The sequence below is a fragment of the Erythrolamprus reginae genome, chromosome 6 (genome assembly GCF_031021105.1).
Source record: "Erythrolamprus reginae isolate rEryReg1 chromosome 6, rEryReg1.hap1, whole genome shotgun sequence".
In the NCBI taxonomy this organism is placed as follows: Eukaryota; Metazoa; Chordata; class Lepidosauria; order Squamata; family Dipsadidae; genus Erythrolamprus; species Erythrolamprus reginae.
Window position 1 is genome coordinate 60,333,409 of NC_091955.1, and position 576,716 is coordinate 60,910,124.

Sequence of the window (576,716 nt, forward strand, 5' to 3'; positions counted from 1 at the left end):
TCGAAGAGTCTTTGGAGACAGCATACAAATCAAATAATAGATAGATAGATAGATAGATAGATGTGGTTTTTTTCCTTTATATTTTTTCCCGTTGCCCAAACTGCAAAATAGCCAATTTTTGGAAGGAGTTGTTAACCAGGCAGATTTTCTGATACTTAAGTGTGATCTGGAAATCCCTTTCAGCTGCAAAGAATATCTGTCTTTCTAATGCTTCTTCCACTGCCAAATAAGGGTGACTAAACATAGTTCCAATTATCAATTGGAAAGATAGTTTCAATTAACAATTGCTCTCATCCCTCACATCAGCAAGATTCTGCTGAAAATTCAAATATGTCTAGCACCATCCATCAAAAGAATAACCAGATGTTCAAGACTGCTTCCAAAGGGTGGCATTTGCAACCTTATTGCACATCTGTACTCGGTGGTGGGAATAACTTGTGAATAACAAAGATCATTTACATGTGCTTCATCAACTATAAAAAAACTCTTTTGTGTTGATCATGAGAAGCTATGGAGGTTCTATAAGGAGTGAAAGTAGGTTTTGAAAGAGAAAGATGAAGGGAAGGGAAGAAAGAAGGAAGGAAGGACTGTATGAGATAGGAAGGAAGGATGGTAAAAATAGCAACCTTGAAGGAACAAAGCACTAAGATAAATATAGAATATATGTATACTGCTCAAAAAAAAAATAAAGGGAACACTCAAATAACGCATCCTAGATCTGAATGAATGAAATATTCTCATTGAATACTTTGTTCTGTACAAAGTTGAATGTGTACAACAGCATGTGAAATTGATTGTCAATCAGTGTTGCTTCCTAAGTGGACAGTTTAATTTCATCCTGCTCCAGGAACTGCTGCAAACATCTATATCTACTTATAAAAAAGCTGTTATTTAGCCAGGTTTCTTGAAGCGTGTTCAAGATTCAGCAACATAATCCACTAAAGTCTGAAAGGGAAATTTTTAAACTTTATTTTCTAAAATTCAGGGTAGTAGTTTATAGAACCCCTTTAATAGATTAAATTGGGGTCTTCAATATATACTGCTCAAAAAAATAAAGGGAACACTCAAATAACACATCCTAGATCTGAATGAATGAAATATTCTCATTGAATACTTGGTTCTGTACAAAGTTGAATGTGCACAATAGCATGTGGAATTGTTGTCAATCAGTGTTGCTTCCTAAGCGGACAGTTTGATTTCACAGAAGTTTGATTTACTTGGAGTTATATTGTGTTGTTTAAGTGTTCCCTTTATTTCTTTGAGCAGTGTGTGTGTAAACAAAGATATTTGGCTATGTCTGGATATTAAGACGTTTTGGAGGAACCATCATAAAAAAACCATACTGTTGAGATTAATAGTCAAGAACAGGGTTTTTTTTCCAACTTCATTTTATTTTCTAAGAAAATACTTATTTCAAAGAAAGGATATCCTGCTCCCAAAATAACTTTAAATACATTATTCTGAAATTAATTGATTTTCCATAGACAGACCATACCCAAGCATTTTTTCTCCCAAATACACACATGGTGCTGAGAGATCAAAATTCTCTCTCTCTCTCCATCATTCCTTTAAATATATTCTTATTCTTCTGATTAGCTCACAGATCTTTAGTCTTTGTTACATACACAGATAATCAGTTTTCCAGAGATTCATAGCCATGTACCTCATTATTCCATCACATAAATACTATGTACAGTATTCCCAAACTCTCATTGGCAACTTCAGCAATCTACCTAAATTCCCTTTCCCAATTTTAGCTCAAAAGCTCCAAATTTTAACTTGTACCACTTTTCTTGTTCTTCAATGTTCGGAGTCCATGGAGTTGTGAAATTTATTCTTTGGCAAAGAAAAGGAGGATGGTAGCTTTGCTGCTTTCCAGGTTTTTTTAAAAAAAAAGTTTCAAGTGTTTAAGATTTTAAATAAAAAGGCACAGACAACTTGAGAAGCACCAAGAAGTTTGGGATTGCAATAAAACATTTCTCTTTTAATATAAAAGGATTTATTTCTGAGCAAACTTGTAATATTACATTCTGATCTCTATTGAATAATTCACACTCGACCGTCTCTCAAAAATTTGCATCAGGTTGCAAAATCAGTTGAAAGAATTGCAGGGCTATGTTTTAAATTTTAACCTGATAACATAATCCCTCTTACTGCATTGTGATAGATGCTGAAAGGATGGCATTTGAAATAGGGAAGTTTATATGTAACCATCAATATACCTAGCCTTTCTGCAATTTTAATACTCTGACCCTAAAGGATCCAGGGGAATAAAGTTCCACATGAGATCTACACATGTTAATATGCAAAAAATAGGACATGAAGAAATGTGCAACATTCTGGGTGATGCTAAAGACAAATAAATGAAGCTTTTGGAAAATAAAACATGGCAATGCAATTGTATGTATTTTTTTTCTCAGAAGTAAAGTGTCATTGAGTTATTTGATCTTACTCCCAAATACATAGATTATTGCCAACAGCCAATGAAATAATAAAAAATATTCATAACATAGTTTTCCTTTTGCACATAATGGTGTGGCAGGTATTACAGTAATTTTCAAAGTGATTTTCACATATCTTCTGAAAACAGAATGTTAGATTTATTATTATTTCCATAGTTTTGCAGTTACTTTTTGCATAATATATTCTTTAACAATGTCCCAGCCAATAGGGAATGAAGTTAAGATATGGGTGGGCAAAAGTTTGGGTTAGGGTGAAATTTCTAATGTATTCTCATGAGCAAAACTTTTAGTTGTATTCCATGTTAATACATTTGAAATAGCTGCCAACTTTAGCAAAGTATCCAACATTTTCACAAATAAGTATCATTTGGTTTTTTACTGTCTGTCATCATTTCAATGTGATTGAAGGCTGGATTGTCAGTTCCTTCCTTGCATGGTGGGCAGTTCAAAACTTTTTTATCTTCCTGGAAAACAAAATACAGTATATGTTTAGAATAAATCTAATAAGGAACAATGTATGTAATAATAAATATAACAGCTCAGTAAATAGATGTGATTTTGCTTATTGACAAAATAATAGTAATATTGGTACTAGGCTAATCATCCTGGAGAAGAGGTTCCTGGTGAGAAGAAAAACTCTTATAGATATCTGGGTATCAAACAATGCAGGAATTTAAGGATTAATAGCATGACAGTGAATTGTGCTCAGAAAGGAACCAATTATTAACCAAGTTCTTTGTAACTTCCAATCCTTCAATAACTCTTAATAAACTATTGCAGTTATGTATTAGTTATGTATTTTTTAAATCTTACTTTTATTTTTTTGTATATATAATTCAAGGCAGCAAACATACCTAATCCTCCTGCCTTCTTCTATTCATTGACAATTGCAGGATTAGATTATTGCAATGTATATTTATTCTATCAGGTGGTCCATGAAAACAGTCTGTTATTTCAGCTATTTAATATATCTGTTTATCTGCTGCCAAGTGTAAATAAGACAAATGGAACATTCTCATAGGCTTTCAATTTCTGTGGCTGCATTCTGGACGAATACTCTTCAAGAGTAGCCCCATGTAGAGCGCATTGCAATAATCAAGATGGGAGGTGATGAGGGCCTGAGCGACTGTGCGTAGAGCCCAGTGATGGGCTCCTACGGGAACGGTCAGGAACGCAGTTCCGGTAGCAAAATTTGGAGCTCCACCCCAGAGCACCCAATTTGCACTGAAAGATGTTCAAACAAAATGCATAAGCCACGCCCACAGTGTGGTAGCAAAAACTTTGGTAGTCCATCACTGGTAGAGCCTCCTGGTCCAAATAGGGCCGCAACTTGTTTACCAGGTGAACCTGGGCAAAGGTTCCCCTGGCCACAGCTGAGAGATGGTGATCAAAGTTCAGCTGTGGATCTAGGAGGACACCCAAGTTGCGAACCCTCTCTGAGGGGGTCAGAGTTTCTCCCCCCAGGACAATGGACAGATAGATCGAATAGTCCTTAAGAGGGAATGCCCATAGCCACTCGGTCTTGTCTGGGTTGAGCTTGAGCCTGTTGGCCCCCATCCAGATTTTTACAGCTTCCAGGCACCAGCACATCACATCCACCACTTCACTGAATTGAGTATTTTTAAGATCCAAAACTTCTTCAATACTGAATTTATTTTTTTATGTAATAATATTTCATAGGCAGAAAAGTATAATAACTTAATTATTAAATTTATGTTCTCACAGGTTATAAACTTATATAAAATTTACTATTTATATGCTAGATCCAAAACAAATTTATTAATCTACTGCTTCTTAGAGGTGGAGGAGGAAGCAGGAAGGCGATGTTGCTGCTCCTCCGGACTACGGCAAAATAACACCAAAATATGGGAAATTGGAGCTAAATTGGACTTGGGGTTCTGCAGGTTTGGAAGATGAGCAGTTGCTGCTCAGAAGGAACCCTTTTTTCTGCTTAGTGCTCCGTGTTCTCTCTGTCCCCAGAGTTTATGGCTCGGTCGGCTGGGCTCCGGAAACGACGGCCACGAGATCTGGTCGAGCTGCCTATGGTTTACAAGCTGTGGTTTACAGCTTGTTTACAGCTTGTTCACAGCCCCGCAGCACGCTGCCTGCTGTCTGAGCTTAGCAGAGATTGTTTTTATCCAGCGTGGGAAGATCTTGCTGCACCCTTTTCCGTGGCGTTTGTTTCAATCTATTTCAGCCACGGAGATTTTGTGGAGGAAGCAGCTGGGCTGCGGGGAAATGGCGGTTCCCCTTGATTACAACGGGAGGCTGTAGCTGAGACTGGGGGGAGAGATTGACTGATACTGATAAAAGTGGAGCCTTGAAGGGAGGAGAGAACGAGGAGAGACGGGACCGAGAGGCGAAGGTGACGCTGGTTGGAGGTGCTGCTGCTGGAACGACTCCCCCCCCCATGAACTAAGGACGCTTGTGAGCTGCTTGGCGGGAGCGCCCAAGCGTCGGAGGCTCTACGGGGTGAAAAGACCGGCATGGAAAGATTAGACTGGATATTGCTGTCGAGGAAGAGGAGATGGTGGTCCGTGAGAGGAGCGTGGAGACTGGGGGAGATGTCGAAGCGATATCGAGGTGGAAAAGAGAGTTCTTGGAGGCCATGCAGTGGGGTCTGGCAGACAGAGAACTGGAAATGTCGCTCGGAAATCAAGCGACGCCATCGGAGGCCACCGAGGAGTGACCAGCGAGGGGCGAGGGTCCTATGAGAGCCAAGAGACTGGTGATGGAACTGAGAGACGGAGAAGAGACCTGGGAGACATCATAGCGCCAGAAAAAGGGGTGACTAATATTAAGAAGAGATCCTTCCTTTTAACCAGGCTGAGATACTCCCCTGGGACCCTGAACACTGTTATAATCCAGAACTTCCAATTAAGAACTACTTAAGAATTTTACACTATCTTATTGCTGACTAATTTCCGATATTTTTTATATTTTATATATATATATATATATATATATATATATATATATATATATATATATATATTATATTTATAGTTTTTTAAATTAGATAAATTTAGATATTTTTCTTATTGTTTTTTAATAATCAAGTTAATCTATTTTAATTATTACTAATTTAATCTTAATATTATTGGGGGGTTTCTTAATGAATGGATGACTGGGGTGTTTGTAACATTGTGCATAGGATGAATGATTGGTGTGAGTGTGATGGTTGGAGTGGGTGGGGTTGTGGTATGCATGAGATGAATGAAAATAGTATGAACGACAGATTTGGCCCACCTGACGCTCGGGAGACAGGAGAGGAAGGGGCACTGGTCTTTGGGGTGGCGGAGGGTCGGAATATTCCAGTGTTGCTGGGGAGAGGCAGATATGGCGGGGGCCACAGAGTTAGCCGTTCCAGGGGAACGAGGGATCGTTGCTTAATAACGATCCCTTGTTCTGGCTCTGTGAGCCCAATCTTGGGTACTGGTGATGAGTGTAACTCTGGCCCTGGGCTCAGGTTGCTGCTGCTCAATGCCAGGTCGGTGGTAAATAAAGCTCTCCTCATCCGGGATTTGATCCTGGATGAGGAGGCCGACCTGGCATGTATTACTGAAACCTGGCTGGGCCCAGAGGGGGGTGTTCCTCTCTCTGAAATCTGCCCAGCTGGGTTTCAGATATGGCATCAACCTCGACCCCAGGGAAGGGGGGGAGGAGTGGCTATTATAGCCAGGGAGAGCCTTTGCCTACGTGGACTCATTGCTCTGGAAATTGCGGGTTGCGAGTCTCTCTTGATGAAGTTGGACTTAGGGGTTCAGGTGGGCTTATTTCTCACGTACCTGCCTCCCAGCTGCGTGTCAAAAGCCCTGCCTGTGCTACTCGAGGAGGTAGCCGGGTTGGCGGTGGAGTTCCCCGGACTTATTGTCCTGGGGGACTTCAACCTGCCGTCACTCGGTGAAACCTCTGGGTTGGCACAGGAGTTCATGGCCACCATGACAGCCATGGACCTGACTCAAGTAGTACAGGGTCCGACTCACGAGGGAGGGCACGCACCTGACATGGTATTCCTTTCCGAGCAATTGAGTAATGGTCTGAGACTAAGGGGCTTAGAAGCATTGCCTTTGTCATGGTCAGACCATTTCCTACTGCGGCTTGACTTCCTGGCTCCAATCCTTCCCCGCAGGGAGGTGGAACCAATTAAGATGTTCCGCCCCAGACGCCTGATGGACCCAGAGGGCTTTCAGACGGCGCTTGGGGTTATTCCAGAGGCACTCGTCCACAGTTCGGCGGAGTCTCTTGCGGAGGCCTGGAATACGGCTGCTGCGGAGGCTCTCGACCGGATTGCGCCTTTGCGACCTCTCCGCGGCGCTAGACCCCGTAGAGCCCCATGGTTCAACGAGGAGCTCCGGGAGTTGAAACGCCAAAAGAGATGTCTAGAGAAGCGATGGAGGAAGAGTAGGTCTGAATCTGATCGAACACTTGTAAGAGCTTTTATTAAGACTTACAAAGTGGCGCTCAAGGCGGCAAGATTCGCGTACCATGCCGCCTTGATTGCATCAGCGGAATCCCGCCCGGCCGCTCTGTTTAGGGTGACCCGCTCCCTTCTTAACCAGGGGGGAGTTGGGGAGCCCTTGCAGAGTAGTGCCGAGGATTTTAACACGTTTTTCGCTGATAAAGTCGCTCAGATCCGGGCCAACCTCGACTCCAATTGTAAGACAGAGTCGACTGACAACGAGTCAGTCGAGGTGACTGGGGCACGTACTTGTCCACCTGTCTGGGAAGAGTTTGATCTGGTGACACCTGATGAAGTGGACAAGGCCATTGGAGCTGTGAGTTCCGCCACCTGTTTACTGGATCCGTGTCCCTCCTGGTTGGTTTCGGCCGGCAGGGAGGTGACACGGAGCTGGGCCCAGGAGATTACCAACGCTTCCTTGGGGAGGGGAGTTTTTCCATCACTCTATAAAGAAGCGCTTGTGCGCCCCCTCCTCAAGAAGCCCTCCCTGGACCCAGCCGTACTTAACAACTATCGTCCAGTCTCCAACCTTCCCTTTATGGGGAAGGTTGTTGAGAAGGTGGTGGCACTCCAGCTCCAGCGGTCCTTGGAAGAAGCCGATTATCTAGGTCCCCAGCAGTCGGGTTTCAGGCCCGGTTACAGCACGGAAACCGCTTTGGTCGCGTTGATGGATGATCTCTGGTGGGCCCGGGACAGGGGTTTATCCTCTGTCCTGGTGCTCCTTGACCTCTCAGCGGCTTTCGATACCATCGACCATGGTATCCTTCTGCGCCGGCTGGAGGGGTTGGGGGTGGGAGGCACTGTTCTCCAGTGGTTCTCCTCCTACCTCTCTGGCCGGTCGCAGTCGGTGTTAGTGGGGGGTCAGAGGTCGGCTCCTGGGTTTCTCCCTTGCGGGGTGCCTCAGGGGTCGGTCCTCTCCCCCCTGCTATTCAACATCTACATGAAACCGCTGGGCGAGATCATCCAAGGACATGGGGTGAGGTATCATCAATATGCGGATGATACCCAGCTTTACATCTCCACCCCATGCCCAGTCAACGAAGCGGTGGAAGTGATGTGCCGGTGCCTGGAGGCTGTTGGGGCCTGGATGGGTGTCAACAGACTCAAGCTCAACCCGGATAAGACGGAGTGGCTGTGGGTTTTGCCTCCCAAGGACAATTCCATCTGTCCGTCCATTACCCTGGGGGGGGGGGATTATTGACCCCTTCAGAGAGGGTCCGCAACTTGGGCGTCCTCCTCGATCCACAGCTCACATTAGAAAACCATCTCTCAGCTGTGGCGAGGGGGGCGTTTGCCCAGGTTCGCCTGGTGCACCAGTTGCGGCCCTATCTGGACCGGGACTCATTGCTCACAGTCACTCATGCCCTCATCACCTCGAGGTTCGACTACTGTAATGCTCTCTACATGGGGCTACCTTTGAAAAGTGTTCGGAAACTTCAGATCGTGCAGAATGCAGCTGCGAGAGCAGTCATGGGCTTACCCAGGTATGCCCATGTTTCACCATCACTCCGCAGTCTGCATTGGCTGCCGATCAGTTTCCGGTCACAATTCAAAGTGTTGGTTATGACCTTTAAAGCCCTTCATGGCATCGGACCAGAATATCTCCGAGACCGCCTTCTGCCGCACGAATCCCAGCGACCGATTAGGTCCCACAGAGTGGGCCTCCTCCGGGTCCCGTCAACTAAACAATGTCGGTTGGCGGGCCCCAGGGGGAGAGCCTTCTCTGTGGCGGCACCGACTCTCTGGAACCAACTCCCTCCGGAGATCAGAACTGCCCCTACTCTTCCTGCCTTCTGTAAACTTCTCAAAACCCACCTCTGCCGTCAGGCATGGGGAAACTAAACATCTCCCCCTGGGCCCGCCGAATTTATACATGGTATGCTTGTGTGTGTGTATGTTAGTATAGGGGTTTTAAACTTTTTAATATTTTAATTAATTGGATTATGTATTGGATTGTTTTTTCACTTGTTGTGAGCCGCCCCGAGTCTTCGGAAAGGGGCGGCATACAAATCCAAATAATAAATAATAAATAATAATAAAAAGGCAAAAGTGGGGTGACTAAAGCTGCAGAATTTATCTAATTTTTAAAATGGCGTTTCATAAAATCTGAATTATATAGCATATAAAATGTCTTCATCAAGACTTTAAATATTTTCTGTGGTAAAATTAAAGTATATACCATATTTTTCAGACTATAAGATACACTAGTGTATAAGACGCAACAAGATTTCAAACAGGTAAGTAAGAAAAAAGACTCTGCAAGCCTCCTAAATCCTCTGTGTGCCCCTATTTTTGCAAACAAATTAGCATTTTTGCCTTTCCCCAGCCCCCAGGAGCACTCTGCAGGTCTCCCAAGCCTATGCACCACCTGTTTATTGCAAATATGGACACATTTTTCATCCATTTTTCTGTGGGGTACACAGAGGGTTTGGGAAGCCTGCAGAGTACTCCTGGGGGCTGAGGAAGATAAAAAAAGCCTCATTTTTCACCTGGGTTGTGTTTTTTTTTTGCAAAAATTGGGTGTGCCAAGGGTTTGAGAGGCCTGCAGGGAACTTCTAGAGGCTAGGGGGAGGCAAAAATGGCCCAGTTTTTGTAAAATATGACCCTTTTTGCCAATTTTTTCACAAACATGGGGGTGTTTTTGCCTTCCTGCAGTCCTCAGGAACATTCTGCAGGCCTCCCAAACCTCTGTGCTCTCCATCTTTGCAAAAAGCAGGCCCATTTTTTGCAAAAATGGGACATGGGGGCAAAGCTTTAGGAGGCCAAAAATGATTGTATTCTGTGTATAAGACGCACCGATATGTCCACCCTCTTTTAGGGGAAAAAGGTGTGTCTTATACTCCCAAAAAATATGGTAGTTGGCTTTTCAAAAATTGTAACCAGTATCATCTATAATATGTCTATCCTTATTATACATATCTCTCAAAGCCTTCCATCCTTCCGAGGTGGGTAAAATGAGGACCCAGATTGTTGGTGGCAATATGCTGATTCTGTAAACCGCTTAAAGAGGGCTGTAAAGCACTATGAAGCAGTATATAAGTCTAAATGCTATTGTTATTATGACAGTGGCCAGCTATTTATTCACACAATAGCCAAGACCAAGAGTAATATTGATGGAGTAAATACAGAGGACAAAAAGAACTGATAACAGCAAAACCACATGACAGAAATTGTACTTGGACCTATCTTTGAAAATTTAATCAAATATAATTACAATGGTCCCTTGACTTTCATGGGGGATACGTTCCAAGACTGCCTCTGAAAGTCAAATTTCCATGAAGTAGAGACGCTCCCTTCCTCCCTTCCTTCCTCCCCCTCCCTCCTCCATTCCTGGTTTTACTTACCCCCAGAACCCACAAGGGCAACAGGGCGGCAAGCGGAGGGCTTTGCTGTGCTCGCTGCAGCGGGGGCAGGCGGCAATAAGGCTCGTCTTCAAGTGGAGCATACCAATGCTCCGAGAATTAAAGGGGAGGGATTGGGAGGCTGGGGCGGAAGCGGAGCTTTTATTTAAGGAAGCAGGATGGCTGGAGTGGGAGCGGGAGAGATTTAAAACGCACAGTATTGTACATTGGGCGTCTCCGGAAAACCCTTGGTGTGCAAAGAAACCACGGAGTATTTTTTAATTAATATTTTTTGAAAAACTGTGATATAGACTTTTCATGAATGTCGGACCCACGAAAGTCAAGGGACCACTGTATTACCTGAGTAATTAGAGGACAAATCTATCCAATTATGTAACTGGAGTGTGCCAATAGGTGTACTGTTTCTGTGCTCAATTCAAAGCGCTGGTTTGTTCAAAGCAATTCAAGCACTAAATGGATTGAAGTTGAAATATCTAATAAATCTCTCTTCTTATATAGTGTAGACCTCTCTGACATTTTGTTTCTTCGCAACCCTTATCTGTCTTGAGTCAAATAAAATAATGTACAGTATACATACTTGTTTCAATTTACCACCTGAGAAATTACACAAAAGATCCTCTTTGCCGAGTAATAATTTTTTGTCCACATTCTGCTTAAGTCCTCCTGAAAAATATTTATGTTGTTAGTTAAAATACATTCACACAGAGTTTAGAATCTGTATATTAATTTTTTAATTAATTAATTAATTAATGTTAATACATTGGTATTAACATGAGATGTCATGAATTGGTGTGTAATAACTTTTTAATTTTTCTAACTTGTTTTTTCTTCTGTTTTTTTAACTTAGTTTTTGCTTATGCTTTTTTTTATACAGTTGTGTGGCTTTATTTGTAAACTGCCCAGAATCATTTCAGAGAGATGATCAGTATGTAAATATGATAAATGCATAATCAGACAATGTTTCTTGAATTGTATAATTTATTCATTATTACAAATCTTTATCCTACCTATTTACTTCAGTTAAACATATCCAAGTTGAGTTAAATCCATAAATCTATATAGACATCAAGTTAATAAGAGAAACTTCATATAAAGTTGAATTAAACTTAATTTTTTTCAACTTAACTTTAATTTGCAAACAATTAGGTGAGGTTGTCTGCAAAAATCAGGTTGATAAATCCAGACAGTTAAATAAATTACAATTTAAAATGAAATGAAGATTTGTCATGTATCAAATTATTTGTTTAATTGTATATTAGGCTGGATACACTTTAAAATGATTTAGAAGTGCTCATGTAAAAAGCACTTCACAGACCTTTGTGTTATTTATTAAAGCAGTCTGAGTTCCTGGTTTTCAAACAAAATTGTAAAAAAAAAATTATGCAATAAGAAATTCAATTACAGTGATCCCCCGCTCTTTGCGAGGGTTCCGTTCCAGGACCCCCCGCAACGAGCGGGTTTTCGCGAAGTAGCGCTGCGGAACTAAAAACACCATCTGCGCATGTGCAGATGGTGTTTTTACTTCCGCAGCGCTAGCGAGGAGCCGAAGATTGGGGGCGGCGCGGGTGTTTTAAAACGTCCCCGCCGACATGGGGGGCTCGCTAGCACCCCCCTAACCCGGGTTGGGGGTTCGGGGGTGTGCTAGCGAGCCCCCCATGTCAGCGGGGATGTTTTAAAACACCCGCGCGACTTTCCAATGAGTCCCGAAGACAAACGCGTTGTCTTCGGGACTCATTGGAAAGTCGCGCGGGTGTTTTAAAACATCCCCGCCGACATGGGGGGCTCGCTAGCACACCCCCGAACCCCCAACCCGGGTTTGGGGGTGTGCTAGCGAGCCCCCCATGTCGGCGGGGATGTTTTAAAACACCCGCGTGACTTTCCAATGAGTCCCGAAGACAACGCGTTTGTCTTCGGGACTCATTGGAAAGTCGCGCGGGTGTTTTAAAACATCCCCGCCGACATGGGGGGCTCGCTAGCACACCCCCGAACCCCCAACCCGGGTTTGGGGGTGTGCTAGCGAGCCCCCCATGTCGGCGGGGATGTTTTAAAACACCCGCGTGACTTTCCAATGAGTCCCGAAGACAACGCGTTTGTCTTCGGGACTCATTGGAAAGTCACGCGGGTGTTTTAAAACATCCCCGCCGACATGGGGGGCTCGCTAGCACACCCCCGAACCCCCAACCCGGGTTTGGGGGTGTGCTAGCGAGCCCCCCATGTCGGCGGGGATGTTTTAAAACACCCGCGCGACTTTCCAATGAGTCCCGAAGACAACGCGTTTGTCTTCGGGACTCATTGGAAAGTCACACGGGTGTTTTAAAACGTCCCCGCCGGCATGGGGGGCTTCCTAGCAGCCCCCCAAACCCGGGTTGGGGGTCCGGGGGGTGCTGGTAAGCCCCCCATGCCGGTTGCGACGTTTTAAAACAGCCGCGCCGCCCCCAATCTTCGGCTCCTCGCTAGCGGGCAGGCAGGCGGCTCCTCGCTAGCGGGCAGGCAGGCGAGAGCTAGCGCCAGCGAACGGCTTGTCCGCGCTCGCTCTGGCCGCGAGAATGAACGGTGTGGGTGGGCGAAGGGCGGGCGGCAGCGAGGAGTTTGCGTGGGCGGTGGGGAAACTCCTTGCTGATGCCCGCTGCTCGCCCTCCCGCCAGCAACAGGGGGAAGACCCAGGGAAGCTGCCCAGCAGCTGATCTGCCGGGCACCATCTACGCATGCGTGCCCATAGAAAAAAGGGCACGCATGGGCAGATGGTGTTTTGACTTCCGGGTTGAAAAATCGCGAATTACCCTGTTCGCAATGGTCGGGGACGCAATAACCGGGGGATCACTGTATTCTAAATCAATGTACAGTGATACCTCTACTTAAGAACGCCTCCACTTAAAAAAATTTCTAGATAAGAACCGGATATTCAAGATTTTTTAGCCTCTTAAGAACCATTTTCTACTTAAAACCCGAGCCCGGAAAAATTTCCCAGGAAATTTGAGAGTGGCATGAAGGCCTGGCCAGTTTCCTGCCATTCCCCCTTTAATCCCAGCCATCTCGGGCTTTTCTGGGCTGCCAGAGGAGCCTTTTGGTGGCGCTTAAGGAGGCTTTGGCAATCCAGACTGAACAAAGCATTTTCCTTTCTCTGGGCGCTTGGAGAGGGAATAAACCTCTGCCAGTGCCCAGATAAAAGAAATGCTCCCTTCACTCTGGGCAACGACTGTCCTGCTCCTCTTTTCTTCCTCCTCCTCCCACCCAAATTCTGAGCTTTTATTTCTTTCCTAATGGGTTTGCACGCATTATTAGCTTGATTCCTATGGAAAAAATTGCTTCTGCTTACAAACTTTTCTACTTAAGAACCTGATCACGGAACGAACCAAGTTCTTAAGTAGAGGTACCACTGTATATTATTGTAATGAATAAGATACTTCATTTGCCCATGCACTGAACTATGGACAGACTTTTATTGTAGAAGAAGGGGAAAATGTATATTAAACTTTCAAAGTTAAAAAGATTAATATTATAAATAAACCAAAAATTAAAACTCAATTCCCAATGGATATTTAATTTTTGGATTTTAAAAGTCCAGTTATCGATTTCAAAGGAGAACCCCAATCCTTACATCTTGATATTATAAAGTTAGATTTTATTTTATACAGAGCAGGATTTGCATTACGTTCTTCTGGAAGTAAATGTACACTTGAATAAAAGCAAAAATAGAGGAATCATTAATTACCTGCCAAAAGGCTAATGACTATTCCCACACCAATTGTAATCAGAGTTCCAACTGGGCTTAAGTACAGATAGGATAAGGAATACAAAGAATTTGCCAGGGCGGGTCTAGAGGAACAAAAATAGAATTTATTGATGTATTTCCACAATTCATATGAAATCTCACAATGATAGTGTTATATTACTTGTAAATATTTAAAACAGTTTAGCAAACAGTAATTTGTTTGTTTGTTTGTTTGTTTGTTTGTTTGTGTGTGTGTGTGTGTATTTATTCATTCATTCATTCATTCATTCATTCATTCATTCATTTATTAGATTTGTATGCCGCCCCTCTCCAAAGACTCGGGGCGGCTAACAACAATATAAAAAGACAATATAAACAAATCTAATATTAAAAATAATCTTAAAAAACCCAATTTAAAGAACCACTCATACATACAAGCATACCATGTATAAATTCTATAAGCCTAGGGGGAATGAAAATTTCAATTCCCCCATGCCTGATGACAGGTGGGTTTTAAGGAGCTTGCGAAAGGCAAGGAGGGTGGGGGCAACTCTGATATCTGGGGGGAGCTGGTTCCAGAGGGCCAGGGCCACCACAGAGAAAGCTCTTCTCCTGGGTCCCGCTAAACGACATTGCTTAGTCGACGGGACCGGGAGAAGGCCAACTCTGGGACCTAACCGGTCGCTGGGATTCGTGCGATAGAAGGCGGTCCCGGAGATATTGTAGTCTGATGCCATGAAGGGCTTTATAGGTCATAACCAACACTTTGAATTGTGACTGGAAATTGATGCAGTCATAATGACTGGCTCTTGTTGTCTTCATTCATACAAAGAAAACAGTCTTGTGCCTGCCGCAACATAGGGGTGGGTTCCTCCCAGTTCGGATCAGTTTGCCCAAGCAGGTAGTGACCCATTGTTGAAGTCACGATGACGTCACTGAACCGGATTGGTTGGTGCCAGTCCATGGGGGCCACAATTTTTTTTTTAAATTGTTGTTGTTTTTTCTTCTGCACATGGACAGAAGCTGAGTTTCCAGCACTGCGCATGTGTAACCATTTTGGTTTTGGCCTTTTTTATTTTGGAGGGGATTTGCACTGTGCACATGCACGCATGTAGTGTGAGAGGAAGCGAACCGGCAGTGAGGTAAATTGGAATCCACCCCTGCCGTAATAGTATTGCGTATGCACAAAGCAGGCAGAGCTTTCATTGCAACAGCACAAAGTTTTGTCATTCTGCTTGACTCTGGCCACCCTTGTGCACCCTTTTGATTACTGCCACAGATTACTCAAAAGTGAGTTTAGTCTTTCAAGCTAAGGGAAAACCAAAGCAAAGTAGGTGCTTTTCTCCTCTGTATCTGAAGATGATACACAGATTAAAAGCAGTCACGCACAAAAAAAATCCCAGATTTGTTCTAATTATAACCATAACCCTAACCAAAAATGTCTTTAAAATATGATGTTTTTCTGCAAAAGACTTACTATGATGGCCAGGTTTATCTAACATATTAAACTATCATTAGTTTATTTGATATTGACTATGTGCAATATATTCAGTCATGGCAATGTGGCAATCATAGTTAATAGCAAATATATAACATTAATATAAACAATTGTGGCTTGTTCTGGACCTGGACTGGGATTTGGCTGGCTGCTCCAAGAATACGAGCTTTACAGGCAGGTAATTTTCAAAACAACACTTCTTTTATTTTTCCTTCCACATCGGAATTCATCATATATGGCTCGGGCATGTAAAATGCATTCCAATCTCACAGTCAAAACTATAAAGTTATAATTCTTTCTTTAAAAAAAACCACTTCAAAACATCTTCTTATCTCTGGGTCAGGTTCAGGCTATTAAAGACAGTTTTATCATGCAATATAAAACGCACTTCTCTGGAGATATGGCAAACACATCTATCTTGTTTATAGCACTTTGAAAAAAAGCATCCATCTCTTCTGGTCAATTCCGGATGTGATGTAAACAATTAATTTACACACTCTGAATAGCACATTAAAACCTCTTCCCCCAAACTCATTCTTCCTTTTCTCTGACCTTCTGAACTTTGCACTTAACCAAGGACATCCTTCTATACCCCTGTTATCTAAAGACATATTACTATGCATACTTTCATCGGATGGCTGTTCTATTTCATTTTCATCATCATTAGCCTCCTCCACATCTCTTAAATCAGGGTAATTAACAGTTTCTACATCGTCTTCATCTTCTGAATCTGACAATTCCAAAGGTTGACAGGGAACACTCACAACATGGCTTAAATCAGGGTCGGGCTACCAATTGCAGCCCTACCGGAACGCACCAGGAGCACGCCCCTGTGCGCGTGCCCGGCACGCGATTTCTCTCCTGCAGCCCAGGAGATCAAAGAGCAGGCCACGTGGCCAGAGTTTGGGCAGGTCACTTTTGCTGCCAGCCCCAGCTACTGCTGTAGGCGCGGTACCAAGATTCGGCTGCTGCACATTTGCAGCAGCCGAAATCTCTTTCCGGCAGGAAAAATTGCCAGTTTCTTTGCTTCTGTGCATGCATGGAAGCAAAACCCCGGTAATTTTTACCAGAATCACACCAGTGCACGTGCATGCGCATGCATGCCAGATGGCAATGGAGCAAGCCTATGCGCTCCATTTCCGTCAACGGAACGGGCATTCCCCCGTTCTGCCTAGTAGCCCACTCCTGGCTTAAATAGTGAATCATGATTAAACAAACAATGGCTTAGCACAATGTGTGAACCCATCTTAGCAGATATATCAATTGTTTGATAACAACTAAAATTATGGGATTTTGCCATTTTCATTTTGAATTTAAATATACATTTCCATTAAAAAATGTATATTATGTGTGTAAAAGCACTAGCAGAAGCAAATTAACTTTCATTGGATAAATCAATATCACTTTCTCTTCATGTGTTTCGCAAAGTGTTAATGTATCCAGTAAACGTGAACAGAAAAATGTATACTTGAGTGGGTCTCAAATCCTACTATGCAAAAAATAATATTAGTTAGCAACAAAAGACTTACTATGCTTGGCATAATTAAATGTTATATATTAAGTGGATGGTTAATTTGGCATTTACCTGTCAATATTTCCAATGTCATAAACTTCTGTGCTTAGGCTGCTTATGTTACAGCCTGTAATTGTAAAATTTAATGGCAAAGTCCTCTCTGGTAGCGGCTTATAAATCTGAGCTCCAATTCCAATCCAAAGGGTAAAAACAAATCCAAAGATGAGACCTATAAAAGCACCCTAGAAAACAAAAAATAGAATCTGATCACATTTAAAAGAAAAGTATAGATGAAAGAAATAAATTCCATTCTAATTTCTGAACATTGTAGCTTTAGTAATATAACAGATATTGCATTAGTTATTTAGGATTGCATATACTACTTTCCCAACTAAAAGCAGCCATAAAACTTTTTAAATATAATTTAGAATTCCAGTAAGAGAAGCATCTCCAAGTCATCCTGTGGATATTATTTCTGAGCTAAACATTATGCCCCTGCTGTATACTAAAAGTAAAAGAAAGCTAAGGTTCACCAAAATCCTTACAATTCACTGTGATTTGAATCAATACATTTAATAGCTTCAAATACATTTGACTAATTTGTTTTTGCAAGGAGACTGAGGAATGTCTTGACTAAGAAGGTGGGGCAGCAGTTAAATAAATAGTACTATAAACAGAAGATTTTCTTACCAGAGCGTTGACAAATGGAAAAAGGACTCCCAAGGAAAAGAGCCCTAGGAGAGGCCCACCAATCATGCCAAAAATGGTCAGTGCTGCCTAAGAAAAGCATTAAGTTATACATTTGAAAGATTAAAATCTACAAACAGTGATAAACAGCTTCATTATTGTTCCATGTTAAACTGAAAAGACAATATTTATTTGCAATACGTTTATCCATTTCTACTGGGGGGAAAATCAGAACCACGATAGAATTGATGTCTGGTAGAGATGTTGGGACTCAGAATGTCCTCAATGCTTGCTCTAGGTGTCCCTTCTGGCATTTCATCCCCCGGAGTTACTCAATAAACCAAGGAGATCTCCAGGGTCTACTACCTCGGAGAGGCCGTAAAAGCGCAATCTAGTCCAGAGCCTCCAATGCGGCTTTGTTCCATGCTGTCACTAGAGACTCGGCCGGTCTACGAACAAACGTGTCGCGAATATCTCCAAACTCCCTCTAAAACTCTTCTGGGTTCATTAGGTGCCTGGGGCAGAACCTCCTAATCGGCTCCGCCTCCCTGGGGTGGGGGATTGGTCAGTTAAAGCCCAGCCTCAGCAGGGAGTGATCTGACCATGACAAGGGCATGACGACTATAGCCCTTAAAACCAGATCATTTTTCCACTGCTCCAAGAGAAATACCAAGTTGAGTGTGTGTCCCCTCTATGAGTTGGACCCTGGATTACTTGGGTCAGGTCCATGGTTGTCATGGAAGCCATGAACTCCTGTCCCAATTCTGAGGTTTCACCAGGTGATGGTAGACTAAAGTCCCCCAGGACCGCAAGCCTGGGGAACTCCACCACCAACCCAACCCAGCGACTGCCTCGAGTAGCACAGGCAGGGCTGTTGCAACATAGCTGGGAGGCAGGTATGTTAACAGCAAACCCACCTGACCTGCTAACTCAGGAGGGGAGACTCACACCCAATTGGTTGGGTCCTGATTTTTCAAACTAGAGACAAGTATAATTGAAAGGAACATGCCTTGGAAAGCAGAAATGACTTATGAGGACTATTTTAAAAGAATAATGCATATAGACACAAACAAAGGAAAAGGAAAGAAGAAAAGCAAACCATTTTATGTTGACTTTTAGTTGATTTTTACTGACTCTTACACTGCACCTATTATTTATTTATTATTTATTATTTGGATTTCTAGGCTGCCCTTCTCCCTAGATTCAGGATAGCTTACAAAGCAGGGAAAAATGCAACAGAAATATATAAGAAATCCAACAGTTAAAACTAGTCTAAAATCTAACATAAAACCCCAATATATTTAAAACAGTCGTCTACATTCATTTGATTACAACCATATGCATGGCCAGAGCAGAATGTCAATACTCAATAGCCCCAAGCCTGCTGGCAGAGGTGGGTCTTTAAACCTTACGAAAGGCCAGGAGGGTGTAGATGGTATGAATCTCTGGGGGGAGTTGATTCCAAAGGGCCAGAGCTGCCACAGAGAAGGCTCTACCTCAAGTCCGGCCAGATGACATTGCTTAGCTGACACAACCTAGAGAAGGCCAACTCTGTAGGACCTGACAGGTCGCTGGGATTCATGAGGAAGGAGACGGTCCCGTAAGTAACCTGCTCCTAAGCCATGTATGGCTTTATAAGTCATAACGAACACTTTAAATTGTGTTTGGAGACCAATCTTATCCTGAGCTTATGCTGCACTAATTCACTGCAAGACGAAGGCCTCTTTAATGAAGGTTACAGACTGCACTGACTTACACTATTGAGGTTTACTCAATGCTAATACTACAATCAAAGTACAGCAGTGCCTCTACTTACGAACTTAATTCGTTCTGTGACCAGATTCTTAAGTAGAAAAGTTTGTAAGAAAAAGCGATGTAAAAGCAAATAATGTGTGCGATTGGGAAAACCACAGGGAGGGTGGAGGCCCTGTTTCCTCTCAAGAGATTCATAGAGAGGCCCCACAGAGTCTTCTCCCTGCCTTTTCCGGACCTGTTTCCTCCCAGGAGATTCCTAGAGAGACCCCACCAAGGCTTCTCCCTGCCTTTTCCGGTTACAGTTTCAGAGGCTCAGGTTTGCAAGTGCAAAATGGTTCTTGAGAAGAGGCAAAAAAATCTTGAACACCCAGTTCTTATCAGAAAAGTTCGTAAGTAGAGGCGTTTTTAGGTAGAGGTACCACTGTAAGTCCAAAGTGTAAAAAAAAAGAATCAATTTAAAGGAATAAGGGTTGCTTTGTTTTCCAGAGAGATTTCAGGACAAAGAAATTATTATAGATACCTGTAATAATCCTCCTAGAACTGATGCCAAAGCAGCCATAGCAATGCACACACCGCCATAAAATAAACCTATGTGAATGATGCACACAAAGAGGTCAAATAACAAGTTTTTATTTATTTATTAGCAGTAGACGGAAGTCAGGGGTTTTTGGTCAATAACAACAACAGCAATAACAACAGTAACAATGTCAAATCCAGTCTAAACATCTGGCTGACTGTGCAACTAATCATAATATGTTTTTTTTATCATACAGATTTTTCTGTAAGCATATAGTCATTTAGTTTATGTATAATACTGCAGAATAATAGCTAATATACTGTATTTAAAAATAGTAATTGTAAATTTTACTATTTAATAAACCACTTTAAAAACAAATTAAACACTCTCCTCCTTAAGATAATTTAAATTTAAAACAAATATTAATATATACTTACTCATCCCCATAGAAATCCAAGACAATTTAGCTTCAGTTAACACGAAATAAGGTTTAACGAGGTCCTCTACAGTCACAGCAGCTAAAGCATTGATGCTAGAGGACACTGTACTAAGGCAGGTAAAATAGAGTTCATGTAATTTCATATAAATTTAAAGGTGTATTTGCTTTACAATCAAATAGTTACTACAGTGTTTCTGATGTTAAGTTAAGCAGCTGAATAACTACAATAATTGAAAGACTTTAGTTTTTCAACTAGTTTTATCTATTACAGTACTTAGAAAAAGGGGCATAATTTAAACACTCTCCATTCTGTTCAAAGAAGGTTGTAATGAAACTTTAAAGAAACCAGTCTATATAATAAACAAATTACTGACCTATTATAACATATGTTATAATAAGCCATGATTAGTATATACCACGATGGATTCATGGCTTATGCTTTTTAAAAAGCACATTTTGCTTTAGCACAATGCTTCCCAATTATAGAAACATAGAAACATAGAAGTCTGATGGCAGAAAAAGACCTCATGATCCATCTAGTCTGCCCTTGTACTATTTTCTGTATTTTATCTTAGAATGGATATATGTTTATACCAGGCATGTTTAAATTCAGTTACTGTGGATTTATCAACCACGTCTGCTGGAAGTTTGCTCCAAGACTCTTTCAGTAAAATAATATTTTCTCATGTTGCTTTTGATCTTTCCCCCAACTAACTTCAGATTGTGTCCCCTTGTTCTTGGGTTCACTTTCCTATTAAAAACACTTCCCTCCTGGACCTTATTTAACCCTTTAACATATTTAAATGTTTTTATCATGTCCCCCCTTTTCCTTCTGTCCTCCAGAGTCCAGACTATACAGATTGAGTTCATTAAGTCTTTCCTGATACGTTTTATGCTTAACACCTTCCACCATTCTTGTAGCCCGTCTTTGGACCCGTTCAATTTTGTCAATATCTTTTTGTAGGTGAGGTCTCCAGAACTGAACACAGTATTCCAAATGTGGTGTCACCAGCACTCTATATAGCGGGAGCATAATCTCCCTCTTCCTGCTCTAGCTAACAAATTATTTTTTGTTATGTCCCACCCAGGAAGAAGTAAACATTTTGTGCCCCCCTCCCCAACTCTTGGTGCTGTGTACACCAATCTTGGTAACTTTAAGACTTGTGCACTTCAACTCCCAGAATTCCTCAAGTAGCAAAGCTGGCTGATGAGTTGAAGTCCACAAGTCTTAAAGTTGCCATGGTTGGAGACCCTTCGTGTACACTGATCCTCCCCCGCCTCCAGCTCTCAAGTGAAGTTCGAGGGGGAAGAAACTTGTGGGCTGCCTAAGGAAGCCAAGCTGACAGCCAAACTTCTAGCCGGGCTCAGCCACTGCTTCCTTGTTTCTTCCAAACACACTGAACGCAAGACATCTTCCCATCTTCAAAACTCCGCCAGAAATGAGGGTTTGTGAGACTCTTGGGGAGAAAGGGAAAATATTTCTTGTGCTCCTTCTGGTGCTGTGTCTTACATGCCCTCTTCCCCACTCCTCATTGTCGAGAGAGAGCAGGGGGACGCATTTGGAAGAGTCAAGGAAGCGCGTGCCCAGCTAGAGGTTTGGCTGTCAGCTTTTCCTCAGGCAGCCCGCGCATCCTTCCTGACATTTGTACTGGTACCTCCATTGCATTCCTGGGCATTGTGTCCAGGGCAGCCCCTTCTTGCAAATTGGAGAAGTTTGATTAAACTCACAAGAAGTTTTATTTTAGAATGGACAGCAGTATCGATACAAGTGTCAGGTAGGATGCACATCCTACTCCCTGCGGCAAAAAAAAGAACGTTTCCCGGGGTCACGTGCCCCCCCCGGCATAGCTCCGCATCCCCCCAGGAGGATGCGCCCTACTATTTGAGAAGCACTAGTTTAGCATAATGTATCAATCCAGTGACTTTCATTTCTCAGTAAAATTTTCCTAAGTTCACTTTTTTTTATTTACTAATATTATTGTTATTGAAAGTTGTTAGTTAAAACGTTTTAAGCCAAGGGGCAACAATACTCCCATAAAGTACAGTTACACATTCAATCTAACATACTAATAAAGTATGTGCTCTCAGTTCACATTTAGATTAAATGTCTCCATCACTTATTTTATTTATTTATTATTTATTTATTGGATTTTTATGCCGCCCTTCTCCTTAGACTCAGGGCGGCTTACAACATGTTAGCAATAGTTGTACACACAGTAAAGCTATGCAAAACTGTATAGTTCTCCGGGGTGCGCAACAGGTAGAGTGCTATACTGCAGGCAACTGAAGCAGACTGTAGATCTGTAGGTCAGCGGTTCAAATCTCATCACTGTTTCAAGATTGACTCAGCCTTCCATCCTTCCGAGGTGGGTAAAATGAGGACCCGGATTGTGGGAGCAATAGGCTGCCTCAGTTAAAAAGTGCTATTGCTAACATGTGGTAAGCTGCCCTGAGTCTAAGGAGAAGAGCGGCATAAAAATCGAAATAAATGAAAAAATAAAATGAAATAAAATAAAATAATAAAATAAAAATAAATAAAATAAAATAAAATAAAATAAAATAAAATAAAATAAAAAATAAAATAAAATAAAATAAAATAAAATAAAATAAAATAAAATAAAATAAAATAAAATAAAATAAAATAAAATAAAATAAAATAAAATAAAATAAAATAAAATAAAATAAAATAAAATAAAATAAAATAAAATAAAATAAAATAAAATAAAATAAAATAAAATAAAATAAAATAAAATAAAATAAAATAAAATAAAATAAAATAAAATAAAATAAAAAAATAAAATAAATAAAATAAAATAAATAAAATAAAATAAAATAAAATAAAATAAAATAAATAAATAGAACTGGGATGAGTGACTGTATAGATGGTTTTGGGGGGGGGGAAATATATACATCTGTTTACTTGGAAATCCCATTAAAATGCAACCGTACATCTTTGTTAAAAATAAGTCTCCTTGAGTTTAATACCATTGCATAATGTTGCTAATGTCATTTGATTCCATTGAAACCTCCCCCCACTTCTCTTTCTATTGAATTTTTGAATTGACTTACCTCAAAGTTCCACTATAAGCACAAGCAACAAAAAGGCCTGTCATTCCTGGAAACCCTCCCAGAATTTCCAAAACCAGATAAGGTATGAGCTGAAAAATGCAAATATCACGTATATTTTATTATTTTATTTTAGGTGGTTTCTTTTTTCTCTTACACTCTTCTGCCTCACTTATAATAAAAGATAAATACTTTTATAAAAGTAAAATAATCTTTCAAATTGCTTTTTTATTTCAAAGTTAAAAATTGGCATAAAAATACATTTATTTAATTCCTCGATTATGCATGGCATCCTTTGGGAGATATTATCCAAAATGTAATGTTATTAATTCCTTAACTGTTTCCTTCAAAAGTGGTTTCTTATAATTACTCCTAGTAACTGCCTGTAATCAAATCATATCCCAATAGCAAACCGAAAATGATAGCCCTGATGTTTATTTAGCTTTAATTAAGAATGTTTTAATACTAAACCTGGTCTGATGCTTTCACACATTTTGCTTTCAATGGGTCACAGTCCTTAAAAACAGAGTACATTACTAATCCACATAACACCGCACATGCAAGAATTATCCAGAGTCCCACAAGGTTTAAATAAAGAGATCTATGAGGAAATAAAAAGAGGTGGCTTTTTAAGTACTTTGTATAGAAATCTCAAAATTTAGCATTATGTAAGTACACATTCCATTTTATTATACCCACATTCATTTGTTCTTTGGCAGAGAAAGAAAAAGTCTTTGTTAGATAGGAATGTACTGGGGTTTTTTGGCTTAAAAAGTTATGCAAATATTCCAGCAAATGTAAATAGTTACATAGGTGTAAAAATCACTATCTGACTTGCCAGGGTTTCAGGAGGTTTTCCCCACAGGAATTAAAACAACTCTTCCTGGCGTCTTTATAAGGATTTAAAACATTGTAATATTCTTATTATTGTAAATATATCCCAAGAGTAAGATGTTAGAAAAATATGCAGACAAATAAATTTTATTTATTAGATTTGTATGCCGCCCCTCTCCGTATACTCGGGGCGCCTCACAACAACAATAAAACAATTCATGACAAATCTAATAATTTAAAAACATTTTTAAAAAACCGTTATTAAAGCAGACATACACACAAACATACCATACATAAATTGTATAGGCCCAGGGGAGATGTCTCAATTCCCCCATGCCTGACGGCAGAGATGGGTTTTAAGGAGTTTATGAAAGGCAAGGAGGGTGGGGGCAGTTCTAATCTCCGGGGAGAGCTGGTTCCAGAGAGTCGGGGCCGCCACAGAGAAGGCTCTTCCCCTGGGACCCGCCAAACAACATTGTTTAGTCAACGGGACCCAGAGAAGGCCAACACTGTGGGACCTAATCGGTCGCTGGGATTCGTGCGGCAGAAGGCGGTCCCAAAGATATTCTGGTCCGATGCCATGAAGGGCTTTATAGGTCATAACCAACATTTTGAATTGTGACCAGAAATTGATCGGCAACCAATGCAAACTGGGGAGTGTTGGTGTAACATGGGCATGAATAATGTGCATCATATTGGATAGTATGATGAATCATTTTGGGCTGCCTTTAGGTCAGTTTGGACATTTAAAATACAGTTGCCAAGAAGTAAGGGATATAATTCGTGAGAACTAATTTCCAAACAGCATGCAAATGCTGCTCTTTTTTAATTGTTAATATCTTGTCAGCAGCTGCCTTGAATAGCAAAATTAGCTCTTTGCTTAAAACACAGGTTGGATAAATCTTCATTGTCTATGTCAACAGTTAATTATGCCCTTCTTAAGGACATTCTATTCATATACATAAATGGGTAATAAATAAGAGTTTACAAAATCAAAATTCCATACCTGTTGATATTTTCATAATATTGGTAATAAATAATTTGATAATTGATTATTATAGTTGTGGTTTATGCCCTTCAACGGAATGTCATATGTAATGCTAAATTCATTGTTACTAAAGTTTTGCATTTAAAAAAGGTTATACTGTAATACATACCAGTATTTCATTATAAGTATTCAGGTTGTGTCATTATTAAACACTGATGTTGAGAATGCAATTAAATGAAAACTCTTGAGCAAACAAACAGAACATGTTAACTTACAATTTTGCTTGAAATCTGCTTTTGCAGGAAAGATATCGCTGAACTTGAGACTGATTGACTGCATATATACCAAGCCAGGTAAAAGTCCCACCTATAACAATTGTCCAGAATGTATGCCTTTGCAAAGGATCAGGATTGAAGCTGCATTGAATAAAAGGGCATTTTATAGTATTAGCTAACTGATCATATGTCTATTAAACACTGCTTTATGTTTTTTTCAATGAATATTTCTCAAGCTTGATTTGAAAATATATTAAGAAATGTTAAATATTATGTAGAAGTAGTGAGAGCATGGAACGCATTTTAAAAACTTGTTATAAAGAGGTAGTCCTCCAGATACAAAAGTCAAGTAACGAATGTTCAAATTTACAATAGTTATCCTCAAACCACCTATGACTCTGTTTTAAAGTTGTGATGGCTTCTGGGCCCCTGTGGTAATTCAGCCTTATGACCAACCAGAAATTTTACCCATCGGTATTAAAATGAGACAGAAGTGAGATCCTTACAAAGGTTTTAGCTGTTTGTCTGATTGCTTGTAGGACCCAGCTAAGACTCTAAGAGTTTCTTTCATTGCTTGCTTTCCTCTATTCTCCAGTGTCTCATATCCTAAGGCTAGAAAAAGCCAGGTGAAATTTGGAGTCTCCTGATGGCCAGCTGATAGGTAAGACAGCTGATGGGGCAGAAAGCTCTGAAAGGTTAGAGAATCAGTCTTTTTTTTTTTGGGCTCCAGAAAGGCAGGGGCATCTTGTCAAGTGAAGGGACAGTGGCAGAACTAGCAGGATAGTCAATTGTGGGAGCCTCCCAAAGGGCAGGAGCAGAGCATGAGATATCTCAGGGGGTGGGAGAGCCTTGGGAGTTAGGTCACCCAGGATCTGCCTCACCTCTGAGGCACCCCTTGCTCCACTTATGATCCACATACTTGATTAATGAATCCTTGGGTAGAGCAGGAATGGTTGGTCGTTACTTGAGGTAGGTCATTTAATATTTATTTATTTATGTATTGGATTTGTATGCCGTCCCTCTCCGCAGACTCGGGGCGGCTAACAACAGCAATAAAACAGCATATAATAATAATAATCCAATACTAAAACAGTTAGAAACCCTTATTATAAAACCAAACATACATACAGACATGCATAAAATTGTAAAGGCCTAGGGGGAAAGAGTATCTCAGTTCCCCCATGCCTGGTTGCAGAGGTGGGTTTTAAGCAGCTTACGAAAGGCAAGGAGGGTGGGGGCAATTCTAATCTCTGGGGGGAGTTGGTTCCAGAGGGCCGGGGCCGCCACAGAGAAGGCTCTTCCCCTGGGTCCCGCCAAGTGACATTGTTTAGTTGACGGGACCCGGAGAAGGCCCACTCTGTGGGACCTAACTGGTCGCTGGGATTCGTGCAGCAGAAGGCAGTCCGTGAGATAATCTGGTCCGGTGCCATGAAGGGTTTTATAGGTCATAACCAACACTTTGAATTGTGACCGGAAACTGATCGGCAACCAATGCAGACTGCGGAGTGTTGGTGCAACATGGGCATATTTGGGAAAGCCCATGATTGCTCTCGCAGCTGCATTCTGCACGATCTGAAGTTTTCAAACACTTTTCAAAGGTAGCCCCATATAGAGAGCATTACAGTAGTCGAGCCTCGGGGTGATGAGGGCATGAGTGACTGTGAGCAGTGACTCCCGGTCCAAATTGGGCCGCAACTGGTGCACCAGGCGAACCTGGGCAAACGCCCCCCTCGCCACAGCTGAAAGATGTTTCTCTAATGTGAGCTGTGGATCGAGGAGGACGCCCAAGTTGCAGACCCTCTCTGAGGGGGTCAATGATTCTCCCTCCAGAGTGATGGACGGACAGATGGAATTGTCCTTGGGAGGCAGAACCCACAGCCACTCCATCTTATCCGGGTTGAGCTTGAGTCTGTTGACACCCATCCAGACCCTAATGGACAAGCTTTCAACCTCCGACCCTAATGGACAAGCTTCATTACGGTCATAACTTGAGACAACCTGTACATCATTAATAATTTTGTCATTGAAGATGCTAAGGTTTTTTATGAATAAATTCTACAATTGTATTGAAAACTATTTAAGCTCACACAAAATTGGACATTCAGTCTGCTATTTGTAGTCTTATTTATTATATACCTGTACTATTTTGGATTCTTCTAACAAACAAAAGCATGTGGTAGACACATCCTACAATAGGTAGGTAAGCTTTTTACCTTATGAAGATTTTTTAAAACCTGTAGTCATTTTTTCCCTCTCTCTTTGTCTCTTTCTCTCTCCCCTCCCCCCCCTCTCTTGTTGATTTATTTGACTTATATCCTGCCTTCCCATCAAAGCAATTTACTTGGAGATCTCTTTTTATTTAATCTTCCCCATTACAACTTTATGAAAAGTTTGAGCAGAGAAAAAGTGAGCAATTCAATGTCACGCAGTGATTTTTCATGAATGAGACCTTCCTGTTGGTAATCCAATAATTTAAGCATTCTGATCAGTAGATATAGAATCAGAATTATTATATATCTCTTACTGGAAAAACATTATTTTTATATAAATGGTTCAAATTAACTACATAACAAATAATATATATTTGAAAGTTTCTTCTTCAGCTTCAATAAATTAAATACTTACTCCCAGAAATTTAATCTTTTTCCATGATCGGCATCCTTTATTATATTTCCAATCCCATCTTGTACTATTACACCACGTATAATCACAGATAAAAATCCAGCAATCATGATTGTAGCTTGAAAAACATCTGTCCAAATCACTGCTTTTAGCCCACCCTGGAAGAAAAGACATACAGTAGATTACAATACAAGGCAACTAACTAATATTAAAAGAAATGTAATACTCATTGGAGTCTAAGGCATTCAATGCATTTCTTATCCAAGCCATACAAATATCTTTGCTTGCTGCAGATTACAAGTAGTCCGTGATTTACAACCATTCATTTAGAGATTGTTCAAAGTTACAAAGGCACCAGAAAAGTCACTTATAACCGTTCTTCACATTTACAACTGTTGCAGCAGCCCAGTAATAATGTGATTAAAATTCAGATACAGTGGTACCTCTACCTAAGAACGCCTCTACTTATGAAATTTTCTAGATAGGAACTGGGTGTTCAAGACTTTTCTGCCTCTTCTCAAGAACCATTTTCCACTTACAAACCGGAGCCTCCGAAACTGTAACTGGAAAAGACAGGGAGAAGCCTCCTTGGGGCCTCTCTAGGAATCTCCTGGGAGTAAACAGGGACAGAAAAGGCAGGGAGAAGCCTTTGTGGGACCTCCCTAGGAATCTCCTGGGAGGAAACAGGGCCTCCATCCTATTTTACTGAAAGAGTAGTAGATCCTTGGAACAAACTTCCAGCAGACGTGGTAGATAAATCCACAGTAACTGAATTTAAACATGCCTGGGATAAACATATATCCATCCTAAGATAAAATACAGAAAATAGTATAAGGGCAGACTAGATGGACCATGGGGTCTTTTTCTGCCGTCAGACTTCTATGTTTCTATGTTTCTATTAAATATGCATGGGCTAAATGTAAATAGTTCAAATGTGAATGTTTGAAATTGATTGATTGTTTTGTTTGCGCAGGAGTTTTGTTTAACTGTCAGCCTGCAATCAGGTGGGGGGAAAAGAGTATAAATACCGGAACCCAAACGCCGCTCCCAGTTCGCACCTGATTACTTAGTAGCAGCTGAAAGCAATGTTATTCTTAGACCTTGGAAAATAAACCGGTTAATCCTTGAGCGCCTGAAGCTCATTTATTTCACTGGCGACGAAGGAGGTCTTACCCACGATTTCCTCCCAAGATGGAAAATTCATTTGTAGCAAGACCACCCGAACTATTTGATCCCGAGAAGACTACATGGGATGACTATATGGGGAAGTCTGACGTCTTCCTAGAGGCAGCAGGAATGAAAGATGCCAACACCAGACGGAAGAGAGCCATTTTTCTAAATTATTGTGGCTTGCAAATCTACAATCTGGCTCAAACATTGACTGACCCACTCCCCGCGAGAGTTGGAGAGTTGGACACTCTAATGTCCAAGTTAGCAGCCCATTTCAAACCTACTAAAACAGCAATTGTCTACAGACACCAATTCTCCCGAATGGCACAAGCCGAGGGAGAGTCTATAAATCATTTTGCCACCCAATTGCGAATGGTACTTTCCAAATGTAAATTCGACAATCCCAAAGCAAGATTAGGCAACCCTTTGATCTTCGGCATCAGAAACGTATCAGTCCGAAATAAGCTACTTTCCGAGGACGAACCATCACTGCAAGACGTAATTAAGTGTGCACAAACTGTAGAAGTTTCAGAAGCCGCAGCTGCTGAATTAAAAAAGAATGACAAACCGTCCACTATCTGCAAAATTGAAAGTTCAGCCACCGTAGAAGGACCCAAAGAATTGCCACCTCAACTATCCGATACAGAGGACGCCTGCCTCCAACTGAGAACCACCCACAGCAGACCGCAGAGACCGCCACACCAAAGCATCACCTGTTCTGGCTGCAGAGGGAGCCATCCTCGCTCAAAATGCCCCTTCAGAGAACTAATTTGCCGCTGCTGTGACTACCGAGGACACATCGCAGAAGTATGCAGAGCCGTTTCCTCCGATGACTTCCCACCCACCCAATGAGTCTCCTGCCAACAACCCTCCACTTGGCAGCCAAGAGAATATCGCCCATCTCATTTTCCTACTCAAAACTATACCAGGAATACCGGGAACTCAAACCGAGATTATATCCGAGGTAACTTTTCCCACGCGGTAAACTGTACCGCCGCGCATGGCTCCATTAAGATCACCGTACCTGTGTTCATTAATAACATCCAAATATTCCATCATGCAATGGGAAAAGCTTAAGCTGTATATGCCTGCTGTACAAAAGACTCACCTGGAGCCTGTAACAGCTTTAATTCGAGACTTTCAAGGTGGGGCAATTCCAATATTGGGTAAAGCTATGGTACCTGTGTCTTTTAAAAATGTAAAATGTCAATTGGCTTTAATAGTGGTGTCAGGGGCTAAACACACCCTTTTGGGATTAGAATGGATGACACCTCTAGGTATTGAGGTTACTGGGGTAAACAAACTGTCACAAACTGCTTATGCAGACTTTATTCAAGAATTTCCTGAAGTATTTAACCCCACATTAGGATCTTACAAGGGACCACCTATCTCGTTTTCATTAGACCCTAAAATACGACCATTAAGACATAAACCTCGCAGAGTCCCTTTACCACTATTACCAAAATTAGATCAACAGATTGACAAATTAATTGCCCAAGGTATTTTAGTTCCTGTTGATCATGCCCCATGGGAAACTCCTATAGTCACACCATTAAAGCCTGATGGATCTTTGAGAGTATGTGCTGATTACAAATCTACATTAAATAAGGCTCTACAGCACCATTCCTATCCAATCCCCATGGTACAGCAGTTGCTTCATTCCCTGGGGGAAGGGAAAATATTCGCCAAATTAGATTTAGCACAGGCACATCAGCAACTGCCAGTGATGAAAAGACAGCATTAGCACAAATGATTGTGACACACAGGGGTGCTTTTAAATGCACAAGATTACAATTTGGAGTCAGTATGGCCCCAGGCATATTCCAGAGCCTGATGGAGAGGCTACTTTTTGGCCTTAAAGGAACTATTCCATATTTTGATGACATATTAATCTCAGGAGAAAACCAAAACCAGTTGAATCAAAGGATAAGAGAAGTATTAAAGAGACTCCAACAGAAAGGCCTCAAAATCAAGGCAGAGAAGTGTGTGTGGGGAACTTACAGTGTGGAATTCCTTGGTTACAGAATAGACAGTGAAGGGATGCACTCCACCCAAGAAAAAAATCAAAGCTATAAAAGAAGCACCTGAACCCTAGAACAAATCAGAACTCCAGGCATTTTAGGTCTCCTAAACTTTTACTCTGTTTTTTTGAAACAGAAGGCCACAGCAGCTGAACCACTCCACAGACTCCTACAGAAAGGAATACCATGGAATTGGGGTGAAACAGAACACCTAGCATTTCTTCAAATAAAAGAATTATTATCATCAAAGAGTATAGTGGTTCAATATAGCACAACTTTACTAGTGAGATTAACCTGCGATGCTTCCCCATATGGGGTGGGAGCTGTGCTGGCCCATACATTACCAAATGGAACAGAGGCCCCAGTAGCTTATTTTTCTAGAACACTTTTAGGAAAAGAAAGAAATTATAGCCAGTTAGATAAGGAGGCTGTAGCCTTGGTGGCTGGAGTCAAGAAATTTCATAATTATATTTTTGGTTGCTCATTTGAGTTAGTAACTGACCATAAATCCCTCAGGATTATTAGCTGAAGATAAACCCACTCCTCCATTTATGTCACCCAGGTTAATTAGATGGACTACATTTTTAGCAGGATACAATTATACTCTTAAGCATAAAGGGGGAAAAGAAATCAATCATGCTGATGGCCTCAGCTGATGCCCAATGCCCCAAAATGTAGAAGACCCCGCTCCAGTTTCTGACACGTTGTTAATAGAATTAGATGAACAACCATTGACCGCAGCCAAAGAAATCGCTGAGAGCACAAGGCAAGACCCCATTTTACAAAAGATTGCTAACTATATGTTGAGGGGGTGGCCTGAAGGGTCTACAGATGTTGTAACAAAAGAATTCAGGAACAAACAAAAATAATTGTCATATTTGCGGGGTTGTATTTTGTGGGGAGACAGAGTTGTAATCCCATCAGTTTTGAGAAATAGAGTTCTGCAAATGTTGCATAGGGGTCACCCTGGAGTAGTTCGAATGAAGAGCCTGGCCAGAGGACACCTATGGTGGCCAGGCCTAGATTCCGACATTGAAAAGTGGGTAGCCACATGTGATCCCTGCCAAGAGTCCAGACCTTGGTCTAGGATTCATATTGATTATGCAGGACCAGTTGAATCTCACTCTTTTTTAGTAGTAGTAGATGCTTATTCTAAATGGGTTGAAATTATAGTAATGTGCCTTGTGCCACCATCAAGACTTTGTGTTGTTTATTTGCAACTCATGGATGCCCAGATGTGGTGGTATCTGATAATGGGCCACAGTTTACATCAAGGCAAATGGAACATTTTTACACCAGTTAGGCATAAGACATGCACTCATTTCACTTTATTCCCCCTGGTCCAATGGGCAAGTGAAATGATATGTAAGAGTGGCTAAGGAGGCCATCAAAAGGTCAGATCCAGGTGAAATACAAGAGCGCTTAGATCAAATATTGCTCTCACAACATATCACTCCAAATTCAGTAACCAACAAAAGTCCAGCTGAACTGTTAATCGGTAGAAAGCTGAGGTCTCCATTAGACAGACTACATCCATCATATTGTGAAATTAAGAAAAATATACATGTATCTCCTGAAAGATCCTCGTCTGTGGGACAGACTGTGTATGCTAAAAATTTTGATGGGGGGTTGAACTGGCTTAAGGGGACATATACCATCCTTTTGGAGGACAGTCACACTTGGAAATGGCACATTGATCATTTAAGGAGGCGCCTGGAATGGCCACCCTCCAACAACAACAAACTTTGAACATTAACCCAGACTGTACCAATTCACTCCCTACAGGGAGCTCAACCCGACGGCCAAGTCAACAAAGACACCACGAACCGGACAATATAGACATAGACTTATACTTACCGAGCCCTCGGCAGTGCTCCAGCATTGCGGGAACGGCTCCCGAGGAGGCCAGTGGATTGCCTGCGGACTCGACACATGGATCTGTCCCCCCGGCAACGCCAGGAACAGTACGCGAAGCCGCAGACAAGCCAACCTCCTCTTCTCATGAAATCCAGGACTTGACTGATCTGCACAGGTCAGAGAGGGAGGTGCGCAGACCAGTCGATTGGATGATTTTGTCACATGGTTGATTTATTGACCCTTATCTGAACTAAGAAGGGAGGGGTATTGAATATGCATGAGTTATAAATGTAAATAGTTCAAATTTGAATGTTTGAAATTGATTGGTTGTTTTGTTTGCGTGGGAGTTTTGTTTAATCAGGCTGCATTCGGGGGGGGGGGGGAAGAGTATAAATACCGGAACCCAAACGCCGCTCGCAGTTCATGCCTGATTACTTAGTAGCAGCTGAAAGCAATGTTATTCTTAGATCTTGAAAAATAAACCGGTTAACACTTGATCGCCTGAGGCTCATTTATTTCACACCCTCCCTGTGGTTTCCCCAATCACACGCATTATTTGCTTTTAAATTGATTCCTATGGGAAAAATTGCTTCTTCTTACAAACATTTCTGCTTAAGAACCTGGTCATGGAATGAATTAAGTTCCTAAGTAGAGATACCACCAGGGCCGCTGATAGGGCAGTACTACTGGGAGTGGTGTACCGGGCCCAGCCATGAGGGGGGCCCGGTTTTGCCCGCCGTCGCACATGCGCAGTACCGGCCCTCTCTTGCCGGCTGCCTGCATCACCAACGAAAAAGGCGGGCCCTCTGGCCCTCGCGAGGCAGGACTCGAAGCCCCGACGGAGCCTTTGGCAGCGCGGTCCTCCAGTCCCAGAGTAAAGCGTGCGGCGAAGGTAGGAGCCCCTTCGGGGTGGCGGTTGCAACTTGCGCTTGTGTTAAATTTTGTTTCTTTCTTTCCTAAGCAGCCTTCTGTGTAGAAAATCCATTTGGGAATGAGCGCAAGTTGTAGGCTTCGCACGCGTGCGCCAGTGTCCCCCAAAAGGCCCCCCGTGCACCCTTTTCCAAGGGTGCGCACGAAGCCGCGGCCGCCCCCCGCACCTCTAGCCCCCTCGCGCCTCCATGGCTACTCGCCGCTGCCCTCGCCCGCCCGTCCGCTCCGCCTCTCTTCCCTGCAGGCATTCTCACAGCGGGGGCCACCGCGCTCTCTCCATCTCCCTGCTAGCCTGCCCAGAGCATTCAAAGTAAGAGCGAAGGTTTTTCTTACTTTGAATTTTCCGGGTTGGGCTGGCAGCAGAGGATGGGGAGAGCGCGCGTCAGCCCGCATGCCTGACATTCCAGGCACCGCCCCGGTGCGACGCCCCAGAGACCCCTGACCCCAGTTTCCTGGATTCCTGGTGGCGGCGACCGAGCCCTGACCAGCGGGCTCCCGACCGAGCCCTGCCGCGGGAACGAAGTGAGTGGGGCGCTCCCCGCCCGGCTGCGGCTCTTGTAACTCGGCCCAGGATGGGTGCGACTCTACGGGCTGCCCTCGTCGGGGAAAGGGAGGGGAGGGGAAGAGAGGGCCGGGAGGACACAGAAGGGAAGGAAGGAAGGAAAAATAGGGAGGGGAGGAAGGGAAAGACGGAGGGGAAGGAAGGGGAAGAGGGAGGAGAAGGAAACAGGAAGAAGAGATAGGTTGGTTGGAATGAAGGAAGAAGGGAAAGAAGGAGAAAGGGGAAGGGAAGGAAGGAAAGGAAAAGAGGGAGGGGGGAAAAGAAGGAAGGAGAGATAGGTTGATTGTAATTGAAAATTACAATTGAAAGTAATTGAAAATTACTTTCGCCAGCCTCCGGAGAACGAGAGAGAGTGAGAGCAATGACAGAACAAGATAGAGAGAAAGTGAGAGAGAGAGAGAAATAGGGGGAGAGAAAGAGATAGCAAGAGAAAGAGAACGAGAGAGAAAGAGTGTGAGAGAGAAAGCAAGAGAGAGAGAGAAAGAAAACAAGAGAGGGAAAGTGAGAAAGAGAGAGAGAGAGAGAAAGAGGGGGAGAGATAGAGAAAGAGAGAGAAAGAAAAGAGAGAGAGATGAGAGAGGAAGGAAGAGGGAGAGAGAGGGAGAAAGCAAGATAGAGAAAGAGAGAGAAAGAAAGTAAGAGATGACAGAGGAAGGAAGAGAGAAAAGAAGAAAGCAAGATAGAGAAAGAGAGAGAGAGGAAGAAAGCAAGATAGAGAAAGAGAGAGAGAGAGAAAGAGAGAGAGAGAGATGAGAGAGGAAGGAAGTCAGAGAGAGGAAGAAAGCAAGATAGAGAAAGAGAGAGAGGGGAAGAAAGAGAGAGAGAGAAATGAGAGAGGAAGAAAGAGTGTGAGAGAGAGGAAGAAAGCAAGATAGAGAAAGAAAGAAAGAGATGAGAGAGGAAGGAAGAGAGTGAGAGAAAGAGAAAGAAAGCAAGAGAGAGAACGAGAAAGAGAAAGAAAGAAAGAGATGAGAGAAGAAGAAAGAGAGAGAGAGAAGAGTGGAAGGAAGAGAGAGAGAAATGATAGAAAAAAGGGGAGAAAAAAAGAGAAATGAGAAAATGATTGAGGCAGAGTATGACAGAAAAGAGAGAGAAACAGAGAGAGAAGTGATTCTTGATTTAAAGCATATGGTAAAAGCACTTAAATAATAACAGAGAAAAAAACGCAGCCCTCACCTGTTTTTATTAATAGTTTTGCTGGTTGTTTTAGTTTTAATAGTAATGGATTTTGGTTTTTTTAAATTATTATTGACAAAATTGAACGGGTCCAAAGATGGGCTACAAGAATGGTGGAAGGTCTTAAGCATAAAACGTATCAGGAAAGACTTCATGAACTCAATCTGTATAGTCTGGAGGACAGAAGGAAAAGGGGGGACATGATCGAAACATTTAAATTTGTTAAAGGGTTAAATAAGGTCCAGGAGAGAAGTGTTTTTAATAGGAAAGTGAACACAAGGACAAGGGGACACAATCTGAAGTTAGTTGGGGGAAAGATCAAAAGCAACCTGAGAAAACATTATTTCACTGAAAGAGTAGTAGATGCTTGGAACAAACTTCCAGCAGACGTGGTTGGTAAATCCACAGTAACTGAATTTAAACATGCCTGGGATAAACATATATCCATCCTAAGATAAAATACAGGAAATAGTATAAGGGCAGACTAGATGGACCATGAGGTCTTTTTCTGTCATCAGTCTTCTATGTTTCTATGTTTCTATTAATTTCTTTTAATAAAAAAGAAGGGATTCATCCATTCATTCATTTATTTATTTATTTATTTATTTATTTATTTGTTTGTTTGTTTGTTTATTTATTTATTTATTATTTATTTATTTATTTATTTCTATGCCGCCCAGTCCCAAGTTTTTCCTTATTTCCAGATTGCATTTCTTCTTGGTGAGGTTCCGCCCATTGCTTCTTATACTACCTTCAGGTGGCATGGAGAATAAATAGATGCCATCTGCTCTGTGGCAGCCCTTTAAGGATTGGGAAACTACTATTATATTCCCCCTCAGTTTTCTATTTATTGAGCTAAACATACTCATTCTCTAAGCCCTTGTTCATAGGATTTAGCCTCTAGGCCAGGGGTGTCAAACTCAATTTCATTGAGGGCCACATCAGGGCTGTGTTTGACCTCAGAGGGCCGGGGGAGGGCTTGCCCAGGGTGTGTGGCCATGGTGGGCATGGCACGGGATTTGGGGGGCAGTAGTTTTAAAATGGCCGGGGGGGGGGCAGACACTTAGGCTGTATGGGGCCCCAAAATTCCTGATGGTGGCCCTGGATACCACTGTACTTGGTAACTGTTCTTATTTATAACAGTTGCAGTGTCCTGGGCCCGTGTGCTCACCTTTTACCAAACATCTGACAAGCAAAGTCAACGGGAATGCCAGATTCACTTAACAACTGCAATGATTCACTTAACAATTGTGGCAAAAATCTCATAAAATGGAGCAAAGTTCACTTAACAAATGTCTCACTTAACAGCAGAAATGTTTGGCTCAATTGTGGTCATTGGTTAAGGATTATCTAGACTTAAAATAATAGAAATAAATATAATGAATTTGTTCAAATAAGTGTTTAAGCTTTGCAGTTGTAGCAATTTTCCAAATAATTGCAGACTTACCAATGTGCAGTAGAAAGTACAAACTATTCCTGTTCCAATAACTGCACCCCATAAATGAATTCCTGTAACTAGAGAAGAAAAAGTATAAAATATTGTTTTAAGCTTAAATAGCATAGAATAGTTAGTCCAAAACATATTCAACATAATTTTTAAGTATTAACTGATATAGGATTCCAATATGTTCTTGAATAGACAACGCTGCTGGAATAACGCAGATAGTTTAAATCTGCAAGCAAAGGTAAAGTTGAACTAAGAAGTGAGTCTAATCATTTTTTTGTTGAAGGATTGATTAAAAATATATGTATATATGTTTCTATAAAATATATGTATATGTATTATTGATGGCTATTATAAAAATAATGTAGAATATAAATATCTTTTTTGTGGAAAAAAATCATAACAGAAATGTGTATTGTGTTGCAAATATAACACACAATTAATTCTGAATTAATCACATTTTAAAAACAATTGTATAGGCAGGGGTGGGCTACGCAGTGGGTTAGCGATAATGGAGCTCCACCCCAAAGCACCCAATTTGCACTAAAAGATATTGAAAGAAAAGGGCGTCCTGCATAAGTCACGTCCACAGTATGGTAGTAAAAATTTTGGTAGCCCTTCACTATGTATACGTAGTCTCAACTTACAACCATTCATTTAGTGGACTGTTCGAAGTTACAATGGCACTGAAAAATATGATTTATGACCATTTTTCATACAACTGTTGTAGCAGTTACCTTGATATAAAGCTAAGGCTGGAGCATAAATGACAATTCCAGTGTAAAGTACCTGAAAAGTAAACAAACAACACAAACTGCTCATCTTGGCCTGCCAATAACTCTTTGGAAACAACACAGTAATGAATTGCATAGTGACTTAAATCCAAACAATGTAAGACAGACATGTTGATAAAGGTTTCAATAATATTTACACAAAATGCCAATAAAATAAAAATAGTTTTCATTTTTAGAATCAATAAATAAGAAGCTATCATAATCATGCTAAAATGCACAACATTATTGTCTGGAACATTTCTGCAGCTAGAGAGTTTTTAGGATAGTGAAAACTTTAATCAATTAATTTATTTATTTATTTGTTTGTTTATTTATTTATTTATTAGATTTGTATGACGCCCCTTTCCGTAGACGCTTAATGGAGTAGAAGATGACTGAAGACACCCTTAAATTATTTTAGATTTGAATCCAAGGTATATTCCAAAGAAAGGGCAAATATACCATATATACAGGATATAAAAAAGTTTGTAAATATCAGTAGAACATTTTCCTATTCAAAAGGTTCAGTTCAAAATTCTTTATTGTTTTATATGGACTAAACTGAAGTATGAAGTTAGAAAAATCTCCACATACACCCAATGACAAAAAGTTTGATTGCTTATTTAAGTTATAATGGATGTTTAAAATTTTAAATTAAATAGATGTTTAAATAAAATTTAAACATTTATTATAACTTAAATAAGCAATCAAACACTCTGTCATTTGATGTGTGAAGTACGAAGTATTCCTTACTTTGTACTTCAGTTTAGTCTGTATAATACAATAGTATTTAACAATAGCATTTGGATTTATATACACTTCATAGTGCTTTTACAGCCCTCTCTAAGCTGTTTACAGAATCAGCATATTGCCCCCAACAATCTGGGTCCTCATTTTACCCACCTCAGAAGGATGGAAGGCTGAGTCAACCTTGAGCCGGTAGTGAGATTTGAACTGCTGAACTACCGCTAGCAGTTAGCTGAAGTAGCCTGCAATGCTGCACTCTAACCACTGTGCCACCTTGGCTCAATGGAATATAGTTCATAACTTCATATCTGTTTTTAAAAACCAACTTTATTTTTCAACTATTATTTATGCTATATTAAACTTTTTAGTTATGTAATCTACTGCAGAGGTATTCAATATTAAAATTTAGCATTAGCAATAACAATAACAGTTAGACTTATATACATTATTATTTATGCTATATTAAACTTTTTAGTTATGTAATCTACTGCAGAGCTATTCAATATTAAAATTTAGCATTAGCAATAACAATGACAGTTAGACTTATATACGGCCACATAGTACTTTAAGCACTCTCTGGGCAGTTTATAATATGAGTATATTTTCCCCAACAATCTGGGCCCTCATTTTGCCAACCTTAGAAAGATGGCAGGCTGAGCCAATTTATTTTAGAAATCTCATACATGAAGAAATGTATAAAATTAAGTGTCTTACCGTCAGTATAATAAAGAGTGCTGTTCCACACAGGCGCAGCTGTTTATTAAACCGCATTTCTAGGTACTGTAATAAACAAATAATTTGTAACATTTGTGTAATTTAAAAGAAACAATTAACATTTTACTGAAAAATTATTATTTTTGAGTTGTCTAACTCTTCAATCTTGCTTTGTTCTGCCAAACTTTGTCATTCTATTCTATTTATATAAATCTACATTCCTTGTCAAGCTTTATTATATACGTAATTGGTTTCCTTGCATCTAATTCAGGTTTTCACGATGATTATTATCCAATAAGGCTTGTGTATTGAGTCACACATAAACCCATTTCATTAAACAAAACAATCACTCCAGGCAGCAAAATCTACGGGGCTATATGACAAGGAAGCAGACTCATTTGCCAAAAGCTGTTCTATACTCTCTAAATCAATATTAGCAACTAAGATGTTCAATTTTTAAAGCATGCTGGTTGGGGAATTCTCTGAGTTGATGTCCACAAATTGGAGTTGCTGAGCTCAAGAAACTATAAATTATTTTGATGCCTTCTAGGATCACTTGGTAATAGAAGATTCATTTGCAGAGTCCAAATTTATAGGACAAGCTGCAGAGCGTTTTCAACTCTTTTCCAACTGACACCTCTTAGTTGGAAAGCTCCAAAAACGAGTGGAGGAAACACTATGACAGTGATTGTTTATGTACAATTAACTAGGATGTGCATAAAACAACAGTTCGCAGCCCAGAAGAAACAGGCGAGTGCCTCTCCAGAAAGCAAGTATGAGCGGAGGTAAAGCTAGCCCAGGGCTCCCCAAACTTGGCAACTTTAAGACTTGTGGACTTTAGCTTCCGGATTTCTCCAGCCAGCATAACTTGTGGACTTCAACTTCCAGAATTCTGCAGACAGCATAGCTGGCGGGAGAATTTGGGGAGCTCAAATCCACAAGTCCACAAGTTGCCAAGTTTGAAGCCCAAGTCCACAAGTTAAGTCTACAAGTCTTAAAGTTGCCAAGTTTGAAGCCCAAGTCCACAAGTTAAGTTTACAAGTCTTAAAGTTGCCAAGTTTGAAGCCCAAGTCCACAAGTTAGGTCCACCAATGTTAAAGCTTGAAGACCTCTGGCCCAACCGGTCTCTCCCCTCCCTACCTCGTAGGTGCTGGTGATTTTCAGGCGGTAGAAGACCGGCAGGAAGATTTCGGCGCTTATGACCACCATCAAGGCGTAGGAGAAGGCGAAAAGGCTAAACATGCTCCCGAACTGGTAGACTTCGGCGGGGGTGCCCAGCACCGTCACGGCCGACATGAAGCTGGCCGTCAAGGAGAGCGCCACGGGCAGAGCCGACATGCTGCGCCCCCCCATCAGGAAGGCTTCGCGGCTCCTCTGGCCCCCGCCCGCGAAGGCGTAGTAGATCCCGATGACCGCGGAGATGAGGAGCATGAGCCCGAAGACCACATAATCCCAGACGGAGAAACCCCCGATCTTTCTGCAGGTGATCATGATGGAACTCCGTGCGCCTCGGAGGACCGTGCGCCTTGGAGGACTGCTTTGCTTTGCTCGCTCAGAGCGCGCTTAGACTTGTCACCAAACTTTGGCGCAGTTCTGCACCGGACACCTTCGCTTCGGCGCAACTCCAGAAACCGCTGCGGGCAAAGCTGCTCCTTTCTGGGCAGGTGCTCGGCCGTCCGCCTCCTCGTCCTTTGCCCGGCGTCTCAACGATGAGTAACGCTGGTGTTGATCCCTTGACGCCCTTTCCCGCCTGCCGTCTTTGACGCGCTTGGAAACCAACCCTACTGAGCGAGCTCCTCTCCGGTGCCTTCAGAAGGAGGCACTTCGTGGATGAGGCTCCTTTTTATCCCCGGGTTGCGTCCCGGAGTAGTGTCATCATCCCTAGCATCGAAAGGGGAGGGAAAGAGAGAACAGCCCTAACCGGTCCAGACGAGGAAGACTTTCTCAAGTAGGGGTGACCGGAGGGTGTGGAGTGGCATAGTCATCCCCGCTCCCGCCCTGCTACTATCTCTTTTTATTATTCAAGGTGTTGGATTCTTTCATCGGGACAACACGTTGTGATGAGATGTCCCGAGAACCGGGAGGTGGATTATGAGAATCTTGCAGGTGGATTAAGCGTACTGCCAGGAATCTATAGCTTCCGTGAATTTATTCATTTAAATTATCTGACTAATATCATCTTTCGGTCTCAAAAGGGTATTCGTTTGTGTGTGTGTGTGTGAGTGTTTGCTATTTAATCTGTGCTGGTAAATTTATTCCCCTATTTCCTCCTCTATCAATGCAAGAATGAACCATCCTTTCCCCAGTTTCTCTAGAACCTGGCAACTCTGAGATTTGTGGTCTTTAATAGCTGGCTGGGGAATTTTGGGAGTTGAAGTCCACAAGTCTTAAAGTTGCCAAGTTTGAAAACCTCTATTCTAGAAACAGGTAGAATATTTGTGAAAGATTCCTCATATGACACCCAGCGAAGCTAATACTGTATTTGCAAGACAAGGATGATACATTTTTAATATGATTCGGTTGGCAATATATGAACTGATGAGGTCATAAACTGTGTTACACAGCTCATACATCATGTAAATTCAGTCAGCCATGGTTTAGTTAATAAATAATTCTGAACATTGCTTAGAATGATATATGAACTTAAGCTTGATATACTGTAGTTTGATAAGCATAGGCCACAGATAACTGCAGACCTTCAACACACACACCTACCAAATTCCAATTGTGTGGAGGTGCATCTTCTATTTGCTGATTGGTTGAGCCAACTTTCTGTTCTATGCTTTGCTATTCAAGTGTCCCCTGGCCAGAACATTACATTTGTAGAAATAGAAATGGAACATCTATGCAACCGTCCCAGAATGACAGATACAGTACATACATTCCCTGATGTGCAGGGCTGGAGGAGTCTGCTCAATCCTTCACTAAAATAAATTACCTCCAACTTTATGATGTCTGATAGATATAAACATGGTCTAAGTAAAATTAATTCTGTACTAAAGCCAATCTGTTTTGCTTAGATCTATGGGGCTGAGTATTCCTAAACCTTTACACAGCAATGTCTTGTGAAAGTTAGTTTATTTATTTATTTATTCAATTTTTATGCTGCCCTTCTCCTTAGACTCAGGGCGGCTTACAACATGTTAGCAATAGCACTTTTTAACAGAGCCAGCCTATTACCCCCACTATCTGGGTGCTCATTTTACCCACCCCGGTTCTCACATGATTGAAAGAAAACCATATTAGAACAGGCTTTTACTATAACAAGAACAAATAAAAACTCCAGCACACAAAATAATTATTTCTGGCTCCTTACATATTGTGGCCAAAAAAAAGGAGGCATAGAAATTTGAACACTGATTGTATAAATAGCTCTTGCTTCTCTACAATGCTATAGAATAGAATAGAATTTTTTTATTGGCCAAATGTGATTGGGACACACAAGGAATTTGTTTTGGTGCATAGGAAAATGCACCAAATCTACTACTACTACTACTACTACTACTACTACTACTACTAATAATAATAATAATAATAATAATTTATTAGATTTGTATGCTGCCCCTCTCCGAAGACTCGGGGCAGCTCACAACAATAATAAAAACAATATTACAGTAGAACAAATCTAATATTAAAAAGCATATAAAACCCTATCATATTTTTTTTTAAACCAAACAACACATTCATACCAAACATAAAAAAAAATATTGAAAAGCCTGGGGGGAAAGGTGTCTCAGCTCCCCCATGCCTGGTGGTATAAGTGAGTCTTGAGTAGTTTACGAAAGACAGGGAGGGTGGGGGCAGTTCTAATCTCCGGGGGGAATTGATTCCAGAGGGCCGGGGCCGCTACACAGAAGGCTCTTCCCCTGGGGCCCGCCAAACGGCATTGTTTAGTCAATGGGACCCAGAGAAGGCCAACTCTGTGGGACCTTATTGGTTGCTGGGATTTGTGCGGTAGCAGGCGGTTCCGGAGGTATTCTGGTCAAATGCCATGTAGAGCTTTAAAGGTTATAATCAACACTTTGAATTGTGACCGGAAACTGATCAGCAGCCAATGCAAGCCACGGAGTGTTGTAGAAACGTGGGCGAATCTTGGAAGCCCCGCGATGGCTCTCGCAGCTGCGTTCTGCACAATCTGAAGTTTCCGAACACTTTTCAAAGGTAGCCCCATGTAGAGAGCGTTGCAGTAATCGAACCTCGAGGTGATGAAGGCATGAGCGACTGTGAGCAATAACTCCCTGTCCAAATAGGGCTGCAACTGGTGCACCAGGCAAACCTGGGCAAACGCCCTCCTCACCACAGCCGAAATATGATGTTCCAATGTCAGCTGTGGATCGAGGAGGATGCCCAAGTTGTGAACCCTCTCTGAGGGGGTCAGTAGTCCCCCCCCCCAAGGGTAATGGACGGACAGATAGAATTGTCCTTGGGACATATGTTCTCAGTGTACATAAAATAAAAGATGCATTCATCAAAAATCATAAGGTAGAACACTTAATGATAGCCCAGGTACAAATAAGCAATCAAATCATATTAGGAACCAGTCAATATAAAATGTAAGGATACAAGCAATAAAGTTACAGTCATACAGTCATTAGTGGGAGGAGATGAGTGATGGGAATGATGAGAAGATTAATAGTAGTGCAGATTTAGTAAATAGTTTGACAGTGTTGAGGGAATTATTTGTTTAGCAGAGTGATGGCGTTTGAGAAAAGACTGTTTTTGTATCTAGTTGTTCTGATGTGCAACGCTCTATAACATCATTTTGAAGGTAAGAGTTGAAACAGCCCCCTCCCTTTTTGGGGGGGATTCGTGCAGTATACAGATACTCAATGAAAGGCAGATTGGTAGTAATTGATTTTTCTCCAATTCTGATTATCCACTGAATACAACCCAACAAGACATAGACTGTTTTGTTGGGTTGCAGAACCAAATCAAACAGTTATAGCGGTGCAGATGACAGACTCAGTTATTTGTTTGTTTGTTTGTTTGTTTGTTTATTCATTCATTCATTCATTCATTTATTTATTTATTTATTTATTCGATTTTTATGCCGCCCTTCTCCTTAGACTCAGGGCGGCTTACAGCATGTTACCACCAATAGAAGTCTGACGGCAGAAAAAGACCTCATGGTCCATCTAGTCTGCCCTTATACTATTTTCTGTATTTTATCTTAGAATGGATATATGTTTATCCCAGGCATGTTTAAATTCAGTTACTGTGGATTTATCTACCACATCTGCTGGAAGTTTGTTCCAAGGATCTACTACTCTTTCAGTAAAATAATATTTTCTCATGTTGCTTTTGATCTTTCCCCCAACTAACTTCAGATTGTGTCCCCTTGTTCTTGTGTTCACTTTCCTATTAAAAACACTTCCCTCCTGGACCTTATTTAACCCTTTAATATATTTAAATGTTTCGATCATGTCCCCCCTTTTCCTTCTGTCCTCCAGACTATACAGATTGAGTTCATTAAGTCTTTCCTGATACGTTTTACGCTTAAGACCTTCCACCATTCTTGTAGCCCGTCTTTGGACCCGTTCAATTTTGTCAATATCTTTTTGTAGGTGTAGCACTTTTTAACAGAGCCAGCATATTACCCCCCATAATCCAGGTCCTCATTTTACCCACCTCGGAAGGATGGAAGGCGGAGTCAACCTTGAGCCAGTGACTCAACAATAAGTCATTGTATAAGCCATATATAAATATAATATAAAAGTCTTTGGAAGTTTGTTGTATAGCGTCTTAGTTTTACTGTCATAAAAATTGAATCATAACAAGTTTCTGAATTCTTGATTACGGTACCCACTTAATTGCTTTCCAAGAATCCTGTTAGACAAAATCTGTTGTCATACTGTTTTGGGGTACATTATTCTTATAATTACCAAAAAAAAGTTACAGCCTTTTGTGTTATATACAGTATTTCTTTGTTTTTAATGTTGGCTTTTAAAATGTATTCGGTAATATATATAGAAAATTAGAAAGTTCTTATGAATAACACTAAAATTTTAATTAGTGTTCAATTCCTGGAAGTAAAGACCTGAAATGTCACATCCAGTTCTGTTCAAATGCTGCGTAAACCCAGTTACACCTATTTGAACTTTATCCTTTTGGCTTTCAAACTGTTCCCTTGTTTACTTAAGGTTTTTAATTTTACAAAAACGGATTTATGATTTAACCAGATTGCTAACTATGAGTTAATTTAAGTGAAAGAACTGAGAAAGGTGACGGAGAGGTGACAAGGAAGATAATTAAAGGATAGGTTCCTTCTGTTTGTTAATCTGAAGTTGATGATTGTCCTCAGTTGCCAGCTCTTGATGTCAAATTAGTTCTTGCTTTCTCTTTAAATTATTGCTCTCCTGTGATTACATTAAGGCAGTTATAGTTACTCCCAGTATTGTGTCTATTTAACTTTTCCCCATGACTGAGATTACTTTATAAAAGCAGAAATTAGAATCCAAGGTATTTAAAATAAAAAGAAATCAATTATTTATTTAAACTGTCTGATTCCTTACGATTCCGGATTTCTTTGAATTAAAATTTGTTGCTATACGAAGTTTTTTTTAATATAAGAAATCTGTCTGACACAAATTACATTTGAAGAGTTATCCTTAAGTAAGATCTGATTTAGTAGTATTTTAATTGCAAAGTTTATTAATGCTCTTTTTTCTTTTGCTCTTCGTCTGCATGTATTTTGATGCTGTAAAATGGGAAAGTTTATGTACTGGAAGGGATTAAAACATAAGAGTGATAGAAGCTGAAATAAATTTATTGAACAAAGCAAATGAATAATTTTAATGGCAAAATATAATATTCATGGATAAGGCAACAAATATGAAATGTCAACATTTAATAGAGAATAGAACAAAACATTAGCTAAGTGTATGGACATACAAGGAATTTGTCTCTAGTGCATAATCTCAATATAGGAACTGACCACACTGAGCCCAAGGGTGGGGTCAAATGTGTCATCAGTCATGAGTCCCTGCACATCCACAAGATATCTATGCAAGCCACTTTTAATTTCTTTGACCAATATTTACTGCCATTTTGCTTTGACTATTAGTAGCTGAGAATCTTGTAGAAAGCTTAAGCTTGCAATAAATCTTTATACATACTCCTCAAAACCACCTAAATCTTAATGATTTCCACAGTGCTTGACCCTCTCAGTGTACAGGTAATTCCTATGTTACGAGCGTTTCTTTAGTGATCCGCTCCCCAGAAACTCCATTTTGGCCTGCAATGGACTGAGAGAGGCCCGTGGAGGTCCGAACAGAGCTTCAGAGGGGCGGATTCGACCCTCAGAAGATCCATTTTAGCCGGCAACCTGCTGGCGGAGGCCTACAGTGGCCTAAATGGAACTGCAGAGGGCGCATGTGACTGAGACGCTAGGGAGGAGACTGCTTGCTAGATCTTCACAAGATAAGTGATCTGACATGGCAGGTGGGGAGGAGAAAGCAATTGTGAAGAGCATGCGGTATTTCAGTGAATCAGAGGAGACCTTGGGTGATCTTAGGCAGGTGGCCTGTTCCATCAGTAGCCCTTCCCAGCCTGAAATATGTAGCGTACTTAATGAGCCTCACATTCAATTAGCGAATGCATGGGCAAAAGAAGAGAGTGATCCCATGAATCCTTGGATTACAAATGGAATGTGATGTGTGAATCTGTTTGTTTAGTTTTAATTGTGGGGTTTTTTAGTATACAGTTTTATGTAAGATCTCTAACATGTTGTAAGCCGCCCTGAGTCTCAGGAGAAGGGTAGCGTAGAAATTGAATAAATAAACAAATAAACAAATAAACAAACAAACAAACAAACAGGCTCCATTACATTTGTAACTCGAGGACTATCTGTACATACAAACAACAAGTTAATATAATCAGTGTACTACAAACATACAAACATGTACATACAAATAACAAATGCACATACAAACAAAAAGATAATGTAAAATACCAATATGAGAAGCTAATAGAAAATAAAATAACAACAACAACATACAACACATCGGATATCATCACAAACTGAAACATGCCATTGATTGATATCTCTGTACCAGGGGATGCCAGTCAAGGAAAAAGAAGTAGAGAAAAATTACAAAATATCACGCTCTAGCCATCAAAACTATCTATTATGGATGAAACATGTGACATTGATAGCCCTTGACATCAGGACACTCGGACTCATCTCCAATAGTTTTACACAGTACATCAAGAAATTGCAGCTTCCTGAAATAACACCAGCAGAACTGCAAAAAACTGTGCTACTCGGAACATATTTTAAGAAGATACTTGGTTGATACCTAGGATGCTGACAGCAACCTGTAACAAGTATCAGTGCTGGTTAATAATATTTGTGATACATTTATAAATGTTCAATTGATTGAGTTTCATATTTAATGAATAAAGTAAATAATAATAATAATAATAATAATAATAATAATAATAATAATAATAATAACAGCAGCAGCCATACCATATTGGCAGTGTTGGGGTGCCAAATTTTTTACTGCTACACTGTGGGTGTGGCTTATTTTGTGGGTGTGGCTTGATGGTCATGTGACAGGGTAGGAATGGCTTGCCGGCCATGTGATCAGGTGGGAGTGGCTTAGACAATCATGTGAGTGGGGGGTGGCTTAAAGGTCATATGATTACGTCACATTATTTGAATAGCCACAAAAAGGACAAATGATAGATGGCATTATTTGTTGAGGAGCATAGTAACATTTTTGTTTCACAATTTTTTTTAATTTTCTCACCAATCACAGTACAATGTAAAGTACCAACAACATCAAATTGCTTAAATACATCAATAATTCAATTTTAAAAATTATGGTATACAAATCCAATGCTACCTCCTTTACTTTTGACATCTGGATAATAAATAGCTGCTCAGATTTCTTCTATTAATATCATATTTGCTAAAACATATTTTAAGCTGATCCAAATTTTAAATGCCTCAAGTTCATTAGGCTGTAGTAGTTCAAATTTCTCCACATCTCTTCCATTTCAATTTTCATATATATATCTATTAACCTTTTTATTAGTAAATGCCCATTAAAAAGGAATTTAAAAAAATAAAAGGAATTTTTAAAAATAAAGATAAAAAACACCAGCACGTTCCAATATACAAATCAAGGGGGGAAGGACCAATTAAAATCTCAATAATTCTCCAAATTAGCCATATTGTAAAATCTAATTAGTCATAATTCCTTTATAAAAATCATAAAAAATGCATAAAAATTAGAAAAAAATAGAATTTAAAAAGTAAAGAGGAAAGACAAATGAGTTAAAATAAAGAGGAAAATATATGTAAAAAGAAATAAAAGAGAATGAGAAAAGTAGTACTACAAAAATAGAAAAAAGAAAGAGATAAATCAAACCAAAAAGAGAAGAAGAGGGAAGAAGGAGAAAAAGAATCTTTCCTCCTCCTCTCACCAACTTCCCAAAATAGCTCAGTATAACACCATCAAAAATTACCAAACCTTAAAGTTCATCTATAAACCACTAAACTCCATCCCAATCTAAATCATGAAACAATAATTCTAATTAAGAAAGGAAAAAAACCATTGATTCAATCCTTCCAAATGTCTATATCCTGTGAAATAATCACGTTCCTATCCTGAGAACCTCCTGCCCTATTCCTTAAGAAAAAAATTTAAAAAAACAAAATGGAGGGAAGAAAAGAAAAAGAAACCCCTGATGGCCCATTGGAATCAATCTAAGTATATCGCTGCATACCCAGCAGAATCTTCATGCCCTACTCTAATTTTATCGCTGCAAACCCAGCAGAACCATCATGCCCTAATCTAAAAGTATTGATCCCAATGGATAAAATAAGAAGTTCCCCTTCCTTAGTCTAATTTAAAATTATAGCCTTCCATAAATTAAAACACCTTTCAAAATTTATGGTCTGTATTTTCTATAATTCCATAAATTCTATTTTCAGTATTTACAGATAAAAAAATTTCTCTTTCTTTATTTATAAACAAAAAAGAAAAGAGGAGAAGAGAGAGAGACAAACCTCCACTAACCCACTGGAATCAATTTCTCAATAAACACTGCATACCCAGTTGAATCTTCATGCCCTACCCTAATTTTGTCGCTGCTTACCCAGTGTAATCCTCGTGCCCTACTCTAATTGTATTGATCCAAATAGATTAAAAGAAATTTCCCCTTCCTCAATCCAACCTTCTTTCTAAATTGTGATCTGTAAAATCTATCATTCTGTAAGTTTTAAATTCAATGATTACCACTGGCAAGATATCTTTTCCTTTAAAAATAAAAAGAAACCAAGCATAATCTTCTATTTCCAAATTTCTTAAATATAAATCAGGAAACTAAATATCTTAATTCAATCTCCAAATATTATCTATAATAATTCAGTTCACTACTAAGTCACCTCAATTAATTCCATTATTAAATCCATTATCAAGTCCATTATTAATTCCATAATCCTTTCATGTTCCAAATTGATTATACATAACAAAAACCTGATGACAGTGCCCTGAATTCCAATATATTTTCCTTACATTTTTTCACGTGCTAGCTCTACTCCACCCCCTTCTCCGAATATTTAGAACAATATGATTGTATTACACCTTAATATTAATTATCCTCCAAGAAAAAATATATCCCACCTCCATTTGTATCATTCCCTTGTTTCAAAATTTCAAAGATTTATGTTTTAAGTTTTACCCAAAAGATAGTTTTATAGATTCAGGCAAAAATATCTTAATTGTATATTATTCACAACATAATTATCTTTGTTCCCATTAGTAAATCCCCCCTCCATCAAGCCCTTCTATCTCCCAATCAAAATACAATCCCTCTAACCTTAAAATTTCCTTAAAATCTAATTTTAGTTAAGGTAGTTGCCATCTTTGCATTATTAAAACATTTTAGAAAGATGTTTTTTCCTTAAAGGTGCCGTTGTTGTTATCAAACATATTTCAAGTCCATAAATCTTTCTCCAAATATAAATCCATTTGTAACTCCAATCTAGTTATAAAAGAAGCAGTTTTTGTAAAAGTTGAGTTTCTTGCCAAGCTTTATAACCAAGTTATGTAACCATGTCTCTGCAAAATTCCTTACTCCACGATTGCTGTTATCGTTCATGTTTCCACTCCCACTGTAGCTCCAGATGTGAGTTCAAAAGTGTCTCTACAAGATAGAATCCAACATATACAAACTTAGATGCCAATGTCCTCTTCTCCTCATGAAGTTAAGAAAATTACAAAGAGAGTCCATCCTTGCAAGATACACAACCAATAAACAACCATTTGTTAATCCTCTATTAGCTTCTTTTACCTATAGAAATGCAAATCTTGAATTGCAGTGTAATAGCTCCTCAAAACAAAAAGACGGCAGACCAAATTCACACCAATAAGTCGCTTCTTTAAATGCGGAGGGAAATAATTCCGCCGAGAAAAAGAACAAAAAAAAAGTCCAAATATCATCCAAATCAAATCGAATCGAAGCTAAGTTCCAAATTTTATGCAGCCTTTAAAGCCCTTCCAAACAAGCCTCCATTATTAAGCAGCCGCTACGTTCCCATTTCCGGTTTTTCTTTTTCCTTTTTATAAACAATTCTCCAAAAATCTTTTAAAAAGTCTTTAGCACTCCATTCTCACCAGCACACCACCAGGTACTTCTTTACTTCGCCTATGCTCAAGCTTTTTTTCTCTTCCCAGATGTTACCCATCTTCTTTCATCTCCTGCGTTGCGTTGCCTTCCCGCGACTATTGTCAGCACAGACATTGCTGTCTGGCCGACTTTGCACCACCGCCAGCGTGAGACAGGCCGGTTTGTTCGATGGGGGGTTGCTGACCCCTCAATCAGACTGCCGGCAGCGTCCCCTGCGTCACCTCCCCTGCTAGGAGGTGAGGGCTCGATTCAGAAGAACCGAGACCCCAGACGGTGGGGATTCGGAGCTACCCTTATGGGAGCAAGGGCAGCTCCGTGTCGTCGTGGCCATTGACCCCACCCATCCCCCGAGCATAGTAACATTTTAAGGTTTTGTACTGAACCCACAAGGTTCAGTATGATAACAGATTACGCAAGTAGCTCAATTTTTTTAATTGCTATAAACAGTCAGTTCTAGATAATGATTAAAATGATTATCATACTATTTAATTATTTCCTATCTTAGTAAGATGACACATTGAATGGAAAAGTCAAAAAAAGTCAATGCAAAAGGAATACATCAGGAGGGTCCACAAAACATTAAAATCAAAACTGAATGCTGTAAACATAATCAAAGCCATTAATACACAGGCAGTTCCAGTGATATGCTGGACAGGAGAACGTCTAAACATTTGAATATATATCATGTTTTACATCACCAAAGGGATATCAACAGGTTTAATATTATAGCCCAGTGATGGCGAACCTATGGCACGGGTGCCACAGGTGGCTCATGGAGCCATATCTGCTGGCATGCAAGCTGTTGCCCTAGCTCAGCTCCAATGTGCATGTGTGTTTTTGGCTTCCAGAGAGTCTCTGGGAGGATGGAGGAGGGCGTTTTTACCCTCCCCCGGCTCCAGGAAAGCCTTTGGAGCCTGGGGAGGGCGAAACATGAGCCTACTGGGCCCACCAGAAGTTGGGAAACAGGCCATTTCCAGCCTCCAGAGGGCCTCCCGGGGGTGTGGGAAGCTGTTTTCGCCCTCCCCAGGCATTGAATTATGGGTGTGGCACTCATGCATGCACGATAGCACACGCGCACGCTCTTTTGGCACCTAAGGAAAAAAAGCTTCGCCATCACTGTTATAGCCATATCACATGGGTAAATATCGTTAGCCATAAGGCAGTATTATGGTAATTAGGTATTAAGCAGAGTGCTAGTTGAAGGGGGAAAACTATCTCTGTCAAGTTGTTTTGGCATGCCTTGTAGAGGCACTCTGAGGGGAGAAGTTGAAACAGTTTGTGTCTAGGATATGAGGGGTCTAGATATTTTCTCAGCCCTCTTTGCAGTACAAAAGTCATTAATGGAAGGGAGGTGGGTTACAATTGTTTTTCCTGCAATCCTAACTAGGGTATCTGTTGAAGTCTGTATCTGTCCTGTTTGGTTGCTGTACCAAACAGACAGTCGTAGAAGTACAAATGACGTACTCAATAATTCCTTTGTATAATTTATCAACAGCTACTGGACAGTCTGAACTTTCTGAGTTCATGCAGGAAGAACATTCTTTGTTGTGCCTTTTTAATGATGATTCTAATATTACGGTAGGTGTTCATTTCAAATCCTGGGACATTATAGAACCCAGAAACCTGAAGCTTTCTACTGTTGATACTGTATTGTCTAATATTGTAAGAGGTGGTAGAATAGGAAGGCTCCTCCTAAAATCCACTTTCATCCCTACAGTTTTAAGTGTGTTAAGCTCCAGATTGCTCCAACTGTACCACACGGCTAGTTGTTCAACCTCCCATCAGCAGTGGGTTGCTCCCAGTTTGGCCCGGTTCTGCAAACTGGTAGCAGTGGTGGCGGGTGGCTCTGCCCACTCACTCGGGACGCTTCTGTGCATGCATGGACCGGTAACAACAGGTTTTAGAACCCACTACTGCCTCCCATCTATATGCAGGCTCATCACCATTTTGAATGAGGCCAATAACATCTACAAACTTCAACTTCGAGATGTAGTCATTGTTATATAGAGAAAAGAGTAATGGAGAAAGAGAGAGAGAGAGAGAGAGAGAGAGAGAGCACACAGCCCAGGGGCTGGGGGCTGTTGAACAGGTATTCAATATGATTTTATCTAGCTTTGTTGGTCAGGATTTTGATAATTCTGATAATAGGTCAAAAAGTTATCATGTTGAAATGGCAGAATTAAAGGTCAGGTCTTACTGGCCTTTAGAGCTGTGGAAAGTTCCATAAGACACCATAAGCCTGTGGGTTCTGTGTGATTCAAACAGCAGAAGGTACACGAGTATTTTTATAATGTCTATACCTTATCCACTCTGTGTTGATTTCCTCTTATGTAACCAAGTAAAAATAAGAAATCTCTATATATACTTGCTTCAAATTACATCCAGGGTTCTTCCAATTGACGGGAGGATACACCTTTGTTCAGATGAATAAATGTGCTTTTGTTTTAAGAGAGATAACCTAGGCTCCGTCTCTTTTTTCATACCAAGCCACACCTGATTCCTGCCTGATACTTTCGCTTGCTGCTTTCTATATGTCAGAAAGCTTATAATCCACCTACAAGTGTGGACAGGCACAGCTAGCTAAGTTAGTTTAGAGTGGAGAATTTCTAGGACGATGGTATTGAATGCCAAACTAAAGTCCACAAAAAGGACCTTATATAGGTCATTGAGGATTCAAAATGGTGCAAGATGTAGTGTAGCACCATATTAATAGCATCCTTTGCTAATCTATTTGCACAGGCAAACTGCAAGGAGCCCAGCAGTGAATCTATTATGTTTTTCAAGTGGGCCAACACTAACACTTCACTTAGTGATCATTAAAAATTACAACTCTCCCAAGAGTACTTACTATCCAGTCCCGAAGTTATGTAAGTTGCAACACTACATCGCTTGTTCACCCATATGACCAATCATAGAGACGCTGCAATATGCCCCATGCCTATTCCTCCCCCATTCTTCCCCACCAAGGGTCTGGGCCTGTTTTGCTAGCCCCCCAGATTCAATTTCCTCCTTCCCATCCCATTTCCAATCACTCACTTACCTTTCAAAGATTTCCAGAGTTCATAGCAGGCTGACCCACGTGGCAGAAAAGCAGCATTCTTTCACTCAGATGCCGGTGAACTTGTAAAAATATGAGATCTAAGGATAACAGCTTTGCTAGCATCTGAGTAAAACATTGCTGCTTTTCTGTCACAAAACCAGCATCCCTGCAGGCCTCATTTGGGCGATGTTGCAGCAGCCTTCTGCTTGCTGCTGGGTTGCTGGTTTTAGCAACTGGGGCATGAAGGCAGTGGCAGCAATCAACACAGAGTTTGCCATTCAGCCCAATGAGACAAAGGAAACAAGTGTCAGGCCTCAATGACTTTGAGTGCTAATAACCAGATGACTGTAGAGAATATAAATCCTTTCATTTTCCACCATTCATTCAGAACCGAAGAAGCTTCTTGGATGAGAAATGAAACGTCTTCAAGCAAAAACAGAGAAAGACCAGTTGCCTTTTTAAAAAGCGCCTTTGAGACCACCATGACCCGAATGATTGAGAATCTTGATAGATATCAGTGAGTTCAACTGTTCTATGTTGAGGAATTGAATACAAAACACAGTATTTTATATCTAGTGGAGCTCCATTTCATCAAATTTATTTATTTAGTCAAACAATTATAGGGTGGTAATTTGTACAAATAAAACATTAGATAAGTAATGATAAAAAGTAACAAAAGAAGACAATAGGACAGGGACAGTAGGCACAGTGGTGTATTTATGCACGCCCCTTACAGACCTCTTAGAAAGGGGGAGAGATCAATTGTAGATAGTCTAAGGCTAAAGGTTTTGGGATTAGGAGTAGAAACCACAGAATCAGGTAGTGCATTCCAGGTGTTGATTACTCTGTTGCTGAAGTCGTATTTTTTGCAGTCAAGTTTGGAGCAATTGACATTTAGTTTAAATCGATTTTGTGCTCGTGTGTTGTTGCGGTTGAAGGTGAAATAGTCATTAACAGGTAGGACATTTTGGTAGGACATGCAACAAACAACATTAAAGTTTTCCTGGACTGTGATAGCCAACGTTCTTTCTTCAGAATATTGGATCCAATCTGAAAAAGCCTTGGGAAAGATTTTCAATATACTACTGAAAGTTCTACTTAAGAACATCTATTTTTATTATGTCTTGTCTATCAGCTATCAAAAGCTTTATGAGACAGTACCAGCTCTTACACCAGACCTTCCATACCACAGAAGGATGATTCAGTAAAAAAAACCAACCCTCTTGAACTAGGCTGCCTCATAGGCTGAGTCCTTCGGGATTGGGCGGCATAGAAGTCGAATAAATAAATAAATAAAACAAATATTTTTTCCCATGAAACTTTCAGTCTTGAAAAACTATGGTATCGTGCTCTGGAAAGAAAATCCTGATACATTATGTGATGCTGCCTTGACGATACAAGTTTAACACCTCTGCCCTACGATAATAAAACAACTAGACCCCTGGTTCCCAATGTGGGGCCTATGCCCCACAGGGGAGGTGCAATTTGATTTTTAATAGGGGCAATTGGAACCTTGTTTAAAGCAAGTTAATGGCCTTTTTAGGCTTCTTTCATATGAGTAGGAGTTCATTTTTTGAATAGTGTTGTGGTTAGCTCTGCCCCAGCTCCTGCCCCAAGGACTGTGGATGTGGGGGAGACATTCACATGCTGCAGGCCTGTTTTTTCTCCCGGTGGAATCTGCTGATGAAGGCTCCTCTGACCAAGAAGACATGAGTGACAGGGAGGAGGAGAGTGTGGCAGACAGCTCAGAAGGAGAACAATTATCTAGCTCCTCCTTGGATTCAGAACAGGAGTTAATGATACAGCCACGCATGCGGAGAGTGATGCATAGGCAACAACAACTGAGATATTATTATCAAAGAAAATGAGGCCACCTGTGGTTGGGTGGGGCTGTGGTAATTAGTGAGGCTGCTATAAAGAGCAGCCTGTGGGTTTGGCCATTGTGGAGGATTATCTGATCCTTGTGTTTCGTGACTGCTTTACTGACTTTGACTTTTTGTGTGCTGATTTTTCCCCGCTTTGAAACTAAACCAGAGCAAAGTGTGTTTCACTTTGTGAAAGAAGGACTGTGAATTGCCTCACAGCTGCAAGCTAAGTATCACAGAACTGATAAGGGACTTGTACAAATTACCAGTTTGTTTGGAGACCAGTGCTCTTTACTATACCAAAAGAGGGCTTAGTTTAAGTGAATTTTCATTATAAAGAACATTGTTTTGAATTTTCAAACGTGTGTCTGAAATTTGTACCTGTGAATTTTTGGGAGGAGTCTACCAGAGAGCCCGACAGAACAAATAGTAAGACTCATATGTCATGGGAGGGGAGTGTCATGAGGATTTTAGAAATGGTTAGGTGGGGCATGGGCAGAAAAAGGTTGGAAACCACTGAGCTAGACTCTTTCAGTGACTTATGAACATAGCACTCCGCTAATTGCAAAGTTATATTGAAAAAGCAAATATTTTGCTCTCATTATTGCATTTGTGATCATGGTTCCTTTTGGCCTTCTAAGATTTGATTTCTACAGTTTCTTTTCTGCTTCTCAAAGTTTGATATGCCAACTATCTGATAAGATGTTGATATGCTTCTCTCACTTTCTGATAATCGCTTCTTGAGCTCTGTTTCACAGATACTGGCTCTAACTTACTTGTGGCCTTAAAAAAAAATTTTTGTCACATTGTATGGTGTTATATTGGCTTCTAAACGTTTTGTTGTTATATAGAATTTATGTAAAGAAGTTCAAAAATCACATAAGAATTAAATTATACTTCCTACTTTTACAGAATTAATGGATTTTATTTTAGCAGTATCGTATATAGTAGTTGCAGAAAAGCATGCCAATGGTTAGTGCTTCTGCTTCTAAGGGATGCTTCTGCTTGTCTTGGTGGTAGGTTTAGTTTGACAAACTGTGCTTTACTACTACTTATATTTAAATTTTTTATTAATATACCTAGTTTAAACTCATTCAAATCTAATGTATAAATCAAACGAATGTAATGCCAAATAAACTTTTTATTGTGAGAAAGCCTACTTCATTGTATACTAAAAATATGATAACATCAATTAAAAAGTCCTAGTCTAAAAACAGACTGTGATTTATAATCCTCCCTCAGGCATAAAAGCTGAGTAAATGACTTTGAGTGGCTCTCCCTCACTCAACCCAACCCAGAAAGTTTTTGTAAGGAGGGAGAGTGCATTATATCCATTTCCTTGAGTTGTACAAAACAAAGGTGAATAGAGGTGTGATATAAACTACGGTAATAAATGAATAAAATATGCAAATACCCACATACATAATCTTGATCTAAATACTTCCTTGCCAACCTGTAGTTTTATTTAGAGAATAGGAGTCAACCTGCCTTTGTCCCCAAGGTCAAGATTTAACTCTAGCTTTAATTATTGTAAATCTATTAAATTAGATTTCTCAGTACTGTATTATCTTAGAAATGCACTGCAACTCCAGCATCAAACTCATCACTGACAGCAATCAGTGTATCAATAATACAAGATTCCCATTATAATGTTTGATCATAGATTTATTTATTTATTTATTTTGTCCAATACACAATGAGAGTTTTAGTGGGTGTATATATATATTCCCTGGTGCAGAGCTGAAGGGATTGGATACTGTAGCCTAGCCCTAGAGGATAATTCTCTGCCTTACAAGGCAAAGGTTGCAAGTTCAAGTCCCAGTGGGTATGGCTAGCTGATGAGGCCAAAATAAGGCCGAAATAGATCTATCCTAGTCTCCCTTAATTTTCAAATTCAGCAAAAAAACATGTGACATAGTAAAATACATGATGAAAGTTATAGGAGATACTCATAGTAAAATACATCTAAGAAAGAATAGAAAAGAAGATATAGGAATAGAACATATCAATGAAAGAATAGAAGAAGAGATATAGGAATAAAAGAAAGGTACAGTATAGATATAGGAGAGCAATAGGACAGGGGACGGAAGGCACTCTAGTGCACGTGTACTCGCCCCAATTACTTATTTATTTATTGTTATTTATTTATTATTTATTTATTATTATCCAATTACTTATTTGTGTTAGACTGGATTCCCAAGGACCCCCTATCTATAGATATATTTCAAGTTCCACCCATCTGTCATTTATCTTAATGGAATAGGTTCAGCCTTTTGCTATATTTCCCGAGCACGTTCTCTCGCAGCCGAACAACGCATAAGTACATCAGCCTCTCCAGAAGAAGAGCCGCGTAGTTATAGCGACTAAAAAAATCAGGAGTCTGGCAATGCTTTATTTCAACTGTCAAAACTTATTAAAACCCATAAACTCCTTCGGATTGTCTGTCCCAAAGACCAAAGAAAGATTTGGAAAACGCGATCACGGCGGCAGAGTTTTCCTTCCACTTTTCTGTTTTCCGGCTTGCGTGTCACATGATCGCCGTATCCCAGAATCCCTCAGTCAAGATGGCAGCCTCCTGGAACTGAAGTGGCACATGTTTGTACGGGTGTCCGAGTGAATCAATCGTGGTGTTTTTTTTTAATGTTTTTGCAAGAGCTCTTGTTTAGTTTACCGTCATCGTCTCCCAAAGTAGCTTTTCGGGGGGAGTTTTAAATTTCCGAACCCATGAAGACCAAATCGTCAGCTCATAAGGCTGAGAACACGCATCGGGTGAGCCGCGGGTGCCAGATCAATTTAATTAATGTTTGATATTACTGCAAAGGAGGACGAATACACGCGTTGCCGTTAATTTAATCCTGAATACGTTGTTGAGTTTAATGGAATTTGGACCTGAAATTGTGACATCTATTTCCGTATTAGAATTATTGAAATTAAGACATGCCTTTTAGTAATGCTAACGACTGGCTAAATCGTTAGTTTGCGAATGAAAACAATGTCCATTGTGTCATTGCCCATCCAATATCATATAGATTATAATAATGTTCAGTTTAAGAGAGGAATCTTCTACAACAGCAACAACAACAATAATAATAATAATAATAATAATAATAATAATAATAATATATTAGATTCGCATGCTGCTCCTCTTGAACTGAGCAAATTCGTCCAGACAGAACAATTTACGGTAGTAGATTGGGAAGGCTCTTCTTTGGGGACTGGAGCAAGTTTTGCAGGGAACTGTGTCACTATTTTGGGCTTATAGCACACTATTACTATTAATTATTATCTAGAATGTGGAACATGTTAAGTGCAAAAAAAAGGGCTGATTCACATTGACATATGTGACAATATCAGAAGATTATATAGTGTATGTATAGGCCATGTGTTTTCAAGCATCATGCCATTATAAGAAAAAATATTTAAAAGATGCAGTAGCATAAGATTTGGTCCAAATGACAAGGTGGTTTTTTTACACTGTGATTTCATGAATTACTGATATTCAGCCAGTCTCTTCTGTGTTTTTCTTGTAGTTCCTCACTTTTTCAGAACGTTTAAGCAATGTAAACATTGACATTATACATCGCATTGATAGAACAGGAAGCTATGCTGAGGTAAGACCAACAATCTTAAAGTCATATTGTCTTTGTGAGAATATTGCAATAAATCATATTCCTTAGTGATAGGAACAGTTCTCTGTCTTATTTTGTTTACTTGCTGAAATAGCTGTCTTTTAGGATTATTTCATCTCAACTGATACCATTGTCCTCCCTCTCTCTCTCCAAGTCTGGTAACAATATTACTATTCCTTTTTGGTACATGCTTATATTATTCCCATGATGCAGTTTGAGGTATACATAAAAGAAGTTCTGTAGCTCCACTGTACAGAAGAGGAACTATGACAGAAAGACATATGGGCCTCCTTGTACCACACCTCATATTACAAAAGAGTGTATGTGTGTGTAAATTATCTCCATCTCTATCCCTAGGGGACAGTTAATGCATCACAAATATCCTTTTTTACTTGGAGACATGTACATCAAATTCCATGCTGAAATTATGGCATTATGGAAGAATTGTTGTAATGGCTATGTATTTGAATTGCGAAAATTTATTGAATGGATTCTCATTATTTACTCTTAAATGTTATGATAAACACTATTGATTTCAATTCAGCAGTAATTATAATATAGATGCAGACCCTAGTTTAGGCAGATCTGCAACATGTCAAAATCAACTTCTGAATATAATTGTTTAGTTTAAAAAAACATTAAAAAAATCAAGGAAAATGTACATACATATCCCATTATCTTACATAATGCTGGCATGGTTACGATTCCATGAAGTGTAATGAAAAATCTGGCTGTAAAACATTTCTATTAATTTTATTGACAATTTACATTAACTGTAAAAAGTCTCTTCCTAATGTTACTATTCTTCTCTACTCTTCTCACTCTTTCTTTTTTGGTAGTAAAACAAGCAATAGAAGGAAATTAATATTTTACTGTAACAAAAATTTGCACTTGGCTTTCTACTGTCAAACCCATTACTATTGGATTATAAGATATTGCCATAGTCATCAATTTATTAAGATTTTCAGTTCTTTTTGTAATCATTTCAAATTATATGTGCAATAGAATAACCACTGGAATATTTCAGGGTTTTTTGGTTATATATCACAAAATATTGATCTACTATAGAAAATATTGTTTGTATACCTTATTCTTTGAAAAATAATATGTATGTTTACTGATTAACCTATATGCTTGATTTTGGTAGGAGGTTGAGACCTATTTTCATGAAGGACTTGAGAAATGGAGAGAGCTGAATCTGACACGGCATTTTGGTATTCTCTTTTCCCCCCATTTTTTAAAATAATGAATTACACTCAGAAATTCAAGTACTTTCAATAAAAAATTCAGAACTACATTGTTACTTTCTTGCATTTATTTCTGCTACTTTCCGTTTCTAAAACTGTTTCCCAACCTTGGCAACTTGAAGATATTTGGACTTCAACTCCCAGAATTCCCCAGCCAAGGTTGGGAAACACTGTTCTAAAATAAGTCTTCAGTTTTTGGCTAGCATCAAGTCAAAAATAGTTTTTCTGTGCCTTCCTCCTCTCTATAAAAACAGAATTGTCTTGTAAGACAACCAGGAATTTTCTGCAAGGATTACGTTTGGCTACATCACAAGTGTCAAAATAATTTCCAAATTATCCACATCTCTCCTTAAATTGGATGGACAGCAATATAACAAAACAACTATTACTTTGCTGATTCCTTCACTTAATTTAACTCTAGAACTTGTTACAACATTGCGTAATTTATCCATTTAGATTTTTGAGCAAGAATGGATATTTTTAAAATGCAATGCAGCTTCTCCCTTTCTACTACTTTTTTCCCTTAATGAAGTCATTGCATTCTGTTCATGAGATTCATTTCATCAGGTTTTTGTATCAAATAAACTATATTTTTCTGTATGTGTAAAAGATCAAAAGATATCCATATATTTATCACCAAGCAGGTTTTACACAGTTTTAACATTAGACTAAATAGATAGATATTGTATAGTAGTAGCCTGTCATAACAATGCGTTTCTCTGTCTGTAAATTGATAAATATTTAAATAACTGAAACGTTGCTTGTTAGTGACACACCATACAATCTAAATAACTTTGCTAACAACATTTATTAGCATTTATTTTAGACAGGAATATAATAACTATTGCATTTATGCAGGATCATCATCGCCTGGCACCAATAGTACAGGTAGTGCTCAACTTACAATCACAATTGAGCCCAAAATTTTTGTTGCTGTGAAACATTTGTTAAATGAGTTTTGCTACATTTTACGATCTTTCTTGCCACAATTATTGAGAGAGACAGAGGGGGAATTACTTATTTTTAATTTTTAAAATTGGAAGATTTCTTATACATTCAGTATAAGAGTAGGAAGAATGAAGAAGTTACCCTTGTTAATTCTTCTTGACTCATCCTCTTGAATTTGTATACAGTGTTCCCTCGATTTTCGCAGGTTCGAACTTCGCGAAACGTCTATACCACGGTTTTTCAAAAATATTAATAAAAAAATACTTCGCTGTTTTCCCCCTATACCACTTTTTTTCCGCCCGATGACGTCATATGTCATTGCCAAACTTTCGTCTGCCTTTAAAAAACATTTTTTTAATAAACTTTAATAAATAAACATGGTGAGTAATAATCTAAATGGTTGCTAAGGGAATGGGAAATTGTAATTTAGGGGTTTAAAGTGTTAAGGGAAGGCTCATAGCCAAAAATAGTGTATTTACTTCCGCATCTCTACTTTGTGGAAATTCGACTTTCGCGGGCGGTCTCGGAATGCATCCCCCCGAGGGAACACTGTAATTAGAGAGCTTTAGCCCTTAGTCCCTTAGGCCTGACAAAAAGTACCATTCTTTGAGTTATTTATAACTATTACTAATTACTTTGTTTTCTCTGTTTTTCTCCTAATGTTTGTTTTTATATAGTGACATTTTACAGACAGGTAGTCAACAAATGCCAGTCTTTCAATCAAATAGTATACTATCAGAATGACATTGTAAACAGCTTGAAAACCCACCTGCAAGTGAAAAACAGTTTAGCATTTCAACCCCTTTTGGAGTAAGTATATGTTGTCATCAGACATATGTTTTCTTCACAGACACAAGACAAGGTATTATTATCTGTAAATAAAAAGAGTATAATTCTATGATACTGAGTGCCTTTAATTTTTAAAATCCTAATGATTGTTTCTGTTGCTTTATTTGCAACACTTAGATTGGGTTCACAGAATGCATTAATATGTAATGTGACCACTCTCCTTTTGGTTTAGAGTATGAGGTATATTCAATTACAGTGCAATGTGTAACCAATCACATAATTCACATAGGCCCATACATCACATATAATTGAAAACCACAGTTTTGTAGCTGAACGTATTGTGTGAGCCTATCTAATTAAGCGGTACTCAGTTAAACAAACTATAGCTTAACATAGAGTGCAAGCCAAGTCATAATTCTGCTATGTGTTTTTCAATCTAGTTTGGTGGTACAGCTGGCCCGTGATCTTCAGACAGATTTTTATCCACATTTTCAAGATTTTTTTCTCTGCATTACAAGTCTGTTAGAAACTCAGGACACAGAGTTGTTAGAATGGGCCTTTACGTCACTTTCCTACCTTTACAAATACTTATGGAGGCTTATGGTGAAGGACATGACCAACATTTATGGGTAAGCATTTTGATCAAAAATATTATGGAGGATTTTAGCATACACGTTTTATTAATTCTCATCATTTGAGTGCTAATTTATTTATTTATTAGATTTCTAGGCCACCCTTCTCAAAGCGACTTAGGGCGGCGTATACTTATTTTACTGACCATGCATAATATATGCTATACACCTAAGCCTGGAAATACTAATAGTAATATACAATATATGTTAGTATATCCTGCTTAAAATGTACCCTAATAATTATTTTAACATTAATTTTAGCCAAGGTCCTTAATGAACTAGAACAGTGATGGCGAACCTTTTTTTCCTTGGATGCCGAAAGAGCGTGGGCATGCGCTATCGTGCATGCACATGTGCCCCCCCCCGAGGCCCCCTGGAAGCTGGAAATAGCCTGTTTCCCAAATTCTAGCGAGCCCAGTAGGCTTGTGTTTCGCTGTCCCCAATTTGGAAGCAAGCTCCAAATGCTTCCCTGGAGCTTGCTTCCAAAACGCTCTCCCCCATCCCCCCAGAGGCTCTCTGAAAGCCAAAAACGCCCTCCCAGAGCCTCTGTGTGAGCCAAAAACCAGCTGCACGTTGGAGCTGAGCTGGGGCAACAGCTCGTGTGCCAGCAGATACGGCTCCACGTGCCATCTGTAGCACGTGTGCCATAGGTTCGCCATCACTGAACTAGATGTGAATCTAGTTCTAGAAGAAAATTTTAATCATAAAGTATATCAGGGTCTGTCACTAATCTTAAACATGTCTCCTAATTCTTATGGCATTAATTTTAACCAAAGTCTTTCATGTAATAGAACTTTTTACTATATACAAAAAAACAAATACCTATCTTAAAAAATAACTGTAAGAATATCTATGTAATAACATTGATTAAAGATACATATCTCCTTCATTTTATAGAACTCAAGATTGTATACTAATGTTTGCTCCTCTTATTTTCATTGTAACAACAACCCTGGAAAATGCATTGGGTTGAGAAAATGTCTGGCCCAAAGATATTCAGCCAGTTCTTCTGCCAAAGTGAGAACTAGAATACATAGTCTCTGTTTTTTTTACAGTTCAGTCTCCTAATTGCTATACCAGACTATCTTTCTATAAGTCTAAATAAACATAAATCAATGATTGGTACAAGCCATAAAAATTATCCTAGCGTTTATAAATTTTAAACAGAATTCACAATGGACGAGAACCCTATCCCAAGAGGAAAAATTTGTCACATAAAACATATAAATGTCATGTTTAAACTATTTGGGAAACTTTTGAATGAAAACCTTTAATACCAAATTTAGAAATAGTCACATGTCCAGAATTATGATTTTAGACAGGCACAGAACGTGGTTCTGGTAAGGAATTTTGTGTCCATCAAAAACAATGGAAATGTACCTGCAACTTGGTACAATTGCTGATAGCAAAATTTAACTATTTCTGAAAGAAAACCCAATACTTTGGTATGGATATTTCAACTATTTTAGATTTAATAGATTACTATTTATTTAGTCATCAATTGTTCTATTTGCCTTTTAAACCTGTATTAGTTTTATATCTTATATATGACATTAGGCTGAAAAATTGTCCAGTATAATGAATGAATAACTAATTACTGTTCTTTTATATTCTGGTGTGTGTGTGTATGGATATGAAGGAATTGATAGGAATATATTAACAGGAATGTATTTTTCTTTAATCTTCTGATCATGCCCCTCCTGTACTTTCATGGAACTACTTAGGAATAACCACTGCAATTTTTGTCACCAGTTTCTTCCCTACCTAAGTGAACTTTGTCCATTTTGCCCCATTCTGACGAGCTATCTTATTTTGGTGTATGTATAACAAAATATGTCCTATGCTGAATTAGATTGGTGAATCTGCAAAATGTTGCTGGAAGAGTCACGTGATCTGTCTACTTTTCATTCTTTTTTTCTTTTTCTTTTTGGTACATGGAAATATTGTGTTTACAGATTGTACAGTACCCTTCTGGCTCATCGCAAACAGCACATCAGAAACTTTGCAGCTGAAAGCTTCACCTTCCTGATGAGGAAGGTAGGTGTTGTGATGGACAGGGGGAGCAGTACTAGGTAGCCCCCTTCCCCTGTTTACGCGATGTAATGTGTAGTTGTGAGTGAGATGGCTGACTGATTTTAATATATATGGGATTTTAATAGTAATTTTAATTAGATTTGTAATCATGCTGTTTTTTGTATTCCGTGAGCCACCCCGAGTCTTTGGAGAAGGTGGCATACAAATCTAATTAAGAATAAGAATGAATGGAAAAGGGATAGTTTTCCTTGAGACCAGTTGGCCATGGTATTTAAGTCAATGGAAACAGTTGCCAAGGATCCCTTTGGAATTGATGTCTATTTCTGTTTCATGAAGATCATATATTCTACCATGAATGATAATCTCTTCTTAATAATACATGTTAGAAGCTATAAGCCTGTTTTAGTCAAGGGTTCATTAGAATAACTATGCAGTAATATCGGTTCTCAAGGAAGTCACAGTATTAACAATAACTCTTCTCCCCCATGTTAATAATACTAGCAACTGCCCAAGATGTATCCAGTTTATATATTAGAGAAATGGGAGAAGAAGATCTATATCAGCCAGTTGTGTTCATGCCTGCAGTTTGATTTGAAAAAAGGATTTCTAACTCTTGAATTAAATTACAGCATGAGTTAAGAATTTTTCAATTTTCTACTATGAACTATGAAGGCTGTAACAACAACAGCAACAATATACACATAATAGATCAGAAAAAGATATCAGATTTGTCATGGCAGGATTCTCACAATTAAGTAGGCAATCAAGAATCCAGAAACATGATATGTCTTTATGGCTGTAAAGCTAAGAAACTAGAACAATAGAAATTCAGTGAAATATGCAGATTTTATCAGATACCAGATTTATTTATGCAATCAGTGTTCAAATTTCTACGCCTCCTTTTTTTCTGACCATAATATATAATGAGTCAGAAGTAATTATTTTGTGTGTAGGAGATAAATTTTATTTGTCTTTGTTCTAGTAACGCCCTGTTACTGGAACTGTTCATATTTTGTTCCTGTAAGTGATTGTGGATTATTTTATCTACTTTTTCTACCAAGTAATTAAACATTATTTAATAAAGTGCTACTTAGGTGATTTGAGTTGACACACCAGATTAACTTAACTTTCCCACATGCATGTTTCTGCAGCATGATTATTATAAGTGCTTAGAACAAGGATAGCTTTATTTAAAATCTTGCTGACCAGCTGGCCACTTTCCTTTTTTCCCTCTTCCCATCAGGGATTACATTACAAGGAAAACATGAATTAATTGCTCTGTTTGATCTACTTGATAGGCTGCTGATATCCCAAACTGGTCTGAATTCCTGAGAAAAAGAATGAGATACCTAATAAAACAACTAATGAAATATTTTTCATTATGAAATGAAAGAATTTTATTAAAAATAAAGTATTTATTATTTTAATATGTTTATGACATAAACCAACTCATGGTAGTTTAAAGTGTAAATAAAACCAAATAACCTCACCTACAAAAAGATATTGATAAAATTGAACAGGTCCAGAGACGGGCTACAAAAATGGTGGAAGGTCTTAAGCATAAAATTTATCAGGAAAGACTTAATGAACTCAATCTGTATAGTCTGAAGGACAGAAGAGAAAGGGGGGACATGATCGAAACATTTAAATGTGTTAAAGGGTTAAATAAGGTTCAGGAGGGAAGTGTTTTTAATAGGAAAGTGAACCCAAGAACAAGGGGGCACAATCTGAGGTTAGTTGGGGGAAAGATCAGAAGCAAAATGAGAAAATATTATTTTACTGAAAAGAGTAGTAGATGCTTGGAACAAACTTCCAGCAGACGTGGTAGGTAAATCCACAGTAACTGAATTTAAACATGCCTGAGATAAACATATATCCATCCTAAGATAAAATATAGGAAATAGATGGACCATGAGGTCTTTTTCTGTTGTCAATCTTCTATGTTTCTATAACAGTAACATTGAATTAAATATAAAATCAATAAAAGAGCAAGCAATAATATTAATAGGATGTAAAATGTTAGTAATAATAAACATGCTGGCAGCCAGCCAGTTATAATTAGAGATCTTTCCATAATAGTAATACTAATAGGCATGTGATGGCGAACCCTACATTAGCTCCAGTGCTGGCAAGCTGATTTTCAGCCTTCTGGAAGATGGAGAAGAAGCTATTTTGCCCTCCCCAGGTTTCAGGAAAGGCTCCAGAGCCTGTGGATGGCAAAAAACAGCCCAAGGAGCCTACCAGAAATCCAGAGGCTTCAGTGATACATGCAAGCATGCGTGTGGGGGGGACGGGGACTGTGTGCGCATGCGTGGGGGGAGGACGCCTGCACCCTTCTGGCAACCAAGCAAAAAAAGGTTTGCCATCATTGTAATACTCTATGGCAGTGTTTCCCAACCTTGGCAACCTGAAGATATTTGGACTTCAACTCCCAGAATTCCCCAGCCAGCATTTGCTGGCTGGGGAATTCTGGGAGCTGAAGTCCAAATATCTTCCAGTTGCCAAGGTTGGGAAACACTGCTCTATGGTGTTGGTCTACCTACTTTTTCCAATTAAGTTCAAGTAAAATGGAGCAGCTCTACAGTGTTGAGAATTTCAGGTGGAGATCACTGGGAATGAACTGAATTTTGAGTGTAATAGTGAAACATTGCATTTTCATTCTTCAATTTTGTCTCACAGGTTTCTGACAAAAATGCCCTTTTAAACCTTATGTTCCTTGATCTGGGAGAGCATCCAGAGAAAGTGGAAGGTGTGGGTCAATTAATTTTTGAGATGTGCAAAGGGGTTAGAAACATGTTCCATTCCTGTGCAGAAAAGGTAAATAATTCTTGGTGCTTGAAACAAATATAACCTAATTTACTGATTTATAATCATGATCACACCAGATGAGGGCATGAACTGGTCCATAATCTGATTGTTTAAATATGAATGGTGCTGCGCTTTATGGTTTGATGGCCCAGACATTGTATTTGAACATAGATCTTTTTAATATTTATATTTTATTGTGTTTTACTAATCTAGTGAAATGTTAATATATAATGCTACTCCATGTATGATTATAACATAAACTAAATAATAAATAGAGTATCTAATTTGCTATGTTTGGTTAGCTTAGATTTGGATTGTTTACTTTTTAAGCACTATTAACTACTATTTAAGAATGTTTTGCTTATTACGTGGTCAATGGGTAGGCTGAAAGTAAGTGCCAATGGTGGAATTCAAATTTGAAAGGTCTTAAAAAAAAATATTTTAGTAAAACATGTATCCATCAGAAGTTAACATAACTCTTTTATATAATTTAAAGGATAAAATCACATTACCATAAGGCAGGGGTGTCAAATTCAATTTCATTGAGAGCCGCATCAGAGTTGTATGCCGCGATTTGTATGCCGCTCCGAGTCTCTGGAGAGGGGCGGCATACAAATCTAATTAATAATAATAATAATAATAATAATAATAATAATTATTATTATTATTATTATTATTATTATTATAATTGAGCAGAATTGAGGAGAAGCAGCTAGAGAAATTAGTGAAATATGAAGATCTAAAAATCAAGCTGCAACGACTCTGGCATAAGCCAGTGAAAGTGGTCCCAGTGGTATTTGGCATGCTGGGCCCAGTGCCAAAGGATCTCAGCGGACATTTGAAAACCATCGGAATTGACAAAATCTCCATCTGTCAATTGCAAAAGGCCGCTTTACTGGGATCGGCAAACATAATTTGCCGCTACATCACACAGTCCTAGGTGCTTGGGAAGCGCCTGACTGGTGATGAAATACGAAATCCAGCATAGTGATCTCGTTTGCTGTGTTGTACTGACATAATAATAATAATAATAATAATAATAATAATAATAATAATAATAATAATAATAATAATTAACACAAATTATAATTATAATTTGTTGTTGTTGTTGTTATTATTATTATTATTGTTATTGTTATTACATTTGTATGCCGCCCCTCTCCGGAGACATATATTATAATTATAGTAATATAATATATAATTATATATATTATTATAATTATAATTATAATAATAATTTGTGTTTGACCTCAGAGGGGCAGGGTGTGTGTGGCCAGGGTGGGCATAGCCAATTTGATGTCACTCATGTTGGTGGCTGTGGCGGCCCAAGCACTCTGCCAGTGAAACGGGCTTCCAAGCTTCGCTGCAACAGCCTCCTGCAATCCTCTGCCAGCGGAAACGGAGCAGCCCTCCTGAATTTCGTTTTCATTGGCAGATGCTGGTCTCTTGCTGTTTCCAAGGTGGCCCTATGGGCCAGATCTAAGCATCCTGCGGGCCGAATATGGCCCGCAGTCCTTGAGTTTGACATTCCTGCCATACGGGGTCCTTGATGCTCTCTGAACGTAATTACAGGTAATCCTTGACTTACGACCACAACTGAGCCCAACATTTCTATTATTGAGACATTTATAAAGTGAGTTGTGCCCCATTTTATGATTTCTTGCCACAGTTAAGTGAATCTCTGCAGTGGATAAGTTAGTAATCTCCTTAAGTGAATCTGGCTTCTTCATTGACTTTGCTTGTCAGAAAGTCTCAAAAGGTGATCACGGGACCTCAGGACACAGTAACCCTCATAAATACAAACCAGTTGCCAAGTACAGTAATACCTCGTCTTACGAACCTAATTGGTTCCTGGGGGAGGTTCGTAAGATGAAAAGTTCGTAAGAAGAAACATTGTTTCCCATAGGAAACAATGTAAAATCAATTAATCCGCGCAACAACAAAAAAATGCAAAAAAACACCGCCGCCCGGCTGTCACCTTTTGAAACAGCCGGGGGGCTTCTTGGCAGCCTCCCGAACGCCAAACCCGAACTTCCGGGTTCAGCATTTGGGAGGCCGCCGAGAAGCCCCCCGGCTGTTTCAAAAGGTGACAGCCGGGCGGCGGGGCTTCTCAGCGGCCTCCCGAACCCGAACTTTTGCCAAACTTCCAGGTTCGGGGTTCGGGAGGCCGCTGAGAAGCCCCCCGGCTATTTCGAAAAGCGACAGCCAAGCGGCGGGGCTTCTCGGTGGTGGCGGTGGTGGGTTCGTAAGAAGAAAAAAGTTCGTAAGAAGAGGCAAAAAATTTCTGAACCCCGGGTTCGTATCTCGGGTTGTTCGTAAGATGAGGGGTTCGTATCATGAGGTACCACTGTATCTGAATTTTAGTAACATGATCAAGGGGATGCTGCTAAGGCTGTAAATATGAAAACTGGCCATAAGTCACATTTTTCAGTGCCATTGTAACATGGCGCTAAACGAACTGTTGGTCACTAAACAAACTGTTGCAAGACAAGGACTTACCTGTATTAGTGTACTAATGATGTTACCAAGTTTGAGTAATGAAATATCTGCAAGAAAACAACTAAGCTGAGAGAGCACTGAGGATCCCTCATTTCCACTCTGAGCTACAAATATTATCTTATATTGGTACCACATTACCATAATCTGGTCATATGAGAAGATATTTCAGCAGTATTAGTGAGTGAGTGTTGTAGATTGCTCATTTCTTCCATAGACTGAAAGGAATTTTTTAAGACATTTGATCCAATATTTAATTACTATCCTTTGATTGGTTGAAATACTGATTTGGACACTATTAGAAATTGTGGCTATGGAAGGAAAATTATATCTTTAACTTTTTGATTTCTGTATTCTGTAATGATCAATTCGCATAGAATAACAAATTACTGTAGAGGTTGTTGACAATAACTGTTTAAAAAATTATTTAAAAAATAGCCCTCATATATCTGAGATTTTTTTTTGCAGGCCATACTGTTAATTTTGAAGAAGATGGGACCAGTTACAGAAACAGAGGCTATATTCCCTTGGGTTTCCATTGGAGAAGTTTGCAAACATATGGCACAATCAGCTGCGAGATTCGTCTATAGAGAACATTTTGATATATTTTTCAAATGTTTGCAGGTGAGTTGAATATGATTGAAATATAAAGAGAAGTCCCAACTCTCAGGCTAAAATTAGTGATAAGATTTACATAATGAACAGGGTGTCCAGCAAACCTGGAAAACAGAGAAATCAGGGAATTATCAGGGAAATCGGCAGTTCGGGAAATATCAGGGAATTATCAGGGAATTTGTGAAAAAAATGGAATAAATTGGGAAACCCCCCCCCCCAAAACTGTATTAAAATGTATAAAAGTCAGGGAAAAATCTTGTAAAAAAACCCGGATCGCACTGCCTGGCAGGGTCAAGCAAAAATGAGCATAACTGTGGCAACAACTTGCTTCCTCAGTTACCTATATTTCTCCATGGCTTAGCCGTTTGGTATAATGTCATCTATGACCCTGCCTTAACTAGATCACAAGTTATAGGGAAATGTCAGGGAAATATCAGAGAATTTCAAAATGCTTTCCCCCTGGACACCCTGAATGAAAATCTTAGGAAAAGTATTTTATGTTGAACTAGCAAGGATCTAGTTTTGGTATTTGCTGGAATTTTGTATTCCAGCAAATAGTGGAGTAATCTATATATGCCATCCCCAAATTATTGGTCCTGCGTGTGGCAAATGAAAGTAGTTATTCCATTTACTGTGGACTTATGCTTGAGGAAAAGTGTTCTGAAAGCTGAACTGATGAAAAAATACAGCAGATGTACAGGTAGTCCTCGACTTATAACAGTTCATTTAGCAACCGTTCAATGTTATAACAGTACTGAAAAAAGTGACATAATCATTTTTTACACTCAAGACTGTTGCGGCACCCCATGGTCATGTGAACAAAATTTGGATACTCGGGAACTGGTTCATATTTATGTCCTGGGGTCATGCATTTTTGCAATCTGACGAAATGAGAAAGCCAGAGTCACTTAAGAATTTTGTTGCTATCTTAACAACTGCAATGATTAATTTAATAATGGTGGCAAGAAAGGTCATAAGATGGGCCAAAACTCAGTTAACAAATGTTTCCCTTAGCAACATGAATTTTGGGCTATTTGTAGTTGTACGTTGAAGACTACCTGCAGTGACAAACAAGTATGTTGATATATACGTTTTACAGATGCATCCCAAAGTTTTGGGAAAATATTTTGTCCAAAATTTATTTATTTTATTTATTTATTTATTGGATTTGTATGCCGCCCCTCTCCGCAGACTCAGGGCAGCTAACAACAATGATAAAAAACAACATGTAACAATCCAATTTAATAAAACAACTAAAAACCCTTATTATAAAAACCAAACATACACACAAACATATCATACATAACTTGTAATGGCCTAGGGGAAGGAATATCCTAACTCCCCCATGCCTGGCGACAAAGGTGGATCTTGAGTAATTTGCGAAAGACAAAGAGGGTGGGGGCCGTTCTAATCTCTGGGTGGAGTTGATTCCAGAGGGCCGAGGCCGCCACAGAGAAGGTTCTTCCCCTGGGGCCCACCAAATGACATTGTTTGGTCGACGGGACCCGGAGAAGGCCAACTCTGTGGGACCTTATCGGGCGCTGGGATTCGTGTGGTAGAAGGCGGTTCTGGATGTATTCTGGCCCAATGTCATGTAAGGCTTTAAATTGTGACCGGAAACCGATCGGTAGCCAGTGCAGGCCGTGGAGTGTTGCTTTCACATCAGCCTTATTTAGGTGTTACAAAGCAGTGTGGGGTAAGTAGAAGGGCAGAATCCATCCCATCTATAATGTTGCTTTAATGACACCAGTGATGAGCCAGACTCCATAAGTATATTGTCATTAATCTTTTTGAGTGGCACATGTTATAACTTCTGTATGAGTTGAAATCTTTATAGTCTTCGGAGAGGGGCGGTATACAAATCTAATAAATTATTATTATTATTATTAGCTTTGGAGTCATGTGGAAGAGCCCCATAAATAAATAAAATGACTGTACTCAACGAGACTGGTTCTTTATTGGTATCATATAAGTGAAGGGAATAAGTGGCAGCCCACTGCTATAGTTATTTCTGAAATAAGAAGACAAAACCAGAAAAATTATAAACACTGAATCTCATCTTCTGTCTTATTTTTATTAATCTAAACTTTGAATACATTTTTGCAAAAAAAAAAAAACAGGATTCAGTTTTTACGTTGCAAGAAAAGATAACCAAGGACAACTGTTGCGAAGCTTCTGAACAAATGGAAAGAATATTACAGGTCTACTTAATCATAGTAGAGTATTCATATGGCTCAAAAATTTCACAACCTGAAGAAGTTTGTAAGGTAAGCTGAACACTTTTTTAAAAAAATGGGACAGATCATGTGGGTTTGTTATGAGGAAAACCTCTTTAATATGATGCTCTTAGGGGCATTTATAAACTGAAATGACAATCCTAGGAATATTAATTAGTCTGAATATATTTAACCAACACCAGGTTGGGAAAGGAAGACAAGCAGCATGTTAATATAGGTTGTGTCAAAAGATTATATCTAATGATACGTAACATTATCCTGAAGAATATTCTAAAGAATAAATCTTACTAATCATTTTATACAATCTGAAAAAGACTCTGTACTCCTAGATCAGTGATGGTGAACCTATGGCAGGTGGCATGCGGAGCCATATTGGATGGCAGGCAAGGCGTTGCCCTATGTCAGCCCTAGCACGCATACATGCATTGGTCAACTGATTTTTGGCCTTGGGGAAGGCCGTTTTGCCCTCCAGTGGCTTCAGGGAAGTGTACAAAACAAAGTGCAAAAAATGGCTGAACATGCAAACAGGAAGTTTGGAAAAGTGGACTTGGTTTGCCCGTTGTGTTGTTTTTCACACTGTGGAGGCTGTAGGGAAGCTTCCTGAAGCCCGGAGTGCAAAAAATAGACCCAACAGGCAAAGTTCCCAAAACCAGATTTCCTGTTTGCACGTTGGACTGTTTTTTACACTCCAGGGTTTCAGGAACTTCACTGAAGCCTCCGGAGTGCAAAAAACAGCACAAGAGACAAACAGGAAGTCTGTTTTTCTGAACTTTCAGTTTGCCTGTTTGGCTGGTTTTTTTCACTGTCCCAGGCTTCAGTGAGGCCTGTGTGTACGCGCAGCGGTGGGGGTGGGTTGTGCGCATGCGCGGGGCAGGGGTTTTGCATGCACGGGGGGGGGAATGGGTGTGGGCACGTGCATGTGTGTTAGCGCGCATACACCATCCCTTTAGGCACGTGAACCAAAAAAGGTGTTCCAGGATAATGTTGCAGGATCCAATCTAGGACTAGAGGTTTAGTCATCCAAGCTTTCAGTCTCATGCTGGAATTCATCCTCAGGGAACTTCTCTCTTGCGGAATGTGTGATTCTCTTTTCTTACACCTCACTGACTCTTATTATACAGTTGTGCAATATTGGCAATATTGCTTCAGAAGGAAGAAGCAGCTGAGGAGCATGGCAGTGGAAAGATTGAGAGATAGGCACAGCTCACAATGTGATAGAATAGAACATTGAATAAGGTGTCAGACAAGACAACATTTTTAGGTGAATGAATAACAAAGATGTTTCAGATTTCGTGGCTTCAGAAGGAAGACCCACATTTTGGAAAGAAAGCAAAGAAACATTTTAATTCTCACTAAAATTAGTCACTATATAACAGTGTTTCCCAACCTTGGCAAATTGAAGATATTTGGACTTCAACTCCCAGAATTCTCCAGCCAGCATTCGCTGGCTGGGGAATTCTGGGAGTTGAAGTCCAGATATCTTCAAGTTGCCAAGGTTGGGAAACACTGCCATATAATACTGGAATGAATTGCCATTAGAACAAAATATTTCATTGAAAGATATGTTGGCAATGCGCCATACTTGCATAATGTGTTTCTAAATCTTAAATGCAATTAGATTATCCTTTTTACATTTGTCGTTCTTTTTTAGTCTCTATTTTCAGCCCACCTGCTAAACATTTTCTGAGAAAAAGTTATAGACACCTTTTGGTATAAAGGAATATTGCAGTATTTTGTTTATGTTTTCCAATAATAATAATAATAATAATAATAATAATAATAATAATAATAATTTATTAGACTTGTATGCCGCCCCTCTCTGAAGAATCGGAGTGGCTCACAATAATAATACAGAAATAAAAATCTAAAATTAAAAAAATTTATAAAAAACCCATTATAAAACAGTCATACAATCCAAACAAACCGTACATGAAATGGAACAGCTAGGGGCATGTCAATTTCCCCAAGCCTGGCGACATAGGTGGGTTTTCAGAAGTTTGTGAAAGGCAAGGAGGGTGGAGTCAGTCCTAATCTCCAGGGGGAGTTGATTCCAGAGGGCCGGGGCCGCCACAGAGAAGGCTCTTCTCCTGGGTCCCGCCAGACAACATTGTTTAATAATATTGAATTGAAGCATATTTTTATTTTACCTAAATTTCTTAGAATTTGGAAAATCATTATTTTTCTTCTATTCCAGACATTAATAAAAATAATAGATACATCTGGTCTCACAGTGCCTTGTTGTGATTCCCTGCTTAAGGTTATTTCCGTTTTGCTTCTTCATGAAAATGTCTTATTGTCTGATTCTTTGGTGAAAGAAACTGTTGAAAAGGTAATAAAGTTAAATTAATATGTAAACTTCAGTAAAAGATCTAATGAACAATACGCCTGTTGTACTGTAATATTTGCTTTGCATTTTTCTGGAATAGATCTAAATATTTCTGATAATAAATGGCAACTCTAATTTATCCTCAGCAATGGAAATGACCTATATGTATTGACTTTGGGGGAAATGCATGATATGTGTTATTTAAGGAATTTGTATTTTAAGTTATGATACCTTAAGGATTAAGAAATGTATTATAATTGTTCATGGATCATGGTCTATTTAATTAAATGTAAAGTGCATCACCCACAAAAGTAAAGTTACTATATATACTAATTATTTGTTAATCATAACTAACATACTACCCAAATATATATGGAAAAGAATAAATGGGTACAAAACTAGAATGCCAATGATTAAAAAAACTGGAAAATGGAACAAGAGGACAGTAACAATTCTACATTTTGGTCTACAAATTTTTTCTGCACAACGTTTTTTGTAATACTGCATATTAGTGGAACATTGCATTTTAAATAAAAGACCACAGTCAATATACCAGAACTGAAATGCATAGAAGCATTTCAGTAACAGCAAAATATTGTGTCATTCCAAGGTGCAGTGGAGGAAATACCAGGTTAAATAAAATACTAGGTTTTATAGCAATAGGAAGATTTTTGCCAAGGTCCGGACAAATATTAAATCTGTAGTTCATGGCCTAAGAGAATTATTCCTCCAAATATTTTTCCTTTTTAATTCGAAATTTAAATTTGTAAATTTTAAAAATTTACTTAACTAAATGTTCTAGTTTTCTCGCTTAAGTTGGGTTATTCGACCAATGGTGCCTGAATATGTAAAGGGAGAGCAAGAGCTGAAGACAGCACAGTTTTTGCATATCGACATGTCAGATTTGTTTTCAGTCATATTTTAGCGTGATCTGTGATTATGCTTGTGTATATGAATACAGTTAATTCTGGAAAGATGCCACTCATGAATCAGTATTAACTTTTGTGACATGATTATCTTTGGGCAAACTTTGCAGAATCAGTTTATGACATGATTATCTTTGGGCAAACTTTGCAGAATCAGTTTGAGAGTGCTTTGGAAAATAATGATGATGATGATGATAATAATAATAATAATAATAATTATTATTATTATTATTATTATTTATTAGATTTGTATGCCGCCCCTCTCCGAAGACTCGGGGTGGCTCACAACAATAATCAAGACAATATAACATTGCAACAAATCTAATATTAAAAGAGAACAATATATAAAACCCCAACAATTAAAAACCATGCAACACATACATACCAAATACATAAAATATAAAAGCCTAGGGGAGGTGTCTCAGTTCCCCCATGCCTGGAGATATAGGTGGGTCTTGAGTAATTTACGAAAGACAAGGAGGGTGGGGGCTGTTCTCCAGGGGGAGTTGATTCCAGAGGGCCGGGGCCGCCACAGAGAAGGCTCTTCCCCTGGGGCCCACCAAACGACAGGACCCGGAGAAGGCCAACTCTGTGGGACCTTGTGAGCCGCTGGGATTCGTGCGGTAGAAGGCGGTAGAAAAGTCGGATTGAATCTGAACCGGTCCTTTGTTTTTCTCTTTAATAGGTTTTCAGAGGTGGATTTGAATGGCATTCTGTTTTGAATTTTTCTAAAACGATGTTTCTGATGAAACAATTTGAAAAGGTAGGCAACCGTTTCAGCGTCTTTTCACTTGTGGGGAAACAATACAAGCATCTCTATATTGTTGAGTTTCAGTTCAAGCAGTCATCTCCAGCAGTGTCAAATGCAGAAAATTCTAATTCAGCCACAGTTTGCCTACCCTGTGTTTTAATTAATGTGGGGATTGGGTGGAAAGAAGCCCAAGAAATGCCTTTAGTTTTTATAGTCTGCAAAATCCAACTGCCTTTGGCTAAGAGGATCCAGTGCCTTAGGGCTGCATTTATTTGTTCTGAGATAGCTGTTTTGTTTATTCTAATCTTGTTTCAGTTAATAATAAAAATAAAATAATTGATTTATGCCAGATCCAAAATCTCAAAATAATATCCTGTGTATTTGCTGTACTTGCACAGCTCACAACTATCAAATTAATAGCTGCTAGATTCTTGAAAATCTTGTTTAAAGAAAATGCATGGACTTAATTAACATTAGCATGTTTTCTTTTAGGCAGCGTGTATAAACATTCACAGAAGTGAGTAATAAGAGCACTTCAGGTCTATGCCCTTCATTATCCCAGCAAGCCCTGGGGTATTTCATAAAGAATGCCACTGTTATCTCGCAGTGCAGATAGGGCTGATTGCTCTGATTGTTTCCTGGCTTGGACTTTGGGGTCACTTTGCCCTTAACTTATTATGGACCCATTTCTTAAGAATTTTATATCCAAACATCTCTTGCTGTTTTGAAATCCCTTTCTGGCAAGGCCTGCTTGTTTGAAACAAAAGCTCACAAGTTTAGAAAGTGTTTTTATGTAGGCCCTATACTTTTTTAACAATGTGGATTTACCAACCTGTGGAAATTTGGAATTAAGTTAAGAACGTTAGAGACTGATACAGAAGTTCTAAATGTACGAGAGCAACTCATTTAATTTTGTTTTTACATTGAAATGTAGAGGTTGCTTTTTTAAAAAAAAAATATTTTCAAATTTTTATGTTACAAACAACAATAAAACATGACAAAGTGTCAAAACAATAATTACACAGTTGTAGAGGTTGTTTTTAATAGTTAAGGTGGTTGATTTAACTATTTTTAGTCAAACAATTTCCTCTGAGTCATGTTTGATTCCTGGAAACTTTGCTGATATGTTTCTTGACAACAGAATAATTTACTAACAGAGCTTTCCTGGTTTTCTGTTTAAATTGTTTAGTCTATTCTGTAGCCTTTGGATTTCTTTTCAGCTTCTCCCTACATTTGCATTTGGAAAGCAATAGAGTATGGTTAAGTAATGCCACTTCCCTGAAAGATTTGATTGAAGAAGATAAGCAATGCAGCTGCCTGATTAGGCTTGCTAGGAATCAGGCAGTGTAAACTTTTACTGTAAATAAATAAATGATAAAAAATAGGGAGGAAAATATATGTTTGATGCCCACATATTAAATCCTTCACATAAGGCATGATGGGCAAAAAATTGTTTCGAAGCCTTTGGAAGATACAGCATATATGTTTCTTGAAGATTAAAAATAATAGCATACACATGGGCATTTCCATAGCAGTGTGAGCCCCAATTTTTTTAAAAAAATGTTGCCCCTGGTTTAGAGGATTAGCATATTCTTTGTAAGCTGCTAGAATTAAATAAGACCAAGTTCTATATTTAGGTGGAAAATTGGCTACCTGATCCTGATGTATCTTTGTCCTAGCTTGAAAAGTCTTGTGCAGAGAGAAAAAAAAGAAAGAAAAGTCCTTGACTTGACTTTGGACTACAGTTGAGGTCAACTTTTATGTTGCTAAATGAATAGAATAGAATAGAATTTTATTGACCAAGTGTGATTGGACACACAAGGAATTTGTCTTGGTGCATATGCTCTCAGTGTACATAAAATAAAATATGCATTTGTCAAGAATCATGTGGTACGACAATTAATGATTGTCATAGGGGTCAAATAAGCAATGAAGAAGCAATATTAATAAAAATCTTAGGATATAAGCAACAAGTTACAGTCATACAGTCAACATGGGAGGAAATGGGTGATAGGAATGATGAGAAAAACTAGTAGAATAGAAGTGCATATTTAGTAGAAAGTCTGACAGTGTTGAGGGAATTATTTGTTTAATAGAGTGATGGCGTTTGGGAAAAAACTGTTCTTGTGTCTAGTTGTCTTGGTGTGCAGTGCTCTGTAGCGACGTTTTGATGGTAGGAGTTGAAACAGTTTGTGTCCAGGATGTGAGGGGTCAGTAAGTATTTTCCCCGCCCTCTTTTTGACTCGTGCAGTATGCAGGTCCTCAATGGAAGGCAGATTGGCAGCAATTGCTTTTTTTGCAGTTCTGATTGTCCTCTGAAGTCTGTGTCGGTCCTGTTGGGTTGCAGCACCAAACCAGACAGTTATAGAGGTGCAGATGACAGACTCAATGATTCCTCTGTAGAACTGTATCAGCAGCTCCTTGGGCAGTTTGAGCTTCCTGAGCTGGCGCAGAAAGAACATTCTTTGTTGTGCTTTTTTGATGATGTTTTTGATGTTAGGTGACCATTTTAGGTCTTGAGATATGATAGAACCTAGAAATTTGAAGGTCTCTACTGTTGATGCTGTGTTGTCTAGTACTGTGTGGTGGAAGGGTGGAAGGATTTCTCCTAAAGTCTACCACCATTTCTACGGTTTTGAGTGTGTTCAGTTCTAGATTGTTCTGGTCACACCACAACGATAGTTGTTCAACTTCCCATCTGTATGCGGATTTATCATTGTCTCAAATGAGTCCGATCACTGTTGTATCATCTGCAAACTTCAGTAGTTTATCAGATGGATTGTTTGAGATGCAGTCATTAGTGTATAGAGAGAAGAGAAGTGGTGAGAGTACACAGCCTTGGGGGGCACCTGTGCTAATTGTACATGTATCTGATGTGATTTTTCCTAGCTTCACCTGCTGCTTCCTGTCTGTTTGGAAGCTTGTGATCCACTTACAAGTGTGTTCAGGTACCACTAGCTGATTTAGTTTGGTTAAGAGAATGTCCGGTACAATGGTATTGAATGCTGAACTGAAGTCCACAAAGAGGACCCTAGCGTAGGTCATTGGAGATTCAAGATGTTGAAGGATGTAGTGTAGAGCCATATTAACAGCATCATCTGTTGATCTATTTGCTCGGTATGCAAATTGCAGGGGGTCTAACAGTAGACTTTTGCCCCATTTATGGCAGTTCTTGCCATGCTTGTTAAGCGAATCGCTGCAATTGTTAACTTAATAATATAGTTGTTGAAAAAAGCTGGCTTCCCCCTTGACTTTGCTTGTCAGAAGGTCGCAAAAGGCGATGACATCACCCCAGGACATTGCAACTGTCAAAAATATAAGTCAGTTGCCAAGTACCCAATTTTTAACCATATAAATAATGGGGATGCTGCAATGGTCATAAGTCACCTTATTTTGGTGCTGTTTTAACTTCGAATGGTCACTAAATGAGCTGTTGTAAGTCGAGGGCTACCTGTTCTGTCTTGTCCTTTTTTTCCAGCAATTTCTTCCCAGCCTCCTGGAATATATTGAGCACTGTATCTACAGTGATGATGCTGTGATCCAGCAAGCGGCCCTAGCAGTTCTCTCTAGACTTATCCTAAAGAAAGCAGAGCCTCCCTCTGTTGGATCAATGGCATATGAGAAGTATCCTCTTGTTTTTGCCGAATCAGCTAAAGGGTATGTATGTCTTCACCTTATCTGGAATTATAGAAATGATGTTCCTCAGAACTTGTTAAGTAAACTTAGATCAGAGGTCTTCAGACTTGGCAACTTTAAGATTTGTAGACGTAAACTTCCAGAATTCTCTGGGCAGCACAAGTCTTAAAATTGCCAAGTTTTAGAACCCCTAGTTTAGATAGCCTAGCAAAAGATCTGTTTTAACATCCTATAAAGACTCTTTAAATCCCGTTTTCGTTTAGTTGTTTTGCAGTTACTACAAAACAGGAAGGACTTTAATTGCTGCAGTTCTATCAGTACTAAAATTCATTCACTTCTATTTGTTCTGCCGGGCTCTCTGGTAGAAGCCTCCCGAAAATTCACGGGTACAAATTTCAGACACTCCCACGTTTGAAAATTCAAAACAATGTCCTTTATCACAAAATTCAAAAGAAACAAAGCACCCTTTTTGTATTGCAAAGAGCACTCTTCCCCAAAACAACCTTGTCGACTGTACAAGTCCCTTAATCAGTCCTTAAGTACTTAGCTAGTAGCTGTGAAGAAACGTCACAGCCCTCCTTCCCACGAAGTGAAATACACACACACTTTACTCTGCTTTGGTGTCAAAGGCGTGAAAAATCCACAAAGTTCAGACACAGCGAGGCACGATCCTGAAGAACTGCGATCAGATAATCTTCCACAACGGCCAAACTAGCACATTGCTATTTATAGCAGCAGGTCTAATTGCTGGAACCCCACCCAAACACAGGTGGCCTCTCTTATCTCCTGTAATATTTCCTCAATTGGTCTCTTCGATGCATAAGTCTGCGCCTGCGTGGGTCTAACACTTCGTCATCCGAATCGACCAAAGATAATGATGATTGGCTTCCTGGGCTGTGTGCCAAGCCCCCCTCTTCCAAGTCACCCCCACCTTCTTCGTCCGAGGAAACTGCACTCCCTGACTCTGCCGGCAACAAAACAGGCCTAGGACATGTTGACGTTTCCCCTGCCTCCACTACCACATTCCCTGGGGCAGGAGCTGGGCCAGAGCCAACCACAACACCTATTAATCCAATTTGAAGTGGAAGACATCTATTGCCGCGGCTGTTCTAAGCCAGTGATAAAAGAGTTAATCTGGCCCTTTAAACATTATTGATTGTGTTGAAGCATTAACCTTTAGTCCAGTGGTTCTTAACTGGGGTTCTATCGAGCCCTAGGGGTTCGGTGAGTCAGTCTCAGGGGTTCAGCGGAGCCTCCGCCACAGAGGTCAAGACACACCCAACTCATTATGTAAATTCGTGATGACACTAAAGAAGGGTTCGGTGAATGGGCATATGAAACTGGTGGGTTTGGTACCTTAAACAAGGTTAAGAACCACTGCTTTAGTCAATGTAATAATTTCATATTTTAAAATGCCTTATTTAGCAACCACATTTGCGACGGGCACCAGTTGGGATCAGTTGAGGTGATTGCAAGTGAAACCACAGTTGTACTTTCTGTCTTACTTCAGCTTTCTGTTGCTTTACAGATTTGCAAAGGTTGTAAACGCAAGGAGTGGTCATAAAGTTGCTTTAAAAAAAAAAATCTTAACAGTGAATAGTTGTTAAAACACGGCATTTGCTATCTACGACCAGCTGTATGAGTACTTAATTCATTTAGAGTACTTCTCAGGTTGTGTTGCTACTTTCTAGTTCAGATATCACTCTTTAAGAATCAGAGTACAAGTTCATGTCTGATTCAACTCCATAATGATGCAAATTAACTATCTTTTGAAACCCAATGTAGTTGTTGGTTTTTAGATTTTTTAAAAAATCTTGCCTTTATTATTCTGCACAAATAACTCAAGGCAACAGACATACCTAATACTCCTTCCTTCCATTTTTTACACAACAAAAACTCTTGAGGTGAGTTGAGCTGAGAAAGTGATTGACCTGAACTCACCTAGCCAGCTTTCATCCCAGTGGCGAAACTAAAATTCACAATTTCCTGGTTTCTAGCCTGGTGCTTTAACCACTGGATAAACTGGTCTGTTCATACTTAATAAGCATATTGGCTTGGCTCGTTTTTAACTATTGCTGAGCATGAGTTTGTATATCACACTGAATAAAAACAAACAAACCGTGAGCTATGAACCAGATTTATGATAAAGAAAAATAACAAGAATTAAAAGTTCCAAAAGTGTAGGAACCTACCATATATTTTGGACTATAAGGCACACTTTTTTGTCTCTCAGAGGGGGTGAAAATGTCTGTGTGTCTTATAGACCAAAAATTGCCGAGCTCCCACCCACCCGCTGGCCGTTTTTTGGTCTACACACAGCCCGTTTTAGGGGCCCTTTTCAGCTCGTTTTCAGGGGGTTTTGTCAGCTGGTTTTTTAGGCTTTTTTCGACTTGGTCTTTTGAGGAAAAAATTGGCTGAAAAAAGCCTCAAAAACACTGAAAAAAGTCTTGAAAATAGGTCGAATAAAGGGCTGGAAAAGAGCCCCAAAAAAGGCTGAAGAAAGGGCCAAAAATGGGGCCTGTGGACCATAGTTCCCTCTAAGCTGAGCAGTGAGCAATCTCTCACTTAAAAATCATCATCAACTCAGAGTTTTCCAAACCTGCCCAGAAGCCGAGGGAAAGAGTGAGAGGGAAGGAGAGAGAGAGGAAGAGAGGAAGAGAGAGAAACGGATAGAAAAAAGAGAGGAAGGAAAAGAGAAAGAAAAAGAATGGGAGTAAGGAAGAGAGAAATAAAATCAAAATCTAGTTTGAAACTAGCTCAACTATTTAAGTGGCATTTTGATATTGATAGAGTTGCCCTATAATGAGCGCACTGTTATAGACACACAGTACAGTATTTTATTTTGAAATTCTCTGAGGCAAAACAGGGTGGGTTTTTTATTTGTTTGTTTGTTTGTTTGTTCATTCATTCATTCATTCATTCATTTATTATTTCTGTGCCGCCCAGTCCCGAAGGGACTGCCGCTCAGACACTATACTTTTCCGCCCCCGCCCCCCCCCCAAAAAATAGAGGGAACACTGCTGTGGAGGCCAAAAACTTGTTTTTTGTTGTTGTTTTCCTCTTCTAAATCTAGGTGTGTCTTATAGTCCAAAAATATGGTAATCTGTTCTTTTGTGTTAATATAATGAATGAATAAATATTATGTATGTATGTATGTATGTATGTATGTATGTATGTATGTATGTATGTATGTGAGTTGCTAGTGCATAGGTGGAAGGCATAATCTCTAAAATCTGATAATTTTGAAATAAGAGTGCAAACAATTTCATGTAACTGTTATAGTATCCATTCAATTTTATTTTAGACTGAGTGGAAGATATTTGAGAAGTAAGAAGATGGGAGAAAAAGAAGAGAAGACTGTGCTTGATCATATTCTGTCTTGCATCAGATTCCCCACAAGTGGAAACACAGCTGATATTTCACAATCGTGGGCAGCCCTTGTAGTTCTTCCACATATAAGGCAACTATAAATCATCTTGGCTTACCTTTTACTTCTTTTCACATTCTGGAGTACATGTATTATAATTGACGTGTAGATCATGGGACTTATTCTTCTGCTTTTTAGAATAACATCTAGAAACATCTATTTCTAACTTCCTGATTCTGTTAGCACCAGAATTAGGAAGTTAGAAATAGTAAAATAACCCCAAATACTTCATTAGTTAAATGACTATTTAGAAATCCAACAGTTGAAAGTCAGGATTATTTGCAGTATTATCAATGATAGCTGAGCAATTTCCTGGATTTATTGCTGATCCCTTGCTTGCAGTCATTGTGTTAACAAATAAGCAAATTTAATAGAAAATAAAGACTTGGATTACTTTCTTTAAAAAAAAAAGTTATTTCCAAAGACCCAAGATAGACATCTTATTTTGGAGTTGCGTGTAAAGAAAACTAGATACATCTGACAGTTACCTTTAATCTGCTACTCTTCGTTTTTCTTACAGTTTTGAATGTACAGCAGAATAGAATAGAATAGAATAGTAGAATAGAATAGAATAGAATTCTTTATTGGTCAAATGTGATTGGACGCACAAAGAATTTGTCTTAGGTGTATATACTCCCAGTGTACATAAGGAGAATAAAATACGTTCATCAAGAATAAAAAGATACAACACAGTTGTATCTTGTACAATAAATAATTCTTTATTGGTCAAATGTGATTGGACGCACAAAGAATTTGTCTTAGGTGTATATATTCCCAGTGTACATAAGGAGAATAAAATACGTTCATCAAGAATAAAAAGATACAACACTTAATGTTAGTCAAGGTTACTACTAAGCTATCAAATGGTACTAGGAAACAAATAAAAACAATATAATTGAAAGATACAAGCAACATGTATAATAAGTGGGAAGAGATAGATTACTAGTAAGGAAGAGAAGAATAATAGTAATACAGTCATAGTAAATTATTTGACAGTGTTATGGGAATCAGTTGTTAAGCAGAGTGATAAGCATTGTCCTTGTGTCTAGTTGCATCTTTTTGAGGGTAGAAGTTGAAACAATTTATGTCCAGGATGTGAGGGGTCTGTAGATATTTTCACAGCCCTTTTTTTGACTTGTGCAATATACAGGTCCTCAATGGAAGGCAGGTTGGTAGCAAATGTTTTTTCTGCAGTTCTAATTATTCATTGAAGTCTGTTTTTCTTGTTGGGTTGCAGAGCCAAACCAGACTGTTATGGAGGTGCAGATGACAGACTCAATAATTTCAAATAGGCCAAAGCAAATTACAAAATTTCTCTCCTAATTTTCTCTCTCCTTAATTACTCCTACTACTTAATCACTGCTATTGTTTCTTTTTTTCATAATTTTGGGTACATTGGAGGGTAAAATAAGATCACAGCGTGAGGGTGGAGTTCAGAAACTAATTGTTAGCCTTCAGTAAAATTATAATTTATGTTTACATTTACATGTTTGATAGGCCACTTGTGAAAGAAAAAATTACACCAGTGTTTACAAGGTTCTCAGAGAGTCTCTTTGTTGCCCTTGACAAAGGACAGTTCTGCAAAGGTTAGCACTTTACCTTAACTTGTTCTTTCTTTGTCAGCGTCAAGTAAAAATAAATATGATCTGTACTATTCCCTGACTCTTTTCCCTTTCCTTTGTAGAATAGTGGTTAATTTTAACTGCTGCAGGATTGACCATCCCTTATTTTGTCCAGATTTTTAAAAAAACTTTGCCTTTCCAGCATGATCTTTGGAGGTAACCGCAGTTGCCAACATGTTTCTTGGAACCATCCAGTTTCCTCCCTTACTCAATATAATTCTTCTATTTTTTAATAATAATAAAAAAAGAATGGGTAGCCACTTGCTCAAATGTTATAACTTCCGTGCATTTCCAACTGTGCATTTTGGTCCTGCATGAATCCCAGAATCATTCTTGGAAAAACATTTTGGGGCTGCATCCCAATGCTTTATTTGCCTTCTAATAGATGGATAATTTGTGATGACTCTCACCATGATGACATTCACGTTTGAAGTAGTCATAAAATGTTCTCAAAATTCCAAATGTGCCTCTTGGTCATACAGTGGTACCTCTACCAACAAATGCCTCTACTTAGGAAGTTTTCTAGATAAGAACCGGGTGTTCAAGATTCTTTTGCCTCTTCTCAAGAACCATTTTCCACTTACAAACCCAGCCTCCAAAACTGTAACCAGAAAAGACAGGGAGACATCTCTGTGGGGCCTCTCTAGGAATCTCTTGGGAGGAAACAGGGCCAGAAAAGGTGGGGAGAAGCCTCTGTAGGGCCTCTCTAGGAATCTCCTGGGAGGAAACAGGGCTGGAAAAGGCAGGGAGAAGCCTCTGTGGGGCCTCTCTAGGAATCTCCTGGGAGGAAACAGGGCCTCCACCCTCCCTGTGGTTTCCCCAATCGCATGCATTATTTGCTTTTACATTGATTCCTATTGGAAAATTGGTTCTTCTTACAAACTTTTCTACTTAAGAACGTCGTCACGGGACGAATTAAGTTTGTAAGTAGCGGTACCACTGTAAAAAGTTTGGCACTTCTATTTTAAAACATTTTTTATTTGTTTGATTGACCTAATCTACTGTTTTAGTGCTTTAGTTTGCTTTTAATACAATATTAAACAGTTGAGATAAATAAATAACAATACAGGGAAAAGATTGTATGGAAAAAGCTTTGTTCTTAAACTACTTATTTCTGCTGTGGGAATAGCCTGAACTTCTGATACAGATTGCATTATTACACTAAGGGTCTTTAAGTCTGTTATTGTTTTGTGGAAGATGCATGCTGGAAAGATACATCTACATCACTGATGTGCACATGTTTGCATAAAATACATTGAAAGAGAAAGAATTTTTTTCTAATCTGCTATTTATCCTCTGTATATGATCAGTTTCAGCTTTTCTTATTCAAACAAGTGTCCAGATTTTTGATAATTTTACTTACTTACTTACTTACTTACTTACTTACTTACTTACTTACTTACTTACTTACTTACTTACTTACAATATGTTAGATTTTTCCTGTGCATTTAATTTACCTTTTGAAATTGAGTTAGTATTTTTTTCACATTTATCCATCTTTTCTATAAGTTTATATCTAGGTTTATAGCTAAAAATAGAAATATTTTACACGTGTGCATGTTTTGTAAGTATTGAAATGATATTTTTATAACTTTTAAAGTATTTCTGAAATGGGCAGATGGACTAAAACACAATTTATTTTTCATTTTCTCAGGAAACTTGTTTGTGGCTTGTCAAGCTGTGAGTACGCTTCTTAGTTTAGTGGAATCCTTGGAAATTTTAGACCTGTTACCAGTGGAACGCATAAAGACTTTATTGATGTATGTATAACAGGAAAACATTTCCCTATGAAATAGCAACTTTAGCTGAAGTTAGCTTATTTTATTCTATGTTGTTTCTGAGACAAGGAAATACACACACACACATACAGATGCAGATACAGATATAGATAAGAAATGAAAGATAATCTTTGGGATATAACAATAGTTGGGCTGGGATTGTTGCTGCTATGTGATGAAATCATAATGCACTATGTCACTTATTGATGGCAATCACGAACAGTCCCAGCTGTTGCAATAACCTCAAGATGTATGAATTGTTAAATAGGAAGAGGTGAAAGTCTAAGGTAATGGGCATGGGGATGCTACATGTGGTTGAAGAAGCCAGGGAAGGGCGTAGGAGGGCCTGTGCAGGCTGCATGTGAATCATAGGAAGCTGGGGGAGAGCCTGTGAAATCCTGCATGAGCCATGGGATGGAGCAACCAAGAAAAAAAAATGGAGAGAGAATTAGCAGAGTGACTTGTGGTCTTTCCTGCTAGTTTTCTTGTGGGAAATTGGGAAGGTCTCAAATAGCAATCATGTGACCATGGCATCCTGCAGTTGCCATTGCAGTCATAATTGCAACAATAGTTATGGACATGCTGCATTGGCCAGATTTTTTTTCAGAAGTCCTGTAACGATGGTGAACCCGTGCCATAGGTGGCACATGGAACCATATCTGCTGGTGCGCAAGCCATTGCCCTAGCTGAGCTCCAACCTCATGTGTTTTCCAGCCAGCTGATTTTTGGCTCACACAGAGACTCCGGGAGGGTGTTTTTGGCTCCCAGAGAACCTCCAGATTGATGGACGAGGTCATTTTTTCCCTCCCCGGCTCCAGGGAAGCCTTTGGAACCGGGGGAGGGCAAAACATGAGCCTACTGAGCCCACCAGAAGTTGGGAAATAGGTTGTTTGCGGCCTCCAGAGGGCCTTCAGGGGGTGGGGGAAGCTGTTTTCACCCTCCCCAGGCATTGAATTATGGGTGTGGGCACTTGCGCATGCATGATAGCACGTACACATGCTCTTTCGGCACCCGAGGAAAAAAAGGTAAGCCAAGGACTACTTATAGTGTGTTAAATATTTACATGTTTATTGCTAGATCTAGAGTTTAACATCTGTTGAAACTCTTTTTTTACTTGGAATGTTTAAAAGACACAGTGGGCGTTTAGTCTATGTTATACAGCATAGATGGGACTTTCCCCCCTTGTATTAATGCATTCCCCAAGGTTAATAATCACTGACCGTTTTTCAGATTACTGGAAAAAAAATACTTCATGGTAGAAATGCCAACTATTGTAAAGGGTCCTTGGAAATATAGCTGGGCTGGGAAAAGTAGAAAATGGCACCTGTGCATTTAAAGGGTTCAGTTCCCATAGGCTTGAAATTTTAGGTAAAAATGACATGGACCAAAATTCAGGAGGTTTATATTGAATCCCCTAATGGGATTCATGCAGCTTGCTGCTGCATGAGATTTATTTGAATTTTGCCATCAACTGTGCTTAGGTTTGAATGTCACTGCCATCTTACCTGCCGCTGAGGTGCATATTAGTGAGGGACTAATTAGCATCAATAGCAACAGATAAAACAATTGTTTTGTAAGACATGGGTCCTCTATAGGTCAGTGATGGTGAACCCTTTTCCCCCTAGGGTGCTGAAAGAACATGCCCACATGCATAATTCAATGGCTGGGGAAGGTGAAAATAGCTTTCCCATCCCCCGGAGGCCTCTAGAGGCCAGAAACGGCCTGTTTCCCAACTTCTGGTGGGCCCAGTAAACTCATGCTTCGCCCTCCGCGGGCTCCAAAGGCTTCCCTGGAGCCGCCCAGAGCCTCTGTGTGAGCCAAAAATCAGCTGGTCAGCACACACATGAACATTGGAACTGAGCTAGGGCAACAGCTTATGTGCCCAGCAGATATGGCTCTGCACGCCACCTGTGGCACCTATGCCATAGGTTCACCATCACTGCTATAGGTTATTGGTAACCTGAGAACCAGTGTGGTAAAATGATATAAGACTAAGATACAAATAATAAAGTGCAGTTTTACCATGGCATAAACTTAATATATGGCATTAAAGCAAGCATATTATGCTGTTATTTAAATTAATCCATCTATCTATCTATCTATCTATCTATCTATCTATCTATCTATCTATCTATCTATCTATCTATCTATCTATCTATCTACCTACCTACCTACCTACCTACCTACCTACTCTATCTTTCTAATCTAATCTATCTATATCTATCTACCTACCTGCCTGCCTGCCTACCTACCCTATCTATCTATCTATCTATCTATCTATCTATCTATCTATCTATCTATCTATCTATCTGTCTACCTAGTCTGTCTGTCTGTCTATCTAATCTATCTACCTACCTACCTACCTATCTTATCTAATCTATCTGTCTATCTATCTATCTAATCTATCTATCTATCTACCTATCTAATCTATCTATATCTATCTACCTACCTACCTTATCTATCTATCTATCTATCTATCTATCTATTTTACTTCTATGCTGCCTAATCCTGAAGCACTCAGGGCGGCTTACAAAGTAATATAAAAACAATACAAAAAGGTACAATAATAAAAGAAGTCGGATATAATTTTAAAACAAACCCCGTAATAAAACCCATAGTAGAAAAAAAACAATCAAAATTTGCAATATGAGCTATGAAACATATCAACTGTATAGAGGTTTTGTAAACATTAAGATTAAGTAATGCAGGATAAGATCTTAAATATTTGAAAACAGACAGCAGAGATGCTGTATTTGCTTATGGCTAACAGTTGGATTGAATTTATCCTCCCTCTTCTTGGAGGCTTATCATACTCGACTGCTCTTTGAAGAAAAAGATTCTGTGCTTAGAAGACGCTAAAGCCAATTTGACATCTCGTTTGGTCTCCCATTAAAACTGGCCAGTTAATGTCCATATACTTTTACTTGTTTTCCTTTTTCCTCCCTATCCCCAACTGTGTTGTTGTTAGTTACTAAGTCATGACCAACTCTGCACAATATCAAGGTCTTCCATTTTCTCCCAGAGTTTGCCCGAATTCATGTTCACTGCACGAATAGCACTGTCTAGCCATCCTTTTTTCTGTACCACATCACTAAGAATGTAAGATGTTTTTTTATAGAAAGCTTGGGGTTTAGTTAAGGCAACAACAATGTAAAATAAAGTAAAACTTTTAAAACTGTTTTGTTTTTAAACTATATCTTGATTACTGTTTTCTTTTTCCTTAGGACATTTCCTTCAGAGCCCTCTGCCTTACTGTTGGCTGATCTCTATTTTACAAGATTAGCATTGTGTGGTTATCACGAACACTTGTCTAAAGAAACCCTGATGGAATTATTTTCTAAATTGCAATTCAATATTTCTTCCAGTGTACCTAAAGTAAGTTGATATCTGTTCTGTTGGGCTCTCTGGTAGACTCCTCCCAAAAATTCACAGGTACAAATTTCAGACACACACACACGTTTGAAAATTCAAAACGATGTTCTTTATAATGAAAATTCACTTAAACCAAGCCCTCTTTTGATATAGCAAAGAGCACTTGTCTCCAAACAAACTGGTAATTTCTACAAGTCCCTTATCAGTTCTGTGATACTTAGCTTGCAGCTGTGAGGCAATTCACAGTCCTTCTTCTTTCACAAAGTGAAACACACTTTGCCCTGGTTTAGTTTCAAAGCAGGGAAAAATCAGCACACCAAAAGGTCAAAGTCAGTAAAGCAGTCACGAAACACAAAGATCAGATAATCCTCCACAATGGCCAAGCCCACAGGCTGCTATTTATAGCAGCCTCACAAATTACCACAGCCCCACCCAACCACAGGTGGCCTCATTTTCTTTGATAATAATCTCTCAGTTGTTGTTGCCTATGCATCGCTCTCCGCATGCGTAGCTGTATCATTAACTCTTGTTCTGAATCCAAGGAGGAGCTAGATAATTGATCTCCTTCTGAGCTGTCTGCCACACTCTCCTCCTCCCTGTCACTCATGTCTTGGTCAGAGGAGCCTTCATCATCAGATTCCACCGGGGGCAAAACAGGCCTGCAGCATGTGGATGTCTCCCCCACATCCACAGTCCTTGGGGCCAGAGCTAACCACAACAATATCCAACTTATTTATTTATTTATTTTGCTTCTCCACTCTTCTTTCTTACTTCACAAAGAATCACTGCTGTAGAATGTGCAGTAAAACTGCAGCGATCACAGTCTGTGACATCTAATGTGTTCTCACCCTCATGTCAATTAGTGTTACATACATAATACTTTGTGTTGAATCCCCTCTGGCACTACCCAGACGAACAGGAATGGTCTCTGGCAATGATTCAAAAGAAATAAATCAGGACACAGAACAAACATTGGAGGATATTTAAATCTCTGTAATCACATTCATGGATCTTAAGGATAACTGCAAAAAAATCAGTTTGAAGGGTGAAATTGCAGAACATGAATTGTTTGCTATTAAAATATGATTCCACCCATTTTACCTTAAACATAAATTATCAACTTGATATTTTCTCTTAGAAGTCAGAATTTGTAATTGTACTACTTTTTTCCATGATACTAATACATTGCAATTTCTTTAAAATATAGAAATGGATATTCGTTTTTTTACTTCCTCGTATTGACTTCCACTTTCTTTTCTTTTGTCTACATCAGATGTAACAAATTTTGATATAAATTAAATTATTAGTCTGAAAGACGTAACCATACAACACTTGTCGGCAAAAACCCCTCCCCATTTAGGTATAATAGGTAACCCCATTTATGAGAGGTAACAGGAAATAAATATATATGTTGTATTTGGAATACACTATTCCTATCCAAGTAATTTGGAGTTTTTAAAAAATCCTAACTTTAGTGATATTGACTAAAGCTCATGGAAGATGAAGTTAAAAATATTTGAAGACATAGGTTATCTATTACTGGCTTACATATTATCAAATGAGTTAATGAAGCATGATATTTTTGGAACAGGTGCGACTGCTAACCATACGGATTTTAAGTCGTTTTGACGACCTGCTTTCAACAGGAAATCAGGTAATGTTTTAAATTGTAATTTAGTGCAACAAATGGTACAGCATTCATGTGGAAAGAGGCTTCTCCAGTATTTCTAAAACCGCTAAAATTGCAGTGATAGGATAAACCATAGTATAGGTCTAGCAGTGTTCTCTAACTCAGTGATTTTCAACCTTTTTTGAGCCGCGGCACATTTTTTACATTTACGAAACCCCAGGGCACATTGAGCGGGGCGAGGAGGGGGGGGGGCTAAAAAAAGTTTGGACAAAAAAATGCTCTCTCTTCCTCACTTTCACTCTATTTCTCTCTCCCTCTTTCCCTTCCTCTTTCTCTCTCTCCATCCCTCTTTCTTTCTCTTCCTTCCTTCCTCTCTTTTTTGCTCTCTTTCTCTCTCCCTCCCTCCCTCCCTCTATGTCTTTCTCTCTCTCTCCTTCCCTCCCTCTTTCTCTCTCTCTCTTGCTTTCTTTCTCTTGTTCTCTTTCTCTCTCTTGATTTCTTTCTCTCTCTGTTGTTCTCTTTCTCTCTCGCTCTTTCTCTCTCTTGCTTTCTTTCTCTCTCTCTTGCTTTCTTTCTCTCTCTCTCTTGCTTTCTTTCTTTTTCTTTCTCTCTCTCTTCCTTTCTTTCTCTCTCTGAGCTTCGCGGCACACCTGATCATATCTCACGGCACACTAGTGTGCCGCGGCACACTGGTTGAAAAACACTGCTCTAACTTATATTTCTGAATGTCGGTCTGCCATTATTTTTGGTGCATTTAGAGCTTGGTGAAGGTTTTATTCCTGCGAAATATTTTATACATTAGTAGAATTTCTTTTTTTCATTTAAACCAATAATGAATTGCTAGGAAGAGCTCTGATTTAAGTTTAGGCTGATGTGGTTTTTTTCTGGTTGAAAACAATACGTGATGCTATTCATGTCTATGCACCTAATGTTTTTTGACATGGTGGATTATCAGCTGATTTCTAGCAACCATTAGGAAACTTTCTGCTAAATAAGCTATGAATGCATTTGGCTTTGAAGAAATTTTCTCATGCATTTTTCCCCCTTATTTGCTAAGGATGTGGGGTTATTTGGTATGTTGCTTCAAGCTGAACTTGTGCCAGCAAATGTCAATGATTATCGTGAGAAGCTACTCTACCTGAGTAAGCTCAGACATGACTTGGTGTGCTCCATGACCGCCGAGGGAGCTTTACAGGAGGTAAAAGTATCCTTTGGGAAAAGTCTTACCATAATTGCATTTTCCTGGATCATGCAGTTTTTGTATATTATCATAATAGATTTAATAACATGCTGAGAAACAAAACCAATTCACCACCAGTGGTGAAGATCAGGATTTCCATGGAATATAGAGATGATTTATTTTCTGATCAGATAAATTTGTGGTTATGTGGATGTATAAGCTAATTATTAATTTATGTTAGCAATTAGTTTTCAAATCAGAGGCAATTATTCTGTTGTTTTTAAGGCAAAGACATTTATCTTTATTTAATTACACTAGCTTATCTTTCTAGTAAGTCTGAAATATTTTTATTTTCTTAACTAAATGATTTTTAAATTGGGCAGATGTTTGCAGGAGGGCACTCAGGGTTGTATAAATTACTAAGCTGAAATGGGGTTCAGTGCATTTTCCTTTTGTAACACAGACCACATTTACACAGAACATTCATTCATTCTATTTCTACACTGCCCATCTCTAAAAGGACTCAGGACAGTTTACAACAGGATATAAAATACATTTAAAAACATCATAAAAGATTAAGAAAAAACAGTTAAAAATCATATGCATACATATCCAAGGCCGGAGCTCGTAAAATTGTGAGATCAGTGGCCCCAAACCTGCCGGAAAAGCCAGGTCTTAAGTGTTTTCCAGAAGGTCAATAGAGTGGGGGCAATCTGAATCTCAGTGGTTAGTTGGTTCCAGAGAACCAGGACGGGCCCACAGAGAAGGCCCTTCCCTGTGGGCCCACCAGATGACACTGTTTAGCTGATGGGGCCTGGAGGAGACCAGCTCTGTGGGATCTTACTGGTCGCTGGGAACTATGAGGTAGAAGGCGGTCTCGGAGATAACCTGTACCAAAGCCATGTACGGCTTTAAAGATAATAACCAACACCTTGAATTGAGGCTGGATATCAATAGGGAGCCAGTGCAGGTTGCGGAGGTTTGGTGCAATGTGAGTGTACCTAGGTGCATCCACAACCACTCGCCTGGCTGCATTCTGGACCAATTGTAGTCTCCAAATGCTCTTCAGGGGTAGCACCATGTAGAGTGTGTTGCAATAATCAGACTGTGAGGTAATTAGGGCATGAGTGACTTTGCGGATAATCTCCTGAATCAAGTAGGATCATAATTGGTACAAACCAGTGCAAAGGTCCCCTTAGCCACAGCTGTTAGATGTTGGTCCACTCTTAGCTGTGGGTCTAGGAGGACATCCAAATTGTGAACCTATTCTGAGGGGGACAATTTCTCCTCCCCCTCGAGCCAAGGATGGACAGTCGATACATTCTTTAGGCGGCAATACCCACAGCCACTCGGTCTTGTCTGGGTTAAGTCTGAGCCTGTTGACACCCATCCAGACCCTGACAGCTTTCAAGCACTGGCACATCACATCCACTGCTTCACTGAACTGACATGGGGTGGAGATATACAACTGGGTATCATCAGCATATTGTTGATACCTCACCCAAAATGTTGGATGACCTCCCCCAATGGTTTCATGTAGATATTAAATAGGAGGGGAGAGAGAACCGAGCTCTGAGGCACCACAAACAAGGGGTCGAGGGGTTGACCTCTGTCCTCCTGCCAGCACTGACTGTGAACAATAGGAGGAAAACCACCGCAGCACGGTGCCTCCCAACCCTAGCTTCCTTAGTCGTCCCAGAATGATACCATGGTCAATGGTATCGAAAGCCACTGAGAGATCAAGTAGAAACAAGGTAGAGGAATGACCCCGATCTTGGGCTTCCCAGAGATCATCCATCAGCATGACCAAAGCAGTTTCCTTGCTATAACCAGGAAGTCAGATTGACAAGGGTCCAGATAATCCATTTCATCCAATGATCATAGGAGTTGAGGTTTGAAGCTCTACAAGCTTTCCCACAAAGAAAAAATTGGAGACTGGATGGCAGCTCTTTAATTCTGCTGGATTGAGGGAAGGCTTCTTCAGGGGTCTCACCACTGCTTCCTTTAAAGGTTGCGGGAAGGACCCTTCACTCAATGACGTGTTAACTAAAGCCTGAAACCAGCCTCGTTTCACCTCCCTGCTGGCCGAAATCATCGCTTCCACAGTTTGTCTACTTGTTCAGTCTCAGTTATGCATGCCAGGTCAGCCCCCTCTTCCAAAATTAAATCCTGAACAAGGGTGGCTTTGTTGACAACAGATCTGGCATGAAGCAAAGCAGCCTGAGGCCAAGGCCCTGATATCCCAAGTCACCAGGTATACGAGAGAGGCTGGAACAAGTAATGGCTTTGAAACGGAGAGTCTCACTTGGCAGTATTGTGGCTTCAGTTACTGTACTAGTGGTTAATCATGGAAAGAAACATCCTTTGTGACGAAAGAAAGAGCCATTAATCACAATCCATACCCACAGTATGTTATTGGTCAAGCGGTTTAGTATGAGATGGCATGTCATCCAAAATTTGATTAAAAATTAACTTCTAAGAAAACAGCTGTTGTTACAAGAGTGACTACATGTGTAGCTAATAAAGGAGGATATAATATATGTAGCCCAAGATTTCAGGGGGGAAAGTTCACTACTATGCCAATTGTTATTAGAATTTAAGGAAATTCACATAATTAACACATTGGATACAAATATCCTGATGGTATTTAAGAAGAATATCTTTGTAGGCCAATGATCTTGTTATATATGTAAAAGTTGTGATTTTGAAAGAGGCAATCAAACATTTTAGCATGTTATTCTAGGTGCCTCTTCGGTATTTACTGGGAATGCTTTATATCAACTTTAGTCCACTGTGGGAACCTGTGATTGAGCTTGTAAGGTAAGTCTTTGTTTTTTCAAGGAAAAGACCAAATTGGGTATTGTGGTTAAGGATTCAGATTCAGGTCAGCCCTAAGCCATGGAAGCTCACTGGGTGATGTGGGATCAGTCCCTCTAAGCCCAATCTTTTGTAATGGGAATTGTTGTAGGAAAGAATGTGGTGTATGCCACTTTGAATTCCTGAAAGAAAAGCAAATACAGTAGTACCTCGTGATACGAACCCTCGTCATACAAACTTTTCGAGATACGAACCCGGGGTTTGGAATTTTTTTGCCTCTTCTTATGAACTTTTTTCGCTTTACGAACCCACCGCCGCGAACGCCAAACCCGGAAGTTTGGCAAAAGTTCGGGTTCGGCGTTCGGGTTCGGGAGAATGCCAAGAAACGCCGCCCCGCCCGGCTGTCACCTTCGCAGAAGAGGCTTGAGCTGTCGGCTGGTCGGGAGGCTCAAACGGAAGTGGGGAATCCCAATAGGGAATTCCAGGGGAGGAGCTTTGACATCACGGAGATGTCCTTCCTGGCTGGCTGAAACATGGACTCCAGGAAGGACGTCATCGTGACGTCAAAGCTCCGCCCCTGGAATTCCCTATTGGGATTCCCCACCTCCGTTTGAGCCTCCCGATCGGCCGACAGCTCCACGGCTCTTCTGCAAAGGTGACAGCCGGGCGGCGGTGCTTCTCGGAGTTCACCCGAATGCCAAACCTGAACTTTTGTCGAACTTTCAGGTTCGGCGTTCAGGAGAATGCCGAGAAGCCCCCCGGCTGTTTCGGAAGGTGACAGACTGGCGGCGGCGCCCAGTGGAGTGCCGTTTTTGTGATTTTTTGGGGGGGGCTTGCACCCATTAATTGGTTTTACATTGTTTCCTATGGGAAACATTGTTTCATCTTACGAACTTTTCGCGTTACGAACCTCCTCCTGGAACCAATTAAGTTCGTAAGACAAGGTATCACTGTATAGTTCTAAAGTTAATTGTATCATATACCTGTGAATTATGTAGTTTAATGTGCTATGTAGTAAATGTCTTATTTCTGGTGAAACTATTGAATGTGCCATTCTCTTGTAGGAAGGGAAAATTAACATTGTTCAGCCTATGAGAAATGACTTTGTTTTCCGCTTACTATTTTTTGGTACCTGGTAGAGTTTTTTTTAAATGTAATAGATGATTTATATAATATGAATCCTATTATTCATATGATATGAAACATGATTCATATGTTATGAAACATGATTCATATGATATGAATAGACCAGGGATGGAGAACCTTTTTTTCCTTGGGTGCTGAAAGAGCAGGCGCGCACACTATCGCGCATGCATGAGTGGCCACACCCATATTTCAATGCCTGGGGAGGGCTAAAACCACTTCCCCTATCCCCAGGAAGCCCTCTGGAAACTGGAACCAGCCTGTTTCCCAACTTCTGGTGGGACCAGTAGGCTCATGTTTCGCCCTCCCCAGGCTCCAAAGGCTTCCCTGGAGCTAGGGGAGGGTAAAAACACCCTGCCCCATCACCCCAGATGCTCCCTGGAAGCCAAAAACGCCCTCCCAGCGCCTCTGTGCAAGCCAAAAATCAGCTGGCCAGCACACACATGCACGCTGGGGCTCAGCTAGGGCAACAGCTTGCGTGCCAGCAGATATGGCTCCATGTGCCACCTGTGGCACCCGTGCCATAGGTTCGCCACCACTGGAATAGACAGTATATAATGCCTGAGTTAATTTGAAATCGTAGCTTTCACATTCATCATAAAGATACTATTGCAGAATTGCATGTTACATTGGAATTTTTTGCTGCATCTACACACTGCAGTTCTACCTGACTGGTCCACGAAAACTGTTTTGTTCCATGAATGAATTTAGTCTTATGGAATTATGTTGGTTCCACCCAGTGGTGGGTTCCTACTAATGCCGTTCAGAGTGCCACACATGTAGGAACCCACTGATGAGGCAATTTTTGCCGACTTTCCCCCCCAGCATCTCTGTGTCGGAAGAAGCCCCGCCGTCCACCCTCATCTTAGAAACATAGAAGACTGACGGCAAAAAAAGACCTCATGGTCCATCTAGTCTGCCCTTATACTACAGTGGTCCCTCGACTTGCGCGTTCTCGATTAGCGCGAAACGCTGCAACGCGGTTTTTCAAAAAATATTATTTAAAAAAATAAAATATTAAAAAATAATTTTTTTTTAATTCTGTTCCCTGAATGGAGACCGCCGGCCGCTCAATCGGGCCGGCAGGGAACAGAATGGAGCCTTCCGCGGCGGGGCTGGTAAGGGGGGGAGCCGAGGGGGGAGCCGAGCCCAGCCCCGTGGCATTCGCTTTCCTCCCGCCGGCAGCCGACTGATCGTGGGCTCCTTCGCAACCTCGGAGAGCTTCCTGGTTTTCGTGAGCTTTCATGCCCCGGAAGCTCTCCGAGGTTGCGAAGGAGCCCACAATCAGTCTCGGCTGCGGGTGGGAGGAAGGCGAATCCCCCGTGGGCTCCGTTACATCTTCCGCTGCCAGCCAGGCCATGCTGGCGGCAGCGGAACAATCGCTGGCTGTCAACTTTTCTTTTTAAAACTGGGCAGGAGCTGACTTGCCTCCCCAGTGCTAAAAAGAAAAGTTGACAGCCAGCGCCACGCCTGGCTCGACTTCCCTGGCTGCTTGGCCGGGGAGGCTCGGCCGAAAGCGGCTGGAGCGGCAGAGCCGAGCACGCCTTCCGCCCGGGAAGTCCTGCCCCTTCATCCCCACCCCTCGCCCCTGTGGTCGGCGGGGATGAAAGGGCAGGACTCCCTGGGTGGAAGGCGTGCTCGGCTCTGCCGCTCCAGCCGCTTTCGGCCGAGCCTCCCCGGCCAAGCAGCCAGGGAAGTCGAGCCAGGCGTGGCGGCGGCAGCGCTGCTTCTCCGGTCGCCCGGTCCTCTCCTGCCTCCTGCGCCGATGTTCCCCGCTGCGACGGAAGGCAGTCGCTTGGCTAGGGAGGCTCGGCCGAAAGCGGCTGGAGCGGCAGAGCCGAGCACGCCTTCCACCCAGGGAGTCCTGCCCTTTCATCCCCGCCGACCACAGGGGCGAGGGGTGGGGATGAAGGGGCAGGACTTCCCGGGCGGAAGGCGTGCTCGGCTCTGCCGCTCCAGCCCCTTTCGGCCGAGCCTCCCTAGCCAAGCGACTGCCTTCCGTCGCAGCGGGGAACATCGGCGCAGGAGGCAGGAGAGGACCGGGCGACCGGAGAAGCAGCGCTGCCGCCGCCACGCCTGGCTCGACTTCCCTGGCTGCTTGGCCGGGGAGGCTCGGCCGAAAGAGGCTGGAGCGGCAGAGCCGAGCATGCCTTCCGCCCGGGAAGTCCTGCCCCTTCATCCCCACCCCTCGCCCCTGTGGCCGGCTCATCCAGGGGGGCGTGTGTGGACTGGCAAGCGGCAAGCGGAAAGACCAAGGGAAGGTTCCTTCAGCCGCCCAACACCTGATCCGCTCCGCAGCGCGGCAGCAGCGAGGAGCCGAAGATGGGGTTTCCCCTTTGCCTTTACCCCATCTTCGGCTCCTCGCTGCTTCCGCGCTGCGGAGCAGATCAGCTGTTGGGCGGCTGAAGGAATCTTCCCTTGGTCTTCCCCGCCGCCCACACGCAAACTCCACCATCTGCGCATGTGCGGCCATGAAAAAAATGGCGCACATGCGCAGATGGTGGTTTTACTTCCGCATCCAATATAACGCGGAAATCGGTTAGCGCGGGAGGTCTTGGAACGTAACCCCCGCGCTAACCGAGAGATCACTGTATTTCCTGTATTTTATCTTACAATGGATATATGTGTATCCCAGGCATGTTTAAATTCAGTTTAACTGTGGATTTACCAACCACGTCTGCTGGAAGTTTGTTCCAAGGATCTACTACTCTTTCAGTAAAATAATATTTTCTCACGTTGCTTTTGATCTTTCCCCCAACTAACTTCAGATTGTGTCCCCTTGTTCTTGTGTTCACTTTCCTATTAAAAACACTTCCCTCCTGAACCTTATTTAACCCTTTAACATATTTAAATGTTTCGATCATATCCCCCCTTTCCCTTCTGTCCTCCAGACTATACAGATTGAGTTCATGAAGTCTTTCCTGATACGTTTTATGCTTGTAGCTCGTCTTTGGACCCGTTCAATTTTGTCAATATCTTTTTGTAGGTGAGGTCTCCAGAACTGAACACAGTATTCCAAATGTGGTCTCACCAACGCTCTATATAAGGGGATCACAATCTCCCTCTTCCTGCTTGTTATACCTCTAGCTATGCAGCCAAGCATCCTACTTGCTTTTCCTACTGCCCGACCAGTATCTTAATGCCAACCTTTATTCTTTGTCCGCAGAACAGCTGAGAAGCTGTTTCTCAGTAGACGCCAGAAAAAAAATCACAGAAAATTGCATCATTAGTGGGTTCCTACCGGTGCGGTGCTCTGGACTGCACTGGTAGGAACCCACCACTGGTTCCGCCCATAGACATTAGAATGTGACCTCAAAAGTCTTTTGTTCAACCTGAGTCTGGGAGAAAATGAATGATGCCAAACATTTGTGGGAAGGAAATTTGCTTAATGAGTAGATGTTTGAGAAGTGAAGGAGTGCAGTTTCATGCTTGTGGCCATGCAGTTTAAGGACTCGTTGCACAATCAAAGAGTGGAGAATAAGGTTCCTCATCTTTCTCTGTAATTGAGTTTCTGGGTGGAATGGCTCCCTTCTCTCGCTCACATATGACAAACATCTAGCAGGCTGAATCCAGGGAGCTTTTCCATGAGTGGAGGTGAGGAAAGAGATGAATTCCCTGTTGCACAAGAGGTTGCATAAGTCTTAAGATGAGTTCTTGACCTGTGTTTGTGCTATGAGTAATAAGTACCGTATCTCTCAGAAGCTGAACTGCCAGAATATCTTTCAATGACATTACTCACTAAATGATTTCCCACTTTGTTCTTATCTCTGCATACCTGTGTTGTAGATAAATTACTATAAATTCCTTCTTACGAATTGCCCTTAATAATTAACCAAAAACATAATTGCAATTACATACATACATATATGCCTACATATATCTCTATCTACCTACCTACATATATATGTATATGTATGTGTATTTTATATATGTGTGTGTGTGTGTGTGTGTGTGTGTGTATATATATATATATATATATATATACATACACACACACACACATATACACATGTCACATTGGTTTTTTTGCTGAATTTGAAAATTAACATATACCCGTGAAAATCTATAAAAACAAATACACACACACACATATATATATAATGGTCTTGGAAACACCAGCCTGAAGATGACGAGTGGGACCTCGTCGAAACGTCACCAGAAATTTCCAAATCCTACACGGGAAGAAACCCGAATATACCAAGACCATCATACCTGTACCCGTGAAAATCTACGAAAACATATATATACCCGGGTTTCAGAAATTTTTTGCCTCTTCTTACGAACTTTTTCCTTCTTACGAACCCGCCGTCGCCGCCGAGAAGCCCCGCCGCCCGGCTGTCGCTTTTTGAAACAGCCAGGGGGCTTCTCAGCATCCTCCTGAACCCGAACGCCAAACCTGAACTTCCGGGTTCGGCGTTCGGGAGGCCGCTGAGAAGCCCCGCCGCCCAGCTGTCACGTTTTTAAACAGCCGGGGGGCTTCTCAGCGTCCTCCTGAACCCAAACGCCAAACCCGAACTTCCGGGTTCGGTGTTCGGGAGGCCGACGAGAAGCCCCCCGGCTGTTTTAAAAGGTGACAGCCGGACAGCGGGGCTTCTCGGCAGCCTCCCAAACGCCGAACCCGGAAGTTCGGCAAAAGTTCGGGTTCGGGAGGCTGCTGAGAAGCCCCGCCGCCCGGCTGTCACCTTTTAAAACAGCCAGGGGGCTTCTCAGCGTCCTCCTGAACTCGAATGCCAAACCCAAACTTCCGGGTTCGGGAGGCTGCCGAGAAGCCTCCCGGCTGTTTTAAAAGGTGACAGCCGGGCGGCGGGGCTTCTTGCCGGCCTCCCGAACGCCGAACGCGGAAGTTCGGGTTTTTTCATTCGGGTTCAGGAGGACGCTGAGAAGCCCCCCAGCTGTTTCAAAAGGTGACAGCCGGGCGGCGGCGTTTTTTTGCGGGGATTTTTTCGTTGCACGGATTAATTGATCTTACATTGTCTCCTATGGGAAATAATGTTTCGTCTTATGAACTTTTCGTCTTACGAACCTCCCCTGAGAACCAATTAGGTTCGTAAGACGAGGTATTACTGTATATGCATTATTACTTTTTGATTAATTATTAAGGGCAACTATTTAGAATGTGTATGTATGCATCTATTTATGTATTTGATTATGTATATATCTTTAAACTGATTAAGCCAATTAGCCAAATTACTTTATGAAGGATCCGACTACTGAACTCTCCAGTTTAGATGAAAATGTACTCTTCTTTACTGCTACATTGACCAAATTAAGGACAAAACTGAAAAGGGACAAATTTGAAAGAGTTCCTTAAGGATGTTTATGTTTATAACTTTGCTTTACAAAGGAAAATTCAAGAGGAAAAACCAAGAAAATAAATGCTTAAATAAATTTAAAGTACAGCTTTCAGAAATAAAGAACTGCCCTTTCTGATAAAGAATATGTGATCACCGAAATCAGTTCACTGTGCAAAAGAAAACTGAACAAGCAGAAACTTTTTAAAGAGAAAAGAATTAAGAAATAATCCCAACATGGTGGTTTTTATCCTTCGCTTTGTGACTTAATGAAGCATCATTTCCTGAATATTTCAGTGCCATCATTCTGGTATTAAACTATTTGCAGTTTCAAAACAAATCAGATTATGGAATGATATAGTTAGATATATTTATCAGATTTCTTATGTTTCTGTTTTTCAAACATGCAACAAAATGATTTTGGACCATGACACAGTCCTGTTTTATTATTTATTACTTAGATTTGTATGCCGCCCCTCTCCGAAGACTCGGGGCGGCTCACAACATGTAGAAACAAATCATGGGTAATCAGACAAGTTTAAAATGTTTAAATATTAAAAACCCCATATGCTAACAGACACACACACAGACATACCATGCATAAATTAAACGTGCCCAGGGGGAGATGTTTCAGTTCCCCCATGCCTGACGGCAAAGGTGGGTTTTAAGGAGTTTACGGAAGGCAGGAAGAGCAGGGGCAGTCCTAATCTCCGGGGGGAGTTGGTTCCAGAGGGCCGGTGCCGCCACAGAGAAGGCTCTTCCCCTGGGGCCCGCCAACCGACATTGTTTAGTTGACGGAACCCGGAGAAGGCCCACTCTGTGGGACCTAATCGGTCGCTGGGATTCGTGCGGCAGGAGGCGGTCTCGGAGATATTCTGGTCCGATGCCATGAAGGGCTTTAAAGGTCATAACCAACACTTTGAATTGTGACCGGAAATTGATCGGCAGCCAATGCAGACTGCGGAGTGATGGTGAAACATGGGCATATCTAGGTAGGCTCATGACTGCTCTCGCAGCTGCATTTTGCACGATCTGAAGTTTCCGAACACTTTTCAAAGGTAGCCCCATGTAGAGAGCATTACAGTAGTCGAACCTCGAGGTGATGAGGGCATGAGTGACTGTGAGCAATGAGTCCCGGTCCAGATAGGGCCGCAACTGGTGCACCAGGCGAACCTGGGCAAACGCCCCCCTCGCCACAGCTGAAAGATGTTGTTCTAATGTGAGCTGTGGATCGAGGAGGACGCCCAAGTTGCGGACCCTCTCTGAGGGGGTCAATGATTCCCCCCCCCAGGGTAATGGACGGACAGATGGAATTGTCCTTGGGAGGCAAAACCCACAGCCACTCCGTCTTGTTGTGGTACAATAGGAATAAAGCCCCACAAATTAAGAAAAGAACATTGCAAAATAGTTTCTTTTCTGTGAAGAAGACATGCCTATGAGTGTTAATATTTGATTTGTTCATTTACCTTTTTAAAAAAATAAAATCCTTTTTTTAATTAGATCCCATGCAGATGATATGGAAAACAAACTATTCTGGAAAGTTTATTATGAACATTTGGAAAAAGCTGTATCCTATGCTGGTAAGAAGTTGCGTATAAAAGACTCAATAATGATGGAGACTATGCCAAAGAAATAGTGTCTGACTTTCTACTCTTTCTAATCTTCTCCTCCGCCCCTTCTATCTCTAAGGCTCCAGTGGCAAAACAGACATTTTTGTAGTCATCTGCAATTGTTGCTTGCCAGTTTATTTTTTCTTTTTTTGTTTCAAAGAACACAGAACAATCTCTTTTTTATTGATAAGAGACCTCAATTTCTGGAAGTACCCAATTTTCTGGGCCGGCTGCAGAGCCGCAATGATTGAATGATATTTAGCAAAGTTGAAATCTTAAATTTTAAGTTTTTTAAAATTTCTTTATTAACCAGGACTTTAAATGTTTTTCTGCAAATTTGCAGTTATAGGTTAGCTGGCATGATTAAAAAGATGTTTATTTTGTTTTTAATGCTCATTTTGGCTATTTCTTTTCCATAGAAAAAGAGTTACGTAATGAGCTAGAAGAAGAACCAAAACCTTTTACGGATGTTGGAAGTGAGGAAATCTATCAGCATCATGTCGGAACTTTGTATGATGAGCAATTGAAAAGTCAGACATGCTGTCATGAGAGAATGGATCATACAAACTTTAGGTTTCTCCTTTGGAAAGCAATGTCAAGATTTGCATACAGGGTGGAATCCAGATCAAGAGAACTTTCTCCACTTCTACTAAGATTTATTAAGTAAGTGGGGATTTTTATGGAGTAAATACTTTATACTTATGTTTCACAAACACTGTTGGAATGTACTTAGTTACTCTTAAAAAAACATAAGCAGTTTTTCAATTAAATCATGTGATGGAATAGTTCATAATTCGGGGGGCCCAAATTTGGCAACTTTAAGCTATGTTGGCTGTAAAATTCTGGGAGTTGAAGTCCACAAATTTTAAAGCTACCAACAATGTTCCCTCTAATTTTTTTTCGGTGTGGGCAGAAAAGTATAGTGTCTGAGCGGCAGTCCCTTTGGGACTGGGTGGCATATAAACAAACAAACAAACAAACAAGCAAACAATCAAATAAGAAAAATCCCTTTTTTATTAAAAGAAATTAATAATTTTAGAAAACCAAAATCCATTACTATTAAAACTAAAACAACCAGCAAAACCAAAAACATAACTATTAATAAAAAGAGGTGAGGGCTAGGTTTTTTTCTCTATTTTTATTTAAGAACTTTTACCATATGCTTTAAATCAAGAGTCACTTCTCTCTGTTTCTCTCTCTTTCCTGTCATTCTCTGCCTCAATCATTTTCTCATTTCTCTTTTTTTCTCCCCTTTTTTCTATCATTTCTCTGTCTCTCTCTCTTCCTTCCACTCTTCCCTCTCTTTGCTTTCTCTGTCTCTCTCTCTCTTGCTTTCTTCCTCTCCTTCACTATCTTCCTTCCTCTCATCTCTTTCTTTCTTTCTCTCTCTTTCTCTCTCTCTTCTCCTCTTGCTCTCTCTCTTTCTCACTTTCTCTCTCTTGTTTTCTCTCTCTCTCTCTCACTCTTTCTCTCTTGTTTTCTTTCTCTCTCTTTTTCTCTCTCTCTTGCTATCTCTTTCTCCCCCCCCTCTTTCTCTCTCTCTCTTTCTCACTTTCTCTATCTTGCTCTGTCAGTTGCTCTCACTTCTCTTGTTCTCTCTCTGTTCTTCTCACAGCGGAGACTGGCGAAGGTGATTTTCAATGTCGGGCGAAGGTTTTTCTTATTTGGAATGTTCCGAGTGGGCTGGCAGGGGGATGGGGAGCACGTGTACCTGCGCGCCCGACATTGAAAATCACCTCCGCTGGCCTCCGCTGTGAGAACGCCTGCCCCGCCTCTCCTGCAGCCCCCTCGCTGACAGCCCGGGACGAAAGCGCTCTTGGCGAAGGAACTGCGAGAGGGGTGGGGTGGGCGTTCCCGCTGCGGGAGGAGCCGCACCCCAAGGCAGGAAGTGGAGGAGGAGAAAGAGGCGGATCGGGCGGGCAGGGGGCGGCTGCGGCTCCTTGCGCGCCCTTGGAAAAGGGTGCGCGGGGGGTGTTTTGGGGGGCGCGCGCGCAGTCGCGCACAGCTTAGAGGGAACAGTGACTACCAAGTTTGAAGACTTCTGATCTAAGCTTACTTTTCTGATCTAAGCTTACTTAACAAGTTCTGAGGAACATCATTTGTATAATTCCAGATAAGGTTAAGACATACATATCCTGCAAATACAAAAGGATACTTCTAATATGCCATTGATCCAACAGAGGGAGGTTCTGCTTTCTTTAGGATAAATCTAGAGAAAACATAGCTGGCTGGAGAATTCTGGGAATTGAGGTCCATGAGTCTTAAAGTTGCCAGGTTTGAAGACCTCTGGTTCATATTATGACTTATCAACAAGGAAGTCTGACTGTACTCGCTGCTCCCCCAACCCAAGCACTCATGGCAGACTCTGGTGTGTTGTGGACTGTGAGAATAACTTTAGAAAAAATAGCAAAAGCTGCAACCAAGATACTGATTAGACAAATAAAATCTAAAACTAAAGCAGAAATGCAGTTTTTAAAAATGTCGCAGATCTGATCCTTCTCAGTTGTCTTGGAGATAAAGGTGGAGGGGGGGGCTGGGGGAGATGCATTCAATTGTGTAAGACTCTGTTACTAAAAGTATAATAAAAGTAGTTTATTATAGCTTTTTTTTTAGTTGGTCTTCCTCGAAATAAAAAGTCTGTGTGCATATCACAGACATTAAAACAGAGGGAGAGGTACGGCCACAAAGAGTAACAGTGACACAACAAGGTTATTATTTACCGAGGCACAAATAGTCACTAGAATGAATTGAAAAAAGATCAATGGAAGACCAACTCCCATATTTTGTTTTGTTACAGCAATGAATATTATCCTGCTGATTCACAAATAGCCCCAGTGCAAGATCTTAGAAAGAAAAGCAGTTGTAGTGAGGATGTAAAAGATCTTTCAGAGAAAATGGATCTTCAAGACACAACTGAGGATGAGTCACAAGACTTCGAAGAAGAGAAGCAAATTTCTGAAGGCCAAATGATTGAAGAGATGCCAAAAAAGAAAACCAGAAGAGCTGCAACAAAGTATGTTTGTCTTAACTGTAATGAAAATGATAAAGGTTTTCTCCAAAATTAGTAAGAAAATTTGCATTTAAATATACTATAATTTAGCCTGTACTTCTTGTTATTCAACCATAAAATGCCTTGCATAGTTTCTCAATTCTTTCTTTCTCTTTCTCTCTTTCTCTTTCTCCAGTCATTAGAATATGTAATAGGAAAATCTTTTAGTCATATATTGATTAGGCTCACGATTCAGGTTCAGTAATGTTGATTTGTTACTCAAACCCATGACTTAAGGCAACATAGGATTCCAGTAACGGATCACAGACAAAATTCATATTCATATTGACTATGCTTATGATTGTGCATAATCCTTTAAAAAACTGGATATTCATCTACATCAGTGATTCCCAAAGTGGGCAGCACTACCCCCCTGGGGGTCGGTGGGAACACCTAAGGGGACAGTAAGAAGCAAATATGGTGGTAGAGGGGTGCTAAGAGGGGCTAAGGAGGTGGCAGGTAGTCTGTCATGCTTTCCCCGCCACTTGGCACTTCTGGCCTGCCTACTCCAGCTCACCCCCCACCCCACCCCAGTCTATATAACTTGTTCCTGTGCTGATGCCTTGCCTTGCCAATGCCTTGCGTCATCGCTGCTCACTCACCATGCACCTTGCCTGCCAGGTAAGCCTGCCTCCCTGTTCTTGCCGCCAACCAAGTGGCTGGCCCGCTCCCGCTGCCTCGTGGAGCAGGACTTTGCAAGGCTTGTGCCGTTGCATGCACTAACTGCAGAATTGTTGTGAGATTCATCATACCGGCACAGCTGGGGTCCTCCTGCTGTTCGTGCATGCAGTGGCACAAGCCTTGCAGAGACCTGTTTCACAAGGCAGCTATGGTGGTGTGAAGAGTCTCACAGACACTAATTTCTGGTAGGTGGGACATGTTGAGCTGCCAGTCCTAGCACCAAGGGGGTGATGGACTGAAAAAGTTTGGGAACCACTGATCTATAGTTTATAAAAGTTTGGATTGAAAAAGTGAGAAAATTTAAGGAATAGTTTTGAAGGTGAAAAAGGCAACAGAAACAGACTATTGCCTGCTGGTACTACCTGCTGAAATAATCTTTAAAAAATTAAGATTATTTCAGTAGGCAATACCAACCTCATGAAATTTCAGCTGAAATTGAAATAGTGGTCAGTTTTATCATTTTAAGCTTTAAAATCTACTGTACAGGTGAAACTTGAAAAATCAGGGTGAACGTGACTTCATATCTCATCCATATTTGGGTTGTGGCTTCTGGATACTGCATAACAACCTCTGCTATAAGTCCTGAAAGCAGTGATCATATAGGTGTACTTTAATTTGTTGGTAGCTTTGTCTCTCAAATTGTAAGTATGTGTGGTTAGGCTAAGAAAGAATCTATGACCACATTGCTCTACAACACATCTGATCTAACCAATACAAGAATATCAAAACACCCAGGATTATGAGATCCTTTGTGTATTTGGTTAAGCCAGGTGTGCTTAGGAACAATGTGGTCATAGATTCTTTGGCTAATTCTGGATCTGTAGACTTGAAAAGGGCTGTGATATCAAATGAGACAATGATTTTGTTATCATCTATAGTATCGACTCTGATTATTTGAAGGCACCATTTTGGGGAGTTGGCAATCAAGCCACTGAAACAAGGGTCCTCAAACTTTTTAAATGGGGCCAATTCACGATCCCTCAGAATGTTGGGGGGCAGCTAGGTGTGGCTAGGTCATGTGACTGGGTGGGCGAGGCCCAGGGGTGGGCTGCTGCCCGGATGGGGGGGGTCATCTCAGTAGAGTAGCAAAAATGGAGCTCCACCCCAGAGCACCCAATTTGCACTGAAAGAAGTTGAAAGAACATGCAGGGCGTCCTGCATAAGCCACACCCACAGTGTGCTAGTAAAAATTTTGGTAGCCCTTCGCTGGTGTGGCCAATTTAAACATTCCATTAATGCACAGAAATTAAACTTTAATTTGTTTTGTTCCTGTGAGTGTTTTATTTGCTTTTGTTTGCCTGTTGCTCTCTTGGTTGACTTTTTAAAAATTAGATCATTTTTCAGTTGTTTAGGAGTCTAGTGGTCCACTTCAGTTTTGCAGCAATTCTTCTCAGCCCCAAGGAACTTGAGAAATCTCTCTGTTTCTCTCTTTCTGTCTCTCCCTCTCTTTCCCTCCCTTTCTCTCTCTGTGTCTTTCTGTCTCTCTCTCCCCCTCTGTCTCTGTCTTTCTCTCTCTCTCTCTCTCTCTCTCTATCTCCTGGAGGCAGGGAAGGTGAAAAACAGGCCCATTTTGCCCATTTTTTTGCCTCCTGGGGTGTCGGTATGCCCCGTTTTTCACCTCCCACCCCCCTCCAGAACATCTCTGCTGACCAAACTTGTTGGCCTTAGCCAGTGAAGGGCTACCCAATTTTTTACTACCACACTGTGGGCGTGGCTTATGCAGGACACCCTGCATTTTCTTTCAATATCTTTCATGCAAATTGGGTGCTATGGGGTGGAGCTCCATTTTTGCTACCCCACTGCGTTTACCCCCACCCCGGTCCGGGCAGCAGCCCATCCCTGTCCTTACCTTTCAGTTCCAGTCCGTGGGGCTCATAAAGGTAACTCCTACACTCAGCTGAAGGTTGGGCGGGGCAATGTGGGCAGGGCAGCCTCGTGGTCCCGCGTGGGCTGGATCAATGGGTTCTGTGGCTGCATACAGCCAGTGTTCCCTCTAATTTTTTTTTTTGGGGGGGGGGGGGCGGAAAACTATAGTGTCTGAGCGGCAGTCCCTTCGGGACTGGGCGGCACAGAAATAATAAATAAACAAACAAACAAACAAATAAATAAAAAACCCACCCTGTTTTGCCTCAGAGAATTTCAAAATAAAATACTGTACTGTGTGTCTATAACAGTGAGCTCATAATAGGGCAACTCTATCAATATCAAAATGCCACTTAAATAGTTGAGCTAGTTTCAAACTAGATTTTGATTTTCTTTCTCTCTTCCTTACTCCCATTCTTTTTCTTTCTCTTTTCCTTCCTCTCTTTTTTCTATCTGTTTCTCTCTCTTCCTCTCTTCCTCTCTCTCTCCTTCCCTCTCACTCTTTCCCTCTCGGCTTCTGGGCAGGTTTGGAAAACTCTGAGTTGATGATGATTTTTAAGTGAGCGATTGCTCACTGCTCAGCTTAGAGGGAACTATGCATACAGCCCGTGGGCTGTAGTTTGAGGATGCACCAAGAATATAATCTGAGAGCAAACCACACTGATTACTAGCACTGATGATTTTACCTAGTTTAGGTAATGAAATGTCTGCAAGAAAACAACCAAGTTCAGTATTGGTGTGAGAACTGGTTTTCATATTTATAATAACTTTTTCCAAACGTCTGCTTCAAAGAACTCAAAGAATCAAATAGTGATAAATAACAATGGCAGTGATATTATTTGGGTCATGGGGGCTTAGAAATATCTAACCAAGAAAGTGATGGCCCTGGATTTTTCCAAATTAAATGCATTAGTGTTACCTTCTCTAGCAGAGCGGCATTTTCTGTTTTTAGTTAATTAAAAAAAGTTTTCTACAGCTTAGCATAACATCCCAACCCAGATAAACTTGTCTGTCTTATTCTTAATATGATTATTGGAAGTAGATTTCAAACTCTATAGAATAGGCTTTTCTGTTATTGTTAATCGCTGGTTAAGGATAGTGTTAATGGGGTTTGGGTGACATAAAGCCGAGGTGGCATAGTGGGTAGAGTGTGGTACTGCAGGCCACTGAAGCTGTCTGTAGATCTGTAGGTCAGCAGTTCAAATCTCATCACCAGCTCAAGGTTGACTCAGCCTTCCATCCTTCCAAGGTGGGTAAAATGAGGACCTGGATTGTGGGGGCAATATGCTGGCTCTGTTAAAAAGTGCTATTGTTAATGTTGTAAGCCGCCCTGAGTCTAAGGAGAAGGGTGGCATAAAAACCGAATGAAAGAATGAATGAATGAATGAATGAATGAATGAATAAATAAATAAATAAATAAATGTAGCTAGCACAGAATGGAAGCAAAGGCATCTGAAATTGTGTGTGCAATCCTGGCTTGTTCTTTTTCATAACGTCTGAACCAAGATAGACTCTCAAGACAGACTTTATCTAATCAATACTAGATTCAATAAAATAACCCAGAGATTTTTGCAAAGAGCTGTGTTAACTTAAGTACATGAGTACATTTAATAGAAAGCATTTAATAAATTTGTTTATAGTTTTAAAATGTTTCCAACTCAAAAGTCAAATGTCATGCTTTTTACTGACAGCTGGTCTGTTCTATTTTGTTTTTCAGGCAGCTTATCAGCCACTTACAAGTTTTCACTCAGTTTTCAAATCCCCGTGCTTTGTATTTAGAACCCAAATTGAATGAAATATATGTACAGGTAAAAAAAATATTTTAAATGATTAATTTAAAAAATGATTGAAATGATGAATACGCGTGCATATTTATCATCTTACAGCTTGGAAATAATTTGGGAAAGGTTTTTGTTTCAGAATTTGTTCCCAACCTGATGTCTCAAGGGAAACTTGAGAGTGCCATTTCCAGAATTGCTAACCAACATGAAAGTGACTAAATTATTCTCAAGAAATTAATTGCTTAACAAATAAATAAAAGTAAAGCAAATATAAGATGGGGAAAAAAGAAAAAGGGAAAAAAGAAAAATGAAATATTCACATGATAATCTGAATTGTGATGTTCACATTAGAAAGTAATAATTTATGTTACGACCAATCTTGGCTGGTGGTAAAATTATTATGATAGTAGTGAGGAATAGATTAAATCAGCCTTCAATTTATTTTAAAAAATTAGCTGCAAGATCTAGGCTTGTTGTCTGCTATCCCAGCAATTTAAATAGACAAAGAGGAATTGAGTTTTGTTAAATATATCAAGGGTCCCCAAGCTGCAGGCCATGACCCAGTACTGGATTGTGGCCTGTTTGGAACCGGGTTGTGGAAGTGATGGATGATTATGTGCACACACATAATTCTGTTTGTGTAAACAGCAAGCACAATGCAGGTGCAAATGGAGCACCCACTACTTGTGCCGAATCATCCCCTATCTCCTGCCAGTCCTCAAAGCCAGAAAGGCTTGGGAACGCTGAAGTATACAATGAATTTTGGGAGAAAAGGAAAAGCTTTATAGAAGTATTTAAGCGAGATAGTATAGGGATTGCATAAATAAACTGATTATGCTTTTTGACAAGGAGCTCATTCTTGGAGATGCCTGTTTTGAGCATCATTTTTTAAAATGTGCAAACAGTTCAATATTAGCATGTAAATCATTTTATAGTACTTAGAACTACCTGTCTCAAATTCCTTTTTAGAAATATGAAGCATTACCACACTTTAGGGATAGATATTAAGAGTCTAGATGATATGGTAATTATCAGAGGACCATTGGTCTTATCAGAGAATACATAAGTATTTCAGATTTTTACAGTGGTGCACATCTTTTAAGTTCATAGACTAGGTATAAGAACAATTGTTAAAATGGCAAAAGCATTCCCAGTTTGTGGGTTTTGCCGTTTGCACAATTATTATGATCTACGGATTCCCTTCAGTAAAAGAATAGTGCAAATTGTCAAAGAGTTTTGATTGTAATACGCTATTATAACACAGCTCTGTTTTAACCCTGGTTTGTTTTAAAACATTATTTTCAGCTGCTGACCCACCAAGACCAAAATGTGCAAAAAGTAGCTCTTGATTGTATCCTGACATACAAGCATCCACATCTTCTGCCCTATAAGTAAGAGAGACAATGTCTGCTTGTCTGCATTGAATTATATATGATCATACACTCACAAATATAACTTCAGATTTAATATATATATACTGTAATTGTGTTACTTTCTATTGCTTTAGATGATGTGAATTTTTATTTATTGGACTGTAATATTTTACAGCTGTCAGCCTTGATAGCTTCAATGCAGGATTAGACAGATTCATGGATGCCAAGCATATAGATGTTTATTGAAATGGATGTCCAAGTGCTGCCTCTATGTTGGTTGAGGCAGGCAGGATTCCCTTGAGTACCACTTGTTGGGGGCCAAGGGAAAGGGAGGGTCTTGCCTTCTCTTTCTGCTCAAGATCCCCATGGACAATTGGTGGGCCACTGTGTGACACAGAATGCTGGAATCAGCATGGCTCTTCTTATGTTCTTATGTAGATGTATACTTGCCTGGTTTAATCACATACATTATATATAATTACCGTATATACTCGAGTATAAGCTGACCCGAGTATAAGCCGAGGCACCAATTTTGCCACAAAAACTGGGAAAACTTATTGACCTGAGTATAAGCCGAGGTTAGAAAATGCAGTGGCTACTGGTAACTTATAAAAAAATGGAAACCAATAAAATTACATTAATTGAAAAATCAGTAGATTAAATGTTTTAGAATATTTATTTTAAAGAAAACCAGTAAACTAGCTCTGTAAATTTAAAAGAGGGTAAACAAAAGCAATCTGGTAATAACAATAAATTAAAAAGTAAAAAAAGCAACCAAGCTAAAACCTATTTCTAAACCTAACCCAGGGCTCTTTAAACTTGACAGTTTTAAGACTAGTGGACTTCAACTCCCAGAATTCCTGCCCCAGCCATGCTACTTCAGGAGTAGGAGTTGAAGTCCACAAGCCTTAATCTTTTCAGGTTTGAAGACTCTTGCATTTTTAACTCTAACCCAGGGATCTTTAAACTTGACAAGTTTTTAGAAGCCTGGAGAGAGTTCATGCCATCCCCCCCCCCCCCTTTAGCTTGCTGGCTGGCTCGCTGGCTGGCTCTCCCTCCCACCCTGATCCTCCCTCCTCCTCCGTCTCCCTTTATTGCCCAATGTGTTGTTCGGGGAAGAAGATTTGCTAAAGAGATCCACTTGGGATGGCAGCAGGGAAAGTAGGAGGAGAGCCAGAATAGCCCACAGCCCTGGGGGAGGAGGAGGAAAGAGGCTGTCCTCCTCCTCCTTCTTTCCCTGCTACCGCGCCAAGTGGATATCTTTAGCAAATCTGCTTCTCTCTCCGTCTGGGGGCTTCTGAAGCCTGGAGAGAGTTCATGCTGGTCCCCCCCCCCCTTAGCTTGCTGGCTGGCTCGCTGGCTGGATCTCCCTCCCACCCCTGATCCTCCCTCCTCCATCTCCCTTTATTGCCCCATGTGTTGTTCGGGGAAGCAGATTTGCTAAAGAGATCCACTTGGGACGGCAGCTGCAGCTGCAAAGGAAACGGAGGACGAGGAAAGAAAAAAGAAGCCTCGCCTCTTTCCTTTCCTCCACGACCGCAACTGACAGGAGAAAACAAAAGAGGAGAAGAGGAAGCAGCTGACAGCATATTTATTTATCGGTATTTAAATATTTTAAAAAGAAAGCAAGTGAGGAAGTGAGAGAGAGGAGCTGCAGGGCCCTGCCCCGCCGCCATTTCTATCAATGTCTCACCCAGCTCCAGTTCTTCAGGCAGCTGTTTTTGAAGCAATGCCTGCCGGGCTCCAGCGGGGCGCCCTCTTGTGGTGACTCCTCAGTGACCCGAGTATAAGCCGAGGTCGGGGTTTTCAGCCCATTTTTTGGTCTGAAAAACTCGGCTTATACTCGAGTATATACGGTACATTAGTTTATGTTACATGTTTATTATAGAGTGTGAGCCAAATGGGCGATTTAAAACAAATAGAGGCTCCTTGTTGTATTGGTATTTTATGCAATCCATTTAATTTTACTTTCATGTTATGTATTTTATCAATTTTGATTGAATAAGCATCTCTCGCAAGTATCTTCTCAAGTGCTAAAAAGTTTGTGACCTACTAAATTATGTAAAGAACCTTTCTTGAAGTTGTGGTATGTACTTACAGAGAGAATTTATATCGGCTATTGGAAGACAAGAGTTTTAAAGAAGAAATAGTTCATTTTAGTATTTCTGAAGAAAACAGTATAGTAAAACCACAGCACCGACCAGAACTTATTCCTGTTTTGATGAGGTAAGAGAATTTTACATGTTAACATAGATATTGTTTTACTTTTTATTGCTTTAGGCAATATGTGTTTTTACTACTTAGAGTATACCGTAATATTTTAATCTTCTAATTGTGCAGTTTAACAGACGATACATGCTGTAATGAATGTTTAAAAATGAAATCTTACCTTCTACCTCCCAGAGAAGATGGAAATTCTGATCCACTGTCCAGATTTTACTGTCAACATATCATATTTGTAATAAACTTGTTGAACTTAACTCATGTTCTTGTATCAAACTACTATGATGTCATTTTTTTTTAAAGTGACTTTTCTCTTAAATTATAAAAGCTAGCTTTATTTCTAATCAAACAAAGGACAAATTTCCCAACTATGGGCTTGATGATAGACCCCTGTGAAGATCAAATGTGGTGAAATGGTTGTATTGCTGATTTGGGATTTTAAAAAAGGCTATCAGTGAATACCATTAAGTCATGAGGTTTACTTTGAACTATTTACTACTTTCTACTCTTAACATATTTCAGAAATATTGTAAAAATAAAATGGAGGCAAAATTGTTTAATTAAACTGGGGTTTAATTAAATCTAGGTTTATTTGAATCAAACTTGGCCACATAATTTTATGGCAACAATATAGAAAGGGTTTTTGTAGTTTTTAACATCTAGCCCCAGCCAATGAATGAATTTATCTGCATGTCAAGGTGACTGTGAGTGTTTGGTTTTAATAATATTGGGTTTTTAGAATGCATTGTAAATTTAGATTTTGATATGCTTTCCCTAATTATTTCTGAGTTCACTGCTTATTTCTCCTTGAGTCTATGGAAAATGGTGACATAGAAATCTAATAAACTAACAAATAATTAAATTATCAATAAATAAAAATAAATGTGTATAAGGAATGAAATAAGTTCTAATAAGTATAGATGGAAGAATGAAACAACTTTCAGTTATGCATTATTTTGCAATAATATTCATTATAATTGTTGATCAAATGGATATCCCATTTTTATCTTTTATATCTCAAGATGTATATTGCTATTGTTTTCCCTACAAAAAAACCCTGTGAGGTGGATTGGACTGAGGGGAGTGATTATCCAATGATCCCACCAGCTTCCATGCCTAAAACTCAACCCTGATAAGACGGAGTGGCTGTGGGTTTTGCCTCCTAAGGACAATCCCATCTGTCCGTCCATTACCCTGGGGGGAGAATCACTAACCTCCTCAGAGAGGGTCCGCAACTTGGGCATCCTCCTCGATCCATACCTCTCATTAGAGAAACATCTTTCAGCTGTGGCGAGGGGGGCGTTTCCCAGGTTCGCCTGGTGCACCAGTTGCGGCCCTATTTGGACCGGGAGTCACTGCTCACAGTCACTCATGCCCTCATCACCTCGAGGCTTGACTACTGTAACCCTCTCTACATGGGCTACCTTTGAAAAGTGTTCGGAAACTTCAGATCATGCAGAATGCAGCTGCGAAAGCTATCATGGGCTTTCCTAAATATGTCCATGTTACACCAACACTCCGCAGTCTGCATTGGTTGCCGATCGGTTTCCGGTCACAATTCAAAGTGTTGGTTATGACCTATAAAGCCCTTCATGGCACCGGACCAGTATATCTCCGGGACTGCCTTCTGCCACATGAATCCCAGCGACCAGTTAGGTCCCACAGAGTTGGCCTTCTCCGGGTTCCGTCGACTAAACCAGAGGTCCCCAACCTTTTTTGCACCAGGGACCGGCTTTCAACTAGACCAGTTTTCCATGGCCCGGTGGGGGGGGGGAGCTAGCTGTCAGCGGCGCCGTAAAAGGGGCGATCAAGAGAGGAATGGGTGAATGAATGGACGGAGGGTGGGAAGGAAGGAAGGAAAGAGGGAAGGTACAGGAACAGAAGAAGGGTGCAAAGAAGCAAAGAAAGGTGTGAAAGGGGAGAGTAAGAGAGGAAGGAGTGAAAGAAGGGAATGAGGGAGGAAAGAAGGGAGGAAGGAAAAGGAAAGCAAGAAATGGAGGGAGGAAAGGAAGGGAGGAAAGGAAGGAAGGAAGGAAGAAAGAAGGAAAGAGGGAAGGGACAGGAACAGAGGAAGGAAGCAAGGAAACTTATGAAAGGGGAGAGTAAGAGAGGAAGGACTGGAGGGAGGGAGGGAAGAAGGTAGGAAGGAGAAAGAAAAGAAATAGAGGAAGGAAAGGTAAAAGAGAGAAAGAAAAAGAGCAAGAAAGAAAAAAAGAAAGAAAGAAAGAAAGGCAACTTCAAAGAAAGGCTCACTGAGCATCTCTCACTCTCTCTCTCTTTCTATCCCTCTTTCTTTCTTTCTCTTCCTTTCTCTCTCTCCTCTTCCTTTATCTCCTCTTTCTCTCCCCCCTCTCTCCCCCTTTCCCTCTCTCTTTCTCTCTCCCTCTCTTGCTATCTCTCCCCCCTTTCCCTCTCTTTCTCCCTCTCTTTCTCTCTCTCCCCCCTCTCTCTTTCTCTCTCTCTCCCCCTCTTTCTCTCTCTTCTTCTCACTTTCTCTCTCTTGTTTTCTTTCTGTCTCTTTTGCTTTCTCTCTCTCTCTCTTTCTCTCTTGTTTTGTTTCTCACGCTCTTTCTCTCTCTTGTTCTCTCTCTCTTGCTATCTCTTTCTCTCCCCCCCTTTCTCTCACTCTCTCTTTCTCACTTTCTCTCTATCTTGCTGTCTGTTGCTTTCACTCACTCTCGTTCTCTCTCCGTTCTTCTCAGCGGTGACGCGCGCACGCCCTGCCCGCCTCACATTTGCCGAGAGGACTTTCGCCCCGGGCTCTCAGCAAGGGGGTTTGCATGAGAGGCGGGGCCGGCGGAAGGTGATATTCAATGTCGGGGGCGCACGGGCGGTCTTGCGCGCGCTCCCTATCTCCCTGCTAGCCCACTCGGAATACGTATTCAAAATAAGAAAAGCCTTTGCCGGCGAAGGCTTTTCTTATTTTGAATACAGTATTCCGAGTGGGCTAGCAGGGAGATAGGGAGCGCGCGCAAGACCGCCCGTGCGTCCCCGACATTGAATATCACCTTCCGCCGGCCCCGCCTCTCATGCAGCCCCCTTGCTGAGAGCCCGGGGCGAAAGTCCTCTCGGCAAATGTGAGGCGGGCAGGGCGTGCGTTCCGGGTGCGGGAGGAGCTGCGGTGAAAGGCAGGAGGTGGCAGAGGAGCAGAGGGGGCAAATCGGGCGGGCGGTGGGCAGCGCGGAAAGGCCGAGGGGGCCCTGGCGCCGCGGACCGGCTGAAAACCCCCAGCGGCCCGGTGCCGGTCCGCGGACCGGCGGTTGGAGACCCCTGGACTAAACAATGCCGTTTGGCGGGACCCAGGGGAAGAGCTCCCCCCAGAGATCAGAATTGCCCCCATCCTCCTTGCCTTTCGTAAACTCCTTAAAACCCACCTCTGTCGTCAGGCATGGGGGAAATGAGATATTCTCCTTCCCCTAGGCTTACAAAGAAATTATGCATGGTATGTCTGTATGTATGATTGGTTTATTAAATTAGGGTTTTTAAATTAACTTAAATATTAGATTTGTTTATATTGTCTTGTTGTTGTTGTTAGCTGCCCCGAGTCTATGGAGAGGGACGGTATACAAATTAAATCAATAAAGAAGGAAGGAAGGAAGGAAGGAAGGAAAGAAAGACTAAAACTCATTGTGTCTCATTTCTTTTTACCCCTTGAAGGATTCTGTATGGACGGATGAAAAACAAAACTGGAAGCAAAACACAAGGGAAATCCGCGGCAGGGACCCGTATGGCCATTGTTTTGAGATTCCTGGCAGGCTCTTTGTGTGAAGAGATAAGGGTCTTTTTGGATCTGTTGTTTGAGCCTGTGAGACATTTCAATAATGGTATGTTTTGCACAGGAAGAATAAAGGTTTTGGCAAGTATAATGGAGCTGTCAACAAGTTTAAGGAGATTGAAGCTTGTAGAAATAAACATAACACAAAACCATATGGGAAGTGTCTCTACTGTCAAGGTTGCCCATTGAAGATTGAGCATGGCTGGTAGCTTCAGAATGTTGAATATATATGGCAAAACAATATCATTTTATTTCTATGCATGCATTATTGCATTGGCTCATTGCTATTGTTTTTTTGCATTGCCTGGAATATTTCAAGATTGAGATGGTTTTAAAATGTATAAAGAAATTGATTGGAAGAATGAGTGGGAAATGGAGCATTGGATGACATACATGGTTCCCTAACATTTAAAGCAGAACATGGCATTTTCCATGTGACTGGTGACCTGGTACCTGCAGTTAATACCACATTCTTATGACTGCGATCACTTCCAGTCAGATTAATACTGACTGGACTGCCTTCTGCCGCACGAATCCCAGCGACCGGTTAGGTCCCACAGAGTTGGCCTTCTCCGGGTCCCGTCGACTAAACAATGTTGTTTGGCGGGACCCAGGAGAAGAGCCTTCTCTGTGGTGGCCCCGACCCTCTGGAACCAGCTTCCCCTGGAGATTAGAACTGCCCCCACCCTCCTTGCCTTTCATAAAGTTCTTAAGTCAGGCATGGGGGAACTGAGACATCTCCCCCGGGCCTATACAGTTTATACATGGTATGTTTGTGTGTATGTTTCCTTTTAATAATGGGGTTTTTAGTGTTTTTTAAATTATTAGATTTGTTCTTACATTGTCTTTGTTATTGTTGTGAGCTGCCCCGAGTCTACGGAGAGGGGCGGCATACAAATCTAATTAATTAATTAATTGATGATGATGATGATGATGATGATGATGATGATGGAGAAAAAGCAGCTTCCCCTCCATTTCCTTTTCTTCCCCACCCTAACTCTCTTACCCATTTACCTACATTTTTTCTTTAGATTTTTTTAATCCCACTCTTATTCTTTAGATTTTTTTAATCCCACTCTTATTATTTTTATAAATAAGTCCTCTTATTTTCAAAACAACAACCTGTGAGGTGAGTTGGGCTGAGAAAGAGAGAGTGGCTGGCCCAAAGTTACATAACTAACTTTCATGCCTAAGGTGGAACTAGAGCTCCTAGTCTCCTGGATTTTAGCCTTCAAAATATGATGATTTTGATGAACTCACAGAAACATAGAAGATTGATGGCAGAAAAAGACCTCATGGTCCATCTAGTCTGCCCTTATACTATTTCCTGTATTTTATCTTAGGATCGATATATGTTTATCCCAGGCATGTTTAAATTTAGTTATTGTGGATTTACCAACCACGTGTGCTGGAAGTTTGTTCCAAGCATCTACTACTCTTTCAGTAAAATAATATTTTCTCACGTTGTTTCTGATCTTTCCCCAACTAACTTCTGATTGTGTCCCCTTGTTCTTGTGTTCACTTTCCTATTAAAAACACTTCCCTCCTGAACCTTAGTTAACCCTTTAACATATTTTAATGTTTCAATCATGTCCCCCCTTTTCCTTCTGTCCTCCAGACTATACAGATTGAGTTCATTAAGTCTTTCCTGATACGTTTTATGCTTAAGACCTTCCACCATTTTTATAGCCCGTCTTTGGACCCGTTCAATTTTATCAATATCTTTTTGTAGGTGTCAAAAAACTCTGTCATGAAACATTAGAGCTAATGCTATATTAAGCCGAGGTGGCGTAGTGGGTAGAGTGCAGTGGGTAGAGGCCACTAAAGCTGACTGCTAGATCTGCAGGTCAGCGGTTCAAATCAAATAAATAAATAAATAAAATAATTTTTGAAGGGCAAGAATGAAAGCTTTTAGTCAACTGGGCAATTGCTCTGAGCGTGCTTTAAAGTTGATTTTCAGTCCTCTTACTGGAATGCTAATACTTTTAAGAGTTAAGTGGCCTTTTAGCAGCTGTGTCATAAGTACAGTAGTGATCACAGATAAAGCCAGTGGAAACCATGATTGAGAATTATGTTAAATTGCCATGAACTGCAACTGGTGATTTCAAGGATTACATGGCTTTGGTGTTGCCTACAAGAGGCCCCTAATATTCTAAAGGAGGTTGTGGCTGACCGATCAGAATTTTGAAACATGAACCTGCCTGTTTAGGACAATTACGTCCTACAACATTTTGTGTTGATCTCAGCTTTCTTTAATGTAAATTCATGAGTATGACCACACCGTGTGCAGCAATGATAATGAAGCAGATGAGAAAGTTGACTTAATTATATTATATTAATAATATAATATAGATTGGTCGAGCAGTTGATTATGGGAAAGCAAACCTTTCTTATTCTGGATATTAATGATGGATCAGCATTATCTAATGCAGGGGTGTCAAGCTTGCGGTCCACAGGCTGGATGTGCCATGCACCAGCCATGCCCATTCCCGTTTTAGCAAAGGAGCTGGGGTGGCGCCGCAGGTAGAGTGCTGTACTGCAGGCCACTGAAGCTGACTGTAGATCTGAAGGTCAGCGGTTCAAATCTCATCACCGGCTCAAGGTTGACTCAGCCTTCCATCCTTCCGAGGTGGGTAAAATGAGGACCCGGATTGTGGGGGCAATAGGCTGGCTCTGTTAAAAAGTGCTATTGCTAACATGTTGTAAGCCGCCCTGAGTCTAAGGAGAAGGGCGGCATAAAAAATGAATAAATAAATAAATAAAGGGGGGGGGGAAATCACGATACGACACATACGATTTGACACCCCTGATCTAGTGGCACTGGAGATTTTGTGTATACCTAATATTAATGCTTATTTAGTTACTGAACTTCAGTCATCACATCTCATAGGTTTTGATTAATGTGAGATAACAGTTGCATTTTGAAAATATGAACATTTACCCTGTGTTAGAATTCTAAACATACTGTTTTTGAAATTGAACATGGATTTGTTAAGCGAGACTAACATGTATGCACATTTAGGGGTTCAGCCTTCTCCTTCTGTATTATTCCATCATTTTAAAGTATCACCTTCAAATTTGATCCCCCAAGTTGGGCATTGTTTTGTAGCTAAAGCACACCCATTCTTAATTTGCCAATTTCTACCATTGTGACCAAATCTCGAATCTAGATTTACACATACAAAATATTGAACAATAACCCCATTCTGTATAATATTTATCAATATACAAAGTCTTAATGAACTCAATCTGTATAGTCTGGAGGACAGAAGGAAAAGGGGGGACATGATTGAAACATTTAAATATGTCAAAGGGTTAAATAAGGTCCAGGAGGGAAATGTTTTTAATAGGAAAGTGAACACAAGAGCAAGGGGACACAATCTGAAGTTAGTTGGGGGAAAGATCAAAAGCAACGTGAGAAAATATTATTTTAGTGAAAGAGTAGTAGATGCTTGGAACAAACTTCCAGCAGACGTGGTTGGTAAATCCACAGTAACTGAATTTAAACATGCCTGGGATAAACATTTATCCATTGTAAGATAAAATACAGGAAATAGTATAAGGGCAGACTAGATGGACCATGAGGTCTTTTTCTGCCATCAGTCTTCTATGTTTCTATATACATTCATTATTCTCTTCTTTCCTCCTTTATGTTTTCTCTCTGTTTCAAAGGACATTGCCACTCTGCAGTGCTTCAAGCTGTGCAAGGATTGGATTTGTCTCAAGTCCTACCGTTAGGCCGTCAGCACAGCCTTTTCAACAGCTTGGAAGTGGTACTAAAAAACCTGGGACATCTAATCAGCCAGAACCTGCCAGAGATTTTACAGATTTTACTTTGCATGACAGCAACAGTATCACAAATTCTTCAGCAAAGAGAAAAGGTGAGGGCTGCTGCACGTTTGAGCTGACATGTGAGAGATTTAAAAAAAATCTCGGTGTAATTAATTAAGAAAGGAATGCTAGTAAGCTAATTTGGTCTTCTTCCTCTTTTAGAATAGAATAGAATAGAATAAAATTGTTATTGGCCAAGTGTGATTGGACACACAAGGAATTTCATGGCACTGGACCAGAATATCTCCAAGACCGCCTCCTGCCGCATGAATCCCAGCGACCGATTAGGTCCCACAGAGTGGGCCTTCTCCGGGTCCCGTCAACTAAACAATGTCGGTTGGCGGGCCCCAGGGGAAGAGCCTTCTCTGTGGCGGCCCCGACTCTGGAACCAACTCCCCCCAGAGATTAGGACTGCCCCGACTCTCCCTGCCTTCCGTAAACTCCTTAAAACCCACCTTTGCCGTCAGGCATGGGGGAACTGAAACACCTCCCCCGGGCATGTTTAATTTATACATGGTATGTTTGTGTGTGTGTTTGTTAGTAAATGGGGTTCCTTTTAAATCTTTTTAAATATTTTAAAGCTATTTGGATTTGTTATGATTCGCCATATCTTGTTGTGAGCCGCCCCGAGTCTGCGGAGAGAGGCGGCATACAAATCTAAATAATAAATAAATAAATAAAATAAATAAATTTGTCTTGGTGCATATGCTCTCAGCGTACATAAAATAAAATATACATTTGTCAAGAATCATGCGGTAAAACACTTAATGATTGTCATAGGGGTCAAATAAGCAATGAAGAAGCAATATTAATAAAAATCTTAGGATATAAGCAACAAGTTACAGTCATACAGTCAACATGGGAGGAAATGGGTGAAAGGAATGATGAGAAAAACTAGTAGAATAGAAGTGCAGATTTAGTAGAAAGTCTGACAGTGTTGAGAGAATTATTTGTTTAGTAGAGTGATGGCGTTCGGAAAAAAACTGTTCTTGTGTCTAGTTGTCTTGGTGTGCAGTGCTCTGTAGCGACGTTTCGGCTACTTGAATTAAAGTAATAAAGATAAATGTTTACTGAGCATTAGCATGACTTGCAAAGATGCATTTCAGTTATTTTGCGAAATTAAATATTTGGTTTTAAAACAAAAAGTGCAATGGGTATTATTTTAGATATATTATTTTAGATATACAGTATCAATAAAAGATTCGTGATAATATTAGTAACTTCCTGTTACAGTCTTTGTGTATATTTGGCAGAGAGAGTCATACTAGATTAAATGAAATGTACTGCTTCAGTGCTACATAATAGTGAGTTAAATTTGCTTGTCAAACTCAATTCAACTGTTTTGATAGCCCTCCTCTGTTTTGCCAACATCAAATCAAATCTTTATTAGATAGTCTGGCATGGAGTTTTCATATGCTAACCAGCATTGAGCAATAATCCTAATCCTTAGATATGACAGGGGAAAATAGTTAACATTGTTAGATTCCTGAAAGTACTTTTAGGCTCTGACCTTTAGGAGGCAGCTGGTTAAAATGGGAAGAGGCTGATTTTTTTAGCAAGATAATTACTGGTGAAGTTTTGCATAAAGTTACTCAGTAACACTGAAATGAAAATCTGTAATTCAGTAACGCCAAAAATACTTTCGCCATTATCATTTGTTAAACTGAATTTAACATTTCATTATCTATTGAAGAGCTAAAAGACACTTAAAGTCTGTGAGAGACCCACTTGGTATTTTTCTGAATGTGTTAATCATACATTGCAGACAAACATTCCGATTTGTGTTAAACTTTAATTTTGTGTAGTTATAAAGAAACTTACCCTTACAATTTCCTAAGTTTGCAATTCTAAATAATTTTTGTGGCTATGATGCTTACATTTTCTTTCTCTGCTATGCAAGTTCTTAACTTGTGTTACAGAATTTTGTGTTGACTTTGCCTTGCACACATTATTAAAGTTACCATTTCCGTAGTAAGAAGGTTATAGAGAAAAAAATAATATGCAGTTATTCAGATATTTAACTAGTAAAATATCTAAAAAGCTACTACCCAAAGTACCTTGTCATCTAAATAGGCATAATATGTGGATGATAATATGTGTATAATGCATGCTAATAATGTCTATTAATTAATTTTAAATATTTTCACCCAATACATGAATTAAAAAATGCAATTTTTTGAAAATGTTTTGCTTAAAAAGAAAAAAATCATCAGAGTTTCTTTTACAGATTCAACTCAGATTAATCAACCAGTTGAAAAACTTAAGACGCCTTGGACTTAAGCTTGTAATAGATTTTTTCTCTGATTTTGAAATGTACAGCTTCAGTGGAGAAGAGATTGATGCTGTGTTCTCTGCAGTGGTGTGGCCCCAGGTAAGGCTGCTCCTTTCAGTAAGTGATTCCCAAGGTTAGCATATAACTTCTGGGAGAAGAGTAAGATTTGAGGCAAAGGGAAAAGAGTATATTAAAAGAAAGCATCTCCCTTCATTCTATCTCCCTTAGATGGTCCACATTTTCATGGCTTATGTTTTACTTAAAATGTTATCAGTCTGTCAGGTGCCTTAAGGTCAAGAGATGGGGTTGAACCTGTGCTTTGGCTGTATTAATTGTTATTGATGGAATTGTTTTTACCCTGGCTGCTGTTGTAGATATATTGTTTTGCTTTCCTGCTTTTATATTTTTAATGTTGTTAGCTGCTCAGGGTCAGTAACTTGAGATTGGTGTCCATATACAGTGGTACCTCTACCTACAAACGCCTTGCGAACTTTTCTAGGTAAGAACTGGGTGTTCAAGATTTTTTTTGCCTCTTCTCAGGAACTATTTTCCACTTACAAACCTGAGCCTCCGAAACTGTAACCGGAAAAGGCAGGGAGAAGCCTCCACGGGGCCTCTCTAGGAATCTCCTGGGAGGAAACAGGGCCGGAAAAAGCTGGGAGAAGCCTCTGTGGGGCCTCTCTAGGAATCTCCTGGGAGGAAACAATGCCTCCACCCTTTCTGTGGTTTCCCCAATCGTACGCATTATTTGCTTTTACAATGATTGCTTCTTACAAACATTTCTACTTAAGAACCTCATCACGGAATGAATTAAGTTTGTAAGTAGAGGTACCACTGTAAATTGAATATATGGTTCAATAAATATTGTTTGAATTTTTATCACTGTGACATAAATCAGCAAGTAAGACTTTACACTTGCAATTGACAAATGTAAAAATTATAAGAGAGTCTCTTTTAGATGAAATATGTATACAGTAGTCCCTCACCTATCGCTGGTGTTACGTTCCAGACCTGGCCGCGATAGGTGAAATCCGCGATGGGGAATTTATCGACTGATAGTACTTATTTAAGTATTTATATTGTAATTGTTTGGTAAGTTTTCATTGTTTTAAGTGTTTATAGACCCTTCCCACACAGTATTTATTTTAGATACAGTATTTAAATACAGTATTTACAATTTTATATATATATATTTTTAAAAAAACCTGCCGATCGACTTTGGCAGGCTGTTTAAATCTGCCGATCGACTTCCTCAGAAACCCGCGATGAAGTGAAGCCGCAGTAGGTGAAGCACGGTATAGCGAGGGACTACTGTATCCTTAAGTTAGCTAGAGTTATTGGGCAAAGGTTGCTGCATTCAGAGTTCCACCCTCCCTTAATTTCATTTGTACCATTGGCCTCCATAGTAGGTGAAGCTACTGGCTAAATCCTGGTGGAGTAGGAATGGAATCTGAAGTTCATAAATTCACCTTCTTCCTCTTAAGTCAGGCTACCTTCCACCAACAAAGATGAAATAAACCATACTTCTAGTAGTTATGTGATATTGTATAATATTTAAATATAAATAATATGAAATTTCTTCTTCTTAGCTTGGGCTGGAAGGAAAATTTCTGTAATTTAGCTAGAAATGATATGTGATATCATTTTTTTTCTGGATTTAGGATCCTTGGACTTAGAGACTTTTATTTAAAATTACCAACAGGCCCCTCTTGGTGAACTGAAGACAATGCCGGCAGTAACATGCTGGTTTGGACTCTTCAAAGTATTTTTTGTGCTTTAATTTAAGTCAATGGAAGCAGCTTTTGCTATTCTAGTGCAAAAGGCATTGCAGCAAATATTGGTTGCATTCATACTAGATTCATATCTTGTGCTACGTCAAAATGAAAGGAACCACTGGCATAGTACGGCATGTGAACCCAGATAGTTCATTGTTCTTTCAGATGCAAATTGCCTTGCTTCTTCTATACTGAATAGCTGTCCTAGGATATAGGAATCCTGATTTTATCTTCCTGCTTTGTTTCTTTTTTTCCAGATCACTAGGTTGGCTTCTGAGGGCCAATATTCTCCTACTCCTTTACTTAAAATTATTCACATCTGGAGCAAAAATCCCAGGTAATCTATTTGCTTTTAGCAAAACAAAAACCCCCACCTGCAATAATTGTTATAGACTGTACTATCTACATTATTTAATAGCTTTAAATCCAGTAGGTTTATTGCCCCACAGGTTAACATGCAATTGTGGTTTTAGAACTCTCTGACATCTGCATTAGTCACAAACTACAGCACCCATTAGCTCTTATTATTCACACGGCTGATTGGGCTGTCAGAAATTATACATCAGTCACAGATGGAGAGCCTCAGTTGTCTCCCTGTGTTCTTTATGTATAGATGAATCGGGATAACTGTAATAGTGGGACCTGGCAAAACAGGGCTAGAATCATGTATAGCAGATATTTGTGTCTTGCCAAAATATAGTGTCCTTTTTGTCATCTTATTTTCCCTCTCTGCTCCCCCCCCCCCGAGTTGTGGACAAGAGTGAACTGCCAGCTTGTGATTCAAAGAGGCTTAGTGAACAAGTCACTGCAGCCTCCAACGTGTCTCCTTTCCCAGTCCCAATTTTTCTTAAATCAAGTGATTTCTTGCAAACCGTGATTTACAGGAATCAGTGGCTGCTTTTGTACAACCAAAAAAGCAGAGCTAAATAACGAATTCTTGAATCATTTCTTAATGTGGTGTATGAACCGTGTCTTATTACAGCAGGAGTTCTGTCTAAACCACTGAAGAGTTTTTAATCCTAAAGATAAAATCATTCTCAACTCAGTTGTTGTTGTTATTATTATTATTATTATTATTATTATTATTATTATTAATTAGATTTTTATGCCACCAACCTCCGAAGACTCGGGGAGGCTCACAACAGTAATAAAAACAATATAGTAGTGGAACAAATCTATTATTAAAAAACATAAAACCCTATCATTATTTAAAAACCAAAGAGCACATTCATACCAAACATAAAACAAAGTATAAAAAAGCCTGGGGGAAAGGTGTCTCAACTCCCCCATGCCTGGCGGTATAAGTGAGTCTTGAGTAGTTTACGAAAGACAGGGAGGGTGGGGGCAGTTCTAATCTCCGGGGGGAGTTGGTTCCAGAGGGCCGGGGCCGCCACAGAGAAGGCTCTTCCCCTGGGACCCGCCAAACAACATTGTTTAGTCGACGGGACCCGGAGAAGGCCAACTCTGTGGGACCTTGTCGGTCGCTGGGATTCGTGCGGTAGCAGGTGGTTCCGTGTTTTCATCTCCAAGGCTAGTGTGTACGTTCGTAGAACAGTCTGTTCCTGAACTTAAGTCAGAGTTTGGAATTTGGTAGCAATTATTCAGGGGTTTTCATGCATTTTGCTTACTGTTAATATCTGGAAGTGGTCCTAAATGTTTTTATAGTAAAAGAAGTTGAAGCAGTTTCTCCATACTGAAGGAGCGGGTCCAGCAGTCACATGGGTTGCTCATGTCCAATCCGGTGGAACTGAGCCTAGTGTTAAAAAAGCTTGCTGGATCCGCCCCTTCCCCAGAATTCGCTCAGTTCTCGCATCCTGCGGTAGTATTGTGATTAGCTCGTTCAACATTCTAACACCTTCCCTTCGATCTTTCCTTCAAAATTAGTAAGATATTATTATACTTATTTGGTTACTTGCCTAATTAGCGCCAGCCGTTTGCGGCTCGGCTTTTCTATCGGGAGAAGTAGCGGTTTCGTTTCCCGTGGCTTTTTTTGCCGTTTACGATTCCCGCTGCCGCTTGTGGATTCTTTCAATCCTTCGGCCCGGAGGTCCTTGTGCAAGTATTTATATATTTATATATTTATAGTGCTATTGTTAAAGGGCTCGAGAAATACCTCCTGCGGTGCGAGACGCTTTTTTCTAGTCTCCTGGACTTAGTCGATCGCTTCCCCTTTAAAATAACTGTTACGGAGCGATTTTTTCGGCGCGAAGGCCTTCGCGCCTTTTTAATTTAGGCCTCTCGTGTTGGCCTTCTGCCAGCCGCGTGTGCCTTAGTCCACCGCTCGGATCCTGGAGTGGGCTTTGAGACGCTCAGGCTTAATTCTCCACCGGCTAAGCCTCCAACCAGAGTGCCTTGGTTACTTTATTTAAAGTTTAGGGAGGCTGGCCACGCTGTATTTGGGGACACGAACTCTGGGTTTGCCCAGATTGCCCTCAAGTCTCAGCAGCTCCGAGGCCTAGGAGCAGGATCCCTTCCTCTTGGGAAAGCCTTGAAATTCTTCTCCCTAATAATCCAGTTTATTTGGCTCAGCCTTGTCTTCTGTTAATTGTCAGACTATGGCTTCTTTTCCCAAGAGAGGCACCACTCAAGGTCCCAGAGAGGCCAGGCCTACAGGCGATGAGATTACCAGTATCCCCCAGGCCTCGACCTCCTCTTCTTCAGGGGCCCGCCCCTTGACCAAAGTCACCAGGGCTGAGAAGAGAAGGGACCAAGCCCTACAAAAAATCCATGATAAATCAGCAAAGCGATTGAAAGTACAGGCCCAAGTGCTCAGTAGTCATGACCCCCCAGAGGCTCCTAATCTGCCTTCTTCTGGGGTCACTGTGTTATCTCTGGATGAGCCAAACCTAGACAGACCCCAACCTAACCTATGGGGATTAGGTCCAGAGGAACCAGATATTATTGAAGATTCCCCCCAGCCAGGATCCTCTCAGGCTTTCAGGGATTCTTCTGCCATTCCTGCTGATATTTCTAGTTTACCTCCAGAATTCCAATCTATTTTTTTCTGTGTTATCCAAGGCCATTGATGCCAATCTTTCTGCCATCAATGCGCCCTCCTTACCTCATCCACCTCCTCGTCCCTCCCGTCCCTTGGGTTCTCCCCCAACGGTTAGAGCTCCAATTCAGGATGAATCAGATTCCTCTCAGGATGAATATGAGGATATGGAAGAGGATGAGGATCCATTTCAGGGCCTCTCAGACGATGAGGAATCCCAAATAAAGGTTCCTTCTCCAGTTACTATTTTTCCCTCTCAATTGTTCAAATCTCTCCTCCTCAAAGCTAGAATTTCCACAGGATTAGCGGCCCAAGAGAAGCAGGCCACCACATCCACTGACCCTCCGGAGGAGAATTTACCCTACTTCACAGAGGAACAGGAGGATAACGAGGTAATCCCTATGCCTAAATTGTTTAAAGATGCCTTACTTAAGCAGTGGGATTTTCCAGCTTCTGGGCTTAATCCCACTACCAAGGACAAAAAGTTGTACAAACTCTCTTCTTCCTATGAGGATCTCCTATCTTTTCCCAAACCGGATGAACCTGTCAAAATCCTTCACTCGGCGGCTGCCATGCCAGGCGAAGCAGAGGAGGTCCTCCGTCCAGAGGACAAGCGGATTGAACAGATGCTCAAAAGAGGGTTCACCGCAGACTCCTGGGCTATTAAAAGTTCCGCAGCGGCTTCCTTTTTCTCCAGAGCCATGCTTCTGTGGCTTCGCCAACTTCAACAGCATATTCCTCCCGATGATTTAAGAGGTCAACAGGACTTCAACAAGGTATTTGCAGCTGCTCAGTACGTGGCTGATGCCACGTTACAGTCCACCAGATTCGCAGCCAAGTCTATTGCGGCCTCCACAACGGCGAGAAGACTCCTATGGCTTCGCCCCTGGCAAGCAGGAGTACGTCAGAAGTGGCAGTTATCTCTGGGACCATTGAAGCGCGATCTGCTTTTCGGAGATCTTCTGGATCCACTCCTCACGGAAACCACGGACAAGAAGAAAGTATTGGGTCCAACCACCAAAAAGGCCACCAAAACGCAGTCCTTTCGCCGCCCAGGGCGTCAACAAGATCAAGCGGCTACCTATCAGAGAAACCCAGGTCAGTATTCCCCCCGCTTTCGTTCCCAAGGAAGGAACTCCAGGGGCAGAGGTTTTCGCTACCAAAGAGGAGCGTCCTCTAACAGGGCTTCTAAAAAACCTAGATGGTAGTTCTTCCTCGATTCCCATAGGTGGCCGCCTAGCCTATTTCTCCTCTAGCTGGCGTCTCACTTCCAAGGATCCCTGGATTATTGATACTGTTCAAAAAGGTCTCCTTTTAGAATTTACTTCTCCTCCCCCTAAACGTTTTATTTCCTGCCCTTCTCCCAGGTCCTCCTCAGATCGTAACCGTATGGAGGAGGCCATTTCCCACTTATTGTCCATCAGAGCCATTCAACCGGTTCCTCCCGGTCAGAAAGGCCGAGGTTTTTACTCCATCCTATTTATGGTTCCTAAGTCCTCCGGAGGTTGGAGAGCTATTCTGGATTTAAAGAAGCTGAACCTATTCATCAAATATAGAAAGTTTAAGATGCACTCCTTACCATCCATTTTAGCTGCCATCCACCCGGGGGATTTCATGGTTTCATTAGACCTCACTGAGGCCTACCTCCATATTCCTATTGCCAAATGCCACAGAAAATTTTTACGTTTCTCCTTCCAGGGCAGGCATTTCCAGTATAGGGCGATGCCATTTGGCCTTTCCTCGGCCCCTAGGGTCTTTACAAAGCTCTTGGGGTCGCTGGCGGCCTATATCCGGGCTTCGCCCATTCACATTTTATGTTACCTAGATGACATTTTGGTTCATGGGAACTCCCTAGAGAAAGTGAAAGTAGATCTTTCTGTCACCATGTCAGTTCTACAGGACCATGGTTTTTCCATCAACTTTGACAAAAGTCACCTCCAGCCTTCCACATCCATTTTGCACCTGGGATCCATTATTAATTCAGAATCCTCCCAGGTCTTCCTCTCTCCTGAGAGAAAAAACAATATAGGGGAGTTGATTTCACGCATTTTACCTCAACCGTCAGTTTCCATAGTAACCCTGTCTTCTCTTTTGGGGAAGATGGTGTCATGCATAGGCATCATTCCCTGGGCTCGCCTTCACGCTAGGGAACTACAGTGGCTTCTATTACCCTTTCAGAGATCGGGGCACAGCAACTCAAGTCGTCGCATTGTCATCCCACCGATTGTTCGCAGATCTCTCAAGTGGTGGATGTCTCCGGCCATGGACAAAGGATCCCCTTTCAGGTGCCCGGAACAATTCGTCATCACCACAGATGCCAGTCTATCAGGATGGGGCGCCCATGCCCAGGGGATGATAGCCCAGGGCACGTGGTCCCCGGAGGAAGCCTCCAAGCCAATCAATTGGCTAGAGTTAAGAGCCGTATCCCTGGCTCTGAAACAATTCGCTCCTCGCATCCCCAACCGGCACGTTCTCATTCTCACCGACAACATAGCCACAAAAAGCCACATCTGCAGACAGGGGGGCACGAGATCCAAGGCCCTCATGAGGGAGGCCCTCAAGTTAGGCCTTTGGGCAGAAAAACACCTTCAGTCGCTCCTAGCCGATCACATCTCGGGGAGCCTCAACGTCCAGGCGGATTGGCTCTCTCGAGCAACGATAGACCCAGGAGAGTGGAATCTCCATCAAGACCTGTTCCATCAAATCAGTCTCAAATTCGGCCTACCAGTACTGGACCTTTTTGCGACCGAAGCGAACGCCCAACTCCCTCGCTTTTTTTCCAGATTTCCATCCCCGGGAGCAGAAGCAATCAATGCCCTCAGGAGCCCCTGGCCTCCAGGACTCCTGTACGCATTTCCTCCAATCCCAATTCTCCCGGACGTGATTCACAAGGTCCTCAGCGAGAGGGCTCGAGTAATCCTAATCGCCCCTCATTGGCCCCGCCGGCCCTGGTTCGCGGATCTACAACAGCTGTCCGTCCAGCACCCCTGGCGACTCCCCGTTTCGGGGGATATGCTACGGCAGGGGGCCTCATTCCATCCAGACCCGGAGTGGTTCCACCTCACCGCCTGGCTGTTATCAGGAGAGACTTAGAACTGCGTGGACACGACCCCGACACAGTGGAGGTCATTTTAAAGGCCAGAAGAGGTTCGACCAATCGAATCTACGACCATACATGGTCCAGGTTCCACCAGTGGTGTCTACTGGAAGGGTTTTCTCCCCTGTGCATCCCCATACACAGGATCATTTCCTTCCTTATGCAAGGTTTCCATCAAGGCCTTTCCACCAGCACCCTCCGGCGTCATCTGGCGGCCATTTCCTCTGTCCTAGCGGGGCCCCGCAGACAGCCTCTCCGTTCCTTTCCAGAAGTTCAGGAATTCCTCAAAGGTATAGCCAACCTCAGACCTTCCAAGGTTCACAGATATCCTTCCTGGGATCTGCCACAGGTTCTCCATTCCCTCACACAGGCACCCTACGAACCCCTAAAATCTGCGTCCCTAAGGTACCTATCTTTTAAGGTAGCATTCCTGGTGGCTATTACCTCTGCCCGACGCATTTCGGAGTTGGCAGCCCTTTCAATCAGGCAGGACAATTTCATCAGGACAAGGTAGTATTACGGCTGGACCCCACCTTCTTACCCAAGGTCAGTTCCATGTTCCACAGAACCCAAGATATTGTCTTACCTTCCTTCTGTCTCCAACGGGACCATCCCTTGGCAATTAGATGGCACACTCTGGATCTCATTAGAGCGCTTAGGATCTACATCCAACGCACAGGACCCTTTCGGAGGTCGGAAGCACTTTTCGTAGCCTATCATCCCAGAGTCATGGGTACCAAAGTGTCTTCAACAGTGATAGGCCGTTGGATCAGAGGGACTATCTCTAAGGCCTACGAGTCGGCTTCCCTCTCAGTGCCAAGGAACATCACAGCGCATTCCACCAGAAGCGCAGCCACTTCGGCCGCTTGGGCGACTCAAGCCCCGTTGGAGGAGGTCTGCAAAGCAGCCACATGGGCCTCGCCAAATTCCTTCATCAGGCACTACAAGATTGATTCTTACGCCTCAGCGGACGCTGCCTTCGGCAGAAGGGTACTCCAATCCGTTATCTCTCACGATAGCAATTTAATCCCGCCCTAGGGACCAATCTATTGGGTATGTCCCATGTGACTGCTGGACCCGCTCCTTCAGTACGGAGAATAGGCGTTGATTGCTTACCTGAACGCCTCTTCTCGTACGGTGAGCGGGTACAGCAGTCACTTCCCGCCCTTGTTTGTGTCTTCTCTATCTTCTATCTTCTGTAACCTTCTTTCCTCTAACTATGAGAGTTGAACACTAAAGAGCTTCACATCTGAGCCTAGTCTACGGATTCGCGAATTCTGGGGAAGGGGCGGATCCAGCAAGCTTTTTTAACACTAGGCTCAGTTCCACCAGATTGGACATGAGCAACCCATGTGACTGCTGTACCCGCTCACCGTACGAGAAGAGGCGTTCAGGTAAGCAATCAACGCCTATTCTCTTAAGTTGTCCAACAGAAGAATGAAAAACCTGGGTTTTTTCCCACCAGTTCTGAATCCCATATAATTTATTTCTTAAAATTCCCCTTCCCCATCTCTCGTTGCTTTTAGGTATTTCATTTTGCTGGCTAAGCAGAAGCCAGGGCATCCAGAATATGACATATTATCAAATGTATGTGCCGTGCTCTCAGCCAAAGCTCTGGGAGAAGGAACAGCTGGAACTGTGATGGATGTGATTGACAGCCTTCTCAATATTCCTGACTTTGAACCCAATGACCAATGTAGCAGCTTGACAGTGACCGACTGCATCTTTATTGAAGTTGAAGAAATAGCGGGAGGTAGGAATGAATAGGTCTCAATTGCATGGCACTGTTTGCTTGTTTATTACAATACTGTCCTTTTCCATAGGGCACAAAGAGTTCAGGAAAACAAGGAAAATATATAAAATAAAATAAAAGGCACATAATATTAAAATTGTACAATTCAGTCCAGCCCCATTGGACTCAAACTCTCAATGAAATAGCTAGATTCTAGGCAACTTTTTAAAAAGACATGAAGATTCAGATGATGATAAGACAGAGATTTAATTTGTAAATGAAAATGGCTTCAGTGTATTATATTTGAGCTTTACAGAAGAACGTACAAAGTACAAGTGTTCCTCAATTTAGGACCACAATTGCACCCAAAATTTATGTTGCTAAATGAGAAATCTTGCCACAGAAATTGAATCCCTTCAATTGTTAAGTTAGTAACTAATAGTAACTTAGAATCTGGCTTCTCCATTGACTTAGCTTGTCAGAAGGCTGCAAAAGGTGAACCAGTTTTCAAACATTTTAATGTAAATGGGGGAACATGATCGAAACATTTAAATATATTAAAGGGTTAAATAAGGTCCAGGAGGGAAGTGTTTTTAATAGGAAAGTGAACACAAGAACAAGGAGACACAATCTGAAGTTAGTTGGGGGAAAGATCAAAAGCAACATGAGAAAATATTATTTTACTGAAAGAGTAGTAGATCCTTGGAACAAACTTCCAGCAGACATGGTAGATAAATCCACAGTAACTGAATTTAAACATGCCTGGGATAAACATATATCCATCCTAAGATAAAATACAGTGGAACCCCGACATAAGAGCTGCTCTACTTAAGAGCAACTCGAGATAAGAGCTGGGAGGGGAGAGATATTTTTGTTCTACTTACAAGCCCAAATTCGAGATACAAGCGCCAAGGAGCTGTCTCCTGAAGCCAAACGCTAACTTCCGCGTTCGGCTTCAGGAGACAGCTGCGAAGCGGCGCGCGTGTTTTAAAAGGTTGCAGCCGGCCTGGGGGGCTCGGGGGGGTGCTTGCAGCTTTCTTTCTTGCTCTTTTTCTTTCTCTCTTTTACCTTCCCTTCCTCTATTTCTTCTTTTCTTTCTCCTTCCCACCTTCTTCCCTCCCTCCCTCCCTTCACTCATTCCTCTCTTACTCTCCCCTTTCATAAGTTTCCTTGCTTCCTTCCTCTGTTCCTGTCCCTTCCCTCTTTCCTTCCTTCCTTCCCACCCTCCGTCCATTCATTCACCCATTCCTCTCTTGATCGCTTAAAGCCGGTCCCTGATGCAAAAAGGGTTGGGGACCTCTGTCCTACAGGATTGGGTGGCAGAGAAGTTGAACATATGTAAATTTAAAAGTTTAAGAAAGTTTACAAGTTAAGTGAAAGAAACTTCATTATTCATTTATATGTACATGTACATTTCTTCATTAAAAACATGTCTTTCTGCATAATTTAGACTAACTTTGTGAGTTTTTTGAGGGCTGGAACCAATTAAAATTATTTACATTAATTCCTATGGGGAAAAGTCGTTCGAGATAAGAGCTGCTCGACTTAAGAGCCCAGGTCCGGAACGAATTAAACTCGTATCTCGAGGTACCACTGTACAGAAAATAGTATAAGGGCAGACTAGATGGACCAGGAGGTCTTTTTCTGCCGTCAGACTTCTATGTTTCTATGTTTCTAAAACACATCACTATGGGGATGCTACAATGGGCATAAATGTGTCCTTGGAGATTCTCAGTCATCCAGGTCATAGTTGTCCCAAAGGTGCTTTTTCAAGAGGTGAATAAGGTTCTTGGATGAGAAGCGAAACATCTTCAAAGAAAAACAAAAGTCCAGTTGCCTGTAGAAAAAGCACCTTTAGGATGGTCATAAATGTGAAAAATGGTCATACGTTGGGGGTTTTTGTGCCATTGTAATTTCAAATGGTCACTAAATGAACTGTTGTAAGTTGAGGACGATCTGTGTATACTTATATTCAAAGCTGTTTTAAACAGAATGTGTAAACAAAATGAAAGATACTTCTTGGTTTTAGCTTTAGGACACTTAAAGGGGTTATCCAGGTCCACAACTTTCAGCCTTTGCATTGAAGTAGACTTCACTTGCCTTCCTGCAATTTGAAGTCAGAAGTGTGGAGATTACAGGAAATACCTTTTCACCTTGGAACGAACTCTTTATAGAGGAGTTGCCTAATATGGGCTTCTCTTCAAAATGAAGCACAGATCGAAAAAGTAATCAGTTGCCAGCTTTTAAGACTTACACTTGAAGTCATCCACCTTTTCAATATTTAGTACAACTACCTGATATTTTTGATAGCCCCCCCCCCCCAAAAAAAATTAAACGACTAAAAAAATGGGAGTATATGCAAGATTTTAGTTATCTTGTAAAGTTTCTGAATTTAGATATTTTTAAAAAAGTATTGTTAATTGTTCTGCCGGTCTCTATGGTATGAGTCTCCTGAAAATTCAAGGGTACAAATTTCAGACACACACACTTGAAAGTTCAAAAACAATGTTATTTATCACAAAAATTCATAAGAAACAAAGCACCCTTTTTGTATTGCAAACAATATTTGTCCCAAAACAACCTGGTAGTCTGTACAATCCCCTTAATCAGTCCTTAAGTATTTAGCTAGCAGCTGTGAAGGAACGTCACAACCCTCCTTCTTCCACGAAGTGAGACACACACACTTTGCTCTGCTTTGGTTTCAAAGTCGTGAAAAATCAACAAACAAAGTCTGGAAACAGCATGGCACGGTCCTGAAGAAACAACGATCAGATAATCTTCCACAACGGGCAAGCCAGCATGCTGCTATTTATATCAGCAGCTCTAATTACTGGAGCCCCATCCAAACACAGGTGGCCTCTCTTATCTCCTGTAATATTTCTTTAATTGGTCTCTTCTATGCATAATTCTGCACATGCGTGGGTCTAACACTTCCTCATCCGAATCAACTGAAGATAATGGAGATTGGCTTCCTGGGCTGTGTGCCAAGCCCCCCTCTTCCAAGTCACTCCCACCGTCTTCTTCGTCTGAGGAAACTGCACTACCTGACTCTGTCGGCAATAAAACAGGCCTATGACACGTTGATGTTTCCCCTGCATCCACCTCCACATTCCTTGGGGCAGGAGCTGGACCAGAGCCAACCGCAACAATGAATTATCATCATAATGTACAGTATTTCTCTACTCAAAAAGAGGATAAATCAGCACCTAAAAAACAATAACTTATTAGACCCAAATCAGCATGGCTTTACTGAAGGCAAATCATGTCAGACTAATCTCATTGATTTCTTTGACTATGTCACAAAGGTGTTGGATGAAGGTGGTGCCGTGGATATTGCCTACCTGGACTTCAGCAAAGCCTTTGATACGGTTCCACATAAAGAGCTGATAGATAAATTAGTGAAGATTGGACTTAATCCCTGGATAGTTCAATGGATTTGCAGCTGGCTGAAGCGTAGACATCAGAGAGTTATTGTTAATGGCGAGTATTCTGAGCAGAGTCAGGTTACAAGCGGTGTGCCACAAGGATCTGTTCTGGGTCCTATTCTTTTTAATATATTTGTGAGTGACATAGGGGAAGGTTTGGTAGGGAAGGTTTGCCTATTTGCCGATGACTCTAAAGTGTGCAATAGGGTTGATATTCCTGGAGGCGTCTGTAATATGGTAAATGATTTAGCTTTACTAGATAAATGGTCTAAGCAATGGAAACTGCAGTTTAATGTTTCCAAATGTAAAATAATGCACTTGGGGAAAAGGAATCCTCAATCTGAGTATTGTATTGGCAGTTCAGTGTTGGCAAATACTTCAAAAGAAAAGGATTTAGGGGTAGTGATTTCTGACAGTCTCAAAATGGGTGAACAGTGCAGTCAGGCGGTAGGGAAAGCAAGTAGGATGCTTGGCTGCATAGCTAGAGGTATAACAAGCAGGAAGAGGGAGATTATGATCCCACTATATAGAATGCTGGTGAGACCACATTTGGAATACTGTGTTCAGTTCTGGAGACCTCACCTACAAAAAGATATTGACAAAATTGAACGGGTCCAAAGACGGGCTACAAGAATGGTGGAAGGTCTTAAGCATAAAACGTATCAGGAAAGACTTAATGAACTCAATCTGTATAGTCTGGAGGACAGAAGGAAAAGGGGGGACATGATCGAAACATTTAAATATATTAAAGGGTTAAATAAGGTCCAGGAGGGAAGTGTTTTTAATAGGAAAGTGAACACAAGAACAAGGGGACACAATCTGAAGTTAGTTGGGGGAAAGATCAAAAGCAACATGAGAAAATATTATTTTACTGAAAGAGTAGTAGATCCTTGGAACAAACTTCCAGCAGATGTGGTAGATAAATCCACAGTAACTGAATTTAAACATGCCTGGGATAAACATATATCCATCCTAAGATAAAATACAGAAAATAGTATAAGGGCAGACTAGATGGACCAGGAGGTCTTTTTCTGCCGTCAGACTTCTATGTTTCTATGTTTCTATTTAAATAAAAATAATAACAAAGTTGAAACACGTTTAAAAAAGAACAACTTTAACATTCTTACTAGGCTGTTTGGAAAGAATTTGTGTTTTCTGTGTGGAAAAAAGGTTTGGTTTTTCACTTTAAATGGCCGTATTCTACATTTTCATTTTAGATGTTCCTAGTATGGGGACCAAGCTAGTTCTCCCCCATGTTCCTTCAATTCTTCAGTACCTCAACAAAACTATGATCAACGTAGATAGGATAAAGAAAAAAAAGTATAGCACCCAACTCAGCAAAGAACTCAACATTCTTTCAAAGTAAGTGATTTCTTCTCCTTTTTTAGTAGTACCCATTTTTACAGATATTTTTAATGCTGTAGAAGCGGCAGAAAAGAAATAACTCCGCGGTAAGGGGATTAATAGGAGATAGTAGAAGTAATCTCATCCTAATCTCTCAGAAGGCAAGAAATTAGATGACTTTGATAATTGTTCCGTTTTCACCCAGAACAGATACAAAAAATATTTCTTCCTCTACATCTCTCAGATTTCTGTGAATGCAAATGACATGAGGACCCAGATTGTGGGGGCAATATGCCGGCTCTGTTAAAAAGTGCTATTGCTAACATGTTGTAGGCCGCCCTGAGTCTAAGGAGAAGGGCGGCATAAAAATCGAATGAATGAATGAATGAATGAATGAATGAATGAATGAATGAATGAATGAATGAATGAATGAATGTTCTTTCTGTGCCAAAGTTCAAAACTTTTCAAGACTACATATTTTAAAAGCCTGGCTTTTAATTAGACATCTGAAACTTTACATTGTAATATAACATGAGAGTATTTTCTGTTGTATTTAGGATTAGCAAGTTTATAAAGGATAAGAACCATAGCTCTGTTCTGATTGGTCTCCTGCTCCCTTTCCTTCAGCAGACCAACATTACTCAGGTACGTTTACACTAAAGTGTATGGAAAATATTTTCTTTCAGATTATTTTTGTGATGACATTTTAAATGTTTTTTTTCCACTTATGGACTTTATGTGCATTCAGGCTGACACTGAAAGGTAACTGGGTTATGTAATGGCTAGAAAGAATGAAGCTCAGCAGGATATGAAAAATAGTGGATGAAGCAGAGGGAACAATAGAGAAGCCTGAGTTATAGCCACTTCAGTTAGATTCAGAATGAATCTGGTGCCTGTTCTGTCGGGCTCTCTGGTACACTCCTCCCAAAAATTCACAGGTACAAATTTCAGACACACACACGTTTGAAAATTCAAAACAATGTTCTTTAGAATGAAAATTCACTTAAACTAAGGCCTCTTTTGGTATAGCCAAGAGCACTCGTCTCCAAACAAACTGGTAATTTGTACAAGTCCCTTATCAGCTCTGTGATACTTATCTTGCAGCTGTGAGGCAATTCACAGTCCTTCTTCTTTCACAAAGTGCCCTGGTTTAGTTTCAAAGCGGGGAAAAATCAGCACACAAAAAGTCAAAGTCAGTAAAGCAGTCACGAAACACAAGGATCAGATAATCCTCCACAATGGCCAAACCCACAGGCTGCTCTTTATAGCAGCCTCACTAATTACCACAGCCTCACCCAACCACAGGTGGCCTCATTTTCTTTGATAATAATCTCTCAGTTGTTGTTGCCTATGCATCGCTCTCCTCATGTGTGGCTGTATCATTAACTCTTGTTCTGAATCCAAGGAGGAGCTAGATAATTGATCTCCTTCTGAGCTATATGCCACACTCTCCTCCTCCCGGTCACTCATGTCTTCTTGGTCAGAGGAGCCTTCATCAGCACATTCCACCGGGGGCAAAACAGGCCTGCAGCATGTGGATGTCTCCCCCACATCCACAGTCCTTGGGGCAGGAGCAGGGCCAGAGCTAACCACAACAGTGCCATGGTGGCGAACCTATGGCACATGGCCTCTAGAGCCATATCTGAGGGCACGCAAGGCATATCAGATCCAGCACATTTGTGCCAGCTGTCCAGCTAATTTTCGGCCTTCCAGAGGGCAGTGACCATTTTTGCCCTCCCCTGGCTTCAGAAAGCCTCCTCTAAATGCTGTGTGTGTGTGCCAGAGTGCCAGAGCCGGGCTGGCCCACCAAAGGAACGAAGCGAGGTGATATCAGCCGTTTCCTGGCGCTAGGACCAAAAGGGCCTGGCGGAGTAGCTATAAAGGCACGCCAAAGGTGAGGGGCTAGGATGCCAAAGGGCATGCTGGGGTTGGTCTGCGAGGGAGTGACAGGCAAACTCCATTTTGGCTGAAACAACGGGTGTTCATTTGGGTCCATTTTTTTTTTGTGGGGGGAGCTCAATAAAAATGGTGGAAGTGTAAAGAGATGAGCTGGGGAAGGAGCAGAGGGTGGGGCAGGTGGCCCCCCAGCCAGCAAATGCTGCCCTGTGTGCCTGAGTCGGCTTCCAGCATTCCTTGTGCATAGGCACCTCAGGAAAGAAGCATCAGCGGCAAGCCTCTTTGCGGCTGCAGTGTTGGGCAATGCACCTAACTGCAGGCGCACGTCACCTCCGCCTGACCTCCGCCATGCCTGCTGCCAGCCGAGCAAACCCGGGGAAGGAGCAGAGATGGGTGGTCTCCTCACCTTAGTGGCCATGGTGGGCTTTGTTGGCATGTCTCCCCATCTGTTGTGGCCCACCAACAGCTTGTGCAGCTGGCAGCAGAGTCGGACAGCGAGGAAGCTGGGGAGGAACTTGGGCCAGGCCTGGAGTCTGGAGAAGGCTTGGCAGGGATTCAGCCAGAGCCCTTTGGGAGGTCTGTCCCACCTCCAGAACCTCCAGAGGTTGACATGAGCGAGGAAGAACAGGAGGAGCCTGTGCTCAATGCCAAAAGGCAAGAACAGTTCCAAAGGATGAGGACTACTTGGGAGTAAGGCTTGGGGATAACTGCCATAGGCTATAGAAGTGGAGAAGAGGAAAGGGTTCGTTGCAGGAAGCAACTCAGTTCATTTCTAGATCTCATCATTGCAATGGAAGACTCCATTTTGTTCCTGTTTGAACTTGCCATGTTTTTCCTGCAAATTGGTCTTGGCAATTTGCCAAAGAAGAGCAAGGTTTGTGTGTTTGTGTTATTTGTTTTTCCTTGAAAAGTCTTGAGTTGGACTTCTTTTAATTTGTTTGGACTCTTCTCTGCCTTTCCCTGAAAGACTTTAGTCAGGCGTATTTTACTTTGACAACTGCTAATGAACATAATTAGCAGTTACAAATAGTTACAAATAAAGGATGTTTGTGAGATGCCATTTGTGCCTTTTATTTAATTAGGAAGGCTACCACCTCGGGAGAGAGCCTGACTAGCGACTCAGCTTTTAAAGTCCCTCCTGTTGGATGGCGGTGATGCTGGGGGAGGAGGAAGGCGGTAGTGGCAGCGCGGCTCTGGCTCCATTTCCATTGACTATGCGGGAATTCTGGGAGTTGAAACCCACAAGTCTTAAAGTTTGAAGACTTCTGCCTTAAGCAATAAACTAGCATTCCCGTAATCCTTGTTCTATCTTTTACCTGTACCTTTTTCTTTTAGGATACAGAGATTGATATTCTGGAGACAGTACAAAATCTGCTGAAACATTGCTTAACTCCAGCAAGCTTCCTTAAACCTCTGGCAAAACTGTTTTCTGTTATTCAGAACAAGCTGTCTCGTCAAGCACTGTGTGAGGTTTTTAAGGTATTACTATATATTAATGCTTTAAAAAAAAAAAAAATCTTATTCCATTTTGATCCAAAGTGTTGAGTTGCTTTGTTCCACAGAAGAGGCTAATCTTGACTCCTTTATAAGTCCTTTTAAAAATATTATCCTTTTCTATCTTTTTGCCATAAAAAACCAGTACAGATAGTCCTTGATTTATGACCTACTGTATTGTTACAGTTTGAAATTATAGCAGACCTCCCCAGGGTTATTTAAACCTGGATTCAGGGTTCTGAAGGCCAGCGCCTCTCCATGCAGTTAGTACTGGGTCATTTGGTAACTGGCCCACATTTATGGCTGTTGCAGCGGCCTGCAGTTATACAATTTAGGACAAATATGCACCAAAGACAAATTTCTTGTGTGTGCAATCACACTTGGCCAGTAAAGAATTCTGTTCTGTTCTGTTTCGTTCCATTCCATTCCTTTCCTTTCCCTTTTTTCTGGAAACTGACATTTATGAGGACCCAGTTTATTGGGAGCAATATGCTGACTCTGTAAACCACTTAGGGCTATAAGCTGCCATGAAGCGGTATATAAGTCTAAGTGCTATTGCTATTTATTTCTGGTTTCTAACAAAACAAGCTCCGTACAAAGAACGGATTTGCTGAAAACTGCTTAAGAACCATTGGCAAAAGTTGTAAAATTCATCATTATCACATTAATAACTGACATGATTTATAACACTAATTCCAGGCTCAATTACAGATGTAAGTTGAGTAGTAACTGTAATTAGAGGAAGAGGCTTTTCTGACAGTTTCCATTAAAAATAGATAGATAATTTGACATCTTTAAGACGTTTGGGACTATATTTCTCCAAATGTTGATCAAACAAATGCAACCTTAATCAAATTGCAACAAAGGTATAGTGTATTTACATACTGATGGTCTAAAGATATTTAGTTTTAGCTGCTCTATTTTTATCTTTTATGAAATTAAAAACAGCCTAAAAATTAACATATGAAATAAATGTAAATTATGTTATTCATTAATATTTGTCTTTTAATGACTTTCAATCTTTTTTAACAGACATTATCACATTTGGAAAGTAATATAAAATATATCACAGAAACTGTCAAGGTACGTAGCAGTTTCCGTCTTCAACTTAATTTTTTTAAAAAAAATCAATTTGATTTTTATCTTGATTAGACATTGTGTTTGTTTTAGCTGAATGCTTTCAATCCGCACCATCTTGACGAGATCAACTTTGATGTCCGTTTATCAGCATTCCAGGATATCATTTCTCATATCAAAGGGATGAACAAAATAGATGTCAACTACCTTATCCCAGTAATGCATAACTGTTTCTACACAATACAGGTGAGTCCCATTAATATAGAAAATATCTGAGTTTGCTTTATGAATGGGCTCTTAGAAATATATTCATTTTACATTGTTGTTTGTCATATTTACTATTTAATGGATTTTTAAAAAATCAATACTTGCATACTTTCTATTGTTTGTCTAGTTCTGAGAGTAAAGCCTCATATATCCTGTTAGCAACAACTGCATCTGTTAAAACAAGAACAACAACAAAAGAAATGAGTTGGTGTTGTCCCAAAATTTTAATCTTGTTTGCACAGTAAATAATCCAGGTTTCATTAGATACATAGCAGTTGCTGTATTTTTTTTGTAATGGCTTTGTTAACTCTTCTACAATACATCTACTTACCAGCCATGGTATCCTTGAAAGTCTTTCTTTCTTTTTATAGTGACAGGGGTGACATATTATTTGGATTTTTTCCCCTTGAAATTGATACATATTTTTTTCTTTGTAAGGGTTAGACATGAATAAAAAACTATTGGATGTGATTAGAAGTTTTGCTCTTTTTTTTGTTTTATTTTTTTTCTAAAGGGCATTATAAAAGTAAAGTAAAAAAAAACACATGAAAATTGATATTAAGGATTTATGTAGAAAATTGAAGCACTTTTAGCCTAATTAATTACATGTGATTAAGATTAGGAACAGCCTAAAAAGTGTATTAGCTAACAGGTTTTTTTAATGTCATATAAGAAATTGGCGTAATTATTTTTTGTCCAGATGTCAAATGTAAAGGAGGCAGCATTGGATGGAATATGAATACTGAAATTTAAAAAATGACTCATTGTAATGTAATTCAAGATTGATGGTATTTGACTTTCTATTTGTGATCGGAATGAAAAATAAAAAAATTATTTGCCAAAAAAAGAAAGAAAGTCTTTCTTTCAGTTTCTTGCAAAGCCAACTGAATGAAATTGGTGCCAACTGTAGTTTAACTTTGATTTAGAAATTTATCGAATTTAATTAAACCAAGTGTTCCTTTATTCAGGATACAGTAAGTGCTTCAAGGTGTTCCATGCACACTCCAAATCACATTCCGTTTCCTAATCTGGTTCTCTACATGCTCTAAAAAGCAGTGCCAACATCTTTTCTATAATGATACTGAGAGAAGTTGTGCCTAGAGCTATGTGGATTTATCTCCATTCTCGCAAAAGCATTTCTAAGTACCGTGGGTCTTTAAAGCATCTTGTGTAGAGAAGTATATTAGGAGATAGAAATACTGTAGTCGAAATAGTTAGAAATGGAGGCAAACTAAAGGAGCCTGGCCCTGCAATCCAACATTTCTTTTGGATTCTTGCTAATTTCTTCCTCTCTTCTGCCTTTGCTCTGGCAATATTTTATTTATTTTATTTTATTAATTAGATTTGTATGCCTCCCCTCTCCGAGGACTCGGAGCGGCTCGCAACAAAAACAATACAAATCCAATACTAAAACAATTCAAAACCCCTGATATAAAAACAATCATACATCTCATACAGACCCTGCGTAAAGCGGAAGCAGCCCAGGGGAATCAATTTCCCCATGCCTGACGACAAAGATGAGTTTTGAGGAGTTTGCAAAAGGCAAGGAGGGTGGGGGCAGTCCTAAACTCTGGGGGGAGTTGATTCCAGAGGGTCGGGGCCGCCACGGAGAAGGCTCTTCCCCTGGGTCCCGCCAGACGACATCTTGACTTTACTGTGACACAAGGGGAAATAAGGAATTGCAACAAGAGATGGTTGGGTGATAGGGAAAACATGAATTCCTGACTGAGAAATGTATGGTCTGTGTTTGCCAGCCATATAGTAGCAAAACTATTTTCTTTATGGGGAAAAAGAAGCCTATAAAAAGTTTGCAGTGAATTTATACAGTTTTGGTCACATCTTGCTGCTAACTTATAATTTTAATCACTTTATAAATGCTTTGAACTATCATTTAGGGATCTGGTTTATGTTTATTGTACTGCATAGATTTATAGGATTAATAGGATTATAATCTCATGTGTCCTGATCCTTTTCTTTCGCAGTTAGAGGAAATGGCTTTAAGTGACAATGCTGTCCTCTGCCTGACTGCCATTATGCAAAGATTTTCTGAAGTTGAGCATACAGAGGATGAATTCAAGGAAATTATCCAGCACACACTTTTGGATTCTTTGAGAAAAGGGCTAAAGAGCAAGATTGAGGTAAAGAGCCTAACACTCCTGCACTTCTTGTTATAAAAATCAGCACGAATTGAAAATCTGCAGACCTTGTAATTCTCACTTTTAGTAAAATAAAAGTCATTTGGAGGACTTTTTTTTTTTACTGTATTTTCTGTTCCAGCTGTATTTTTATCATGACTTTTATTTAGTTATTTGTGCTTGAATTAATATGAGATCCTCAAATTCCTAAAGGCTTGCAATAGATACACGTATAAATGTTCCATTATCTGTTTCCATCCAACTCCTATTTCTCTTGGCCAATCCTTATAACCCATGGTAATCTGAATATGGGGAAATATGAAATATGTTAAATGAGTTAAATTCTGTACACTTTGGGACATTTGTATATATTATCCTGGATGCAATAACTTGTTTTGCTGAAAACAAGTAGACTTTGTAAATCATAATATGTTTAAGGTACTGTTATTAGCCTATTGTTAATTTAAGGTTCTACTATAGCCATCCTGAGTAGCCCATCAGGAATATGGGTGGCAAATAAATTTAACAAACAAATGCTTATAAAGTATAGATTACCGTATTTTTTGGAGTATAAGATGCACTTTCCTCCCCCCCCCCCCAAAAAGGGTGGAAATGTCGGTGCGTCTTATAAACCGAATACAGTGATCCCTCGTTTTTCGCAGGGAATGCGTTCCAAGACCATCCGTGAAAAACAAATTTTTGTGAAGTAGAGGAGTTTATTTTTTTATGTATTTAATGAGTATTTGGACTTTTGAAACCCACCCTTTGCATTAAACGGTCATTCTGCAATGTTTCTCAGCTGGAACTACATGTGATATCCTACCAGTTTCTTTAATAGAGTACAGTAGTACTGTAGAAGAATTTTATGAATTTTTAAGGGATTTAAAATTTTCAATGGATTTAATGGATTTAAGCCCCCTTTGAAAACCCGTGAAGTAGCGAATCCACAAAAGATGAACCACGAAGTAGCGAGGGATTACTGTGTAGCCATTTTTGCTGCTCCAAAGCCCTGCCCCCATATCCCATTTTTGTGAGAAATTGGCCTGTTTTTCATAAAAATGGAGTGGACATAGAGTCTGGGAAGCCTTCAGAGAGCTCCTGGGGATTGGGAGAAGAGAAAAATGCCCCCAGCACCCAGGAGTTCTCTGCAGGCTTCCCAGACCCTTTGCCCACCCTATTTTTGCAAAACAACAACAACAAAAAGGGTGTAAAACGGCCTGGGGTTTTTTTTTGCAAAAACTGAGGTGTTTTTGCCTTCTAATTACCCCATCTACCATGACTGGAGGAAGAATTCTGGGAGTTGAAGTCCACTAGTCTTAAAGCTGTCAAGTTTGAAGACCCCCTTGGTTAGGGGTTAGGAGTGCAAAGGTCTTCAAACTTGGCAAGTTTAAGACTTGTGGCCTTCAATTCCCATTCCTGAGCTAGCATGACTGGAGGAGGAATTCTGGGAGCTGAAGACCACAAGTCTTAAAAGCTATCAAGTTTGAAGTTTGTAAAAAATGTACATGTTTGTAAAAAGTATTCTGCTACACTGGTATTAAATAATACTACAACATTTGGTTCAGAATACTTTTTTCCTTGTTTTCTACCTCTAAAATTTAGGTGCGTCTTATACTCTGAAAAATACGGTATCTATTTCTATTATTGCTTCAAAGTCTAGTCTTAGTATAAATATCTGGTATTTAGAAATGGTCACAATTCCCTAGTTTAAGAGGGAAAATTCGAACAGATTGCTGTGAAAAAAAAGTTGTCTGTTTAAAAAGCGAAGGCTATGATATAGTTTAGAAAGTTAGATGTAAAAGTAAATCTTTGCTGTTTCAGTGCATTCAGCAGGATTACACATCATTGCTATCAAACTTGATTCGAGCATTTCCAGAACATCCAGAGTTCAACGACTTGGTCCAGCTGACTGATTATCATGATCCAGAGATGGACTTCTTTGAAAATATGAAGCATATTCAGGTAAAAGGAAATGTTTTAACTGATTCTTCCAAATCACCCTATGAGTTATCTTACAGTGACAGCATTAAACATGATAGTGCTTATTTCCTTTTTTCTATTGATATAAAATGTCTGCAATTGATATAAAACATCTTAATTTATTTATTTTTTGATTTGATTTGATTTGATTTGATTTGAATGCCGCCCCTCTCCGTAGACTCGGGGCGGCTAACAAGAGTAATAAAACAACATATAACAAATCTAATATTTAAAATAACTAAAAACTCTTATTAAAAGTCACAAATATACCATGCATAAATTGTATAGGCCTGGGGGGAATGAATATCTCAATTCCCCCATGCCTGACGACAGAGGTGGGTTTTGAGGAGCTTACGAAAGGCAAGGAGGGTGGGGGCAATTCTGATCTCTGGGGGGAGCTGATTCCAGAGGGTCGGGACCGCCACAGAGAAGGCTCTTCCCCTGGGGCCCGCCAAACAACATTGTTTAGTCGACGGGACCCGGAGAAGGCCAACTCTGTGGGACCTAACTGGTCGCTGGGATTCGTGCGGCAGAAGGCGGTCCCGTAAATCTGGTTTATTATTAAAGTGTTTGGTGGGCTAAAATCTCTCAACCAATCTCTAAGATATTTTTTATATTCTTTCAGATTCACAGAAGGGCACGAGCTCTGATGAAACTAGCTAAGCAGTTAGTGGAAGGCAAAACCATACTGAGTTCTAAAAGTCTTCAAAATTACATTATGCCTTATGCAACCACCACCATTTTCAATGAGAAAATGCTTAAGGTAAGCTTTTGAACATAAAATGGGTGAAACTACTTCTGCTTCATCTACTCTATCAACACATCTGATCTTTAGGTAACTTTTCGTAAAGCAAGTGAATTGAATTGGCTCTACTACCTTTAATAGAATCCACAGCTCTTATAGAGAATTTGTTGTGTTGAAGCTTCACACATATAGTGGGGGATGGAGACATGGGTCTTGCTCCAGCCAAGGGGGCTGTAGACTTATTTTTGTATTAAAAAAAGAAAGCTAGAGAAACATGTTCTGTCATTTAATCTTCCTGCTATTACTCTTTTCCTTAGTATGAAAACATGATAACTGCATCAGTAGAGATGGTGGGAGCTGTGTGCAGACATCTTTCTTGGTCAGCTTACCTCTACCATTTGAAACATTTCATCCACGTATTGCAGACTGGACAGATCAATCAAAAACTTGGTGTCAGGTACATTAAAGGCCAGTTTTAAGATTAAAATTATAATCATTTGTTTTAAATAAAAACAAATAACCATTGGATGCAATGGGCCTCTAATCAAATATGAATGATTTTGAAGTTTGGAGACTATTCTGCTCTTATCCTGATATTTTTTTTAAGTGTCCATGTAGATTCTCAATCATCCAGTCATAGTTATCCCAAAGGATTTTTTAAAGTGGTATTACATTATAATTAACTCTCAATTGCTTGATTACAAAGCTGTTATTTATATTATATTGCTGTACATATATTCAGAAATAATTTCACCAGGATAATAGTGGCTCAATTTTTTCTTATTTGAACAGAATGTTTTGTAAACTGTTTGATAAAGTTGGAAACTTGGAACTCAAATGTCTTTTTTTCTTTTCTTTTTTTTAAACTTGAAAGTGTACTAGTAATGGTGCTGGAGGCTTTTCATTTTGACCATGAAACTCTTGAAAAGCAGCTTTCAATTATTGAAAAGGAAGGTAAGTTTTTAATTCCTTAATCGGATTGCGGGTTCCTTGGTCTACGGGAATTTGTTTTGCTTGAAATAAATTATTGTGCTTTTTACATTTTGTATTAATATCCTAAAGGACCCTGTTTCCCTCAAAATAAGACATCCCCTGATAATAAGCCCAATTGGACTTTGGAGTGCATGACAGTAAGGCCAAGCACATATTTCAGGGTTCAAAAAAATGTGACAGGGCCTTATTTTTGGGGAAACACTGTATTTTGTTATAGTTTTTATATCTTTGTCTTATTCCAAAAGGGTATCTTGATTAATTAGTGCCATAGTAATTTCATTCATTTTATGTAACTTATATAGATGCTATGGATATCAGTCCTGAAGTAGAGAATGAAACCATGGAGGTGGAACTTAGTGATGGAGAAGAAGAAAGCCAAAAGTCTTGTGTCAAGGAACAGAAAGTATCTGCTGAATCTACGTCTGATCAGCCTGCTAACAAAGAAGATGAGAATTTACAGAAAGTTTCAAAACCACCTTCATTCCTGCCCAGGAATAAGGAAGAGTTGGAGTGTCTGATTAAACATATTCAGGGGACGGTGACTGGCAATATATTGCCCAAATTGCACAGGTGTCTTATTGCAAAGGTACATTTTAATGTTTCCTTCCTTTTTCTTTTTGAGGCACTTATGTTGCTGTTGTGGGGATTTCTCCTACCTTTATTTCAGAATAATAGTGCAAGAAAGGCAAAAGGTGCAAAAGATCATAAAGGGAGTTTTATGATTGAAAGAAGTTTTAGACCTAAAGTTCCCTTAGTTGTTGTCCACCATTCTAACCAGCCTTTCTTAACACCTCTCCTAGCTAGGGTATGATTGGAATTGCTGTCAAGCCTATCCAGAAGAGGCAAATCTAGCTTATATATGAAAGTAGACTGAATATTTATTTTTTATTTATTTATTTATTTTATTCATTTGTCCAATACACGAATACATAGGAAGAAAAAAAAGACACGTGGTAATATATATAAGGGTAAAAGTGAACTTAGAGGAGAGGATATATGAAAGGAAGAGAATATATATAATAGATGAAAGAAAGGAAAGAAAATTGGACAGGGGACGAAAGGCACACCAGTGCACTTATGTACGCCCCTTACTGGCCTCTTAGGAACCTGGAGAGGTCAATCGTGGAGAGTCTAAGGGAGAAATGTTAGGGGTTAGGGGTTGACACAATTGAGTCCGGTAATGAGTTCCACGCTTCGATAACTCGATTGTTGAAATCATATTTTTTACAGTCAAGTTTGGAGCGGTTCGTATTAAGTTTGAATCTGTTGCGTGCTCTTGTGTTGTTGCGGTTGAAGCTGAAGTAGTCATTGACCGGTAGGACGTTGCAGCATATGATCTTGTGGGCAATACTCAAATCGTGTTTTAGGCGCCTTAGTTCTAGGCTTTCTAGGCCCAGGATTGTTAGTCTATTTTCGTAGGATTTCTTTCCCAATGTGCAGAAAGATATAAAGTGCATCTTACAATAAAATTGTGACTGAGGAATATTTCTTGGCGGTACTTATAGGTGAAAAGAGATGAACAGCACAAGATGGTAAAATCCAAGATCGTCAATGATGAAGAGGTAGTGCAAGTGCCAATAGCTTTTGCAATGGTCAAGCTAATGCAGACCCTTCCTCAGGATGTTATGGAGGAGAATTTGCCAGGGTAAGCATTATATTTATAATCTACATCTATAATCCGTAAATCATCCACATATAAAAACCTTTTCAGCCTCCCCCAACATTACCATATAAATCTTTGGAGATAAAGCAAATCAACATAGTATTAAAATTTTGTTTACAGTGCATTGAAATTAAGCTTCTCCCACTGGTGTCTTTTATTTTTGTATTTGGCATTTTTAGGTAACTGTAGTATCTCTCTCTTTCCAGCATTCTTCTGAAAGTCTGCTCTCTTCTGAGGAATCGAGCACAGGAAATCCGGGACGTTGCACGTAACACCTTGATGAAAATAATAGAAGCTTTAGGGCCACAATACTTGCAATATGTCTTAAAAGAAATGGTGTCAATCCTTGTCACTGGTTACCAGGTAAGGAGGAAGCGTAAGTCTCCGGATAGATAATAATAATAATAATAATAATAATAATAATAATAATAATAATAATAATCCTGATTGGTGAGAAAAAGAAAGTATGGATCATCGACATGGCAATCCCAGGAGACAGCAGAATTGAGGAGAAGCAGCTAGAGAAATGAGTGAAATACGAAGATCTAAAAATCAAGCTGCAACGACTCTGGCATAAGCCAGTGAAAGTGGTCCCAGTGGTACTTGGCATGCTGGGCGCAGTGCCAAAGGATCTCAGCGGACATTTGAAAACCATCAGAACTGACAAAATCTCCATCTGTCAATTGCAAAAGGCCGCTTTACTGGGATCGGCAAACATAATTCGCCGCTACATCACGCAGTCTTAGGTGCTTGGGAAGTGCCCGACTGGTGATGAAATATGAAATCCAGCATAGTGATCTGGTTTGCTGTGTTGTATTGACATAATAATAATAATAATAATAATAATAATAATAATAATAATAATAATAATAATAGTAATAATAGTTTTGAGGAGGATACTGGAATTCCTTTTTCATTCTGCTTTTTATTACCAATCCATAATTATTGCAGAGAGTAACAGACTATATTTACAGAACTACGGTATATGCAAATGTCAGGGTTCCAAAGGGCATCCAAAATTAAATCAGAGTCCATGACAAAGTATTCCTCAAAGTTCCAATTTATTAATAAAGCCATCTTGGCACATCTGGGTGAAACCCAAATCTGAAATCCTCCAGGTTTCACCACTCAGTTAAAGTCCTTGTCCCCACACCCACAGATCCACCACGTTGTCCAATTTTCTATTTCCATGCTGGCAGACTCCACCCATCTCTTTGCATGCAGGTGCAGTGGTGCAGAAACAAAGGATGACCTTGACTTTCTAGAAAGAATTTGTTATGACTACATACTAACAAGGTTTAGAAAGCTTACAACTACATCGTCTTAAACACAGCCTAAGCATAGCCCATAAAATAAATCTGCTACAACGTCCTTCCTCTCAATGACTACTTCAGCTTCAACCACAACATCACCCGAGCACACAACAGATACAAACTTAAAGTAAACCGCTCCAAACTCGACTGCAGGAAATACAACTTTAGTAACCGAGTAGTTGATGCATGGAACTCACTATCAGAGTGCGTAGTATCATCACCTAGCCCGCAAAACTTTACCCTTAGACTATCCATTCTTGACCTCTCCCAATTCCTGAGGTCAGTAAGGGGCATGCATAAGTGCACCAGAGTGCATTCCGTCCTCTGTCCTTATGTTTCTCTCTTACAAGTATCATGTATATAAATATTATTATATCTTTGTATACCACCAATAGTTACTCGACAAAATAAACAAACAAACAAACAAATAAATAAATAAAATAAACCTCATACAATTCCCCCCCCCCCACAATTTTCCCACAATAGAAAATGTACAGTGAAATAATATAAAGTGTGGCCGGCCTAAGCTCCCAAATAAAATGACTTCAGCCTGATAGCAAATACAGTGGTACCTCAAGATACGAACCCCTCGTCTTACGAACAACTCGTGATACGAACCCGGGGTTCAGAAAAAATTTGCCTCTTCTTACGAACTTTTTTCGAGTTACGAACCGGCGTTCGGAGACTGCTGGGAAGCCACGCGGCTGTTTTAAAAGGTGACAGCCGGGCGGCGGGGCTTCCCAGAAGCCTCCCGAACGCCGGTTCGTGACTCAAACAAAGTTCGTAAGAAGAGGCAATTTTTTTCTGAACTCCGGGTTCGGTTCGGGAGGTTGCTGGGAAGCCCCCCAGCCCGGCTGTCACCTTTTAAAACAGCCGCGCCGCTTCGCAGCTGTCTCCCGAAGCCGAAGGCGGAAGTTCGGCTTTAGCGTTCGGCTTCAGGAGACAGCTGGGAAGCGGCGCGGCTGTTTTAAAAGGTCGCAGCCGGCCTGGGGGGCTTGCCAGCACCCCCCCGAACCCGGGTTCGGGGTTCGGGAGGGTGCTGGGAAGCCCCCCAGGCCGGCTGCGACCTTTTAAAACAGCCGCGCCGTTTCCCAGCTGTCTCCCGAAGCCGAACGCGGAAGTTCGGCTTTAGCGTTCGGCTTCAGGAGACAGCTGGGAAGCGGCGCGGCTGTTTTAAAAGGTCGCAGCCGGCCTGGGGAGCTTGCCAGCACCCCCCCGAACCCGGGTTCGGGGTTCGGGGGGGTGCTGGTAAGCCCCCCAGCCCGGCTGCGACCTTTTAAAACAGCCGCGCCGCTTCCCAGCTGTCTCATGAAGCCGAACGCTAAAGCCGAACTTCCACGTTCGGCTTCGGGAGACAGCTGGGAAGCGGCGCGGCTGTTTTAAAAGGTCGCAGCCGGCCTGGGGGGCTTGCCAGCACCCCCCGAACCCCGAACCCGGGTTCGGGGGGGTGCTGGGAAGCCCCCCAGGCCGGCTGTCACCTTTTAAAACAGCCGCGCGGCTTCCCAGCAGTCGCCGAAAGCTGTTTTTTTGCGGGGATTTTTTTGGTTGCACGGATTAATTGACTTTACATTGTTTCCTATGGGAAACAATGTTTCGTCTTACGAACTTTTCGTCTTACGAACCTCCTCCTTGCACCAATTAAGTTCGTATCATGAGGTATTACTGTATGTCTGCATTTTCTCCTAATTAAATGTATCACTTGATATTGGGTTAGTTGCAGAGATTGCTTAAGGTTAAAAAATATATATCTTTGAAATAACATTAGAAAATTATTTTGAAAATTTGGGAGATACCTTGAAGACTGATCTGCTGGATAACCGTAGAAGAACTGTGGAAAGATTTAGTTCATTGTAGCATTTTGACTTATGTTTTTAATACTCATTTGGTGGTTTTCTTTTCATTTAACAAGTATAATGGTCTCTCCTAAATATATAGGTCCATGTGTTAACTTTCACTGTCCACCTCTTGCTGAAGAGTCTTGCCAACGATCGACTTCAAGTTGGTGATTTGGATCCCTGCATAGAACTGTTGATGGAAGTACGTGTTTACAGCCTATGAAAAAAATTAAATGCAAGATGAGTTTATTTCACCAGTTCTTCATCTTAACCCTTGCATGGGGAAAATGTTATGCTGGGTAACTCCAAGGTTAAAATTCTAGCTCTCTGAAGAAACCAGTTCATGAGCTGTTTCTTAAAGGGAGAGAAAGCTGTTTGATCTTTAGCTGGGCTTTCATAATGTCCAGATACACAATTCATGTTGATATGTGATGCATAAAAGGACATTGGCGGGACCCAGGGGAAGAGCCTTCTCTGTGGCGGCCCCGGCCCTCTGGAACCAACTCCCCCCAGAGATTAGAATTGCCCCCACCCTCCTTGCCTTTCGTAAGCTGCTTAAAACCCACCTCTGCCACCAGGCATGGGGGAATTGAGATACTCTTTCCCCCTAGGCCTTTACAATTTTATGCATGTTACGTCTGTATGTATGTTTGGTTTTTATAATAATGGGTTTTTAATTGTTTTTAGTATTGGATTATTATTATATGCTGTTTTATTATTGCTGTTAGCCGCCCCGAGTCTCCGGAGAGGGACGGCATACAAATCCAATAAATAATAATAATAATAATAATAATAATAATAATAATAATAATAATAATAATGATAACATTAGGATGACATTTAGCTTGAGATGACATTGCATGGCTTTGCTGGAATTTATTGGATTTTAATTTTTTTTAAGTGGAAGAAGCACTTGTTTATGATATTGTAATTTCTGATGCATTTCTTATGGTTTCTTCCTCTTCCAGCATAGACTTTTGTGATTAATCTTTATGGTGCCACAAAATTTGTGCATCAATGAAGTAAAGAGACCGCTGTCTGGAAAATTATACCAAAACCTATAAAAACAGCTATAACTATTTCATTATTATCTGTTGCTAAACTATTCTTGTTTCTCTTGTCTCTCTTGTAAAGATTTTCCACCGTGAATTGTTTGGGGAAATTGCTGAAGAAAAAGAAGTGAAAGGCATCGTTTCCAAAGTTATGGAAGCTCGTAGAAGCAAAAGTTACGATTCTTATGAAATCCTTGCCAAATATGTAGGAAAAAACCAAGTGATTAAGCTTATTCTTCCATTAAAAGAGGTATGAAGATAGAATTAGTGTACATTGGAACTTCATACTGGGATGTGTCTGTATACAGTAATTGTATTTTTCTAGTGAGCAACATTCCTGGGCAGAATGAGTTAATTTTTGCCCCAGAGCTGCATGTAACATCTTGGCCCTTTATTCCAGGATCCTCTTTAGCCACTCTGTCAAAAACCTTTCACCATTTTGATACAAAAAGCTATAGCATAATGGCTAAAGAAAGCTTAACAATGGCTTAAGAGAAGAAAACATTGTAAAACCTGACCCACCCCATCACTTTGTATAATTGCTCTGGTCCCAAATATGGCTGTGGGTTCTGCCTCCCAAGGACAATTCCATCTGTCCATCCATTACCGGGGGGGGGGGGGAGAAATACTAACCCCCTCAGAGAGGGTCCGCAACTTGGGCGTCCTCCTTGATCCACAGCTCACATTACAGAAACATCTTTCAGCTGTGGCGAGGGGGGTGTTTGCCCAGGTTCGCCTGGTGCACCAGTTGCGGCCCTATCTGGATCGGGAGTCACTGCTCACAGTCACCCACGCCCTCATCACCTTGAGGCTCGACTACTGTAATGCTCTCTACATGGGGCTACCTTTGAAAAGTGTTCGGAAACTTCAGATCGTGCAGAATGCAGCTGCGAGAGCAATCATGGGCTTCCCTAAATATGCCCATGTTACACCAACACTCCGCAGTCTGCATTGGTTGCCGATCAGTTTCCAGTCACAATTGAAAGTGTTGGTTATGACCTATAAAGCCCTTCATGGCATCGGACCAGAATATCTCCGGGACTGCCTTCTGCTGCACGAATCCCAGTGACCAGTTAGGTCCCACAGAGTGGGCCTTCTCCAGGTCCCGTCAACTAAACAATGTTGTTTGGTGGGACCCAGGGGAAGAGCCTTCTCTGTGGTGGCCGCGGCCCTCTGGAACCAACTGCCCCAGAGATTAGGATAGCCCCCACCCTTCTTGCCTTTTGTAAGCTCCTTAAAACCCACCTCTGCTGTCAGGCATGGGGGAACTGAGATGTTCTTTCCCCCTAGGCTTCTACAATTTATGTATGGTATGTTTGTATGTATGATTGGTTTTAAAATAATGGGTTTTTAGCTATTTTAGTATTGCATTGTCGCATGTTGTTTTTACCACTGTTGTTAGCCGCCCCGAGTCTGCGGAGAGGGGCGGCATACAAATCCAATCAATCAATCAATCAATCAAATCAAATCCCTGGTTATTAAAATGTCATGCTTTTTTTTTTCTAATTAGTCCTCCTAGGGACCTTGTGGGACATATGTGTATGTGTGTTTTAATGAAAAATGGTGTATTTATTTTATGTATAAACAAACAAATATAAAATATAATTTTTCAGATATATTAGTCTTTCCTGTGCCAGTTTTGGCCAAGAAGAACGTTAATCTCAATTATATGTTTAAGGAAAGAATGAATAAACTTCTAGGATTAGAAGTGATGTTTAATATTTTAGGAAAGGTCAAAGAACAAGGCAAGGGATATGTCATGCACATGGCCAGATGATAATTTCTTCCCTGGGAGGAGGATTTGGTTGTGCCTTTTGTTGTTTTCTTTATAAAGCCTACCTCTGACTTAATTTACAATTTTCCTTTATCTGGGACAATATTGGGAAACAAGCAGTGGATTTTCAGTAATATTGATCAGAGGCTCTGAGCAGCACAAAAGAGATTAATGTTCTGAGGCTTTAGATTGTGCACCTTACTGTAAGATGACTTTGCAATCTGTTATGCTATTCAGATGATCTGTTAGGGCAATGATGGTTAACCTTTTTTTATCAGGAGCCGAAAGCTCATGCGTGTGTACCATTTGTGCATGCGCGAGTGCCCACACCCATAATTCAATGCCTGGCGACGGCAAAAATGGCCTCCCCCACCCTTCCCGGAGGCCCTCTAGAGGCCTGAAACAGCCCATTTCCCAAACTCTGATGGGCCCAGTAGGCCCATTTTTCACCCTCCTCAGGCTCCAGAGGCAAAAATATCCTCCCTATCCCCCCCAGAGACCCTCCAGAAGCTGAAAATGCCCTCCCAGAGCCTTTGGGCGAGCTGAAAATCAGCTGGCCAGCACACACATGTATGTTGGAGCTGAGCTAAGATAACGGCTCTTGTGCCAACAGATATGGCTCCACGTGCCACCTATGGTGCCATAGGTTCGTCATCACTGTGTTAGGGTATTGAATTCAGAGCTTTGCTGGCTGGGGGAATTCTGGGAGTTGAAGTCCACCAGGCTTAAAGTTGCCAATGTTGGAGACCCCTCTTTCAGAACACACTTCTGCTGCAGAAAGGGGGCGTTGTAAGAGTTGAAAGTGTCATTCTAAAAAGATTTTTGTTCCAGGATTTGCTTTGTAAGGTGATTGCTGTAATGTAATGTTGTCCTGCAGGTTTTGGAGAATACAACCAGCCTAAAACTCTCTCGAAAGGTGCATGAAACTTTACGACGAGTTGTGTCTGGATTGATAGTGAACAAGGGAATGACTGCAGAGACTATTCTTCTACTCAGCCATGGTTTGATTAGTGAAAATCTACCGTTGCTAACAGAAAAGGCAAAGTAAGTTTAGGGAGAATAAAATTGTAGAGAGCTAAATTTAGTTTGATTCCCCCTTTTATTTGCTTGCCAATAAGTGTTATTGGTGCATATAAAATTCTAGTAGATAATCTATACCTGAATGCCTAGTCTTACAAACACACAGCAGCACACACATTTATAAGAAGCAAATATAATTATCACAAATACAAAGAAGTCAGTAACCTCTGGTTCTCTGATTCTGCAGTGCCTATCATTTTGGATTTTCCCATTTGTTTACTTGGAGTTCTGTTGTTTCTGATGAAGCCATAATTTATTTTAATCAGCATTTGTTTCCTTTTTTGAGGGGTTTTCTTCCCTTCCTCTAATGAGGGCCATTCAATGCACACAGCAGTCTTTTTTGTGATTGGAATTATATGGCTGATCTTTTCCAAACTCTGAAGAAGAAATGGCTTCATTGAATAACTGGGCATAACTTTGAAGTACAGTGGTACCTCGGTTCTCGAATGCCTTGGTTGTCGTACATTTCAGATACCAAACAAAATTTTCAGCAAAAATTTCCTTCGGTATCTGAACAAAAATTCGGATACCGAACAGCCACAGAAAATTTTGTTAATTATCGGAAATGTTACTGCCAGGGGCGGCTGCAATCCCGGCAGCTTCGGGGGGCTCCTTTCCTCAATGCTTCGTCTTGTTACCTGTAGGCAGCTGCACCAACTTTCTCCTTCCTGGCGGCGGCAACGGCAGCTGCTTCCCTTTCAGGAGCAACAGCGCCGGGAACGTCACATAATGAAGGGAAGCCGCCAGAGCCATCTCAGCAGTTGCCGCTGCTCCAGCAGCTTCCCTTCATTACATGATATTCCCGGCGCTGGTGCTACTCGAAGGGAAGCTGCTGCCGTTGCCGCCGCCGGGAAGGAGAAAGTTGGTGCAGCTGCCTACAGGTAACAAGACGAAGCAGTGAGGAAAGGAGCCCCCCGAAGCTGCCGGGATTGCAGCCGTCCCCACCCTTCCTGCAGCTTGGAGTGCTTAGACTATAGAGCTCCTCAGATTTTTTTATCCCATAGGAAATAAAGAAAATAGATTTAATTGGTTCCCAGTCAGTCAACAGGGGCTGGGAACCAATTAAATCCATTTTCATTATTTCCTATGGGATAAATTAATTCGGTACTCGACCAAATCAGTTCTCGACCACACTTCTGGAACGAATTGTGGTCGAGAACCGAGGTACCACTGTATATCGGTTCATTCTAAATGTCTGATTTCACTTTCCTCTCTTTTGCCTTTACTTTGATTAGAAGAACTATCTGCTGAAGCCAAAATCCTCATTTTCTTTTCGTTTTCTTCTTCCACAACTTTATAGAATGAAAGTTGCTGTTCCTCCAGATCCTCGTTTGCCACCAGAGAGCTGCCTCCTTCTGCCACCGACTCCCATTCGAGGAGGCCAAAAAGCGCCTGTGAGCAGCAAGACTAACATGCACGTCTTGGTTGAGTCAGGGCTACGGGTAAGAAGTACCAGACCTCTCCCCTCCTTCTCTCTTTTTTATTGGGGTCCCCCCCCCATTTTAAAATGTGCAGTCTCTCTAATGAAGTGAATCCAACCCTTTATGTTTCAGATGCAGGAACACTATAACAAACCAGGTCAAACCTCACGATCCACTTTAAAATTGTTGAAATAACTTCTAGCTCTAAGTTTAGAAATGGGTCAATTGACCAGAATAAAGAATTGAAGGGACAGGATCCCTTGAGTTTTATGTGTATGACACTATTCCCTTTCCATTCTTCACATGATGGAAGAATCATCCTGAGTTTTTCTTTTTAGGATACAGTAATTGTAAATCACGACTTGTCATTCTATTTGAATGTATATGTTATGAGCATAGGAGGCACTGCAGATTCTACTGTGGTATTCATTGCCTTTGGGCAATGTTTGAGTGTGCTCATCTCCATTTCAAGGCCATTGAGCCAGCGTTGTCTGAAGACATTTTTGCAGTTATGTGGCCAACATGACGTCAAGGAATGCTGTTACCTTCCCACCAAAGGAATAACAATTTATCTATGTAGATTAATTGCTAGTTTGGCAGGAGCTGGGGCAAGGATGGGAACTCACCCTATCACATGAAGCTTGGGTCTCGAACCTGGGGTCTTAGCTTTCCAGCCGATAAGCTCAGCATCTTAACCGCTGAGCTCTACATTATTAGCACAATGAAGTTGAAATGAGAGCTTTGGAAGTCACTAAGAGATGGAGATCTATTAAGTTTTGCCATTCTGCTTTAACTGAGCCAAACTATAAAGATTTGTTATTTGTAGTGAATACACAATACAAAGCTGTTTTTTTGACGAAAGTTCCCAAAGAGCAGTACAGTTAAAGAGATTTGAAAGACTGAAGAAAAAGAATATATTTCTCTCCATCCATTTCTTTTGTGCCTTTAATATTTTTCATGCTTGTAGTCTCCACTATTAATGAACTTCATTTCTAAAGTATCACTGTAATATCCTACTATGTTAAATAACATCTGAGGTTACCATTGTATCTGAATAAGTCACTTGATATTTTAGATTAAAGGAATCCTAATATTTCTTTATTATGTACAGTTGCTGCATATGAGTTTGAAGAGATCTAAAATAAATTCTTCAGATGAGCATGTTTTAGAAATGATGGATCCATTTGTACCGCTGCTTATCAGCTGCCTTCAGTCCACAGATATTAAGGTATGGTGTTTAGCAATAGGTTACCACTTTATAGCAATGCAGGCAAGATTACAGAGATCAACCGTAGAGCAAAGCTGTTCTGTCTCAGCGTCAATCCCCCCAAAATAAGATGCACACCACCAAATTTAGTATTAAAAGTTTACTACTAATAAAAGTCTTAGCAGTTTTGAGAAAAGAAAGTAAAATTGATAAAGTCTTCACCACAATACTTTCCGTGCTCCGGTGCCCATGAAGACTAGCTGGCTAGAAACCAGAAGAGCAGCTTGTGACAGTGTGCATGCCCACAGAGAGGGCTCTATGTGGGCCATCTCTGGCATGCATGACATAGATACGCCATCACGGCCCTAGCAATCCCCAACCTTTGCAGCTTGGTGGCCAGGCGGGGGATAGGAAATGGGAACTAGGTGCCCCAAGCGGTGGATTGGCGTGTGCACACATGTAAGCGTGTGCAGCTCGACTTGTGTAAGATGAGCTGTGCATGCATGTGCAGGCACACAGGCCTGCCACTCATGCAAGTTGAGCTGCTCATGGGTGCACCAGCCCACTGTTCATGGGGCCCAGTTCCAAATAGGCCAGTAGTGGGCCACGGCCTGGGAATTGGGGACCCCTGCTCTAGTACATAATTGTGTTTCCCCAAAAAGAAGACCCTGAAATGTTTTTTGGAATCCTGAAATAAGTGCTTGGCCTTATTGCCATGCACTCAAAAACCCAGTTGGGCTTATTATCAAGGGATCTCGTATTTGGGGGGAAACAGGGTAGTATATTCATTCATTTCATTTATTCGATTTTTCTGCCGCCCTTCTCCTTAGACTCAGGGAGGCTTACAACATGTTAGCAATAGCACTTTTTAACAGAACCAGGATATTGCCCCCACAATCCGGGTCATTTTACCCACCTCGGAAGGATGGAAGGCTGAGTCAACCTTGAACCGGTGATGAGATTTGAATTGCTGACCTACAGATCTATAGTCAGCTTCAGTGGCCTGCAGTACAGCACTCTACCTGCTGCGCCACCCCAACATTATTCCATGTTAGTTGGAAGATTAGCAAACTTAAAGGTGCCCTGCTTTTCTGGAAGTTTGCTTCCCCTTTTAGGTTCGAGATTATATACCAATTGATTATTTTGTCAGTTTTTTAAATAATCTGTATAGTAGCCTTTTGATTCAAATAGTAAGCTAAACTATTGCTTCAGCAGTAATGACCCATATGGTGTTTGCTTAGGTGATACTTAGCTGGCCCACAAGGATAGTAATATTTGGTACAAGAGATCATTAATGGAAAACATGTAAATCTACATTTTTAAAAAGTTTGATAACCTTAGTAGATTTCTGACTGCTACCAAAATTTAAGTGAGCCATATAAATCATTCTTGTTCTTTACTTTCCAGGTGATCACTGGTGCTCTCCAATCATTTCTCTGGGTTTTAAAGTTTCCTCTACCTGCAGTAGATAATAATGTGGAACAGTTAACGACACAGCTGTTCCTCCTGTTGAAGGAGTTTGCTAAACATGGCACAGTTAAAGGACATAATTTTCATTTGATTGTCAATTGTTTCAAAGTAAGTCTTAACCAAAGCAATAGTTCATTGTTGATTTTGGATGAGTTTTATGCCAGTGTTATCATGTTACCTGGCTGGTAAAGAAGGTATTTCCGCCTCCTTGGAATTTGTAAATTGTTATGTGAGTAAACTGTACTGAGTGTACTTATATTGGTGATTTGGGGGAGGAAATTGCTGTGCATTGCAGAAATCTCAGTAGCAGTTTTCTAGTATTTTGTCCAAAGTAATAATTCATTGTACAACCTACGGTACGCAACAGTGTCCGCAGAAATAAAGAACTACACAGGTGTCTCGTTTGGAGGTAAATGAAACTGGGCAGGACGGAATCTGTTTTGTAATCATCTGACCCAGTTTCAGGGTTGTGGAAATTGTTTCCATTTTCATTTGTCTGTCCTTAACAGCAAAACAAGGAAATCATTCAAAAACTTGCTTATCGCTAAGAATCGTTTTTATTATATGTAATAAAACACCTGCGGATTTGCCTATTGTGTGTTTTTGAACTTTCAAAGAATTGAATTTAAATCACAGCGTACCATTTTATGTTGAATTAAAAACGTGCCTAATTACAAAATAGCATTGAGCTGCAGAAAATAAAAAAGTTCAAAAGGTATAGCTTCATCTCTCCTTAGAAAAGGGTTACGTGGGTCTAATTCATCAGACAAAAAGACCTTACTAATTTGAAAAAACAATAATGGAGGCTTAGTCCCTATTTAATTCTATTTAGGATTGTACTCTTCATGGGGAAAATGATGTTTTCGCACATGTAGAGAGTAAGTTGAGAATTTTTTAATTTGGTAGATTAGCATATAATTAAGTCCTTAATGCAAATTTTTAATTTTCAGTGTGTAACTCTGCTGGTGAGAAACATGAAGAGTCAGATTACAGATAAACAACTGCAAGTTTTGCTTGGATATGCTGAAGAAGATATTTATGACCCATTACGACAAACCACTGCTTTTGGCCTCTTAAAGGTATAAATGTAATGAAGTATCATTTAAGAATTATTGCTTGAAAACCGAATGACTTATTTGGTATTTTTTTGTGAAAATTGAAAATCCTCTCTTGAAATTAGCCAGCCTGGAATTGGAAACTGACTCGGTTCAAAAGCTATGAGTCAACCTATCATATCTTCAGTTTAGCTATTTCTCCTGTTGCATATTATTCAGCATTATTTTGTTGCGTTGCATATTAACAAGCAGGCTAATTTTAAGCCACCAGCGCTTTGCAAATAAGCTGCTATTCATCAGGTGAATGGAATTCCAGTCTTGTCCATCTGACTGCAGGTGAGAAGACATGACAACTTCCGAAAAGGCTGGTTGGAGATGAAATAATTTTAATTCCACTGATTGGATATCTCAAGGGTTGCCTCTTGCCCAGATTGGTTAAATAACTGGGTTTCTGGCATGTGACACTTTTGTGTCCCCAAGGCAAAGAAAGGAAAATTTGGTTGTAAGTTGCTTTTGATCGATTAGAACAACTTGACCCTGACTCAAATTTATACGTTATTATTTTTGTTTTTTAAAAGGCTATTTTATCTAGAAAATTGATAGTTCCAGAAATCGAAGGTGTCATGCAGAAAGTTGCAGATTTTGCCATTACGGGCCAAAGCGAGCAAATTCGAATTCAATGTAGACAGGTTTGTAGACATGTTTAAAACATCCTTTTCATTATCATAATTATTTTCTTAGCAGCACTAAGATATTTTAAATGATTTTATTAAATCAAAGATAATGATTACCTGAGGGGTGAGAGCGAAACTGATCCTTAATGGGCTTATTCTTCCCTGTCTTTTGTAAACTACTCAAGACTCAAGACTCATTTATACCGCCCTGCATGGGGGAGTTGAGATATTCCTTCCCCCTAGGCCATTACAAGTTATGCATGGTATGTCTGTGTGTATGTTTGGTTTTATAATAAGGGTTTTAGTTGTTTTATTATTGGATTGTCACATGCTGTTTTTATCATTGTTGTTAGCCGCCCCAAGTCTACGGAGAGGGGCGGCATACAAATCCAATAAATAATAATAATAATAATAATAATAATAATAATTATTATTATTATTATTATTATTATTATATTATTATTATTATTATTATTATTATTATTGCTTGATATTATATGTCAGCAGATGAAGGACCACAGTTAAGATGGAAAATTCACCCCCGGTGGGATATAGACTCTTTATGTGCTTGGGCTAGAATAATATAAACATTCTTTTTTTGCTTCCAAACTTGTATACCAACCGTTTTATAAATTCCCTTGTCACTGTCCTCAATTTTTTAAAATGTGTTTTTTTTTTTGGGGGGGGGGGGTGTTATTGTATGTTTTGTTTACATTACATTTTCCAATGTCGGCCAATGATTATTTTGGCTGCTAAATTTAAATAAGATTAATTTATGAAGATTTTCCGCCTGCTAGCACTTGGATAATTGTCCTCTCTTTGTAAATTGGAAAATATACTTAAACCATTTATATTAGTATTATTTTTCCTTGTTCATTTCCTCCCTCAGATTTTCCTGAAATACATAATTGATTATCCCCTTGGGAAAAAGTTAAAACCCAACTTGGAGTGTATCCTTGCCCAGTTTAAGTAAGTAATGTGAATATAATTCTCAAATAAAATTGAGAGCATCAATATTACATATTTGCTGCGTTGTTTCTTTTAAATAATTATTTTGTAATAATTCTCTGGTTTTCCCAGATATAAACAAAATCATGCATTCTAAGCAAAGTCCTGTAGTAAAATCCTTATTTATTTCCCTACCTAGTTTGTGCTGTCCATTAATGTGCCTCTCATCAACCTTTCTCTCATTCCTTTATCTCAGGAGTGGGGAACAATGGTCCCATTATGACTTGTCGACCTCAACAACCAGAATCCTTGAGCCAACATAGTTCAAAAGTCATAAAAGAGCATTGCTCTTCATCCCTGTTTTTCCTGAAGATGCTAAGGACTGAATATGGAGCCCCCTGAAAGCTATTAAATTGGCCTATGGCACTCAGGTCCAATGCCATGTAGGGCTTTAAAGGTTACAATCAACACTTTGAATTGTGACCGGAAATTGATCGGCAACCAATGCAGGCCACGGAGTGTTGTAGATACGTGGGCGAATCTAGGAAGCCCCACGATGGCTCTTGCGGCCACGTTCTGCATGATCTGAAATTTCCGAACACTTTTCAAAGGTAGCCCCATGTAGAGAGCGTTGCAGTAATCAAACCTCGAGGTGATGAGGACATGAGTGACTGTGAGCAATGACTCCCTGTCCAAATAGTGCCGCAACTGGTGCACCAGGAGAGCCTGGGTATATGTGTGTATTTATTTCCTCTCTTCGCTATTAAAGGAGCAAAAGCACCCTGCACATCTAACATTGTCACAGGCAGACTTGGGTTCAAAATATATTGACTAATGTTTTATATATCAAGGACTTCTAAACATGAATGTCAGAATAAATCGAATTAATGCTCACAGACATTATGCTGTTTGGAGGAAAACCTTGGAAATTTTGGAAATATTAACTATATCCCTGTTAATTGTTTTCACTCTAGTTATGAATATGAGACGGGAAGAGAATCGGCTTTGGAAATGATTGCTTATCTCTTTGAAACGTTCCCTCAGGTATTGTGCACTTTCCTCACAGATACAATACCCTCTAATTCAGAGGTTTATCAGCCAGTGGTCTGTTGGCCACTGGACTGCATGAGTGGCTGACCTGTGCTAGCGAGTATCGCGTGGGTGCTAGTGGCCCCTTTTGCAATACACATCCGTGCATAAAGACCCCTGCCCCTCCCCCCTCCAGGCTACAACCCAGAACGGTTGGGAAGCTCTGCTCTAATATTTTCTTTAAATTAAAATAAATACAATGTTTCAAGAATACTGTTTATGATAACTTTCATTAAAAGGGATGAGATTGCTGAGAAAAAGTGTATAGGATCAAATTTGTAAGCAAAGTCAGAGGAACTGTAAACATAGCTTGTTGCAGGAGTACTCTGGAATTTGTGGGTATTCTGAGTATAAAGAATTGCATGGATTGGGTTTTATTTCTGTTTAAATCCTAGCTATTCTATTAGGAGATTCCCCCCTCCTTCTTATTTAATACAAAGCTTTTTACCCAAAGTCATTTCCTAAAGTTATTTTGTATATATTGTAAAAAGTAGTCCAAATGTTTTTGAACATACACTTGCTAATTGCAGTTAGAGTGTTTTTGACCCTTGACTTTTTAAGAACTGTGAAATATACGCAATTGTTAGAGACAGTATTATTTAACTGAAACATGTTACAGAAAAAATGCTTTATGTTCATCTGTACATGGAATACAACCATGCCTTGTTCAGCAAGCACAATCCATTCCATAAATAGGACAAAAATGATCACAGAGAGAAAGAGAGACACAGATGCTGCAAAAACCATTGGTTGTTGTTGTCTCATTTAGAGACAACTTGTATAGTTTACTCTCACAGTGACGTACATTGTTGTCAGGTGCAAAATTTTAAATTAGTTAGAAAACAATGATAAATCTTTTTCATATTTGTGAACAGTTACTAAATGAGATATCTGCTAAACAAGGAGTGGCTGTATTTTAATTATCTTGATGTGGCTCTTTCAATTCAATTCAATTCATTAGATTTTTATGCTGCCCTTCTCCGAAGACTTGGGGTGGCTCAGAAATAATTATAAAACAAGCATATAGAACAAATCTAATATATTAAAAAGTACAACTAAAAACCCTATGTAATACACAATCATACCATGCATCACATTTATTGGTCAGAGGGGCAAGGTCTAATTAATAATAATAATAATAATAATAATAATAATTTATTAGATTTGTATGCCGCCCCTCTCCGAAGACTCGGGGCGGCTCACAACAATAATAAAACAATATTACAATGAAACAAATCTAATATTAAAAACATCTAAAACTCCATCATTTAAAACCATGCAGCACATGCATACCAAACATAAAATATAAAAGCCTGGGGGAGGTGTCTCAGTTCCCTCAAGCCTGGTGACATAGCAATCAGCTTGAGGCTCTTGCGGAAGGTGAGGAGGGTGGGGGCAGTACGAATCTCTGGGGGGAGCTGATTCCAGAGGGCCGGCGCCCCCACAGAGAAGGCTCTTCCCCTAGGCCCTGCCAAACAACATTGTCTGGTTGACGGGACCTGGAGAAGGCCAACTCTGTGGGACCTAACCAGCCGCAGGGATTTAGGCGGCAGAAGGCGGTCCCGTAAGTAATCTGGTCCGATGCCATGTAGGGCTTTGTAGGTCATTACCAACACTTTGAATTGTTTCCGGAAACCAGTCAGCAATCAGTGCAGTCCATGGAGTGTGGGAGAGACATGGGTATATCTAGGGGACCCAAGACCTCTCGCGCGGCTGCATTCTGCACGATTTGAAGTTTCCAAACACTCTTCAAAGGTTTGTGGTTTACAGGGGAAAACTGTCATTCTAGAGATTTGCAGCCTGTATGATTCCTACTTTGTTTCTGCAGGGCTTATTGCATGAGTTTTGTGGCCTATTCTTTGTCCCATTATGTATGATGATAGTAAATGATGATTCAGCAAAGTGCAAGAGAATGGCGGCACTGGCAATCAAGAATCTTCTCCTCAAAATTAGTCCTGCAAACCGAGACCTGATGTTTTCATTGGTTGCTTCATGGTTTACAAGTAAAAAGGTACTTTATGGGTCAGAAGTGGCATTTAGCATTCATTTTCTTCTGGGATTAAAATCCCCACTCAGATTTATGGCTGAGCACATCGTTGGTAAGGGAGACACACTTAACAATTTGGGCTTCCTCTGCATGTAAAGGATTCATTTATCTGTAGGTAGACCAGGTGGCTGTAGAGTTGGACACATTGAAATTACTGATTTCAAGAAGTGGCAAATCATATTAAACAGGCTGAGTTCTCATTGTTATTTCTTATCATGGTTATAGAGGTCAGCAGCAGTTCTCACCGTAGGAACTATTAAATTTGTTATTTGTAACGAAGAAATACATTGGTATTCAGTTGTGTTTACATGCGGCTTCAATTAAAACTCATTCCGACTGGCTTACCTACCTTTGATATTACAATGAAAATAAAACACATCAATACAGTAATGAGTAGGAAAAATCTTAGCTCAAGGAAGACACTAACCATACAAATCGTATCCTACAGAGAGGATCAATTCTCATCTCAATATTGTTGACCGGGTTTTAATGATTCTATAAAGCCACTCAAAACACTGGCGATTATTTGATCTTTGGAGTCAGGCAGGGTTAGGATGCAAAGAGAACTCCTACCATCTTCCATATAGTTGGTATTCCTTAAGGATAAGGATTGAGATAGCTCTTTTTCTTATAGATTTTGTTGTGTGAATAAAATTGATGTTCTTCCTTCCTTCACACAAATTGACGTGTTTCTTTGCCACTAAGAAGTGACAAATAGTACTAGTTTGCCTAGAGGTTGGGTTTTTTTTTGCAAAATGTCTTATTTATGAAAGATTTTCTTTACTGATAGAGTGTGCATAAGAGATTAGCTGCTCAAGCCTGTGGAGCATTTGTTGAAGCTGAAAAAATTGAATTTGAGAAAAGGCTTGGAACCATTCTCCCTGTTATCGAGAGAGAAATTCATCCTTCAAATTTTGAAGAAGTAAGTATTTTAATCAGCAATAATGTTTTTGGGAAATTGAAAAGCTGAGAATATTGATCAAACACTTAAATGAGATAAAATGCTTCATTATTTTATTAGAAGGCAGGTTCATGAAAGAAATCTATCAAATTACTTTTGATAGAAACATGTCAATTTTCCAAGAAGTGTAAAAGAGCCTTATTGAAAGAGTTTTAAAAGATAATATATTTTAGTTGTAATAAGAAGGGAAGGGGAAAGTATAATAGGGGTAAAGAGTTTTTATTCTATAAGCTAATTAGATTACAGATGAATAGTCTTCCTCAGTGCCTATGAAGGAAATGAATGGTTGAGTATCTATATTATGTTTAATTGTTGTGGCAAACTATTAAGAAATGTTGAATATAGGCCTTGATCTATTAGCATAAGAGCTCCATTTTCAATGCTTTAAAATTTGGCATGTGTTTGCTTTGCCACTAATCACAGCATTTGTGATACAAATGAAAGATGCCAGGGTAATACATATTATTACATAGATATTTTCAGAATAGACCATCGATTTCATAATTAAAGTGACTATCTATAAAGATTCAATTTAGAGATAGCATGATCTTAATTGGGAAAAGTTTCCTACTTTTTGCTGATAATCCTAACAACAGAGGGAAGGAGACTCTTGTGGAGTTTTCTGGATGAAAGAAGGAAAAATTATTTAGAAGTCAAAATATGCAGTTTATGGTGTGAAGAGATGTGATTATTATCCATTTTTTGTGCTTCTTTGGCTAGGAAATCCTTTGCAAATTTCAAATTGAATGTGGAACCTTATCAGTAAAGAGTTTGTGTTTTTCTGCTCAGTTGTGTTTCAGATTATAGACCCATTGTCCCCATTTGCAGTTGAACTTTCAATATTATATCAGTATTATCTGTAGGTAGCAACCTAAACCAGATCATGAAGACTAGTAAGGGATGTATTAATTACTTGAACACTATTGTTTCTGCAGAATATAATTTGTCATCTTCCATCTTCACTTTTTTCTAAGGTTAAAGAAGAGACTGATGAAAAGCTGGCAGACAGATTGCTCTTTAGCTTCCTAACTTTGCTTGTTAAGCTAATCAATGAGTGCAACATTATTCAAATAAACAAACACCAGGAGATTCTGATCAACATTTGGGGTTAGTAGTAACATTTTTTCCTTCCATTCAGGTGTGTCCAATTCTCAGGGACAGCCTGGACAATTTTCATGGCAAGGTTTTCCAGAAGTGCCTTGCATTGCCTTCTTTGTAGGGCTGAGACAATGTGATTGGCACAAGTCAGTGGTTTTGGGCCTAAAGTAGGACTAGCCTGGGGTCTTAACCAGCATACCAAACTGGCTCTCAACATTACATTGCTGCAAAAAGAAACATTGATGCCCGGCATGTTTATTATGAAGACTGAGCATTTTAAAAGTGTATAATATACAGTATAACTGTGTTTAATGTCCCTGCATATAAATAATTCATTCAAGTGATATATTTTTTCTCTGTTTTTAGGTCATGTACAATCCCATTTATGGTACCCACACAGCTGGGTATGGTTGACTTCTGCTCAGATTTTTGGCTTGCTGTTTGCTTCTCACAAACCAGAAGAACTTGTTAATAAATGGAACAAAAGAAAAACAGAAAAGAAACAAGTGACACATGAGCAATCAGCAACAGTTTTCTTAATAGAGGAACTTAGTGAAAAGGTTATCTTATTGTCTTACTTATATTGCTGTATATTCCAAGCCATGGTAGTGCAGTAGTTAGAATATGCAGTATTGCAGGGTAATTCTGCTGACTGCCAGCAATTCACTTCTCACCAGCTGAAGGTTGTCTCAGCCTTCAACCCTTCTGAGGTTGGTTAAGTGAGGGCCCAGATTATTGGGGGCAATATGTTTACTCTGTAAACTGCAAAGAAAGGGCTGTAAAATACCTTGAACTGGTATGTACGTTTAAGTACTTTTGCTATTCCATTTGGTGGATGGAGCAGAAATAATAATAATAATAATAATAATTATTATTATTATTATTATTATTATTATTATTATTATTATTAAAATTATTACTAATTTCAATTTAATTTATTGGTTTCATTAGTTATAGATCTTCAGTGCCAGAGCTTATTCTTTTTGTTGTATTTTGTTACTTCTTTGAGGAGAGTGAATTACTTGTGCCCCAAATTTAGCAGCACATAAATCATATTATTTTATCTTACATGTTCCATTACAGATGAAAACACTTGCTTTAGCTTTCTGCCATCAGCTGAAATCCAAATTTCTCACTTACACTCTTGGAGAACAGGTAAATTATTAAGTAGAATTTTCATTTTGTTATGTTTATAATGCGTTTGCTGAAAGAACATATAATTGAAACAGATGTAAGAATTTGAGAACAGAAAGATTAATAAATGATAGCCAGATTTTATGCTATTGCAAAGGCAGTCACAAGTTCCTGGACCTGACTGCACTCCAGATATGTTTAGTCTCAAGCACAAATAGCCTTTTTGTGGGATGTTTGTAATCTGAATTATTTTCTCAGTTTTGGGTTTTTTCCCCCCTACAACCATTTATTTTAATAAATTGTTCGGTTATCTGATGCATTCAGTAAATAAGGAATTTAGACTGTTCTACATGTCAAGAATTATTGTTCCAACCCTTGCTATACATATATTCCTTGATGTAAGATGATTTTTTAATATCTTGGCTAAGAACTCTTAAAGTTGGGAAAAGCTGAGCCTCAAATGGCACGATAATACAACCTGATAATCATACTAAATCTTCTGCTTTTGCAGTAGGCTTAAAGGAGTGTTTGTCAGCCACAGCAACTTTAAGATTCAGCTCCCAGAATCCATCTGACGGCATGTTGAAAAAAACTAGAAGTCATAAAACAAAATTTTTAATGAAGTAGCTAAAAACAGTTCATTTAGAGCCTGCCCTAAAACTTTTATAATTATATATATTATGTTGTTGTTGTTACATTAACTATACTATCAATTATATATATTTTATAAGTCATTTGCAAATCTATCTTTTGTTTTTCTTTGTGTTGAAGGTTATAAAGAATTTACTGTTCGTATCTAAAGTACTGTACCTACTGGCTCCTACTCCAGAAGAAGGCAAAGAGATTGGTGACGATGTGGTTTGGGAAACTGAAGAGCAGGGTGACTTAGGAAGCGAAGATGAGAAAGAGATTTCGGGTATGGAGGCAAAAGAAAAGAGCAGTCCAGCCAGTTTGTTGTGGGTGATGAAAAAACTCCTAGTCATGGCAACACGAGAAGCTGCTCATTCACCCAAGGATTCTTTAAAGGTTGGTTTGTCTTCTGCAGATAACATCTTCAGCTCTGAAAATACTGTCACGGTATTAGTGACTTTTACAGTTCATAAGCACAAATGATTTTTAAAAACCTGGCCAGCAGCACACTTTCATTAATGGACATGCAAGTGGGAGCAGCATTTTTCCAGATCAGAGCAAGAAGGCATTTGGCATCAGTTGTCTTTAGCTTCATAGGAAGGGCAGAATTTAAATTGAGCAAAAGATCCTGCTGCTGCTTTTGTTCAAGTTATACTATTATTTTGTTTTGATTTTGAAACCTGTTCCAATACAAGAAGTCTTGCTTTTTTAATTACCTAATTAATATAACATGGGGTGCAGAGACTCTAATAGTAATTGTGCTAAAATATGAACAAGGTTGCCCACGTAATGCTCACTCAAAGTTACACTGAAAGGAGTCATTTGGGTTTTTACTCTGCAAATGTAATGAGGGAAAGGGAAAAAGGGTCTTTTTCTTCAGATGACTGCTAGATTCTACACTTGCATTTGAGGGGTGTGGTCTATGGCAGTGATGGCGAACCTATGGCACGGGTTCCATAGGTGGCACATGGAGCCATATCTGCTGGCACACAAGCCGTTGCCCTAACTCAGCTCCAACGTGCATGTGTGGGCCAGCCAGCTGGTTTGTGGTTTGCACAGAGGCTCTGGGAGGGCGTTTTTGGCTTTCAGAGAGCCTTGAGGGGGATGGGGGAGGGCATTTTTACCCTCCCCCAGCTCTAGGGAAGCCTTTGGAGCCTGGAGAGGGCAAAACATGAGGCTACTGGGTCCACCAGAAGTTGGGAAACAGGCCATATCCGGCCTCCAGAGAGAGGGTAGCTGTTTTTGCCCTCCTCAGGCATTGAATTATGAGTGTGGGCACTCGTGCATATGCAATAGCTCTTTTGGCACCCAAGGGAAAAAAGGTTCGCCATCACTGGTCTATTGAGTGCTGAGAAATGCTGCTTAAAGTGCACTTGGCGTTGGCAGGCATTGTAAGAAGGGATACAAAAATTAAATGTTTGCAGAAGGGGACTGTAGGCACAGAAGAGGAAGCAGGATCAAATTAGGCTTCAAATTAGATATCGAGCAAATCAAACTATTGTCAGAACTGCTGGAAAACATTTGTACTTTCCAACTTTCACTGAGAAAGTAACACACACACCCCGCCCAATTGCTAGCATCCTTGGGTTGTTCTCTTGCTGTGTGGGCTAATCTGTTGACCAAATGTGCTTGCCTCTTCAGAGAACCTGCATCTTTAAGTTTCTTGGTGCTATTGCAGTAGACCTTGGGAAAGAGAAGGTAAAACCATATCTTCCAACAATCATAGCCCCTCTGTATAGAGAACTGAGTAGCACGTATGCAGAACAAGGTAAGGGGATTTGCACTCAGGTGGTTGGCACAAAAACATTTATACTTTCCATATTTTAAAACATCTAGCAAGCTTTCAAGATATTTCCAGTAGAATAGATCTATTATTAATGCTTAAAATAGAGCAAGAGGGAGGTTAGGCAACATCTGCAACAGTTTTATCTGGTGCTCATTAGCATAATTGCCTTAAAATTTAATAAATTACTAGAGTTGTAGCATTGCTAAATTTTCTAAAACTTATAGGATTGCTAAATAAGTTCATATGAAATTTTTACTTACAATTTTCATTTTTCTTTTTAAAAAAAGGTGATTATGTGTTTTGGAGTGAACAACTCTACATAATACAGTGGTACCTCAAGATACGAACTTAATTGCTGCCGGGAGGAGGTTCGTAAGGTGAAAAGTTCGTAAGACGAAACATTGTTTCCCATAGGAATCAATGGAAAAGCAATTAATGCGTTCAAGCCCAAAACTCAGAAACCGGGAAGCCGGCCGCCACCACCAAAGGAGGCTTGAGCCTCCCTTTGCCCCACGCTGCTTCGCCCTGCCTGTTGTCCTGGGTGAAGTGCTGGGGGGAGGGAGTCAGGAAGGTCCTCCTGCTCCCCTCCCCAGCCAAAAACACAAAGACAGGCAGGGCGGAGCAGCGTGGAGCAAAGGGAGGCTGAAACTGCCGGCGGCTTCAGCTTCCCATTGCTCCGCAGGAGCGGCAGACCGCCTTTGTATTTTTGGCTGGGGGGGGGGAAGCAGGAGGCGCAGGATTGGGCCGGCGGCGGGCGCGCCGCGAGGTAGCAGGTCAGCATCCTGGGCGGCTGGGCAGCGGGCGAGGAGGCGCGGCCGAGCGGACCTGGCTCCGGCTCCGGCTAGACCTCCAGCGAGGATGGGGCGGGCAGTGGGCGCGGCGGTAGCGGTGAGGGTGCGTCCGATTCGGGGCTGGCGGCCCCCGACGCAGTGGGGAACATCGGCCCGGGAAGCAGGAGAGGACCGGGCAACTGGAGCAGCAGCGCGGCTTCTTTTTGCCTGGGAGGGAAGGTGAAATGCCACTCGTAGCAGCTGCTACGAGCGGCATTTCACCATCCCTCCTAGGCAAAAAGATGCCGGGGAGAGGGGAACGCCTTCCGCCTGGGAAGTCCGGCCCCATCATCCCAGAATGCCGGCATCTTTTTGCCTGGGAGGGAAAGTGAAACGCCGCTCGTAGCAGCTGCTACGAGCGGCATTTCACCTTCCCTCCCAGGCAAAAAGATGCCGGGAGAGGGGAACGCCTTCTGCCTGGGAAGTCCGGCCCCATCATCCCAGAATGCCGGCATCTTTTTGCCTGGGAGGGAAAGTGAAACGCCGCTCGTAGCAGCTGCTACGAGCGGCATTTCACCATCCCTCCCAGGCAAAAAGATGCCGGGGAGAGGGGAACGCCTTCCGCCTGGGAAGTCCGGCCCCATCATCCCAGAATGCCGGCATCTTTTTGCCTGGGAGGGAAAGTGAAATGTCGCTCGTAGCAGCCGGCCTGGGGGGCTTCCCAGCACCCCCCGAACCCGGGTTCGGGGGGGTGCTGGGAAGCCCCCCAGCCCGGCTGCGACCTTTTAAAACAGCCGCGCCACTTCCCAGCTGTCTCCTGAAGCCGAACGCCAAAGCCGAACTTCCGCATTCGGCTTCGGGAGACAGCTGGGAAGCGGCGCGGCTGTTTTAAAAGGTGACAGCCGGGCTGGGGGGCTTCCCAGCAACCTCCCGAACCGAACCCGGAGTTCAGAAAAATTTTGCCTCTTCTTACGAACTTTGTTCGAGTTATGAACCGGCGTTCAGGAGGCTTCTGGGAAGCCCCGCCGCCCGGCTGTCACCTTTTAAAACAGCCGCACGGCTTCCCAGCGGTCTCCGAACGCCGGTTCGTAACTCGGGAAAAGTTCGTAAGAAGAGGCAAAATTTTTCTGAACCCCGGGTTCGTATCACGAGTTGTTCGTAAGACGAGGGGTTCGTATCTTGAGGTACCACTGTATATTACACAATATTATTTTTGGTCTAAAAGATTGAGTTCTCATTGAGGTTCTGTTTCTTTGCAACTGCTGCTCTCTTAAATGTCAATATTCCATTCTGGATGTTATATAGTGAAGTGATTGTGCATCTCATTTCTTCAATGCACACAAAATAACTCAAGGAAGAGGCTTTTATACATGACAATTGGTGTGTGACACAGTATTTTCCATGTATTTTTAAACTGTCTTATGGAGATATGGCAAATGGTTCATCTAGGTATCGGGATATAAAAATAATCTGAAATCCTGACTCAGCCTCTTCTTGTATCCCCTTCATGTATTGGAGATTAAAACCCAAAATTCCTTGGCATCTGATCAGTCAGCATTTTATTGCATAAGAATTATGAAACTTGATGTCTAATGTACCTGGAAAACAGTATGGCAGTAAAGGCTGCTTTATATATTCACTTGCCCCTTGTAATGGCTCAATAGTTGACTACAATGCAAGCTCTTGGCTGTGTTCTGTTATAAGGGATTACGCAAAAAATCATTGCTATATATAAATAGCTTGGTGAGTCAAAACCTAAAACAATTAGTGCTGGTTCCGATGCATTTATTTCTATACTAAATATTTGTCTTTAATCAAACATTACAGGTTTCATATTATGTGAGTGAGCCTCAGGTTAGTTAACTTGCTGAAATTATTTTCTGCTCTCACTGTAAAGTCACCTCTTTGCTTCTTCAACAGCTATCAGGCAGAGATAAGAAAGTCCTCTTTCGTCTAAGTTAACTGCAGTTTAGTGTATCCAGAGCCTAAAATTTACTTAAGCGGAACTTTTATTGAAAATTAATGATATCGGTAATCAGAGTTGAATCTCTTGGGGCTGAGATAGTTTGGTAAACTGCACTTTATCTATAGTGAAAGAGGTGGCTGAGGATTAAAAGAGCCCGTTTTTTCCTATTAAAAGTGAGTCTTCGTTTGAATGTTATATTTTATGGGACTTTGTAGAGTTGTGCAGAAGATTGAACAATAAATAGCATAGTTCAGTTTCTGTCCTTAGATTTTAAGTAATGAAAAGTATATCCTTTCCAGATCCAACTCTAAAGAATCTTTCTCAAGAAATCATAGAATTACTGAAGAAATTAGTTGGATTGGAGGACTTTTCAATTTCATTTGCTTTTGTGCAAAAACAAGCCAACCAGAGAAGAGCTAAACGAAAGAAGGAGAGAGCCCTACAGGTTAGTAGCTATTTAATTTTTCACCTGCATTTGCTCACAGAAATGACCATCTCATTTCTTATGAGAGGTTTTATTAAAACCAGGCAATTTCGGAAGGTGTGGAGGAAGTGAGACTATGAAAATATTATGAGTGTTTGTTTTCCATTAGGCTGTTGCTAACCCTGATATTGCTGCCAAGAGGAAGTTAAAGAGGCATAAGACTAAAATTGAAGCAAAGAAGAGGAAAATAGAATTTCTACGGCCTGGTTACAAAGCCAAAAAACAAAGAAGCCATGCATTAAAAGATTTGGCAATGGTTGAGTAAAACTCTTTGTCACACAACTTTTTATACAAAAAAATTAATCTTGCCATGTTTGATTAAAAGAGAAGGCAGAAAACTTTTTATGTGATTTTAACAAAATAACAGCTTTTATCAACTAAGAATTTATATTTATATGGTTTAAAAGGCAGTAAATAGCAGAGGCTTAACTATCATGTCAACACCTTTTAAGGTTTGAGATTGTTTCAGGAAACCATACTTTTGTTTTCAGAAAGAAAAACTTATAAGACTTACTAAATATTTATTTATAATTTTATTCTTTGTAAATCCTGTTCAACTGGTGTTAATATTGAGAAATCTGTAAAATCTTCAGTCATTTCAGCGAGAAGGCTTGTGATTAAGGATGGGGAGTTCTCAGCCATTTTAGTTGTCCAGAGATTATTGTACAAAAATGTACAGCTTGTGGAAAATGTGTTTTTTATTAAACTTGGTTAAAACACTTTACTCATAACTGTGTCCTAAAGTTATTTTGGTATATTTACTTGTAGCATTAAGAGTTTATTTCATATCAGCAAGCATGATATTAGTTTTTTTCATAATCAAAATGTATCATTGTGAAACTGGCTTAATCTCTTTCCATCAAATTTGGGGCACCTAATATTCACAAATATTTAAATTTTAACTCAGTCCCTACCAATCAGGCTAGACCCACATTGGACTCTCCGTAGCAGTGCATTGGAGGAGGCTATTTCTTTCAAATAGCATATCAGTGAAATATTTTTCCACTTCAGTATCAGCTGAATTTCTTTAATTTGTGCACTGTACCAGTTCTTTCAACATTATAGAAAACATTTGCTTATGCTAGAGTCTCTGATTTTAAGCTTACAGTTACTAGGCCAGATTCAGTTCAGTTTCTTAAGTCATGGTTTGTTGAACAAGCCACCAGTGATGAGATTCAAATATTGCACCGATTAGCAGAATTTATTGTGTATGCCAAACAGGCAAGATAGCAGTGGCAGTGTTGGAAGGCAAGCTCTGTCTCATTTGTACATGGGTCATGCGCCCTGTAGGTGCCACTGGTATTAAGTTGAAAACAAGTTCCTTTTTGCTTTATTATGATCTATGGACTTGGCTTTTTATTTTAAACTGAAGTACAGTATTGGCACATTTTATATAAAAAATATTTAGGACATTTTACTTTTTTCTAACATAACTCCATGAAAGTGGTTTCTATTCCTGTGTTTTTCAGTTTGATAAAGGGGAATACTTCATAGAATCATCTAGTTTCCCTCTATGAAAATGCTAGGGAGCTATTTCCATATCTGTAACACACTATATTTAAGAAAAGAACATACAGGTAGTCCTTGAATTATAACAGTTCATTTAGTGACCATTCAAAGTTATGACACTGAAAAATGTGACTTATGACTGTTTTTCACTTATGACCTTTGTAGCATCCCCATGATCATGTGATCAAAATTCAGACGCTTTTCAACTGAGTTATATTTATGACAGTTTCTTTCTCCCAAGGTCACGGGATCCCCTGACCTTCTCACAAGGAAAGATAATTGGGAAGCCAGATTCACTTAGCAACCAGGTTACTAACTTAAATCAATTGCAGTGATTCACTTAACTACTGTGGCAAGGAAAATTGTAACATTGGGCAAAACTCACTTAACAAAGGTCTCACTTAACATAAATTTTGGGCTTATTTTTCCAACAATTTTAAAAATATAGTCCTCAACTTACGAACACAATTAAGCACAAAATTTATGTTGATCGAGGTGATTTTTTTTACTTACAAGTTTCCCTGAAGGAACAGATGCAAGTATAATATGATGGTTCAAGCAATTTTAAAAAGCCCACATAAATTTTCACTTCAGCTTCACCCCCAATATTCCTGACTTTTAGAAACAGGTTACACAAAATATGTGCTCTAATTCACTTTCAAATGGGAATGCCTTGTAGATAACTAGCTGAGACAAAACTGTAGACAGTTAAATATTTATTAGTGTTAAATAGTTTCAGACACTTAAAATAAAGATTTATTCCAATTTTTCTATCCAATATTCATTAATGAGTATCATAAAAATTGGTGTTACGTAACTTACACAAGATATGAAGTAAATATAGTATGCAAACTTTCAGTGTGATTGTAAAGGAACATTTTTTTCAAAAGATAATCTGTCAATTCTATTTACAGCATTGCATTTATTCACATAACCAATGAAGGAAACTTCAAGTCTGTTTCACTGTCTGCTCTTCAAGGTCTCAACCAGCCTGAAAAAAAAATTGTTTTGAAATTTAAAGATCAAACATTTTTAAAATAAAATAACAAATTCATCTTTATGTACTCTGGGTTTCTATAATCTGCACTGTGCAGAGATCCAAATTCAAAGAGGGAAAAGTGATTTGGAAAGTGTTTCAGCAGGTATGGAGAGAGCATCTGTTGGCATCTCCTTAAATGAAATGTAGCTTTTCCTGTAAGTTTCTATAGAAACTCAATATACTACTTCAAGGAACTACTGATATACAACGTGAGCACTGTCAATCCCCTTGTGCAATTAATCAGCTTTTCCTTATTCTTGCAGTCCTAATAAGTAATCTTCTAAGGGATCCAGAACAATAATACTTACCACTCCATAGCCTCATCAAGGCCAGTGCCTTTTGTTGCAGATGTTTTGAATATCTGCCATTTTCTGTCTTTTAGAGCTGGGAGTCCAAGGGCATTTGCCATTTCCGTAGGAGTCATGGCTTGTTCCATATCTTGTTTATTTGCAAATACCACTAAAATGGCTTTCTTTAATTCTTCTTCCTAAAAGAGCAGTCAAGAGATTTTTTTAGATTTTCAATATAAAATTATGCTTCTACTACAGAGTAGCTTAATCACAGGGCCACAGACAGTTAAACAATGAATGGGTTACTCAACCTCCGTTAGATTTAGTAAAAGAAATAACATTTTCTTTTGATAGACAACACTGGACTATCCCTCCTTCGCTGTGCAATGCAGACTTGTACTGTAAGTTATCTGGGATATATCCTGCTATTTACCCAACATCTAAAAGACAAATTTGTATTTTCACTATGAACAAAAAAATCCTAAATCAATTTCATTTCTTTTTTGGCCCCCAAAGAATTAAGGTAGCACCCAACTTAATCTCCGTGACTTAATAAGCATTCTAGACATTTATTTTCAACACTGAATGACTTCAACAGAACTTTCTGAAGCCCATCATCTTATTTCTTTGTGGAGAAAGTAGTAGTGGAGATACTGAGTCTGTAATCAGAAAATAAATCTGTGAATACTAGCCTCTGTCAGGCAATGAAATGTTGCTATCATTTAACATAATGTTAGTACAGATAGTCCGACTTATGACAATTGAGGCCAAAATTTTTGATGCTAAGTGAGACAATTTTGCCCCATTTGCCTTCCACATTGACTATGCTTATCAGAAGATTGCAAAAGGTGATCATTGGAGTTGCTACAACAGTTAAGTGTGAAAAACAGCCTTAAGTTACTTTTTACAACAAATGGTTATAAGTTGAGGACTACTTGTAAAGTAGTTCTAGAAACCTGTACAGTGGAACTTCGGCAAGAGAACGCCTTCGATAGCGAACATTTCAGATAATAACAAAAAAAATTGTTAAAAATTTGCACTGGATACCGAACAAAATTCAGATACCGAACAGCTATGTCACCCACATGTGACCGACCAGAAAGCGACAGAAAAGGGAAGTCACCTCCGATTTCTCCCCCCCCCCCAACACATTGTCTCTCACTTCCACCCTCTCTCTTTACCCCGTCTCTCTGCCTTTGTCTCTCTCTCTCTCTTGGGGAATCCTCACCAGGGGCTCCCGGAGGCTCCGCTCCGCACCCAGCAGCAAAGTGCCACTTTGGCAGGGAGAAGGCCCGCGCGCTGCTGAGTTAGTCGGTCCCAGGGGCCTGAATGTGATGTTCCTGGCGCTACTGTCCTCGAAGAGAAGCCTCTGGAGCCGGTTCAGCATTTGCCGCCGCCGCCGGGACCTCAGTGGCTGCCTGCCTTGTCCCTGCCAAAGCGACGCTTTGCTGCTGGGTGTGGAGTGGAGCCTCCGGGAGCTCCTGGCGAGGAATACCCAAGAGAGAGAGAGACGAAGGCAGAGAGACGGAAGGTAAAGAGAGGGTGGGGGAGTGAGGGATAATGTGTGTGTGAGGGGGAGAGAAATAAAGTAAATAGATTTAATTGGTTCCCAGTGAGTCAACAAGGGCTGGGAACCAATTAAATCTATTTCCTTTATTTCTTATGGGGAAAATTGTTTCGGATACAGAACAGTTTGGGTACCGACCAACTTTCCAGAACGGATTGTGGTCATTAGCTGAGGTTCCACTGTATAGAATTTATTTGATTGAAATAATCCAATGTGCTTGAAGAATCTATTACAGTGATGGCAAACCTTTTTTGGTTCGCGTGCCAAAAGGATGTGTGTGGGTGTGCTAGCATGCGGGATGTACCAAACCACTTCCCTCACCCCATGTATGCACACTCTCCCGCACTGCCCCTGCGCACAATCTCCTCCCCATCCCTAAGCATGCACACAGGCCTCACTGAAGCCTGAGACGATGAAAAAACAGCAAAACGGGAAACCGGAAGTTCAGAAAACGCCCATTGTGCTGTTTTTTGTACTCTGGGGGCCTGAGGGAAGCTTCCCTGAAGCGTCCGGAGGAAGAAACAGACTTCCCCAAGATTGAAAATCAGCGGGTCAGCGAGCACAAGCACTGGAGCTGACATTGGGCTCCGCATGCCACCTGTGGTACACGTGCCATAGGTTCACCATCTATTAGCTTCAAATGTGATTGGACAAATATTTTGTTCCACCAAAATAAACTGGGCTTCTTATCAGCCCTGCTATGTCCATAATTTGCAGTAATTCACTCTAAAAGTGGATGGAAATGTCTCTGTGTCTTATACAACGAATATTGCTGAAGCCCTGTCAACCCATCAGCCCCCACCCGTCAGTTGTTTTTGGCCTCTGCATGCTCCGCTTTAGACCCATTCCAAGCTCCAGGGATCACCACAGCACATCGCCACCAATCGCTACCTCCATACATCACATTTTTGGCCAATCTCCACCACCTGGAATTGGCCAAAAATGTGACATGCAGAGGCAATGATCCACAGCAATGTGCTGTGGCAATCCCTGCAGCCTGTATTGGGTCTAAAACACAATGCAAGAGGATGAAAATGGCTTGCGGAGGCCAAAAATGCGATGCATGGAGGTGACAATGGGCTGTGGCGATCTAACTGTCAATCAGCTGCTTGTGCTGAATCAGGCTGTGATGACATGCTGAAGCTGACCAGACTGTTTGCTGCAAGGATGCTAACCAGATGAATACCAATGGATGCTGGTAGGCAGAGGCAGAATTTTTTTTCTTGTTTCCCTCACCCAAAACTAATGCGTCTTATACTCCAAAAAATATGGTATATAAAGCTTAAATTGACCTCTTTTTCGTATCTTCTCCCACTCCCCTTAGAATCTATAGCTTTTGAGGAGAGGAAATAATCCTTGCTAGTCTCAGAGAAAATCACATTACCAAAATTTGTATTTTCTCTTTTGCATGATTCTAAAGTAAATAATAATTGTTACATTTTCTGCTCAAATTCCCAGTGACTGACAGTTTACAAAACGTTTAAAAACAAGAAATGGAAAAACACAAAAATAGTGCAAAATAAAAAAACAGAGATGACAGGAAAAACAAATCCTGATGGGAACAAGGAAGAGAAAGTAAATTGTCCTCATCAAAATACCAAGGGGGGGGGGGATTGCATTCCCTCTTCACATGCACTTCCTGGGTTCCAAAAGAAGGCATTGTTGGAACTAGATTGAGCCAACTCTGCCAAATTGAACTGGCTGGGAAAATACTACAGAAGACAAGAAATTTCTGAAGTAAACAGACCTCTATTATGTAGGCCATTATAGGTAGCAACCAACACTTTAAATCACACCCAGAAGCAGACTGGCAACCAGTGCAGCTTGCAAAGCAGAGGTGCTACATGGGCATACTGAGTCATGTCCATCACTGCCTGGCCACTGCATTCTGGACCAGCTGAAGTTTCTGTGTTGCTTTCAAGGGTACTTCTATATTGCAGTAGTTAAGCCATGATGTGGCCAGGGTATGTAACTGAAGGACAATCAAATAAATGTGCAACTGGTGCATCAAATGAATCAAATGAAAGGTCTTTGCATAGCTACCACCTGTTCATCAAGCAGGAGCTGTGAGGATAGGAAGACTCCTAAGCTGTGTACTGCCATTGAATGGAGACGTATCATGCTATCAAAAGTCAAAGTTGGAATATCCCCAGATCTGGCTTGTCAAAACACTAACCATCACTATATCTCCCAATCCTATCTCAATAGCCTCAATTGGCTGGCCCAGAGTTGAAAGATATAATTGGGTATCATCAGCATTTGTTGATAGTGAATCACAGATTAGAAGATACTAATATATACAAGTCCAAAGCCTCCAAAAGACTAAACAAATTAAGCTCATCTAAAGGGTGAACTAAAATGATGCCTGAATTTTTACTTTGAAAACAAAGAAACAGGAATAGCACCAGGGTGAGACACCTTTTCATAATTTTAAATGCAGTATCCAGAGCCATTTTATTACTTCATACCTCCAACATGGCAACAAGCTCAGATTTTGAAATTCCAATTCTGTCTCTATCACAGCTGTCTACTACATAGATAACTGCATCAGTATTGGAATAGTAACATCGCCAATATGGTCTAGAAAAGAAAACAAAAATGTAAATTGTATCAAAGAATTCTTAGTTTTCAAGAGTGTTTCTTAGTAGTTGTAAAATCAAAATTTTGTAAGTTTTGAGTTTTAAAACTAAGTTTATCTATTGATATCAAATCCATAGATTCCCAAAAGCTTACAAAATGCCCCCCCGTATCCTTCTTCTGCAATTGAACTACTAGCACCATCAGTTCCTTCAAAAGATACTTGAAATTTCAGATTGTTCTTTATACATAAATATATTTTACAACCTAAAAATATTTTTCTTAATTGTAATGGCAAACTCTGTAGAAACTGATACAACTATTCACTGCATAATCTCTGTGTGAAAACTTAATCCAAATAATTGTTTTCTGATATATAGACATTTTCTTGTAAATTGTGAAACTATCACAATATTCAGTGAAATATTTAGGTTAGTTGTGGTTTCAGAACCATTTTACCTGATGCTAGTCTGTCCTCCTAAGTCCCAGACTTGAAACTTTAGATTCTTGTAGGTGACTGTTTCAACATTAAAACCAATTGCTAAAAGAGAAAACAAAATTTAACTAGCACATTAAAAACAATTGATATCCAAATATTGCATGATTGTTTTCTAATTTCAAAATAAATTTGTTATTACTACTGAATAATATTCCGTACAGGTAATCTTTGACTTGCCATCATTGGTTTAGTGACCATTTGAAGTTGCCATGCATGGTCATACGGTGAAAAATTAGGATGCTTTGACAATTGGCATGTATTTATGATGGTTGCAGTGTCATATTATGTGATCATCTTTTGTGATCTTCTGACAAGCTGTCAATTAGGAAGTCAGATCCACTTAATAATCATGTTGCTAATTTAACAACTGCAATGATTCACTTAATTGTGGCAAGAAAAGTCGTAAACTGGGACAAAACTCATTTAACTGTCTTGCTTAGCAATAGAAATGTTGAGCTCAATTGGGGAAGTCCAGGAATACCCACATTATTAAAAATATTTTATTTATTCTATTTTGATACCGCCCTTCTCCTTAGACTCAGGGTGGCTTACAACATGTTAGCAATAGCACTTTTGAACAGAGCCAGCCTATTGCCCCCACAATCCGGGTCCTCATTTTACCCACCTCGGAAGGATGGAAGGCTGAGTCAACCTTTACTCACTGTAACTATACAACTCTTTCTTGGACTTTATTGGGGAAGAATGGACTGTGTGAAGAATTTGTAGACATCTGTAGGGTAAAATCACGTGTCTTGGCAGGTCCTGCTCAGGTGAGCAAAACAACAACTATCAATTATCTTGAATGAAGTTGTAAATCCTGATTTTGGGGTATCAACTCTGTAGTCTGTAGACATGACTCTGCCATTACTGGTTGATGAAAGCCTTTGAGATGTCAAGGAGCTGGACTAGGAAATTGTAACCTTGGAAAGACTGCTGTCTCCCTAAAAGAGGCACTCTATGCCTCGTCCTTAAGTAGTGAGGTGGATGTGATTACCTCAGGTGTGAATTTTATAAATTTTGTTGATTTCAATATGATTCTATATTGTTTTTAAACTTTTCTATTGTTCTGTTGTTTTATATTGTTTTAATTTTTTTTGTAAGTCAAGATGCATTTAAATGAGACAGGAGACTATAAATGCAAATAATAAATATTGAATAGCCTATACTCTTCCCTATTTGGGCAGGATAGGTGAGAAGAGCTGTAATTGCAGAAGAGCCATCCAAGTCTAGGCAGATTCCTTTCTTAGGTTATGTTGTCCCATACAGAATTTAGGGGTCCTTTTTGACTTTTGATTCCTGCTCAATGAGCAGGTAGCAACTGTAAGTGTTTTCATACGTACAACTACTGTGTTCAAACAATTGCTTGCTTATTCCCGATTATATCTTCTCATCTCATGATATCATAATGTAGGCTCTCTCCTTATCCCTTTATTTATTTATTTATTTATTCATTCATTCATTCATTCAATTTTTATGCCGCCCTTCTCCTTAGACTCAGGGCGGCTTACAACATGTTAGCAATAGCAGTTTTTAACAGAGCCAGCATATTGCCCCTACAATCTGGGTCCTCATTTTACCCACCTTGGAAGGATGGAAGGCTGAGTCAACCTTGAGCCGGTGATGAGATTTGAACCGCTGACCTTCAGATCTACAGTCAGCTTCAGTGGCCTGCAGTACAGCACTCTACCTGCTGCGCCATCCCGGCTCTTTATACAGGTAATATCATCAGCAGATCTCATGAAAGAAACTCAATTCAAATATTGCTTTCTTTTTCTAAAATGGCACCCACTGAAAATTCAATGGTTCCTATTCCAACTTGGTTGGAGGTTTTATGCTGTTGCTTGGTTCTGAAATATTTCGTTAATGTAATGTTTTACAAAAACACTATAAAATATAGCATGCAACTATTGTTCCCAGAATTTACATATAAATATACTATGATTTTTGTAATTTTATTATTGTTTAACCTGATTTATGGATATCTGAAACATACATTAACCAGTCTTCACTAATTCCAATGGTGTATAAGTCCGACAAGGAAATAAATTCATTCTATAGCTAAAAAGCCAGTATTGGAAAATTCTGATTTCCTCATAGGAGGAAAAAATTACCCATACAGAGTATTTGTTCTGTTCAGATTTTATAAAATTTCCCTTAGTAATGTTTAGTAAATTTTGAATTTACATTTCTTGCACAACCCATATGATAAAAGAAAGTGAAGTAGTCTTAAGATTTTAAAATACTTCAATTAATAAATGTATAAGAGGAGATAAGGACATTGCATTACATGCCATGAATCACATTTTATTTAGAAAAAAACCCACTTACTAGGAATGGTAGTTACAACTTCACCAACTTGTAACCTGTACAGAATTGTGGTTTTTCCTGCTCCATCTAATCCCAAAATTAAAATTCTCATCTCCCGTGTACCAAACAAACTGGAAAAGATTGTTGAAAAAAAGCCACCTACCAAAAACAAACAAACCATAAGCATTATTAGAAATGTATTATAATATCAGACGATTCCAAATTAATATTTTTTAAAGCTTTCCTAAGAAATACATTTTACTTTTAAGACAACATATGCTTATCTTGTTAACAATTTTTCTTTCTGTCCTTTTTAATAAATGTCTTTTTAAAAAATAAATACACATATGCAAGTTATAGTAATCTTAAAAGATGGAATTTCTGCATTAATACAAATATATTTGTATTTTTATGAATGCAATTCCTAGTTTCCAAACGTCTTTCAATGAAAAATGTCACTTTTCAAATTAGTTCCATGATGTAAGTTATTGTCAATCATTGTCAATGATTCAAACTGCCTATCTTGACGCGATATTGACTAAACACTCTGCTCTCTGTTCTATTTAGAATAAAGGTCCTCAGCTCTTTCTATTGTTCTATTTAAAGCAAAGGATATTTACTCAGCTCTTTCTACTGTTCTAGCTAAGAGTAAAGGCTAAATACAATCATGTGCTCACCTATACACTTGACATGATCTGCCTTTATGCTGTATGTTAATTAATTATACATTATTACTAGTTAGCTATCTTTGGGGTAAATCAATCATTGTAATTTTGCACACAAGAAGTTTGCTATAAGAATAAACTGCAGCTGACCAAGGGGAGAGACGACTTCTTAACTCGGAAAATCTTTGCTCGGAAATCATGTCTGTGTCCATGATTACTATACATATGATTTCATAACTGCATGTTCCTTTTTTTAATCTTTCCAACCTAGTTAGGATTTCCTGATGTTGTCAACTCCAAGTACTAACCAGGTCTCGTGCTGTTTTGTTCAAAGCTCAGCAAAGTTTAAATAAGTACTGCTAAACTTTCCAAAACCTTGATCAGGAAGTTAGAAAAAAACTGCAAGTTTACATCATTTATTAAGACCAATTCTACACTCCTTAATGAACTGATCTTGCAATTTTAAATTCCGAAGTTGTGGCAGGCACCCATTTCCTAGTCTCTTCTTTGAAAAGCCTTAGCATAGCACAAAGAATCAGCTGAATTTCTTAAATTATCATCCAAGGATCCCCGAGGGTCCCAGAAGACCTCTTATATAGGTCTACAATAACAAAATTATTTGCCAGATATTGACATTAAGTAACGAATGCTTTTATCAGAGGTTTTAAATTGTTTTTACATTGTTTTTGTTTTTTGGAGTTGGATGGCTTATAAATTTAATAAATTAAACATTGTCACATGACATTAAGACAATGTCATTTTTCTCACTTTAAAATACAAGGCTTTTTCCTGAAAAATATTTGTTAACATCTAACCGGATCGATACTATTATTTTTTACACGATTGGATAAATGTTTCACGAGCGCATGAGTTTTAAACTTTGAATATGATCAATAGTAACAAACCTAGCCCACACAAACTAAAGCTATTTTGGAGTCCTCCGTAATTTTAAAAATTGGGAAAGGGGGGTCCCAAGAGCAAAACAGTGAAGAAACACTGTTCTATAGAGGCCAGGAGTGGGAAATGGCTGTGGTGCCCCTAATCTCATTTAATTTTCATCCAAAAGTTTGTTTGCCATACTCATCAGAGACATTTATAGTTTAGTGACATTACGACAAGGAGAGAAGTAACTTAGAATTAAGGAGAAATTTCCTGACAGAACAACTAATCAGTGGAACGGCTTGCCTCCAGAAGTTGTGAATGCCCCAACACTGGAAGTTTTTAAGATGTTGGATAACCATCTATCTGAAGTAGTGTAGGGTTTCCTGCCTAAGCACCGGGTTGGACTAGAAGACCTCCAAGGTCCCTTCCAACTCCTGTTGTTATTGTTATATAGCTTAGCAGTGACATATGTATATGTCCAAATGGATATGTATCAGGAGTGGGCTACTGCTTGGACGGGGGTGAGGGAACGCAGTGGGGTAGCATAAATGGAGCTCCACAACAGAGCACCCAATTTGCACTGAAAGATGTTGAAAGAAAATGCAGGGCATCCTGCATAAGCCATGCCCACAGTATGGTAGTAAAAATTTTGGTAGCCCTTCACTGATATGTATATGTCCATATGGATATGGATAGTCACCAAGAATACTTCAGGAGATGGGCGGCATATAAATTTAAATTAATAAATTAATAAATAAAATTTCTCTCCTTGGGTCTCACATCCCACCTTCAGGTATTATTATTATTATTATTATTATTATTATTATTATTATTACCCGAAGGTGGGATGTGAGACCCACGGAGAGAAATTTTATTTATTAATTTAATAATTTATTAGATTTGTATGCCGCCCCTCTCCGAGGACTCGGAGCGGCTCACAACAACCCCTCGGAGAGGGGCGGCATACAAATCTAATTAATAATAATAATAACAACAATACACCATGTACAAATCTAATGTTAAAAAGCAATTTAAAACCCTTGTTATACAAAGAAAACAATCACACAACCTAACAGACCATACATAAAAGCATAATAACTTGGTGTATATCAGTTTCCCCATGCCTAGCAACATAGGTGGGTCTTCAGGAGCTTTCGAAAGGCAAGGAGGGTGGGGGCAGTCCTAATCCCTGGGGGGAGTTGATTCCAGAGGGCCGGGGCAGCAACAGAGAAGGCTCTTCTCCTGGGTCCCGCCAGACGGCATTGTTTAGTCCAGTGTTTCCCAACCTTGGCAACTTGAAGATATATGGACTTCAACTCCCAGAATTCTGGGAGTTGAAGTCCAGATATCTTCAAGGTGCCAAGGTTGGGAAACACTGGTTAGTCGACCGGACCCGGAGAAGGCCAAGTCTATGGGACCTAAAGGAAGTCTGCGAATGGGAAATTGGATATCGCAAATCTTGGGCACTTTACTGTCTCCGAGCGGGGGTGGGGGATTATCCGCTGTCCTCCAACGGTTCTCGGAGTAACGGGGTGATGATGACGGGAAGAGACGTGTGAGAAGGAGGGCAAAGGGGACGGGAGCCGCTTCGAAGGCGTCAAAAGTTGCCTCAGAAATGTTCGTGGCGGTCTAACTTTTCCTTCTGAGGAACCGCGCGCTCTTCTCTCACCTTGGACCTCGTATAGAAAATTCCACCCAAAACACCGGCCGAGACGCCGAGTTTTCCCCTCCAGGGAGCTCCCGGGCGAGCGAATTCAACCGCTCGACAGCCCCGAGAATAGCCCAGAACGAACCATAAGGGAGGCCCCGAGTCTCATTTACCTCATGAGGTAAAAACTCCTCACGGAACCCCTCCCCCAAAGCGCTCCATTTTTCTCCTCCCGTTCGGGCCGCCACCTCCTCCCTCGCCCGAGTCAAGAGCCCTGCCTTTCTAGCTTCCCTCACCCATGGTGGTAAAGGGTTCCCGGGCTGTTTGCCGCTCAGCTTCCCGGCGGTCCTCCTCCTCCTCCTCCTCAGTCGCTGCCGGCGGCGTTCACCCGGAAGTCGGACGAAGGAGCAGCTTCCACGTCGGCTCCCGCGTGCTGGAGTCGCTCGCGCGCGCCACAGCTGATTGACACGGCGGCGACCAAAACCGAGAGCGGAATTTTCGACACGAACCGGGCCCCGTCGCGGCTGAGGGACGAAGCGACGAATCTGCTTCGGTCCAAAGCGGAGCGACAGAAACCTCTATCGGCTTCTCCCATTGGAGGAGTTTGGCTGGTGGGCGGGGATTGGAGAGGGGTTCTGGTCCCGGCGTTACGCAGGGCCGAGCAAAAGCGGCGATAGGGGGGAAGCGGGGTGGGGGCGGTTTCAGGAAGTTTTTTTTAAAAAAAATATTTATTAGAATTCGTCAAACAAAAATGAGAACAAGAATAAAAAGGTTCACGGAAGTCAATTTGTGACTGAAATTGAAAATTTGTAGTTGAGACAACTTTGGCAACTTTAAGACTTGTGGACTGCAACTCCCAGAGTTCCTTTGCTGGCTGAGGAACTCTGGGAGTTGAAGTCCACAAATCTTAAAGTTGGACATTCCTGAGGTAGACCATTCCACACTGACAACTCTATTACAGAAATCGTATTTTTTAGTCAAGTTTAGAACGATTTACATTGAGTGTAAAGTGGTTGTTCGCATGAATATTACTGCAATTAAAACAGTCATTTGCAAGAAAAGCATTACTACGTATAATTTTGTATGCAAAACCTAGGTCTGACTGCAAGCCATGCAGTTCAAAGTTATCCAGAGGAAGAATTTTTGAGCCGCTACGAGTCTCCAGAGAGGGGCGGCATACAAATCTAATAAATAAATAAAATAAAAGCATTGGCGGCATTTCTATTTTTTAGTTAGGACTGCTACGGTTGTGGATCTGCAGTGTCGTAGCTACTTATTGCCAAACTTGATGTTTCATCCCGCACAGTTTAGGAATGAAACGTGACGACGCAGTGGAAAATGCTGAGAAGGGCGGCACACAACTCCAATTGATAAATTAATAAAATCTCCAGGTACATCTATGAAGGAAATTACAACAAGACCAGTAATGGCTGGGATTGGGCTTCTGGTGGCGGAAATTAAGATGTGCACGCATCTCCATGGCCCCAGATTTGGCTTCTGTGCATGCAAGGCCCATGAAATCTCGCACAAGGATGCTCTCACGTGTGAGATTTTGCTGATTTTTGGTCGTTGTTTTGCTTCTGTGCATTAAACGATCCCAGAGGGCATGCCGGTAAGTGGAACCCCCGCCTGAACAAGACTGCAGAATGTAATTATGACATGTTGTTTACATTTCACTTTTTCTAAGGGCAATACTTAATATTTTTAAGAAACAGCATTGTCGAAATAAATGCATTATAAAAGGAAGCACTCTCCTTAGAAAATCTACATTTTATTCAGGATACTTTTTATAGCCCCATATAATTTCAATTTGCTTTTTGCAGCAAGTAGATTTGGGGGTGGGGGTCTTTCTATAAGAGGAAACTATTTTTCCAACAATTTTTAAAATACAGATAGTCCTCAACTTATGACCAAAATTTCTGTTGTTAAATGAGACATTTGTTAAATTAATTTTGCCTCATGTCCTTTCTTGCCACAGCTGTTCAGGCAATCAAGGCAACTGTTAAGTTAGTAACAAACTTAAGTGAATCGGACTTCCCCATTGACTTTGCTTGTCAAAGTCGTGAAAGGGAAGACATGGTTATAGGTTAAAGCCCTTCATGGCATCGGACCAGAATATCTCCAGGACCGCCTTCTGCCGCACGAATCCCAGCAACCGGTTAGGTCCCAGAGTTGGCCTTCTCCGGGTTCCGTCGATGAAACAATGTCGTCTGGCGGGACCCAGGGGAAGTCTTCTCTGTGGTGGCCCCGACCCTCTGGAACCAGCTCCCCTCGGAGATTAGGGTTGCCCCCACCCTCCTTGCCTTTTGTAAACTTCTTAAACTCACCTTTGCAGTCAGGCATGGGGGAATTGTGACATCTTCCCCAGGCCTATATAATTTATGTATGGTATGTTTGTGTGTATGTTTTGTTTTTAAATAAGTGGTTTCTGATATTTTTTAAATAATTTAGATTTGTCATTGTACATTGTTTTTATTATTGCTGTGAGCCGCCCCGAGTCTGTCGAGAGGGGCGGCATACAAATCTAATAAATAAATAAATGATTCCAAGATACTGAAACAGTCATAAAAATGAGCCACTTGCCAAGCATCTGAATTTTGATCAGGGAACAGTCTGCAACAGTCTATGTAAAAAAGTCATAAGTCACTTTTTTCAGTGCTGTTGTAACTTCAGTCACTAAATGAACTGTTGTAGGTCGAGGACTACATTACCTGTATATCGTTGGTATACATACATAATTTCACATGGGTTGCCAGAGGTTGTTTTTTTTAAGAATCTGGCCAGTGTTTGCACTGATATACTGATATCAGAATTTTTGTTTGTGAGAATTATACCCTATTTCTGTTTCTGAGCAATTAACCTTGTACACAAACATGGTTGTTTTAAAAAGTTTATTTTTCGACAGGTAATAATGAATGGCAGGAACACAAAAATTATTCATTCTTGTAATGAAACATATTAAAATTTAATCATTATTTATAAAATGTTGTACAAAAATCATCAATAATGAACAAACATTATTCTTCATCCTTTTGATATTCTTAGCAGGCCACGGATACGTCTAACAAGTGCTTGAATGAAAGTATAGCGTGACCGCACCTTAGAATACAGTCCTTCTATCTCTAGAAGTTTCTTCTGAAGGGATTCTCCAAAATTATTGGTTGCCTCTAGCTGAAGCTAAAAAGAAACAACAATAACAAGATAATCTTTATTTATTAAATCCTCCTTTAATGCACTGCTAATTTAGATTGTGGTCTATATAAGTGGATCCTATTTGAAGCACACCTAACCTTGCTTTTTAAAATCTAAAAAGTAAACATACAGATTTATGAGTGCCTTTTTTAACAAGGACATGCCTAGATTTAGTATGTTCTTTTTTAAAAAAGTTAAAGGGACTGAAAATCCAATTGTGATATTACAACATTGTCTATAATGATTGGAAGCCAATTAACAATATTATTGTTTTAAAGATTTGATTGGAAAGAGAAAGATGAAAAAGGGATGCCCCCAAGAAAATTAAATATCCCTAAATTTCTCTTCTCAAGTATATGAAAAATGATAAATACAAATAACTCAAGTTTATGGGAAAAACCCCCAACTCTTCAGAACTAATTACAGGCACTATATTATTTTATAGCTAATATGCTTTTACTTTAATAATGTAAAATGTGCAAAGAAAAAGAAGGCAAGGCATGCTTTCTTTTTGTTGGTTTACATTTTTTTTCATTGAAAACAAATGAAAAGAAAAAATCCGATGTTTGTGTCTGCTTTTCTTTAACGTTAGTTCAGTGTTCCCTAAATTTTCCAAAACCACCGCAAAAGTTGAATTTCCGTGAAGTAGAGATGCGGAAGTAAATACACTATTTTTGGCTATGAACAGTATCACAAGCCTTCCCTTAACACTTTAAACCCCTCAATTACAATTTCTCATTCCCTTAGCAACCATTTAGATTATTACTCACCATGTTTATTTAGTAAAGTTTATTTTTAAAAAATTATTAAAGGCGGACAAAAGTTTGGTGATGACATATGACGTCATCGGGCAGGAAAAACCATGGTATAGGGAAAAAACCCGTAAAGTATTTTTTAACTAATATTTTTGAAAAAACATGGTATAGAATTTTCGTGAAGTTCGAACCCGCGAAAATCAAGGGAACATTCTATTATAATAGAAAAATGTAAAGGAGAAGAGATGAAAAAAAGCAAATACTGTCAGATAATTTCTTTTATTACAGAGCCAGTTTGGAGTAGTGGTTAAAATGGCAGACTGCAAGTTCTAGAGTTTAGGTTAGTTAGGTAACCAAGATCCCCCTCTCTCAGTTCTAAGGTGGCAGTGGCAAACCATTAAAAAAAACACCCTTGTCAAAAAAACTGCATGAACTAGTCCAAGCAATCACTATATGTCAAAAACCACTCAAAGAGACTAACCTTCCCACAATCCTTTATTACTAATACCATTCATAACCCACAAGAACAAGTATGGTTCTGGAAGCAATATTTAGCATGCTGGATTGTTGTGCATTTATTGACCATTCAGAATGAATAATTTCAAAGTTAAATAGCAGTTTTATTTTCAAGGACCTGTAATCACTTAATGAAAGTTATAGAGAGTCAAGCCCACTATTTATAAAGAAAAACCTTTGAAAGATCCTACCTGATCTATATCAACTTGGCTTACTCTGCTCAATCCACTTGTTACATCAAAGTTAGTTTCTGAATTAAAGAAATGTTGGAATTAAAAATTACCATAGTTATGTCCAAAGCAATCTTTAAAAACATAAAATGTAAAGTTATTTAAGAGTTACATAATATTTATTAAATATTTTATAAATTTGTTCTAGTACATATAATAGAGAGGTAGAGAAAATCTGAGATCCTTATAACAACTGCATCTCCTAAAGGAGCCAACTCCATTCATATGTTTTGGAGAACCTTTAATCTTAGGGAAGTGGTAGGGCAGCAAATTATAGAACACTACTTGAAAAAAAAATTCCCAATCCCTTTAAGCTAAGGTAGGAGGGATAGGGAGAGGAGAAGAGGAGATTCTTTATTGGCCAAGGGTGATTGGACACAGAAGAAATTTGTCTCTGCTGCATAAGCTCTCAGTGCACATACAAACAAAAATGTAATAAATTGTAAGTTAATAATAGTAGAAGGTAATAAGATGAAAAGGATAATATCAATACAGCCCAACTATACAGTCCAACTAAGAGTTGAGGTGGCGCAGTAGTTAGAGTGCAGCACTGCAGGCTACTTCAGCTAATTACTAGCTTTAGTTCAGCAGTTTAACTCTCACCCCCGTCTCAAGATTGACCCAACTTTCCATCCTTCTGAATTGGATAAAATGGGGACCCAGATTGTTGCGAGCAAAATGCTGACTCTATAAACCGCTTACAGAGGGCTGTTAAAAGCACTATGAAGCGGTATATAAGTCTAAATGCTATTGCTATTGTTATATGGGTAAATATTCTTGGGCATAAGACAGTGCTGTGGGAATTAGGTGTTAAGCAGGGGGCGAAACTGTCTTTGTATCAAGCTGCATCCTGAGGGGAGGAATTGAAACATTTTATCTATCTATCTATCTATCTATCTATCTATCTATCTATCTATCTATCTATCTATCTATCTATCAGATTTGTATGCCGCCCCTCTCCGTAGACTCGGGGCGGCTAACGACAATAATAATACATTGTAAAAATACAATGTATTTTATGTCCAAAATGTGATGGGTCAGTAGATATTTTCTCAACCCTCTTTCTAGCTTTTAATAATGATAATAATTACAATTATAATACTAATTCTAATTATAAAAATTATAAATTATAATAAAAGTAATAATATTAATTATGATAATTAGATAAAACTATGCCTCACATGAAAATGATTGTAAGATGATTTGGATGGCGAGAGTATGACCCTCTTGATCTTCTGAAGGTCTTTTATACCATTGGTCATGGCACTCCATTAAACAGTAGACAGGGGTAGGCAACGTTGGCTCTTCTATGACTTGTGGACTTCAGCTCCCAGAATTCATGAGCCAATTATGCTAGCTCAAGAATTCTGGGAGTTGAAGTCCACATGTCCTAGAAGAGCCAACTGCCTACCCCTGGGTTGTGGGTGCCACCAGGCTCTACATGAATCTACTGAGAAGGTCATCTATCAGCATAGTATGAGCTACCATGTTGATGATACCCAACTATACATCTCCACTTTAAGCTAATAAGGAATTGTAAATGAAAGTTACATCCCAACACCTGGATATAATTAGGAACTAACTGGATGGAAGAAACAAACTTTAGGCTTATTTTCAGCAAAATCAAACAGTGGGATTTAGAAATCTAACTCCAGAGTTAGTTCATATTTTATTCTAGAAGGGTTGTGCTTCCTCATGAGAACAGGATGACATTCTGGGGTTCTGGATTCATGTTTCCTCCTGGAGGAATAAGTGGAAACCCTTATCGGGGGACAAGTTACAACTTCTGTTTCAATTGCAACCTTCCCTGTAATGGGAGCCTTTATAAGCATGAGTTATGCATCTAATTAATCAGAAAATGTTTAAACCGATGTTTTAGTTTTGTTGCAGTAGAATCCATTAAAAGTTCTCCAACCCTAATTGATTATAAACAATTGCACAATCTGTTGTTTAAACTTCAAGGGATAACATAATGTAGGAGTTTAAATAAATTTAAAGAAAATTACCTTGTAATCTTCTGCTTCTTGACTGAGTCCTGGGAGCCAAAAGAGAAGCCTGGGAATCTGCAGGTGTACAGTGTAGTAAATAGTGTTCAAGATGCCGCCAAAGAATAAAAAGACAGGTTTCTATAATATCTGCAAACATATCTAGTAAAGGAGTTTACATTTACATATTCTTGAGCATGTATATAACAAAATAAAGCAATCATACCTTTTGCTAGTTAGTGACAAGCACCTATTTCATCCCCACATTTTAATCATTTCTTCCAGAATACATATAGACGATACTATCATTTTTAAGCAAAACCAGGCTCTCTGGTTGCAGTTTAAATTATTTTTATTGCTTTCTCAAACTTTATTAAGCAAATTAACAACTTTACATTTGGATAACTCAATATTCCTAACAACCATCATAATCCCAAAATGCATATAATGCCTCTTTAAAAAGTTCTGCTGCATTTAAAATTTCATCATTTAATATAATTAAACAGTCTCTCACAAAAGATCATTTTCTTAATTTCAAAGGTTATAAAATTGTATTATTAGAACAATGATTATGCAGATTATTGATATTTTAAAAATTAATACATCTGATTAATCTCTGGAACAAAGATAATGATTATGCAGATTATTGATATTTAAAAAACTAATACATCTGATTAGTCTCTGGAACAAAGAATAACTTATTTAAAATCACAAAATATTCAGATTTACAAGGTTGTTTAAAAAAACATTTAATTTGGATAGCAGTGGAGGAAGTCACTTTTTACCAAGTATGAGTGTTAAGCTCTTAATTTTGTTCTTAAGTTTTAAAAGATAATATCTGAAGTATGCTCTAAAGAATAAAGTTTTCACACAATGATCAAAGGATACAGCAACACAGAGAAAGCAGTTTGGCTCGATTGTTGATCAGCTTCACTAAGCGTCGCTTTGCTAAAACATACTTTTGGGTAGTAGAAATTTTGTCTACTCCAGCTAGAATAACAGACTGGCACAACTAAGGAAATAAAGAAAAGAGATATAAACATGTAATATTGTATAGGTAAGCAGTATACAAGCTACGAGCTACAATCCAACGTTTCATATAAATACACATATTATTCCAAATAAAAAATAAGCTTCAAGAGAAATTTTACAATTGGAAACTCTGGAATATTTCTTGTACAACAACTTCAATACATTTGGCATGTCTAGATACATCAATCACTGAGTAACTTGATAATCTCTGTAAAGATTTACTAAGGACAGAAAAACTTAAAAGTGTGTTTATTCTAAGAAAAGCAAAAATATTTAGCTCTTTCTCATTCAGACCTTATATTGTTACAATATAGATCTAAAAAGAGGTAGTATATACCATCCCACTTGTTCTGCCGGCTTCTAGTACAAGCTTCCAATGAAAAGGAAATTTGTTCAAAACAGACACACAAACGCAGTAGAAGTCCAGTAAATGTTTTTTATCTCAACAAAAGAGAAGCAAAACTCCATTTTAGAATTCAAAGAGATTTCTTGTATAAACAAGAAAGTAATGGATTACAGTCCGATAACAAGGCAAGCAATAAATCAGCAAGAAACCAGTACTGTGAAGTTCGGCACAAATACTGTTTGTTCCAGACGTGGCAAAAACTTATAAGGATTTCTTTTCTCAAACTCCGTGACTCCCAACAACTACGATCAGATAATCTCCACGCTGCTCAGCTCGCACGCTGCCAATTTAACAGCTGCTATAATTACGTGAGCCCCACCCAACCACAGGTGGATTCTCTATCGCCTGTAATATTTATTCAGTTGTTCTCTTACTCTACGCATGCGTGGGTCCAAAAATTCCTCATTCTACTGAAGATAATGGAGATTGACTTCCTGGGCTGTCTGCCAAGCCCCCCTCTTCCAAGTCACCCCCACCTTCTTCCAAGGAAACTTCACTACCTGACTCTGTCGGCAATAAAACAGGCCTATGACATGTTGATGTTTCCCCTGCATCCACCTCCACATTCCTTGGGGCAGGAGCTGGGCCAGAGCCAACCACAACATCACCCCATTCTTGTTAGTATTCCCCCTTCAATGATTGTTGTAATTACTGTCATATAAGACATTACACGCAGGGTTGCAACAACCAAAGTATAAACTTGGTGGAAATAGTGAAAGCAAGAGAAGGCTACAGAAAGGTTACCTCTTTTATCTCTTCTGGTGGTAGCTGTTCCACATTTTGCAACTTGCTAACATTCTGGCGATGACTGTCATAGTAACTGAAGAAATCATTAGCGCTTTGTTTTAAGAGATAGACAATAATACCCAGGCCAGGCAATCGCCAATATGGAATTACTGGTGCTTGTGTATCTAAAACCGATAATAATCCAAGTTAAAGCAAAGAATATTTGACATAAATTTGGATTCCATTAAATTAAAAACAATCAAAAATAAATTTATTTATTTATTTATTTGTTTGTTTGTTTATTTATTAGATTTGTATGCTGCCCCTCTTTGTAAATTTATTACAAAATGTCATGTGTTTGATATTGCCTTCCCATCCAAGTAATAAAGTATGTTACATAGGTAAGTACTGAGAGCCAAGTCACACAGACATATATGGCATGACATATTATATGGAAGATAATCATACTATCAAACTGAATAACCATGGCAATTCAATATATTGCTGAAGTAATGCTTTTACGAAGTAGAACAGACTCTGTGGCAGAGAATATGTAGGTTCTGCATTAATCTTGACCCCCACCCCCCCAATGTAAAAGTAGGCTTATAAACATAACATAAAGAACATTCTTGGTACATGAGAATATGAGAAAAATTGTTAACTACAATATCTAGAATTCATTTTCAAGTTACCCAAGTAAACCTACCTTGCCGAGGTCCATCTCGATTGGTGGACTCAGAAAGGCTGGGAGTAAACAGGCAAACTGTGTGTTCAAACGTAGGGGCACACTGTACCATAAGCAGCTGACAATATTCCATCACATTGGCACAGATCTACAAATATAGATGTAAAAGTGTTTTTTTTTTAAATACAATGTCTCTTAGTGCTATGAAAAAGGCACAGAAAATAGAAAACAAATTGAAAATGTTGCAGTAACAGCCTTTGTTTCTTCATTTTATTTTCTTCCTCTTGTACAGGAAGCCAAAGTGGTAGGCATAGTATTCCTTCACATTCCCCACAACAATACCTTGTGAGCTAAGTTGGGTTGATTGACCCAAGACAGACGAATTGTCTAAGGCCTTTTGAGAGCTTTGCAGCAGAGAATGGGTCTTCTTAATCCTAGTACACCACCTCAACCGCTATCACCTTTCTCTATTTTATACATCAAGGTTCACTGAATGGCTCACCTGTTGCATGGCTAGTTCAATATCATCTCTCTTGTTCACTCTATCAGCATCGGTGTGATCATCTTGCAACCTGAATTGGCGCAGTCTCTCTGAACTACCAAACCGTGTGAGTAGGCCTAAGCACTGGCGCTAAAACCAAATGAAAATAAAGCAATGATTACTTCTGTTCTCCAGATGTTTACATTAATTGTATAAAAAATCAAGGTGTTGTGTTTAAGATATAAAATCATATCCTGCATAACTTATAATATTAACTTATTTTTTTCCCCATTTTTCTCAATGATTTATCTCTTCTGAAAATTTGCAATTAAACATTTTGTTCCTGAAAGTATCATACTTTATTCGCCTCCCATACTCTACTCCATACAAAATGCTACTCCCTAACCCTTGTTTCTACACACCTTTTATGCCCTAAGGGTTCATTCTGCAAAACTATTTGTTGTATATAAATATTATGCCAAAATAATTTTATTTTTGGAACAACACAGGAAATGTTTACTTTTATGATAAATCTCGGCTAAATTATATTCTTTTGCCAAAAAACAAGATGGATAGATAAGAAATAATTTATCTAGCCTATAAAAATGTGTATAACACTTATTTTATCATAAGCGTCTTAGAATTGATGATTCAAGTGGTTGTAAGTACTAAACAAAAGCAATTGCTATAATGACAGAAATTTACCTGAAATCGCCCTATATGTCCTTGTAATTCAATCTGCATTCCTTCATTGACATCTACATCAAAGTCACCCAGCACACCTAATGAAACAACACATTAATAGATTGTTTTTTATAAGGGCATCCTCTGTCAGGCTGTAGTTGATTTATTACTCATAAGTCACTTTATTTAGTAGGATCATATTCATTTTTAGTTGTTAATTGTTTCAGGATTGTCTTGCAATTTTTAAAAATTATTTTATTATACTTTTTATATTGTTGATCTTTTTTCTTGTGTTTTGCCTTAGATCCTTAATAACCTTTAGTTGGATCTCTGAATATAACATCCCTGGTGTATATGAAATTATAATTAGCCAAGTTTCATTCAATAAATACAATAAATTTAAACTTCTGCACAATGTCCGTCTATCAAGAAACAAAGCTAACAGCATCCATTTTAGGAGCTTTTCTAATAAGCAGATTCTGCTGAACTGTATAAATAAAATAGTTCAGCATTCTAACTTCTCAAAATGCACATAATGACTTTGATTGATTAGCTCCCTGGAGGAATATAATGAGCATGTGAGTCTAAAAGTCATATTAGAATACAAGATCGTAATGTCTATTACATGAACTATGAAAAGCTTCCATGGACTTTCTCTTCTTGCTCTATACAAATGGAACATTTTTATAATATGTTTTATACACATTTACTGTTAATCCAGTAAAAGACAGTGTATTGTTTTGTATCCCAAAAAAAAAAAAAATCTTGCCTGGTAAAGCAGCTTTGCTGATTATCCCGGTCAGTAATGCCAATTCTTGCAAGGCTCCCACACTAACTTCTTGACACCGCAAGATTGCCTGGACAGCATCTGAATGGGATATTAGGAACTGCAAAACCTTTGAGAAAGAGGGAGGGAGGGGGAGGGAGAGGAAAGTAAAATTAAATTGTAATTAATTCAGGGAACTAGAAATAAGTGAATAATATCTAATATCCAATCTTCTCCGGGTCCTGTCAACTAAACAATGTCGCTTGGTGGGACCCAGGAGAAGAGCCTTCTCTGTGGCGGCCCCGGCCCTCTGGAACCAACTCCCCCCACAGATTAGAATTGCCCCCACCCTCCTTGCCTTTCGTAAGCTTCTTAAAACCCACCTCTGCCGCCAGGCATGGGGGAACTGAGATACTCTTTCCCCCTAGGCCTTTACAATTTTATGCATGGTATGTTTTGTATGTATGTTTGGTTTTATAATAAGGGTTTTTAACTGTTTTAATATTGGATTGTTATATGCTGTTTTTATTACTGTTGTTAGCCGCCCCGAGTCTACGGAGAGGGGCGGCATACAAATCCAATCAATAGATAGATAGATAGATAGATAGGTAGGTAGGTAGGTAGGTAGGTAGGTAGGTAGGTAGGTAGATAGATAGATAGATAGATAGATAGATAGATAGATAGATAGATAGATAGATAGATAGATAGATAGATAGTATCTAACTTTGAGAATAACTGAATTGAACAGCTAGTGCTACAAGAAGTTTCTGTTATCTTACCTGTCTGGCAGCCTGAGCATGTTGTGCCATGCTAGATGTAAGGATAATTTGGCAAAGCTGGAGAGCAGGCAAAAGAATCTGGTGATAACGCTCTACAGGAGCAGGAATGAAGACTGGAGGGTCTCGCATTCCAAATATTCTTAAAGGAAGAAGCAAACAGGAAACCAATAATATGGGTTATCTTTTTTAAGAAACTTAAAATCTCACCGCAATATACATTTTACAATTATAAAATATAAAGGATATCTCTGTAAATTCTCAGAACACTTATCTAGCTTAGTACTAGCTTGGTTTATACATGATATAAATCCTTAAGTAATCCTTGAGTAACAACCTTAATTGTAGTGGAATCTCCAGCTAGATTGGAGAGAGGTTTTAAAGGGTGGGCTTAAAGTCCTTGCACTGAAAAAAGTGCAGTGGCCTATCAAAACCCCCGAAGCCTCAGCAGATTATTTGTTCTGAGGTTTAAGTGGAGGTCATGATTTAGATCAGTGTTTTTTCAACCAGCGTGCAGTGGCACACTAGTGTGCCGCGAGACATGATCAGGTGTGCCGCGAAGCTCAGAGAGAAAGAAACCAAGAGAGAAAGAAAGCAAGAGAGAGAGAAAGAGAGAAAGAGAACAAGAGAAAGAAAGAGAGAAAGTAAGCGAGAGAGAGAAAGCAAGAGAGAGAAAGAAAGCGCGAGAGAGAGAGAGGGAGGGAAGGAGAGAGAGAGAAAGACATAGAGGGACATATGGAGGGAGAGAGAAAGAGAGCAAAAAAGAGAGGAAGAAAGGAAGAAAAAGAAAGGGATGGAGAGAGAGAGAAAGAGGAAGGAAGGGAGAGAAAGAGGGAGGGAGAAAGAAATAGAGCGAAGGGGAGGAAGAGAGAGAGAATTTTTTTGTCCAAACTTTTTTTAGCCGCCCCCCCCCCCCCGGCTCAATGTGCCCCAGGGTTTCGTAAATGTAAAAAATGTGCCGCGGCTCAAAAAAGGTTGAAAATTACTGATTTAGATAAATCGATACATTTATTTAATAACTGGTCGGAGGGGGCGCAATGGCATTCAGCTTTGATTTAACATTAAAGTGAATGAAATCTTCGATTTATTGATTTAATTTACATAGATGATTTCTCAGCCCACAACCCAGGTGGCTGCAATATGCATAAATCCTTGTAAAATAATATACATTTAAAACAAAAAAATTAAAAAATTAACAAAATATAGATTGATATAAACAGTTAGCTTATAAAACTATTAAACTTTATATTTTTAAAACAAATGTAACACTGTTTATCAGTAAGTGCAATTCTAGTCAAAACATAACTTTATTCTAAACCTTGGAAATTTGGTGTGTAAACTTACCCTTGTTGATCTATTTCTGGCCGCATATCATATACCTGAAACTGTGCAAGTTTCACTATTACTCCAGATCTCAATAACTCTAGTGCTCCTTGCTGTATTTTTGCTACTTTGGTCAGGAAGGCCTTGAGGGGGAAAAAAGTAAATATTTTATTTGTTAACAACAAGAACAAGGATCTAAGAATCAGGATTTGCTAAGTAGTTGGAAGCTCTTCTCCTAAATCTCATTCCTTAGATCATCCCTCCTTCTTCCCTGCAGAAAGAGACTGCATTGAGGGATGTGTCGGCAAAACGGTAATTCAAATGTTGATTTTATCAAGCCACAAACAGTCCAAGGATCAAGATAAATTTGACATAAGATTTGGGAATTAATTATAAAGAAACCTTCCTGTGGGAAAAGTCTTTTGTTTTGAATTACTTTGAATTACCGTATATACTCGAGTATAAGCCGACCCGAGTATAAGCCGAGGCACCAATTTTTGCCACAAAAACTGGGAAAACGTATTGACCCGAGTATAAGCCGAGGTTAGAAAATGCAGTGGCTACTGGTAACTTATAAAAATGGAAAACAATAAAATTACATTAATTGAGACATGTTTTAGAATATTTATTTTAAAGAAAACCAGTAAACTAGCTCTGTAAATTTAAAAGAGGGTAAACAAATTAACAATATTAACAATAAATTAAAAAGTAAAAAAAGTAGCTCGATCAGGAACAAAGCTAAAACCTAAGAGTTAAAATCCTTCAAAACTGGATTCCTTCTCATCATTAATTGGATTTACATTATTGTTCTGTTTTTATATATGCTGTGAGCCACCCTGAGTCCTTGGAGAGGGATTGCATACAAATCCAATTAAATAAATAAACAAACAAACAAACAAACAAACAAATAAGTGTATCCAAAGAAGAGCTTCAGCATTAGCTGCTGTGAGGTTATCAGCATAGAAAACCAAATAGATAGATAGATAGATAGATAGATAGATAGATAGATAGATAGATAGATATAGATAGAAAGATAGACAGACAGACAGACAGAAAAATAGATAGATAGATAGATAGATAGATAGATAGAAATAGATAGATAGATAGATAGATAGATAGATAGATAGATAGATAGATAGATAGAAATAGATACAGATAGATAGATAGATAGATAGATAGAAAGAAAAATAGTTAGATAGAAAAATAGATAGATAGAAATAGATACAGATAGATAGATAGATGATAGATAGATAGATAGATAGACAGATAGATATAAAGATAGACAGACAGATAGAAAAATAGATAGATAGATAGATAGATAGAAATAGATACAGATAGATAGATAGATAGATAGATAGATAGATAGATAGAAAAATAGATAGATAGAAAAATAGATAGATAGAAAGATAGACAGAAAGAAAAAGAATTCCTGTCTAGCTCTGCCTCATAACACATTATTAGATCCTATCCAAGCAAGGACAGCAACTACCACAAAATACCATTTTTTAAACAGTTTAAATCCTTTCAAAGGAGGGGGAGGAGAATCTGACAGCAGGGGGCCTTTTTAATCCGACTCACCATTGCAAATGGCTGTCTTCTTTGCTTGAGCTAGGGAGAGGAACTACGGCGTGCCAGAGGGGACAAAAGCTGGTGCCTCCTCGCTCTGGCTCAAGCAATGGCGCCCTCGTGTGGTGACTTTGTCAATGACCCGAGTATAAGCCGAGGCTGTGTTTTTCAGCCCATTTTTGGGGCTAAAAAACTCGGCTTATACTCGAGTATATACGGTACTTAAAATCATAAGAAAATAGAATTTGAATAACTGGACACTAAAGGGAACTAAAAATTACAATCAAAAGAGAAAAAAAACTTAAACTATAATTACAAATATGAATGAAACAAAATATTTTACACTGAACAAACTGAAGAATAGTTTTGAACGATCAACCCGAAAGTTAATTTTAAGACTGTAAGTGTAAACAGTCTGTATTTAAAAGTTGTGGAAAAACATGTCACATTGGCCATGCAAAAGAAACTGGCTGATATCCTAGTAACTGAAAGAGATATGCAAATAACAAATCAAGAGTTACTTAGATAATTCTCCTATATTCAATTTACAAAAGATTTTTATCAGAAAGGACAAAGAATATTATTTGAACGGATTAAAGCAAAAGGGAGGGATATAAAGTTGGTTTATTCAATGAAGGTTCAAATAGATATACTATCTCTAATGAACCTTGCTGAATTAGGACTGATGAGTTTTAATTATTTATTTATAGATAAGAGATAATAAAGTTCTTCTAGTCTAGCTAGATAGGGAGCATTCAGAGATATGTACAATGTATATGCAAATATTTAAAGGTGATTTTTGTGTGGGTGACATAACAAGAGTTACATGTTAGTGCTAAATGCTGACTGTTTGCTTTAGGCTGGAGTACAACAGAAGCAGAATTTGCACAGAATCTCACCATTTTTGACTCATAGGTATACAGCGCTTTAAGCAACGGAGGCTGTGGTATAAGTAAACTTTGCAACTTGAGATCATCATCTGCCAGGCTGTCAACTAGCACTTTTAAGTAGCCACTATTGGAGAGATATAATAACCACTGGTGCTGTTTATCTATAGAGACGATACGGTCCAGTAATGCTAGCGCTAGCATCTAAAAAAAAAAACCAGAGATTAAATTACTTTACAAGAATGCAGGGTCTCTGCTTAGAAATATTTGATTCATATCTTTAAATTTGAATTGCTCCCATCAAATTTAAATACTAATAAATGGCGTTTGGTTATATATTATTGCATTTTATACATTTATAACACAACTGTACAAAAAGCAACTTACCTAAATATTATGTATTGATAGTTCAACAGAATCATTTGCTATTATAATATACATAGCATTTTGACTATTGCAACATAATTGCCCATCCCCCCCCAAAATTTGTCTGTTAATAGGTCTAATTTTATTTACCCGTCCTATCTCATGTCCATCACAGGCATCTCTGCAGACCACCTCCATTAGGGCAGAACCATAGCTTTCAATAATAGCCATGTTTTCTCTCTGCAGTTTACTGAAACCATCTTCAGGAGCTGTTAAACACTCCCACATGGACTTCTTGGCTGTAAAATAAATCAGAGTGTGTTAAAAATAACCCTTTTTCTCTTTAAACTGTATCATAAGTTGTATTTAGCAAAAATATATACAATAGAAGGATAACACTTTAAGGGGACAAAGTGAGAAAACTTTAAAAAGTAAAGTTGCTTTGAGCCAGATTTGATTCCTGGTAATACAGTGATCCCTCGATTATCGCGAGGGTTACGTTCCAAGACCTCTCGCGATAATCGATTTTCCGCGGTATAGTGGTGCGGAAGTAAAAACACCATCTGCGCATGCGCGCCCTTTTTTCCATGGCCGCGCATGCGCAGATGGTGGAGCCAGGGAGCAACGAAAGTGCAACTAATATTAGATAAACATCTACAGTATCTAAATAAATAAAATAAACATCTCGCCGCTCGTCCGTTTGCCCGCCCGCCCGCCGCTCGCCCGCTCGCCCGCCGGCCGCTTGTCCGTTCGCCCGCTCGCCGCTCGCCTGCCCTTCGCCCGGCCACCCGCCGCTCGAGAGCAAGAGGGGGAGAGATAGAGAAAGAGAGAGAAGGAAAGAAAGAAAGAGATGAGAGAGGGAGGAAGAGAATGACAGGAAAGAAAGAGACAGAGAAGTGACTCTTGGTATGACGTCATCGGGTGGGAAAAACCGTGGTATAGCAAAAAAAACCGTGGAGTATTTTTTAATTAATATTTTTTGAAAAACCGTGGTGTAGCGTTTCACGAAGATCGAGACCGCGAAAATCGAGGGATCACTGTATATATATTTCATATATGAAATGGTTTACCAATTTTTTTCTGGGAATGTTTTAAAATTTGGTAACTTTTCCTTATATACTCCCATTATCTTCTAGAAGTTTCCTAAAGAAGTAATAACCAAGTCCAACTCTGCTTAGCTTTTCAAGTGAGATCTTTTTGTGCAAAAGGCATTGAGAACTTAGATACAAGAATAGATAATTAAAAACTTCACAGTATTAATGCTGGTAAAAAACAGATACCCACTAGAATTTCAAACTTTAGATATGAAAGTTATTTTAAGAAATTTAAGAACTTTCATCACTATTATCGTTTATAACTATCAAATTTAAGAACTTCCTATCACTACTATCGTTTATAACATCTTCTTCTGTACAGACAAACTGTATATGCAACTGTGTAGAACGTCATATTTTCTATAATTAGATTGAATTTTACCTGTTTCTAGGGTATCTGGTTCATCTGGTCGTTGAGCAATCTGCAAATAATAGAGCAATGATCCATACAGGTGTGTCCTCACTCGCTGGAACCCACCACCTATTCAGAGGGAAAGACAGAAGCCAACACATGTAGCATTATACAAATGCATGTCTTCAATTATATATACTGTACAATGTTAACTTTGCAATGAAAATAATTATTTTTCCATAAAAGCTAAAGTAGGAATAATCAAATGGTTCCATTCTTAGCAAAATTAAAATAGAAAACATTATAAAAATACAACCAGTGTCCTCTATATTTGTCAATACAGCCCACGTGCATCTCTTACTGCTTATGGCTCTAACTTAAATAAGACATGCAAACCCAGTTTATGTATCATATTTAATTTAATGAAACAAAATGAAAATATGTTCAATTCCATATTGGCATTTATGTAATTCCTTTCCAGTAAGTATAAATGATTTATGCATTCACCGGTCTTCAGAATAAAATCCAGAATTTTTTTCAATATGATATGTAAAGAAGAATCTCCAATGGAGGCAAATCCCACTGCCAAGTCTTCAGAAGTAGGTGATGTGACATCCAACATTAGGACAAATTGGGAACGTCCAGGCATAGGGATAGCAAATGGTTCCTTTTGTTCTGTTCGCACAGATTGGCTTAGGTGAGCAGTCAAAGTGAACACGGCTCCTGCCACAACAGGCATTAACTCTTGCGCTGCATCATCATTCAAAATCTTATGGGAAGAAAAACAAATTAAGGGTCTTAAGTCATATAAGTGACATGGTTTCTATCATCTTTCCAGATGTAAATGACAATAACTAGAATGTGACAGCTAAAACAAATGAGTCTCAAACTGCTATTAAATTGTCTCTGATATATTCCTCCTTTCCTTACTCTGTATTTTATCCCTTAATTTTAGAAGAATTACCTTTTAAACAACATAATGTAGTAATATATCTTTATAGTTTACCTTATCATGTAAATCTTGCAATAGATCACGGATAATAAGCTGTCTGTCTTCAGACTGTATGAGGTCCTGTGGGCAGGCAGTTAGTATGATTTCAACCAGCTGCCTCCAGGACTCCAGAGCATGTTTCTTTGCATACAGACACTGAAGAAGCTTGTTTCTTTCCACAACATACTGAAGAATTGTATTGATTTCCTAGAAGTCAATAGAAAAAAATATTCACTAATAACAACAAAAAACAATTAATCAAGTTGCACTATTTACAACCAAGCAGGGAATATTCATGCCAGAAATATTTTGGAGATTCTGAAAACAAGTTGCATAAAAGGATAAAATTTCCATTTAAACACCTTCAAAATGTTTGATGTTGAGAAATCATACCAAAAAGAGGGATGTGAAAATATTTACAGACCCCTAATATCCTGGACACAACCCCACAACCACCTCCATGATGGTCATATGTGAAGGACTACCTGCAAAAATTATTTTTAAAAAAAAGATGATACTGGATACATCCCGGTCAATTACTATGGTAGATATTTTTAAATTCCTATTTCTTAAAAGTAACAAGGAAACGTGGATTCTAGCAGTACAACATGCTTATAATCACTTCCAAATTGGTAAGGTGTTGTGGTTGGCTCTGGCCCAGCTCCTGCCTCAGGGAATGGGGAGGTGGATGCAGGGGAAACTTCAACATGTCACAGGCCTGTGTTATTGCCGACAGAATCAGTTCAGAGTTTAGTTTCCTCGGACAAAGAGGAAGGTGGGAGTGACTCAGCAGAGGAGGGCTTGGCACACAGCCAAGGCAGTCAATCTTCCTTATCTTCTATTGCTTCAGATGATGACATTTTGGACCCACACAAGCACAGAATTATGCGTAGAAGAGACCTAGTAAGAATATATTACAGGAAATAAGGGAGGCCACCTGTGTTTGGGTGGGGCTCCAGTAATTAGGGCTGCTGCTATAAATAGCAGCATGTGGGTTTGGCCATTGTGGAAGAATATCTGTTCACAGTTCATCAGGAATCTTGTGTGCTGGACTTTGTTGCTTTTTCACGCCTTTGAAACCAAAGCAGAGCAACGTGTGTGTGTGTGTGTGTGTCTCTCTCACTTCGTTGGAAGAAGGGGTGTGAAGTTTCTCCACAGCTGGTGGCTAAGTACTTAATGACTGCTTAAGGGAAATTGTACAGACTACCTGGTTGTTTTGGGAAGAGTGCTCTTTGCAATACAAAAAGAGTGCTTAGTTTATTTTGACTTTTGTGATAAAGAACATTGTTTTGAATTTTCAAACGTGTGTGTCTGAAATTTGTACCCTTGATTTTTCGGGAGGCTCCTATCAGAGAGCCTGGCAGAACAGTGAAGCATTATATAAAATATTTACTAAAGCAAATAATAATAATATACTGTATCCTGATAATCTTTTAAAAAGTCAAGACATTCTACTTATTTCATTTCTTTACCTCCATAAGCAAAGGTCTCTGTCCCAGGGCTGCCATTCCTTGCAAGGCATTAACTTCAGCAATCAGAACTTTGTGAAGATGCTAGGATTGAGGAAAAGATAAGGCTCATGTCTAATGCCCAGTAACAATACTAAACCTAGCGATTAATGAAGTTACCCAGGAAAAATACAATAGCCATCATGAAATGTCAGTTTCTAACACTCAGTTCAATGGGGTGTGATGCTAGTTCGCTTCATGGTGCACCCCGGATAGCACAGTAGTGTGAACCAAACAACTAGCAACAACTGGCAGCCAGACTACAATGAAAAATTGGTAGTCAGTGGCAGTTGGCAGCCAGATATCTTTGTAAACTCCTGGCTCCCTAAATACATGGCAACGATAAACAAAATGGGTCTAACAGGACATATTGAGGCTGGTTTCCAATGAGGCTTAAAACACAAAGCTCTGTTCCTTTACCTTACTGTAGCTTATGTTACTGTGTGGAAGAAATGGGGGTCTTGTCTCTACCCCTCAGTGTAACTGTGGTGCTCCTCGACAAAATATCCACCACCCAGGAAAACACTTTGTGTGTGTGTGGGTCTGTGTATTCCTCCGTGCCTCTCTTTACTGTGGATGGATCAAGATTTTAAAGTGTGTTTCTATATATTTTTGTACAACCCCAACATTTCTCAAAACTTGCTGACCTTCACGTTGCAGATAATTGGTCCGTGTGCAGTCCTATTCTCACAGTTAGCAATGACCTCCTCTATTTGAGCACGGTCAAAAAAATCTAGTTGCAAAGGCTCTGGGATCTCTTGACTGAAGTCAATTGAATCAAGGATGCTCAAGATTTTCCTATTCACTGAAGACATTAGAAATCAGTTTAGAAATTTTTGGAAATCAGACAAACAAGAATTCAGTTGAACTCAAAAATATATATAAATGACAAACTTTACGATTTAGATGTTATTCTATTTATTATAATTCTACATTTTATTTCTATTAATACCTATATCCCCCCCAAAAAATAATAAAGCGCTACCATCAGACAGACACCACTGTATACTTTCATTCAAATTCTGAAACAGTATAGCTCCAATCCAGCAACACTCACTGAACTGCTTTTATGCTTTTGGAGCTAGTCATATTGAACATTACTGTCAGGCACAAAGAATCAGGACAAAAATTTAAGTGGCAGTCAAGAAGATTTATCACTAAGCCTTTACACGAGATTCTAGGCAACTAGCATCCATTGCTAAATTAGCAGAAGATAAAGTTCAATGGAATTCAAGAGGGGTATAATAATAATAATAATAATAATAATAATAATAATAATAATAATAATGTATTAGATTTGTATGCCGCCCCTCTCCGTAGACTCGGAGCGGCTCACAACGAAATAATACAGTATAACAAATCTAATATTTAAAAACATTTTAAACCCAACATTAAAATCATGCAGCACAATCATTCCATACATAAACTATATATCCCTAGGGGGTATCTTAGTTTCCCCATGCCTGGCGACATAGGTGGGTGAGAACATTAATCAATCATTTTGTAAGAGTGTGGGGCATAGAAAAGTTGGGAAAGCACTAGGATAAAAACCAGGAGACTGAATTCTAGTCTGCCTTAGGCATGGAAACTGCAATAGTTTTATTATAACAGTCAACATAACAGTCACTATATTCTTAATTACCATATTTTTGGGAGTATAAGACGCATGTAGATTTTAGAGGAGGAAAACAAGGAAAAAAGTATTCTAAACTAAATGGTATAGTATTATATTGTTTAATAAAATACCAGTATAGCAGAATACTTTTTACAACCATGTATACTTTTTTAAAACATGTACATTTTTTACAAACTTCAAACTTGACAGTTTCAAGACTTGTGCACTTCAACTCCCAGAATTCCTTCACTAGTCATGCTAGCTAAGAAATTGGAATTGAAGTCCACAAACCTTAAACTTGCCAGGTTTGAAGACCCTTGCACTCCTAACCCCTAACTCAGGGGTCTTAAAACTTGACAGATTTAAGACAAGTCTTAAAGACAGACCAATGGGGTTCACAAGCAAGGGACATTAATGCTCACATTCTTTCTAGGGCTGCCTTTTTGACTGCTTAAGAATGAGTTATTATGACTCTAGAACCGGAAAAGCTGATTGCCTACACAATGGAAATGTTGAAAAACAAATTAACTGACTGCAAGAAGTCTCCAGGGCAGGAGGGAGTACTGTAGTCAACACATCAACTCCACACACACACACACACACACACACACACACACACACACACACAAAAATCCCACCTGCTCTGCCTGCAAGAGCTCAGTGCCCTAAAACTACCAAGCGCTTTCAATATTCTGATATTGAACAATTCAGGTTTCAGGTTCTATAAGCAGAGTCAGTTCAAGTTGAAATGGACTTATCAAAAGATGAACAAAACTAACAGTGGAAATATTTAGACTGTTTATACTTCAACAGGTATCAGGATTATTAAAAGACTGGGAATTTCAAAAGTATTGACAAGTGAGATGGCAAAGAGGCTAACAGTTTAACAAAATTGTGATCAGAGCTATAAGCCAAGCAATTTTTTATTCCTTAGGTGCTCCAATAATTACCAATTACAACAGTCTTTCAGACTATTCTCTGCAATAATAGAATGAAAGTAACCTTCACTCTTAAAGGCAAACTAAAATGAGATGGCAGGCTTAAAATGTAAATCGTATGAGACTAACTAGGCGGGAACCAACAGATTTGGCATGCAAAAATCAGGACACTAGCTAGATAGTAGCAAAGAGTTAAAATGTTAATAAATTAGTTCTGCTATCTAGTGATTTTCCAGACTTTAGTAGCTCAGATCAGGTAGCCTTTAGTAACAACTTCTTGAGAGTGAGATGTGAGATCTTCTGCCTAAGATTCAAAGCAAAAAGGAAGTCAACTCTTCTTGATTTAAGATTATCCACAAAAGAGGGTTCTTTTGCAAAAATTAGGAAAACTGGAATTCTTATTCTGTATAACTGGATGGAGAAAGTCTCACATCTGAAACTCTGGAAAACTGGTGTTTATAAGACATTACAGAAAATGCCAAACTAAAAGAATCATTAGTCAAAGTCAGTGTGGATATTTCCAGCAGTGGTATATGCATAAGAGTATGCATAATAGAAAAACATATTAACTGACTGCATGAAGTCTCCAAGGCGGGAGGGAGTACTGTAGTTAACACATCCACTCTTCACTCACTACCACACACACACACACACACACACACACACACACACACACACACACACAAATACCACCTGCTCTGCCTGCAAGAGCTCAGCACCCTAAAACTACCAAACGCTGCTAGTGCCTCCATCTTCAATCGTTTCTTTCGCGTTCATCAAGTTCATCAAGAATCATAACGTACAACGGTACCGTGGAACTGAAGAGGCGGCTTTGCCAGGATCAGGGATAAAGGCAGAGGTGGAGTCATGTGGTCAGAAGTGAAGGCAAAGAACAGTAGGGTGGAAGTAACTGGAAAATGCAAGGTGGGCGGGCCGCCCGAGTTAACCAGCCCTGGCACAGGCAGCAGCAGCTGTGGTGGCTCCAGCGCCTTCCCTTTGAGGAGCAGCAGCACCGGGGATGTCACATCCATGCCCCAGGCCCCCGCTGATGAATCGCGAGGCTGAGGAGGTCGGCAAACAGGCCCTGAAGGGGCAGAGCCGTCTTCTGCACCAGCTTGGGTGAGTGGCTGTGGCAGAGGCCGGGCAGGGGCTTCAGAGCTGCCTGAGCCGGGCCGGCTCTCCGATGCGGAAGACGGCGCCGGTGTGGAAGATGGCTTTGCCCCTTCAGGGCCTGTTTGCCGACCTCCTCAGCCTGAGCCGGGCTGGCTCTCCCCGGCTCAGGCAGCTCCGAAGCCACAGCTGCTGTTGCCTCCACCAGGACTAGTTAACTCGGGTGGCCTGCCTGCCTTGTCCCCTAGAAAGCGATGCTTTGCTGCTGGTGCTATGCCCGGCACCTCGCCCATCCTCGGGGCCAAGTTGCCGGCCTCCCGCTAAGTGCTGCCGGGTGGGCTCGGCAGCATTCAACGTATAAGACGCACCCAATTTTTAAAGCACTTTAAAAAAAAATACGGTACAATCTGTATAGTAGGTCTTCACAAATAACTTACCCTTGGAAGCAGTGTCAAAGTGAAGGAATCCAGTGACAGAACGACTATCATCTTCCATCCCTCCTTCACCATCAGCTAAGAAAATTAAGAATTAAAATTAATGTATAACCCATTCACTTTTACTACAGGATAAATTTAAAGCAATAAAATACAAAATGTCTGAGCACTTTGAAGCAGCTGCACAAACTGAAAGATGCAAACTTTAATACTTGAGGAGAGCTGCTTTGCTTGCGGTAGCATAAGTTTGTTACCCACGGATAATAATATACACTCCACTCAATCCTATTTTACACGGAGAGAAATGAACAATAAAAGCTATGTATTCTGTTAATAGGCAAGAACAATGTGTTATACAGAGACAATATGTCAACTTTGGCTAGCCAATGTCTCCATTATTTAAGCAATGCTTGTTTCCCTCACTTCTAAAATCATAACATTAAGATCTTTATGAAAGAACTAGAAAATGTTATGATAAAAGTTATTAACAACTAGATATGATAGTGACAACGAATTTCCGAAAAGAAAAAAAATGACCTTTAGATATAATAGTCTTGAGCTTTCTATCTATCCTGCCAAATTCCATTTACCTAAATAAGATCTAACTGGGACATCATCAAGAAGGAGCTGCAACAGTCTCTGTGTGTGAGAACGTTGGCGGTTCAGTGAAGTAACTCGCAATTCTATAGATGCAGTTTTCATTAACCATGACATCTGATTCAAGGCAGGAATCTCATGCTCTGAGGAGACAAAAACAGCACAGTAAAATATACACACTGAGAAAACAGAGCCCTCTTATTCCAACATGATTTGAAACTTTTATTTAGAAAAGTTTGAGAACAGTCATATTGCAATACAGTCCAATTAACTGTAAACGTTCCCAAAATGAGATCCCTTAATGGTCATGCTTCCTGACACATTCTTTCTCAACACTGAAAAAAAAAAGAAAGAAGGAAGGAAGGAAGGAAGGAAGGAAGGAAGGATAGAATGAATGAAATCCCACAAAAGAAGGGGAAAGTATTTCTCTTCCTTTCAAGACAAGATTTCTAATATTCTGAAATAAAAACAGTTTTTCTGCAAGACTCAAGTATTTTAAACAACAAATGTTTCAAAGTAATTAGAATAAAGTACATCCAATTAAGGGTGCATTTCAAGTGTTACCTTTGACACAAAAAGGCAAGTGCTGCAATTGAGAGAATAAGAAATCCTGGCTAGTTCTCAAATATCTCATTGTTGGTCCTGATGTGTCTGAGCATGCACATAACTGATAGATCACCTGTTAATCCATAAAAACAAAAAACAAAAAATCCATGTGTGTTTGGGTGTAAACAAAAACATGGACTCCTTTGAAAATTTTACAAAGAATATTAGGTTAAAAACATACAGTCGCTGAATAATGAAATATTACAACTGTCACCAGTGATTTAAATAACTTGCATTTAACACCTCTTTTTAAAAAAAAAACCAGCTTAGGTTGCAATGCTCTAAAATGAAGAATTCAGATACATAATTATCTAAAAGAAAATATCCCTGAATTCAAAGAGGCATCTTTCTCTGTAATCGTATGTAAGCCCATGATATAAATTATTTTAAGAATCAAAAAAGCACAATAAAACTACAAGAAGCTACAAAGAAAACTGAAAGCTGATTGGCTGTAAACACAAAATTTAACCGTGAAATTTACGCAATATTTCTTTCATACCTGATAACACAACTCTGCTAGATGGGGAGATTCCCGAACTGCTGTGGGATCAGACCTCGTTTCAGTACCATTTTCTAATATGTTCAAAATAGCATGGAGGCAAGTGCGAGGGCAACCCAACACACCTTAAAGATTTAAAACACTTGTTTAGATAAACAGGGTATAAGGCATAATAAAACAATTCACACAGGAAAAAAACCACAAATTCCATTCAGTTAGAAATTTTACTGTACTTTTTACTATACTAGCTAGAAAAGAGTTTGTTTTTATAAAAAATTACTTTAATGTTCCCATTTAATGGGACCTGACGGGAACCTGATAGTATCCAAATTTGCAGAGTTTGCAATTAGATGCATTTTCTACAATGCACTTTTTAATATGGAAAACATTTAACATTTATTCTGTGTACCAAAGCAGGTTCTGGAGAAATTGTAGCGGAAATTTTGAGTACAGTGGTACCTCTACCTAAGAACGCCTCTACTTATGAACTTTTCTAGATAAGAACTGGATGTTCAAAATTTTTTTTGTTTCTTCTCAATAAACATTTTCCACTTACAAACCCGGGCCTCCAAAACTATAACCGGAAAAGGCAGGGAGAAGCCTCTGTGGGCCCTCTCTAGGAATCTCCTGGGAGGAAATGGCCTAAAAGGGCGGGGAGAAGCCTCCATAGGGCCTCTCTAGGAATCTCCTGGGAGGAAACAGGGCCTCTACCCTCCCTGTGGTTTTCCCAATCGCATACATTATTTGCTTTTACATTGATTCCTATGGGAAAACTCGCTTATTCTTACAAACTTTTCTACTTAAGAACCTGGTCATGGAACGAATTAAGTTCGTAAATAGAGGTGCCAATCATAGTTCCCTCTAAGCTGAGCAGTGAGCAATCGCTCACTTAAAAATCATCATCAACTCAGAGTTTTCCAAACCTGCCCAGAAGCCGAGAGGGAAAGAGTGAGAGGGAAGGAGAGAGAGGAAGAGAGGAAGAGAGAGAAACAGATAGAAAAAAGAGAGGAAGGAAAAGAGAAAGAAAAAGAATGGGAGTAAGGAAGAGAGAAAGAAAATCAAAATCTAGTTTGAAACTAGCTCAACTATTTAAGTGGCATTTTGATATTGATAGAGTTGCCCTATTATGAGCTCACTGTTATAGACACACAGTACAGTATTTTATTTTGAAATTCTCTGAGGCAAAACAGGGTGGGTTTTTTGTTTGTTTGTTTGTTTATTTATTTATTTATTTATTTAATATTTCTGTGCCGCCCAGTCCCAAAGGGACTGCCGCTCAGACACTATACTTTTCCGCCTACCCCCCCAAAAAATTAGAGGGAACACTGGTGCCAATGCGTTAATATTATGCTATACTGGAAAATTAAAATGAAATAAAATATCTCCATCCAAGTGAGTTTTTCCCAGATGGTAGCTAGTCACTTCCCTCTCTTTCTCTATATCATCAGAGCTCTTTCAGTTGGGTACCTGGATCTTGTAGATTTGTCGTGCTGACAGGTTTCCTGAATTCATAACCAAGAAGATACAGAGCAAGATTGGGTGGCTTGCACTCCAGAGAAGCAATGAGAAGGTTTAGAATATTAATCCTTGTTTCATGGAATATTGGTGCTTGCTTCCTTTCAACTTCAAATTCTTAGAATCAAGCATAAACATTTATATTAAAAGTGGATAATCCAGAAAGCATTCAGTCCATTCATAGGTATTTTCTATTAAATCTAATTTATAACCATCTGAAAATTTCTCAGCTGAACAAAAAAAACACAAGTATGAAAGTTATTGTTAAAAGTATTTCAGAAGGTATCAATTTGTTTTTGAAATAGCTATATAATCATCACTTCACCTATAAATATAGGTTATAGGAAGCAGAGTAATGTGAAATTACTCTTTAAATGTAATTTTTGGCAGCCTTTTGGCAGGCTAACTATCATTGCAAATAAACTCAAATATTTTCATTTTGGAAAATAAAAAATTAAAATAAAATGAACAGCTTTCATACCTTCATCAGGATTAATGATTTCTTCTGCAGTTTCATTGTCCAAACACTCCACAAATCCAGCCATTAGTTTCTGACTGATACTCTAGATTTGTAATTAAAAGTTTTTAAAAGTAAGATAAGAAGATTAATAGATGTTTTACCGATTAACAAAATATATATATACAAACCAAGGATGTAAATAACCATATTCAAAAAATGAGAACTACTGTATGCTTAAATTCAAAGCCTTCACATTACATACATTACAAAAGTTCTGCTACATCATTTCAGATCTGCCACATTTCAGCAGAAACAAAACCTAGAATATTTTAGTTCTTCCAGACTTCATTTGAAATAAACATCAGGAATTCTCCAAATGATTTTATGGGGAGACTAGAGCAAGGCTGGGGTGCTGCCTTCCCTCCTCCTGCTGACTTATGTGCCACACTACAAATCCCCCATCTGTCCATCCCTGTCTTTTTCTCTCACCCTCTGCTTAGCCACTTATGTCCTTATACGGCACCACAAAGGAAGGTTTCAGTCCTAGGCTTTTCCTACTTCCCCCACACCCACCCAAAAACTTTTGCTTGGAATAATCATGATTCAATCTGTATCCAAACAAAATAGAGCCAGCATTATCCACATATAGATCACCTCGAGGTTCGACTACTGCAATGCTCTCTACATGGGGCTACCCTTGAAGAGTGTTCGGAAACTTCAGATCGTCCAAAATGCAGCGGCGCGAGCAGTCTTGGGTCTTCCAAGAAATGCCCATATCTCACCATCACTCCGCAGACTACATTGGCTACCAATTTAGTTTCCGGATACAATTCAAAGTGTTGGTTATGACCTATAAAGCCCTACATGGCATAGGACCAGATTATCTCCGAGACCGCCTTCTGCCGCACGAATCCCAGAGACCGGTGAGGTCCCACAGAGTTGGTCTCCTTAGGGTCCCATCGACAAAACAATGTTGGCTGGCGGGGCTTAGGGGAAGAGCCTTCTCTGTGGAGGGGCGGCCCTCTGGAATCAGCTCCCCACAGAGATTCATACTGCCCCCACCCTCCTTGCCTTCCGTAAAAATTTAAAAACTCGTATTTGCCACCAGGCCTGCGGTTCCTTAGACCTTCCCCCCTGACTGATGAATGCTTAGTTTGACTGCTGAATGAATGATATTGATAGTTTTTAATTAGAATTTTAATTGTTTTTTTAAGATATAATTGGATTGTTATTATTGTTTCCTGTTTTTCTGTACATGCTGTGAGCTCCCCCGAGTCCTCGGAGAGGGGTGGCATATAAATCCAATTAAATAAATAAATAAATAAAAGTTGCAAAACGTGGGGTTTGGTCTGAGAACAGGCTAGCTTAAGCCAGCTGTTCTACTCATTGAATGTTTCAAGCCCTCAATATTTGCACATCTCTATTAATAATTCATTTGCTGAGTTCGGTAACCATTCCCTTTTCTCTTGCTTAAAAAAAATAATTGCAATTACCTGGTCTTGAGTGAAGTCTCCAATCAGTTTGACCTGAATGTTAGAATTGCAAGAAATGCAACAAAGGATCTTGGAACTTTCAAAAGCCAGTTCAGGATTGGTATTACTATGATAAAGGTACCTTTAAAATACAACATTACAGAGAAGTAGTGGTGGCAACCCATATGTTTTATTTATTTATAGAAAGAGTGAAAAGATCAATGTCTATATAAACAGTGTGTTGTCTAGGTATAATTATTTTGAGTAATCATCATCATAACAATAACATTAATAACATTAGTAGTCATCTAATAATAATAATAATAATAATAATAATAATAATAATAATAATAATAAAAAAATAATGTCTCATCATAACATTAATAATAAACATATAGTGACAATATGTTTACTTATCCATACAGAAAACCATCTTTATAAAATTAGTCATTCTCATCTATTTTAAAAAAATCTAACTTCTGTTTCTGCTCGATAACCATTGATAGAACGAATCCCATAGAAACATAGAAACATAGAAGACTGACAGCAGAAAAAGACCCCATGGTCCATCTAGTCTGCCCTTTTACTATTTCCTGTATTTTATCTTACAATGGATATATGTTTATCCCAGGCATGTTTAAATTCGGTTACTGTGGATTTACCAACCACGTCTGCTGGAAGTTTGTTCCAAGGATCTACTACTCTTTCAGTAAAATAATACTTTCTCATGTTGCCTTTGATCTTTCCCCCAACTAACTTCAGATTGTGTTCCCTTGTTCTTGTGTTCACTTTCCTGTTAAAAACACTTCTCTCCTGAACCCTATTTAACCCTTTAACATATTTAAATGTTTCGATCATGTCCTCCCTTTTCCTTCTGTCTTCCAGACTATACAGATTAAGTTCATTAAGTCTTTCCTGATACGTTTTATACTTCAGACCTTCCACCATTCTTGTAGCCCGTCTTTGGACCCGTTCAATTTTGTCAATATCTTTTTGTAGGTGAGGTCTCCAGAACTGAACACAGTACTCCAAATGTGGTCTCACCAGCGCTCTATATAAGGGGATCACAATCTCCCTCTTCCTGCTTGTTATACCTCTAGCTATGCAGCCAAGCATCCTACTTGCCTTTCCTACCGCCCGACCACACTGCTCACCCATTTTGAGACTGTCAGAAATCACTACCCCTAAATCCTTCTCTTCTGAAGTTTTTGCTAATACAGAACTGCCAATGCAATACTCAGATTTAGGATTCCTTTTCCCCAAGTGCATTATTTTACATTTGGAAACATTAAACTGCAGTTTCCATTGCTTTGACCATTTATCTAGTAACGCTAAATCATTTACCATATTACAGACCCCTCCAGGAATATCAACCCTATTGCACACTTTAGAGTCATCGGCAAATAGGCAAACCTTCCCTACCAAACCTTCCCCTATGTCACTCACAAACATATTAAAAAGAATAGGACCCAGAACAGACCCTTGTGGCACACCGCTTGTAACCTGTCTCTGCTCAGAATACTCGCCATTAACAATAACTCTCTGATGTCTATGCTTCAGCCAGCTTGAAATCCACTGAACTATCCAGGGATTAAGAAATATTCAGTGTCTTCCCTGTCTTTAATTTTAAGTGTTAATCTTTCAATTTCTAGACATTCGAGTATTTTTTCAAATCTTTTTTTCTCTTTTGCAGGTATCTCTGTGCTCTTCCAGTGTTGTGCAAATACAATTCTAGCAGCTGTTAACACATGTTCTATTAAATACATATTCCCTTTATTATATATTTCTGGTATGATATTCAACAGAAATACTTCTGGTTTTAAGTCTATGTGTTCCTTTATCATTTTTTCTACCCAAGTATTTTTGTCCAATATTTTTTTTGGCTTAGGCTCATCCCCCACCTGTGGTAATTTATTTATTTATTTATTCGATTTTTATGCCGCCCTTCTCCTTAGACTCAGGGCGGCTTACAACATGTTAGCAATAGCACTTTTTAACAGAGCTAGGCTATTGCCCCCACAATCCGGGTCCTCATTTTACCCACCTCGGAAGGATGGAAGGCTGAGTCAACCTTGAGCCGGTGATGAGATTTGAACCGCTGACCTTCAGATCTATAGTCAGCTTCAGTGGCCTGCAGTACAGCACTCTACCTGCTGTGCCACCCCGGCTCAATATGAGCCCAATGCTTGGTTATATTTCCAACACTCTGTAGACATACCCTTAAACATCTAAGCTAGTCTTGCTGGTGAAAAATGTCATTTATAAAAAAAATTATATGTTTTATTTATATGCAATTGACATTGTTAATTTATCATTCCTCTCTCATAACTTTCCCATTTATCTAATTCTATTGACTAGCCAAAGTTTTTAGCCCACACTATTATTTTTCCTTTACTTGTTCTTCTTCAATTCTAATACTAAAAAGATAGTTGACAATGTTTATTAAATAATTAAATATCATGCTATAAACGTCTAGAAAAAGATTTCATGCTCTGAGTAAAAACACACTATTTCTAAAGGCACAGCAGCCTTTCTAAATTTTTGGGACTTACCTGGCAATATTGACGACATGATCAGCTTTTTTAGTCCGAGGGTTGATTCCTTGCAGCAGCTGTTCCAATGAGGTGACAATGAGAGAGAGATGGCTTTCTCTTAAGAAGTCCATGAAAAGTTTCTCTTTCTGTAAAGTTAGATTGAGCAGCCCAAGACAATACTGTACAGCCTTCTCCAAATGCTTTTTTCCTAAACAAGAAAAAAAATCAAACAAATAGATCACACATTAATGATTTCCCTATAGAAGGAAAATGGGAATAATTCAGTGAGTTTTACATCGTACAGTGATACCTCGTCTTACAAACGCCTCGTCATACAAACTTTTCGAGATACAAACCCAGGGTTTAAGATTTTTTTGCATCTTCTTACAAACTATTTTCACCTTACAAACCCACCACCGCTGCTGGGATGCCCTGGCTCCGGACTTCCGTTGCCAGCGAAGCACCTATTTTTGTGCTGCTGGGATTCCCAAGACTCTCCTCCATGGGAAACCCCACCTCCAGACTTCTGTGTTTTTGTGATGCTGCAGGGGAATCCCAGCAGTGGAATCCCAGCAGTGCAAAAACGGGTGCTTCACTGGCAACGGAAGTCCAGAGCCAGGGCATCCCAGCGAGGGGAGCCTCAATGAAATCACAGCATTGCAAAACCACAGAGGTCTGGAGGTGGGGTTTTGAGGACTTCCATGTTTTTGCGATGCTGCAATTTTGCTGAGGCTCCCCTCGCTGGGAAACCCCACCTCCAGACTTCCGTTGCCAGTGAAGCGCCCATTTTTGCGCTGCTAGGATTCCCCTGCAGCATCACAAAAACACGGAAGTCCGGAGGTGGTGTTTCCCATGGAGTGGAGGGGAGCCTCAGGGGAATCCCAGCAGTGCAAAAACGGGCGCTTCGGCTGGCAAAACGGGTTAATTTTGGGCTTGCACGCATTAATCGCTTTTCCATTGATTCCTATGAGAAACATTGTTTCATCTTACAAACTTTTCACCTTAAGAACCTCGTCCCGGAACCAATTAAGTTTGTAAGACAAGGTATCACTGTACATTGTAAATCCAGATAGTACATTGATGGAGGCAACAGAACAAACAACCCTTCAAGAACTGCCACTTTTAAGTCATCAGGTTTCCCCCTCAATAGCTTATATTAGAGTCATGTAGATATTTTGATATATTAATTAAAAAGAAACTTGCAACTTACCAGGGAAAGGTGCATAGGTATCTAGCTGTTTAACTCCTTCTTCCAACAAGCTAAGACACAATTCCAACATTGGTGATTCATTCAACAGATGATACATCAGGCTGAATCCAGGTGGTTTATAAGCTACTACTTCTTCTCCTAGAAAATGAAAGGTACATTTATATGTTATTTCTGAGATTGCAATTTACCAGAATAAATATAAACCTAATCACTGTCATTTTCTTCTTCCCTTTTTTCCATGTAAACTATTTAAATAAATGCAAAATCCCAATTATCTCTTAACATTTTAATTGCGGAAAATAAATTTTTAACAGTCCTACAGTATTAAAAATGCCACTGCACCTCAACTCTTCTTCGCATTTTTACATGTAAGCATCCACACCATTCCCTACTGTAACACTGTGCATGGAAATCTCATTGAACTATAAATATTCCTGTTTATATTTTGAGAAATACTTAGAATATAATTAGCAGTCACCAACAGATCAGGGGAAAACCCCCCAACTTCCTGGGATTTTGTTGGCTTTCTTCCCAGCAAGAGACAAACACTCAATAAACAGAGATCAGCAAAGAGCATACCTTGCAAGTCCACATATTGGTCCACAAAATCTTCAAGCTGGGGTTCATAGTAACTCAGCAATTTATAAAAGACCTCCAAAACTACTTCAGCTACTTCCCACTGTCAAAAAGCCATGTACAAAATATCATTCGGTTGATTTCTTTAAGAAGATATAGTTGTAAAGTTATATTTTAATCTACTGACTTGGACTTGTTACATTAAATTTTGAGAAAAATCTTTAATTCAACCAACTGCCAATAAGAAACAAGACATGAAACAAGCTCCACTACATACATTGGCCAATACTCACATTCTATAAAAATGAAATCCAGTAACATTGTACATATTAATTTAATAATAATAATTTATTAGATTTGTATGCCTTCAAGTTTATTATTGTGAAAATAAATCCCAATAGCACATATTTTCAGATTAGCTAGTATAGGATTGTATTTAGAGAAAAAAAAGTCTTGTTTGAACTTTCAAATATGATTGAAAAAAGTTTGGATTGGAATTTTAGGTCACAAAGATGTAACAAAAATTACACTGTTTAAATAATATAAACTTCCATAAATATACATGGAGAAGGAGCAATTGCTTCGCTGTACAAGCTAAAAACAAATGGAGATCTGAAACTACAGTTTCCAGTTTAAAGGTTGAAACAGTGTCTTGAATCAGATAAATAAAGTATCTAGAAAGTTTAGCAGTAAATTCGCAGTATTTGCAATAACAACCTTTCAGTCCTACTCGAGATGTTTTTCCATTTGCAGAACATATTCTGAATTCTGACTTTCAGTGCAGGGTCTGAGAAACCACAGATTTTATAACTCTATAATGGCTTTTTTTTTAAAAATGATTCCATTATTGTTTAAATTTGTTGTTTATCATCCACAGCTACATGTTGAGCGAGAGGTCAAACAGCGCAAATCAAATGAATACATGAACGTCCCTTGTAATACCGTGGTAGTTTATTGTTATTACTATTGTCATGGGATTTTTTTCAAATAAGATTACAGAAGTATTACATAATTAAAATAAAGATGTTACAAATTGTTGTGGTTAGCTCTGGCCCAGCTCCTGCCCCAAGGAATGTGCAGGTGGATGTGGGGAAAACATCCACATGCTGCAGGCCTGTTTTGCTCCCGATGGAATCTGCCAACGAAGCCTCCTCTGACCAAGGAAGCGTGAGTAACAGGGAAGAGGGGAGTTTGGCAGACAGCCCAGGAGGAGATCAATAATCTGTATCATCCCTGGATTCTGAACAAGAATTAATGACACATCCACGCATGCGTAGAGTGATGCATAGGAGACAACAACTGAAGGATTATTACAAGAGAAAATGAGGCCACCTGTGGTTGGGTGGGGCTGCTGTAATTAGTGCTACAGATAAAAGTGCAGCCTGGTGTTGTAGCCTCATGGCAATTTATCTGATTCATTGTTTCGTCAAAATCGTGGTTTTTGTGCTGTTCAAGATTGTGTGGGGACTCTCTGGACTTTAGAATTGGACTCAATTTCCCAGTTATTGGGTGAGCAATTGGATTGCATTTAACCTGTGCCTTGTGTGTACCAGAAAGTCCCTTTTACATTTAAAAAGGGAGCTGTTTCTGTTTTTCTGTTTATAAAAACTTTTGGGTTTTCCTTTTATCGTGTGGTGTGTGTCTTCCTGTACTAATTACCCTGTAAATTACAGGCGGTTGAAACACGCCGGCAGAACAGAAATTTGCACAGATTTGTAGTAAAATACATTACAAGAAGTAATGTTTACCTTTTCGGCAGCTCTCCGGTAGGCCCTGGTCCGAAATCGAAGAAATATAGATTCTCTCAGAAAATGAAGGTATGGCTCAAATCCTGGTGGGCGCAGCCCAGCTCCCAGGTTAGTGGGAAATGAACTCTCTACCAGGGTGCTGATGAGGTGGCAGAAGGCACGAGTTAAAGGATATTCCTCACAACGGGATTCTACTTCATTCAATTCAACCTTCCAAAAACAAATGTCAAATTCCAAACATATTACTTTTTAAACACAATGGCAATACACCATCACATTTTCCACTTTTAAATAAGTTTATGCAAATGCTTCTTTCAGTTTTCTCAAGCTCCTTTCATCAAAAAACCCAAACCAATTTACAAATTATGTACAAATGAGGAACATGTAATTATTAAAATGTATATACTTCGACTGAAATGTGAAATAGAAGAACATGGAAAAGAATGTGTGATATAATGGACTAAAATTGCTTATAATATACAAATGGAACAATAATTGAAACCACTGAAATTTATACTACATTAAAATCTTAAAAGAAATACTGTAGAAGGACATACTGTTAGTATATCATTGGAAAAATTGTCTAAAATGTATAAAGGTACTTCAAATTCATGATGGAAATGTAAACAAGAAGGAACATTTTATCATGCTTGGTAGATACATAAAAATGTATACAATTTTTGATTCAAATATATGCACGGAGAGGATTTTGAAGATTAATATACAATTGAAATCATAGGCCTTTCTTCCAGAACTGGTGGACAAAGAATTGGAAAAAAATCATGGAAATTTGTACAGTATATAATAATTGTGGCAAGATTATTGTAGACACAAAAATGGGAAGTCAGCAAACGCTATAATGAAGGAATAGTTGGTGAAGATGATGGAAGTCACTGAATATGACTAAGTTGACTTCTTTCATTAGAGAAAAAGCAACATTTCTGTTTATTTCTGACAAAACCTCTGTGGACTTTTTGAGGAAAACAAACAAAATGAACTTGATTTATGGTTTTGATGATTAAATAGGATAGATTATAGCAATAAGAGAAACATGTTGCAATTTTAAACAGGTAATTTATATTTTTATTTATAACTGTTGTAAAGAACATAAGAAGCTACTCCTCTATCTTTTTTCAATTTTTATTTTACTTTCTTTCCTTTCTTGCACTTTTAATTTTCTCTTAGAATTTTTTCTTTTACTTTATATTAGTTTTTATTAATTTTATCTTCATTTTTTAAACATAATAAAATAAGAGAGACAGAGAGAGAGAATGGGTTATAAAGAACGGAATTCAATACTTCAGAACCTTTTTCCTTAGTAAAACTTGTTAAATTGCCTTTAGGGAATTACCTGGAAAAAATGGGGTAGGAGGAAGTAGATAAATTTTAGAAAGCTTTGAACTGTTCTATTCTGCTTTAATATCCAAGACTCCAAACCATCTTAAACAATTCCAAGTTAAATCAAAATATAATTTTCATAATAATCTAGTAGGCGGCAATATAAAATTTCCAAATAAATAAATAAAAATAATAATTACAAAAGGATCTAGCTGCAATTTGAGAATCACTATTTTTACACTTGCAAGTTTATCCCAATGTATCCAGAAAATAAGTCCCATTGGGATTTGGGCAGCATAGAAGTCGAATAAAATAATATAAAATAAAAATAAGGAAGATTTAAATCTGTGCAGATCAGATTATTGATCCTATTTTTTAAACTGGATTGAGGCTCTCTCTAGCTAATAATATAATGGATTTTTGATAGATTTATGTTGTTTTCTTTCTTGTGATTTTGTTTAAAAAAGCAGTATATTTTCAATTGTCAGTCACAAGCAACCAGATGAAAATGTGAAAAGTTTAAGCCCACTACTTTATTCCTATTACACAGGAATTGCCACAGATTGGCCTGGGAACAGGTAAGATTCTATAAGCTCAAAGAACCAGTGTGTGTGTATGTGTGTTTCTCAGTGTCAGTCCTGCCCTCTTGCAACTTACTATGTAAGAATTTAAGGCTAAATTAAATTCCCTTGCCTAGGTAGATATTTCCCAACATCAAGATACTGAAAGATAACAACTGTCTCATGTTACATAATCAAATATTCATCAAAACTAGAATGATTAAGTACAGATAATTTACCTCGATACCAATGGCTTGCCTTTGGCCTGGAGTTCTTACAGTCTGCAATATCTTCCAAAATTAACGGGAAAGAAATGAAATTTTGTCACTATTAGCAAAATAATATAACATTAAAAGAACAAATTATGGTTGATTGTACAGATCAGTGTACAATCACATCAGTGACAGATCCTGCTCCAAAATTAAAATACTTGAACTCTTCTTTTCATACTTTTTTTGTGTTTACAAAGTATATATTTTGTTGACAGAATTTTGAGTTTAAAGAGTTTCCCACTAAACACGTAAAAATCCTTTTTATGTCTTATATAAAAATAATTTATTTAATCTTTTTATAATCTACTTCCCATACACTAGCAGGAATTTGTAATATAAAGAAAAATAACATGCTAAAGTTAGACCTCACCTACAAAAAGATATTGACAAAAATGAATGGGTCCAAAGACGGGCTACAAGAATGGTGGAAGGTCTTAAGCATAAAACGTATCAGGAAAGACTTAATGAACTCAATCTGTATAGTCTGGAGGACAGAAGGAAAAGGGGGGACATGATCGAAACATTTAAATATGTCAAAAGGTTAAATAATGTTCAGGAGGGAAGTGTTTTTAATAGGAAAGTGAACACAAGAACAAGGGGACACAATCTGAAGTTAGTTGGGGGAAAGATCAAAAGCAACGTGAGAAAATATTATTTTACTGAAAGAGTAGTAGATCCTTGGAACAAACTTCCAGCAGACGTGGTTGGTAAATCCACAGTAACTGAATTTAAACATGCCTGGGATAAACATATATCCATCCTAAGATAAAATACACAAAATAGTATAAGGGCAGACTAGATGGATCATGAGGTCTTTTTCTGCCGTCAGTCTTCTATGTTTCTCAAGTTGGGAAGGCATTCAGGAACTCAATTTTGCTCAATACATTTTCTTATTCTGTAGGCCAATTTTCCACATCAGAAAACATAAATTAAGTTGGACAAAGTACAGAGGAATGATAAATTTCCCCTTACAAGATACCTGTGTGTATTCCAATGACTGCCATAGTGAAGCAGCAATTTCTGGAGATTTCCCAAAGGCTGAGAGAGTTTCTAATAATTCTGCTTTCAAAATTGGATGTATACTGCATTGCAGAAGTCCCAGAATAATAACTACTGGGGTCCACTGAGGATGTTCACAGAGAGCCAATCGTGCATTTTCACTCTGAAAAATTAAAAAAAAAAAAACCTATCACTTAAGTTTAATGATGTACATAAGATTAAGCCTTGTCAGCTAAAGTATCCATTATACCAAAAATCAATACAGTGATACCTCGTCTTACAAACGCCTCATCATACAAACTTTTCGAGATACAAACCCGAGGTTTAAGATTTTTTTGCCTCTTCTTACAAACTATTTTCACCTTACAAACCCACCGCCGCCGCTGGGATGCCCCGCCTCCGGACTTCCGTTGCCAGTGAAGCACCCGTTTTTGCGCTACTGGGATTCCCCTGAGGCACCCCTCCATGGGAAACCCCACCTCCGGACTTCTGTGTTTTTGTGATGCTGCAGGGCAATCCCAGCAGCACAAAAAACGGGTGCTTCGCTGACAGCGGAAGTCCGGAGGGGCAACGGGCGCTTTGGCAACGGGCGCTTCGCTGGCAACAGAGTCCCCAGTGAGGGGAGCCTCAGTGAAATCGCAGCATCGCAAAAACACAGAGGTCCGGAGATGGGAGGGGAGCCTCAGGGGAATCCCAGCAGCGCAAAAATGGGCGCTTCGGCTGGCAAAAGGGGTGAATTTTGGGCTTGCACGCATTAATCGCTTTTCCATTGATTCCTATGGGAAACATTGTTTCGTCTTACAAACTTTTCACCTTAAGAATCTCGTCCCGGAACCAATTAAGTTTGTAAGACAAGGTGTCACTGTATTTGGAATTGTAACATTATTTTTCTCCCGCCAATTTACCTTCAGTTAAACTAGATCAATGGCCACCTCTTAGCTCCTTTTGCATTTACTCCCGGGGTCAAATATGTCAGTGACTATTGAATAAAATTGCAAATGAATTTCCTCACACGTCAAGTAACTACCTACCCATTTCACAATAGTCTTAGTAAGCTGCAGAAAGGCAATTAATCCATCCTGTTCTTTCTGAGTGATGCCTCTGAGAGGAAGATGACGATATTGAATGCTCTCTGCGTTTGGCAAATCTTTACGTAAATGTTCATGGTACAGCATCAAGGAGTGGAAGAAGTGCTCCCAAGAGACAGGACTTCCACCTGCTCCTTGGATGTTTTCAGCTGAATGAAAAAAAAATCTATAATGTAGATTATATTAAATAAATTTCAGGTGAAAAAAACCCATTTCCCTAAACTCAATCTCATTGAGTGTCTAAAATAATTGAGACCAAGGCTAAGACCATTCTAAGGAAGGACTATATATTAAACCTCCCCAAATAACTAGGAGATTGCTTCCTTGTTTGATTATTTTTCTTAATAAAAACCCTTACTTCCTTTATCACCTCCTGCTTTAGGGCCTTTACTGTTTATGTTTATTTTTCATTCATTTATTTATTTGTTGGATTTATGGGCCGCCCAACTCCTGCCGGACTCTTATTCTATTGTTAGTTACTACTCATTGCTATGATGCGGCCAATATACATGTAAGCTTATTTTCAAAGAGGAACACAAAGATTGCAAACCAGAATGGCAGAATTTATTCATATTTACTTCTATTTCTTAAGGTACTACAAATGGAAAGAGATTTATTTCTCCTTGTTCCCATCTCAGATTACCAGATTAGCTGAGCAAATGTCCTCTTACATTTATTATCAGTTATTAGTGATTCCCCCTGTCCAAGATCTGTTGTCCACTCTACGGTAGCTCCCTGGAAAACTGATTTGTCCTCAGTAGCACCCTACGCTTGCTTAATAAACAGCCACCAATCACCTAAAATTGAAAACCAGCAGGTATTCAAAGATTATCTTTTTGCTCAAGAGAGCTGAGTCTATAGTATCTCAAAACAAACAGCAGTTATCATTCTTCTCTACTCCACTACAAGCTCCTTTAAAATCTCCTCATTCACTGATTATATGAACAAAATTAGCAAATGTATAATTAAAAGTGAGCTAATGATCCCGTTTTGGATCTTATATGCAAAAAGTCAGAAATCAAAGAGAAAAAATGTTTGATTTAACATATAAGTTTAAAAAATCAAGCTTTTTATGAAGCATCGATCATTCAGGGATTATACTAGAAACAACGATTTCCTAGTGATGATTTCCCCATTAAAATGTGAGTTACTAAAGAAAATAATGCATGTAAAGATCAAGGAGAGTATACACACCTTTAAACTTTTATCTATTCGGTTCTTTTATTTGAGCAACATGTTCTATAAAACACTAATAAAAATGCATGGACTTTTCACCTAATTAACAAGCTTTATTAGATATGATAAACATATAGTCTGGAGGACAGAAGGAAAAGGGGGGACATGATTGAAACATTTAAATATGTTAAAGGGTTAAATAAGGTCCAGGAGGGAAGTGTTTTTAATAGGAAAGTGAACACAAGAACAAGGGGACACAATCTGAAGTTAGATGGGAGAAAGATCAAAAGCAACGTGAGAAAACATTATTTTGCCTCATCTTAGATCTTTCTTGCCACACTTGTTAAATGAATCATTGCAGTTGTTAAATTAGTAACCTGCTTGTTAAGTAAATTTGGTTTTGTCATTGATTTTGCTTGTCAGAAAATCGTAGAAAGAGATCACAAGGGACACAGCAACCGTCATAAATATGAACGAGTTACCAAAGATATGGATTTTGATCACATGATCTTGGGCATGGCCTCCGCATAGAAAGAGAGAGAAAGAGAGAACACGAGAGAGAGAGAGCAACAGACAGAGCAAGATAGAGAGAAAATGAGAAAGAGAGAGAGAAAGAGGGGGAGAAAGAGAGATAGCAAAAGAGAGAGAGAACAAGAGAGAAAGTGTGTGTGAGAGAGAGAAAGCAAGAAAAAGAAAACAAGAGAAAGAGAGAGAGAAAGCGAGAGAGAGGGAGAAAAAACAAGAGAGAGAGAAAGAGAGAGGGAGACAGAAAGTGAGAAAAAGAGAGAGAGAGCAAGAGGAGAGAGAAAGAAAGAAAGCAAGAGAGAGAGAGAGAAGATAGGAAGGAAGAGAGAGTGAGAGAGAGCAAGAAAGAAAGTGTGAGAGGAAAGAGGAAGGATGAGAGTGAGAGAGAGGAAGAAAGCAAGAGAGAGAGAGAAGAGTGGAAGGAAGAGAGAGAAATGATAGAAAAAAGGGGAGAAAAAAAGAGAAATGAAAAAATGATTGAGGCAGAGAATGACAGGAAAGAGAGATAAACAGAGAGAGAAGTGACTCTTGATTTAAAGCATATGGTAAAAGCACTTAAATAATAACAGAGAGGAAAAACCCAGCCCTCACCTGTTTTTATTAATAGTTGTTTTTGATTTTGCTGGTTGTTTTAGTTTTAATAGTAATAGATTTTGGTTTTGTTTTATTATTAATTTCTTTTAATAAAAAAGAAGGGATTTATTTATTTATTTATTTATTCATACATACATACATACATACATACATACATACATACATACATACATACTTCTATGCCGCCCAGTCCCAAGGGGACTGCCGCTCCGACACTATACTTTTCCACCCACCCCGAAAAAAAATTAGAGGGAACATTGATTGTGCTGGTATATTTCTTACCGTGAGTACTGCCATTACCCTTTAGCAAAGTAAAGCAATAATGAGAACACTGGGGTCCATTGGCCAATCCCTGGAGCATTTTCAGATAAGGAATATAAATTGTGGAAGGAAGCAGGTCTCCCATTTGTCTCACAAATTTTGATAAAACAACCTGCAATATAAACAAAGATTCATCTAAGTAGGAATACCTACCCAAACAAAACTTTTTTCTCCCCAAATATCTGTTAGCACCTACATGTAGTCCTTAACTAATGACCACAATTGGGACCAACTTTATCGTTGCTAAGTGATACAGTTGTTAATGTTATGACTTTTTGCCACAACTGTTAAGCAAATTACTGTGGTCATTAAGTGAAGCAGATCCGAAAACAAATCTGCTCCTCCCCCCATTGACTCTCCTTATTAGAAGCCACCTTTGAAGGTTGTAAATGGCAATCATGTGACCCTAGGACAGTGTTTCCCAACCTTGGCAACTTGGAAGATATCTGGACTTCAACTCCCAGAATTCCCCAGCCAGCGAATGCTGGCTGGGGAATTCTGGAAGTTGAAGTCCAGATATCTTCAAGTTGCCAAGGTTGGGAAACACTGCCTTAGGATATTACTATTATCATAAATATAAATCTCTTCCTTTAATAGTGGAACAGTCTACAAAGATGTTTCAAGAAAACTACCTAATTTAAATGAAAGCAGTTCAAATGACAGGCATTCCAACCGAAGAAGTCATTTTTCTAACCTGACGCTGAGGTGGTCTTTGATGGGCTATCCCAAGATATGATCCTATCATAGTGGAGCTTTGCAGAGAGTCTGTAGGACACCAATATTCAAGAGCAAATTCCAGATTAAAGGGATCCTTCTGGTATAATTCAGCAATCTGTAAAGGGAGAAAAATAAAATAAATAAATAATGTATTTCAGCAAATGTATAGGTAGTCCTTAGTTAGCAACAGGGGGGGGGGGGGCCTTCGCCCAGGTTCGCCTAGTGCACCAGTTGCGACCCTATTTGGACCGGGAGTCACTGCTCACAGTCACTCATGCCCTCAACACCTCGAGGCTCGACTACTGTAACGCTCTCTACATGGGGCTACCTTTGAAAAGTGTTTGGAAACTTCAGATCGTGCAGAATGCAGCTGCGAGAGCAATCATGGGCTTTCCCAAATATGCCCATGTTACACCAACACTCCGCAGTCTGCATTGGTTGCCAATCAGTTTCCGGTCACAATTCAAAGTGTTGGTTGTGACCTATAAAGCCCTTCATGGCACCGGACCAGATTATCTCAGGGACCGCCTTCTGCTGCACGAATCCCAGCGACCAGTTAGGTCCCACAGAGTGGGTCTTCTCTGGGTCCCGTCAACTGGCCCTGGACTCAGGTTGCTGCTACTTAATGCCAGGTCGGTGGTAAATAAAGCTCTCCTCATCCGGGATTTGATCCTGGATGAGGAGGCCGACCTGGCATGTATCACTGAAACCTGGCTGGGCCCGGAGGGAGGTGTTCCTCTCTCCGAAATTTGCCCAGCTGGGTTTCAGATATGGCATCAACCTCGACCCCAGGGAAGGGGGGGAGGAGTGGCTATTATAGCCAGGGAGAGCCTTTGCCTGCGTGGACTCATTGCTCCGGAAATTGCGGGTTGCGAGTCACTCTTGATGAGGTTGGACTTAGGGGTTCAGGTGGGCTTATTTCTCACGTACCTGCCTCCCAGCTGCGTGTCAAAAGCCCTGCCTGTGCTACTCGAGGAGGTAGCCGGGTTGGCGGTGGAGTTCCCCAGACTTATTGTCTTGGGGGACTTCAACCTGCCGTCACTCGGCGAAACCTCGGGGTTGGCACAGGAGTTCATGGCCACCATGACAGCCATGGACCTGACTCAAGTAGTACGGGGTCCAACTCATGAGGGGGGGCACGCACCTGACATGGTATTCCTTTCCGAGCAACTGAGTAATGGTCTGAGACTAAGGGGCTTAGAAGCAGTGCCTTTGTCATGGTCAGACCATTTTCTACTACGGCTTAACTTCCTGGCTCCAATCCTTCCCCGCAGGGAGGCGGAACCAATGAAGATGTTCCGCCCCAGACGCCTAATGGATCCAGAGGGTTTCCAGACGGCGCTTGGGGTTATTCCAGAGGCACTCATCCACAGTTCGGCAGAGTCTCTTGCGGAGGCCTGGAATACGGCTGCTGCGGAGGCTCTTGACCGGATTGCGCCTTTGCGACCTCTCCGTGGCGCTAGACCCCGTAGAGCTCCATGGTTCAACGAGGAGCTCCGGGAGTTGAAACGCCAAAAGAGACGTCTAGAGAAGCGATGGAGGAAGAGTAGGTCTGAATCTGATCGAACACTTGTAAGAGCTTTTATTAAGACTTACAAAGTGGCGCTCAAGGCGGCAAGATGCGCGTACCATGCCGCCTTGATTGCATCAGCGGAATCCCGCCCGGCCGCTCTGTTTAGGGTGACCCGCTCCCTTCTTAATCAGGGGGGAGTTGGGGAGCCCTTGCAGAGTAGTGCCGAGGAGTTTAACACGTTTTTCGCTGATAAAGTCGCTCAGATCCGGGCCGACCTCGACTCCAATTGTAAAACAGAGTCGACTGACAACGAGTCAGTCGAGGTGACTGGGGTACGTACTTGTCCACCTGTCTGGGAAGAGTTTGATCTGGTGACACCTGATGAAGTGGACAAGGCCATTGGAGCTGTGAGTTCTGCCACCTGTTTACTGGATCCGTGTCCCTCCTGGTTGGTTTCGGCCAGCAGGGAGGTGACACGGAGCTGGGCCCAGGAGATTACCAACGCTTCCTTGGGGAGGGGAGTTTTTCCATCACTCTATAAAGAAGCGCTTGTGCGCCCCCTCCTCAAGAAGCCTTCCCTGGACCCAGCAGTACTTAACAACTATCGTCCAGTCTCCAACCTTCCCTTCATGGGGAAGGTTGTCGAGAAGGTGGTGGCACTCCAGCTCCAGCGGTCCTTGGAAGAAGCCGATTATCTTGGTCCCCGGCAGTCGGGCTTCAGGCCCGGTTACAGCACGGAAACCGCTTTGGTCGCGTTGATGGATGATCTCTGGCGGGCCCGGGACAGGGGTTTATCCTCTGTCCTGGTGCTCCTCGACCTCTCAGCGGCTTTCGATACCATCGACCATGGTATCCTTCTGCACCGGTTGGAGGGGTTGGGGGTGGGAGGCACTGTGCTTCAGTGGTTCTCCTCCTACCTCTCTGGCCGGTCGCAGTCGGTGTTAGTGGGGGGTCAGAGGTCGACTCCGAGGTCTCTCCCTTGTGGGGTGCCTCAGGGGTCGGTCCTCTCCCCCTTGCTATTTAACATCTACATGAAACCGCTGGGTGAGATCATCCAAGGACATGGGGTGAGGTATCATCAATATGCCGATGATACCCAGCTTTACATCTCCACCCCATGCCCAGTCAACGAAGCGGCGGAAGTGATGTGCCGGTGCCTGGAGGCTGTTGGGGCCTGGATGGGTGTCAACAGACTCAAACTCAACCCGGATAAGACGGAGTGGCTGTGGGTTTTGCCTCCCAAGGACAATTCCATCTGTCCGTCCATTACCCTGGGGGGGGAATCATTGACCCCCTCAGAGAGGGTCCGCAACTTGGGCGTCCTCCTCGATCCACAGCTGACATTAGAGAACCATCTTTCGGCTGTGGCGAGGGGGGCGTTTGCCCAGGTTCGCCTGGTGCACCAGTTGCGGCCCTATCTGGACCGGGACTCATTGCTCACAGTCACTCATGCCCTCATCACCTCGAGGTTCGACTACTGTAATGCTCTCTACATGGGGCTACCTTTGAAAAGTGTTCGGAAACTTCAGATCGTGCAGAATGCAGCTGCGAGAGCAGTCATGGGCTTACCCAGGTATGCCCATGTTTCACCATCACTCCGCAGTCTGCATTGGTTGCCGATCAGTTTCCGGTCACAATTCAAAGTGTTGGTTATGACCTTTAAAGCCCTTCATGGCACTGGACCAGAATATCTCCGAGACCGCCTTCTGCCGCACGAATCCCAGCGACCGATTAGGTCCCACAGAGTGGGCCTCCTCCGGGTCCCGTCAACTAAACAATGCCGGTTGGCGGGCCCCAGGGGGAGAGCCTTCTCTGTGGCGGCACCGGCCCTCTGGAACCAACTCCCCCCGGAGATCAGAACTGCCCCTACTCTTCCTGCCTTCCGTAAACTCCTTAAAACCCACCTTTGCCGTCGGGCATGGGGAAACTAAACATCTCCCCCTGGGCACGTTGAAGTTATATATGGTATGTCTGTATGTGTGTATGTTAGTATTGGGGATTTTCTTAAACTTATAATATTTTAATTAATTGGATTGTATTGGATTGTTTTTCACTTGTTGTGAGCCGCCCCGAGTCTTCGGAGAGGGGCGGCATACAAATCCAAATAATAAAATAAATAAATAAATAAATAAATAAATAAATAAAATAAACAATGCCACTTGGCGGGACCCAGGGGAAGAGCCTTCTCTGTGGCGGCTCCGGCCCTCTGGAACCAACTCCCCCCAGAGATTAGAATTACCCCACCCTCCTTGCCTTTCGTAAGCTACTTAAAACCCACTTCTGCCATCAGGCATGGGGGAATTGAGATACTCTTTCCCCCTAGGCCTTTACAATTTTATGCATGGGATGTATGTATGTATGTTTGGGTTTTATATTGATGGGTTTTTTAATTGTTTTTAGTATTGGATTATTATTGTATACTGTCTTATTATTGCTGTTAGCCGCCCCGAGTCTCCGGATAGGGGCAGCATACAAATCCAATAAATAATAAATAATAATAATAATTAGGATTGGAATTTCTGTCACTAAGCAATGCAATTATAAAGCATTATAAAGCATATAAGGAATTTAACATAACTCCTATACACGATCACTTAAGTTTAATACTGTATACTCTTTTAAAATCTGTGAATCTTTTCAGATGTTACTGAGCAATTATGATAAAGGTAAATTATTATTTGTGTAGCACAGCTTAATACAGTAAACTATATTTTAAGTGAAAAACTCACATTCAGATCAATACCGAGAAAGACAGGAAAGAAAAGGACAATGAGAGATACTATTCAAAATAAGAACATTAACTTACTAAAAGCATCAGATGTTCTAAATCCCTTCTAACAGATAGAGGTGGTTCATTACCCATCTGTATACTCATATGAATCATACGAGCATCTTCATCAGCACGATTTCTCAGTTGTTTCACCTATACAATTGGTCAAGCAAAGAAAGAAAGAAAAAGAAAAAATTGTATAATTTACCACCGTTAGCATTTTAAATTTAGACAAAATAAATGAACGAAAGGAAGAGTATTTTTTTAACAATTATCCTGCTTGGTTAGCTTATGCCCATCTGAGTCCAGTATTTTGTTTTAATCACTGGGTCCTTACAATTAGTGTCCCAACTCGGAAATAAGATTGAGCTTTAAGAACAATAGCCTTTAACATTTATCCAGAACCCTTTAAAGAAACTCATATTTGTCAATATCTAAAAAAGTCACATTAATATATGAGCATTTAACATACCCTATACCAGTGTTTTTCAACCAGTGTGCTGTGGCACACTAGTGTGCCGCGAGACATGGTCAGGTGTGCCGCGAAGCTCAGAGAGAGAAATGAAGGAAGAGAGAGAAAGAAGGAGAGAAAGAAAGCAAGAGAGAGAAAGAGTGAGCGAGCGAGAAAGAGAACAAGAGAGAGAAAGCAAGAGAGAGAGAGAGAGACAAAGAGAACAATAAAAAGAAAGAAAGAGAGAAAGAAAGAGAGCAAGAGAGAAAGCAAGAGAGAGAAAGAGAAAGAGAGGGAGGGAAGAAGAGAGAAAGACATAGAGGGAGGGAGGAAGGGAGAGAGAAAGAGAGCAAAAAAGAGAGGAAGGAATGAAAAGAAAGAGGGATGGAGAGAGAGAGAAAGAAAGAGGGAGAAAGAGGGAGAGAGAAATAGAGCGAAATGGAGGGAGAGAGAAAAATTTTTTGTCCAAACTTTTTTTAGCAGCGCCCCCCCCCCCCCCCGCTCAATGTGCCCCAGGGTTTCGTAAATGTAAAAAATGTGCCGCGGCTCAAGAAAGGTTGAAAATCACTGCCCTATACAGTAGTACCTCTAGATACGAGTTTAATTCGTTCCAGAACGGAGTTCGTATGTCGATCAGCTCGTATATGGAACAAATGGCTTTAGACCAGGGGTCCCCAAACTAGGCAACTTTAAGATTTGTGGACTTCAAGTCACAGAATTCTCCAGCCAGCTATGCTGGCTGGAGAATTCTGGGAGTTGAAGTCCACAAGTCTTAAAGTTGTCAAGTTTGGAGACCTCTGCTTTAGACTTTGTTTTTCCTGACGGAGATAACCAGAAGCAAGGATTCTTGCGCCACCTAGTGGAAGCTCGGCTCGTATCCCGAATTTGAGCTCGGGTCTGGAACAGAAATTTCACTCCCATCATGCCTCGTATCTTGGAATACTCGCATGTGGAGCAGCTCGTATCTAGAGGTACTACTGTATATAAATAAGGCAAAACAAAACTTTTGACATTATTCTACACGTGAAAAATGTAGAAAGTTAATCATTTAATTATAACTCCTGTTGAAATCAATATTCTATCTCTGAAATATTTTATATACAATCCAAAAGATTAATAGTCCCAAAGGAGCTTTTTTTAAAAGGCAAGTGGACTTTCTTGTTTTTTCCTTGAAGATATTTTGATCCAAGCAGCTTCTTCAGTTCTGATTGAATGGTGGGGAATGGAAGGATTTATATTCCTTGCAGTCATCTGGTTATTAGCTCTTGAGGCCACTTGGGAGTTTATCTGTGTCCTCAGGGTCACTTAAATCAGTGTGAAAATAGGTGTTCCAAGAAGGTTCCATTGAAGACATTCCAGTGAGTGTAAGTGAAATGTTGTAAAGAGTGAATGAATAGGTAATCATTAAATGAGGATCATTTATAACTATAGATTAATAAAATATAACAATTTGACTTATTCCAAAGAATTTAAATTCTGACTAGCTATGTAAGAAATAGAGATGAAGAAAAATATTTAAAGTATTTTAATGTAATTGGAAAAGACACCTTCAATATAATAGTTATAGATTTTTTTTCTTTTTAATTAATATTATATTTAGATGAAGAGTCAGATAACAGATAAATTGTTATGGCTGAATATTATTTGAAGTACATGTCTCATTCCACATATTTTTTAAATCATCATTTTTTCTGTTTAAAACCTTTCCTAAAATGTTTAAACATTTTACACAGACTTTTTTCAAGTCTGTGTAAAGAAATTACACTGAAACATTTGATCTATTTATATTCAAGATAAGTGTAACTTAGCTCTCTCCCCATGAAACTTACTTTCATTGGCATGAGGGTAAGGAAGTCTGTGATAAGGTTGTGGATTCGACGGATGTAAAATTCCTCCTGATAAAAGTTTTCTGCTCTCACTACAGATTCAGTGAGGAACAGAAAAACATTGTCTGCAATTGCTAACTCTGCCATGGTTTCATCAGCTTCAGTGAATTCCGCAAATGCTGCAAAGAAGAAAGAACAGAAGAAGCAACTCATAACACATCATACTTCACATGAAATATCAGTTAGCGCTGCCATTTTAATCGGTGGAATGTGGGCAGATCTGCTTCCTTCATTCAAATAAAGGTGGGTGAGTAGAAATGACTTCCTTGACTAAATATCACTTTCAATCAAATTTACCTGTCACATCAGAGAAGTGTGAAATTCCACGCAAAGTTAGCGCCCAAGCTAATCTAACGGTAGCTTGAAGTCCTGGTAGTTTCCAAGGCCGAGATTCCTGAAGGCGTGTATGGACTGCTGCTATATACTTTCTCTCGGTTATTAGCGGCAAGTGGCGCATCAGTTCTACAGCAACAATAAAAAGTATTTATTTATTTATTATTTATTTATTACTTAGATTTGTATGCCGCCCCTCTCCGAAGGCTCGGGGCGGCTCACAACACGTTTACCAATGAAATGGTCCAATTAATAATAATATTAATAATAATAATAATAATAATAATAATAATAATTTATTAGATTTGTATGCCGCCCCTCTCCGAAGACTCCAACTCCATTGAAAATTTAAAAAAATACTTAATTTGTCTAATTTTATACCATATTAGATCATGTAAACATAATGTTCAATGTGTTTCATGACTGGGTTCAAGAATGCAAATCACATTATGGCTTAGTGTGGAAGACAAGCTAAAATAAAATGTACACTAGATTTCCATTTCAATACAAATGGAGTTCTATGAATAAATGCATAGCTCTTACTTAGTATTATATGAAATTTAGGGTGCAGTACAGCAAGAGTTTGCTGTAAATTGGCTAATGAAATATTTGATCCTAAATTCTTCCAGTTTAGATTATGTTTATTTATTAGAAGACTTTAGACAGTTTTGCATGTATGTAATACAAATCAAAAACATCCTCTATCTTCCCTATTGCTTTTGTTTTCAGTTATTCAAGCTATTTTTCTTCTGGTAGAAGTAATGACATTCTTAAGCTTTATCCCAAATTATGGAATTCAGAGTACAGGTAGTTTTTTTACTTACAACTACAATTGAGTCCAAAGATTCTGTTGCTAAATGAGACATTTGTTTGTTAAGTGAGTTTTGCCTTATTTTACAACCTTTCTCGCCACACTTGTTAAGTTAATAACTTGAATGTTAAGTGAATCTGGCTTCCCTATTGACTATGTTTGTCAGAATGTTACAAAAGATCACATGACCCTGGGACATTGCAACTGTCTTAAATATGAGTCATCTGCCAAGCATTTGAATTTTGATTAACTGTAAGTGTATACTATATACAAAACAGTTGGGTTTTCAATATATAAACAAGCTAACAATGAATGTTTGTATGTATTGAAGTACTACAGCTTTTAAGAGGTAGTGTTGCAAATTGCCATAAGAGGGAGCCAGAAAGCATGATTCTCTTTCTCTGCTCTCTATGTTCTTTCTGCTGATTCACTGTTATTGATGTACTGTATTAAGCTCTGTGTTAGTTTGATGTATTTGTAAGCTGTAATGGATGTTTAATATATAAGACAAAGACAGGCTTGTAATATTATTATTGTATTGAGAGGTATTGATTGATTTGAATGTCTATGACCGGACTGTTTCACTTGACTGTGATATTTCTAAAGTAAACACTATTTTATACACTGTCTTATATGACTGAATAATTAATCACATCTCCTGGATATCTGCTGGAATCCCATGTTTTTCTCTGTGCATGTCCTTGATAGCTCAAGGGTTCTGCACACTCTTTAACAATAAGTCACTTTTTTCAGTACTGTTTTAACTTTGAATGGTGACTAAATGAACTGTTGTAAGTCAAAAGCTACCAATATTAAACTCAGGAATAGAATAATACCCACAATTCCTGACTCCGAAATAGACATATATTTTGTGCAATTCAAAAAACTATACAGTAAAGTTACTGTATTTAATACTACAATTAATCTACCATCTAATTTATGAACAAGTTTATAAACTACTTTTTATTTTTTTATCTAGTGTAATAGTGGGTTCTCGGTCCAATAAAGATTCAGGAAATGGTTATATAATAGCTGTAATCTCTTCCATTGTCTATTAAAAGACCCATCTCCTTGCTAAATCATGAAAAGGCTGCTAGAAAACAACCCCAAAAATGTCTACAACCTAATATGTTATCAGATAACGTTAATCTAAATGAAAAATTGCTGAAAAATTTCTAATCCATCTCTTATATCTCATTAAATCCTGATATAGCCTGTCTTAATCTTCTTAGGAAGTAATCATTTCAGTAGGCAAAAGTTGCTGGACATTCTTCTCATATCTGAGAAACTATTCTTTTTTAAAAAAAAACTACCATAGATTCATTGGAATATAACAGCTAAGATAAATATGTAAACAATTAATATTTTATTTATTAATAGACATTTATTTATAATTAATGGCATATGAATGGCACATTTTTCAATACCAACTAAAATTGAAAATATTACCATCTCGCTCTTCAGTCATCTGTTCTAGAAAGCTGACATCAAAACAATACAGAACAGCCAAAAGTAGTGCCAAGTTTACTCTGTCCAATGACCCATCAGCTTCTACAGTTACTTTCTCCAAATAACTAATAAGGATTAAAACATCATCACGACTTAGGGGTGACTGGCAAGTCCAAACAAACAAGCTTTCAGCCAATGCCTGCCGACTCTCCTTGATAAGATCAGCAACCTAATTCAAAATAAAATATTATTATAATTGCATATTTATACATTTATTACACTTGAAAACATGCAATATTATAATGTGTCACTCTATAACTGAACTAACAAAGATGCATTTGACACATAATAGCAGCAAAAGGAACAACAGGATCAACAAGAGACCAGATCACTGCTAAGTCAAAATGGTTGTGACTTAGGCTGATCTCTGAGGCTAAGCAAGACAGACTCTGATTAAAATTAAGGATACTGCCTGGGTATTGCAGATCTATTGGTGGGAATTGGAAGAGAACAATGATAAACCACTTCCATGACACTTTCAAAAAAATTGCATAGCAAAAAACGTCAAAAATTGAAAGCAGTATTACATTTTGTCCTAATGGAATAACAATGTGACTGAAGTATGAGAATTCTAGTTCACATGTATAACAATAATTTGCAATTTAGTATTCCCTATGTGGACTGCATCTAGAGTATATATTAAAAACAACACATTTTAATACATAGTGTCACTCACTATTGAAAAAAACAGTTATATATACATATATTCGTATTATAAGAGCAAAAAGGAACTGGCTAGAATCTTCCATGCAGTCATGCCACACTATAACATTTATAACATTATAAATTACCATAGATTTTAGCATTCAATTTATAATCATTGAATTAACCTTAGATTGGTGTATATGCGTGTGTATACACAGTATATGTATGTATATATGTATACTATGTTTGTGTGTGTGTGTCTATCTCTCTATCTATACATACGTATACACACACACACTATATATATATATATGTGTGTGTGTGTGTGTGTGTGTGTGTGTGTGTGTGTGTGTGTGTGTGAATGATGAGGCAGCAGCCATCTCGATCACCGGAACATAGAAACTTTAATAAAACCACTTAGCTTTCGTTAGCTTTCCCTCCCCCCTGCGGTAAGCCTAATTGTGGGTTTAATCATGCTGGCTAAAGGGAGATCTACCTCTTTTGCTCGTGTTTGTTGCCTTTTTCCCTCCCCAAGGGAGGGGGTGGAATTGTGAGGCTTAATCCTGCTGGCTGTAGGGAGACCTGCCGCTTTTACTCGTGTCTGTTGCCTTTTTCCCTCCCCAAGGGAAAGCCAGCAGGATTAAGCCTCACAATTCCACCCCCTCCCTTGGGGAGGGAAAAAGGCAACAAACACGAGCAAAAGAGGTAGATCTCCCTTTAGCCAGCATGATTAAACCCACAATTAGGCTTACCGCAGGGGGGAGGGAAGGGTGTGGCCCCGTGACACGGGCAATGAGCAGACTGAGTAATGCTTTATAAAGATGTTTGTCTCCCACGGCATTTTTAAAAACTCTGACGAAGTTAGCAGCACGCTAACGAAAGCTAAGTGGTTTTATTAAAGTTTCTATGTTCCGGTGATCGAGATGGCTGCTGCCTCATCATTCACGTATGTACCTGGAACTCGCATTTTTGGCTATTTTTGAGGGGAGGGATAAGTATCACTAAACAAAGAATTAAATGCTCTTCAGAGTTAGGCTTCTTGCATTTATTTACAGTACCAAACCGTCAGTTCTTTTTTTCTGTTTACATGTATCTTGGATTTATGTTAATGTAGTTACCTGATACTGCTTGAAATTTAAAAGAAATGATTTTGAAACTAATGCTGCTTTTCTAATTACAGTGATACCTCGTCTTACAAACGCCTCGTCATACAAACTTTTCGACATACAAACCCGGGGTTTAAGATTTTTTTGCCTCTTCTTACAAACTATTTTCACCTTACAAACCCACCACCGCTGCTGGGATGCCCCACCTCGAGACGTCCGTTGCCAGTGAAGCACCCGTTTTTGTGCTGCTGAGATTCCCCTGAGGCTCCCCTCCATGGGAAACCCCACCTCCAGACTTCTGTGTTTTTGTGATGCTGCAGAGGAATCCCAGCAAGGGAATCCCAGCAGCGCAAAACAGGCGCTTCACTGGCAACGGAAGTCCGGAGGTGGGGTTTCCAGTGAGGGGAGCCTCAGTGAAATCGAAGCATCACAAAAACACAGAGCTCTGGAGGCGGGGTTTCGAGGACTTCGGTGTTTTTGTGATGCTGTGATTTCACTGATGCTCTCTTCGCTGGGAAACCCCACCTCCGGACTTCTATTGCCAGCAAAGCGCTTGTTTTTGCGATGCTGGGATTCCCCTACTGGGATTCCCCTGCAGCATTGCAAAAACATAGAAGTCCGGAGGTGGGGTTTCCCATGGAGGGGAGCCTCAGGGGAATCCCAGCAGCGCAAAAACGGGCACTTTGGCTGGCAAAAGGGGTGAATTTTGGGCTTGCACGCATTAATCGCTTTTCCATTGATTCCTATGGGAAACATTGTTTCGTCTTACAAACTTTTCACCTTAAGAACCTCATTCCGGAACCAATTAAGTTTGTAAGACAAGGTATCACTGTATATTCTGATATTAAAAGTGTTATAAAATTAATTACCTCTTTGCGATGTTTCTCACTACCCAGACCTCGCTCTTTCTGTAATTTTTCAAATTCAGCATTCACATCAATTTGAGATAACAAACTCAGAATTTTATGAGTTAAACCCTGCTCCATCAATTCATCTGTAAACTGTGTTGTTATGGACACCAACTCAGGGCTGCAAATGAAAGAGACAGAAATGTCATAACTAACTTTATTTTGGCATGCTGCTCCCTCAGTACTATAGAACATCGGAAATTAAGTTATACCAACAATATTAGGCTTTCAAGAGAATACATACTGTATATCTTTTTAAGTGATTAAAGTTGGAATCATTAAGTCTTGAAGTAGAAGCAAGATGGCAACATAACAAACTGTATCACAGATACAAAGGCAGCATCATGTAGACCAGGGGTCCCCAACCGCCGGGCCGTGGACCAGTACCGGGCCGTGGGGCATGTTGCACCGGTCCGCAGAGTTAGCAGCTGCTGTGGAGCTAGCGAGTGCCAAGCTGTTCCTGTCTCTTTCCCCTCCCGTTCACTCAGGACCGCTATTTGCCTCGGGCCGAGAAAACTTTTGCTTGCTTGCTTCCTTCCTTTCCTGTCTTTCTTCCCTCGTCGAAAGTGGTCTATTTCCTCCTCGCAAAGCCCTCGCTCTGCCTACAGCTCAGACGGAAAGGCTTTGGCATTGTGCAGCTCTTTTTTTGCTAGGCTTTCCCGGGGGCCTGGGTGGGAGCGAAGCCAGGGGTGTGCGTGTGGCCATGAAGCCCCCACCACCAGCTCTGGTAATTTTCTTTGGGAAGGATTCCTTGCTTCAAGAAAATTACCGGACCTGGCAGTGGTGGGCGCCCCAAGCAGGCAGCGATTGCAAAGGAAGGCAACTATGTCCGTGGAGGCACCTCCCCCACCTCTGGGATTATTTGCTGCAAACCCAGCCGGAGCAGGCGGTGGGGGGGGGGGGGTTCCTCTGAAACTGATGGAAGGAACAAAGCAAGCAAGCAAGCAAGCAAAAGTTTTCTCCCTCAGGTGGACCGCCTCGGCTGGAGGCAAACAGCGGTCCCGAGTGAACGGGAGGGGAAAGGAAACCATACCCTCCTAGCCTTCCTCCCTCTGTCACCTCGGCTCCCCTGCAAAATTAAAAGGGGGGGAGGAAAGAGAGGCAGTGGAACGATAAGCTACACCCCCATGCTTAATCCCGTCCCCCAACCACACCCCTTTCTGCCCCCACCGGGCCATAGAAAAATTGTCTTGGTGAAACTGGTCCCTGGTGGAAAAAAGGTTGGGGACCACTGATGTAGACCATTGTTTCCCAACCTTGGCAACTTGAAGATATTTGGACTTCAACTCCCAGAATTCCCCAGCCAGCGAATGCTGGCTGGGGAATTCTGGGTGTTGATGTCCCGATATCTTCAAGTTGCCAAGCTTGGGAAACACTGATGTAGACTACAGCATCATGCAAGTACTATTTAAACAAAAAAATAGTTATACACCATACGTTGTTAGTTTCTTTTCCTGATTCACATGGAAAAATATTCAAACTGGGTATCCTTCACTTAGTTTTAAAATTATGTAAACCGCTGTACTACCTCAGGTTTTTTTCAGCTCATCAGCCTCATGCATGTGTACATTAGACACCACTGCAAAGCCAAAATGTCAAAATAAAGACTATTACGAGGAAGTGAAAAAGATCAAAACAATACATAGCATACCATATACTGTGACTATGTAATACTATATGCATACTATATAAAATAGATGCAATTTTCCCTTCGACTGCAAAAATCAGGCTTTGAAAAATCCAACTTCAAAATAAATATGCTGCTAATATCTAAGGTTTCTCCAATCTCTTGCTGAAGACAGACCTGAGCTCTAGCGTCCATGTCTTGCCTCGTCGAGATTGGATAAGTGTTCTCAAGGAATTTGCAATGCATCGCTTTCCATCCCAGTATAAGAGAACAGCTACTAAACCCCTACTGAGACCTGGAAAACGAGGCTGCTGGTGTTCTCCTAAAAAGGAAAAGAAAGTTTCAATCACATATGAGGTCACAGCTTCTGGTCTTTTCATTTTCTTATTTGTCCTCTACCCAGTTTCAAATAATAGGGAAGGAGAGCAGAATATATGGAATATTCCTTAATAAAATGCTCAAGTTCACCTCTCAGTCCTCTCCAATTTTGTTCCCATTGTTAATATTGTAAAAACACTAACTAAGGGAACAGCTTTCCTCTCTGTCTGAATTGCGGTATTTTTTTCAAATTCTTACAGAAAAAACATAGAAAGAACAAGCCATTTCTCCATCAAAACTCAAAGTGTGACTACTAAGAATTTCACAATACCATTATAGCATGTAGCTTACACAGTAAAACATTCCTGTATTCTAGCTCGACTATTCAACTATAGTTAGTAGCCTTTCTCTACTATTTTACTTGACACTATGTACACTGAGAGCATATGCACCAAGATAAATTCCTTGTGTGTCCAATCATACTTGGCCAATAAAGAATTCTATTCTATTCTATACTATTCTATTCTATTCATACTTTCAGGTTTCTGTTAGTAACCTGGAAATAAATGCTTTTGATAAGGCTTAAAAACACACAAACACTGCAACAAGAATTGTGATAGCACAACTCTGGAAAAATGACCAGAACCCAACGGAAGACTTAATTATAGATAAGATATATACTTGCGTGGAGATGGACGAACTCACTAACTCAATCAAGGGAAACAAAATTATGGAATCAAAAAGAACATGGCAAAAATGGCGTGAATGGGTTCAAAAGAGAATATAGAAACAATATAATATGAAGCAACAGTACAATTGAAATAATCTACAGCTATCCTGCAAAAAGCTTTATTTACCAGTTAGTGAACGTAATAAATATTAGAATATAAAAGTATGAAATATAATGTATATAATGAAATGTAACAGGTAAAAATCTTCTATAAGAATGTTAATAGAGATGGTTTATAATCTGTAAAACAGAATAATGTGTGATTTGAATTATATATGAAAACTTAATAAAGAAAATATTTTAAAAAAACACACACACACAAAAATAAGTCACTCCTTTTCAAAGGAACATATTCATTAAAATGATTATGAAAACACATTTTTAAAATATTATATTGTGTTTTTATAATAAATAAATACATAAATAAAAAAAAAATAAAAAAAACTGACTTTGAGGGGGAAAGTTATATGGAAATATTTTTCAATCTAAAAGGAGTAACATACAGTAGCATAGTCTAGGACAGTGGTTCCCAATGTCCAGCAATTTGACTTTTAACGGGGGCAATTGGAACCTGGTTAATTAATTAATCAAGTTAATGGCCTTTTAGGCTTCCTCTGCATGTGTAGAGTTCACTTTTTGAATAGTAAGAATTATATGTCACCGGTGGGGGAAGGGCTAAGGATTTTAGAGATCCTAAGGTGGGGCCTGGCAAAAAAAGTCCCTGGTCTAGGAACTTCTCAGCTTTTCTAGCTTACTAGTACAATGAGTCAAATATAACCAACAATTCCTTCTCGATACATAGTTAATGAACTATACTTAAAGATTGGCATATGGATTTATTTATTTATGGATTTATTTATGGATTTATTTGTTTGTTTGAGTTGAAAGGGACCTTGCAGGTCATCAAGTTCAACTCCCTGCTCAAGCAGGAAACCCTACACCACCCCAGCCAGATGGCACTCCAATTTCCTTTTGAATGTGTAGAGTAAAGGGGCGTTCACAACTTCCGCTGGCAGGCCATTCCACTAGTTGATCGCTCCCACCGTCAGATAGTGGAAATTCCTTATTTCCAGGTTGAATCTCTCTGGTCAGTTCCATCCATTGCTCCTAGTTTGGCCCTGGAAAATAGTGTGACCCCCTCCTCTCTGTGGCAACCCCTCAAATATCTGAATACTGCTATCATGTCCCCTCTGGCCTTCCTTTTGCTACACTATCCATGCCCAGTTCCAGCAAACTCTCTTCATATGTCTTGGTTTCCAGGCCCCTTATCATTCTGGTTGCTCTTTTCTGTACTTTCTGTACTTTTCTGTACTTTCTCTAGAGTTTCAATGTCCTTTTTGTAGTGGGATGACCAAAACTGAATGCAGTACTCTAGGTGTGGTCTGACTAGGGCATTTAGAGTACTATTTGTACCTCCTTAATCTTGGAGTGTATCTCCCTGTTGATGCAGTTTAAGATTGTGTTGGCTTTTTTAGCTGCCACTGCACATTGCTGGCTCATATTTAGTTGGTTATCCACCAAGGCTCTGAGATCTCTCTCACAGTCGCTGCTATTAAGTGTGGTTTCTCCCAATTTGTACGCGTGTCTTACCGAGGCGTAAGATTTTCCTTTTTTTCAACATTAAATTTTATTTTGTTAGTTTGAGCCCACAGTACTAATCTATCTAGATCTTTCTGTATTTTGAGCCTATCCTCTGGGTATTGGCAGCTCCGTCCCGGGCTCTCAGCGAGGGGGCTGCAGGAGAGGGGGGCAGGCGTTCTCACAGTGGAGGCCGGCGAAGGTAACCCATATGTATTTATTTTCATTTGAAAAAAAATTACATACTGCCCTTGAAAACAACATTTTCTCAGGGCAAGTGTACATCATTTGAAAATCATATATGAAAATACATGCAATAAAATCATGGGCAGACACCATTTTAAACACTCTACTAAACAAGTAGACTCTACTAAACAAGCATTGAACATTTAATGCTTTCATATGTTTAGATGCTAGTAAAGTTTTAAAACATATCTCTAGGTATTAAAAAAGAGATATAGCTGTGTTTTGCTCAGGAGGAATTTTCTAATCCACGGTTGCTGGATTAGGTTACTATTTTTGCTGAAGAAAAACACTATTCCTAGCAAGCACAGCATCTCAGCATAGGAAAGTACCTGCAACAAGATGCTTGATATGTTTGAGCATTTGGCATTTATAGGAATCCTGAACACAATCAGAAAATAAAAGAAGTGATAGTTGGGTCTCATCACATTACCAGCCAGGAGAAGTTCAACAGCTGCCAATTCTCCAATATCAAAAAGATCACTGAGAATAAAGGCCTCTTTGATGAGCTGTTCTGGTAACAATCGGGTCCCCTGTTGGCCTTGGATAGCAACTCCTTCAGTATTTGCTTTCTGAACTTTTTCATGCTGTTGGGCATTCTTGGGCTACAAAATAATTTTTAAAAAATGCTTAATTATTCTCAAAGATACATAGAAACATAAAAGACTTGCGGCAGAAAAAGACCTCATGGTCCATCTAGTCTGCCCTTATACTATTTCCTGTATTTTATCTTAGGATGGATATATGTTTATCCCAGGCATGTTTAAATTCAGTTACTGTGGATTTATCAACCATGTCTGCTGGAAGTTTGTTCCAAGGATCTACTACTCTTTCAGTAAAATAATATTTTCTCATGTTGCTTTTGATCTTTCCCCCAACTAACTTCAGATTGTGTCCCCTTGTTCTTGTGTTCATTTTCCATTGAATTTTTTTAAAATAAAAGCTACTAATATTGTACTAGGAAATATAAAGCACCCTATTTTATGGCTAGAATGTTCTAGGAAATGCTGAATTAGTCTACTTTTTTTCTGGGATCCATCAGAATGTGGTTTGGTAATTTTTCCAGAACTGAAAATTTGGACCATTTCAGTATTCTGCCCATGAATGAATTCTGCAAACAGGTGTATGGAATATTTTAAATCACTGACCAGACTACAATATATTGCACATTTCAAACATCTTTAATACAGTAAAACATAATGATTACTGATTAAATTGAGTGTGATTGTACTATGTATATCAGGGATGCCAAACTTGATTTCATTGAGGGATGCATCAGGTTGTATTTGACCCCCAGGGACTGGGGTGGGTGTGACCAGCACATCAATCGTGTCGGAGGTGGTGGTGCCTGCGGTGACCCGAGTGCTCCGCTAGAGAAATGAGCTCCAGAGCTTTGTTTCTGGTTGCTATGACCTCCTGCAACCTTCTGCCAGTGAAAATGTAGATTGGGAGTCTGTTTTCACTGGCAGAAGCACCACAGGCCGGTCCTTCGTTGTTTCCAGGGTAGCCCTGCAGACCAAATCTATGTACCCCTTGGGCTAGACCCAGGGCTTGGGCCTTCAGTTTGAGACCCCCATACTATATTGTAATAATGTGTACTTCGTTTTCAATTGTTTTTACATTTTTACTCACCATGTTCTGTGACATACTGGTTAACATGTATATAAAATACTGACTATGTGTACCTAACACATGTGCCTTATTTGATGGGCAATATATAACTGCCTACTGTTTTGCCAAGTAGTATCTAGATTAAAGATCTCAGCTTTCATAAAATACACAGGTATATTTAGAGTAAAACCTATCTCTGCTGACACTTAAACATACTATCCAAAATGTGCTAAAAACTGGCCAATATTTTGGTTATTAACAGGGAATGCTGAATGTGGCATAGTTAAGATTAACTTTGCCAACCTTCTTTATCTTACTAAAAAGCAAATCATGATGTCATGGGTATCAATATCTACATGCCCCATCTTCTAAATTAAAGGGCAGAATTTTCCTTTTCAATAGGTCATTCAGCTATTTTCTTAGCACATTATTTTACTTATTGGGCTGATCTATTTTTCTCAAGTGATCTATCACTTCCCACTTAACTCCACTGCACTGGACAATATTATTCTTTAATTGTACTATCAAAAATACCTTCTCCTTATCTAATATCAGTTTGTGAAGTAAATGTCTATGAAGAAATATTACCTTCCCTGCAATATTATTAAAATACTTCATGCTGTCAATATTATATAAAGTTTTAATTCAACTAAAATACAAACCATACCTTAAGGAACAAAAATAATGACCACACAGCTTTCTTTTATACACCTCCTAATAAAACAAAAGTTTGTTTACCGGATTTCTGAAGAGTGATATAAAATCAGCTTTTTGTTTCTTCAAAATCTGGTCAAGAAGATGTATTGCTTCAGATTGCCTTTTCCATATAGCATTAACCACTGCCTGCCAAATATCTTTGTATGGCCCCCACAAACTGGCAGCTGAAAATAATACATGTGTTGAAATTAAATAAAATTACAACAAAACATTGTTACATTATACAATACTTACAAAAAAAATAAAATTACATTAATTTTAAGTGATGGCAGTAGCAAGAGCTGCCCCATAGATACTGGGAGCAACCAACAGTAATGATAAGTGATAATAATTGCTTTAGTCATAAATAGCCACACATTAAATGAGATTACAGGTAGTCCTTGCTTAACAACTGTCCTGTTTAATGACCATTTAAAGTTACAAAAGATGCTGAAAAAGGAACTTTACTAGCAGTTCCCACACTTAAACGTTGCAATGTCCCCATGGACATATAATTAACTTTGGATGATTTGCAACTCATAAATGCTCAACCCAGCATCCCAGAGTCACCACTGACATTTGTGTGTTCACAATCAACTGCCAAAAAGCAGAGTCAAAGAGAAAGACAGCAGTAAAATTATAACTTGTGGTCAGATGATGTCTTGCTTAATGATTGTATCGCTGAGTAATGGAGTTGCCAATCCCAATTGTGATTTTTAAGTGAGGATTGCTTATACCAGTGATGGCGAACCTATGGGTGCCACAGGTGGCACGCGGAGCCATATTTGCTGGCATGCAAGCCATTGCCCTAGCTCAGCTCCAATATGCATGTGTGTGCCGGCCAGTTGATTTTTGGCTCACACCAAATAAAAAAAGGGTCTGGGAGGCCATTTTTGGCTTCCAAAGAGCCTCTGGGGGGGTGGGAGAGGGCATTTGTACCCTCCCTGAGGAGGGTATAACACAAGCCTACTGGGCTCACCAGAAGTTTGGAAATAGGCTGTTTTTGGCCTCCAGAGGGCTTCCGGGGGGTGGGGGAGGTTTTTGCCCTCCCCAGATATTGAATTATGGGTGTGGGCACTCATGCATGCATGATAGTGTGCATGCATGCTCTTCTGGCACCTGGGGGAAGAAAGGAACAGATGGTAATTAAGAGAGGACCACCTGAATTTCATATGAACATACTATGATTTAATGCGTTAGTTACTGGTTTTTGAAGCATGAACTAATCTGTTGTGTTTATCATTATTGTCTTGGCTTTTTTACCATTGATAAACACAACAGAATAGTTCATGCTTCACAAACCAGTAACTAAAGCATTAAATGATAGTATGTTCATATGAAATTCAGGTGGTCCTCTCTTAATGACCATCTGTTTACCAATCGTTCCCAGTTAGGATAGAACTGAATCAGTGGCATCTATGATCAAGCCTCGAAGTTCCAGCTGTAAGCAGCTTCCTGGCAGTCAGGTGATCATGATCTGGATGATCTTAGCTGCTGGTTGTCAGCAAGGAGTTAATGGGATCCCGAGTGGGTCGCAAATGGTGACCATGTGACTTCACACTTAATAATGGTGCAGGGTTTATTACATCAACTGATCCCAGGTGCTTTATAGGTGATAACCAACACCTTGAATTATGACCGGACACTAATTGGTAGCCAGTGCAGCTTGCGGTGTATAGGCATTATGTTATAACGCCTCCGAACACTCTACAAGAGTAGCCCCATGTAGAGAGCATTGCAATAATCAAGACGGGAGGTGATGAGGGTCTGAGTGATTGTGCGTAAAGCCTCCTGGTCCAGATAGAAACATAGAAACATAGAAGTCTGACGGCAGAAAAAGACCTCATGGTCCATCTAGTCTGCCCTTATACTATTTTCTGTATTTTATCTTAGGATGGATATATGTTTATCCAAGGCATGTTTAAATTCAGTTACTGTGGATTTATCTACCACGTCTGCTGGAAGTTTGTTCCAAGGATCTACTACTCTTTCAGTAAAATAATATTTTCTCATGTTGCTTTTGATCTTACCCCCAACTAACTTCAGATTGTGTCCCCTTGTTCTTGTGTTCACTTTCCTATTAAAAACACTTCCCTCCTGGACCTTATTTAACCCTTTAATATATTTAAATGTTTCGATCATGTCCCCCCTTTTCCTTCTGTCCTCCAGACTATACAGATTGAGTTCATTAAGTCTTTCCTGATACTTTTTATGCTTAAGACCTTCCACCATTCTTGTAGCCCGTCTTTGGACCCGTTCAATTTTGTCAATATCTTTTTGTAGGTGAGGTCTCCAGAACTGAACACAGTATTCCAAATGTGGTCTCACCAGCACTCTATATAGCGGGATCATAATCTCCCTTTTCCTACTTGTTATACCTCTAGCTATGCAGCCAAGCATCCTACTTGCTTTCCCTACTGCCTGACTGCACTGTTCACCCATTTTGAGACTGTCAGAAATCACTACCCCTAAATCCTTTTCTTTTGAAGTACTGTATTTGCTAACACAGAACTGCCAATACAATACTCAGATTGAGGATTCCTTTTCCCCAAGTGCATTATTTTACATTTGGAAACATTAAATTGCAGTTTCCATTGCTTTGACCATTTATCTAGTAAAGCTAAATCATTTACCATATTACAGACGCCACCAGGAATATCAACCCTATTGCACACTTTAGAGTCATCGGCAAATAGGCAAACCTTCCCTACCAAACCTTCTCCTATGTCACTCACAAACATATTAAAAAGAATAGGACCCAGAACAGACCCTTGTGGCACACCGCTTGTAACCTGACTCTGCTCAGAATACTCGCCATTAACAATAACTCTCTGATGTCTACGCTTCAGCCAGCTGCAAATCCATTGAACTATCCAGGGATTAAGTCCAATCTTCACTAATTTATCTATCAGCTCTTTATGTGGAACCGTATCAAAGGCTTTGCTGAAGTCCGGGTAGGCAATATCCACAGCACCACCTTCATCCAACACCTTTGTGACATAGTCAAAGAAATCAATGAGATTAGTCTGGCATGATTTGCCTTCAGTAAAGCCATGCTGATTTGGGTCCAATAAGTTATTGTTTTTTAGGTGCTGATTTATCCTCTTTTTGAGTAGAGTCTCCATCATTTTAACTACAACTGATGTCAAGCTAACTGGCCTGTAGTTACCAGCTTCTTCTCTACTGCCCTTCTTGTGGATAGGCACAACACTGGCCATTCTCCAATCCTCAGGAACATCTCCTGTTAACAAGGATTGGTTAAACAAATCAGTCAGGGGGGTAGCAATGACAGATCTGAGTTCTTTAAGAACTCTAGGGTGGATGCCATCTGGACCCATTGCCTTATTTACCTTTAATCGTTCAAGTTCTTCTAAGACATCGGCTTCTAAGATCACTGGAGCTGAATCCGTACAGCTGGAAGCAATGCTATATCCCTCTATAGTTTTATTTTGTAAGGTGTCTTTTGAGGAAACTGAACAGAAGTAGCTATTGAAATGGTCAGCGATCTCCTTATTCCCATTAATGCATGTATTATTCCCGGTACTAAGCTTCGTGATGCCGCAGTTTTTCTTCTTCTTATCACTAATATATCTGAAGAAGGTTTTATCCCCCTTCTTTAGAGATGTGGCAATTTCTTCCTCTTTTGAGGCTTTAGCAGCATATATTATCTGTTTCGCCTCCTTCTGTCTCATTTTATACACCTCCCTATCAGCTATACTTCCAGACTCTTTATACCTCCTATAGGCAGCCTTTTTTTCATTGACTATAGCCCTTACATCATTGCTAAACCATAGCGGTTTCTTCTTCCTTTTACCTTTAGTTATTTGTCTTACATACAGTCCAGTGGCTTTTAAGATGGCCTTTTTTAATACAGTCCACTGGGTGCTCGCTCCTGCCATTTTATCCCTCCCCTTTAATTCATTATCTAAATATTCCCCCATTGCATTAAAATTTGTTTTTCTGAAATCCAATACTTTGGTTGCATTATAGGATTGCTCACAATGCGTTTTTACATCAAACCACAAACATAGATGGTCGCTGCAACCTAAATTTTCTCCCACCTTGACATCTGAAACCCAATTCCCATTCGTAAAAACTAAATCTAGAATATTCTCCCCTCTAGTTGGTGTCTTAACCAGCTGTGCCAGAGCTGCTCCTGTAAAGGCCTCTACTATATTCTTACTTTTGCATGTAAGGGCACTGGGGATATTCCAGTCAACATCAGGCATGTTGAAATCACCCATAACCACAATATCTCCCTTTACTGCCATTTGGGTAATTTCATCCACCATCTTGTTGTCATATTCCTCGGATTGCCCTGGAGGCCTATAGATCACCCCAATTCTAGTGACAGAACCTTCTTTATTTTGCATGCAAATCCAGAGAGTCTCTACATCTTGACATGTATTTTGAATTAGTGTTGTTTTTAGACTTTCTTTAATATAAATGGCTACTCCACCTCCCCTTCTCTCTATTCTATCCTTCCTATACAGTGTATATCCTGGTATGGATATTTCCCATTCATTAGAATCCTTAAACCATGTCTCAGTTATGGCAACCAGGTCCAAATTATCTCTAGATATTATGGCCATTAATTCACAGAGCTTGTTGCTCAAGCTTCGAGCATTCGTGCACATTACCCGAAGAACATTATTTTCATTATTAGTTTGCCCCTTATCATCAACAACTACATCTATTTTATTTGCAGCTCCCTTTTCATAAGCTTCCAGAAACTGCTTTATCCTCATTGGTCGGGGACAGAAATCACCCACATCAGTTACATCCCTTTACCTAGTTTAAATGCCTGTCCAAAAAAGTTCTGAATTCCTCACCGAGCACCTGGGTACCTCTGTATGATGGATGCAAACCATCCCTCTTAAACAACTCCCTATTAGACCACCTACTGACATCATGACTTACATAGCCAAAACCTTCAGCTTTACACCACTGCCTTAACCACACATTAAACTCTCTGATACACGTTGTTTTATCCTCTTGACCACAAACCGGTAACACCTCTGAGAAAGTCACTGAATCTGTTATTTTACCCAGCTCCATACTTAGACAATGAAAATCTCTTTTTACTACCGGTACATTGACATTTCTCTGGGACAAATCATTTGTGCCAAGATGCACCACCACATCAATGTTATTACCTTTACTCACAGCCTTGACAATGTTTGTAATCCGCCTCCTGTCCCTGCTGGCAGTGGCCCCTGGGAGACACCTCAGCACCTTCACCACGTCCTTACTCTGTCCCAAATCAACACCTCTAACAGTCGATAGGATTGCAACTGGTATACCAGGCAAATCTGGGCAAAGGTCCCCATGGCCACAGCCAAGAGATGGTGATCAAGGCTCAGCTGTGGATCCAGGAGGAAAACCAGGTTTTCTGGCCCCTGTCTGAGGGGGGTCAATGTTTCTCCCCCCAGAACAATGGATGGACAGATAGTCCATATGTTCTCTATGTTCTCTGATGTCCAAGAAAGGGTGTATGCAAATAGAAGAAGCTACAGTTAGTCCTCGACTTATGATCACAATTGAGCCCAAAATTTATGGGGTGGCGCAGCAGGTAGAGTGCTGTATTGCAGGCCACTGAAGCTGACTGTAGATCTATAGGTCAGCGGTTCAAATCTCATCACAGGCTCAAAGTTGACTCAGTCTTCCATCCTTCCGAGGTGGGTAAAATGAGGACCCGGATTGTGGGGGCAATATGCTGGCTCTGCTAAAAAGTGCTATTGCTAACATGTTGTAAGCCGCCCTGAGTCTAAGGAGAAGGGCGGCATAAAAATTGAATAAATAAATACATAAATACTAAGTGAGACAGTTGTTAAAATGAATTTTGCTCCATTTAACAAAGTTTCTTGCCACCTTGTTAAGTGAATTACTGCAGTGATTAAGTTAGTAACATGGAGTTAAGTGAATGGCTTCCCCATCGATTTTGCTTGTCAGAAGGTTGCAAAATGTGATCCAGAGACCCTGGGACACTACAACTGTCATAAAGAGTTGACAAGCATTTCAATTTTGATCACATAACCATGAGGAATGCTGCAGTGGCCCTAAGTGTGGGGAAATGATCATAAGTCACTTTTCCGTTGCCATTGTGATTTTGAAGGGAAAACTAAATGAACTGTTGTAAGTCAAGGACTACCTGCATTGGGGCAAGGGGGGGGGGAAACCCACGCGTTCCACTGACAATCAAAACAACCTAAAGACAATAATTCGGATTTCTCCCGATCCAAGAACGTTTAAGAATTCGAATTTTCATCACAGAAGAATCTCTTTAAAAAAAATAATTCTAGATCTGCTCTGGATGTCCATTATTTGCACTGATTTATGTCGTTTTCCACGTACAGTGTTATAAGTAAATGTTCCCACTTTCTCGACCGCATTAATCAAAAAATCTGATCGAGATAAATTTGACTTCGATCCAAGGGATTATTTTTTTTCGGTGCTGTAAACAGTTTAGATCAAGCTGAAGTGTAGATCTAAAGGACAACAAGCCTACACATCTTCCTGGAAGCAAATATTTTACTCCCTTTTGAGCCGCTAAGTTTTTAAAAAAATGAACCAAGCAAAAAGGGAGTGAAACTCATTCATCTCAAAGGAAAATCGCCTTAACACGATTCCTAGTTTTCCATAAATAAGGAGCAAACCGGGCGCGACCGGTACCTCCTTTCAAGGGAAAAAAAGACGCCCGAAACCAAACCGCCGCTTTTCCTACCTCTCTCGCCCTCCACTTTGCACCCCAGCCTCCCTACCTGAAATTACCGCCAACGGCGCCGACATCTTGGACGCTTCCTCACGCGAGTCCGGCGCTCCTCCTGCCCGAAGGCCCGGGACTCCAAGCAAGGCAACCTCTGCGATTGCCCGGCAGCGCTCTTAATTTTCCGACACGCCGCTAGGATGCTTAGCGTATCAAAAAGAATCCCACCTTCCGTTTGCTTTCCATAGTACGGTTGACAGAGGGTCCCTTTGGCTCGTTAAATAAAAATCGACGTTTTCATTTTATTTTATTTTTTTAAGCAGCCACATGCCCAGCAATTCAGAAAATCAGGACCTGGAAGTAATGAATGCTGGGAATTGTAGTTCGGCCCCAACACGGTAGAAACGCGGGAAATTGAATGAGCATTGCAATGTAGTGGGGCAAATCTCACTCATTGGCCGAAATCATTTATTTATTTATTTATTTATCTATCTATCTATCTATCTATCTATCTATCTATCTATCTAGTTAGTTATTCAGTTAGTTAGCTAGTTAGCTAATTAGCTAGCTGGTTAGTTTTGTCATGTAGGTATGGTGATATACAAAGATATAATATTTATATATATGATACTAGTAAAAGAGAAACATTAGGACAGGGGACGAAAGGCACTCTGCAGCACAAATCCCAGTGACCGATTAGGTCCCACAAAGTTGGCTTTCTCAGGGTCCCGTCGACGAAACAATGTCGTCTGGCGGGACCCAGGGGAAGAGCCTTCTCTGTGGCGGTCCCGACCCTCTGGAATCAACTCCCCCCGGAGATTAGGATTGCCCCCACCCTCCTTGCCTTTCGCAAACTCCTTAAAACCCACCTCTGCCGTCAGGCATGGAGAAATTGATTCCCCCCGGCCGTTTCCATTTTATGTATGGTTTGCCTGGGATGTATGATTGTTTTTATATTAAGGGTTTTAAATTGTTTTTTAATCATTGGATTTGTACTGTGTTTTGTTGTACTGAGCCACTCCGAGTCTGCGGAGAGGGGCGGCATACAAATCTAATAAATTATTATTATTATTATTATTATTATTATTATTATTATTATGCACGCCCCTTGATACAGATTTCTCCACGAATATATAATTTTGTTCAAAATTATGGATAAGAAAGCTTATTATTAAACTTTATTATTTATTAGTATTATTTCATTCACAAAAAAACAGTAGTACACAGCAAATGGAATGTATATGTTGGATTTCGTATCACAATACCACAAGTCGAACACTTCCCAAACATCTGGGACCATGTAATGTATTTTCATACAATGCACGCAGATCCAAGTATGGTGGCCTTTGCAACTGACAGGTCATGATTTTGTCACAGCACCCAATGTGCCGATTACCACTGGGACCACCTGAACTGATTGATGCCAGAGTTGTAGTTTGATTTTAAGATCCTGATATTGGCTAATTTTTTCTTGTTGTTTTTCATATTTTTAATTGTTGCTATTATTATTATTATTATTATTATTATTAAAATTTAACCTTAGACTGTCTACAATCGACCATTCCTAAGAGGTCTGTAAGGGATGTGCATAAGTGTACCATTGTGCCTACCATCCAAGTCCTATTGTCGTATTGTCCAAATTTACTTGTACCTACTTTGCTTATGTTCATGTTTATTTTATTATTTATTTATTTATTTATTTTATTAGATTTGTATGCCGCCCTTCTCCGAAAACTCGGGGCGGCTCACAGGATACAGTGTAAAAACAAAGCGTATAAAACAAATCTAATACATTAAAAAAAACTACAGCTAAAACCCCAATATATTAATCAATCAACCAATTTATACTAAAACCTGATAGTTTGTACATTTTTGACAAATAAAATAATAAACAAACAAATAAATAAATAAAGTACATCAGAAATCAACAATAGATTGATTAGCAAGTTATACCTATCTTTCCTTTAGATAGTTAAAGTAGCATGAAAATTTCTCCCTTGCACACATTCTAATTTGACAACACCTTGATGAACTAGAATCTCAAGGATAGGCAAAATTGGCTCTTCTATGACATGTGGACTTCAACTCCCAGAATTCCTGAGCTAGCATGATTGGCTCAGAAATTCTGGGAGTTGAAGTCCAAAAATCATAGACACCTTTGCCTACCCCTCCACTAAGATTAAGTAGAATTGCCCTGATGAATGCTCACCAACGTTATTGAAACATCTTGTCACGGTTCCCGTGAGATTAGTTTCTTTTTTGGTGGGAAATGGGGACAATGTTTGAAACAAGGCGTGGATTTTTATACATCAGTTTCCCTCTGGTTAACATAAAAGAATACATGGGTGTAAATAGACTTTCAATCAAAGAAATTCAGGCACATGTTATCCAATAATATCTAACTCCCAAAACTTTACCCTTAGACAGTGATGGGCTCCTACAGGTATGTTCAAGTATGCAGAACTAGTAGAAAAAATTTGATTTTTTTTCTTTTTTTCCCTTTTGGGCTCTGGGTATGATTTTCCTATCACAGTAAATGAAGTTGAGTGTGTATAATTTTAGAAGAACTGTGCATGTATGCATGTGTGTACATACACATACAGATTATATAGTAGATAATGTATATTTTTGTTTGCCTGTGTGTAATATGTATGTAGAAACATAGAAGACTGACGGCAGAAAAAGACCTCATGGTCCATCTAGTCTGCCCTTATACTATTTCCTGTATTTTATCTTACAATGGATATATGTTTATCCCAGGCATGTTTAAATTCAGTTACTGTGGATTTACCAACCACGTCTGCTGGAAGTTTGTTCCAAGGATCTACTACTCTTTCAGTAAAATAATATTTTCTGATGTTGCCTTTGATCTTTCCCCCAACTAACTTCAGATTGTGTCCCCTTGTTCTTGTGTTCACTTTCCTATTAAAAACACTTCCCTCCTGAACCTTATTTAACCCTTTAACATATGGCATGTATACATAGAATTAAAAACTATATTTTGGATGTTCAGTAATAGTAAATAGATAGGGAAATTGTACCTCTTTGAGGCGAGAAGAGGCCAGGCACCCTAACCCTAACCCAAACACTTGATGTGAGTGATGTCAAGTTGGCCACCATTAAGCCAGTCACATAACCTTTAAGCCACCCCAGTCACATGATCGTCAAGTCACTCCCACCTGGTCATATGGCTGGCAAGCCACACCCACAAAATAAGCCACACTCATATTGTGGTAGTAAAATTTTTTGCAGCCCTTCACTGCACTCTTAGACCTACTGTTGACCTCACCCGATTCCTAAGAGGCCAGTAAAAGGTATGCATAAGTGCACCAGCATGCCCACTGTCCCTATCCTAAAGTTTCTCTATTATTAGTACCAACATCATATATATAAACATTATTATAGCCTTGTATACTACCAATACATAGTTGACAATAGATAAATAAAGAATAGAATAGAATATAATTAAAATAGAATAGAATAGAATAGAACTGAACGGAACAAAATTCTTTATTGGCCAAGTGTGATTGGACACACAAGGAATTTGTCTTGGTTCATATGCTTCCAGTGTACATAAAAGAAAAAGATACATTTGTCAAGAATCATTTGGAACAACACTTAATGATTGTCATAGGGGTCAAATAAACAATCAATCAATAATCAATCAACCAACCAACCAACCAATCAATCAATCAATAAATAAATAAATAAGTAAATACACACATACAAAAATAAACAAACAATGCAATGAATTTAAATCTGAACATTCTTCAAACAAGCAGGCTGATATTATTATCCAATCATACCGAAATAATATAATCACCGCTTCATGAAGCATGGCTAATAACCGTTAGAAATACTGTATAGACCAGCGGTCTCTAACCCTGGCAACTTTTAAGACTTGTGGACTTCAACTCTCAGAATTCTTTGCTGGCTGAGGATTTCTGGGAGTTGAAATCCACAAGTCTTAAAAGTTGCCAAGGTTGGACATCCCTGGTATAGACAGGGGGACTTCCTAATTCCTAATAGACAGCGGGACTTCCTAATTCCCCAAACCAATTCCCCAACGTACTGGAGTGCACCTGCTGGGGGCGGACTCCTCGGACTGCATGGATTTGCTTCCTATCTTTTCTTTCCGTTACACCAACTCTATGATAGCTTGTGTGTAGTCACTTTGGAAACAACTTCCGGGACAAGCTGGTGCCCACCTCCGGCGTGCGATTGATGGTCGATAAGTTTGGAGGTTGGCCCGTCTCTTGCATAAAAGTCTTCCGTGGAACTAACCCAGCTCTGCTCCCCATTGCGGTCGAAGAGAGAACCGGTGACCCAGAAGACATTGTTGTCCCAGGGATCGGAATACGACGATGGGGATGAGTGGACACCAAGAGGAACGAGGGAGCCGAAGCCACTGACCGTAGTTCTGTCTTCTCCTCTGCCTGAGCTCCTCGATCGGTCTGGTTGGATTGCTTGAAAGATTGTCCTGCATGCAACGGTATCCACGTGTTATGTACGAGCAAGAACTTGAACTTAATGTCTATCGAGAGTCTCAATCATCATGGTTGTCCCAAAGATGCTGGCAATTGGATTATTGTCTTGTTTTGCTTTGAAAACGTTTCGCTTTTCATCCAAGAAGCTTCTTCCGCTCTCCGATAGAGTGGAATAGCAGAGCTGGAATGGGATCTTGGCGGTCTTCTAGTGCAGGGTAGGCAAAGTTGGCTTTTCTATGACATGTGGACTTCAACTCCCAGAATCCCTGCACTAGCATGATTGGCGTAGGAATTCTGGGAATTGAAGTCCACAAGTCATAAAGGAGCCAAGTTTGCCTACCCCGGTATCTAGTCCAACAACACCTACCCCAGGCATGAAACCCTATAACCATTCAGATAAACGATTGTCCAATCTCTTCTTTAAAAGGAACTGAAGAAGCTGAGAAGCAAAACATCTGCAAAGAAAAACAAAGAAACTACAGTTGCCTTTTGAAAAAGTATATTTGGGACAACTTGAACTTAATGTTTCCCTGCTTCGGGGCACCACTCATCCTGATTTTTAAATTCGGGACACAGCAAAGATCTAGAACAGCAGTTCTCAATCTCAATAACTTTTGGCTCTACCATTTGAGAGCAAACTCATCTTCAGGAAATGTTTCTTTATCAGCTCATAATGTGCCTCATTAATGGGCTTTAAAGGGGATGATACATTGGTCAGTTTAAGCAGTCTTTTTAAATTGATGTTTGCAGTGCCTCCCATTTAAATAGTCTTTAATGGAATGAATTTTGTTGTTTTTTTTGCTATCATGGTATATTATAAATAATTTTTGGTTTTTAAAACCAAAAGGGACAGTAAAATTATCCTAACCTGCATATTTTGCAGTTCTGCAAATAGATATTTCCCCCAAAATCTTTTTAATTTTAGAAATCTATTTTTCTCACTTTGGAACTATTTTTTCAGAAATTATTTTTATATTGCTCTGTTTTATGCTTGTTTTTTATTTTTACAAAGACTTACATGTTGGAAGTTTCGTCACTTATTAAAAATAGTTAGCTTAATGTCACAACTAATCTCTAAATGGAGTTGGGTTCTATATATGATTAGCAGAGTAGAATTTCTAAATTATTATTATTATTATTATTATTATTATTATTTATTAGATTTGTATGCCACCCCTCTCCGCAGGTAATTTCTTTCAAGTGCTTTGCTGGATAGAGTTCCCCATTGTATTAAAATAAACAGAAATCCAGTGGTGGCAATTCTCTTGATGAAACCACAACTAGACTTCTGGAAATGCACCATTTTCCTTAATTATAGTAATCTAATATTGATTTGAGAAAATGCCATTGTGACGAGTGTAAGAAAAAATATAAACAAAGGATAAACAAAGGATAAAAGTGTTATCAAAGCTCAGAAATAGTTGAGGTGATAAACATGCTCATTATTTTCCTAAAGGTTTTACGGTTCTTTCTTCTTTTTTACATCTAGGTATAGTTCTTTTGCTGGCCACCATGTTTGTGTTAGTAGAAATGACAGATACAGTGAGAATTCCTCCATGGCAGTTTGAAAGAAAGCTTAATGACGCAATCACTGAAGAGTTAAATAAGAAGTTGGCCAATAAGGTAATTATTAGACTTCAAACTAATTGATTCTAAAAGCCTCATCAAATCATTAATGCATATTTCTATCTCAGGATCATATATTTGATGAAGTAGACTATACAGTACTATATGGCAACTTATGCCATAATAGATTTGTGAATTTTGAAGAACCTATGAAACTCAGTTGTTAATTACTAGAATAGGGATGGGCAGGCTTGTGGGATCCTGATTTTAAGTTACGATTCCCATAAGCTGCAAGCAACAGTGATCAGCGATAATAGTTTGAACACTAAAGGACATTAAGACGTATGTTTGAAAAACAGCCTCCAAATTTTCATCACCTTGTTTAGTAGATTTCTTTTGCTGTTAATACATAGTAGTATAGAAATAGTAATTTAGAAATTATTTGCAGTTCAGCGCAAAAGGAAATGAAGAAAAATAAGACTGGCTATTCATGTTTCTTTCTGTTCATCTCTGGCTCCAGAGATTGTTTATTGTTTATCATGGGTTTTGTTGGTTTGTTTTTAATTTTTGCACACTTCTCAGAATTACCTGGCTGACATGTTTAGAAATATAAATGACACAATCACTTCATTAGGTAGGTTCAGTTATGTGGCTTTTCTTTTCAACATATGCTCACATGAACATTCTAATAATTGTAATTTGTTGCTCTATGGACCTCCCCCATTTCTTCCTCATTCTACTATATTCAGGTTGTCTATAATGTTGGCCTCTGTATCTGTCTATATGACATTACGAAGCTGGAGGATTCCTACATATTTCCAGGAGATGGTGCATCACACACAAAAGGTTTGACAACTATATCTAAATTTGACCTCTTCAGATTTATGGAGAAACTGAGAACCAATATTTAATTAAAAATATTTAATTCCATTTTATTTTAATAGAATTTTTCCTTAATATAAAATAGAAGTATTTATGATATATTCCATTTACTGTTGTTCCATTCTAAAGAATTAATGGTTTGTTTACCTGCAATATAGCCTAGTTCGATTTTTGTTAACTTAGTATGATAGTGAATTAGCAAATAATTAATAAATAAATAAAATGATATGTTATATAGTAATAAGCAATTCTTCATTATTAAGGCAGATATTGATGTTTGAGAAATCTTGAACAAATTGGCACATGCTGTAGACCAGTGTTTCCCAACCTTGGCAACTTGAAGGTATCTGGACTTCATCTCCCAGAATTGCCCAGCCAGCATTTGCTGGTTGAGGAATTCTGGGAGATGAAGTCCAGATATCTTCAAGTTGCCAAGGTTGGGAAACACTGCTGTAGACATTCAGCTTGCCAATGGAGCTCATTTTACTATTTTAATAAAAATATCATTTTAAAAAGAGCATTTAATAGGTTAGTTTTCAATTTACAAAATAAATATAGGCAATGCCAATTACTTTATTCATAATACAGTAAGAAAGATATTGATTCATATATTAGACCTATGCTTTAGAAATTTAAAAATTAATTTAATTTTTAATTTGGTATTAGTTTTAATTAGTTTATTTTTTTTAAAAAGAAAAAGAAACTAATATAGAAATTACAAAATACATATATGATATGGAAAAGTTGCAGGATAGTCTAACAACATCAATGGATCAGTATCAGTAGATTAGAACAAATTTAAAGATAGTTTGATGACTGTTAAACACTTTAGCTCTTTCAAACCTGTTACATTTAACTGATTAAAATCAGTGTTTAAATTAGCTAACAGTGGTATGTAATAAAATAAATTATAGGTAAGCTTGAGTTTTTCAGATTTATGATGTTTGCTTCTTTTTTAGTACATTTTAGATATGTTGTTTTTCATCCATTTTTGGATGAAATTCTGGTTGGAGAGATAAAAGGCTGCAGTCTTGAAGGTGTACATGGTAAGTTATTTTTTAAATTATTTAAAATAAGCATAGTTACTACAATTTTTTTCCAAAGATGTACCAGAAAGTAATAAAAAATAGTGGAAAGTATGTTGCAGTGTGTAACCAAGGTAATCAAGATTTGATGAATTTCTTGTTTGAAAACAAATCTGGAACTAATTTATTCCTGTCTAATTTATTAATTTCTTATCCACTGTTTCAGCAATTTTATTTCTGTCATTTAAAATCAGTCTAATAATTACAATGTACAATCTTGGACATAGCAGAATCAAACTGACATCTGTTTATTAGATCAATGCATTTGTTGTATTATTTGATAGTTTTTAATTGGGTTTTGTGCAAAATTATAAAAATATGTCTCTTTAATCCTGTCTTTTCAGAAGTGGTAAGCACTGTAACCTGTATAATGTTGAAAAGATTACATGATTATTCAATTAGTGGTGTGTTTATTGATATATAGTTTTGTTTTGTAAATGCACTTTAAAAATTAGAGGTGAGCAGTTTTAACTAGATATAGACAGTCCCTGACTTACAACAGTTTCTTCAGTGACTGTTTGAAGTTACAACAATGGAAAAAGTGACTTATGGCCATTTTTCATACAACTGTTGCAGCACCTCTATGCCATGCGATCAAAATTAAGATGCTTAGCAAATGACTCCTATGTATGATGATTGCAGTGTCCTAGGGTCATGGTATCATCTTTTGCAAAATTCTGACAATCAAAATCAATGGGGAAGCCAGTTCCACTTAACAACCATGTTACTGACTGCAGTGATTCACTTAACAATTGTGGCAAGAATGTTCATTAAAAGGCAAAATTCACTTAACAAATGTCTTGCTTAGCAACATAAATTTTGGGCTCAATTGTGGCTGTAAGATGAGGACTACCTGTATTTAAGTATTATTCTTGAATTTGTCCAGAGCTGATAAGTTTAAATACTGCAATATTATTTTTAGAGGAGTATTATCTTTTTTTCTCAAGTACATTATTGGGCAATCTCAGGATTAAGCAGGTGCTGTTATGTTGTATTTAAGTGGCTACTTCATTAATTGATCTTTCCACAGTTTCTCTTGGGTTCTTTGATGACATACTCATTCCTCCAGAATCTCTACAACAGCCTGCCAAATTGTATCCTTCAAGTAGCTCTATAAAACAGAACATCCAATAGAATAATAATAGGCAGTAACAGGAAGAATTGGGAGCGGGGATCACAAATAAAAGACCTGTAAATAGAAGTAGAATGACTATAGCAAAAGAAAGGAAAGATAGTACCAAACATAAACGGCATTTAGAGTAGGACTTTAAAACAAATGGAGCACGGCTTGAACGCCATTGGCATTAAAAAGTCACCATTAATCAATTGCAAAAGGCAGCTTTACTTGGAACAGCTTACACCCAGGAATAATACCTTAAAGACCATCAAACAATATCTGCCTTTTCCAAGTCATTGGGAAGGACTTGATAGGTGGATAAAAATACCAAATCCAGTCTGAACATCTGGTTTAATGTGTGACCAAGCTAATTAATAATTACAAAACTTTTCAAATCAGGTTTATTTCTGCTTAATATTTTTAAAGTTTGTTTACTTTGTTAGAAAATATTTTATTTCAAGCCTTAGCTTTAGTAAAATCAGCAACAATTGTTCTAGTAAAAATGCAGTAGAGACGAATTTAGGGAGACATTAACAACATACTTTTTTTGCATATTATATGTCTTAATGAAGTACCCTAGTATCATAAAACTTACAGGTAGACTATTTAAGCCATTAATACCAATCTATTAAATATGGAATCCACAGGAAAACTTGGTTGCCTAGTCTTTATTTATTTATTTATTAGATTTGTATGCCGCCCCTCTCCGTAGAGTCGGGGAGGCTCACAACAACAATAAAACAATTCATGACAAATCTAATAATTTAAAAACATTTAAAAAACCCGTTATTAAAGCAGACATACACACAAACGTACCATACATACATTGTTTAGGCCCGGGGGAGATATCTCAATTCCCCCATGCCTGACGGCAAAGGTGGGTTTTAAGGAGTTTACGAAAGGCAAGGAGAGTGGGGGCAGTTCTAATCACAGGGGGGAGCTGGTTCCAGAGGGTCGGGGCCACCACAGAGAAGGCTTTTCCCCTGGGATCCGCCAAACGACATTGTTTAGTCGACGGGACCCGGAGAAGGCCAACTCTGTGGGACCAAATAGGTCGCTGGGATTCATGCGGCAGAAGGCGGTCCCGGAGTCTTGTTTGAAAATATCTGGTGAATGTGAGTCCTCCATCTCCTATGCTTATCAGTCCCATTAACAACCAGAATCTATCCTTCTGCAACAAAAACTATTACTCCGTGCTCTATCCTATAGGACAGAGGTAGGCAAAGCCATTGATACCCATCTATTCAAAATGGAATCCACAGGAAAACTTGGTTGCCTAGTCTTGTTTGAAAATATCTAGTGAATGTGAGTCCTCCATCTTCTATGCTTATCAGTCCCATTAACAACCAGAATCTATCCTTCTGCAACAAAAACCATTACTCCTTGCTCTACCCTATAGGACAGGGGTAGGCAAAGTTGGCTCTTCTATGACATGTGGACTACAACTCCCAGAATTCCTGAGCTAGTATGATTGGCTCATGAATTTTGGGTGTTGATGTCCACAAGTCATAGAAGAGCCAACTTTGCCTACCCCTGCTATAGGATGTTAGAGAACAGTTCTTTGGGGGCTTTTTTTTGTCACATTGTTACCTTAACCTTTTCATGTACCCAGCGATGAAACGGAACAGGTATGGGTTTGGGAGTATGAGACTGAAGAAGGAGCTCATGACCTGTATATGGATAGGGGAGAAGAAATTCGTTTCCGCGTGGTGGATGAAAATTTCATTGATACATCCCCAACAGGCCCAAGCTCTGTAGAGCCTTCCACATCCAGTGGCGCTGAGGAGACACAGAAGAAAGAAGCACCCTATACTATTGTGGTATGTACTTTTCTTTGGAACTTTTTAAAATAAAGAGCTTTACCAATACTTGAATAGAGAAATAAAAGTGAAAGGCTGTGTCAAATCAAGTTTAATGCCTGGTAAATTATCTATATAGTTTTGGTGGCAGCAATACACATTGCTTTTTTCTGGAATATGCCCAGACACTTGCACACACCTAATATTGTCTACAACTTGAGATTTCCTGGTGATCTGCCCTTCAAGTATCAACAGATCTAATTCTGTTTAATTAGTCATGGGGCGAGAAGAATTTCCAATTATAGTTGCTTTTATAATGATGTGCAGAATGTTTCAGTTTGAAGTATCTGGAGAACACCCCGTTTCCACTGTGAATCTACTGTTCCTATTCTGCAGTCAAGTTGCAATTCTGCAATTGGGGGGAAGGTGTTCTATGTAGTTTATGATTGCTTCTTAGAATGGAGGGAAAGAGAGTAGAATATAGAATTACATATGGAATTGAACAACCAGCGACCGATTAGGTCCCACAGAGTCGGCCTTCTCCGGGTCCCATCAACTAAACAATGTCGTTTGGCGGGCCCCAGGGGAAGAGCCTTCTCTGTGGCGGCCCCTACTCTCTGGAACCAGCTCCCCCCAGAGATTAGAACTGCCCCTACCCTCCTTGCCTTTCGTAAACTCCTCAAAACCCACCTTTGTCGTCAGGCATGGGGGAATTGAGATATCTCCCCCGGGCCTATATAATTTATGTATGGTATGTTTGTAGGTATGTCTGCTTAAAAATGGGGTTTTCTTAACTACTTTAAATTTTAAATTGTAAATTATTAGATTTGTTATGAATTGTTTTATTATGTTGTAAGCCGCCCCGAGTCTACGGAAAGGGGCGGCATACAAATCTAATAAATAAATAAATAATAAATAAATAAAATATTTTGTCAAATGTTTTGCATTCATACAATGTAAAGCTAGACACATATTTTTGTTTATGATTGTAAGAAATATGTATGGTCTAGAACAGGGATTTTCAACCTTTTTTGAGCTGCGGCACATTTTTTACATATACAAAATAATGGGGCACATTCAGCAGGGGGGGGAAATGGGGCTAAAAAAAGTTTGGACAAAAAAATTCTCTCTCTTCTTCCCTTTCGCTCTATTTCTCTCCCTCTTTCTCTCTCTTCCTTCCTTCCTCTCTCTCTCCATCCCTCTTTCTCTCTTCCTTCCTTCCTCTCTTTTTTGCTCTCTTTCTCCCTCCCTCCTTCCCTCCCTCTCTTTTTTCTTTCTCTCTTTCTCTTGCTTTCTCTCTCTTTCTCTTTCTCTCTTGCTTTCTCTCTCTCTCTTGCTTTCTTTCGCTCTCTCTCTTTCTCTCTCTTGCTGAGCTTCACGGCACACCTGACCATGTCTCGCGGCACACTAGTGTGCCACGGCACACTGGTTGAAAAACACTGGTCTAGAACAGTGGTTCCCAACGTGGAGCCCATGCCCCATGGGGGCAATTTGATTTTTAAAGAGGGCAATTGAAACCTTGTTTAAACCAAGTCAATGACCTTTCACGCTTCCTCCATGTGAATAGTTTACTTTTTGAATAGTAAGAATTATATGTCACGGGGTGGGGGGGAGGGAATCAGGATTTTAAAGGTGCTTAGATGGGGCATGGCCAAAAAAAGGTTGGGAACCACTGGTCTAGAACCTAAGTATTGGTAGATATTCATTTACTTTTTGAACAGTTAAAAAGGGATAGGCCTGGAGAGTGAATGTCAACTCAAAATATATTTAACACCTATTAATTCAAATGTTAATTGTTTCAATTTTTCATTAAGGGATCTATCAGTGAACCCGGCCTGGGTCTCCTATCCTGGTGGACTAACAGTTAGCTGAAAGTAAAGATGGACAGATCTTCTGAAAAAGCCAGGAGATGCCTTGATCAACAGTTTCAGAATGGTAAATCAGTCTGATCGAGATATAGTAAATAAATGAGTGTGCCTCGTGGATTGTCATCAAAACAGAATCACTATTCATCATAACTCTAGAACAGTGTTTTTCAACCAGTGTGCCGTGGCACACTAGTGTGCCGCGAGACATGGTCAGGTGTGCCGCGAAGCTCAGAGAGAGAAAGAAAACAAGAGAAAGAAAGAAAGAGAAAGAGAGAAAGCAAGCAAGAGAGAGAGCAAGAAAGAAAGCAAGAGAGAGAAAAAAAGCAAGAGAGAAAGAGAACGAGAGAAAGAAAACAAGAGAAAGAAAGAAAGAGCAAGAGAGAAAGAGAACAAGAAAGAAAGAAAGCAAGAGAGAGAAAGAAAGCAAGAGAAAGAACAAGAGAGAAAGAAAGAAAGAGAGAGCAAGAAAGAAAGCAAGAGAGAGAGAGGGAGGGAGGGAGGTAAGGTGGGAGAGAGAAAGACATAGAGGGAGGTAGGGAGGGAAAGAGAGCAAAAAAGAGGAAAGAAGGAAAAGAGAAAAAAGAGGAAGGGAGAGAAAGAGGGAGAGAGAAATAGAGCGAAAGGGAGGAAAAGAGAGAATTTTTTTGTCCAAGCTTTTTTTAGCCCTCCCCCAACTGTGCCCCATGGTTTTGTAAATGTAAAAAATGTGCCGCAGCTCAAAAAAGGTTGAAAATCACTGCTCTAGAACATTGCGGTAATAATCCTGATGCTTTTCTCCACCAGATCAGGATATAAGCGCCTGGGAATGGTATGTTAGCTGAAAAGAGAAGAGAAGATGCTCTAAATTTAAAAAGTGCAAAGAAAAATCTTCTGCATGACCTCATGCTGCTACAGTTTATTATGAAAATAAATGTTGAAAAGGACTGATAGTGAAAAAGCACCACTTAATTTCCCCCCCAAAGGATAGAAGGGCTGCTTGTTTTTAAAATTCAGACAGGTTACAGTAAACGTGGTATAGCTAGGACAATGATTGAGTTGCCTCTTCTCAGTTTTGTAACAAATCATCATTTGGAAGGGCCGCAACCACTGGGTCAAATGAATTAGCTGCTTTTCTGCCAGAATTACAGTTAAAATAGAAGAGAATATGTGTAGCTCAAGGTTGAACTGTAGACTCCTTGGTGTTCTCTGAGCTTTGTTGTTAATTTGCACACTTTTCATTACTCAAATAGTAGCATTGGTGTTAACATTATCAGATGATACTTTCAATAGTTGGGTAAAGTAATGTTTGCAAGCAAACAACCAAACTCTAGGGAGCAGCAAGGACTCCATATTACCTCAGAAATTCTGCTTTATCCAGATAACAAACTTATGTTTCTGTCTTACAACCATTACTGTTTTTAGCATAAATACTGCAGAAAGACAGGTGGCCTCCAGGGATTTTCCATTGAGAGGACAAAATTTTACATACACACACCTCTACATATTGCTATAGCTCTTTTTCAACAAAATAAATTTATATGGAAGAAACTCCCATTTGTCACATATTAAGTATGAAACAGGCCTAGGCCATTTTTATTGCACTGTGATAGAAATTAAGGACATTAAAACAGTTCTAATATATTATCAAAAAACCCATCCTTTTAGGGATGTCTTGCTGACTGTAACAAGTAATCATCCCAAATTCTAAATGTTTTCATGAAGCTGCAATTCTTTCTTTGTGCAGGACTTTTCTACTCTTGGTGTTAGATTTCTGTTATGATTACTGTTGAGATGCAATGTTTTGCTTTCTAATATTGAGTAATAAAAGTTGGTAGAAAAATGGATAAGTTTAAAATCTAGCTGGTAACTATATAACTAGGGTTTTTACCTGCTTTTCAAAGAAAGTATTTTGGACTAAAAGCAGTGATCTCTACTGGTATTAAATTTGCCACTGTTTTTGCTTGTTATCATTTGATGTTATTTAAATGTACAGTGATACCTCTACTTACAAATTTAGTTCGTTTTATGACCAGGTTCTTAAGTAGAAAAGTTTGTAAGAAGAAGCAATTTTTCCCATAGGAATCAATGTAAAAGCAAATAATGTGTGTGATTGGGGAAACCACAGGGGGATGGAGGCCTAGTTTCCTCCCTAGAGGATTCCTAGATTCCTAGAGAGGCCCCACGGAGGCTTCTCCCTGCCTTTTCCAGCCCTCTTTCCTCCCCGGAGATTGCTAGAGAGGCCCCACAGAGGCTTCTCCCTGCATTTTCTGGCCCTGTTTCCTCCCAGGAGATTCCTAGAGAGACCCACGGAGGCTTCTCCCTGCCTTTTCCGGTTAGTTTCAGAGGGTCAGGTTTGTAGGTGGAAAATGGTTATTGAGAAGAGCCAAAAAAGCCTTGAACACCCGGTTCTTACCTAGAAAAGTTCGTAAGTAGAGGCATTTGTAGGTAGAGGTACCACTGTATAGAGTTTTTATATTATGCATCAAAATGTTGATACTTCTTATACAAAATATAAAATTACCAAGAGTTGACAATTCTTATCATTTTTCTGACAATTTTTGAGTGATACTTGCTATTCTATACCGGATCTATTGGACTCTGGTCTTTCAATTGTTTCAAGACTGGGTTCTGTTAAATTACTTCCAATACAGTGTTCCCTCGATTTTCGCGGGTTCGAACTTTGCGAATAGCCTATACCACGGTTTAAAAAAAAAAATTAATTAAAAAATACTTCGCGGTTTTTTTCCTATACCACGGTTTTTCCCACCCAATGACGTCATATGTCACCGCCAAACTAATAATTTTTGCAAATAAATAACAAAAAAAAATAATTATTGTTAATAAATAATTATGTTTATAAATATCAGGATCACTAAGTGTCTTATTCAATGGTGAGTACCAGTAATAATGGTGAGTAAATGGTCGTTAAGGGAATGGGAAATGGTAATTTAGGGGGTTAAAATGTTAAGGGAAGGCTTGTGATACTGTCCATAGCCAAAAATGGTGTATTTACTCCCGCATCCCTACTTCGCGGAAATTCAACTTTTGCGGGCGGTCTCGGAACGCATCCCCCGCGGAAATCGAGGGAACACTGTATACCATATATTTGCTCTTCCTTTGGCCAATTTTTTTCCATTAACAAATACTCATTACTAAATGCAGTCTTTGTGTCTGGAATAAATTACTGAACACAATGTAATTCTGGGACGTATGTATGTATTCTTGCAAACTGATTCTGCATAACCATTTAGCAAAAGAAAAGTTAAAATGCCCTCCGATGATTAGAAAAGCCTGCCATCTATATTCAGTTTTAACATTAAGATGGAATCTGGGAGGAGAGTGTGAGGTTGACTATGTGCACCTTTCCCTCACTTTAATCCAAGTATCACACAAGTCATGACACCCCCCCCCCCCCAATATGTCAAGATCCTCTTCAAAAACAATTGACGAACATCATTTGTTGATAGAGTGGCTTTCAAAACACTTAATAAAATTTATAAATAATGCAGATATGCAAGATACACGCAGGAAATAAGGCTTAAAGAAATTGCAATAACACAATACTGTACAGTATCAATGTTTTGTGATTACATAGGTTAAGTGTTGAACTTCTGAAAAATTAGGATAGAGGGATGTGATTCAATTAGTTTGGTCACTGCCCTGAAAAATATCTGCAAAAAGAATAGTCTTTAACTAAATGGGTCCTTCAGTATAACACCAGTCAAACCTGTCATATGAATGATATGCAGGAGAAATACTTCTGCATTTAATTGGAACTGGGATATCAGTGGCCAATTTAAGCAGCCAATATTGGTTTGAAAGAATTGCACTGGGAACTGTTCAAACCCTATTTTAAAATGATGTTCAAAAGAGAGAAAAAAAGTGAAACTACTTATAAAAACTAAATGTACGTGTGGGTATAGGTACGTAGGTAACAACATGCAATTTTCTCCTTTGCAGTATCTTTTGTGTTAGTTCCGTTCTATGCTATCGCCATAAACAATAGCAAATATAGAAACCACAACTGGAAACAGGCCTATCAAGAGATTTAAATTTTCCACTGATCTGCATGAGGATGAAAGCACCACAAGTATTAATTTGCAGTTGCAAACAAATTTGAGTAGGCAAATTCACATATAACAAAATTCACACTTAGCAGGAATCTGCTATACACACACACATATCTTATGTTGTAGAATTATTCGTATTTAAATCTATTTATTCAAACAAGGAAATAAATTATTCAGATTAGTCTTCTATTTCCTTCCGTGCTTGTAACTGGAAAGCAGCCTAGAATCATAAAAATGAAATAAACCGTTTATTTTGTTATCCTTTAGTTTATTTCAAAATCCCCGTTATATACTTAAGAACATGGATATCTACAAAAATAGCAAGTCTTTCAGAACAACATGTATGAAATAAAATGGATACCACTGTAACAGCCACATTGCATATTAACAATGACTCAATTCCTCAAGTTCTTCCAACATGTGGTTTAAATTGCTTACACAAAAGATTATCAAATGTTTGAAAATAATCTGATGAAGTGGAGACCCTCTCTGAAACATCCACTAATTGGGCAGTGGAGAGAAACAATAGAATTCTAAGGAAATTCAATAGGACAGACGGGGAGAACGGAAAAGACGTTGTTTTTTGTTACTGTTGTTAGCCGCCCCGAGTCTACGGAGAGGGGCAGCATACAAACAAACAAACAAACAAACAAATAAATAAAAGAGGGAGCAGCTGAAAGACTAAACAGGAGAACTTCATAGCAGCATTTTATTGAGGGTATTCTATCTGCTTATTCGGAGGACAAATTTATGCTGCTATTAGAATTTCCTTGAATCTGACATTCAAACAATGTAATAATGTCATGTGAATGATGAGACTTCATTCACATTTAAATATAACAAACAATGTAATGCACAATCCCTGGATTTCTCACCATCCCACCCCTAAAAACATAATTATGTGGGGAATAGGAAAGTTTATATTTGTTGTCAAGGAAGTTGTTTCTCCTCCAGCCTTTCCCCCTTGCTGTATTTGTTTGTTTGATTGTTTGTTTTGGATCTCTATGCTGTCTTTCTCCATAGATTCAGGGCATCTTACAAAAATAGGAATGAAATACAAAATACAGCAAAGGGAAACCCAAATATAAAACTAGTGCTAAAACCCCACATTCATTCTAACCACAGTCTTATATTCATATCATCGGCCAGAGTGAGATGTTAATGCTCAATGGCTCCAGGCTTGCAGGCAAAAGTAAGTTTTTAGGACCTTGTGAAAGGCCAGAAGGGTGGGAGCAGTGCAGATATCTGGAGGGAGTTGATTCCAGAGGGCCGGGGCTGCCACAGAGAAGGCTCTTCCCTTAGGTCCCGCCAGCCGACATTGCTTAGCTGACGGGATCTGGAGAAGGCCAACTCTGTGTATGTTAGGGCTGTGTTCCCATGGTATGTGAGAGAAAACTGTATGTCAGATGTCCAGATTTCCTCATCTGATCTACATTTTGTACATCAGTAGCAGATTAACACCTTACCTCACCTCCCTTGCCTTAACCGATTTTAATGTGATAGTCAAAGAAACCTAGCAACAAAATTACAACCAGCTGATGAGGATGCCAAGAGTACAAAATTGAGCTTTCACCAGCTCTGCTCTGTTAACTCTTTTGTAAAGTGCTACCATTCAAGAGAGGCTCAAAGTTATGACTAAATTTGGAGCCTAACACGAATGCCAGACTAGAAGTATCTCCTCGTATCCCTGCAATGCTGCTGCTCACAAAGCAATAGTCTCCAAACCCACTGAGCATGGCAACCATCAGTTTCTTCTCATGTAGTGGGTAAGAATATCAAGACTTGGTTCAATGAATCTGTCTACAAATGAAAGAATCAGCGAGCTGCCCTCAGCAGCTCCCTCAAGGGTTCTGGAAGCAATGTTTCCTAGGAGTTGTTGGAGTTTGCCGAGGCAGGCTAGAGGAGTGTTTCCCAACCTTTTTTGAGCCGCGGCACATTATTCACATTTACAAAATCCTGGGGAACATTGGGCGGGGGGCCGCTAAAAAAAAGTTTGGACAAAAAAAATATCTCTCCCTCTTTCTCGCCCTTCCTTCCTATTTCTTTCCCTCTCTGTGCATCCCTCTTTGTTTCTCCCTTCCTTCCTCTTTTTTACTTTCTTTCTCTCTCCTTCCCTCCCTCTATGTCTTTCCCTCACCCTCCTTCCACCCCCTTTCTCTCTCTCTCTCTCTTGCTGTCTCTCTCTCTCTCTCTCTCTCTCTTGCTGTCTTTCTCTCTCTCCCTCTCTCTTTCTCTTTCTCTCTCTTTCTTGCTATCTCTCTCTTTCATTCTCTCTCTTTTGCTTTCTCTCTCCCCCCCCTCTCTTTCTCTCTCTCTCTTTCTTGCTATCTCTCTCTTTCTTTCTCTCTCTCTTTCTCTCTCCCCCCTCTCCCTCTCTCTTTCTCTCTCTCCCTCTCTTGCTATCTCTATTTCTTTCTCTCTCTCTTTCTCTTGTAAGGCGCAAAGAAGGAAGCTCAGCTTCCGGTCTCACAACTTTTTGCTCTTCGCACTCTCAGCAAAAAGTTGTGAGACCAGAAGCTGAGCTTCCTTCTTTGCGGCACACCTGACCATGTCTCGCGGCACACTGGTTGGGAAACACTGGGCTAGAGGAGTGAAGGATGAGAAAAGTCTTCTTATCTCTCAGGTAATTAAAAAGTTCTGTTTAAATGCAGCAGATTACAGCACTGCCTTTTTCACACTCTTTATCGAAGTTGCAATATTTATAATACTGTATGTTGGAATTAACATCTTTTGTTCTGTACCATTGCTGCACACAACAAGTTTTAAAAGGTTTCATGCTCTGGGGAATCCAGAGCATGATACCATGGTCTTTCGAGATGCCAATGCAAGTGCTATTCCTACTGCTATTAGTGTTACTAACTTAACAACTGCAATAATTCACTTACCAACTGACAAGAAAGATTGTAACATGGGGCAAAATGCATTTATAAACTATCTAGCTTTAGTAACAGAAATTTTGGGTTGTAAGTTGAGAGACCCTGTATATTTGTAGAAATTGTACTGTATATATACTTCTGAACTCACTTGGTAAAATGTCAAATTGCAAGAATTTTTCTTAATAAACCATGCTTTTTGCAAATCAGCCTTCTTCTTTTTTTACAGCCTTTTCATTCTTCTCCCTACATTTTCTGGTAGAAAGCTGATTTTTCTGCCAGTTATTTGGCAGCTTTGCTCCCTAGAATTGAATGGGAATAACTAGGAAGGATCCAAGAACTTTGAACATTCGTGCAGCTTTGGAGGAGAGAGATCTTGAAGATCGCAATTCTTGGTAAAAGAGTGATCAGAAGATTGAGTGTTTTACCATCTTTCCCCTTCAGCTTTGTTTTTTAAAGCACACCTTGGTTTTAATTGCATTTTTAAAATTCCTCTATTTTTTGTATATTTTAATAGACTAGTTGATTGTTGATCTATCTTGTACCTTTTGCTGAATTTTACATTTTTTTCTTTGTTTCTCTCATTGTTTACCATTGAACTATAAAATACCTTTACTTTCCTTAAGAAGGTTGTCAGTAAGAATTCATTCCCAAGTAGTAAAAATCATCCAATTGGACTTACACTATATTGGATTATATAATAAGGATTTTATTCTTACCAGCTTTTAAAAAAAAACAAAGAAACATGGGAAATCCCTTTTCTTTTGATTGCTTTTCACTTTGAGTAAAATTTTAACTTCTCTCTTTGGACACTTTATCATAATATATCTGTTTCTCTTGTTCTTGGTAGAAAGGGTGTATTTTTCAAATTGAGATAAAGCTTTTTGGAAAACTTTTGAAAAAAGAATGATTGCTAGCTTACAGGGTTTTTTGAGGATATAAATGAAAAATTTGTTAACAATTTTAAATCAAACCCAGGATGATACCCAAAAGCAGAATAGGACTTAATTTGCAGTTTGATGAATTGGAATCTGATTTGTGGCTGCCATACATGAAAAAATAATCTGCTTTGAACATTATAGATTTGGCAGAAAAGATTGATAAATATAAGAAATTCAGAGATAATGGAACTGATGAGTATGGACTGGGTTTTTTAGAGTCGTTTTGAACAATGGATGCTGCAAAAACACAACAAAGATGTATGGCTCTAGGAAATTGGGATGCAATTGGTGGGGAAGTTTGCAACTAAAATTCTAAGAAATGTTTTCATTATTAAAAATCAAATGAGAATATTTGATCCCAGAAAGATTAGAAATAACAATTGAGGTGCTTTGTAGTAGATAAAACCTGTAGACTTTCTACAAGCTAATTACAACAACAGATTGTTAACAAAGGGCTTTGAAGTTTAACTTTGTTGTTGATTAAACTGTTAACTATTATAAGAACTAGATGTACTATATAAGATTTCAATTGGTTGCCAATTGTTGTATAAATTTATAAATCTTAGGCCTTAGTGCAAGTGCAGAAGGCTATTATTGGTGCAATATTTAATTTAGTTTGTTCTTGTAAAATTTCCATTTTCCCCCTTGGAGTTTTGACTTTTAATTTTTGTATTATTTTTTTTAAAAACCCACAAAGGAAAAGTAGACTGAACTATACAGATGACATAACCAACGCTCAGAAAGTGTTGCAATTACGGTAGTGACAGATACATTAACATGAACTTAAAATATGTTCAACAAAGAAGTATCAATTATGTCACTGCTCTCAGTGGCAAAACCGCTAACAATTCCCTACTTCATGGAATACAGCACATACAACCATCACCAACGTTATCTTATTCCATACTAATTGTATTTTTATGCATAAAGAAGCTATAGGTTTGGGTGATGAAACTTGGGATTTTTTTCCCATACACTTGACGTAACGGACTGAAGATTTAACAGACACTTAACCGTAACCCGCGTTGACACACAGTCTTATTTATTCTGTATACACTTATACGAAAGGTTGAAAAACAACTTTTTATAAGGTCGATTACTATTAACGCCTAAAAAAAACCCCAACCAATCAGCCTAGCAGCTGGCGGCAACCTACCCTTCGAATAGAGAAAAGGAGGCAGTCCGCTAAAAACTACGAGTCCCATCATGCTCTCGGGCTGCGTCGCATTTCTTTCTACTTTCTCCTTCCCCCGCACCAAGACGCTCTGGTGGCTTGTGCGCACGCGTCATGTAAGCAGCGTCCGGGGCAGGCGGGCAGTCTCACCCTAATGTAAGATGGTGGCCGGTCTGGCAGCGGAGCGCGCAGAGCCTAGAGATTACCCGTCTCTCAAATAAAGGTCGTCGGTGGAGACCTCCGTCCCCCGCTAGCGTCAGAAAAGAACCAGGGCCCGAGAGAGGATTACCGCCCCCGCCACCAGGCAGCCCGGTTGCTGTGAAACAGGGAACGACGAGGTGGGTAAGTGAGCGAGCGGTAGGGGCTGGGGGAGCCCGAGTTGGGAGAGCGTGGAGGCGGCTTCTCCGGGAGCCCTGAAGGCCTCAACTTTTCTCGGTCCCCTTGCCTGCCGGAGCTCCTTGGTCTCTCTGGGGCAGGAGAGGCAGGAGGAAGCCAGAGGAAGCCGGTGAGCCTGTGCCGGCGGCGAGGGCCGACAGTCTTTGCCCGGCAGCGGAAGGGGGCTTCTGGGGCTTCCTTGCTTGAGCCGGAGGCTCTCCTGGTCGGAGAGCCGGCTGACCCGGGGAAGCCAGGCTCCGGCTCCGTGGGGTGGGGGAGGCAGGAATAAATGGAGGCGGAGAGACCTGGCCACCGGGCTTTTGTGGCTTCACATCTTCGGGATTTCCAGCTTTTAGTAGGTGAGAGGTGGCCGGACCTGCTGCCGTGAGCGACTGATGCTTTTGGTGGGTTTCAGATGAGGCGGGGGGGGCGGGTTTGCAAAAAAAATCAAAACAAAACAAAAGACAACCGAAATCTGCTTTTCCATATGTTGAAAAAGAAATGGGAAGAATTCCATTCTCCACAGTAGCAGCACGTGTGTTTGGTTGTGGGTGTCAGTTAACTATGGGTGTTTCCTCCTTTGCACTATTTTTATATACCGTTTGAGTTTCCCTGGATGGATGGAAAACTCATATTTTCTTTATATGTGTGTGTGGTGTGTGTGTGTGTGTATATGTGTGTGTGTATATATGTGTGTGTGTGTGTGTGTGTACTGTATGTGTGTCTATGTATGTGTGTGTGTGTGTAAGTGTGTGTATATATGTGTGTGTGTGTATGTGTGTATGAATGCATATATATGTATGTGTTCCCCAGAAGCTGGTTGCATTTTATTTATTTTATTTATTTACCTATTTTGTCCAATACAAAATGAAGGTTGAAGAGAATAAACATGTAGTAAAATATATCAAGGAAAGGATAGAAGGAGAGATATGAGAATAAAATACGTGAAGAAGAGAGGGAGAGATATATGAATGTAAGAAAAGATATATGAGATATAGGAGAGACAATTGGATGGGGGACGGAAGGCACACTAGTGCACTTATGCACACCCCTTAAAAAGAAAAAAATCCTGCTTTCCCATACCGGGAGTGGAACCTGGGCCGCCTGGGTGAAAACCAGGAATCCTTGGTATTCTTGAGTTAAGCAGTTAAGAAAGAGATTTCATACTTCAGAGTTTTGGATTGCCTTGTCTCCTTTTAAAGGGATGCTGTGGACCAGCCGTCTATTTTGTTCTCTAACGTTGCCATATAACAAATCTCTGAGAATTTCTCCTGATAATGTAAGGGTAAGCTAACCAAGTTTGTCAGTAAAGAAGTCAATTATAATGACTTATATTTTATCTATAATGCGTACTTTAATAAAAGAATGAGAGGTGGAATTTTCAAAAGCTAGCTTACTAATGTCACACCTATTACAGTTTGATGGTTTGGGAGATTTATTATTTCAAGTAAATGGGCTTTTGATAAAGTTGTTATTATCCACATTCTGTAATGCTGTCTATTTGCTTTATAATTATTTAAATATAGTGTATTTCCTTTTATAATAACCCTGGAAATTATTTACACACACACACACATAAGGAAGTCTCCCTTTTCATTATCAGCAAAAATATGTTAGGGGGTGGGGGGTGTCATGTGTTTTTACTGGATTTGAAAATTAAGGGAGACTAGGATAGATCTATTTCAGTCTTGTTCTGGCCTCATCAGCTAGCCATACTCTCATTGGGATTCAACACTATCTATCTATCTATCTATCTATCTATCTACCTACCTACCTACCTATCTATCTAATGTAAGCTATTTAATATGTCCTATGGATTATTATTTGGTGTTTTCACAGAGAAAGTCCATTTTTTAATTCCAGGAAAACTTATATTTCAATGTCCTAGTCACAGTATTAATTATATGTTTTGAACTAAACTAATGAAAATTCTTAGTAGATATGTACAAGACTATGCTGTCAGAAACTGACTTGATAATCCAATATGCATTGATTTAATAATATGAAAAAGTTTGTATCTAATACCCGCTCAAATAACCAAATCAATTCAGAGCCTTTATAATCTGCTAAAAAAGAAAATATCACAGAATTTTTAATTTTATTTATATGCCAGAGAACCATCTTTAAGGTGTCCAGTGATTTAATTAAAGAAAACTACTTTAATGTATCTTTTAACTATATATGTGTGTGTGATTTTATATAGATATTTATATTTTTACTTGAAAAAATAAAGTACTAAAATTATTTTAGTGATTTCCAAATTTTTCTACTGATCATATATTTGCTACGAGTCATTTTTATTCCACTTAAAATATGCTTTTGGGGACTGAAACAATTATTTACTTGCAAAGTAAGATATGCATACATATCAGATGAAAAAAGTTTTTTTCCCCCCAAATTTTCAATTAAAGTTTTTTTCTAGCAGAAAAAGCAAGGTAATTTTGTGCAAATGTTTTTCTGAATTTTAAAAATATAAATGACAAGAAAAGTGCCTGCACATTAAACAGATAATCTGGTTGGTTAGAGAACTGCATAATCAACTTGGATTTGAAAAAGAATTAAAATATGTTATAATGTTTTACTCTCTGATAGAATTACTTGATTTTAAAAGGCAAGTAAAATTCCTCTATAACATGAGTTAATTTGATGATTAGTGATATAGAAAAATTAACTAAAATTTTAATAAAATTCATGCTTAAATTAATTGGTTTATTAGTGCTCCAGAAGATTTAGAAATATCTAATATCAAATCTTCATAATTTTAGAATATGATTTCTGATGTTTTTTTATAATTTATAAATTTTAGGATTGAATCCTATCTTTTGTAGATGATGGTATTAATTTAGAGCAGAATAAATAGGCATACAATCATCTTAACCAGAACTCAGTGGGGGGGGGGGGCTTATGATTGTTACTATAAAATTACTTTTCCTAAAAAATTTTTAATATATATAGATTTTGCTGCTTACTTGTGTTTTTCCTAAAATATTTAATTTGTATAGAAACATTTCTTTTTTACTTATGAAAATTCTAGTAGAATTTAAGATTTGTTTCATATCATTTATATAGTATAACAGAAAAACAGAATTTGGAAGGTACCTTGGAGTCTTTTAGTTCAACTCCCTGATCAAGCAGTAGATCCTATACTATTTCAGCCAGATGGCTGTCCAATCTCTTCTTAAATCCTTTTAGTGATGGAGCATCCACAGCTTCTGAAGACATGCCATTCCACTGGTAAATTGATTACACTTTCAGGAAATTCCTCCTTATTTCTAGATTGCTTCTCTCCTTAATTAGTTTCTATTCACTGTTTCTTGTCTTTCCTTCTGGTGCTTTGGAAAATAGGTTGAGTTCTTCTTCTTTGTGGTAGTTCCTCAAATATTGGAACACTGCTATCATGGCATTCCAGTCTTTTAACTAGAAGAGACTAGATAAATCCAATTCCTCCAACCCTTTTTATATTTTATATTTTTATCTTTGTTGCTCTTTTCTTTTCTGTAGTATTTCTAAAGTTTCTACATCTTTTTTATAATATGGTGACCCAAACTAGATACAGTATTCTAAGTGTGGTCTTACTGAGGCTTCATAAAGCATTACTAATATTTCATGTGATCTTGATTCTATCCCTCTGTTATGCAACCTAGGATGGCACTGGGTTTTTTAGCTGCTGCTGCTTCATACTGCTGCATCATACTTAAGTGATTGTCCACTAGGATTCCAAGATCCTTCTTACAGTTACTGCTATTGAGTCAGGTTTCACCTAATCTGTACCTGTATATTTAATCTTCTTTGCCTAAATGGAAAACTTATTTTTTTCTTGAATTTCATTTTATTAGATGTGGCCTTGTGTTCAAGTCTATCAAGATCCTTCTGTATCTTGAGCCTATCTTCTGAAGCATTGACTGCTTTTCCAGCTTGGTGTCATCTGCAATTTTGATGCGTTTCCCTTCTATCCCCTTGTCTACATCATTTATAAAGATATTGAATAATACTGGGCCTAAAACAGAGTCTTGAAGTATTTCACTGAATACTGGTAGTTCTCAATTTATGAGCACGATTGAGCCTAAAACTTTTGTTGCTAAGCAAGAGAGTTGTTAAGTGAATTTTGCCCCATTTTGCGATCTTCCTTGCCACAGTTGTTATGTGAATCACTGCGGTTGTTAAATTAGTAATATAGTTAAGTGAACCTGTCTTTCCCATTCACTTTGCAGATCAGAAAGTCACAATAGGTGATCACATGATCCTATGACACTGCAGCCGACCTAAATATGAACGAGTTGCCAAGTATCTGAATTTTGATCACATTACTATAGGGATGCTGCAACGGTCGTAATTGTGCAAAATGATCATAAGTCACTTTGTTCAGTGCTGTTGTAACTTTGAACAGCTATAAACTCTTATTAACTGTAGGTTGAGGATTACATGTACAGTTTCATTAAAAGACTACATGTTTAATGTGGTTGGTCAGCCAGTTACAAATCTGGTGTTGATGTTGTCTAACCCACATTTTTCTATCTTATCAAGTATTATTTATTTTTATTATTTATTAGATTTGTATGCTGCCCCTCTCCGGAGACTCATAATAGATTGCGGCCTACTTTTATCAATTGCCTTACTGAAGTCCAAGCAAAATATATCCACAGCATTTCACAATTTTGTCACATTGTCAAAGAACACAATAAGATTTGTCTGGCATGATCTGTTTTTGACAAACCTGTGTTGGCTTCTGGTTATGACTTTGCTTGCCTTTAGGTATTCATAGAAGAATACATCTCAGATATTGATATCAAGTTGATAACGATGTAGTTTCCCGGATTCAGTTCCCCTCCTTTTTTTGAAGATGGAAACCACATAAACCCCTTTCCAGTTATTTGATAGTTCCCCAACGCTCCAGAGACTTTGAAAGAAATGATTTAGTGGTTCTGAGATCACTTCTGCCAATTCCTTCAAAATCTTGGGGTGTAATCCCATCTAGTCCTGGTGATTTGAACTTGTCTAGAGTGGATAGGTATCTGCTTACCATTTTCTTGCTTACTTTCGCTTGCATTCCTAATGTCCACTTTACAGTATGATTTTATTTTTAATCAGTTGGATTGGTTTTTCCTTTTGTGTAAAGACAGAGTTAAACAATTCTGCTTTCTCCTTGCTGGTGGTCATCTTGCTATTTTCTCCCATTGATGGACCCATCATTTCTTTGGCTTTTTTCTTATTTTTTATGGGTTTTTAAAAGCTTTATTGTTATTTTTGACATATGTCACAATACTTAGTTCACTTTAAACCTTGGCTTTCCTGACTTCATGTTTGCAGGTTCTAGCAATTTGCTGATATTCTGCCTTAGTTACATGTCCCTCTTTCCACTTTATATATTGTCCTTTTTGTCTCTCAGTTTATCAGGGAGTTCTTTGTGCAGATCTCTTTTTTATTCTTTTTCATTGGAATTCTGCTACACTGGGTTTTTATTATCTCATTTTTCAAAGTTCCCAAGCTTCTTGGGTTATTCCACCCTTGAGGATTTTCATCCATGGAATCCTTCCCAAGTTTTCTCATAAGTTTATTGAAATCAGCTCTCTTAAAGTCCAAGATTTTTTTATATTCCTTGTGCTTGCATAATTTTGAATTACAATATTGCATGGTCACTCTCCTCCCATCTCTCTTAGTGAGAATTAAGACTGCTATGACTGACCAACTACTTCCCTTTACATTTTGGGGGACAAGTTACCTGCTATATTTGTCAGGAACCTGTTTGATTTTCCATTAGGAGTTCCTCAGAATGTTGTTATTCGCTTACTTCCTCATTGCTTATTTGACCCCCTATGACAGTCATTAAGTATTAACCTCATGATTCTTGACAAATGTATCTTTTTCTTTTATGTACACTGAGCATATGCACTGAAGAAAAATTCCTTGTGTGTGCAATCACGTTTGGCCAGTAAAGAATTCTATTGTATTCTATTGTATTCTATTCTATTCTTTGAAAGGAATAGTAATAATATTAATCTTACAAATATTTTGCTTGAAATAGAGCATATATCAGTGATGGTGAACCGTTTTGATTTGTGTGCCAAAAAGGAGTATGTGCGTGTGCTAGTGCGTGCACACTCTCCCACACTGCCCCTGTGCATGCACACAATCCCCCTATTCCCACGCATGCGCACAAGCCTTACTGAAGCCTGGGACGGTGAAAAAACAGCCAAATTGGCAAACCGCAAGTTCAGAAAAACAGACTTGCAGTTTGTCCATTGTGCTGTTTTTCCCCACTCCAGAGGCTTCAGGGAAGCTTCCTGAGGCCCTGGAGTATGAGAAACAGCACAATGGGCAAACCAGAAGTCAATTTTTCCGAACTTCTGGTTTGCCCGTTGGGCTGTTTTTCGCACTCAGGGGCTTCAGGAAGCTTCCCTGAAGCCTCCAGAGGGTGAAACAGCCTTCCCCAAGGCTGAAAATCAGCTGGACAGCGCATGCATGCACGCTGAAGCTAACCTAGGACAACGCCTCATGTGCCCTTTGATATGGCTCCACATGCCACCTGTGGCATGCGTGCCAGAGGTTTACCATCCCTGGCATATATGTCTTTATTGAGTAATTGTCCATTTACATTTATTATTTTGTTAAAAAAAAGTTTATAATTTTTTTAGTGAGGCAGTATAAGTATTCCTTTAAATATTGAATTCTAATCTAGACAGGCCGGCCTCGACTTATGTTCACAATTAGGACTAGAAACTTCCATCATTAAGCAGTGTATTAAGTGTTGCACCATATGGCCACACCCAATTTTACAACCTTTTTTTGCCGCAGTTGTTAAGCGAATCACTCCAATAAATATTACATCACATGGCTGCGACTTGAAACTTTTCCTGCCAGTTTCCTCATTCACTTTGCTTGTCAGAAGCTGACTGGGAAGAACACAAATGATCAAGATGCTAAACCTGGGTCACTGCAACTGTCATAAATGTGAATGGCTGTAATTCTGAAGACTTGTACTAAATAATTTTTTTCAGCACATTGTAACTCTGTACAGTCACTAAAAGAATGGTCGTAGGTTGAGGTCTACCTGTATATGCCTTTGTATCATGCTCTAAATTTGGTTCATTAAGAAATTTACAGTCACTGCATCTCCTTCAGAACAGAGTTTGTCCTCTTAAGCCAGGGGTCCCCAACCCCCAGGCCATAGCCTATTCACAACTGGGCCACACAGGTGGAAGGCAAGCATGTGTGTGTGAAGCTCCCTTGTACAAGCAGCAGCCGGTTGCCCTCGCACATGAAACACTCCTCATGCGAGTGGCAGTCATCTTGCCCTCGCATACGAGGTTCCCTATGCCATGCAGTGGATACAATAATACACTGCTCAAAAAAAATAAAGGGAATATTTAAACAGCACAATATAACTCCAAGTAAATCAAACTTCTGTGAAATCAAACTGTCCACTTAGGAAGCAGCACTGATTGACAATCAATATCACATGCTGCTGTGCACATTCAACTTTGTACAGAGTAAGGTATTCAATGAGAATATTTCATTCATTCATATCTAGGATGTGTTATTTTTTTGAGCAGTATATATACCCTGATCCATGTTCAGTGTATTGATGATGAATTTTTTCTCACCTGTGATCATAGTTCCCTCTAAGCTGAGCAGTGAGCAATCGCTCACTTAAAAATCATCATCAACTCAGAGTTTTCCAAACCTGCCCAGAAGCCGAGAGGGAAAGAGTGAGAGGGAAGGAGAGAGAGAGGAAGAGAGGAAGAGAGAGAAAGATAGAAAAAAGAGAGGAAGGAAAAGAGAAAGAAAAAGAATGGGAGTAAAGAAGAGAGAAAGAAAATCAAAATCTAGTTTGAAACTAGCTCAACTATTTAAGTGGCATTTTGATATTGATAGAGTTGCCCTATTATGAGCTCAATGTTATAGACACACAGTAGTACAGTATTTTATTTTGAAATTCTCTGATGCAAAACAGGGTGGGTTTTTTATTTGTTTGTTTGTTTGTTTGTTTACTTACTTACTTACTTATTTATTATTTCTGTGCCGCCCAGTCCCAAAGGGACTGCCGCTCAGACACTATACTTTTCTGCCCACCCCCCAAAAAAATTAGAGGGAACACTGCCTGTGATCCAGCTTGTCTCCAGCTTGTTCCCAACTGACTTTTATATCCAAAGTTTAACTAAACCAGGAGACCCTTCAAGGTCTGTAATAAGGCAACGCTCTCTACATGGGGCTACCCTTTAAAAGTGTTTGGAAACTTCAGATCGTGCAAAATGTGGCCGCGAGAGCTATTGTGGGGTTACCTAGGTTTGCCCATGTCTCTCCAACACTCTGTGGCTTGCATTGGCTGCCGATCAGTTTCCGGTCACAATTCAAAGTGCTGGTAATGACCTATAAAGCCCTACGGGACCGTCTTCTGCCGCACAAATCCCAGCGGCCGATAAGGTCCCACAGAGTTGGCCTTCTCCGGGTCCCGTCGACTAAACAATGTAGTCTGGCAGGCCCCAAGGGAAGAGCCTTCTCTGTGGTGGCCCCAGCCCTCGAATCAACTCCCCCCCAGAGATCAGAACTGCCCCCACCCTCCTTGCCTTTCATAAATTGCTTAAGACACACCTATATCGCCAGGCATGGGGGAATTGAGACATCTCCCCCAGACTTATAGTTTATGTATGGTATGCTTATGTTGTATGCTTTTTTAAATGACGGGTTTTTAAATACTTTCTTTTAATATTAGATTTGTTACATTGTATATTATTATTGTTGTTGTGAGCCATCCCGAGTCTGCGGAGAGGGGCGGCATACAAATCTAATAAATAAACAAATAATAAGTAAGTGAGTAAGTAAGTAAGTAAGTGAGTAAGTGGTCATCTAGGTCTTACCAGCCACCTGTAGACATATGGTGGATAGCTTGCAACTTCTTAGATGTCAAGGTCCTCTTTGAAAACAATGGATGAATATCATCATTAAACCAGTAGACCCTTCAAGGTCTCTAATAACATAAGACCATCAATAGTAATGTCAGTATTAAGAGTAGAATCAAAGTGGAATCACCAGCAACTAACATCCAGTAAAAAGTTTCTGAATTCTTCAGATTGATTTAATGTCTGAGAGAGAACCACGTGATGATATCTTCCACCCTAGATAGATGAAGTGGCTATAACTTCAAACTCTTCTAAAAAGCAATGCCTAAATAATAATTGGCTGGTAATAAATTCCTGTACCACATCTTCTTTAGATAGTACAAAAATAGAAAATAAATGTTACCTATCAGGATCTTACCAGTACTCATGGCGTAATCAGTCTAGGAAATTAGTAATCAAACAGAAATATTGAATACTTTCTAAACTCACACAATTTATTGAGGTTTTACCTACTAGAGTACTGTAATACTGTATGATTACTAGAGTACTGTAATACTGTAATTGCCCTACTAGTTGCCACATTATTATTGAGATTTATTTATTAATTATTCTTGAACGACTCAGGGCTGCGGAGACATAAAGTTATTTGGTTTTCACTGGAGATTTCAATCTACATGGATCAGTAGTTGGATTTATTACTAATTTTATTAATTATTAATTAATTATTAATTTTTTAAACAAGATTATGAACTACATTTGTTTTGATTAAGACATGAAGTACTCAGGAGGAACTGATAAAAGGCAATTTCATGTCACTCTATAACCATGATATGTCTTTCCTGGTTTGATCTCACATTTTAAGAGCTAGACGTGTGTAGATGTAATAGTTAAGGGTGATATATTGTAATCAAAATGTTGAACTGTTACTAGTGACATTGGTAACCAGAGTACCTTTTTTTGAGATTTATTCATTTGCTGTCTTTAATCCTTCGTAGAGTTTTATCTTTTAACAATCAATTACATTTGACTAAATTCTCATTTAGGCTTTTGCAGAGTAAGACAATGTGGAGCTGGATAGAGAATAATGAATGAAGCTAAAAAATCTGGCTGCATCATTCCTGTTTTGTTTTGGATGCGCTGCATGTTTCTATTCAAGATGCTAAATTGTCTGAGGCTTTGGCTTTATCTGGTGTTTTCAACTAGATCCTTCAATTTTGGGCAACATAATTCTAGTTCAAGGATGAGTGAGGCTTTCTGTATAATAGAATTTAATCTATGAAATGTACCAGGTTTATTAGAAAACATTGTTGGCTAATATAAGATTATAACTATACTGTACTGGTAGGAATTCTGAAGACTATATTATTTTATATTTTGTATACAGTATTATATTTAAACATAATTATTAGATGTATATTTAAAAGTAGAGTGTAAGATATCTAATATGTTTGGATTTTGTAATATTATATTTTTATAATATATTTTAAAGATCTTACAAGTTTTTTCTCCATCATGGTCTGAATGGATGCTGCTGTAAGATGGTTTTGTAGCCCATTGTGGATGGTTAGAGATTTTCTGCTTTTGATTGAATTGTAGAAGACCCTCCCAAGATCATCTCCTTAGGGGGCCAAACAAATTGATTTACCATCTGGCTCATGTGGCTTACTTATATTTTATCCTGGGCTGTCAGTATGCCTGGGAAAGTATGTGAGACTTCAGAGGCCTTTTACTTGGACATACAAAGCTGGTCTCAGGATTAGAGCCAGCAATGGTCGCGGTTAGATTGGAGGCAGTGGCTCTGGTGGCTGGATTGTTGGACTACTGGTTTAAGATCTACTGCTTTGTACAGGATGCATTTGGTTGTTTGGCAGAGACTGGTAACATGGTAGTAAAAAGGGCACCAGCACTGTTGATGAAGAAGCTTCTATAAGTTTGCAAAGAAGATGAAACTACAAAGTAAGTTGGATGGAATTATCAAGTATTAGAAGTGGTCCACTTATTTATCACGGCCATGGGAGGGATTAATTTTTCATTGCAGTAGATACAATACTGGATTGGGATGGCTGTGGTTGATAGGGCCTTGTGATTGCAGTTCCTTTCTTTCATGCAATTGGATAACCGCTTTACCTTTGGTTAGAGTTGGAAAATATTGAGAAAGTCACCTCTGTGTGAGTTCATCTAATGATAGTAAGTGGGATTTAAGAAGATCTTACTAAGAGGACTGAATTGAGAATCAGACTTGATTGAATAGAATTGGTAGGTTTCTGATTCTGTCTATCCTCACATTGAGATCTGGAAACAAGAAGTTTTAAATCATTTGGTTGTATGATTAGGTGCCTCAACAAGAGGAATGGTAGAAGGTATTGAAAGATTGGTATGTGGATCCTTGCTTGTCCAAACGTGTTGAGTGTTATGCAGAAGTGCCCCTGGTATTAGGGTTTTCCTCAATTGACTGGTTATAGATTGTGTCAAGTGAAAGGCTGTGGCAGGGTGGGTTCGGACTAGTTCACCCAAATCATTAGGATGTCATAATGATGTCACCAAACCGTTTCTGTCGGTGCTGGTCCTTGGGCGCCACCATCTCTTTTTAAATTTTTTAAAAACTTTTTTTTGGGGGGGAGGGGATTTGTCTGGTACTTTAGAGAATGCCAGTTTGGTCAAGTGGTTAAAACATCACACTAGAGTCCAGGAGATCTTGAGTTTTATTTCCACTTTAGGCAAGAAATCTAGCTGAGTGACTTTGGTCCAGTCACTCTCTTGAGCCCAACTCACCTCACTAAGTGGTTATTATGGGGGTGGGGGGAATGAAGGAGGAAGGAATATTAGGTATGTTAGCTGTGTTGAGTTATAAATCAGTGTTTCTCAACCTTTCTAATGCCATGACCCCTTAATACAGTTCCTCATATTATGGTGATCCCCAACCATAGGTGTAGCACAGTGATGGCGAACCTATAGCACAGGTGCCACAGGTGGCACGCAAAGCCATATCTGCTAGCACGCGAGCTGATTCCCCTACCTATGGTGTACATCAAAAAATGCTAGGAAAGATTCTGCAAATTTGCATATCGTTTGCAATGTACATTTTAGATCTGGTTGGAATGAGCCAGAATAACCATCTTTTAAATCCTATCAGCCCTAGTCCAGATCTTGGAACCCTAAAAAAAGGGCGGATAAAACTCTAAAGGCGTATAAAGATTCCAGGAAGGAACCTAGCAGATATATTATGTGATTGTAGCAACTATTCTTCCATATACATGGAGGCAGATTGTGATTGAGTGTTAGGTTGAATGGAACAAATTGCCCAGCAAAGTCATAAGCTCCTCTCTTTTGGATGTGTTCGTATGGGATTAGATAGCAATCTCTATGGGATGCTCGATTAAGATTCCTGCAGTGAGCAGATGATTTGGACTTAATGACCCAAATGAAATAAAGGTTTTGTTTAAATGTGTGTTTTAATTTGCTTTGTATTCCTTTCTATTCTGGAAAATTTTCTTCTAACCTAGCCAGAAGAGAAGAGAATGCAAATTAAATTAAGCCTTTTCTCCATTGGATATGGAGAGAATTAAAGGAGAGCCAACAGCATATATAACATATAATTTAAGAGAGAACTTCAGAAGGAATAATTTGTCAAAAAAGTGCAGATTGATGGTAGGAATGGCTGTTCTAAAGAAATAATAGCTTAAAAATGTGTGTTTGTGCCTATATATAATCTTAATTTTAAAAATTCAGCAAAAACATGTGACATATATACAGTATATACATACATATATATAAACTTTGCTGTGGGTGTGATTTTATTTTCTTTATTTAAAAATTTCTTTAAAATGTTCTTATTTTTTCAATATAAAATGATTAAAATATTATAAATTGAATAACAAGGAACCCAATTGAAAAGATTGTGACCTAGCAGCAGGCAGTGAGTTACACTGCGTGCTGACATGACTTTTCACATTTCTTCTGGATCTTGATTGAGTTCTAAGTACCTCAGCTATCCTATTACTTTTCTTAAGAAATAAGAAAAAATGTATTTTTCTGCTATACCCTGTCCATGGTGCTGCATCTTAACTGCTTCTATACCACAAATGAATGATTTTAACCAGCTTTTTCTTTTGTTATTGGAGAAGCAACTATTTTGTGAATGTATTTTGTCATTTTGTTTTAGAACTAGTAATAATGACAGTAAATATGCAGTAAGTAACAGAAACACATTTCATGTGCAGGATGTGCAATTTAGAGTATTTTAGTAATTATGCTGATTAGGATTGAAGTTCAGTTATACTAAAAAGATTATAGGTTCCTTAGTCTCTATAATTAAGTCAATATATAGGTTGCGTGTGTTTATTTTATCTTATTCTTTAGAAATCTTAATTTTTTTGTGCTTAATAAGCAACTTCACTAACATTTAATATTACTGAACTGTTATAGAATTTGATTCTTACTAGGCATTGTTATGCAATTAACTATTAGTTTAAGTCAGAATCTGGTTGGAGTCTACCACTGTATAATTAAATGGATGTAGAATTTGAATATAGTAGAGATACTACAACAATGGAAATTTCAGTTGCAACAATGGAAAATTCACTAAACGTCAAAATTACTTTCAGATTCGCAGTTGGATTTTGACTCTAGAAATGTTCACCCACTCAAATTTCATGTATCTAGCCAAAACACTAATGTACAACCAGACAATAAATGAGAAAGGAGAACTAAATTCAAGGCTAGAATTAAAAAAGAGGGGATAGATCTAGAATGGATGGCCAACCTACAATTGCAGTCAAAATATAGTAAGGATAAAAAAGACTCATGTATTAAAATGGAGCCATCGGAATTAGATAAAATACTTTTAGGATCAGAGGAGAAGGTAATAAAAACAATTTACCACTATTTATTAGAACAAGCTTTATGCAAGGAGCCGGTCAAAGAAATAATGATAATTTGGAGTAGAGATTTTGGGTGCAATATTGAATTAAACAAATGGGAAGATCTCTGGAATAGAAATTTGAAACTGACCTAAGCTGGCATCTCCACCAAAGATAAATATAAAAGTATTGTTGGTTTGTTGGAAGTGTGGGATATCACTGGGTACTTATTATCACATGTGGTGGGAATGTCATGAATCACAAAAATTTTGGACAATAAAACATTGGTTGGAAGAAATATCGAACATGCAATTAGATTTTACTTTTTTACTTAGCCTTGTGGTCTTTTGCTTTCTGCTTTTTTATATTCTTTGTTTAAAATGTTTAATAAGTTTTATTTTATAGAATCATCTTAATAATTTCACACTGCTATTATAGTTGACTACTTTAAATATCACCCGTCATTACATAAAACTATTTATTTTTGCATTATATGCTATTATAGGTTGGTTTATTTAATTGTTCTACTAGGTCATATGCTAGTATAGAGAACTCTGAGAAACATAGCCCCGAGTCTTCGGAGAGGGGCGGCATACAAATCTAATAAATTATTATTATTATTATTATTAATAATAATAATATTCTAAAAGGTAAATGTTTAAGATAATTTAATTCCTAGTAACTCCATGTAATTTTCTTGATGGCAATATGGAAATAGTTTTATGTTGCTGTTTTATTTTCTGGACTATTTTATTTTCTCCCCAATCATTAACGGTTTCTCAGCAGATTGCTAACAGGCCCAATTCTTTGGAATTTTGATCCCAAATAAGATGAGCAAGGTGCTGCTACCCTTTTAATGTATTACATTTCTAGGCTGCCTTTCTACCACAATTCAAATGATTTTAAAATACTGAAAATATATTAATAACCAAATCAAAAACAATATGCCAACCAGACTATTTGTCTGTCTGTCCATCCGTCCATCCACCCATCCATCCATTTCAACCTTACTAGATGGGAAACTGTAGATGAGTCTGTGTTTGGAATGAAGAATATTTCAGGTCTTCATTATTTTATGGATTGATTAGCAGTTTATATGAGCAATTTTGATCTGAGATTTTAGTGAACTTGTGCCCGACCTAATAGACAATACTGAATCTTGTTAATAGATTTGATTTGAAATTATTTCCTATTTATCTACCACCGTATATATGGTTGATAAAAAGGAAGGAGAGACAGCATAGTTCATAAACTTTTTTGGTGAATTGCAAAATAAGTCATGAAAAATTGAACACTTCTATCCAATTCTAATTTTTTGTTTCCTTGGTACAGTATTCTTTTTTGCTCTTTCCTCTGTGTTCTTATATAATTGTCTGAAAAATAGAATGCACAATAATTTAAAAGAAACTGCTATTTAAATGTTTATGCATTAGCTGTATTTAAATGCTTATGCATTGGCTGTAAAAATAGGATAAACAAATAGAGAAATGTTTTGCAACTTGAATTTTATATTGCCGTTTTGAAACAGAGAATGCACTCATTTCTCATATGAGAAAAAATAACACCTAACAAGCCCAGAGTTGGCCCATGTATATATTGTCTCACATACCATACATTTTGAGAATCTGGGAGGATGTTGTCATAGGTTTACCATTACAGTGGTACCTCTACTTAAGAACTTAATTTGTTCCGTAACCAGGTTCCATTCTTAAGTAGAAGCAATTTTTCCCATAGGAATCAATGTAAAAGCAAATAATGCGTGCAAACCCATTAGGAAAGAAATAAAAGCTCGGAATTTGGGTGGGAGGAGGAGGAGGAAGAAGAGGAGGACAGTCGCTGCCAAAGGAAGGAGGTGAGGTGAGCGCCCCCTTTTGCCTTTCCACGCCCAGATGCTCTGGGTGGCAACCTCGTGCCGGGTGTATGGGAGGCAGCACGAGGGAGTCACCAGTCACAACAGCGAAATAGTTTATTCCCTCTCCAAGCACCCAGAGAAAGGAAAACGTTCCATTCGCTCTGGGCTGCCAAAGTCTCCTTAAGTGCCACCGAAGGGCTGCTCTGGCAGCCCAGAAAAGACCGAGAGGGCTGGGATCAAAGGGGGAATGGCAGGAAACTGGACGGGCCTTCGTACCGTTCTCAAATTTCCTGGGCAATTTTTCCAGGTTTGGGTTCTTAAGTAGAAAATGGTTCTTAAAAATGGTTCTTAAGTAGAGGCAAACAAATCTTGAACACACGGTTCTTATCTAGAAAAGTTCATAAGTAGAGGCGTTCTTAAGTAGAGGTACCACTTTATTTATATCACTTCATATTAATGGAAATAAAAATAAATACCCTAAAATTTCATTGCATTATTGCAATTAATTCTTGGTTCATTTTAAATTATTGATATTTTCCCAAATTATGCTAGCATAATACAGGGGTCCTCAAACTTTTAAAACGTGGCCAATTCATGGTCCCTGAGACTATTGGGGGGCTCGACCGGCTAGGTGGGCATGGCTAGGTGATCATGTGGGTGGGCGTGGCCAATTTATTTATTGATATGGATTTTTATGTTTTACATTTATCGTTTTATATAGTTTTATTTCACTGTTGTGTGCCATCAAGAGTCACTTTTGGTGATCTGCTCTCATCAGGATGTAAGGCAAAAATATTCAGAAGGACCCAGAAACTAATGCAGCTTCTATAAAAGCATTTGCTGGACTGAACTATTCACATAAAATCCTGAATGAGATTGCATCATTGCAGATATTCAAATACCTGGGAAGGGAGTGGAGATAAAATCTCCCACAGCAAAGCCCATAAAAATCCTGATGTTGAGTGAGACATAGACTGGATCAATTTATTTCAGAAAGAGTTTAGTGGCATCTTTCATTTTACTGAAAGCCAAAAGGCTTTGTGATTAGCACAGCCCTCATAAAACCCCTTCCTCATAATATGAACTCACTGGTTCTGAAACATGAAGCAAATTTGTTCGTTCTTTAAAGAGACTTCAAAAGAAAGATTCCACTGTTTCTTATTGTCCCTTCTCCTGCCTCAGGGGTCTGTAACCTTAAACACCCCCTCTCCCTCCCTCTCTCCAATCTCTTTCTCTCATATCTCTTTTTTCTCTTTTTTCTCTTTCTCTGTCTCCTTCTCACCCCATTTCTCCCTCTTTTCTCTCTCTCTCTCTCTCTCTCTCTTCCTTGTCTCTGTGTCTCACTCTCTGTCTCTGTGTCTCTTCTCACTCAAAAAGCCCTGTGTGCTTTTCGCTACCTGTTTTTCTTTCTTCCTTGTGAAAATCCAGCCTTGCTAAGGAATGAGCGGTAGAGGCTTCCCTCCTCCTCTCTCGACCCCTGGTCGGCTATGGTGGGGCAGGGACCCTATGGTGGGGCAGGGACCGTGCACAAGAGGAGGAGGAGGAGGAAGAAAGGCCCTGCCATTCATTCCTCAGTAAGGCCGGATTTCCAAAGGGAAAAAAGAAAAACGGGTAGTGAAAAGCACACAGGGCTTTCCAAGTGAGAAGAGACACAGAGTGAGACAGACAGACAGACAGACATACACTCACACACACACACTGGCTAATGGGTGAGCGTTTTTGGCGAGGACCGAATCGAGGCAAGTGTCTCTCTCCCTGTGAGTGATGGAAAACGGTGGGCGGCTACTTCCTGGTTTGCTCTCTGGAGGGAGGGGGAGAGAGAGAAAGAGAGAGGAGTGTGCGCTAGAAATGTCTGTTGGGGCAATGTTGGAGCACATATTCTGACCCTCCAGCGTTTGCCTGCAACTCGCTGTGCTCCTCTGGGTCTGCTTTGCTGAAGGAGGGAAGCAGTCCTTAACCTTCGTGTTCTGTTTGGGTCTATATGACCCAAAATGTAATTTGAGACCCTGTAGATTTTTTTTCCTGCAGATCTGAAACTTGTGATTAAATGACTTTGCCTCATTTGAAGGGTTCTTACAATGAATGTTTTTTTTGTTTTTTTGTTTTTGTTTTACTTTTTGCTGTCCGCTGATTGTTACACTTATACGGTCCGAGTCAATATGACCCGAACAGTTTTACAGGTATGAAACCTGTGATTAATTGACTTTTAGAGGTCTGAAACGTGTGATTAATTGACTTTTCCCATTTGAGGTGTTATTACTATGAGTGTTTTTGGTGTGGTTTTTTTGGTTTACTTTTTGCTGCGCGCTGATTGTTACACCTGTACTGTTCCGATCAGAATTGACCTGAACAGATTTACAGATCACTAATTATTTCTGCCTGCAAAATTTATTTGTTCTTCTGTATACTTCATCTCATTATTCAAATTGTAAAGTCATTTTGGATTACTGTGTCATGAAGTAAGCTAATATGTGCCATTGTTTAGGAGGGGGTGTATTCTCACTGCTGTGATATATTGATTGCATGGATGAGCATTGAGTACAGATTTGACCAGGGTCTGTTTCAGGGCCCCATCACACACATACAGATGCACCCTGCGATTGTGATGCAAGTGGAATATGAAGAAGAACACGGTATCCAGACAACTAGTCAGATGCAAGAAATCCATTCTAAAAACAAGGATGTAATTTGGAATTTGCAGCCTAATCATGCTGGTAAATTGGCCACTGAAAATATCACAAAAGCTACTCCTGGTCCTACTAGGTACGCTATATCAAGAATATCTGATATAGGATAGGTCGGGTCATATTGACCTGAAAAAGTACATGGTACCCAGACAACTAGTCAGATGCAATAGGGCCTGCCCCTAATCCATGAATAGAAGCATTTATTGCATAAAAAGGATTTGGGCAAAGACAGCTGGTAATGGTTGCTACCTGCTTTCGCAGGTGCTGTGAATCCCAGAAAACCTCAAAATTGCACAGCAACTCAGTTTGTATGATTGCTGAAAGTAAAATTTCAACAACAGAGATGTGCAGCTGAGTATCATCTAACCTTACCCAGTAGTTTCATGTAGATGCTAAATAATAACAGGGAGAGAATTGAGCCCTGAGATAGCCTGCAATGTCAGAGGAAATCACTGAAGCAGTTGAACAATATTGATGAACAAACAGAACTTAATCTTGCTTGGGTTCAGTTTTCCTATTTGGCCCCATCATGTCTTCATGGCCTTCAGGAATTGGGGACATGACTTCCTCAACATCATCGGTCAAGATACTGATGATAGAATAGATTTTAAAAAAAATAAAAATTGGCCAAATGTAATTGGACACACAAGGAATTTGTCTTGGTGCATATGCTCTCAGTGTACATGAAAGAAAAGATACATTCATCAAGAATCATAAGGTACAACACTTAATGATAGTTTGGGTACAAATAAGCAATCAAATCATATTAGGAACCAGTCAGTATAATTTGTAAGGATACAAACAACAAAGCTACAGTCATGTAGTCATTAGTTGGAGATGGGTGATGGGAATGGTAAGCAGATTAATAGTAGTGCAGACTTAGTATATAGTCTTAAGTCTAGTTGTTGTTCTGGTGTGCAGTGCTCTATAGCATTGTTTTGAGGGTAGGAGTTGAAACAATTTATGTCCAGGATATGAGGGGTCTGTAAATATTTTCACAGTCCACTTTTTGACTTGGCAGTATACAGGTCCTCAACGGAAGGCATATTGGTAGCAGTTGTTTTTTCTGCAGTTCTAATTATCCTGTAAAGTCTGTGTCTGTCTTGTTGGGTTGCAGAACCAAACCAGACAGTTATAGATGACAGACTCAATAATTCCTCTCTGTAGAACTGTATCAGCAGCTCCTTGGTCAGTTTGAGCTTTCTGAGTTGGTGCAGAAAGAACATTCTTTGTTGTGGTCTTTTGATGATGTTTTTGAGGTGTCCATTTTAGATCTTGCAATATGGTCGAACCTAGAAATTTGAAGGTCTCTACTGTTGATACTATATTGTCTAGTATAGTGGGACCTGGAGATGGAACTCATGTGGCAGGAAGTGGTCCCATAGGTAATCTGGTCTGATGCCACATAGGGCTTTATAGGTCATAACCAACACTTTGAATTGCATCCAGAAACCAGTCGGCAGCCAATACAGCCCACATAGTGCTGCAGAGGCATGGGCATACCTAGGAAGGCCTATGACCGCTAGCGCCGGTTTCTTTTGCACAATCTATAATTTCCGAACACTCTTTAAAAGTAGTCCGATGTAGAGAGCATTGCAATAGTCGAACCTTGAGGTAGTAAGGGGCTGAGTGTGAGTAAAGACTTCCTGTCCAGATAAGGCCACAACTGGTGCACCAGGAGAACTTGGGCAAATGACCCCCTCGCCACAGCCAAAAGATGATGTTCCAAGGTCAGCTGTGGATTAAAGAGGATGCCCAAGTTGCGGACCCTCTCTGAGGGGGTCAAAAGCCCCCCCCCCCACAAGTAATGGACAGACAGATGGAAGTGTCCTTGGGAGGCAGGACCCACAGCCACTCCGTCTTGACGGGGTTAAGTCTGAGCCTGTTAATACCCATCCAAACCCTAAAAGCCTCCAGACACTGGCACATTACTTCCACTGCTTCACTGAGTGGTCACGGGGTGGAAATGTATAGCTGAGTATTGTCAGCATACTGATGGTAACTCACCCAGTGCCCTCGGATGATCTCACCCAGCGGTTTCATGTAGATATTAAACAACAGAGGGGAGAGAACCGACCCCTGAGGAAACCCACAAGGGAGGGACCTCTGATTTCCTGTTAATACTGACTGTGACTGACCGCAGAGGTAGGAGATGAACCACCGTAAAACAGTGCTTCCCACTCCTAACCCCTCCAGCCCATGAAGAAGGATATCATGGTCGATGGTATTGAAAGCTGCTGAGAGGTCAAGGAGCACCAGGATAGAGGATAAACCCCAATCCCGGGCCCGCCAGAGATCATCCGTCAGAACAACCAAAGCAGTTTCTGTGCTGTAGCTGGGCCTGAATCCTGACTGTTGAGGACTGTTGTGGAGGGCCAAACCAATAAGGTCAAAGCAACATTCCCTTTAGGCTTTCTGTTTCAAACCTGGAAAGAGTTCTACTCTTTTTCTATCATATTGTGATCATCAAGATAGAAAATACAACCACATTGCCAATATATAAGCTATAGAAAGGCATATTGATTATTTATGTAGTTTGAGTTGGTTTAACAATGACATTTGGTTTACTTGCTGCTGTTTTCAACAGTTAATTGAAAGCTTGTAAGAGAGACATCCAAAATTAAGTAAGGGGATTGGGTAATTATATAATGAAGTACCTCTGTCAGAAAATAAAGAAGATATATAATTGCAGTGAATAAAAGTAATAACATTCCAGTATATACTTAAATGTTAATTATTTATCTTTATTTTTCTTTTACAGATCTTTGAATATCTTCATTTTTTTCTGTGCTGAACTTATTACTCCCTTAAGTTATTACATACTTTTTGCTGCTCTGTGAGAAGAGATGTCTCGCAGCCCAGATGCAAAGGAAGACCCTGTCGAATGCCCCCTTTGCATGGAGCCTCTGGAGATTGATGACATAAACTTCTTCCCTTGCACCTGTGGTTACCAGATTTGTCGCTTCTGTTGGCATCGTATTCGCACAGATGAGAACGGACTTTGTCCTGCTTGTAGAAAGGTATCTGTCTTAAGTTGATCAGAAATATTTTGTTTGATAATACAATCACAGAATGAAATGTTGCTTCAATCTCATGTCAATTTCTTCTTTAAAAAATGGGGATGGATAAAGAAAAAAAATACAATTGCTTTGTATAAAGTTAAAGTTACGTCATAATGTAATTTGTGACTAATGCAATATTTCCATTGATGTATGAATAGTCCTTGACTTATTATTGTTCATGTAACAATGATTTAGAAATGCAATGTTCCTGGAAAGAGTGATATAAAGTCTGCAATACAGTTCTGGCCATTACATCCCTATAGTCATCACCAAACACTGCATCACTACACTTATAGTATTTGGCAACCTCTTTACACTTACAGCCAGTTGCCAAAGGTCTGATGATCACATGATCAACCTCTCTGCTGTCTTTCCCAGAAAGTCAAGAGCAGCAACCCCCAACCTTTTGCACACCAGGGACTGGTTCCATGGAGAGAGATTTTTCTGCAGATCGGAGTATGTGTGATTTTTCATTCTGCCTGCATCCCGCAGATAGGGCTTTGCTTGTTCGCATGGCCCAGTTGATGGCATACTGTAGTCTGGTGTCACTCCATGGATCACGTTGGGGACCCCTGGTCAAAAGGGAAGCCAGCAGGGAACATTGCAAGATGATGTCACTTGCTGAGAAAAAGAGCTGCCTCTCAAGGGGAGATGAATTTGTTTGGTGGAGTGCAGAAATACTGAATATTTTGGCTCCATTCCAGCACCAAAGGAGTTCCTTTCCATTCATGGAGGGGAGCTGAACTCCTTTGGCAGGGCAGGCTCTTTTAGTCAGCCCCCAGAGACAAGAGGGAGCCAAAATCCAAGCAGAGAACGAAGAGCTGGCCAGTAAGATAAGGAGCATGGGATGCCTCAAGTGGGTAGGGAGAGGGCTGGTGTAGACTATGCATAAAGTGTCCTTTTGCTCAAGCATTGAAAAATCTACTTGGATTTCAACGGATAGGATTTTCAGCTACTGCGCAGAACCACCCATATCTCCCCCATCCCACTGAACCACCTTGTGCTCCTTACCTGTAACAGCCCATGTGATTGCTTAACAACCACATCTGTGAGTGCGAGTATTGTGATTGTTGAGAGATGCAGTCACATGGGCACTCACTCACACAAAGTCTATTGTAATACTGTAACTGCTTTGCTCACCAACTATGATTCTGGTCCCTATTGTGGTTGTAAGTTGAAGACTACAGTACTTATAAAATGGCAAAGATTGTTAAATAAATAAATAACTATATGTTACTTTATATATTTCATCATATTTTTTTTGTGATTATTTTGAACTGAAATAGTATGTTCTGCAATATTGTTTGTCATCAGGAATGTATATCATATTTTTCTTAATGATGTACTTCATGAAACCTTAAAGTAATTAGTTTGTTGCTTCCTAACTATATGAAGGGCCTTTATTCTGAAGTTAAGTGACAAGTTCCCCAAATACTGTTTCAGTTTGCCAATAAGGCACACTTACACTAAGTATAGAAAGCCCTGGACTTCTGAATCCATTTTATTACAATATAATATAATATCCGTATATTCTATCTACTGTTTAAGGAAAGGATGATGATTAGTTCCACTGCTGTCACAGTATGAATTAAATTGTCTAACAAAACTGGAAATTTCTAGTTTCAAGAGTACTGGGATTAGTTTCAATAATAAAATGTTATTATTGTATTGTATTATTGTAATTCATACTTACCTCATTTAATAATAATATTTTTTTCAAGGAAAAACATTTTCAGATTTAATATAGATGTTCATGAAATATTTGGTAAGGTTGTTTTGTTTATTAATAGATTTCTTTTCTTGTTAGAATGCCACAGTGTTTAGTCTCTTGCAAGCAAAAAGTGCAGTCTTTAGTTTCTTGCAAACCAGAAGTACAAAACCAATTTTATATCCAGAAACCAAATATGATTCATATTTCTCTTATTTTTGAAATTCTCCCTCGTGGTGGATATAGCAGCCATGCATAGGTTAATCCTGTCTGCTCTTGTGAATGTTTTCTTCCTTCTGTGAGTTGTTTACATTTTAAATTACTGGGTGAAGTTCAGGAGCTCGCGCCTCTCGAAGGGAGGGGGGAACTTTTCCATTTCAAATCTTTCCCTTTCCTTCCGATCCTCTTATTTTCTTCTTACCTAGACCCTGGGGGTTCTCAGGGAAGCAGAAACACCTCCAAATCAACCCCCAATTCTGCCTTCACTCCCTCAGGGAGACAGATACCGGCAAGGAGAGTTTTCAGCAAGCGGGAAAAGTCGCAGCCGCCATTTTGGATTCACCCGATAGCAGGACAGCTCTTATAATAGCTTGTGAATAATCAAGCCATCTCTCAAAGGTTTCCTTGTGTGTGTTTTTTCCAGAATCATGCCCATTGCCCCAGCGCTTTAGCACAAATTGCTGTGGGCTGCTTTTTTAACTTTTAAACAAAAAAACAAAAATAAACCAGACTTCTGCCTCCTTATCCAACTCCCACCTGCTCAACTAACGGGCCCAGCAATTAGATCTCAAGTTACCACATCCAGGCCTGCTATTTTGCAATCACACCTGGAGGAAGACCTAATGGTACCTCAACAAATTGCTCCAAAACAATAATCATTTTAAGAAAGCAAAAAACCAAAGAAATCAATAATATTAATACTACTATTAAAAAAAAAGGAAATTATATATCTATATATTTCCCCCCCAAAAAAGAGAGAGAAAGAGAAAAAAGATTGCACATAGAGCATTATTACTGCTGCTGGCCATCGCCAGTGGAGTCTTGCGCTCCCAGGCTGGCAGCATGCCACGCCCCTGGGGCACGGCACCAACAAGTAGCACATCCACGCTCCTGGAGCACGGCACATAGAATAACCACACCAATACAATCAAGTCTGCACTTCGCCAAGCCTCTGGGGCACAGCAAGCAACAGTTCAGTGCATTGATCCAGTTGGATTATTTTATTGCCCAGACAACATTGAAAGCCCTACAACGCCCAGTGGAGAAGGGGAAAGACCTAGGAATGGTCAGGAATGCCAGGCCTCTCCTGAGACAGACCAGGCCTGTAAATCCTCATACCCAAAACAGCCATCAAAAGATACAAGGGCAATGAAAGTGGCTGAGAAACACAGACACAAAGCATTAGATAAGACTTGTAAAAAAGCAGTGGCCAAGCGTAAACATACTGCCTCACCCACTCAATCAGCTATCAGACTGTATCGGTTCAGATTCTATAGTTCCCAGCTCAAATTCCCAACTGTGGGGCCCGGGGCAGAATTCCCATCCCTCATTGAGGTGGAAACACCCAAACAGGAGCGATCCAAACTGCAGCCTCCTCACCAGGAACAATCCATGGGGGGAATACTTCCCTTTCCAAGGACCTGAGAGTTCTGGTGGCAGAAGCAATCCAGTAGGCATTCAACAGGCCAGGCAACAAGAGAACTGGTACCAGATATCCCCCAGTAAACGCAAAAGGCAAATATCACCATAGCCAAATGAGACATTCAAGATAACCCTAACAGGGACTACGGCCCAATTGGAGGGGGGGGAGGAGGTCGATGAAGAAGATGAAGGGAATCCACCTTTGGGGATCCCAGAAGATGCCACAGCGACGTTTCACCTCTCTGAGAATGAGGAAACATAGCCAGAGCAACCAACCTATGTGGGCCTCTTCCCCATTTATCTTTTCCATCCACTGCTTCACAAAGCTCAGATCGCAGTGGATCTGTAGATACCCTGATTGAAGCTCTTCACACAGTAACCACGGTTTCTAGGGATCCAGCGGATTCTCTACAACCTCTGTGCAGACCTTACCTTGCAATGTGCACTCCAATGCTCTGCCTGGGCCAATCAGGCAGCCATGACTGCATCATTTTTTGCCAGGGCTTCCTTAATATGGCTAAAGCAATGACAGGAGAAGGCCTCACCTGAGGGAGGCCGAACTCAGCAAGATGTCAACAAGCTGATTGCAGCAGCTCAGATCACCGCAGATGCTTACTTGACAGCTGCCAGGTTCGCATCCAGTCACTAGGAACAACTGTGATAGCCCGCAGGCTTCTGTGGCTGAAAAACTGGCAGGCGGATGCCCGCCATAAGTGGAAACTGGCCGCAGCATGCTATAAGGGAGAACATCTCTTTGGAAAGTGCCTGGATCTGCTCCTAACAGAGACAAAGGACCACAGGAAGATCCTCCCGTCAACCTCTGCAGGAACTCATTATCAATGGCCAAGCCTTTTGGGTTATCCATTATCAATGGCCATGCACTTTGGGTTATCCTCAACTCCTAGGGTTTTTACCAAACTACTTGTAGTAATAGCAGCAGCACTCAGAGCTATTCTAGTATGGGTACAGTGCTACTTAGATGACATACTGATTCAGTCAGATTCTGCCGAGACAGCCACAAGTGACTTGTGTGTCATCATCCAAGCACTGGGACTACATGGATTCTCCATAACTTGGGAGAAGAGCCATTTGTGCCCTTCCACTACAATCCTCCACTTAGGAGCAGTAATTAACTCTAGGAAGGCATGATATACCTTTCCTCTGAAAGACAGGATAGCATTCGATCCCTAGTCAACATCATTCTAGGATCACAGACATCCCCAATAATGGACTTAGCAAGATTACTAGGCAAAATGGTGTCAACCTTTAATATTTTACCCTGGGCTAGGGCACATTCTAGAAGCCTTCAATGGCTTTTCTTGCCATTACAGAAAGACGACAGAGGAATGTCATCATCTTGCATATGGATCCCTCCTTCGGTCAGAGACAGTCTCCTCTGGTGGAGGAAAGGCACCCTATTCTGGGAACCAGACAGATTGATGCTCACCACAGATACCAGCCTCTCTGGGTGGGGGGCCTACCAGGATGCACAGGTGCCTTGACACATCTGCCTCTTCTCCTTGCACTCCCATTTCACCCTCATCTGTACCCTCTTCACCCTCTGCATTGGCCGGCAAGGGCGTAGGCCTAGTGTACCCAGATGGGTCTGGTTCATCTTCCTTATCATCTGACTTTATCAAAGTTGGTCTAGGCTCACTTACAACAAGGTCACAGGCTCTATTCATTTCCTTCCAACCAGCAGCTATGGGACGCAAAGTACCTCTGTCCACGATTGGAAGGTGTAACTGTTTCACCATTGCTAAGGCATACAAACTGCAAGCGAAAAGGCCTCCTTCTCAATTCACTGCCCATTCAGCCAGGAGCACAACTACTTCTGTCGCATGGGCAACTCAGTGAAGAGTGTGCCAGACAGCCACTTGGGCTTTTCCCACACCGTTTGTGCAACATTACAAAATCGATTCCTATATCTCAGTGGAGGCAGCATTCGGTTGGAGAGTCCTACAGCAGGTGGCAATATTACATTTTCGCCAACTTGCTGGACTCTTCTGTAATGGACATTCAACTTGGGTATGTCCCACACATGACTGCTATATCCACCATGAGGGAGAAGGGGCATTGGTCTTACCTGATACGCCTCTTCTACGATGATGGATATAGCAGCCAGCCCCGCCCTTTTCTGTGTGTGGGTAAATTGGCTTTGTTTGTGATTGTTAGTGTAGTGTCTGTAGCACAATGGAGTCTGCCGCTTTGCTTCTTCGTTCAGAACTGGAAGTATGTCATCAACATAAATAGAAGCTTTGGCAGCCTTAGTCCAATCATCAAACAGACAGGATTAATCAATGCATGGCTGCTATATCCACCATCGTAGAAGAGGCGTATCAAGTAAGACCAAAGCCGCTTCACTGGACAACAGCATAATAATAACAATAGCACTTAAACTTATACAGTGATCCCCCGCTCGTTGCGAGGGTTCCGTTCCAGGACCCCCCGCAACGAGCGGGTTTTCGCGAAGTAGCGCTGCGGAAGTAAAAACACCATCTGCGCATGTGCAGATGGTGTTTTTACTCCCGCAGCGCTAGCGAGGAGCCGAAGATTGGGGGAGGCGCGGCTGTTTTAAAATGTCGCCGCCGGCATGGGGGGCTTCCTAGCAGCCCCCCAAACCCGGGTTGGGGGTCCGGGGGGTGCTGGCAAGCCCCCCATGCTGGCGGCGACATTTTAAAACAGCCGCGCCGGGACTCAGCTCAAAAGCGCCGACAGCCAGCGCCAGCGAACGGCTTGTCCGCGCTGGCTGTCGCCGCTTTCGAGCTGAGTCCCGGAGCGAATTCGCTTCAGGACTCAGCTCGAAAGCGGCGAGAATGAACGGCGTGGGCGGGCGAAGGGCGGGCGGCAGCGAGGAGTTTGCGTGGGCGGTGGGGAAACTCCTTGCTGATGCCCGCTGCTCGCCCTCCCGCCAGCAAGAGGGGGAAGACCCAGGGAAGCCGCCCAGCAGCTGATCTGCCGGGCGCCATCTACGCATGCGTGCCCATAGAAAAAAAGGGCACACATGCGCAGATGGTGTTTTGACTTCCGGGTTGAAAAATCGCAAATTACCCTGTTCGCAATGGTCGGGGACGCAATAACCGGGGTATTACTGTATACCAATTCGGAGGGCTTTACAAGCCCTCTCTAAGCGGTTTACAGAATGAACATATTGCTCCCAACAATTTGGGTTGGGAAGGATGGAAGGCTGAGTCAGCTTTGAGCCTGGTGAGATTTGAATTGCCAAATTGCAGACAGCTGGCAGGAAGTAGAAATAGCTTGGTTAGAGTATTGCACTATAACCAGTGTGCCACAGTGGCTCAATAAACTTTATTGGATAATGTCTTATCATAGATTATAACAATACAATTTCCCTTTTAACTTCCTGAATCAGTTTATGCTTTTTAAATCATTGGTGGCTTCATTCTTCTTTCAAAAAACAGTTTTATGAAGCAACTAATTCATTGATAATTGTGGCATACACTTTATAGATAAGATTCTGTTTTATTGGGTACATTGATCCACAAAATGTTACGACTGTTGCTATTCTTTAGTGAGGAGCTCCAGTACTGCACATCTGCATTTTGTATCAAGAAATAAAGTAGCGAATCCTCTCATTTCTTCCTAAAAGGATTGGGGGTGGAGGGGTTGCAGAATTTGCTGATCAGGTCATTTTAAATAAGGATCTTAAAAAGCCCCTGAGATTAACAATTGTTCCTCTTTTTCCTTTTCGAAAATTGTTGGGTCAGATAGTTTCCATGTTTTAATGATGCTGCAATATTTAATAGCTTTCCCTTAAATGTGTATCTTTTTCAAAATATATTATAATAGTTTGGCTGATAACTCTTTGACTGGTGCATTGACTTTGAATGTTTCTGACGACAGAGCTGTTTATACTTAACAATGGGTCACTTTTCATGCATTACTAATAGGTAAAGAAGGCTAAATGTTGTGTTTCATAAGATTGAAACAGTGCCATGCTTTCTTTAAATACTACAGTATATAGCTGCAAATTAGCAAGCATTTTGGCAAGGACCCCTTGGGACGATACTCCTTATTTTGCTGCATTTTTCATTTATGATGCTGCCACTACATTGAATTTCTTCAAGTTCTATTATTTATTTAAAATAAAGAAAATTCTTCTCATTCCTAATGTTGTTCTGATGCTGTTTATAGTGGATTGTAGTAAAACAAGGATTCCTGAAAATAAGAGATATTATTAGCTAGGTGTCCCTACTGAATATCAGGGACCTTATCCAAAGTTTGTTTCACTCATTTTCCATTCTGTGTAGCTTTTTAGACAGTGTCAATTCTGGCATTAGTTCTTGAATATTTAATCCTGTTTTTAAAGCCATATCCAGAAGATCCAGCAGTATACAAACCACTCTCCCAAGAAGAGCTGCAGAGGATAAAAAATGAAAAAAAGCAGAAACAAAATGAAAGAAAACAGAAGATATCAGAGAATCGTAAGCATCTGGCCAGTGTGCGGGTTGTACAGAAGAATCTTGTTTTTGTAGTAGGTTTATCCCAGCGTCTAGCAGATCCAGAGGTAAGCTATTTATATCACTGCACTTTTCACTTCTTTAAGTGTATTCTTTTTTTAAAGGTGTTGTTTTCAATCTATAAATTAAGAAAGAAGTGTCCAAATATAAACAACAAAAACAAGAAATAAATAAAAGAAGAAAAGAATGTGTACATCTTTTTAAAAAAAACATGTCTGGCTTAAAGTGGATGGAAACTACTATTACTTTCTATGTATAAGCTGATGTTTTATTGAATTATGGGAAGTTGTGAACAATATTACTCCAGTAGCCAAGATTTTATTTATTAAGACTTGAGATTCTGAGAATATCTATATTGTGAAATTTGCATTGTTATCCTATGCTAAGGTTAATAAGATTAGTATTCTGGAATTTTCTGAAGTATTTGATAAAATAGCTATGTATATAAATATAAATAGCCATATATATAAATATAAATTGAGCTGCCTGATACTTAACATCATTTTATTTTTCCTGGAAGCCAAATTTAAAAGATGTTTTCAAAGCCAATACAAATAGTTCAAATATATCTCAAACAATGATATTTATTTTACATTTTCTAATAAGAAAGTAATTATTTTTAACAACTTACAATTATAAAATTTATTTTTGTTATATTATTCAATACAGGTTTTGAAAAGGCCAGAATATTTTGGAAAATTTGGTAAAATACACAAAGTTGTCATCAATAACAGCACATCATACGCAGGCTCACAGGTAAGACATTGTTCTGTAATTCTGAGGAAAAGTAGCAAATTCAATAGTTCTGTGGAATGTAAAGAGCTATCTGTTGGTATATCGTTGTTCATATTTTACTTAGAGGTATAATAAGTAAAATTCAGTCAGATACACAACCTAAATTACTACAATATGATTTAAGAGGATTCTCAAATTATGGGCATTGTATAAGAATAGTTATAGAATTCTACTTATTTTGACTCAGTTAATGAGTTATCGTTATGAATGTATATTCATATTCCATACTGAAGTGTGTGAACAATCACCATTGTTTAGTCAATACAGTCATTAATATACTAAATTTATTTTCTAATAAGAAACTAATCGTTTTAATTTTCCTCTCAGCTACCGGTAGGAAATAATATATTGAGGAAATGCAAGCTAATGGCATATTGATATTCAGATTCAGTTTTATCTTGAAGTATATTACTTGGTAGGACTGTGCAGCCTTCAAAAATCAGCAACTTTAAGAAGTTGCTGCTAAAAGCTGGATAAATACTGAAACATGCCATGGTTCACATATTCCATTGAATTGAAAGTGCTGCACTGTTGCATTATTTTGAACAATAGATTTTAAAAGCTAAAGAACAAATAGAATCCTAGGAAACAAGTAGATCTAACTACATAATAGAGATTTTGAATAATTATGGTGTTGGCATTTTCTTGACTGTCCTACAAAATTACTGGTATATAAAAATTAGGAAGAAATAGTAGCACATATTAGCAAATATCTCTTTAGTCATGAAATTAAAGGTGAATTTTAAGAAAGTATTGTTTGTGCCAAAAAATGTTTTTTATGATTTTTAGATGTCGTGCTCTGTTGAATATATTTACACCTATGTTCAATGCTCTTTAAACAAGAAATTAATTTTATTCTTAAGATTTGCAATTTTGTCACATTTTAAACATTTTTTATCTGTGTAATGAAGCAGAAATAACTTTTAAGATGTTTATTGCCAATAAGAATATTGATAAGTACTTAAGATCAGGGGTGAAATTCAGCAGATTCTGACAAATTCTGGAGAACTGGTAAAAGAAATTTTGAGTAGTTCAGAGAACTGGCAAATACCATCTCTGGCTGGCCCCAGAGTGGGGTAGGAATGGAGATTTTGCTGTATCCTTCACCTGTCACACCTACCAAGCCACGCCCACAGAACTGGTAGGGGAAAAAATTGAATTTCACCCCTGCTTAAGATGATTTTTTTCCATGTAAAAATAACTTTGTTAATACAGTTTATTTTTACATTGAATTTTATTGTGCAGCATTGCAGTCCTAATTATTATCAATTTTAAAGTAAATAGTAATTTGGACAAACTTTATCTGGACTTATTTTTATAAATTTTTACTTAAGTTTTACATTTGGCTTTCAACTTTATAAAATTTTAAGTACTTAAAGAACTGACTGGTAATTTTTTTAAAATCTAGGGTCCAAGTGCAAGTGCATATGTAACATATATACGGTCAGAAGATGCACTCAGAGCTATACAATGCGTTAATAATGTGGTAGTAGATGGAAGAACACTTAAGGTAATGTTAACAAATATTTTATAACTTTAACATTTGCATCTGTGTAAGAATTTACCAGATTTATCCAACGGAAAGACAAAGGAAGGGTTCTCTTACATTTGGCAGATAGACAGGCACTGTTGGAGGCAAAACTAATGGGTGGAAGATGCATATATCTAGTTGAAAATACCGTGAACCAGTTGTGAAGACTCAGGTGAAGAAAAGAAGGTATTGATATTGCTTTTGCCTTGTTGAGGCACTGATTTTTCCAGAATCTTCATTCTACATACAATGACTTTTGTTCATTCCTCTCATTTCCTGTCTAATTGTGGACATTTACTGGAGAGGAGATGAATGTACTTTTATACCACCTCAATTTAAATGGGAATAGACTATTGTAGGATTGATGATTGACAAGAACCAAAAATATTTTTCATAATTTATCCGGGAGTAACAGTCTTTGAATCATCGAGACAGCTGCCCAGAGCCTCTTGGTTGAGCTGGGCTACAGAAATTGAATAAATAAATAAATTCTTCAGAATAACATGTATACTTGGTAAGTTCAGAACAGGTAGTACTCAATCTTATTGGGACAGCAACTTTTATCACTAAGAAAGTAAGTATAGCCCATATAAAGTGTTCTTCTTCTTTGACATATATATGGACATAATATTTAACATTAAACAAATATAATTGAACAGAAACCTCTGAGAAATTGGCTTTGCATTGATTTATTCAATGAAAAAGTAACAGATATGACGTTTCCTTCTTTCCTTATGAAGGCAAGTCTACATCTGCAGTATATTGTTTGTTATTTTTGAAAATTTTTGACACACTACATCTTTCATCAGGCATCTTTAGGAACCACAAAATACTGCAGTTATTTTCTGAAGAACATGCAGTGTCCAAAGCCAGACTGTATGTACCTACATGAATTAGGAGACGAAGCAGCCAGTTTCACAAAAGAAGAAATGCAGGTAGGTATTTTGAGGGTTTAATGTTTTTGTCCTAACCCACTCCTTTCTTAAAAGATTGATCCTATATGTTAAAACAGCTCCCTCCCAATCATAATTGCTATATTTCAGATTTCCTAGAATTAAGGTTAAGAAAGAATGAGCCATAAAGCAGAATTATAAAATGAGATGTTAAGCATTATAAAGCACTAAAGGCTGTAAGTACAATTTTTACAATATAATATAGCTGCTTTAAGAAGTTATAAGTAGGTTTACATTTGCAGTTCCAGCAGAACCTCTAAATAACTTTTTGGAAATGAATCCAAATCCTGTCCCTGTAGATAAATAAATAAAATAGATAATCAGATCTTCTGAAATGTGAAAGGTCTACCTGAAACTATCAATAAGCTGAATGAGAATATTATTGTATTGTAATACTTTTGTTTGAGAGCCCTGAACTTGTGAGATTCCCTATTTAGGTGGAGACAGCATCCAGGAATGGGTTAACTCCATCTGTAATTCTGTTGGACTGAGTCTGCAGAGTAAATGACACACCTCCTCCTCTCACTTCCCCAGCTTTTTAACTCAGTTGTCAGGTGTGTTGCAGAGTTTCTCCATTCCTGAATTCTGACTTTGACCTAAAATGAGTATTTCTATCAAATCACAACAGCTCTCAACCTCTGATCAAGCTGCTCTCCTTCCCAATGTGAAGGGCTTTTCCCTGATACCATTGAAGGCTGGAGTGGCGGTTAGACCTTTGGCCAACAGCTCTAACAGGACAGTGCTCACAAGCCTGGCTCCAGAACACTGCTCCTTGGGCTCTGTTTGACTTGCCAGTGGCCTGATCGGATTTCTGCTGATGGCAGCATTTGGCAGCGCTCTCAAGCCTGGCTCTGTAGTGCTAGCTGAAGCTCAGTTTCCTCGCATCTCAGCAGCGTAGAGCAGAAAGCAATGAAGAACTATTTTATTCCAGCCCCAGTTGAGTTCTCAGCCCCTGAAGTGAACCCTAAATCAGAGTCACAACCCCAATTGCTGTGGGGGGACATTTAGGCCCTGCCCACACTCCCCCCCCCCCAATTATTCTTAGACTGCGCTTGCTGCAGCCTTTTTGGGCGACATCGTATAGTCCGGCCAATTAAAGATGGCAGATACTGCAACTGTGGAGGCAGCCCATGTGGCAGACAGCCCAACTCCGTCATCTTTGGGCAGCAGCAACATTGCTGGGACTTGTAGAACCTGATCCTCTTAAGAGAAAGGGCTAAAGATCCAAAGCCTTGCTCCAGCAAGAAGGTTTCTAAAACAGCTAAGAGGGAGGTCAAGCAAAAACATAAGGCAGTTGAGAAGGTTATTGCCAAGGCCCAGAGAGATTAAGCCAGGAGAACAAGTGGATCTCAGGAAAGCCATCCAGCCTATCCCTCCTCTTTCCTCCAGCAGTTGGAGTTACCTGCTATTCATGGGGCATCCCAGATGGCAGCGTGGCGATTTCAGCACTCAGCCTGTGAACTTGCCCGACAACAGTGACTTGTTATTCAGCTCCATGCCAGTCCCCAGGGGCCCTCCCCCTTCCTGGGAGTTTCTGTCCAACATAGATCTACTTTGGCTGAGGCAACTTTTACTCCAGCAGCTACAGTCCTTCGCTCAGACGATTGACCAGGACCCATGCTCCTGGCCAGTATGAGAGCTTTGATCTCTGGGTATCAGCAGGGGACCCAATTTGGGGAGGAGGTCCTCCATTTTCAGGATCAGGCCTATTCTCAGGCTTCTTCCAGCCAGGCATCCCTTTCTGGCAACAAGTTAATTTGTCAGATGATGAAGGACTTTTGCCTGATATGCCTGCCTTTACTGGCCTATTTAGGTCTCAATTTCTGATGGTTCGCTTGTGTCCTGCACAAATAGTTATGGATTCTGAGTCTGAGGATGCAGAGACAGTGGAGGTGCGAGGCAGGCGTCCTGTATTTCTGGCACCTGACAATCACAGTGACTGATGAGGGGTGAGGGGTGGAATGATAGCTAGGGCCTTCAGCACTTCCTGTCAGAAATGAAACAGCACCTCCTGTCAGGAATGAGTTAGCATTTCCATGAGTCAGGAGAAGAAGAAGAGCCGCTTCTGGATACTAGAGTTCGATGGTCATATAAAAAGCACGAATGGTTGGCTAGGAAAAGAGTCACTCATAAGTAGTGCTGCTGGATAATTGAGTCACCCCCTCAACACTATTTAAGGGTGAAGCTTGCACCACCTTGTTGTTAGCTGGATGATCTGGCTTGCATGGAGATTCCTTCCACCCTGACAGATGGTGCGTCTGTGCTTGTGGATTGATGCTCGCTTTTCAGAGCAGAGAGTCTTGGTGTACTGCTTGGACAACTCCCATCTCTTCATCAACCTCAGCGTCACCGTGTGCTGCTGGGTAATTGGGTCATGCCCTCACACTATTTAAGACTGAGGCATGTTCTGCCTTGTTGCAGAAAAACAACGTTGTTCATTGAGGGATCATCTTATCTCTTGCATTCAGTTGGAATTTTAAAAAGGACATTTTTGGCTTTGCTAGTTAGTTTCTTCCAGTTAATTTATGAGAACTTTGAGAACTCTGGCTACAGCTGATAATTATTATCGGGTTATCTTCGTTCTGGGACTTTAGCCAACTGATAGCACTTTGCTAGATTTGCTTCTCTCTCTGAAAAGACTCATAAAAGTCTTTTATAATATTGGGACATATTAAATTATTTGTACATATTAAATCATTTTATTAATTAGACATTTTGTGTGCATCTGATTATTGGGCCCAGCACTAGGACAGAACATAGTTATTTAGATCTTTGCTTTTTAAAGCCAAGAATACCACGAGGCTGGGCTGCACCCAGATTCCTCAGGACTCTGGATTCCCAGCGACGCTGGCAAGAACAAAGGGAGTTCCAACGAGGGGAGGCTCAGGGGAATCACAGCAGTGCAAAAACAGGCACTTCAGCTGGCAACGGAAATCCAGAGGTGGGGATTCAAAGCGGTGCTGGCAAAAATGAAGGGAATCCCAGCGAGGGGAGGCTCAGGAGAATCCCAGTAGCGCAAGAACAGGCACTTTGGCTGGCAACGGAAGTCCAGAGGCGGGGATTCAAAGTAGCGCCGGCAAAAACGAAGAGAATCCCAGTGATGGGAGGCTCAGGGGAATCCCAGCAGCACAGGGACAGGTGCTTCGGCTGGCAACAGAAATCCGGAGGCGGGGATTCAAAGCGACGCCGGCAAAAACGAAGAGAATCCCAGCAAGGGGAGGCTCAGGGAAATCCCAGCAGCGCAGGGACAGGCGCTTCGGCTGGCAACGGAAGTCCGGGGGCAGGGCATCCCAGCGTCAGCGGCTTGGGTTCGTAAGTGGAGGCAAAAAAATCTTAAACACCGGATTCATATCTCAAAAAGTTCATCAGTAGACGCATTTGTAAGTAGAGGTACCACTGTATTATCTTATCTAATATAGATACTGATTTGGGAATGTTTAAAATGACTCTGTATTGTTCAGTAATATTGTGTGGAGATACCAGTATGTCATGGAATAAATTATATGCTTTAATTGATCAGGTTCTTTTACTTCTGACTTTTCTCTCACTTCAGGCTGGCAAGCATCAAGAATATGAACAGAAGTTACTCCAAGAACTATACAAATTAAACCCCAACTTTCTCCAGTTGTCCACAAGTGTAGTTGACAAGAACAAAAACAAAGTGACTTCTCTACAGAGGTATGATGTGTAAGTACAGGTTCTCTACCAGAATTGTCTTGTTTTCCATCAAAACTCCTTTTCTTCTTGATCAATTTTACTTTGTGACTTCTTCAGTATAGATGGAAACTATTCTTTTTGCATTACTTCTGTCTTTTATATAGATGTGTGGAATATTTTCACTGTGTACATATGTTGATTAAATTTAAAATTGTTTTTAACAGAAAATTGCCTTTCTGTTATGCATATATACACATTTACATAGAATGTCACAGACATTACCATGCTGATAGGTTTTGGGGACATAATCTGAATTCATTTCAGTTTTGACTGGTGTTCTGAATAAATGTTTTATAAACTATTATTATAAAGTTAACCTAGTCTTCAATTTGGCAATGCAAACTAAACAAATTGGTCAGACCTAGAAGAAGCTAATATTTCCACAGAGCCTTTGAAAAATAAAATTAATCTTCATGTACATTTTTTTACATTTGGTACCTTATTTGAATTGTGCTTTTGTATATTTGCACTATAGTATGTTGATGATTTTTAGATTATAGTACTCGAGAGGAAATGTATTCAAATGTTCATTATCTGAAATTCTCAGCACTTGCATTTATGGGTAATTGTCCAGAAGACGTTATTTCAATAATATCAGCTGCTACCAGCACTTTTCTTTGGTGTAATTTCTAGTCAAGTGTCTTTTCTACATGCACATAAAAGTTCAGATGACATCAGAATGCCTTCTAAGTGATTGTACTGAGCCTTCAGGTAGATGGAATAATTCAGGAAGCAAGTTTAAAGTAATGTTTTGGTTGTTTTGCAAACTGTCCTTCAAGTGACTTTTACAGTCCTGCTAACAGTTTGTGGTATATTACTTTTTAAGGCAGTTATCTCAAGTTAAAAGTTTCACTGATTATCTTAACGATTGTTATTATTTAAAAACAAGTGATTTTATGCTTAGAAAGTATTGTGTTAAAACATTTGTTAAATACATTTTTAATTAATAATCTAAGAAAAAGCAAAATAATTAACAGTATAATGATTGGATAGGATTGGATGGTGATCAAAAATAAGTACTTTTTTAATGACTTAGCAAAAATACTTTCCAAATAAATTGTCAGATAACAGGGTCTTATATTTCTTTGCCATTTTGTCCAGTGTTGATGCAGAGGATCAGCATTATCTTGAAAAATAATTAAAGGAATCTTAATTTAGGAAAGTTGATCTTTGTAAAGTTAAAAATGTATTAGCAAAATTTGTAATAAGTACAGTGTTGACTTTTCTTTTTAATCCAAGCAATTGATTTCAAGTGAACAGGACAATCAGCACGATCTTTTTAATTCGTGTGTATTGTTTGGATAATGTTCTATTTAGTTATACAATATCTGTCTCAAGAGAAAAATGTAGATCAAAGGAAACATCAAGTGATGTTCAATTTAAATTTTCTCACAAAATGAGTTGGAGAAATAACAGCATTGGATTCTGAAATCACAACAAAGTCTAATGTGGCCTGTCGCAACAAGAAATAATATAAAGCTTTATAATCCCTCTTGCAAAATTATTTGGTGTAGAATTGACCTCAAACTGGCACTTGTGATATATTTATTTGACCCAAAGATAGATTCTCTCAGTTTATAGATTTTATATCTATAAATATACCATACTTTTTGGGGTATCAGATGCACCTTCCCTCATCCCCCTCTCACCTCAAAAAGAGGGTGGAAATCAGAGGTTGGTTGCTCCTGGTTCAGAACGGTTCACTAGAACTGGCAGGGGGAATTGCCCTCTGATTGCCGAACCAGGAGCAATGGCCAGCTGGCCATCCCCCGAACCAGCTCGCTCAGCAGCTATTCTCCCTGGCATGGGAGTAGGCGAACTGGCAGCAAGGTAAGTTAGAACCCACCCCTGGTGGAAATTATTTTGTGTTTCTCATACACCGAAAACAGCTATTTTTGACCTCCCCAAACCCTGTCCTGCTCATCCCATTTTTGCTGAAAACAGGCCCATTTTTCACAAAAATGGGACACACAGAGACTTTGGGAGGCCTGCAGAGTGCTCCTGGGGAGGGGAAAAATTTTTTTCCCCCTTGTTTGCCTCTTTAAAATCTTGGTGCGTCTTATACTCCAGTGTGTCTTATAATCTGAAAAATATGAGTTTATAAATTTTCTATGTCGCCCAGCATTTAAGTCTATACTATCAGATTTAAAGAAAGAAAGCATCATGAAAGTGAATCAAAATAAATCCTGGAGTCTAATAAGCTGCTCTTGGTGGCATTTAAAAAAAATAATAATGGAGTTTAGCTGTTTAACTTATATTTATCTTTGTTATCTTTGTTTTGAAAAGAAGTGGTATTAAGTGACAGGCAGAGATGCCCTCTTCTCAAAATACCAATGTAATTTTTGGCAAATAATATTTCATTAAGATTTTTGATACGTGTGTTTGTGTGTTTGTGTGTGTGTGTGTGTGTGTGTGTGTTTGTGAATGAAAAGTCACTACAGATATTGGCTTTCTTATGTAGGAAATGCCAAACTCCTACTTTCTACTTAAGGTATTTTTAGGAAGTCCATTTTATTAAAACTTTACAGCAGTAGAAATTGTAAATACATTACATTAATCTAAAACAGATTTTTAGATTGATTTATTTATTCTGAACACACTGAATTTTTGAGCAGAGATAAGGATAACTTATAATAGTTTGGGAGATTGTCATTCTCCATTTGAAAAATGGAACTGAAGCATTTGTGCTGTTTTAATAGCCTTTCATTGCTGGAGAGGATAAAGGCACTAATGAAGAAAAACAGTGAATAGATCCCAAAAATGGAAAACAAAAAGTTTTTTGTTCCATTACCAGCTTATATAGTTTTAAAATGCATATATACATATTCATATTGATTTATTTTGAACTATTTTTGAAAATCCAGAACTTTTTATATTGCAAATAACCAATGCTGGAGCATATACAAGTAGTCCTTGACTTACGACCATAACTGAGCCCAAAATTTATGTTGCTAAGTGAAACATTTGTTTAGTAAGTTTTGCCCCATTTTACAACCTTTCTTACCACAGCTGTTAAGTGCGTGACTTCAGTTGTTAAGTTATTAGTAACTCAGTTGTTAAATGAATGTGGCTTTCCCGATTGATTCTGCTGGTCAGTAGGTTACAAAAGGTGATCACATGACTTAAGGACACTGCAACTATCATAAATATGGGTCAGTTTCCAAGCATCTGAAGTTTGATCACATGACCATGGGGATGTTGCAATTGTCATAACGATGAAAAATGGTCATAAGTCATTTATTTCAGTGCCATTGTAATTTTGAACAGTCACTAAATGAAATGTAAGGTGAAGACTATCTGTACATATATGTAATATGTAATATAAGGTTTTGAATTTTTTTAGTTTTCATATAAATAGCACTTTTTAAAAGTAACAAGGAAAAACTACTAGATCAACAAGCAGAAGAAAACAGCTATAATCATGTTTCTTTTAACATGAACAGAAGTTCATTTATTCCTATGGAAATCATCTAAATAAAGATGATATCATAAATTTTATTTAAACTGTTAATTCCTTTTCCATTCTAGAGGAGCCTAATTCACTTAGATGTGCTTATTGGTAAAAGTGTTGGGGATTAAAAGATGGGAAGGGGTTAAGAGCAAGGTAGGATAGCTGAGGCTTACAATAACTAATACGGTTTAGAAGTATGCAGCCAGCGCAGAGAAAATTCGTATTGAGAGAGTAGGCATAAAGTTTATCAGATGGAAGATAAATCATATTCAAGAAATAATAAAAAACAGACAATGTGAAGTCTGAGGATTCTAAACATTGCTGGTCAGATTTGCCTTGACCATTACATATTCACAAATACAAATGTAACTACTTTACCTGATACAACCCTTCCTCACTTTTACTTCTGTAGTGTTACATGCAGACACTACAATTTGAGTTACAGATTTTTCCTGTTCCTCAGCATCATTTAAGGAATGAGGAATAATTTCCCCAATGTTTCAATTTAAGGTTTTCTCTATAACTTGAACTCTCTTTTACTTTCACCTCTTTCCAGACCCAACAGTAATAACAAAGATGCCTGGCCATCATTACAGAGTTCAAGTAAATCAGTCAACGGCTTAACAATGGAACACAGGAAAACGCCTCCTATTTTAGAAAATGGCACAGACCCAGAACACATGACTCCAGATGGTCCAGATTCAGATTTCGGGTAATTGTGCTGCCTTTTATACTTCAGTTAGTTTTCTTTCTCTCTCACTGTTGTGGAGGGATGATTTTTTTTCCAGCCTCTGTCTGGAGAGCTGAATTCAAATGCTGATAAAATTATAAATAAATACGGTTGCCCCAATTCATTAGTTGATTCTTAATCCTAACGTGGGTGAAAAAAAACCCTGTTCATTATTCAGTGAGCAGCTTTTCAATAGATGCCTGTATAAAGGTAAGGGTTGCAAATGGGATGAAACATTTTTAAACAATTATTGATATCAGCATTCTAGGAAAGGATAATATCACAGTTCAACAACAAACATGTATTGCAGCGTAAGAACTCTGATTTCTGGTGACCTTTACTTAAGTAGTTTAAATATTTTGAACCAAATGTAAAAATTAAAAATATTCACTAATATTATATTGGTATTACACAAATATGGCACTGTACTGAGTTGCATTAATTTTTCCCATTCCTAAAAGTTTCTGGATTTATAATTAGTATTTTAGAAATCTCTGGCATCATGAATATTTTGCACGGGTTTTATATCTTGGTTTAAAAGTGCATAGTCTAAATCACATTGATATAGTTCAAGTTATATATTTCATGTTGCAGTAATACTGTTTAATAAGGAAACAAATAATATGAAGTCCACTACACAAATTGCTCAAGTTAAGTTGGTAGTAATAGACGAACAGATAAAGTTCCTTTTATTTCAGTAGTTACTCTTGCATTTAATAAATGCTTCACATCTAATGATGATATTTGAACACTTCAGGATGCACCATTCCTATAGAAGAATATATCCGTGATACTAATCTTCATTTGATAAAACATTTTATGTTCTTTTACCCAAGTTTAATGTCCTACTCAGAAACAAGTAGTCTATTTTATATTGTATTAATTATAAACGAATACATATCTACTAAAATGGGTTATAAAATAGTGTGGTAATGGTTTGTGACTTAATTTATTTCAGCTATAAGCATAGGAAATATATTGAAAACATTTTAAAAATGTAATGCGATTTCAGCTGAACAGGAACTTCACAGCCATATATAATATAAGGCTTTTCCTTCTTCCTATCCTCCCATTGTATTATCTAGGTTATGGAAGGAAATGGAAGGAAAAATTACCTTATTTTTCTGTTAATGTTTTTGGTTTGAGAAAGAAAAAATATATTTTGATAGATATTCAGCATTTCATCTAAATCGGAAATGTAGTTTCAGATGTCAAGACTGCATATAACCTATCAAAGGTTTCAATGTGGCCTCCCCAGCCCCCTCTCCAAATATTAGTAAAAATTCTAATGTTTTCCTGTGTGCTGTTTGGAGAGTCCAAGCATGGGTTAATTTCTGTCTGATTGCCCAGGGACTGAGTAAGAAATATTAGAGGGAGAGGGGGGCGTAGCCAACATCCCAGTGCTATGGTGTCTCCCGCGTTCCGCAGGTAACCCTGGATCCCAGTTTTTGGGAGACCTGGAATCAGGTTGGAACAAGGTCTGATACGCCCTGGAGAGGCATTAAAGAAGAGAGCACCAGTTGGTGGTTGGGGGGGTGGTGGCTTGTAAATCCCCCCTCCAGGGAGCCAGTATCAGCCTTTCGGCCAGCAGCTGTGGAAAATGACTCTGTTGGCATTAGCTGGGACAATCACAGTCAGAATGATTGAAATGGAAAGATTGTGGATTGCCTGGATGATAAAATCTAAGCATTTGTGCTGGAAAGAGATGATGAAGTGCTGAAGCTTGCTGAAGAAGAAATGTAAAGTTCAGAAGAGAGTTTAAAATGGAATGAGCCGCTATCTAACAATTGGAATTACCATAGAGAGAATTAAAGGAACAAATTTAAAAGCCTAAATTTGAGGATGTTTTTATGATTGGACTTGGCAGAAGCTAAAGAGACTGAAAAAGAATAAGGAATTTGAAGAAAAGATCTTATAAGTGTTAAATGGACAAAATACTTAGGAAACTTTTGCAAAAGAGTTGTTTTTGTTACATTGGGAAACCACCAAGACCACCTGCTGGTTAAAAGAAAATATTGCAACAGACTGTGAAAAGTTTGAATTTGCTGACAGCTGGAGATTGACCTTATTTATAAGAAGATAACAGGAGCTTGAAAGGACTTGAAAGTAGTGTTTATTGTGCTATTGTCTTTGATGGTGTACTGTTTTTGTGATAGAAGATAAGATGATTTTGAATTGGATTGGATTGAAATACAAAATGATTACATGGATTTAAGTTGCAAGTAAAAAAAAACCTGTGAACTTTGTGAATTGTGAACTTGACAAGATAGAGGCATCTTTCTATGAAGAATTGATGGGGATGTTAAAATATATCCATTAAGTCATAAAAACCTACATTTTGGAAATCTCAGAGGCGTCAAAAAAAATAGAAATGAATCTGGATTATAAAGAACACTTAGAATTCTCAATGGTGGAAAAGGAGAATGAAGAAAATGAAGAACAAGGAGATTACACAGATGAAAAAGGGGCTGAGAATAAAAAAAATGAATTAAGATGGGATTTACAGTGATACGAAAAGAGTAAGCGGAGAATTCGTACCAGAAAAAATAACTTTAAAATAAGGGGGTAATAGGGAGAAGATATTACTTTTTTTGGAGTACATGATGCACTCCCCCCCCTCAAATAAAGAGGGTCGAAATGTCAGTGCATCTTATACATCAAATAAAGCCATTTTTGTCCTCCCAAAACCTTGCCTCCGCATTCCATATTTGCCAAAAATGGGCCCGTTTTTCACAAGAATGGGATGCACAAAGAGTTTGGAAGGCCTGCAAAGTGCTCTTGGGGGCTGGGGGAAGGCAAAAACACACCTGTTTTAATGAAAAAATGAGCAAAGAACAAGGCATTTTGCCTTCCCACAGCCCCTAGAAGCACTCTGCAGTCTTCCCAGATCCTCTGTGTGCCCCGTTTTTTGCCAAACAGGTGAAAAACAAGTCTGTTTTTGTGAAAAATTGGGTGCGCAAGAGGGTTTGGAAGGCCTGCAGAGTGTTCCTGGGGGCTGGGGAAGGCAAAAACATTTTCCTTACTTCCCTCTTCGAAATCTTGGTGCACCTTATACACCGGTGTGTCGTATAGTCTGAAAAATATAGCAGGAGGAATTGAGAGCAGATTTACACAAATAATAGACTTAAAGGGAAGAAAGGAATCTGGAAAAAAAAATATTGGCATAAAAATAAAAGAAAGAAAAAGAAAAAGTTAAGAAAAGAATTTGGGAGGCAAAAAATGACAAGAAGTGGATTTTCGAGAGACAAAAGGGAATGGATGAAAAGGGGAAGGTTAATAGAAGGGGGAATTAAAATTATTATTTTACATTTAATTGTGTCAATATTAGTTATGTATAAGAGTGAATAATTAATTAGCATAATTAGCATTAAAATGTTTTTTAAATACAAGTTAATCTTATATTAGATTGGTGCATGATGGTTTGAATTAAATTTTGATGATGAAAGAGAAAAAGAAAGAAAAGGGAAATAAATTTATAGTAGATCAATTGTTGGAAGGTTATGAAATTTGAATAATTACAGCTTTTCTCCATAATATTTAGTTTATGAAAGATTTATATAATGTATAAAATTGCTTTAATGTTGAAAGGGTTTTGATAATTACTGAAAATGTTAGAATATTATAATAGTTGTATACTTATTATTTTTAAAGGTCCTTATACAAGATCATACACTTTATAAATTGGACTTTTTATTGTAGAGACTTTAGATAATTAGGATTTTTTTCTTTATTATTGTATATTGGGAAGTTAGTAACATTATTAACTAATGGATGGAAATGTAGTGATGAGATTGGAATTTGTTTAAATATGAAAAATGAACTTTTAAAATATTGAATTATAAAGTTGTAATGAAGATATGACATGGGAAGAAAGATTAGAAATTTAGAAATGAAACAAAAAATAGGAAAAAAATGATGAGTAAAGATTGAGGTAATGGAGGAGCATGGCCTAAAATTAAGAGGTACAATAATGTTTGGAAAATAGGCTTTAGTGACTAAGTTGGAAGAAAAGTGAAAATTAAAAGTAGTAGACTCAGGTGACAAAAATAGAAGTAAGGAGGCAGCATTAGAATAATAGTAGATATACCTAGAAAAATATAACTACAGTGATCCCTCGATTTTCGCAGGGGTTACGTTCCCAGACTGCCCACGAAAGTCGAATTTCCACGAAGTAGAGATGCGGAAGTAAAAATACTATTTTCCACGAAGTAGAGATGCGGAAGTAAAAACACTAAAAACAGAGAGAGAGAGGGAGAAAGAGAGAGAGAGAGCAAGAGGGGGTAGAGTGGAAGGTAGAGAGAGAGAGAGAAATGATAGAAAAAAGGGGAGAAAAAAGAGAAATGAGAAAAGGATTGAAGCAGAGAATGACAGGAAAGAAAGAGAGAGAGAAGTGACTCTTGGTGATGACATATGACATCATCGGGTGGGAAAAACCGTGGTATAGGAAAAAAACCGCGGAGTATTTTTTAATTAATATTTTTTGAAAAACCGTGGTATAGCTGTTTCGCGAAGTTTAAACTCGCGAAAATCGAGGGATCACTGTATATAGGATAGCATTTTGAACAGAAATGTATAAGTATGTTGTGATATTATGATATATGTAAGGATGTTTATGTAAAGATGGTGAAAAAAATTCTTTTAAAAAAAGAAAATAAATATTGGCCATACCTCCTCCTTGGCTCTACTGAGTCAGTTGTTTTACTCAGTCTAGCCTAGCGGGATACAAAAAACCTTTTCTCAGCTAACTGAGCAAACAAACATAAATTAACAATTTGGCTCTTCTCTTCGACCAACTAATTTACTTCAGTTTGTTCCTTATTTTTGGAGCGGGTGAGAGGAAGGAGGCTTCCTTGCCACCCTGCAGCTTGAAATTGTTGCTGAGGGTAGGGCTGGTTAGTCGGCTCACTGGCAAGAACTGCCTCTACCTATTTCCTACAAGGAAGGAACAGGAGTCATTGTCCCGGGCTCTGGCAAGGCTCTGGACAGCCGTGGTGAAGCGATCCGCTGTGAGTTGGTGATGTGGCTGAGGAAGCAACAACAGGAAAATTTGGCATTGGGAGAGTTTGCTCCCCAATTGATCGCCATTTTGGCCACGTGATCACTACCAAGTTGCAGTGAGTGGGTGCTGAGAGGGTTCCTCTCCTCAGCCGCAATTTTGTTTTGTACTATCGTGTAGCTAGTGCCATGGCTGCAAGGGTGTGTGCTGGCCGATCCTGGCTCGCTGGTAAGACTGCCCCAATTAGATGCCTGTAGTTGTAAACAACGTGGAGCGTTTTCCTATTCAGGGGAAAGCTCCATGTGAAAGCATTGTTCCAGAGTGAGAATTTTGGGACGTTAGTATCTCTCATTAGGGACACTAAGAAGGCCATTTAGCATATAACTCACCTAGTATCTAATTACCCAATATGGCAGACAATTCCAGGAAAGTCAAGTCTGCAGTGAGGGAGGTCTAGGATATGGACTTATTGTATTTTCCACATTTGGACTCCCGGCACATCTATGCCTTCGTTAAACACCTGACTCAGTAGAGCCAAGGAGGAGGTGTGGCTAGATATTTCTTACCCAGTACTTGGGCAATCAGACAGAAGTTAACCCGTGCTTGGACTTTCCCGCAGTGCACATAGAAGGAACGTTCAGGTAAGACAACATTCATTTTAAGGAATAGAAGGCAGAAATTATTAAATATTGGGATAAGCCATATTAAATTCCTCATACCTCAGCTTTAATTGGTTCTAGGAATGTACTTGATTGTCAGAGATATACTTTCAGTATTATGAGAAATTAAAGTTTATATTTGTAAGGAAAACATGAATATTTAGGCAATTTTTTCATGATTATATTTATTTATTTATTTATTCATTCATTCATTCATTCATTCATTCAATTTTTATGCCACCCTTCTCCTTAGACTCAGGTTGGCTTACAACATATTAGCAATAGCACTTTTTAACAGAGCCAGCATATTGCCCCCCACAATCCGGGTCCTCGTTTTACCCACCTCGGAAAGATGGAAGGCTGAGTCAACCTTGAGCCAGTGATGAGATTTGAACCGCTGACCTACAGATCTACAGTCAGCTTTAATGGCCTCCAGTACTGCACTCTACTTGCTGCACCACCTCAGCTCTATATGATGAAATAAGTTTCAATATTAAATCTTGAAAAATACAATCTGTTCCCATTCAGTTTAAACATGTTTAGAAAGTGTTAAATAACACATTCTCCCTTATATTAAATTCATTTCCAAGTTACCTTTGTCTTTCTCTTTGTCAGTTATGTTTAGAATAATCAAGTTCCAACAAAGGTCACTAAAGTTAGGTAGTGAAATCCTATTTTATTTTAAATAAAAAGTAAAGGTAAAGGAGTCCCTTTGGGTTTTATTCCACTAATAGTAGCTGACATTAGGGGGGGCGGCTCATTTCTTGGGGTTTTTTAAGCCATTGAGCCAGAGCTGTCCAAAGATGTTTCTATGATCATATGGTCAACATCACGCTACAGCACATAGCATAGAGTGAAACATGGAAGATTGTGACCTTCCCACCTGATACCTATTTATTTACTTGCATTTACATGCTTTTGAATTGCTAGGTTGTTAGCAGCTGATGCAAGGGAACTCACTCCATCACATGGCGGTAGGACTGGAACCTCTAGTACATTCTCCACTGAATTAAGCACTTGAGCCACTGTGTTTTTTATTTTAAATAAATGCACTTGAAAATAAATACTACTGATTCTGTACGCACTTTATATAGATATTTGCCAGTTTATAACCATAGTTGAGACCAGAATTTTGGTTGCTAAGTGTGATGCAATTTTTAAGCAAGTCATCATGTGACCAGACCAGACTTTACAACCAGTTTTACTATGATCATTTACTATGATCACCATGCTGTTAAGTGAATTGCATGGCTGTGAGAGTAGTGACTTTTGTTGCCCTAACTAGGTTCATTGAAAACATAGGCTGGGTATATATAGGCTTAGAGCATTAAGACACTTTTTGAAACGTAAACCGTTGTAGATCATTTAACATTTTACAATTCTTAGATTAAATTTATTTTAATTTGAATATCAAAACTCATAGCATTAGAATCATACTGTATTTATTTATTTGTTAAACGAATTTATATTTACTGCCTATCTCATTGCAGGCAATTCTGGGTGGTATAAAACAATTTGTAAAGAATTTTTTAAGGATATGTCAGGAGTGGAAAGAATATGGTATAAGCAAACTAGTTGTATCTCTTGCATTAGGATGTTTTGCCAGTAATTAAGATTTATATTATATATTAAAAATACTAAAATCGTTTTAGCGACAATTGGATACAAAATCGGCTAATTTCAAGATAGATAATTTGAACATTGAGGGGATTTTGTGAATACCTTTTGCTGTTCCTTCATCTTAGTATCTTTGCATTTCTTTATAAAGATTATATTTCAAATAATATTTCAAAATAATATTAATAGATGATATCACTATCATCTATGAAATAGCTAATCCCATTCTTCAAAATAATAATAATGAATATTGATCTTGTTTTCCATTCAGAATTTATGTATTGCACTGTGATAATTAAATTATAGTTTTATTGTTACTTTTCTCTTTTAATAGTTTAATAGAACATAGGATTTTAAATGTTACCATTGTTATGTGTTATTGCAGTGATTGTTGCAGAGATGTATTGTGTCAGCAATTGCATAGGATACATTCCAGCAAAACGATTGAGGTCTCCTTTATCATTCAGTTTTTTAGAGCAAGAATCTTCAACTCCTGGGCTGATTACTAGTCCATGACCTGTTTGGAACTGGGTCCTGCAAGTGATGGGCGAGAAAGCAAAGCATTGGCTCTGCATGCACAAGACAAGGTTGCATGAAACCACCCCCACCCAAAAAAACCCAGTGCCCTGGGCTAGGAAGGAAGATCCATTTTGTACACACTGCTCAAAAAATAAAGGGAACACTTAAACAACACAATATAACTCCAAGTAAATCAAACTTCTGTGAAATCAAACTGTCCACTTAGGAAGCAACACTGATTGACAATCAATTTCACATGCTGTTGTGCACATTCAATTTTGTACAGAACAAAGTATCCAATGAGAATATTTCATTCAGATCTAGGATGTGTTGAGTGTTCCCTTTATTTTTTTGAGCAGTATATTTTTTTCCAAGTATTAACTTAATTCTAGTTCAACTCCTTTTATTCTCTCTTTATTCTTCTAATGACTAATCTGAAAATCTGCATTTAAAAAGGTACAAAGATATAAAAGTTCAGAGCAACAGGACTTTCCTTTTTTTCCCCCCTCCTTGAAAATGTTTCTCTTCTGGGGTGGGATCAGCCTTCAAAATTAGTTTGTCCTCAACCAATCATCTTGAGTATCAAGTCAGTCTCATTTGAATAATTGCTAGGATGCGCCTTGAGACCCCCCAGATTCTGACTCGTAGCTGGACTCCCTCCTGAACTTTTTCTCTAATTTGGCCTTCTTCTTTAAATAAATCTTAAATCCTTCAACTCCTTACTATCAAATAGCCCCTTTTAAGGCTCCTGATTCCAGCTTCCTGTAACTCCAAGGACGCCTCAGAACTTCTGCACTGATCAAGAGATACAGGCAAGATCATAGCCATTTGACTGCCGGGCACCCCTGTTCCCACCCATCTCTGCCACCCTCACCTCCTTCCATCTGTGTGCTATGGGATTTGTCGGAGCTATGGGCGCCGCTAAGTCACCTCATGGTGCTTGTCAGCCAAAATAAGCAACTCGGGCAGAAGAATTTAAAGGGCAGCACTTCTGGACACATGCTAGAAGAGCCAGGCACCCTGCAGCAGGGAGACAAAGGATTAGTTCGCGGCGAACAAATTGTATCTGCTCTTCGGTATCCTGACTGCAACTTGTAGGAAGGGGAGCACTGCTGGGGTCAGTCCGTGGCACTTGTCTAGAGGAGAAGACAGATTCACTGCATATAAGATTGCCTCCCAGCCCCAGAACAGCCTATTTCAGCACCAGCGCCAGCCCATCACACCTAAGCCATATTGGAGGCCCAGGTGGGGGGAGAGAGTGGTGCACGAGCGCAATTGCAGGCCAAAATGTGCCAGATTTCATGGAGGCCACACAGCAATAGAGGAGGCATATAAGGAGGCTAACATTTTGGAGGCATACTTGGGGGAGGGGCCTACAACGAACCTATATCACTAGAGGGCATGACTACAAGGACCATAATGCAAAGAGGGGCAGGAAGACAGACGGGAATCTTCAGAACAAGACCAAATGTCTTCACCAGATCAGTTTCCCTCCCGTTCAGTCCCATCTTCTTCCAGGTCCCATAGGGCACGCAAGGTCCCCTTGAGGGCCTTAGCCCAGGCGGAGGCACACTGACATAAAACTTCACAAAGGTTCTGTGAGAGAGCAAGGGTGGCAGCGCAGATTTCACAGCTCCACGGAGAATCCAGAGCAGCTACTAGCAGGATCAGAATGATCAGATATGCCCAGGACACAAGGGAACCTATAGGATGGATCAGAAGCCCAAGAGATCGGAGATCCCCAGGAGGTTCAGCCCACTCAGCCGCTTACTCAGCAAGAATCAGTGGATCCTAGCCAGACCTCAACAACACAGTTATCCCCCTCAACAACACAGTTATCCCCTCATCTAGCCTTTGATCCAGCCAACCTCCATGCTCTAATGGTAGAAGCCTTCCAATGGGATCTTTCTGTTAGCCTTCAATCTTTCTTGGGGGAGAGATCTCCTACACCTACCTCTTTCTCATCTTCATCCAAGGCGCAAATTAAGAATCCCTCTAGGAAGAGACGCCTTGCCAATAGGCACAGTTCTGATGATACTTCTGAGGTATCAAGCCTCAGCGGATCCAGGGAAGAGATCCAGGAAGAAGACGATTCCAGGTGGAATCTGTCAGGATGAGGGTCTACCCACAGATCAGCCCTTAATGAGTGGATTATTTTCCCCAATTTATTTAAATCATTGTTATTCAAGGCTTTATCACATTACCTACCTTATCTTCATCCACAGCTCAGGGTGATCAGGCAAAACCACTTTTTAAAAAAGTCAACTATCTGTAGGTGCAGTGGAGAATCAGAGGGCTGCTTCCCTCAGCAGGGTCATCCACCTCTCAGAACAAAAGATTTTTTAACGTGGCTCTAACCTATCTGAATTACTTTCTGTACCAGCAATAGATGCACCGATCAGAGTTTATATTCTTATACAACAATTCCAGGCAATGTAGAGGAGGTCCTGAAATCAGAGGACAAACACATCGAGCAGCATTGATTAAAACTCACCAATCTGCATCAGGCCTCTTCAACATCGTCTTTATTGCGCAGGCAATCCTCTCATGGTTGACTCAGATCCAGGATCACATACCTTCCACCAAAGTTAGAGCACAGCAGGACCTCAACAAGGTATTCGCAGTGGTCTAGTTTCTGGCAGATTCTACCCTGCAGTCTTCACATTTCACTGCCAGGGCCATGGCATCCTCAGTAGTGCCCATCAATTACAATGGCTTAGAAAATGGCAAGCAGATCCATGTCACAGGGCCCATCACAGGAGGTTCTCTTTTTGGTGAACCCCTGGAATACCTATTAGTGGAAACCAACAAAAAATGGAAGATCGTGTCAGCACTGACCTGGAAAAGCCCTTCCCTTCAGACTGTCCTCAGCCCCCAGAGTCTTCACCAAGATCCTGCTGACCCAAGCAGCGCACTTGCACACTATTACACTGCGTATCCATTGTTACCTGGATGACATACTGGTACATGCCCCATCCAGGAATCTTGCCCAGAATCATCTTGAAATCAATATAGGTTGCCTCCAGAATCATGGGTTTTCCATTAATCTAGAAGAGTCACCTAACTCCTTCCACTTCCATCCAGCACCTGGGATTAGTCATTGATTCCCTAGCATGCTCTATCAGACTCTTACCTGAACAGCAGGCTGGTATCAGACAGCTAGTCACTCAGGTTCTGGAAGAACAGAAGTCCTCCCTAGAATCCTTATCTTCCCTCCTAGTTAAGATGGTTTCTTGCATTGCAGTTACTCCCTGGGCCCGTCTACACACAAGGAAACTAACTACAATAGTTCCTCTTACCCTTCCAGAAAGTGGGACAGGGCATATCATCCATAAAAGTCCAACTTCCTCCGCTTATTCAAAGATCTCTTTACTGGTGGAATTCCTCAGCCATCTCCAGAGGCAGCTCATTCCAGTTACCTCACAGGACAGTAGTGATAACAGATGCCAGCATCTCTAGGTCTGTTGGGCAGCCATGTGGGCTCCCCAGTTTATCAGTCACTACAAAATTGACTCCTATGCATCTGCGGACGCTGCCTTCACCAGGAGAGTACTACAAAAAGTGTTGGACACTCATTGAGTGCATAGGACACTAACCTCTCCCTGGGACCTCTTTGGTATATTCCATTCTGAAGGTTGGTTCCACCCCAGGATGGAGAATAGGCGTTGTAATCTTAACTGAACATCTCTTCTCATCCAGTGGAACCCAGCCTTTAGTCCCACCCTTGTTTTCTACCTCTGTTTTTCTCTATCACACACTATTTCTTGTTCATATCTTGGCAACTAGCCACAGTAAGGGAGTCCACACAGCTTACAGGATACCACTAAGCCGCCACACTCAAGTCTAGTCTTTAAGGTTTGTCAGATCTGGGTGTCTCAATATGGATCCTAGCAATTATTCAAATGAGACTGACTCGATCCTCAAGATAATTGATTAAGGACAAACCCATTCCGAACCCTAGTTCCACCGGATGAGAAGAGGCATTCAGGTAAGATTACGATGCCTATTCTCATCCAATAAGCTTCTTCAGTTCACCAAGTTTTTGAATGGGTCTATGCTTTACTTTGTACTGGAGAAGAAGCTTTGCAAAATTAGGTTAACAACTCTTAATGCCTTTTGGTAGTGCTGTTAAAGTGAACTCTGAGGCTTAGATCATTTGAGATGAATACTCCTAGGCCTTGACAAGGTGAGGATCATCTACAAGGTCGTATCCACCCAGCTAGTATTTGGTGATCTGTATTTTGTTGCCAATGTGCAAGAATTTGTTAGTTGAGATTTGAAGTTGCCAATTGTTTGGCCATTCTGACACATAGTCAAGGTCATTTGGAAGGGCAGCAGTATTGCCAGTGGTATTAAATAGTTTTACCTCATCAGCAAAGAGAACACAGCTACTTATACTATCGCAAAGGTCATTTATGTAAATTAGAAAGAGAGTGGGTCCTAAGAGTCTGCCTTGGGGGAACACCACTATTAGCTGGTGCACGGTTTGGTAGGACGCTCCTTATTTTGACTATTTGCTGCCTGTTTGACAGGAACTCAGCTATCCACTTTTGTAGGGATCAATAATAAAAATAATTATTTTTTATTTTATTTTATTATTTAAAAATAAATAAATAATAAAATACTACTTTTATAATAAGGTTATAGTAATAGAATCTTATATGTCTGAGTGCATTTCCCTCACTTTCCCTTTATTTTTATGAGAACTAGGGAGGCCATGGCTGAGACACTTTCTCAATTTACTTTTCTGTCCCAGGCAGATATTTCATTTTTCTGCCCATTGTCTTGGTTGCAGTTTTCCACTACTTCTCTAGATTATTGGTATTACCCATAACATTGTTCTATCCTCAACAAGATTTAAGGAACATCTGTATTGTTAGTAACTAATTTGTTACTTTATGGAAATTTTACTATTGCCTGAATTTCCTGGTTGATATTAGTTGTACTTGTAGCTTAAATTAGGTTCTGGTAAATTACTGCAGTTGACATTATAATGTGAAGACAGTTGTATCTTTTGGCATGTTAATTTAACATGTTAATTTATTAAGTTTAATACAATATGTCTAACTAGTTATCTGAACATCACTAGTTAGACATATTGTATTAAACTTAATAAATTAACATGGCAAAAGATATATATCTTGTATCTTTATCTATAGCTTCTACAAAATCAACGATGTAGTAGGCTATATACCACTCTGCTGAATAGCCATGAAAATGAATGTTAAAAATCTTGTATTTTTATCAGTGTTTACTGATAAATTAATTTGTATTAGTGGCAGAGGTCTGTACAGGCAAATATGTATAGCCTAATTCCAATTAAAAACACAAATTCCAGCATGTGTAACTGACCTTTTTTTGCTCACTTGATTCACTATCTGCATTTGACCTAACTGGTTCAAACCACTCTTTCTCTTATTTTTATGAATTACAGCATCATCCATGTATTGTATTGATCTTCCCTTATTCTTTCTGTTATAGTGGTTTTTCAAGCTAATTTATCTGTGGAGTAAATTTGTAAATGGCAGTTTTAATTGCTCAGATTACTTGAGTGTTCCAAATAGCAATACACTTAGATTTATATACTGCTCCACAGTAATTTACGATGGTTTGCATTGTCAACGTATTGCTCCACAATCTGGGTCCTCATTTTACCAATCTCAGAAGGATGGAAGGATGAATCAACCTTGAGCCTATCAGGATTAAACTCCTAGCTATAGGCAGAGTTCATCTGCAATGCTGCATTCTAATCATTGTGCTACCATGGGACTATAATTGCTAGAAAGAGACATCACATTAAAAAATATAACTTTTCTGTTAAAATAAATTATTAAAGAGATTTGGATTAATTTCAATTCCTCCTACCTCTTCCAAACGAATCTGTATATTTTTAATCTGAATACTAGAATCTCTTGAGCTTTAAATATAAACCATCAGTCTGAAATCCAGTGTTATTGTATTTATTAATGTGACACTGAGAGCTTTTCCATTCATTTATTTACTGGACTGATATCTCACCTGACATTCAAGAGCTCAAGACTGCTTTTCCAAAACAAAATTGAGGTTGAGAGACAATTACTAGTCCAATGTCACTCTGGCAGTTTATGTGATTGAGAGGGGATTACAACCTAGGTCATTCCATTCCTGATTTAATCTGTAGATCACATTAAAAAATGCTTGCAAATACTGCAAATTTCTATTCTAATATTTTAAACTGGAATTGATCACAGATAAGGTTTAAATAATTAAAGAGGACAAGAAGCAATGAATGGAATTTATTTATTTATTTATTTATTTAATTAATTAATTTGACTTCTATGCCGCCCAATCCCAAAGGAGAATCAAGGAGATAAGCAACCTAGAACTAAGGAGAAATTTCCTGACAGTTAGAACAATTAATGAGTGGAGCAATTTGCCTCCAGAAGTTGTGAATGCACTAAGATTGGAAGTTTTTAAGAAGAGATTGGACAACGATTTGTCTAAAATGGTATAGGGCAGTGATGGCAAACCTATGGTACAGGTGCCACAGTTGGCACGCGGAGCCATATCTGCTGGCACATGAGCCGTTGCCCTAGCTCAGCTCCAACATGCATGTGTGTGCTGGCTAGCTGATTTTTGTCTTGCACAGAGGCTCCGGGAGGGCAATTTTGGCTTTCAGAGAGCCTCCGGGGTGGCGGTGGCGGGTGTTTTTACTTTCCCTCAGTTCCAGGAAAGCCTTTGGAGCCTGGGGAGGGTGAGACACAAGTCTATTGGGCCCACCAAAAGACCTCCAGTGGGCCTCCAGGAGGTGGGGAAAGCTTCTTTTTTCCCTCCTCAGGCATTGAATTATAGGTGTGGGCACTCATGCATGTGTGATAATGCGTGCACACGCTCTTTTGGCATGTGGAAAAAAAGGGTTCGCCATCACTGGTATAGGGCTCCTTGCCTGAACAGGGGTTGGAGCAGAAGACCTCCAATGTCCCTTCCGACTCAGTTATTCTGTTAATTTTGTGCAGGATATTTTGTAATTTTAAGGCAGAATATTTCTAATTGAATCTAATTGAATTTTTCATTAAGTAAACCTAATGGAATTCAAAAGTAAAGCAAACATGCAAATGGATATATAAAATAGTTATTAATAAACAAAACAACATTCACTTTAAGATAGTAAAAAATTAAATTTTACTTCCTATAATTTATTTCTAAACTAATTTTGTATCATTTTCCATTTGCTTAAGTACTGTTTCTTTTCTCTAGCTCTATTGACAAGCCATCAGATTCTCTCAGTATAGGAAATTGTGACAACTTACAACAGGTAAGTTTCTAAACAAGAGTGCTTAATTTTGTTAGTTGCATATTTTTGTAATTATAACTCATATGTGGCAAAGAGAGATCTGCCTGCTTGTAGGAATGTATAACTCTTTAATTTAAACTACCGTATTTTTCAGAGTATAAGATGCACTGGAGTATAAGACACACCTTAGTTTTTGAGGAGGAAAATAGGGAAAAGAATCTGCTTACAGATATTCATCTGGCTAGCATTCTTAGTCTGGTCAGTTTCAGCACATTATTTTATCCCCTGGTTAGGACTTTAAAAAAAAACCTTATCAGTACCCATGTTATGTATATAAACTACCATATTTTTCAGAATATAAGACGCACCTTAGTTTTGGGGGAGGAAAATAAGGAAACTGCTTACCAGGTTATTCATCTGGCTAGCGTACTTAGTCTGGTCAGCTTCAGCACATTATTTTATCCCCTGGTGAAGGGCTTAAAAAAAATTATTCTGAGAGAGTAACAATGAAAGAGCTTGCAAGCCAGTAAGAGCTGGGAACATCATTAGCACCTGGAAATAAACAGTCTGAGCAAGTAGAGCAATGGAAAAAACCATGCAAAGACTTAGGGCTTGGAAAACATTCTTTACAGAGAGTAACAATGAAAGAGCTTGCAAGCCAGTAAGAGCTGGGAACATTGTTAGCACCTGGTTAGGGCTGGAAAGAAACATTTGAAACAAGTAGAGAATGGTGGGAGGGAAACCCTGCAAAGACGGGGTTTGGAAAACTTTCTTAGCAGAGAGAAACAACGAAAGAGAAAGGTAAGAGCTGGGAAGATCGTTAGCAGCTAGTTAGGGCTGGAAAAAAGCTACATTCAAAGTATAAGACACACCCAAATTATCAGCCTCTTTTAGGGACGAAAAAGGTGGGTCTTATACTCCGAAAAATATAGTGATAGTAAATATGGTAAACTTTTTTCTCAGCTGCCAAATTTTGATTGATTGTTTGTAACTTTCAATTGGGCAAAACTGCATCATAGGACAATTTTTGAAGTTATATTCCTCAAATGGACAAACTTACAAAATAAATCCAAAATCCAGGACCTTTCTGTGGTATTGAAATTTGGCAAAGTTGTGACTGCATTAGTGCATTTCCAATACTCCCTGCCTGTTTCCCAAGAAAAGTACACGAGGAAGCCAGCAGCAAGTTGCAAGTCACTTGTTTTGTTTTGTTCTCCCATGGTCATTCCATTTTCTGTTTAGCTAATATATCTAAAACAATGATCCAATGGGTCACGGGTTATCTAGTATGTTGATAACATTATCCTCTCTAATATTTTTTTTTATTTGATGGTTGTAGCATAGTTTACAAAACTGAATTTTATTTTGCTTGATCTTTTCCTCTCAGATATCAAATAGCGACACACCATCACCACCTCCTGGTTTATCAAAATCCAATTCAGTCATCCCAATCAATTCATCCAATCACAGTGCACGTTCTCCATTTGAAGGAGCTATAACAGAGTCACAGTCCCTCTTCTCAGACAACTTTCGGCATCCCAACCCAATTCCAAGTGGACTCCCCCCGTTTCCCAGCTCCCCACAGACGTCTAGTGACTGGCCCATGGCACCAGAGCCACAGTCTCTCTTCACATCAGGTAATATAGAGTTGCTCTATGAGGGAGATTGGGTTTTCCCCCCCTAAATATGTTAAATAAAGATATTATAATGTATAGAAGAATAATTATTAATAAATCTTTGCACATTGTAATTTGAAATAGTAGTTTGGATTTTCACCTTTAAAATAAATCATGATTACTTATTAAAAGCCATGGTAATACAGTGGTACCTCTACTTAAGAACCTAATTCGTTCCGTGACCAGTTTCTTAAGTAGAAACGTTCTTAAGAAGAAGCAATTTTTCTCATAGGAATCAATATAAAAGCAAATAATGCGTGCAAACCCATTAGGAAAGAAATAAAGGCTCGAAATAAAAGCTCGGAATTTGGGTGGGAGGAGGAGGAGGAAGAAGAAGAGGAAGAGGAGAGTCACTGCCGAAGGAAGAAGGTGAGGTGAGGGGAATCAAAAAAATCCAAAACTTTTTTTTAAAAAAAGAGGGACTCTGAGGCGGCGAGAAGGAGCACGCACCTCCAATACCCGGCCTCCCATACACTGGCTGCTGCTGCCTCTTCCTTCCTATGCTGAAGGGCTCCCCTCTCCTTTCCCTCGCTTTGTAGCCGCCGCCTTTCCTTCGCTGTGGTGACTCCTCAGCTGCCCAGAGCGAAGGGAGTGTTTCTTTTCTCTGAGCACTGGCAGAAGTTTATTCCCTCTCCAAGCTCCCAGAGAAAGGAAAATGCTTCGTTCACTCTGGACTGCCAAAGCCTCCTTAAGCTCCATCGAAAGGTTCCTCTGGCAGAGCAGAAAAGCCCGAGATGGCCAGGATTAAAGGGGCAACGGCAGCAAACTGGCCGAGCCTTTGTGCCGCTCTCAAATTTCCTGGGAAATTTTTCTGGGCTTGGCTTCTTAAATAGAAAATGGTTCTTAAGAAGAGGCAAAAAAATCTTGAACACCCAGTTCTTATCTAGAAAAGTTCTTAAGTAGAGGTACCACTGTACTTTTGTAAATATTTTCTGTGTGGGTGATGATAAACTTTATTAAAGAAATGAACATTGCCTCTTACATTAACAGATACTTTCTTAAAATAAAATTTCACATCTTGTGAATGGATGTATAGTTTAACAGAAGGATCAGTTAGAATATTTTCCTTAAAAATAGGCCTGTGAGGGCGAACCTATTGCACACGTGCCACAGGTGACACGTGGAGTCATATCTGAGGCATGTGAGGCGTTGCCCTATGTCATCTCCAGTGCACACATGCCTGCTGGCCAGTTGAGTTTTGGCGTTCCAGAGGGCGAGGGAGACCAAAGATCACCTTGGCAGCATGCATGTTTTCGCCCTCCCCAGCCTTCAGGAAAGCCTCCAGAGCCTGTGGATGGTGAAAAACAGACCGAAGGGGCCTACCAGAAGTTCAGGAAAGCCTCCTGAAGCCTGGAGAGGACAAAAAATGGCCCAATGGGCCTACCGAAAGTACAGAGGCTTCAGTGAGGCCTGCACACATGCATGGGGAGACAAGGGGGGGGGGTTGGGGTTATGTGCACATGTGCGAGGGAGGGCACACACACTATTGTGCACACATGCACTCTTTTGGCACCCCGAGCAAAAAAAGATTTGCCATCATTATCATAGGCGTTGCTACCTGGCACTAATATATTTAAACATAAATCTCTGATTTTCTCTATATTATGGGTGTCAAACTCAATTGCATCATGTCATGTATCATGACATATTGCGACATTTTTTTCCTTTGCAGAGCTAGTGTGGGTCTTGCTTGTGTATAATGCATCTGGCCCATGGGCCAACAGTTTGACACCCTTGCTCTATATGAACAACATTGACAAATTGACAAATTGATGCATACATTTATTAGCATAGAGCAGGGGTAGGCAAAGTTGGCTCTTCTATGACTTGTGGACTTCAACTACCAGAATTCCTGAGCTAGCATGATTGGCTCAGGAATTTGAAGTCCACAAATCATAGAAGAGCCAACTTTGCCTACTCCTGGCTTAGAGGATTGATTTCAGGATACAGGTAGGAAATCAGTAGTCATATCATTTACCACTTTCAGCATCTGAGCAATAAGTCCTTGACTTACAACCAAATCTTTAATGATGGTTCAAAGTTACAGTGGCACCAAAAAAAAGTGACTTATGGTTTTTTTTCACACAACCATTGCAACATCCCATGAGGGTAAGAAAATAAATTTTAATTTAATTTATTAGACTTGTATGCCACCCCTCTCCAAAGATTTAAAAATTGTAAATAGTTTTATATCGGTGGATTGAGAAGGTACTTATCTCTCCTCTCTTCAGAAACCATCCCAGTATCCTCCTCTACAGACTGGCAGGCAGCATTTGGATTTGGTTCATCCAAACAGCAAGAAGATGACTTGGGATTTGATCCCTTTGATATCACCCGCAAAGCCTTAGCAGACCTGATTGAGAAGGAACTGTCAGTTCAGGATCAACCGTCTCTCTCACCAACATCTCTTCAGAATCCTTCCGCACACACTACAACTGCCAAAGGGTCAGGATCTGGATTTCTGCATCCTGCTGCGCCCGCAAATGCCAATTCTCTCAATAGCACATTTTCAGTCTTGCCACAGAGGTTCCCACAATTTCAACAGCATCGAGCAGTTTATAATTCCTTCAGTTTTCCAGGCCAAGCAACTCGCTATCCTTGGATGGCCTTCCCTCGCAATAACATCATGCACTTGAACCACACAGCAAATCCCTCTTCAAATAGTAATTTCTTGGACTTAAATCTCCCACCTCAACACAGCACAGGTCTAGGAGGGATTCCCATAGCAGGTAAGTGCCTTGAGTCAGGCAATACCTTTGAGCCATATCTTCAGCTTCTCTAATTCAGGATAATAAGAACGAATTGCGGGTGGGGTGGGGATTTATTTATTTATTTATCTATTTATCTATCTATTTATTTATTTATTTATTTATTTATTTTACTTGGTAGACCACCTCAATTAGAAAGATTCTAGGTGGTGCATAACTTGGAGAAAATTGTTTTCATCAAGCCTGTTAAAACATATTAAATTCCACAAAGTACAGTCAGAGGGTCACCTGCAATTGTGAAACTCATATTAAAATGAAATTATTTTCAAGATCTTCCAGAAAATAAGGAGGCTTTGAACTAACTGTACTGCTAGGTTAATTAAGCATGTTCCATAGTGGGGTGAGTATTACTTGAGAAGGCCTGCCTTCCAGCCCATGGGATGATGTTTGTTACTGAATAATGGTATAAGTGGCATACTGGGAACATGTCGTTTTACACTTCTGAAGATAAAAAATTAACTTTGAATTTAGCCTTCTAATTATGAGCTTTATAAGAAATGTGGAGTATTCCATGTCCAATAATTAATATTTTGCAAGTTTTATAATTTGCCTTGGCTTCTTAGTAATTCTGTATAATTGATTTTTATGTATAGTTTGATATATTTCAACATCTAAACATGTGCCCTGGCCTACTCATTACACCTGGAGAACATAATAGGAAATCAGTAGTCATATCATTTACCACTTTCGGCATCTGAACAATGAGATCTATATTTATGCTTTTTGAATGTATCTATGTTATATAATGTCTGTACTGTTCAGTTTGACATTTAACTATCCAGATTTTTATTTATATATCTTTTACCTTCCAAATTGCAGTGAAATTTTTGAAAGTAGAGAACATTCTAATTAACATACATGAAGAGGTACAATAGGCAAATCATGATTTTGTTGAACAAAATTTGGAAATCTTTAAATCATAATTCATAATGAAGCTTTTTTAAAAATAAATTTTGTGGGTAGCAATCACATTATGACATAGGAGTAATATGACTTGCAGATAACATTTTATGTGTTTCTAAACTATCATGAAAGTCTTGGTTTTCTTTCTGTATAAATAATTTTAAAATAACTAGAAAAATTAACATTTTTACTTGATATCATTTTATTAGCAATTGAAACTTAGCAAAAGTTTCAATTGTCCAGTATCTTTGTCTTCACTTGCTTTCTCTACAACAGGGGTGCTTAAATCTGGCCCTTGGGGCTGGCCTAGAAAAAGCAAAGGACTGGCCCACAGTGCCTCTGACAGCTAAAATGGGGTGGGATTGGCTTTGTATGCCCCCGCCTCCCATTTTCAGTCAGGACGGCCTCCTACAACATTCTGCCAGCCATGGGCCACCCCCAAGCTGGCCCATGGAATAGAACTACAGTTCTAATCCTGCCCTCAAAGAAATCCAGTTTGACACCTCTGGTCCACAAGTTCTTTGGTATTTAATTTAAGCTTTTAGACCACCTCATTTTTAAAAATCAGTATCTACAGTACATATAAAACATATATGGCTGTTAAAATGCCTGAGCTTTGAGATGTAAAAAAATCTAGCTAGAATAAATGATTTCAGAATTTTTTCCATATTTAACATATAAGCTGTCCAATTCAATTAAAAAGCACGCCGAAATCTTTTAAGGGGGAAAATAACAATAAAAAACGTAGAATAATCTAGTTTTATAAAGATGCACATCCTTAAACTAATTCATTGTTGAAGGACCTTTTGATTTTATGACAGCATTGAATCTTTTGGGGTAAAAGCCATCAGCATGGCGCATTTTGCCTTAGGAATCTTTGCCAAAATAAAGAGCAAAATCCTTGTAAAAGTGCTCCAAATCTGCCAGATTACAAAGGCCCTGTTTGGGTCATCCCACAGATTTTTAATTGGATTCAGGACTGGTAAAAGTTCCAAAACTTTAATCTTCTGGTAAAGCCATTCTTTTGTTGATTTGGAGGTAAGCGTTGGATCATTGTTCTGTTGAAAGATGAAATTCCTCTTCACTTTCAGCATTTTAGCAGAGGCCTGAATGTTTTGTGCCAACATTGACTAATATCTGGAAGTATTCCTAATTCTCTCCACCTTGATTAAAATCTCATTTCCATCTGAAGAAAAACGGCCCCAAAGTATAATGTTGCTACTGCCATGCTTCATTGTGGGTGATGCCAATGTTTTAGGCACCAAATATACCTTTGGGAATTATGGCCAACAAATTCAATCTTGGTCTCTCCAGATAATAATACATTTACCCACATGCTTTTGCCAGGCTGGATGTAAGTTTTGGAAAATGTAGCTGGGCTTGGATGTTTTTCTTTGTAAGAAAAGGCTTCATCTTGTCATCCTACTCCACAGCTCGGACATATGAAGAATTTGGGACATTGTTGTCAACATGTAGTATATAATCAATACTTACCAGAAAGCCCTGCAACTCCTTTAATGCTACCATAGGCTTCTTGGCAGTCTCAGATCAGTTTATTCTTTGTTTTCTCATCAGTTTGGAGCAAACGTGTCACTATTGTGCCATATTTGCCCTGCTTTTCAATGACTGTCCTCACTGTTTTCCATGGTACGTCCAATACCTTGGAAAATTTTTGTACCTTTCTCCTGACTGATACGTTCCAACTAAGAGCTTACAAAGCAACCTTTGATGCTTTGTAAGCTCTTTGCAGATCACAGCTGTTGCTAAGAGGCAACAGAGAAAATGTCAGAAAACTCTTACACCTAGAACAACTGGATTTTATGTGGGTTTGATCAGAGTCACTTTGACTGGTGGCAGGTATGTATTAACTACTATCAACTGCTAGTTGAATGGGGTGTGTAGACTTTTTATATCTATTGTATTTTATTCCAGTATCAAAAGTCTGTATAAACATTAAAATGAAGAGATTCGTGATTACCGAGTGATTGCTCATTTTAATGAGAACCCTGTCGTAATGAAAAATGATTTAGAAAGAAGGACTGTACCAAAAAATAAACACCAGCCTGAGTGGAATAAGCTGTGTCTCAGTGTCACTAGTGGTCTACTCTATTCAATCCTGAGCTGGGATATATCTCACTTCCAGTAATATTAAAGTTAAAGTTAGGAGAAAGATGCTCTTATGGGACAATATTCTGTATATTCAATTGATTCTCATTTGGACCTACAGAATTTATTGGACCATTATTCCTCAGTATAAAAGTATTATATTTAAGAAGCTTGGATAATTCTAAATAAATTTAGCAACATAAATTTACATGTACTCTGTATTTTAAAACTTCATTTTTATATCCATTGTACAACCATACTTTCATTTGCCACCTGCCCAAATATACAAATACAGTATATATGCAGTTTCCCCACACATTTAATCTTTCCCAAAATAAACTCTGTGTAATTATCTTCTGCAGTGCTATATTTTGTATTATCTAAGATAATTTGGAGATGACTGTCAGTCTTGAAGCTGTTAGAGTTGTATCCACTTCTGAATCAGGGTGTATTCTAGCATTTCAATAATTTGATGTTCTTTTCTCCTGTCTGGTGTACGTACACCAGACTTCTTTTATTTGTGCATTCATTCCTTCATTTGTGTGTTATTGTTTTAAAAAACCAATAAAATGTGATTTAATAGATACAAATCACTTAACTTTAAAAAGGTATTTCAATCTCTTTGTTATTTCCCCTGGTGTGAAATGTTAGAGATGCAGTTTTTTTAAAAATAGGCAAGCAAAGAATTGAAAATATTTTTTCGCTATTGTTCATTAAGAACTGTTCATATTTTTCTTTTTCTTGTAGAATGTAAACTATGTTACAGATTAAAAAAATTATGTCAAGATTATACAATCTTAGATTCCAGTTAAAGTGACAATTTAGTCATAATAAATTTGATTCTTCTACAAAAAGATGAGGAAAAGTGCCATTCTGATCTAGGATATTCTACTGCAGTGTTTCCCAACCTTTTTTGAGCCGCGGCACATTATTCATATTTTCAAAATCCTGGGGAACACTGAACGGGGGGGTGGGGGGGTGGCTAAAGAAAAGTTTTGACAAAAAAAAATCTTCCTCCATTTCGCTCTATTTCTCCCTCACGCTTTCTCTCTCTTCCTTCCTTCCCTTCTTTCTCTCTCTCCATCCCTCTTTCTTTCTTCCTCTCTTTTTTGTTCTCTTTCTCTCTCCCTCCTTCCCTCCCTATATGTCTTTCTCTCTCCCTTGCTCTCTCTGCCTCTCTTGCTATCTCTCTTTCATTCTCTTTCTTTCTTTCTTTCTTTCTTTCTCTCTTTCTCTCTCTCTCTGTCTCTCTTTCTCTGTCTCTCTTTCTCTCTCTCTTGCTAGCTCTCTTTCTCTCTCTTTCTCTTTCTCTCTCTCTCTGCCTCTCTTGCTATGTCTCTCTTGCTCTGTCTCTCTTTCTCTCTCTTCCTTTCTTCTCTGCGGAGGCCGGCGAAGGTTTTTCTTATTTTAAATGTTCCGGGTGGCAGGGGGATGCGGAGCCCGCACGCACACACCCCCGACATTCCAAATTCTGCCTCAGCTGTGAGAAGAACGCCTGCCCCGCCTGTCCTGCAGCCCTTTCGCTGACAGCCTGGGACAAAAGCGCTCCGTGAAGGGACTGCAAGAGGGCCCGGGCGGGCATTAGCAGCCGGATGAGGAGGACGAGAAGCCACAGATTTCCCCGCAGTTCAAAAGGAGGCAAGAGGTGGCCTGGATGAAATTGCGGGGAAATCATGGGGTGAAGCGAAAGCCAGGGCGGGAGAGAAGCGCGGGGGTGGGGAAGGAGGAGAGCCCCTCAGCGCTTCCCCTCCGCCAAGCTGCCTGCTTGTCCTCGCGCCTCGTTGCTACCTCATGCTGCTCCCACCATGGCTGCGTGCGGTTCCGGTGCCCCTGGCTGAAGGTCGTCCTGTGGCTGGTCTTTGGCTTTACGGTTGCTTTCTGGTTCCCTCTCCTCCCTCCGCCTGTGTCTACCGCCAGCGCCTCATTCCTCGGAGCTGCCGCTTCCTTCCAGGCAGCCCAGCCACGCTGCCGTAGAAAGTGCAGAGGTTATTGCCGCCACCTCTGCCTCCACTCAGGGAGCCACCGTGGTCACCGCGCCTTTTCCTCTCCCTCAGCTCAACCACGGTGGCTCCCTGAGTGGAGGCAGAAGCGGTGGCAATAACCTCTGTGCTTTCTACGGCAGCGTGGCTGAGCTGGACGGAGGGAAGCGGCAGCTCCCACTCGAGGAACCCACGGCAACGGGCGACGGCTTGGTGGGAGGCGACGGCGGGAGACACAGGCGGTGGGAGGAGAGGGAACCAGGAAGCGACTGTGAAGCCCAAGACCATCCACAGGATGACACTCAGGCAGGGGCGCCGGCAGCGCCCCGCCCAGCTTGAGCTTCTCGCGGCACACCTGGCCATGTCTCGCGGCACACTACTGTGCCGCGGCACACCGGTTGGGAAACGCTGTTCTACTGTAATTTAATGCCATTAATGCATGTTTGACCACATTTATTCCAGGTTAGACATGGCTATTTTTGTTCACCAGAGAATTCATTTTCCTTGGATTTATGCTAATTTATACTAGAAAGGGTGAAACTATTGGACAATAGACTATTTAATTCTATCTTTTTAAGGGCAGTTGTATCATTAGCTCCAATTCAAGTTTATCATAAAAATCTAATTTTACATTTTGTAATATATCAAACGTGACTTTATGTTGAAAGTAGATTTTTTTTCTATAGGAACAACATTATAGAGGATTTTAAAAAAATTCTTACAGACTATATGAGCTCCTAGCATGCTTTACTCTTTACTCTTTTACATAGTATTCATACCTCAGCTAAAAGTTTTCAAAAAAGTTAAAAAATAACTCAAATTAATTACCATAAGTTACATTTTATTAATTTTAGTAAGTTAATTAAACATTTATTTATTTAAATTTCAGTAATGTGTACTTTACATTTATGGCTTTGTTGGTCCATACAGTTCCAGGTCCGTCACTCTAAGGGATGAATCTACATAAACAGCATACTTTTATTTACTTTGAGCAACTGTTCTCTACTTAATCTTCCTTTTTCTTTCCTGTCTTTTCCCTTTCTTTGCCCATTTTATTTCCAAGTTGTCTAGTTCTCCTGTGAAATTTTTTTACAGCTAAATAAAAGTACTATATGATCAAAATGTTTCTGCAATGGTGTAGCAAAATCAGATTTTTTTTCCTCTCCATTTTAATACTACAGTGATCCCCCGTTTATTGCGTCCCCAACCATTGCGAACAGGGTACTTCGCTATTTTTCAACCCGGAAGTCAAAAATACCATCTACGCATGCGTGCCGGGCACGCATGCGTAGATGGCAGCGGCTTCCCTGGGTCTTCCCCCTCTTGCTGGCGTCAGCGAGGAGTTTCCCCACCGCCCACGCAAACTCCTCGCTGCCGCCCGCCCTTCGCCCGCCCACGCCGTTCATTCTCGCCGCTTTTGAGCTAAATCCGGGAGCGAATTCGCTCCCGGATTTAGCTCAAAACCGCCGATAGCAAGCGGCAAGGAACGGCTTGTCTCGGCGCTTTCGAGCTGACAGCTCGAAAGCGCCGAGACAAGCCGTTCCTTGCCGCTTGGTATCGCCGGTTTTGAGCTGAAAACCGCTGGTTTTCAGCTCAAAACCGCCGATAGCAAGCGGCAAGGAACGGCTTGTCTCGGCGCTTTCGAGCTGACAGCTCGAAAGCGCCGAGACAAGGCGTTCCTTGCCGCTTGCTATCGGCGGTTTTGAGCTGAGTCCGGAAGCGAATTCGCTTCCGGACTCAGCTCAAAACCGGCGATACCAAGCGCCCCCCGGACCCCCAACCCGGGTTTGGGGGGCTGCTAGGAAGCCCTCCATGCCGGCGGCAAACAGCCGCCCCGCCCCCAATCTTCGGCTCCTCGCTAGCGCTGTGGGAGTAAAAACACCGTCTGCACATGCGCAGACGGTGTTTTTACTTCCGCATCGCTACTTCGCGAAAACCCGCTCGTTGCGGGGGCTCCTGGAACGGAACCCTCGCAACGAGCGGGGGATCACTGTATTGCCAAACCTGTCTGCCTACCTAATATCCTGTTTAGGGACATGAAAAAAGATGATCTGATCGCTAAGAGTTGACACAAAGTTGATGGGACCTAATCAAATGGCTATCTACATGGTAACTAAATAGACCCTTTAGCAATGTTCAGAACTGAAAGCTGGCAGTTTTGTACTTGGCACAATATTCAGAACTAAGAAGTGGCATTCTTGTATTTCACACAAATTTCCAAAGCTCGTATTAGAAATCTCTGCTGCTGTATCTCTTAACACTGTAATTGCAAAACAAACTCAACTTTTTATTGTCCAATTTCTAATAATCAAAGCCACAAATTGTAGTTGCATTTTTTTCCTGTTTCATAAAAAGTCTACAAAGGGTTTCCAGGTAACTATAAATCTAGATACTGTTTTTTTTCTCTAATCAAAACAGTTAATTTAGCCATCTTTGCACCTCCTGGATCCTGAAATCTTTTGAATTAATTCACTTATTTGTGAATCTTCTAATTTAATTCACATATTTGTTTTGGGGGGGGTTTATATGTCCACCAAACAAAATAAAATGTCCCTTCATATGATTTCCAGCTATTCAAAATACCTTTATATATTATAGATGAAAGATATCAATGATGCATTATTTTATAAAAATTCTCTTTACGAATAGAACATAATGTAAATTTCAATCCTTTCAGTCGCATATTTCCTACTTGACCATTTGTTTATTATAAACAACATTTTAGCCTATTTTGTCATTTGTTTTTCTTGTCTCATATTTCAACAAAAGTGTATATAATTTAACAATAACATGTTCATAATTAGTACATAATTCTGTTTCAAACTCACTCAGAAATAATTTGTTTTTGAGGAGGAGCTTGATGTTTTCAATCCATGCTGTTAGCAATGCCTGAAAATATATTTTATGCAACTGGGGTTTTCCAAAAGGAACACTTGTCTTCTTTTAAATCTTCCTCTGCTTGCCCAAGAATTCCTGACATTCTGGACTTTGGTTTGGCTTCTGCACTAAATGTAAGTAGGAGAGAAAAAGCAATAAGTAAAATCCATACTGTAATCGTCAGCAGCTGTAATTATATAAGTTGGAGAAATCATCAATATTTCATTAGCTCACTCTTCCCATTGAGTCTATTTAGCTATTAGCTGTGTGGAGCCTTGAATGTTACCCTGTTTCCCCGATAGTAAGACACCCCCGATTGTAAGACGTATCGGGGATTTCAGGGGGGTCGGCTAATATAAGCCGTACCCCGAAAGTAAGACATATGTCTTACTTTCGTGGAAACACGGGGGGTATTTCCGCCTCCCTCTCATCTAGCTGCGCGCCGCCTCCTGCCCACGTCCGCACCGTCCCCCTCTCCATACGTCGCCGCGCCGTCTCCTGCACTTGTCACTGCCGCCTCTGCAAATTTACTTGGGCACGTCCCTACTCCAAAGAAACCTCCCCCCCCCCCCGCCCGTCACAGAAGGTAAAATGCATGTACACTAAAAAAACACATTTTACACAGTTTTTTTAGCTGTCAGTGCCCCTTTAACAATATAAGACATACCCCGAAAGTAAGACATAGTGGGGCTTTTGGGGATAAAAAGAAAGTAAGACACTGTCTTACTTTCGGGGAAACACGGTAGCAGATATTAGGCAACATGTAATTCATTACTTCTTTATCATGACTGACTCTAAAGGAAAGGCACTATCTTATCCGTCAGATTGCCTAGTGTGATTATTAGATATTCAAGGTCTGGGGTGTATTAGATACTACATTGACATAGTGCTGAACATTATGTAGTGTCATCATTTATACAGAGAAGCTTGCCAGAATAAAGCATCAGACTTGCATATTCATCTGTTTATTTTTTCTAGGCAGAGGATTTTGACTATGTGTTATATAAATATGTAAAATTATACCACAGTACTTTAAAGCAGTGATTTTCAACCTTTTTTGAGCTGCGGCACATTTTTTTACATATACAAAATCATGGGGCACATTGAGCGAGGGGGGGGAGAGTGGGGGGGGCTAAAAAAAAGTTTGGCCAAAAAAATTATCTCTCTCTTCCTCCCTTTCACTCTATTTCTCTCCCTCTTTCTCTCTCTTCCTTCCTTCCTCTCTCTCCATCCCTTTCTTTCTTCCTTCCTCTCTCTCTCCATCCCTTTCTTTCTCTCTTCCTTCCTTCCTCTCTCTCTCCATCCCTTTCTTTCTCTCTTCCTTCCTTCCTCTTTTTTGCTCTTTCTATCTCTCCCTCCTTCCCTGCCTTTCTTTCTCTCTCTCTCTTTCTCTCTCTCTCTCTTGCTTTTTTTCTCTTGCTGAGCTTCGCGGCACACCTGACCATGTCTCGCGGCACACTAGTGTGCCCCGGCACACTGGTTGAAAAACACTGCTTTAAAGTATATAATTTCATTGATGTTTTTACAATTTCAAAAACTAGCACTCAAACATTGCACAGATACAAGCTAAATTCCAGTTCAAGAGACCAACACACTCATTACTCATTTTCTACCATTCATCCTCAGGGCAAGTATTTATTTGCTGGATCATTTGCTGGCCAATTGATGCATGTAACTCTAAATGTTAATAAGTCTCATTGCTCTGGAAAACTTACATATCAATAGAAATGTTAAAGTTCATTTAGCAGGTTGACAACACAGTTAAATGCCAGTACCTGCACAAGCTCTAAATGTTATTTATAGTATCCAAAAAATGAATATTTTAAATTCACTTTATTTGTTTTTGAATGAATTAAAGCTGCCTGCTCATACTTACCTACAGAGTATAGCCTTTAAAATTTAGAAATAATAAAATGTATATGAAATCATTCAGTTTGAATCAGGAGAAACTCAAAAACTGCAGGGAGACACGATAGATAAACTAAAATCTTGACTTCATATCCCTTATATTACATTGTGTCAAGGTTCTTTCCTTTAGCTGATTCAGAATCGACACAGCTTAATAAGAATTCTTATTACACACTAGATTAAAGACACTTTTTATTTTTGACAGTTGATTGTCCAAATGAGAATGAAGCTTTTTATATTCTCTACAGATTATACCTGGTGCTTCTCTTCCTGCCTTAACCACAAGTTAATGAATACCTTGCTTTGTATTTTTCATTCTTGGTGCTAGGTGGATTAGTTATTGATATAGCCAACATTCTTGCGTAGGGAATACCAGCTTCCAATATATCTCCCATACTGTTCTTTTACAGCAATCATTAATTATTTTTCGATCGTAGGTATCTCACATCTTTGTAATGCATGTGGATTGCATTAAATAACTCATTTTACCCGAGTTTACAGAATGTGGATTTGAGAGTATTAAATACTAAAATTGTTGAATTTAGGGTCTTACAGTGGGAACCTACAATTGCATTAATATAAGCTGTGCTGGGTTAATTGCTAAACAAATCCAATTTTATATGAAATTCAAAAGATGTTAATCTTGTCTTCATAATGTTAGTATAATTTTTAACGAATATTTTTGGTTTTAGTTGTGTGGTTTACTTTCATAGAGGAAGCACCAAGGTTTTGTTTGGAGTAAGGTCAAAATGTCTTATATCTTTATCAAAAAAATGTACAATAGAACTAAACATATGATAATGTTTCTCACACATTTCATACCAACCAAGTCTCATTATGTCCAGCTTTGATTCCTATTAGCAAGCACTTATGGAGGAAATGAAAAATATTGAAGTTAGGCCTCATTTACATTTAAGCCTCATATAGATAAAGCATTTCCTTCACTATAAGCTCCAGTTTCATAGTACAGTGATACCTTGTCTTACAAACACCTCTTCATATGAACTTTTCGAGATACGAACCCGGCGTTTAAGATTTATTTGCCTCTTCTTAAGAACCATTTTCACCTTACAAACCCGAGCCTGGGTTTGTGGGCTCTCTTATTGCCGCAGGGATTCCCCTGCCTTGTGACTGCCACCGCCTGGATTTCCCATTTCCTTACCGCCCCCGCCGGGATTCCCCGCCTCCTTTTGCTTGCACCTGCAGTCCCAAGGCGGGGAACACCGGAGCTGCCCCATTTCCCTGCCACTTTACGCTTTAGCCCTCTGCTTTCTCTGCTCCCAGCAGCCGCCCCATCCCGCTGCCAAAATTCCCCCAGCCTACCGCTTCCTTTGCCCCATCTTGCTGCCAAAATCACCTCTCCAAAAGCTTCCTGCACTGCCCCAAATCGCTCCCAAAATCACCTCTCCAAAAGCTTCCTGCACTGCCCCAAATCGCTCCCAAAATCACCTCTCCAAAAGCTTCCTGCACTGCCCCAAATCGCTCCCAAAATCACCTCTCCAAAAGCTTCCTGCACTGCCCCAAATCGCTTCCAAAGTCTTCCAAAATTACCTCTCCTTTCAAAATCCCTCGTTTCTCCTTGTTGCCTTTCTTCCCTCCATTTGCCTTCATTAGGACCTCCATTTGGGGTGGCATAGTAAGTGTTTGCCCCGTTTCTCCTTGCTGCCTTTCTTCAATCTATTTGCCTTCGTTAGGACCTCCATTTGGGGTGACATAGTAAGTGTTTGCCCCATTTCTCCTTGCTGCCTTTCTTCAATCCATTTGCCTTCATTAGGACCTTGATTTGGGGTGGCATAGGAAGCTGTTGGAGGGGTGATTTTTGGAGTGATTTGGGGTGGTGTAGGAAGCATTTGAAGGGGTGATTTTTGGAGTGATTTAAGGTGACAAGGAAGCATTGGAACAGGTGATTTTAGGAGTGATTTGGGGTGGAGTAGGAAGCATTTGAAGGGGTGATTTTTGGAGTGATTTGGGGTGGCGTAGGAAGCATTTGAAGGGGTGATTTTAGGAGTGATTTTGGGCTGGCATAGGAAGGTTTTGGTGGCGTGATTTTAGGAGCGATTTGGGGTGGCATCTGGCGTGGTGATTTTGGGAGTAATTTGGGGTGCCGTAGGAAGCATCTGGAGGGATGATTTTGGGAGCAATTTGGGGCAGCGTTAGCCTTCGTTAGGACCTCCATGCCTCACTGTCCGTCTCCACTCCACTAGCCTTCACTTTGTCCGCCTGCCACTTTTTTTTTTAAGCCTTAAAATTTGGATTTTCCTAATGGGTTTGCATGCATTATTTGCTTTTACATTGATTCCTATGGGAAATATTGTTTCATCTTACAAACTTTTCTACTTACAAAACTCCTCCCAGAACGAATTAAGTTCGTAAGACGAGGTATCACTGTAGTTTTGGGAAGTTCAGGCTACTGATAAGAATGACTGCAAAGAAAGTTTAATTAAAAAAAATCTCCATGACTTTTTCTTCTATAGCTCTTGGAATACTTGCCTTTAATACTTGCCCTCAGGTTCCTTCTAGGCTTTAAACACAAAAAGTTGATACAGATAAATATATGTTTGTATACATGCATATACTAACTTTGGTGTCATATATATCTTTAACTTTCACTCTACATCTGAAGACTACAGACAGCAATATTCTTAATATTTTAGATGTTGATATCTTTTACCATTTAGGCCCTTATCACTTTAATCAAATAGAGAATTCAAAGACTACCTGGGAAATACTCTTTTTGTTAGGTGACCGAATAGTTCAGAAGGGAAATGAATGCAAATTATCAATGCACTAGGAATGTCAAAAAGAGCCATCACTATTAGATGATGTTCACAGCAATAGTGCAAAAATGTTTTAAGATCAAAATATCTTTAAATTCTGATGCTTTTATGTACATCTGTGATGAAATTAATCAGGAATTGTTTTTATGAAAAATGCATTTTTCTTTCTTATCATGACACAAATGCATATTTTAGCATTCAGGAAGAGATATAGACTGCATTTTTAGAATGTATATAAAGTTTAAAGCAATTGTTTTCAGATCAGTTCAATTAATTAGCTGTGATGTCATTAGGTGCTGAACCATCTTCAATTGATTTAATTGTAGTGAACATTGACAGGTGTTTTTGCCATTATTTGGTATATGCCAAAAAGAATAAGCAGTGTTTCAAAATTTTGTTCATTGTCTTTTTGTTTTGTCCTTGCTCTTTGGTGTGTAATTATTCATCATATTTATATAGCTACTCATCTGACAAAATGTGACTGGCCGTCGCACAATAAAAAATATAAAAGCAATCAATAAAATGATTATTACAATTTTTAAAAGTCAAAGAGAGAGTTACAGATATTAACAACAGTGAAACCAACTCAACAACTCACTCCCCTTGGGGCCACTGAACCTAATAGCACGGTTAATCTTGGGAAATTTGTGAAAAATTAACTGTGATGAAGCCTGTCTAACCTCAGGGGAATGATGTTCCATAAGGTGGGTGCCATGCAAGAGCAGCCCCCATGTCCAGAATCCTACAAGATGTAGCTCTTTAGTAGACAGGACTTCAGTGTACCTCTTCGCTGGACTTGATGGGAATTATGTAATTGGGAAGAAGCAGTCCCACAAATAACCAAGCCCCATGCCATTAGGAGCTTTAAAGTTGAAAACCAGCACTTTGAATTAGACCTGGAAGAAAACTGGCAACTAAATGCAGCTCACGGAGCAAACATGTAACATATTCCATTCCATGGGGACACATAAGTTCCCTGGTCACTGCATTCTGTACTAGCTGAAGCTTCTGAGTATTCTTCAAGGGGAGTCCCACATAAAACACATTGCTATAATCCCTTTGGGAGGTTACCAGGGCATGAGTGACTGAGCAGAACCTCCTAATCTAGGAACAAGAAACAACTGGTGCACAATATGAAGCTGTGTGAACATCCTATTAGCCATGACTGCCATCTGCTCTTTGAGTAGGAGTTGAGTCTAGAAGAACCCCGAGTTATTAGATTTAGTTATTAGATCTCTTAATTTAACCTTGATTCCATCTCGTTAGCAGAATGGATGGTGGTGGGGAATCAGATAATATGTTAAAGCATTTATTTCTAATATATGTTTTTCACTAAGTTTAAAAAAAGTAAAAATTAAATTATGAAATATCCTTTAAGAAATATTGTGAAAATAATTAACATATTTTGTATATTCTGAAATCCTATCCATTTAATTTTCACCATTGTATTCTGTGTAGGCACCTTCTATATGATTCTAAATTAAAGTCATTGAAAAGATTAAACTAGTAATTACCTCACTGAAGGTGGTCAATGCTAAGATTTGTTTTTGCTTATCTTTCCCAACTGTTCCAATAAAATGGGAATGGCTACTCTGAGTGCCTGATGTATGTATATTTGTATAACGTACAATCAATGTATTGTAATATAATTAATATAATATATAATCATAATAATGCTTGTGTCGCATCACTAGATTATTGGCACAAATATTTTGATGATTGATGATTTATTATTTAGATTTGTATGCCGCCCCTCTCCGCAGACTCTGGGCGTTCCTTGTGAAGAAAGAATTGTATACATACAAACTGGACTTTTCTCTCTGACACCTAGTTTTATGTAGGATTTCCTCTTCCCTCTTATTTGGAAGGAAGCTTGAATTAGGAATCTACGTGCATATTCTAGATTTGCGTCTTTAGGAGCTTGAAGATACTCTGTTCTATCACATATGGTTAATAAAGAAAAGTTTTCAAGCAATAAATCAGTTATGCCCAGAATAATCTCTAAGTGAATATAGAATTAATGTCAGCTAATCAACAGTTTTCCATTATTAAGGTCAATATGCTTCAATTAAAATGTCTTTTCTGGTACATTTATATACAAATACATTTGCATACATAGATGTTTAGTCCCCCTTCCTCCTCTGCGGTGAAATGTACCATATGTAGTTGTTATATTCTATACTGTTTGTTTGTTTGTTTGTTGGTTGGTTGGTTGGTTGGTTGGTTGGTTGGTTGGTTGGTTGGTTGGTTGGTTGGTTGGTTGGTTGGTTGGTTCGTTCGTTCGTTCGTTTGTTCATTCAATTTTTATGCCGCCCTTCTCCTTAGACTCAGGGCGGCTTACAACATGCTAGCAATAGCAGTTTTTAACAGAGCCAGCATATTGCCCCCACAATCCGGGTTCTCATTTTACCCACCTCGGAAGGATGGAAGGCTGAGTCAACCTTGAGCCGGTGATGAGATTTGAACCGCTGACCTTCAGATCTCCAGTCAGCTTCAGTGGCCTGCAGTATAGCACTCTACCTGCTGCGCCACCCCAGCTCAGGGTTGTTGAAATACCTGTAAAATATGCCGTTCTAGTCTTCAGGAGCATATCAAAGCTTGAATATTTAAATGTTGTATCTAGTTAGTTGCTAAAAAAGAAATAATTTGTCCAATTTTTTAGTCAAGCAAAAATTGATGCCACAATAAGAAATATTTTTAGGTAACAGTTTTTTTCTCTTTCTCTTTTTGATTGAAAGAATCAAGGATATAGGTAGTTGTCGACTTACAAGGGAACAAATCTACATTTGTTTAGTGACCATTCAAAGTTACAAAGACACTTAAAAAGTGACTTAAACTGTTTTTCACAACCACATCCCCATTGTCACGCGATCAAAATTTGGACACTTGGCAACTGGCATGTATTTATAATGATTACATATTCCTAGGGTCATATGATCTGTAATGAGGACAGATTCCCAGGGTTATTTATAAAGATTACCAATTCACAGGTCATGCCACTTTCTGACAAGCAATGAGGAAGCCAGATTCAATTAACTTAAGAACTGCAGTGATTCGCTTAATAAATGTGGCAAGAAAGCTCGTAAAATGGGGCAAAATTCACTTAACAATTGTGTTGCTTAACAGTAGAAATTTGGGGCTCAGTTGTTATAAATCAAGGACTATCATTTATGTTATCAGGGCTTTAAGAGGACTTATTACTTTCATTACACCTGTACCTTTTAATTTCAGTAATGTAGAATGAATGTATTAAAATCTAATTCTTTTATTTTAATGTTTATAGAACATTTATAGAACAACCCTGAAATATTACTTGTTATGAATTCATCTGTCATAAGAATTAGTTTGCTGGTCGGTTTTACTAGACTTTCGTTAATAATGTGTAGGAAAATATTCCCATAGTAAATTCACAGATCACTTTATTAACACTACCATTCTCAGCAGGTCTGAAAAAAAGCTTTATTTGGATTTAGTTAGCATGTGAAAAATTGAGCTACATTGTATTTAATTTTGGCACATTTAGTATTTCAGTGCAGATTGTTTGCAAGATTTTTGTAGAAATGTAAAGGAAACTTAATGCTTAAAAATAAATATAACAAATTTTTCAGAGTATAAGACACACCAGAGTATAAGATGCACCTTAGTTTTGGGGCAGAAAACTAGGGGGAAAAGATTCTGCCTACCAAGTATTCATCTGGCTAGCCTCCTTAATCTGCTTCAGCGCATTAATTTTCTGGTTTTCAGCATGTACGCACACTTTTATTAGGACTTATTTAGTGCGTTAGGGCTGAAAAGCAGCTTCTAAAGCACAGCTGATCATCAGCGAGCAGCAATGAGACAAGCAGGCAAAACGTGGAAGATTGCTTCACTCACTAGTGCCTCATTAGGGCTGAAAAAAAGCTTCAAGAAAGCTAAATTAGGAGTATAAAACGCACCCAAATTTTCAGCCTCTTTTGGGGAAGTGCATCTTACAATTTGGTTAAGTCTCCTCACAATCTACCTACAGATATTGTTTTACAAACTACCTTGAAGTCATCTAAGGTTGTATTTACAACATAATTTTACCATCTTTTATCATGCTTTGTAACCCACAGATTAAATTTTTATTTCGGGGTGGGTGGGTGGAAAGGTGGGTGGTTTGGGATGGAGGTTCAGAGTGGCTGGGGCAGCTAGTATGGTAATAATAGCCCAATTATTGCCAGTAGATTCACTGTTTATTTGTTTCAAGTGTGTGTCTTCACATTTAACAGTTTCTTTACAAATATTTGAGATTAGATATACAGTAGTACCTCGTGATTCGAACCCATCATACGAACTTTTCGAGATACGAACCTGGGGTTCGCAATTTTTTTGCCTCTTACGAACTTTTTTCACCTTACGAACCTGCCGCTGCGAACACTGAATCTGGAAGTTCGGCAAAAATTCGGGTTTGGGTTTGGGAGGCCGCCGAGAAGCATCGCCGCCCGGCTGTCACCTTTCAAAACAGCCAGGGGGCTTCTTGGTGTTCTCCCAAACGCTGAACCTGAAAGTTCGGCAAAAGTTCGGGTTCGGCATTCGGGTTCGGGAGAACACCGAGAAGCGCCGTCACTCGACTGTCACCTTTGCAGAAGAGCTGTGGAGCTGTCGGCCGGTCGGGAGGCTAAAACGGAGGTGGGGAATCCCAATAGGGAATTCCAGGGGCGGAGCTTTGACATCACAGAGACGTCCTCCCTGGCCGGCCGAAATGTGGACTCCAGGAAGGACGTCTTCGTGATGTCAAAGCTCCACCCCTGGAATTCCCTATTGGGATTCCCCACCTCCGTTTTAGCCTCCCGACCGGCCGACAGCTCCATGGCTCTTCTGCAAAGGTGACAGCTGGGCAGTGGTGCTTCTCGGTGGTCTCCTGAACCCGAACGCTGAACCCGAACTTTTGCTGAACTTCCGGGTTCGGGGTTCGGGAGAACGCTGAGAAGCGCCCCCCCCCCCCGGCTGTTTTGGAAGGTGACAGACGGGCGGCGGCGCTTCTTGGCGTTCTCCCGAACCCGAACTTTTGCCGAACTTTCGGGTTCGGCATTTGGAAGAACGGCGAGAAGCACCAGGCTGTTTCAAAAGGTGACAGACGGGCGGCGGCACCCAGCGGAGTGCCGGTTTTGCGATTTATTTATTTTTTGCTTGCACGCATTAATCGGTTTTACATTGTTTCCTATGGGAAACATTGTTTCGTCTTACGAACTTTTCACCTTACGAACCTCCTCCTGGAACCAATTAAGTTCGTAAGACGAGGTATCACTGTATTTAATTTCTACTATTTTTGGATACGCTAAACATACCATTATAGGTCAAAAACAGGTTTTTTTTAAATTAGTGAACACAGCAAATAACTACTGCACAATTATATTAATAGCTGTGGACAAGAATATATTTTTATCAAGAGATCTCTAGAATTTCCAGAAATAAGTACAATCGTAATACTGTATATATGAAGTATCAGCGTATCCAAACATAGTGACTTCTGTTCATTGTTTTCTCAAAAAATAATGAATATTGTGTATGTTTAGTGAAAATTATAAAATGTCTTTTAATACAGAACTCCTTCCTAACATTACAATTTTTTACCTACAAGGTGGGAGAACTATATGTTTGGTCATATGCTACAAATCAGGATAGATTTGATTTCAATCAAGTCAATTTAAATCACAATTTAAATCATTTAAATCCCTAGTTAAAAGGCTTGATTTAAATCAACTTGATTTAAATCAACTTGATTTAAATCATAATTTTTAAAGGGCAAATGTCATCTCTGTTCCTCAATACTTCCTCCTCTGACCTGCTGTTGACTCAATATTGCAGAATATACAACCTCATGCTTCATAACTAAACTACATTTCCTGCTGAATGAACTAAATTATTAATGTACTTAAATAGAAAACTATCTTAAAATAAATTTTTACTCCAAATGCATTTTGTTAAAATACATTTGATAACAATAAAAAAAATTAAATTTAAAAAATCTTATTTTTAATATATTTTTAAAAATCATTGATTTTTATCCATCTGCTACAAATAATGAGTATTTTGTTAATCTCCTTTTTAAATGTTGAAGCACAGCATTAAAGGGAGGTCAATCTAATCTCTGAAGTACTAAGAATAAATGAACAACACTTGAAAGAACGAATTTTTAAGAAAAATGTTGACTTAATTGTGTCTTTTTATGACTGAAAATTACATGGATTATTAATACAAAATATGTGCAAACAAAAGCATATTAAAATTGTGTATGTCAGTAAATAAAATATTCTAGGTAATATAAATCATAATTATTTTGAATTAAACTGAAGAAACTATAATTTAAATATTGGTTATTATTTCTGGATTTAAGTGGATTTAATCCTACTGAAATTTTGGTTACTTATCTCTATATCTCAATTTATAAGAAATAAAAAAAGTACAGGAAAGAGGAGTTCCATATGTATTATCAAGAGTAGACATCTGCATTATAGGATCTTTTTACCAACATATCTTGAATTTTTTTCAATAATTATTGAGAAGGTTTAATTAGCTTGAGGAAACTAATTATAAAAAACTATTCATGTATTTATTGGTAAAAGCAATATATATTGTATTCAGATGTTTAATTACTGCAAAATACTAGATGTAATATAACTATGGTTTTCGTTCTCAATGTATAAATTTGTGATAAAGATACAACAGTACTTTGGGCTGGGTATTGATACAAATCTTAGTTGAAGACATCTTAAGTAATTCAACTTACTCCTGTCAAAGAAGAAATGTTAAGGACAAGTTATAGAAATTGAATCAGAAATGATTCTGCAGAGTTAATCTGATCTTCTTTTCTAGTCCTTTTGGTTTGTACTTTTGAAATGCAACAAGTGGAATTACATAAATCATGTTTATATTGAATATGTTGAACCAAAGACTCATTAAATCAGTGGTCAAAATAGAAGGATGATGTTTTGTGAAGGACACAATGAAGCACATAGTTTAGGTTCTATTAATGAAATATTTGGTAGTCACTGGTTAGCTAAATGACTCTTGAATATTTGAGGTTTATCTCCCAATTGTCCCCTGAGAATACCTATAGGATTTCCCTGAAAGAAGGCATACTGCCTTAGGATGTAGATAGTCCATTATTTTAATTACTGTTGAAAAGTATTTTTCCTATAACTATGGCAAATCCATTTGAAATACAATACTACTGAATCAAGTGATTGTTGCCACACCTGATAGGGGATTTTCTAAATTGTATAAATTGAGAAGTTCAGAGAGTAAAAATCAATTTTTTTGAAGTTTCCTGTTATATCGCTAAATTTGTCTTCCTAAAAATGTAGACTTGCTGCAGCTTTACAGATTAGTATGATAATGCATTTGGTCTTCCACTTTAGAGATTGTTCTTTAAAATATGTCCTTTTTCTTCATTCTTTTAGACAAAGCAGGCTGTTTTCATTTTCAGTATTTAGTCCCTTTTCTTTTTTTAAAAAAAGATAGATTTGGAAGGATTTTATAGCTGTAATTCTGTTGAGGATTCTACAATTCTGTATCTTCTTTGTGTAGGAAACTGTTAAATATCCCTACCATTCAGCAAAGCAGGCAAATTTATCAATAAGTAAGGCTGCATTCATATAAAATATGTTATTTTCTTGCTAGTAATGGAAGATTCATTCTTTTGTTTAACCGTTGACTTTCTGCCTAGATTTAATAGGGAAACATTTAGTTTTTTCGCCATTACATGTTTAAATAATTCTATATTCTACAGCAGCTCAACACTAAAACTTCATCTTTATCATCGTCCCATTCTTTTGATAGAAAAACAGTTGTAAATGCTTACAGAGCCACCATCTTTCACTAAAAACAGCATCTGTTTCTAACTTCAGCTTTTTATTTTCTATCTTTCATTTTCTTTTTTTCTTTTTTTTTGTTGATAAATCTCCCAGACAACAACAGTTCTGTAGAGAGTTTAAATATGAAGGAATGGCAGGACGGGCTAAGGGCACTTCTACCGAACATTAACATCAACTTTGGTGGACTGCCCAATGCTACTTCCCCCTCCAACGCCAACCACAGTGTACCAACGTCCAACACTGCCACAACCGACAGCCTGAATTGGGACAGCCCTGGGAGCTGGATGGACCCCGCAATCATCACAGGTAACAATTTCTCGCTCATTCAGCTCCATTGACAATGATCAAGTGCATATTTTGCACAAATTTAACCATACACCTTTTTTGGAAAAAAAAATGCGGTGGTCTCTTCCAGCTTCCATCTACCAACTTTCAAGAGGCCCAGAAAGCTTAGAAAAAAATGGACATTAATACCCCACAGTCTTTTCGTTTGCATGCCGGGCGTCTTTCTTAGCATATCTGAGGTTTCTGTCGGTTCCCACACCAACACGATGGCATGCTTTTCTGTGCAATATAGTTCCTGTGCTACCAGATTTTAACTGGTTTATTATTTTTTTCATTAAAAAGGGACATACTCCACTGTTTATAAAGCTCTCTTTATAAGGCTGTTTTCCTTGTAATGGTGAATTATGATTTGGAAAGATAGAAAAGGAAGTAATTGTATGTTATAACGGAAAAATGTCTGGGCAGTGTGAAAAACCATCTTAAGGGACAAATGCTTCCCAGGAGAACTCTGCTTCAGTTGTGTTTGAAAAATTGCATACATAGACATTTCATTTCTGAAAGCTAATAATTATTTTTCTGATCTTGCTACTGGTTAAATTACACTGTCCTACTTCATATATGTAGTTCTTGCTTGCTTTGAGTAACCTATGTCTCCTCCTGTGTTTCTCTTCTCCCTAGGTATCCCAGCCTCCGCTGGAAACAGTTTAGACTCTCTTCAAGACGACAATCCACCGCATTGGCTAAAGTCTCTTCAGGCTCTCACAGAGATGGATGGCCCCAATGCTGCCCCAACACAGACCCCCCACAGTAACCCCTTCAGTACACAAATTCCATTGCACAGAGCCAGTTGGAACCCCTATTCCCCTCCTTCAAACCCTGCCAGTTTCCACTCTCCTCCCCCAGGCTTTCAAACAGCTTTCAGACCCCCCAGTAAACCCCCCACAGATTTACTACAGAGCTCAGCGTTGGATCGTCATTAGGAAAAGTACAAAAACATTAGAAATGCAGGAATTGCTCCTCCCAGACTTCCTGTACCCACCTATGGCCCCTCTTTCATATTTTTCTTTCTGAAGAATTTGGTTCCTGGTCAAAAATCTTTCCCAACAAGCTTCCAAATGCAATGCAATCACAGGGTCATAACTATTATCTTTTTTTTCTTAAGTTTTGCCGAGTCGGTATTTGAAATACACTGTTTTAAAACTATTTCTTTAAACACACTAAGAGAGAGAAATCAAAGTGCATAATATTTTCATGAATCTTTTGCACATAATTATTTTAGCGTAGCAGAAAAATGTCATGTTGACAATAGAAGAAAATAATACAAAATTCAGAATCCAGTGCAGGAATATATTGGGGAAAAGCAGTGGCCTAAAATTCATGTTGCATTCTGTGAGTTGATTATACAGGGAAATACTTTTTTTTCTCCTTTTTTTCTCTTGAAGGGGTGGGACAGTTTTGTCAGTAAAGTTTTGGCATAAAGTAGGTGAAAGACAATTTGCCTGTAGAAATAACTGACATGTTGGTAAGAAATGATTTAACAGGGAAATTTTAAAAAGTTTTGGCTTTAGATTTCAAATAAATATAATGTTTTTGAAATATCACAGATTTAATACCTAGCATATGCATAATATAATTATAAGCAGCTGAAACACGAGTGATACTCACTTCAATCTTTCTGTCTTCTTGTCAGTCTCTCTTTTTTTTTAATCACCTGATTAAGACACTCTGAGATAGCACTGCATTGGGGCCACATGATCATCATCAGGAGCGCAACCTTTGACGACCTCTGCCTGCAGCTTTTACTTAACCTTGTAGTTTCTGGACGTTTGTGCAGTATTGAAAGACAGGGAAAAAAAGAAACATAAAATTAAACATGGTTATAACCTGACGCTAAAACTAAAACAAGGAAATGTACCTCTTTCTTCAGAATTAAAACTAAAATCTTAAATAAAACAGAAAACTTGATGACAACATTTTGTGAATTCTCTTGGTTTTTTTCCTGGTTTATGTACATGTCAAATTCTGTTATAAGATTTCCCAAAAAAAATTCTTGAGGTTGTGTACTCCCCGTGGAGCAATTTATACCTTAACACCATTATTTATACAGTGTTACCTCGTCTTACAAACCCCTCGTCATACAAACTTTTCGAGATACAAACCTGGGGTTTAAGATTTTTTTTGCCTCTTCCAAACTATTTTCACCTTACAAACCCAAGCCGCCACCACTGGGATGCCCCGCCCCCGGACTTCTGTTGCCAGCGAAGCGCCCGTTTTTGTGCTGCAGGGATTGCCCTGAGGCTCCCCTCCATGGGAAACCCAACCTCCGGACTTCCGTGATTTTGTGATCCTGCAGGGGAATCTCAACAGCGCAAAAATGGGTGCTTCGGCTGGCAAAAGGGGTGAGTTTTGGGCTTGCACACATTAATCGCTTTTCCATTGATTCCTATGGGAAACATTGTTTCATCTTACAAACTTTTCACCTTACAAACCTCGTCCTGGAACTAATTAAGTTCGTAAGACGAGGTATCACTGTATTTTATGTCATGTCTCATTTTTATTTTCTTGAATAAATTTTATACCACCCTGCCTAACAATTTTTTCTCCCCTGCTTTTAAAGTCAAGAATTTTTAATTTAAACAGACCAGACTGTTTTATTAAATTATAATTGGTATTTTATAGGATATTCCTAATATTCATGCCTTATTGGAATTTGTACCTTCATTTTAAACAACCTGATTTAATATATTTAAAGGTCATATTTACTACCTCAGTGTTTCTCTGGCTGGAGAATTCTGGTAGTTGAAGTCCATCCCTCTTAAAGTGGCCACGGTTGAGAAACACTGCACTACCTTAATCAGATTTCATATTTTGGAAGTGAAAATGATTTCGTATATTAAGAAAACATTTTATCCAGGGAAAAGTACATTTGTGATTCTTGTCAACTTCCCACAAATAACAGAAGTCATAGAAATATAAAGAAAGCAAGAAATGTGCATCCAAAATTTGTTTTTCCTGACAGTGGGAATGTCCCATGTCCCATTCCCACTTCAGAGAACAAATACTGTTATTTGCCTTTTTTTCTGCTACATATCAATTTGCTGTGTTCTCTATTGTAGATAACAAGAAGTTGAATTGCAAAGGCTTGCCTCAGATATATTTTTAGTCTGATAAATCTATGCAACACCATCCTAGGAACAAGTTGTATCTCAACTGTCTTATCTTTCCAACTTCATGTTCTTCATGCACTCTACTTTTAACAACGCTATCCATTTCTGAAATCAGTTTATTGTCACATCTCAATCAGCAAATGCTGATTTTAAAGAATTCATCTGAATATAAAGTTGGGAGAATAGCAAGAGGTTGGAAGCTATTGTTATTGGCTGTTAGCTGGCAATTGTAGAATTTTTTCAATCTTCCCCCCATGAAGCTGTTAGTGGGACTTTTTTGTTCTGGTATGTGATTGCCCTTTACCAAAAAAAGAAGTACTAGGATAGTATACAGTATATAGAAACATAATTTCTTCCTAGGTGAGGCTTTCTAGGTTAAATAAACCATAGTTCAAATCCATAGTTGAAGATCTTCCCACATACATAATTACACAATAGGAAATTATTGAGTTGATTCTAAAATTTAATAAAATTTGGCAGCACATAGAGTATGTAGTCATCAACTTACAATAATTTGTTTAGTGACAATTTAAAGTTACAACAGCACTGGAAAAAAGTGACCTGTGATCATTTTTCACACATCATCATCATCATCATCATCATCATTATTATTATTATTATTATTATTATTTGGATTTATATGCCACCTCTCTCCAGAGACTTGGGGCGGCTCCAACATTCCTTCCAACATTCCCTTGTTCAGGGAATCAAATTCAGGCCCTTGGCAACTGGTCATATTTATGACAGTTGCATTGTCCCGGGATCATGTGATCACCTTTTGAGATCACCTGAGGAGTGAAGTCAATGGGGAAGCCAGATTCACTTAACCGTTTTCTTACTAACTTAATAACTGCAGTGATTCACTTAGCAGCTGTGGCAAGATCGGTCATAAAATGGGGCAAAACTCAACTGTCTCATTTAGTAACAGAAATGTTGGGCTCAATTGTGATTGTAGGTTGAGGACTACTTGTATATTCTGTATCAGAGTATTCAATAGAAAACTTTCAAGGTGAAAACTTATTGCTCAGAATAAAAATTTGACCTGGCCCAATGAAGAAGTGACTTACTATTTGGTGCCATTGCAGGGAACCAAAGGTGGCCTGCTAAGGTTGAATGGTGACATGTGCTCGCCCCTGTGGCTCTGAATGCTAGCGGAATCCAGCACAATTATGTTACTGCACCTGGGCAAGTAGCGAAATCTCGTGCAGACACGCAGGTGTGCTGGACTCCACTAGTACTCAGAGCCACGGGGACGAGCACACATCACTATTCAACCTTAGCAGCCCACCTCTGCAGGGAACCAAATGTATAGTACCATTTTATAGATTTCATGTTGATGCATTTGATGCACAGAATTTAAACAGCTTATGTTGGCGCACCTGGGCTTGTAAGTAACAAAACAGGTGAGTTAGTTAGTGGCGTTGCTTCTTTTAAACCTACAGGATGTCGCCCACCTTCAGTTCTAACATTCCATAAATTGTTGACATTTTTCTTTTTCTTTTGGAAAGAGAAATTAACTGCTAATCTTTCATAATTAAACAATGAGATGCTGAATCCTTTATAGCCTTCTTATTAAAAATTAAGTTGGGGCTCTGTTAGTCAGGATAGAGGGGGACTTATGTGTAACTCAAACACTTCTACTTTGTGTCTTATTACTGTTGAAATCTCATACACTATTGCAATTTGAGCTTTTTTAAAGGTTTCTGTTAGGTTGACATGTCCTGATTAAAGAATATTGGTTGTCCCAGTAAAGATGCCCTTTGTCAAAGTTGCATATTTTCCCCCAAAATTGAAGTGTAGCTCTGTAAACTTATGTACATGTGTATACTTTTAAGTGAACTTTACTCCTGGTGACTACCTAGATTAGCCCCTGCAGTTTTATCAATATTTTTGGAAATGTTTTGCCCTTGTCTTCTTCTTAGGGCTGGGAAAGAGTGACTGGTCTATAGTGACCAATTCAATTCAATTCAATTTATTAGATTTGTATGCCGCCCCTCTCCGAAGACCAACTGGCTTTATGCCTAAGAACTCAACAATTTCCCAGCTTCTATTCTGGTGCCTTAACTGTAATACTAAATTGGCTGTCCAATATGAAAATACATTACTTACATTACCTATTATAAAGTCTTTTTGAAAAAAAATAGTAACATTTATTTCTTTAATGTTTTCTAGCAGCACCTATGTCTTGTTGCGTTTTCCATTGGGAAGGGAGCAATATATCATATACAGTGATCCCTCGATTATCGCGAGGGTTCCGTTCCAAGACCCCTCGCGATAATCGATATATTCTTCAGTATCCTTGTGTTTGAGTCGTTATGTGACATTTCTGTTCTTAATTTTTCTAATACTAAACAAAAAAGGTTAATTTTTCTTTCCCAAATTGTTAATGTTTTATTGAGCACCTATTGAGGGAGTTTGAAATGTTTGAAAAATTTAATTGTTTATCATTTTAACTGCCTCAGTTCAACCAAAATATTTAAATCTTTCTTATTTCTGATTTTCATTTCTTGTTTTATTTTCTAATACATTGAAATGAAATTATTATTAAACAGTTTATATTCATTATAATATATAATTTAAATATATTATAGATATTCTATTATTATAATTATATTAATTTCTAAATCCAAACCCAGTACTATATTTAAATTATTAACTATTCTTGTACTTTAGTTGTGATTTTGAAATTTTGTTATCTGATATTTCTACAAAATTCTATCCTAATATACACTTAAACAACACAATATAATCCCAAGTAAATCAAACTTCTGTGAAATCAAACTGTCTACTGAGGAAGCGACACTGATTGAAAATCAATTTCACATGCTGTTGTGCACATTTAACTTTGTACAGAAAAAGTATTCAATGAGAATATTTCATTCATTCAGATCTAGGATGTTATTTGAGTGTCCCCTTTATTTTTTGAGCAGTATATTGTATTACAAAAAATCCAATTTATCTCTTTAATTTCTTTATTGCTATAAAATTATTACTATACTGTATTTCTATAACAAGAATTAATAATTGATAGTATAATTGATAGCAATGCTTGGTAGTTATTGATTCATATTTCTTAATTCTGTATTGGGTAATGATTAATGATTATATTATAAATCTGATCTATTGTGTGGAAGAAGTAATTGTCAGACTTAAAGTTTGTTTTAAAAATAGCACTTTCTGTAGTCAATTACTTTAAATATCTCTAATGAGCATACTTAATTTTCAAGAGTGACTAATAATTAACAGTTTTCTGGTGGGGCTACATATATTTTTTATGGAATGAAATGTCATTGGTTAGGTTGCATAATTTCTCCCATAATTAAATTGAGAAGTTTGGCTAGTAATTTAGTATATTATTTATGTAATAATATATTTAGTATATATATTAAATATGGAGATAAGTCTGCAAGAAGATAATTGCAATATGTGTTTCAGGAATTAAAGGTATTTTTGAATTGCACTAGCATATGAGAAGAAAACTACCTTAATGACAAAAATTCTCATTTAATAATATTTTTAAATGTCTTATAGAACTCATCTGTTAGAACCTGGGAATTTTCTACTTTCAATATTTTTTTTAAACTTCTGTGTAAACTTCTAATTGTAAAAATGAGTCCAAGTACACAGCACCGGAAAATTTAGGTTATCTAAATACTTAACCTTTTTCTGTCACAAGGTTTTTTGGAAACATTCGTTTACAAATCAGAATTGCCTTCAGTGGGTTGGGTAGCATACAAGCTTGATAAATAAACAAACTTTTAAATAAGATTTTTATTATTGATGATGTGACCATAAGTATCATTTATTGCCTTTATATAACACTGTCCGATACCTTTTGAAATCTTATTTTCCAATAATCTTGAGTTTTATTGTCAAATACATAGTATTTTTAGTTAAAAATTTAAAACATGAGCTAATAATTATGCCAGTTTCTAAACATCAAGCCTTTTCCCTTTCTTAATGCTTAGATGTATATATTAATTAGGTTTGAATTTTATTCACATATACAGTGGTACCTCGAGATATGAGTTTAATTCGTTCCGGACCTGGGCTCTTAAGTCGAGCAGCTCTTATCTCGAACGACTTTTCCCCATAGGAATTAATGTAAATAATTTTAATTGGTTCCAGCCCTCAAAAAACTCACAAAGTTAGTCTAAATTATGCAGAAAGACATGTTTTTAATGAAGAAATGTACATGTACATATAAATGAATAATGAAGTTTCTTTCACTTAACTTGTAAACTTTCTTAAACTTTTAAATTTACATATGTTCAACTTCTCTGCCACCCAATCCTGTAGGACAGAGGTCCCCAACCCTTTTTGCACCAGGGCCCGGCTTTAAGCGATCAAGAGAGGAATGGGTGAATGAATGGACGGAGGGTGGGAAGGAAGGAAGAGGGAAGGGACAGGAACAGAGGAAGGAAGCAAGGAAACTTATGAAAGGGGAGAGTAAGAGAGGAATGAGTGAAGGGAGGGAGGGAGGGAAGAAGGTGGGAAGGAGAAAGAAAAGAAGAAATAGAGGAAGGGAAGGTAAAAGAGAGAAAGAAAAAGAGCAAGAAAGCAAGCAAGGCAAGCAAGAAAGAAAGAAAGAAAGAAAGAAAGAAAGAAAGAAAGGGGGAAGGGACAGGAACAGAGGAAGGAAGCAAGGAAACTTATGAAAGGGGAGAGTAAGAGAGGAATGAGTGAAGGGAGGGAGGGAGGGAAGAAGGTGGGAAGGAGAAAGAAAAGAAGAAATAGAGGAATGGAAGGTAAAAGAGAAAGAAAGAAAGCAAGAAAGAAAGAAAGGGGGAAGGGACAGGAACAGAGGAAGGAAGCAAGGAAACTTATGAAAGGGGAGAGTAAGAGAGGAATGAGTGAAGGGAGGGAGGGAAGAAGGTGGGAAGGAGAAAGAAAAGAAGAAATAGAGGAAGGGAAGGTAAAAGAGAGAAAGAAAAAGAGCAAGAAAGAAAGCAAGAAAGAAAGAAAGGGGGAAGGGACAGGAACAGAGGAAGGAAGCAAGGAAACTTATGAAAGGGGAGAGTAAGAGAGGAATGAGTGAAGGGAGGGAGGGAGGGAAGAAGGTGGGAAGGAGAAAGAAAAGAAGAAATAGAAGGGAAGGTAAAAGAGAGAAAGAAAAAGAGCAAGAAAGAAAGCTGCAAGCACCCCCCCGAGCCCCCCAGGCCGGCTGCAACCTTTTAAAACACGCGCGCCGCTTCGCAGCTGTCTCCTGAAGCCGAACGCGGAAGTTAGCGTTTGGCTTCAGGAGACAGCTCCTTGGTGCTTGTATCTCGAATTTGGGCTTGTAAGTAGAACAAAAATATCTCTCCCCTCCCAGCTCTTATCTCGAGTTGCTCTTAAGTAGAGCAGCTCTTATGTCGGGGTTCCACTGTATTTAAATTTTGAAAATAATAATACCAGAAGACCCAATTTGGTTTAGTGGTTAGGGCACCAGGCTGGAATGTGGGAGACTATGAATTCTAGTCCCACCTTTAGCCATGAAAGCTAGCTGGGTGAATTCTTCTCACAGAATTGTGGGGAAAATAATAGGAGGAAGTTGTGTGGTATATGTTCTCTGCCTTGAATTATTTGCAAAAATTATTATTATTATTATTATTTGTTTGTTTATTTATTTATTGGATTTGTATGCCACCCCTCTCCGTAGACAATGATAAAAACAGGATGTAACAATCCAATACTAAAACAACTAAAAACCCTTATTATAAAACCAAACATACACACAAACATACCTTGCTTAAATTGTAATGGCCTAGGGGGAAGGAATATCTCAACTCCCCCATGCCTGGCGGTATAAGTGAGTCTTGAATAGTTTACGAAAGACAGGGAGGGGGGGGCAGTTCTAATCTCTGGGGGGAGTTGGTTCCAGAGGGCCGGGGCTGCCACAGAGAAGGTTCTTCCCCTGGGGCCCGCCAAATGACATGGTTTAGTCGACGGGACCCGGAGAAGGCCAACTCTGGGCCCTTATCGTTCGCTGGGATTCGTGCGGTAGCAGGCGGTTCCGGAAGTAATTATTATTATTCCGGAGGTAATAATAATAATAATTATTATTATTTATTAGATTTGTATGCCGTCCCTCTCCGCAGACTCAGGGTGGCTCACAGCAATGATAAAAACAATATACAGTAACAAATCTAATATTAAAGTTGAAAATAACAATTTTACATTAAAAATGTAAATACTGTATACTAAAAACCCTAGTATATATAAAAAAGCATACACACAAACATATCATACATACAGCTACATAGGCAAGGGGGAAAATAATGCAGACAAGGTACAAATAAATAGTACAAAAAAAATTTATTAGGTTGATTTCTTTTTATTCTGTGCATTTATGTTGTATTTTCACCGCTTATACATTGTACTATCTCTATTTGGATTAATTTATTCAAAAAACCATTAAGGCCCAAATACAGTCTATCCTCAAAGATATCTCTTTGAATAATATGTAAAGCCCTTTGTGAGTGGATGCTTTGTGCTAGAGACATTGGTACATTCATGCAGTTCAAATTCTTTAAATCTTTAGATGCTAAAAATTATCTTCTATTTTCCTAATTATTTTTTTCTATGAACTGTTGCACCTGCATCAATATTTAAATTAGTCCATAGAACAAAATTCCAGCCAAATTTATTTAAGGTTTTCATAAATTTTTGTATAAACTTGATTAATTCTGACGTGGTATGTAGGTAGAAACCAAGTTATAATTTTACTATCAAATTTCCCTTTAATAAAAAGCAATCTTCCCTTTGTGTTTTTGAATCTTTTCTACATAATGTCTACATTAGCAAAAATGAGATGGTTATCTTTGTTAACTTGGTTCTAAAATCTTTTTTCCCCTGATGTATATATTTTCTGTAACTTATAGATTGAAAGATCTTAAATAATAACTGATTCTAGTTCTTTAATTAGATCACCTTACAAAATGAATTCATCATCAGCGAAAACTTCGCTATCTTATTATGCAATGATTACATTTGTGAGGTTATTATGAATTTCCATACTAATGATCCTTTTTGCTCCCATACTGTTTTCCTTCATCCATCCCTAGTTTTCTTCTTTATTTACTCCCCCCACCCATCACCTTCTAACTAGTCTTTACATCAATTTTTAAACAATTCTGTGCTTTGTCTTTCTTCCTAGCTAATATCAAACGTTATCAAACATGTAAATTATAACCAGCAACTGTTACAATTCCAGTCCAAATGCTAAAAGACCCCATTGTCAAATCTTCTATAGAGTTATAAGAGTTTCTTAAACATTAAAGATTATTCTGTATTCCCCATGAAGGCATCTGAAAACCCATCATTTCTGCAATGTAGAAATAATATACACTGCTCAAAAAAATAAAGGGAACATTTAAACAACACAATATAACTCCAAGTAAATCAAACTTCTGTGAAATCAAACTGTCCACTAAGGAAGCAACACTGATTGACAATCAGTTTCACATGCTGTTGTGCACATTCAACTTGGCACAGAATGAAGTATTCAATGAGTATATTTCATTCATTCAGATCTAGGATGTGTTATTTGGGTGTTCCTTTTATTTTTCTCAGCAGTATATATTGCTTGGAGTTGAAGTATTAGCTTGAAAACTAACATTTATATCTTATTTATCTTTTTAATAATTACTCTATCAAATATTTGAAGTTTGTACTATGGTAAGACTAATGTAGTGGAAAGCTAACACTATCTCTGTCTCAATTTCAATGCCTATTAAGTCTGCAAAAATTATGTGAACTGTTTTCTTTCACCTGGTCATTTAAATTTTTATTAATACAGTTTTTGGATTTTGTTGAATTTAGGAGCAAAGCTTCAAATCTTGAATACCTTGTGCGATAAATTACCGTAACTATTTGCTGTATTTTCTGTAATTTGCTGAATTTTTCCTAATTCCTATAACTAAATTATGTATCCTGTCCCAGTCCTCTAGAATCAGCCAAATATATTTTAATGTCATTAATATATTTCTGAACTTTTCCAATATCAAGCTCATTTTTCATAGCAAGTCTACATGTTTTTTCTTACAGCCAGAGTTATTTCTTAAGCTTGAAAAGACAACGTTTACTGGTTTATTACCGTAACTTGTTTCAAAACAGACCTGCCAAGCCCATTCAATCTAAAGTGGTTGATTTATCCAGATTCTATATTAGTTCTTTAGTTCAGTGTTTCCCAACCTTGGCAACTTGAAGATATTTGGACTTCAACTCTCAGAAGTCCCCAGCCAGCATTCGCTGGCTGGGGAATTCTGGGAGTTGAAGTCCAAATATCTTCAAGTTGCCAAGGTTGGGAAAAACTGCTTTAGTTGTTTAAGTAGATTTCCTGTTAAGACAAACTCTAATTTTTTTAAAGGTAGCATTCAGGTTTTGCATCTTCCAAAGGGGCAATTGTCTTCACCATCTTTTCACTGAACAAATTGTTGTCTTAGCCATCTTATCTCTTCCATGTATGCCTTGTTCCTCTGCTATGTTGGGTTATTTTTCTTGGGCATTTTGCTATTGTTAATCTTTCAATCTTTTAATCAAATCTTATACTAAATATATACAGCAATAATGATCAAGGAAGTGGGTGGGGAAGAGAACATGGAGCTCAAAACACTATAATCTCTAATATCTAGCTGCTCCTCTAGTTATTGGGCTCTAGTTATGAATTCACTCTTTAACCAAATTGCTGTACTTCAGTCTCTACCTAATTATAATATGGGGTAACATGGAACAACTAAAAAATTTAAGAATACAGGTGAAGTTTAGAATACAGTGGTACCTCGACATACGAGTTTAATTCATGCCAGAGCCGAGCTCGTATGTCGATCAATTCACATCTCGAACGAATGCCTTTAGACTTTGCTTTTCGCACCGAGATAACTGGAAACATGGAATTCTTGTGCCACCTAGTGGACACTCAGCTCGTATCCCAAATTTGAGCTCGGGTGTCGAACAGAAATTTTGCTCGCGTTTCGGCTCGTAACTTGGAATACTCGCATGTGGAGCAGCTCGTATCTAGAGGTACTACTGTATTTGGGGATGGTGATAAAAATAAATTTATCAATGTTTTTGTGCAAGGTGCAGCTTATATAAAATATATTGAACCTTTGCTCAATGAAAAAGCAGAAAAAGCATTTTACTCATTTGCTATGTCTCATAGACATAAAGTCATTACCAGAAGATTTACTAGAAGTAGTAACTGCAATTGTGATGATGGTGATGATGTTCACCCATCGTGTTCGAAGAGGACCTTGACATCTAACAGGTTGTGGGCTGTCCACAGTGTGTCCACAGGTGGCTGGTAAGGCCTATATGGACATGGAATGTTCTGCCACATGTGAGACAGATGTGGGGACCATTTTTGCAGCATCTGCAGATCTGGCTTTGCTGAGTGCTTGCTTCTCTTTTGCTCTGTCTTCAAATGTCTGGCAGCCTTGGTGGATCAAGCTGCATCATGTCGATCGATCTTCTACCAGGATTTACAGGACGTGGTGTTGATATCCAGGCACTTGAAGGAGGCTTTCAACTTGTCTTTGTATCTCTTCCTTTGTCCCCCGTGTGATTGCTTTCCTTGAGACAGAGGAGCTGTTTGGGGATGCGATGGTCTGGCATCCTTGCAACATGGTCTGCTCAGCGTGTTTGGCCTTTCATCAGCAGGATGTGAATGGATGGCAGGCCTGCTCTGGAGAGAACTTCTCTGTCTGGCTCCTTGTCCTGTCAACGGATCCTCAGAATTCTACGGAGGTAGGTCATGTGGAAGTGGTTCAAGTGGTTCAATTGCCTAGCATGCCAGGGTGGCGCAGCAGGTAGAGTGCTGTACTGCAGGCCACTGAAGCTGACTATAGATCTGTAGGTCAGCGGTTCAAATCTCATCACCGGCTCAAGGTTGACTTAGCCTTCCATCCTTCCAAGGTGGGTAAAATGAGAACCCGGATTGTGGGGGCAATATGTACTGTTGCTAACATGTTGTAAGCCGTCCTGAGTCTAAGGAGAAGGGCAGCATAATAGATGATGGATGGATGGATGGATGGATGGATGGATGGATGGATGGACGGATGGATGGATGGACGGACAGATGGACGATGATAGATAGATAGATAGATAGATAGATAGATAGATAGATGATATAGATAGATAGATAGATAGATAGATAGATAGATGATATAGATAGATAGATAGATAGATAGATAGATAGATGATATAGATAGATAGATAGATGATATAGATAGATAGATAGATGATATAGATAGATAGATAGATAGATAGATAGATAGATAGATAGATAGATAGATGATATAGATAGATAGATAGATAGATAGATAGATGATATAGATAGATAGATAGATAGATGATATAGATAGATAGATAGATAGATAGATGATATAGATAGATAGATAGATAGATAGATAGATATAGATAGATAGATAGATAGATAGATAGATAGATAGATAGATAGATCCTGTATGCAGTCCAAGTCTCACTGGCATACATCAGGGTAGTTAACACTTCTGCAATGTATTTGTACACAAGGGTAGATCATTCCTATGACCATTCATATTATTTCTATGAAATAGTTTTAGTAATATTTGTTGCCAGGATTTTCTTCGTATAAAATAATTAAGTAATTTTTGTGATGCATACATCTTTACACAAACTGAAATAATATTCATTAGGAATTGCTAAGTATGCATTATCCTTTAATGTTAACTTATCTCTCTGCATTTCCTTATGTGCCAAGATGTTTTCCATTTCACATTATCCATTACTGATATGGCCAGTGGTGGAATATGACTAGAGTTTCAATATTCTCAGGAAAGTAGGGGGGGTTTAATGAAAAAATGTGAACTAAGAGCAAGGACGCACAAATACACAAGACAAAACTACAAAGCGACATAATGGGACGGGGGGTGGGATGATTGCTTTCAAAAATTCATATTGTAAACTACAAAAATAAACATTACAAAAATGAAACCAGAATGTGGATTTTTATGAAATTTTACTGATGAAACGATTAGAATAAAAGGGAAACAAAGAAAGGAAAATGTTCTAATAACTATACAAATTGAAAAAGAACTTCCAAATTCCTATTGCTATCGTAAAGGATTCCAATGGACAGACTACATGATAACAAAGAGGAAGGGAGCATATCAAAATTTTGAACAACAGAAATACCAAATTCAAAAATAACTTGGAATATATTTCCTATTTTTAAAGAATTGTTAATCCTAGAAGATGAAGTGAGATCAATGATTAGTAATCATTGATTACCAATTGAAACTCTGCAAGAATTCTTGGAATATTTACAGATATGTGAAAACAAAAGAATCAGTAAAGATTCTAAGCAAATTATACTAAGAAATGTGGAGAATGATATAATGGCCAACAGATTGGAAAAGGTCAGTCTACATATTAATACCAAAGAAAGAAGTTTTAACAGGGTCTGCAAACATTGCACAAGGTTCTTAATTTCACATGTTAGAAAAATAATGCTTAGGATTATCCAATATAGCAGTGATAGTGAACCTTTTTTCCCTCGAGTGCCGAAAGCGTAAGCCTGTGCTATCGCGCATGCGTGGGTGCCTACACCCATAATTCAATGCCTGGGGAGGTTGAAAACAGCTTCCCCTGCATCCGGGAGGCCCTCTGTAGGCCAGAAATGGCCTGTTTCCCAACTTCTGGTGGGCCCAATAGGCTTGTATTTTGCCCTACCCAGGCTCCAAAATCTTCCATGGAACCAGGGAAGGGTATAAATGTCCTCTCCCATCCAGCTGGAGGCTCCCTAGAAGCTGAGAACATTATTATTATTATTATTATTATTATTATTATTATTATTATTATTATTAATTAGATTTGTATGCTGCCCCTCTCTGTAGACTCGGGGCGGCTAACAACAGTAATAAAAACAGCATATAACAATCCAATATTAAAACAGTTAAAAACCCTTATTATAAAACCAAACATACATACATACCATGCATAAAATTGTAAAGGCCTAGGGGGAAAGAATATCTCAGTTCCCCCATGCCTGGCGGCAGAGGTGGATTTTAAGAAGCTTACGAAAGGCAATGAGGGTGGGGGCAATTCTAATCTCTGGGGGGAGTTGGTTCCAGAGGGCCGGGGCCGCCACAGAGAAGGCTCTTCCCCTGGGTCCCGCCAAGTGACAATGTTTAGTTGACGGGACCCGGAGAAGACCCACTTTGTGGGACCTAACTGGTCACTGGGATTCGTGCAGTAGAAGGCGGTCCCTGAGATAAACATCCTCCCAGAGCCTCTGTATGAGCCAAACATCAGCTGGCCAGTACACACACACATATTGGAGCTGATCTAGGGCAACGACTAGCATGCCAGCAGATATGGCTCCATGTGCCACCTGCGGCACCCGTGCCATAGGTTCGCCGTCACTGCAATATAGCATGAGGAAATGCCGGCATGGAAAGCGAGATGCCAGATATTCAGGATGACTTTAGAAAATGCCAAGGAGCAAGAGGTGTTATTGCTAATGAATGCTGGGTTAGAAAGCCAAAAAATAACAGAAATAAGTCAATGTTATCCATTAGTCGTTTCAAACTATCAAACCATGGAATGTGTACAGAAAAAGGGGAATTCCAAAACATCTATTTTTCCTCATTAGAAAGTCATAAAGACAGGAAGTCACATTCTAGATCAGTGTTTCCCAACCTTGGCAACTTGAAGCTATTTGGACTTCAATTCCCAGAATTCCCCAGCCACTGTTCTAGATGGACCATGGCAAAACTGGCCTGCAAAGGTGTGAGCTAAGATTGCCTATTATCCCCTTATTTATTCAAACTATATTCTTAATATTAAGCGAAGTTGAAATGGAAGAACATGAGTAAGGTTTTAAAACCTTATTAGTAATTTTATTCTTCCAGAATTTTTTCATAGTATGTAGGCATACATAGTTTTATATGGAAGGGTTGTAAAATTTTACAGTTGTAATGGTACATATGCTGGTCAATGACCAATGTAAAATCACATGACCCAGGACGCTGCAGCATAAATACATACTGGATGCCATTTGCAACTTTCCCAAGGGACTTATGATGAGCAGAGTCAATGAGGGAACAGCCATGGAAAAGTTTGTAAAATTGGACACAACACACTTAATAACCTCATCACTTACTGATGGACATCTCTACCCCAAACATGGTTGTAAGCCAAAGACTTCCTGTAGTGCGTATGGATAATCAAGAAATAACCCACAGTGCAGTGGTCCTCCAGTAACAACCACAATTAAGCACAGGATACTGGTTCTACATCATTGCAGTTATTAAGTGATTAATGTAATCATTGGATGCCAAGCATCCAAATCACGGTCATGTGACTGCAGGAACTCTGTGATGATCATAAATATGAAGACATCAATCTGAGTATTGCATTGGAAGTTCTGTGTTAGCAAAAACTTCAGAAGAGAAGGATTTAGGGGTATTGATTTCTGACAGTCTCAAAATGGGTGAGCAGTGTGGTTGGGCAGTAGGAAAAGCAAGTAGGATGCTTGGCTGCATAGCTAGAGGCAGTGTTCTCTAATTTTTGGGGGGGGGGCGGAAAAGTATAGTGTCTGAGCAGCAGTCCCTTTGGGACTGGGCGGCACAGAAATATAAATAAATAAATTTAAATAAATAAATAAATAAATAAATAAATAAATGCTGTGTGCCTAACAGTGAGCTCATAATAGGGCAACTCTATCAATATCAAAATGCCACTTAAATAGTTGAGCTAGTTTCAAACTAGATTTTGATTTTCTTTCTCTTTTCCTTACTCCCATTCTTTTTCTTTCTCTTTTCCTTCCTCTCTTTTTTCTATCTGTTTCTCTCTCTTCCTCTCTCTCTCTCCTTCCCTCTCACTCTTTCCCTCTCGGCTTCTGGGCAGGTTTGGAAAACTCTGAGTTGATGATGATTTTTAAGTGAGCGATTGCTCACTGCTCAGCTTAGAGGGAACTATGGCTAGAGGTATAACAAGCAGGAAGAGGGAGATTGTGATCCTCTTATATAGAGCATTGGTGAGACCACATTTGGAGTACTGTGTTCAGTTCTGGTGACCTCACCTACAAAAAGATATTGACAAAATTGAACGGGTCCAAAGACGGGCTACAAGAATGGTGGAAGGTCTTAAGCATAAAACGTATCAGGAAAGACTTAATGAACTCAATCTGTATAGTCTGGAGGACAGAAGGAAAAGGGGGGACATGATCGAAACATTTAAATATATTAAAGGGTTAAATAAGGTCCAGGAGGGAAGTGTTTTTAATAGGAAAGTGAACACAAGAACAAGGGGACACAATCTGAAGTTAGTTGAGGGAAAGATCAGAAGCAACATGAGAAAATATTATTTTACTGAAAGAGTAGTAGATCCTTGGAACAAACTTCCATCAGATGTGGTTGGTAAATCCACAGTAACTGAATTTAAACATGCCTGGGATAAACATATATCCATTGTAAGATAAAATACAGGAAATAGTATAAGGGCAGACTAGATGGACCATGAGGTCTTTTTCTGCCGTCAGTCTTCTATGTTTCTATGTTCTATAACTTTGAAGAGCTGCTAAACAAATGTCATAGGTAGAGAACTACCCATAGAGTTTATGTTTTTAAACTGAGAAAAGAGAGACAGGATACACGTTCTGCTGGACAATAGGTTTTCCACTTATCAGAATGCTAAAAAATATGCTGATATGATCAAAATACCATTTTAATTGACTTCACATGTTGATCTTGTTAATAGGTGGGACACATCCAAACTGGTGAACTTTTCCTTTAGATCAGTGGTTTTCAACCTGGGGGTCGGGGCCCCTATAGGGGTGGAATGACTGTTTCACAAGGGTCTCCTAAAACCATTGGAAAAGACAAATTTCCCATGGTGTTAGGAACTAAAGCTTCTATTCTGGCACCTTGGAACATAGTTTTACAATCTGACCAATCAGATGTTTACAGTGGGGGTGTCCCTCTGACCTTTCTGCCAATCTGCTTTAAGTTCTGTTGGGAGAATTGGCACTAGACCTATGGTTGGAGGCAGTGAAGGGCTACCAAAAGTTTTACTACCATACTGTGGGCGTGACTTATGCAGGACGCTCTGCATTTTCTTTCAACATCTTTCAGTGCAAATTGGGTGCTCTGGGGTGGAGCTCCATTTTCACTACCCCACTGCGTTCCCCTCCCCATCCAGGCAGTAGCCCACCCCTTGAACTACCCCAGGTCACCACAACATAAGGAACTGTATTAAAGGGTCGCAGCATTAGAAAGGCTGAGAACCACTGCTTTAGATGTAGGTAGATTCTATCTCTCCCAGTCTGCAGATGTTTTGCAACATTTGTTGCTGTGACTAGAAGGATTTGGCTAAGAATAAAAAAGGGAAAGAATATGGCTATTTTGTGTATCGAATTATAGCAGAGACCTTTGTGTATTTAATGTGTGGAAGTTTGGCTTAAGAATGGATTTTCTATAGTGCTGTTCTTCTTTACTAATTCAGCATTTTCTTCCATACTGCTGGAAATATCTAAAATACAAGAACACATTCAAAAATTTAAACATTCTAGTGAAAAAAAAACCAGTCTGAAGTAGCCTGACCTCTTTAATAGATCTATTTTGGGAGATCTGTGGCAGACAATTGTACTGTAACCTGCTCTTTGGTTTATGTCATTTCTATAATTTTTCTTTTTCATTTCCAATAATTATCCCTTTTCACCTTAGCATTTTGCCTAAATAATTTAGACATGCATACTGTTTCATGATGCAAAATGGGATTAATTGATTATTTGAATTTTTTTTCCTAACCAATATTGTCATAAGAAATCAGTTCTTTCATATATGTGGGAATATTTCCCTTTTCATTTTTCTGACCTGCAGGAGGCAGTATTAGTTAAGCAATTTGCTTGCCAATTCATAAAGGATGCGATAGATAAACTAAAAACAAAAATATTTAATTAAACTGGGGGAAAATCATTGTAGGCTACAATGAATATTACTACTAAAGAGAAAACAAAAGTCAAAATATTAAATCAATTGGCTTATCAAATGAAGGAAATCTTTGATTTAACAGTGCTCAGTGTAGAAAACATTGGAAGCAGTGGGCAGTGTGTCTTTCAACTGTTTTTTTTTTTTAAAGGGAGGCATTCCTGGCTACAGGAAACTCTCCAAAATATAATATAAATCTTAAGGGAGGCATAACTATTTTAACTGGTTGTCTGAATTTTGCAATCCTTCCATTAAAGAAGTTTATTTTTCTTGGAATATAATAAAGAACACTAATAATGAGAGGCGTTTCAAACCATTTTGTTCCCCATAAACTACAAGGAAGAATGTCAAAGTCATAAATTTCAATAATATTGATGTAATATATATATACTGTATGTAAGGCAGAACAATAGGTATGTTTGTTTGACACCCGATTATTAATATCAAGGTGAAGCAGGATAAATTGAATTTAATCAAACATACTTCCTCCAACCAAGTTCCATTTTGAAGTTAAGAAAGAAAATCTAAGCCTGCAAAGAATTTAAAGGTTTCTTAACAGAGAAGGAAAAATTTGAATTTCCATTCTCATGCCAAGCACTCTTCTGATGCTCCCATTTTGGTGATGAAATCTAGAGTGTTAGGAGCCTAAGGAAGTATTTGAGATGAAATAAGAAAAGATTCTTTTATTAGTAGCAAATGATTTATTTTTTATTTATTCACTGCAGTGACAGCTAAGCATGTTTCAGTGATCACAGGACAATTAGCAAATTCCTTCAGACCCCAAGCTCAGCAATCTGTGTTTGGAAGCTAGATTTAAAATACTAAAAATGGATTTTGCATTCAAGATAGTTCTTTCTTTTATACTATTTAAGATAAATCCAGCTCCCCAATGAAGGGCTGCAAAAATAATTTCCACCACACTATGGGCGTGGCTTGTTTTGTGGGTGTGGCTTGTCAGACATGTGACAAAGTAAGAGTGACTTGATGATCATGTGACCAGGAGGTGGCTTAAAGGTCATGTGGCCAACTTAAAGGTGGCCAACTTGACGCCACTCACGTCAAGGATTTGGGTTAGGATTAGGGTGCCTGGCCTCTTCTCGCCTCAAAGAGATACAATTTCCCTTACTATTACTGAACATCCAAAATATTTATTTATTTTATTTATTTTGTCCAATACACAATAATACACAATGATGGTTATAGAGGATATAGTAGAGAAGATATAGGAGATATAGGAGAGACTATAGGACAGGAGACGGAAGGCACTCTAGTGCGCTTATGTACACCCCTTACTGACCTCTTAGGAATCTGGAGAGGTCAACCGTGGATAGTCTAAGGGTAAAATGTTGGGGGGTTAGGGGATGATACTACAGAGTCTGGTAATGAGTTCCACGCTTTGACAACCCGATTACTGAAGTCGTATTTTTTACAGTCAAGTTTGGAGCAGTTAATATTAAGCTTGAATCTGTTGTGTGCTCTTGTGTTGTTGTGGTTGAAGCTGAAGGAGTCTTTGACAGGCAGGACATTGCAGCATATGATCTTGTGGGCAATACTTAGATCATGTTTAAGGCGTCGTAGTTCTAAGCTTTCAAGAATCAGCATTGTAAGTCTAGTTTCGTAGGGTATTTTGTTTCGGGTAGAGAAGTGAAGGACTTTTCTGGTGAAGTATCTTTGGACATTTTCGAGGGTGTTAATGACAGAAATATGGTATGGGTTCCAAACAGATGAGCTGTATTCTATGATGGGTCTGGCGAAGGTTTTGTAAGCTCTGGTAAATAGTGTGAGATTTCCAGAGCAGAAGCTACGTAGGATTAGATCAACAATTCTTGAGGCCTTCTTGGCGATGTTGTTGCAGTGGCCTTTGGCACTTAGATCTTTACTTAATTATATGTATATATGCCATATGGGTACATACATATTACACACAGGCACACAAAAATATACATTATCTATTGTATATTGTATAAAGTGTATGTACACACACGCACGGATAGTTCTTCTAAAATTATACACTTTCAAACTCATTTACTGTGATAGGAAAAACATACCCAGAGCCTAGAAGGGAAAAAAAGGAAAAAAAATATCAAAATTTTTCTACCAGTTCTGCGTACCTGACCTACCCGTAGGAGCCAATCACTGCAGTTCCCAACTAAAATGTTATAAACTTACAACCTGAAAATATTTAAATAGGATATTGTTGGACTTTGACATTTTAGATTTGAGCAATTTTTAGTTGTTAGATCAGTGTTTCCCACACTGGTACCTACTGTTAGTTTATTAATCTTACTACTATAAATGGATCCAATCAGGATCATGGCTAGAACTGTCTTTTAAATCGTGTTCTTTAAAAGTGACACTGCTTTGTTCAAATCCACTCAATATTCTGTCTGTCAAGCAACACAACTTAAAGGAGCTCAGAAAAGTAAAAATTATAAATCTGCCAATAAGAGAGATAATTTTTCTGTCAAAGGATCTTTTGCCAAATGAGAGACATGAATTCTTAAATGAAGTATAAAAAAGGAAACATGTATAATCCATTTTGCTATCTAGAAGGATAGCTTGCTTTTTTGCTGCTGTTACTGTTGCTCGTTTAGACTGGGAAATAGCTACTTTACCAGGGAATGGCTTGAAGATAAGCCATTTATGATAATCAGAAAGCTTTTTGTTTTTCAAAATTGTTCCCAGTACGATCGTACACAGCCTGAATTGAGACCTATCACATGTTCAGAGATCACCAGATCACATTATTATAGCTAACACTGAATGACAAGTTGTTACTGATTTTGCATTTAAAGGGCTGGTTGGATTATGTTACACATTTTTTTCTAAAATCTTTCACTACAACCAAATAAATACAGAATTTGTTCTTCTAGAATTTAAGGTTCAGAAAGTTTACACTTTCCAAACTTTTCATGCATTCTTGATTTAGTTATTTTGAGCATTATAAAATGTTTGACTCTGGATTTAGTTCAATGGAAGGGGCTTGGAAATACCAATACTTGAAGAGTTTATATGATGTTGTCGTAACAATTTCATGTAAATATTCTTAGAAAGAAAAGGGAAAATGGAACTTGCTTAGGAAAGTGGAATAGCCAGCTTAGTACGCTCATTTTAATTTTAATAAGGAAATGTGGTAGCATGGTAGAATTAGGGCAGTTCATAATTAGTTTGGCATATTAGCAAAACAGAGAAAACAAGAAGATCTTATCTAATTAAGTGAAACTAGATGAACAATACTGATTACAATCCCAGGTTGAATCCAATTCCATGAATACAGAGCCAAGCATTGTTATCTAATAATTTTCTTTCCATTTAAAACTTCTCATATCCCTTCTAGAAAGCTCAGATTTCCAGAGTTCATATACTATTTAGATAGCCAAAATGAAATCAAACATGGGCAAGAAGCTTGTATCCTCAGGCTTGATGGAAATCAAGGTGTCCACAAATTTATGTTATTGTTTTTAGTTTAAGGAGGTAAATAACTTAAGGTGTGGGAGCTGCCAAGTATTGGAAAAGGAAACAACATTATAGAAAGGGTAAGAGAAGGTTAAATTAACACATGGCAAACTGAATGAAGCATAAAAATAAAGAGTTGCCAGACATCAGCAAACCATTACAAAATCTTACTTTTTTACAACTCTGTAATTTCTTAATTGGTGGTAGAGTTAGGATGACTGGATGAATCTGAACATTTACTGACTGCCCTTCCTGACGCCATGAGGGATTTATGGGCAGTTATTTTTTTCTTTGTGCCCTAGGAGAGAAATATCTGCCTACCTAGGATTGAATTCTCAACCTTCTAAATATCAAAAAATCCCAATTACCTTTATGGCCTTGAAATAATATCCCAAAATTTAAATCCTGAAGTGTAGACCAATATACAAGTTTTGACTATTATATACTACAGTTGATCAGTCTTCTCTGATCGTTGACTTAATTGTTCTCTGCAAGAAAATATCTATTCTTGTAGAGGCATTTCCAAGAATATTTTTTTGAGTAAGTAATTTTACAACAATTTTGTTGTTTAATTTTGTTTTTAGTATCTCTTTGTGGTTTATAGTGTTTTTGTTTTTGTTTTAATTGTTTGCTGGTTAGTGTCAATATATTGTAAGGTGGGTGGGTAGCTATATGAATTGTATGAATAAATAAGTTGGAAATAAGGAGAGGCTAGATGTCAATGGAGATTCTCAGAAGGCAAAAATAGTCTCAGGTTCCAGAGGCCCTATGGAGGCTGGAAATGGATCTGTTTCCAGCTTTCCTGACCTTCCAGTAGGCCTGTTTTGTGCCCTCCCCAAGTCTCCGCACACACCCTGCACTTACCTGCATCCAAAAAGGGCCATGTGGGCCGTCCTGGGAGAAGAACAATGGGTGGAGTCAACCAAGAGTGGGATTTAGGGGTTCTCTGAACTGCACAGAATCTTAGCTAGAGGTTCTCTAGCGAACCCCCAGCAGCCCACCCCTGGTTTTAAGACTACGTGCTCATTCTGCTGAGTAAGAATTCTAGATACTACCTGCCTGGTGAACATCAACTTGGGGAACATTGTTTTCATTGATATATACGGGAAAGGCATATTTATTTTATACAGAGTAGAACATATATAAATCTGGTCCATTCCACTAATAAGCAAGGTGGAATATGTAATTATTTAACATCGGTTTACAGCTCTCTCCTTTATTGTCTCAGTGCCATCTACGCCCACATACAGATTACCTGGTTTTGACATCCTGGCAGCTCTTCAATTTATTCTTGTGCTCCAGCTCAGCACTCAGTGACTCTAAGAAGTTGTTCAACCTGAAGGGAAGCAACTGGCTCTGTGACATCTACCATATCTTGGGGGCAAAGGTAGAGTTGGACTGAAGACCTAAGGTACCACTTCTTAACTTCTTTAAATAGAACATTGAATATTTTAAAAAACTAGAAACAAAAAAAAAAGACCTCTGAAAAACAGACTCCTGTTGCTACATAATTGGCAATCTAATCGATCAAATGTCAAAGCAAACAACAATCAATGGTTGTTTAGTGTTTGCAGGTGTGGCCCAAAAGGTAGAGATATAGTGTTTGAATCTATTTATTTCTGATTTTTTTACATACCACATTTTCAAAAACTCCATGCCTATCTTTTACCAAACACTTTTGATCCAACAATAGTTAAAATTGTTTGGAAAACTTCAAAGGCAATGAGATCCTGTAATTTTTAACTTTAAAACATCCTGATCTTTTTACTCAATAATCTGACAATTATTTGTGCTAGTACATGTAGTAATTTACTGATTTTAATTGATTATTATATACTGTATGGAATCAGGTATAATATGCAAGCAAAAATAAAATTCTGTAGTATTATAGTTAATTAAATTTACTTGAGATGTACTTTAATAGTTCAGCTATAGGGCAAAATACCATGCCCATTTACACTTTGTTCTTAATCCTTGCGTAACTGTTTTGAAAGCATTAGTCAAATCTGGGTTTGATTGGGGTGTGGGAATGATTGTATCCTTGGGCATTCTGGCATGAATTCAGTTTGATTGTTATCCATTGTCTCAGATATAAAATGTAACTGTCCAGTTCAGTTGAGTAGGAAGAACAGAGTTTAACAGTACCCATAAAAGTTTAATTTCTTTTTGGACAATGGATCCTAAAGGCTTCAATCAAATTGTCTATATAAATGATACATTCTGGGGGGAAAGCAAAGTTTAGAAGCAAGTAGGCACACATCTGAAAGACATATTTTGTTAGATTTCTATTAGATTCCTTCAGAGTTGAACTGTAGGCTATTTTGAGCCAGTTAAGATTTTGGTTCAAATTACATTGTGCTAAAATGCTTCCCTTTTTTCCTCTTCTTTTTCCCCTTCTTCTCAATTTCAAAATTGTGTTGCCTTCTCCTCTGTGCTATGTGTCTCTTCTGATTATATTTTCTTGGAAGATGCAAATTGGAGGAAATTGTTAAGCAGAACTCAGTATGTTTGTATAGTTGCTTTAATGATTAATCTTGCATGTTGTTGAAGATAGAGAAAAGATAGGGAAAAGATAATTTTTGACCAGATTAGCAGCATATAGATCAATAAACTTCAATAATTAATTACTGCTTTTAAATTACAATTTGCAACTCTAAAATAGTTTTCATATGGTTCCTTTGAAATTCCTTATGTATTTTTGCTCTTTTTTCTTTTTAGCATTTTCATTTTTATTTATAAAAGAAGGCAACAGATAAGAGGCATAGGTTGTCAATCTAAAAGATGCAGAAAAAATGGTACCAGGAAATTGGAGGGGAAACGCCACTATTGAAAATTGATCTGCCGGAAAGAACTCAGATAGAGGAAGAGGTTATTCAGCAGAAAGAGTGATCAATGTAATTGGTTTACGACAGTCATTATAATACCGTTTGAGATTTCTTTGGTATCTCAATATGACAATACAATTTGTTCTGAAATAGGAAACTTTATTATCCGATGTTCAAAACTTTTACCAAACAAAAGAAACCTTGCGACAAAGGATAGAGGGCATCTAAAGGCAAATGGACTTAGGGAAAGCTGTACTGTTTCTGGCTCCAGATGCCATTAGATATGTCATCACTTCTGGCAGCTATCTTAGCCAGATGGAGTCAGCAAACCATCAGAAAGCGTTTCTGCCATGCACTTCCATCAGCCGTCCTGTACGGCTGGTATAAAAAGTTACTATTGACACTGTCCCTGTGGCTCAGGAGAGGTGAAGACTGTGAGTCACATCCTCCTTCAATGGTCCTTTTACACAGAGATTAAGAAAAAAACATATTTTGCCATTAATTGCTAGACATCCTGGTTGCTCTGACACACCTTATCTCGAGTGGCTGCTTAAGGATGAACAATCCATAACTACAGCGCAGATGGCTAGATTCTGCACAGCAGCATTGGGGATTCGTCGGAAAAACATGTCTAATCCACCATAGTTATGTTATATAACAAATGTGGCAAGCTCTTTGCACTGCTTTATTTTATTAGAGTTGAAGGGGACCTTGCAGGTCATCAAGTCCAACACCCTGCAGGAAACCCTACACCATCCCAAACGGCAGTCCAATTTTCTTTTGAATGTGTCAAGTGATGAGGCGTTCACAACCTTTGCTGGCAGGCTGTTCCACTGGTTCATCGCTCTCACCGTCAGAAAGTTCTTCCTTATTTCCAGGGTTGAATCTCTCCTTGGTCAGTTTCCACCCGTTGCTCCTGGTCTGGCCCTCTGGTGCCCTGGAAAATAGTGTGGCCTCTTCCTCTCTGTGGCTACCCCTCAAATATCTGTATTTGCTATCATGTCCCCTCTGGCCCTCCTTTTGGCTAAACTATCCATGCCCAGTTCCAGCAACCTCTCTTTGTATGTCTTGGTTTTCAGTCCCTTTATCATTTTAGTTGCTCTTTTCTGTACTTTCTCTAGAGTTTCAATGTCCTTTTTGCTTACTCCTTTCTCTATTAGTATTAAACTGACAGCAAGCTACACATTTTATGGATTATAATTTTAGTATAGTTAGATTGACAGATTGCATTGTATCATAGATTTCAGTTGTTTATTATTTTATATTATAAAATATGATTTTGTATTCTAATTTTTAATTGTATATTTACGGAGTGGTTTTATTTAAACTGAATTGAATTACCCTGTTTTTAGAAGACTTGGTTTAAAAATAGCTCAGAAAAATTGTACTCTGAATGTTCTGAACAGGATTTTATTCTTCAGTCAAACGGGGATTTTCCCCCAAACCTATAGATACTTCCTTTAAAAAAATGGGCTTCTCTGATTAAGGAAGGAGAGCCCTGATTGGATTGGTTTACATTTATATATACAATGAGGCAAAGACAGACAAACAAAATGGGCCAAACAAGGAACATTGTTACTTCATGCAACAAGTTGTTCCAGTTAGCCGAGAAGTAAGGTTTTTTATATAGCCTGATGTCATTTCATTGGTTTGGAAAGTCAGTTGAGAACTCAAAAATCAGCTCTATAGCGGGGATGACAATATTTCAGTAGCTAGAATTGGAATTAAAACAAAAAACAAAAATAATCTCCCAAGGCCTACAATGAGGCAAGGATAAGTAATATAGGCCGTTGTCTATGGAGATTCTCAGTCATCCAGATCATGACTGTCACGAAGGTGCTTGGCAACTGGTCATGCAAATGGGTGTGGAGACTTCTTGTAACTGTTGAACGCAACACTGTCCTTTTAGCCGCTCCAAGGAGTCTCCACAGCTATTTGCACCACTCAGGTGATCCTGATGACACAGATAAATTTAATTTAATTTATTTGACTTCTATGTGGCCCGATGACAATGGGACTCAGGGTGGCTTACAACAATACAATACAATGCAAAATAATGCAAGTGACCAGCTATCTGCAAGAAGTATAAATCCTTCCACTCCCCACCATCCAGTCAGAGCTGAAGAAGCTTTTTGGATAAGGTGACCAGACATCCAGCTTTTGGCGGGACAGTTCCGCTTTTGGGCAATTTGTCCCACGTCCCGTGGTGTTTTTAAAAAGTCCCGATTTTTTAAAAAACGGGACGTCTGGTTACCTTAAGCAAAGGGGAAGGGTCGGGGCAATCTGCGACGGTCTTGGGCTTGGAGATGTTGGCCAGAAGGAGCACCACATCCGACGGCCAAAGGTCTGGCTGCGAGGAGACAGCTCCAGGCTCTGAGCATGCTCCCTGAGCGAGAGGGGGCTAGACCGTAAAAAAGACTGACGCCGAGCAGCTCTTCCCAGCGCTGCAGGTGGAGTAGCATGGGCTGGTGGCTCTGGCTCCTCCTCCTCCTTGCTTGGTTCCTGCCTCCTCCACCGGCATCGATCTCGGGAAAGCAGGCGAAGCTTCAGTAAACAAGCACCAATCTGTCTGTCTCATAAGTTCAGGGAGCAACCAATCCGACCTCTGAGTTTGTTTTCCCCACCTCTCTCCCAGCGATTGTTTCGCCTAAGCATCAGTGGGTTTTGCAAGCTGGTTTCATGCAGAAGGGGAGCAGAAGGAAATGGCGGTTTTAGTCAAAAGGAACGAGATGGGAGAATTTAGAGAAATAAAAGAAGCAGTGATAGAAAGCGCTCAGACGGTAATAGTCCTAGGTTGGAAGGATGCAACAAAATGGACAATACAAAATTGGTATCGGTACATGGTGGATCATATTCAGTTTGAGATTATGGATAAGAGGATCAATTCGGCCAATGAAACTGAGTTGCTGGAGCCGATGGGACGATGGGACAAAGAGGATATGTAGTCAATAGAATTCGAGACCAAGCTATAAAGAATAAATTAGAATTACTTTATAATATGTAAAAAGATATATTGCTCTTGAGTTAAAGTGGTATATAGAAAATATGCCCCCATTTTGGTGGAGGGGTACTTAAACACTGGGAGTGGGCACTTAAACACTGAGCACATTGTTATATGTTGTGCACTGTGTGGATGTTTTATATTATAAAAATTAATATAAATACTTTATTTAAAAAGGACATTAAAGCATTACATTTAATCTTATTTCATTTATCATATTTACATCTGCATCTGCCGCACGAATCCCAGCAACCAGTTAGGTCCCACAGAGTTGGCTTTTTCCGGGTCCAGTCGACTAAACAATGTCGTTTGGCGGGACCCAGGGGAAGAGCCTTCTCCGTGGCGGCCCCGACCCTCTGGAACCAGCTCCCCCCGGAGATTAGAACTGCCCAACCCTCCTTGCCTTTCGCAAACTCCTTAAAACCCATCTCTGCCATCAGGCATGAGGAAATTGAGACATCTCGCCCGGGCCTATACAGTTTATGCATGGTATGGTTGTGTGTATGTTTGCTTTTAATAATGGGGTTTTTAGTGTTTTTTAAATTATTAGATTTGTTGTACATTGTTTTATTGTTGCTGTGAGCCGCCCCGACTCTACGGAGAGGGGCGGCATACAAATCTAATAAATAAATAAATAAATAAATTTATATTTACATATTTAGAGTTTTCTGTGCTTTTTAAACTATCCCTTTCCCCTTTTCTAAGTTCAATCCACTAATACCATTTTCCCCATGTGTTATAATAATTCGAGTCTTTTCCCCCCCGTAAACTTCTATTGTAAGTCTCTCCATTGCGATGCAGTCATAGATTTTTAAAATTTATTATACTTTCTACAGTACTTCTGAATTTTTCTAAAATTGTGCAAACACTATTTGGGCTGTGGTGATGATATATAAAATCAAATATTTAGTAGTTTTGTTATAGTCGTTTTTAAATATTTCTAAAAGAAGGAGCTCTAGTGTGGATTCTATTGTTATTTTAGTATTCGTCTGTAGCCATTTAAGTATTTTGGCCAATATCTTTTCATTTTGAGATATAACCCCGCAACATTAGCTTCTCTCTGGAAATCAATAGAGAATTATGGCATTCTTATTCAGTTGTTTGCTGGCAATCTTAAACTGCCAGATAAGAAGTATGAATGCATTATATAGAACCTGGGTTTCCTGCTGCTATCTAAGAAATGGCTGATTGAAGATACAAGAGGACGTTGATGTTAAAAGTCCTGATTACATCCCATCCCCAAAGCATCATATTCAAGACGTAAGAATATGTGCTGAATATAATCACTGCCTCCTAAGTTCAAGGATTCAAATACAGTTGACATCAAAGTTTATTTTGAAGCAACTAAATTTATTTAGTGCTAATCAAAATATTGCATGAATTGCAGCGTATTTTAAAAAGTTGCTGGAATAAAAATACATTCATAAATAGAATACAACAAAGTTTTTGATCCTGCACTTCACCTCTTTCTTTTCCTTAATTCCTGACAGCCACACAGAACTGAAATCACAAATTATTAGGTGGGAAGTTTCTGTTGACTCTCCAACTAGTGTTTAGGTGGAGAAATATACATTATATCTGTCTAGATATTTGAACAAGAAACTCAGGTAAGATCTTATCTACTGTATTAGGTAAATGCCACAACAAACTGAAACTGAAGGATGTTTATAAACTTCACCCATTGAATCAGAAGTAAAAATGAACATACAAATAAGAAATTGATTTTTTTCTGCCTGAGTGAAGGATTTAATGATTTCTAGGACCTCTTCGCTACTGTGATTCTATCAAGGCAGCCACACCTGTGGCTGACATCATGCTTTAATCCAGATTAATAATCATTGTTAGCTGATCCAAATAGTGCCCATGAATGATGACCTCACCAAGCTTAAGAATCTCTTTATGTTCCAAATTAAGTAATATTTTTCTATTCGTTGACCACATACTTTTCAAGATTTGTGGTTTTAGCCAGTAAATATAAGGTTGAACATTCTGAAGACTACTTTAAAGCAAAGATGTGCAATCCAATCCAAGGCTTTACTTGACCTTTCAACGTCATGCCATCTGATCTGACCACACTGAAAAAAGTAGGAATAGCAGACAAAAGATGTTTTTCTTCTAAATTATAACGTGTGCGTTGGGGATCATCTTATATTCACTATTAAAAAAAAAAACAGGAAGGGGCCAGAGATATACTGTATTTTTTGGAGTAGAAGACACACCTTAGTTTTTGCAGAGGAAAATAGGGAAAAAATAATCTGCCTACCAGGAATTCATTTGGCTAGTCCTTGTCTGGTCAGCTTCAGCACATTGTTTTGCTGGTTTTGAGCACGTGTGCTTGTTTTTTATCCCCTGGTTGGGGATAAATAACAGTTTCTAAAACACTTCACTTCTCTCTCTCTTCAAAGAGAGAAACAACGAGAAAAGCAGTCAAAGCGAAGATCGCTTAGCTAGCAAAGCATGGAAGATCGTGTTAGCACCTTGTTAGGGCTGAAACAAAGCTTAGTAAATGCTATATTTGGAGTATTATTATTATTTATTCGGAGCGGCTCACAACAAGAAAACAGTACAAATCCAATAGTTAAAAACAATTTTAAACCCCTTATATAAAAAAACAGTCATATATCTCAGACAAACCATACATAGTCTACGGAGAGGGGCGCCATACAAATCCAATAAATAAAATAAAATGGAAATGGCCCAGGGGAATCAATTTCCCCATACCTGACAGCAGAGGTGGGTTTTAAGGAGTTTGAGAAAGGCAAGGAGGGTGGGGGCGATCCTAATCTCCAGGGGGAGTTGATTCCACAGGGTCAGGGCCGCCACAGAGAAGGCTCTTATAAGTATAAGAAGTATAAGATGCACCCAAATTTTCAGCCACTTTTTTGAGGGCAAGGTGTGTCATACTCCAAAAAGTACAGTAAATAACTGCAGAACTCTGCTGCCCAGCTCCTGATACTTGGCCACTACTTGAAAGGTGCTATTTGAAACCTTTGAAAACATTCTCCAAGCTTTATCAAAGACTTATTTGTGGGCTTGCCAAGTTGCCTTGCATTGTACTCTAAGTAGGGTCTTTTTTCATCACTAGACTAAAGAGGAATGTGCAAACAATGCCAATTTTATTTTCATAGGCTAGTAATGAAATGTTATCGGAGTACTTCCAGGGTATTTTCTTTCTATTTCTTCAGTTGTAACCTTTGCATTTTGTCTCAATGTTGACACATTGCTATTATCATTCTAGTGTTCATTTTTGCATCTTAACATTATAAATTTGACTCGTTTTATTACACAATCTACTCTTTTCACCATAGATAATTTCTTATCATATAAAATAATATATTTTCTTCATAATCATGATTAGAATACAATAAAAAAGTAGAATTAGTTAAACTTTAACTTTTTCCCCAGTTATTTTTCTCCTGATCATAGATACAAGCTGACTTTAGTGGTATTGGTGCAACAGTTTTAATACGGAAAGCAAAGAATTTTCAAAGGCATGAAGCTCATGATCAGTAGGTTATACCATTGTATTGATGGTTTAGGTAGCTTAGCTAGCATAAATTTATTCCAGGTCTGTGTGTCTGACTTTGATTATTCTAGTTTGGCTGTTTCAATGGTCATTTATGTAGTTTTACAATCATTTTCTTTTGTTCTTCTATCTTACATATTTCTTGTAGTGAGGATAAAATGTGAGCTGAATTCCTCTAAGACAGTATTTCCCAACCGGTGTGCCGCGGCACACTGGTGTGCTGCTAGACATGGTCAGGTGTGCCGCGAAGAAAGAAGCTGAGCTTCTGGTCTCGCAACTTTTTGCGAAGAGCAAAAAGTTGTGAGACCAGAAGCTGAGCTTCCTTCTTTGTGCCTTCCAAGTTTTCCGGCAGCTGCAGCGCCCCGCCTGGCTAGAGCTTCCCTGGCGATGGCAGCAGGTGAGCTTTGGGGCCTGGTAGGAGGGCGGCAGCAGCGGGAGGGTGGGGCGCAGCAGGAGGGTGATGGTGGTGGCAGCGGCAGCGGGCAGTAGCCGTGAGGCGGCACCAGGGTGGTCAGCTGTGAAGCGGAGCACCGGAACAGAGGCACTGACCGGCGGCGGCTGGACATGCTGGAATTGCGTGGTTGGCACTTGCCTGCTGGCTGGGCCGGGACGGAGGCTCCAGCCCCACGTCCATGCCCAGCGCAACGCCAGCATGTACGGCGTCTAGCAACATGTCTAGCCGCCGGTGTCGGTGCCTCCGTTTTGGAGCTCCGCCTCACAGCTGATCACCCTGCCGCCGCCCCACGGCTACTGCCCAATGCCGCTGCTGAGAGAAAGAGAGAGAGAGGGGGGGAGAGAGAAAGAGAGAGGGAGAGAGAGGGAGAGAGGGAGAGAGAGGGAGAGAGGGGGGAGAGAAAGAGAGAGAAAGAGATAGCAAGAGAGGGAGAGAGAGAAAGAGAGAGGGAGAGAGGGGGGAGAGAGGGGGAGAGAAAGAGATAGCAAGAGAGGGAGTGAGAGAAAGAGAGGGAGCGAGGGGAGAGAAAGAGAGAGGGGGAGAGGGGGAGAGAAAGAGAGAGAAAGAGATAGCAAGAGAGGGAGAGAGAGGGGGAGAGAAAGAGAGAAAGCAAAAAAAGAAGAGAGAAAGAGAGATAGCAAGAGAGAGAAAGAGAGAGGGAGAGAGAGGGGGGAGAGAGAAGGAGAGAAAGACAGCAAGAGAGAGAGAGAGAAAGCAAGAGAGAGAAAGAGGGGGGAAGGAGGGTGAGGGAAAGACATAGAGGGAGGGAAGGAGGGAGAGAGAAGGAGGGCAAAAAAGAGAGGAAGGAAGGGAAAAACAAAGAGAGATGGAGAGAGAGGGGGAAAGAAAGAGGAAGGAAGGGAGAGAGAGAAAGAGGGAGGGAGAGAGAATGAGAACGAAAGGGAGGAACAGAGATTTTTTTGTCCAAACTTTTTTTAGCCCCCCCCCCCCCCGGCTCAATGTTCCCCAGGATTTTGTAAATGTGAATAATGTGCCACGGCTCAAAAAAGGTTGGGAAACACTGCTCTAAGAAGTGTGCATGTAAGTGCAAATATAGCTTAGGAATTAGCAGGAGAACCAGATTATGGTTCAAACAAAAATTCACTGGCTGACTAGGGCAGGCAGTCTCTCTTAGTCAATCTACGGCTGTTATCTTGAGGGAAAATAGATGTATATAAATACAGTGGTACTTCTCCTTAGGAACTTATTTCGTTCCATGACCAGGTACTTAAGTAGAAAAGTTTGTAAGTAGAAGCAATTTTTCCCATAGGAGTCAATGTAAAAGCAAATAATGTGTGCAAACCCACTAGGAAAGAAATAAAAGCTCGGAATTTGGGTGGGAGGAGGAGGAGGAAGAAGAGGAGGAGGAGGACAGTCGCTGATGAAGGAAGAAGGTGAGTTGAGGGGAGTCCAAAAAATCCAAACTTTAAGGCTTAAAAAGGAGGAGGAGGAAAAGAGGAGGAGGACAGTCGCTGCCGAAGGAAGAAAGTGAGGTGAGGTGAATCAAAAATATCCAAAACTTAAAAATCCAAAGGCTTAAAAAAAAAGAGGGACTTTGAGGTGGCGAGGAGGAGCACACGCCTCCCATAAACTCAGTGTGAGGCTGCCTCCCATACACTGCATCAGAGAGAGAAACCCAGGCAGGCGAGAGGGGGGAACCTCCCGATCCTTTGACCCAAAGGCAGCTGCTGCTGCTGCTGTTACCTGCTTCCTCTTCCTTCCCATGCTGAAGGGGCTCCCCTCTCCTCTCGCTCATTCACTTTGTAGCTGGTGCCTTTCCTTCACTGTGGTGACTCCTCAGTTTGGCGGAAGCCGACTTGATCTGGTCGGGGCAAAGCGCCCCCTTTTGCCTTTCCGCACCCAGACGCTTCGGGAGGCAACCTCACACCGGGTGTATGGGAGGAAGCGCAAGGGAGTCACCACAGTGAAGTGGTTTATTCCCTCTTCAAGCACCCAGAGAAAGGAAAACGCTCTGTTCGCTCTGGGCTGCCCAGAGCAAAAGGAGCGTTTCTTTACTCTGGGTGCTGGAAGAGGTTTATTCCCTCTCAAAGTGCTCAGAGAAAGAAAATGCTTCATTCGCTCTAGACTGCCAAAGCCTCCTTAAGCACCACCGAAAGGCTCCTCTGGCAGCCCAGAAAAGCCTGAGATGGCCAGGATTAAATGGGAAATATCAGAAAATTGGCCGGGCCTTCGTGCCACTCTCAAATTTCCTGCAAAAGTTTTCCGGGCTCAGGTTCTTAAGTATAAAATGGTTCTTAAGAAGAGGCAAAAAAAATCTTGAACACTCAGTTCTTATTTAGAAACATTCTTAGGTAGAGGTATAACTGTACATTCTTATACAAAAGGTGGAATACAAATCATATATGCACATATACTTCCTTTCAGTGAAAAAACACAGATGCTAACGGAAGATCATGTTGAAACTTTAACATTTCCCCCAGTTATTTTTCTCCTGTTCATAGATACAAGCTGACTTTAGTGGTATTGGTGCAACAGTTTTAATACAAAAATTTTTAAAAGAAAGCAAAGAATTTTTAAAGGTCTGAAGCTCATGATCAGTAGGTTATACCATTGTATTGATGGTTTAGGCAGCTGAGCTAGCATAGATTTATTCTAGGTCTGTGTGTCTGGCTTTGATTATTCTAGTTTGGCTGTTTCGATGGTCATTTATGTAGTTTTACAATCATTTCTTTTGTTCCTCTATCTCAGTGTTTCCCAACCTTGGCAACATGAAGATATTTGGACTTCAACTCCCAGAATTCCCCAGCCAGCAAATGGGGAATTCTGGGAGTTGAAGTCCAGATATCTTCAAGTTGCCAAGGTTGGGAAACACTGCTCTATCTTACATATTTCATGTAGTGAGGATAAAATGTGAATTGAATACATGTGCAAATATAGCTTAATAATTAGATTAGTTGGAGCTGGAGAGCCATGGTTATGGTTCACACAAAAATTCACTGGGTGACTGAATGGAATGGGACTTTCGCCTCCTCCAGTTGGCCACGCCTGTTTGGTCTCTAGGCATCCGCTGGATGATTGGACGCTGCCATTTCTCTTTCGCTGAAAGGGCCCTAGTTCTTTCCCCTAGCCCACCATTCAATTCTGGAGCTGACTGGAAATCCAGTTTCCCCACCATAGAGTCTCCTCCTAGCGCAGCATCCTTTTTCATCTACCTGTCCTAACCAAAACACCTATAAATTGTGGAGCTGATCAGCAACAGGAAGCCGCAGCAGAGGGATGAAAGAGCCACATGTGATTCCAGAGCGAGGGTTTCTGACCCCTGACCTAGGTCTTCTGTGGAAATATCTGTGACCCTTTTCATTGAAATACTGGCTACAAGAATGGTGGAAGATCTTAAGCATAAAACCTACCAGGAAAGACTTAATGAACTCAATCTGTATACTGTAGTCTGGAGGACAGAAGGGAAAGGGGGGACATGATCGAAACATTTAAACATGTTAAAGGGTTAAATAAGGTTCAGGAGGGAAGTGTTTTTAATAGGAAAGTGAACACAAGGGGACACAATCTGAAGTTAGTTGAGGGAAAGATCAGAAGCAGCATGAGAAAATATTATTTTACTGAAAGAATAGTAGATGCTTGGAACAAACTCCCAGAAGACGTGGTAGATAAATCCACAGTAACTGAATTTAAACATGCCTGGGATAAACATATATCCATCCTAAGATAAAATACAGGAAATAGTATAAGGGCAGACTAGATGGACCATGAGGTCTTTTTCTGCCGTCAATCTTCTGTTTCTATGTTTCTAAATATGATTTTGTAGGGTTTGACAGAAATTGACAGGTTGAATCTTACTCTGTACAACAACGGTGATTTATTAGGAGTTCTTTAGAAATCTGAAATCAAAGTATCAAGTGGTGATGGAGGCTTTGCATAAGTTTGACAATCTTGTGAATCATAACTCCACTAAAAGTAATATATGTGAAGTAGCTGTTAAACAGATATACATTTTATTTTAGTCAAACTGTATTTGAAGGTGAGATTTTATTGTTTTCTGTAGGCCACTGAGTAGGTCCATGTAATTACTATTGCTGAAAAATAAATCTTTTAGGAATTAATAGGGAATATTGATCCACTGTTGTTCTCCAAATGTCAATTCCAATACAGAAAGAACATACTTAAAGAGTACGTATAACTGAAAATGTTAAAGCCTGTCTCACACTTGGGAGACTGCATGTAACAACTTTCTTTCAAAAATGGAAAAACTATAAACTATACAAATATGTATTTAAATATAGCATTACTGTAATCTCATTGCATCTTGAATATAATATCAATTCAATAAAGTCTGTTGTTTTACACATAGTTTTATATATAAACACATTGGAGTCCAGTCTGAAACATTATTGTTGGTTTTGAATAAAATATGATCTAAAAAATATTGAAAATGTAGTTTTGATGTTAAATATCACACCACTTAAATACAAATCTAAGTCTTTATTATCTTCAAACATTACATTCTTATCAGGAAATGGATTCATTACCAGCAGAATTTCATAAAGAGTAATTGTAGGGATTTTTATGTCATAGGATTTAATAATTGCCTGCATACTTCCAGGGTTTAAAATGCTGCAACTCCAAACTGATTTGTCACTAAATGTTAACATAACAACTCTAAATGCAGCTACTGATCCTACTTAATAATAGTTATCCTTCAATGGAAAAATGATTAAAATCATCATTTTAATCTACTGACTTATTCTAACTATAAATTTTATCCCAAAACTATATTTTCCAAAGAATAGGAAAGAGAAAGAGTTTGCCCTATGTTAATTCAAAGGTTTCCTCCAGTTCTTTTCTAATGTATAGCCAATAATCCTTGCAGAAAACCATAGCTGCATTCTGTTAGTAACTAATTTGTATCTCCAAATGGTAATGTTTCATTAAATAGACATGAACAGCCATTGAATTAGTGATGTATTGACTTGGACTATTCTAGTATTCTATATGCCTTTCTCCAACAAGGAAAGGTTCCTCACCAATTTCATTCTACTGCTTATCTTAAACCAAATTCCTTCTCAGAAGTTTGGTGAACCTTCATAATAATTACTATTCTATTTTTGCAGGGGTAGCAATATTTGCTACATCAGGGAATAGTTGCCACTAAAATGTAAAAGGCCAATATATTTGTGATGAGCAGTTTTACTGGATCAGATGACACTCTAAAAGCTAGTCTTAGATAAGTAAACTAATTTTAATATTCCTAAGAGCCATTGCAAGTGTCCATTCCCATTGTATTGGAAACTTATCTTTGATACACTCTCTTTCTTAGTGCGTTCTATGTTGTGATTTTTCCTAATGTTCCCTAAACACATTTTGTCACTTCACTCAAGATTGCACCCATACTTTTTTCATTGTATCAATATTATGACTTTTTTTTTGGTTTTCCTTTGGTAAGAAAATGGTAAGTCAACCTAGTACTTTGAGATTACATAGACTTCCATCCGTAACTAAGCAATTATCACTTGGTAACTGTTTTACATCTATGATACGCTTTAGATCAGTGTTCCCTCTAATTTTTTGGGGGGGTGGGCGGAAAAGTATAGTGTCTGAGAGGCAGTCCCTTTGGGACTGGGCAGCACAGAAATAATAAATAAACAAATAAATAAACAAACAAATAAAAAACCCACCCTGTTTTGCATCAGAGAATTTCAAAATAAAATACTGTAGTGTGTGTCTATAACAGTGAGCTCATAATAGGGCAACTCTATCAATATCAAAATGCCACTTAAATAGTTGAGCTAGTTTCAAACTAGATTTTGATTTTCTTTCTCTCTTCCTTACTCCCATTCTTTTTCTTTCTCTTTTCCTTCCTCTCTTTTTTCTATCTGTTTCTCTCTCTTCCTCTCTCTCTCTTTCCCTCTCACTCTTTCCCTCTCGGCTTCTGGGCAGGTTTGGAAAACTCTGAGTTGATGATTATTTTTAAGTGAGCGATTGCTCACTGCTCAGCTTAGAGGGAACTATGCTTTAGATTCAAGCTGGGTTTTGCCCAATACATAATTATATTGGCCACTTGCGGCTACTTCACTTCCTACGGGAATGTTGTAATCATTCCTTTTGAGTATTGTAATTGCTTTCTCAATGACTAGAAAATAACTGAAAAGCTCAAGGTCCTTTGCTTATCAGAGAACACAGTTCATTATATATACATATTTGTCAATATGTAATAGCCAGGATACTGATTATCTTCATAATCAGTTGATGTACCATTTCTAGAATTGTACTTTAAAGGCCTGATAATAGATAGTTTCACATCAACCACAAAAATGAAATTAACAAAACTTTAAAATAATAGAAAATTAAAATTCTGTTTAAATTCTATTCATTTCTTTCTGAGACATATTTTCTACTAAAACTATCCAATAATACTATTAGTAAAAGTAATTTTCACAATTTATCAGAGAAATCAGGACTACTCCAAAATAAATGGCTTTGTCGTAGAGATGAACAGTCCTTATCTAGCACTTCCTTTCCCCCAACCCTCCAAACTTCCAGTCTTCATTGCTGTTCTTGAGAACCCTGTGCATGAAATCTATATATCTCAAGTTGCGCAGGTTTTAAAACATAGGTCCAATTAGATCTAAAAAGGTTGATTATCACCTTCTTAGAACCTTAGAACCATGGAGCTGCCCTTTTTGGTCTCCTCATAATAAACTGAGGTGACATTGCCATGTGGTCAAAGTCCACAAATTGATTTTTTTTAAAAATTAATTAATTAATTAATTTTTGTCCAATACACAATACATATTGAAGAGAATAGACATTAAGTATTATATATAAAGAAAAGATATAAAAATAGAGGAGAAGATATATGAAAGGAAGAAAAGATATATGATATATGAAATAAGGAGAGATGCTTGGACAGGGGACGAAAGGCACACTTGTGCACTTATGTACGCCCCTTACTGACCTCTTAGGAGCCTGGAGAGGTCAATCGTGGATAGTCTAAGGGAGAAATGTTGGGGGTTAGGGGTTGACACTACTGAGTCTGGTAATGAGTTCCACGCTTCGACAACTCGATTGCTAAAGTCATATTTTTTACAGTCAAGCTTGGAGCAATTAATATTAAGTTTGAATTTGTTGTGTGCTCTTGTGTTGCTGCGGTTGAAGCTGAAGTAGTCATTGACAGGCAGGACGTTGCTGCATATGATTTTGTGGGCAATACTTAGATCATTCATTCTCTTACTCATCCTTTCCTTTTCCTGCTTTTTCTTCTGTTCATCTTCTGTGATTTTTGTCAGAAAATAATGGCAAATAGCCGTTATATAACATAAATATCTGAATGGAGTATTTATCCTGAGATTGCTACAGCTGGGGCTTACAACTTGTCTGGCTGGTTTGACTATTGATTACTTGGCTAAGACTTCAGGTGCAAAATTATTTTATCTCCGGTTGGTTTCTGCCTCTAGGCAACATTCATTACTTAATTAAGTTCTTACAGTCTATATATATATTTTACATCATCTCTATTTTTCAAGTAATCAATTTGCTGATTGTACATGAAATGAATAGCAAGGTACAATCCTTTTGGTATGCAGCTGTGCTGGAATGGTGGGGCAAGCTAATTTGTGTTACAATAACCCATGATTAATGTGATGCCCGAACACAATAACTACAAAAGAGGTTCTTGAATTAAGTCAGAGCAAAATAGCAAGGCAGTAATTCCAGGCATGGTATGCTTCCATTAATAATTGTAGAGACACAAAACACCATGCTTGAGAGAATTATTGATCAAAAATTTTAGTTACACAGTGAATTATTCATGGTTAATATATAGTGTGCTTAAAGAAAACCTGTACTGAAGCCGTACCATAAACCTGTAAAATCAGGGAAGGAGTGATATTTAACTTTGCAGATGGAAGAAGTGATCTTCAGTCCCTTTGGATTCATACACAAGGTAGAGTCTTCATAATTGTGGTTAAATATCAGAAAGGTGACTAGCTGAGTGTGCTTTCAATTGCTATACAGTATATACGATTTAGTATCCCTGTCATTATAAGCCAGGACTATGTTTAAATTGTTTCAGAACACAGGCAAGGGATTTTTTAAGTGCAGAATTCTGACTTTTTATATTATTAAACATATCTACTTTATATTAGATTCCAGTAATCTTGTGCTATCCAGGGGTTTTGGTGCATGACAGTTGCATATTTTGGTCCAAAGACAAAAGTATCTGGAGGATTTTAGATTGCTTGATTTTGGTTGTTATAGAGAGCTTTTGGATCTTTTGGAAGACTACAGTCAACTATTAGAGTTTGAAGGAAAAAAATATTTGCAGGATTAATGTAATGTGTATTGAATTTTCAATTTATTTCATTATGAATGTGTTTGGCTACAATTTTAACCACTATAACTGTTAAAATGAATTGTAGTCCTAAATATCTACATGGTATTGAGTCAGAAAGGAGAGCACCACATGGAGGTGATTATTAGTCCAATAGGCAGCCCCCCTGTTGTGGTTGGCTCTGGCCCAGCTCCTGCCCCAGGGAATGTGGAGGTGGATGCAGGGGAAACTTCAACATGTCACAGGCCTGTGTTATTGCCGACAGAGTCAGTTCAGAGTTTAGTTTCCTCGGATGAAGAAGAAAGTGGGAGTGACTCGGCAGAGGGGGGCTTGGCACACAGCCCAGGCAGTCAATCTCCCTTATCTTCCATTGATTCGGATGAAGACGTTTTGGATCCACGCAAGCGCAGAATTATGCGTAGAAGAGACCAAGTAAGGACATATTACAGGAGATAAGAGCGGCCACCTGTGTTTGGGTGGGGCTCCCATAATTAGGGCTGCTGCTATAAATAGCAGCATGTGGGTTTGGCCGTTGTGGAAGAGTATCTGATCGCAGTGAGTCAGGAATCCTGTGTTGCTGGTTTCTGGACTTTGTTGATTTTTCACGCCTTTAAAAACAAAGCAGAGCAATGTATATGTGTGTGTGTGTGTCTCACTTCATTGGAAGAAGAAGGGGTGTGAAGTTTCTTCACAGCTGCTAGCTAAGTACTTAATGACTGCTTAAGGTTATTTGCATAGACTATCCGGTTGTTTTGGGACGAGTGCTCTTTGCAATACAAAAAGAGTGCTTAGTTTATTTTGAATTTTGGGATAAAGAACATTGTTTTGAATTTTCAAACCTGTGTGTGTGTCTGAAATTTGTACCCTTGAATTTTAAGAAGGCTCCTACCAGAAAGCCCAGCAGAACGCCCCCACTGTTACCTATGCATTCTGCACTGCCTCTGCCATTTTTTAATTCATATGGCTGTATTTTCATTCTTTTTAATTGTTTAATTGTTTTTTTTACTATGCTTTAAATTTTTAGTTGTTACAATTTTACATTTTACTATTGTAAGCTGCCCAGAGTAGCCCTGTGCTGCGATGGGGTACAAATAAATTTAATAAATACATTAAAATAACACAATTTATTTCATTCATCTAATACAATTACTTCTAATTTATCTAAAAAATGTTCATTTGCATTGTTAAAATCTCAGAACAAATATATTATTTACATTAAAATCATTAGACTACAATTACAACTACTGTACATTACTTAATATATCCATAGATATACACTGCTCAAAAAAATAAAGGAAACACTCAAACAGTACAATATAATTCCATGTAAATCAAACTTCTGTGAAATCAAACTGTCCACTTAGGAAGCAACACTGATTGACAATCAATTTCACATGTGGTTGTGCACATTCAACTTTGTACATAAAAAGTATTCAATGAGAATATTTCATTCATTCAGATCTAGGATGTGTTCTTTGAATGTTCCCTTTGTTTTTTTGAGCAGTAGATATATTTTAATTGGTAAAACGGAGTTAGATTTATAAGATTTTTGAGATGGAGGAAAAAAGAGATTAGTATTTAATAAGCATATAGAAGGCCAATAAAAAGGCAATAACACTAAAAATGAAGCTTTACTAGCTTCATAAGACAATACATTATTTCTAGTGCAGCAAAGATAGTATTTAGTTAAGGAAGCAAGTTTTAAAATTTCCTTTTTTCATTTAAGCAAATGTTCTTTTAAAAATAGCAATAATCATCATAGTTATATAGGTAGTCCACAAATTATAACCTCAATTGGGACCAGAATTTATGTTGTTAAGCAAATAAGTTGGGCCTAATTTTATGATACTTTTTGTCATAATTGTTAAACAAATCACTGCAGTTGTGAAGTGAATCACATGATGGTTGTTAAACGAATCAGTTTCATATATTGACTTTCCTGGTCAGAAGCTGGCTGGGAAGTTCTCAAATGGCAATCCTGTGACCCTGAGATACATCTCTGTTGTCAAGCATCCAAATTTTGATTATGTGACCATGGGAAGGGTACAATGCAAGTACTGCTTGTGAATCATATTTTTTTCAGTACCATTGTAATTTTGAGCAGTCACTACAGACTACCTGTAATCTCTCTATGTATACAGTGGGGTGGGTGGGGAGTATTTAGTCAGACACCAATTGTGCAAGTTCTGCCACTTAAAAAAATGAGAGAGACCTGTAATTGACATCATAGGTAGACCTCAACCATGAGAGACAACATGAGAAAATACATCCAGAAAATCACATTGTCTGATTTTTAATGAATTCATTTCCAAATTATGGTGGAAAATTAAGCATTTGGTCAATAACAAAAGTTCATCTCAATACTTTGTTATATATATATTGCCATACTTTGTTGGCAATGACAGAGGTCAAACATTTTCTGTAAGTCCTCAAAAGGTTGGCACACACAGATGCTGGTATGTTGGCCCATTCCTCCATGCAGATCTCCTCAAGAGCAGTGATGTTTTGGGGCTGTCGCTGGGCAACACGGACTTTCAACTCTTTCCAAAAGTTTTTTATAAGGTTGAGATCTGGAGACTGGCTAGGCCACTCCAGGACCTTAAAATGCTTCTTATGAAGCCACTCCTTCATTGCCCTGGTGGTGTATTTGGGATCATTGTCATGCTGAAAGATCCAGCCACCTTTCATCTTCAGTTCCCTTGCTGATGGAAGGTGGTTTGCACTCAAAATCTCACAATACATGGCCCCATTTATTCTTTCATGTACATGGATCAGTCGTTCTGGTCCCTTTGCAGAGAAACCACCCCAAAACATGATGTTGCCACCCCCATGCTTCACAGTAGGTATGGTGCTCTTTGGATGCAACTCAGCATTCTTCCTCCTCCAAACATGACGAGTTGTGTTTCTACCAAACAGTTCTACTTTGGTTTCATCTGACCATATGACATTCTCCCAATACCCTTCTGGATCATCCAAATGCTCTCTAGCAAACTTCAGATGGGCCTGGACATGTACTGGCTTAAGCAGGGGGACACATCTGGCACTGCAGGATCTTGAGTCCCTGGTGGTGTAGTGTGTTACTGATGGTAGCCTTTGTTACATTGGTCCCAGCTCTCTGCAGGTCATTCACTAGGTTCCCCTGTGTGGCTCTGGGATTTTTGCTCACTGTTCTTGTGATCATTTTGACGGGGTGAGATCTTGCATGGAGTCCCAGATCGAGATTATCAGTGGTCTTGTATGTCTTCCATTTTCTAATTATTGCTCCCAGAGTTGATTTCTTCACACCAAGCTGCTTGCCTATTGCAGATTCAGTCTTCCCAGCCTGATGCAGGGCTACAATTTTGTTTCTGGTGTCCTTCAACAGCTCTTTGGCCTTCATCATAATGGAGTTTGGAGTGTGATGGTTTGAAGTTCTGGACAGGTGTCTTTTATACTGATAACAAATTCAAACAGGTGCCATTACTACAGGTAATGAGTGGAACACAGAGGAACCTCTTAAACAAGTTACAGGTCTGTGAGAGCCAGAAATCTTGCTTGTTTGTAGGTGACCAAATATTTATTTTTCACAAATTAACGAATTTGCAAAGAAATTCGTTAAAAATCAGACAATGTGATTTTCTGGATGTTTTCTCATGTTGTCTCTCATGGTTGAGGTCTACCTATGATGTCAATTATAGGCCTCTCTCATCTTTTAAAGTGGGAGAACTTGCACAATTGGTGTCTGACTAAATACCTTCCCCCCCCAATGTATAAGCTACTCATGTATCATCATGAAATCTCCAGAATCATAAAACTTACAAACTTGAAACTTGGCATGTGTGTTCCTCTTGGCTTCTAGGTGCTCACTAAGAAAGGATTTTTTGAAATGACCATCAGATCATTAGTTATTTCTTATATTATTATCAACACATACTGATACTAAGGAGTTAAACATTCTACTTTCCCTCCCTGCCTGAAAACAACTCTGTTCCAACTGCCAGTGGGCGTGGCCAGTGCTTGATTCATCCAGCCTGTATGCTGGGAGTTTAGACATTCTACTCCATGCTAAGGAGTTCAGTTTTGTAGTAAAGCACGGGTATCCAATTACTAGTAATAATATATAGTTTAAGAAGCTATTCTGTGTGAAACATGTTTTTGTATAGGAAAGAAAAGAATCCCCTTTTCAGTTACTGATCCATTATTGTTCAAGCAGGATATTTAAAAACAAGAAAATGTTTCCAAAGCCTTATGCTGCTGTATAATTGAGCTGAACATGATTAAATAATTTCAGCAGGCTAGGGAAGAGAGAATTACTCTTTAGTTACTCTCACATGAATGCCTGGAAATGAAATTTGGATTTCTGCAACTAGTTGTTGTTTAGGGAGCCAAACATGAGGTTTGATTGGTGCTTCATCTGCACTTTCTCTCTGTTTTATTCAAGGTTGTCCCATGAAATGGAGCTGATCCACACTGAAAAAGAAGCAAATGGATTAGACAATCCCACTTTCATTGTAAGTTTATATTTTCATTTTAAATTAAATATCTGTATAAGAGTTTCAATCATATAAAATGAAGAGCAAGAATGATGTGGGCAATAGCTAGTGCCATATGTGATCTCTTGATCTGTTTAATGTAAAAACTATGCTTTTCCTCCTGAGATCTAACAGAATGGCATTTAGCACATTTAAATCTAAGATGTAACATTTGCTGCATGTATTTCTCTTTTTTTATTCTGGAAAAAAGTAGGCGAAAGGACTGATATTCATTTTAATATGTGTCTTTCCTCCTATTTTTGTCAGGTTATTAATTCACTTTGAATCATATACTGTCATTTCCTTCTCGGTTTTTATAAAAAGATAATGTATTATTTCTTGGTATTCACAGTCTACCTGAAATAGAACAGACTGTGACAAATACAATGTTACAATTTAAGAGGTTTTCACATTATGTTGGGAGGTGGGGGTTTTTTATATAGCACTTCTCATCAAAAGAAATCATGAAACAGTTTTATAGCCTTTTGCACGTTCTTTCTCTCTTTCCTACTCCTACATGCCATTGATGTATTACATTTATAGCTAGTTTTAAATTTGTCGTTCTCTGAATTTAATTATTTCCTTCATTTTTGTTTCCTTCTTAAATTTTTGTTGTCTTTTTTACATTATCTGTCAGTGCGGGGTTTTTTTCTATATGTCTATTAATGGCTGATTTGTCAGAATGCTAAACAATTCTCTAGCAATTTTGATTTCTCTTGGAATAGGATATACTCAGTTTCCCAATTAGAATTGTTGTTGAGCCTACTCATGTGTTAAGAGGGTAAGGAGTTTTTATCTTGTCTGCTGACTGCTAGTTGGTGTTTGTGGATATGCCCTTCTGGCTGAGGTAATGGCAAGTAGGAAAGCCACCTTCTGGGTAAGGAGACGAATGGAACAGTCCCGGAGTGGCTCATAGAGGGACCTAGTTAAGGAGTCCAGGACTTTGGTCAGGTTCCAGGTTGGGAAACGGTGAGTTACTGGAGGGCTGCACAGGGAAGCACCCCTCAGGGGTCTTTTAATCAGAGGATGCACAGGCCAGTATTGATAACAAGGCTGCTACTGGGCATTTATTTATTTATTTATTTATTTATTTATTTATTTATTTATTTATTTATTTATTTATTTAGTTAGTTAGTTAGTTAGTTAGTTAGTTAGTTAGTTAGTTAGTTAGTTAGTCCAATACATAATACACATTGAAGAGAATAGATATATAGTAATATAACTAAAGAAAAGAATAGAAAAAAAGATATAAATGTATAGGTGAACATATTTGAAAGGAAGAAAAGATAAATGAGATAAGGAGAGACAATTGGACAGGGGATGGAAGGAACACTGGTGCACTTATGCACGCCCCTTACCGACCTCTCAGGAACCTGGAGATGTCAATCGTGGATAGTCTAAGGGAAAAATATTGGGGGTTAGGGGTTGACACTACTGAGTCAGGTAATGAGCTCCACGCTTCGACAACTCAGTTGCTGAAGTCATATTTTATACAGTCAAGTTTGGAGCGGTTAATATTAAGTTTGAATCTGTTGCGTGCTCTTGTGTTGTTGTGGTTGAAGATGAAGTAGTCATTGACAGGTAGAACGTTGCAGCATATAATCTTGTGGGAAATACTTAGATCGTGTTTTAGATGTCATAGTTCTAAGCTTTCAAGACCAAGGATTGATAGTCTGCTTTTGTAGGGTATTCTGTTTCGAGTGGAGGAGTGAATGGCTCTTCTGGTGAAGTATCTTTGGACATTTTAAGAGTTTGAGAGTGTTGGGAGCCTGTCAGTCTATGTAATGGCTGTTACAGACTTTACACTCCATGTTGTAGAACAGGGGTCTCCAACCTTGACAACTTTAAGACTTGTGGACTCTGTGGATTGTGGATTCTGGGCGTTGAAGTCCAGAAGCCTTAAAGTTGCCAAGGTTGGAGACCCCTGTTGTAGATGTCGCCTGTTTTTTCTTTTTGTGTCTTCAGATTTCCTTAAGATATTTTGGAGAGCTTTAGTTAGGTTGTGTGCAAAAGTGCTGTTGTTTCTTTATAATGTTTTCAAAATGTTTTGATGTATGATAGTGTTCTCTTTTTTTATAGCCTATACTAATTGTCTGGTAGTTGTTTGAATGGTCAGGCATTTTTTGAATAAAGTTTGTTGGTAACCATTTTATTGGAATATGTTGTATAGATGGTCTGTTTCCTTTTCCTGATGTTCTGGGTTGCTACAGTGGTTTTGTGTTTATTGTAATGCTGCTTTTATACAGCTCATCTAGTGGGAGGTTGGCTTGTTAACGTGGTAACGAAGCACTTGCTTAATGTCAGTTGAATCCTGAACTGCCTATATTCTTTTGGTATGAGAGGATTCATTGTTTCTGCAGACTGATGATGGTAAACATTGTAGCTTCGTTGAAGACAGTGCTACAGTTCTAGACCATGAAGAAAAACCAGAAGACTTCAGCAGGCAAAGTAGTAACAAGCTGGCATACACTGTCACAGATATACCTCCATGGCACCTTTGCATCTTCCTGGGAATTCAGGTAAATCTTTAAATAACAACTTAGCTGGGAATTCTTGGCAGGCATATACTGTGAAAAAAAGATGAATAAAAATGAGAGTCAGCTAAACCCAATATAAAGATGTCTGTCAGGCAGCTTGTGTCTGCCTGCTGTCTACTGTTATCCCCGTCTCTCTCTCTCTCTCTTTCTTTCTCTCTCCTTCTTTCTCTCTCCCCCTCCCTCTCCCCCTCCCTCCCCTGCAGTTTTCTTGGCAAAACTTTCAGGAATGACTTGCTATTGCCCTCTTCCGAGGACTGAGATAAATGGATTGGTTCAAAGTCACCCAGTTTGCATCTTCTTGGAGATGGGACTAATGGTCTCATGGTTTCTAGTCCATAGCCTTTAACCTCTACCACAAATATTTAAATATAAACATAAATAAATAAAACAATCTGGGAATCTTTAGTATGAAATACTAGAAAAAAGTCCAGAATGTTTCCTATTAGGGATTATACGCCAACAACTTAACCAACACCATATTTATCTGATTATTCATATCACTACTGCAGCAAGATTAGCTTTTGCTCAAATGTGGAAAAAAGCAGAAATCCCCTAAGACGAATTGATATTAGAAAAAATAACTCAATGTGCAGAAATGTCTAAACTGACCCTAAAAATTAAAGGTAAAGAAGACTCACAATTTTATGATTGTTGGAATTTACTCTACCACTGGTTAGAAAAAAGAAAAAATCCTTGCTAATTACAATATGAACATGTTATATATATATATATATATATATATATATATATATATATATATATATATATATATATATACACACATACATACATACATACATACATATATATATATCCCTGATGAAAACAAAAAGAGTAAGTAAGATAATGTTATGATTTACTAAATGAGTTGAATGTCTAAAAAAAACCACACTGTTTTTTTTCTTTTTTGATAAAAACTGTTACTGAATCTAAAGAAAATTTACATATTTTCAGAATAATATAGATACTGATCCTATACAAGCCTTTATTTTAATATAAAGGTTTCCTTTTTTCCCTTTTTTTTGTGTATGTGTTTTTTAGTTTTTTATTGGATGTAATGTTTTATGTATTCTATGTACCTTGTATTATATTTGTAAATAATTTTTTTCAGCAACAAAAAGAGAAATTTTTAGCAGCAGAGATTTTCCTGTCAACTTAGTGCAAAATCCTGTCAGTCACTTCAGTAGTGAGATGGGCAACATATAAGTCACTCATGCCCTCATCACCTCGAGGCTCGACTACTGTAACGCTCTCTACATGGGGCTACCTTTGAATAGTGTTCGGAAACTTCAGATCGTGCAGAATGCAGCTGCGAGAGCAATCATGGACTTCCCTAGGTATGCCCATGTTACACCAACACTCCGCAGTCTGCATTGGTTGCCCATCAGTTTCCGGTCACAATTCAAAGTGTTGGTTATGACCTATAAAGCCCTTCATGGCATCGGACCAGAATATCTCTGGGACCGCCTTCTGCCGCACAAATCCCAGTGACCAGTTAAGTCCCACAGAATTGGCCTTCTCCGGGTCCCGTCGACTAAACAATGTCGTTTGGCGGGACCCAGGGGAAGAGCCTTCTCTGTGGTGGTCCCGACCCTCTGGAATCAGCTCCCCCCAGAGATCAGAATTGCCCCCACCGTCCTTGTCTTTCGTAAGCTCCTTAAAACCCACCTCTGTCATCAGGCATGGGGGAATTGAGATATTCCTTCCCCCCAGGCCTATACAATTTATGCATGGTATGTTTGTGTGTGTGTTTAGTTTTTAATAAGGGTTTCTAGTTATTTTAAATATTAGATTTGTTATATGTTGTTAGCCGCCCTGAGTCTACGGAGAGGGACGGCATTCAAATCAAATCAAATCAAATCAAATCAAATCAAATCAAAGCAAAGCAAAGCAAAGCAAAGCAAAGCAAAGCAAAGCAAAGCAAAGCAAAGCAAAGCAAAGCAAAGCAAAGCAAAGCAAAGCAAAGCAAAGCAAAGCAAAGCAAAGCAAAGCAAAGCAAAACAAATAAATTTAATGAATACATTTTAGAAAATAAACATTTTTGAATTTCTGAAGCCGCCCGCTTCTAATTTATTGTTGTCCCCTTCTTTTTGACCAGGAGAGAAACTAGTTTCTAGTTTTGTCAAAATCAATGAACTGCCATGCCTTGCATAACTGAGCACAGGAATTTCCATTCTATTTCTCCATTGTTTGACAATACTTCACCTGTCTCGTCTTATTTAAGTAGGAACTATTAATAGATCTGGCATACTGGCCAGGCATTATTAAGCAATTTTCGGTTATAAGTCACTTCTTCACACAGAAATTCATGATCAAAGTTTTTACCATTCTACTCCTTCCTCATTCTGGAGGCAGTGCCACTGGACATCAACCACAAAGCAAATCACACCCTAATCAGGTTTATAATGTCTACCTATGGAGAAAAAAACATACTAAAATACACAAATTGTTTGGATAGATTAAATGTAAGCAATTCAAGTTAGCAAAGGAATTAAATCAATTCTGGTTTCAACTGAATAAATGTATTTCAAAAACCAAATAGAGATTCAATCAAGGACTTCATAAGTGATTATGTAATTGAAATGCTAAAAATAACTTATGAAGCAATCCACAGGAGTGTATATGAAAGGAAAAACACCTATTGTTTCACAGTATGGCCTAGTTTAAACTTAATTCTTTGTGAGCTGCTCAAAAGCAAAGGAAAATCCACAATGTAGAGAGTTCTGCAAGGAATCACCTACCAGTTGGGAGATACTTCAGAATTTAACTTAATGCAAGGTACCTTGCTAGTCTAGGGAATCTTTTGTATGGTGCAATTAATAATTGGACATCTACACGTGATTCAAAATCTTATATGAAGGAAGGGCCATCATCCTTCAAAGAACTTTCTGCCATTTGAGTTGAAACATGGTATCAGTTTCTTAGCTAAAATTTATTTGAGTTAATTTTTGTACGGTCAGAGGATTTTGGGCAGATGGTCAGATCTGTCCTTTGCGGAGATAAGAGATAAGATCCCACCCAAAAGATTAGTCCATTGCATATTTTGATTGAGAAATTGAGTTACAAAAATGTGTATTTTGATCTCTCTGCAAATAGTACATATATTTCCTGATTTCTTTGACTTCAATTACTGTAACAACACATGGATTTCTCAAATTGAGGGAATTTAATAGCAAAGGAAGGTCAGCAGAATGAATTCTAGCTATAGTACAGCCTTGGGTTCTATGATAGTTTAAGGTTTTTCTTCTATTTTTTAAAATAAATTGGAGGCATTTAAACTTCACTTTATAATGAAATGCACTGAGAGAGAAAGAGAGGGAGAGGCTTGCAAAAGGCTTGCAAAAGCAGTAAACTAATTTAAACAGTACACTTGATCATAAAAACAAAAACAGGATAAAGTACGAAAACAATTTCTTTCTTTTTTTAAAAAAAAGATCACATTGAAAGTTTGGTGGTACCATATCTGAGGCTTAAAAGAGGAGGAGTTTGTAATATTTTAAGATGGTATTTTATAATATAGGCACCACCACAGAAAAAGTATTGTTTTAGGCACTCGCCATTACAATTGGTAAGCAAGACTCTTCATCTCTTAATTGCATTTCTTCCCTCTTCTCTTGTTTCTTAGCATTACCTGACTGCGCTTGGAGGTCTCGTCGCAATTCCTCTCATCCTCTCCAAATCACTTTGTCTGGAGCACGACACTCTGACACAAAGTCACCTGATCAGCACCATATTTTTTGTCTCAGGGATCTGCACTCTTCTTCAAGTTATCTTTGGAGTAAGGTAGTCGTATATACAGCATGATATCTCTTTTTGAATACATCCATCCCATCCCGTCAGGTCCAGCAGAAGGGCATGTGCAGGTCCCATCCGCTAAGGAATTCCATCTGGTGGGACCTGGAAGTCGTGCCTTTTTGTACTCTGACTCTTACTGTCTAGAACAGTGTTTTTCAACCAGTGTGCCGCGGCACACTAGTGTGCCGTGAGACATGGTCAAGTGTGCCGCGAAGCTCAGCAAGAGAAAGATAGAGAGAGAGAAAGCAAGAGAGAAAGAGAGAAAGCAAGAGAGAAAGAGAAAGAGAGAGAAAGAAAGAAAGAGAGAGAGAGAAAGATAGGCAGGGAAGGAGGGAGAGATAGAAAGAGCAAAAAAGAGAGGAAGGAAGGAAGAGAGAAAGGAAGAGGGATGGAGAGAGAGAGGAAGGAAGAAAGAGAGAGAAAGAGGGATAGAAATAGAGTGAAAGGGAGGAAGAGAGAGAGAGAGAGAGAGAGAGAGAGAAATTTTGTCCAAACTTTTTTTAGCCCCCCCCACTCCACCCCGCTCAATGTGCCCCATGAATTTGTATATGTAAAAAATGTGCCGCAACTCAAAAAAGGTTGGAAATCACTGGTCTAGAACAGTGTTTTGCAACCTTTGATGCCATGCACAGGGAGGGGGGGTGTTCAGTCGTCGGCATCCATAATGAGTGGGTGGGGCCATGACTTTGACACAATCCCCAAATAAACATTCTGGGAGGAGGTGAAGCCAAAAGTGGAATGATGGTGGTAGCGGGGGGAATGGGGGCGTCGGGTCTGTCTTTCCCCTGCTGTGTCCCCTTTTCTCCACTCGGTGTAGACACCATGTTGGCTAGAAGGGAAGATGATGAGAGGCGGCTGTGGGACTAGCGGCGGTGGCGGTGAAGGGTACCGGGGAGCAAGAAGCACACCGAAGAAAAGCCAGTTCATTTCTCCAGAGTTCTTCCTCCACCTCTTTTCCTTCTCCTCCTCCTTCGCCGGTGGTCTCCCCTAGTAGCCGACAGTTAACAGAAGCCCCTTGGCCGCTGAGGTGGAGGAGTGTCTCCTTCTCTCCTCTCCAGCCAGAATGAAGAAAGAGAGACCCCCATCTTTCTTTCTTTGTTCTCGCTAGGGAGGAGAGAAGGAGCCTCTCCTTCACCTCGGCTGACCGGGGGGCTTCCGTTAACCGTCGGCTGGAGGGAGAGGAGAAAGAGGTGGAGGAGGGACTGTGGAGAAACGAACCAGCGGGGACGATGAAATCCCAGACCTGAGGTGGAGGGGGCGACAAGGGTTGCTGCTGCTGCATGATACGGCCCTGGTTGATTTTTTTTTCCTCGTTAAGTCGCGGAACTCCTGGCTGGCCCTTGCAGAACCCTTGGGTTCCGCGGACCCCCGGTTGAAAAACACTGGTCTAGAACATCATTCCACCCCCCACTTCCACCCCAAGATGAGGTTACTCTCATTTCTTTTAGCATTCAAGAAAGTCCTTAAAATCTGGTTTTCCCAGCAACTTTGAGGATGCCTGGGAACCTGCATAGTTGTTGTATGACGTTGGGTGGTTGTTATTTTCCCACAATCTTGGATTTTTTAATGCTTTCATTTTTGGTCGTTTTTATGATGTGGGTGACTGACAATCTCCACAGACATTGAGATTGTTATATTGTTTTAACTGCAATTGTGACTGTATGTTACCCAGAGACACATGCTTTTTCTCCAGATTAACTGAACTTTAAAAAGCAAAACAAAAACAAAGTAATATATAGAACCAGGTGAGTTAAATAGAGTTCAAATCAAGCTGAAAATCCTGACACACCTTAGTCCATCTGGATGATTCAATTTTAATCATTCAACCATGAATTTCTGCCTTCAGTTGAACCTTAGGAAAATATGAAGAAAAGTACTTTTTACCCTCTGCTGAAAAGCTGGCACTAAGAAACTTAAGAAACATAAAATCAGCCAGGCAACTATCTGCAAACAAATATTTAATGAAATATTCTTTTTTAAAATGAATGAAACCCCCCACAAATTTACTGGAGTCACAAGAAAAGAATACAAGGAAACAACCACTCACAGACAAAATCAGGGCAGACAGCCTAGCTAAACTATGTATTTATACCTGAGATGAATAGGCTCTTGGGGTTGAGGAGATGTTTCCAGTTCATTTAACTGAGGAATACTTTGAAATAAATAATCTGGGCTTCTACATGGACACTATTAGAGACACCTTCTTCGTCCCATGCCGAATGAAGCAAAAAGTTCTATCTCAATGTCTTGACTCTAGCCAACGAATCAGAAAATTATATACTGTAGCTGCATTGAAATAAAAGGTTAGAGATAGAACCTTAATTTGGATATACAGTATGCACAAAACTGGAATTAGACTCAAAGGTTTAAATGGTTAAAGGTAGTCCTTGATTTATGACAACAATGAAACCCAACATTACTGTTGTACATCGTGATGGCCATGAGTCAAGGCATCCACATGACTGACCTGGTTTTATGACCTTTTTGTGGCAGTCATTAAGTGAACACTGTGCTCATTAAGCAAGCTCGTTGTCCACAATGGGAGTTTTTCACTGGAAACTGAAAATAAAGAAAATGTCTTAAATAGAAACATAGAAACATAGAAGACCTCATGATCCATCTAGTCTGCCCTTGTACTATTTTCTGTATTTTATCTTAGGATGGATATATGTTTATTCCAGGCATGTTTAAATTCAGTTACTGTGGATTTACCAACCACATCTGCTGGAAGTTTGTTCCAAGGATCTACTACTCTTTCAGTAAAATAATATTTCCTCACGTTGCTTTTGATCTTTCCCCCAACTAACTTCAGATTGTGTCCCCTTGTTCTTGTGTTCACTTTCCTATTAAAAACACTTCCCTCCTGAACCTTATTTAACCCTTTAACATATTTAAATGTTTCGATCATGTCCCCCCTTTTCCTTCTGTCCTCCAGACTATACAGATTGAGTTCATTAAGTCTTTCCTGATAGGTTTTATGCTTAAGACCTTCCACCATTCTTGTAGCCCGTCTTTGGATCCCTTCAATTTTGTCAATATTTTTTTGTAGGTGAGGTCTCCAGAACTGAACACAGTATTCCAAATGTGGTCTCAGGACAGTGATGGCGAACCTTTTTCCCCTCAGGTGCCAAAAGAGCATGCGCGTGCCTTGTTGCACATGTGGGAGTGCCTACACCCATAATTCAATGCCTAGGGAGGGCAAAAACAACTTCCCCTGCCCTGCGGAAGCCCTCTGGAGGCCAGAAATGGCCTGTTCTCCAACTTCTGGTGGGCCCAGTAGGCTCATCTTTCACCCTCGCCAGGCTCCAAAGGCTTCCCTGCAAGCTCTCTGGAAGCCTAAAACACCCTCCCAAAGCCTCTGTGCAAGCCAAAAATCAGCTGGCTTGTACACACATGCACATTGGAGCTGAGCTAGGGCAATGGCTCGCATGCCAGCAGATATGGCTCGTGCCATAGGTTTGCCATCACTGCCATAGGATGTGGCAAATGGCCATAAATACGAGTACCCAAAATGCAATCACATAACTATGGAGGGAGCCTTCCATTGGAATTTTAAATCTGGATCATAAGTATCTTTGGGGGTGGTAACTTCAGATGGTCGTTAAGTGACTGAAAAACTATGTGTATTTTCAACTCTCTAGATTCTTCGATGTATCAATTTCATATCAAGCATCTGCCACAAAAATATCAATCTAATCTGAGTGTCAGGGTTCCAAGTAACAACCCCAAAGCAATCAAAACTCTGAGGCCTAGAATTCTCTCAAATCATAATTTTATTTGGGATGCCACATTGGCACAGCGGGTGAAAATCCAACTCTGAGGGACCCAGGGTTTTTTCCACCCAAATCAAAACCCAAAGTTCTTCTCCCCCAGTCACATGTCCATCACATGGTCCAATCAGGTCACAGTCCCATCTCTGGGTGGCTTTGGTCCATGCCCTTCCAACACTTACCGGTACATAGAAACATAGAAGATTGATGGCAGAAAAAGACCTCATGGCCCATCTAGTCTGCCCTTATACTATTTCCTGTATTTTATCTTAGGATGGATATATGCTTTTTTTTGTCCAATACATAATACACATTGAAGAGAATAGATATGTAGTAATGTAAATAAAGAAAAGGAAAGAAGAAAAGATATAAAAGTATAGGAGATCATATATGAAAGGAAGAAAAGATAAATGGAATAAGGAGAGACAATTGGACAGGGGATGGAAGGCACACTGATGCACTTATGCACGCCCCTTACTGACCTCTAAGGAACCTGGAGAGGTCAATCATGGATAGTCTAAGGGAAAAATGTTGGGGATTAGGGGTTGACACTACTGAATCAGGTAATGAGTTCCACGCTTCGACAATTCGGTTGCTGAAGTCATATTTTTTGCAGTCTAGTTTGGAGCGGTTAATATTAAGTTTGAATCTGTTGTGTGCTCTTGTGTTGTTGCGATTGAAGCTGAAGTAGTCATTGACAGGTAGAACGCTGCAGCATATGATTTTGTGGGCAATACTTAGATCATGTTTTAGGCGTCGTAGTTCTAAGCTTTCTAGACCTAGGATTGATAGTCAGCTTTCGCAGGGTATTCTGTTTCAAGTGGAGGAGGGAAGGGCTCTTCTGGTGAAGTATCTTTGGACATTTTCAAGGGTGTTGATGTCTGAGATGCGATATGGGTTCCAAACAGATGAGCTGTATTTGAGGATGGGTCTGGCAAAAGTTTTGTAAGCTCTGGTAAGTAGTGAGAGATTGCCAGAGTAGAAGCTACATAGGATTAGGTTTACAACTCTTGAAGCCTTCTTGGCTATGTTGTTGCAGTGGGCTTTGGCACTTAAATCTTTTGTTATTAGTATACCGAGGTCTTTAACCGAGTGGGGATTATCTGTGATAATTTGATTCCCATATCTCTACCCAGCCTTGCTGTGGCAGCCCTGAAGATTTATTTATTTATTTATTTATTGGATTTGTATGCTGCCCCTCTCTGCAGACTCGGGGCGGCTAACAACAGTGACAAAAAACAGAATGTAAAAATCCAATATTACAACAGTTAAAAACCCGTGTTATAAAACCAATCATACCATGCATAAATTGTAGAAGCCTAGGGGGAAAGATTTTCTTAATTCCCCCATGCCTGACGGCAGAGGTGGGTTTTGAGGAGCTTACGAAAGGCAAGGAGGGTGGGGGCTATTCTAATCTCTGGGGGGAGTTGGTTCCAGAGGGTCGGGGCCGCCACAGAGAAGGCTCTTCCCCTGGGCCCCGCCAACCAACATTGTTTAGTAGACGGGACCCGGAGAAGGCCCACTCTGTGGGACCTAACTGGTCGCTGGGATTCGTGCGGCAGAAGGCCGTCCCTGAGATAATCTGGCCCAGTGCCATGAAGGGCTTTATAGGTCATAACCAACACTTTGAAGATGCTCCCGAAATGGCTGCAGGGCTGACACACAGTGCGCCGAGTCATAAATGCTCTTGATACAAAATGCTTTGAAGAATTCTATATTGAAAAACAAAATAGTTGGCAGTCCTGGGCGAAAAATCCATGCAAGTAGAGGAAGAATGTGCAGCTCAGTCAAAGAAAGGCAAATTTAAATGAAATATTAGGAGTCTGACAAGTAGTATTAGAGCAGATCAGTTAGCCAAAATGGAGCTGCTTTAGAGTTCCCTTTAGACAACTTTTAGAGAGTATCATGAGGCTTTTTTGAAAGGGACATGTGCTGCTCTTAATTTTTTTTGAGAGTGAAAGGAAAAAACACAGCAGAGTAATTCCCTGAAACAGTGTTTTCTCTACCCAACAATGAAACTTTCAGAACTAGACAACAAATGCCCTTTGTTTAGAATAAATCAAGATTCTAATTTATTTAAGACTCCTTTCGCTTCCTCGCCCGCTCAGGAGATTTTCAATTTCACAATAACCCTTTTGATTCTGCTAGGAACACATCCACAGCTATTAACTAAATCTGTTTTGCCAAGTGGTTACTTTGCTGCAAAGAATATACGTTGCAAGAGGCTTGGTCTCTGCTATAGAATGAGGAACAAAGTCGGTGAACAACAGCCAATAATTAGGAGAGACTTTAAATTAATATATACTAAAACTCTTTTCGTGTTATCTGTTTGTTTATCCCAAATGATGCATTATACCACAACAATTTTGAATCAAGGCATCTACAGTATACTCTTCTTAGATCAGGGGTCTCCAACCTTGGCAACCTTAAGATTTGTGGACTTCAATTCCCAGAGTTCCTCAACTAGCTTGGTTGAGGAACTCTGGGAGTTGAAATCCACAAGTCTTAACGTTGCCAAGGTTGGAGACCCCTGTCTTAGATGATCCTAGGACTGTCCAGTACTGTGGTAAAAAAAATTTGTTTGCGCAAATTATATTGACCTCCAGTTTCTTTCTGGCTACAATTCAAGGTGCTAGTTATCATCTTTAAAGCTGCATATGGCATTGGACCAGATTATTTATTTATTTATTTATATTTATTTATTTTGTCCAATACACAATACATATTGAAGAGGATAGACATGAAGTATTATATATAAAGAAAAGATATAAAAGTAGAGGAGAAGATATATGAAAGGAAGAAAAGTTATATGATATATGAGATAAGGAGAGACAATTGGACAGGGGATGAAAGGCAGGCTAGTGCACTTACGTATGTCCCTTACTGACCTCTTAGGAACCTGGAGAGGTCAATCGTGGATAGTCTAAGGGAGAAATGTTGGGGGTTAGGGGTTGACACTACTGAGTCTGGTAATGAGTTCCACGCTTCGATAACTCGATTGCTAAAGTCATATTTTTTACAGTGAAGCTTCGAGCGATTAATATTAAGTTTGAATTTATTGCGTGCTCTTGTGTTGTTGCGGTTGAAGCTGTAGTAGTCATTGACAGGCAGGACGTTGCAGCATATGATTTTGTGGGCAATACTTAGATCGTGTTTTAGGCGTCGTAGTTCTATTATCTGTGGGACTGCCCTTCCCTAAAGAATCTACCAATCCTCTAGGTCAGATAGATAGGCACACTCATAGTCCCTTCCCCTAAATATTGTCACATGATGGAAACAAGAAAGCACATGTTTTCTATGTCTGACTTATGGAACACCCTGACCCCTGATGTTTGGCAGGCCTGTACCTGCCTAGCTTTCCACAACTTTGAAGATGTTTTCCCTCGGGTGCTGAGATAAGAGTTACTGACTAGATGCCGGGTTTTTGTTGTTTTCAATTTTCAATGTGTTTAGTTTTATAGTTCTACTGTAATTTTTATGTTGTTTTTACTTTTGATTGGGAGCTGCTCAGAAATGAAAGGGGCAGCTATAAAATGTTTTAAATAAATAAATGCATTTTGAAAATGTTATCAATATAAGCACCTCATATTCAGTTTCTCAATCATTCAGGTCATACAAAGAAAATAAGCTTCCTGATGGCCAAATAATAAAAAGGTGTGGGATATTTTAAATGTGTGTGCAAATGTGCACATAATCTTATCTCATCAGAGAGCTGAGATAAACTTTGATAATGGGATTTCCAACATATACCTTCATATTTTGCTTTAGAATGTATTCTTGCTATAGATTTGAGACAGCCGGGGTGGTGCAGCAGGTATACAGTGATCCCTCGATTTTCGCGATCTCGATCTTCGCGAAACGCTATATCGCGATTTTTCCCACCCGATGAGGTCACTCTCTTCCTTCCTTTCTCATCTTTCTTTCTCTCTCTCTTTCTCTATCTTGCTTCTTCCTCTCTCACACTCTCTTCCTCCCTCTCTCATCTCTTTCTTTCCTTCTCTCTCTTTCTCTATCTCTCCCCCTCTTGCTGGCGGGCGGCGGGCGGGCCAGCGGGCGAGCGGGGGCATCAGCGAGGAGCCGGGCTTTCCCCTTTGCGTGGGCGGCGGGGAAGACCCAGGGAAGGTTCCTTCGGCCGCCCAGCAGCTGATCTGCTTGGCGGCGGCAGCGAGGAGCCGAATCGGGCTTTCCCCTTTGCGTGGGCGGCGGGGAAACCCCGATCTTCGTCTGCTCGCTGCTGCTGCGCTGCCGAGCAGATCAGCTGCTGGGCGGCTGCAGCAGCAGCGAGCAGACGAAGATCGGGGTTTCCCCGCCGCCCACGCAAACTCCACCATCTGCGCATGCGCGGCCATGGAAAAAAGGGCGCGCATGCGCAGATGGTGTTTTTACTTCCGCAACCCTACATCGCGAAAAATCGATTATCGCGAGGAGTCTTGGAACGGAACCCTCGCGATAATCGAGGGATCACTGTAGTGCTGTACTGCAGGCTACTGAAGCTGACTGTAGATCTGTAGGTCAGCAGTTCAAATCTCATCACCGGTTGACTCGGCCTTCCACCCTTCTGAGGTGGGTAAAATGAGGACCCAGATTGTGGGGGCAATATGCTGGCTCTGTTAAAAAGTGCTATTGCTAACCACTGTTCCCTCTAACCTGCGCTATGTACTATAGTGCAGGAGATTTGAGATCTCTACGCAGGAATTTCCAATTCTAGTGCAGAGGTCTCAAACCTCTTTCCCCCCGGCAGATTCTATCACCGGTAGGCGGAAAAACTTGGAAGCTGCAAAGAAGGAAGCTCAGCTTCTGGTCTCGCAACTTTTTTCTGAGGGCGCATAGAGCAAAATGTTGCAAGACCAGAAGCTGGTAAGCTGCGCTAAGACTATTTTGCTCTACAGTTCTCTCAATCTCCTGAGAAAATAGCAACACCATACTGTGGAGTGAAAGAGAACAGATGAAAATGCTAATATTTTCAGGAATCTTATTTCCTCCACACCCAGGAAACGTTAATGAATGTTCCAAATGTGATCTGATATGCCTAATACTTACTTGTTTAGTTTTCTGTAATTCTAGTAAATGCCTTTGTCACCGTTCCAAATAGCATCCAAGAAATAAATCAGAATCCAAGTCATCGCCTTCTTCAAAGTACCAATTTATTAACAGAGTCATGTTAGCACAACTGGAGAAACCCGAATTTAAAGTCATGAGGGTATCTCCTCCAGTTCATACCCTTGCGTCTCCTCCCACAAACCTATCACATGAACTATATATCTTCTTCTGCCAACGTAACCTGCAACTCACAGCAGCTTTCGCCCAGACGCTGAACAAAGGCTGACCTTGAGAACCTGAAAGGAATGTGATTGAGGCATGCAGCCACCGCCCCAGCACCATCCCAAGTTCCCACAGCGAGAAATATTCCAAAAGAACATAGCATAATGTGGCAGGCCAAAACCTCCAAGCATTCTGGCTTCGGCCTAACAGCCTTATGATTCAATTCATTTCTTAAAATAGAATGACCGAGTACTCATTTATAAAATTTTAAAAAAGTTCAAAGTTTTATATTAAGCAAATTTATATTAAATTCTGAAACTATGAAAGAGAAGTAATCAACATAGTTAAGAGAATTTATGTATGCAAGCATTTAATTTCTCAAGAAGTAAAAAAGAGATTACAAGAAAACAATGTGCATTTAGAATAAGGTGACTGGATGTCCCACTTTTGGTGAGACAGTCCCGATTTTTAATAATTTGTCCAGTGTCCCATGGGTTTTTTAAAAAGTCTCAATTTTCCTTTCTCTGGACTGCCCGGAGCGAATAAAGTGTTTCCTTTCTCTGAGCGCTGGGAGAAGCTTCCTCCTCCCAGCGCCCAGAGAAAGGAAACTCTTTGGGAAGTCCAATTTGTAACATCCAAGTGATCTTGTCCACCTGTCCAATGACCATCTTGCAAAGTGATCCCTCAGTGTAAAATGCCATAGCAAATTACGGGTAGTTACGCAAGATCTGTGCACAGAGTTTGCCTGGTTCTCAAAAGGGTCTTCATATTTCTCCTTTTTCTCTTTTTCTTTTTGTCTCTTTGTCTTCTGTTTTCTGTTTCTTTGTCCTGATAATCTTGTAGCCAATTTTACGGAGCCATCTGCTAATTTGTGGAGGTCCGTCCTCTGTCCAAATTGGGACAGGGTGCACCTGAGGACGCTCTTCCCCCAAAAACAGACAAGGTGGAGATTTCCGGCCAATGCACCAAACTGATTGCTGAATTTTTATGAAAATAAATTCCAGGGACATTCGGACAAAGAGAACAGAAAGGTTTTATTCTCTTTGATTATTAAAAACGTTTCTGGCCAGAAGCAGGCGAAACCCCCTCACGGGAAATGACATCATACAAAAGCGAGATGCGATTATTATATCCTAATTACCAAGACCCCTCCCATTCCCCATCATCTTTTCTGATGAGGTGGCTGACAAACTACAAAAGCATTCCTTTTTATCGTGATACGTTATTTTTATCAATTTATAAATTTTACTGAGTTTAATGAAACAAAAGTTATCTTCAAAAGGAGACAGCGTTCCACATTGTTAGCTGGTACTAATGATTCATTTCTTCTTCAAGGTTATAACATAGGTGCAACATATTTCCACAGCCTTACAAGAACAACATCTCAGCATATCCTTATCAACTTGAGTTCCATCCCGATTTAGCTTACAGAAACAAACAATTTAGCTTATAAAAACAAAAGTTAAACTCTTTTAAATTCTGCTTTCAATAATAATAATAATAATAATAATAATAATAATAATAATCGGAACAAAGCATTGCATGGAGAAGATTGAAGGCAAAGTGGATAAAGAAAAGACCTGGTCATGGCTTACAAGTGGAACACTCAAAAAGGAGACAGAAGGACTAATACTGGCGGCACAAGAACAGGACATTAGAACAAATGCTGTCAAAGCCAGAATTGAAAAATCAACAGACGATCCAAAGTGCAGACTCTGTAAAGAAACAGATGAAACAATCGATCACATACTCAGCTGCTGCAAAAAGATTGCACAGACTGACTACAAGCATAGACACGATGTTGTGGCACAGATGATCCACTGGAACTTGTGCCAGAACTACCAGCTACCAGTGGCAAAGAACTGGTGGGGTCATAAGCCCGAAAAAGTGGTCGAAAATGAGCAAGCAAAACTACTGTGGGACTTCAGACTTCAGACTGACCGAATTCTGAAGCATAACACACCAGGCATCCTGATTGTGGAGAAAAAGAAAGCATGGATCATCGACATGGCAATCCCAGGGGACAGCAGAATTGAAGAGAAGCAGCTAGAGAAATTAGTGAAATACGAAAATCTAAAAATCGAGCTGCAACGACTCTGGCATAAGCCAGTGAAAGTGGTCCCAGTGGTACTTGCCATGCTGGGCGCAGTGCTAAAGGATCTCAGCGGACATTTGAAAACCATCGGAATTGACAAAATCTCCATCTGTCAATTGCAAAAGGCCACTTTACTGGGGTCGGCAAACATAATTCGCTGCTACATCACGCAGTCCTAGGTGCTTGGGAAGCACCCGACTGGTGATAAAATATGAAATCTAGCATAGTGATCTCGTTTGCTGAGTGGTATTGAAATAATAATAATAATAATAATAATAATAATAGTAATAATAATAATAATAATAATAATAAAATAATAATAATAATAAAAATAGTATAAGGGCAGACTAGATGAACCATGAGGTCTTTTTCTGCCGTCAGTCTTCTTTGTTTCTATGTTTCTATAATAATAAATGTTTATTTATAATGCCCTTTTAACAAAGAGCATAACAGCATGTTAGCAATAGCACTTTTTAACAGAGCCAGCATATTGCCTCCACAATCCTGCTTCAATTGTATCCATTCCTACACTGAGAGGGCTTATTCACAACACTTGTGCTCCCATCGTTTCTCATCTGGACTACTGCAACATGCTGTGAAAGGGGCTGCCCAGAGCATTTGGAAACTTCAGTGGATACAGAATGCAATGGTGAGGCATAAAGGGGTGCCCCTCGAAACCTTAGGAAATGGAGTGGTGTATAATATGAAGAATCAAACCAATAAACTAATAAAGGAAGACAAACAATATTGTCACATAACACCAATAATGTGAGGTTGCATTATCAACTCCAAATGCATGTCAAGGTCCTGGTTATTGCCTATAAATCCTTACATGGCTTGGGGCCTGGTATCTTCAAAACTCTCTTCTGAATCTAAACTGATTATAACCACCCACTGCATAGAGAGTGCTGATTCAACCCCTATTGAATTGTTTGATGGAAGGGAGAACAGAATGGCAATTATATGCAGGAATGCCCTTCTCAGAACAGTTTGCTGTCAGAGGAATGAGTAACTGAAGAGTAACCTATTTCTTTATGATTTTCCAAAAGACTGTCAAAACCTGGTTGTTCTAGTAAGCCTTTGGAAAACAGACTCATGCTAAATTGTGTGAGCAAACTGCAGCACCATCTAGTGTGTATACAAGTAGATGATGCGTTTTGTATGTATTGCTCTGTTTCTATCTCTCTCCTCATTACAGGCTACCTATTCTACAAGGAGGAACTTTTGCATTTTTAACTCCTTCGCTGGCCATGCTCAGTTTGCCTTCCTGGAAGTGCCCTGCTTGGACCAATAATGTCAGCATGGTGGATCCTACTTCCCCAAATTTCATTGAGTTATGGCAGGTCCGAATGAGAGAGGTAATCCCCTGAGAATATTTGTATAAATGTATTTATTTTGTGGAAGTTTTTGTCTTTGTGGTGCACCTGACAAATTGGTGTAACTTCTCTTTCTTCAAAAGACAAGTTAGTACCGTAGGAGAGTTTGCTTTGTTTTTCAAATAGTTTTTCATCCTATATCTCCTATACCTTTCTTCTATTCCAATATCTCTTCTTATATTCTTTCATTGATATGTTCTATTACTATATCTTCTTTTCTATTTCTTTCATAGATATATTTTACTATGAGTATCTCCTCTATAACCTTCATCATGTATTTTACTATGTGTGTGTGTGTGTGTGTGTGTGTGTGTATATATATATATATATGTCACATGTTTTTTTTGCTGAATTTGAAAATTAAGGGAGACTAGGATAGATCTATTTCAGCCTTATTTTGGCCTCATCAGCTAGCCATACCCTCACTGGGACTTGAACCTGCAACCTTTGCCTTGTAAGGCAGAGAATTAACCTCTAGGCTACAGTATCCAATCCCTTCAGCTCTGCACCAGGGAAGGGTTACATATTTTTGTGTTGAATCACCCTGGTGTGTTGAAGGAACATCACAGCTCCTATTTTTGCCTCTCGGCCCAACCTAGGGCCATTTCCAAGGCAGTTAATTTTATTGATAGCCGACAATTCTATCTGTATGTGTCACATGTTTTTTTGCTGAATTTGAAAATTAAGAGAGACTACGATATATATATACATATACACACACAGTGGTACCTCTAGATACGAGCTGCTCCACATGCGAGTATTCCAAGTTACGAGCCGCAACGCGAGCGAAATTTCTGTTCAACACCCGAGCTCAAATTCGGGATACGAGCCGAGCTTCCGCTAGTTGGCGCAAGAATCTCCTTGCTTCCGGTTATCTTGGTGTGAAAAACAAAGTCTAACGGCATTCGTTTGAGATACGAGCTGATCGACTTACGAGCTCGGGTCTGGAACGAATTAAACTCGTATGTCGAGGTACCACTGTATACCCATTAAAATCCTCATTGTGTATTGGACAAAATAAATAAATAAAATAAATAAAATAAAAAATAAATCATCTACAAGGAGAGAACATTTTCTTTTCTTTCAGGATGAGTTAACTGTTATTAACTTTTAGGTTTCCTAAATACTATTGAGAATAGTAGCTAAATGTCCCCAGAACAGCAACTTGTCAAATAAAGCAGCCTGCCCTTCTCTTAAGTTTAAGAGGATCTATCATGGTCCCTCAGAAATATTTATGGATCATGAACAAAGGAGATACTTCCACTTTGCGCTTCCTATCTTTAACGTTAATTCCTTCCAAATCAGAAGCATCTTTGTTGTTTCAGTTGCAGGGAGCAATTATGGTAGCATCTTGCTTCCAAATTTTTGTTGGCTTTTCGGGTCTCATTGGATTCCTACTGCGGTTCATTGGCCCTTTGACTATTGCTCCAACCATAACTTTGGTGGCACTGCCTCTCTTTTCATCAGCAGCAAGAGATGCTGGAGAACACTGGGGGATAGCAGCCATGTAAGTTTTGTGTTCCTTTAATGATCAAAATGATGTAAAATGAGATTAGAATGCTTTTTTCCCTTTTTCTTTTATGGATTAATTAAAAAAGAAACTTCTTAACTCTTATATGTTTATACATCTAACATGCTAAATAAATGCGAGCTAGAAGGTAGCCCAAAATTACAAGAAGGAAAGGGAGCAAGGAGATAATGGATAAGATAATAGATAAAAGATAAAAGATAAAATAGATATAATTTATATTGGCATCCTTCAGTCTCGAAATAGATAAAGGATAAGGCATGCATAAGTGCACCAGCGTGCCTTCCATCTCCTGGCCTAATATTTCCCTCTTATAAGTATCATGTACATAAACATTGTTATATCTTTGTATACGACCAATAGGTACTTGACAAAACAAACAAACTGTTGTGGTTGGCTCTGGGCCAGCTCCTGCTCCGAGGACTGTGGGGGTTCGTTTGGGAGAATCCTCATGTTATCAGAGACCGGTTTTACTGCCAACAGCTTCGGACAGTGAAGATTCTGTGTCACGGGAAGATTCTGGGAGTGAAGCAGGATGGGAAGATGGGTAGTTACAGGCAGCCCATTAGCTAAATACCCCATTAATGAGTCATCATCATTAGACTCGGAAGAAGAGGGATTCATAGATGCTCACAGGCGCAGGTTTATGACAAGGAGGGAACAACTGCACAAGTATTATAGAAAATAAGAGAGATCCCCTGTGGCTGGGGCAATTAGGCTAATGGGGCTGCTGATAAATTGCCAGCGTTGTTGAGAGCGTGCGTGGGAAATTATCCGTTTGGTGAGAGAGAAGTGCTGTTTGCGTTTGAATTGCTTCAGGATTTACAAGGACTTTTTTGAACAATTCACAATTAAGTACAGCTTGAGGACCCTTGAAGGGGGATAGCTGTGACATCTTCACAGCTGCCTTTTATCTGCTTTGCTTTTGTTTTTGCTTTTCACAGCATTCCAGGCTCATGGTTTGTGGGAGAGCACTTTGGCTGATTTAAAGTGCGTGTGTACAATATTTTTCTGTTGATAAACCGACTTTGTTTACTTTACAACAGTGTGTGTTTGAATTTACACTTTGGACTTAATTGGGGCTCGTAACACAACACATAACACAAACAAACAAATAAATAATAGCTTGAAATCTTTGATATACAGGAAAAGGGTGAAGATGAAACTCCTTTTTCCTCAGGGGTGAGTTCTAAATTTCCTTGCTGGTTCACTTCCTCCTGTGCCACATGGCCATGCCTTGTGCCAAGAAATTAAAAAGTTCCACCCCTCAAAAGGCTGAAAACAAGATGGTGACACATGCACGGTGGCGGAAACTCAGTATATGCAGGAAAAAAACCTCAGGGGAAAAAATCTGCATTTTTTTTTAAAAAAACCAAATGTCACTAATAGGTTGCTACCAGTCCCCAGCATATACATACAGCAGTTCCCAGGGTACATAAAGTACTTTATTTGGGCCAGTATGATTAAACACACATGGAATTTGTCTCCAATGCAGACAGTTATTATAGATGAATGCTATCTAAAGTATTTATCTGCAAAAGCTATTTGATATGTGGAGGGAAGTTAGGACTTCGCCCTTTTCTTGCATACCAATAATTCCAAGCTGGGTTGTCCCTTTACTCCCTGGGAAAGAGCCCCTCCCACTCCTGTGACTCTGGATTATATTCCATCATATTGTGCATATTACGAGAAACATGAATTAAATAAGGAAAGTCCATTGTGTAGACCAGTGATGGTGAACCGTTTTTTCCTTGGGTGCCAAAAGAGCGTGCATGCATGCTATCGTGCATGTGCAATTGTCCACACCCATAATTCAATGCCTGGAGAGAGCAAAAACAGCTTCCTCCACCCCCTGGAGACCCTCTGGAGGCCAGAAACAGCCTGTTTCCTAACTTCTGGTGGGCCCAAGAGGCTCCTGTTTTGTCCTCTTCAGGCTCCAAAGGTAAAACTGTCCTCCCCCATTCCCCCAGAGGCTCTCTGGAAGCCAAAAACGCCCGCCCAGAGCCATGTGAGCCGAAAATCAGCTGGTCAATACACCTGCATGTTGGAGCTGAGCTGAGGCAACAGCTCTCGTGCCAGCAGATTTGGCTCCGCGTGCCACTTGTGGCACCCGTGCCATAGGTTCGCCATCACTGGTGTAGACAATGGACATTCTGTTTTTAACTAAGTGTTTGATACATTAATATTTGCAAACATCAGCGATGAAATTATTAACTCTAAAGGTGTTACATTAATTTCTGAATCAGAAGGTTATTAATGGAAATCTTTTTTTCCTCTTTTTTAATCACTTTAGAACAATTTTCTTCATAGTTTTATTCTCTCAGTATCTGAAAAATGTGCCTGTTCCACTACCATCTTACAAAAGAAGCAAAAAATGCCATTTCTCCAAGATCCACCTCTTCCAGATCTTTCCCGTGAGTACACCCTAATGACATTTGAGTAGTCAGGTATACCTCAGAGCTGAGGAAGCTTCTTGAATGAGAAGCAAAACGTCTTCAAAGAAAAACCAGAAAGTCCAGTTGCCCAATCTCAAAAGCTCTGCTGTAAATTTGACATAACTTAAAGCAGTATTTCCCAACCTTGGGAACTTGAAGATATCTGGACTTCAACTCCCAGAATTCCCCAGCCAGCAAACGCTGACTGGGGAATTCTGGGAGTTGAAGTCCAGATATCTTCAAGTTCCCAAAGTTGGGAAACACTGACTTAAAGGAATAAATGAGAAGAATTATATGTGAAACTTGCATATTTTAATGCACCTCTGTAGTGTAATATCTGCCTTTATGTACTTCCCATAGAACTTCCTGCTTTGAAGTCTGACTTGCCTGCTAACAGATAAAGACCCTTTTATTAGCTCTCCCAATTACGTGGCTATACAGTGATACCTTGTCTTACAAACCTAATTGGTTCCGGGACGAGGTTCTTAAGATGAAAAGTTTGTAAGACGAAACAATGTTTCCCATAGGAATCAATGGAAAAGCGATGAATGCGTGAAAGCCCAAAATTCACCCCTTTTGCCAGCCAAAGCGCCCGTTTTTGAACCCCACCTCCAGACTTCCGTGTTTTTGCGATGCTGCAGGGGAATCCCAGCAGTGCAAAAGCAGGTGCTTCGCTGGCAATGGAAGTCCGGAGGTGGGGTTTCCCAGTGAAAAGAGCATCAGTGAAATCGCAGCATTGCAAAAACACCAAAGTCCTCAAAACCCCACTTCCAGACCTCTGTGTTTTTGCGATGCTGCGATTTCACTGAGGCTCCCCTCGCTGGGAAACCCCACCTCCGGACTTCCGTTGCCAGCGAAGTGCCCGTTTTTGCGCAGCTGGGATTCCCCTGCTGGGATTCCCCTGCAGCATCACAAAAACACGGAGGTCCAGAGGTGGGGAATCCCAGCAGCGTAAAAATGGGTGCTTCACTGGCAACGGGAGTCCGGAGGCGGGGCATCCCAGCGGCGGCGGTGGATTTGTAAGGTGAAAATAGTTTGTAAGAAGAGGCAAAAAAATCTTAAACCCCGGGTTTGTATCTCAAAAAGTTTGTATGACGAGGCGTTTGTAAGAAGAGGTATCACTGCATTGTGTTTTGTGCTAACAAAGATTCCTTGTCATTTGTAACTACATAGGTGCTGTTTGCTCTCACAATTACGTGGCTATTATGTTTAGTACTGACCATCACCAACGTTCTCCCTTCAGATACAAGAGCTTATGGTTATTTAGCTCGGACTGACAGCAAAGGTGATGTCATAAGCAGGGCACCCTGGTTTCGATTTCCTTACCCAGGTATTCTTACAGTGATGCTCTTTCCTGTTTAGCATTGCAAAAAAAAAAAAAAAAAAGGAAGAAATTCTCAGGTGTTTTAATGCAAAAATGTGTTTATGTTGTGGCCCATTAGATTTGGAACTCCCCACTTTATCTAATTTCTTATGACCAAGCTGTTTGGTCTGAATTCCTTGGGAATAATTTTTGATCAGTACTAAGCATCCTGAACAATGAAAAATCCCAGTGCAGAAGCAAATAAAAAACAGATACTCCACCACTAATATATCTAATATATTTCTGCTTCCCATTTAGATCTGCCTTTGCTTTGGGCGTTAAAAAATATGATTGTGATGATGTATAGTTTTCCCAAAAAGTATTTAAACTGTTGGAACAATATCTTATTTATTTAAATGCAACAACATAGATGAGATGAGGGTACAATATTGATATAAGATTTTACAATATATTGACAAGGAGGTGTTAACAGTACATGCTTTTAGCTTTCCTGAATTTTGCAAATCAAAAACTGCAGGTAAATTTACCAGTTTCAGACATTCAATTTTAACATTTATTTATTTCTTATTTATTAATTGGAGTTTTATGCTGCCCCTCTCTGAAGACTCGAGGTGGCTTACAACATATAATAAAACAATATATAACATCTTAGATACGAATTAATTAAATTTAAAATCTAAAAAACCCGAACTATAAAAAACAGTCATTCCATTCGATCAACTTTTTCTCAATACAGTTTTCCCTCGATTTTCACGGGTTCAAACTTCGCGAAAAGTCTATACCATGGTTTTTCAAAAATATTAATTAAAAAATAACTTTGTGGGTTTTTTCCCTATACCACGTTTTTCCCCACCCGATGACGTCATATGTCATCGCCAAACTTTCATCCGCCTTTAATAATTTTTTTAAAAATAAACTTTAATAAATAAACATGGTGAGTAATGATCTAAATGGTTGCTAAGGGAATGGGAAATTGTAGTTTAGGAGTTTAAAGTGTTAAGGCTTGTGATACTGTTCATAGCCAAAAATAGTGTATTTACCGGTACTTCCACATCACTACTTCGTGGAAATTTGACTTTCGCGGGCGGTCTCAGAACGCATCCCCTGGAAAAATCGAGGGAACACTGTACATTCATTGGCCAGGGGACAAGAGTCTAGTGGCCCCAAGCCTGGCAGCATAAGTGAGTCTTAAGACTCTTGCGGAAGGCGAGGAGGGTGGGGGCAGTACGAATCTCTGGGGGGAGCTGATTCCAGAGGGCCGGGCACCCCACAGAGTGGGGTGCCCGGCCCTCTACCCCTAGGCCCCACCAACCAACATTGTCTAGCTGACGGGACTTGGAGAAGGCCGACTCTGTGGGATCTAACCAGTCGCTGGGATTCATGCGGCAGAAGGCGGCCCCACAGGTATTCTGGCCCAATGCCATGTAGGGCTTTATAGGTCATAACCAACACTTTGAATTGAGTCCAGAAACCAATTGGCAGCCAATGCAGACTGCTTGTTTCTTCCATTTAGGCCAGTGGGGAGTGCCCACAATTAGTTTGGCTGGTGTATTTGGCATCATAGCTGGAGTGATCTCCTCCATGGTGGAGTCAGTGGGAGATTACTATGCCTGTGCTCGTTTGTCTGGTGCTCCACCCCCTCCCAAACACGCAATCAATCGTGGAATTGGAGTAGAAGGGATTGGCTGCCTTCTGGCTGGAGCCTGGGGGACAGGAAATGGTACCACTTCTTACAGTGAAAATGTTGGAGCTTTGGGGATCACTCGGGTAAGTTTCAGTGGTGAAATCTAAACGTTTTCCCTACCGTTTCTGTGGGCGTGGTGTGGCTTGATGGGCGTCGCCGGGGAAGGATACTGCAAAATCCCCATTCCCACCTCACTCCAGGGGAAGGATACTGCAAAATCCCCATTCCCACCTCACTCCAGGGGAAGGATACTGCAAAATCCCCATTCCCACCTCACTCCAGGGGAAGGATACTGCAAAATCCCCATTCCCACCTCACTCCAGGGGAAGGATACTGCAAAATCCCCATTTCCTCCCGAACAGCTGGGATTTGGGAGGCAGAGAATAAATGGGAGCAGGGCCAGTCAGAGGTGGTATTTACCACTTCTCCAAACTACTCAAAATTTTTGCTACCGGTTTTCCAGAACTGGTCAAAACCTGCTGAAAGGAAGGTCACTACAAAGGGAATCCTGAATTTTATATACTCAGAAACCAACGATGATGCTTTGATATAGTTTTAACTGAAATATATGTATCATGTTTATGTGGCCACCTATTTCACAAGAGTGTGATTCTGGCTGGCACACAACAGCTGTGGATGAAAGTGGGTGCTTCTTCAGCCTTCTAAAAATAGCAACTGATTGCAAACATGCCCTTCTGCTCTCCTATATTCAAGGCACACGCCGTTGCCCTTGTTGAGAGTTGATTGTCAGAGAGAGCTGTTCACTCTATTATGTCTTATGGAATAAACCTGTTGAACCCAAAGAAGTCTCCGGTGCAGTGATTTAACACACACCACAGAGTTTGATAAGCTTCCAGAGTTTGAAAAATGATAACAAACACTGGGTGAAAGGATTTAAACATTCTCCAAGCAAGTTGTAGCTTTAAATAGATATTAGCAGTCAAAGGATTTACTTTCCATTTTTTAATAAATTGCAATAAATTTTCAGTATTCCTAATTATACTGTAATTACATATTCATAACTATCATAATACAACCCATAATATTATAGTGTAGAAATACATTGTATGGTTCTTTTTAATTAAAAAATAATATTATTTGGTATGCTTTACAATAATGATTGTAATAATAATTATTAAAGAGAACATCTTTAGCTTAATAATTGTTAATGGAAGTCAAGGATATTTGACTCAGCTAAAGAATTTTGAAATGTTACTTCTAAACCCATCAAAGTTGACAATTCTCATAGATGTTGCTTGTGATTACTTTCTCTCTCTCTCCATAGGTAGGTAGTAGAATGGTCATTATAGCTGGGGGCTTTGTTCTTCTTTTGACTGGCATGTTTGGCAAGATTGGGGCTGTGTTTGCCAGTATTCCAACACCCATCATCGGAGGAATGTTTCTTGTGATGTTTGGTATCATCACGGCTGTGGGGATTTCTAATTTACAGGTAAGTGGATTTTTTTTAAGAATAATTTTGCATGGATAAGACAAAGCCATGGGAACATTTCTTGTAGGGTGATTTACAAATTGAGATGTGCTGAATATCATTTGGTATTTCGACATGCCAAATTACATGGATGACCACAACCAATATTCAGTTAGTTAATATGTTTAATTGATTCTTTTTATTATGTTTTTATGTGCCATGGTAATTCTAGTTGTATTGACTTGTAGGAATCTTGTATTGAGAATATACCCACATATAAGAATTTAGTCCAATTTATTTGTTGAATTTAGAGACTAGCCTTGTGATGGCAAACCTATACCATGTGTGCCACAGGTGACATGTGGAGCCATATCTGAGGGCATGGAGGCGTTGCTCCAGCATTCGTGTGTGCACTGGCAAGCTGATTTATGGTCTTCTGTAGGTTGGAGGGGGGAGAGCAGTTTTCGTCCTTCCCCAGCCTTCAGGAAAGCCTCCGGAGCCTGTAGATGGCAAAAAAACGGACCCAACAGGCTTATCAGAAATTCAGAAATGAACTTCCAGTAGGCACATTAGGCCCGTGTTTTGCTATGTCCTGTCCATCTTGGGTGGCCCTGCACTGCATAGCTCATAGCTTCATTGGGCTACACACACCTCTTCACCACAACAAGGCGGTGAACCATGAAGGGGGAATTAACAAATTGGAATGAAGATTGCTGGGAGAGATCTCAACAGCCTCAGATATGCAGATGATACCACTCTAAAGGCAAAAGTGAAGAGCCTTTTGATGCGGGTGAAGGAGGAGAGTGCAAAAGTTGGCTTGAAACTCAACATTAAGAAAACTAAGATCATGGCATCTGCCCTCTCAGTTCATGACAAATATATGGGGAAGAAATCAAGATAATGACAGATTTAATTTTCCTGGGCTCCTAGATCACTACAGCCAAGAAATTAAAAAAACACTTACTCCCAGGGAGGAAAGCTATGACAAATCTAGACAGCTTACTAAAAGGCAGAGATATCATCTTGCCAACAAAAGTGTGTATAGTGAGGGCTATGGTTTTCCCAGTTGAAATTTATGGCTGTGAAAGTTTGACCATAAGGAAGGTTGAGCGCCAAAAAATTGAGGCCTTTGAACTAAGGTGCTGGAGAAGACGCCTGTGAGTCCCTTGGACTCGCAAGGTGATCAAACCGGTCAGTCCTAGAGGAGATCAACCCTGGCTGCTTTTTACAAGGCCAGATCCTGAAGATCAAACTCAAATACTTTGGTCTCCAAATGAGAAGGAAGGACTCACTGGAGAAGAGCCTAATGCTGGGAACAATTGAGGGCAAAATAAGAAAGGGAGAACAGAGAATGAGATGGCTGGATGGAGTCACTGAAGCAGTTTTATTTATTTTTATTTATTTATTTTGTCCAATACACAATGAAGATTTTAGTGGGTATATATCTATATACACATAGTAAAATACATGATGAAGGTTATAGAGGAGATACTCATAGTAAAATATATCTAAGAAATAATAAAAAAGAAGGTATAGTAATAGAATATATCAATGAAAGAGTAGAAGAAGATATATAGGAATAGAAGAAAGGTATAGGAGATATAGGAGGGCAATAGGACAGGGGATGGAAGGCACTCTAGTGCACTTGTACTCGCTCCTTAGTGTGAGTTGGTGTGAGGGATGGTAGAGGCCTGGAGGAATGTTACCCATGGTGTTGCAATGAGTCGGCCATAACTTCACAACTAACAACAACATCATGAAGCTTTTACTTTACCTACCAAATTCTCATGTACTATCATAACCCAATTTATTTATTATATTTTAAATATTTGTTTTGCTATAACAGTAGAAGAGAATATTTACAATATAGCCTTCATTTACAATATATGCTTTACTAATCCTATGTTGCTTCTCTTCATTACTTCTGTCTCTCCTGGCTCTTGGTTCCCCAGTGTTGGATTTTAGAATTTATGTTCTTAGGCTCAGGTACTTGTCCTGTTGCGGTCTGAGTATGTAAAGTTAAGCAAAAGTGTCCTTGAATTGAAATGAAGTCCAGGAAACAGCATTCATGCAGTTTTTTTCTTGGCAGCATTATGGAACTGATTCGCTACTATAGAGAATCCTCAACTTAATACCATTCTTTTAGTGACTATTTGAAGTTACAACGGCAGTGAAAAAATGATTTATGACCTTGTGTCACACTCATGACTAGTGCAGCATCCCCATGGTCACATGACCAAAATTCAGATGCTTGGCAACTAACAAGTATTTACTGTATGATGATTGCAGTGCCCTTGGGTCCTATGATCACTTTCTGTGACTTTCTAATAAGCAAAGTCAATGGGGAAGCCAGATTTACTTCACAATCGTATTGCTAACTTAACAACTGCTGTGAATCTCTTAATAACTGTGGCAAGAAAGATTTAAGAAGTGCAAAAACTCATTTAACAACCACCTTACTTAGTAATTTTGGTCTCAATTGTGGTTGTAAGTCGAGGACTACTTGTATCTTTTTCAAGGAGACTTTTCAACAACCTGGGAATTTCCAACAGGTTCCCCTTCTTAGTGTCAATCAACGCTAATCCTGATTAATACTGGGAGTTTGGCTTGGTAAAGTTCAGAATACCTAGTATGATATAATAATCCCGATCTGTTTACATGTAAAATCATTGGCATAAATTAAGATATTTTCTTTCAATTATACCTCTTTGTCAGTACACAGACATGAACTCTTCAAGAAACATATTCATCTTTGGATTTTCTATATTTGCTGGCTTGACCATTCCACATTGGGTGGAGAATAATGCAGAAAAACTAAAAACAGGTACATAGGATTACAACTTTGATTGTTGCTTTTCATCTGAAGTAAGGTTCAAGTCACAGCAATAATTAGGAGTACAACAAAAATAGGGAGGTATTATCATATATTAATTTATACTCTACCATGCTTCTTTATTTATTCTAAAAGATATTTTGGATATGCCAAAATATTGTTACGTGTGGCTTATATAATGACTGCAAATGCTGTGATTTAGTTCAGAAGTGAGGAGGCTATTAATACTATTGTAAATCCAATGTAGTGTAATCAAATATGAAGAATATTAAGTGATACTATCAGCATCTAACATAGTGTAAGGTTTTCCAACTGATTTATTCACCCTTTATTTATTCTACTGTATGATATTACGCAACTTTCTTTGGGAAATATACACGCAAATCTATATTTGAGTTGCTTCGAGAAGGGCGGCATAGAAATATAATAAATAAATAAATATTTGAACTGCCAGTATGCATCAGACCTGAAATTTGGCTCCAGTGAATTCAACTTGCAAAACTACAGCTTCAATTGAACCTTCATGACAACATTTGGGCAATTTACAATAATTAGATTATTGCACATATCTTGTACTATACAGCATTCCAAAGCGTTGCTCAGGCTTGGGTGATTTCCTGTTAATTTAAATCTAGTAGAGCATTAACATAACAAGGATGTATTGAAGCAAGTAGCAACTTCAATTGGTTGAAGCATAGCAATCAACTTACCAGTTGCTGGATGAGAACTAATTAAGGAATTGGGAGTATTGAAAATAGAGTTCTTCAAAAAGCATCCCATTCGTGATCCCAAAGTCAACAGTCCATTGATGTGAAATTGCAAAACCGAATCCTATACTCTTATATTCCTTGTTTGTTTATCACAGGGGTACTTGTATAATTTAGGCCAATTGTGTAGAACAGTGATTTTCAACCTTTTTTGAGCCGCGGCACATTTTTTACATTTTAAAATCCTGGGGCACACCACCAACCAAAATGACACCCTAAGACATTCTCCTCTCTTTTTCCATCCGTCTCCTCCCCACCCTTGTGTGTGTATACACACTCTTGAACCATTTCCAAAAGCAGGTGAGGGCTGGGGTTTTTTTCTCTCTTATTCTTTGGGAGCTTTTTATCATATGCTTTAAATCAAGAGTCACTTCTCTCTCTTTTGTTTCTCTCTCTTTCCTCTCATTCTCTGTCTCAATCATTTTCTCATTTCTCTTTTTTCCTCCCCTTTTTGCTCATTTCTCTCTTCCTTCCTCTCCTTTTCTCTCTCTCTCTCTCTTGCTTTCTCTCTCTCTCTCTCTCTCTTGTTTTCTCTGTTTCTCTCTTTTTTCTCTCTTGCTTTCTTTCTTTCTCTCTCTCTCTCTCACTCTCTCTCTCTCAGCAAAAAGTTGCGAGACCGGAACCTGAGCTTCCTTCTTCGTGGCACACCTGACCATGTTTCGCGGCACAATAGTGTGCCACGGCACACTGGTTGAAAAACACTGGTGTAGAAGACAGAAACAAAATGAACATTACATATGGGCTACAAATATGTTTAGTGTAAAATAAATGCCTTGGCCTGATTATTAAAAGAAAAAAGAACATGTCAAATGACTTGCCTTTCTTCCCTTGGGAAAAGTATTGGGAGATTGTGATTTGTTATGATAATCACTGGATTCTCTTTCTAGGAAGTCTACAGCTAGACCAAGTGATCCAGGTGCTGCTAACTACAGGCATGTTTGTTGGTGGATTCCTGGGCTTTTTTTTTGATAACACTATTCCAGGTAATTATTGATCATAGTTCATCTTCCTTGAATTTATGATAGCATTTATGGTTATGGTGCAGCAGCAGAAGTAAAGGCTATACAGTGATACCTTGTCTTACGAACTTAATTGGTTCACAAGGTGAAAAGTTTGTAAGATGAAACAATGTTTTCCATAGGAATTAATGGAAAAGCGATGAATGCGTGCAAGCCCAAAATTCACCCCTTTTGCCAGCCGAAGTGCCCATTTTTGCGCTGCTGGGATTCACCTGAGGCTCCCCTCCATGGGAAACCCCACTTCCGGGCTTCCGTGTTTTTGGAATGCTGCAGGAGAATCTCAGCAGCGCAAAAATGGGCGCTTCGCCTGCAACAGAAGTCCGGAGGTGGGGTTTCCCAGCGAGGGGAGCCTCATCGAAATTGCAGCATTGCAAAAACACCAAAGTCCTCGAAAACCCACCTTTCCCGTCGCTGGGAAAGTTTCACATTCGTAGGCCGAGAAAAAAATGTGGTGCATTACTTTCTAGGCGATCCTCATAAAATCACTTAGAGTTCTTGGTGGTGTCGCCTGAATAAAGCAGGAGTTTGCATTGTTGAATGGGACCATAGATATTTCTATTTAGAACTGGTCTTGTGGACTTGTGCATTTCTCACGTTACATATTTTGGAAAGAAAATATGAGAAACATATTTCTGTCACTTACAATCTTGTTATCACTGATCAAGTACATTATGGGGAATGTTTATTGTGATATTCTCAACCCCTGAAGGACAAGTTGTTTTGTGACTGTTAGATGTTGTACCAGTAGTGGGTTCTAAAACCCGTTGCTACCTGTTTGTGGTGGGTGGGTGGAGCGTCCTGGGTGGGTGGGTGGAGCATCCCGCCACTGCTGCTACTGGTTTGCTGAACTGGCCTGAATTGGAAGCAAACCACTGTTGTGTTGCAAGTTTTCTCCCACCCCCCACCCCACCATACCGGAACCTGAAGCCTCCTAATCAGATACTTTTGCATAGAAGCTCCCTTCCTATCTGGTCAGCTAGTTGAAGGAGTGCCAGATAATCTATCATGTTGGAGAAAAGTAATGCAAGTTATTTCTTTCCTCAAAGCAATACTGTGTGTATTCTAAATTAGTTGAATAGTGGGGAGCAGAAACTATTGGACTAAGGAGAAAGAGTACAAGGAAAATTCCTTCTGCCAAGAATTGGGATGGGTAGATGGTCAAATTTTCTGTCTACTTCCCCTGACCTTTTGTGTGGGCATTTCCAAAATCACACATTCTGATACTAGTATTCCTGATACTAGTACAGTGATACCTTGTCTTACAAACTTAATTGGTTCTGGGACGAGGTTCTTAAGTGAAAAGTTTGTAAGACGAAACAATGTTTTCCATAGGAATCAATGGAAAAGTGATTAATCCGTGCAAGCCCAAAATTCACCCCTTTTGCCAGCTGAAGGGCCCATTTTTGCGCTGCTGGGATTCCCCTGAGGCTCCCCTCCATGGGAAACCCCACCTCCGGACTTCCGTTGCCAGCAAAGCACCTGTTTTTGTGCTGCTGGGATTCCCCTGCAGCATCACAAAAACACGGAAGTCTGGAGGTGGGGTTTCCCATAGAGGGGAGCCTCAGGGGAATCCCAGCAGCACAAAAACGGGTGCTTCGCTGGCAACGGAAGTCTGGAGGCGGGGCATCCCAGAGGCGGCGGTGGGTTTGTAAGGTGAAAATAGTTTGTAAGAAGAGGCAAAAAAATCTTAAACCCCGGGTTTGTATCTCGAAAAGTTTGTATGACGAGGCGTTTGTAAGACGAGGTATCACTGTACTAGTATTTACCAGTAACAGCAAATAACCACAATACAACTTAATTGAGGGGCCTTGATATTCATCATCTTACTTCCATTTTGCAGGAAGCCAAGAAGAACGAGGACTCCTCGCTTGGAAAAAAGATTATAATGAAGACTCTGATGGCACTGTGAATAACCTGCACATCTATGATCTTCCTTTTGGAATAGGTTCCAGGTTCTGTGTTGCTCACTGGTTTAAATATCTCCCAATGTGCCCTAAGCAGACAGCTACCCAACGTGCAAAGGAACAGAAGAGCTCTGATAACGATATGAACACTAAGGTTTAAATCTGCACCAGAAGGGGGAAGACACCACCACCACCACTCCTGTTCCCTAAGCTTCTGAAAAACTGTCTTCCTTTTTGTGGGTTTCATGGTCCTTGGGTTGTGGGTGGCTCAAGACTAATGTCCAGAAAACAGTTCTCTGATTTCCTCTTCCACCTATCAGCCGCCCCTGACTGGAAGAATCCTGAATTTCAATTTCTTTATAGCATTTCAGGAAATCATTTATTTAGGGAGTGGAAAGTACAGGTGTGGGCAGTGAGGGGCTACCAAAATCTTTACTACCACACTGTGGGTGTAGCTTATGCAGGACACCCTGAATTTTCTTTCAACATCTTTCAGTGCAAATTGGGTGCTCTGGGGTGGAGCTCCATTTTCGCTAGCCCACTGGGTCCGTCCCCACTTCCGGTCAGTAGCCCACCCCTGGGTGTGGGTCATGTGAAAGAATTTTCTTTTCCATGATGGAAAACTGCTGCTCAGAAAATCTGATCATAATTCTTGGGAAGATAAATAAATTAATCCAAAGCATCAGGCTGAGGTTTCAATAAATACAGCCTCAAACTTTATCTCAGCTGAACGGATTGGATGCAGTTGATCAAAACCTACATTTGCATGCTTTGAATTCTTGACGTCCCCCTATTCTTTTTAATCAACAGAATGGTTAAGTTTATAAAAACGCTGCAAGATAGTAAACTTTTGTTTCCAGCAAAAATGTAAATTGTCACTTCATGAGAGGCTGTTGCAAACTGTCCTAAATCAGGGTCAGTTGCCAGGAACCCAAAATGCCATATTTTTCAGAGTAGAAGATGCTCCTTCTTTTTGGGGGAGGAAAATAGGGAAAAAATAATCTGCCTACCAGGTATTCTTCTGGTTAGTCTTTAGTCTGGTCAGCTTCAGCACATTAGTTTGCTGATTTTGAGCCCACCTGCTTGCTTTTTATTCTCTGGTTGGGGATAAAAAAGTTCAAAAAACACTTCTCTCTCTCTTTAGAGAGAGAATCGATGAGAAAAGCAGGCACAGGAAAGATTGCTTAGCTAGCAAGGCAGAGAAGATCGCTTCATTTGTTAGCATCTTGTTAGGGCTGAAAAAAAGGCAGACGATTGCTTGCTACCAAAGCAGGGAAGATTGCTTCACTGCTAGTTAGGGCTGAAAAAAAGCTCAGCTGGTTGTCTGAGGGAGCAGCAATGAAAGAAGCAGGCAAAGGGAGGGTTGTTTAGCTAGCAAAGCATGGAAGATCACATTAGCACCTCGTTAGGACTAAAAAAACTTAGAAAAAGCTACATTTGAAGTATAAGATGCACCCAAATTTTCAGCCACTTTGGTGGGGGGGGGGGGAAGGTGTGTCTTACACTCCGAAAAATATACTACATCCATGTGATTGTGGGGGCTGGGGTGGCCATCAAAATTTTGAATCTGGTTCATATGTACCTTTGGTGGAGGGTGTCCCTTGTAACGTCAAACATTTGCTAAGTGACCAATCATGAGTGGATAAACTGTATTTTATCCAGATAAATATACGTTTGCATAATGTTGTGCCTTATTTGAAACTGTACCCAAAGAAAAACATCATGAGGAATAGCATGAGGAAAGGCTTTTGATTATTCTCTTGGGGGCTAAGCCATTTTGATTTACTAATAAGCCCTACTTCATGCTGACGGGTATTTTCTAGGTTCTGATATCGAAAGGATTTGCACTGATGACTTGTTTGTGATTGATTGCATCATATCACATTTAGGGTTCAATATTTTCTAAAATTCTGAAAAAGAAGGGATTTTGATCTGATTAACCATAGGGCCTTATGGAAGGCCAAATCAGGTCATTTCTGCCCATTTCAGGTATCTGTTATATGGTGTGTCTAATTGCATGTGGCCAAATAAAATACTCTATTTTTATTTCTATGTTGTATCTCCTTTTTTTCATACCACCTGTATGTATACTCTTCAATGTTCATTTCAGATTTAATACTGGTTTTACGCTTTGAGTATCGTTACTCTGAATTAACTAAAGGGATGAGTTGCATGGAAGAGCAGTGCATAAAATACTACATCACCCTGGCCCTACACTGGTTTTATTGTGAATTTTCCTTGAGATGATGCCACAAATGAAGAGCATCTAAATTTTAAAGGGACTTTCACTAATCTGAGGCCTTGCTTGGTGTGAATTCTGGGAATGTGTTCTAACATATCTAATTGAGAGAAAGCTGTTTTCATAGATGAAACAATTGGTATCACATGTACTTTGTCCTCAGTTTTTAACTTTAACTATAGCAGGAATCTTCAAACTTTTAAAACATGGGGCTGATTCACGGTCCCTCAGACTATTGGAGAGCCGGATCAGCTGGGTGGCCATGGCTAGGTGGTCATGTGACTGAATGGGCGTGGCTGGGTGGTCATGTGACTGGGTGGACATGGCCAATTTAACAGTCCATTTTGTTGTTGTCCTTCCTAAGCTGTTATTTGCTCAACTCAAGGAATCTATTTACTTAATAAGACACACCAAAAGGGAAAAAGAGTGCAAACTTTCTTGCCACCTGCCTAACTTCATTGTAACAGTAGCTTCAGGCTCCTTAAAATAGGACATTTTAAAAAAAGAATAAAACAAACAGGATTCCCTTCAAAATAACGTCTGAGCACATGTTTCAGATGACCATACAATAAACCAGACAGAGAACTGCACCGATAATGACTGTAGCTAAAACCCCCAAAATGGGCACTGAGACACATTGGAAGCAGGTGGAAGAACACAAAAATCAAAACACACACAAACAAACATACACACATACACAGAGCCTCCAATGGTGCATTAAGGAGGGATTCACACTGTTGTGGTTAGCTCTGGCCCAGCTCCTGCTCCAAGGACTGTGGATGTGGGGGAGACATCCACATGCTGCAGGCCTGTTTTGCCCCTGGTGGAATCTGCTGATGAAGGCTCCTCTGACCAAGAAGACATGAGTGACAGGGAGGAGGAGAGTGTGGCAGACAGCTCAGAAGGAGATCAATTATCTAGCTCCTCCTTGGATTCAGAACAAGAGTTAATGGTACAGCCACGCATGTGGAGAGCGATGCATAGGCAACAACAACTGAGAGATTATTATCAAAGAAAATGAGGCCACCTGTGGTTGGGTGAGGCTGTGGTAATTAGTGAGGCTGCTATAAATAGCAGCCTGTGGGTTTGGCCATTGTGGAGGATTATCTGATCGTTGTGCCTGCTTTGCTGACTTTGACCTTTTGTGTGCTGATTTTCCCCCGCTTTGAAACTAAACCAGAGCAAAGTGTGTTTCACTTTGTGGAAGAAGAAGGACTGTGAATTGCCTCACAGCTGCAAGCCAAGTATCACAGAACTGATAAGGGACTTGTACAAATTACCAGTTTGTTTGGAGACCAGTGATCTTTGCTATACCAAAAGAGGGCTTGGTTTAAGTGAATTTTCATTATAAAGAATATTGTTTTGAATTTTCAAACGTGTGTGTGTCTGAAATTTGTACCTGTGAATTTTCGGGAGGAGTCTACCAGAGAGCCCGACAGAACACACACTGAAGACACATATTTAAAAAAGAACTTTATGAATGTTAAACTTTGATACATGTGAAGTAACTGCTGTGAAACTGCAAAGCCAACATAAACAGAACAGTTTGTAACATGATGTATGATGAGAAATTGTAGTTAACGCCTCCCGTGGTAATGCTTCTTTTTCCTTTTTTAAGGAACGTGGGGAAATGTTAAACAGCAGCTATATTTCTGCACTTTAATGCAAACATGTTCAGTTACAAATCATCATCAAATGTCTCCGTGCATCGCAACATCACACTCTCGTAGTCTAACGGGAGAATTTCTTCCTGCCAAAAATAAAGGTGGGGAGAAGGATAATTACGGTTCTTTAAGGAGCTATTTTGGGTAATAGAGTTAATGAATAAACATCGCATAGCAGGTTTAAATGACCCAAGGAACAATTTTTTGACATCCAGATTCTTAATATACTGAGCTTACATGTGGTTTTACATAAATGCAGCATGGCATTGTGACAGATGCTAATCAGACTCTGCTGATTTATGGATGTGAATGCTGTCCCTTCAAGCTGGTTTCCTTACCAGGAGGGCTGGCTCAAAAATACAGCAAGTCAAATCTATTAAATTTAAATCAAGATGTAGAAAAAAACATTGCAAAATAATAATGTGATGAAAAAGTCATCCAAATACTATTTTGAAACACAACATCCCAGTTTAACTCTGTACCTTCCATTAAGAGAGTGGCTCTAATCCAAAAAGTGCATTTTTTAAAAAGGTGAAAATTACAGAAAGAAGTTACTAAATAGACAAGCTTTTTGTTTAGTTTGAAAAACCAACTTCTCCCTGTAGCAGAAGTTTTGATTTCTCAGGTCAGAAACTGATTCTCTTAGGCACTTTCTTTTGAATATGGCTCTTAGTATCGGATGTAATTTCTGGGGTTTTTTGTTTTTTTTATTAAGTGCAGTGTTCAAATTTCTAGAACGCAGTTAATGGGAAACTCATATATTAGCATTCTAAAAATATTTTAAAAGAAAAGATACTAAAGGCTAATTAATATAATCACACATGCTTACTGGGCTTATGGGATTTGTGGTGAAACATACATAAACACCCATATATTGCTATCCATCAAGCTTACTGTAGTTTATCACTACAACACTGTCAAATTCAGAGGGAACAGATGAAGAGTAAAGTACGGTAAGTTGCAAACTATGTGTGTAAAATAAAGTATGATATATTAGCTCCTCTCAATCAAAATACTGAATGGATTTTGATTCAATATTCTATTTTAAACAAGAGAAACATCTACATTTCACCAATATCAAGAAAAACATGTGATTAATTTTGGATAAGGTAAGATAATCTAGGTTGTATGACAACCTACACATAAGCTGCATTGGGATAGAGATAGTAGGAATTAGAATGGGAAGCACCTGTAGGTCACTGGCTGGAGTTCCCTGCACTGGGGATTTATTACTTGATTTAAAAAAAATAATTACCCTAAGCAATTCCAGTTCCTTGGGTGCTACGTATTCTCCTCCTCTTTAAATTCATGTTTCCATACTAGGATCTGGAAGGATTATTTTATTGTTTTTCCACAATGCAGATGTTATTCACTAGAAACTAACTGGAAATTGAGGAGCTGCAATACCAGCATATCAGGATATAGCAGTTTGTGGGACGCCACCATAAAATTGCTCAACATAGTCTCACATTCTTTTACAAGCAGATTACATAAAATTATATTGATATCCATCATTTATTCCACTTCAACCATTGCGGGCATTATTTTAACTTGCAGGCTTACAGTACGAGCGTATTTACAACACCCACATTGACATTCTTCATAAATCAGCTTGAAACTAAGCACAAGTAACTTCAAATCTTTCAATCTTGAAACGCTAAGAACACAAAGAGAATTCCCAAAAGAGACGTTAAAGAACATTTTTATTAGTCATGGAGCAATACAAATGCCCACACCTTTGCTGCCCCCAAAAGAAACTAAGTTGCTAGTGCCCACTGCCCATCATTTTTCAGTATTTGTTAGTTTGACAAGCTGAATTAGAGATGCTGTTGTGATGGGTAGCTAGGCACAGATAAATTTGATGGGGAAGAATAAACACAGAAATGCCTTACAATCCTCCCCTACCACCTTTCCAGATAACCTGCTGCCATTTAAAAACTCCTATGAATCAGGAAAGTGTTCTGAAGGAAATAGCATGTTGGCAAATTTGAAATCAGTCACTTTGCCCAATAGTTATGAGAACGGTTGTATGTTTCTACAACTTAAATTGGAACAAAGAAGAGATTCATTCCAAACAGAATATACAACTAGAGAAAAAGTCTAAGAATAAGTTAAGAACATAAGAACACAAGAAGAGCCATGCTGAATCAGGTCAAAGCCCATCGAGTCCAGCATTCTGTGTCACACAGTGGCCCACCAATTGTCCATGGGGATCTTGAGCAGAAAGAGAAGGCAAATCCCTCTCTTTCCCTTTACCCCCAACAAATGGTACTCAAGGGAATCCTGCCTGCCTCAACCAACATAGAGGCGACACCTGGACATCCATTTCAGTAACCACCGATACACTTGGCATCCATGAATCTGTCTAATCCTGCCTTGAAGCTATCAAGGCTGACAGCTGTCACAACCTCTTCTGCAATTCCATAAACCAACGACCCTCTGGGTGAAGAAATATTTTCCTTTATTTGTCCTCACTTTCTTACCTATGAGCTTTAGGGAGTACCCCCTCATCCTAGTATTCTATCCCATGCATGATTTTATACACTTCGCTCAAGTCGAACTTTGGGATGATACAAAGAAGATTAATGGCTGTCTTGCCTTAAACCCATGGGCACATTTCCCATTATTAAAACAGATTACCACAAAGTTATAGTCTCCTAGAGATGAAAAGAAACACAGACAACAAAAATATCAATTTCCTCAAACAATATTGTGAGACCAGTCAATCCAAAGTCAAACTCAACATAGCATAAAATAAGCAATGATGTGGAAGTGCCCTAAATATCCATTCAATCTAGTACTTATTCGCCAATACCTTTGGAAGTTCATAAATCCAACAGATAACACAAATCTTGTTCTATTTCTCTCTTTTTTCAAACTTTCTACATTAATTTCCTAGAGAAGTGATGGTTTAAAGGACCAATCTAGAGACATATTATCCTGGAGAAGATCTTCCTTTATGTTCAGTGTTCAATATGAGCTGATACTGACTTAATTAATGTAGTAAGTTAATTTCCAACATATTTATGTGTTGTGATTAGCTCTGGCCCAGCTCCTGCCCCAAGGAATGTGGATGTGAGGGAGACATCCACATGCCGCAGGCCTGTTTTGCTCCCAGTAGAATCTGCTGATGAAGTCTCCTCTGACCAAGGAAGCGTGAGTGATAGGGAAGAGGGGAGTTTGGCAGACAACCCAGGAGGAGATCAGTCATCTGTATCATCCCTGGATTCTGAACAAGAATTAATGACACATCCATGCATGTGTAGAGTGATGTATAGGAGACAACAACTGAAGGATTATTACAAGAGAAAATGAGGCCATCTGTGGTTGAATGGGGCTGCTGTAATTAGTGCTACAGATAAAAGTGCAGCCTGGTGTTTTAGTCTCATGGCAGTTTATCTGATTCATTGTTTCGTCAAGGTCGTGGTTTTTGCTCTTCGGGATTGTGTGTGTGGACTCTCTGGACTTTAGACTTGGACTCAAATTCCCAGTTATTGGGTGAGCAATTGGACTGCATTTAACCTGTGCCTTGTGTGTACCAGAAAATCCCTTTGACATTTAAAAAGGGAGCTGTTTCTGTTTTTCTGTTTATAACAACCTTTGGGTTTTCCTTTTATCGTGTGGTGTGTGTCTTCCTGGACTAATTACCCTGTAATTACGGGCGGTTGAGACACGCCGGCCGGCAGAACATTTATGAATGGATTTGCTCTCCCCACTCCAGTTATGTGTGTTTGTACAAAACAAGGGGCTGCAACTGGGTTCTAAAATACATGCCTAACAAATGCTACGGCCAGCCTTCATGAAAATCATTACCTATACTTAACACTAATTGCACATTAATATGTTGGATAAAGGAATTCATATTTTTTTAAATGAAAAGCTAGGTCAATTTCACTTTGGAAGTTAACATACCTGCTTTAATACTTTTCCTGCCATTTCTGATTTTATAAATCTGTGACTCTTCATGACAGTTACCTTTTTTTCATTATCCAAAAATTATGCTCTAAATCATTTTCTGAATGTTCCAGATGGTAAGAAATAATAAAATAAGATTAACCATTACATTTACCCAATATGTTTCCAATCTTGAAACATATTGTCTAACAGAATTGTCTTACAGAGAATATACCAGTGAAATGAGATGTTTAGATTCCTTGTTTCAACATTAACTAAATGCATGTCAAAAGTTTTGCATCAAGAATCTAGAAAGGCTGTAAAAAAAATCTAGAAGTGTGAAGGCCATCCCTTGCTGTGTTATTTTTCTTCCACCTCATTAAAGGAAGAGGAAGTGCTTGATCCTGAAACTAGAGGGCACAAACAAAATATCTACTATCAAAACAGTACTTCATCAAACAGATCAAAACAGACTGTGATTTTGTGATCCACCTTGTTTTGAAATCTACTTACATAATTCTTACGAGAAGGTAGAAATTTGGTAGCATTTGATAGCAATCAGACTGAGACAGATGAAAAGCAATGTATTTGCATATGATAATAAATTACATTTAAAAGAGAGAAAACAGGTGTTGGTCCTGGTTAACTATTAACTAATTACTATTGAGAAAACCTATTTGAACTAAATTCACTTGCTTAATTATTTTTTTTAGTGAAAGAGACAAGAAATGAAATACCCATAATATTGCTGTAACATTTGTTTTTTTAATAAATAAAGTTGTGTTTACTGTCTTTTCTTGCACTCTCTATTGCTAATAATTACTCATTGCTGCTCTACGTGAAGCTGCCTTTGACCACCCAGCAGTCATAAATGATACAGAATGGAGTACCATGGGTAGATATAATTTTTTTGTGGCTCTGTGATATTTCTACCTGTGGTTTCCAATAGGTTTTTGGTTGCAGTTCAGTGTGCCTGATTATCTCCTATGGAGCCTTTTTAGGATATACGGATTGGGTCGTTTGTGGGATGTCTGTTCCCCAAAAACATCTATCTATTCCATACCCTTGAATAAATGCAAACATGCAGGATTCCCTCCTTAAATAATGTCATCTTAGGAGTCCCAGGTGAGGCCCATAAGACCTAATCAAATGGCCCCATATCTAGGCATCAAGTGCCAATTGCTGCAAACCACACCACTGTACTTCTACTTTCCCCCTTTATTTATTTATTTTATTTATTTATTTTGTCCAATACATAATAATACTCATTGAAGGTTATAGTGGATATATACTTGAAGTGAAATATATCAAGGAGAGAATACAGGAGAAAATATAAGAATAAAATATATCAATGAGAGCACAGAAGAATAGATATAGGGATAGAAGAGAAGAGATATGAGATACAGGAGGGACAATAGGACAGCATGAGATACAGGAGAGACAATAGGGACGGAAGGCACACTAGTGCGCTTATGCACACCCCTTACTGACCTCTTAGGAATCTGAAGAGGTCAACCGTGGATAGTCTATGGATAGTCTATGGGTAAAATGTTGGGGGTTAGGGTATGACACTACGGAGTCCGGTAATGAGTTCCACGCTTCGACAACTGGATTACTAAAGTCGTATTTTTTACAATCAATTTTGGAGAGGTTAATTTTAAGCTTGAATCTGTTGCGTGCTCTTGTGTTGTTGTGGTTGAAGCTGAAGTAGTCGTTGACAGGCAGGACATTGCAGCATATGATCTTGTGGGCAATACTTAGATCATGTTTAAGGCGTCATAGTTCTAAGCTTTCTAGATCCAGGATTAAATACCTTCATTTACTCTATTTACTTCAATTTAGCTTTCCTTCATTTCTTGTGGTTTTTTCTATGAACAGTGTGCCTTAAAGCAGGGGTGCCAAACTCAAGTCATCCCAGCAGCATCATGTCACATTATCAGGACTTTACCCCCTCTTCCCTAAACTGGGCATGGCCAGCATGTGAATTATATGACCCGTGGCTGGGTGTTAGTCAGTCTTGCCTTAAAAGGTCCAGGGATTTAGTATTTTATCAATGAAATACTTATGTGACGTGATATTCAACAACTACAAGTAAATTTCAACTTTTAATGCCACTTATGGGGCATCAGGAAACCCCATTTCCTCTCAAATGCTCAGTTTAATTATGCTACAGTTCTCCAGAGTTTTAAGAAGGGTCTAAATTTACAACTCAAGGAATGATTGAGAAAAAATAAATGTTGCTGTAAATGGTGGCAGAACTTGGCTGATGTTCTTTAGATTCGGAAGGTAAACGCGTTTGATGATAGTAAGTACTAGGGTGAGAGATCATCAGGAGATTTCAAGGTTGTAGACTAAAATGGTGGTGGTGGTGGTGAAATCCCAGAAAGTGATAGTAAATCAATTCATTACTATTGCCAAGAAAACTGCATAGCCACATACATGTAATTACCAAACCTAATCCTAACTCAAGGGCAGTTTCAGTTGAAAATTGTTACCACATGAGTAGCTGAGAAATGACATAACTATGGGACTCTGAAAGTAGATTTAAAGTGATTTATCATCACTGTGCATTAGTCAATTTCAACTTTTCCCAACTGCTTCAATGTCTTTGTGACACAGCTTGTACTTCCTGTACCACATAAGGAATGGTCCTAACAAAGCTTGTTTCAAGCACATTGCAAAATCCTACCTCTGATGGTTGTGTGCTAGCAAAAAACAGGTTTTTCAAGAAGCTGATGATTTGCAAGTAGAGACGATGGTTATCCTCTTGACTATCTGAAGCACAGACTGTGAACGCTGAGCTGCAAACAAAATAATCTATACTGAGGTCCCCTATCAATTGTGCGGAAGAGAAAGCCAGCCTTTACTTTAAGAAAATGCATATAAAGGACTGTATGGTTACAGGTTTGACTGAAAAGAAATTCACACAAGCTTTGCTTTCATTACTGTGCCAGTACCAATAATTAATTAATTAATAATAATTTATTAGACTTGTATGCTGCCCCTCTCGGAAGACTCGGGGCGGCTCACAACAACAATGCAACAATACAGATACAAATCTAATAATTAAAAACTGTAAGTAAAATCCATTACCTTAAAAACAATTGATACTACACAATCATAGCCACACATAACTTTCAATGGTCAGACGCGGGGATACACTAGTTACCCCATGCCTGGCGACATAGATGAGCCGCTCTGAGTCTTCGTAGAGGGGCGGCTTACAAGTCAAATAAATGAATGAATGAATGAATGAATGAATATTTGTTTGTTTGTTTGTTTTATTTTATTTTATTTGTATGCCGCCCCTTTCCGTAGACTCGAGCTGGCTCACAACAATAACAAAGACAATGTAAGAACAAATCTAATAATTTAAAAAACACTAAAAACCCCATTATTAAAAGCAAGCATACACACAAATATACCATGTATAAACTGTATAGGCCCGGGGGAGATGTCTCAATTCCCCCATGCCTGACGGCAGAGATGGGTCTTAAGAACTTTATGAAAGGCAAGGAGGGTGGGGGCAGTTCTGATATCCAGGGGGAGCTGGTTCCAGAGGGTCGGGGCCACCACAGAGAAGGCTTTCTCCTGGGTCCCGCCAAACGATATTGTTTAGTCGACAGGACCCGGAGAAGGCCAACTCTGTGGGACCTAACCGGTCGCTGGGATTTGTGCGGCAGAAGGCAGTCCCGGAGATATTCTGGTCCGAGGCAACCAATGCAGACTGCGGAGTGTTGGTGTAACATGGGCATACCTTGGGGAGCCCATGATTGCTCTCGCAGCTATATTCTGCACAATCTGAAGTTTCCGAACACTTTTCAAAGGTAGCCCCATGTAGAGAGCATTACAGTAGTCGAACCACGAGGTGATGAGGGCATGAGTGACTATGAGCAGTGAGTCCCGGTCCAGATAGGGCCGCAACTGGTGCACCAGGCGAATCTATTACTATAGATACGTCGTAAGGCTCTTGCGGAAGGTGAGGAGGGTGGGTGAAGTTTGAATCTCTGGACGGAGTTGATTCCAGAGGACCGGGGCCACCATAGAGAAGGCTCTTCCCCTAGGCCCTGCCAGATGACATTGTCTGGTTGACAGGACCTGGAGAAGGCCAACTCTGTGGGACCCAATCCGCCGCTGTGATTTACTAATGGAAAACTGTGACTCCTAAAATTGGGCTGCTCTCGAAGAGTTCCTTTGTGGTGCTACCTGAGCAGTTCTGCATCACTGCCCCCTTAGTCTGCCATGGCAGAGTTCACTACTGGTGGCAGAAAAAAGCTGTAATCAACATGATGCTGGCTCCGTAATTTGTGTTTTTTGTCTCTTTTCAAGAATAATCAAATGTATAACCTCCCTGAGGGATCAGCTAATCAAGCTCTGATACTCCAACACCTTTGGGGGCAGGGGTGGGTTCCTTTTACCTTTTCCTATCAGTGCGCATTGTGACGTTTTGGGTGCGTGTCCCCTTGCGCAATTTCACTTTCACGCATGCTCAAAGGGACGATTTTACTCCCGCGCATGCTCAGAGAGACAAAAAACCACCGAAAATTACAAAAAAATATGATGCTGTGCACATACAGCACCCGGAGCCGTCATGCCAAAATTGCGACATCAGCGGGCCACTACCTGAGCACCCATACCAGACTGAACTGGTAGGAACCCACCACTGTTTGGGGGATGTCGGCAACTGGTCAAGCAATTTGTCCATTAAAGGAAATAAAAATGGTTGTTGGAGATGGAGGATTAATGAACTTCACAGCAAAAAGAGAACTGAGGGACAAAGAGGGTATGGTTAAACAGGAAATAGCAAAACCAGTAGCAATAGAATTTAGACTTATATACCACTTCACAGTGCTTTACAGCCCTCCCTAAGTGGTTTACAGAGCCCTCATATTGCTCGGAACAATCTGGGTCCGACCTCCGAAGGATGGAAGGCTGAGTCAACCTTGAGCTAGTCAGGATTGAACCCCTGGCAATAGGCAGAATCGGTCTGCAATAGTGCACTCTCACCCCAGCGCCACCAAAGGAAACTTGTGGAACTGCCTTATGCCTTATATAATAGTGTAGCAATTTATCTAATTAAAACCATTACCTTTGACTGGATATTTCTTGCGCTTCATTTCTATCAAGGAAACTAGTGGCCACATCAAAAGCATCTTCAAAGAGGATCTAAAAGAGAAAGCATTCTGGACATTACATCCAAAAGCATTATCCAAGAAACATTTTAAAATCCTGCTGTTGATTAGCATTTATTCTAGTGATTCCAAAAGAAATAAGAAGTGCGGCACTTGGTTATTCTATGATGAAACTGGTTGGTATGCATAATTGTTATCCACTGATTTTTCAGCACTGATTATTTTTAAAAAAGGTTAATAACTCTTTTAGGCAAGACCATTTATTTTTATGGTTTATATTTTATGATAGTTTCTAATTATTAAGGAGGTTGTGGTTTATTAATCTCTATTTTATGTTCACACTGAGCTTGGTTGTAATTAAGATTGCTCAAGAAGAATCCAGCAGTGTAAGGGAATAACTAAATTACTCTCAGCCTCCTTACTAGATGTTGTTCTTTCTCTGAAACTGTTTGCAGCGACACCCTACAAGTACTGCTTTGCTAACGTAACAGGAAAAGGCACTGTCAAAATTTCTTAAGGCATAAGACATTGGGACAAGAATTAGTTTCTCTAGAATCTATATAATTAAAAATAATCATATCCCTCCCCAATGCTTATTATCTGCCATGGATTTAGTGGAGAAGCCCACATAAATACTAGTTGATAAATGAGGCTTTGTAGTTTTTCCACCTAATCTACCAATCACAGATCTCATCTGGTACCTAACAATATGTTTTAATTATCACCAATCTGAACTAACTGGTGAATAAGGCAATGACGTGGCATGAGCTTATATTCTGAAAATAACAAATGTTATTGTGCTGTAATTAAGATTATCCTATTATATAGGTTTAGGTATAATTTTATTTTCTCTAGAGAAATCCTTTAAAAAAAAAATTAGAGCTAATTTTTGAACAATTTCTGAATGTTATTGTGAAGATCTATACTTATTGCTAATTTAGCTAAAATAATTCCTGGTGTTTTTAGAAATGATTATACTGTCCTCAGCAATTTAAATGTTAGAACTGTACACTTCACCCTTCATGGCTTGGGATCAGGTTATCTGAGGGACTGTCTTTTGCTGGTCACATCTACCTGGCCCATCGGAGCAGGAAGGCAGGGAATGCTACAGTTCTCATCCCTGCGGGAGATACAGCTGGTCGGATCCAGAAGACTGGGTTTCTTCATGGTGGCTCCCTCTCTCTGGAACATCATTTCCCCAGAGACTAAAATGGACCCCACTCTAATTCTCTTCCAGAAGGCGCTGAAGACCTGGTTCTGCCAGTGGGCCTGGGGAACCCAGAGCGGGATGGAGTCCATTAAATGATCAGCTGTTGCTGGGGCAGCAGGTGATTTTATTACATTAATTTATTTGATTTTTAAAATTAGTTTTATTGTTTTTAAATGTGGTTTTCATATTCTGTAACCTGCCTTGAGTCGCCATGGGTGAATAGGCGGCAATATAAATTCAATAAACAAACTATTAAGCTATAATTATCACCAATCTATCACCAGTTAGGTCCCACAGAGTGGGTCTTCTCCGGGTCCCGTCAACTAAACAATGCCGCTTGGCGGGACCCAGGGGAAGAGCCTTCTCTGTGGCGGCCCCGGCCCTCTGGAACCAACTCCCCCCAGAGATTAGAATTGCCTCCACCCTCCTTGCCTTTCGTAAGCTACTTAAAACCCACCTCTGCCGCCAGGCATGGTGGAATTGAGATACTCTTTCCCCCTAGACCTTTACAATTTTATGCATGGTATGTCTGTATGTATGTTTGGTTTTTATAATAATGGGTTTTCAACTGTTTTTAGTATTGGATTATTATTATATGCTGTTTTATTATTGCTGTTAGCCGCCCCGAGTCTCCGGAGAGGGGCGGCATACAAATCAAATCAAATCAAATCAAATCAAATCAAATCAAATCAAATCAAATCAAATCAAATCAAATCAAATCAATAATCGTAGAAGACACAAATTCTCACCTCCTCCGGTGTAGATCCTACTGAACCACTGGCTTCCTGACTATTGGTTCCACTGTCCCTCACACTGCTCTCATCAGTACAGGCAGGTTCTTGAGAAGCTGTCTTGATCTCAGAGATAAAATTCTGTCTTTGACTACAATACTGCAAAACACTGTCCTTCCTGTCTTCTGGGAGCCCCTGCCACAGATGGGAAACAGCTGTGGAGACCACAGGGAGCAAAACTTCTTCTGGGCTTACAACTGCATTATCAACCAGCAAGTCTACAGTCTGCTTGTAAAAATACAAGTATCTGGAAGGAAACAGGAAAGGAGACATCTCTCACAATATCTTCTGGAAGGTATCTAACAGGCACAGAGTAATAAACTGACTACACTGTGGACATCACCGTGAAAATGGATCGGAATTGGGCACATTCAGTCAGAAGATCATACCGTTTGCTGCTCAGAACATGAAAAAAGAAGAAGGGATGCCCTTGTTTTTATCGCCATGAAAAGTGTACAAAGACAATACTTTGGCACAATGCAGTTAAATAGATTTCATAAACAGCTCTCTAACATGAGGGTTATTCTAATTTTGCCCCAACTGCTGATGCAGAAGAAGTTGCCAAATTTTATGGTCTGAAATTGACGGAACATGATGCTTATGATGGAAAAGTGGAATTCTAAGACTGGAAACAGTAAGGACTATATTAGTTGGATTATATGGCCTGGGGAACACCACCAGATCAAATATTTGTTACATTATTGGCATAAGTAGATGGAAAAGTTCAGTTATAAAAACAAAGGTGTGGTCAGGGGCTCTTTGCTCATGTGCAAGTTCCGAGACGGTGCTAAAACAGAAGAAAACCAACCAGTTTCCACAATACAATATGGAATACTGTATACCCACCATTTTCAATGAGAACTTTGAAGTCCTTATTGATGAGAGCCAGAGGAACTGTGGAATGAAATCAAATAAGTTGTTAATAAAAAGTGTGAAAACACACTGTCTGTGATAAAGAAATAGAAGAAACCGGAATGGACGTTTGAAACAGACAGCAAAAACCAAGAAAGACAAAATTTTCTGGAAGGCTCTAATCAAAAATTGCCATAGCCTAGAGAAGGAATAGTATTATAATATCTATAAAGACATCAAAGATGGAAAAGGGTATGGAAAACCAAAGAAAGTCTTCCAAAAGATTTATTAAACTAGAAAGTCTAATTGATTTATTAAAGATGTCAACAAACAGATTCAAGGAAATTAAGCATATAAGGAAGGGGTATGTTGAAATTCTGTACTGTACATATATCAACATCCAAGACAGCTTAGAAGATATTCCCTACTTATGTAATCTTCTAATACAGAAATACCAAGTTAAATCAACTCTCTTATTACTAAATTGGAAAGCTATGAGAATTGATGGAATATTTTGAAAAACATGATAAGCAATGAAGAAGAATCAGTAAAATATCTAATTGAACTATGCTAAAAATATGGAGAACCTAATGGCCAACTGGTAGGAAGATGTGAGGCTACATATCAGTACCAAAGAAAAGATCTTTAAGAGATTATACAACTGCCACACAATAAGTAACCATAATTTAAAATGCTATCAAAATAATGGTTAGGATCATCCAACACAAACTAGATCTATATTCAGTTGTTCAAATTGGCTTTAGAAGAGGGAGACATTATTGCAGATGCATTTTAGAAAAATAGGAATAATAAAAGAATATCCCCAAAATGTCAATCTACCGTTAATTGATTATAGAATACTTTTGTTTGTGGCAACTATATCAACCTGTTAATTGTCTTTAGAAAAATGGGATCAACAGAACATCTCACTCATGCAAAATTGATGCACAGATCAGGAGGCCACAGAATATAAAACAGACTGGCTCTAGTTGGCAAAAGAATAAGATAAGGCTATATATTATTTGAAAATATAATGAGAGAAGATGCATTAGAAGATGTGTGTAGTTTTAAAATTGAAGAAATAACCTGCGTTATATTGAAGAGACTAATCTGATATTTATTTATTAAATTGATATGCCACCTATTTCACTGTCACAGCAACACTGGGTGGCTTACATAAGATAATACAAAATGAATATGTCTATATGTTGATTAATAATAAATTATCTTCAATGTTTCAACCCAAATACTAGAGGTTACAAATACTAGACGCCTGACAAGGAAGATCGCTAGTTCAACTACACTTGTAAAATAATTGCAAGGGCACAGAGCTTAATAACTTCACTGTAGAAAATAAAGTGTAAGAGAACAAAACTGATGAGAATGATCAGATTGCCTGACAAGGCAATATCTGCAGAAAATTGTTACCCAATAATCACATCCTTAATTAAACCACTTAATATTCTATGTTAACATTATCTGTTACTAATGTTCCGCAGCAAAGGAATAAAAGGACAAGAAAATTGTAACGTCTGCTTTTATCATAATCGACATTCAAGAGGTCGCTTTCTAAAACATTTCATGGAAGGAAAAAATCAAGATAACTCTTGCTCTAAATTGAGTTCCTGTGCCATTTCTTATATTTGCTATTCATTGAAACAACCAGCTTGCCACATAAAATCAAACTCAAAATGTTAAATACACATACCATGATTTATACGGAATATAATTATGATGAGAGCTCACAATATGTATACATCCAAAATAAAATCCAGAATGGCCAGCATTTATTTTTCATAAAATTCTAAAGTATTTCAAACTGATAGCTGAAAATGTAAATAATCTGCAGCATTTAGTAATGATGATAAAGGAGCACAGTACAATAATAGGGATAATAATAATTTATTACATTTATGTGCCACTAGACTTCCAGCAGTTTTGGAGGGTACCTAAATGAAACATTAAAAACAAAAGAAAGACAAGAGATACAAATAAACAGTAAAAATTATAAATGTGATAAAACTAAACAGGCACAGAAAAGGAAATAAACCCACATAATGCAACAGAGCTTCATTCATGCTTGCTAAAGGCCTAGATGAAGAACTTTGCCTTCAAGGCCCTTTGAAACATCATCAGGGTGTCGTCTGTTTGGATCTTGAGAGGAATTATATCACAGAAGGCGGGCACTGCTATGGAGGCGACAAACTTTTGGACCCCAACAGATGGTCTTGTTTAATCAAAGACCCTAAACAGAGAAAGCCAACTAAGCCAGATCAAATCAATTGGGCAGATACTATGGATAGCAGGCATTCCCTCAAGTTATCAGATGTCATTACCGGACTCCATAGTATCATCCCCTAACTCCCAACATTTTACCCTTAGACTATCCACGGTTGACCTCTCCAGATTCCTAAGAGGTCAGTACAGGGCGTACATAAGTGCACTAGAGTACCTTCCATCCCCTGTCCTATAGTCTCTCCTATATCTCCTATTTCTCCTCTACTATATCCTCTATAACCTTCATTGTGTATTATTGTGTATTGGACAAAATAAATAAATAAATAAAATATGTTAGGTAGGTGTTGTGGTTCCGTCTGAGGCCCCTCCGGGAACGGCTGACCTTCTGTCGGTTTCCAGCTCAGAGGGAGAGGCTGAGGAACAGGAGGTGCAGACAGACGAGGAGGAGGAATCCCAGGCTGAAGAAGAGGGAGGACAGCCAGAGTCCCACCAGGGGGAGCTCTCCCCAGCAAAGCAGCCTGGATTCCTTAGAGGAAAGTGCACAAGCCATAATTGATCTGCGACAATGAAGAGCTACTCAGAGACGGAATCAATTGGCTAAATACTTTCAGCATTAAAGTGGCAACAGCTGGGTTTGGGTGTGGTGCTCTTGGGAAAGGCTAAAAGGCAGACCCACCCTTCCTGGCTTGTGGAGTTTTATCTTTGAGAGTCGTGGGACCTGACTGTGAACTTTGGCGTCTTGGAATCCTGGTTTGTGCCTTTGACTATTGAAACCTTGGGGGGGGGGGCAGCAAGAAGCTTGCTGTATTGTCTGGACATCAGGACCCTGCTGTACCGTATTATATCCTGTCTGTTGGGAAGAACAGGTTTTCCTCTGTGCTTATTTTTTCCAGTTATAAAATACTTTTGGCTTTTACCAGAGTGTCTGGCTGTTTTTTCCAGTTGGTGTTGAGGTCTGGGGGAACCCAGACAGAACAGGTAGGGTTTTATAGTGACCAGCACAATGAATCACAGCCGTAAACTGGTAAACAGTGCAGCACGCAAAGCAGAAGTGTTGCATAGGACAACAAGATATGACTATCAGTGACGGCACCACTCCATTCTGGACCAACAGAAACTTTTGGGTGGTCTTTAAGGGCATCCCTGTGTAGAATATACTGCAGTTAAATTGTGAGATTGGATGATCGTCTGAAGAGGCTCTTATCTAGAAAAAGGCTAACAAGAATTGTGAGTTCAGGAACCTCCCCAAATTACTTACCACTTGTCAGTTTTCTCAGGAAAACCAGACAGGAAATACAACCTCATAAGCTAATTCTACTTTATTGTAAAAGGATCTTGCAAATCTGAAAGTAGCAATCTCCCACTATCATTTTGCAGCCTGATCACTTAGGGTTGATCCTTCTTGTTTCTTTCTCTAATTAACTAGGGTTTTGTTTTGTTTTTTTGCTCGTGTCTGACTGTTCCCTAGGACAGGGGTCTCCAATCCTGGCAACTTTAAGATTTGTGGATCCTCAGTTCCTTAGCCAGCAAAGCCCTAGCAGGCATCTCTAATCCCTGTCAAATACAATTACAGTGGTACCTCTACTTAAGAATGTCTCTATTTAAGAATTTTTCTAGATAAGAACCGGGTGCTCAAGATTTTTTTGCCTCTTCTTAATAACCATTTTCTACTTAAGAACCTGAGCCCGAAAAATTTCCCAGGAAATTTGAGAGCGGCATGAAGGCCCGGCCAGTTTCCTGCCATTCCCCCTTTAACCCTGGCCATCTTGGGCTTTTCTGGGCTGCCAGAGGAGCCTTTCTGTGGCGCTTAAGGAGGCTTTGGCAGCCCAGAGCGAACAGAATGTTTTCCTTTCTCTGAGTGCTTAGAGAGGGAATAAACCACTTCGCTGTGGTGACTCCCTCGCGCTGCCTCCCATATACCCAGTGCCATGTTGCCTCCTGGAGCGTCTGGGCATGGAAAGGCAAAGGGGGGCGCTCACCTCACCTTCCTTCGGCAGCGACTGTCCTCCTCCTCTTCTTCCTCCTCCTCCTCCCACCCAAATTCAGAGCTTTTATTTCTTTCCTAATGGGTTTGCACGCATTATTTGCTTTTACATTGATTCCTATGGGAAAAAATGCTTCTACGTAAGAATGTTTCTACTTAAGAACCTGGTCACGGAACGAATTAAGTTCTTAAGTAGAGATACCACTGTATATCTAATCCAGCCAAGGTCACATATAGAATATTCAAGATCTGGGTTGCACAAAGTGTTGTATCCTGAAATGGCTACCTTGTAACGCTGTAAATAGTTTGTTCCTCTTTTCCAGCGCTGTCTGAGCCCAAGCAGGAAGTCGCTCCTGATTGGCTCAGACGCGGCCGGCTCTCGCTTTGGCGGGAACCGCAAAAGTATAAAAGAAGCGGCTTCTCCCTGCAGAGCCAGTCGGTACTCGCTGAATCGTCACTTTACCTTGCTGAGCTGTCACTTATTCTCTGAGCTGAATAAAAGTACCGATTGCTCAAACCCTGTCTCTGGGTCTACTTCACTGGCGACGAACGAACGGAAGAACTTCGCGTGCAACATGGACAAAATCCAGATCGGCCAGGCTCCAGAACTTTTCGATGCCGAGAAAATGACTTGGGACGAGTACATGGCCACCTTCGAGATATTCCTCGAGGCGGCGGGAATGCAGGACGCCGGAGCCGATCGCAGACGGGCTATTTTTCTAAACTACTGCGGCGCAGAGATCCGTAGACTTGCCCAAACTCTCACCGAACCAGAACAAGCAAGAGCCACAGCGTGGGACGTCCTTCAACAGAAACTAGCGAGCCATTTTAAACCAACCAGACCAGCCGTGGTTTACCGGCATCAATTTCACATGATGGCTCAGAGAGAAACCGAGTCGATAAGCCAATTCACAACGCGGCTTCGAACGGTACTCGCTCAATGCAAGTTTCAAGATCCGGAAGCTCGCCTCACCGACGCCTTGATTTTCGGCATGAAGAACCACACAGTGAGAAGTAAACTCCTCACCGAAGATGAGCCGACTCTACAAACCGTAATCAAATTAGCGCAAACCGCGGAAGCAGCCGACGCAGCGGCAAGAGAATTAAAAGAGCACGGAAGGCGAGAAACCATTGCCAAAATCGACGCCGAGTCTCCCAGCGCCATGGGAACAGACGTCCGCGGCCAGCTAACTAGCAACGGGGACGACTGCCTCCTCCTGCAAGACCAACCGAGACACCCTAGAGCTACTCATCCAGCCCCCTGCGCGGGCTGCCGGGGAAATCACCAGCGCCATCGATGCCCGTTCCGCGACACCACTTGCCGCCGTTGCAACCGGAGAGGCCACATCGCCATCGCATGCAGGGCAACGGCACCAGAAGAAACTTTTGCCACACAACAATACCAGCGACCCCAAAACCACCACCCCCAATCGCGAGAAAGGAGACCGTTCCGCAACTCGGGTCAAAGGAATTACCCCACCGCTAACCGAGACTACAATAGAGGTAACTCTCAATATTCCGTGAATAACACGGCAACCAAAAAGGGGGCTAAAATTGTTATCTCGTTGTTGCTAAATAACCAGCCTTGCTCAATGGAGCTAGATACGGGTTCGAGATATACCATCATGCCCTGGGAAAAATTTAAGCTATATATGCCTAATGTGTCTGAGGCTGACCTAATTCAAACCTCTTTGGTGATCAGAGACTTCCAAGGGGGGGTAATCTCGGTCCTGGGAACTGCAAATGTACCTATTGTATTTAAGAATGTCAAATGTACCCTTCCCATGCTTATTGTGACGGGGGCCAAACACTCCCTGCTAGGGCTAGCATGGATGGAACCGTTGGGGATTGAAATTTCGGGTGTGTGTAATGTAAACTGTGATATTATGCCTAACTTTGTGAAAGAATTCCCTGAAGTGTTCAGCCCCACCTTAGGATTGTATAAGGGAACCCCCATATCTTTCTCTATTGACCCCAAGGTCCCACCAGTTAGACTGAAACCTCGCAGGGTTCCCCTCCCGCTTCTCCCCAAGCTAGACTTACAGCTGGACAAACTCATTAGTCAAGGTATCTTGGTCCCTGTGGAACAGGGGCCATGGGAAACTCCCATAGTGACACCCCTGAAGCCAGATGGCTCCTTAAGAGTTTGCGCTGATTACAAATCAACCCTGAATAAGGCACTCCAACACCACCCCTACCCCATTCCGGTTGTGCAACAACTCTTACACTCCCTGGGGGAGGGGAAAAGGTTCGCAAAGATCGACCTGGCGCAGGCTTACCAGCAACTTCCGGTCGATGAACAAACAGCAAACGCTCAAACAATTGTAACGCACAGGGGGGCTTTCAAATGCACGAGGTTACAGTTTGGGGTGAGCATAGCCCCAGGGATATTCCAGAGCATCATGGAACGCCTATTGTCAGGGGTAAATGGGGCCATCCCATATTTTGATGACATCTTAATTGCAGGGGAAAACCAGGAACAAGTGAACAAAAGAATAAGGGAAGTACTTAAGAGGCTACAGGACAAAGGGTTACGAATCAAGCCTGATAAATGTGTCTGGGGAACTAACAGTATTGAATTCCTAGGATATAAAATAGATAAGGAAGGTATCCACCCCACAACTGAGAAGCTGAGAGCAATTAGAGAAGCCCCAGAGCCACGAGATAAGAGTGAGTTGCAAGCATTTTTGGGCCTCCTTAATTTTTATTCCGTTTTTTTAAAGCAGAAGGCAACAGTAGCAGAGCCTCTCCATCGTTTACTCCAGAAGGAAGCCCGCTGGACATGGGGGAAAATTGAACGTGAAGCCTTTGCTCAAATAAAAAATTTACTAACTTCTAAAAGTGTAGTAGTCCAATATAGTGCCTCACTACCCATTAGGCTCACGTGCGACGCTTCGCCGTACGGCATAGGAGGAGTCCTAGCTCACGTTCTACCTAATCAGACAGAGGCCCCAATAGCATTTTTTTCAAGAACCATGACCAGCACGGAGAGAAATTATAGCCAGTTAGACAAGGAGGCTCTGGCATTAGTGGCAGGGGTAAAGAAGTTTCACAATTACATTTTTGGAAGAAATTTTGAGCTAGTCACTGACCACAAACCCCTACTAGGCCTGCTAGCCCCCAACAAGCCCACTCCACCTTTTATGTCTCCAAGACTAATCAGATGGGCCCTTTTCCTCTCTGGGTATCAGTATGAGCTCACCCACAAGGGGGGGAAGGAAATCAATCATGCAGACGGCCTCAGCAGATGCCCCATAGCAGACTTGGTAGAAGACCCTGTTCCAACCACAGACGTGCTAATGATAGAACTCGAGGAAAACCCACTAACCACAGCAAAAGAGGTAGCTGCACACACGCAGCAAGACCAAATCCTGAAACAAGTAGTGAACTGTGTTCTAAAGGGATGGCAAAATGATATTGTTAAACCTGAATTGTGTGATTTTAAGAACAAAAGGCTTGAATTGTCATATGTAAAAGGTTGTTTGCTGTGGGGGGATAGAGTGATCATCCCCAAACGCCTAAGGGAAAAGGTACTCAGAATGTTACACGTGGGCCATCCTGGGATTGTCAGGATGAAGAGCCTAGCAAGGGGGCATTTATGGTGGCCAGGGCTTGATGCTGATATTGAAAGTTGGGTTTCAAAGTGTGACCCGTGCCAAGAGTCTAGGCCCAATCCCCCCAAAACAACTCCGGCTGAGTGGGAACAGCCTGCTGGCCCTTGGTCTAGGATCCACATTGATTTTGCTGGCCCAGTGGGGTCTCAGTATTTCCTAATAGTGGTTGATGCTTTCTCCAAATGGTTGGAAATAATAGCAATGAACAACATAACCACAAGTGCCACTATCAAGGTATTGAGCAGACTGTTTGCATCCCATGGTTGCCCTGATCTATTGGTGTCTGACAATGGACCACAACTAACAGCCAGGCAATTCGAATTATTCCTAGATGGCCTGGGGGTCAGACATGCCCTCATCTCGCCTTACTCGCCCTGGGCTAACGGGTTGGCAGAACGTTACGTAAGGGTGGCAAAAGAGGCATTGCACAGGTCAGGCCCTGGAGATGTGCAACAGAACTTGGACCAATTCTTATTAACCCAGCACATTACCCCTAACTCGCACACACATGTAAGCCCTGCAGAGTTATTGATGGGGAGAAAGTTGAGGTCACCACTAGACAGGTTAAACCCAAGGTTCTGTTTGAATAATAACCAAATGTGCATAAAACCAGAAAGAGAAATGTATTTGGGTCAAAATGTATATGTAAAATGCTTTGATGGAAATGTAAACTGGATGAAGGGAATTATTGTTAAGCAAAATGCACCCAAGACTTATATTGTTAAACTGGAGGATGGTCGTTTGTGGAAACGACACATAGACCACATTCGGAAACGAACTGAAAACCAATTACAACAACCCGCTGACTCGGACTCTCCCCCCTCAACAGACTTTTATACATTGCCCGAACTAAGAAACACGCAGAGAGACTTATCGGGCCAGGGGGAACCATCCAGCGACGCCGAGCCATCCTCGTCCTCCGAGGCCTTCGTTGGGCCCGCCAGGCCTAGTCCGCCGCACCGGGAGAACAGCGGCGAGCCATCCTCCACAGTCAGTGGCGAAGGAGAAAATGGACTGCGCAGGTCAGCGCGAGAGTCTCGAAGGCCTCACCGATTGGACGACTTCGTCACGTGGCTTTCTTGATGGATGGGTCCAACTATGAGGGGAGGGGTGTTGTATCCTGAAATGGCTACCTTGTAACGCTGTAAATAGTTTGTTCCTCTTTTCCAGCGCTGTCTGAGCCCAAGCAGGAAGTCGCTCCTGATTGGCTCAGACGCGGCCGGCTCTCGCTTTGGCGGGAACCGCAAAAGTATAAAAGAAGCGGCTTCTCCCTGCAGAGCCAGTCGGTACTCGCTGAATCGTCACTTTACCTTGCTGAGCTGTCACTTATTCTCTGAGCTGAATAAAAGTACCGATTGCTCAAACCCTGTCTCTGGGTCTACTTCACAAAGACCCTTCCCTCACCCCCAGCCTCATCCGGTCTTTGTAGACCTGACTTAGAGATGGTTCTTCCCAATCCAAACACAACCAGCCTCCGGGTACTGGCAAAGCCTTGAAACTCTCACTTGGCAAGCCCAAAAGCAAAAGATAATAGACTAAGATTAAATACAAAAAAAAAATGACCAAACTGACAACAGACGACCAACATTAGAACTGACAATAAAATTGAAGTGGTGGTTAGCTTCAGTTTTTTGGGATTGACTACTAACAGTTAAACAACTTGAAATATACTGCTCACAAAATAAAGGGAACACTTAAACAACAGACTATAACTCCAAGTGAATCAAACTTCTGTGAAATCAAACTGTCCGCTTAGGAAGCAACACTGACTGACAATCAATTTCATTTTGTTGTCAGCACATTCACCTTTGTACAGAACAAAGCATTCAATGAGAATATTTCATTCATTCAGATCTAGGATGTGTTATTTGAGTGTTCCCTTTATTTTTTTGAGCAGTGTATATTAAGTGGCACCTGACAATGAAATGTCTGGAAAAGATAAGTTGAGAGGCTTGATCATAATTTCCTTCTTCTCCACCAATGTCTACATTTACTGTGACCCATAGCTATAAAGATTATAATTGTAACGGCAATAGTTTTTCTTATGATACTCTATGAATGCCAAATTTGTACTGACACAGAATAAAAGGTATTGGTGTGTTTAATATTGGAGAAAAGGTCAATAATACCATGGATAGCTGGGAAAACAAATAAATGCATTATAGTACAAACCAACCCACAGTTCTCACTTGAAGAAAAAATGGAAAGGAAAAAGGAAAGAATAACCAACATAAAGATGGATGGATTAGTCTTATTTATAATTTTTTTTAGGATAGCAAGTAGATGTCTTTCACAAAAATTACAAAATCATCTGAAAATTGAAGAAAACAACTTTGAGTTAATAGACCATTACCAAACGAGGAAGGAATTCCTTTCAGATGAACTTTCTGTCATGATTTTTACTTTGCTTTCTGTTATATTATTAAACTAATTATGATTTGTAGGATGGCATTTGAATTTATTTGATTAAGATAATCTTAAAAAAAGGAATTAATTATTTACATTAATTAGGGGACTAACCGTGGAATTAGAAATTAAATTCAAGAAAATTCATACTAAATGTTGAAGAATATGAATAATTTACATTATGATAAAAACAGTGATCATAATTGAAAGTATCACTGTAAGAGGGATGGAATAAGACAAGAAATCACAAAACAATTTTATAGGTTATGTATTAAAAAACAAACCTGATTGTACTGATTTTTATAATCTCTTAAAAAAATAAATAGGTTAATTAGGAAATGCCTCAAGTTGTGTAACTGAAATACTTTTGCACCACCTGCTGGTCACATTCCATAGTTATTCTTACAATGCTGCCCCTATTTATTCTCTCAGAAAAAAGTAGCACACATTGTGCCACATAATAGGTACACAGGGTCCTACGAGGGTGTGTTACAACTTACATCGCTGCTGGTTCACTTCCTCCTGCACCATGTGACCAGGCCTTCTGGCCACGCGCATGTGCAGAAGCAAAACTTCAAAAAAAATTTAAAAGCCTGAAACAAGATGGCGCATGTAAAGAAAAAAAAATCCCCCCATCCCTCCCACCAATTTCCTCCCCCCCCCCAATTTTTTTTTAAAAAAATATGGCGGCCTCTAGGGACCAGCATCGACCACTCTAGTTCTGTGACATCATTGTGACATCACCAGCGGGTTGCTACCAGTTTGGGCAAATTGGTCTGAACCGGAAGGAACCCATCTCAGGGTCTTATTATGTGATAAGCACATTTAAGAACAGCAGAAACAGAATACAGTGATACCTTGTCTTACAAACTTAATTGGTTCCGGGACGAGGTTCTTAAGGTGAAAAGTTTGTAAGATGAAACAATGTTTCCCATAGGAATCAATGGAAAAACAATTAATGCGTGCAAGCCCAAAATTCACCCCTTTTGCCAGCCGAAGCGCTCGTTTTTGCACTGTTGAGGCTCCCCTCCATGGGAAACCCCACCTCCAGACTTCTGTGTTTTTGCAATGCTGCAGGGGAATCCCAGCAGTGCAAAAACAGGTGCTTCGCTGGCAACGGAAGTCCGGAGGTGGGGCATCCCAGCAGCGGCAGTGGGTTTGTAAGGTGAAAATAGTTTGTAAGAAGAGGCAAAAAAATCTTAAACCCTGGGTTTGTATCTCGAAAAGTTTGTATGACGAGGCGTTTGTAAGACGAGGTATCACTGTATGTGTTTTTCAGAAGCAGTTCAGGATAAGTAGTGACTTGCAATTTGTATCAAGAAGCACTTATTTCCAGCTTATTTGGAGCTATTGTTACATCTTTTTTTTCTTTGATTCCTGCACTATTGTTTCTGCTTTTTTCTTCCCTCATTACCCCCCCACACTTTTCGCTTCAATATGGGTTCTTGTTTGTTTTTATCTGAATTAAATTTAATTAAAATTTTTATACATAAAAAATAAAGCAAATTTTGTTGACTAGTATTCTTGAATCACATGACACAAATGAACCTTTTCACCAAGCTATACTATAGCTACAGACAAAATATACTACACTGCACTGATTGTGTAATTGTGCAGTCGGTGCACTCTTCCCTTGCTACACAAGAAACAAAATATAAGGTACCGTATTTTGGGAGTATACAACGCACCTTTCCTCACTCTAAAAATGGTGGAAATGTTGATACGTCTTATACACTAAATACAGCCATTTTTTATCCACTGAAGGCCCACCCCCGTGTCCAGTGATGGGCTCCTACGGTAACGGTCAGGAACGCAGTTCCGGTAGCAAAATTTGGAGCTGCACCCCCGAGCACCCAATTTGCACTGAAAAATGTTGAAACAAAATGTATAAGCCATGCCCACGGGGTGGTAGTAAAAAATTTGGTAGCCCATCACTGCCCATGTCCCACTTTTCACATTAAAAAAAGGGTGCACAGAGGGGTTGGGAGACCGGAACAGTGCTTCTGAGGGCTGGGGGAAGGCAAAAATGCCCCCCAGGGGTGTTTTTGCCTTTCCCCAGCCCCCAGGAGCACTCTGCAGACATCCCAAACCACGGGCCCCAGGGGAAGCCTTCAGGAAGCCCAAAATGGTTGTATTCAGTGTATGATGCACCAACATTTCCACCCCACTTTTTTGGGGGTGGGTGGGGCGGAGATGTATCTAATATTCAAAAAAATTAGTGAAAACAGGTGTGCAAAAAACCAGTGTGGAAAAAATGGCCTGTTTTTGCAAAAACGGGGTGTGCATAGGTGTTTGGGAGGCCTGCAGAGTGCTCCTGGGGGCTGGGGAGGACAAAGCCTTTTTTTCTTACTTACCGTATTTTCCGGCGTATAAGACGACTTTTTAACCCCTGAAAATCTTTTCCAAAGTGGGGGGTCGTCTTATACGCCGGATATAGGACAATGGCGCCGATATTTGCGATGGCTGGGAGGGGCGAGAACACCGCCTCCCAGCTGGGCGAGCCTGCGCAAAGCGCAGGCTCGCCCACATGCTGCCTTTGGCAGCACAAGCGTGCCTGTCCGGCCGGGGAAGAATCGCCCCGGCCGGACCTCAGTTTCAGCTGGGAGGGGCGAGAACACCGCCTCCCAGCTGGGCGAGCCTGCGCAAAGCACAGGCTCGCCCACACGCTGCCTTTGGCAGCACCAGCGTGCCTGTCCGGCCGGGGAAGAATCGCCCCGGCCGGACCTCAGTTTCAGCTGGGAGGGGCGAGAACACCGCCTCCCAGCTGGGCGAGCCTGCGCAAAGCACAGGCTCGCCCACACGCTGCCTTTGGCAGCACCAGCGTGCCTGTCCGGCCGGGGAAGAATCGCCCCGGCCGGACCTCAGTTTCAGCTGGGAGGGGCGAGAACACCGCCTCCCAGCTGGGCGAGCCTGCGCAAAGCACAGGCTCGCCCACACGCTGCCTTTGGCAGCACCAGCGTGCCTGTCCGGCCGGGGAAGAATCGCCCCGGCCGGACCTCAGTTTCAGCTGGGAGGGGCGAGAACACCACCTCCCAGCTGGGCGAGCCTGCGCAAAGCACAGGCTCGCCCACACGCTGCCTTTGGCAGCACCAGCGTGCCTGTCCGGCCGGGGAAGAATCGCCCCGGCCGGACCTCAGTTTCAGCTGGGAGGGGCGAGAACACCGCCTCCCAGCTGGGCGAGCCTGCGCAAAGCACAGGCTCGCCCACACGCGATATGTCTAGCCGCCGCCATCCGTGCCTCGGTTCCGTAGCTCCGCCTCACAGCTGATCACCCTGCTGCTGCTGCTGAGAGAAAAAAAGAGGGAGAGAGGGGGGGAGAGAAAGAGATAGCAAGAGAGGGAGAGAGGGGGGGGTTAGCAACAGAGGGACAGAGAGAAAGAGAGAGGGGGGATAGCAACAGAGGGAGAAAGAGAAGGAGAGAGAGAAAGAGAGAGGGAGAGGGGGGGCAGAAAGAGAAAGAAAGAGATAGCAAGAGAGGGAGAGAGAGAAAGAGAGATGGAGAGAGGGGGAGAGAAAGAGATAGCAAGAGAGGGAGAGAGAAAGAGAGAGGGGGGAGAGAAAGAGATAGCAAGAGAGGGAGACAGGGGGTTAGCAAGAGAGGGACAGAGAGAAAGAGAGGGGGATAGCAACAGAGGGAGAGAGAGAAAGAGAGAGGGAGAGAGGGGGGAAAGAAAGAAAGAGATAGCAAGAGAGGGAGAGAGAGAAAGAGAGAGGGGGGATAGCAACAGAGGGAGAGAGAGAGAAAGAGAGAGGGAGAGAGGGGGGAAAGAAAGAAAGAGATAGCAAGAGAGGGAGAGAGAGAAAGAGAGAGGGAGAGAAAGAGATGGCAAGAGAGAGGGAGAGAGGGGAGACATAAAGAGAGAGAAAGAGATAGTAAGAGAAGGAGAGAGAGGGGGAGAGAAAGAGAGAAAGCAAAAAAAAAAGAGAGAAAGAGAGATAGCAAGAGAGAAAGAGAGGGAGAGAGGGAGAGAGAGGGGGAGAGAGAAAGACTTTGATCATTTCCCCAGGTATTTTTGTACCTACTTGACCAACATTATTAGTGGTTGCAAAATTGAATGTATGAACTTGTTCATTTCAATAAAAAGAGCCAGGGAAATGATTGAATGTTAAACTGGATGCATTTATTTCTGCCTGTTTGTATTTGTTCTTATGTTTAACCATTGAAAATGTACTTTTCCTCCAAAAAGAATCATCTTTTCATATTTCTTAGGCAACATTTTAAAATAACTTTAAAAGCTGAGGTCATATTATTCACCCTGCTCTGTATCATAGCACACTGCACAGTACTGAAAATTGGCAGGGTCACTAATTAAACCCGACAAGTTAAAATCTGTTTAAGTGACATTGCAAGAGGATAAAGACAGAAAGTGCGGAAAGAGGAAAAAATGGATGGGCTGTTTGGATTGCGATATCATGATATCACATACAGATTCTCATTCCATAATAGATTCTCACATAGGTGTCAGCATGCTGCATGTTAGACTGAAAGATACCTGCAGAATAGATGGTAGGAGAAAGGAAAATAGCCAGGTTCACCTTTTTGTGTTGACAAATTATGATGAGTTATAATAATAAACTTAATTGTGGTGAGGAGAAATATGAGAGGCAGACAAGACAGATAGACAGAGACATATGGAGAGATAGACAGAAGAGTGCTCCCACTTGGCTCTCTCTCTCTAAATAATTCATTCATAATTTTAACAATAAGATCTTCATCATTAGTAATTAAAATATTGTGTTATCATGTTCAGAAATGATTTTTTTCTCAATGCAAGTACATCATAGACCTAGACTCAGTCAGGTCTATGATGTACAGAAGAGGGGTAGTCTTATACGGCGAGTATATCTCAAATTCTATATTTTAACTGGAAAAGTTAGGGGGTCGTCTTATACGCCCAGTCGTCTTATACGCCGGAAAATACGGTACCTCTTCGAAATCTTGGTGCATCTTAGACACAGATGTGTCTTATAGTCTGAACAACAGTATTGTCTTAAAGGATAATATTCTCCTTTAATAATATTAAATGAGATATCTCCCCTTGCCTATGTAGTTTTATGTATGGCATGTTTGTGTGTATGCTTTTTAAATAATGGGTTTTTAGACTTTTAATATTAGATTTGTTATTTTAGCCTTGTATTATTAGATTTGTCACTATATACTGTTTTATTACTGCTGTGAGCAGTGTTCCCTCTAATTTTTTTTTAGGGTGGGCGGAAAAGTATAGTGTCTGAGCGGCAGTCCCTTTGGGACTGGGCGGCACAGGAATAATAAACAAACAAACAAACAAACAAACAAACAAACAAACAAACAAATAAAAACCCCACCCTGTTTTGCCTCAGATAATTTCAAAATAAAATACTGTACTGTGTGTCTATAACAGTGAGCTCATAATAGGGCAACTCTATCAATATCAAAATGCCACTTAAATAGTTGAGCTAGTTTCAAACTAGATTTTGATTTTCTTTCTCTCTTCCTTACTCCCATTCTTTTTCTTTCTCTTTTCCTTCCTCTCTTTTTTTCTATCTGTTTCTCTCTCTTCCTCTCTTCCTCTCTCTCTCCTTCCCTCTCACTCTTTCCCTCTCGGCTTCTGGGCAGCTTTGGAAAACTCTGAGTTGATGATTTTTAAGTGAGCGATTGCTCACTGCTCAGCTTAGAGGGAACTATGGCTGTGAGCCGCCCCAAGTCTGCGGAGAGGGGCGGCATACAAATCTAAATAATAATAATAATAATAATAATAATAATAATAATAATAATAATAATAATAATAATTCTTCCATTATTTAAAGGCTGTGATGTAAAATGTAAAATCCACTTATTTTCTTCTATCATGCAGTTACTAAAAACTATTAAATGTCTTAATTCATTTACATATAGACTAACTCAAACAATTTAACCCTATATAACTTTATTTGTTGAATCAGTTCAAAAGGAGAAATATCAGATTTCTTCATGTACCGTTCAAACTCCATCAGATCAGGAGAAGAGGTAGTTGATGACTGTGTTAGCCTTTGACACACATCTTCTTCTACAATTGGTTTCTCATGTTCTTGGATCATGTACCAGACCGCGGTGCCATTTTGACTCAAAACATCTGAAGAGTGTACGATACTACAAAATAAATGGAGGGATTACCTAAGTCAGTTATGGCGAAACCTTTTTTTGCTTGGGTGCCAAAAGGGTATATGCGCATGCATGCCCACCCCTACAATGCAACGCCCTTCCCCCCCACATGCACGAATAACCCCTCCCCCTGGGCTGCCCCCCCTCCCCCCGTGCATATACGCAGGCCTCACTGAAGCCTCCACACTTCTCATCAGCCTATTGGGGCATTTTTCACTTTCCCCAAGCTGGGAAGGATGAAAAATGGGCCAAACAAATCTACCGGAAATTCGTGTAGGCCCGTTGGCTCCATTTTATCATCCACAGGCTCTGGGGCTTTCCTGAAGCTTGGGGAGGGCGGAAATGGCCACTTCCTACCCTCCAAAAGGGCAAAAATCAGCTGACCAGTGCTGACATAGGACAACACCTCACATGCCCTCAGAGCATACATGCCATAGGTCCACCATCATGGACCTAAGTCCATTTTTTTTGGTCAAGAAGTCAACAATTTCTGTTTGGCAATAATTATTCTTCAATAAATATACTATGCTACAGAAACCATATGGGGATGCAATATAAACAAACAGAATAAAGAGAAACAAGCATTAAAAAATAGGATTGCGATTCATAGTGTTAAAAAATCCCACTTTCAAAATCTCTATTTCACACTCATTTTTCCTTCTGTTTTTGCAACTCAGTAAAGACTGCAAGTCTATTCAAATTTCACAGGATAGGAATGTAATTGTTTTCTGAAGCTCACAGGCTTATTTGAGATATTTAAAAGGGATGCTTTCAGAAAGTTTAAATTTTGCAACCTGTGATTGTTGAAATACATCTTGACATATTCCTCCTTTACATCTTCCAAACTGGATGGATTGCTGTCTTCCAGATTTAAAACTTCTGTTGGCAACAGAAAGAACATCTGTTACTAATAGGCATATTTTGAAATTTGAATATAATCAAATGTATTTGAAGAAAGTATTATAGGAAAATGTTTTTAAAAAACAGAGGTATTATCTTTATTATTGGTTATCTGCTCGGTTATCACTAATATTATTAATATTGTGTTGCTGCCCAAACAATATACGCTACATAAAGTATCTATCAATAAAATAATCCAAACTTAAAATTTTAACCAATACCATGAAATGAAAACAGATGATATAATGGCAACAAACATTATACAGTGGTACCTCGAGATAAGAGTTTAATTCGTTCCGGACCTGCGCTCTTAAGTCGAGCAGCTCTTATCTCGAACGACTTTTCCCCATAGGAATTAATGTGAATAATTTTAATTGGTTCCAGCCCTCAAAAAACTCACAAAGTTAGTCTAAATTATGCAAAAAGACATGTTTTTAATGAAGAAATGTACATGTACATATAAATGAATAATGAAGTTTCTTTCACTTAACTTGTAAACTTTCTTAAACTTTTAAATTTACATATGTTCAACTTCTCTGCCACCCAATCCTGTAGGACAGAGGTCCCCAACCCTTTTTGCACCAGGGACCGGCTTTAAGCGATCAAGAGAGGAATGGGTGAATGAATGGACGGAGGGTGGGAAGGAAGGAAGGAAAGAAAGAGGGAAGGGACAGGAACAGAGGAAGGAAGCAAGGAAACTTATGAAAGGGGAGAGTAAGAGAGGAAGGAGTGAAGGGAGGTAGGGAGGGAAGAAGGTGGGAAGGAGAAAGAAAAGAAGAAATAGAGGAAGGGAAGGTAAAAGAGAGAAAGAAAAAGAGCAACAAAGAAAGCAAGAAAGCAAGAAAGCAAGAAAGCAAGAAAGAAAGAAAGAAAGAAAGAAAGAAAGAAAGAAAGAAAGAAAGGGGGAAGGGACAGGAACAGAGGAAGGAAGCAAGGAAACTTATGAAAGGGGAGAGTAAGAGAGGAATGAGTGAAGGGAGGGAGGGAGGGAAGAAGGTGGGAAGGAGAAAGAAAAGAAGAAATAGAGGAAGGGAAGGTAAAAGAGAGAAAGAAAAAGAGCAAGAAAGAAAGAAAGAAAGAAAGAAAGAAAGGGGGAAGGGACAGGAACAGAGGAAGGAAGCAAGGAAACTTATGAAAGGGGAGAGTAAGAGAGGAATGAGTGAAGGGAGGGAGGGAGGGAAGAAGGTGGGAAGGAGAAAGAAAAGAAGAAATAGAGGAAGGGAAGGTAAAAGAGAGAAAGAAAAAGAGAAAGAAAGAAAGAAAGAAAGAAAGGGGGAAGGGACAGGAACAGAGGAAGGAAGCAAGGAAACTTATGAAAGGGGAGAGTAAGAGAGGAAGGAGTGAAGGGAGGTAGGGAGGGAAGAAGGTGGGAAGGAGAAAGAAAAGAAGAAATAGAGGAAGGGAAGGTAAAAGAGAGAAAGAAAAAGAGCAAGAAAGAAAGAAAGAAAGAAAGAAAGAAAGAAAGGGGGAAGGGACAGGAACAGAGGAAGGAAGCAAGGAAACTTATGAAAGGGGAGAGTAAGAGAGGAATGAGTGAAGGGAGGGAGGGAGGGAAGAAGGTGGGAAGGAGAAAGAAAAGAAGAAATAGAGGAAGGGAAGGTAAAAGAGAGAAAGAAAAAGAGAAAGAAAGAAAGAAAGAAAGAAAGGGGGAAGGGACAGGAACAGAGGAAGGAAGCAAGGAAACTTATGAAAGGGGAGAGTAAGAGAGGAATGAGTGAAGGGAGGGAGGGAGGGAAGAAGGTGGGAAGGAGAAAGAAAAGAAGAAATAGAGGAAGGGAAGGTAAAAGAGAGAAAGAAAAAGAGCAAGAAAGAAAGAAAGAAAGAAAGAAAGAAAGAAAGAAAGAAAGAAAGAAAGAAAGAAAGAAAGAAAGAAAGGGGGAAGGGACAGGAACAGAGGAAGGAAGCAAGGAAACTTATGAAAGGGGAGAGTAAGAGAGGAAGGAGTGAAGGGAGGTAGGGAGGGAAGAAGGTGGGAAGGAGAAAGAAAAGAAGAAATAGAGGAAGGGAAGGTAAAAGAGAGAAAGAAAAAGAGCAAGAAAGAAAGAAAGAAAGAAAGAAAGGGGGAAGGGATAGGAACAGAGGAAGGAAGCAAGGAAACTTATGAAAGGGGAGAGTAAGAAAGGAATGAGTGAAGGGAGGGAGGGAGGGAAGAAGGTGGGAAGGAGAAAGAAAAGAAGAAATAGAGGAAGGGAAGGTAAAAGAGAGAAAGAAAAAGAGAAAGAAAGAAAGAAAGAAAGAAAGGGGGAAGGGACAGGAACAGAGGAAGGAAGCAAGGAAACTTATGAAAGGGGAGAGTAAGAGAGGAATGAGTGAAGGGAGGGAGGGAGGGAAGAAGGTGGGAAGGAGAAAGAAAAGAAGAAATAGAGGAAGGGAAGGTAAAAGAGAGAAAGAAAAAGAGAAAGAAAGAAAGAAAGAAAGAAAGGGGGAAGGGACAGGAACAGAGGAAGGAAGCAAGGAAACTTATGAAAGAGAGGAAGGAGTGAAGGGAGGTAGGGAGGGAAGAAGGTGGGAAGGAGAAAGAAAAGAAGAAATAGAGGAAGGGAAGGTAAAAGAGAGAAAGAAAAAGAGCAAGAAAGAAAGAAAGAAAGAAAGAAAGAAAGAAAGGGGGAAGGGACAGGAACAGAGGAAGGAAGCAAGGAAACTTATGAAAGGGGAGAGTAAGAGAGGAAGGAGTGAAAGAAGGGAATGAGGGAGGAAAGAAGGGAGGAAGGAAAAGGAAAGCAAGAAATGGAGGGAGGAAAGGAAGGAAGGAAGGAGAGAAAGCAAGAGAAAGAAAGAAAGAAAGAAAGAGAAAGAAAAAAGAATGAAAGAGCAAGAGAGCAAGAGAGAAAAAGAAAGAGAGAAAGAAAGAAAGAAAGAAAGGCAACTTCAAAGAAAGGCTCACTGAGCATCTCTCACTCTCTCTCTCTTCTGCTTTTTTTCCCCCCGGCCTCCCGCAGCCCCCTGGCTGGGAGCGCTTTCGCTGCGAGAGGCGGGGGGGGAAGCAAAAAAAAACGGACGGAGAAAGCCCTCTCTCGCAGCGACAGCGCTCCCAGCCAGGGGGCTGCAAGAGAGGGCTTTGTACGTCCGGTTTTTTTGCTTTTTTCCCCCCGCCTCCCGCAGCCCCCTGGCTGGGAGCGCTTTCGCTGCGAGAGGCGGGGGGGGGAAGCAAAAAAAACGGACGGAGAAAGCCCTCTCTCGCAGCGACAGCGCTCCCAGCCAGGGGGCTGCAAGAGAGGGCTTTATACGTCCGGTTTTTTTGCTTTTTTTCCCCCGCCTCCCTCAGCCCCCTGGCTGGGAGCGCTTTCGTCCCGAGGAGCTGAAGCCGCAGCCGCCGCCGCCGCGAGACAAGTCAGAGAGGAGGCAGATCGGGGGAAGCTTTGCGGCACACACACCGGTTGGGAAACGCTGCCCTAGCCCACTCGGAATGTGAAATTCAAAACAGATCCCCCCACCCCCAGCAGAAGCCAAGGACCCGCAGAGTGGGGCGGCAGGCCTCTCCACTCACCAAGTGCCGGATACGAGCTGAGAAGAGCCGGGCTGGTTTGCTTTGCTTCCTTCCCGCGCTGATGCAGAGCAAAGCCTCACGCCCCCCTGACGCTTTTGGCGGCAAAAGAGCCCAGCGTCGCTTCGGAAGCCGCCGAAAGCATCAGAGGGGCGCGACGCTTTGTTCGGCTCTGCATCAGCGCGGGAAGGAAGCAAAGCAAGCCAGCCCGGCTCTTCTCGGCTCGTATCCCGGATTTGAGCTCGGGAGACGAACAAGAATGTCTCTCCCCTCCCAGCTCTTATCTCGAGTAGCTCGTAAGTAGAGCTGCTCGTATGTCGAGGTTCCACTGTATAAGGAACATGACAAAAAGTTATATGGATAATGATAGTGCACCTTGCTCTATTTTGGGAGGGGTTATAGCTCATTGATGGAGCACAGATGTTTTCTCAAGAAGTTTCAGTTCCCCATATTTTCAGCTAAGGCCACTTGGTAATAGGTGATGCAAAACTCAATCACAGTGTGATAAACAAATCACTCATCAATAGCAGCTTGAAGAACTGGAAAGTTAGGCTAGAAAGTGATGACATGAGCAATGAATTGAATGTCATAATGGAAAAGCGACATGAATAGAGTTCTCTCTGATCCAAATATAACAATACAGTTGTAATTAATAAAACTTATTTGACAATGGGAAAAATAGGCATTTTATTTCAGCCCAAAAATAGGAATATAAAAAGAAACCATTACAAACTCAACAGCAAATAACAAAACGCACAAAAAAAGTAAGATTTAAAACAGAGCAGCAAAATTGGACTTAATCTATAGATCAACTTTTATTCCATCGTTCCTTCCTTGGTAAGCACAGTGCCAAAGACAAATTTTGCCACCTTATTATATTATCTGGATTTGAATTGTATAAAAGAAGAGAAACATGTGTCTGATCTAAACAATAGGGAGGATTTTAACTGTATTTTAATGGTAAAGTATTTTTTAATTGTAAGCTACTAAAGGACATTGACTGACATAGGCTGTGATAGAAAGACTGACTGATTGATTGACTGACTGAATGAATGACGTCATTCAGAATATCTGTGCTTGAACAGATATTGCGATGCTTCCTTTTTTTGGCTTGGGTAAATATACATTTATATTAAGTTCAGCACCTATTTAATCTTAATTGATCCATAAAAGACTAAACGGGGGTTTTCAATTTAGTATTTTGGTTGGAGACCACCAAAAAAATATCAAGATCATTGATTAATTTATTTAATATATATGCCACCCATGTCACAAGAAAGGGGACTGGCCATGCGGAAGAAAATATATAAAAAGTATGTCAGTCATATAAGCACACACATACATGAGATTCAATCAGCAATGGAGCAGCCTCAAGATATTATCTGTCTGAAACCCCCAAGCCTGATGACAAAGCCAGGTCTTGAGGGAACTAGATTAGGAATCCAAAGTACAGTGGTACCTCTACTTAAGAACACTTCTAATTAAGAACTTTTCTAGATAAGAACCGGGTGTTCAAGGTTTTTTTTACCTCTACTTAAGAACCATTTTCTACTTAAGAACCCAAGCCTGGAAAAATTTCCCAGGAAATTTGAGAGCGGCATGAAGGCCTGGCCAGTTTCCTGCCATTCCCCCTGGGTTTCTCTCTCTGGCGCAGTGTATGGGAGGCAGCCTCACGCCGGGTGGATGGGAGACGTGTGCTTCTCCTTGCTGCCTCAGAGTCCCTCTTTTTTTTTAAGCCTTAAAGTTTTGGATTTTTTGGACACCCCTCACCTCACCTTCTTCCTCCGGCAGTGACTGTCCTCCTCTTCTTCTTCCTCCTCCTCCTCCCACCCAAATTCTGAGCTTTTATTTCTTTCCTTATGGGTTTACACACATTATTTGCTTTTACATTGATTCCTATGGGAAAAAATGCTTCTACGTAAGAACGTTTCCACTTAAGAACCTGGTCATGGAACAAATTAAGTTCAGAAGTAGAGGTACCACTGTATTTCTGGAATAAAGCAGTGCCAAATCACTTTCATATTGCTGCCAAGAAAAACTCATTAGGTATGTCTGTAAAGCTTCCTACAATGAGATCAAGTCAAAGAGGCTTTAACTTTTATGAAGTTCACTGAATATCAAACATAGAAGGGAATCTATGTTTGATATTCTAATCACCCCACCTTCTGATAATTCTATTGTTGAGATTTTCTTCATAATGATCTCTTGTGTTATTAAATATGAGATGGAAAAGATTTATCTTCTTTTGTTCCAACCTTATACTGATTCTATAACTTTTCCACTAATCTATTTTTTTAAAGAAGAAACAAGAACAGAGCAGAGGAAAAAGATTTAGTGAGAACTTCCATATAGTACCTTTCATCTTCAACAGTTTTTCCAAAGTTTGTTCCAATTCCTGGATATAATTCTTAGCTTGACATAAGACCTGAGACTAAACAAAAAAAAACACAAAAAAACAAACAAACAAAGAGCCATTCGTATGCATTCTGAATAGGCCAATATGTTCATTTAATTGATTAGCTAATTAATTAACTGGATTTCAAGGGCAGCTTCCAAACAGTTTGGAGTGGTTTCCATCCCAAAGTTAAGAAACAACAAAATTAATTGCCAGATTTTGAAAGAACTGTGGAATAACTACAAGGAAGATCTGTAAGGATGTCTGGAGGCAAGGTGTTTTGATAGACAGGCATCATGCCAGAGAATGCATGTTTCCTAAGCCCCAACAGGTGACAACACTTAATTAAAAGGACTTGGAGCATGTCCACTCTACCCAATCCTACTGGGCAGGCAAATAGCTATCAAAGAGATAGCTTTCTGTAGCTTTTTCAGACTCTCAAATAACCAGACCCTATTCCAGTGATGGCGAATCTATGGCACGGGTGCCAGAGGAGGCACACAGAGCCATATCTGCTGGCAGGCAAGCAGTTGCTGTAGCTCAGCTCCAATGTGCATGTGTGTATCGGTCAGATGATTTTTGGCTCGCACAGAGGCTCTGGGAGGGTGTTTTTGGCTTCCAGAGAGCCTCAGGGGAGGGCATTTTTACCCTCTCCTGGCTCCAGGGAAGCCGTTGGAGCCAGGGGAGGGCAAAACATGAGCCTACTGGGCAAACAGAAGTTGGGAAACAGGCCATTTCTAGTCTCCAGAGGGCCTGGGGGGCGGAGCTGTTTTCGCCCTTCCCAGGCAATGAATTATGAATGTGGGCACTCGCACATGCGTGATAGCACACACGCACACACACACATTCTTTTGGTACTCAAAGAAAAAAAAGGTTCCCCATCACAGTCATATACCATGAAGGGATTTATAGGTGATAAACATCACCTTGAATAATACCAAGACAGTTCCTGAGTTTTCTAATAGCTCCTGTCTGATGGGCAACTCATGGTTTATGGAAACAACTAAATTATAGCTCCCAATAGCCTTTCACATTGGCTACAGTCAGTTGGGGACTGTATTTTAGCAAGATCTGAAGGGCTACTCTAAAAGAACTTAATATATCAAGTTATCAAAAAAGAAAAAAAAAGTTAAAAGTAGGAAACCAGTGCTGCTATACAGGTTTACAGATTATATTGAGTTTTTGTTGAGGCCTGGATTCATATTTTCCATATAATATCCAATAACATGTAATAATATCATGACTTTAAAGGATGTCCCATGTGAAAATCAAGAGACATGCAATCAAAATCGATGTGAGGAAAGACTAAAATGTCTTATGGCAATCAATGTGCAGGTAGTCCTCAAATTATGACACAATTGAGCCCAAAATTTCAGTCGTTAAGTGAATCTGACTTCCCTATTGCCTTTGCTTGTCAGGAGATTGTAAAAGGTGATCACATGTAAAAGAAATACACGCCAGTTGCCAAGTGTGCAAATTTTGATCCACTGCAATGGGTGTAAGTTGAAAAATGGCCATTATTCACTTTTTCCAATGCCATTGTAATTTGGAACAGACACAAATGGTTGCAAGTTAAGGACTACCTGTATTCTCATCTACCTACACTAAGTATAATCAATCAATCAACCAGGAAGGAGATTACCACTTAAGAAGCAAGGGGCTTGAAAACAGCTTGAAAGGAGACACTACAGCAAAAAAGCACAACAAAGAATGTTCTTTCTGCGCCAGCTCAGGAAGCACAAACTGCCCAAGGAGCTGCTGATACAGTTCTACCGAGGAATCATTGAGTCTGTCATCTGCACCTCTATAACTGTCTGGTTTGGGGCTGCAACCGAACAGGACCGACACAGACTTCAGAGGATAATCAGAACTGCAGAAAAAACAATTGCTGCCAACCTGCCTTCCATTGAGGACCTGTATACTGCACGAGTCAAAAAGAGGGCGGGGAAAATATTTACTGACCCCCTCCCATCCTGGACACAAACTGTTTCAACTCCTACCCTCAAAACATCACTACAGAGCACTGCACACCAAGACAACTAGACACAAGAACAGTTTTTTCCCAAACGCCATCACTCTACTAAACAAATAATTCCCTCAACACTGTCAGACTTTTTACTAAATCTGCACTTCTATTTCTACTAGTTTTTCTCATCATTCCTATCATCCTTTTCCTCCCACTTAGGACTGTATGGCTGTGACTTGTTGCTTGTATCCTAAGATTTTTATTAATATTGATTGTTTCTTCATTGCTTATTTGACCCCTATGACAATCTTTAAGTGTTGTACCACATGATTCTTGACAAATGTATCTTTTTCTTTAATGTACGCTGAGAGCATATGCACCAAGACAAATTCCTTGTGTGTCCAATCACACTTGGCCAATAAAATTCTATCTATCGATCTATCTATCTACAGGTAGTGCTCAACTTACGATTCAATTGAGCACAAAATTTCTGTTGTTAAATTAGACATTTGTTAAGTGAGCTTTGCCTTATTTTCTGACCTTTCTTAACACTGTTTTTCAGTTAATCCCTGCAGTTGAAAAGTAACATGGTTATTAAGTGAATCTGCCTCCCCCATTGGTTTTGCTTGTCAGAAGGTTGCAAAAGAGGATCTAATGATCTTAGGACACAACAACTGTCATAAGTATGAACTGGTTGCCAAGTGTTTGCATTTTGGCCACAGGATCGTGGGGATGCTACAAAGGTCATAAATGCGAAAAATGGTCATGTCACTTTTTTTTCTCTGTCGTTATTAACTTCAAATAGCCACTAGTACAACTGTTATAAGTCAAGGAAACCCTGAATTTATAGGATATCTAGTATAAAAGGCCTGAGCTGCTTTAATATGTATTTAATTTTTCCAGGAAACCTCTTTCTATTGGAAGAACTATATACTTTCATCAGAAAAAAAAAATACTCTCTTCATTATACAAAAATAGAATAACAGAGTTGGAAAGGATTTTGGAGGTCTTCTAGTCCAATTCCTTATTTACGCTCATGATTATCCAATTTATTCTTTAAAACCTCCAGTGTCGGAGCATTTACAACTTCTGGAGGCAAGTTGTTCCACTGATTAATTGTTCTAATAGTCAGGGAATTTCTCCTGAGTTCCAAGTTGCTTCTCTTCTGGAATAGTTTCTACCCATTGCTTCTTGTCCTATTCTCAGGTGCTTTGAATCATCTTCTTTCAGTTTAGAGATGAGTTCTCTAAATTTGCTATTTTTTACAGACTGAAGTTTTTTCTTTGACTTTGCACATACCTCAATAATTTCCAGCAATAATTAAAAAATATATTTGTGCCTGAGTATACATTTTTTCCTAACATGTTTTTATTGTGTTAAGCGCATTGTGTAAATCAGTCTTTTGATCATTTTTTAAAATACATGAAACAGTATGAAACAGGTTTATAAATTAAGATAATAACAAAATGTCATCAACCAGAAACAAAATCCTTATTTCCATATCACATTCTACATCACATCTTACTGGTTCAAAGCTCTAAGCCAAAAGAAGGATTCTTGGTATCCACCAACTTCCCTGACATCTAACTTTTAAAAAGATTATTTTACTATGTAAAATAAGAAGGTAGCATGTTGCAAGGTAAAGCAAAGCATTCATTTGTAATACTGTATTATTTATTTGCAGCAATAGTTTGACACTAAAAAGAGAAACTTTGGATTCCTTTAGCTAAATAGATGATTAATAATGGTAAAGTCTAGTGGCATTTTAAAATGAGATGGGTGGCAAATAAATTTAATAAATAAAAAATAATTTAAAAACAAATGGATTGCTTTGTCTGCCATGGCAGGGTTTTTTTTGTGAGTTGGCACTCTCCCACGGTATTAATTTTTTTAATTAAAAAGGCTGCCTACTCTCATTCAGAAATATAATTCTAGCACCCAGAAGAAAAATCCCTAAATATATAGACAAAATTGGAACAAGCACTAAATCAAACTTCCATGACAGCTTTAATTTCAGAAATAAAATTTTAAAACAGCAGTTGTAAGAACATGTGAATACAGCAAGAATAATATTTATTACTATTTATTACTAAGTATTATTCTTACTGTATTTAATTTTTTTTCACATTTAGAGACTCACATACTTATTTCTGTACCTTCGAGACAGAATTTTCTTGCTGCAAAAATACCGTTTCTCGTAAGTTGTTGAACAGTCCTGCCAATGTAGCTCTATGACGTGCCTGAGATAAGCGTCTTTTGCCCACTTGTGGTTCTATACCTTGGAGACGAGTATGGTATTTAGGAGTCACTCTGGCATATGGGGCAGAGCTGCAGTCTCCAGATATCTCCATCAAAAGCTGAAAGATAATACTTGAGGTAAACATGCATAAGGCGAAGCCTACTGTTTCTTAATGTATTAATGTTATCCCATCACTATGAGTGAACTAGATCAAAATTCATTTTAATTGCTCATATTTACCGTATTCAATAAGGAAAAAATAAGATGGCCAAAAATAGATGGAAATCTATGCATGTTCAACATTTTCACTATTACAAAGGTCAAAGTGCTTAACTTTACCCCATCTTAATATTTTGTCATTTCATTTGTTATATCTTGATGCCAAATAATACTGACTACAGTGCTTTAAGGAATTATTATTCATAGTACTATTAGTTAAACTAGTATTTATTACATTTTCATTATTTTTATGAAGAAACATTCATCATATAAACTTCCATCTGTAGCACAGTAAAGGAACATTTGTTGCTGTCTTTGAATGAAATTCTATTTAAATTCAGTATTTCTGTTAGGAGGCTCAAGGTGACACACCAGAATTTATATACACAAAAATTTCATTAGAAAAATTAAGCCAATAGATATTAATTGGATAATATAACTCAGTAAATGAATTTGATTATAGGCAATTCTAGGCTTTATTCTAATCCTGCTGTCAGGCTATACTGTTGTCCCAAAGATAACAACAAATATGTCTGCTGTTGAAGTAGTGTGAAAACAAATTGTCTCAGCCTGAACCCAATCATAGTCCTACATGAACTTTCTATTTAACATGTTTGACAGCAATTCTGTATGTCTGAGGTGGAAATCTGATGCAACTGAGAGACATACTGAAGTCTAAGTTAATTTGCTTACAACTATACAGTGAATCAATGTATGGTTTGCTATCAATTTATATCAGAGGTCTTCAAACTTGGTAACTTTAAAACTTGTGGATTTCAACTCCCAGAATTCTCCAGCTAGCATAGCTGCCTAGAGAATTCTGGGAGTTGAAGTCCGCAAGTCTTAAAGTTGCCAAGTTTGGGGACCCTTGATTTATATGGAGGAATGCTGGTCATTCCTTATTACAATATGAAACCAGTGAGCTCTTAGAAGAAAACCAGCTAGAACTGATCAATATTTTTCCTTATTTCTCAAATTTATCTTCTTTTGACCTCACAAAGTTTATATCTGCAATTATTTTATGTAAATATGGCCTATCTGTTCAACTGCTAGGACTAGGGCTTGACCATATGAAAATGTCAGAAATGCCTTATTAAAAACAGAAATAAATGTATTTTTAATACAATAAAAGTGGGAACACTGTACATGTCTCCTAGTTCTGCCAGTTTGAAATGCATGTAATAGTTTTATTATTTATGAAGAGAGATATTGAGACTTGGAAGGCTTCCTTCTGTATCTCTTTAACAGAAATGATTGACTCCAGTGAGAAAGACTACAAAAATCATCCTCCCTACATATTCAATGAATACATCTACAATACTGTATTAGTTCAAATGAACGATTTAAACATGATTTACATAAATTAATGGAGAATAAGGCTATTTATTCAGATTTCAAAAGCTGTGGAATATGCTTGCAGCTCAATGTGCTTAGCACAGGATGGTTTATAAGGCTATTTATGGCTAGCAGATGCCTAGGGAGTTGGGCAGCATACAAATTGAATAAAATAAAATAATAGTAGTTAAAATAGCAAAATATTACTACATTGAAATAAGGCAATACAGAGTGTTCCTTTGTTGCTAATGGGCTTTCAATTATTATTTGATTGGTATTTGACAACAGAAAACACTTGGCAGTTTCAGTTGGGTCCATTCCTCTTTTTTTTTGCTCTGATATTGTCTGATTGAAGGAGAAAGAGAAATATTTCTTACTTCTGACTATCATATGTATTTAGAGCATTTAAAAATGTGTGTGTGTGTGGGAGGCGTTAATAGCTCATATAATGGTGAGCCATACACTTTTGCACGCAAAAAAGCTAAAAATCCCAGAGAATTACATAGACAGGTTGGAAGGACTGGCATGGCAACATTCCGTGAATATCTAGGGTGTTTGAAATAGCGGCGTTTATCATTTTCTCAGCTTGTTTTCCCCAGAATTTTCCAACTACAAGTAACATTGTCCCTCCTGACTTCAAAAGATAAACTTACTACCTTTTCTATTAATTATACAGCCAAACCCTACCACCGTCTGTGTCCAGCTATTCTCCGGGTTTGTCCCGTCCCCTTCTGTAGAAACTCCCTTTCTTTTCACTCTCTTTTTTCTAACGTGCCTAGCTAACCTTCCTTAGGAGTGCAATTCTTTCCCCACATTATGCTCCCAGCTCCTCCCTCCACGCTCTCGACCCTGGAATACGAGAGGCAAATGCTACGCTTTCCAGCGTTACCTGACTCACTCATTCGTTACTCCCGAGCCCTACCGCTCCTCCCACCTTGCACACATTCCACACACCCACCTAACCTACCATCCCGCACACGCTCTCACCATAGCATTAACTTAGCGGCGCATACCACGACCAATCACATCGCAGGAGAATTCGCCAACTGCCAATAGGAAGAAGCGAATGGCAAGCAAGAGATTCTGACCGAAGTGATGCCGGAAATGGCAACAAAAACGCGGGAAAGATAAGACGAGGTGAAGCGAGTACAGTAGTTAAGAGAAAGAGGAGATTTCAAAGTCCTGGAAAATAAATAGTTCTGATTTGTGTATTGTTTATTAAGATATATATATTATGGGATTATTTTCACACTCTACTTTTAAACTCCTGGACATTTCTACGTATTTGCTTCTAGGTGTTTGCAGTGTGTACTGTACAGAACGTCATCAAATAAAGTGTTGCATTCTTCGTATTTAATCCAGATCTATTTATTTATTTATTATTTAATTCGATTTCTATGCCGCCCAATCCCGAAGGACTATTTGCTTGTAGTACCAAAGCAACTAATAATCTATTTCACATACATATCAGGCGCCTAAAAACATACCCGGATCTCATATTGAAGTAGGCATTTACTTTTACTCTGCCCTACTTCTTTAACAAATTTGCCTACAACAAATTATTAATAATCTAGGTACATACACCATATTTATATCTTCCCCAAGCGATGGTAGTTTGTTTTTTACGGAGGTACTAAAAGTTTTGAACTTATACAGATTCTAAGAACACTTATAATAATGCCCTTATTTAAGGTTTTTTTAAAAAGGATAATTTCAATTTAAGGGATAGAATAAATTTTGCTCTAGTCAGGTATCATTGCTGACTTGAGAAATACCCTGGTGCTAATAACAAACTAATCTGGTTGTTAGAGATATTGCAGATTGAAACTGCTTAATTAACTTAAAAATGTTGATCTAAGTTCATCAGTATGTGCACAATGTGACCTCTCCTGAAATTGTATTGATGGTTCATTTTCCATTTCCATAAGTCCTCCTTAATTGGATGGAGAACATGATCTACAGCAGCTTTTTATAATCACAATGCAATTAATCTTGAAGTCTGCTTTGTCATAAACTTGATTTAGATGTTAAATCAAGTTAGAAGTAATAATATCAGAACCTTTTTAAGACTGAGAAGTCCAGAAGTTGAAAGCTAAAAGTACCATGCCCAATTTTTTGTTACATCTCTTTCCGTTTTTGTCCACTGGTTTGTGTCAGCCCAGTAATTGAGAGGGCAACAAGTGAATTATATATTTATAGTTTAGTTTTGAATGAACATTAATCCATTGTCAACACAGATGCAGAGAATGAACTCCCAACACCCCCTCCCTGGACAATTGCTTTAAAAAGCCTTGCATGTGCATGTTAAAATATATATAACAGGGTTAATGGCATGAATATACAGGATAGTTGGTGGATCCAGCCACATGAAATATCTTTTATTTGCATACACTATAGAATAGAACAGAATAGAATTTTTTATTGGCCAAGTGTGATTGGACACACAAGGAATTTGTCTTTGGTGCATATGCTCTCAGTGTACATAAAAGAAAATATACAATTGTCAAAAATTATGATTGTCATGGGGTCAAATAAGCAACCGGGAAACAATATTAATAAAAATCTTAAGGATACAAGCAGCAATTTACAGTCATACAATCATAAGGGGGAGGAGATGGGTAATAGCCACCCCGAGTCTTCGGAGAAGGGTGGCGTACAAATCTAATAAATAAAATAAATAAATAGGAATGATGAGAAAAAAACTAGTAGTAATATGTATATGTACGATAAGGAAAATTCATAACTTAGATAAGCTAATTAAGAGACATCAAAGTTCTTTAAAACCTGAAATCCAGAGGGTTGTGCCAATATCATGAGTTTTCTATACTAAAGGGCACTGCCATTTCTCAGTCAAAGGATTTATTTATTTAACATATGGCATATCATACATAGACTCAAAGGAACGAACGTCTTTTGAGGATATTTATTTTATTTTTATTTATTTATTTATTCTGTCCAATACACAATGAGGGTTTTAGTGGGTATATATCTATATACACATAGTAAAATACATGATGAAGGTTATAGAGGATATACTCATAGTAAAATATATCTAAGAAATAATAAAAAAGAAGGTATAGTAATAAAACATATCAATGAAAGAATAGAAGAAGAGATATAGGAATAGAAGAAAGGTATAGGAGATATAGGAGAGCAATAGGACAGGAGACGGAAGGCACTCTAGTGCACTTGTACTCGCCCCTTACTGACCCAGTTCAATGCTTCAGACTGAGTTTTCCCAGCAAAACAAAAACCTACAAGTTGGAAATAAATGTCAACATTCATTTGTGATAAAAAGTTCGGTGGCGAAGGAGGGGAAAAACAACCACACACCACCCAGGGGCGGAGCGAGGAGGAGGATTGGTGGCAGCGAGCGAGCGTGGGGCGGCGCATGGAAGCCAACCGGGCGTCTCTTTCGTCTTCGTGGGCGAGCCGGGGACGCGATGGCGGCGGCGGCGGAGCGCGTTGACGAATTGGTACGGGAGTACTTGCTGTTCCGCGGCTTCACTGCCACACTGAAGCAACTGGACGCGGAGATCAAGGCAGACAAGGAGAAAGGCTTCCGGGTGAGGACTGCAGGGAGGAAAGGCCTGGGCTGGTTGGAGGAGGCTTAGGGGATGGGGAGGGCGGTCAGCCCGGAGAGAACGCCCCTTCCCCGGTCTTCCTTTGCAGGCTGACTTGCCGCCGCCAGAAACGGGAACAGAGAAAGCATTGTTGTGATCCAGGATTCTGAGCGTCTTTGCCGGAACAGTGGTTTCTGGCTGGACGGGCCTGCCTTTGAAATGATTTTTGGGATTTTCTTCCAATGCGTTAGTTAGAACAGTGTTTCCCAACCTTGGCAACTTGAAGATATTTGGACTTCAACTCCCAGAATTCCCCAGCCAGCGAATGCTGGCTGGGGACTTCTGGGAGTTGAAGTCCAGATATCTTCAAGTTGCCAAGGTTGGGAAACACTGAGAGAAGGCATCCAGTCCCTTGCAGCTCTTTTTTAGAACCAGAGAACGAGAGACCTCGATGAGCATGTGCAGAGTGCATCTCCCTTTCAAAACTGAGAGACTGCAATAGTCCATAGGCACTATGGATTATCTCCGCGGCATCTAGTTTAGGTTTAGATGATGACATTTTGCTTGTATATAACATATTTTCTATTGTTTAGTCAGCCCAAGATATTATGAATCAAAACAAAACCATTAGCACATGAATTTATTTAAAAAGACTACGTCGAGACTTTAATCTTTAACAGGATTTATATGCCACCCAACTCCAGTGGACTCTGCTAACAATATAAAAAGTTACAATATCAAAAATATCAGAAATAAGACAATAGAAACAAATAATAACCCTAAAATAACATGTACACTCAGTCGTTCATGGTCCCAGACATATCTCATGTAAATAAGTTTTAACAGCTATTAAATCAATTTAATATTTCATCTCTGTCCAATATTAATCGGACAGAGTTGCATAATCGGCAGCCTGAGGGAATCCATGTAATTTCTGAAATAAATGCTTTTAAAGCCAGGGTTTTAAAATATATTTTTTAAAAGTTCTGTATAGTTTTCTATCTTGTGGCCCACAATTCTGGTGGTTAAGAACAGTGACTAAAAATACAAACGATAAAACCAATATGAAATAATAAAATAAAATTAAGAAAAAAAACACACACACACATAACTTGGTCTCTGCAATTCCTGGACTCCGACCTTATTGTCCCTGCCAGCTCTTCAACAATATGCAGAACACTTGTTACCAAATTGCATTTTTAAAAAATATGGAAGGGGAAAATTATGAAACATAAAATAATCTAGAATGGCAAAAGTAAATGAAATAAAAGATGGTTTTTCTTTATATGTTCTGTTTCAAGTTCCTTTTGAAATGATCTGTTCTTGCCTATTTCTGTTGGTTCAAGCTGAGAATACCTATTCACAGGTCAGTAACCTGACATTTCCTTTATAGCTGAAATTGACTTAAAACAGAAGGTTATAAAGGAGAAAAATTGGCTACAAATTACTGATGGTGCTTGACTTACAATCACAATTAGAACCAGAATTTCCATTGCTAAGCAAGGCAATAGTTATCCAGTTTGACAACCTTACAACCAAGTAAATCACGAGCCAATTCCGGTGTCATCCATTGACATTGCTTATTGGGAGCTAGCTGGGAAAGTCTCAAATGCTGATCATGTGACTGGGATTGGACAAATGACATAAATACATACTGGTTGCCATATGCTTGAGTTTTGATCATGTGACCATGGGATACTGCTGTAGTTGTAAGACAAACACCTTGTTGTAAGTCACCATTTTCAGTGCTGTTGTAACTTTAAGCAGCCACTAAATGAATGGTTGTAAATCAAGGACTACCTGCATATCAAAACAAAGGTTTTATGGTCTTTAGAGTTAAAGATAGCTGAAGAATAAATCAGAATATCAGAATTTAGAGGTACTTTTCAGTGTTTGAAGGGAGCGAATGAGGATTGTTCCAGATAATAACCAAAGACATTCCAGAACTATTCTAAACTTCCCTACTTGTATTTAATATCTGTACCAGTTACTTGCCATTTGCCATGAATTTTTTCAAAGCTAAAGCAATTAGGCAAATGCTATGTGACTCACAGATCTGTTGCTATTTCAGGCTTCTAGGAGTTCTTCCAGAATTTTAAAAACTGTATCGTGGACCCAAGATATGTTACCATTGTTACCTTAAATATTTGCTTCATTTGGAATTGGAGACACATCTTTTCAGTGACATTGCTCTCTACATGGGGCTACCTTTGAAAAGTGTTCAGAAACTTCAGATCGTGCAGAATGCAGCTGCGAGAGCAATCATGGGCTTCCCCAAATATGCCCATGTTACACCAACACTCTGCAGTCTGCATTGGTTGCTGATCAGTTGCTGATCACAATTCAAAGTGTTGGTTATGACCTATAAAGCCCTTCATGGGACTGGACCCGATTATCTCTAGGACTGCCTTCTGCCGCACAAATCCCAGCGACCAGTTAGGTCCCACAGAGTCGGCCTTCTCCAAGTCCCGTCAACTAAACAATGTCGTTTGGCGGGACCCAGGGGAAGAGCCTTCTCTGTGGCGGCCCCAGCACTCTGGAACCAGCTCCCCCCAGAGATTAGAATTGCCCCCACCCTCCTCACTTTTCGTAAGCTCCTTAAAGCCCACCTCTGCCATCAGGCATGGGGGAACTGAGATATTCCTTCCCCCTAGGCCTTACAATTTATGCATGGTATGTTTGTGTGTATGTTTGGTTTTATAATAAGGATTTTTAAGTTGTTTTAGTATTGGATTGTTATATGCTGTTTTTATCATTGTTGTTAGCCGCCCCGAGTCTTCGGAGAGGGGCGGCATACAAATCCAATAAATAATAATAATAATTGTTTATACTGCTACATGGTTATTTTTCATCCTGGAATAAAGAAATTGGAAGCAATCTTTATTGTAGATTCTCAAGATAATTGTCTTTGTTTTTGAATAGGCTAATATTTTGGATATGGATAATCAAAAAGTCTTAATATGAATCAAAAACTTAAATAGAAAGGAGCTAACCGAGGGATGTTAATTTTCATTTATTTAATGTTGCACGTGTGTTTCCTAAAATGTTGTCCTTTGCCAGACTAACTGTCAGAACCTCAATATTTTTGGAGAGGAAGTAGGGAAATTGGGAAAAAAATTTCATGTGAAGCTGGGCAACAGAGACAGCCCCACATGTACTACTATACTTCCCCTTTAATATGGACTATTGTCCTTCTATTAAATCCTAATTAAAGGGGAAGTGTATTTTATATATATTTGAATCTCGTTTCTATAAAGGAGGCAAGCATTTGCATGGAAAATCATAGTCAACATATTTTTTTCTTCCTTTCCTTTATTCTATGACTGATAATTAAACAATCTAATTATTGCTGCGATTTTTTCTTGATTGCTGAAATTATTGGTTATATAACTTACTTTGATGGGTTTCTAATTTTCTAATTAGGTGGACAAGATAGTGGACCAGCTTCTGCAGTTTGTTCACAATTATGATCTAGCTGCCCTTCGAGAGTACTGGAACTATCTTGACAGACGCCTCTTCAGTCGACTGGAGGATATGTATCGACCTACAGTGAACAAGCTGAAAATCAGTTTATACCGCTATTATCTCATTCATGCTGTGCAGGTTTGTATCGATTTAACGAACCTGCTTCAGAATAAAGATACTTAAAAACAGTTAAGGTAGTCCTTGATTTGCAATGGTTCATTTCATGACTGCTTGAAGTTACAACAGCACTGAAAAAAGTCACATGACTGTTTTTCACACTTATGACTGTTGCAGGATTTCCACAGCCATGTGATAAAAATTCAGATGTTTGGCAATCGATTCATATTTATGACAGTTGCCGTGGCTTAAGGTTGTATGATTACCTTTTTGTGACCCTCTGACAAGCAAAGTCAATAGGGAAACCAGATTCATTAAGCAACCATATGAACCATAACTTAACAACTGCAGCAAGTCACTTAACAACGGTGATAAAAAAAGGTCATAAAATGAGACTAAACTTAGTTGTCTTGCTTAGCAACAGGGATTTTGAACTGAATTGTGATCTTTTGTCAAGGGCTACCTGCATTTTGTCAAAACACAATTGACACAATTCTTCAGAAAATAGCTATATGGTTTAGTTGGAAATATATTCTTGTTATTCTGTAAGAGAGCTGTAAAATTGTATTTTCAGCTGCTGAAGAACTGAACAGCTGCTGCTATGGGGGGAAAATGACATCTGAAGCTCTTTGTTTTGTACATTTTAGGCAAACAGAAATGATAAAATACAGGAATTCTTTCTCAAGCAAGCCTCTGAACTTCAAAACCAGGCTGAATGGAAGGACTGGTTTGTTTTGCCTTTTATCCCAAATCCAGATGCAAACCCTAACTTTGCCATGTATTTTTCCCGTCGGTGGATAGATATTTTCATTGTTTCTCTACATAACTTTCTCAGCGTTTTATTTCAATGCATGCATATCCTTTTCCAAATGGAAGAATATTGTAACATGGTTGGTAAATCCACAGTAACTGAATTTAAACATGCCTGGGATGAACATAGATCCATCCTAAGATAAAATACAGGAAATAGTATAAGGGCAGACTAGATGGCCCATGAGGTCTTTTTCTGCCAAAAATCTTCTATGTTTCTATGTAAGCCTGAATCAACTGCTTTTCTGTGCATGTGTTTTCTTTTTACTTCTTTTTTTGTTAGAAAGTAATAATTATTGTTATGAGGGCAGTAGGAATCATCTTTGCATTCTAGCACAACTGCTTCCCTGTGAACTAATATATTCTCTCATGTTTCAAATAATCCCGTCGGTGGATAGATATTTTCATTGTTTCTCTACATAACTTTCTCAGCGTTTTATTTCAATGCATGCATATCCTTTTCCAAATGGAAGAATATTGTAACATGGTTGGTAAATCCACAGTAACTGAATTTAAACATGCCTGGGATGAACATAGATCCATCCTAAGATAAAATACAGGAAATAGTATAAGGGCAGACTAGATGGCCCATGAGGTCTTTTTCTGCCAAAAATCTTCTATGTTTCTATGTAAGCCTGAATCAACTGCTTTTCTGTGCATGTGTTTTCTTTTTACTTCTTTTTTTGTAGAAAGTAATAATTATTGTTATGAGGGCAGTAGGAATCATCTTTGCATTCTAGCACAACTGCTTCCCTGTGAACTAATATATTCTCTCATGTTTCAAATAATCCCATGAGTCAAATCATCCATCACTCTGCCGTGCTAGAACTGTATACTAGAAACCCAACTAAATATAATTTTGGCTAAACCTCAGAAATAGCTGTGTGGTTTACTGGGAATGATATTCTTATTATTAATTATAGCATTCAGGTGGGATCACATATTGCTCTGCCACAAAAGAATTCACAAAGTCAAGTTTTTAATGTTGGACCTGGGGGGGGGGTGATATTTCATAGGGCAAAGGGTAGACAAAGTTATTTCATGAAATATTTAAAGTTCTTAGCAAGTATTTAAAAGTTTGGTTCATATGCAAAGGGAAGAGGCCTGTAAATATCTTAAGTTTCTTTATCCTTAACCTTTGGTACCTATGCCAGTGATTCTGAACTTTGAGGCAGAATGTCAGCGGAACCATGTTCTGCAAGAAAAAAATGAAATTCTTTGCCAAAAGGTAAGAATGGCACCTGTATATTAAGTTTTGTGTCCCAGTTCTGGCACAGAAATATATGGTTCAATAGTTCACTATACAGTGGTACCTCTACCTACAAATGTCTCTACTTACAAACGTTTCTAGATGACAATTGGGTTTTCAAGATTTTTTTGCCTCTTCTCAAGAACCATTTTCCACTTACAAACCCGAGCCTCCGAAACTGAAACTGGAAAAGCAGGGAGAAGCCTCCGTGGGGCCTCTCTAGGAATCTCCTGGGAAGAAACAGGGCCGGAAAAGGTGGGGTGGAGCCTCCTTGGGGCTTCTCTAGGAATCTCCTGGGAGGAAACAGGGCCTCCACCCTCCCTGTGGTTTCCCCAATCACACGTATTATTTGCTTTTACATTGATTCCTATGGAAAAAATTGCTTCTTACAAACTTTTCTACTTAAGAACCTGGTCACAGAATGAATTAAGTTCGTAAGTAGAGGTACCACTGTATGTAGTTAAGAAAACCATGAAAGAATAGTTCTTCATAATATGAATTTGAATTAAATATCAAACAAGTCAGGATTTATAAACCAAATTTCAAGTAGTGCTTGTTAGACTATACTGAAATATTTCAGTGAGTTGTATAAAAATGTTCCTTTGTGGCAGAGGTCCCCAAACTTTTTACACAGGGGGCCAGTTCACTGTCCCTCAGACTGTTGGAGGGCCGGACTATAAAAAAACCCTGTTTTATTAATGCATGCCGCCCTGGGGAAGGAGGAGGAGGCGAAGTGGAGCAAGTCCCCAACTCCTTGCCGCGTTTTCTCTTTCACTCTCTCTCTCTTTCTCTCTTGCTTTCTTTCTCTCTCTCACTCACTCTTTCTATCTCTCCATCTTCCTTTCTCTCTCCCTCTTTCTTTCTCTTTCTCTCTCTTTGTTTCTTTCTCTCTGTTCCTCTCTCGCTTGCTTTTTCTCTTACTCTTTCTCTCTCTTGTTTTCTTTCTTTCTCTTGCTTTCTTTCTCTCTCTTCCTATCTCTTTCTCTCTCTCTCTTTCTCCCCCCCCTCTTGCTCTCTCTCACTTTCTCTCTCCCTCTTTCTTTCTATCTCGCTCTCTGTCTGTTGCTCTCTCTCTCTTTCTCTCTCTTCCTCTCTTCTCTGCGGAGGCCTGCGAAGGTTTTTCTTATTTTGAATGTTGCACGCACATGTGTGCCCGCGCTCCCCATCCCCTTGCCAGACTGCCTGGGGGGGCGGGGAGGCTCAGCATCGGCACATCCGCAGCGGGCAGGGGCGGCCACGGCTGCCTTTCCTTCTCCCACCGCCTGTCTACTGCCGGCGCCTCCCGCCAAGCCGTCGGCCATTGAGCTGAGCGAGAGGAAAAGGCACGGTGACAATGGTGGCTCCCTGAGGGGAGGCACAGGTGGCGGCAATAAGGAAAGGGAGCCGCTGCCGCCCCCGCCTGGCATGGATGGGCTGGTGCCGAGCCTCTCGGTTGTGGCCTCCCCGCCCCCCCCCCCCCCCAGCAGGCTGGCAGGGGGATGGGGAACGTGCGTGCACGTGACATTCAAAATAAGAAAAACCTTCACTGGCCTCCGCACTTTCGTTGGTCCCTGCCCCCAACTCCAACGCCCGGCTCCATTGCGCAGCCTTGGAAAAGCTGCACGGGGGTTGTTTTTCGCAGTGAGTGGACGGGAGATTCGGGAGCTTATTGTTTGTGTAAAATCTCGTGCGCTGCTGCGGGCCGGATAAATGGCCTCAGCGGCCCGCATGCATACTGCGGGCCGTAGTTTGGGGACCGCTGCTTTATGGCTTGCAAGCATGCTTGTGTAGGCTGCCCATTCGTGTTGTAGTTTGATAAACTAAGATTCCTGCCTAATAAGTTGTGCTAATATAATTGCTGTTTTGAAATTAATGACACAATTTCCATTTCTCTGGCTTGCATTCATACAGAGGGAAGGCAAATCATTTTTTTATTCTTTCGCCCATTTTTTCTAGTTATTTGCTTTGCAAGCAGAATACTCCCATATAAAAAAAGAGGAACTACAGGAGGAGGAGGAGGATTTGACGCTTGATCATAAGCTTCCTTCATATGTAACTAACATGGACCATCTGGGGGACTCAGAGCTGTGAGTGTATGTGAGAGGCCAGTCATTGAACATACAATTAGATTATCTATAGAAATCTTGGAGGTTTTAGAAGTGTTTGCATGATTTACTCAGTCAGCTTTCCTAGAAACATATATGGATACTATGTAAAAGAAAGCTAAGGGAACATTTGAAAATTATTACTTATCTTGCATCTTCTACCTCTCCTTGGCATTCCACGTTCTTGTAGAACTGATGGTTAGGTATCTCATTTTTACATATACAGTGTTCCCTTGATTTCCGCGGGGGATGCGTTCCGAGACCGCCCGCGAAAGTCGAATTTCCGCGAAGTAGAGATGCGGAAGTAAATATACCAATTTTGGCTATGGACAGTATCACAAGCCTTCCCTTAACATTTTAAACTCCTAAATTACCATTTCCCATTCCCTTAACAACCATTTAGTCACCATTATTACTGGTACTCACCATTGAATAGTGATCCTGATATTTATAAACATAATTATTTATTAACAATAATTACTTTTTTTGTTATTTATTTGCAAAAATTATTAGTTTGGCGATGACGTATGATGTCATCGGATGGAAAAAACCATGGTATAGGAAAAAACCTGCGAAGTATTTTTTAATTAATATTTTTTGAAAAACTGGTATAGGCTATTCGCGAAGTTCAAACCTGCGAAAATCGAGGGAACACTATATATATATATATATATGTTAAATGTTATATGTTAAACATTTAACACATACAGAATATAGTTGTCGGCTATAAAATATATTAACTGCCTTGTAGTGGTCCTGGGTTGGGCCTAGAGGCAAAAAAGGAGCTGTGACGTTCCTTAAAATATACCAGGGTGATCCGACATTAAAAAAAAATAATTTTTTTATATATATGTATGTATGTATGTATGTATGTATGTATGTATGTATGTAGATTGTTCTGAGTTCGGGTTTTGCCCTATGTAATATTTTGCATGTTTATGCGACGTTTCGGTGAAATCACATTCACCATCATCAGGCTGAAGTTTCCAAGCTTCGTGCTGTTGTAAAATGGAAAATGTAAAATTCCATTTTACAACAGCACGAAGCTTGGAAACTTCAGCCTGATGATGGTGAATGTGATTTCACCGAAACCTGAAAACTGAAACCTTTTAACAGTGATGGCGAACTTATGGCATGGGTGCCACAGGTGGCAGGCGGAGCCATATCTGCCGGCATGCGAGCTGTTGCCCTAGTTCAGCTCCAGTATGCATGTGTGTGCCTTCAGCTGATTTTTAGCTTGAACAGAGGCTCTGGGAGGGTGTTTTTGGCTTCCAGAGAGCCTCCGGGAGGATGGGAAAGGGTGTTTTTACCCTCCCTCAGCTCCAAGGAAGCCTTTGGAGCCTGGGGAGGGCGAAACACGAGCTACTGGGCCCACCAGAAGTTGGGAAGCAGTCTGTTTCCGGCCTCTACAGGGCCTCCAGGACCAGGGGAAGCTGTTTTCGCCCTCTACAGGCATTGAATTATGGGTGTTGGCACTCAGGCATGCGTGATAGCGTGTGCCCATGCTCTTGATATCCGAGGAAAAAAAGGTTCGCTATCACTGCCCCATAATGTTTCTGAACAAGGCAGGTTGAAGACGTGCAGTTCAAGGACTTTGTCTGCAAATGAACATTGTGTGACATAAATGATAATTCTTTTGGAAAATGGAATTTCTGTCAGGTATGGCGATTTAGGGTTCACCACCATTAATTTGCCTCCCCACCACTACTCCCTGCATCTCATTTAGTGACTTGATATGCAGCCAGAGAAGCACTGCACATTCTCTACAGGCCCGAGGAGGATTCCTGTCTTCCTTGCTACCTCAGAGCAAGAAGGGCCCTGCAAGAGCAACCCAGCCAACAGCAGCCACCTCACCACAGACGGGAACAACACAGGGAAGCAGAAAAGAGCTGCCAAACCACCAGGTGAGGAGAAATAATTGTGGTTTCTCTCCCCGTGTGATATGTAAGAATCAGAGTATACCATACAGTAGAGTTTCTGTATTTATTTTTTTATTTATTTTGTCAAACAATTATAGGGTGATAACTTGTACAAATAAAACATTAGATAAGTAATGATAAAAAGTAACAAAAGAAGACAATAGGACAGGGACGGTAGGCACAGTAGTGCGCTTATGCATGCCCCTTACAGACCTCTTAGAAAAGGGGAGAGGTCAATTGTAGATAGTCTAAGGTTAAAGGTTTTGGGGTTAGGAGTAGAAACCACAGAATCAGGTAGTGCATTCCAGCCGTTGATTACTCTGTTGCTGAAGTCGTATTTTTTGCAGTCAAGTTTGGAGCAGTTGACATTTAATTTAAATCGATTTTGTGCTCGTGTGTTGTTGTGGTTGAAGGTGAAGTAGTCGTTAACAGGTAAGACATTTTGCTATATGATTTTATGAACTATAATTAAGTCGGAACGGAGACGACGGAGTTGTAAATTGTCTAAACCAAGAATTTCAAGTCTGGTGGAGTAAGGTATTTTGCTGTGAGAAGAGGCATGAAGGACTCTTCTTGTGAAATATTTCTGGACTCTCTCAATTGTGTTGATGTCGGGTTCCATACAGGTGAGCTGTATTCTAGGATTGGTCTGACAAATGTTTTGTAAGCTCTTGTTAGCAGTTCAAAATTACCAGAGAAGAAGCTGCGAAGGATTAGGTTAACAACTCATAAAGCCTTTTTGGCAATGTTGTTGCAGTGGGCTCTAGGACTTAGGTCATTGGATATGAGTACTCCAAGGTCTTTGACAGATTGAGAGTTATCAATAAGTTCAATTCCTCCAAGTTAATATTGAATATTCTGATTCTTTTTACCAATGTGTAAGACAGAGCATTTAGTGGTGGAGATTTGAAGTTGCCAGGTTTTAGACCATTCTGCTACGTGGTCAAGGTCTTTTTGAAGGGTAGCAGCATTGTCGATATCAGCATTGTATCTGGCATTCTGTTTTGTACCTGAACTATTAATTTAGGCACGGGGCTTTGCAGAATAAAAAAATGACCCTTTGTTTTCTAGGTGCCCAGAGGAAAAGAGGCAGTCATCGGAGGCAAGGAATCAAAAAGTCACGTCAGTGGTGTGGTTTCCATGGAGCCTACCTCATTACAACAGAATCAGAGACGTTTACAGGATCACGGAAAGGAAAAAAAAGAGGTTGGATCTAAAATAACTTTCCAGGTAGTGCAGCTAGTGTCTTGTATGGCTAGGGCAAGTTTTCCTTCCCCTAGGATTGGTCCTAGTAAAGTGAACTGGGGAATTGAAGCATCAGTTTTATTTCTTCTGCCAGCTGATGTTCTCTTATGAATCACAAAAGGATCATGGGGTTCTGAAATATTTTTCCCCTAAAATTGTTTGAGCAACAGAAGTTTATGTGGGCCTTATGATTAGTCAGCTGCTTATGTCTCCTCCAATATTACGTGGGGGAAAAACTTGTGCAATCCTTCTCAGCTTTGGAAACTTGATAGAAAAGAGATAAGCAGCAATTTCCCCTCTTTAAAATTTTTGATTATGAAAGACCAAAAGATGCATTGTGATCTGTGGGTCAGAAAATATAATTGCACTTTATACGAACCCTTTAGACGTGGGTTCCTGCTGATTTGGACTACCTGTATTTCTATAGAACCAGTAGCGGGAATTTCCTCCCGCTTGCTGAACCGGCAGCGATGGCCAACTGGCCACGCCCCCGAACCAGTGTTCCCTCTAATTTTTTTGGGGGGTGGGCGGAAAAGTAAAGTGTCTGAGCGGCAGTCCCTTCGGGACTGGGTGGCACAGAAATAATAAACAAACAAACAAATAAAAACCCACCCTGTTTTGCCTCAGAGAATTTCAAAATAAAATATTGTACTGTGTGTCTATAACAGTGAGCTCATAATAGGGCAACTCTATCAATATCAAAATGCCACTTAAATAGTTGAGCTAGTTTCAAACTAGATTTTGATTTTCTTTCTCTCTTCCTTACTCCCATTCTTTTTCTTTCTCTTTTCCTTCCTCTCTTTTTTCTATCTGTTTCTCTCTCTTCCTCTCTCTCTCCTTCCCTCTCACTCTTTCCCTCTCGGCTTCTGGGCAGCTTTGGAAAACTCTGAGTTGATGATGATTTTTAAGTGAGCGATTGCTCACTGCTCAGCTTAGAGGGAACTATGCCTCGAACTGGCTCTCTTGGTGGTGCCTATGGTGGCGCCATCTTGTTTTTTGCTTCTGTGCATGCACAAGTTTTTGACACTGTGCATGTGTGAGAGGAAGTTACAACCCACCCCCGAACATTTCTTGTGGATTGTGATAAGCCCTCAGTTACTTATTTGTAGAATGGTAGATAAGTTGCTAACAGTTGCCTCTTCTATTAGAACTGACTGGGCTATAATGCCTTTTTTTAAACAGTGATCCTTCTAATAACAAATAACATATTACAGTGGTACCTCGAGATACGAGTTTAATTCGTTCCTGACCTGGGCTCTTAAGTCGAGCAGCTCTTATCTCGAATGACTTTTCCCCATAGGAATTAATGTAAATAATTTTAATTGGTTCCAGCCCTCAAAAAACTCACAAAGTTAGTCTAAATTATGCAGAAAGACAAGTTTTTAATGAAGAAATGTACATGTACATATAAATGAATAATGAAGTTTCTTTCACTTAACTTGTAAACTTTCTTAAACTTTTAAATTTACATATGTTCAACTTCTCTGCCACCCAATCCTGTAGGACAGAGGTCCCCAACCCTTTTTGCACCAGGGACCGGCTTTAAGCGATCAAGAGAGGAATGGGATAAATGAATGGACGGAGGGTGGGAAGGAAGGAAAGAGGGAAGGGACAGGAACAGAGGAAGGAAGCAAGGAAACTTATGAAAGGGGAGAGTAAGAGAGGAATGAGTGAAGGGAGGGAGGGAGGGAGGGAAGAAGGTGGGAAGGAGAAAGAAAAGAAGAAATAGAGGAAGGGAAGGTAAAAGAGAGAAAGAAAAAGAGCTAACTTCCGCGTTCAGCTTCAGGAGACAGCTGCGAAGCCGCGCGCGTGTTTTAAAAGGTTGCAGCCGGCCTGGGGGGCTCGGGGGGGTGCTGGCAAGCCCCCCAGGCTGGCTGCAAGCACCCCCCGAGCCCCCCAGGCTGGCTGCAACTTTTTAAAACATGCGCGCCGCTTCGCAGCTGTCTCCTGAAGCCGAACGCGGAAGTTAGCGTTCGGCTTCAGGAGACAGCTCCTTGGCGCTTGTATCCCGAATTTGGGCTTGTAAGTAGAACAAAAATATCTCTCCCCTCCCAGCTCTTATCTCGAGTTGCTTGTAAGTAGAGCAGCTCGTATGTCGGGGTTCCACTGTACTAAGACATGGTACATGTACAGAGGATATTGTCGCAGGCCAGATTTTACAAACAAAATGTCCTTCAAATTGAACCCTTAGAAATAAAGTTAACATATGGGTTCTTCATTGGCCTTCAATATTTTGTTAACCTGGACAATTAGAATATTGATAATATTTCCAGTCTAGATTACAACATTATGTTACTTGGTGTTCTCAATCTTTTTCCTAAATGTTTGTAATTCTAAACTTGTGTAATTTTTTTTTTTGGCTGTCTCTCTCTCCCCCATCCCCCCCCCCCCCCCCCCCCCCGATCTCTGAGATTTCTCTTTGGGAAGATTAAGGTGCCTGTTAACAGTTAATTCTTAAGTTTTGTATTTGTTGCTCAGTGTGTTTCTGTGTGTATGTAACCATGAAATGAATTTCCTTTATCAGCCATTTTGTAGCAAAAGTGCCAAATACTCTTTTAAATTTTTTTTCTTGCTGTTGTAATCCTCAAGAGAATATTACAATATTCGAAGAAGCTTTGATTACCTCAATCTAAATTAAATATCCTTGTGTAGAATATTTTTTAATTTAGGACTCACAGTCTGGTTTCTTTCATATTGAAAACTATCCTTTTAATCTTGCCCTCTGTTTTCTGATTTTCAACTGTTTCAACCAAAAAGTGTCATTGATTTATTTTGGTTTGGTGAGTGATGCTTAAAAAAATGTGTCTGCTTATGCTTTATATTTTCCCCCTTTTTGCACAGTACGTTATCTTCTGTTTGTGTCAAAATTGTTCAGTGGTTCTGTTTTTTAGTGAGGAAGTGGCAAATACTAAGTATTCCTCCCTAATCCTGCTTAATGCTATTAACTTAGAGAACTGTGTCTGAATGTCAAGTTGCATTTTGCAATAATCAGTTTTTCTAAACCCAAAAAATGTTCTGTTTGTCAGTTGTTGTTGCATTTATAATTCATTGTCCAGGATATTGCTTATAAAGTTTGTAGATATGGAAAATATTCCATAGTATAAAATCATGTTCTAAAAACAAAATAGATGATAAGGTCATATTGAAAAAGGATAGAAATGTCTATAGACTTGTGATGGCGAACCTATGGCATGTGTGCTGGAAATGGGACACAGAGCCATCTATCTGGGCACGCCAGCCGTCACCTGTTGCTCTTCCGGGTTCCAGCGCTAGCTGGTCTTTGCATGAGTAGGAGCAGAGGAAAATAGAAGATCCACTCCCTGGCATGCATGTGCACGCTGGAAAACTGAACTTTTGGATTCCAGCGTGCGCATGTGTGCCAGCCAGCTGGTCTTCGAGTGCGCATGTGTGCCAGAAACCAGAAGACCAGGTGGCTGGTGCACAAGCACATGCCAGAAACCGGGAGCTCAGTTTCCCAGCATGCACACATATGCATGCCGGGAAGCTGAGCTCCTGGTTTCTGCTCTGGTTTCTGGCACTCCCCTGCGAGTGAGTGCTCCCTATTTCGGCACTCTGTGTTGAAAAGGTTCACCAACAGTGCTATAGACCAGTGTTTCCCAACCTTGGCAACTTGAAGATATTTGGACTTCAACTCCCAGAATTCCCCAGCCAGCGAATGCTGGCTGGGGAATTCTGGGAGTTGAAGTCCAGATATCTTCAAATTGCCAAGGTTGGGAAACACTGCTATAGACTATTCATGTCCCTGGAAGATGTACATTTGTCTGTCCGCATTGTTATAGTGTACACCATTGGGAACCTTTTCAGGCTACAGTTTTATTCAAACATAAATATGTGGGTGCAGCATGATCTCAATCTATGTGATTACTGGTTAAAATCATGTTTCTGTGACATGGACCTAACACTATGCAGAAGTGGTTTTTTGCAAGTTCCCATTTCTGTGCCCCTGAAGTCAGCATGGGACCATTTGCTATATTTGTTGCTTAGAAAGTTTACATTTTGGGAATGGCAGAATTCTTTATAGAAGAGTATTCAATATTTTGCCTTTTTTCCTCTCCATTTAATATTTACTGCTTTTTCTTTTTTTAAAAATGGTTTAATAGAATAGAAAAAAAGCAGAAAATATACAGCTCAAAAAAAATAAAGGGAACACTCAAAGAACACATCCTAGATCTGAATGAATGAAATATTCTCATTGGATATTTTGTTCTATAAAAATTTGAATGTGCACAACAGCAGGTGAAATTGATTGTCAATCAGTGTTGCTTCCTTAGTGGACAGTTTGATTTCATAGAAGTTTGATTGTGTTGTTTATATTGTGTTGTTTAAGTGTTCCCTTTATTTTTTTGAGCAGTGTATATAAAGTACAGAAAAGGAAAGTGAAATAAATAATACCTATTTTTAAAAAAACCAAATTAAATCTTGACCACAGGCAAACATATTGTCTAATCCTTTTATTGTATCGCTAAGGAAGCATTTTGAAAGGTGAGAGAGCACACCTTTAACCTAGTCAATTGTTTGGTCCCTGTTATACATGCATCTTTCCTAGAACACTGAATAACTTTTGTTACCATCCAAGCATAATGGATTATAAATAGTTTATTTCTAAATTTTGGACTGTAATGTAATAATATATTTACACGTTTGAAACCTGAATCTTTAATAAAAATGAATATTTAATCAGAAGATACAACCAAGTCATGTGATATAATTTACCTTTGATTTTTTTACATCCCCACCATAAAATGCGTATAACCAGCCCCGAATCTTCGGAGAGGGGCGGCATACAAATCTAATAAATAATAATAATATATCTTCAGGGGAATCCAATAAATCTGAAAAAAAATGGGTGGAGTAAGTAATCAACTTAAAATCATTAAAATATATATGAAACCTCTGACTCAATACTTGCGCAGTTATTTTTTTGTCTTCCATAAAGCAGGGGACAGTCCTATTACATATAAATGCTTTAAACACACAGGACTGTCAAACTCAAGGCTTGTGGGCAGGATCAGGTGCGTGGGTTGCTTAGATCTGGACCATAGGGTCACCTTGGAAACAGCAAGGGATCCGCCCGGGTTGCCTCTGCCAGTGAAAACCGGCTCCCGAGCTCCACTTTCACTGGTGGAGGGTTGCAGGAAGCCATCTCAGTTGGAAACAGAAATCGGCAGAGCGCTCAGGCCACCACAGTTGCACCCAACATGAGTGATGTCGAGCTGGCCAATTTGAAAAATTTATTTTTAAAAAAATCTATTTGAAAAAAAGTATTTTAAAAAAATCTCAAAAATTTAAGCTTTAAAGTATCTACCAGTTTGAATCATCCTCCTAAATCCCATTAAAATGTCACTGGCCTGTGAGCAGATATTATAGTAGATCATTCAGAATTTCTTTTTTTGTCAGCTGCATGACATGGGTTTGCTTTTTAAATATAGTAAGTTAAGCAATGGTCCAACTTACAGTGCAGTCTGTCAATGAGGTGGTATTTGTAGACTGGATCCTGAACAGGGTCTAGTTTCATTGGGTTCAAATAGTTCAAGGTTTGCTTTTTTCTCAAGGGTGACTTCTCTGACAGTGGATAGATCAATGAACAAAAATGTCTCATTCGGCCATTTGTAACTTTCACAATAATATTTGGGTTGTTGCTGATAGGATACAGATCTGTAGCCTTAATTACTTAAAACCTACCGCAAAGCACAACAGGTTTGAAGAGTTTAATTGATTTCCATAGTTGGCTGTGTCTTTTTAGGGGCAGAACGCTGAGAAGAAAGTGGAGATTACTGCCACTGAAACAGAGCCGTTCCCTGAGCTTCATGCTGAACAACTGGAAAATCAGACAAAAATATTCGGAACTGGCATGGATGCTGGAGGCATCAGGCATGAGCAGCCCTTCATTGTTCTGAGTCAAGAGGAATATGGGGAACACCACTCATCCATCATGCATTGCCGGTAACAATTGGCTAACAATGAGAAAACAATGTCATATTTGTCAATATCATCTCAGTAGAGTAGAATCCAAATCTTTGTGAGTCTACCAAATTGTGGACATTTATTCTTACCCCCAGTCTGTGAAATGGACATTATTAAGGTACATGCTTTGTTATCATAAGAAATACAGTGATACCTTGTCTTACGAACTTAATTGGTTCCAGGACGAGGTTCGTAAGGTGAAAAGTTCATAAGACGAAACAATGTTTTGGAGGTGGGGTTTCGAGGACTTCTGTGTTTTTGCGATGCTGCGATTTCACTGAGGCTCCCCTCGCTGGGAAATCCCACCTCTGGACTTCCATTGCCAGCGAAGCACCCGTTTTTGCGATGCTAGGATTCCCCTGCTGGGATTCCCCTGCGGCATCGCAAAAACATGGAAGTCCGGAGGTGGGGTTTCCCATGGAGGGGAGCCTCAGGGGAATCCCAGCAGTGCAAAAATAGGCGCTTCGCTGGCAACGGAAGTCCGGAGGTGGGGTTTCCCAGTGAGGAGAGCTTTCGGCTGGCAACGGAAGTCCAGAGGCGGGGCATCCCAGCGGCGGCGGCTTGGGTTCGTAAGGGAAAATAGTTCAGAAGAATAGGCAAAAAATTCTTAAACCCCATGTTCGTATCTCGAAAAGTTCATATGATGAGGGGTTCGTAAGATGGGCTATCCCTGTACACATATTGTGCATATTAGAAATGCTATCTAAATGAGCGTGACAGTATCTAGACAGGGTATAATGGATGTAAAAGATCAAATGAGTGATATAAATCCATATCATATTTATGAAGAGGAGGCTATGAGTGCAAATGCATATTTTCTTTCTGTGTGCAGGGTTGACTGCTCTGGCCGAAGAGTGGCCAGTTTAGATGTGGATGGAGTCATCAAGGTGTGGTCTTTCAATCCTATCATGCAGACAAAAGCATCTTCAATTTCCAAGTCTCCACTGCTTTCTCTCGAATGGGCAACCAAACGGGACAGGCTGGTGAGTAGCTGGGTGTATATGTATGGAGGGTTTACTGGGACTACAATTTTGGCCAGGGATGATTTTTAGTCCAGTGCATGAGGAGGGAACCATATTGAAGAAGTTGTACTAAAGCCATCTTCCTTTTTGCTTGGATGTTCCTAGGCATAAAGTACCTTAAGATACCTGGCTCTGATGACAGTTATGGTTTAAGGGCATCGCAGTAGACATGCATAATCTTCATGTCACCGATAAAGCTACTAGGATTATAGCAAAATTAATAGAAAAGGGTTGCAGAATCCAAACTTTATGTGTTGGATACTTTCTGGAAAACAAATTCAGAAAGTGAAACAAGTTTGTAGCTTGAATATTAGGCTAACAAGCATTCTTCAAATGTCTTCCATCAGTTTAACAGGTGTAAGCTCATTGTTGTTGAGCAATTTTGAGTTTCTTCTGCATAAGGATCTCTGAACTGGGAATATTCGGTGGCTAAAAACTATTTTGATTATCCAATTGATTGTTTCTTACAGCTTGTTTATATTCCTTGGCTGATGCTGTGTTTTACTTTAAATGTGTGCCATCCCAAATCATTAAATTGATTATATGATAATAATTCTGAAGCGCCACTTCAACACCATTGGTATTGGCATTGGCATTATCCCCATCAATCAATTTCAAAAGGCAGCTTTTCTTAAAACAGTTTACATCCTATGACACCTTTAACAACATCATCACCTTAAACACCATCAAACAACATTTGCCTATTTGGGAAGGACTCGGGTGGCTAAAATTGCAATTCTCACGTGTAAGAATAGGGTAAAGTCTGCAATAATATTTTATTTGTTTATTAAACTTAATATGCTACCTGTCTTTCCTGGAGGTGACTCTAGATCAGTGTTTCCCAACCTTGGCAACTTGAAGAGATCTGGACTTCAACTCCCAGAATTCCCCAGCCAGCATTGCTTTCTGAATTTGTTTTCCAGAAAGCATCGCTAGCTGGGGAATTCTGGGAGTTGAAGTCCAGATCTCTTCAAGTTACCACGGTTGGGAAACACTGCTCTAGATGGCTTACAGCCTTACAATAATATATCAGGAGAATGAGGAAATACTCAGATCCCTCCCTCGAATTTCTCCCATTTTCTTTATATTTGCAAGATTTAAAAAGGCTACCCTTCAGACAATGCCTGGTAATTTCCTTTTTTGTCAGGAAGTATCTCATAGTCGCAGTTTAGGCCGTGGACAAGATTAGTTAAAGAATTGATTAGAAGAAAGATAAGGTTTGTTTGTTTGATTTATTTATTCATTATACTAGGATCTGGTTTTGCCCAAGCCTCCAAGACACAGCATTGCTTTCAATCAGGCCTCTTTAAAATATATGTGTAAGCCAACTTTAAGAAGGCATACTTTCTAGCAAACTGTAGCTGGCCAAACTAAAACAACCACCACTACATACACGCACACACACACACAAAGGAGGGGAGGGAGAGAGTTAATTTTCAGAATAATAGCCATCTCTGTTTTTCCTCTGTTGCTTCTTTGAAGTTGTTGCTTGGCAGTGGAGTTGGTACTGTTCGTCTCTATGACACTGAGGCCAAGAAGAATCTTTGTGAAATTAGCATTGATGAAGATATGCCCAGGTATAAGCCTGATCTTTAACTTTTGTATTTCATCTTGAGTGATGGTGAATCATGACTGTGGAGTCTCTTGAATTTGGCTGTTTTCTTCCAGCCAACCTAGGATAAGCTTCGATGATGTTACTTTGTAATGAAACATCTGCAAGAAAACAACCAAGCTTAGAAAACAAGGATCCTTCATTTCAACTCTGAACTACACATATTCTTTATTGGAATAATGAGTGTATTTTCAGCTTTGCTTCTGTCACTTCTGTGCCATTTCAACAGACTCTTGGAGAGGAATTTTTAATAGCGATAGCACTTATATACCACTTCATGGCTTTTACAGCCCTCTCTAAGTGGTTTTTCAGAGTTAGCATATTGCCCCTCAACAATCTGGATCCTCATTTTACCCATGTCAGAAGGATTGAGTCAACCTTGAGCCGGTGCGATTTGAACTGCTGAACTTCAGCTAGCAGTCATCTGAAGTAGCCTGCAGTACTGCACTCTAACCACTGTGCCATCACGGCTCTTACATAATGCTATATTTGGGATGTTTTAGATCAGAGGTTGCCAAACTTAGCAACTTTAAGACTTATGGATTTTAACTCCCAGATTTTTCCAGCCAGCAGAGAGTTGAAGTCCACAAGCCTTAAGGCTGCAACATTTGAGGACCCCTGTTTTAGATACTGTGACTTCTCTGCATAAGAAAATTCTGTGAGATAAGATTCGCATAAGATTTAAATAATTTTTCTTGCCACTTCTGGTAAGTGTGACAAACCTCCTTCTCCACTTTGCGTTGTAAGCATCGCCCAAGTTAAAGAGGAAGTCCAATGCTGCTACATCATCAGTTCTAGGGTGGTGCCATGATCAGGCACAGGGCTAAACCAAGTTGCAGAGGCAAGCAAAGGATTTTCCTGGGCTGAAACTCAGTTTTTATTCTTCAGATATTTTGTCATAGTCACCCATAGCTGTTCTTACTCATTTACATTTATTTAAATGATTGGAGGAGGAGACAATGAAGAAGATAGTATGTTTTCATTTTTAATATTGAGTGAGTTTAGATGCATGTTTTTGTTTTAAGAAAAAGGACAGTGTAGAATTCGGACCAGTGCCAATAGTACTTGGTGTCCCTCTTGGTTCTCTGGACTATCCCAAACCTTATTTAACCCTTTAAATATGTTAAAAGGTTAAATATGTTAAAGGGTTAAATAACATATTAAATATGTTAAAGGGTTAAATAAGGTTCAGAAGGGAAGTGTTTTTAAGTGTTTTTAATAGGAAAGTGAACACAAGAACAAGGGGACACAATCTGAAGTTAGTTGGGGAAAAGATCAAAAGCAACACGAGAAAATATTATTTTACTGAAAGAGTAGTAGATCCTTGGAACAAACTTCCAGCAGAAGTGGTTGGTAAATCCACAGTAACTGAATTTAAACATGCCTGGGATAAACATATATCCACCCTAAGATAAAATACAGGAAATAGTATAAGGGCCGACTAGATGGACCATGAGGTCTTTTTCTGCCGTCAATCTTCTATGTTTCTATCTATGTGGAAAGCCACAGTGAATTTTGTGTCTCTTTATTTTAGGATCTTGTCCCTTGCATGCAGTCCGAGTGGTGCTTCCTTTGTCTGTTCAGCTGCAGCATCTGGCCTTGTCAATCAGCTAGATTATGCTACATCAGATTCTGGAGGAAAGGGCATCAATCAAGTTCCTGGAAAATTGCTTTTGTGGGATACCAAAACTATGAAGCAGCAGGTATAGTATGTGTTTTCCCCCCATCCTTGAGCTTGTTTGATAAAAATAAAAGATTTTCTTCTTAATCTGTGGCTCAAAAAAAAATAAGACGGTATCTGACACGTTTTTAACAAATCTTTCATGTTTCTCCTTAATACTGTATTATGGTTGCTCAGAGTGTTTGAATAATTCTCATCACAGCAGTTTAATGCTAAGTTGCCCAATTTATCTTCGCTTACTGTCATCCAGGCTCAAGGATGCCTAGTTGGCTTTTGTGGCCAGATGTTCTTTTGTTCAGCTTTGAATGGCACAGGGCTTACATCCTTCCTGGAAAAGATCCAATTGTACTAAGCATTGCAAGCTGGACCATTTTTAACCGCAAAGAAAACATGTTAAAGAAATGTCTCCACCAATGAACCTGCAGGCGGATATCCATTATCTCTAATCAGAAGTTATATTTAGACCTCTTTGGTGGGAATTTTTTCATTGTATAAATAACCACTTTCATAGGCTAATAGGCTAATATATGAAAAGCTTCTTGCGTCCATTTAGTATTTACAGAATACACTGGGATATGAAGAAACTCAGATTAAGTTTGGTTGAACAACTGGCTTGCTTACTTACTTACTTGAATTATTTGCTGCCTATCTCATTTCAACCCGATTCTCAGATGGATATCTCAGAATAATTGCTCCCTTTGGAAAGAACGAACAGTTTAAATTCTGTGTTCCGTATTTTTTGTTTGCTGTTTCAGCTTCAATTTTCTCTTGAACCAGAGCCCATTGCTATAAACTGCACAGCCTTCAACCATAATGGGAATCTCCTGGTCACTGGAGCAGCAGATGGCATTATTCGCCTCTTTGGTAAATGTGGTTTTGTTCCTTTTTATTTATTTATTTTTTCATTTAAAATTCTGTAGATCCTAGGATTTTCCGTTACTGAGCAAACACTTTGTTGTGGAGCAGGAGTAGGAAAATGGGCCAAAGGCTGGTACACTTGCAAAACCAATGAGGTTATTCCCATTTAACCCGTTACTTTTTATTAGATCCCTCATTTTAATAGATACAATGTGTTCTGCCGGGCTCTATGGTATGAGCCTCCCGAAAATTCAAGGGTAAAAAATTCAGACACACAAACACAATTGAAAATTCAAAAACAATGTTCTTTATCACAAAATACAAAAGAAACAAAGCACCCTTTTTGTATTGCAAATAGCACTCTTCCCAAAACAAACTTGTAGGCTGTAAAAACCCCTTAAACAGTCCTTAAGTACTTAGCTAGCAGCTGTGAAGAAACGTCACAGCCCTCCTTCTTCTACAAGTTGAAACACACACGCTTTGCTCTGCCTTGGTTTCAAAGTCTTGAAAAATCAACAGAGTCCTGAAACAGCAAGTCACAGTCCAAACCAGTACGATCAGATAATCTCCACACTGCGAGGCCAGCACGCTGCCAATTTAACAGCCCTACTTACTTGAACCCCACCCAACCAAAGGTGGACTCAATTATCTCCTATAATACTTTTGAAGCTGTTCACTCCTATGCATAGCTCTACGCATGCGTGGGTCTATCATTATTTCCTCATCCGAATCTAAGGAAGATAAGGATGATTGACTTCTTCCTGGGCTGTCTTCCAACCCCCCCTCCTCCATCTCACCGTCACTTCCTTCTGCAGAGGACAATTCACCGTCTGACTCTGTCGGCAGCAAAACAGGCCTATGACATGTTGATGTTTCCCCTGCATCCACCTCCTCAGTCCTTGGGGCAGGAGCTGGGCCAGAGCTAACCACAACGCAATGCAGTACCCTTTAAGTATATTTTGACTATAATTCTCAGGATGCAACATTTAGGGAGGTTGTTATTCTGTATATGTATAACATTGAGTGAGGGTCTCTATATCAAATTTTATATTAGGACTTGGCAGTTATTTATTTATTTGTATCCCACCTTTATTATTTTTACAAATAACTCAAGGCAGTAAACATATCCAGCACACCTTCTTCCTCATGTTTTCCTCATGACATTCACCCTGAGATGAATTGGGCTGAGAGAGAGTGATTGGCCCAAGTTCACCCAGCTAGAATTCACAGCCTTCTGCTTTCTAGCCTGGTGCTTTGACCACTAGATCAATTTGGCTCACCATTTTCGCTCTACTTTCTTACCTCATGTTGGGATAAACAAAACTAACAACTGTGTTTGTTCTGGTAGAATTTGTTAAGATTTCAAAATTGGTGTGTTTTTTTTGTTCCATGCAGCTTCAGTTAGGGATGAGGAACATTTCTCTCCCTTCCCCCCACCCCCTTTGCAAGAATGAAGTTCTAACTCCCATTTTATTATTTATTTATTTATTTATTTATTTATTGGATTTGTATGCCGCCCCTCTCCGTAGACTCGGGGCGGCTAACAACAGTAATAAAAAAACATCATATAAATCCAATACTAAAACAACTAAAAACCCTTATTGTAAAAACCAAACATCCCTACAAACAAACATAATATGCATAAATTGTAAAGGCCTAGGGGGAAAGAATATCTCAGTTCCCCCATGACTGACGGCAGAGGTGGGTTTTAAGGAGATTACGAAAGGCAAGGAGGGTGGGGGCAATTCTAATCTCCGGGCGGAGTTGGTTCCAGAGGGCTGGGGCCGCCACAGAAAAGGCTTTTTCCCTGGGCCCCGCCAAACGACATTGTTTTGTTGACGGGACCGGGAGAAGGCCCACTCTGTGGGACCTAACCGGTCGCTGGGATTCATGCGGCAGAAGGCGGTCTCGTAGATACCCTGGCCCGGTATTTTCTCCCAAAGCAAAGCCAGTGATGAAATCCACAATACATATTGTGCCCAAAATCCATGAAGGTTACCAAATTGCTATCTTCCAAGCTCCAGAGCATCTAATAGAACAGAGAGTTGGTGGAATTAGTCATATTGAAGACCATTATAATTGTTGTATTCATGCTGATAAAGATAATTATTTCCCTTCTTTATTGTTTCCTTCCTCTAGAGAAATAATTCCTTTATAATACCATCCAGTACAAGTCTTTCCTGTTACAATATCAACAGGGCTGGCAAGAGAGACAGCAAGTAAAGGTGATCCACCTGCACTTTTTTCTGTCTTTCAGATATGCAACAGCATGAGTGTGCTATGAGCTGGAAAGCCCACGATGGAGAGGTTTATTCTGTTGAATTCAGCTATGATGAGAATGCTGTTTATAGCATAGGTGAAGATGGAAAGGTAGGTTTTTAAAAAATGTGGCCAAACTGACATATATGACAGCAACACATTTATTTACATCAGCATTTATATGTCTTTCTTTGGAGATATATTTGGCCATCAAAATAGTTGGTAACTATTATCTAATTAATGTCACCTTATCTGGAAAAGTCCATGCAACCCTCTATATCTTTTGAAGTTTCACCTGAAAGCTGTTAATCCAGTGAATCTATAAATCATTTCGAAAACAAGCAGATAACTTAATTTGTAGGCACCCAGTTGGTTATGTTTCTTCTGGTATCTGTAATTTTTCTCTCTATATCTGTAGGTGCTATTGCAAAGTAAAGAATGCATGTGCATTTTATATCTTACTGGGATCTGTTATATCATTGTAGTTTATTCAATGGAATATCCATAAAAGCGGATGCAAAATTTCTGAATTTAGTCTCCCTAAAGATGCCACTGGGCCATTTGTGTTGTCTGGCTATAGCGGATACAAACAAGTCCAGTTCCCACGTGGAAGGCTCTTTGCATTTGATTCTGAAGGAAGCTACATGTTAACCTGTTCTTCCACTGGAGGTGTCATCTACAAGGTACTAGCTATGGGTGAAGATAATTACATGCTGTCTCTGTAACAAGAACTGATTTTTTTTCCATTCTAAACCAGGCCTTCAGCTATGATTTATGAGTAAGCATCAGTTTGAAGAACTTGCATAATTTGCGAAAGCATAAATGATTTAGAAATCACATCTCTAGGTAGCCACATTGAAATGTAATAGTATTATTTTTTTATTTTAGTGGGGGTTTTTAGTGGGTATGTTTATGTTTATGTTTATTTAGATTTGTATGCCGCCCCTCTCCGCAGACTCGGGGCGGCTCACAACAAAGTGAAAAAAACAGTTTATATCTATATACACATAGTAAAATACATGATGAAGGTTATAGAGGAGATACTCAGTAAAATATATCTAAGAAATAATAGAAAAGAAGGTATAATAATAGAACATATCAATGAAAGAATAGAAGAAGAGATATAGGAATAGAAGAAAGGTATAGGAGATATAGGAGAGCAATAGGACAGGGGACGGAAGGCACTCTAGTCCACTTGTACTCACCCCTTACTGACCTCTTAGGAATCTGGATAGGTCAACCGTAGATAATCTAAGGGTAAAGTGTTGGGGGTTTGGGGATGACATTATGGAGTCCGGTAATGAGTTCCACGCTTCGACAACTCGGTTACTGAAGTCATATTTTTTACAGTCAAGTTTGGAGCGGTTAATATTAAGTTTAAATCTGTTGTGTGCTCTTGTGTTGTTGTGGTTGAAGCTGAAGTAGTCGCCGACAGGCAGGACGTTGCAGCATATGATCTTGTGGGCAATACTTAGATCTTGTTTAAGGCGTCTTAGTTCTAAACTTTCTAGGCCCAGGATTGAAAGTCTAGTCTCGTAGGGTATTCTATTTCGAGTGGAGGAGTGAAGGGCTCTTCTGGTGAAGTATTTTGGACATTTTCAAGGGTGTTAATGTCTGAGATGCGATATGGGTTCCAAACAGATGAGCTGTATTCGAGGATGGGTCTGGCAAAAGTTTTGTACGCTCTGGTAAGTAGTGTGAGATTGCCAGAGCAGAAGCTACGTAGGATTAGGTTTACTGTACAACTCTTGAAGCCTTCTTGGCTATATTGTTGCAGTGGGCTTTGGCACTTAAATCTTTTGTTATTAGTATACCAAGGTCTTTAACCGAGTGGGGATTATCTGTGATAATTTGATTATTCAGTTTGTATTTGGAGTTCATAATCGTCTTCCCAATGTGTAGGACAGAGCATTTGCTAGTTGAGATTTGGAGTTGCCATGTGTTAGACCACTCAGAAACAGCGTCAAGGTCTTATGTTAATCTGGCTACATACAATACCTCTGGGTGGAATTTACCAAAGAAGATTAGAAGGATTCTTAAAGCCATCTGGATAGATATTGGAAACAGTTCACTACATCAGATAGGTTTTTCCTATGGTCAAAAATCTTGTTAAAGTTAAAGGGTTTGGGAAACTCAAGAGTGGAGGCAGAGTAAATGCAGCGTATTTTGAGAATTAGAATGATGACATTTTGGTCTATTTTATGATCCACGTAACCTGTGTTGACATTAGAATATTTTGTACTTAAATAATCATTCTGGCATTATTTATCTTAGCTCTGCTATATGGCTTAAAGTCCAGGGTAATACAGTATTTTAATTTTTTATTTTTTATTATTTTTTATTCAAATATTTTTATTAATTTTCTTTAAACACACGAGACAAACAACATTTAACATTAAAGGAGCTACCATTGCTCCGCTTATCTTAGAAGTCTATCTAGTACAAAAAAAACCCTAACTACAGTCAGATCAATACAGAAATACAATCGATTAATTAAACAAATAATAAAAACAACATTTAATATTATTGATATTGAAAAAAATTATTCTATTCATCATACTATTATTTAATCTATTACTTTATATCTATTATAACAATATTTTTTAATACTTAAAATCACTTATTTAGTTTAAAAAAAAAAGAAAAAACCTTATCCATTTAATTTCTTAATACTCTACTATATATATATTCAACTTCATATATTCAAGTGATTATAAGTTCTTATATAATTTTTTTTAAACTATTTTTTTTAATTCCACCATTTGTACATTTTATCCCTTTTAATTTTTTAAAAGGACCAGAATTATCCTAGAATTTTAGATTTCAGATTGGTAAATTATTTCTACTACAAACCTTTGCTAATATTTGATTTATCTTTTCTCTATTTCAGCTGAATAGCAATGACAAAGCATTAGAGAGCTGTCTTTCCCTTGGAGGACATAGGGCTCCAGTGGTCACTGTAGACTGGTGCACAGCCATGGACTGTGGGACCTGCCTCACTGCATCCATGGATGGGAAAATCAAACTGACTACTCTACTGGCACAGAAGTCTTAAATGAAACTCTGCTCCAAGATGTGAACAATTTTTTTTACAGAAGAATAAATGATCAGTATTAAACATTAGCTTCAAACTAATGTAGGGAGGAAAGGTTAAAACATTTGTCTTAATGTCATCATCTCTTTTTAAGTTAGGAGTTAAGTTTAATTGCCAAACTACTGCCAATTAGAAGAGTACATTCTAACAGTTCATTTCAACCGATATTAAACATTCCCTGATCATCACGTTTCTTTCAATAAGGATCAGCCCATTTTTCTTCATTCACACATAGCCATAATTCTCTGGGTTAGTCCCAAGATGGAGAACAAACTTGTCGTGGTTCCAACAGATGGGAGATGCGAGTGGGAACATTGTTGAAAACGCTAACAGTATTGACTGCATTTTTACTAGAAGAAAACTTGATTGCATTTACATTATGCTGCTTTGATTGTCTGAAGAACATTCCGTGCTATGCTCCTAGAAGGAAAAAAAGTTATTATATAATTCATATTGTTTATTTTTCTTTAGAATTTTGGACATCTGTTATAGACTATAAAAATGATAGTAAAATGTTATGAAATGGCATCTGTTTATTACCTACCAATTTTTAATCAGTTCATTCTAATTAAGTTCTGTTATGAAAGAAAGAAAGAAAGAAAGAAAGAAAGAAAGAAAGAAAGAAAGACGGGAGTTTTATAGAGCTCTCAGCTTTCTTTCTTCTATATTTCTAACAATTTGCATGTTTGGAAAGGATACGAATACACTGCACGCAATGAAAAACACAAACACCAGCATACAATACCTTGGAATTGCTTTTATGTCAATCCATATTTTTTTAAAAAAATACTTGTAACATAAATAATATTCTTGGTCATCAGCCTGAGTTTACCAAATGCAGTTACTTTCAGAAATATATCTAAGGAGACACAGCTGTGGCCTTCATCAGTAACAGATTGAATACAACAGAATTCCAAGCAGAAGGTGAACAATACTGCCTATAATGAAATAAATGTGGTTTGGCAAGTACTGGTTGAAAGAAATGGAGAAAAGGTCAGGCCTACATAATTTAGAATCGTTCTATTTTTGTTTGAGCAGAGATAGATGACATGGCACCACTGCAACCATAGCATGTTTATGAAAGGGCAATATGGACCGATTAAAAGTGTGGGAGGGGAGTCCAGATTGATCCTCTTAAGGCTGAATATTGTCATTATTGGTAAGGTCTTTTTCACTAGAGGAAAAGTGTTGAGCTGATAGAATTTCAAATGGCAGCATCCCACGCTGCAACAGTTTGAAATCTCAGTTGGATATGCAATTTCCATTCTTGAGCATTCCTTAAATAGAAACTTGTATGTGGGGTTCAAATGTGGCTGCATTCCTAGGACAAGTTTAGTGGTTAACAATTATGGTTTATTAATGGCTTGACGTTGTACACAAAATTGTGAGTTTTGCGGCGTATTTTGCTCCACCTTACGACCTTTCTTGCCACAGTTGTTAAGTGAATCTCTGCAGTTGATACTTTAGTAACCTGGTTGCTAAGTGAATTATGCTTTGCTGTTGACATTGCTTGTCAGAAGGTCACAAAAGGTGATCGCATGACCTTGGGACAGCAAATGGTCATAAGTATGAACCAGTTGCCAAGCATTGAAATTTTATCACATGGTCTAGGCGATGCTGCAAAGATTGTAAGTGGGAACATGCCACCTTTTTTCATTGGCGCAACTTTGAACAGTCGCTAAATGAACTCTTGTAAATCCAGGATTTACCTGCACAGCTGTTGTGTAGTTCAAGATCTTGTGTAAACAGCATATGAAATTAAGGAGAAGAATAAATGCATGACAGATTTCTTAGAGGAAAAATCAAGTATATTTAAAACCTTTTGAACTTAAAACCCCTTTTTATCACTTAAAAAGTATCTCATTGTGATAAATAAAAGATAAATGTTAGATAAATGTTTCTGAGATCAAGGTAGAAAAATGAAAAGGAACTGGCAATCATTCAAAGGATAGGAGAGGGAGTGGAGGTTACCACAACATTTGGCTCAGGGAGTTTTCAAAACGTACCTTTAAGGTGTATACTTGAGGGAATTCTGGGAGTTGAAGTCCACACCTCTGAAAAGGTGCTGAGTTTGGGGGGGGAAAGTTTTGATCATTTTTTTTTCTTATTCCAAAGAACTGTAATCTAGTTCTAGATTACAGATCTTCATGTATCTAGAAAATACGACTTCAGCAATAGAGTGATCAGTGCCTGGAATGCACTACAGTACTTGACTTTGTGATTTGTTCCCCAAACCCCAAAAACTTTAACCTTAGCTTGTCTACAGTTGACCTCTCCCCGTTACTAAGATGTCTGTAAGGGGTGTGCATAAGCTTACCACTGTGCCTACCGCCCCTATCCTACTGTCCTATTGTCCTCTTTTATCATTACTTTTTACTTATGTTTATACAAACTACTTCTATCCTATACATCAGTGTTTCCCAACCTTGGCAACTTGAAGATATCTGGACTTCAACTCCCAGAATTCCTCAGCCAGCATTCGCTGGCTGGGGAATTCTGGGAGTTGAAGTCCAAATATCTTCAAGTTGACAAGGTTGGGAAACACTGCTATACATGTTTGACAAATAAATAGTGCAGGGATCTGCAACCTTGGCCCCTTTAAGACTTGAGGAATTCTGGGAATTGAAGTCCACAAGTCTTAAAGGGGCCAAGGTTAGAAACTCCCGGTCTATAGGGTACACAACACACTTCTCATTCGCTTCCGGGTGAGTCCTTTAAATTCAAGTCCCAGCAGCTACTGGTGTGCAACCCACGTGACGGGGTAAATCCTCGTACCCGGCGCTGCTCATCTCCGCCTCCTCCCCCCCCCCCCGACTGCCAAAGGAAAATGGTTGTTTATGCCGTTGCTTGGTGTTTGGAGGTGTGATCGGTGGGAGGTGGTTCTCCCCTCCTTCTATGAGCACTTTTGGAGGTAAGCTCCTGTCCGTGATCCGCCTTTGCAAAGTGGGCAGCGGCAAGCGAGGCAAAGCGTCTTGATTCGCAGGGCGAGTAAATTGCTCCGTGGTCTTTTTTCCTGGGATTAGTTTTTCGGATGCTAGCTTGAGATATTTGAAAGAGTAATTGCACAGCTTCTCGCACAAGGAACTGGGAGTAGTTGCATTCAGCCTGCATTTTTGTGCAGTGGTTTTGGGAATAAGGCAAAATATGCGTCATGGAATATAGTGAACCTTACTATATATAGACTGAATTTAGTGCACAGCTGTATTCGTGCATTTTTAAAAATTTACACCAGTGGTAATTTTGTGGGGGGTTGTGTCATTTTTGTGCCTGGTCGTTATGGCTCGATGTACATTCATTCATTCATTTATACATGCATACTTTTAGGCCGCCCTTCTCCAAAGACTCAGGGCGGCTTAAAACATAACACTGCTCAAAAAAATAAACTTAAACTTAAATAACTTAAACAACACAATATAACTCCAAGTAAATCAAACTTCTGTGAAACCAATCTGTCCACTTAGGAAGCAACACTGATTGACAATCAATTTCACATGCTGTTGTGCACATTCAACTTTGTACAGAACAAAGTATTCAATGAGAATATTTCATTCATTCAGATCTAGGATGTATTCTTTGAGTGTTCCCTTTTTTTTTTAGCAGTATATAAAAACAGTACAAAATGCAAAAAACATAATGCAAGTGAGTAACATTTCCTGTTGAGATTTAATGATGTTGATAAAATCTCTGAAAGATTCGATGCCTGAAAAATCTAATGTTGGTTCCCACTTTTTTTCTATCTCTCTCTCTATTTAGACTTGCAGCATAATATCCTGGGAGATAATGGAGAAGCCCTTATTATTGGACAAGTTCTAACACTGGGTGGATTTGGCCCCATTTAGGAATATTATCTATAAAACCCCAAATTCAGATTGTTACAGGTAAGGAGTTATAGCAGTGGTTTTCAACCTTTCTAATGCCGCGACCCCTTTATACAGTTCCTCATGTTGTGGTGACCCCCAACCATAAGTCTAGTGCCAATTTCCCAACAGGGCTTTAAGCTGATTGGCAGCAAAATCAGAGGGGCACCCCCACTGTAAATGCCTGATTGGTCGGATTGTAAAAATATGTTCCAAGGCGCCAGAATAGAAGCTTTAGTTCCTAACACCATGGGAAATTTGTCTTATCCCAAGGTCTTAGGTGACCCCTGTGAAACGGTCGTTTGACCCCCAAAGGGGTCCTGACCCCCAGGTTGAGAACCACTAAGTTATAGGGTAAAGATTGCCTCCTTAATGCAAGAGACTCAGAAGCTTGCTGTGTAAAAGTCAGCAGAAAACTGTTTAAGATCTTTTGGTCCAGGGATGAATATTGGGGGTGGGTAGAGGGACGGAGTGGAAGCAAACTGAAACAACATAAAAACCTTCAGTACCTGTCCTTTATTTAGAATATTTTAAACTGTCGAGCTCCATCTATTATTTTTTTCTATATACAGTACATGATTATACCTGCAAGTTATTGAAATGGGAACACAAATGGAGTGGGCGATGCTTAACTTTCCTCCCCACAATCTCTGGTAACTCTGAGTGTAATTGCATAATTTTTTTTAAAAATATATTTATAAAATAAAGTAATAGCTGGCCAGCTATGGTAATGGTTGGGCTGTGTTTTTTTTTTATTAACACACCAGAAGTAGTTTCAATTGTTCTGTTTGCTTGCCAGTTTAGTTATTGCCTTTGGTTAGCCCCAAATAGCTGAAATATGTAAACTTTAGAGAGGAACAAGTAGGCTGCACGGAACCATTAATTCAGTTGCCAAAGTTTAATTTCAAGGTTTCCAGTTGCACAAATTGTTCTCCTTTTTTGAATTAACAGAAATGAGTTCCCCTGAGGCAGCAAAGAAGAGGATCCTTCCAGGATGGATGACCAAGAATGTACCTGAACCTGAAGAATGGGCAAAAATGAGGCCAAAAAGAAGAAAAAAGACAGCTTTAGCAAGGTATGCTGCTCACATTAGAGAAACACCTTTCAGCTGTGGCGAGGGGGGCGTTTGCCCAGGTTCGCCTGGTGCGCCAGTTGCGGCCCTATTTGAACCGGGAGTCATTGCTCACAGTCGCTCATGCCCTCATCACCTCGAGGCTCGACTACTGTAACGCTCTCTACATGGGGCTACCTTTGAAAAGTGTTCGGAAACTTCAGATCGTGCAGAATGCAGCTGCGAGAGCTATTATGGGCTTCTCTAAGTATGCCCATATTACTCCAACACTCCGCAGTCTGCATTGGTTGCCGATCAGTTTCCGGTCACAATTCAAAGTGTTGGTTATGACCTATAAAGCCCTTCATGTCACCGGACCAGAATATCTTCGGGACCGCCTCCTGCCGCACGACCGGTTAGGTCCCACAGAGTCGGCTTTCTTCGGGTCCCATCGACTAAACAATGCCGTCTGGCGGGACCCAGGGGAAGAGCCTTCTCTGTGGGGGCCCCGACCCTCTGGAACCAGCTCCCCCCTGAGATTAGGATTGCCCCCACCCTCCCTGCCTTTCGTAAACTCCTTAAGACCCACCTCTGCCGTCAGGCATGGGGGAGCTAAAACATCTCCCCCTTGCCCATGTTGTTTTTGCCATTTGACTGATTGACTGTGTGCCTGTTTTTTATATTTATTGGGACTGTTTTTATGAATTTATTAATTTTAAATTGTAATTAGATTGATTTGTTATTATGTACTGTTTTTTATTATTGTTGTGAGCCGCCCCGAGTTTGCGGAGAGGGGCGGCATATAAATCCAATAAATCTAATCTAATCTACCTGTTTCTTAGAAATCAGAGAAGAATGGGTTGTTCTAAACTTCCTTTTCTACCCTCAAAGGCCAAATTGTAAGGAGGGTTAGGTGTGTGTGCATAAAACTATTGAAAGACTAGGAGACATCCAATTAGTGAGAACTCTTAGTGGTTACATAAATAGATTTTCTCTAGAATCATAGAACTATCACATTCTTTGATTTCAGCTTTATCTTTCTGTTTTTATACCCTTAAATAGTCATGCACATGTATCTGGCTATGGTTTTACTTTTTTACAGAATACGTCACCCCAAAGAGCTTAACTCATATCTTGAAAGTTTGGCTGTGATAAACTATATTTTAGATTCAGTTGATGTTAAATTAGGATTAAATGTCAAAAAGCTTTCCCTTTATATTTTGAAGAGTAGGAAACATTTTTAAACAACAGCCACAATTTTGTTATACAGTACAGAGATTGTGGGAGACAGATTACCCCAAAATAAAGGGAGATAATGTGAAGAGCTATTTGAGCTATAGGAAAAAGCTTTAAAATATTTAGGATGATTGCCCTGTGGACAAGAGGCCATTGAAATTAGAACTCATGTCCTGCTATACTGTAGCGTCACTTTGTAACACCTCACCTAATAAAATACCTGAGAAGTACTGATCTCTTATCTACAATTGTTGTTATCAGTTGAATATGAAGTAATTTCTTTAAATGTCGCCAAATTTTATTATACTGTACTGTATGTAAAATTAGGAAGACTCTAACTGCCCGCTGTTAATTACCACTAATTGTGTTGGAGTTAGCATTTAAACCCAAAAGCTTGAGAAACAAGTGACTGCACGTGGCTAAGATTAAGAACAAACTTTATAAATGTGCAAGTAAAGATCACAGTACCATATTTACAAGAAACATAGAAACATAGAGGATTGAGGGCAGAAAAAGGCCTCATGGTCCATCTAGTCTGCCCTTATACTATTTTTTGTATTTTATCTTAGGATGTATATATGTTTATCCCAGGCACGTTTAAATTCAGTTACTGTGGATTTACCAACCATGTCTGCTGGAAGTTTGTACCAAGCATCTACTACTCTTTCAGTAAAATAATATTTTCTCACGTTACTTCTAATCTTTCCCCCAACTAAACTAAGATTGTGCCCCCTTGTTCTTGTGTTCACTTTCCTATTAAAAACACTTCTCTCCTGAACCTTATTTAACCCTTTAACATATTTACATGTTTTGATCATGTCCCCCCTTTCCCTTCTGTCCTCTAGACCAGTGTTTCTCAACCTTGGCAACTTGAAGATATCTGGACTTCAACTCCCAGAAGTCCCCAGCCAGCGAATGCTGGCTGGGGACTTCTGGGAGTTGAAGTCCAGATATCTTCAAGTTGCCAAGGTTGGGAAACACTGCTCTAGACTCTACAGATTGAGTTCATTAAGTCTTTCCTGATAAGTTTTAGGAAAGACTTAATGATCTCAATCTATATAGTCTGGAGGATCACTTTCAACAACACTTTCAAGAACACTTACAGCAGACAACCTTCTCCATCAGAAACATCAAGAGCAATGGGGGAGAACTCAGGCTAAACTCCGCCCTTCTCCCTCTTCATTCTTGCACATGCTCAGATTATACCACACCCAAATTAGCATACTGAGCTTTACATAATGTTGTTTCCCTTAGGCAGGAAAAAAACCTTGACAAATTGTAATACAGTACTATGTTATTTTGTCTGGTTTTATTTTTGGGTACTGTTTTTAATGCTTTTATTTGTAGTCCTCATCTTTGAATGTAATTTTTTTAAAACGATTAATAAATGAGTTGGTCCTTGCTATTTTTCTTGACACCAGTGCTAAAAACAAATAGTTATACTGAACTAGGTAAGATATACTGAATAAGACTACAGAAAATTTGACAAGACTTAATGTGCATTTTCTTATATCTGCTGATTGTCTATAAATTGATATTTACTGAAGGGGAGGGTTGGTCTTCCTTCTTATTGTACATACTTTACAATATGGTGTTTTTTTTGTAGGACTGAAACTGTGTATTGTATGAATGAAGCAGAGTTGGTCGACATGGCTCTTTGTATTTTAGCTGAGGTGAGCGAAGTAAAGATGTTGCCCAGGTGGCAGCTTCTTCCTTTTTCCATATGATTTACCTGCAGTTATGGAGGCTGCAGCTTTTCAGTTAATTTTATTTATTTATTTATTTATTTATTAATCTGATTTGTGTGCCGCCCCTCTCCGTAGATTCGGGGCGGCTAACAGCAATAATAATACAATGTAAACAAATCTAATATTTAAGTTAATTTAAAAAACCCCAATTTAAGAAACCAATCATACATACTGACATACCATGCATAAATTTTATAAGCCTAGGGGGAAGGGAAAGTCTCAATTCCCCCATGCCTGACGACAGAGGTGGGTTTTAAGGAGCTTACGAAAGGCAAGGAGGGTGGGGGCAACTCTGATATCTGGGGGGAGTTGGTTCCAAAGGGTCGGTGCCGCCACAGAGAAGGCTCTTCCCCTGGGTCCCACCAAACGACATTGTTAGTTGCCAGAACATCTTGCTTCCTGAGAATTGGAAAAAAGAATTGTGCCTAAATACCACCAATTGTACTGGGTGATTAGACTCACTGATAAGTTCAAGGACACTTGGGCACATTTTTTTTGACCACAGAGAATTATTTATATGTTTATCAACCAGGCACGATTGTAGATATTCTACCAGGCATCGAGCATCTCACTTATCCTGATTTAGATAGCAGAGAGAGAAAAACTTGGTGTCTTGATCCCAAAATGAAAGAAAATATGACTGCTTCCTTTTTAGAATTGCAAGGCTATAGAAGGTGATGAGATTTCATCAGAAGACAAGGTTCATCAACAGGAATCGATAGATGGTCACCTTCCAAGGACTGCTGTCAACATTGCCAAGGATCCTCCTGTACCATCCACACCTTCAGATCAGTCAGCTTCCTTAAGTAGCAATGAGGAGACCAAACTGGAGGAATATGATGGTGATGATGCCTTAAAATATGTCAGGGAGATTTTCTTTACATAATTTTAACATCAATAGGCAATATCTAGGTTTTCTTTTAATTGATAAATTGAAGATACAGCTATGATAGTGGAGTCTTGTATACCAGAGGTGACGTAATGGAGAACCACAATGAAATGAACTGATCAGGAGGAGAGACTCTGGAAATCTAATTTTATAACTGGAAATTTAATAGGATGCATTGGGGGAAGAATGGAGGAATCTCCTGCTGGGTTCAATAAGCACTTTTTTTTTAACTTGACTTGGAAGACTTGAATTTTACATTTAAAGAATACAAGAGTTGCAGTTTGTTTAATAACCAGTGTATATGTGCCGAAATTTATACTATCTTACAAACATTTTGGCTTAGTAAATTGTGTGAATCTGGTCATACAAAGAGTAGTGGTCACCTCTAGCTTCCAGAAGCAAAATATACAATCTTCAGCTCTATTGCATTTTGTAAATAGGTAGTTCTTGCTTAACAAGAGTAATAAGGACTCGAATTTTCAGTGCTAAGTAATGCAGTCATAAAATGCAACATCACATGACTGCATCGCTTGATAATGGCAATCCTGACAGTCCCTTTTGTTGTTGTTGAGGCTCTTACAATTTACTTTGTTTTCAACAAAGTCACTGGGAAGTCCCAGGTAACTTGCAAACCAACCAACAGTTGAACAAGTGGCTGCTGTGATGCGAGTGTGGCAGGGCCAAGATAGTTTCTGCTGGATGGGGCAGGATGTACAGGGGGCCTATTGCAATGGAGGAGGGGTTACAAGCACATGCTACAAAGTAAGAGATTTCTGGCTGAAAAAAGTTTCAGGAATGTGAATGACTTAGTGCGGGTGTCGGGTGACCTGCAGCTCTGGAGCCCCATTCTGCTCTTCTGTCCCTCTGCTGTGGCTTTCTGTTGGCTGAACCCACCACTAGCTGGCCCCTCCCCTCCAAGTCACTCCTCACCTGGCCTAAGAACGTAAGTGCAATGGTGGGAGATGGAGATTCATTCCAGCCGGGGTGGTGCAGCAGGTAGAGTGCTGTACTGCAGGCCACTGAAGCTGACTGTAGATCTGTAGGTCAGCAGTTCAAATCTCATCACCAGCTCAAGGTTGACTCAGCCTTCCATCCTTCCGAGGTGGGTAAAATGAGGACCAGGATTGTGGGGGCAATATGCTGGCTCTGTTAAAAAGTGCTATTGCTAACATTTTTTATTTTTATATTATTATTATTATTATTATTATTATTATTATTATTATTATTATTATTATTATTATTATTTAGATTTGTATGCCGCCCCTCTCCGTAGATGTACATGTTGTAAGCTGCCCTGAATCTAAGGAGAAGGGCGGCATAAAAATAGAATGAATGAATGAATGAATGAATAAATAAATAAATATTCCAGAGGAGGAGCCAAGCACCCCTATATTTGCCTCATCTTGCGGGGCTGTCTTCCAGCCCTTGCTGGTGCTGCTTGCATCTCATTTGCTTTGGTAGACAAGCAACTTGCTCTCTACCTCGAGACATTGGCCTGGCCTGGCTGCAGCCAACGCCACTGCTGTTGTCATCCGCATGGCCTTCCTACTGCTCTTGCAATACCTTATGCAGTAGTTAAATTAAGTGCGCTTCACAATGGGGGAGATGGCATCGCCTCCTCACCCTGGAGCTCATTTTGGCCATAGCTGGGCCAGGGTGGAGAGCAAGTTACGCATCTGCTCGAGCGACTGAGGTGCGAGCAATAGCAGCAAGGGCTGGAAGAAGCCCCACAAGATGAGGCAAAAACACGAGCACTTTGCTCATGGTCTGGAATATGGAGCGAGTTTCCATCTCCCGCCATCACCCTTACCTTCTCAGGCAGGCAAGGAGTGACTGGGAGAGTGAGGGACGGTGCCAGCCAGTGTTGGATTCAGCAGACGGGGAGCTACAGCAGGGGACAAAATGCTTCATTTATCTGGGAATCTGAAATGACTCTGGATTTAAATCATGGTAAAACACTTAAAGAAAGAAAAATATCCACACAAAAAAAAACCCCAATCCTCACCTGGTTTTGGAAATGATTCAAGAGGAAGCACACATACCCACACACATACACAAGAGAGAGATAGAGGAGAGAGAGAGAGAAAGAGACAAAGAGATGAGAGGAAAGATGAGAGAGAGAGAGAAACAGCCACAGGGAGAGATACCTGTTCCTACAGAAAAGACTGGGAACCACAAAAGGCATCTGGATAGGCATCTTCCTCATTGGCTGCTTGTGGGAAGCTGGTAGAGGTGGTTGCAAATTGTGATCATGTGACCCTGTGATACTTAACCATTGTAAGTGCAAACTGGCTGCCAAGCACCTGAATTGTGATCATGTGATCATGGAGGCATTGTGACAGCCAGAACTCTGAGGACCAGTTTTAATTGCCTCTCTTAGCACCATCACAACTTTGAATCATAGTTGGACAAGTGGTCAGTAAATGAGAATTATCTATACTGTATTTTAATTTATGATTAAATTCCTATGATGCAAGAATATAATACAATAGGGAAAAAATCTTCCAAAGTGCTCAAGTACCCTGGAGACATGCATTTTTGGATCAGGTTCTATTATTTTGCCTTCATTAAATAGGTGTCACTTCTCCACAAAATGTTCAGATCATTTGACAATTAGCCAGGTTGACTAAGAACCAAATTATCTCATTGCATTTATTACTCACGTGGTAGCTTTAAACCACAGATCTGGGATGTATGTGTGTGTGTTTTTTAAAGTGTTAATGTCTGTCAGACAGGGAAGATATAAAAATGCTATACTGTATAGAAAAAATGTTATTGACATGCTGCTGTGGTGGCACAGTGGTTAGAATGCAGTACTGCAGTCTACTGCTGCTGCCTGCCGGCTGCCTGTAATTTGGCAGTTTGAATCTCACCAGGTTCTAGGTTAACTCAGCCCTCCATCCTTCCAAGGTTGTTAAAATGAGGACCCAGATTGTTGGGGGCAATATGCTGACTGTAAAGTGCTTAGAGAGGGCCGGAAAGCACTGTGAAGTAGCATATAAGTCTAAATGCTATTACCATTTAAAAATGCAACTGACAACAATTAAGATTGTTTTATTTATGAATTGCTTTGTTTCTATCAGAAAGTCAGTTGATAGAAAGACAGACTTACCATATATATATACACCATATACAAATAATTCATTTTAATTAAAAACCCATAGCATTGTTCACATACAATTAGAACCCCGGGAAAAGAAAAACTTCCCATTTAAGGCTTAACGGCAATACACTGGTATGTAGATAATCTCATCATTTTATTTGAACAATAACCAAATATTATTTGCACAATCACCAAATGTTAAGAGAGATATACCTATAATATTTCTGGAGATTGAATAGGTCTTCCATTATGTGCTAGGATTCAACTAAATCCTTTCCAGCAATGGAAATTCTCTTTTGGCTCCTCTCTCTCTCTCCCTCTTTGTGTTTACAGGCCATAATGCTGTGTTTTGTATGGCAAGTATTGTACTCCAGAAATAGAAGAGACTAAAACAGTTTGTGGGAGGATTCTATGGCGCTTCAATGCTTTACTCCTTTTTACCTTAATCCTTTCCTCAAACTTAAATCTAAGTGTGATTCCTCTTGAGAGATCTTTAGTTGATCTTCCAGCCTTTGAAATAGGGGAAGCTTTGCATTAAGTGTATGTATTAAGAGTGTTACTCCAGGAGTGAAATGCTATCTCTTCAGGCCGGTTCACCTGAACCATTAGCAACAAATACTTCCAGTTCTCTGAACAGGTAGTAAAAATGCTTTAAAAAAGTTTTTAAAAAAGTTTCCCACTATTGTGTTCCACAACTGATTGCCACAATGGATGAAGCTTTTTTTTTTTTTTTAAACACTTTTAAAAAACATTTTTTTAAACTTCCTGTGACTCAGTGAGGTTTCTGCTTTGTTGCAGGGGCCATTTTGTATGAAGTCTAGCTGCCTCTGCATTGTGTGTGAGTCAGTTGTGTAGCTTTTGTATTATTTTTGTGCAAAGTGTGAAAATTGCTTTTTGAGCTCATCTGGTCACATGAGCATGATTACCAAGCCATGGCCACCACCATGTGACTGCCAAGCCACACCTACAGAACTTGTAAGGAAAAAATTTAGATTTCACAAGTGGTTACCTCCCTTTCAGTTCACTTATGTTGGAAAGCATTCTCTGAATTCAGTTTATTCAGGCCTTGGAAGGTGTTTTTCCACTGGCTCCGCCACTCAACTCACTACAATGAGTGTTACATTCAGATGCTGACTCACGTTTGTCCCACAAGTTCTTTCATATACAACTAAAAATTATTGCACTCAATTTTCTGGGTTCACCCAGTTCACTGAATCATAAACAGACAGGATGGTGTTGCATGACAAATTCTTGGAGTCTTATTTCACAGTTCAGTGTGTCAGTTGAACAAAAACTCATGGAAGGCTCTAGGCAGCAGTGAAAGGTCTCTTATGAAGTGAAGTGTATTCGTACTTTGCAAGGTAGAGGGTAATTGTGAGCAGGTGGAGGAGAAGTAAAATGTAAGCTCCAAAAAAGGCTGCAAATCCCTCACTGAGTTCAGAGACTTGAATCCACTTCTGACTGGAAAAGATGAACAAAACGAGACCAACAGGCAAACTCACACTGCTAATAGACAGAAGAATCTGAGCCAGTTTCCATCCATCTCTGTCTTTGAAACAAAGGGCCTGCTGCACGATTGTACTGGCACTGAAGAGACATAAAACCGGGCTGATGTATACGCAGAGTCTTGATAGCACCAGTGCAACCTTGCTGATTCCCAACTTCTCTATTTCTTCGATCATAAGGCAATCCAGTTCCGACTTCTGATTCCACAAACAGAAATTGTAGAAGCCAATTCTTTTGGTGGGAAGGTTGACAATATTCCCAGCTTCCCAGACAAGGACATAAAATAGCAAAGAATTATAACCAATGGCAAGGGAGAGATGACTCAGGTAAAAGAGGCAGGAACTGTAGGTTGTCTCCCTTAACCCTTTAATGAATTCAACAATGGCTTTTTGGCTGTTCAGCTGCATTTTTTCACCTGAATACCTAGAAGAAGAAAGTAAACAGTCAGGTTGGCTTCTAGGAACTATGTCTCCACTTTGTCACATACTTCCCCAACTGGGCCCAGTTTTATACAGTGGTATAACAATGTGATTCTAACCATGTTTCTATTATCAACAGCAGTTTTAATAAATTACAATTTGCCTAGTTCACACAGTATCAAGCCATCTGTGATGGTTTACAATCTACAGTTGGTCATACACAAGATCATTCACACTCATGGAAAGGTTTAGGTGCAGCCACTGAGACTTCAAAAAATCATTACAAATTGTAATTTGTAAATGCTAAAAAGTAATTCATGCTGTAGCAATGGAATGAATTCGAATGTTTTTAATTTGCTTGTGCATGCTTCCAACAGAGCTTTCGAAGACCAAGTCTAGCTCCTAGCCCTAGTTTACATAAGTTAACAAGATTCATTTTTAAAATAAATTTTATTGATTTTTATAATATAAACAAATACACACAACACAAAACAGTGCACAGTGATATGTGCTCCCGCCACCCAACAACAATCATTCGGTCCCTCCACCAAATGAGTGTGTTTATAATATCAACATATTTACAAAATGTAGAGTGATTCCAATTTGTTTTTTATGGCTCAGTCTCGAATTCTACTAGCCATAAAACCTCTGACCTGTCCCATCTTCCCATCAGTTTTTCTACTTTATATTCTGCCGGTGTGTCTCAACTGCCCATAATTACAGGGTAATTAGTCCAGGAAGACACACACTACACGATAAAAGGAAAACCCAAAAGTTTTTATAAACAGAAAAACAGAAACAGCTCCCTTTTTAAATGTCAAAGGGATTTTCTGGTACACACAAGGCACAGGTTAAAAGCAGTCCAATTGCTCACCCAATAACTGGGAAATTGAGTCCAATTCTAAGCCCAGAGAGTCCACACACACAATCCTGAACAGCAAAAAACACAATCTGGATGAAACAATGAATCAGATAAACTGCCATGAGGCTAAAACATCAGGCTGCACTTTTATCTGTAGCACTAATTACAGCAGCCCCACCCACCCACAGGTGGCCTCATTTTCTCTTGTAATAATCCTTCAGTTGTCTCCTATGCATCACTCTACGCATGCGTGGATGTGTCATTAATTCTTGTTCAGAATCCAGGGATGATACAGATGACTAATCTCCTCCTGGGCTGTCTGCCAAACTCCCCTCTTCCCTGTCACTCACGCTTCCTTGGTCAGAGGAAACTTCATCGGCAGATTCTACTGGGAGCAAAACAGGCCTGCGGCATGTGGATGTCTCCCCCACCTCCACCTCCACATTCCTTGGGGCAGGAGCTGGGCCAGAGCTAACCACAACAGATCATATTCATTTTAATTTCCATAATTTCAAATTGAATGTGTTCCATCATGTACCGATACCAGTTTTGTATTGTCCATTTTGTTGCATCTTTCCAACCTAAAACTATTACCGCTTGGGCACTTTCTATAACTGCTTCTTTAATTTCTCTAAAGTCACCCATATCCCTCCTCTTATTAGTACTGCCATCTCCTTTGCAATCACCCATTTTATATTCAGCATCCTATTAATCTCATCTTGCATCTTTTCCAAAATTTCTGTACAGTTAACAAGATTCCAAGTGTAATTAATGGTGGAGTGTTTTTTTCCCTTTCCTTTCCCTCAACCCTGTTAAGAAATATACTGTTGGAGATATTTATTTTTTTAAAAAGGGGGGGGGGTTAAGGAAGGGTTTTTTAAAATCATTGTTAGGCATGTTAACAAGAAATAGTTATTCCTTCTCAAATTTCATAATATAGTGTTATGAAATGGCGGTGTTGCTCAGATTCCTATTCTGAATTTTAACCATCATTGTCTATAGGCAGTTGATTTGCTGGGGATCATAGAAACTAGCATGTTATGAAGACTGTAATAAAAGGTAGAAAATGCACAACAACTTTTTCAGAAGATGCCTGGAAAAATGGAATTCACTACAAGACTTACCAATGGCCAATAGCATGAAAATTTTTAAAGGGAATTACACAAGTTCCTAGATAATAGTTCCATCAATATGTAGTTACATATTACCTCCAGTTTCATAGGCATTATGTCCCTTACACCAAGAGCAGCTGAAGCAAATCATAATATAATCAGTGGCTTTTTCCTGCTGTGATTCATGGTGATTCTTATATTTGGATATTGACTAAACATGCTTCCTTTACAAGGTAGAAGAAGCTTGTATACAATACTTATCTGTTTGTTTGTTTGTTTGTTTTGTCAAGTAGGTATTTGTGGTATACAAAGATATAATATTTATATACATGATACTAGTAAAAGAGAAACATTAGGACAGGGGATGGAAGACACTCTGGTGCACTTATGTATGCCCCTTATTACATCCTTCTTCAAATTCAGTAGACAAAGAATGCTCTAGGTTAAGATTTAAAAAATGCAACTTCAGTCAGATGCACTAAAAAACAAATCTAATAGAAAATTTTGGACGAGGAGAGATAAGAGCCTCCATTGAGGGAGTAATAAGAAAAGAAAAAATATGGTTGATTTTAAGCATTGTTGTGTGTTTATAACAATATATTGTTTTACTTTATGGCGGAGAAAATAAAAAAAAATCCTATACCATAAAAAATACACAACACACTGTAATGATCCAGTGCAATAAAAAAAAATAAGTTATTTTCATGAAGTTTATTTCAATTTTCATTTTAAGTTAAAAATCTTAATTAGAAAATCGCAGGCGACGCACAATCCAGCCAACCGCGGAGCATTAGGAGGAGGAAGGCTGGGTTAAAGCCCTCGTTCAAGGTCTTAGTACGAAAAGAAAGGGAGAGGAGCACCCAGAGCTCTTGCATTCGTTTGGGGGGGATGACCGCCCTTTGAAGCCCATTCAATTGGAAAAACCCGCAAGGCCTCCGTTCTCTCGTCCCAGTCGGGAGGGGTCGGAGGCCGGGCTGCCTAACATTCAAGACCATTGCAATATAACCGAGAAGAATCCAAGAGCGATCTTGCCTATCTCTCATTCCGTATCATAACGGCCCTACTACACCCCACGAACGCTTCAAAGTAGCATTTTATTTATTTACTTGTTTTGTCAAGTACGTATTGGTGGTATACAAAGATATCATATTTACATACATGAAACTAGTAAAAGAGAAACATTAGGACAGGGGGCGGAAGGCACGCTGGCGCGCTTATGCACGCCCCATTGTAGCCCCTAGTAGCAAAGTAGTAATAAATGTTTTAAAAAGTGATTTACTTACCGGCGAATCCAAAGTCATTGAACACCCCGCTGCTAGAAGCGACCGTTCGCAGAGCTCAGGGCTCGCTGGCTTTGAACCTTGTTTACTGCTTCAGCTGTTTTTGACTTTTGGGGTCACGTGCTAATGTCAGCAGATTTTTTCCCTTTCGGTTTCGTTTTGGTCACTTTCTCCGCAATCGGGTGCTTTTCTACCAGAGGCGGAGGGTCGGGTGTCTGTTGTCGCGGACATGATTTTTTTTTAAAAAAAAATCTCCTCAGGGAATCCAGCCATCTTGGCTGCGTTGGACACGTTCTTGGGTTTATGCTTTTTAAATAATCACATCACAGTTTAGGCACGCCTCTGTAAAGACTCGTAGAGTTATTGATTTTTTTTATTAAGTTGACTTCTAGGCCGCCCAACCCCGTGATATTGTATGAATATTGTAACCGTGATAAATTATATCGTTAGACCAGGGTTCCCTCAAAACTTGGGAACTTTAAGACTCGCGTGGACTTCAACTCCCAGAATTCTGGGAGTTGAAGTCCACACGAGTCTTAAAGTTCCCAAGTTTGAAAGAGCGGGAAAGCTCGGTGACGAAGCAGAAATGTCAGGCTATTTTTTTAGGCGCTTTTTTGTTTCGGTCCTTCCCGGCTTTAGCAAAACAACAAACGACTCCACATTTCAGAGCTGGCCTGCAGTAAGAAGCGTTTAGAGAGGACGGCAGGGCGGAGGTCTCGGCCGACGCTCTCCTCAGCGACTTTAGAGCTGCGAGCTTCAACTCCCAACATTCCTCTCAGCCCGTATGAAGTTGAAAGTTCACGCATCTTAAAAGTTGTTCAAATCGAGAAACGCGGTGTTTTTGGTGTTGTTTTTTTTTTTTTAAAAAACAACCGGCCCCGCTAAGTAAGGCATTCTCCGGATGACGGATGCTCTTTCCGGAAGAGAGATGGCAGCGATTGAGATGCGTTGTGCAATCGCTCCTAATACAAGGTACTACTTAAAATAGAATACTTCTTAGTATTTAATATTAGTGCTTCTTGGAATAGAATGGAATGAGAGAGTTGGAAGGGACCTTGGAGGGCTTCAAATCCAACCCCCAGTTTAGGCAGGAAATCTTACACCACTTCAGACAAATGCTCATCCAACATCATCTCAAAAACTTCCCAGTGCTGGAGCATTCACAACTTGTGGAAGTAAGGTGTTCCACTGATTAATTCAAAGTGTTGGTAATGACCTATAAAGCCCTACATGACATTGGGCCAGATTACTTGCTGGACCACCTTTTGCTGTATGAGTCCTAGCCAACGATTCGGTCCCACAGAGTTGGCCTTCTCCTGGTCCCGTCAGCCAATGTCGCTTGGCGAGGCCTGGGGGAAGAGCCTTCTCTGTGGGGGGTGAAAAAAATCAGACCAGTCAGGAATGGTACAGACGGTTCCGTTTATTCAGCTCGTAGCAAGTGACTCCAGCCTGGAACGCGTCTGAGCTGTCAGTGTCAAAAGCAGCTCTATTTATACTTTAAAGGCTCGCGCCTAAAAGAAACGGCCGCGCGTCTTAACCAATCAGACGCGACTTTGATTTATTCACATTTTAAATTTACAGAGACAGTATTTTTACAGAATTTCTTTTTACAGACTTAACACCCCTCCCTCATTGGTTGAGCGCAACTGTCAATCAGTGAGCCACGTGATGTAATCCTCCAGTCTGCTTGGCCTGCGTGAAAGTCGCTCAGACCTGCGCAGATCATTCGTGTCTGTGAACTCAATGGAGGAGGATGGCTCGTTGTTGTCTCTTGTCCGCGGCTGGGCCCGAGTTGGGGCTCCGGCCTGCGGCTGAGGATATGATGGCGTTGCACCGGTTCCAGACGAGGAGGACGGCTCGGAGTCGTTGTTGGATAATCCAGGCCGTGGTGAGTCCATTAAACAATCAAAAAGTTCAGGCTCTGTGTGAGAGTCTGCTTGGGGGGAAGAATGTTTGTTAGCGGTTTGAACATTGTCAGGTGTTAAACGCCCCCGCAAGTGATCTATGTGCCGCTTCCATGTGCGGCCATCCTCAAGTAAAACAAAATATGTTTTAGGAGCTGTTTGCTGAATTATTTTGCCTTTAAGCCAATTTAAACCCCCATCAAAATTTTTAGCAAATACATTCTGCCCTAGGTACATAGTTCTTTCAGGTATTTTACATGTTACATCATTATAATTTGTTGTACAATAAAGGGGGTGCAACCTGTCCAGAGGGGACCTTATTTTTCGACCCAATAGAATTTCTGCAGGGCTTTTATTAGTGATGGAATTTGGGGTGATATGTTGCATTAATAGGAATTTATCCAAATTGTGTTGTAATTCTCCTGGGCCTGCCCTGCGCAGTGCCTCTTTGGCCACCCGAACATAACGTTCTGCCAGACCATTAACCCATGGCGAATAAGGAGATGTGAGGGCGTGTCTGACCCCCAAATTACTGAGAAAACATTCAAATTGTCTGGCAGTCAATTGTGGCCCATTATCAGAAACCAGGATGTCTGGACACCCATGCGTGGCAAACAAGTGGTACAAAGCCTTTATAGTGGCACAAGTAGTGATGTTCTGCATGGCTATTATTTCTACCCACCTGGAGAAAGCATCTACTACAATTAAAAAATTCTGGGATCCAATGGGGCCCGCAAAATCAATGTGTATGCGTGACCATGGCCCAGTGGGTTTCTCCCATTCAACCGGTGTTGTTTTGGGTGGATTGGGACGTGACTCCTGGCAAGGGTCACAGTTTGCTACCCAATGTTCGATGTCTGAGTCTAAGCCTGGCCACCACAAGTGTCCTCTGGCCAAACCCTTCATTCTTACAATACCTGGGTGGCCCTCATGCAGCATACATAGCACTTTTTGTTTTAAACTGTTAGGAATGACTACCCTGTCACCCCATAGAATACAGCCCTTCATATAAGCCAATTCCAACCTTTTTGATTTAAAATCTGTTAGTCCTGCTTCCTCAGGGTCTCCTATCCAACCCTTTTGTATACAGTTAATAACCTTTAACAATATTGGGTCCTTTTTGGTGTATTCCGCTACCTCTTTGGCTGTGGTCAGAGGATTTTCCTCTAAGTCTAATAGCAATATGTCTTCTGCCGGGGTTGGGTCTTTGACTAATTCAGGTATGGGGCATCTACTTAGTCCATCTGCATGGTTAATTGCTTTTCCCCCTTTGTGGTTTAACTCATATTGGTTTCCTGATAAAAATAGCGCCCACCTAATCAATCTGGGGGACATGAAAGGAGGAGTTGGCTTGTTAGAAGCCAGTAGACCTAATAGGGGTTTGTGATCTGTAATAAGTTCAAAACTCCTTCCACACAAATAGTTGTGAAATTTCTTCACACTGGAAACTAGGGCCAATGCCTCTTTGTCCAATTGGCTATAATTCCTTTCGGCCATGGACAATGTCCTGGAGAAAAAAGCGATTGGGGCTTCTGTTTTGTTGGGCATTATATGAGCTAACACCCCGCCTACCCCATAAGCCGAAGCGTCACATGTAAGCCTTATGGGCAAAATTGAGCTGTATTGAACCACTACGCTTTTAGATGTCAATAATTGTTTTATTTTGCAAAAAGCTTCGCGCTCAGGTGTGCCCCAGGTCCAGGGAATTCCCTTCTGCAGCAGTCGGTGTAGAGGTTCTGCTGCCGTTGCCTTCTGTTTTAGAAAGATAGAATAAAAATTAAGAAGGCCCAAGAATGCTTGGAGTTCTGTTTTATTATTTGGCTCGGGTGCTTCTGTTATGGCTTTTAATTTTTCTGTTGTGGGGTGGATTCCCTCGCCATCTATTCTGTAACCCAGGAATTCGATGCTTTTAGCTCCCCATACACATTTGTCTGCTTTTACTCTCAAACCCCTGGATTGTAACCTGGACAATACTTCCCTAATTCTTTCATTTAATTGAGACTGGTCGTCCCCTGAGATAAGGATATCATCAAAATATGGGGTGGTTCCTTTTATGCCTGCCAGTAACCGCTCCATTAGGCTTTGGAAAATGCCTGGGGCTATGCTGACCCCAAATTGTAAGCGGGTGCATCTGAAAGCACCACTGTGAGTAACTATGGTCTGTGCCAAGGATGTGGGCTCATCGACCGGGAGCTGTTGGTATGCCTGTGCGAGGTCGATCTTAGAGAAGACCCTTCCCTCCCCTAGTGAGTGCAGGAGCTGTTGGACTACCGGAATTGGATATGGGTGGTGTTGGAGGGCTTTGTTTATCGTTGCCTTGTAATCTGCACAGACCCTTAAGGAGCCATCAGGTTTAAGCGGTGTGACTATAGGGGTTTCCCATGGCCCTTGTTCCACCGGGACTAGAATGCCCTGAGCTATAAGTTTATCCAGTTGGATGTCCAATTTGGGGAGGAGTGGTAAAGGAACCCTGCGAGGCTTAAGTCTGACAGGGGGAACCTTGGGGTCTAGAGAAAAAGAAATAGGGGGCCCATTATATGTGCCCAATGTAGGGCTGAAAACCTCAGGAAACTCTTGAACAAAGTCAGGAACATCATTATCAGCATTAATATTACAAATTCCCAATATTTCAATGCCTAGAGGAGACATCCATGTTAACCCTAGGAGGGAGTGTTTAGCTCCCTCAACCACAACCAATGGAAGAGAACATTTACATTTCTTAAATTGGACAGGCACATCTACTTTCCCCAAAACAGGTATAACATTTCCCTGAAAATCCCTTATAACCAGAGTTGTTTGCATTAAATCAGATTTAAGAAAGTTAGGCATGTACATTTTGAATTTGTCCCAAGGCATAATAGAGTACTTTGACCCTGTGTCTAATTCCAAATTACAGGGTTTGCCATTTAAATGTAACGAGATAACAATTTTGCTCCCTTTTTTGGAATTTGCGCAATTTACGTAAGTTTGTGCGTTACCTCGTGAGTAGTCACGGTTAGTGGTGGAGTAGTTTCTGCGGTTGAAGCCTCTGGAAAATTTGTTGTCTCGCGGTTGTTGTGCCTGATTGTTGAATCTTGGTTGGCGGGGTGCAGAGAAGGACTCCTCTGGAAGGGGCGCTCTGCATGCCTCTGCGATGTGTCCGCGCCGGTTGCAGCGGCGGCAAATAGCGTCGCGGAATGGGCAGCGTTGTCTAGCGTGGTTCCCTTGGCATCCGGGGCAAGGGTTGGATGGTCGTTGGTATCTGGGCTGTCTGGCTTGGTCAGATGGCAGCAGGAGACAGGTGTCGTCGTCCGTGGCAGCTGGGCTGAGGTCATCTGGTGCCTCGGCGTGGGAGACAGCAACGGAGATTTTTGAAACAGTTTCTTTTTTTCCGTGTTCCTTCAGTTCTTTTGCGGCCGCGTCAGCTACTTCGGCAGTTTGAGCCAGCTTGATGACAGATTGGAGCGTTGGCTCATCTTCTGTTAGTATTTTATTTCGGACTGCGGCGTTTTTCATTCCAAAGATAAGAGCGTCGGTGAGGCGAGCTTCCGGATTGTCAAATTTGCACTTTGACAGTACCGTGCGAAGTCGCGTGGCGAACTGGTTTATGGATTCCGACTCGCGTTGTGTCATTCTGGAGAATTGGTGTCTGTAGACTACGGCAGGTTTCGTTGGTTTAAAATGATTGGCGAGTCTTGTTTGGAGGTCGTCCCAAGGAACGGTTTTAGCCGGGAGCGGGTCGGTCAGCGTTTGAACGAGGTCGAAGATTTCAGTCCCGCAATAATTTAGGAAAATCGCCCGCTTCCTGTCGGCTTCGGCTTCTCCCATTCCAGCCGCCTCGAGAAAGATTTCGAATTTTGCCATGTAGGCGTCCCATGACGACTTTTCGGGGTCGAAGTAGTCGGGAGCCCGGCCGATCTGGAGGTTGTTCATTCTTGACACGTGGATTCTTCGTTCTCTCGTCGCCAGTGAAAAAAATCAGACCAGTCAGGAATGGTACAGACGGTTCCGTTTATTCAGCTCGTAGCAAGTGACTCCAGCCTGGAACGCGTCTGAGCTGTCAGTGTCAAAAGCAGCTCTATTTATACTTTAAAGGCTCGCGCCTAAAAGAAACGGCCGCGCGTCTTAACCAATCAGACGCGACTTTGATTTATTCACATTTTAAATTTACAGAGACAGTATTTTTACAGAATTTCTTTTTACAGACTTAACAGGGGGCCCAGCCCTCTGGAATCAGCTCCCCCTGGAGATTTGCACTGCCCACCCTCCTTGCCTTCCATAAGAGTCTTAAGATTCACATGTCGACAGACTTGGGGCAATTAGGTCTCAGTCCCCTGGCCAATGAAATGAGATATATGTTGTATGATTTAACTGGTATGATTGTTTTTAAATATTGGATTTTTATATTGTAATTTTAAATTGAGATTTTCTGTGTTACTGTATTCTTACATTATATGCTGTTAGCCCCCCCCCCCAGTCCTCGGAGAAGGGTGGCATACAAATCTAATTAATTAAATAAATAAATAAATAAACAATAAATGTATGTATGTATGTATATGTATGTTCTCTCAGGAAAATGCTCCTTAGTTCTAGGTTGCTTCTCTCCTTGATTAGTTTCCACCAATTTCTTATTGTGCTACCCTCAGGTGCTTTAGAGAATAGCCTGACTACCTCTTCTTTGTGGCAGCCCCTAAGGTATTCGAAAGCTGCCATTGTGTCACCTAGTCTTTTTTTCCATTAAACTAGACACAAACAGTTCCTGCAACTGTGGTTCATATATTTTAGCCCCCAGTCTCCTAATCAACTTTGTTGCGTTTCTCTGCATTCATTCTAGAGTCTCCACATCTTTTTTTAAATCGTGGTGACCAAAACTGGACACCATATTCCAAGTGTGGCCTTACCAAGGCATTATAAAGTGGTATTAACACTTCACATGATCTTGATTCTATCCCTCTGTTTATGTTGGCATTTTTATAAGTTGCTGCACACTGCTGGCTCATATTCAGGGGTGGGCTACTGCCTGGATGGAGGAAAACACAGTGGGATAGCAAAAAATGGAGCTCCACCCCAGAGCACCCAAGATATTGAAAGAAAATGCAGGGTGTCCTGCATAAGCCATGCCCACAGTGTGGTAGTAAAAATTTTGGTAGCCCTTCACTGCTCATATTTAAGTTGTCTATTAGGATTCCAAGATCCCTCTTACAATTACAGTAATACCTCATGATACGAACTTAATTGGTGCAAGGAGGAGGTTCGTAAGACGAAAGGTTCGTAAGACGAAACATTGTTTCCCATAGGAAACAATGTAAAGTCAATTAATCCGTGCAACCAAAACCCCCCCACAAAAAAACGGCTTTCGGCGACTGCTGGGAAGCCGCGCGGCTGTTTTAAAAGGTGACAGCCGGCCTGGGGGGCTTCCCAGCACCCCCCCTGAGGTTCGGGGTTCGGGGGGGTGCTGGGAAGCCCCCCAGGCCGGCTGCGACCTTTTAAAAGAGCCGCGCCGCTTCCCATCTGTCTCCTGAAGCCGAACGGCAAAGCCGAACTTCCGCGTTCGGCTTCAGGAGACAGCTGCGAAGCGGCGCGGGTGTTTTAAAAGGTCGCAGCCGGCCTGGGGAGCTTGCCAGCACCCCCCCGAACCCAGGTTTGGGGTTTGGGGGGGTGCTGGCAAGCCCCCCAGGCCGGCTGCGACCTTTTAAAACACCCGCGTCGCTTCGCAGCTGTCTCCTGAAGCCGAACGCTAAAGCCGAACTTCCGCGTTCGGCTTCGGGAGACAGCTGCGAAGCGGCGCGGGTGTTTTAAAAGGTCGCAGCCGGCCTGGGGGGGCTTCCCAGCAACCTCCCGAACCGAACCCGGGGTTCAGCATAATTTTGCCTCTTCTTACGAACTTTGTTCGAGTTACGAACCGGTGTTCAGGATGCTTCTGGGAAGCCCCGCCGCCCGGCTGTTAACTTTTAAAATAGCCACGCGGCTTCCCAGCAGTCTCCGAATGCCGGTTCCTAACTCGAAAAAAGTTCGTAAGAAGAGGCAAAATTTTTCTGAACCCCGGGTTCGTATCACGAGTTGTTCGTAAGACGAGGGGTTCGTATCTTGAGGTACCACTGTACTACTATTGAGCGAGGTACCACATTGTGATCGTTCGCTCGCATCCTGTGTAAATAGTTATGGGCTCCAAGTCCGAGGGCGCAGAGACAGTGGAAGGGCAAGGCAGGCGTCCAGTATTTCTAGCACCTGACAGTGACAGTGATGAGGGGTTGGGGCAGAACAACAAATCAGGCCTTCAGCACTTCCTGTCAACAATGAGTTAGCATTTCCAGGGCTGAGTGACTCAGGGGAAGAGGAGGAGCCGCTTCTGGATGCTAGAGTTTGAAGGTCTTATAAGAGACTCGAATGGTTGTCCAGGAGAAGAGTCATTCATAAGTAGAGCTGCTGGATAATTGGGTCAAGCCCTCACACTATTTAAAGATGAGGCATGCTTCGCCTTGTGGCAGAAAAACAACCTTGTTCTTTGAGGATTCATCTTATGATTCTTACATTTGGTTTGGATTTTAAAAGGACATTCTTGGCTTTGCTAAGGAGACTTGATCTTGCAGCTAATATCTGAAAACTCCATCTGAGAACTCTGGCTACAGTTGGTAATTATTATTGGGTTATCTTTGCTCTGGGACTTTAGCCATCTGATAACACACATGGTGAACCTATGGCAAGTGTGCCACCTGCCACATTGGAGGGCATGTGAGACATTGCCCTATGTCAGCTCCAGTGCACATGCGCGCTGTCTAGCTGATTTTCAGCCTTGGGAAAGGCCATTTTGCTCTTCGGATGCTTCGGGGAAGATTCCCTGAAGCCCCAGAGGGAAAAAAAATTCCCCGAAGGACAAACCGGAAGTTCAGAAAAACACATTTTCAGTTTGCTGTTGTGTTGGGGGGGAGGGGGGGGAGGGGTTTGCAATCCAGAGGGTTCAGGGAAGCACCCCAGAGTGCAAAAAACAGCACAATGAGCAAACTTGAAGTGCGTTTTCCTGAACTTCAGGTTTGCCATTTGGGCACTTTTTTCACATACCAGGCTTCAATAACACCTGGGTGCATTTACAGGGGGCAATGTGGGAGGGCACATGTGTGGGGGAGAGAAGGGGTGTAGGTACGTTCGCACTTGCTAGCACATCCACACACATCCTTTTGGCATGTGAACCAAAAATGGTTCGCCATCACTGACATATATTGTACCTGTGCACTTTGTTTTTCTTGCCTAAATGTAGAACCTTACTTTTTTCACTATTGAATTTCATTTTGTTAGATATGCCCAATGTTCACGTCTCTCAATATCCTTCTGTATTTTAAGCCTGCAACTTGTATTTTTCTACTGACTTTGTTTTTCTACAGATTTTGTTTTTCCAAGCCTCGTGTAAAGATTGCAAATGATGATCATATGAACAACTGTTTGTAAATCTTTTTCAGCACTACGGATAACTATGAACAGTCTCTGAACAAGTGGTCAGTAAGTAAGGACTCCTTTCTTGTAACAAGTATAATGTCTACCCAGCATACAAACACCTGCTAAGATGAAATCTTGGTGTTTTTTAATACTTTTATATCTGAATATGAGCAATTTGACTTTGCTTTATGTGTGGGTATAGAAATGGAACACATTTAATTTTGATTTTTCCTCCTATCTATTCTAAAAATCCTGTTCAGACAAAAATGCTTCAACTTTTACTGATTTTTGAAAAAAAATTATTGTATACTTAATTAAACTTTTTAGTATATAGGCCTAATCTGTTGAGCCATTCCAGCAACACATAAGTGATGAATTGTTTCAAATATTCAAGTCTCTGATTATTTTTTCCTTTCTCTCTCTTTTTATAGTAATGTAGAGGTATTTTTTAAAAAAAAAGAGAAAGGAAAAAATAACTAGTGCTCCAATGGAACAGAAGAGGAATTGAAGTGAAAATTAACATTGGTGGGAGCAGTGTCAGGGGACAGGGTGTGGCAGGGGGTAGGGGAGTGACTCTTTGCAATTCCATTTTCCCATGTAACCCCTTAGAGAAATTAATCACCCGCCCCTATTTTAGTGGGATCTTGGCTATTCAGAAGCCCTTGGTTGGATAATAGAAGTTTACTCAAACACTGACTGGAATTTCCATGTATTTCTAATTCCAGGTAATTCTGCAAAAAATAGTGCCTTAACATGTTATGCGGGAGAATTCATTAATGATAGCAATAATGTTTGGAAAATTAAGCAGTTAAAAGAAAACCAAGCCGCCAAATACCAGTGGTTGGATACCATCGAACATGACATGACGCCAGCCACAATATAGAACACCTGAAGACAGTAGTGCAAGATTAGAAGATGTGGAGACATTGTGGTTTAAACACAACTATATGTGTTACAACATAAGTTTTCATGGATAGGATATCGATTCACTGGATCCATCAGGTGGCAGGTACACATAATTATTCATACTTGGAATTTACTGTGGATCAGCAAAAACTGGTGTCTTCCAATACAAAATTGGTCACATGGCAGTTATTTGTAGATTTGACATAATGAAGCTGGAGTTCATTGGAAACAGATAAGAGTTAATTATAAGGATTGTCCAAGTCATTTATATACAGGGAGGTTCATTTTGCCTCTTCATAAGAAACATGGTGTTAATGACAGCAGCCCCAAATTGGAAAAGTAACCTTATTTCGTCTATTGCATTCTTAAGACAAACCCCAAAGAGAAACTATTCAAGTTTATAGTTTTTCTTTCCTTTTAGATTCAACACCTTATTATGGAATGAAAATCCTACCCCTGTTTAATATGATTTAGCATTGAGAAACCCAATACCCACCTCATTTTTCCCCCAGATTGTTTTTTTGAAATATTATATTTAGAAATGATTCAACTTGCTTCCCTGCAATTGGCTAACAATAAAAATAAATAAATCAGACCATATTTTAGCTTTGTTTATATTATTCACAGCCACCTCTCTCCCAAATGTTCTAGTTTGTATCCAATATTCCAATCTTGTGAAAGTGCAACTGCTCTGCATGCAACATCTTCCCAGTATGATGTCTAAAGAGGTAAAGCAGTATGTTCGGATGATATTACTGCTGGGTCATCTGAAACGGTACAAAAGAAACTGCATCTTGCGTTATGCATGAAAAGAAATCCTCTCAGTTGTGTTTGGAAGATCTTGCACTGAAGGTCTGTCACTTTTACATCTCTTAGGGAAAAATTTGCTTTCACTGTGGCAAAGCAGGTTTCTCGTTGGCATTTTTGGCCTGCTTTGTAGTAGAGACCTGGTTGTTTCATCGTCTTCAGAATGTTTCACTAAAATTGCTTTGTTGGGCCCTTTTGTAGTCAGTAAAGTAGCCAGGCGTGGCCTGCACAAATAAGCAAACCAAAGTAATTTAAAACAGCAATACCTTAAAATTATTTTGCTACTTATATATACGGTTCATAACATGCTTGTTGATAATTGAGGCTCCCCACCACAACAGAGGCCATGGGGGTTTTTTTTAGAATCAGTGAATCGGTGTAAAACACAGATGACTGAAAGCTGCTTAATTTGAAAAAGTACAAAACGTTATACATAATGCTAAATACTAAGAAGTATATTTTTTCTTCCTGACTTCTTGTGGCCACATTCTTTATTCAGTGAATTCATAATGCTTCTTTATACTATTTGCAAAATAATTTAATTGAAACTTACTTCAGTGAAGTATTTTATGATCTGGAATTGGACTGTTTTGCTGAATCTTCTGTTTTAATCTATTTTAATCTATTGTTACACAAACTTGATTTTTTCATTACAAACAGGAATCACAAAACAATTTTGGATGGAAGCATTAAAAGTCAGGCTGAATAGATAAATTTGTAAGCCGCCCCGAGTCTGCAGAGAGAGGCGGCATACAAATCTAATAAGTAAGTAAGTAAGTAAGCAAGCAAGCAAGCAAGCAAGCAAGCAAGCAAGCAAGCAAGCAAGCAAGCAAGCAAGCAAGCAAGCAAGCAAGCAAGCAAGCAAGCAAGCAAGCAAGCAAGCAAGCAAGCAAGCAAGCAAGTAAATAAAATAAAATAAAATAAAATAAAATAAAATAAAATAAAATAAAACTACATTTTACTTACCGGTGTCGGCCCAAGGATTTTAGATGTCGTTCATTCCTCAAATATTTTTCAGTGGATTGACTGTATTTTCCCTCAGACATCAAAGGAAGGGAGAGCAGTAAATCTTGATTAAGAGAAGATCTGTTCAGTTTAAGACCTTCTTCACAGTTCCCTATACCAATTTTGTTGGTTTTAGCATTCCTTGCTGGTAACAATTCCTTTATTTTCTCTTTGCTTCCAGGTAAAGTATTTTTTTGTGTCTCGGGGAAACCTGTGATCAAAAAAACAAGTAAATGTAAGACAACTAAATGTAACCTACAATTCAACAATTTGGTCCTAACCCCTTTTACATGATTTTTTTCTGTGACATAAATTCACATTACAGTAATCCCTCACTACTTCATGGTTCATCTTTCATGGATTCGCTATTTCATGGGTTTTCAAAGGGGCTTAAATCCATTAAATCCATTAAAATTTTTAAATCCATTAAAAATTCATAAAATGCTTTTACAGTACTACTATACTCTATTAAAGAAACTGGTAGGATATCACATGTAATTCCAGCTGAGAAACATTATAGAATGACTGTTTAATTCAAAGGGTGGGTTTTAAAAGTCCAAATACTCGTTAAATACATTAAATATATCTTTCCTCTAACTTCACGGAAATTTGTTTTTCACGGGTGGTCTTGGAACGCATCTCCCCCATGAAAAATGAGGGATCACTGTAACCTATTCTACAGAAGTAAAATAATCTCCCACTCTGCAGTACCCTTCTTTCAGATCTTGTAGTCATGTGAGCATGTATCTTCTTATATATTAGGAAAAAATGTATTTCAAATTGGCCTTTGTATCATAAATCATTATGTTCATTTATGATAATTCAAGCTGATATTTTAAATTTCCCCCAAAATCCCCTTCTTATGAATAAAAGGATTCTGTGCTCTGCAGAGAATGTGTGCACGTCTGAGAGAAAGAGGGAGGGAAGGAAGGAAGTCTTTTCTGCAACAAACGAGATATCACAAAAATACACAACATTATCAGCAGCCATCATACATCAACTATTTCCTCCGAAGACATCATTGAAATTTCTAGAGATGGCCCTGAGTTCAAAAACAACGATGGCTCAGTGGCCCCACTCTTTTGCAGAGTCATTTGCAAGGAGGAGTCCAGCAAACGCAAATTTATTTATACACTCAACACAATTGCCAATTATAACAAATTCGCTCTCAAGCAGACCTATTTATATTACAACGAGTCCGCTCCCATGAACTTCATGCAGAACTAAAAAGACAGCTAAACGAAGGAGAAAGAGACTTATACATTGACTTCCACGCAGACTGCATCAAAAGGAAGTTCCGCAATCCATCTTTCAACATCCAATCTTTATTTATTTTATTTATTGGATTTGTATGCCGCCCCTCTCCGCAGACTCGGGGCGTCTAACAACAATGATAAAAAACAACATGTAACAATCCAATTTAATAAAACAGCTAAAAACCCTTATTATAAAAAATCTTCCATCATTCAACATCCCAACATCTAACCCGCAATCAGACTGCATCAAAAGGAAGTTCTGCAATCTATCTTTCAACATCCAATCTTCCATCATTCAACATCCCAACATCTAACCCGCAATCATCCAACCCCATTCAACATCTCAATGTTCAAAGCTAGGTATGCACGCCACTTACTTCCTCTATACTAACTACTAACCTTAAATGCAAGTTAATTAATGCAATTATCAAACAAGAGGAAAACCTATACACCAATTCCACTCGAGCCTTCTATAATTTTGTAAACAACCATCTTAAAGACTCAAAATCCACCCCCCCCCCAATGACCTAATAGTAATGACCATAATGATGAAACCATTAAAGGCAACCCTTTGAACACATTATTCAGCTCAGTCTTTGCAAATAGCAATGGCCCATGCCAATATATTTTAGTTGTATCACAAATAATTACAACGATCTAACACAAATTGATTTTACAGAAGATAATGTTGAAAAAGCACTATTCAGCCTAAAACCCCCTCTATTGGACCTGATGGACTATGTGCTTACTTCCTTAAAAAGCACTTCCGACTTAGCAGAACCTCTAAGCATAATCTTTGAAATACAGTATCTTTCAAGACCAGCTCCCTGCCCAGTTTATGGTAATTAGCCATGGTCATCCCTATCTTCAGAAAAGGAGACCCCAGCTTAGTTGAAAATTATAGACCAATCTCTTTATGTTGCATCACCTGCAAAGTTTTGGAATCAATCATAAACCAATCAATTACCCTTCACTTAGAAACAAACAAGCTACTCTCTAACAAACAATTTGGTTTCAGGGAAAAATTATCCTGTAATCTGCAATTCCTAAACTGCAAAAATGTATGGACTAGTCACTAGACAACCCGATGAAAGCAAAGCAATAGACACAATTTAAATAAACTTCTGTAAAGCCTTTGATTCAGTGGTGCACAACAAACTAGTGCAATCTTATTGGATTTCTGCCCCTCTACATAAATGGACAACTGCGTTCCTGTCAAACAGGCAACAAGTGGTCAAAATATTAAATGCTATATCAAATCTTGTACCTGTTAACAGGGGTGTGCCCCAAGGCAAAGTTCTAGGGCATTGATGGCGAACCTATGGCATGGGCGGCATGTGGAGGCATATCTGAGGGCATGCGAGGCATTGCCCTATGTCAGCTCCGGGTTTTGGACTTATTTTTAGCCATTTTCGCTCTCCCCAGGCTTCAGGAAAGCCTCCTGAACCCTGGAGATGGTGGAAAATGGGCCAACGGGTCTACTGGAAGTCCAGAGGCTTCAGTGAGGCCTATGCGCATGCATGGGGGGCAGTATGGGGGTTGTGTGCATGCATGGGGGGAGGGCATTGCATCATTCATTCATTCATTCATTCATTCATTCATTCATTCATTCATTCATTCATTCAACTTCTATGCGGCCCAATCCCGAAGGACTCAGGGCGGCTTACAACAGCGGTAAAAGTACAATAAGAATAAGTCCAATAAAATAAAATAAATAAATACAAAATACAAAACAGTAAAAGAAGTCAAACAGTTAACTGAGGTTAAAACATAACAAACTAAAAAACCCCCATAAAAGTTATTATAAAAAGAAAATCGCACTCATATACATACACACCATTCTTACAGTTGGCCATCAAGCTGTGAATGGGTGTGGGCACACACGAACATGTTATTATTATGCATGCGCATCCCCTTTTGGCACCCAAAACAAAAAAGGTTTGCCGTCACTGTTCTAGGGCCAACACCTTTTATTCTTTACATAAATGACCTTTGTGATCATATTAAAAACAATTGCATTCTCTTCACTGTTGATCTAAAACTATTCAACACTACTGATAATGCTGCTAATCTTCTGTGTCAGAATGGTAAAATAAGTGGCAATTTCAAATCTCAACCAATACATACATTGTTTTACACATTGGCAAAAAAAAGAGTGGTCAATGCCTGCAATACACTACCTGTCTCTGTGGTTTCTTCCCCCAATCCCAAAACTTTAATCTTAGACTGTGTACTGTTGACCTCACCCCATTCCTAAGAGGTCTGTAAGGCAGATGCTTAACAGTGAAGGGCCACTACCAGTGCGCCCCCCGAGGCTGTTACGGGCACGGGTGCATGTGCAGAAGCAAAAATTGATGAAAATTGCTGAAATTTCACTCACGTGAGCATCCTCACCAAAATTTTTGCTTGCTGCGCATGCGCAGAAGCCAAATCTCATACAGGGGCACATGAGCGCATGTCAGGGACGCACAGCTGAATGTGCATCCCATAATTTCCTACCGGGACGGAGCACCTGACCACACTGGCTGCTGCCCATCACTGGTGCATCACTGGTGCATAAGCCTGCCCTATTGTTCCCATGTATTCAAAACCATCTCACAAATATATGTTTATACTTTTACTATAATCTTATATATGCTTGACAAAAAAAATGAATGAGTGAATGGAATGAATGAATAAATATAAAAAATAAGTAAGTTTATTTGGCAATAATATGGAAGTGGCATGTAATTGCTGAGGGTTTTTTTTTACTTGCCATTTTAGACTTCAGCACATGGATTTAAATCAACTATTACTCTATCCCATCTTAATTTTTTATTCTTTCAAAGTTATAAAATATCAGTCCTCATAAAGCTTTCCAATTGATAACTGTTTGGGATATCTTTATCCCAGACAGAATTGGTGTGAAATCTGTGATCTTGACCTTTCAACAAGGGGCCCTGCTGCTCGTAGTAATTCATGCCTTAGTCACTTCCCATTTGGATTTCAGCATGCTCTGCATGGGGCAGCCCTTGAAAAGCATTTGGAAGTTTCAAATGATCCAGGGTGCAGCAGTGGCCAGTACTGGATGCATTAGGTTCACAACTGTGACACAACTGTTGCATGGCCCACACTGGTTTCCAGTAGGCTTCTAGGCGCAATTCAAAGTGCTGGTTATACCTTTAAAACCCCATAGGGACATTTTAATTGAGAGTCACTTGTCTCTAGTAATTTTTGTTGTTTGTTTGTTTGTTTATTAGATTTGTATGCTGCCCTTCTCCGAAAACTCGGGGAGGCTCACAGAATAAATATAAAAACAAAGCGTGCAGGACAAATCTAATACATTAAAAAAGTGCAACTAAAAATCCAATGTATTACTCAGTCAGACAATCCAATCACACCATGCATCACATTTATTGGTCGGGGGCAAGGTCTAATTGCCCCAGGCCTGGCGACATAGGTGGGTCTTAAGACTCTTGCAGAAGGTGAGGAGTGTGGGAGCTGTACGAATGATTCCAGAGAGCTGAGCCCCCCACAGAGAAGGCTCTCCCCCGAGGCCCCACCAAACAACATTGGTTGATGGGACCTGGAGAAGGCCAACTTTGTGTGACCTAACCAGCTGCTGGGATTTATGCAGCAGAAGGTGGTCCCATAAGTAATCTGGTCTGATGCCATGTAGGGTTTCTAGATCATTACCAACACTTTGAATTGTGTCCAGAAACCAATCGACAACCAGTGCAGTCCGCGGAATGTTGGAACAACATGGGTATATCTAGGGAGACCCATGACCGTTCGCACGGCTGCATTCTGGACGATTTGAAGTTTCTGAACACGAATATTATCAGAATATTCTTCATCAATTAAGAAAAAATCCTCAAGTTAAAGTTAGTGTTTCTTTTCCTAAGAAAGATAATTAATCTACTAAAATATTTTATGTAACAAGTTGCTCATTGAGACCTGAAAGACTATAAGGTCCAGCCCTTTTTAATATACAAATAAACTAGCCAATGTATTTTAGAAATTTTGATGAGAATATACAGTAAAACCCATTGTAACTGATAAAGATTTAATTTGCAATATGAGAAAAAACCTTTGATTTTTGGAGATGCCTTCTCTCCACAACTATTGGTCTTTTCAGCTTGATACTTTTCTAATCTCCAGGTTGCAGCTTTGTTATATGGAGCATTTAAATGGATTTCTTGAGCTAGAGCAATATTTTGTATTTCTTTTTCTTCTAACTGTAGTGTGACACAACCCCTTTCACAGTGATCTTCTGCTTCTGTTTGAGGTTTATATAAAGATCTGAAACAGATTAAGATTAAGCACCTCAAAGCTCAGAAGAAAATAATAAGCAAAATGAACCAATTCTTAGATGTTATACAAAATGATACACTTCAAAAATGTTGTGACTTCTGAAATATACAGTAGAGTCACTCCAACTGTTTTGTGAAATAGTATTTATGCTCACATTAACGCTATATTTGGATATGAAAATTCTGACTTGCTTTTGAGTTTCCAGGAACTCCTGACATGTTTCTTTTCTATTTTTATAAGCAAATTTTCCATAATTCATTTTAAATAAGTGAATTTTTGAAGTATCGATGAAATGACTTTATAGCAGTGGTCCCCAACGTTTTTTCCACCAGGGACCAGTTTCAGCAAGACAATTTTTCTATGGCCTGGTGGGGGCGGAAAGGGGTGTGGTTGGGGGCGGGATTAAGCATGGGGGTGCTGGTCCTCCCCGCCCCTCTTTCCCGCCATTACCCTGTGGCCGGCAGAATCTGCGGCTCAAGCCCTCTTGCCCGGCAAGAGGTGAAGCGCTGGAGGGAGGGGGTCAGGCCGGCCCTCCTGCCTCCCCCCCAGCCAAAAACACAAAGGCGTGCCGCGGCAGAAGCCAAAAGAGGCTTGAACATCCTGGTCCTTCCCGCCCCTCTGTCCCATCCATCACCCTGTGGCTGGCAGAACCTGCCTCCCAAGGCCTCTTGCCTGGCGGGAGGCGAAGCGCTGGAGGGAGGGGGCGGCGGTAGGAGGGCTGGCAGCTGCTGACTCTGCGGACCGGTGCAACATGCCCCGCGGCCCGGTACTGGTCCGCGGCCCGGTGGTTGGGGACCACTGCTTTATAGCATTCAGTATTTTTCAGGTTAGAAAACATACAGGGTGCGTTCCAAAAGTAATGCAATTGTTTTTAAAAAGTAATTTATTGGACAGATTTGCACAAATGCTTAAAATTCTTCAAAGTACTGTCCTTGGGCCTCTACATATTTTTTCAGCGACTCTGCTTACCAGTACATGCCCTGGAAAGTGTCTTCAGGGACCTCTCGCAAGGTCTTTGTCATGGCTCATCTCTTCCTCTGCTGGGGTGACGTCAGGACTATGGGGGGGGGGGGGGCAGCATTGGCAACTGAGGTTTGGCCAGGAACTCGCAGACTCGTAGCGCATTGTGGCAAGGTGCTTTTTTTGTCCATAGAAGAGATCTAATCAGCCATGACGAAGACGTTGCGAGAGGTCCCCAAAGATGCCTTCCAGGGTGCGTACCGGTCATGGCAGAGTCGCTGGAAAAAACATGTAGAGGCCCCAGGGCAGTCCTTTGAAGAATTTTAAGTGTTTGTGCAAATCTGTGCAATCAATTACTTTTTTAAAAAATGCATTACTTTTGGAATGCACCCTGTATTATTGTGGCAGAAACATAAAATTTACTAAAATGCTGAATAAATTAAAACCTGGATATTACCACTTGGCTACAATCCAGTTAAAATATGAGATTATGACATCTGAATAATCTACTGATTGTATCTGCACTAATAAAATATCATTTCTAAAATGAAAAGTGTTCTCCTCTCTCTTTAAATTATATGTGGGTGTCATGGCAAGCTTTATCCCAGAAGAGAGCACTCCAACCTTCAATATGAAAGAGAAGAAATTATCTCTTAACCCTTTACCCTTTGCAGATTTTCTTTAATAATTACTTCTAATATACATTATATGAAATTTATTGTTCAGTTAAATAGAATGAACTTTTGATTAAACTAAATAAACCTACTAAATAGTACTTGCACCCAAACTTGCAATGTAAAATTTATTGTAAGAAGGAATGATAAAAATATTAATTAAAACAAAGACTAGAGCAAACAATTTTATAAAGTACATGTGCAGTGTTATACTGACTGATCCGTATTAAATTAAATTAGATTCTGTGAGATTTTCCCCCCAAGGTTAAATATGAGGGTTTCTGAAATCACTAATAACAAATACAGTTTTCCTACCTTGGGTCCAGTTGTATGAGTGATGCTACAAATAAGAGATACAAAGACGACATATGGTATAATTAAAAATAAAGGTCCTTATTTATTACATGGGTTTTAATCCTTTCTTATGTAAAGAATGAAAATCTTTACTCTCTTCCCTGGTAGAGAACCATATTAATATTTTTATTATTAATGTAGCTTTTATACAAGAAAATAATTCTTCATATGTTCGTTCATTTGGACACTTAAAATTAAGCAGATGGCATGGCCTTTTGGTTTAAACATTTTCAAGATACAGTATTGTAAATCAACTTTTAACACAAAATTTTAGCTTCCCATTCAATTTGATTTATTAATGATTTATAACAAAACAAAATTGGACTTAGCCTAAATCAGTGTTTCCCAACCTTGGCAACTTGAAGATATCTGGACTTCAACTCCCAGAATTCCCCAGCCAGCGTTCGCTGGCTGGGGAATTCTGGGAGTTGAAGTCCAAATATCTTCAAGTTGCCAAGGTTGGGAAACACTGGCCTAAATAGTTAATATGGAATTTATGAAAAAACGACTCCCAAATATTTTAAACATCAAAATTGTGATATTTTAGATTATTGATGAAGAACTCAAGCAAGCACATTTGTTTTTGCATTTGAGGTCATGTATTTTAACTATTCTAGAATGATATAGTTCTGTGATAGCGAACCTTTGGCATGGGTTTGGCAGGTGGCATGTGGAGCCCTTTCTGCAGGCACACAAGCCGTTGAGCAGCTCACCTCCACTGTGCATGTGCAAGTGCAGATGATTTTGGGTCAGAGAAACTCATGCTTTCTCCTCATTTTCCGCAGTCCATGCCTTCCCAGATCTCTGAAGATTCCACCTCAGCACTGTCCGGGCACACAAGGCTTTCTCCACTCTTAGTCCCATTTGGGGAGGGAAGGATTTTTCCCTCTCTCAACTCCGTTCGGGGGGAAGAGGCTTTTCCCCTCCTCCCAGCTCTGTCTGGGGAAAGGGGCTTTCCCCCGCTCCAGCTCCATTTGGGGATAGGCTGCTTTCCCCCTCTCCCACCACTGTTTTGGGATATGAGGCCAAAAGGGGGCGGTGTCGCATGTGCATGCGTGGTGAGTCGCACGCATATGGAGGGGAGACGTGCAAGAGGGGCATTGCATTATGTGTGTGGGCACTCACATGTGTGTTAGTGCATGCATGCACAGTTTTGGCATCCGATGGAAAAAAGGTTCACCATCACTGATATAGTATATAATATTCAAGAAAGGATAACCTTTTATTTTTGTATGGTGGAGCTCCAACACTAACCATTTTCATATATTAATAACTGGCCATGGTTTTGCTATTAAGAGTCTTATGTATGATAAAATAAGATCAAAATTAAAATCCCTATTTAGCCATTAAACTCTACAATGGGGCTTGAACAAGTTGTAACTAAGCACACTTTATTGGATAGTTGTCTAGATGGTGTGTGTGTCCAAACTCGATTTCATTGAGGGCTGCGTCAGGGTTGTGTTTGATCTCGGATGACTGGGGGGGGGGGGGGGTGTTGGCCATGATGGGCATGGCCATGGCCATGGTGGGTGTGACACGGAACTCGTGTTGGGGGCACCTATGGTAGTACTTCCTTGAGACGCCCTCTCTCTCTCATTGTAATCTCCTTCCTTTCTTCCCTTCTTTAACTTCTTTTTCTTTCCCTCTTCTCTTTTCTTCTTCCATCCCCTCTTTCCTTCTTTTTCCTTCCTTGCTCTCTTCCCATCTTTCCTTCTTTTTCTGTCTTTCCTCTTTCCCTTTCCTGTCCCTTCTTGGATGCTCAAATGCAAAAGGGGAAATATTTCTCCTTTTGATATTTTTAGTTTGTTTTGATAGCCCCCTGTGAGCAAAGATGTGCGGCCCACCTGAGCTCCATTTTCACTAGCAGAGCACTGAAGGCCCGTCCTTGGTTGTATGCTGTTTCTAGGCCAGCCCCGTGGGCCGGATCTAAGCACCCTACGGGCCAGATCCGGCCCCCTGGGTTTGGGTTTGACACCCCTGGTCTAGCTAAAAATGAGAAAATTTCTAAGCACTTGTATGTTTGGTGGTTTCTAATATCTAATTTTTTTCCTAATATCTTCATGATTTTGAGTCTTCCCAGTCTGTCACTTTTTGGGTGTTGTGAGAACCAGCAAACAGAGTCATAGCCCTAACACACAGGTGTCAAAGTTGCATATCACCTTGCCATCATGTGATGTTTTTTCCCTTCACGAAGCTGAGACGGGCGTGATGATGAATCCAGCCCATGGGCCACCAGTTTGACACCCCAGCCCTAACACAACTGAAGGGTGTCAGGTTACAGAAGGCTTCTAAAACTGTCTATAATTATCATCAGATTTGCCTATGAAAGGAAATTACCATATATTTACTGTACCTGCATGGTTGATCACTTTTTACTATGTATTGCCTCCCCCTCCCCCATCTCATAATATTGTGCTACAATACTTAACTTTTTGGATGCATGCTTACTTCCCTCTTCATATTTTCCACTCTAGGAAGTCGGCAACCCAGAAGTGCATTATTTTTCCTTGGTGCATTGCACATTTGGTTATGGGCAGTGGGAGGTAGGAAAAGTCTCTGGGAAACAACGTGCTTAAAAGGGTGGGTTAGGTCCCATCCAAAATCTGTTTATATAAAAGACCAAACCCAGACTTATTGTTGAAATACAATTTTGACATGATAAAAGTTGACTGTATCAAATATTGTTAAGGAACGTATCTAGCTCTTAAGTGCCTAGACTTGCTCTCTCATACTCTATATACAACCTTATTAACGACAAAATGCTGAATGTGTGCACATTTATGTACAATTAAGTGAACTAATATTAAGCTTGAATTTTTTTAAAAAATGCAAAACTAATGAATTTTGTAAAACACTACTACTGTACTATAATCATATTTTGTTTTTAGTTTTTTTTCATAATCATAAAAAGCTGAAAGCATAATTCTTTTATCAAGAATTGCAAAATTGCAAAAATAATTATGGCAAATGTCAACTTGTCTTTGGCCCATAGAAATTGTATCAAGCACTTAACACTTTTCACTTCTTTCATGCCACATTCTACTTCCATCCTCAAAGAAAATAATTTTTACCCAAAAGACTATTAGGGACATTTTAGTTGTCAGCATTTTAGGGATTAGATTTCCTTTGAACATTTTATGTATGTTTACATTCTGTAACAGTATTTACTCTTCAATAGTTTTTCAATAATATTAATTTGTCACACTGGAATCTAATTCTTAATTTGCCTATGGAAATCAAGAAGCATAGTCCACTCCCACTGTAATAAAATGCAGAATTAAAGACTTTATTCTTGCAAACTGTGACTAGACCTGGGAACAAGCACTGTTGAAACAGCTTGGCTACAAATCTGTATTTTATAGTCACAATTTCACTAAACTGCACTGCCTGTAAATATACTGTTTATATATGCATTTCTATCTTAATCATACTTATAAATGAATTACTCACTTAATCCTTGCTCAGGGAAATAATTACTCAGATACTGAAGAGTATATTTATTTGGCACTTTTGGTACAGCATCTGAGAAAAAGAAATTAAAGATATGAAAGGTGATACAGTAATGGTTTTATTGTGGCCATAGACATTCATGATGATAAAAAATGCCATCCTGTCTCTTGTACCTGTATCCCAATATTGGAGGAAAAATATAATTCACAATGTTTCTGTTGGGATGTCATTACACACATTTCATACCTATCCTCATCATCACAGAAGCCTATGGCTGTTGCTTTTATCTGTATTGATAAAACATAGATAAATGAACAAAATGAACCAACTTGTTCACTGGTAAAGGTGACTAATGCTTATAGAATAGGATATATGACAGAGACCAGTAGCCGCCCCAAGTCTACGGAGAGGGGCGGCAAACAAATCTAATAAATTATTATTATTAAATTATTATTATGTATCTTTTATTGTATGATTGATTGAATGTGAGTGATTGATTTTTTTTTAAAAAAAATGGGGTTTTACTATGTTTAATTTTAGATTTCTATATGTTATGTATTCACTTTTTTTGTGAGCTGCCCTGAGTCCGAGGAATAGGGTGGCATAGAAATCTAATGAATGAATGAATGACTCTTACATAACTCTCTCTCAAACATAACTTCATGCATCTGAATTATACTATAGTTTATTAAGGTTTACTGTCTATGGTAAGACATTTGTATCTGTTAGCATTTAAGGTACCATAAAATTTGGAAATGGCCCAAACTTGGGTTCCATATAAATTTAACTGATGATGATGATGCACATAAAATATTAACCTTCCTGAAAGGTCTGTTTAAAAGTTATGTCTATTTTGTTTTACTTTCCAAGAGGTAAACAGAAATATCTGGGACAGTTCTTATATAACTTCACATAATTAATGTTAATAAGTATACCCTAAGAAAAAATGGCTTATTTCAATAAATAAATTAACACAGGCAACAGGCTTATGTATTTGTTTTCTATCCTTGCATTGCTCTTTTCCATTCTCCCTCATCTCAAAATAAACTGTATACATGTATACAGTACTGTGCTGTAACATAATAATATAATATATTGCTTAAAAAAATAAAGGGAACACTCAAATAACACATCCTAGATCTGAATGAATGAAATACTTTGTTCTGTACAAAGTTGAATGTGCACAACAGTATGTGAAATTGATTGTCAATCAGTGTTGCTTCCTAAGTGGAAAGTTTATTTCAAAGAAGTTTGATTTTCTTGGAGATATATTGTGTTGTTTAAGTGTTCCCTTTATTTTTTTTGAGCAGTGTCTATTGCATTTATATCAGTGTGTGTCCACCAGGAAGCTATGTTTATCAGATCTGAAATAATCCAGAATGTTAAATTATAGTTTAAGGATTTTGTAATAACAATTTCCATATTTGAATGCAAAGACAATTGATATTTAATAAAATAATTTGAGAGTTAGTCATGAGAAGAGGAAAAGTAAGGACTGATGTGGTAGTTCAATTAGTAGTCATATTTACAATTATTAAATGAAAGTATAATAATCTAAGATGGTTAACTGATTAGCCTAAGACATATAATATATTTTGTGACTTAACAGAATCTTAGGGTTAAGATTTCACATTCTAACTCGCTTTCGAAAATGAATATACTTTGGTGAAACATCTATGGGACTAGAAATAACCCTAATCCTAATTTTTAAAATGTTTTCTTGTAGTATATTTTTCTGAAAAAGTGTCTATTTTATCAAATATAAAAAATTCAAGAAATTGGTAGACGCATACATATACACAGTAAGGCTCACTAAAAAATAAAAAATTACAGATCTCAAGACATGCTCATCTAGTGTTTTGTAGAATTGGAATGTATCCAGAATGTCTAGCATATGTATATTCACCATGAGTTTATCAGGAAATTATATGGCAGGTTGGAAGATTAATGTTTTTGTTACATAAAGTTTCCACACTTAATTTCCTGTTAAAATGCAGAATTGGGAACACAAAAAGTGTCCAGTAGATGTACTAAGTAACAATATAAAATATAAGAAGACTTTGTTCAGACTCTAGAAGAAGCGATCTAATCTGAGAATAAATTCCAGTTCTTCTGTAATCTTTGCCCGAAATTATGTTGGATGTGAATTTACAATGGGAGTCAAATGTCCAGGGGGAATGAAAGACCAGCTCTCTCCATATTATTTTTTTAAAAAATTCCAATGCAAGTACAGTGGTACCTTTACTTAAGAACCCCTCTACTTAAGAACTTTTCTAGATAAGAACTGGGTATTCAAGATTTTCCCCCCTCTACTTAAGAACCCGAGCCCAGAAAAATTTCCCAGGAAGTTTGAAAGCCGTATGAAGGCCCGGCCAGTTTCCTGCCACTTCCCCTTTAATCCCAGCCATCTCAGGCTTTTCTCAGCTGCCAGATGAAACTTTTGGTGGCGCTTAAGGAGGCTTTGGCAGTCCAGAGCGAACAAAGCATTTTAATAATAATAATAATAATAATAATAATAATAATAATAATAATAATTTATTAGATTTGTACGCCGCCCCTCTCCGAAGAGTCAGGGCAGCTCACAACATAACAGCAATACAATATAAATACAAATTTAATGTTAAAATGTTTTAAAAATTAATTTAAAATACATTGTTATAAAAACCTATCTGTTACACAATCATACACACTCAGTCCGACTGAACATAAACATAATAAACCTCTGCCAGCGCCCAGAGAAAAGAAAGGTTCCCTTCGCTCTGGGAAGCCAAGGAGTCACCACAGTGAAGGAAAGGTGCCGGCTACAAAGAGAGCGAGAGGAGAGGGGAACCCTTCAGTATGGGAAATGGAGACAGCATGTAGCAGCAGCAGCAGCCAGTCTATGGGAGGCAGCCTCCCGCCAGGTGTATTAGAGGCACATGCTCATCCTCGCCACCTCTTTTGTTTTTAAAGCCTTAAAGTTTGGGATTTTTTTTATTCCCCTCCCCTCCCCTTCTTCCTTCGGCAGCGACTCTCCTCCTCCTTTTCTTCTTCCTCCTCCTCCCACCCAAATTCCGAGCTTTTATTTCTTTCCTAATGGATTTGCACTCATTATTTCCTTTTACATTGTTTCCTATGGGAAAAATTGCTTCTACTTAAAAACATTTCTACTTAAGAACCTAGTCACAAAATGAATTAAGTTCTTAAATAGAGTTACCACTGTATAGTATCTTTACAGATATCGTATCACCGAAACACATTTCCTCTGTCCTCTCACAGTAGCATTAAATCTGCAAACAAGATAGGTCTCTAAAAATATTTTCAAAATCATTTTTTAAAACTGGCATGTAACAATTCCTGGTTGTGTATTTTTAATTTTTAATGTTGTAATGTTTAATTCATAAAATGAGTAAACCGTTCTTTATTATATAGGTCAGTGTTATTTTTAATATGATTGATTTATACTCACTCATTCATTCAGATTAAGTTGTAACTACCAGTGGAACTCCCTCCCTCAAACCATAATTCTTTTATGTATGCGTTTTGTTTTATTCATCACACGTCTACTCTAGCCATCTAACCTAAATCTAATCTTCAATACATTTTAAGGGCAAATTTGATCACTAGTGCAGATACTTGCTACTTCATAGCTAAAACAGACCATAGAAATTATAAAGGCATTATACAGGACTGGGAAGATTATATACAGGGTGTGTTCCAAAAGTAATTCAATTTTTAAAAAAAGTAATTTATTGAACAGATTTGCACAAACACTTAAAATTCTTCAAAGTACTGTCCTTGGGCCTCTACACATTTTTTCAAGCGACTCTGCCATGACCAGTACGTGCCCTGGAAGGTGTCTTCAGGGACCTCTTGCAAGGTCTTCGTCACGGCTGATTGGATCTCTTATATGGATGAAAAATGGGTTCCTTTCAGGGCTGGGAACAAAAAGAAGTCTGCTGGGGTGACGTCAGGACTATAGGGGGGGCGGGGCAGCATTGGCACTTGCTGTTTGGCTGGGAACCCGCGGACTTGTAGCGTGTTGTGGCAAGACGCGTTTTTTGTCCATAGATCCAATCAGCCATGACAAAGACCTTGTGAGAGGTCCCCGAAGACTCCTTCCAGGGCGCATACCGGTCATGGCAGAGTTGCTGGAAAAAATGTGTAGAGGCCCAAGGACAGTGTTTTGAAGAATTTTAAGTGTTGTGCAAATCTGTTCAATAAATTACTTTAAAAAAATAATTGCATTACTTTTGGAACGCACCCTGTATAATGTAGAGCATACCCTATTAATAGTGTAACACATAACTAACAAAATGTACAAGCTGATAAAAATATTCTTACCTTTTTTAGAGGGGAAAGCCATTTGATCTGGTTTACTTTTTAAAATGGAACTAGTTTCTTTAAACAATTCATGAACCCCTGCTAAAGTCTTTGACTATTAGAGAAAACAGAGACAAATGCATGATTACTATTCTTCCACATTTCTGAACTCCCTCATTTCTTTCTTTGTATGTAAAGACTAATTAAAGTCTGTGATAAATAGTTTTATGGCACAGACTATAAGTAGTCTGGGTATGCTAAATGCTGCTGCATCTTTCCTCATTATGTTTGGCCAAAATTCCAATGAATTATGTAGGTAGATGCTGTAGTCTAAATTGAGAGGATGAGAGAAAGTGAAGACTAACACATTTGAAGGGTACCAGATTGAGGAAGACTGGTTTAAAGAATGGAACGCTTATAGCTTAAACATTCTTTCTGCATGTAAAGTCAACATTTTAAAGCAAAAACACATCTATTTTATTTTTCATCAGACATAATTGAGTTATTCTACAAAATTATAGTACTATAAGTAACCTTAGTACATGCATATGCACATATGGTCTTTTGGAATGAAGAACAATAATAGAAAAGAATAAAATAGGAAATATTAAGGCAAAGGACCAGAAGGCATGAGCAAAGAAAAAAAATCTAGTTTACATCAAGAGTATACACTAAGTCTACTTTACAGCAATGCCATCAGACCACTCTATCCTTGTAAAGTCCTCTATAAAGTCACTCTTCTTTATATATTTGTTTCGCAATTTGATTGTTATACATGGTTTGCATATGATCAAATCATTTGAATACACTTTTTGCATGCTGGTCATTTTTGAAAGAGATCCACATTAATTCACGTAGCTCCTATCTTTCTTGAACTCGTTTCTTCTTGTTTTACCATACCTATATGTTAAATACTCCATTTCCAATTTACTTTTCATCCCGGCACGACAAACTTTCATTTTGTGTAACAAAACAGGCAGAAGCATATTCTTAAAATGTCCCCTTCTTTTGCAATATCATAGACAACATTACTTGCAATAAAACACACAACTGCCGATATGCTAATTACATACTATATTTTCTGGTAATAGCCTAGTAGCAGTGTCTTCTACTGGTGTTGCACATCTTTACAGTTCTTCACTTATTTCTTCAACTTTAGTTAACATATTAGTGAAATTCTATAGTCGCATATATTTATATTATTGCTCTGCTTTTCACTATGTATAGCTTGAAATTGCTGTTAAATCCACTAATTTGATACATTGATTTTCAGAACCACGTAATAAATATTCGCTGCAAATGATTCAGAGTGCTGGCCATCATCCATATAAACATACATTCAAATCGACAACCAATTCCATTTAAGTCACCTTAACCATTCCTTATATGGTTATCCCAAGCTTTCAGCATTCCCAAATGTACCAATGTGAGACCCTAGTTTTTGCATTTAATCTTGCTATTTTTATTTTTTGTAGAGAGGAACAATACTGGTACTACTTCAATTAACAGAAACAATGCAACACCCTGTCACAAATTCCTATAGCAACTTAATTTACAATGTCAGGAATGGGAAAAGCAAGAAATGGGAAATGCAGAATTGGCTCTACAACATAATTCCATTTCAGTAATTTAAATATATATTTAAGCATCAGCAATAACTTAAATGATACATTGCATGAATATAATTTTGCACGACAACTGTATAGTAGTAAGATTTAAAAGTATATAGAAAAAAGAAGTCAGCATTCTCTTATTTATGTTGCAAAATTTATTCTACTAAGATGACGGCCAAACCTTTTTTGCATTTGTTGTTCTAGAAAAAGTCTCTACATTCTTGGTAATTTCATATTTTTCTCTTTCTATGTTTTGTAATTCCATCAGTTTTAATTTGTGAAAAACCTGGGCCTGTGGAGAAAAATAAATGGGTAACAAATATGTACAGAATGTACAGAACTAAACATGTAAGCTGATAACAGAATGAAAGCTTAAGGCAAAGAAAATACTTCACATATGAGAGAATTCAGTCTGGATATAATGTTATGTTCAGTGCCTCAGACAGATTACCTTTTGGACACCTGGATATTCTTCTCTTATAATTTTTTTTAAATGCTTTTTTGATAGTTCACTTCGAGACCGTGACTGAGATTTCTGCCTTAGAAGGCTGGGAAATAAAATGAATTCTATAAATGAAAACAATCTCAGTTGTTGAGAGTTCTGTAAACTAATCCCTTTTCCATTTCCATAAATCTGATTAAAGAGGCTTCTGTGAAAATCTTGCCTTTAGGGTAATTGACTATCAAGACCTAAAACTAATGTCTCCAGAAATTTAGACTACAACATCTATAAATGGCACCTACATGTCATGTTTGTTAGGAACTATGGAGTTACAATCAAACACAGTTGGAAAGCACCCACTGGGGAAGGCTAGTTTATTCCAATTCAGTTGTAATTGTGTATCTTGATAAGTGGATCATCATTCCACTTCATCGGAAGTTACATCACACAAGTTTAGTAGATAGGAACACTGTAATGTTGATATAGAAAAAGATGCACATCTACATCTTCAGTGGTAACATTCTGTAATGTCTTTAGCTGAAGTGAAGAATCTGTATTTTATAATTATAAAAATTATTATTATTTTATTATTTATTAGATTTGTATGCCACCCCTCTCGGAGAACTCGGAGCGGCTCACAACAAGAAAAACAATACAATGAATACAAATCCAATACTTAAAAGCAGTTTAAAAACCGTTATAAAAAAGCAATCATACAAGCCAAACAAACCATCCATAAACCTCAATAGCTAAGGGGTGTGCTAATTTCACCATGCCTGGCGACATAGGTGGGTTTTCAAAAGTTTATGAAAGGCAAGGAGAGTGGGGGCAGTCCTGATCTCCAGGGGGAGTTGATTCCAGAGGGCTGGGGCCGCCACAGAGAAGGCTATTCTCCTGGGTCCCGCCAGATGGCATTGTTTAGTCGATGGGACCCGAAGAAGACCAACTCTGTGGGACCTAATCTGTCGCAGTGATTCGTGCAGCAGAAGGCGGTCCCGGAGGTATTCTGGTCCGATGCCACTGGTAGACACTGTTCCCTCTAAAGCAGTGTTTCCCAACCTTTTTGGAGCCGCGGCACATTTTTCATATTTTCAAAATCCTGGGGAACATTGGGGGGGGGGGCGCTAAAAAAAGTTTGGACAAAAAAATCTCTCTTCCTCCCTTTCGCTCTATTTCTCTCTCCCTCCCTCTTTCTCTTCCTTCCTTTCTCTCTCCATCCCTCTTTCTTTCTCTCTTCCTTCCTTCCTCTCTTTCTGTCTCCTCCTTCCTCTCTCATCTCTCTTTCCTTCCTCTCCCTCCCTTTCTCTTTCCTTTCTCTCCCTTTCTGTCTATCCTTTCTATCTCTCACCCCTTCTCCCTCTTTCATTCCCTTTCTCTCCCTCCCTTTCTCTCTCATTCCTTTCTCTCCCTCTTTCCTTTCTATCTCTCTTTCTTTTTCTCCCTCCTTCATATCTTCTTTCTCTCCCCCCTTCCTCCCTCTTTCCTTTCTCCCCCTCCCTTTCTCTTCCTTTTTCTCTATCCTTTCTACTTCTTACTCTTTCTTTCTCTCCCTCCTTCATTCAATTTTCTCTCCCTCCCTTTCTCTCTCTCTCCTTTCTCTCCCTCCCTTGTTCTCCCCTGGGGCTGCCTGTGCCTGCCCTGCACCACCCAACACGGACGGACAGCCCCCGGTCGTCGGTTCGTCGCCCCCCCCCACACGGAGGGAGATCAGCCACTGGAGGGAAATCGGGCTGGCGGGGGCGGCGAATCCACCTCCCCACCCGGGTGGAGGGAGATCGGGCTGGCGAGGGTGGTGGATCCGCGTCCCCATCCGCGCGGAGGGAAATCGGGTGGGCGGGTGGCCGCGGCTCCCTGCGCGCCCCTGGAAAAGGGTGCGTGGGGGGGCATTTTGGGGTGCGTTGGCGTGCGCAGCCTACAGGGAACGGTGCCCGGGGCCGCTGCAGCCGGCAGCCTGTTTCCGCTGCCAGTGCCCTCCCGCCGGGCCCCAAAGGACACTTGCCGCCGACGCCAGGGAAGGCGGGGAAAAAGGCGCGAAGAATGAAGCTCTCCTTCCTGCCTTCCTTCTTTGGGGCGCAGCAGGAGAGCGCCAGAAACCGCGGCATCGGGCAGGAGCCGGGAGGTCGGAGGCACCGGCAGCGCCCCGCCCAGCTGTCGCTGTCGCGGCACACCTGGCTGTGTCTCGCGGCACACTAGTGTGCCGCAGCACACCGGTTGGGAAACGCTGCTCTAAGGTGTGCACCTGCGGGGTGGCGCACCCAAAACCCAATCGTGGCGCAGGGTTTTCAAACGACTGTGGCAAGAAAGGTGGTAAAGTGAGGCAGAACTCAATCTCACTCTTACTCAGGAGATAGAAACATTGGGGTCAGAACAGAATTCGAGGATTATCTGTCTGACCAGTGCACTCTTTTAGAAGCAGATCAGGAGCCCATTTTGAAGCTCCAAAGAAAACATCTAGGGAAGAAGGCAGGTTGTCCTCGACTTACAACGGTTCATTTACTGATCATTCAAAGTCGCAACGGCCCTGAAAAAAGTGACTTATGCCCCTTTTTCACACTTATGACCTTCGTAGCAGCCCCACGACCGCGTGATTAAAACGTTTCATATTTATGACCGTTGCTGTGTCTTGAGGTCACGTGACCTCCTTTTGTGAGCATCTCACATGCAAACACAATGAGGGGGGTGGGGAGAAGAAGCCAGATTCGCTTAACGACCAGGTTTCTAACCGATCCACGCCCAGGCATGAAAATGTGCCACTCAGACACTATACGTTTCCGCCCACACCGGGAAAAAAATTAGAGGGAACATTGCTTGTAGCAACAGTTATTCACAGCATTTCTCCTAATGGCATTTTTTATTTTTATTTATTTGTTTTGTCAAGTATTGGTGGTATACAAAGATATAACAATATTTATATACATGATACTAGTAAGAAAGAAACATTAGGACAGAGGATGGAAAGCATGCTGGTGCACTTTTGCACACCCCTTACTGACTTCTTAGGAATTGGGAGAGGTCAACAGTGGATGGTCTAATGGTAAAGTTTGGGGGGTTAGTTGATATCACTACAGAGTCAGGTAGTGAATTCCATGCATCAACTCCTCGATTACTAAAGTCGTATTTCCTGCATTTGAGTTTAGAGCGGTTTACTTTAATTTTGTATCTGTTGTATGCTTGTATGTTGTTGTGGTTGTCACTGAAGTAGCTGTTGACAGGAAAGACATTGTAACAGATGATTTTATGGGCTATGCTTAGGTCGTGTTTAAGGCGAGGTAGTTTTAAGTTTTCTAAACCTAGGATTGTAAGTCTAGTTGTGTAGGGTATTCTGTTGTGAGTAGAGGAGTGGAGGGCTCTTCTAGTAAAGTATCTCTGGACATTTCATAGAGTGTTTATGTCTGAAATGTGGTGTGGATTCCAGAGAGATGAGCTGTATTCAAGTAATTAACTTATTAATATAAGTTAATAAGTAATTAACTTATTCAGAAATAGTTAATTTCTGTATTAGTGACTTGTAGAAACTTCATAAAATTACTCAGGCAATTTTGAAATTATATCAAGGTTACCTTGATCATGCTGTCACAATGATGGTTGGATAAATTACCAGTTATATTTCTCATTGGTCTAACTATTGAAGGACAGTTGAAAATTTTCAGGAAAAAATCAATGAAAATAAGTTTTCATTTGATATTGTTATGCATGGACAGATATGTGCAGCAAAATAAAATAAACAATTGTGAGTCAAGTACAGTAAGTCAAGTTCATTATCAAATTCATTATTTTCAGCAGAAACATTGTACCAGATCACTGAGCTTTATATTAGAATTTAATGATACAATAAAATATTTACATTTTTAATTATTTGATCTTGAGTCTTGGAAACTCTGTGAGAAGAGTCTTCTGGTTTTTTGGATTCATTCTAAATAAGAAAAAAACAAATCATTACAAGGAACAATCACTCAAGTATTATAGAACTGTTTCCAGATTTTCAAGACTGTGTTTCTTTTCTAATTCTATTTCCACAGAAGAACAAAACATTCAGGGTACAATCTTTCTGAATTACTGTATATCTCATAGTAGGAAAATATTGCATTTAAATTTATAAGTATGCTTTTTTAAAAAATTCTGCAAGGTAAATTGCCCCTGATTAAGACCTCTCCTGATGTTATGATGGAGAATTTAGTAGGCAAAATGACAAAACTATAGTCTCAGCTACAGCACTAATACTATATCTTCATGAAATTGTTCATTCACTGGTCTAATATACAGACTGAACTAATCTTAAGTTACAGCACATATTGTTTATTCTTCCAATTTCTTTCCATTTTAAATATAATACAGAAATGCGAATATATACATTAAGTAGGCAGGGGGGAATAATAATAAATTTAAAAAGACTAATAAAGCCATGGTTGAACTGAGGAGCTCTGGTAAAAAAGGGATGAGAGAAATTTGAAGTACACATTTATGAAAAAGAAAACAGATATAGTGGAAACAACAGTGGAAGATGGGAAAAATTATAGTAAATGGTGTTTTGCCATTTTTAAAAACTTTTCCTTATTTCAAGACTTCTTTTTCTTGCCTAATTATTTCTTATTTCTTTTCCATATAACATTTCTTATCTCAAAAGGGAATAGCATAACTGTTATGTAGTAAACATCTATAAGAATCAACAAACTGTACTGAGTACTGAGTAGCTTCTATATAATAATAATAATAATAATAATAATAATAATAATAATAATAATAATAATAATAAATAATAATAAATAATAATAAATAATAATAATAATCTACCACTGGTTCATGTAAATGTTTAGAATATCTTCTTCCCGGGGGTTCCAAAACAAAACTTCTTTCCTTCTTTACTTTCAAATATTTTTTCTTTGATTTTGTCTGCCAAGAAAGAGAAAAGTTAAATTACTGTGTTTTTCAGGGTACAAGATGCACCGGAATATAAAAAGCACCTAAGTTTTGGGGGAGGAAAATAGGGGAAAGAATCTGCCTCTCAGGTATTAATCTAACTACCATCCTCAGTCTGGTCAGCTTCAGGCCTTCAGCACATTATTTTATCCGCTGGTTAGGGCTTTAAATTTTTTTATTTGGAGTGAATAGTAATGAAAAAAGCCTGCAAAGGGTTAGGGCTGGAAAAAACATTCAGAGTGATTAGAAATGAAAAAAAAGCCTGCAAGCTGCTAAGTGTCAGGAACATTAGGGCTGGGGGGGGGGGAAGCTTTGAAAAAGTTACATTCAGAGTATAAGATACACTCAAATTTTAAGCCTCTTTTAGGGGCAAAAAAGGTACGTCTTATACTCCGAAAAATAGGGCAGTTAAGCTTAATAGGATTAAAGAAAGATAGTAGAATATTTACTTGTCTATTTTAATTATTAAACTAAACCATCCCTCACTATGTCCAAAATATTTAAAGGCAAATACAAATGTTACAAGAAATATGACACATCTCTCTCAACTTCCACAATTTCTAAATTGTTATAATTATTCTGATATGCCCAGGTATGTTTTTTCAATGCTCTCATATTCACCCATAACTGAAGATTAAGATTTATTAGATTTGTATGCTGCCCCTCTCTGAAGATTCGGGACAGCTCACAACAACAATACAATAGACAGAGTTAGATAGGTAATATTAGATAAAAAATGAAATTTAAAACCCATAAATATTAAAAACAATAGTTACTGCACAATCACACCATTCTCATGTATTACAGTCAGGAAAAAAGGTGGTGGTGGGGGAAGAGGTAGTTATTCCCCCCATGCCTGGCGACATAGATAGGTCTTCAACATCTTGCAGAAGGTGGGAAGAGTAGGGGCAATTCGAATCTCCGGGGGGAGTTGATTCCAGAGGGCCGGGGCCGCCACAGAGAAGGCTCTTCCCCTGGGTCCCGCCAAACAGCATTTAATCAATGGGACCCAGAGAAGGCCAACTCTGTGGGACCTGATTGACCGCTGGGATTCGTGCGGCAGAAGGCGGTCCTGCAGGTATTCTGGTCCGATGCCATGTAGGGCTTTATAGATCATTACCAACACTTTGAATTGTGCCCGGAAACTGATCGGCAACCAGTGCAGGCCGCGGAGTGTTCCCCAACCCATTTTTCAGAGGTGACTGATATGACCAAAAGTTGGGATCTGCCTAGTGTTTAATAACTGTTTTAGACGAGGTATGCCCTATTTTGCTTTGGTTTTTGGCACCAGCTTCCATGGTATTGGGTATTTTGGTTTTGCTTCTAGAAGAAATTGGACATCTGATTACTGCAGTATCCTCTCCTTGCAAATGACTGACATTATGCGTTCTAATGAGTCAAACCCACTTTTAAAAGAGACTACCACAGGTTGATGTAAGATAGGAAAAGGAGACAGGATCTGCTAATTTATTTATTGCTGTTTCTGTCACCAATGACTGCTTTTATAGCTTTTCCATTGCTTTTGCTAATAAGGTTGATCACCCAACTTTTTTGATTTGATTACTTACAGTTGGGAGAGATGATGTTTTGCCTACTTCACCAGCTCTCTCTGTGTGCTGCAGTCGCTTTTGATGAGACCTGTTCTTTCTTTGCAACACTGGATAGGACAGGGCTTGCTTGTTATTGACTGCTCCCTTCTGTTCTTTCCCAAGAGTGTCTATCAATATATAACTACAGTACGTGCATAGACCCAGAGTTTGATCTATCTTCCCTCTTCAAAATACAAAGTGAACTTTGTGTTTCATTTACCCATTAGTTAACAGAATGCCTATTCCTTCTAGCAACGTTTATGTTTTTAGAGTATCCTTGAGAAAGCATTAGATTTCTGATATGCTTTCAGCTTCAATAAAATCATTTTCAATGGCAGTTGAGAATCTCTTTTTCTTGGATTCTGTGGCAACTTTCCTCTTACTAAATTTGTATTCTGGCCTGTTTGCAACGAACACGAAATGGATGCATAATATAGAATAATAACAATGATTATTGGCCCGCAGCAGGTATTTCTTTCCCTCAAGTCTCTCAATTGCAATGATAGCAGTGCCTTCAATCTGTCTGATAGTAGTAGTTTGTATAAACATAATGTAAGTAAAAAGTAATGATAAAAGAGGACAATAGGACAGTAGGACAGTGATGGTAGGCCCCTTACAGACCTCTTAGAAATGGGGAGAGGCTGACTGAAGACAGTCTAAGGTTAAGTTGTTGCTGGATAGCAAGGTACAGTATTTGGAGTAAAGTCTAATGTACAGTAAATTATCCACCTGTAACTTGCTCAGAGTGTCTGTCTGTCATAACTGATTTATCTAATTTCCTGCAATGATACTTTTAAAGAAGAGATTGGATATATACCCAGGCAGGGAGGAATTGAGACATCTCCCCCAGGCTTTTATAGTTTTATGTATGGTATGCGTGTGTTGCATGGTTTTTAAATGATGGGTTTTTTAGATGCTTTTTTTAATATTAGATTTGTTTACATTGTCACACTGTTTTGTTATTGTTGTGAGCTGCTCCGAGTCTTCAGAGAGGGGCTGCATACAAATCTAATAAATTATTATTATTATTAATTATTATTATCTGAAATGGTATGGGGTTCTTGCTTGAGCAGCAGGTCCCTTCCAACTCTGTTATACCAAGCCAAAGAGACAATTTGGAAGCTGCATTTCACTAATGGATCTTTTCAGACTATATTGTCCTTTATGGATTTCCAAGTTATGGCCTTTAAAAGGTCCATTTTAAAGATCTTTTTTAAAGGTAATTTATTCAGTTATGGCTACTTCCATCTTAGAAGAATGGGGATTATCCTCTGTGGCATTTGTGAAGATCAGAAAACTTCCTTTAGTTTGGATTTGATAATTTGCATACCCTGTTTTATCAAATTTAATGTCAGATTATGGTTGAAAATAATTTTTTGGGTCAAATTAGTTCAATGCAATAGTTTATCATGCAACAGTTTATTTTAAGTATTGCTTTCCTTTACATTGGTTTTTTTTTGGGGGGGGGGGAAGCATAATAGCATAGAATTCTTAATCTTATGCCAACAGCTCAAACAAGGCAAATCAAATCACCAATATCCTTCATCTTAATTCCTAGGGATGAAGGAAGTATATAAATGTTTGAAATTATTTTTAACACACTTTGTCTCATATACGTCATGTTGACATGGTTTTTAAATTAAATGAGGGAAGATTATAATGTTTTCATATATCCCAACCATCTTGTTTATCTCTATATTAAATGCCAAGAAAATATATTTCAAGTAGAAAAGTGAGGTAAATATAGTTGAATGATAACTTTACTATACCTGGGCTTCTGTTTTATCAGTAAACTCATTAGAGTCCGAACTGTCTGAACTGCAAAAGAATACAAGTGTGTTGTTTTGATTTACAGGATTGTGAACAACAAAATACTCAACCACACAATTACCTTATCAGATAACAGAACTGGGAAACACATCACAGCTAATGAATTCACTTTCTAATATGGCTAGAAATATTTTTGGATAAACAATCCATTTACCTAGAATCTCCTCTGTCTCCTATATCATTGACAGAGGCAGCTGGATCATCCTGTTTTACTAGTTCCTCCAATTCTTTCAGGCATTCATTGTACTAGGAAAGAGCAGAGTCATCAGTGAAAGTCAGTGCCTCAGTGACAGGCAACCCAACACTTCTAACATGCTAAACATGTACCACCATGTACCACCAAATTATTATTATTCAGTTCCGTATGAATAAAAAATGTTCCTCTGTATTACCTTGCTCTTTTCGGTACAAAACACCAATAATGAATCACAAAAATTGTATCCAATGGACTCCAAATCTTTAACATTGAAGTGGGTAGCGTTTCTATTTCCTATAATACAAAAGGGAAACCATATTGGAAAAAAGAATTATCAGCAATAATTTTATATACTCTGGAGCAGTGGTGTCAAACTGGGTTTACCTATGGGACCGTCTCCTGCTGCATACCTCCCAAAGACCAATAAGACCCCACAGAGTTGGCTTTCTCTGGGTCCCGTCGACTAAGCAGTGCAAGTTGATGAACCCACGGGGGGGGGCCTTCTCTGTGGCTGCCCCAGCCCTTTGGAAACTACTATCCCCTCGATGTCCGTACTGCTCCCACCCTTATTGGCCTTCCAAAAGGCCTTGAAGGCCTGGCTTTTCCCGGCAGGCCATGAGAGTTAACATCTAGTCATAGCCGAATTGTGATTTGCTTGGTATATATGTGAGTATGTATGTATAGTTAGTTTAGGGGTTTTATAGATTTTATGTGTTTTACTGTTTTATATTTGATTTTCACTATATTATTGCATCATTTTATTGTTGTAAGCCGACCTGAGTCCCATGGGATTGGACAGCATATAAATCAATTCAATTCAATTTCTTTGAGGGCCAGATCAGCATTGTACTTCCCCTTCCTGGGTGGGGGAGGGGAGATGGGACAGACGCCTCCTGCAGCACCTTGCTGGCCAAAACGGGGTGAGTATTTTGGCTGGCAGAGTGCTGCAGGAGGCTGTCCAGGCCGAAAACAGGGTGCTCCACCATTTTGGCTGCCAGAAGCACCGTGGGCTGGTTCTTTGCTATTTCCAGGCTGGCTCTGCAGGCCACATTTAAACACCCCTGCTCTGGAGAATATAAGAATATTGCATTCTGGCTACTGTTTTACACATTTATCAAATACAATTTTTATGAAAATATACTTATACATTTTATAAATCATTGATGGATGGTTGAATTTGTACAAACTGTACATTTGTACAAACTGTACAAAGTGCTGAAACTCTCCTTGAAGAATTAGCTATATTTTAAAGTATCTTCATTTGTTTTGCATGATGGTCACCTCATGGCTCTACTCCAAATCTTCAAACAATTAGGAATTTTCTAAAGACCTGCTAGTTTCCCCATTTCACTCATAGGGCTAAAAGTAGCACACTATAGTAATAGAAACATGGTTGCTGATCTGTGACAATTGATATTGGCACATATTTTTTTCTTTAGTTAAATGAAATTCTAAAACACTTTTGTAACCAGCTAATTTCAACCTAGCCAGGTTTGAGGAAGGTTTGATCTGCTTAGTACTTGGCAGGCTAGGCTGACAATTTAAGAAAAAAAAATTCAAAGAAAGTAATACTACTTGCATGGTTTGCCAAGAATGGACATGTCAATTTGGACACCAGGAATTGATTATTTATTTTTATTTATTTATTTTATTGATTGGATTTGTATGCCGCTCCTCTCCGCAGACTCGGGGCGGCTAACAACAATGATAAAAACAGCATGTAGAAATCCAATTAATAAAACAACTAAATTCCCTTATAATAAAACCAAACATACACACAAACAAACATACCATGCATAACTTGTAATGGCCTAGGGGGAAGGAATATCTTAACTCCCCCATGCCTGGTGGCATAAATGAGTCTTGAGTAGTTTATGAAAGACAGGGAGGGTGGGGGTAGTTCTAATCTCTGGGGGGAGTTGGTTCCAGAGGGCCGGGGCCGCCACAGAGAAGGCTCTTCCCCTGGGTCCCGCCAAACGACATTGTTTAGTCGACTGGACCTGGAGAAGGCCAACTCTGTGGGACCTTATCAGTCGCTGGGATTCGTGCGGTAGCAGGCGGTTCCGGAGGTAATCTGGTCCCATGCCATGTAGGGCTTTAAAGGTCATGACCAACACTTTGAATTGTGACCGGAAACTGATCGGCAGCCAATGCAAGCCACAGAGTGTTGAAGAAACATGGGTGAATCTTGGAAGCCCCACAATGGCTCTTGCGGCTGCGTTCTGCACGATCTGAATTTTCCAAACACTTTTCAAAGGTAGCCCCATGTAGAGAGCGTTGCAGCAATCGAACCTCAAGGTGATGAGGGCATGAGCGACTGTGAGCAATGACTCCCTGTCCAAATAGGGCCGCAACTGGTGCACCAGGCAAATCTGGGCAAACGCCCTCATCGCCACAGCTGAAAGATGATGTTCCAATGTCAGCTGTGGATCGAGGAGGACGCCGAAGTTGTGAACCCTCTCTGAGGGGGTCAGTAGTTTCCCCCCCCAGGGTAATGGACGGACAGATGGAATTATCTTATCTTTATTTAGCAATTATCTCTACAATGCAAGATCTGTTATTGAATGCATTAATTATGAATTCTGGAGTAATATTACTTCCTTTACCCAGTTTAGAGCCACAGAAAGTTACTTCCAAGGTATAGCTGTTGTTGACGCCCATTTTCCACATAGCTACTCGACCTGTTCCTTCTTTGCCTTTCTGATTTTTAAAAATGCAATCTCGGAATGAGAACTTAATAGGATAAGAAATGAAATAAAGTTTAGCGATTCCTGCTAAAGAGACAAATTACTCATTACAGAGCAAATATGCAGACATGATTTCAAAACAACCTCCTCAGATAATGTTCTCCCATCAATATGCAAGCCATAATACCAAGCTATTAATTAATGTGGTTTATTTGCATAATTCACATCATTTGCGAAAGAAAAAAGGGAAATACCGGTATATGAGATTCTTCTCACATAGAAAAAAATGGAATAATGCATTAAAATAATGTTAACAGCAGAGCAGAGAAGAGACACAATAAAATGCTTTTAAGATATCGGAGTAAATAGTGTACAGTTGCAGTAGTTATTGTTTTATATGAGCCATAAATCCCACTGCCATTGCAAAAATCTGATCAAACTTCTAGAGCTAGATCTATGAAACTGCCATTAGTATAGAGATGCTCAACCTAAAGTTCTGCTAAAAGGTTTGGGCAAATTGTTCACATGTTGAATATATTTGTTCAAAAGTTGGTACTATAAAGAAAAGTTATTAAATACCTGGAGTATACAATGATGGTGTTTAATTTTAAATAGTTTTACTCCTTATCCTACTACCGCCCAGTACAGTACACTCAAAGACTAAGTATGGTGCCAAACATGAAAAAGTTATGCATTTATATCTTAATAGAATTAATAGTTAACATGATATATCTGCAAACTATGTTTAAAATACTGTATTTATTAGATTGGGGGGCAGACTGATTCTGACTTTACAATCATTACAGTATAATATTAAACTAACATGCAAAGGGATTCCAGTTTTGATTAATTATCTGAGATATAATATTAAAATTTGGCTTACTTTATCTGGACAATTTTTGCTCATAATGAAAGGAAAAATGCGCTGGAGTAAGCATGGCCTTTCATCTTCTTTTTTTTCACAGCCATACATAAAGACATTTTCTTTCCTGCTATGACCATGAAGGTCACAGTATAGAAGAACATTTCGCTCTTCCATTATTCTGTTACAAGAGACAAAATCAGAGCTTTGATTATTGAAACCTAGATTGGTGTTTTTTGGCTTACATTAGGAACTGTAGGTATCATTTCAAGATAGTTTAAATTTTCTCATTATAGGGAGGCATGGCAAGCACTAATAGTGATCCAATTTCAATAGAAGTTTTTCATTGTATACTCTGGAGATTCAGCTTCACATCTCCTTATCACATCTCCCTTAATTTTGGGAAATAATAAATATACAATATTAAAATGCTCTCTCCATTGCAGGTTAATATTTTTAAATTAAATCATATGTATGGGCTTCATCATTTTATATAACTTTTATATAACTTTTATTTTTATAGTACCTATTCTTTTCTCCTTCTCCAGAAATTGGTCTTTTTATTTCATATGACAATTACAAAAAAATAAGTTACAATAAAAATTACAGTACTGTATAGAAAAAGCCAGTGATCTCTGAATTAAAAATAAATAATGTGAAATAAATTAGATAATAAAATAATGTATTCATTAACAGCGAACTAATATTGAACAGAGAATAAAGTATATTAAGCAGGTAGAAGTGATTGTGTTACCTTTTTACCTTTTGATCATGCTGCGGGTATACCAAACAGAAGGGAAAGTGTCTTTAAGTTCTGATCTATAATTGCGATTCAAGTCCTTGCCGGCTAAGGAGCAGCGGTAATTGCCCACAATCACACCATCTGGATTCAACATCGGTACTACTTTAAAA

General features: G+C 39.5%; 13 protein-coding genes across 42 annotated transcripts in view; 7 read left to right on the forward strand and 6 right to left on the reverse strand.

Moving 5' to 3' along the window:
- Window positions 1-1,370: 1,370 nt before the first annotated feature.
- On the reverse strand, window positions 1,371-42,203 carry LOC139169565 (sodium-coupled monocarboxylate transporter 1-like). Its single transcript, XM_070755921.1, has 15 exons — window positions 40,727-42,203; window positions 39,587-39,652; window positions 38,090-38,141; window positions 37,356-37,423; window positions 28,196-28,350; window positions 25,571-25,711; window positions 23,945-24,074; window positions 23,477-23,565; window positions 20,406-20,515; window positions 19,972-20,039; window positions 17,700-17,786; window positions 17,082-17,251; window positions 13,999-14,102; window positions 10,864-10,949; window positions 1,371-2,926 (listed from the first exon to the last, which is right to left on the reverse strand). The coding sequence occupies exons 1-15, from the start codon at window positions 41,075-41,077 to the stop codon at window positions 2,813-2,815; spliced, it is 1,791 nt and encodes a 596-aa protein (XP_070612022.1). The 5' UTR covers window positions 41,078-42,203; the 3' UTR covers window positions 1,371-2,812.
- A 16,485-nt stretch (window positions 42,204-58,688) lies between these two features.
- Window positions 58,689-179,059, forward strand: UTP20 (UTP20 small subunit processome component). Its single transcript, XM_070755922.1, has 62 exons — window positions 58,689-58,900; window positions 59,662-59,742; window positions 60,908-60,974; window positions 62,633-62,765; window positions 63,185-63,373; window positions 65,332-65,413; window positions 68,090-68,227; window positions 71,183-71,338; window positions 73,450-73,596; window positions 75,761-75,895; window positions 77,504-77,581; window positions 81,048-81,226; window positions 84,510-84,665; window positions 86,130-86,218; window positions 87,909-88,014; window positions 91,257-91,407; window positions 92,996-93,058; window positions 94,092-94,232; window positions 96,958-97,034; window positions 104,966-105,045; window positions 105,495-105,738; window positions 107,873-108,088; window positions 112,386-112,476; window positions 113,755-113,840; window positions 115,923-116,048; window positions 119,703-119,869; window positions 123,493-123,701; window positions 125,879-126,022; window positions 127,956-128,035; window positions 135,317-135,543; window positions 140,165-140,309; window positions 140,849-140,936; window positions 143,523-143,666; window positions 144,714-144,764; window positions 144,852-145,004; window positions 147,008-147,163; window positions 148,982-149,122; window positions 149,766-149,903; window positions 150,203-150,342; window positions 150,760-150,839; window positions 151,181-151,464; window positions 152,384-152,523; window positions 152,748-152,904; window positions 155,790-155,891; window positions 156,824-156,991; window positions 159,393-159,559; window positions 160,896-161,037; window positions 162,128-162,244; window positions 163,631-163,801; window positions 164,644-164,772; window positions 165,327-165,437; window positions 166,312-166,391; window positions 167,345-167,414; window positions 169,288-169,470; window positions 170,297-170,428; window positions 171,442-171,574; window positions 171,932-172,125; window positions 172,649-172,720; window positions 173,471-173,725; window positions 174,971-175,097; window positions 178,151-178,296; window positions 178,445-179,059. The coding sequence occupies exons 1-62, from the start codon at window positions 58,856-58,858 to the stop codon at window positions 178,598-178,600; spliced, it is 8,355 nt and encodes a 2,784-aa protein (XP_070612023.1). The 5' UTR covers window positions 58,689-58,855; the 3' UTR covers window positions 178,601-179,059.
- Window positions 179,060-180,543: 1,484 nt separating this feature from the next.
- On the reverse strand, window positions 180,544-191,935 carry ARL1 (ARF like GTPase 1). The gene is made up of 6 exons (XM_070755923.1): window positions 191,615-191,935; window positions 188,145-188,282; window positions 185,777-185,858; window positions 185,209-185,320; window positions 181,192-181,370; window positions 180,544-180,835 (listed from the first exon to the last, which is right to left on the reverse strand). Exons 1-6 carry the CDS (start codon window positions 191,616-191,618, stop codon window positions 180,805-180,807), a joined length of 546 nt encoding a protein of 181 aa, XP_070612024.1. The 5' UTR covers window positions 191,619-191,935; the 3' UTR covers window positions 180,544-180,804.
- Window positions 191,936-194,192: 2,257 nt separating this feature from the next.
- On the reverse strand, window positions 194,193-260,307 carry NUP205 (nucleoporin 205). Its single transcript, XM_070755924.1, has 43 exons — window positions 260,040-260,307; window positions 253,321-253,463; window positions 251,405-251,576; window positions 248,280-248,424; window positions 246,437-246,596; window positions 243,757-243,985; window positions 241,461-241,625; window positions 241,107-241,282; window positions 238,863-238,979; window positions 234,521-234,658; window positions 233,788-233,938; window positions 231,154-231,359; window positions 230,103-230,285; window positions 229,091-229,141; window positions 226,954-227,163; window positions 225,209-225,308; window positions 224,630-224,767; window positions 223,438-223,627; window positions 220,907-221,027; window positions 219,435-219,516; window positions 218,906-219,070; window positions 217,439-217,563; window positions 216,898-217,012; window positions 216,327-216,476; window positions 215,740-215,814; window positions 212,287-212,444; window positions 211,604-211,684; window positions 210,147-210,338; window positions 209,648-209,909; window positions 209,171-209,269; window positions 207,845-207,993; window positions 207,341-207,532; window positions 204,897-205,018; window positions 203,556-203,694; window positions 202,780-202,906; window positions 202,032-202,108; window positions 201,348-201,476; window positions 200,867-200,993; window positions 200,179-200,345; window positions 198,885-199,008; window positions 198,018-198,146; window positions 195,973-196,031; window positions 194,193-194,495 (listed from the first exon to the last, which is right to left on the reverse strand). Exons 1-43 carry the CDS (start codon window positions 260,065-260,067, stop codon window positions 194,343-194,345), a joined length of 6,021 nt encoding a protein of 2,006 aa, XP_070612025.1. The 5' UTR covers window positions 260,068-260,307; the 3' UTR covers window positions 194,193-194,342.
- Window positions 260,308-264,173: 3,866 nt separating this feature from the next.
- POLR3H (RNA polymerase III subunit H) lies at window positions 264,174-280,335 on the forward strand. 4 transcript variants are annotated; one of them, XR_011559491.1, is made up of 8 exons: window positions 264,174-264,476; window positions 265,961-266,094; window positions 266,787-266,883; window positions 267,879-267,965; window positions 269,035-269,098; window positions 270,734-270,941; window positions 272,735-272,855; window positions 279,940-280,335. XR_011559491.1 is itself a non-coding variant. In XM_070755925.1 (7 exons), exons 2-7 carry the CDS (start codon window positions 265,984-265,986, stop codon window positions 272,786-272,788), a joined length of 621 nt encoding a protein of 206 aa, XP_070612026.1. In that variant the 5' UTR covers window positions 264,194-264,476; window positions 265,961-265,983; the 3' UTR covers window positions 272,789-273,093. The 4 variants fall into 4 exon arrangements, 1 of the variants encoding a protein (XP_070612026.1); XR_011559490.1 differs by having other exon boundaries at window positions 264,194-264,491; XR_011559492.1 differs by lacking the exon at window positions 279,940-280,335 and adding an exon at window positions 273,572-275,628 and having other exon boundaries at window positions 264,208-264,476.
- Window positions 280,336-281,865: 1,530 nt separating this feature from the next.
- On the forward strand, window positions 281,866-364,656 carry CNOT4 (CCR4-NOT transcription complex subunit 4). Of its 15 annotated transcripts, none has more exons than XM_070755929.1 (13): window positions 281,919-282,163; window positions 303,197-303,455; window positions 311,177-311,374; window positions 311,997-312,083; window positions 313,531-313,632; window positions 314,463-314,588; window positions 318,160-318,284; window positions 322,331-322,486; window positions 337,532-337,589; window positions 338,956-339,205; window positions 341,476-341,973; window positions 362,494-362,706; window positions 363,364-364,656. In XM_070755929.1, the coding sequence occupies exons 2-13, from the start codon at window positions 303,282-303,284 to the stop codon at window positions 363,663-363,665; spliced, it is 2,289 nt and encodes a 762-aa protein (XP_070612030.1). In that variant the 5' UTR covers window positions 281,919-282,163; window positions 303,197-303,281; the 3' UTR covers window positions 363,666-364,656. The 15 variants fall into 15 exon arrangements, with proteins under 15 accessions (XP_070612039.1, XP_070612043.1, XP_070612037.1 ...); XM_070755928.1 differs by having other exon boundaries at window positions 281,935-282,167; XM_070755927.1 differs by having other exon boundaries at window positions 281,986-282,167; window positions 318,160-318,293.
- A 21,917-nt stretch (window positions 364,657-386,573) lies between these two features.
- Window positions 386,574-443,690, forward strand: LOC139169004 (solute carrier family 23 member 1-like). Its single transcript, XM_070754790.1, has 13 exons — window positions 386,574-386,669; window positions 407,790-407,859; window positions 410,241-410,399; window positions 414,043-414,200; window positions 426,538-426,697; window positions 428,041-428,222; window positions 430,537-430,657; window positions 431,852-432,008; window positions 433,516-433,769; window positions 434,972-435,136; window positions 437,831-437,939; window positions 439,603-439,698; window positions 441,575-443,690. Exons 2-13 carry the CDS (start codon window positions 407,803-407,805, stop codon window positions 441,796-441,798), a joined length of 1,842 nt encoding a protein of 613 aa, XP_070610891.1. The 5' UTR covers window positions 386,574-386,669; window positions 407,790-407,802; the 3' UTR covers window positions 441,799-443,690.
- Window positions 443,691-445,337: 1,647 nt separating this feature from the next.
- STRA8 (stimulated by retinoic acid 8) lies at window positions 445,338-487,363 on the reverse strand. 9 transcript variants are annotated; one of them, XM_070755945.1, is made up of 9 exons: window positions 487,309-487,363; window positions 484,685-484,885; window positions 480,523-480,598; window positions 474,578-474,662; window positions 473,619-473,771; window positions 456,527-456,815; window positions 454,525-454,601; window positions 452,125-452,236; window positions 445,338-445,627 (listed from the first exon to the last, which is right to left on the reverse strand). In XM_070755945.1, the coding sequence occupies exons 1-9, from the start codon at window positions 487,309-487,311 to the stop codon at window positions 445,556-445,558; spliced, it is 1,068 nt and encodes a 355-aa protein (XP_070612046.1). In that variant the 5' UTR covers window positions 487,312-487,363; the 3' UTR covers window positions 445,338-445,555. The 9 variants fall into 9 exon arrangements, with proteins under 9 accessions (XP_070612046.1, XP_070612051.1, XP_070612047.1 ...); XM_070755950.1 differs by lacking the exon at window positions 487,309-487,363 and adding an exon at window positions 487,280-487,304; XM_070755946.1 differs by lacking the exon at window positions 487,309-487,363 and adding an exon at window positions 487,289-487,302.
- A 2,308-nt stretch (window positions 487,364-489,671) lies between these two features.
- WDR91 (WD repeat domain 91) lies at window positions 489,672-517,812 on the forward strand. 2 transcript variants are annotated; one of them, XM_070755954.1, is made up of 15 exons: window positions 489,672-489,887; window positions 493,308-493,487; window positions 494,114-494,321; window positions 495,422-495,504; window positions 497,461-497,591; window positions 499,336-499,513; window positions 500,600-500,758; window positions 506,538-506,737; window positions 507,591-507,741; window positions 509,263-509,357; window positions 510,927-511,095; window positions 511,829-511,937; window positions 514,189-514,301; window positions 514,676-514,873; window positions 517,081-517,812. In XM_070755954.1, exons 1-15 carry the CDS (start codon window positions 489,765-489,767, stop codon window positions 517,243-517,245), a joined length of 2,262 nt encoding a protein of 753 aa, XP_070612055.1. In that variant the 5' UTR covers window positions 489,672-489,764; the 3' UTR covers window positions 517,246-517,812. The 2 variants fall into 2 exon arrangements, with proteins under 2 accessions (XP_070612055.1, XP_070612056.1); XM_070755955.1 differs by lacking the exons at window positions 489,672-489,887; window positions 493,308-493,487; window positions 494,114-494,321 and adding an exon at window positions 494,665-494,727 and having other exon boundaries at window positions 495,421-495,504.
- A 2,206-nt stretch (window positions 517,813-520,018) lies between these two features.
- CYREN (cell cycle regulator of NHEJ) lies at window positions 520,019-526,476 on the forward strand. Of its 2 annotated transcripts, none has more exons than XM_070754791.1 (5): window positions 520,019-520,195; window positions 521,038-521,162; window positions 522,093-522,216; window positions 525,035-525,101; window positions 525,832-526,476. In XM_070754791.1, the coding sequence occupies exons 3-5, from the start codon at window positions 522,095-522,097 to the stop codon at window positions 526,060-526,062; spliced, it is 420 nt and encodes a 139-aa protein (XP_070610892.1). In that variant the 5' UTR covers window positions 520,019-520,195; window positions 521,038-521,162; window positions 522,093-522,094; the 3' UTR covers window positions 526,063-526,476. The 2 variants fall into 2 exon arrangements, with proteins under 2 accessions (XP_070610892.1, XP_070610893.1); XM_070754792.1 differs by having other exon boundaries at window positions 520,187-520,268.
- Window positions 526,477-529,103: 2,627 nt separating this feature from the next.
- Window positions 529,104-534,438, reverse strand: TMEM140 (transmembrane protein 140). The gene is made up of 2 exons (XM_070755956.1): window positions 534,351-534,438; window positions 529,104-531,097 (listed from the first exon to the last, which is right to left on the reverse strand). The coding sequence occupies exon 2, from the start codon at window positions 531,079-531,081 to the stop codon at window positions 530,476-530,478; it is 606 nt and encodes a 201-aa protein (XP_070612057.1). The 5' UTR covers window positions 531,082-531,097; window positions 534,351-534,438; the 3' UTR covers window positions 529,104-530,475.
- Window positions 534,439-534,929: 491 nt separating this feature from the next.
- The window catches only part of ARHGDIB (Rho GDP dissociation inhibitor beta), a 114,071-nt gene continuing 72,284 nt past the window's right edge, over window positions 534,930-576,716 (forward strand). Inside the window, exons 1-2 of the mRNA XM_070755965.1 lie at window positions 534,930-535,319; window positions 543,685-543,724. The gene's annotated coding sequence lies outside the window, so the exon portion shown is untranslated. The remainder of the gene's footprint in view (window positions 535,320-543,684; window positions 543,725-576,716) is intronic.
- AGBL3 (AGBL carboxypeptidase 3) overlaps window positions 545,166-576,716 on the reverse strand; it is a 54,909-nt gene continuing 23,358 nt past the window's right edge. For all 3 annotated transcript variants that reach the window (XM_070755959.1, XM_070755957.1, XM_070755960.1), the window contains 16 exons: window positions 576,567-576,716; window positions 575,826-575,985; window positions 574,862-574,988; window positions 572,452-572,549; window positions 572,214-572,305; window positions 571,999-572,047; window positions 568,515-568,613; window positions 567,568-567,636; window positions 563,463-563,573; window positions 561,690-561,783; window positions 557,367-557,438; window positions 556,346-556,519; window positions 553,878-553,902; window positions 551,705-551,916; window positions 546,341-546,590; window positions 545,166-545,598 (listed from right to left, as the gene is read on the reverse strand). The exon at window positions 576,567-576,716 is cut by the window's right edge and continues 633 nt beyond it. In XM_070755959.1, coding sequence (XP_070612060.1) covers window positions 545,367-545,598; window positions 546,341-546,590; window positions 551,705-551,916; window positions 553,878-553,902; window positions 556,346-556,519; window positions 557,367-557,438; window positions 561,690-561,783; window positions 563,463-563,573; window positions 567,568-567,636; window positions 568,515-568,613; window positions 571,999-572,047; window positions 572,214-572,305; window positions 572,452-572,549; window positions 574,862-574,988; window positions 575,826-575,985; window positions 576,567-576,716 — 2,014 coding nt within the window. In that variant the 3' untranslated portion in view covers window positions 545,166-545,366. The remainder of the gene's footprint in view (window positions 545,599-546,340; window positions 546,591-551,704; window positions 551,917-553,877; window positions 553,903-556,345; window positions 556,520-557,366; window positions 557,439-561,689; window positions 561,784-563,462; window positions 563,574-567,567; window positions 567,637-568,514; window positions 568,614-571,998; window positions 572,048-572,213; window positions 572,306-572,451; window positions 572,550-574,861; window positions 574,989-575,825; window positions 575,986-576,566) is intronic.

Bases quoted from the DNA above. Each gene is read 5' to 3' on its own strand.
- LOC139169565 (XM_070755921.1), bottom strand. From the start codon at position 41,077: ATGATCACCTGCAGAAAGATCGGGGGTTTCTCCGTCTGGGATTATGTG. The intron at 17,787-19,971 runs GTATCTATAATA...TGCTTTTCTTAG, and splicing joins TTCTAGGAGGATTATTACAG to GCAGCACTGACCATTTTTGG. The intron at 10,950-13,998 runs GTAATTAATGAT...AATATTTTTCAG, and splicing joins AGTCATTAGCCTTTTGGCAG to GAGGACTTAAGCAGAATGTG.
- UTP20 (XM_070755922.1), top strand. From the start codon at position 58,856: ATGAAGACCAAATCGTCAGCTCATAAGGCTGAGAACACGCATCGG. The intron at 116,049-119,702 runs GTAAGAGAATTT...TACCCCTTGAAG, and splicing joins CTTATTCCTGTTTTGATGAG to GATTCTGTATGGACGGATGA. The intron at 155,892-156,823 runs GTACGTGTTTAC...TCTCTTGTAAAG, and splicing joins GCATAGAACTGTTGATGGAA to ATTTTCCACCGTGAATTGTT.
- ARL1 (XM_070755923.1), bottom strand. The intron at 185,859-188,144 runs GTAAGTGGGTTT...TTTCTCTTTTAG, and splicing joins AGTTGTAACTACCATTCCTA to CAATTGGTTTTAATGTTGAA. The intron at 185,321-185,776 runs GTAAAATGGTTC...TTTCTTTTCTAG, and splicing joins GGAGGACAGACTAGCATCAG to ACCATATTGGCGATGTTACT.
- NUP205 (XM_070755924.1), bottom strand. From the start codon at position 260,067: ATGTCGGCGCCGTTGGCGGTAATTTCAG. The intron at 230,286-231,153 runs GTAGGTAGTTAC...TTAATTTTTCAG, and splicing joins CTAAGACTATTGTGAAATGG to AGTGAAAATGCACGATTGGC. The intron at 202,109-202,779 runs GCAAGATTTTTT...TTGTTTCATTAG, and splicing joins CAGCAAAGCTGCTTTACCAG to GTGTGCTGGGTGACTTTGAT.
- POLR3H (XM_070755925.1), top strand. From the start codon at position 265,984: ATGTTTGTGTTAGTAGAAATGACAGATACAGTGAGAATTCCTCCATGG. The intron at 267,966-269,034 runs GTAAGTTATTTT...ATCTTTCCACAG, and splicing joins CAGTCTTGAAGGTGTACATG to TTTCTCTTGGGTTCTTTGAT. The intron at 270,942-272,734 runs GTATGTACTTTT...TTTTTCATTAAG, and splicing joins AAGCACCCTATACTATTGTG to GGATCTATCAGTGAACCCGG.
- CNOT4 (XM_070755927.1), top strand. From the start codon at position 303,282: ATGTCTCGCAGCCCAGATGCAAAGGAAGACCCTGTCGAATGCCCCCTT. The intron at 313,633-314,462 runs GTAATGTTAACA...ATCTTTCATCAG, and splicing joins TAGATGGAAGAACACTTAAG to GCATCTTTAGGAACCACAAA. The intron at 314,589-318,159 runs GTAGGTATTTTG...CTCTCACTTCAG, and splicing joins TCACAAAAGAAGAAATGCAG to GCTGGCAAGCATCAAGAATA.
- LOC139169004 (XM_070754790.1), top strand. From the start codon at position 407,803: ATGGAGCTGATCCACACTGAAAAAGAAGCAAATGGATTAGACAATCCC. The intron at 426,698-428,040 runs GTAATCCCCTGA...TTGTTGTTTCAG, and splicing joins GGCAGGTCCGAATGAGAGAG to TTGCAGGGAGCAATTATGGT. The intron at 439,699-441,574 runs GTAATTATTGAT...TCCATTTTGCAG, and splicing joins TTTTGATAACACTATTCCAG to GAAGCCAAGAAGAACGAGGA.
- STRA8 (XM_070755944.1), bottom strand. From the start codon at position 486,943: ATGTTACTTGTAGTTGGAAAATTCTGGGGAAAACAAGCTGAGAAAATG. The intron at 452,237-454,524 runs GTAATGGTTTTA...TTTTGTTTGCAG, and splicing joins CAAGAAATATCCAGTCAAAG to CTCAGCGTTCACAGTCTGTG. The intron at 445,628-452,124 runs GTAGGATTTTGC...TATTTTTGGCAG, and splicing joins CTAGCACACAACCATCAGAG to GAAGAAATTCTCCCGTTAGA.
- WDR91 (XM_070755954.1), top strand. From the start codon at position 489,765: ATGGCGGCGGCGGCGGAGCGCGTTGACGAATTGGTACGGGAGTACTTG. The intron at 495,505-497,460 runs GTAAGAATGGCA...CATTTTTTCTAG, and splicing joins ATGAAATTCTTTGCCAAAAG to TTATTTGCTTTGCAAGCAGA. The intron at 509,358-510,926 runs GTATAAGCCTGA...TCTTTATTTTAG, and splicing joins ATTGATGAAGATATGCCCAG to GATCTTGTCCCTTGCATGCA.
- CYREN (XM_070754791.1), top strand. From the start codon at position 522,095: ATGAGTTCCCCTGAGGCAGCAAAGAAGAGGATCCTTCCAGGATGGATG. The intron at 522,217-525,034 runs GTATGCTGCTCA...TTTTTTTTGTAG, and splicing joins AAAAAGACAGCTTTAGCAAG to GACTGAAACTGTGTATTGTA. The intron at 525,102-525,831 runs GTGAGCGAAGTA...CTTCCTTTTTAG, and splicing joins CTCTTTGTATTTTAGCTGAG to AATTGCAAGGCTATAGAAGG.
- TMEM140 (XM_070755956.1), bottom strand. From the start codon at position 531,081: ATGCAGCTGAACAGCCAAAAAGCCATTGTTGAATTCATTAAAGGGTTA.